This window comes from Bos taurus, chromosome X (genome assembly GCF_002263795.3).
Source record: "Bos taurus isolate L1 Dominette 01449 registration number 42190680 breed Hereford chromosome X, ARS-UCD2.0, whole genome shotgun sequence".
NCBI lineage: Eukaryota > Metazoa > Chordata > Mammalia > Artiodactyla > Bovidae > Bos > Bos taurus.
In genome coordinates, this window is record NC_037357.1 from 7,546,033 (window position 1) to 8,122,748 (window position 576,716).

General features: G+C 40.6%; 2 protein-coding genes, 1 non-coding gene and 1 pseudogene across 23 annotated transcripts; 3 read left to right on the forward strand and 1 right to left on the reverse strand.

Moving 5' to 3' along the window:
• The first annotated feature begins 21,731 nt into the window (after window positions 1-21,731).
• GRIA3 (glutamate ionotropic receptor AMPA type subunit 3) lies at window positions 21,732-330,364 on the forward strand. 6 transcript variants are annotated; one of them, XM_010821371.4, is made up of 17 exons: window positions 21,732-22,072; window positions 22,304-22,430; window positions 23,600-23,758; window positions 100,323-100,562; window positions 174,892-175,079; window positions 209,152-209,205; window positions 228,316-228,477; window positions 232,548-232,715; window positions 237,471-237,575; window positions 238,691-238,798; window positions 240,163-240,369; window positions 252,021-252,397; window positions 263,502-263,700; window positions 305,197-305,444; window positions 320,024-320,138; window positions 322,750-322,997; window positions 328,146-330,364. In XM_010821371.4, exons 2-16 carry the CDS (start codon window positions 22,322-22,324, stop codon window positions 322,993-322,995), a joined length of 2,685 nt encoding a protein of 894 aa, XP_010819673.1. In that variant the 5' UTR covers window positions 21,732-22,072; window positions 22,304-22,321; the 3' UTR covers window positions 322,996-322,997; window positions 328,146-330,364. The 6 variants fall into 6 exon arrangements, with proteins under 6 accessions (XP_010819673.1, XP_005227525.1, XP_005227526.1 ...); XM_005227468.5 differs by having other exon boundaries at window positions 21,732-22,067; XM_005227469.5 differs by lacking the exons at window positions 21,732-22,072; window positions 320,024-320,138 and adding an exon at window positions 306,010-306,124 and having other exon boundaries at window positions 22,111-22,430.
• Window positions 330,365-418,522: 88,158 nt separating this feature from the next.
• THOC2 (THO complex subunit 2) lies at window positions 418,523-537,056 on the reverse strand. Of its 16 annotated transcripts, none has more exons than XM_005227456.5 (39): window positions 536,974-537,056; window positions 521,870-521,928; window positions 517,204-517,295; window positions 514,850-514,901; window positions 508,729-508,799; window positions 507,750-507,871; window positions 507,066-507,199; window positions 494,757-494,923; window positions 475,790-475,882; window positions 472,736-472,891; window positions 472,000-472,172; window positions 470,521-470,716; window positions 460,491-460,532; window positions 459,919-460,049; window positions 459,718-459,819; window positions 455,787-455,871; window positions 455,038-455,131; window positions 454,545-454,625; window positions 451,585-451,681; window positions 450,050-450,167; window positions 448,878-449,057; window positions 447,642-447,806; window positions 442,985-443,260; window positions 441,834-441,975; window positions 441,017-441,174; window positions 439,990-440,118; window positions 439,494-439,625; window positions 439,220-439,404; window positions 438,533-438,711; window positions 438,182-438,284; window positions 437,081-437,508; window positions 436,862-436,920; window positions 435,348-435,383; window positions 430,453-430,590; window positions 430,048-430,117; window positions 429,808-429,965; window positions 427,858-427,934; window positions 427,334-427,379; window positions 418,523-421,551 (listed from the first exon to the last, which is right to left on the reverse strand). In XM_005227456.5, exons 1-38 carry the CDS (start codon window positions 537,042-537,044, stop codon window positions 427,352-427,354), a joined length of 4,779 nt encoding a protein of 1,592 aa, XP_005227513.1. In that variant the 5' UTR covers window positions 537,045-537,056; the 3' UTR covers window positions 418,523-421,551; window positions 427,334-427,351. The 16 variants fall into 16 exon arrangements, with proteins under 16 accessions (XP_005227513.1, XP_024843594.1, XP_005227512.1 ...); XM_024987826.2 differs by having other exon boundaries at window positions 435,348-435,479; XM_005227455.5 differs by having other exon boundaries at window positions 437,081-437,511.
• LOC107131989 (tyrosine-protein kinase Fer-like) lies at window positions 420,988-421,802 on the forward strand (annotated as a pseudogene).
• On the forward strand, window positions 492,091-492,197 carry LOC112445287 (U6 spliceosomal RNA). Its single transcript, XR_003033644.1, has one exon. It is a non-coding gene; the product is annotated as a U6 spliceosomal RNA (small nuclear RNA).
• Window positions 537,057-576,716: the final 39,660 nt, after the last annotated feature.

A 576,716-nucleotide genomic window follows, 5' to 3' on the forward strand; every position in this document is an offset into this window, starting at 1 on the left:
GTAAGGTTCTTGAATTCCCACTATTATTACTGCTTCGCTGGACTAAACACTCTCCAGAAGTCCCCTATTTAAATATGAATATACTACCTAGAGAGGCTAATATGTTAATTTTTCAGCATTCATTTTTGAAGAGAGGGCAAAATCCTGAGGGAATGGAATGCTATGGAGAATAGTTAAGCTTTAGTGGATGTGAGGAAAGAAATAAAATTCTGGACATGAGAGAGAACATGGGAAATGGGAAACTAGAGAAAGAGAGATGTTAAAGGAGACATGGACAACACCAGGAGAAAGCTAGTGAAGACTCGAACCGCACAATTTGCCCCAGGATCCCAAAGGTCCATGGGACCTGACGGCTCACTTCTGATAGAAACCTAAAGGGAAAAAAATCTCCTTTGGCCTCTTATCTCTCTATTCATCTGTAAAATGGAGGCTGAAGAAAAACAGAATGACAGTAGGTGACAGCAGCTGTATAAACAGAAAGGCAGATAAGGAAAAGGACTAATGGAGGAAACAAACTAGAAAAATACACATTTCAGAGGTCTGATATCAATCAGTAGGGCTAGTGTGGAAAACTAGCCTGGGTTAAGGTGTGATTGACCAGTGTGACCAGGTTTCCTAGATTATACAGGTTGCCTGATGTTCCGGTTTAATTATTACTAGTGTCCCCTTCCACTCTCAAAATCGTCCTAGGTTGAACAGTAAATGATACGGTTGCCCCTCTGCAAGACTGCTGATGCTACCAAGAGATAGATTACCGGTGTGCTGAGTTACTAATTGCTTTCAGATCTCAAGGTCTGACATGGCCAGAGTCCCCTAATTTGTTGATTTCAGTTCCAAGGAGCTGCCAGTGTACCATGATGTAGAATTGTTGGGAAGTACATACCAAATGCAAGCAGCCCTGCCATTTTCAAAGAGAGCTTCCTAAGGGACAGGGTGGAGATGGGAATTTCAGAAAGCACAAGTCCAGTGGTGAGGATACAAAGGTGAAGTGGAAGTAAAATGAAGCAGGACCCTGTGGTCCTTGCCTACCCCACCCCATGTCTTCCACCTGACTTTTGTCTGTGGGGAAAAAAAAAAAAAAAACACTTTAGCCAAAGAATAAGTTTAACCAGAGAGGTGAGAAAATGCAAAAGCAAACAGACAAAGGAGACCAAATAATAATAGTTTAGTCACTAAGCAAAGTCAAGGATCTTTAGTTCCTTCTCAAGAGCTATAGATAATATTCTGAGCCATATCCTATGAGCTTCTTGCAGATACTGAAACACGCACCAGGTAGAAAAGAAGTTAACTACATGACAACCAAACTAGACTATAGCCATGACATAAGCTGCCACAATTCCAAGAACTGGCCTGGAAGACGTGGGAACAAAATGACCCTGGAACTGAAGATTAACTGTACCTAAAACAATCAAGATGATGCTAATCAGACCACGGATGACTAATTTGAAGATGACTGTCAGAACTGACTGTGCTGTTTCTGCACGTAGCCCCCTCCCTCCCTCCATCTATAAAAGCTCTTGAGAAGGGGGGTGGAAATCAGCCTTTGAACAGGCATTTCCTCCCCCCACTCCCCCGGAGGGTTGCTCACATCCAAAATAAAGCAAACTTACCTTTCCACCAACCTTGCCTCTTTATTGGCTTTTGAGGGGTGAGCAGCCAGACCCAATTTTCAGTTAAAGGGTTAAAGAGGCACTCAAAACCCCTCAAATCAGAGGAAGCACTCCTTCACTGCCTAAGTATGGGGATGGACCTGATCTAAATAGTGGTCAAGGCTTCCACCCATAAAGGAAATAATACTTGCTCCAGACAGGATCACTCAGCCCTGGGCCAGGCTGACATTCATAGATGAGTCTGGCCATTCGCTTCAGCCTTCCACTTGTTAGAAACAGATCAGTACTTATGCAATGTCAAGTCCAGAACAGCAATTATAACAACTTCCCAACCCCAACAAAAATTAATAGCCATGCACAGAAAAAATACAATACGAAAAATTCTGCTCCATCTGATGTGGAAGAAAAGAATCATTTGATTATCAACATTGGATTTCAGTTCTCATCTCACAGCACCAGAGAGGAAATTGTTCCAAAATTGATAACTTGTGTTTTTCCTTCCCAAAGTTCGTGTTCTCATTCAAATTGCACTAAATCTTCAGAGACATTGCCTTCTGAGCCTAAAATCTATTTCCCCACCTAATTCTCATCTCTTGGTAAATACTTGTAATGTATCTAGGAAATCAAAGACATAATTTCTTTTTCAATATATGCAAAGACATTCGTCTCCTGTGGATGAGGCGATGAGTTAAACGCTACAGAGAAATCAGAGGAGAGCGGATGGGGGCTTGTGTGTGCTCCTTGCCCCTCTGGCACTAGTTTTATTACTCTGCAGCAGCACCGATGTGTGGAAAAAAAAATCCAAGTTTCTGGCCTCTTGCTGCTCCCCGGAAAAGTCAGCATTATCTCAATGTATACTGAGGAGCAGGTGAGGAGAGAAAAATAAAAAAGATAATCAAAGCTCTCCCGCAGCCCCCCTTGCCTCTAAACTCTTCAACAACAGCCCCAAACTTGGCTATTCTGTCTTCTGCTGTGTGCATAGAGAGCAGGTAATCAGCAAAGCTAATCAAAAATGCATTCATTAACGCACAGCAGCAGTGGGTGAGAGTGACTGCAGTTTTCATTTGGCAAGTGGTTTCTGGACTGGCACAATCCAATCTCCATAGCAAACCTTTTGCACCCCCCACCCTCCCCCTCACCCCTCCCACCGCCCCAGCCCTCTCTGCCATGCTCGACTTTGCTTCTCCATTAAAAGCAATCTGATTCATACGCTTGACAATGTTTTCCCCTCAATCACCACAATGCTGCTCTGTAAAAGCTATTTTCTGTCTAATAAGTCTTCTGAGTGTTTTCAAAAAGGTGTTTCTTCACTTTAAAAATACATTTTTTTCCCTTTGTTTTCAAAGCAGGAAGCCATTTCTTGCCAGGGTGAAACAAAACTCAAATGCTGAAAGATTCTGCAAATGTACAAACCTCCCCTGGTTTCTCTAAGTTAGCAAAATGGACTCACTCAGATCCCCCCAAAAGAACCGAAAGAAGCTTAGAGGGAACTGTGCTAAAATATGCTGATGGGCTTGGAGCTAATAACAATAAGAGCTAACATTACTGAGCATTTATTACATTCCAGGCATCATTGTATGCACTTTAATTATCTCATTCAATCCTCACAATAGCCTTGTGGGGTATGGGGTGCTATTATCATCCCCTCATTGTCCTGATGAGGACAGTGAGACCCAAGGAAGTCAGATCACCCTAATACTAGTCATGGATGGAGGATTTTGAACTCAGAGAGCTCTATACATGCTTGAACCACTCCCAAAGGTTCTGATGGAAGAAGATTAGTAATCCACTATGCACATTACTATGAGAAATGCTGGCCTGGATGAAGCACAAGCTAGAATTAAGATTGCCAGGAGAAATATCAATACCCTCAGATATTCAGATGACACCAATCTTATGGCAGAAAGTGAGGAAGAACTAAAGAGTCTCTTGATGAAAGTGAAAGAGGAGAGTGAAAAAGTTGGCTTAAAGCTCAACATTCAGAAAACAAAAATCATGGCATCCGGTCCCATCTCTTCATGGCAAATAGATGGGGAAACAGTGGAAACACTGGCTGACTTCATTTTTTGGGCTTCCAAAATCACTGTAGATGGTGACTGCAGCCATGAAATTAAAAGTTTACTCCTTGGAAGGAAAGTTATGACCAACCTAGACAGCATATTAAAAAGCAGAGACATTACTTTGCCAACAAAGGTCCATCTCGTCAAAGCTATAGTTTTTCCAGTAGTCATGTATGAATGTGAGAGTTGGGCTATAAAGAAAGCTGAGTGCCGAAGAATTGATGCTTTCGAACTGTGATGCTGGAGAAGATTCTTGAGAGTCCCTTGGACTGCAAGGAGATCAAACCAGTCAATCCTAAAGGAAATCAATCCTGAATATTCATTGGAGGGACTAATGCTGAAGCTGAAGCTCCAATACTTTGGCCACCTGATGCAAAAGAACTGACTCATTTGAAAAAGCCCTGATGCTAGGAAAGATTGAGGGCAGAAGGAGAAGGAGACAACAGAAAATGAGATGGTTGAATAGCATCACTGACTCGATGGACATGAGTTTGAGCAAGCTTCGGGAGTTGGTGAAGGACAGGGAAGCCTGGTGTGTTGCAGTCCATGGGGTCACAAAGAGTCGGACATGACTGAGCGACTGAACTGACTGATACCATTACCTCACCCCATCTCAGACTACAAAGTTAGCCCTGCCAGGGCACTTGATTGATCACCATGCCATAAATAACTATTTTTCAGGACATATAAACACTATTCCTTCCATCTTCTAACAAATCTCCTTAGCTAACCTGGAGAGGGAAAATTTTAAAAGCAAAGCAAAACTCTCTCCCAAGTCTTTGTCTACAATGCAGACTGAATGGTGATGGAGTTTACATAGCATCGAGGCAGCTAAATGTTCCCTGCCCTTTGAGAACATGCATACACACACATAGAGGCATAGAGTGCGACGCTGAGGTGGGGTGGAATAAAGGCTTCCTAGATTCAATTTCACATCCAAGCCTTAGAGCTAGGTGACTGTGGGCAAGTCATCTAATTTCTTTGTATGTGTCCATTTCCTCTGCTGCAAAATTAAAATAATAATAGTACCTACTTCCTAAGGGACTATGAGAATTAAATGAGCTAACCTGGCTCATAGTAAGTACTTCGTAAATAATAAGCTCAGATTACAACTCCTTTCCCATTGACATGAAGTTTATAGCTTATGCTTTACATCCAAGGTTTCAGTGAAGAGGTACACAGTGGTCATTTGAGTCAGGAAAGAGCAGTACTATATACGTTTCATTAACAGTTTGACTTGGTCTCAGATAATCTGGCAAATTTTTGACCCTGCTTTAGAAGTATACTATGAAAAAATATCAGATTGGAATACTGGGGTTTTGAGAAAGCCAGCTATTTCCTGCTTTAAGCTTTGGCAACAGAGGTTTGAAAAATAAACAGCCCCAAAGTATGTATTTTTATCCAAAGGAGTCTGCCCTCTAAATTACAGAGGACTGTGGGTTTTTTAGTGCATGTAGGAAATCACAAAAATGACAAAATAGCCCTTTTTTTTTTTTTGCTTGAAAAAACGATTTGCTTCAGGGTTCCTTTAAGTGGAAAGCACCTGTCCTGGATTTAAAATAGGATTCAATTTACCTAAATTCATTTTCCACAAAAAAATTTAGGTGCATGCCCACTGCAGAAAGCAAGATTTGCCCATATTGTAAGGTATAGCAGCCAATTGCTGATGTCCATTTCCACTTTGTCGGCATTTACCACCCAGCCTCTTATCATGCTGTGGCCAGCTACAGACATAGTCAGCCAATTTTCACGTTCTTAAGAAATAGGAAATGTTATACTGACTCAGACCTTCAATTCTTCTCAACTGTCATCTGTTCCTTAATGGTTAGACAAGGATTGCTTTCCACCAAGTATTTTGTGGAATGTACCAACCACTTATCTAACAGAATTCTGAAAAGAAGTTGAAAGACAGGTAAGTTTTGACCCTAAGGATGCAAGGATAGGTAAGTTTTGACCCTGTGGAGGCAAGAAGAGAAAGGTTATTTTCCTTTTCTCCCACCAGATCCACCCTTTGCTCTTCTCAGCTGAGCCCTGCACCTTAAGAAGCCTTGTCCTAAGCAAAACATATGTCCACCGTTCTAAAAGAGTTTGCCAAATCTAACCACCCAGACAAAAGGGCATTTGGTCTGCTCTTAAAAAGTCCATCCCAGAAATCCAATAGATTTCTCCCTTGTATTCCACCTGAGTCAATCATAACATTAAACAGAGGACCATTGGATCTTGCTTTTGGTTAATTCATGCATGCATTCATTCCTTTGACAAATACTGTGTGCTGTACTAAGTCGCTTCAGTTGAGTCTGACTCTGTGAGACCCTATGGACTGCTACCTGCCATGCTCCTCTGTCTATGGGATTCTCCAGGCGAGAATACTGAAGTGGGTTGCTATGCCCTCCTCCAGCGGATCTTACTAACCCAGGGATCGAGGATCTTCCCAACCTAGGGATCAAACCTGCATCTCTTACATCTCTTGCATTGGCAGGAGGGTTCTTTACCACTAGCGCCACCTGAGAAGCCCCTTGACAAATATTATTTAGCATCAATTACATTCCAGGCATTATTCTGTGTATTGGGATTATAGCAATAAACAAAACAGACCAAAAAAAAAAATCCTTGTGCTCATAGACCTCATAATCCTAAACAAATGAAATCAGTAAAAATATCTAGAGTTAAAATGTAGTGTTTCAGTGTATCCTAATATGAAAAACATAGTCGAAGCTATGGTTTTTCCAACAGTCAGTAAGGATGTGAGAGTTGGACCATAAATAAGGCTGAGCATCGAAGAATTGATGCTTCTGAATTGTGGTGCTGGAGAAGACTCTTGAGAGAACCTTGGACTGCAAGGAGATCCAACCAGTCAATCCTAAAGGAAATCAACCCTGAGTATTCATTGAAAGGACTGATACTGAAGCTGAAGCTCCAATACTTTGGCCACCTGATGCAAAGAGCTGGCTCATTGGAAAAGACCCTGATGCTGGGAAAGATTGAGAGCAGGAGGAGAAGGGGATGACAGAGGATGAAATGGTTGGATGGCATCAGGGACTCAATGAACATGAGTTTGAACAAACTCTGGGAGTTAGTGAAGGACAGAGAAGCCAGGTGTGCTGCAGTCCATGGGGTCGCAAAAAGTTGGACATAATTGAGAGACTGAACAAAAACAACAAGAATATAAAGGAAGTTGGTTTCCTAAAGTTTAACTCTGGTTAGAAGGACAGTAAAATGTTCATAATTTTCAAAAATCAATTAGTTTGGAAATGTAAGCATTCCATTCTCTCAGGTACTTATTAATCACACTGTTCAATTCCAAAAAGAATTTGAAGTATTCTACAATGAAAGACATAGACTTTTATTGTTTTAATTTATTACCAATAAATCTAACAATATCAAAAGTCAAGTAATATACTAAGAAAGTGTAAGGCTCAGTATTCAAGACAACTCTGACTTTTTGCTTGGGCAATTTGTCTTCAGGGCTTCCCTGGTGGCTCAGTGGTAAACAATCTGCCCTCCAATGCAGGATATGCAGTTTCAATACCTGAGTCGGGAAGATCACCTGGAGGAGGGCATGAGTACCCACTCCAGTATTCTTGCCTGGGAAATCCCATGGACAGAGGAGCCTGGAGAGTTACAGTCCAGAGGGTCTCAAAGAGTCAGATATGATTTAGTGACTTAACAGCAACAATTTGTCTGCAATTGTTGGAAGCAACCACAAGGTGGTGGTAATGATGCCTTAAAGTGAAGTGAAGTGGCCCAGTCGTGTCCGACTCTCTGCAACCCCATGGACTGTAGCCCACCAGGCTCCTCCATCCATGGGATTCTCCAGGCAAGAATACTGGAATGGGTTGCCATTTCCTTCTCCAGGGGATCTTCCCGACCCAGGGATCGAACCCAGGTCTCCCACATTGCAGGCAGACACTTTAACCTCTGAGCCACCAGGGAAGCCCAGACATGGTGCCTTAGTTTATAACCATATAAGAAGGGCAGGCTAATATTATAGGTATGATTTACCTGCAATGAAGGTAATGAAGATCCCTGGAGAAGGAACAGGCAACCCACTCAAGTATTCTTGCCCAGGGAAATCCCATGGACAGAGGAGCCTGGCAGGCTATAGTCCATGGAGGTGCAAAGAGTTGGACATGACTGAGCAAGTAAACATACTTCTCCAACCACAAAGTTTTGTTTCTCAAAACTTCTGTGGCAGAATTCATAATTAAAGAACTTAGGACATTTTCATTAAATTCTTAAGAAGGCTGAGACCTTGAGTAAGCCCACAAAAGCTCTCATTTATTAATTCATTCAACATAACTTTATTGAGAAGCTTCTGGGTACTAAGCATTATGAAAAGCATTTAAAAATAAACTTTGTGTTCACAAAATACACAATAAAGGGAACATCCTAAATAAAAGGGGAAAGCAATGACAATTTTCACATTCTCACTTGTTCAGAATGAGAACTGTGCAATTACTTTCCATTTACCATCTCTTGCTTGACAGATGCTTCTCAGGGTCTCTTTCCTTTAAAGTTTGTATGAAATGTCTCTAATTTTGGCTTGCATTAAATATGGGAATAATAATAGTACTTATCTCAAAGAGTTGCTCTCAGGATTCCCTAAGATAATATATTTAAATCATTTAGCAAAGTACCTTGCATGTGATAAGATATATATGTTTGCTATCATCATTGTTGCTATCCTCATGACTATTATCTTCTTTATTGTCATCAACACCATCATCACCATAAGGATAAAATACCAAATTAATCTGCATATACCAAAATTTTGAGTAAAGGCAATTCAGAATTGGGAAGGAGTAACTGTTTTCCCTTTATTAGCAAAATATAACAATGTTCTAAACTCTTAACCAGAACTTTAAAGGGAAGGCGATGTTTCTTTGGTTTCACTTTGTTTTCTTTGAATTTAAAGCCATTGCCCGACAAGGACTTTCCCAGTGTGCTGCCTCTGGATATAGAATGATCTTCCCCTAGGGAACTCAATTTGAGTTTAGATAGCAGGGTAGGTAAGATTGTAAGACCACTCTTTGGCTGGCCTCCTGCCAAGAAACAGTGAATTTAAGTGATTTTTCACTTCCTTTGTAACAGGGAACTTCTCTTGGGATTGGGACTCTGCACTGAGGGAGGCCAGGAGAAGCAGCTGAGGAACTGTCTGTGGCCTCCCTTGAGGAAGCCCTTCATTTCCTTTGGACCTGGAGGGCCCTTAGTGCTCAAGCTTTCTCCCTGAGACCCAGAGTCAAGAGCCCAGGGAACTGAGGAGAAAGGCTCTCCATACTGCCTGTTCCCCTCCAGAGCAGGCACTGCCCTCTGAGGAAGGCTTCATCAGCCTGAGAAGTGCAGATGCCCAGAGTCTTGCCAGCTGTGCTTGGCGTAACACTGTGCTGTCTCTGTCTTGAAATTCCTGATAATGCTTGAACAAGGGCCCAGAATTTTCATTTTGCCTTGGACCCCACAAGTTATCCAGCCAGTCTTCTCTGCCCTGAAGAGTTTCTAAATTAAACAATGGATGGCCTTTCTCCTTTGTTTCCCTCCTTCTGCTGCTGCTTAGCAGAGTCCACCTCACTCCCCATCCTTGAGTCAAACCAAGAGATGGCGGCTCAGTGGAAACTAGCTTTCTGCCCAACGCTGAACCCTGAAGATCACTACAAAGATATTTCTGTAACTGCTTCTTCCTCTCCTTTAACATTTCTCTAAACTTAAAAAAAGAGCAATAATAATAACAATAACATTCCTTGAACCACTGATGACTAGTAACAAGCACTGTAGGTGCTCACATATCAAAACACTGAAACGCAGAAAGTGTACTTTGGGCAGAGCTGCAATTAGAATCCAGGTTTTTAGACACCTGGTCCAATATTCACATTTCTAAAAAGGCATGTGTAAACCGTTTGTTTCTTTGTAAAAACTCGTATCTTGTTTTTTTTTAAACATAGGAGTAGGGTTCTCAACAGTGGCACTATTGACTTCTGCAACTGGATAGTCTTTTGTTGTCAAGGGCTGTCCTGTGCATTCAAGGAGGTTTAGCAGCAACCTCAGCCTCTACCCACTAAGTGCCATAGCAACCACCACCCCTCCACCAGGTGTGACGATCAAAAACCTCTCCAGACACAGCCACTTGTCCCCAGGAGGGCAAAACCATATCCAGCTGATAATCACTGAACAAGAACAGTTCACTGTTTAAAGGAAACTTGCAGTGAATCCTTTAGCAAACTATAAAACTCTCTTCAAATGTCTATTTCCACATAAACTGGATTTTCTTAAACTTGGAGATACTTATTTTCAAAGGAGAAAAGCACTAATTTTGGTTGTGTGGGTCATCACCCAGAAAAATGTGGAATGGTTAATATGCTTTTCTTTTCCCTCAAAATATTATGATGTTCATGGAAATGACATCATAAAGATTCAACAGAATCTGCTCACAGCACACAAAACAGATTAAATTTTAGGAAACCTAGAAATTCCTTTTTAAAAATTAGCTACAATCAAGTATCCTAGAATTCAACTGTTTTCATTTATCTTTTCATTCCTCTAACTACTCTGAATTCATTTTTAAATCAGGAAATCCAGAATGTCCTGGATCCAAAAGAGTGGTAAAAAGACCTGATTCTTCAAGATGGCTAGAGTTAAAGCCCCAGTTGCCAGATTGTTGTTGCTGATTGGTTGACTCTTGACTCTTTTGCAACCCCATGGACAGTAACCCGCCAGGCTCCTCTGTCCATGGGATTCTCCAGGCAAGAATACTGGAGTGCGTAGCCATTCCAACCCCAGGGGATCTTCCCAGCCCAGGGATGGCACCCACATCTCCTGCACTGGCAGGCAGGTTCTTTACCACTAGCACCACCAGGGAAACCCAGTTGACAGATTAGGAAACAGGAATTAAGAAGCAGAAGTTGGGACTTCCTTGGTAGCCCAGTGGTTGGGACTCTGCACTTCCACTGCCAGGTGCCTGAGTTCAAACCTTGGTTGGGGAACTAAAATCCCACAGGCTGTAGCATGTGCAAAAAGAAAAAAGAAAGAAAAAAAAGCAGAAGTGGCAAACAAGCAGATAGCAAGTCTTTCTCTGGCCCTTAGAGCAACCCCATAAGCCACACACTACCTCAGCTAGATGGATGAGAGTTTATCACCCAAGTTGGGATACTTTTGAGAGTGAAAGGGAAACTTAGGCTAGGACAATGGTCATAAAGTGAACTGTCCTGGGCAAACAGAATGCATGCACCCTAGACTTAGATCACTCATAGAAACACATCACTGCCAGATACCTGCTATATATGCTCCAAAATCTTAGTGGCTCAAAAGAACAAGCATTTATCATTTCTCACTCATCTGCACATTGTCTGTGGTTCAGCTGATCTAGTCTGAGCTCACCTGGGCAGCTCTGCTATAGACTAGAGTAGCTGAGATGGTTCTGCTCCTTATTACAGGTCTGTGAGTCAACTGGGGCAGTTCTGCTCCCCATGTCTTTCATTCTTCTTAGACTGCATACTAGCTGGTACATGTATTGCTCTTGGCACTGACAGAGGTGAAGACGGCAAGCAAAACTGCATGTGGTTTCTTAAGACACAACCTGAAAGACAGTCACTCCTACCCACATGCATATGGTATGGCCAAATCCAAAGTCAAGGGGCAGAGAAAAAATTACGCACGGTGGGGCCTTGAGAAAGGTAGGGATGCAGGAAGGAGGGACTGATTGGAGCCCTCATTCAATCTAACACATGAGCTTTACGCATTCCAACCTCATCACCACTACTTCCACACACATCTTAAAAATGAGGGAAAAAAGCTGTTTTGCCTTCATATGATATGGTATACTGCTGACTCAGTTCCTGACACAATTCTGTGAGTTTCAGAATCTGGAGTCACTTTCTAATTTTCATCAGTCAATTCAATTCAGTCACTCAATCCTGTCCAACTCTTTGCAACTCCATGGACTGCACCATGCCGGGCTTCTCTATCACCAACTCACAGAGCTTGCTCAAATTCATGTCCAGTGATGCCATCCAACCAACTCATCCTCTGTCATCCCCTTCTCCTCTCACCTTCAATCTTTCCCAGCATTAGGGTCTTTTCAAATGAGTCACTTCTTCGCATTACGTGGTCAAAATATTGGAGCTTCAGCTCCAATGAATATTCAGGGTGGATTTCCTTTAGGACTGACTGGTTTGATCTTCTTGCAGTCCAAGGGACTCTCAAGAGTCTTCTCCAACACCACAGTTCAAAAGCATCAATTCTTCGGCACTCAACTTTCTTTATGGTTCAACTCTCACATCCATACATGACTACTGGAAAAACCATAGCTTTGACTAGACGGACCTTTGTTAGCAAAGTAATGTCTCTGCTTTTTAATATGCTGTCTAAGTTGGTCATAACTTTTCTTCCAAGGAGCAAGCGTCTTTCAGTTTCATGGCTGCAGTCACCATCTGCAGTGATTTTGGAGCCCCCAGAACTAAAGTCTCTCACTGTTTCCATTGTTTCCCGATCTATTTGCCATGAAGTGATGGGACTGGATGCCATGATCTTCGTTTTCTGAATGTTGAGTTTTAAGCCAGCTTTTTCACTCTCCTCTTTCACTTTTATCAAGAGGCTCTTTAGTTTCTCTTTGCTTTCTGCCATAAGGGTGGTGTCATCTGCATATCTGAGGTTATTGATATTTCTCCCAGCAATCTTGATTCCAGCTTGTGCTTCCTCCAGCCCAGCGTTTCTCATGATGTACTCTGCATATAAGTTAAATAAGCAGGGTGACAATATACAGCCTTGACGTACTCCTTTTCTAATTTGGAACCAGTCCATTGTTCCATGTCTGGTTCTAACTGTTGCTTCTTGACCTACATACAGATTTCTCAGGAAGCAGGTAAGGTGGTCTGGTGGTCTAATTTTCGTAAGTACTCCAAAAGATGAAAACTTCCAGTTGAGTATAAAAGCATAACTCCTCAACCAATTGGCACCCAGAATTTCTCAATAAAAAATCTCAAATCTGCTCAAATATGCAGCTCTTTTCCAACTACGACTGGGATGCAAAATCAGTTTTAGGTTGGGGGTTATTTCCACCGAACTTGGCTAGGCTATTTCACAGTGATGATTTCTAACCTTCCCAGAGGGTAAAAAAAAACGTGTACATTAATAAAAATGTCAACAATATCATCTTTTGGAGGTAACCTGGAATAATTCTCAATAAATTTATACTTCCCATCAGAGAGACATTGCAGCTTATAAGAATGTGACTTTGTGAGAAGCTGGAATCCTGAAGCCAAGTGATTTCCATCTGCAGTTTTCAAGCCCATTCAGAACCCACCAGGGGATAATTACTTGCTAAGATGTACCCATCCCAGTGGAATATATTCGTTATGATTCAATTCTCTCACAGCATGAAGGAGACTCTGGTCTGGTGGATAAAGCCCTAGAGGGCTAAGAAACTCCATTCCCCAACACTTGGCTGTGTGACCTTGGGCTGTTCACTAAACCTCTCTGATTCTTCAGTTTCACAGTCTGTGGAATATCACCCTAAACCTCTGCTTACTCTGAGAAGGACACAGAGACGAGTCAGTAGGTCACTATCTGAAAAGACCTGGAAGCCTATTTGCCTCTACCCTTAAGCAAAGAAATTATTTCTATAACAATTTCTTACCCTGGACACTCAATAGAACATGATTCTCTTAAGAGAAGAATTAAATAGCAGGCAGATGCATCATGAACTGAATTTAGGGAACTGAACTATCAAAATAACAGAAGGATCTCACCATTGAGCAGTCTATGTCTAATGGACCAAAGACAAGACCATTTCAGCAAGTCATCAGGGCCCTGAAGACATTTCAAGTAAAATAATTACCACTCACAATTCTCAGAGAACTTTGGAAAATAGAGATTTTAGGGATTATTGTGGTTGTTTTCCAACCTCCATCTTTCCCTCCTCCTACTGTGTGTCAATCGTGTGGTATGGTGAGGGGTGGGGAGGAATGACTCTATTCCCTAATCTCAGCATTATGGATGGAGCATAATCCACCATGCCATGATGACTGGTTTATGTGGGTTAAGAATGACATTGCTAGGTCACAGGATTAGATCATGAATGGTCATGTGACTCATTTTGAACCAAGGATATAAAAAGCTGTGATGCAGATATGAAGACAAGAAATACTATAGACATTTTTGCCATCATGTGGGAAGCAGAAAGGAGAGAGGAAAAGAAATCAGGTCTTTGATAAAAATTTTGACCTACTGAGTCCAATCAAACCTCAAGCCAGGACTTCGCTGGTGGCACAGTGGATGGGAATCCACCTGCCAATGCAGGGGACAGAGGTTTGGTTCCTAGTCTGGGAAGGTTCCACATCCCATGGAGCAACTAAGCCTGTGTGCCACAACTAATGGGCCTGTATTCCACAACTACTGAAACCCTTGCACCTTAGACCCTTTGCCCCTCAACAAGAGAAGCCACTGCAGTAAGAAGCCCATGTATCAGACTGAAGAGTAACCCCCACTCACCACAACTAGAGAAGGCCTGTGCAAAGCAATGAAGACCCACTTCAGCCAAAAATTAAACAACAAAACAAAATTCAAGCCAGCCCTATGTCCCTTCCAGTTATGTGAGACAAGGCTCACGAAATGCAGCATTTGAGTGCAATCACAAAAATGACAGAATGATCTCGGTTTTTTCCTAAGGCAAACCATTTAACATCACAGTAATCCAAGTCTATGCCCCAACAACTAATGCAGAAGAATCTGAAGCTGACTGGTTCTATGGAAGACCTACAAGACCTTTTGGAAATAACACCAAAAACAGATGTCCTTTTCATCACAGGGGATTGGAATGCAAAAGTAGGAAGTCAAGAGATACCTGGAATAACAGACAAGTTTGGCCTTAGAGTACAAAATGAAGCAGGGAAAAAGCTAGGAGAGTTTTGCCAAGAGAATGCACTGGTCATACAAACACCCTCTTCCAGCAACACAAGAGACAACTCTACACATGAACATCACCAGATGATCAGTACAAAAGTCAGATTGATTATATTCTTTGCAGCTGAAGATGAAGAAGCTCTATACAGTCAGCAAAAACGAGACTGGGAGCTGACTGTGGTCAAATTATGAGCTCCTTATTGCAAGATTCAGGCTGAAACTGAAGAAAGCAGGGAAAACCACTAGACCATTCAGGTATAAATGAAACCCCTTATGATTATACAGTGGAGGTGACAGATTAAAGGGATTAGATATGGTAGAGTGCCTGAAGAACTATGGACAGAGGTTTGTAACATTGTACAGGAGGCAGTGCCAAAACCATCCCCCAAAGAAAAAGAAATGTAAGAAGGCAAAGCGGTTGCCTGAGGAGGCTATACACATAGCTGAGAAAAGAAGAGAAGAAAAAGGCAAAGAAGAATGAGAAAAATATACCCAACTGAATGCAGAGTTCCGGAGAGTAGCAAGGAGAGATAAGAAAGCCTTCTTATGTGAACAATGTAAAAAATATACAAAAACAATAAAATGGGAGATATGAGTTCTCTTCAAGAAAATTGGAGATTTCAAGGGAACATTTCATGCAAGGATGGGCAAAATAAATGACAGAAATGGTAAGGACCTAACAGAAGCAGAAGAGATTAAGAAGAAGTGGCAAGAATACACAGAAGAACTATACAAAAAAGGTCTTAATGACCCAGATAAACATGATGATGTGATCACTCACTTAGAGCCAGACATCCTGGAACGTGAAGTCAAGTTGGCTTTAGGAAGCATCACTATGAACAAAGCTAGTGGAGGTGATGGAATTCCACCTGAGCTATTTCAAATCCTAAAAGATGATGCTGTTAAAGTGCTACACTCAATATGTCAGCAAATTTGGAAACTCAGCAGTGGCCACAGGACTGGAAAATGTCGGTTTTCATTCCAATCTCAAGAAGTGCAATGCCAAACAATATTCAAACTACCACACAATTGCGCTCATTTCACATGCTAGCAAGGTAATGCTCAAAATCCTTCAAGCTGGGCTTCAGCAGTACATGAACGAGAACTTTCAGATGTTCAAGCTGGATTTAGAAAAGGCATGGGAACCAGAGATTGAATTGCCAACATCCACTGGGTCAGAAGAGAAAGCAAGAGAATTCCAGAAAAATAGCTACTTCTGCTTCATTGACTACGCTAAAGCCTTTGACTGTGTGGATCACAACAAATTGTGGAAAATTCTTAAAGAGATGGGAATACCAGACCACCTCACCTGCCTCCTGAGAAACCTGTGTGCAGGTCAGGAAGCAACAGAACCGGACATGGAACAACGGACTGGTTCAAAATTGAGAAAGGAGTATGACAAGGCTGTATATTGTCACCGTGCTTATGTAACTTCTATGCAGACTACATCATGTGAAATGCTGGGCTGTATAAATCCCAAGCTGGAATCAAAGTTGCCAGAGAAATATCAACAACCTCAGATACGTGGATGATACCACTGTAATGGTAGAAAGTGAAGAAGAACTAAAGAGCTTCTTGATGAGGGTGAAAGAGGAGAGTGAAAAAGCTGGCTTAAAACTCAACATTCAAAAAACTAAGACCATGGCACCTGGTCCCATCACTTCATGGTAAATAGAAGGGGAAAATTGGAAATAGCGACAGATCTTATTTTCTTGGACTCCAAAATCATTGCGGATGGGGACTGCAGCCATGAAATTAAAAATCACTTGCTCCTTGGAAGGAAAAATATGACAAACCAAAAGAGCAAATTAAAAAGCAGAGATTATTTTGCCAACAAAGGTTCATCTAGTCAAAGCTATGGTTTTTCCAGTGGTCATGTATGGATGTGAGAGTTGAACTGTGAAGAAAGCTGAGTGCCGAAGAATTGATGCTTTTGAACTGTGGTGTTGGAGAAGACTCTTGAGAGTCCCTTGGACTACAAGGAGATCCAACCAGTCCATCCTAAAGGAGATCAGTCCTGACTATTCTTTGGACTGACGCTGAAGCTGAAACTCCAATACTTTGGCCAACTGCTGCAAAGAGCTGACTCATTTGAAAAGATCCTGATGCTGGGAAAGATTGAAGGCAGGGGGAGTAGGGGACAACAGAGGATGAGATGGTTGGATGGCATCACTGACTCAATGGACATGGATCTGAGTAAACTCCGGGGGTTGGTGATGGACAGGGAGGCCTGGCGTGCTGCAGTCCATGGGGTTGCAAAGAGTCGGACACGAATGAGTGACTGAACTGAATTGAAAGGAAATCAACCTTGAATATTCATTGGGAGGACTGATGCTGAAGCTCCAATACTTTGGCAACCTGATGGGAAGATCCCACTTATTGGAAAAGACCCTGATGCTGGGAAAGATTGAGGGCAGGAGGAGAAGGGGATGACAGAGGATGAGATGGTTGGATGGCATCAGGGACTCAATGAACATGAGTTTGAACAGACTCCGGGAGATCATGAAGGACAGGGAAGCCTGACATGCTGCTGTCCATGGGGTTGGAGAGTCAGACATGACTTAGCTACTGAACAAGGAACAACATAGAATCATAGGACCTTAGAAATCCTGTTGTTCTGTCTTCTCTTTTTAGAAGCATGGCATTGAATGTAGGACAAGGGAAGTATCAATACTTTGTTTCAGACATTTAAACACCTTCCTCTATACTTCCATGGGTAGCTGGTACTTACTGTTTTCACAGCACTTATCCTGTTAGATTGCCATTCCCAATGAATACATCTGCTCCTCTCTGAACCTGAAATTTACTGAAAGCAGAAACTGTCTTGCTTCCTTAAATTCCCGGTGCCTAGCAGAGCCTGTCATAGAGCAGGTGGTCAAACGTTTGTTGAAGAAATCAAAGTTTCAAGTCAAACAGTGAGAAAATCATCTTTCTATTAGGCAAGGGATATAGCATCTTGGTTTCATTAACTTTATAAAGGGTAGAACAGTTTCCTTCTAAGGAATCAGAATGATTTTTGTCATTATTTTTCTTATTTGAAAAGTATCCAGTTAGTAAGTATGAAGTTTAATGTGCAATATAGACTCCATCTCCAAATTCCACTGCTGACTTTTCTTTTTGCTTACCCAAGTGCCCCATCCCAATTTTGAAACAGAAATCGCAACAGTGAAGTATTATTTATTTTCACTTTTGCTTTTTGGGTTTTTTGTTTGTTTGTTTGTTTTAGTTTAAATATTCACCTGAAGCTTATTTTGGTTTTTCTACGTAGACACCCACATCTGTAAACAATCGGACTTTTGTTTCAGCCCCCAATTCCTTATAACTTTTGTGTTCTCACATATTGGCTAAAACCGCCATTGTTCTTTGTTGTTGCTGAGTCACTAAGCTGTGTCTGACCCTTTTGGGACCCCATGGAATGTAGTAGCGGAGAAGGCAATGGCACCCCACTCCAGTACTCGTGCCTGGAAAACCCCATGGATGGAGGGCCTGGTAGGCTGCAGTCCACGGGGTCGCTAAGAGTCGGACACGACTGAGCGACTTCACTTTCACTTTTCACTTTCCTGCATTGGAGAAGGAAATGGCAACCCACTCCAGTGTTCTTGCCTGGAGAATCCCAGGGACGGGGGAGCCTGGTGGGCTGCCGTCTATGGGGTCGCACAGAGTCGGACGCGACTGAAGCGACTTAGCAGCAGCAGCAGCAGCAGGACTGTAGTAGCCTAGCAGACTCCTCTGTCTCTGGGATTTCCCAAGCAAGAATACTAGAGTGGGTTGCCATTTCCTTCTCCACTATTTTCACTTTTGTATTATAAATTTTAGAACTCCACATTTCATTTGCTGCCCCAACATCCCCAAAATCAGGCCATGAGCCCCTTGCCAGGTAACCAGGTGTGTCAGCGTGGTAAGGCTTGCTCTCCCTTGACTGTCACCTAATGTCCCTAAAATATCCCAGTGAAATAACCCTTTTGCTTATATATTTGTTGTTGTCCAGTCACTCAGTCGTGTCTGACTCTTTGCGACCCCACGGACTGCAGCATATTGGGCTGCTTGTGTATTCTGAACCCCAATAAATGTACTTTCCCCTGGGCCTCTGTTCTGGTCTCTATCTCATCTCCCCCACTTGCTTGGTTGAGCCCATTCCTTGGGTACCCCACAATGTGGTCCTCTGGTATGGCATATTGACAGTTTCTCTAGGACCTGTGAGGATAATAAATTTGTTTTCCTGTGCCTTTCCTACGTCCCCTCTTGTGACTGCACCTGACTAACCATGTCATGAAAGAATACAGAACAGCCTCTCAATAAGAACTGCAATGAATTATTTTCTTGCTGCTTAAACTGTATCATAGAGCTCATTTAAAAGTGCAGTCTTGGGTCCTGAGACTAGCAGGTCATCTTGAGTGGAGCAGGGATACCTCTTAAGCACAGAGGGAGAGCTGGTTTGGGGGCTTTGTTGGCAACTTTTGGTGGCTATGATGCTGCTAGTACAACCTCTAGCTCCTCATTGGAAAACCAGAGATGAAGTTCAAATAGGGTCTCACTGCTTTCTTGGATCAATTGCAAAAGAATCCGCACATATTAAGCAGGCTTTTCCACCAACAGCAATATGCCTCGTGCGCCACTGTGTCCCTGCTGGCTCAGATGGGACTAGTCCAATTCTGCCAACAGCTGCCACTGACGGTGCAAAGTTGAAAGAGTGGCAGCAGATGAAAGAGAGGGAAAAAGGTAGTGGAGAGGGGAGACTGAAAATGGAAGGGATGGGTGTCATTTACAGAGATGAATTCAATGGAGAATTTTCAAGTGCAGAGGCACTGAGATGCCTTTCTTCCTCTCATCTTTCCTTGCTGACCCATCCTATTACTCTTCCAGCCAAATGGCTAAAGATGGCCACAATTCTCTTCATCCACTGATGCTCAGTGTCAGCCAAGCAGGGCTGGGGACCTGGAGGCCTTCAGGAGTGAAGTGAGGTGTGCTGAAAGCTGCCCGCGACCCTGCCTCTGTCCAAAATATGTTGTCTATCCACCTGAAACCAACCTGAAACTCATCAGAGTTATTTCTTTGGCCAAAGCATTGAAGGCTCCTATTAAAATGCAACTATGTTATCTAAAAGGAGGAACATATAGTGCCTGGCACAGAGTAAAGGTTCTCTAAATGTGTCATTTTTAATATTAAATTGCCACTGCCTGCTATTAGAACCTTAGTACAGACGCATCTACCAGATTCTGTCCTGTCTCCTAGGGCTCTGGAGGAACTACAGTGGGAAGACTGATGTGGAACACTGGCAAAAATTGGGCAGCTGAGTCTGAGGTTTGGGGGATGGTAGAGAAAGAGCAGGCTGATTGCATGAGGTACTTTGGGGGAGAAAATGGCACTATCAGAAGATGAGAAAGAGGGAAGAGAGTTTGGAAATTAACATTTATTGATTTCTTTGAGTCAGGCACTGAATTAGATCCACTTAATCCACTATCTTATTCAATCTACAACCAGTCTATCAGGAAAGAAATATTTCTATTTCCATTTTGCAGATGAAAGTCTGAACTGGGGTTCAGATTAAGAAAGTCACTCAAGGTCACACAATGCCTCTATATGATGGAATATAGATTTGAACCTGAACCTGTCTCCTTAAGTCCATGTCCCTGAATCATGTTGTCTCTCGCTCCACATTTGTCAAGAGGTAGTCAACCTAGCCTCTGCTACCCTTTTGTCCTAATATCCCAACCACCTGCAAATTTAGGCTTCTATGAATCCTAGGTTTCTCCCTCACTCTTTGCATGGACCATCCAAATGGAGACAATAGATTTCCATGGGTGGTGGGGTAGGAAGATATTCTACATTATCAGAATGGGTAGACATTTGGGAAGAGCCTAGACCTATTTTTCTGATTGCTCAAGGGTTTAAAAACTTTCTGTTCTGGGCTCCAATATATGTCACATCAAACCCAAAGTTCTGGCGTAATCAGTGTGTCAGTTGGGGCCCTGGGGCCCTGCCTTAGTATCCTCTACCCCATGCATACCACTTTGCTGCAGGCTGGCAGGAAGTTTCATTTTCCACGTACACCAGGAGAAGAGGATATGAAAAAAAAAAAAAAAAAAAGAACAGCTGTTGTGGAGAGGGACAAAATCCGGCCCTTCCCCAGTAGCTGGGGTAGGTGTGAAAGACTCTGGAGATAAGGAGGCTTCTTTTTTCTCACCATTGGAGAAAGGGGCTATGGAGAGGCGGCTACAGCCTAAGGGGTTTATTTGTCCAAGGGATGTTGTGGAGGGGACCACCCTCAATAGAGATCCAGACTATATATTGTATATACAGGATCCAATCCCTGTTCTTTCTTCTCCTTAGACAAGAGGAGTGGGGGGAAATTGATGGCCTCTGGGGTCATCACTCAGGGGCCTAGGATACTATGCAGAAAGGCAAGACCGAGGGAGCAAGGCAGTTAGGGGCAGTTTCCTCCAACCTTAACTTCCAATCACTGTGTGTGTGTTAGTCACTCAGTCCTGTCCGACTCTTTGCGAACCCATAGACTGTAGCCAACCAGGCTCCTCCGGTCCACGGAGTGCTCCTAGCCACCATATCCCAACTCATTCCTGCACCTCTCTCCTCCTTCACTGTTGGGACTGAGAGTCCTTTTCATTAACCTTTTAGTCACCACCTCCACGCACAGACTTTTCTACGTCCTCCCAAGCAGTCAGCCCCGTGCTGCCCAGCACGGCCGTCTCCCCCCTCCCCCGTAGGCCCGGCTCTGCGCTTGGGTCCGGAGAGGTACTCGCCTCCCAGAGCTGTGGGGATTGGGGGTGGCTGGGGGGCTCTTCACTCCTTCTCGGATCTCCGCTGTAAAAACTGAGCGGCATGGCCCAGGCATGCGCAGCATCTTCGGGCGCATTGTGATGGGAACTGCTTCTCCGAGTCTCTACAGAGACTCCAGAGTAACCACTCACCGCCCCCCGCAAGACCCCTCTGCTTTAAGCCAGACGCACAAACGCACAAACAAAACAGCTTTTCTTTCTTCTTTTCTTTAAAAAACTGGCTGCAGCTTGAAAGGCTGGCCCACGTGAGGACTGGTGTATTTCTATCGATTCCATCTCCCATGTTGACAAACGCCAGCACCGAGGCTTTGCAGTCCGCGGCTGCAGTTTGCAGTGGAGCTAAGCGGTGTGCGGCTTTAATTCCACGTCAGATCAACTTTGATCAATATCCCCCTACCGGCCCAATTGGAAGAGCCCAATTCGCCACCGCTGAGCCTTTTCGCTCTTTCCTTCTTTTTATCCCTCTTTAGACCCACCATCTTCTAGGGGAGAAAAGTCTCAGATTTTAATTTCTCTCTCTCTCTCTTTCTCTCTTTTGTTTCTTTGGGGGATTTATTGGTTTGTTTTCTGGTGTTTTGTCTTTTTCATTTTTGTTTTCTGTTTTTATTCTCTCTCTCTCTGTCTGTCTGTCTTAGTGATAGGGAGGGAGATCGCTTTGGCGAACCGAGCTTGCAGCCAATGAACCCGCCTTCCAGATTGGTGTGAAGACAGAAGTGAGGTGGGGGGCGGGGAGGGGGTGTGAGAGAGCCTGGGAACGAGAGGGAGCGAGAGGGGGAGCGTGAGAGAGAGAGAGAAGAGAGGAGGTGGTGGAGGAGGAGGACTAGTGTGGGGTGGAAAGGAAGAGTGAGCGAGAGCAAGTTGAGGGGAGGGGGTAAAAGAGCCGGCGATTTCTTTTTCTTTTTCTATTATTATTTTGACGACTCCCGAGTTGCGCCCATGCTCTTGTCAGCTTCGTTCTAGGCGTAGCATGGCCAGGCAGAAGAAAATGGGGCAAAGCGTGCTCCGGGCGGTCTTCTTTTTAGTCCTGGGGCTTTTGGGTCATTCTCACGGAGGATTCCCCAACACCATCAGCATAGGTAAGCGCGAGCCAGCCTGCCGGTCGGCCCCGGCTCTCCGGCACCCGAGCCCGCTGCCCTGGCACGGCTACCGGGTCCCTGTCCTGCATGGCCTGGGAAGGGACTGGGGATGGGGATCGGGCAGGAATCTCACGGGTCTGAACCCCAGAGAGCTGGCTGATCTGGGGAGCATCGGGAAACGGAGAGGTGGTCTCCTGGGGCTGGGGGTGGGGGTAGGCTGCCGGGTTTTCTGAGCTGAGCGGAGCCGGGGACGCCTGCAAGAGGCTGGGAGGCTGCAACCCGGCGCAGAGTCGCGGCTTTTCGGCTCGCTGCCCCGGACTTTGCCATGGCGTGCGTGCCGCCGCTGCAAGTTGTCCCAGGGTGATGCCGCCTGTCTGGCTGCGCCAGGGCGCGTAACCCGGTCCAGGGCGCCCCGTCCCGCGTCTCCGAGTCCCGAGAGACCGGCTAGTGCTAGGGGAGGTGGAAACCCACTCTGCATCCCCGAGACCCGGGCAGCCACCGAGGTCGGTGGCGGAGGGGGTAGAGGCAGGGGTGAGACTAGGAGCTGAGCCAGCGAGCGGCGAAGTCACGCAGCCCACGAATTCATGAATTGCCGCTGTGTCTGTCTGGAGTCCGGCTCCCGGGCGCTGGGAGGGAGTTCTCTCGGCTTCTGCCTGTATTTACCAGTCAAGAAGTTCGAATTGTTGCCAATTACAGAACCCAGCCCCTGTATTGTCACGGGGTGGAGGGGGCTGTGGGGAACAGGATAGAGTAGCAGGGGGAAATGAAATTGTTTTTCTCTCCAACCTTTCCCTTTGCGCCAGTAAAGGATGAACCGGCTTGTGGAGATAGGAGGTAGGAGGGAAGAGGGGACAGGAAGCTACCGCCTGAGAAAGAACCAAGTCCCACTCTTTATTCCATCGTCCGACCCCCAAAGCAGGCTCCTCGGCCCTCTTTCCCCATGCCCCCTTTCCCCCAGCGTCTCCTCTGACTCTCTGAAGGAAAACTAGGTTTCTCTTGGCCAAAATTTGAGTTCGCAAGAGTCATCAAAGACACACAGGTTGAAAATCAAAATCATCGTCGTGCACCCGGGTACCACTGAGAGGGTATCGTCCATCTGTAGTGCTCCCCAATTTCTAACTCCTCGGGGGGGAGGACACAAGCCAAATCTCAGTTCCCTTTGCTTCTAGGTGGACTTTTCATGAGAAATACGGTGCAGGAGCACAGTGCTTTCCGCTTTGCTGTGCAGTTATACAACACCAACCAGAACACCACCGAGAAGCCCTTCCATTTGAATTACCACGTAGATCACTTGGATTCTTCCAATAGTTTTTCTGTGACTAATGCTTGTAAGTAGATCTGCTTTTCCTCCTTGTGGGACCTGGGGACCTCATTCGCATTTCGCTTATGGGACTTGGGGTCTGCTCTCCCTGCTGGAGGGGGGCTGATTGCCCCAGTAGACATTCAAGAGGCTCGAGTCAATTCAGGTTTCACGCGACATAAATGAACGCCAGAGGATCCTGCTGAGGGAGGGACTTAAGGCTGTACACAAAACTCTGTCGTGAATAATGTTTGATGCAAAACTTTCATTTTCCTCCCTGCTAAACTGGCGCTCCCTCCCCCGCCACCCCCTCCCCTTTCTTTTCCTTTGGCTGGGGGAAAAAAAGGAAAAAATAGCATAGTTGTTCATGGAAATTTTTTCTGATGGGATTAAAGAAAGAAGCCTCTTGATTGAGTCAATTCATTACTTGACTGTTAAAGCTAGCACCTGGCTGTAAGAAGGAGCTGAATTTGACAATCGCTATGTAGAAGCCAAATATGAGAAATTCTGCAAACAAGTGACCTTGAGGGACAGATTAGGCTGGGTTCCCTGGTTTCTTTCTGTCCTAGAATATCACCTTTCTTACCAAGAGAGCTCTGATAGGAACTGATAAGACTGCAAACTGATTAGGAGTGATGAACACCTGGCAAACTCACGGGAAGGGAGAAAGTGTTCAGAGGACTCTCTGGAAAAAGCTACCTCTGTTCTGTCTCCCCTAGTGGTGTTTGCTCCCTGCCCCCATGGTTAAGGACAACACAGTTCTTAACTTAGAGCAAAAGGTGGAAGGGGGAGGTTGCAGCAGGAAACTGGATATGAAAAGGGAGCAATTTCATCAGCCCCAAAGCAGCTTCTGAAACAGCTAGTTGTGCCCTGTGATTGTTCCCATGGAAAGGGGACATTTTAAGAAGTAAAGCCACAGGAACCCAGATGACTAATAGCCTGTTGGACACAGGTTTTTCTGGAATGTTTTATGAGAAAGACTGATCATTCTTCGTCTAAGCTTATTTCATGAAAAGTTTTCACACCAATGAAGGTGATGATGGCATAAATATGTTTTGCTGTTATGGCTGGTGTATTTGGGAATTTTTGACTTTTGATTTTCTTTCAGGGGAGAAATGATATTTACATTTGGTTGGGTAAAACTTTGTATATGACATTCTTCAAATGCTTCTGCCTCAAAGGATATGTGATTTCCAAAAACTGTTGACAGGGTCTCCAAGGCCATGGGTTCCTTGGATTTGAAGACTTAGGTCAAGGGGATGGAGGTAAAGTACTTTGCAAGAAATGGTGACAGTTATCAGCTTTAAGAAAATTTTCTCTGAAGGTACAGATCCTTATAAGAACATGTTCTGAGATACTCTGTATTTGACATTCTTTGGCTTTCTGACATTGACAAAAATAGGCGCTTATTAATTCCAGCTAAGTGTGAAAGTTACAAAATGTCTGTCTATACTTTGCATCTTATTTTGGTAATCCCAGCCTGTCTTCTATAGCACACTTACAACACACATCTGACTCTTAATCCTGCAGCACTGTGATCTTGTCTAGAGGCTGAATTTCAAACGCAGCTTCCTAAGTATCAATTAGAACAGATTCAAAACTAAATACATGAAACTACCCGGATTTATTACTATTAATAATGAATAACATTTATTTCAACTCACTTTAGTGCCTTTCCACTGATGAGGACTGAGATAAAGAGTGCTAACTGACTCCTCAGGAATGACTGATTTCCAAGAATTTGGGTCTTGTTTTTTATGGGCAAATCAGATTGGCACTCGCCAGCCCAGGGCCATCAGAACCCTACTCAAGGAGCATTCAGGAAATAATCCTTGCCATGTGAAAAGCTCAGGTTTGAGAACAGGCAGTGAGTCATCCATATTGGGTGTCGAGTTGCCTTAATGCCTTATCTCTCAGAGCAATAAAGGAACAACCATGAAAGGAAAAGAAATTGATCAGAAGCCCCTACCCTAAGTCCACAGCACTTCAGTTTATAACCTTACAAGACTAGGTTATTGATGGGGGCTTGAAAGTGTGATATAAAGGGTGTGGCTCACTGGGCAACAGGAAAGACAAAACAGAAAGGTGACCTTGCCCTTCGTATGCCAAGTCCACACATATGCACACACTGACTCACACAGAAGACATTTCCAGAAACCAGTGATGTGTACCCAGCTGCCTGTTGCACACTCAGACTTTACAGCTCAGAAGACAGAGGAGGAAAACTCATCATCTCTGGTCCTCAAAACAGTCCTCTTTGAATGTCATAATCACTGAATGGGGGCCAAATCTCAAAGCTGTCTCCGACGGATAGTCTCTGAATGCAGAACACAATCATTTCACGGGGCCAGGGAAGTCCTGTAGGTGGATCTCATTTCTTGCCCTGGCCTTTTTCTCTTGGAATTGAAGATCACGTGACATAGATGTCCGCACACAATACTAGTTTGGCAATAGAGACTGGCAGGTGATCCTGGTTCCATTCTTACAATTGATTGCACTATGGAGCACAGACAAAAAAAAAAAAACAAAAAAAAAAACCCTGGATCTTCTGGCCTGCCCTTCCCTGGAGATCTAGGGAGAATTTGAGAAAACCCCAGAAGAGTCCAAATCTGGTCACCCACCTCTCCTATCTGATTCAATATGGAATAGAATGGCAAAAATTAAAGACCTTTCCCTTCTTCCTATTCAGAATTCCTTGTTTCAGCTTCCCCTAACACTAGAATTGATTTTTTTCCATGATCTTTCCTGTGCCCTCAATCTTAGGGCAGGCACACAATTTTGAGGACACAGGTATTATGCAGGTAAACAAATATGTCAAAAATAAACAAGTGGTAATGCCTCCTGTATATGTCCCTGCTCTCCCTCCGCATCCCCTCCTCCAATGTATTCAGAGAGTTTCCTTGCAATGAATCCCAGGCATCAGTTATTTAAAGACTCTTCTTCACCAGCAACCTTTTTTTTTTTTTTTTTGCACAACTTCCAAGAGGTTTGCTTAAGACAGACTCCAACTTCATTTCGCGTCTTAAGAGGGCAATAACAGCATGCTGGCTTTGAAAGGTGGTTCATTTGGGATCTCAGCTCAGAGGTGAATTGAAGTTTATCGAAGAGACTCATCTGATTTGGAGCACATGTTCTTATTTCACAGGGATTAACTGAGTTTGCTGCCTTCCTTTACAATTTGGCCAGGTAGCCCCAGAAAGAAGGATGGTGTGAATAGTATGATTCTAGGACACATGCCTTCAGGTACACACAGGTACCCCTACACACATAGTCAGTATTCATGCAAAGAGATGTACACACATGCTTTACATTGTATACACATTTGCTCTTTAAAAACCAGATTTGATCATCATAAGGCTTTGGGGGAATGTGGCAGCACCCAGGGACCGCCAGGTCCCCTTGGGGTGGCTTGCTTGCCCTGGTTCCTCAGGAAATGCCTCCGATTCCCTTGAAGTCTCCTCCTGTGTCTTGCTGCTGTGCACTTGTAGTGTACTCCACACTACATCGCCCCAGCCTCTGCAGTGTCAGCTCATTAGCACACAGATCTCATATTCCCTCTCCGCACTGTCATTGCAAAAATTGCTGTTGTACACCTTTACAGCCAACAAATGTGTTCGTGGATTACGCACTGTTTGCAAGAGGCAAGGAAAAGGCAAATGTAACCTTAAAGGTTATTCACCACAAAATTGTGCTCTTAACGCACTTGGCTTAAATAAAAATCTGTTGATGGAGGCACAGTAGTGATGGTGGGACTGAGAGTGGGACTTAGGAGTGCAGGCTCTAATGGAGCCCCAGGAAAAATCCCTTTGGCTGGTGAAATGTACCTCATCAGCTGCAAATTTGTGTTCCATTAATTTTTTTCAAGCCATTTGAAATATACCTGCTAACTGAGAGCACACTCCTTTTTAACTGAGCGCGTTTTGCTACCAAGTGTCCTTAGCTGAGACAGGTTTTTGTCTCTTGCCCACAGAGTCACAATCTAATTATCTCATTAAATTGCCAGGTTCTATTTAACTGTTTAAGTCCAGCTGGGAAAGAAATGTCTCTCGTGATCCTATTCTCTGCTCTTGGGTGGGTCTTGTTTGGTTTGCATTTTACACATCATCTTTGGAAGCAGGGTGAAGACCCATCATATCCTGGCACCTGCCTTCAAACAGATCTTGGCACACTAACCAGTGTCAGTTGCTTCAGCTCCACCTCCCACCCCCAATTCCCCCATCTTTGCACCTTAACAGCTCTCCCTCTGTCTGCTGGCTGGTCTTCCATAAGCTCACTGGAGCACGAAGAGGTCGCCGGTCAAAGATTTAAGTCACCTTCTCACAAGCTTTATTATGTTTTTTCTTTTTTCTTTAATCTGTTTTTCACGTGGTGAGGAGGGAGACAGGTGATGCTGTTCATTTGGGCCATAAAAACAGACGGCAATCAGCGGGCTGTAAAGCTGAGCATCCAGCAAAGTGTAGGACCGCCCCTAGAAGGCAACTTCTGGTTATCTACTAAGTGGAGCAGGGGCGACAGGAAGGGTCTGAGGGCAATGAAGAAACAAAACCTCTTTGTTCTCCATCTATGACCACTGCAAAAAGAGCCATGGTTTTTCTTCCTCTCAGCAATTTTAACTTTTTTTCCTTAAAATGAAACTAGTTTCTCACGTCCGCCACTTCTGCCTCTATCAGAGGTCTGTTTCCTTCATTCTGCCTTTTTCTCGCTGCTCACCAAGACTCCATGAGAATAGTGAGGGCTGGCTGAGATTGTTATTGTATTTTTTCTAACTCCTGGTATTTCTAAAACATTTCATTATTATGGGTAGTCAGTGGTGATTGGCTGGTTTCAGTTTAACAGATGGAAAAATAAATGAAGCTTCTGAGGCACCATTATTAATCTTCCTTTGTGGATAAGAGATTTGTTATTTTTATATAATTGGCTAAAGGATTAAAAGACAGCATGCATTTTTAGAGAGGGCCAGCATTTAAGAAGGTAGAATTCATACCTTCACAGGGAGAAGGGGGGGGATACATATGCTAATTCTGATGATTCCACTTTGAACTTCTTAGACTGAGACCACAAATATATTTGAAAGACCTTTCAAAAAACTTTCCATCTGCTCTGAATGTCAGGAAAATTATTTGCATACTTTACCTGGCCCATTAAAAAAAAGTCAAGTTTTGACTTTGTTCCTTTGGTGCTTTGACTTTGATGCTTTGGGTCTAATTAGATGACATGTCCACAGGAGGGTGCAAACCCAAGGTGGGGGCTCTGGGCACTTTCCAGCAGGAGTGTGGGAGTTGTGCAGACACAAAAGGAAGACCCTCCCAGCTTGGGAAATGTCTGAGAGCTGACAAATAGCCTCAGCCTGTCTGTGGGGTGAGCCTTGAGCCAGGGCAGCAGCCCCTGAAAGGGGTGGGTACTTGGCAGAAGTTCCACATGGACGGAATTTGTCCTCTTCTCACTTCTTCCTCTTCTCTTGCCGTTATTTTCTCCTCATGCTCCACCTGCCCAGCCAAGGCCTGTTCACTGGTATCCCACTGGCCCCTAAGTCAGAGATCTGACCCACCATACCAGGGATTGTTTCCTACTCTAGACTTTTCCAGTCCACATGCTCCTTCTCTAACCAGAAGATCTCTGTCCTTGGTCCATACTCCTACTTTGAGGGTGACAGCTTTCTATCTAATTTAAGAATCGAGCTGAGAGTGGCTGATACAGGGTTAATATACCTAACTGGGGAGTGTTTGCTCTAAAACCAGAGACAATGGGAAACCAGAATGCCTCAATTCCAAGGAAAGTTACTCAAACAGGAGTGTTTCTGGACATGAGGTGCAGAGCAGCTGTTCAGTCTATCCAAACCAGAGATCAGCTGCCCCTGGTCAGGGAAGACCTCTACAGGCCAAAGTCGAATCCAAAAAAGGGGATATGTGTATATGTGTGGCTGATTCACTTTGCTGTACAGCAGAAACTAAAACAACATTATAAAACAACTATACTCCAATAAAAAATTATATATAAAAAATAGCTCCCTACATGTGGTAGGTTTGGTGTAAGTTCACCCAAGTCATAGGGGAGGTGCACCTTCCCCATGTTGAACTTAAATATCTTTGTGGTCATTTGGGAAGCAGCAAAAGGTCATAGGCACTCAGTTTCTGCCTAAAGAAGACCGTATGTGCGGTTTTTTGTATATTAATCATGCCTCAGTAAAGTAGTTCTTAGAAAATGTCAACTTTTTAGATCTACTACCCAAAAAGAGGCTGCTGCAGAGTCTGAAGGTGCCTATGTGGGCCCTGGCAGGGGATGCACTGGCAGGGAAGGGAGGCCATAGGAGGGGAGAAAGGTGCTGAGGAAGCTGGTCTCAGACTGAAAGCTCTCTTTCCCTGGGGTGGCATGCATAATGTAGTGATTACGAGGCAGCATCTAACTCTAGAGGGACTTGGAAGCCTAGGTGAGCAGTGTCTCCTCCCCTCCCCCTCCATTTCTCCCTTCCTTTTTCTCAAGTGCACACTCTGGTTACCCTCAACACACACACACAGTGGAAAGAAGCAGAATACTCTGTTCTGGATTTCAGGTTGAGCAATAGTCAGAGAAGTGCAGTAAGTCCCCTACATATGAATGAGCTCTGTTCTGAGAATACATTTGTAAGCCCAGTTTGTTCATAAGTCCAACAAAGTTAGCCTAGGTACCCCACTCACACAACCAGCTATTCAGTACTATAGTGTAATAGGTTTATAATACTTTTCATACAAAGAATATGTACAAAACAAAAAATAAAGAAAACATTTTTAAACCTATAGTACAGTATCTTGAAAAGTACAGCAGTAGCAACTACATCACAGCTGCTTTTACACTTGCTTCCAGACATCCTGGGCTTGAAATAAGGATACTCTACTACTGTGCTCTACACAGTACTGTAAAGTACACAAAAGCACAACCACTTGTGGAGTGTACACACGTGTGACAATGTACACCAGACACATGAACTAACTTATGTGATTGGCCATGCAAACATATGTTCACACCTTTGAACTTTCACAACGTGAAGGTTCATATGTAGATACTTTTCCATGTTTACTGCCCTCTGGACTTCCCTTCCCCTCAGTTGCTAACTGCCATTTACTTCTGTAGCACTTGTCATCAATGTGACCATCTGTACTTATTTAGAAGGGGTGTGGGGATAAGAAGGAGGAAAGGAGACACAGCTGGTCATGACCCTTAACTCTATAGGGTTAAGTCTAGAACAGCACTTCTCACCTTTCATGTGCATAGCAGACACCTGGGATCTTGTCAAAATGAAGATTCTGATTCAATAGATCTTCAGTGTCCAAGAATCTGCATTTCTAGCAAGCTCTCAGGTGATGCCAATACTGCTGGTACTCAAACCACATTTTGCAGGGAGACTGTGATCACCAAAGAAAAAGGCTCCCCCAGACAAGCTCTTACCCACATGACTTTCAAAGAAAACTTTATAAGAGACACATTTGGCTCATTCTGACTCACAGATGTCCCTATCATACTCTTAACCACCCTGTGTTCATTTCAGCCATGTCTGTAGGTGTCTGGTGAGAGCATCTAGTTAAGAGTTGCTTTTCATAGGGCTTTGGAATGGAGACTGGAAGGCATGCTGAGGGGGGAGGTAGCTCATGAGCCAGGCTGACGGTAACTTGGCTTCTTGCCACACCCCAAAGTGTCCCTTTTAGAAACAACCTGCCCAAGAGAGCAAAGGTTGGCATGCAATTCCAACTGCCTCTCCACTTTGCTTTTTGGGGTCATGGCATGCCAGAAGCAGGCACGTAGCATCTGCTCCTCAGCTGTCTGACTTTCCTTCAACAGGGTTAGAAATATGAAGTACAACACAACCCAAGTTCTGTCTGCTTCCCTAAGAGCCTGAAAAATTGACTCCATTTTCAAGGCTGGTGCCAGGCACTCATTGTGAGCTAGAGGGGAGGGTGGGAAAGTGATGTCATTTTCTAAGACATGTGAGCTGATGAGTGCTCCAGGGAAGTCATTAAAAGCTTATCCAGTGTCATTTGAGGACTATCAAATAGCACCCTATCATCACCCAGTATTGCCCCCCAACAGTCTGCCATTAGTCTGAAATCCCAGCAATTCACTTATTTCTGTTACAGCACTGAAAACCTGTGCTAAAATGCAAGCATGCCATCTCTGGTAGGGAATGCATTAAATCCTTATCAGCCATTACTATTTCGACAGTAATTCTTTGATCAGATTACTACCTCTTACCTTGCAGGATCCTCAGAGGAGGTTTTCCAAGACAGGTAAGTGACCCCAGAACAAGGGACCTGCCCGAGAGAGTGGGGTGCCCAGTGCATGGTGGGCATTCAGGGGGCAGTGGGAGACTCTGAGAGATGAGCAGGAGTTACTCAAATACACTCCACCTAGTTTGCAACATGTGACCTTCTCCATAGATCAAAATCTGGTCCTTTATTAACTAAAATTTGAATTGTTTTTGACCCTCCAAATCACACCTTTCTGGTAGTAGTGGTCTGCTGCTGCTTCCGTGCATGGTCATTTCTTGCAATACATGACCCCAATCTCTGGGATCCCCGTAATTACTGTGAGACATTTTCAGAAGGACAATCAGTTTGTGATGAGGGGTGGTGAGGATTTTTTGTTTAACGTGTAAAAAATGTTGCAATCAAAAATAGTCCCCTTTCAGTCGTCTATGATTGACTGATCTACCTTGTCAAGTACGCATTGCAATCAGGGCCCTCATCCTTGCTGCTGCCCAGAAAGGAATTGGCTACCAGTAACAGATGAGACCTGAAAAGATCAGGACCCAGTTCACAGAGGAATCATTGTGTGGATGTGGGTGTGGGTTTCTGTGTGGATGAACACTTTGGTAAATTTAAGGTAGAAAGGCCACTAACATCCACAGTTAGCCAGAACCTGTTATATATTCTCAAACATTCTTATATCTTATTGCTGTTTCCAAGACTACTTGTTGGCTAGTTTAAAACAGTATTTCTTGAATTGGCCCACTTGCAGCAGAATCACCAGAGATGCTTGTTAAACACATGAATTCCCAGGTCACACTTCAGACATATTGAATCACAAAATATAAAGATAGGCCTTCTTAACAAACTCTATGGGTAATTCTAATGCACACAAGATTTTGGAATCACTGGTTTCATTAGCCCTGGTAGTGTAAACAGAGATATGTGGATTCGTATTGAATACTTGTTGAGCATGCCCTAATCTCCAGGCATTGACCAGGTACTTTCTACACATGTTACTTTTGTAAGTGAGGTGCTGTTGGCCCATGCAAGCATTAGTGAGTTGGGCTCTGAGATTGGACAATCAAGACTTGAAAGAGCTAAGAGACTCACCTCAAGTCACAGTGTCTGAGGTAAACAAATCAAGCAAAAATGTTCTTTGAGATGGTAAGCAGGGACAAGAAAATGATCTGCCTTGACAGTGCTTCTTTCCTTCTTGGCTAATGATTGGTCTTTAGCCATGCTGTAAACTAGGTGGCTTGGCAATGCCAATCCATTTGTTAAAGTGATGCACTGCAACCAGTTTATATAGCATTCATTGTGCCATCCTTGCTATCAAAAAACTTAATACTAGTGTTGAAATAATAATAATAACTCCCATTCATTGAGCCCATGCCACATGGAAAACATTGCACTAAGTGTGGTACATGTCTTATCTCATGGACTCATCATAGCATTGCTAGAAAGGAGCTACTCTCATCCCCAGTTTATAAAAGAGGACTCAGAGGTGGTTATATATACATATATATATTATATATATATGCAACTAGCTCAAGGCCATGTGCATGCCCAGTTGCTCATTGTGTTCAGCTCCTTGCAACCCCATGAACTGTAGCCTGCCAGACTCCTCTGTCCATGGGATTATCCTGGAAGGAATACTGGAGTGGATTGCCATTTCCTCCTCTAGGGGATCTTTCCAATTCAGGGATCAAACCCGCATCTCTTGAGTCTCCTGGATTGGCTGGCACATTTTTTTTTTTTTAACCACTGTGCCACCTGGGAAGCTCAAGGTCACACAGTTGGCTAATTAGTGGAGTCAGGCTTCTACCTGAGATCTTTCTGTCTCTAGAGGTGGGACTCGTGTCAACTGGGGTTGAGATCACAGATGATGATGGGCCAGGTGGATCACATAAACGTGGAACTTGGGCTTGGTATAGAGGGGTGGGTGGGGCCTGTGGCCATCTGGAGAGTTCATGTCACTTCCAGAATACATTCAAATCCAATATGAGACAAACAAAACATCTGTGACAGGACTTGGGGTGGGAAGAGGTGGAAGGTATGAGTTTCGGACCTCTGCACTACACTATCCACCTCCCTCTACCAACTGAGTTACTGGCTGAGGGAAGCTCTATTAACTGATAGTCATAATGAATGGGGGGAAAAAAAGAGACAAATCTCTTCTTAGTAAAAATCTCCTTGACTTTTTCTTCATTGTGTTCCATCAAGGTACCTCAATATGGCAGAACTTCCCTCCTTTGTCTTTTTGGCCCTACATCATACCATGCATACACTGTATATCCAGTAGCGGCTTTTCATGGTTGAGTGCCAGCTCAACTCTGACTAATCTTCTCCCAGGCAATGCTGAGGCCTGCAGCAAGGTCAGAACGCTGGCACAGTCATTAACAAGTGCTCAGCAGGCCAAAAGAGATACTTCCAGGCAGTGGCAACCCACTCCAGTACTCTTGCCTGGAAAATCCCAGGGACAGAGGAGCCTGGTAGGCTGCAGTCCATGGGGTCGCGAAGAGTCGGACACGACTGAGCGACTTCACTTTCACTCTTCACTTTCATGCATTGGAGAAGGAAATGGCAACCCACTCCAGTGTTCTTGCCTGTAGAATCCCAGGGACGGGGGAGCCTGGTGGGCTGCCGTCTATGGGGTCGCACAGAGTCGGCCACGACTGAAGCGACTTAGCGGCAGCAGTGCTATAGGGGAGACAGCTTAGACTCTGGTACATGCAAATTGTACAAATAGGAGGCTTCTGGGTCAAGAAAGGCTCTATCAACATTCACCTAGGGTAGGAGCTCCCCATACACCCCAAGACAGAAGCTCACCAACTTTAGACAGAAGTCCAAAATAGAGATATACAGTTAGTTGCTTGGAGTTGTAAATTGACCTAAAGCCAACTGGTCATTCACAATCCTTAGGTATATTTCACTGGATACCAGTAGCCAGTCATTGTTAGAGTGAGGGCTATAGGTCTTTTCCCCATAACCTCACTAGCAGGTATAAAAGTAAACCTCATCTAAAATTCTTTTTCTCATTAAATAATGTCAAGCAGGCACAGAAATGATTAGACAGCCTGTTCTGTCCTGTCGGCTCAGTCAAGTCCAACACCTTTTCCTTCTAGGTGCACCAACAACACCTCACACAAAGGTTCACTTGAGGCAGACAAAGCAATACCCTAGTGGCAGGATGAAGTAACCAAGAATCCTCATTGGTGGCTGCCCACACGACTATTTACAAAATTAACCCTAGGGTACTATTCCAAGGGATAACACTATAGAGCTTGTTAGATGCTTACATCTTCTTTCTGCTACTTTGGGAATATCTCTACCATATTTCTAGCCAACCCACATGTGTTAAACACCACTGATTTCACCAATGAGAAATTTAATGCTAGTTAACAAAGCCCCTGGTGTTCATTAAAAATAAAGATACGTGAAGTGCTTGTGAAACCACTTCTTGGTTAGAATTATTATATGCTAGATAACCACTCCTGTACTCTAATTCCCGATAAGGGTAACTGACCACCCCAAGGTTGTAGATTCAGACTAAATAACCCACATATACACTACACAATTTATGTTTAAGTCTTATAAAATAAATTACAGAAAATACAACATTTGAAATATCATGTTTCTTAGGGCCTTGGGAAGCAGTTAAAGTCGTGGGGGGTTGTGGGTAACAGTGGACTGTGCAATGGAGCAAGGATTAGGAGGTCTGGGTTCCGGTCTCAACTCTGCCACCTACTGCCTGGATGACCTTGGACAAGCCACTTCCTTCTCTGGTTCTAGTTTTTATCATTTGTAAAATGGGAAGTTTCTTCTGGATGATCTCTGAGGAGGCTGCCATGTTTTACATCCCATTATTCTTGTCCAATTCCTACCAGCTCCATTTCTAGTAACAGTCTCACCTCATTGATTACTGAGGAAAGATCATCCAAAATGAAGCCCTCCAGATTCTACTACATCTAGAAATTTCTATTCATATTCATCTATTCTCTGTCTTTATAAGACTATGATGAAAGTACTGAATCCTTGAAACCAATGGACAGTGTTTCCAGCCAGTTGTGCTTATCTTTGCTTGGGCCAAGTTACTTACCTTGATTGTGCCTGATTTCACAATAATAAAGTGGGGATAACAATAATCCTCACTTCATAGAGTTACTGAGAGTTTTAAATGAGATAATTCAGAAATCCACATAAGATACTTAGAAATGTGCTTGGCACATATTGGATATTATTATCATCAACATAATCATTAGTTTAAAACCCTTTGAGCTTTTTGTCCTAAAAAGAGAAACCTAGTTTTGAAAAGTTAAATCTCTTGTCACTTTAGGGATCAAATTTCCTTCCTAAGTAGCTGCCCTCTGAGGCTTTCTACAGTTCTCAGCTCTGCTCCAAACCCAAGATTATTTTTTTTCTGCCAAAAAACCCATCATGGCACCCCTTCAAATCACCAGCACCAAATCATAGCCCTCTACATCTCTCACCCATGCATCCAAATTTGCCCACCTAGTTTGTCTGTTGTGAGCTGCTCAGATATTCTGTGATCAAAAATTCAGAGGTCTATTTTTCTGCATAATTGAAGGACTATGGGTTTAAGAGAAGAATTAGTCTCTTTTCCCATGGGAAAGAAGAAACTATCTTCATCTCTAATTCCATCCACTTCCAATCACACAATCAATCATCCTTTCTGTTCTTTGGTGATATTCCATTATCCAAAGAGCACACTAGTAGCCCCATGACTTCTAAAAGGCTCAGGAGGCATCCACAGGTCCTCAGATGGTTGATTTGGGAGAAAACACTTGGGCCAAGCACCCAGGGGACTGACTCTACAATAAGGCCCTGGAACTTCTCTTAGAAATGGGGTTGCCCATGGAGGGAAGAACAGCAAGGAAGTGCTCAGGGCCTTCTCAGAGGAAGTACTGTCATTTCCTTGGGCATTAGTGAGTGAGATTTCTCTGTGGTCCTGGAGTCAAGAGCCCAGGGAACTGAGGGCTGAGGCCCTCCATACCATCCATGCTTCTCTAAAGCAGACACTGTCCTGGCACATACACATGGCATACATCTTCCCCTAGACTGTCCTATTTCCTGGTGATACTTAGCATTTGACAATCATTTTAGTCTCTTGCCATCCAGATGATGACAACTCAATGGAAACCCACTTATGGCACATCTCTGAGTCTAGTCAACCCTTTAACTAAATACCAAGCTCTTACCAGAGTTCAGTCCACCTTGTACAAGAGTTACTAAGAGTGTCCTTTGAGCTCCTGGTTTCTGTCAGTCCCAACTCTTACCATCCCCAATTCTTCCCTCTACTGCCTGTAGACGTATCTCTAGAATATGAGGACAGGTTGAGAACAATGAGGGAAGCTGAGCTCTCTCCTGGGTAAAGGGAACTGGAACTTCCCAGCTCTTTATACACTCACTCCTGACCCTTGGGTTTGGCACCTAACTCTGCAGCAAGGAGTTACCCTTGCCTAGTAGAAGGTTGTTTCTGCTACTTAGTTTGGGAGCAACCGAAGGCCCAGGGATGGCTCCTAAATTGGACTGCCTGCCTTTGAATCTTGGCTCTGTCTCTCGGTAGTTGTATGACTTTGGGCAAATGATTTAACCTCTCTAAGCTTCAGTTTCCTCATTTGTGAAATGAAGGTAATTATAATAGTAACTACCCAGGACCTACTTGGTAGTCCAGTGGTTAAAACTCTGCACTTCCAATGCAGGGGACATGGGTTCGATTCCTGGTTGGGGAACTAGGATCCCACATGCTAAGTGGCACAGCTAAATAAGTAAATAAGGGTTTGTGTTTTGTTTTGTTTTGTTTTTTTTTAATAGCTACCTTATAAAGTTGTTGTGAGGCTTAAATGAAATTATCTGTGTAAAATATTTATTGTGATGTCTGGCATATAGTAAGTGTTCAATAAGTAATAGTTATTATTAACACAGAGTACTGAGGTATTTGGTAAGTGAAAGAGAGGAATAGAATTAATCAGAACCAAACTATGCAACAGAATTTTCCCGTCTATGGCCATCCCTAAAGCCCTGCAAACTAATGTTTATACCCTCTGTGAATCTGTAGCTGGAACCAGGCCAGACAGGGTCATCTTTGAGTACTCACAGTGCTGCCACAGGCATAAAGGATTTGCTTTGGGGCAAAGTAAAGGAGAAAGGAAGAACTGACTAGATGCCCCCAAAAGCCAGGGAATACATGCCACTATGTTTCATCATGCCTTTGTTGACTGAAATTGTCTAGAAAGACATGATATCTTCATTTTTTAAAAATCTGAACAAGATATGCTGGAGATAAAGCAACGTGGATATGCTAACCTTGGTACTTTCTGGCTTGGAGGGAAGCACAACCATTCTCCAAATGTAAAATTCTATTTTCATGCAGTTGAAAGTGGGAGAGTGGAAAAGCAGAACCCAGAATCTTCACTTAGACAAGGAAAAATGTGGGCCAGTTGAGCTCTCCCAGCCATGATTTTTCTGAGTTCTTTTCATGAAGGATGGTGTATGGATGATAGTTTAGAGCATATCAGTTTGAGTGGATGGATTTTCTTCTTTTGAAGTTGCTTGCCTAAGTCAGGCCAAAAATAGCATAGGAAGAAAATAGGTAAAAGGTTAAAAGAGAAATTTTGCTAATGTGATTTTCCAGCATTTCAGTCTTCATTCTCTCCAGAGCAAAGGTTAACTAGCCCATTCCATAAACATGGAATCACTACCAAGGATCCTGCTGAGGACCACGAAGCAATGCAGACTTTTTCCTCCCCTCTTGTCTGTATTCTGGCCTGATCTACCAGCATGCTGTCTCCACAGGCCCAAACCTGGGTGGTAACCAAAGCATTTTTTCCCTTTATATCTCACACTGCCCTTGCTCCACCTGTATCACCTCCTCTTCTCATTTCCTATCCAAGCCCGCTGCTATGTTGCCTCATGGGATCACTGACTTTTTCCTCTCAGGTGAGGAAACTAAGAAACAGAGAGGCTAAATAACTTGACCAAGGTCACACAGCCAGTGATTGTAATGCAGGCCTTCTGACTCTTGGCCCCTCTCTGAGATGTCTTCCCAGCATAATCCTTCTTCTTTGAACTTTCACTGCTGCCTCATGATGTTACATACAAAAATAATGACCACCCTGTCTTTTTAAAATAGACAGCAGAGAGGAAGAGTCAAGTCCACAGTAAGTGAATCCAAAATGCAGTAAAGCGTGAGTTTCAGGGACCACGGTTAATGGTATCTTCCATTTAGTGCCTCCCATGTTAACGTGTCGTTTTCCCATCCTCTGATTTACAGTCAGGAATGAGCAAGACAAAGTCTTGAAATCCTGCTTTAGATCAGAGATGATTGGAGATAGATCAAGCAGTTCTAGTCCAACTGCTTCATTTGGTGGATGAAGAAAGTGAGGCCAAGAAAGGAGAAGAGATTTGCCAAAGGTGATGCGTCTCCCTGAAGGCAAAAGCAAGATGAGAATCTAGACTACCAGATTCCCAGAGCAGGGGCTTTCCCACCTCGTTTTCTAACAGCAGAGTGTTGTACTGAAGCAACACCAGGCATTTGATATGTTACTGTTTACTGGTATCTTTTTTCCCTCTAATTGTTTCATGTATATAAGTCATTAGGTTTTTTAAATGTAGGACATTTTTATGATTAAAGAAATTAAAATATAAAATTCATTCATGCTTATTATAAAAAATTTGAAAACATACATAAGAAAAATTGTCCAAGTGAAAAAAATCACCCCAAGTTGGGTTTTACCATATTTGTACAGATTTGTATCCTGCCTTTTTACTTTATGTTATTCAGGGAACATCTTTCTGGACCTCTTAAATGTTCTTTGAAAATTTGATTTTTTAATGTCTATAAATTATTATATCACATAGTGTCATTTTATGACATATATATGCAATGATTTATATGAGCATCACCCAATTTTATGCATTTACGTGGATCCCCCATTCACTGAGGTGTGTAATTATGCCTCAACTTCCTGTAATACCTACATCCTAGCACAGGTTTGAACATACAGTATTTAATAAATACTTGCTGACTGATTCATTGCCTTGACATTTCTGGAATGACCATTATTCTTCCACTAGATAGGGCAACCAAAGTGACAACCTGACATTCCAATGTCTATGAGGTACGTGTTATATAACTCAAAATAGGCAGTATAGCAATGGTGCTTAGGCTCAGAAGTCAGACTCTCTGGGCTCGAATCCTGGATCCATCACTTTGTATTTGAGGGTAAGAAGCTTAACCCCGCCAAGCTTCCATTTTCTGTCTGATAAATGGGGGAAATGGTAGTGCCCGCTTCATCAGGTTGTGGTTAAAAATTAAATGATAAAATATATGGAAAGTGCTTGGTATATAGTGAGCACTCAACAAACATTAATTGCCATTATTAATGTTATAGTTTACATCCCTTGTCACAGGAATAAAGCCCCAGACTAGGAGTGAGAATACGTGGCTTCTTATTCCCTCTCGGCTGTTTTCTGGCCCAGTGATCTTGCATGAATTCTTTTACTTGTCTAGGTCTCAGTTTGTTCATCTACAAAATGGGAATAATAATACCTGAGCTGGGTACCTTACAGGGATTCTATGAGAATCAAATGAGAGAATGAACGTGAAGGTGCTTTGAAAACGAGGAAGTCAAGTAGGATTGTTAGATCTGTAAAGTTAGATGTGATGTATGGTTGTTGTAGGTAGAATGAGAGATGCAGAAGATATAAGAGACCAGACTGAATATGCTGATCCTAGAAAGATGTTCCTAAACTCGAACCCCTGGTATGGGAAATAGTGATGGTTAGAGAGAAAAGAGACCTTACAGATCATCTAGCCCAACATTTTAATAAGAAAAGTGATTCAAAGAAGAGAGAGTTTGAGGTCACAGAGCCAGTTCCAGAAATGGGACTAGAACTTAGGTCTCCTTATTTCCTGGGCAGAATCCTAAAGCAGCCACTGTAGCCCTTTCTTTATTGACCTTTGTCTAAAAGGGATAAGGAAAAAATCCAGTTATTTGTAGAATTCGTGTAAGTAGGAACTGATTAATTGGGAGTTATTGTGAGGACAAATCCCATAGAGCATTGTTTTTGTTTAGTCGCTAAGCCATGTCTGACTCTGTAACTCCATGAACTGTATGTAGCCCATCAGGCTCCTCTGTCCATGGGATTCTCCAGGCAAGAATACTGGACTGGGTTGCCATTTCCTCCTCCAGGAGACGTTCCTTACCCAGGGATTGGACCAGAGTCTCCTGCATTGGCAGGTGGATTCTTTACCCCTGAGCCACCTTGCAGAGCCCTCAGAGATACTAGACAGCCACTAAGGACCTTTGGGGAGTTTAAATTAGCATTGCTGTTGTTTAACAAGTCGTGTCTGACTCTTTGCGATCCCGTGGACTGTAGCCCACCAGGCTCCTCTGTCCGTGGGATTCTCCAGGCAAGAATACTGGAGTGGGTTGCCATGCCCTCCTCCAGGGGATCTTCCTGATCCAGGGATCGAACCTGGGTCTCTTGCATTCCAGGCAGATTCTTTACCAACTGAGCCACCAGGGCATAGCTCTACTCTATTTTTAGATGCCAACCTTATTGCAGATAAGGGAGAGGAAAGGGGCAAGAAGGTGATGGGCGGGGGGCATCTCAGCCAGGTAGGTGAGTGCACTCAAACTTGGCCAGGTTCCCCAGGGACTTCTGTTGTCCCCAGAATGACCGGAACAGCAGATGGCCTTTCTTTGTTAATATTTATCTTTGCAGTCAGTCCTCAGTTGTGTGTTTTTGGAAAACTTGGTAAAGCAGATGATATTGCCAGTTGCTTGAAAATACAATTGCCAATTGTTTGAATGAAGTAAATCGATTAGTGCCAGAGGACTATTTGTGTGAGGCTGCCACACACACAGACCATGTCAAGCAGGAGCTGCAGCGCTGATGGCAGCTGAGAGAGCACCGCCTCCCCTGAATTATGTCCCCCCAGGTCCTTGGTAAATATGTGTGTTGGATACTTTCATCTTTACACTATTTTAGTTGAGATGAGAGCACATAAACACTTCTATCTGACAACCTTTTCAAGTTCAACAACACAGAAGGTTATTTGAAAAACAAGAAAGGAGTTTTTCAATAGCAGGCTCCAAAGGTGACTAAAAATGCCATCCAACAAGGCAGCCCATTAAGACATGTAGTGTGAAATGTGTTAATACGATAAACCCAAATGAGGTCTCACTATTCTTAGCTGGAGAATTGTGGCCGCCTTTCCCAGCTGCCAGCATGGCCTGGACAGAGTCCATCAAGGTGCACCCCTTACCCCAGCCCTCAAGGGTCCCTTCAGCTGAAGGAGACCCTATCGCCAGAGGCAGCTGACCTTCTCATCCTCCACAGCTTTTGTGCAGAGGGCCTCCCTGCCTTGGCCAGGAAGCCCTGGGGGAAGGGAGGAGAAAATCGCTAAAAGTCCTTTTTCCTGCGGCAGAGACCACTAGCTGCTACACAGAAAATGTTCACCAGGTGAAGGCCAGCCAAAACCAGGTCTCTTCTGTCTGGAATAAGTGTCTAAAATCAACAAGATGGACTGGAAAGGTAAAACAACCTTGCTCATCAAGCCCTCTTAGGCTAGAACAAGGGGCTCCCCTCGGAAACTGGAAAGGAACAAATTTCAGGCGAGTCAAAGGAGGCCTACTTTACACAATGGAAAATCTACATAGGGAACCCCTTAGCCCAGAGTTAGTGGAAGCTGAAAATACAGTCAGAGAAGGTTCAATCCATTCCTGCTGTCTGGAGGACATCTTTAATCTCGGAGCTCAGAATCAGTCAGGACTACCAGATCCTCTGCCAGCCTTAGTGAATGAGTCCTGAAGATACGGCCTCAGAACTGTGCTTGTGCTTTCCAATTCAGCTTAAAAGAAAGGTGATACTTAGGATTGGTTGGCTCCGCATGAATTGCTTAGATCTCTGGTTTGTTTAGAGTTAGATTCTTCCACACATATAAGGGAGACAATGTGTTATGGAAGAAAAAACCTTGGCCCCGCCCTGTTACCACTAACTGGCTTTGTGATCCTCTCTCTCTGGGCCTCACCTTTTCCCATTTGTAAAATAAGAGTGTTAGGCGAGGTGGACCTCCCCCCTACCTCCCCCCCGCCCCGCAAAGGTCTCTTCCGGCTTCAGATACATTTAATTCAGATGACATAGAAGCGTTCCCTTGGGGAGTTTTGGAGGGGCTCAGCCCCTTGCCCTACCCTCCTCTGCTCAGGAGCTGGGGGGCTTCATGATGTTCTGAACATCCGCTAGACTCCACCAGCATGTCTTACTCAAGACTGGCATCTACAACTGAGGCCCATGCTCTGGGATTTATATCTCCCACTCCTCAACCCTCCAGCTGCCTTGTAAGAAGGTAGAAATGGTTCTATATGGGGGTTTGCTTTGGTTCAGTGCAGTAGGCAGGTTTGGGCTCCGAATATCAAAGGCAACATTGCACAAGCTTTAAAGCTCGGGCTGACTGGGGTTAAAATTCTGATTCTGCCACTTTCAGCTGTGTGACCTTCAGCGAGGTGCCTAGGCACTCTGTACTTCTGTTGCCTCATCTGTGGACTGACAGTTACAATACTGCCTCCTTTCTAGAGTGCTTGCTGGGATTACATGAGAGAATTCACATCAAAGGCTCAGCACAAGGCCTGACACATAGCATGCTTCTCCACTCTGCATTAAATAGATGTCGAGCTAAAAATCAAAACTGGTAAATCAATCCATACTGAGCTAGTCATCAAGGCCGTAACGTTTAAGCACTGGCAAATTATTTAGCTTTTCAGAGGGAGCCCCCATGCTTTGGGCCCTATTTATTATTAAACAGGGGCATTCTATGGGCTTCCCTGGTGGCTCAGATGGTAGAGAATCCGCCTGCAATGTGGGAGACCTGGATTTGATCCCTGGATTGGAAAGATCTCCCAGAGGAGGGCATGGCCACCCACTCCAGTATTCTTGCTTGGAGAATCCCAGTGGACAGAGGAGCCTGGCAGGCTACAGTCCATGGGGTCGCAAAGAGTTGGACACAACTGAGCAACTAAGCACAGGGGCATTCTGGAAACTTCACAGTCCAACAAGAGATGGTACTTTCACCTCCCTGTAGAGCCAGCCCAGCCCACAAAGATCCTGACAGAAAGGGAGGATCCACAGAAGGGAGGATCCTTGATGTGGCTCATTCACTCACAGTGTGGAACAATCTGTCACCTTTCTGTTCAGGGTGCCAAGTGAAACTGTGAGGTGAGAACAAGGCCGCTAAAGTTGCCTCTATCTCTTCCCTCCTTGGGTTCTCACCGAGCGAGTGCCACGGAGGGAGAACAGAGAGAGGCTCTGCCTGGGTACGCACAGCTGGAAAATGGCAGGTTGAGACCAAACTCACCATAGAGACAGGAGGAGTTGCCCTTTTGAGATAAAATAACAAGATGAAGCTGAAGTGGGGCAGCATCAAAGATGATGAAATTACAAGAAAGGTTACAAAAGGACCATTCCTAAATTCCTCCAGCCCTGACTTTTGCTATGCGGCTGTGTGTCTGGGGGATGAGGAGGAGATGGGCACAGAGACCATGGAGAATCAGCTTCTTTTCACACAGTTCCCCTCGACCACTGTCCAGAGGGTCAACTTTGACCTGAGGACCCCATAGCTCATCTCACACAGGCTACCTAAAGATAGTTTCTTTTCTTAGGCTCTTGTGAATGAGAAGTCCTCCATCTTTGTGGGAAAAGAACCCAAGTAATGAATTGGGATACATGTATGAATATAAATATGCCTTAATTGCTGAATGGACTGACTATGGAAGCAAAGAGATAAAGAGCATCCTTCAAGGTATACCAGGTGTGTGGGAGGGTGAGAGAAATGGTGACCTGTACTTTACCAGGAGGATGGCTTGTGGAAAACCCACTTCACAGTAAGATAGGAAGGTAGATATCATGACAATATCCCTTCCACAGTTAAAGACACTGAGGTTCAGAAAACTTAAAGCATTGTTCCCAGTCAGCGGTTGGGGCAAGACCCAAATCTGTCTCCTGATCTCCTGATCTTATGTTCTTTCCATCCACCATGCTGTCTTCATTAACTAACATTGCAAAGGTTCCATCTAAGCTATTTTTCCAGATAATTGAAGCACAGATTTTTCAGCAGTGCAAGTGCTATTTTTATTTCAACCGTTTTTGAAGAAAAACTCGACAATGCATCCCACACCTCCATGCCTTATTATGCAGAGGATACAGATTACTGTGCTTTTAATCCTCTATTTTCATTGCCTCCTATCTCTTCTGTCACTGTGAGGCTGACAACATTCAGTACTTTCCTGGGTTAGTGAAGATAACATATTAGAAATGGGGTGCTCCTGGAAACAGGCATGCCGCCATGTGACAGTTGACAGTGAAGGGACAATATATGGAATTACCAGCTGTACAGGTGCAGCTTCCTGGGGCTATTTAGCCTCACAGACAACACAGCCAGTGCCAGAGCTCCTGAGAAGGACCCAGAATTATCAATAGAAAATGGAATTTCATCGATTCTATTGCACTGGGGTACCAAGGAGAAAGGATACAGGGCAAGATTCATCCCAGCTGGGAGGAGGACTTTTTTCACTAATACTGTTTAGAACTGCCTGTTCATGGTGATTATCAAAGGTACTTCCAGACAATGTAGTGCTGTCTTTAAATTCTTGGCACACAACACACCCTCTTACTGTGTGCAGACCACTTCTGCCACCCTCCCCTTGGTGTGCCACTGCTTTACTGGGTTGAAAAAGGCAGGGTGGGAGGTTTTCCATTTTAGAAAGATTTTCATCTCAAATGGCTCAAGAGTTGGTATGTGTAAAGGTGCAGATCTTCGCTGACCTGGAAAATGTACCCCATGTGAGATGCATGGTAAATGACTGTGCGTGTAGCCTGTCCCTTTCCTTTCCTTCCCCTGCCTGTAATCTCAAAGAAAAAAACATCCCTCAGAAGAAACCCACCACAGATTGTCATCCTATTGGACTGCTGCAATTACTTGGATCTTTTCAAGTTCCAATCAGAATGGGCTCTGCTCTGCCTTCTCCATCTCTGTCTCCTCTGACCCGGCAAAGTTTCCCATCTTTCATCCTGTCACTTAGTTAATGGTGTGTGTCCCTCCTGCATCCATTCCAGAGTCACTGGCTTCTTTTGCTAGTGGAGTCATCAGCGAGATGCTTGGCAGATGGCTCACTGGCTGCCGTTCTTGTCCCCTCACTGCAGCAATCTGTTGTTCTAAATCAAAATGTTAATGAAAAATAAAAGAACGCAGTGCCAATGTCTGTCTGATTTAAATTAATATAGAGTCATACCTTTTGAGGCAGATTTTACTGGCACAGGGTTCTCTGTACAGGCTACCCATGTTGAATTTTTTTTTTCTTCTCTCTCTAATTAAAATTGAGCACTTTCATTTATCTGAGTCTCTCTTGGTACCCCCAACCTGTTCTCTTTAATAATAACAAAAGTCTAACAAATAGTCCATTTCAGCATTTCAGGGAACGGCATCTCACCTGGCAGAACATAATTTTGAGAGATATTATATGTGATGTCTAATTATAAACATGCTTTGATTAGATGCTGTTTTCAATACTGGAGTGACATGTTTACTAAATGCTTCGAGTGCAGCTTTAAGTTAGGCATGTGGTGATTGAAATCTCTTTCAATCCATTTGTTTTAAAACTGCTGGCAAAATCATTGCTAATTTACTACTTTATTTACAAGGGCCCTTCACGTTCTCTGTACTCAGCATAGTATTCATTTCTGCTGCAGCAACACGACCATTCCTCTCTTTGGAGAAAATGTATGTTTCTGCAGGATCTGTGCAACCCAAATTTCAATTTCAGTTTAGAGAAAAAGAATCACAATGATGTTAAGACATCTGGTTGAGGGAAGAGCACCTCGGTATTTTAATTTGCCCCCAAATTCTAGAAACCCAAAGAACAGCAATCTCGAAGGACTGCAGAAGACCACACCTTCATTTGTTCTTCCTATGATTCCTTTGTTAGATGCTGCTAGGAAGAGTATTGGGAGCAGTAAGAGCTAACACAGTGCCTCCTTCATACCAGGCATCCTTCTTAGTGATGTCTGTTTATTCACTCTTTCAATCATCAAAAAAAACACTATGATTCAGGTCTGTTTCACAGGTAAGGAAGCTGAGGTGTAGAGAAGTAACTTGCTGAAGGCTATAGTAGTAAGTGACAGCTGGCGATAAACACAGTCAGCCGGGTCCCAGAGCCTTTGCTTCTAACCACAATACCATGCTTTACTGGCAGAGCTGCAGATGCCAGTCTCCTTGGAAGTATTGTTTTCTTTCAGATCTGTTGGAGGTTTTCTTTGCTCCAGCTGCTGTGCAAGTTAGAATTAGGCTTTTACTTCCATGGGGCTTGCTCCTCACTAAATGCTATTTGCATTTAGTGCTATTTGCATGTGCCACTGCCATTAAGGCTAAGGTGAGTCAGGCCAAATCAAACCGAGGCTGCAGGCAGGCAGGCAGGAGGAAAGCCTGAGTTTTCAGGTGGGGTGCCAGTCATTAGATCCATCATCTCGGTGCTGTGCACTTGTCCGGCCAACAGTCCTGACAAGAAAATGCCAAATGTGTCTATGGCCCCCAAGCTCCCATCTGCACCAGCTGACCAGGTAGAGTCTCTGCTGACACACACCCTCTGGTCACCTGGCTTCTGTCTCTGCACTTCCGGCTACGTACAGGCAGAGCCAACACACAAACCAAAGGCCATTGAAACCTTTCTTCTGTTGCCCAAAAGCCATTTCAGCTGGTAACACAAACAATAAGAATTGGTTCTAATTAAGTATATGCATTCCAGGCCTAGGGATTTACTGAGGTATCAAGTTGTTCAAAAGAAAAAGCCCCTAGTGGGAAAGGATTGAGTAGAGAGGCAGTTGTTTCCCTTGCTAAACCTCACTTCTGTAGTTGTATTTTCCTGGCCTTCCAGGGACTAAATGAAAATGTAAGTTTGGAAAAAGAGATTACTAAACATCAGGGTATGTTAAACAAAACTCTGGGCTGGGAGCCAGGAGTCCTGGGTTCCAGCTTCATCACTATGTCTAATCAACCATGACTCTCCAGGTCTTAGATCCTTTGTAAAATGAAAGAGTTAGAGTGAATAGGCTATGTATGGAGGCTTTTCTAACATTCAACACTGATTTTTACCCTGATTTTACCCTCCTCCCTTTTAATGACTGATTCTCCCTCGAGACAGAAGGGTACTCAGAGAATGATTTGACCAAATGAAACAGAGATTTGAACTCTTTGAGGGGTATTTCTGAGCATCCAACTCAGACCACTGGAGTCAAAAGGTAGATTCTGTGACTTCCCTGGGGGTCCAGTGGTTAAGACTCTGTGCTTCCAATGCAGGGAACGTTGAGTTCCATTCTGGTTGGGGAACTAAGATTCTACATGCCATGTGGCATAGCCAAAAGATTTTTTTTAAAAAGTAGATTCCCTTTTTAGCCTTATTTCTTTCAGTTGATATTGCTGGATAATTGCTCACCTCTCTGAGTCATCAAATCATAGGCTCATTACATTTCTAGGATGAAAAGGACCTAAAAGGTCAGCTTTTGCCATCTCCTTTCAGGGACAGGCTACTCTTTTGTCCAAATACAATCAGTCTAAGCATGGGAACAATGCCAGCTTTATACATAAGCAAAAGAGATGTTACTTCCCTGTCTGCATATCACAAGTGCTGGCATGGGTCATCGGACCCTCACCCCCAAATAGTTCTTGCTTCTGCTCAGTGATGCCAAAAGTCCCTTTAACAGAGGGTCTAGACTTTTATTCTACACTGAAAATCTATGACAGATACAAATCCCTTTAAAAGAGGTGACACTGTCTACATTCATATCATGATGCATGTGACTCACATAGATTCTATCATGAAAGAAGATTTCAACAGGAAAGAGAGGTCAAAGATAGAGAATTCTTGAAGACAGTGAAACAGACTTCAGCGATAGGGGTAAATCACATAGAACAGGAATGCAGAGAAGTGTGGAGAACCTAAAGTGGTGGCCTAATAGAATGCATAGAAACTTGGAGTCACATTTGGGCTTACATCTCAACTCTACCACTTACCTGCTATATCACCATGTGCAAGTTTGTTAATCTCCCCGAGTCTTAGTTTTCCAAGCTGTAGCATTGTAATAATACTGGGTCAGCCAAAAAGTTTGTTCTGGCCAACCCAATATTATCTACCTCACATAGCTACTGTTGAGAATTGACATAATCAGGCAAAGGTATAAGTGCAGCATACTTGATTTAAAAATGCTTTCAGCCCTAAATCCACAGTATTATCATAGACTGCTGTCCTCTGATGTGTCTGTCCTTGATTACACCTCTGCAGCTTTCAGGTATAAGTGTTGTTGCTGAACTCTGGTCTGTAGCCACTGGTAATACTGTCTTAGTCATTCATGGAGTGTACTGAATATCTGATCCAAGCACCGGCCAGAATCTCCACTGTTAGGCAACTGAAATGCTAACTTAACCCTGGTCAAGATTTACAACCACAAAGAGACAAGTTCTGTGCTAATATTAAATAATTTGAGGGGAGCCATAGACAACAGACTGGTTCAAAATTGGCAAAGAACATCAAGGGTGTATATTGTCACCCTGCTTATTTAATTTATATGCAGAGTACATCATGTGACATGCTGGGCTGGATGAAACACAAGCTGGAATCAAGACTGCAGGGAGAAATATCAACAACCTCAGATATGCATATGACACCATCTTTATGGCAGAAAGCAAAGAGGAACTAAAGAACCTCTTGAAGGTGAAACAGGAGAGTGAAAAAGCTTGCTTAAAACTCAACATTCAAAAAACTAATATCACGGCAACCGGTCCCATCCCTTCATGTGATATAGATGGGGAAACAGTGGAAAGAATAAGAGACTTTATTTTGTTGGGCTCCAAAATCACTGCAGATGGTGACTGCAGCCATGAAATTAAAAGACGCTTGCTCCCTGGAAGAAAAGCTATGACAAACCTAGACAGTGCATTAAAAAGCAGAGACATCACTTTGCTGACAAAGGTCCATCTAGTCAAAGCTATGGTTTTTCCAGTAGTCACGTATGGACGTGACAGTTGGACCATAAAGAAGGCTCAGTGTGAAACAGTTGATGCTTTTGAACTGTGGTGTTGGAGAAGACTCTTGAGAGTTCTTGGACAGCAAGGAGATCAAACCAGTCCATCCTAAAGGAAATCAACCCTGAATATTCATCAGAAGGACTGATGCTGAAGCTGAAGCTCCAATACTTTGGCCCCCTGATGCGAAGAACTGACTCCTTGGAAAAAAAAACCCTGATGCTGGGAAAGATTGAAGACAGGAGGAGAAGGGAACAACAGAGGATGAAATGGTTGGATGGCATCACTGACTCACTGGACATGAGTTTGTGAAAGCTCCAGGAGATGGTGAAGGACAGGGAAGCCTGGTGTGCTGCAGTCCATGGGGTTGCAAAGTCAGACATGACCGAGTGATTGAACAACAATAGTCTTCAAGTTTTCCAACTTAGCCCAGTTAAAAGAAATTCAAAGTGGTTTCCTTGGTAATTAGCTCCAACCAGGAGTAACCACACTTAGTGGCTATCTTGGAAAATGTGCCCAATATATATTTCAACTTTACCATGAAAGAAGAAAGTCAACAAATGAAATGTTATGGTTTCAGTGTGAGTTTTACATGTAGGGGCAGGTGCATGCATGCTTAGTCGCTCAGTCATGTCCGACTCTTTGTAACCCCATGGACTGTAGCCCACCAGGCTCCTCTGTCCATGGGATTTTCCAGGAAGGAATACTGGAGTGGGTTCCTATTTCCTTCTCCAGGGGATCTTCCTGACTGAGGGATCAAACCTGCATCTCCTGCATTGGCAGGCAGATTCTTTACCACTGAACCACCAGAAAAGCTCATAGGGGTAGGGACTGAGTCAAAACACTTATCAACGGTAATCTAACAGGAAGCTTGGGGGTTGGCCTGGGGTCATACTGCTGGATAATCTTGAAGTCTCCACTGCTTGATTTCTGGCCTATGCCCTTCTACATGACTAGCTTGAATGTTGTCAGGTTTGGGGTTGGGTCTTTCTGTCTTTTTTATTATTATTATTTGAGAAGTAGTGCTGGTGTAGAAGGGCTAATCACAATTTATTCTTTTCTATCATAGAACCATGATAAGATTGGGGCTCAGAGTTCCTTTTCTTCCTTTCATAGAGAGGCCAAAGCTATCTATACAAAACCACTCTTTCAAGCTGCTGTGTTTTTTTACCATCTCCCTCCTTTGGCTTCCTCACTTCTAATCTGTATTGCCTCCATTTTCTATCCCACTGTCTGCCTCTATTCTCACTCATCTCCCAACATTTCTCTTTTGAGTTCATCAGTGATCTCCTTCTTGCCAAATCCAAGGGCAGTTTTTTCAATTGTTCATCCTCAATATCTTTGCGATGATGCACTAAAGTTCTCTCTTTCTTTCACTTCTGCTGACATGGAAGTTTCTGGATTGTCCTCTGATTTTCTATCTGTTCTCTTCATGGCATTAGGCAAGTCACTTCTCCCTTCTGGGCTTTAATTTCTTCACCGGTAAAATGGCCTTTGATGTGTCAGTCCTTGATTAAACCCCTTTACACACAGGTTTAAACAGGATGATGTCTAAACTCCCTTCCATATCTAACATTCTGTGGCTCTGAGAGTCAATGAGATAAATCTGAGATCCTCTGACTTCAGCATGTTGTGTGCTTTTAATGTTGAAGATTTTATAGCTACTTCTGTCTACTTTAGGGTTCCATTAACTGATATAAGTGAACAGACTTCATAAACCCGGGCCTTGGCTGATTTATACATATTTAATCTGTGTCTGCTTGCCATCTTTATCCAAGAATATGTATGTTTGAAGTACCTGGATACTATAGTGTACATACCTTTCTTGAGAATAGATACAAGGTACGTTCTAGAACAATATCCTGTTGCTTATGCTTCATATTAGTCTTTGAAAAATGTGTGCATTTCAGAAATCATTCACCTTGTTCCATTTAATTTGGATATTTAGAAAATGAAGCAACAATTCTTTAAGCCAAGTGAAGGCATTATGACCAACCTTAAGAGCCTGAATTCACCAACGTCATCAACAAAGAGCTACAAATAATATGTGACAGTTTAATACAGAATTTATGTGTTATACACAAAGACTGTAGGGTGTAATGAACCCTGTGAGTGTCCACATAAAATCACTTGAAGACATTCAAGGGGACATAATATTACAATACAATGTCTACTGATATTTTTTCCTTCACACACATTTTAGGTGCTATACATGACACCTTCAAGTGAGTTGTCAGACAGCCCAAGGCAAAAGATGGGCAATCCATGCCTTCAAGACCATCTCCACAAATCCTCTGAATAGTTTCTCTTGTCCCAAATAAAAAGCAGTAACACAAGGCCTGAGCCCAATGGGAATACAGTAAACCTGCATTGGTAATGAAGGGTCCCAAAAAGGGCAACTTAGGTGTACAAGGTAGAATATGCCTGTTCCTGCTAAGGAAGACAGTCAAGCATGGGGATAAGGGTCCTCAGGTTGCTCAAAAGCATCTGAGGTCCTGGTTTGTTTGTTTATCACCCAAAATATGTGAATTTGAAAGACCTTGCACACTTCTCTTGATCCATGGAACATAAACGTGTCAGCGTCTCAACGAGGCATGATATACTGTCACGGAAGAAATTCAGTGATATGCCCAAAGTCGTCAGAGCAGTGGCTGAGTTGACAGGACCCCAAATCTCTGTCCAAAATTCAAAAGCCGTCAATTTGCACGCATATTACAACCCTGGCTGTCACTACCTGCCTTGCTCTGTTCCTCTTCTGTTCCCCTGCCCTCCCTCTTCTCTCTCTCATAAACATACACCACAGACCACCATAGTGCTTCTCAAAACCTGCTTAATGGGCTGATTTTTATGGTATCATATAGTTTTGTACAAGCATTATCAGGGGCCAGAACATTCAAATTAATAGGCTTGGGTGTTCAATTATAGAGTATTACAGGATATAAGAATCTGGAAAACAATCTAGGTTTATGTATAACGTAATCTTTTTACTGTATACCTGAAACTAACACAACACTGTAAATCAACTATATACCTCAATAAAAATATTGGGTTGACCAAAAAGTTCATTTGGGGCAGAAAAATGAACAAGATGGGGGCAGAAAAACCCGAACAAAGTTTTTGGCCAACACACTAAATGTTTAAAAATATTTTTTAAAATCAAATGACAAGCAAAAAATATAGACTTGAATATTTAAGTTACTAAAGAACTACTAAATATACTATGTAAGGTTGACCAACTTTTGAGTTACAAGAAAATAAAATTTACTCATGGCTACAAATACACAGCACAAAAAGTTATCTTTCACAGATGGTTCAGTTTTGTCCTGGAAGGACGTCAGGTCATTAAGTAAAAGGTACCATCTTTGGAATGGTTTTCGCAGGTAGCACAGTGTAAAGAATCCCCCTGCCAGTGCAGGAGATGTAAGAGATGTGGGTTCAATCCCTGGCTTGGGAAGATCCCCTGGAGTAGGAAATGGTAACCCACTCCAGTATTCTTGCCTGGGAAATCCCATGGACAGAGGAGCCTAGTGGGCTACAGTCCATGGGGTCGCAAAGAGTAGGACACGACTGAGAGACTGAGCATGCAGGCACCATCTTTGAAATGACAGGACCCTGAAAGTCTGTTCTAAGTAAAAGAACTGATCCTGAGGTTTTCAGGGAAATGAACACCCTCGATTATTTTAAAAGTGAGTAAGCATTGCCAGAATTGTTATATAAAATGCAAACAGAAATCCTACCTTGAGATTACAAACCACCCTGTCTTTATTTTGAAGTAAGAAATCCCAATGTTCAGCTCTCAAAAGGAATCATGTGGTAACTCATTTCAAAACTCTGAATTTCTGCTTCTCTAGCAACATCTTCATCTTTGGGGCCTTGAAGGTATTACTTTTAGAGGTCATTTGTACTGTATTGCATTGTCACAACTTCAGGCTTAACGGAATTGGACAAAATGCCAATTTATGAAGAGTTCCAGGTGGTATGATGCCAGTGACAAAGAGTTTGCTGTTATGCGCCAAAAGTTATATTTAGATTTCTGGCACACATTAATAATTACTTATAACATTTAATAAAAATAAGAAATCATCCCACAGTCTTCCATCTGAAGCAACGCCACCATTTGTTTTATTAGTTTGGAGAGTTTTTGGAGCGTCAAGGAAAGAATGACTGGGTAGTAAGAATAGTCACTAACACTTACGTCTTATTCTGTACCATGTTGCTCGACACTTTTACACATATTAGGTTATTAAAAATCCATGCAACAACAACAAAAAAAATCCATACAACAAACCTATGCAATTGTAAGCTCCATTTTAAAAACAGGGAAATCAAAGCCTAGAAAAGTGGGAGTGTCTACAGGATCTTTTGCTCAGACAAATGACCTGGGTGCAGAAACCCATTTAGAATTGTATGAGTTGTTTCCTATGAAGGAGCATTAATATTTAGTGAGCATCTACCATGTGCTGGGAACTGGGCCAAGTGTTTTACATAAGTTGCCTATTTAACACTCCCATCAACCTTATGAGACTGATATTTTTAAAAACATCTTACAGATAAAAGGAGGAGAAGTCTCACAGAAGTTAAAATTTTTTCCCAAGGTCATGCTTCTAGCAAGAGCAGGGCTGGGATGTTCATTTGGATAGGTTCAATCCTGAAGGTGATGCTTTTTGTACTATGAAGTCAAAATCAAACCAGCAAAAGAGAGAAAATACCTTGACTTTAGTAATGAATTAATAGCCTACTTCCCTGGAACTAAAACCTTAGTCATGAAAGCCAATCCCAAAGTCATTCCCAAGAGTAATTCTATTTCTCCTGGTACACAGCACTTTGTATCCTATGGAACACAGGATTACAGCATTCCCATCACTTTTAGCTTTCAGAGCACTGAATGGGAACAGGTTGAAGCCATTCTCCAGAATTACTTCAGGCGAAATAAAGAAAAAAATAGGCACTAAAACTAAAATTATCTAAACTTATCCATATGCCACAGGACAGCTTCCTCTGAGATGATGAATTCACTCTTTCATGTCATTAGATCTACCCCTTAGTAACAAGAAACCAATCCCTACACTCTCAGTGCCCTCTCCAAAGAGAAACTCTCCATCAGCGTCTCTCAAAGAAATCTCTTGGAGCAATTGTTAAACATGCAGATTCCCCAAGTGCGACCCCTGAGAGCAGGACCTGAGATTGTGCGTGTTAACAAGTGCTGCGATCACTTGTGTATCCAGTAAAGTTTGAGAATCACGATGCAAAGTGATAAACTCTCCTCTCTCAGGCCTTACTAGTTCCAAATTTAGGATACTCAGACACAGATGAGCTGAATTTATTTTCACTCTCTAGAAGATGAGGAAGGTTTCTTTGAGTTACTATTTACCAGCTACTTACTATAAGCTTAAGCATACCATCTTACGGAAAGCGAACTTTTTGGCCAACCCAATACTTTAGAAGCACTTATTGGCAAACAGAGGGTTAAAGTTAGTTTACTTCTTTTTATCCATTCATTACAATAGGGCATAGAATCTGGAACATATCCGTGCAGAATATCTTAGCAGCCCTCCTTTAGCCTTTGAAGGGTCCCATGTAAAGTTCAATGTTTACTTAAGAACATTCTGTAACTCAGACTTTACCTAATTAAGGCTGATCTTAACTTCAGTTTAGCCCCAAGTCATGAAATTGAACTATATTTCTCTTCTTGCAATTCAGATCTGGTCTAAAGCGAGAATAAGAGACTCTGCAATACTAAATAACAGTTGAGAGCATACAGTGCACCAGGCACTAGAACATATTAATAGTACTGGATTAAAAGTTCCATCATGATACAAATGAACTTACCTACAGAACAGAAACAGGCTCACAGACATAGGGAACAGACTTATAGTTGCCAAGGGGGTGGGGCAGGGATGGATTGGGAGTTTGGGCTTAGCAGATAAAAGCTATTATATATAGGATGGATCAAAACAAGGTCCTACTGCATAGCATAAGGAACTATATTCAATATCCTCACATAAACCATCACAAAAAAGGAAAAAAGCTTCCGTTATGAGATAATTTTGCCCAGTGTAACCTCCTCTTGAACATTCACAATGCCTATGAACCTATTAAATCCTCCAAGAAGGCCTTTAGGAAAGAAATCAATTTCTTTTTCCTGACTTAGAGCTACCAAAACCTATCTGGCCATATGCCCCCGTTTTGAGGGAAATCTCCTGATACACACTCGGAGAATGGGCTTCTATGCACCAGTGTTTCTCCAAGTGTTGTCACTGCTGTCAAAATGCAAATCACAGGCCCTACCTCAGACCTATAGAACCCACCTCTGTTGGAGGGGAGGGCAGGTGGTAGTAAGAAATCTGCATTCTAGGTGAATCGGAGATATAATGCTCTAGACTATTCTAGAAGAATCAGTGGTTGCAGTTGAGGGACAGGTGACCATTGAGGGAAATCTTTATAGCTACATTAGAAAGGTTGACTGAAAGTTAAATAATGTGGTCAGAAGTTATAAACTATGCTCAGAACAAGCCCAACTAAATGTTGCCCCAAATTCCACTGCTACATCAGGGTATAATAGGAGAATGTAGGTAGGCAGACCTGTTCCACTTCCTGCAAAGCTGTCAGATGAGAGCTTTACCTCCCTCTCAGTTTCCTCATTTGTAAAATAAGAGTGATTCTCCCAAACTTAGAGAGCCACTTAGAGAGAACTAAACCAGGCTACACACACACACACACACACATGCAGACTAAAAACTTTAAAAATGTTCGTTCCTTTCTCCCCTACTCTGCCTCCCCTCTTCCTCTGATGTCAGCTACACTAGTGTAGTGGGGTCAGGAAATTTGGCTGTTGGTTTTGGAGTAGCTACTTTCTTCCGAGGATAGTTTTCTTTAATAAGCCCCTATGCCAGGGAGACAAGCTCAAGTGCCAGGTATTGAAGTACCCACTCAGTTCAGTTAACTAGGAGTCAGCATGCATTGGGGAACACAGAGATGAAAAGACAAGTCCTGCCCTCAAGTGGCTCAGGGCAGAGTCATGAAAATACTTCGTGTGCCTACTGTGGCATAAAATGGGAACTCTTTGACTCGGGGCTAGAGAAAGGCATGCAGCTGGTCACAGATGCAAGCCAAACGAACACAAAATGTATGATGGCCAAGTTAAACCAGAGAACCCAAGGACACGCAGTGTCATCTTTATCTACCCAGAAGAGCCAAGCACTGACCTCACCCAGGGCTGCAGTTCCAAGGCTTGGCTCCAACAACCCACACAAACCCACTCACAGGCTGCTTTGCACTCTATGCCTGCCGCTGCAATTCGTATAGGACAAAGTCAGTAACAGAGAAGTGACCCCTGCCCTCTAGGAGGAAAAACACAGATGAAGGCAAACCTCTGGAGTGCACGAAAATAATTGAAAAGTTAGCACCGAGCAAACAGCTAAATACCACATTCACTCACATCATTCTCTTCTCAGATTCCTGTTCATTTTTCCCTAAGATAGAAAAGCTTAGATGAGACTGAAATAAAGTCAGCCTCAGATCCCCAGCCAGCCCTACCTCTGCCATCCATCAAGAGATTGGACACAGAGAGTTCAGCTTGGTGTTCTGTGACAACCTAGAGGGGTAGGATGTGGGAGGGAGGCGCAAAAGGAAGTGAATATATGTAACCTATAGCTGATTCACACTGTGGAACTAACGCAACACTGTGAAGCAATTATCCTCCGATTAAAGTAGAAAAGAGTTGGAGATTCCTGCCGTGATTATTTTTTAAAACATTGATTTCACCAGAATTGCATGACAGACCATGGTCAGGCTGATTGGAATATGGCTTTCCCAACATGGCTTCCTTCTTTTAGCAATTCTTTGTGCTTTTTTTTGTGTGAGAGAGAGAGGGGTGCTGTTTGGGGTGACGTTTTCAGCGATGCTTGCACGGAATATTTCCTTTCCTATCCATGCTCCTATCTGGGCCTTAAGCTTCTCTGGTCAGTAGGACAAACGACAGGCACTGTTGCAGGGGCCCTCTTCACCTGTGTCTCTTCAGATAGCTGGTGGGGCTATCAAGACTGACAAAGTTGGCACTTCTCAGAGAGATGGTGTGGGGGGAGCGATGGCGAGGCAGGACTAGAGGAGGAAGGGCCTACTTGGCCAGTGGTCTCTTGCAACTTCCATTTAACCTTCTGCTCAGCCCGGCCCCCACCACTGAGAAGCCAGCATATCGCAATTAAAGAAGGCTCTATGAATAGCACAGGTGTTGTTTCTAAATAGGAAATACGAGTGATGGGGGAAGGGATTATATTAAGCAAACTTTTTTTTCCCTTGATTTTCTTCCAGAAATGTGTGTGGAAAGAGACTACATGAAAGAGCCATATCTGAATAAATAGACTAAACTGTGTAAATCATCTCAAAGGAAAGCATAAGTGAGGTTTCAGTCACAGCTGGTCGGGTCTCAGCTGTTGAGCCTGAACCCACTGGACAGCTGCACTCCATTCCTAACATCTAGCTTCTCAAATAGCCTTTCAGCACTGTCTGTCTGATGCTGCTAAAGGGCAAAAGGTACTGACAGGGACCATGGACATTTCTGCAATGCCTTTTTTCCCCCAGCAGAACAAATAGTGTTCAGATCTTGCCAAGCCAACAAAACCGCAGCACAGGTCAGCTGCAAACTCCCCCTCATCAGAGCCCTCCCTGCGCCAGCAAAGTCAAGGCCAGGCACTCGGGGCCCTCAGAAGGTCGCGAGAGAGGACAGTGAGTCTGCAGGATGAGTCAGGAGAATTAAGAAAGACCGGCCAGTCCCCAGAGCCAGGCATCTCATAAGGCAGCCAAAGAAAAAGCTCTGAAAGAACCTGGAACACCCTGATAATGAAAGGGAGGGTGGAGGGGAGAAGCAACAGAAAGACAAAACTGCCTGTCCTCAAGCATCGGCAAAAGAAGGCAGTCGGCCAGCTTTATCTCTGACGTGGCCCCCAGTCCCACTTTCAATATCCTCTCCCTTCCCCAAGGGTCCCAGCCCCCATGCCAAGGCCAACCCACCAGGCGTTTCCCACCAGCCCCGGTCTCCCCTCCCCACACAGGCCCACCTTCCTCAGACGTTCCCCCCACCCCACCTCTCTTTTGTCACAGCAGTGTCTTGTGCACACAGCACTTCTGCTTTGTCACTTCATGATAACTGCTCTGGGGTTCAACGCACTGAGGGCCATGCAGGAGTTTGTGTGGTCCCCTCCAGGCTCACATATTGGCAGTTAAACAGCTGTCTCTTAGCAACAGGGAACCTTCACTCCAAAGAGCATGTGTAGGAAAGGGCTTCCAGTAAAGGTGGGGGAACCCCAGGCAGAGAGACCCCGGAGGGGCCCACCTTCAATTCCATGTGAAGGAATCATCACCTACCTCCTTGTCTAAGTACAAGCCAGCCCAACAGACAGCCACCTGGTCCCAAACCTCAACAAAATTAGGGCCAAGAACACCAGGATACCTCCATATGTGAGCCCCAAGATATAAGAACTTCATCTAAACTATTTCCCACAGATTGCAAACTGCTAATTTGTGCTATCGTTGCTTGCAGGGAAAGAAAGCAAATGCAGGAGTTAAGAGAACTGGCCCTATTAGCAAACTGTGAGGAAGAAAAGCATTTAAAGCAACTGACAGGATGATAAAAACTGCCCACTTAGAAGTTTTTGAAACTGTACACTGCGTCTTCTTTAATTTAGAAGGTCTAAATAAGAGAGTGTGGAACCAGGCAGGTCTGCCTACGGCAGCCACTTGTGTGTTGGCACCCAGCGTGAGGAGCAAGGTCTTTGCTGGGAGGAAGCAGGCGATGACTGGCAGTAGAGGCCTTTTCTAAGATGACTGAGCATGAGAGAAACACCTACATTTAGGGTACCCAGCTTATCAAAGGCTAGAGACTATTAAGAACTCCATTTGACTCGTGATGGGTGGGTCTGACTTCCTAGCATCCTGGGCTGAGTCACAGCTGAATTTTCAGAATAAAAGCCTCTAGTGAAGAATTCTGACTTCCAGGGTATCCAAGAAAGCATCCAGCGATGCTGATTCTAAATGAGCATTACTGTAAGGAGATTTTTCTGGACAAAGAATGTTGTGATCTCAGATTACTTGTTACAAGTGGACTTGCCTGACCAGTCCTAGCAAATGAACCAAGCTTGTGTTTGGTTTCCTTCTTTTTCAAAGGTCGCTTTTCCCATACTGCTGGGAACCACTTCTCCCTGGTGCTTAGGGCTCCCTATGACTCTACCCACTCCAGGCTTCTCATGATGAGAAGTTCGCCACAGTCTCCAGTACTTTCTCTCCCTCCTGGCTCCCATCCCAAGGTCCTACCCTGAGTCTCTCCTCTGAGGACCCACTTGCCTACTTTCTGGGGGCTAATGAGCTATGATGTATTAAAGTGGTCATAGCTGATAACGAGTTGTACTCTTTTTAATTACAACAGGCTGGTTAACAAGGAACGAGTTTCCAATGATAACATTTCAGGCTTGTAGTAGGTTGGTGGAGATGGTACCTGGGGACAGGGGCACCATTGGATACACCTACTGCACACTGGAAATGACTTCTTACTTTGCCTAAGCGTAGGACAAAGCGGGTACCTTGGCTGGTTTAGGGGGTGGAAGTAAACAGCTTAATTCACTAATAACCTATTAATGATGCCAAGGATCAACTCACAGGCAGGTGTCCATCTATAATAGGTTATGTACTTTACACATGATTTTTGCTTTGTCTTTTGCACTTCTGCCTTTTTTTTTTTTTTTTTTTTAAAGCTGAGTCTACCTGAGGCAAAGCAAGGATGCTAGATTGGTTTTGCATTTTCCTGGGTCATCTAAAATTTGTCCTCCTTACTAATGTTCTGAAATGAGTCTACTCCTCATCCCCATTGCTTACCTTCTTTTAAGGTTCTAGAAGTCAATCTCACTTTACCCAACAAATGCACTACTGAGAAGAGGTGTCTACAGGAAGGGCAATGCCAACAGGCACACCTCATTACATGCATCTGTGATGTAAAGAATTCCAAATGATCTGATCCATGCATTCACTGAAAAAGCACAAGACTGATCTTTGGCCAGATTGACCAGTAAGGCACACCTGTTGTAAAATAGTAAATAACCCCCATGTGTGTGTGTGCTAAGTCAAGTCCAACTCTTTCTGATCCCATGGACTGTAGCCTGCCAGGCTCCTCTGTCCCTGGAATTCTCAAGGCAAGAATGCTGGAGTGGGTTGCCATTTCCTTCTCCATGGGGTCTTCCCAACCCAGGGATTGAACCTGTGTGTCTGTGCTCATGCATTTCAAGGAGATTCTTTACTGCTGAGCCAGTGGGAAATCCCAAATACCCCAAGAGTGGTTGGTAAATAGCCACTACCCCTTGCCTTGACTGCTTCAGACCCTACTCTGAGATTCCCCCAACTTCCACAAGATCCAACAACTACTAGGTAATACCTGGCTCAGCAATGGGTCTCTAGGTCCTTGCTCCAGGACTATAGCTGGAACCTATTCTGACCAGCTGTTTCCTGTGCCTTACCACGTGAATAGCGTCTGCAATATCGAAGTTACTGTGGACCAGATACTAGGGTTGACCCTGAAGGTGGACCACAATCACTTTGCTTAAAGCTCTAGCAGTGACACTGAGGTTTGTCTCCATCTCCTCTGCCACATGCATTCCCATGGAGCAGAATGTCCACGACCTTCAAAAGACGGACAATTTGAGCCATTTCCGAAATAGTACTTGGCAGGCAGCCTAGACTCAGCCGGGGACAGCGGACACAGACTGTAGGCATGATGGGCCAGCCCCCTGTCACATCACCTCAGGGGATCCTCGGCCCCATGGGACTCAACTAGAGAATCCTTTGCATTGGAAAAGCAGAAATTATCTAGTCCACCTGAGCGCCCCAGGAGTGGTCTGTATTCTTAGCCTCACGCTTCAAGTGCTGAGTTTAGAACAAAAGCTGTTCAAGGTCATAGGATGAGTCAGCTACTGAGTGGGGACTGAAACAAAAGGCAGAACAAGCAACCCACAACAGGGTTAACTTGAACTACCTCAACCTATGAGAAAGGCCTGGCCAAAGCTTTCATATTCTTTATTTATAGATAGCTTGAGCAATCGCCTTGGAAGGGTGTTAATGCAACTCTAGGTAAGAAATAAGAATGATAAGGATAGGTCTGTCTTTAATCAGCTGTCCTGGAGACCCAGACTCGTGGTAGCCTTGTGATATAGGTGAATATACACGGAGCTTCTGCTTGCTGTCTTTATTTGTAACTCAAGAAAGATCTCATTCATTCAGCCAGAGATAAAAGCTCACTCTCCAAATGCACCTTGGCTACTGTTAACCTTAAACTAATATAAATGATCAGCTTTCACTTAATTTTGATTGTTGTGCACTAACTAATGAGATTAGTGTGGTACATCATTACCACTGCAGGGAGCTGACTTGTGATAAAGGGAAGCAGAAAGAGCCCCAGGTCTGAATCCAGACAGTCTGAGTTCTAATGTTGACTCTGCTAGCTCCCTTGGTAACATTAAGAGGTGGGCACATGCTCTCATTTTATTTTTCTCACTTGTAAAATAGGGACAATACTACTACCTGCCTCCTGGGTTGGCATAGGAAGAAAATATTACAGATAAGAAAACCATGTGCACATTCCAAAACCCTTCCAACATGTAAGGAAATATGACTATCTTCAGAAATGCTCTGGGGTACGTGGAAACCAGCTTTATCAAATACCTATGTGCCCAGCACTTTCACATCCACTAATTTATCCTGACAACAGGATTCTCTGGTGACTCAGACAGTAGAGAATCTGCCTGCAATGCAAGAGACCGGGGTTCAATTCCTGGGTCAGGAAGATCCCCTGGAGGAGGGAATGGCCACCCACTCCAGTATTCTTGCCTGGGAAGTACCATGGACAGAGGAGCCTGATGGGCTATGGTCCATGAGGTTACAAAGAGTCAGACACGACTGAGTGACTAACACTTTCACAACATTGTCATCCTGACAACAGTCCTATGAAATAGATATTAGTTGTTGCATGTAAAATGATGAGGGATAAAAATGACAATAAAATACATTCCTTCCTTCCTTCCTTTAGTTGCTTCAGTCATGTCCGACTCTATGCGACCCCATAGACGGAAGCCCACCAGGCTCCCCCGTCCCTGGGATTCTCCAGGCAAGAACACTGGAAAGGATTGCCATTTCCTTCTCCAATTCATGAAAGTGAAAAGTGAAAGGGAAGTCGCTCAGTCGTGTCCAACTCTTAGCGACCCCATGGACTGCAACCTACCAGTCTCTGCCGTCCATGGGATTTTCTAGGCAAGATTACTGGAGTGGGGTGCCATTGCCTTCTCCATAAAATACATTAGTATGGTCAAATTCTAATTTTCTTTTAGAAGCAAGTAGCTTCGATCTTTAAAAGATTTCACACCTGCACAAAAGTTGAATCCAAAGAACAAATGACAATGATGTAACAGGTCAGTTTAGTATCAACTGGCCTCTCTAAGATAAAATTGAAAGTGAATGTGTGGTACTTTCCATAATTTATATCACAGAAGTATAATATAGTTTGCAGAAACTGGGAACACATTTAGGGTAATGATTACCACCCTGGAAGGAATGTATAGGTGCTCAAAACGTAACCAGTGAGTCCAATTTTAACTACCTGTGTTAAAATAACATAGAATGTGGAAGTAGAAGTATTACTATCAACTTATATTGGGCTTACAGTAGCACCACGTGCCCTCCCAGGGAAGTATACAGATCTCCCTCCCTTGAGGGAAGCGCTATGGGAACCCAGGTGGTGATAAGACAGGGCAGGGGACAAACAAGAATTGATTTATAGAAACATGAACATACATGCACACAGGTGTGAGAATGTCCAAGACACTACATACCTGTAGTTCTTCCCTGACCAGTGACAGGCTACTGCTGTAGCTAAACCCTATTCCTTACAGCAAGCAAAGGAGGGATAAGACCCCTGAGAGTAGGGAGCAGAAAGATGGAGATCGTCAATATCTTTATCCTCATTTTAGGCAAAGACAGTGGGGCTCAGAAAGTTGTTTTCCCAGACATGCAGCTAATACTTGGGGAAACTGGGATCCAAACCAAAGTATATATGACCTTCCATACCCATGTCTTTTCTGAGAAAAGGCACCACTTCCCTGAATTACACACCCTCTCTCAGAAATGGTGCCAAACTCTTGGATGACAGTGAGACACAGCTCCTGATCCTTTCTCACCTAAGCACCCCCCACAACACCTACCCCACTGGTGATATATATGACGAACTTCTGCCAGCATTCCTACAAGTAGTAAACATCACTGTTTCCCTGTTCAGAAGGAGTAGATAGAATGTGTGACCAAGAAACAGCACTGTTCTCCATTAACAAAGCCAATAACAAAGCCATGGGATCAAATTTACCCATGACTGTATCTTGTCTCCCTCTTCTTTGCTCAGCCCCCCAGGCACAGAGATGCTTGAAAGCCAAAACTCTATCTGTAGCATTCTATCCAAATAGAGCCTATAATATTCCAGCACAGGATTTGACACATAGCAGACACTCCAGATACCCAATGGATGAATGTAAACCATGCTCTCACCAGGTGCAATGAGAAGAGTCTATCTTAAACATCTCAGTTTTATTTTAGAATCCTTGGGAAATTTTATCAGAGATGATGCACACAAAGAAAGATGAAACTAATGATTAGCTCTTATTTAGAAACCCCTCTCTTTCTTGATCATTAACCCCAAACACTTGTTCTAGTCTTAAATCTATCACCAATAGCCAGAGGAACTAGAAGAAACCATCTTTCCTCTTTAAGCCTCAGGTCGCTCATTTTTAAATGAACACTCTTGGGCTTGATCGGTGGTTCTCACTCATGACATCATACTAGAATCATCTGGGGGAACATTAGAATTACTGAGGCTAGATCCTCTCCCCAGGGTGTCTGATTTAATTGGTGTGAGGTGAGGCCTTAGCATTGGTATTTTTACAGAGCTCTCCAATGAATCTGATACGTTTCCAGGGTAGAGACCTACTGGGCTAGATGGCCACTAAAGCCTCTTCTTCCTGACTACAGCTGGGTCTCTCTTGATAGCAGGGCTGCCCTGCCTAGGGCACTTCCCTCTCTACCACCAAACACCACAAGTTCCATCCACTGAGTTGCTCAGCAGCCCACCATCTTGCTCCAACCCATTTACCTACTGACTTGAAACTTGATGTATACCCTTGAGACCCCCCCATCAATGCTGCTATTGAGATCTGCCTTTGAATGCTATATGGGTTATTTTGCCATCAAAGGAGCTCCCCTGGTCCCAGGATAAATCCGTAAAGCACTAGCCAGCCTGCCCGGCTTCCAGGCTGGGAAAACCCAAACAAGCAAATATGAGCAACCGGGAGCACACTCGCCCATCTGGAAGAAATCCATAAGTACAATGCACAACTTTCCACCTCACTGGAGTTTTTCATGGCACTGAGCCTGCCCATTCTGTTCGGCCCTTTGTCAAGAAAGTCCTTGACACTTATGGAATTGATTTGTTCTTCCATTGCTTTAAATAATAAGCCAACAGTTACGCAGGAGTTTTATAAGGTATCGATTTAACATACAAACCACATAATGGCCTTTGAATGCTACAGCAAGAACCATGCCTCATCAGCCAGGAAGACCAATATAGTGAAATCCTAGCATTTTCTTAACCTGTCAAAACATTCCTGAGCTTGCCGAAGAGCAGACATGCCAAGGATTTAGAAATGTCAAATTAAAATATGCTGGGCTATTTTCAGAAAGACATGATTCTTTTTAACCACTAGCATTCTATCAACAATGCTTTTTCAGAACATAGGGCTTCTAAAGGAAGGCTCTGTCTCAGATGAACAGGGTGAACACTATTCAGGGAACAGAGGGCCCCTCAAGGTCACAAGATAGCTTTATTCTAGAAGCTTTCCACTAGGAATGTTGGCCTGCTCTGTGTGCAGACAGAGGCTGGAAATGTGTGAGGATAAGGGTGGGAGGAAACACAGGGCAGGAATCAGAATTACAAACTTCCAAACGACTAAGATCCTAAAATACAGAGTTGAGGGACTTCCCTGGTAGTCCAGTGGCTAGGACTCCGTGCTCCCAATACAGGGGGCCTGGGTTCAATCCTTAGTCAGGGAACTAGATCCTATATGCCCCAACTAGAGATCCTTCTATATACAGCTTAGGGTAAGAAAGTGCCCTTTAAGGGTAAGAATGTGCAGAGGTGCTTTGTTATAGTCCCCTGATCAGATTGCCAAAAGTACATGAGATCATTTAAGATCATTCTTCCTTCGTTGCCAAATGCCTGGGAAGAGTAGTCATCTATTTACCTTGTCTTCTTCAGCTTCCATTCATTCCTCAAGTTTGAGTCCTATATTCATCACTCTGCTTAAACTGCTCTCATTGAGATATCAGTGATCTCCTACCAGCCAAATCCCATGGGCAGCTCTCAAGCCTCATTCAGATTGAGACCTCTATGTTATTTGACACTGTTGACCATACTTTGACCTTTGTGACACAATCTCCAGATTCTCCTCCTATTTCTCATCTATTATTTTTACTTGCCTTCTTGGGCTATTTTTTCCTGTTTCCACCCGTTAAGTGATGGACATTCTCCCTCCCCTTTTCTCTTTTCATTTTATAAATAACCCTATCGTATGACTTACCTGACTCTCAAATCTTTATCTCTTGTACCAATCATTCTTCCAAACTCCAAACCCGTATAGCCAACTCTCTTTTGAGTGTCTTCACTGAGAAGTCCAGTTGACATGCACCCCATTCCCAGTCTGCTCTTCCTTCTGTATCATTCTAGTTGTAACAGTAATTTTCTAATTGGTCTCCTCTGCTCCAGTCTCTTTCTTACCTCTAATCTATCCTCCGTGTCTCTAGACTTTTCTCTTGAAAACACACAGACATATCTGATATTGTCACTCTGTTTAAAAACTTTTAGGCTTCCCTCTACTTAGACAATAAATCTAATACCCCATCAAGTTCAAAGTATCCAATGATCTTGCTCTGTTTAATCTTTCAAGTTTTTCTCTGGCATTCCACACCACCCCCACCACCACCCCACCAACCCCCGCCCTCCAGCACATCAATCCCACCTATGTTCTGCTCTGCTGCTCCTTAGATATGCTTTGCTAGCTCACGTCTCTGTGTCTTGGTTCATACTACTTCCTCCAGCTGGAAGCATCTTCTCTTCTTCCCATTTACAACTCATATTTTAAAAATATCACCTTGTCCAACTGTAATATCATCTATGAAAAATCTCCAGGCAGAATTAACTGTGGTCTTCTCTGAATTCTAAACTTCCTACAGACCACTCTAGCTCTCATGCACGTTGTTTTACAATGAGGTGTGTGAAGGTTCTTAAAGGGCTGTGATTCTACCTCCAGCTTTCATGCATAATACCTCAGACTCTGAAATCATACACACCGGAATGTGAATATCAGCTCTACTACTTACTGTATAATTTGGACAAGTTGACCAATAACTCTAAGTTTCAGTGTTCTCATCTGTAAAACTGACGTAACCATAGTGTTTCAGGAAGAATATGTAACATAATGTATATAAAACACTTACAGTACCTGACATATAATAAACCTCAATGAATCTTGGCTATTACCGTGTTTTTGTTTTTGTTTTTGTTTTTGCTGTGCCTGGCACATGGTCTTGCAGAAAGCAAGTACTCAATAAATGGTGACTGAATAAATTCATCCTATCATGGAAGACATAAGAACACTTGCTAAATGGACAATTGCTTGCTTTGTTGGATCTTGGGATTCCTGTCAGAGGCACAAAAGTTGAATTAGATAATGAATTTCTCTCTCTGTAGTTAGATCATTACAGTAGCGATTGTGGACACCAAAAGCTTTATGTATGCATAGTATCTTTTGAATCAGAATCTATTACATCTTTATTCCCACAAATACAAGTTTCAAAGTGTGTGTTTCAAAGTTCTTTACCCAGATAAATCCAAAGACTTCTTTTTCTACTTTAGCATTTGACAAATAGGATAGTTCAATTAATGTGATAATTATTTAGTACAGCAAGCAATAACTTTTAAGATGTAATGGTAATTGAGCTCAGCATGTTTAAAAATATCATTCTCCGAGTCAGGTTCAGCAAGATGTCTTAAAGTTGGTACCTTAGAGGTTTAATTCATCCCAAACTCCTCTACCAATAAAAATTCAAATTAATGGCATTTCTGATTCTTGCCCCCCTTCACCTATAATCCATCTTAATCTCTTGACCTCCGTTTTAGTCATGAAATCCTGAAAGATTACCTTTCATTTTCAACCCAGAATAATCTGTTTAATATCCCTTGATAAAGAATATCCTTTAAAAATTCCAAATTCTGGCATGCTTTCAATAGAAGCCCTATTCTTTGGGGAAAGACAAACACTATGTATAGTTTTCCCCTTTACTTAGTCCTAGAAAAAGCCCAGAGGAAAACACTTATTTCAAATCTTTAGTCAATGAGTAATTCGAGTCCATTATTATTTTTATAAAGACAATATAAGAACAGTACAGGAATTTTGGAAAATGAGAGCAAGGGTTCATCCAAAACTCTACTATCCATATACAACTAGAACCACTTTTCTGTCTCTATATAAAGTCCATTCTTTTTCATTCTCCTGCATTTTTTTTCAAAGCTTGCCTCTTAAGCATCCCCAGTACACTAAGGAGATTTTAAGAGCTTCAGAAAACTATAATTCTAATTATATGACTGCCTAGAAGATTTTCCCATGGCTTCAGTTTTTCAGAGAAAAATCACTCTGAGAGGACAGATGGCATAATGTCCCAAATCTACACACAAAATAATGTATCTCTGTGTACACAAACTACCCATTCCAGTGAGCTGATCTCTGGTGTCTCTCCAATGACTAACCATGCCTATTACTAACTTGGTCTAGCACTTTTTATTTCAATTTAGACTCTGAGAGATGAGATGAGAGGAGAAGAGGATTCTCTAATGACAATGACTTCAATCTTCATGAAATTAAGAAAAAATTTAAAAAGCAGAGACATTTTTTAAAAGTTCATTCTGATCCAAAAAGAAAAATAAAATATGCAAATAGGCATTCTTCTGTGCAGTCAATCATTGATTATTCATTATATTAGGAAAAAACTGTTGCTTCGGGATGTATTAAATGATATGTATCTGTAACTTTTAGCTTCCTGTTCCTCCCTTCCCCAACACATACATGTATTTGTTTTAGATTACATGTTGTATGTTCATGAAAACCTGATTTTGGAATTAATGAATGTCCAGGTTTAGGGCCTTCTTACCTTTGTTTCTCAAAATGATCTTCTTCCTTCATTGAATCTTCCACATCTCCTAAAACCCACCCAGCTTCCCCCTCCCTCTAAACTCCTTTCCCCACTTAACTATCTGGACTACATGTTTCAATGCTGGATTTCTTATCTTATATTGTTCTTGAATCATTTAATGTGTGTAAGTCCTGCCTCCTTAATTAGATCATGAGTTATGTGACAGTTCCTACCTAGTACTTCCTTTCTATCTGCTGTGGTCTTTGTCATGCAGATTGTAACCACGTGAGTCAGCAAGCATGCCTTGTTCACCTTTGTCTCCCCAGCAGTTGTTGCAGTAACTGATAGTGGATATACTCAACAAAGTAAACACTGAATGAGGAAGTAAATGAATGGATTAATGAAGGGAGAGATGAAAAGACAGCATCCAAAAGAAATATTCCCTAGTTGATTAATGGATCTCAGAGCACCTGCCAGCAAGAAGGATTGCCTGCAAGCGATAAGTCAGTCAGCAATTATTGAGTACCTCGAATCTGCCAGATACAGGTGCAGTGGGGGAACAAGAGAAAGTAAGGCTAGAATTGGAAATCAGGGGTATATAAGTCACAAAGTGGAACACAACTGCCCAGTTGCCTGACTTTGGGTCACCGTTGTCTGTGTGCAGCATGGTAAAAAAATTTTTCTCTACTACATCAGGTAAACTAATTTGAGAGGCAGAATATTTCTGTCTTCTGCATGATTCTCTTGGGTTGAATGGTTCAAGTATTGGAATGTGTAGTCGTTTCTATAATGTCTTCCTTGCTCTGTCATCATTCCTTTCTGTCAATGGGAACATAGAATTTGGAGAGACATATCTAGGTTCCAGTGAAGAGAGAAGCCAGCTGGCCAATGACTAATAGGTAAAGATGGAGGGTCTGCAGGCAGACTTTGCAGTCAAGGTATTTATACGTTTCCTGTTAAGCCTCTGTTTCCATTTTGAAGAATGGAGCCTTTCGGCTTCTCCTGCTGTCTCTCTGGCACCCCTTAGGAAAAATTTACTCTAATAACAATAACAAAGCACAAAAAAAGAAGAATGGAAATTAACATAATAGCATGGGCTTATTGCCCTAACATTGTTAGCCTTTCAGCAGTCAACCCCATAGAGCTGCCCTGTGTTTGTCAATGAGGGGATAAAAAGGATATGGAGGAGACAGTTTATGGGGCCATTTCAGCTGTTCATTTTAAATATATCCTCCATCAAATATAGTGAACTGGGACTTGGAGATCACAGACAGCTGGGTTACTTGAAAAGGGAAAGGACATTATAGTAAATTGTATTATTGTACATTTACTGAGTTCTAGAGTATCTGGGAGGGCCTCAAAGGGCCAAGGGAGCATTTCCAATCAGTGGCTTGAAACACCACTGGGTTGGGATTGAGCCCAAAGCTTTCTGATGGGTCCAATGATTTTGGTGATTGAGAATTTGTTTAGGGGCTAATATGGACAATTTTTTTAGAGTAGAACACTTGGCAGGTGAGCCAAAAATGAATATTTTTTATGAAGAGATTTAATAACACCATTGAGTTAACAGCCTGGCCTCAGTGATGCCTTCTGGTATTAAGGATCCATTCAAAAGCAGATGTCTGAATCTGAGATTTTATGACAATGCCTCACTATGTCCAACATCATTTACTTTCACTCCCACCCCTCCACACTTAGGCGAGCACATGTGAAATATATCCAGTCCAATCGTACACATAAGGCAGTTGTTCTAGCAGGGCTGGGGAAGGAGGGGGACTCCTTTGGATGGCCAGAGACCCAGGAAAATCAGGATGCTGCTGATGTGGGGAAGTTAGGGTTGCCAGAAAAGGAGGACAGTTCAACACAGAGGTCAGCAAAGCAGCTGGTTTGATTACATAACATGTTATGAAATGGGGCACATGCTTTACTGAAGCCTGATCACCACAGGCAACATACTTGTTTAAACTGAAAGGAGGGGTATCTCACTGAGGGTGAGACGGTAGAAAATCTATGTTCAGGAAGTCAAGCCACTAGGACCTTGCCCATTTCCATGCTACGTGGGGAAAATTAGCAGTGAGAAAATCTGAGAGCTGAAAGATTCCTTAGAGATTCAAGACAGACCTCTCCCCTTTGCAGATGGAAAAACTGAGGCACAAGGTTACATTGCTAGGACTACATCTCAGGTCCTCGGATTCCCCAAAGGGAGGCACTTTGCAGCAGACCACCCTACCTCTTACTCTTTATTAATACGTACATCATGATGACCCTGAAACGGTAAAAGATTCTGAGGTACCTTCTGAGTTATTAGAGAAAAGCATCATCTGTCCCTTCAGTTGCTGGTGTGCAATGGCACCCCACTCCAGTACTCCTGCCTGGAAAATCCCATGGACGGAGGAGCCTGGTAGGCTGCAATCCATGGGGTCGCTGAGGGTCAGACACGACTGAGCAGCTTCACTTTCAGTTTTCACTTTCACGCATTGGAGAAGGAAATGGCAACCCATTCCAGTGTTCTTGCCTGGAGAATCCCAGGGACGGGGGAGCCTGGTGGGCTGTCGTCTATGGGGTCACACAGAGTCGGACACGACTGAAGTGACTTAGCAGCAGCAGCAGCATAAATAAATATCATTGCGTTTACTTTTCTGCACTTTTGTATCTATAAGGACTCTCCATTAAACACAACTTTGAATCAATCTGAATAGCCTATTCCCTAACTCTGCCAGACTGCATATTGTGTCAGGAAATGAAATAGGCTCATTCCCTTGGTATCCATCTCCTGGCCTTCTTTCAGGGATCCATGTCTCTGTCCAAAAATCTGAGAAAGGAAACTAGGAGTAAAGGACAGAGGCCAGCTTTCAGAGGGAGGTGTGTGTCTGGGACTAAATGTTCTCCTCCTATTTCCTCCATGGCCCTTAACACAGTATGTGGCACACAGTAACTTCCGGAATTGCTGATTGGTTGATCACAGAGGTCCCCAGTCTGTGATGCTGTACTTAAGATGAAAGAGAGGGCCATGGGAGTCATAAGTCATTATAGCTGAACAGAAAGATTGAGCATTTTGTACTTAGATGGACCTAACAGTTGAGAAAACATATGTAGGGGTCTAGCAGGGTGTCTGGCAAATGATGAGTACTCATCAAATGGTATTCATTATTACTATTATTATAAGCAAAAAAAAAAAGTGTGTCATAAGGACTAAAGCTGCCCAGGGGGTCTAAATAAGTCATCAAATGCTGAGAGGGAAGTGGGGATGCTAAAATGTAGGTCTCTTTGCTAAATGCATGAAGTCAGTGGGGGGTTCGGGAGAAAACTAAAGAATTCCAGTTCTTAAACTCAAGGACAACTTGTCAGCATTTTTATTGGAGGTGCTCAAGCTCTCTCAAGACCAAATGCAAGGTGTCTCTCACCACTGTGGTGTTGTCTCAGATGGCTGGCAGCACCCGCTGGACTTTTGGTATCACTCCTATCTGGGGGAGGCCAACGCCTTCAAGCTGAATGTTAGCTATTTGAGGGACACTTAACTCTGATGCTCCTAGCCTCCTGAAGAGTACTGCATGCTCTACAGTTTTCTTAATTCACCCCTAAGATTCTGTGTGTGAAAGTTGCTCAGTCATATCCAACTCTTTGCAACCCTATGGACTGTAGCCTGCCAGGTTCCTCTGTCCACGGAATTTCCCAGACCAGAATACTGAAGTGAGTAGCTGTTCCCTTCTCTAGGGTATCTTCCCAACCCAGGGATTGAACCCAGGTCTCCTGCATTGCAGGTGGATTCTTTACCATCTGAGCCACCAGGGAAGCCCAAGAATACTGGAGTGGGTAGCCTATCCCTTCTCCAGCAGAACTTCTAGACCCAGGAATTAATCCATGGTCTCCTGCATTGCAGGCAGATTCTTTACCAGCTAAGCTACCAGGGAAGCCCTAATCAAAACTAACCCATCCTTGTCCTATGTTCCCAGGACCCTGGCATTAGCTAATACAAAAATGAATTCATTCTGAGGTGTTCCTGATCCCTAGAACTTCATTTATCCAAGGTGATCCAGATGTCATGCCATCATTTTAATGAACCCTTCATGCCAACCTAAAGCAACTTGGCAGAAATTTCTAGCACCTAAACAAGCTGGTACGGGCACATAGGACCACTTGTTTAGTCCTCAAACTCTACTATGTAGGCAGCTCTGCTTCAGATCATTCTGGAAAGTCAACTGGGTACAAATGACAAAAATAGCAAAAATATGGGAATTGCCTACTCAGCCTGTGTGTAGGGCCTCCCAGCTGTCACCTTATCCAATTCTGTAAGCATTTTGAACACCTACTCTGAACTTGGCACTGTGCTGGCTGCTGTGGATACAAGGCTGGCTGTGACACATCTTGAAGTGCCTACTTCTGTGGTCCAGCTGGGGCCCCTAACAAAACTTAGAGCTGTTTATTTGATTGACAGAAGAAAGAAAACATCAGAAAAAGCTAGCAGCTGTTTACTTATAACCATTTACCATCAGAGATTTCCCTCCCTAGTTTAAACACTGCCTTTTGTTTCGAACATAAAGAAGATGAAGATCTCCATGTGAAAGCACCTAGTCTTAGAGGTAAAACTGAACAAAGAGCAGCTGATCAGAAAAGTGAAGTCTGGGGTGGGTAAATTGCTGGTCTTCCCAAACAAACCAATGTGGTCCCCACTTTGAGGCCTTTGAAGAGGAATCCACTAATTATACCTGCTTTTCCCATGACAATTCAAGTTAGCACACTGGCTGATGCTGCTGCTGGTAAGTCGCTTCAGTTGTGTCCGACTCTGTGTGACCCCATAGATGGCAGCCCACCAGGCTCCCCCATCCCTGGGATTCTCCAGGCAAGAACACTGGAGTGGGTTGCCATTTCCTTCTCCAATGTGTGAAAGTGAAAAGTGAAAGTGAAGTCGCTCAGTCTTGTCCGACTCTGTGCGACCCCATGGACTGCAGCCTACCAGGCTCCTCCATCCATGGGATTTTCCAGGCAAGTGTACTGGAGTGGGGTGCCATTGCCTTCTCCATAGCACACTGGAGATGCCTGGAAATGAGAGGCAGCAAACCCTAGGTAGTTTCACTGGAATATTTTCCCTTACTGGTAAGAATCAGAATCCTGACTTCCATGGAATGAGAAACTACTCAAGTTAGAAAGAACCTTAGAAATCACTGAATCCTCACTTTTCAGGTGAGGTGACTTAAGGCTCAAAGTGAGGCTCAAAGTCATGATGTACCTGTGGCCACACATCCTGAGAATGGCAGGGCTGCGCCCAGAATCCAGAGCTCCTGAAAGCTACTTATTCCTTCATTGAGCCAGCTAGTCAGTCAATTTAAAGTTCTTGAACACCTACTATATGCTGGACATTATGCTAAGTTTGAGGGATTGGGAATTACACAAGGGGCCTCTGTCCCTGTCCTTGTAAAGCTTGGGGAGACAGACATTGAACATATGACTTATTAGTCATTCAAAAATACAATGCATGCTGTGAAGGATAAGTACAGGATGCTCTGAGAGTGATCCAGCCTTGTTAAGGGAGTAAGAGAAGTCTCTCTGAGGAAATCACAATTTAGGCTAAGAAATAGAAGATGGAAGCAAGTCCACTAGTGAGGTCAAAATTGTCCATGTGGTTGGGGTAGAAATGTGAGGGAACAGAACATTCCAGATAGCATATGGAAAAGTATAGTTGGCTTAAGCTCCCCTAGCTCCCCCATGCTACCTCTCTCAGAATCTAGACATCCTGCCCTTTAAAAAAAAAAAAAAAAGCAGCAGGATCTCCACCCTATTTTCATTTCTTCAGAAGTATGGCAGTAGTGGCGAGAAAGACACCATAGCCATCTGGACCTATTCAAATAATTATTAAATCACCTCTCTGATTAAACAGTTATTTTTACTCACCAATGCCACACACCAAGGCAGATAATCAGTGTTTCAAGCTTCTGAAAAGGTCACCTCCTCATCTTTTTGCATGGCACCTGAAAATAAAATAAACCTATATCCAAAGAGTAGATTTTAAGTTATGCTCACTGAAAACAAGTGCACGGTTTGAAGTAGAAATAAGGGATGGTGGTATTTTCACATACATACACAGAAAAAGATATACATAGCAATGTATCAGCAGGCAGACACCAGGACCTTAACCCCTTCTAGCTCTTACCGGAACTGCCCTATCCACAAGGCAAGCAATTAAAACATGTTGCAGGTGCTAAGCCCTGAAGGGGTTTGGAGTCCTACATCCCGAATGTGGAAAGACAAATCTGATGCTCTCAGAGGTTCCCAATGCTGCCATGTCACCTTGAATGTGCCTGCAGTCCAGCTCTGGTTAAAATTAACTGTTAATAAGAAAAGCTGCTCTTTCGGGCACTATATGTTTTATATGCATGATATCATATAATCCTCATTTGGTCTGGGCTCCATTCTTACCATTTTGCAGGTGAGCAAACCGAGCCTCTGAGAAGCTGAACAATTTGGCCAAGGTCATACAGATAATAAATCCCTCCCAACAAGAATATCAGCTCCACTGGGGCAGGGATTTGTGTCTGCCTTGCTCACTGCCAAATCCCTAGCGTTAAGAACAGTGATTGGCACAAAGCAAGTGCTCAGTAAATATTTGGTGACGTGGGAGTCCAACCAAAGCAGTCTTCTAGCTTCTGCTTATGCACTGGACACACCACCTCCAAGAACTCTGTCCTTCAGTCTTTATCCACTTGGGTGCTATTGACTGCATGCTAAATCACTTCAGTCATGTCTGACTCCTTGTGACCCCAGGGACTGTAGCCTGCCAGTCTCCTCTGTCATTGGGATTTCCCAGGCAAGACTACTGGAGTGGGTTGCCATTTCCTTCTCCAGAAGATCTTCCCAATTCAGGGACTGAACCCATGTTTACTGCTTGGCAGGTGGATTCTTTACCACTGAGCCACCTGGGAAGCCCTCTTTATCCACTTAAGTCCTTAAAATCTCTCATCTGGAAACCAGTGAGCTCCTAATTGCTTGTCTTCACTGCCATTCCCTGGCTTCCCAAGTTTTTCACTCTTCCTGCCTTAACACTTCAGCTTAGGGACACCCTTCAGGAATAGCCTTTCAGATGAGTTAGGCTCTGCTTAGTCACTGTGATGGCATTTCAGATAACCCCATGTTCACATCCTAGCTTTGACATTTTCTACTGTGTGATATTGATCATGTTATGTTACTTCTCTGAGCCTCAGTTTGTTTATCTGTGGAATGGGGAATCGCTTGGAAAACTGCTTGCCTACTCAGGGCTTCAGTTTCTTGTTTTTCCCCCAGGTCTCTCCTAGCTCTCCAGCCTTCCTGTCTCATGCACTGGTACCCCAGATCTCCAGCTGTCCCACCCCTAATGCCTTCCCTTCTCTTGCCAATGTCCCACAAAATATTGGGTTGGCCCAAAAGTTTGTTCATATTTTCCATAGGATGGTATGGGAAAACTGAACGAACTTTTGAACCAACCCAGCAGGTCTCGTGCCTTGAGAATTTGCTGGACCTTCTTCAGTGACTAAGGAATCTACCTGCATTTACTAAATATGCAGAACTGAACGATGTCTTGCTTGTTTTGAAGAGCCATTCCTACTATTTCTGTCTTTATCCCTACCTAAGTCTTTTTATGCTTAAGATCTAGAAATGAAAGAATGAACAGAATGTCTTCTGCCAGGGAATTTGATGATCAGAGGTTGAAGCCATGAATAGTAAGTATTTGAAGAGAAGTATTAGCTATATAAAGCTGTTAGCTTGTTGATAGGAGCTAGGAGCACGCCTATGAATAATTCCTACGTACTTACCTTTTTTCATGTTTTTCTTTTCTGAAAGACTACACTAAAATTAGGAAAATAACAGCTCCTGTTTTATAGCCAAAAATATTCCACTCATTTTCTTCTCACTTCCTTCCATTTTCATGAGTAACACCATGGGGCCCTAGAAAAATGGTGCTATTCTCGTAGATGAAAATTTGACTGTGGGCTCAGGCTCTCCTTTGTATGAGCAGTCACCCTTATAGTGGCTACCACCCGGGGCTAGGGGTCTGCCCAGTGGTGGAAGCTTAACTGGTCCCCTTACAAACTGGCCCATGACTTTGGCCTCAGCAGGACAGGGAGTTTCCAGCCACTTCTTTCACTGTCTGAGTCCATCGATTTCACAAATAGCAACAGGGTCATCCCCATAACAAATATTTTCCTAGTTCTCATGCTACTCCCAAAGGATGCGACACTGAAAGAGTTTGTATTTTCTCTCCTGGACTCCAATCCACAAATGTTTCTGACTCTGAAATACTAATGATAGGATTATAGCTGTGAAGTAGCAAAGTGATATGTAGAAGTGATAGCTATTGGCAGGACGGGCCAGGTCAGGGTGAGCTTCTTGGAGGAGATGACGTACCAAGCAGGCAGTAGGCAGTGCCACCCCAGCTGCCTGCAGTTGACTGGGTGACAATCCAACGAAAACATGTATCTGCTCATTTCATTCATTGTGGCAACATACTGGAACTAAGAGACCCTTCAATTCAGGGCAGTGGAGTGTTCCCCTCGATGCTTGGTCACCCACTTTTCATGGGAGCTTAGAACATACATCAGGCAACGGCAACTAATAAAACAGTAACTCTGTTCATGAAGGGGTAAGATATTCACCAGCAAATGTGTTATGTCACAGCAATGGCATATCAGGAAATGAGGCAGGAGGGTGAAAACGGCAGAATCTCTTCTAAAGACACAGAACTGGATTGTAAGCTCAAATAGCAAATATGCATTGAGGCCCAGGATAATTGGTCCTTTATCTTCTCCTTATAAAAACAAAGGTTTATTTGCCCTTTAAATGGGACAATAAAATGAAATTGGCACCCTGTGATGTGTGCTGAATACATAAACAGAAAGTTGATAATTATTTTTTAAAAAGGGGAGGAAAAAGCCAAAGCAGAAAAGGCTAAAATTCTGAATGGTAAAGAAAAACAACCTAGGGAAATAAAGTAGATGCAAGTGGCAAGTCCTCATTGTGGAGCAGATCCCAGAGTGGCCACTTCTGCTCCTGAAAGCTGAAGGTCACCAGCTAGCTCCAGGGTTCCTCAAAAGCAGAGTCACCTTGGCGTTGGGGTGGCCCCAGAGGAGGCGAAAGAAGGGCACGGTAGGGCCAGAAAGTAGGTGACTCTCCACCAAAGAGGAATTCACAAAACTTTGAAAGCAAAAGTAGGACTCCTGAAAAGGAATATTTCATGGTACTCAAAATGTCTTTTAAAGTCTATTCCTTATAATCTTTCCAAAGCTGCTCATGTTGAGATCTTCAGAGAGAAAGCACAACAAAAACCTCATCATACATAAGCATGCAGCAACCTAACGTTTAGAAAAGAGAGTCAGTGCCTGCTAACTGATGAACATGAAGCACAGTAAATTTAAAACAAAATAAAACAAAAAAACCATATTTCTCCTGATTTCTAATTTTGATGGCCAGACACATAAATATTTGTTTAATGAATGACAGCACATTGATAATACTTTTCTGTATTAGCTGGAGAGATGAAAGAGAATGGAAATCATGTTATCATTCAATTACTTTTTGCATCAAATATACTCATAGGCTCTACTCAGAGAAATTCTTAATTATATACAAGAGAATTTTAACTTAGAAATCTTGAAACACTTTAGAGAAATGCATTGTGTAGAATGATTCAGGTGGTCAGATATATAATGAAAAAGATAGGGAGGCAGAATGAGTCCCAGAGAATACATCCTTTAAACCGCCTTACAATGGGAGGTTCTTAGCAAAGGCAGAACAATCAAGAGGTCAGCGCTCTGCCTCCAACCAAGAATACATACACACCTTCCTGAATAAATCAAGTACATTGGCTTTCTAGAGAAAAAGATTCTTCAGTTTTTGTAAGAACCTCTCTTAGGTTTTCTAAGCCTCTTCCAAAGCAAAAACCCTTTCACTGCTAAGGGAATACATGTTCTGTTTCCTCCAGATTTCTTCCAGGCACCTGTCAAAAGACTCTGCACTTGGGGTGCCCTCATATGCCACTGCTGCTTGGCCAACACAGATGTTCAGTAACCCCCACAATGCTCTGGAGTTGAAACTCCTTTTTTAATTTATTTTTTTTATTTTTGGCTGTGCTGGGTCTTCGTTGCTGCACGGGCTTTTCTCTAGTTGCAGCAAGGGGGGCTCCTTTCTAGCTGCGGCGTGCAGGCTTCTCATTGTGGTGGCTTCTCTGGTCGTGGAGCATGGGCTCTAGAGCACACAGGCTTCAGTAGATGTGGCCTGTGGGCTCAGTAGTTGCGGCTCCCAGGCTTTAGAGTACAGGCACAGTAATTGTGGCATGCAGGCTTAGTTGCTCTGTGGCAAGTGAGATCTTCCCCGACCAGGGATTGAACCTATGTCCCCTGCACTGGCAGGCAGATTCTTTACCACTGAGCCATCAGGCAAGCCTAAGACTCCTTAGGGACAGATGCAAACCAACGTGGGAAGGAACATTGGCCACTAGGGTAAAGGAGAGCAAAACATAGTCCTCGTGTCACTGGATCTGTAGTGTTGGTTTGCAGGGCCCAGGTCACATGAAGACGGTTCTGTAACCAGCTTCATCAGAGGTTCCATTTAAAAGGCAAAAGAGGCAACTAGGCCCCAATTGTGCACAGAAATAAAAATCACAAGCAATAAAGTAAAATTAAATATTCATAATTGACTAATTGCTGGTACAGTTGGCTGCTTCCCCCACCCCGCCCCCCCCACCCCCCCACCCCAGAGAAGGCATCTTCTATATGATTTCTGGAGCATTTAACCAAGTGCAGCTGTAATTATTATTATTCCTATAATAATAGGGTTCCACAGATCTTCATATTTTTACATGTTTTATCCTCATTATGGCTAATGCACAAAACATCTCTTTACGGTATATAAATACTGCCCTTGCCAATAGGCTGGAGAGAAGCGAGAGCTCAGAAAAAGGCAAAGGGAAAGTCACAGTTTGAGTCAGCAGTGACTTAGGAAGCAGAACTGGGAAATTCTGCTTTTCAACAATTATTCATAACTTCTTACCAATGTATGTCATCAGCTCATTTAGTTCAGTTCAGTCGCTCAGTCGTGTCCGACTCTTCACGACCCCATGAATCGCAGCACGCCAGGCCTCCCTGTCCATCACCAACTCCCAGAGTTCACTCAGACCTACATCCATCGAGTCAGTGATGCCATCCAGCCATCTCATCCTCTGTCGTCCCCTTCTCCTCCTGCCCCCAATCCCTCCCAGCATCAGAGTCTTTTCCAATGAGTCAACTCTTCGCATGAGGTGGCCAAAGTACTGGAGTTTCAGCTTTAGCATCATTCCCTCCAAAGAAATCCCAGGGCTGATCTCCTTCAGAATGGACTGGTTGGATCTCCGTGCAGTCCAAGGGACTCTCAAGAGTCTTCTCCAACACCACAGTTCAAAAGCATCAATTCTTCGGCGCTCAGGCTTCTTCACAGTCCAACTCTCACATCCATACATGACCACAGGAAAAACCATAGCCTTGACTAGATGGACCTTTGTTGGCAAAGTAATGTCTCTGCTTTTCAATATGCTATGTAGGTTGATCATAACTTTTCTTCCAAGGAGTAAGCGTCTTTTAATTTCATGGCTGCAGTCACCATCTGCAGTGATTTTGGAGCCCCCAAAAAATAAAGTCAGATCATTAAGTATTTACATTATAAACCACATATCCCAAGCCTGACACAGATGAGTAGAATATGTATGTGTTTCCTGACGCTCTAAAGCTTCTCAGCCATTGGTAGGCACTCACATTCACATACATGAGCCAAACGGGCCAGAGCTTGGTGGAAGCACGCTGTGATCGAACACTAAAATGGGGATGTCAGCTCTGTGGAGGAGGGAGCATAGCTTCAGCAAGTTTTGAAAGGTGGGCAAGAATTGAAATGGTAGGGGCTTCCCTGCTGGTCCAGGGGTTAAGACTCTGTCTTCCAATGCAGGGGACACAGGTTCAATCCCTGGTCAGGGGACTAAGATCTCACATGTCTTGGGGCAACTAGAGAGAAGCCCATGCACTGCCACTAAAGAAGCCCACATGCTTAGCTAAAACCCAATGCAGCCAAATAAATAAATCAATATTTTTAAAAACTGTTTTAAAGAATGGAATGGTAGAGATTTGGGAAATGGCATCTCAGGATGTGGATGCAGCATGAAGAAGTGCTCAGCAGCAGGAATCAGAAAGAAGGATGTCAGGAATAGAAAGACCAACTGGACTGGGGCAGAAAGTTCCTACTGAAGAGTTGTGGGAGATTCTTTGAGGTAGATCATAAGGTCTAGTGATGGAGAAACATTGCATAGAAAACAAATATGCATGATTTACTGAGCACCTACTATGTACAGCTCTGGGTACCATGTTTTTCTAATGTGAATTCCAGGCTGATGGGTTTGGACCATATCTGACAGTCAATAGGGAGTCAAGGGCCCAGTTCCTGGGTCCCAGTACCTAAAACGAGACAGAGAGTGTATTCAGTTACCTCACTCACATGTCCCTGGCCAACCCCTGAGTACTTATTGGAGCATTTTTATGACTGAATATGCAGCTTCTCTCCAGCAATGCCATTGTCATCCACAAAAATGAAGCCTTTAATTTTGCATGGCATTGCACAAAGAGAATTACAGAAGCCTAAATTCCTCTTCCTCTTGGAGCAAACGGATCACTCTGCCATGGTCAGATGTACTCATTGGCAGCACATAAAAGTCACAAGTTTAATACATGACTGAACAGCAAAGCGCTAGAGGGGGCTGTGTACTCTGTCTCCAGTTGAAACTGCATTCTACAAGTTACATGTGTTTACTTAATTCTAGCTATTTCTAGCTATTTTTAGTCAGATTCTTCCCCATGGAGAAAGTTACACTTCGGGAGACACAGTCTTACTTTCAAACCGCTGAAGAAGCATCTGCAGGGGCTGTGAAGAGGACCCAGCTGTTCTGTATTCCTGCAAGAAGTTAGGGCTTTGAATGACACTCTGCACCAGCAGTTTCTCTTCTCAGCTGAGACATGGATTGAGTTCCAAAGGGAGACATGTAATGTGGCCAGTATACAGGTAGCCTGGGTACGAGAGCTGTCCCATGAAGTACATAGGCTCTGGCATTGACCACCGCCCTGTGTGCTCATGCTTCTCACTGTCTCAGCTCCAGAATTGAGTGCCACATGTTCCCTAATCACTCCCACTGAGATTCCACCAACAGAGATTCCACCAACTCCATCCCCAGGTGGCCATTCAATGGCACTCCACCTGGATGGCAATGGGTGGGTGAATTCACATGGAGGCTTGGAAGGTCAGGAGAAGAGGGATGGATTGGGCAAATAGAAGAGGGAATAAGATGGGATTTTTTGCAGGAGGCAATAAGGAGTGAGGACATAAATGTAGATCAAACCAGTACTAGACTTGGAACAAAGCATGGAGCTGCAGGTGTGAGGTGGCAAAGAAATATATTTGAGAGACTTCCTTGGTATTCCAGTGGTTGGGATTCTGCCCTTCTACTGCCGGGGGCATGGGTTCAATCCCTGGTCAAGGAGCTAAGATCCTGCATGGCCAAAAATAAAATAAAAACAACAACAACCCCCCCCCCAAAAAAAAACCCTATCACTTAAAAAAATACATTTGACTTAAAGACCCACAACATACATGCATATATTTGATAACCAAAACAAATGTTTGATGAAACAATTTTTACCCTGACTACCTGGATACATTTTGAAATTTGTATATTTTATTTCATTTATTTTTTTAAAGGCTAGATCATGACTCATTACACTGATTTCATAACCCACTAGTGGGTTGTGCCGTGCAATTTGCAAAGCACTGCTGTAGGGAAAGGAAAGGAAGATTAGTTTTCCGTTATCTTTCCTTTCTCCCTTATCAATTATATGTGCTGGCCAAGAACAAGTCAGAAGGGAGGTTGAAAAAAATGGGGACTGGGATAAGAGTGGTGAAGGTAACAGAGAGGAAGAAGTGGGGAAGAAAGGTGAGGTCTTGCTGTCACTGGGCCAGCTGTGAATGCCCTAGAAGGAGGTCCTATGAAAGGGAACTTGAGAGGAGAACTTCACAGCTCCAGCACCTAGCACAATACTTGATACTGTTCAATATAACGACAAAATACCTGCTGAATTGATACACATAAGTTAAAGGTCCTATGAACATTCAAGTCTGATCAAAACACAGTAAATATCCTGCTTTTATGTATGGTCTAATTAGTGGGTGTATTAGGAGTGATATTTTTTATCATTTTTTTTTAGTTCAGTATAGTTGATTTATAATGTTGTGTTAGTTGAAGGGCACAGCAAAGTGATTCAGTTATACATACACATACATCTGCTCTTTTTTAGATTTTATTCCCATAGAGTATTGAATGGGTTTTCCTGGTGGCTCAGCCGGTAAAGAAACCACCTGCAATGTGGGAGACCTGGGTTCAATCCCTGAGTTGGGAAGGTCCCTTGGAGGAGGGCGTGGCAACCCACTCCAATATTCTTGCCTGGAGAATCCCCATGGACAGAGGAGCCCGATGGGCTACAGTCCATGGGGTCACAAAGAGTCGGACACGATTGAGCCACTAAACACAGCACACACAGGGTATTGAATAGAGTTCCCTATGCTAATCAGTAGGTTCCCATTAGTTCCCTAGTTATACACACACACACACACACATATATACTAAAACTGAACTGAACTAATATATATATATATATATATATATATATATATATAGCAGTGATATTTAAACTTTAAACTGTCAAAATTGTTTTACATTTTGCCTAAAATAAATTATACCTCATGATTAATAAATAGGTTCTAACTCACTGGAAATACACACACAGTGTAGATCAGAACCTACCTTGGGCAAATAGCAATGTTGCCTGACTCTCAGTTTGAATTAATCTCATAAACCAATCCACATATGTACCCCTTCCAGACCACACTGGTTATTGAACAGGAAATTTCACCACCCTGGGCTTCCCTGGTGGTTCAGATGGTAAAGAATCTTCCTGCAATGCAAAAGACCCAGGTTCAATCCCTGGGTCGAGAAGATCCCCTGGAGAACAGGATGGTTACCCACTCCAGTATTCTTGCGTGGAGAATCCCATGGACAGAAGAGCCTGGTGGGCTACAGTCCATGGGGTCATAAAGAGTCGGACATGACTGAGCAGCTAGCACACACTGTTCACCATCCTATCCCAGATAGGTAGATGTTTCAAACTTGGCAGCAGGCAATGGATGGGACAATCGAAGGCAGGAAGACTTTCCAGGGACCTTCCAACCACACTACAAGGCAGCTACCTGCTCTGCCTACACATTGGCAACTTCCATGAAATGTTAAACAATGCCCCCACCCCACCATAAAAGTATGAAAGTTGCTAGTATGATGCCTAGAATAGAGTATTGAATAAATGCTAGTTAAATTAGAATCTAAAACACTGAATTGGGTAGATGCAGTAGGCAACATTAATAGGACTCACTAGACCAGCACTGTGTTATCATGGAAATGTTCCATGTCACACTCACTGGCCAGTACGTGTAGCTGTAAAGCACTAGAAATATGGGTGGTTTAACTGAAAAGCAGAATCTTTAATTTCACTTCATTTAAATAATTTTAATTCAAATAATCACATGTGGCTAGTGGGTACCAGATCAGACAAGATAGGTCTGGACAGTCACTAAACATAGGAAACATATTTTGAGCAATTATCTGGCTCTCATTAGTGCCCTGGTTAAAAAGCTGGCTCTTTTTCTAAATTAGCCCTGAGTCCTAAAATTCCTTTTTTCCAAGAGATGTCCTTCTTTTTTTAGGACAAAGGAAAATGGGGGGACTTATGGGTGCAGGTATTGGAGGGTTTTGTTTTAGATTCAAGCTACAGTACCCATAGTTCCCAATCAAAGTGTCATTAAAATAGAGAGTAGTTGGATCCTGTAATGTCGTGCAAGGGCCGCTGATTCTTGCCTGCATGTCAGCCCTGTGCTTGACAGACAGCAGTGACTGGACTTCTCTGACACAACATTCCACGCAGATCTAGACTGTCTTCACAAACTAAGAGCAGAGAATTATTGTCCAAAATCCAAACAGTTGAATTCAGGTTAGAAAAAGTGCCTTTAATTTAAACTTGCTCTTTTTTCCTAGAGGAAAAATGGGTTCCTTGCTCTTCAGGCTATTGGCACATATTTGAGGGAACTAAGGCTATACTGAAATTAAAAGACGCTTACTCCTTGGAAGGAAAGTTATGACCAACCTAGAAAGCATATTAAAAAGCAGAGACATTACTTTGCCAACAAAGGTCCATCTAGTCAAGGCTATGGTTTTTCCGCTGGTCATGTATGGATGTGAGAGTTGGACTGTGAAGAAAGCTGAGCACTGAAGAATTGATGCTTTTGAACTGTGGTGTTGGAGAAGACTCTTGAGAGTCCCTTGGCCTGCAAGGAGATCCAACCAGTCCATCCTAAAGGAGATCAGTCCTGGATGTTTATTGGAAGGACTGATGCTGAAGCCGAAAGTCCAATACTTTGGCCACCTCATACGAAGAGTTGACTCATTTGAAAAGACTCTGATGCTGGGAGGGATTGTGGGCAGGAGGAGAAGGGGACGACAGAGGATGAGATGGCTGGATGGCATCACCGACTCAATGGACATGGGTTTGAGTGAACTCCGGGAGTTGGTGATGGACAGGGAGGCCTGGCGTGCTGTGGTTCATGGGGTTGCAAAGAGTCGGACACAACTGAGTGACTGAACTGAACTGAAGGCTGTATTGATTTTTTATGCAGCAGTAAGGTGAACTGTTTTGTATAACTACCAATTCTGGGTATTGTGTAGATGGCTTTTCAAGAGTTGCTTCCCATCAGGATTGCATTTGGGAAATCCTATAAGGCTGTTTACAGTATAAAGTCAGCTAGGAGGCACAGATGCTAAGGACGGTAGACCCCAGGAACTGATCAGATATCAATGATTCTACTCATAAAATGGAAAAGCCATTTGCTTTCTGACAACAAAGGGCAATGGATCAGTTTTCTGACCTTAGGTAATGACACACTGCTTGAGTTGGAGGATAGAAAGGAGTAGTTACCCAATTATTCTGGCGCTTCATTCTTTACCAGAAAGTATTTCTCTGTCTATTCTTAGTTTCCTCTTTTTTTTTTTTTTCACTTCTGCCCCATAAAACTCAATAATAACTAGTAAAGATGCATGGTCAGAGATGATAATACCAGGAGAAGAGAAAATCATTCCAGTTATTTTTTTTTCCTGAATTTCATACCTGTGAAGGGGTCTGAAGAACAAAGATCAGTAGTAAGAGTTATTTGTATTGCCTAAACTGTTAGAGTGTTAAAGATACTCTTGGAGCAGACTGAAGAATTCTACCCAGTGTACTCATCACCTGGTTGTTGTCATCCTGGAAACCATAGCGCTGAAGAATAAAGTAGCATGGCAATGGATTCTATCCTTGACCCTATGTTCTTCAGAATTTTCGCCAACAATTTGGATAATGCCACCCAAAGCAGGCTGATCGAAATTTGTAAATGACACATAACTGGAAGTGATAGCTAATAAGCTTGTTAACCAAATCAAGATTTAAAAGACTGGGTCAAGGAGACTCCCCTAGTGGTTCAGTAGTCAAGACTCTGTGCTTCCCCTGCAAGGAGCACGGGTTCAATTGCTGCTTGGGGAACTAAGATCCCTTATATTGTGCAGCATGGCCAAAAAAATTTTTTTTTAATTTGAAAAAAAAAAAAGACTGGGTCAAAGCCATAAGGACATTTAAAAGGGGAAAATGTGTTAAAAAAAAAAATTAACAGCACATATCCAAGGTTAGGGGAAGCCTGGCTTTGCAGAAGTTCCTAAACAAAATACCTGGTATATAAATTCACAACATAAGAGGAGGTTCCATAGAATTCTACAGTGGATGGGTAAAAATAAAATCACTGCTATCCTAGGCAGGACTGATAAATACATGATGTCTAGTCCAAAATAGGCAGTGAGAAGGCATTAGTTCACTGTCTTCTGAATGGGTTCAACCTCACTGGCAGTATGGTGCTCAGTTCCAGACATCAGTCTCTTAAGGGTGACACTTAACAAACTGAAACACGTCAGGAGGAAGGTGGTCAGAGTGGTGAAGGCCTGGGATCTACGACACACATCTGAAGTGCCAGGAGTGATTAGCCTGAATAAGAGAAGGCACAGGCAGGTGGGAAATATATCTTCAGATATTTGAAGGCCTGCCATTAGAAGAGAGAGTAGATATTTCGGTAAGCCTCAGACAAAAAGGGAACCTTAGGTGGTGAAAGTTACAGAGAGGTAGATATATGCTCAATATAATAAGGAAATCTCTTATCACAAGAGCTACCTAAAACTAGAATGCACTACTTTGGAAAAAGTGGTGAGCTCACCATCAGCAGCCATGTTCAGGATGAGATGGAATGCCCACCTGTCAATCAAACTATAGCTAGCTAGGTAACAAATCATCACTCAGTCGTGTTTGACTCTTTGCGACCCCATGGACTGTATAGTCCATGGAATTCTCTGGGCTAGAATACTGGAGTGGGTGGCCATTCCCTTCTCCAGGGGATCATCCTAGCCCAGGGATCGAATCCAGGTCTCCCACATTGCAGGCAGATTCTTTACCAGTTGAGCCACCAGGGAAGCCCAATCAAACTATAGAGGGGCTCTGCATTGTAAACACCTAGGGGGTGACCTCGGCCATTACCCTCCACATTGAGAATGTGGTGCTAAGGAATTCAAACAGAATGGCAAATAAAAGCTGGTCTTGCTGACTGACAGTGGACCTAAATGTTTTATTATGTATATATGGTTTGGGTTTTAATTATGAAGTATTCCAAGCATGCATAACAGATAACCATTAATCAACTTTTAAGAATAATTTTTGTTTAGGGGCCAAGCTCACTCTCCCCTCAGCCCAGCATAGGCTGCATAGGCTGCAAAATTAGACAGTGGAGCACCAGTGTTATGTGACACAATATTGAACTTGAGGCTCTTATCTGTCAATGACACATCTTAGGGTTGATTCAAATGCATCGTCGGAGTTCATCACTTTCCTGCCCTGCTTTAGAAATTGTTTCATTGACTGTGACTGGATCACTGGATCAATTAGTTTTTCAATTAAGAGTTGTGCTAAAATCCCATGTAAAATCAGTTGCAAGTCAAGACAGGCCCCTGACAACTTCAGATGATTGATGGAGACACGTAGGTGAATAGCAGAGATGGAGGCTAGGAAGAATGACGATTCTGTTGAGCTATTTGTTATGGAGATGATAAGTACTGGGAGTTGAGAACCAATAGCACTTACTCACTGACACTTAGATAGCAGCTTTTGTAATATTTCAAAGGAGAGTTTCAGCTATTATTTCCATTTTCAGCACATCCCTGTGAAGTGGGCAGGACAGGTGTTAGTTCTCCTGGCTGACAAATGACAGACCCGAAGCCCAGTGAGCTAACCTGCCCCAGACCACACAGCAAATTAAAAGACCGAGCCATATAAAGACACATCACAGAGGCTTGCCCCTGGCAGTCCAGTGGTTAAGACTCTGCACTTCCAATGCAGGGGCACGGGTTCAGTCTCTAATTGGGGAACTAAGATCCCACATGCTGTGTGGCATGGCCCAAGACAAACAAACAAAACCCACTGCAGGGCAAACATACTGAGAGATAATTTTTAAAATGATATTAAGAGCAGATACTATTTATCAATTAAGCACAGACTTCTATGAGAGCCACATACTTTGCTCATCTTCATTTAATCCACACAACAATGCTATGGGGTAGGTATTATCAGTCTAATGGTTATAGATTTGGAAATGAGGTTTGGAGAATTTAAATAACCAGCCCAAATTCAGTCATTTGACCTCAGAAATAAACTCCAGCTTTTCCACATCCATTGCCACAATTCAAATCTAGAACACTCTTGTCTCTCATTTAGACTGTAGGAAAGTATCTCAAATGTTCTCCCTGCTTTCACTGACAACCCCCTTAAATTTACTTTCCATACACCAGCCAGATAAATCTTTTAAAAATATAAATCAGCTCACGGAATAACCATGAACAAAGTCCTTCCATGATCTCCCCGTGTTGTCCTTAGAATAAAATCAAAATTCCTTACCAGCATCCTTCAAGGTCCTTCACAGTTGGGTCCCTGCCTCTTACCAGATTCTTCATGTAGCTCCTCTTTACTGGCCACACTTCAGTCAGGGTAGTCGTCTTTCAGTGCCTTGAGTACATCAAGTGCTGTCCTCCATCTGGGCCTCAGAAAGTGCTATTTTCTCTGCATGGGATGCTCTTCTACTCTCAGGTATCAGCTCACATGTCACATGGTCAGATATCTTTCCCCTTGACCTCATCTAAATTAAAGTCACCTTGTCACATAGCCTCACAGGACCCTAATACCTTTCCTTCTTAGTACTTAGAACATGGTAATCACAGATGGGTATGATTCTTTTATTACTGTTTGCTTCCAATACTAGATTGTAAGCACCATGAGGACAGAGGTCAAATCTGTTTTGCTCACTGCATGTAGAAAGTGTTTGTCACTCAAGAGGCACTCAACATTTCATTTGATGAATGAATAAACAAAAAATTTTAAACTCATGAGCTCCAGCTCTTAACCACATGTCTTGATATAAAAGGGCCTAAAAAGCATCTCCTTACTCCAACCCAACTCAGCACTTCTCCTGCCATTTCTGACATTGCTGGGGAAGGGTAGTTTGCACTTAAGAGTTGAAAAAAAGATGAATGTTCCAAAATACATGTGTTCATATGTTAATGTGTGCATTTGCAAGCGGCTATATTCAAGTAGGATCAAATGTTGATAATGAGTGTTTTCTTTGCCAGCGTTGAGATACATGCCATGTAATTGCAAAAATAACTAGTTAGACTGTCAGAAGGCAGGATACTCCTGAGAGCAGAACAAAATGTTCAAGAGAATTAACCCAAAGATGATAATTAAACCATGGAATCATCAGCTGGAGAATGTGTTGACACCTTGTTCTGACTTTTGAACCTATAAGCACCCAATGAACTCAAGACCAAAGGATGTTCAAGCAGACTGGAAGGCTGATCTGTATGAACCCAGAGAAAGGATGAGCTGGCTTCTACCCCACCCCAACCCTTCCATCCTTTACCTAATTCTTACTCTCTTACATCCCCAGGTTAAACACAAATAACCAGTTTTAGGGCAAGACCAGGGAAGTACCCACCTATATAGTGGACTTTGTAGAGTCTACACTTCCTAACTTTCATCATTAAAATAACTGATGGGATTACCTCAATATGCATGCCTTTTCACTAGGGTAAAGCCTTGTTCTCTGTGGAGAGGAAGTCATAACCAAATCCTGTGGATATCAAACAGAGAATGGAGGAGGCAGATTGAAACGGGGTTACAATGCCGCCAGGGGATATTTGCCACTATTTTCAGGCATTTATGGGCTTATCTTCAAGAAAATTAAAGATACCAAGGGAACATTTCATGCAAGGATGGGCTCGATAAAGGACAGAAATGGTATGGACCTAACAGAAGCAGAAGATATTAAAAAGAGATGGCAAGAATACACAGAAGAACTGTGCAACAAAGAGCTTCACGACCCAGATAATCACAATGGTGTGATTACTGACCTAGAGCCAGGTGTGATTACTGACCTAGAGCCAGACATCCTGGAATGTGAAGTCAAGTGGGCCTTAGAAAGCCCACTACGAACAAAGCTAGTGGAGGTGATGGAATTCCAGTTGAGCTACTTCAAATCCTGCAAGATGATGCTGTCAAAGTGCTGCACTCAATATGCCAGCAAATTTGGAATACTCAGCAGTGGCCACAGGACTGGAAAAGGTCAGTTTTCATTCCAATCCCAAAGAAAGGCAATGCCAAAGAATGCTCAAACTACCGCACAACTGCACTCATCTCACACGCTAGTAAAGTAATGCTCAAAATTCTCCAAGCCAGGCTTCAGCAATACGTGAACCGTGAACTTCCTGATGTTCAAGCTGGTTTTAGAAAAGGCAGAGGAACCAGAGATCAAATTGCCAATAACTGCTGGATCATGGAAAAAGCAAGAGAGTTCCAGAAAAGCATCTATTTCTGCTTTATTGACTATGCCAAAGCCTTTGACTGTGTGGATCACAATAAACCGTGGAAAATTCTGAAAGAGATGGGAATACCAGACTACCTGATCTGCCTCTTGAGAACTTTGTATGCAGGTCAGGAAGCAACAGTTAGAACTGGACATGGAACAACAGACTGGTTCCAAATAGGAAAAGGAGTACATCAAGGCTGTATATTGTCACCCTGCTTATTTAACTTACATGCAGAGTACGTCATGAGAAACGCTGGACTGGAAGAAGCACAACCTGGAATCAAGATTGCCAGGAGAAATATCAATAACCTCAGATATGTAGATGACACCACCCTTAGGGCAGAAAGTGAAGAGGAACTAAAAAGCCTCTTGATGAAAGTGAAAGAGGAGAGTGAAAAAGTTGGCTTAAAGCTCAACATTCAGAAAATGAAGATCATGGCACGTGGTCCCATCACTTCATGGGAAGTAGATGGGGAAACAGTGGAAAGTGTCAGACTTTATTTTTGGGGGCTCCAAAATCAAGGCAGATGGTGACTGCAGCCATGAAATTAAAAGACACTTACTCCTTGGAAGAAAAGTCATGACCAACCTAGACTGCATATTGAAAAGCAGAGACATTACTTTGCCAACAAAGGTCTGTCTAGTCAAGGCTATGGTTTTTCCTGTGGTCATGTAATGGATGTGAGAGTTGGACTGTGAAGAAAGCTGAGCGCCAAAGAATTGATGCTTTTGAACTGTGGTGTTGGAGAAGACTCTTGAAAGTCCCTTGGACTGCAAGGAGATCCAACCAGTCCATTTTGGAAACTCCAGTACTTTGACCACCTCATGCAAAGAGTTGACTCATTTGAAAAGACTCTGATGCTGGGAGGGATTGGGGGCAGGAGGAGAAGGGGACAACAGAGGATGAGATGGCTGGATGGCATCACTGACTCGATGGACATGAGTCTGAGTGAACTCCAGGAGTTGGTGATGGACAGGGAGGCCTGGCGTGCTGTGATTCATGGGGTCGCAAAGAGTCGGACATGACTGAGCGACTGAACTGAATTGAACTGAACTGAACACAGCATCATGGGAGGTGGTTCCTGTGCTGAACTGGAAATTAGATTAGATTCTTAGTATCCAAACTTTTGGACTTTTTGGATCCATAAATGTTTTAAGGGGGGTTAAAAGGGTGAGTGGAGTATAGATTGATCTAGAGAGTCAGCAATGTTTAACTTTTGCTGTGTTAAGTGTATTAATTTTCTGTTTACTACTATAACAAATTACCACAAATTTAGTGGCTTAAAATAGCACAAGTTTATTATCTTCCAGCTCTGTAGGTCAGATCAAGGTGTTGGCATGGGAGCATTCCTGTCCAGAGGCTCTAAAAGGGAATTCATTTTCTCACCTTTCCCAATTTCTAGAGACCACCTATGTACTTAACTCATAGCCCCCTCCATCTCTATTCATAGTTATGGCTGGTCAAGTCTTTTTCATATCACATTACTCTGATACTGACTGTTTTTTCAACTTCTGTCTTCCACATTTACATTGGGCCACCCAGATAATCCAGGATAATCTCACTATTTTAAAGTCAACTGATTAGCAACCTTAATTCTATTGGCAGCCTTAATTCCTCTCTACCATGTAACCTAATTCACAGATTTGGGGGATTAAGACATGGACATCTTTGGGGACACAATTATTTGGTCTGCTGCAAAGAGGGCATACATATCCATATAAGTTCATATATATACATACATATATGTGTATATATGTATGTATGCTGCTGCTGCTGCTGCTAAGTCGCTTCAGTCATGTCCGACTCCGTGCGACCCCATAGACGGCAGCCCACCAGGCTCCCCCGTCCCTGGGATTCTCCAGGCAAGAACACTGGAGTGGGTTGCCATTTCCTTCTCCAATGCACGAAAGTGAAAAGTGAAAGTGAAGTCGCTCAGTAGTGTCCAACTCTTTGCAACCCCATGGACTGCAGCCTACCAGGCTCCTCTGTCCATGGGATTTTCCAGGCAAGAGTACTGGAGTGGGGTGCCATTGCCTTCTCCTATACATACATATAAATTCATATATATGTATATGTATATATATGAATTTATATATATATTTGAATTTATGTATATATGAGTGGTATCATAAACATCACCATTATTTCAGAAAAGAAAGGACTCTACATACAACACTCAGATAATATAAATGATACAGAGAAAAGGACTATTTTTTCCTAAAAAAAGAACAGTTGTCAACCTTCCCCCAACACACACACACACACACACACACACACAGATATTTCACCAGACTGGAAACTTCACCACGGACCAGCATCACAGCTTTAGAAAACACTGGTCTCCATGATCTTCCATCTCTAAGCTTCCTTGATCCCCTGGAATTCACTGTACTGTGTTATTACCTAGAGAACCTTCTTGTGGTATATCTCTACTGGTTCCTCCATAGCTGTGTTTTTCTTCTTCCTGCTTGTTTCAAATGTGATCATTAAGCCAGCAAGAGACTTCAGCTTCCTTTTTTCCCCCAATTCAAAAGGCTATGAAAAGTGTTCTGTAAATGATATGGAATATTGTTATTCTGATCTTTGGGATAATCAAGTTGTTTGACATTTTTGTAATGAGGCCTTTTGAAATATGGGTGGTGTAATTAGCTGCCACACTGCACATTCTCAATACCTGTCCCGACCCTACAGACTTGGGGACTATCAATAAAGTGTGACAGCTGGCTCCAGCCTTGCTTGTCACTCAGCATTGAGGGGAACACAGCCGGTGAGCTACACTAGAATCCCCAGGCATCCAGAATGTAGTCAGAAATGACTTTTTCAACTAAAAGAATTTGCTGTTTTGCTAGGAGGAAGAGATGGAGACAGGTATTCTTAGCAAGCAGACAATCGTGATATTTCACACTGGGAAGCCGTGGAGGCCCCGAGTGGAAACAGCATTTTATCTGTACAAGGGAATGATATAGGGAGGGGAAGAGTCAGAGGACAAAGTCAAATTAGCAGGGTTTTTCCTGAACCTATGACTACCCAGAAGTGACCCAGGAGTGAGAACAGGAAAGAATACTGAAGAAATGTCTAGGGAAGGTGAAAGAGAAGAAAAACTGGGCTTCCTGGACTTAGTGTGAAGTCAAGGGCAGTGGTTGCTGTAAGAGGTGTAACCTGATGGGGTGAACAGAATGCAAAGTAAAGAGTTGGGAAGAGAAAAGAAACACAGAATAAACTATTCAGTTGCCAATTACATGCTAAGCACCATGTATTTCCCATGTACCATTTCACTTACTCTTCTCTCCGTGACAATAACCAAGTCACATTTATAACTAAGACATACTTTACCTTTTACTTATCTCATTTCTTACTGTCTTTTCCCCTCACTAGTACACACATTTTGGGAGGACAGGATCAATTTTCTCTCCTGTATCTCCTAATACCTATAATGGTATCAGCACATAGTAGATGTTCTACAAATATTTGTTGCATGAATAAATAGCTAGCATTAAGCGAGTATCTCTTACATGCCAGGTACTGTTATAGATAGATGCTTCCCATGAATGGAGTCATTTTGACTTTCACAACCAATGCTGAGACAGGCACTATTATCTCATTTTTAAAGATGAAAAACCTGGGTCAGAAACAGAGATAGTAAGTAATTTGCCTAATGAGTGATGAATTCAGGATTTGAGCCTAAAGGATCCAACTCTAGAACCTGCCTTCATAATCTCTATCCTGTACTGAGGCTCAGAGAGTTTAAGTCATGCAGCCTAAGACTGGTAGAGCCATAACTAGAAGTGAAGTTCACCTCAAAAGCTTCTGCCCCTTCCTTTTATGCTTCACGGCTTCGTAAGACTGCCAAGACAACTATTTCTTCCATCATTATTTTACCAGGGACTAGTCTCCTGAGATGGAGAAGGCAATGGCACCCCACTCCAGTACTCTTGCCTGGGAAATCCCATGGATGGAGGAGCCTGGTAGGCTGCATCCATGGGGTCGTGAAGAGTCAGACACAACCGAGCAACTTCACTTTCACTTTTCACTTTCAAGCATTAGAGAAGGAAATGGCAACCCACTCCAGTGTTCTTGCCTGGAGAATCCCAGGGACGGGGGAGCCTGGTGGGCTGCCGCCGTCTATGGGGTCACACAGAGTTGGACATGACTGAAACGACTTAGCAGCAGCAGCAGCAGCAGTCTCCTGAGAAAAATAAATGGGTGTGGTTCATTAAGGAGTCAGAAAAAGATAACACACATTGCGCCAAAGAATCACAAGTCCCCAAAGATCACCCACCAATCTGCCACCTGCTCTCACTGATATTTGAGGCTGGAGGGAACTGAGAGCAGCAGCTGGCAGATGAGTCACGGGAAACCCCTGGTGGATCCATCTATGCTGAGAGCTAGGTATTGTGGGTAAGTCACTTTCATGCCAGGCAAATCCTGACCCATGCTGCCCTAGATAGCACTGGAGTAGGGATGGCATGGAGATGCTGATAAAGCAGTTCTGAGAGACTGGTTCATAATTCATTGCATGACCTTGTGCAAGACACTTCGTCGCTTTTTGTCAGTTTCTTTAGGCTAGGGAGGCATCAGTGGGACTCTGTGTTGAAGCAGAAGAGATATTCACTATATCTCTTATCTACTGGACCTTGCCACGTAAAATTTCGTCTGGAGAAAGGATTCTACACTAAAAACTGTGCTTGAAAAGACAGTGAATGACAGAGTATTTACGTTTCTTCTATTTCAAACATTCTAAGGACTTAGAAACATAGACACTATCCCTTGGGTCAGCTCAGTGTACTATTCAGCCCTACTTTCTGCAGCCAAGAAGGGAATTTATGCCCCACTCACAGGTCCCTTATGCCCCAGCTTCCCTCAAAGGCTATTACCCCTGTCCTCGTGTGGCAATTGTCTTCCCCACTGGGCCTTCTACTTATGTTACTTGCACATGTTGAGACAGAGCAAGTGTAACTATGCACAATAGTATTTGCAGGACAGCTGCACCTCTGTTTTATCCAAAAGGAAGATGAACCTATTTGCAGGCAGGAATAGAGACGCAGATGTAGAGAACAGACATATGGACACGGGGTAAGGGGGGAAGGGTGGTTCAAATTGGGACAGTAGCATTAGCATTTATATGCGACCACGTGTAAAATAAATAGCCAGTGGGAGCTGCTGTGTAGCGCAAGCTCAGCTCAGTGCTCTGTGATGACCTAGAGGGGATGATGGGAGGGTGGGCGGCTCCAGAGGGAGGGGATATATGTGTACATATAGCTGATTCACGCTGTTGTATAGCAGAAACTAACATGATATTGTAAAGCATTTATACTCTAAGGAAAAAAAAAAAAAGCAATAGAACACTTACTGATTTTTTCCTAACACACGTCTTGTTGATGTCCACTGCCGTGCGTCTGCCTGTTAGACCACAGCAGCTGAGCATTCTCTGAAAGGTGCCCCTGATCTACAATATAATACTCCTAGGTCTCTCACCTGAGCTGGGCCCAAAGCTGTAAGCTTAGTTTGGAATTTTTTTAATTGTCACTGGGCTCCCTCACACCTACTCACTCACCCATTTTTAGAAGATCTTCCTGAGTCTTATTCTACTTGTCATCATACATAAGCTTAAAGATTTCACTGGGTGCTCCTGCCTGGAGTCTGGGTTTCACATATAAACATGACTTTCTTCTTATCAAGTTTTAAAACAAGCGAAAATAGCATTATGTTATTTAGGTGCATCTGTGTATTTTTTTTTTTTTTTTAGAAAACCAAGCTAATGATAAATTTAAAAATTCAGTGTAGTAGTTACCTCAGGGGGAGGGAGAGAATCAAAACAGGAAGATAGAACAGAAGAAGAAGACATAGGTAAAACTAAGTTATTAGTAATACTATGATTCTTGGGTTGAGTGATGGTTCTATGAGTGTTCAATATATTTTAAATAAATAAATAATGAAATGTCCATGTATAAACTACTAATGACTAATTCTGCACCCACGAGGTTCAAAAACAATGATTACAAGAGCAATGCAAGGTTTTAAAAAAAAAACCAGAATCTATAACCTACTTTAATTTTCTGTTTCTTTCCAATACACCAGGGGCTTTTTGAAACTCTAAGAGGATCATAGCTATACGTTTGTCTCTCTCCAAGTATTTCTCCCTCAATTATTGTTCATAATTTTGCCTGTTTGGGATTTCCTTGTTGAAAAATATGTTGCATTGTATGCTAGTTGCTATAGATCTAAGAATTACTGGCTACCTCCTGAGTCATTTTGGATGAAAAGCCATGATTGCTTATTCCAGTCTTCCAGCCTCATGACTGTTAATAAGATTGGATTCTTTCTAGGGCTGCCAGATAAAACTCAGGATTTTCAATTAAATAAGAATTTCAAATAAACAAGTAATTTTTCAGTATATGTGTGAATTTGAGGCATATTTAAACTAAAAATAACTTATTTATCTGAAATTCAAATTTAGTTGGACATCCTATTTATCTACTTTTTGTTATATAAATATATATTCAATATATTTTTATTTGCCAAATCCGGAAACTCTATTTCATTCAAGCCAATAAATCCTATCCAATGTCACTGTTTGTTTTGGGTCCCAGGGAGTATGAGATTTGGAGTTGAACTCAGGTTCAAGTCCTGGCCCCTCCCCTTAAGAGACAGAACATTTTTTGGTCTCAGAATTCTTATCTATTAAATAGAAATGATAGTAATGCCTCAGGAGGTTGTTGGGAATATTAAGAGAGATAATATGTGTGCTTAGCACATGGGCTGGTACCTACTAAGAACTCAATAATTGCTATCATTATTGTTGTCAATGTTATATAGAACATTATGTGTATTGGCCAAGATTTGACCTAGTACTGCAAAATTCTACATTGACAGGATGAATCTGGGAATGGGACTCTCCTTCATGTCTCCTTTGGTGACGATTAAGACAAAGTGCCATCTAGCACTTCCTTTTTGTTTCGGAATACTTCTTTTGGCCCCATGTCATGAAATGCCCCAGGTTCATTCTCTAGTTGATTTTTCCTTTTAATATAAAGGCTTTTCTTGCATGTGTTTGAAGGTCACTTAGAATTCCTCAAGTTGGAAGCAATTGTCTTCCCCTAAGGAGGCCCTTGAGTGACTGATAATCACCTTTGAAATGCTACCTCAAGCCAATGAGCCATGAGTTTGGCTGATAAAAGGGAGCAAACCCTTTACATTCTCTTCTCTGACCCATCCATTCCCATCAAAACTGAATCTATCCATTTTCTTACTTGTGCCTGGAAAATCCCATGGACGGAGAAGCCTGGTGGGCTGCAGTCCATGGGGTCGCTAAGAGTTGGACATTACTGAGCAACTTCACTTTTACTTTTCACTTTCATGCACTGGAGAAGGAAACGGCAACCCACTCCAGTGTTCTTGCCTGGAGAATCCCAGGGACAGGGGAGCCTGGTGGGCTGCCGTCTATAGGGTTGTACAGAGTTGGACACGACTGAAGTGACTTAGCAGCAGCAGCAGCCTGACATCTAATCAGACATGTTAAAGGCTAAAAAAAGATTGTAATTTGGGGGAGGGGGCTCCCAAGCCATAGGCTTTTTTTCATAACTCGAAACCTGAAAAAGTAAGCCTAACATTGGCTTCCTAGCTGATAAGGGTGACCAAGCAGGGGCCCTTAAATCACACCACATTATCAGCTGCCTGTTCTGCCTGCTTCTCATGAATGGAAGGGAGCAGTAGTGCAAATAATCTGAAGATCATTTCCACTTGGTTTGGGAATGCACCACATGGTGCTGTTGTAGCTGATTTGCTTTGCTAATTTTGTTCTACTTACGCTAATATTGAGATTGGTTCCCATTTTTTAAGCTCATCTGGGCCCGAAGAAGGAAGAGGTAGTGGCATGACCCATTTTGAGATGGAAGAAAACTCACCACAATCGTGAGGAGGACGTGAACATTCTGTGTGTGGGCTACCAGGTCTAGAAGATCAGATCAAAAGGATTAAGATAGAACTTTACCTATTATACAGGGGCAGAATCGGCCCACCTACCCCATGGGCACTGAAAAGCCAGTATTCCCAATGACTTGCCCAGAATCTGAAATTCTCCTCATTATTAGTCTACATAAGGGATGTTCATCATAACATAACTAGATAGGTAAAGCATTATGTAACCTAAGAAGGGGCTTCCCAAGTGGCTCAGTGGTAAAGAACTCGCCTGCCAATGCAAGAGACACAAGAGACGCGGGTTTGACCCCTGGGTCAGGAAGATCCCCTGGAGAAGGAAATGGCAATCCACTCCAATATTCTTGCCTGGGAAATGCCATGGACAGAGGAGCCTGGTGGGCTACAGTCCATGAGGTCACAAAGAGTCAAACACGACTTTGTGACTAAACAACAACCTAAGAGGAGTCACACATTTCCTAGAAGACACATTAGCAGTCCATCTGACTAAATCATCAGTCACTATTGTTACCTAGTAGAAAAGCACTGCAGGGGTGAGACACAAGATAATTCTATTGGGCTGGCCAAAAAGTTCATCTGAGCTTTCCCATAACACCTTCTGGAAAAACCTGAATGAACTCATTGAGTTCATACCTTGATGGGGCCTGGGTATCCTAAGAGGCCCCTGGGCAGCTACGGTGGAAGTGTGGGAGCACTTGGTGCCTTGGGGGTGCACTGAGAGGTTTACTGAAGGAGGGTAAGACAACCTTCACCTCTTTGCTTCCCACATTCCTCTAGTTTCCTGCCCATGCTTAGTTTTCTCTCATAGAGAAGATGCAACTGCATCAGATAAATTCTTCCCTTTCTTATCCTTTGCCTGCTGGGCAACTGGATTTTCCAAGGGCTTCTAGAGACTTCAGCACCCACTGGTTTTCTGTCTGTCTTTTAGAGTCTAACTATGCACTCTATTTCCAACCCTGCAAGCTGCAGCAAAGGACCATGAAGTTACTGAAATGTCTTTCTCTTTTTCTCATTGCAGTCTGCTCCCAGTTCTCGAGAGGGGTGTATGCCATCTTTGGATTCTATGACCAGATGTCCATGAACACTCTGACCTCCTTCTGTGGAGCCCTGCACACGTCCTTTGTCACGCCCAGCTTCCCCACTGATGCAGATGTGCAGTTTGTCATCCAGATGCGCCCAGCCTTGAAGGGCGCCATCCTGAGTCTGCTGGGTCACTACAAGTGGGAGAAGTTTGTGTACCTTTACGACACAGAAAGAGGTAAGACGCATCTGCTCTCCTCTTTGAATATTCACGTAACAGTAGTCTTCAACCTTCCTCAGCTCATGCTTGTCCCCTTCCCTTCCAGTAAATAAAATCTCATATGCTTTTAAAACTGTAATTATTATTCAAAATGAATTGAAGAGTAGGGCCAAAAAAAAAAAAGAATCAAAGCAATACTAATTTTAGAATCTAATTTTTCAAATTATACATGTCCTCCTATCCCAAACTTTGAAAAGGGGTTTCAGATTATCTTCCTGGTTGAATCACTGTTGCTGAAAAAGAACCCTCCCTCCTCCTCAAAATAATTGATCTGGTCTAAAATACACTAAGCAAAAGTGGTTTAGTCTAAAATAGAGAACGGCCTGAGCTGGGAAGCTTTTGCAGAATTAATCCAGCCAGAGACCACAATTATCCCCATTTCATAGATGAGAAAACTGAAGCCCAAAAAGGAAAAATGCTTTTTCACACAGTAGCTTAACCCCAGATGAGGGACTGGTGGCAATGTCTCTGGCTTCCAGATCACATTAGGCTTTCAGATTGTAGGGCCTCAACAACTAGCTGGTGGAAATAATGAAAGGAGACTGGCTAAACTGGGTTTGGGGGGTGGAGAGATTTTCTAAGAGTTAGGCATATTTTATTGAATCTATTGATGACATATTATATGGAAAAAGTCTCAAAAATTAGGGGTCTGATCTTAAATAGTATCCAGTTAGGTATACACATCATAGTGCAGCTAAGCAGACTCCTCAAAAATCTAGTTATCTTTGAGGGCTTTCTTAGCAAAACCAGGGAATCCTATCACTATGAGATTCTAAAAGACAATGTTACTTTATCACTTGTTTGCCTATATAACCCTGGCTATACGCAGGGAAGGGCTTGCCAAGTGGTGCTAGTGGTAAAGAATCTGCCTGCCGATGCAGGAGACACAGGAGACCGGAGTTCAATCCCTGGGTCAGGCAGATCCCCTGGAGAAGTGAATGGCTACCCACTCCAGTATTCGTACCTGGGAAACCCCATGGACAGAGGAGCCTGGTGGGCTACAGTCCATGGGGTCACAAAGATTTGGACACTAAGTGTCTTAGGACACATGCAAGCAGGGAATGGCTGTCTCTGACTCAGGATTTTCTGATTCAGAGAAAGAAGGAGCAAATGGAAGACTTCTCTGAGGGATTACTGCAAGTGATGTCCTTATAGGTACCTTAACTTGAAGGGCCATTTTGTTTTTAGGAATCCAGAGTGCTCTTCACTTCACTCTTATTTTGATAGATCATCAAACCCTCTCAGGAAACACTAAGGCCTATAATTGCTTATGGTACTTACCTCCAAAATATTATCAAATTTCATGAACCTGAAACAGGAGAGCAGAGTTCTAGTCCATCCTCTGCCACTCACGAGCTCTTTGACCTTAACCACCTCACTGAGGCTTTCTTGGCCTTGATGTCCTAACCAAAGTTATGTCCCTTCTTAATGTAATATGCTATGACTTTTAATATTATACCAGACTTGGGATACTTTGAATCTTATTACTAATCCTAGCTTACATATTATCAGTTAGTCAACCAATCTATAAGGTGTTATCCACCCTCAGTGGTTTATTCAAATCTTGTGATACATGCTTATATAATACAGTTCCAGTGGGGGTAGACAGAAAAAGGACATTAAGGAAACAATTCATGAACAACTTTCAGAACAAAGTATCAAACTCAGTAGCAAATTAAGTGGTATACTACAGATTCTGATTGTTGTAAGACTTATGAAAAAGTAGAACTCCAAGAAAGTAGAATTTTCAAAGGCTGGCTAGAGGAGCCAGGCCTTAAAGGATATGTAAGCTGTGGATTGGAAGAGAAGAGGGAGATAGAGTTTGGGAAAGAAAAAAAGAACTTGAACAAAGGCAGAATCAGAAAGGAGTACCCTGTGTTCTTGCACATCTTTGCCTGACTAGAATACCAAGATAGTTTAAATGTTCTAATTCACAATTTGCTAAATTTTAATGCATTTCCTTTCTTTCAAACTCTGAAGATGAGTTAGCCTATTTCCATGTATTATATACAGTAGAATCTGTATATAACACATGCATAAAAATCTCATTTTCAAAACTAAAATTTGTAAATTAGACAACTTCTCTCCTGAAACTTTTTAAAATTAAATATCGGTTCTGCTAATACTTTTTGAAAAGCAGGAGACACAAGTTCATGTATTCTCTCCTCATCTCTCATGACCCTCCTTTGCCCATTAGCTCTCTATTGGAGGAAAGGAAGCAAAAGTCCACCTCCCTTTCTTTCTTTTTTGGCTGCGCTGGGCCTTTGTTGCAGTGCACGGGCTCTAGAGCACATGGGCTCTCCAGATGTGGTGCGTGGGCCTAGTCACTCCTCAGCATGTGGGATCTTAGCTTCCCGACCAGGGATCAAACCTGCATCCCCTGCATTGGAAACACAGAGTCTTAACCACTGGGCTACTAAGAAAGTCCACATCTCTAGTTTCTAATCCTGCATATTTTTCTCAAATCATCTCATTAAATAATTTGTTCAGTTCTGTGGTCTTAGAACCAAATGAAACCTTTCTGACTCATGTGGGTTCATATTTTTTCCTCTATAGCCATTTAGCTGGTGGGATTATTCTGCTCTGTTTAAGAAGTAATTTTCTATACAGTTTTATACTAATTTCCCCCTTATAAAGCCTTCTTAAAACATTGCACACCACAACCTGGGTTCAAATTTTTCAATGGTTTTTATTTGCCCACATTGAAAAATAAAAGCAGTCTACTCCTCAAGGCATAATTATGCCTCAACCAACTAACAAACCTGTTGTCTTTATGTTACCTGATGGGAAACATCCATTCCAGGCTACGCCCATTTTCCACTGTTGCCCAAACGTGTCAGAACCACGCTTGCCTCAGGAACTGCCCTTCTACTACTACCTGGAATTCTCTCCATCTTGATTATGGAAATTCTTCCTGCCTATTATTCTGTTTTTCAAAACCCACTTCAAACTCTACCTCCTCAAGGTAGCCTTTCCTGACCACTCCAGTGCACAACAATTCATTCACTCAATAGGTGTAGGGTTAAATTGCTGAACAGGATAGACATGTCTCCTGCCATTATAAAGCTTACATTCTAATAAAGGATATAGAGAAAAATAAGTAAGCAGAGAAATAAAAATAAGCAAAAATTTTATATTTAGGTCAGGTGCTATGAAGGAAACAAAGACAGATACTAATCTATAGGACATAATTGTCAAAGGATTCTCAGTGACAACCTCATTAAGAAGGACCATTTCAGTTGAGAACTAAAGAATTAGAAGGAAACAGTCATGTGAAGAATAGAGGGAACAAGTTTTTAGGCAACGAAAACAGCAAGTGCAAAGGCCCTGTGGCAGGGAGAGCTTAGTATGTTTGAGAAACTGAAAGAAGACAAGTATGGCTAAAGCGTTGTGAGGAAGTGGAGAGTGACCTAAGATGAAAATGAAAACAGAAGTCAGATCAAAGCCAAGGCATACACACAGGAGCCAGGATAAGGAATATGAATTTTATTGTAACTACAATGGGAAGCCATTGAAGGATTCTGAGTAGGGGAATCACGGGATCTCACTTAAGTTTCTATAGGTGAGAAATGATGGCAGCTTAGACTAGGCTGGGAATGGAGAAAAGTAGACAGGGTTGAGATATATTTTGTACCCAGAATCAACAGAACTTGGTGACAGACTGACTGTGGGGTGTGAGGGAAAGGAAGGATTCATGAATGACTGCTAATCTTTTGGCTTGAGAGACTGGATGATAAGGTGGTGCTATTTAGTGAGGTACTGAGGGCAGGAGGAGAACCAGTTTTAAGGAGCAGAGATTTTGCACACCTCTGAAGGCCCCTAGAATGCTTTTGTCCATGTTATTCACTTGGCACTTATTTGCTTTCTGTTGTTAATTCACTGGGTCTGCTATTGACCTTCCCAAGTGCTTCTCTCCATTGTGATAGTAGATCATTGCTTAGTCCCCAGACTGAGACTTTGTGCTTACCCAGTTTCTAGCACAGGCCTGGGTAGATACTTACTGTTTTCCCAACTCCACTAGTGATTCATCCAGAAGAAGCCCATGACTGTTTTTTAAATGTTGGACTGAAAGAGTCAGAAAAACCAAGAAGGGAGGGAGGGTGGGAAGGGGGAAGGAAATAAAGAAAAGGAAAGAGGGAGGGAGGAAAGAAGAAAGAAAGAAAAAGGAAGAAAGAAAAAACCCAATTTATAACTCAAACTCTGTTGTATGGTTTGCTAAAATATTCAATAGTATGTCTATTCTATATTTTCTCTTTTTTCTAGAATGATCATCTATTGCTTTAGTAATAAACATTATGGGGAAAATTACAACTGCAAAGTATAATTTTAGAATTTTTAAAATTACATAAGAGAGAAATGGAAGCTGGAGAGAGACAGAAGGGAGCACCTATAATTACAATCAAATAAGCTAAATATACAAATGATGTGACTCCACTGTATAAGGGCAGAGATGAGTGAGGAGCTGAGAAATGGGTTAAACATTTGAGGTCATTTTAAATATCTATGGCACAATCAGGGTAATTTTATCTCTGAAATTGTGAACCACTGAGTGGATTTCAAAGCTTTGTTAGGTATGCTTTGATTTCTGTCTGCAGACTAAGGTCTGGTTTTCTGTTTGCTGGTCATCACCTTGCTTAATTACTAAAATAACCACCTTGGTTTGTTAATGCAAAATTGAAATTGATGCTCTTGGAGCTATATACATCAAAAGTCAGTTCTTGGAAAAGTTATGAGCTTTACTAAGTGTGACATACACCCTCTTTGTAACCTCTTCTCTTTAGTGACCCTTTTTTAAGGCTACACTGCATGGGGGATCGTAGCTTCCTGACCAGGGATCAAACCTGTGTCCCCTAAAGCAAAAGTGCAGAGTCTTAACCACTTGCACCCCATTTTTTCCTTTTTACTTATCCAGGACTCCTCACGATGGCACTTACTTACACCTGCCCTCCCTGGCTTGGCATCTCTGTCCTAACCAGTCCCTACACCTGCATAAAAGTGCTTCCGCTTTGCTATTAGACCTATATTTTGGGTGCAAGTGATCTATCTCTCTGTGGTGCTAACACTTCCCCCAGAACAGCAACACGTTTGAGAACTGCAGCCAGACTCTCTCGTGCATCTGACAACTCTCCTTGGCTTCAATGGGCACAACCCACAGAGATGAAAGAACCTGGCCCAGCCAGCTTAGATAATGAGATAATAGCTCCAAGTGCCCTTTGAGGCAACCAGTCCCTACCTTCTTGCCAGTGTTCAATAAACTCCTGCCGTTTCCCATTCTCCACCTGAAACTCCCTACTCAGTTCCCAGGTAACTCTCAGGAAGTCACCCGCCTTCTCTCAGACCTTTCTGTTTGTGCTAGAAGGTTGTGGCAAGAACATGGGCAGTGACAACAAGTAGCCCATCAGTCAACAACTGCTGGGTGTTGCCTAGTGCTCAGCTACAGGCAGTATTTAAGCAGAATTCAGGTCCTGCCTTTGAGAATTTGAGATCCTGTTGCTGAAACAGTCATTTATCTCAGGGGCCTGGAAAAATTCATTTTTAACCCAACTTCCCCCCCACCCCCGCCATCCACCAAGAAAATTTGCATTCATTAGAGCAGGCACCCTGTGAAAAGATTAAAGTATTGCCAAATAGCTAGGAAGGTGGGAAAATGTTAAAATATCCTGAAGGGCTTGAGAGGTAAAGAGATTCTCCAAGACAAGGAAAAGAGCCTTTCTCCAAGGATCATGAATGTTTTCAGATTGGCTAGATTTTAACTCTACAGAGAGGCAAGCAGAGCTTCAAACCCTCACATCTTCCTGTACATTATCATTTACTCCCTACTTACGTAACCTGGCTTCATCCTTGCCATCCAGTTCTTCTTTCCCAAATAAGGCACAGATCCTCTCACTGTGTGTGTGTGTCTCTCTCTCTGTCTCTCTCCCTTTCTATGCACACACACACACATGCACGCACACATGTGCATGCACACATACACATCCCAGTACCAATCTTTGGTACAAAACAGCAGATCCCAATTTTTGTCATCATTTTTATTATCTTAGTTTGATAAGAGCAGCTGCCATTTTTAAGCACTTATTACATACTAGGCCCTGAGTTTGTGAATGATCACGTTTAATCCTCATGGCATCCTTGCATCTTTACAACAGAAGGAAATCAAAGTATAAAAAGATGAAATGATGGCTCCTAGGGATCACACAGCTTAGTGTGCCAAAGTAATGAAACCCAGGATTTTGAGCAAAGCCTGCCACGTTCCACAGCCTGTGTGTGTTGTTCACTGGGCTGCCATATTGCCTCCCACACTTTTAACATTGATATTATGAGGAGCTCGTCCCCTAGTATTTCCTTCAGCTATTCTTCAAAGGAACTATTACCTCGAACCTCCCTATCCTAGTCTTCCTGGGGATGCACTCTAGTTGTCCACTTCTTTCTTAAAGGCTGATGTCTACAAATGAACACAAGAGCCTTTGGTCCCAGAGTCCCAGGAATCCAGATAAGCAGTGGGGGAAAATTCCAGGCTAAGGGGCAGGTGGGGAACAAAAGTAGTAAATGCAGCCAGATAGGTGGCTTTGCCCATGGTGCCCATTCGTAGAATGCTGTGGTGGGGACCTAACTCCGAGGTGAATCTGAACTCACAGATTCCTCTCTGGGGCCAAGGCCATTTCCAGAGTCCAGAAAACATCTGAACTTGCAAGTCGTCATCACTAAGGGACTGTTTTTGATTGAAGAAAAAGAAAGCAAAGGAGAGACTGATACTGGGTTGGTCAAAATGTTCATCGCAGCACTGTTTATAATAGCCAGGACATGGAAGCAACCTAGATGTCCATCAGCAGATGAATGGATAAGAAAGCTGTGGTACATATACACAATGGAGTATTACTCAGCCATTACAAAGAATACATTTGAATCAGTTCTAATGAGGTGGATGAAACTGGAGCCTATTATACAGAGTGAAGTAAGCCAGAAGGAAAAACATAAATACAGTATACTAACGCATATATATGGAATTTAGAAAGATGGTAACAATAACCCGGTGTACGAGACAGCAAAAGAGACACTGATGTATAGAACAGTCTTATGGACTCTGTGGGAGAGGGAGAGGGTGGGAAGATTTGGGAGAATGGCATTGAAACATGTAAAATATCATGTAAGAAACGAGTTGCCAGTCCAGGTTCGATGCACGATACTGGATGCTTGGGGCTAGCGCACTGGGACGACCCAGAGGGATGGTATGGGGAGGGAGTAGGGAGGAGGGTTCAGGATGGGGAACACATGTATACCTGTGGCGGATTCATTTTGATATTTGGCAAAACTAATACAATTATGTAAAGTTTAAAAATAAAATAAAATTAGAAAAATAAAAATAAAAATGCAAAAAAAAAAAATGTTCACGCAGGTTTTTCCATAAGATGTTACAGGAAAACCTGAATGAACTTTTCAGCCAACCCAATAGATTCTACCATGGTTACTTGGCAGGACATTTAAAGAAAGTAGCAGGAAATAAATTTTTTAAAAGGCAGATTATCAAGAATGTTTTTCTCCTTCATTGTAAGAACTGATTAAAGGATGTGTGGAGGTAACAGATGGCTCCAATTCTAGTCATGTCCAGTTGCCTTCTGGGAACAATGAAGCAAAAAGAGTTGTTATTGAAATTCAAGCTACTTTTTATATCTGAATAAATCAGGTAGAGCCAGAGAGTACATTATCTGTTGAGAGACAGACACTAAATTCCCCTGTTTGAGCAACAATAATCAGGGTTGACAGTACCTGAGACATTTGGTAGTTTCTGCAGCCTGCCTAACCTATAGTGATGAGGCTTCAACTATAGGAGTATCTCAAGGGCCTGCACAATAATAATAGTGAATGACTATTTGGACTGGATTATGAATAAAAGACTGTACATATGTCTATAATGAGAATTTCATTGAAAATGAAAATACTAAAGCTGTCATATTTTTTAATACTTCGATTTGCACATCCTTGACTGCTTTGGGGCATAAAGAGAAAAAGTGCCGAGCAATTTGTTGTCAGCTCTTGAAATAAATTATCATTTAAACACTTCCTCTCCACAAAGGTTATTAGCTCAGTAGCTTGTTCCTGAGGTTGGACCATCAGTTGAGGGGAAAAAAAAAATCACAAGACATTCAACTACCCTTTCAAAAGCAGAATATTAGTTACTGTGGAAATTGTTCTCCCGGTAGCTTAACATATTCCACTGTATCTCTCCAATGCTGCAGATTAGACTGCAGTGACTATTAATAAATACTGTCATATTTTACAGCTGTCATGCAAAGCTGAAAAAAGGCTTCGCTGTGATTAGATCCTGTTTACAGTAATATTTCCAGCTCAGACTCAGAAAGGCAGTTGTCCTATAAAGGTATTTTCCATAAGTAGAATATTTCTCCATCAAATGACACGACTAATTTGAATGTAGTGTTAACTCCTTGGTGGCAGTGAATTTGAGACTGAATTAACTTTGCAGCCAGAGATATATTCCTCTCCAGAGACACACTAAGCTGAAATGTCAAAATTTTTCTCTTGGGTTTTCCTTCATCTTCAAAGCGGTGCTTGGAGTAGTCCGCTCCTCCACAGAACAACGCACCCGCACTGGTTGGTCTGCCTTCTTTTGCCCCGTCTCTGGTGACTGACTGCATTGTTTGCAAGACAGCTGGTCAGGATTTAGGGTAGGAACGACAGTCCGGGGCTTGCTGGAAATTCTGCTTCTCGAGCTCAAATGACACCGTGAGTGAAAGAAATAGACGTGTAGTCCCCTAGCATGCCGGAGCTGTGTGGAAGGTTATTCACATCTGAGAAAGGGAGGTGACAGCTGGCAGGGTTGCTTTTGCTCTGACCTGCTGCTGCTTTTCATCAAGCTCCTTAAGGAATTAACCCTCACTAAGCTGAATAGCTAGTTTTCAATGAATGTGCGGTCCTTATACCATCAAGGGGTAGCAGACACGTCCCATTAATTCAGGGGAGAGCCTGAGAGGTCTTTGAGAGGCTCTTGTAAATGTCCCTTGGGGAAGAGACGGATTGTAGTGTAGATCTACAACTGTGACTTTTGAGGTTCATCTCCCAGAGCCCCCTGAGCAACCATTCAAGCCAGGGCAGGGCTGGCTATGGAAGTGAAACAAAAGAATGCCTGTCATGTCTTTAGCATCAAGCTGGACACTGTAACATGCTCAATCAGCTTTCCCTCTTATCATTTTAACAGTGATCCTCCATGCAGAGGGAGTGTGATTTACCCCCCTGCAGGGGACGTTTGGCAATATCTAGAGACATTTTTTGGAGAAGGCAATGGCACCCCACTCCAGTACTCTTGCCTGGAAAATCCCATGGATGGAGGAGCCTGGAAGGCTGCAGTCCATGGGGTCGCTGAGGGTCGGACACGACTGAGCGACTTCACTTTCACTTTTCACTTTCATGCATTGGAGACGGAAATGGCAACCAACTCCAGTACTCTTGCCTGGAGAATCCCAGGGACGGGGGAGCCTGGTGGGCTGCCATCTATGGGGTAGCACAGAGTCAGACACGACTGAAGTGACTTAGCAGCAGCAGCAGCAGAGACATTTTTCATAGTAGGTAGGGAACAGGAGGGCTTCCCTGACAGCTCAGTTGGTAAAGAATCTGCCTGCAATGCAGGAACCCCAGTTCAATTCCTGGATCAGGAAGATCTGCTGGAGAAGAGATAGGCTAACCACTCCAGTAGTCATGGGCTTCCCTTGTGGCTCAGCTGGTAAAGAATCCACCTGCAATGCAGGAGACCTGGGTTCGATCCCTGGGAATGCTGCTAAACATCATGCAGTGCACAGGACAGCACCCCCACCCCCTCAAAATTATCTGGACCAAGATATCAATAGTGCCAAGGTGGCAGCAGGGTCAAAGGACAAATGGCTGTAAGAATTCCTCAAGGGGTTGGAATGAACCCACCTTATCTCTTGCTGTGCCTAGATTGGTGTTAAGAGTTACATTCAGTGGGAGGTGGCACATTTAGCTTTGGAGAACTTACTTTATGGTCAGAGTGACAGAATAGGATCTATACACATGAAGCAAAGATAAATACAAAACAGCACAAACAAGAGTTTGATTGGATAGTATGCATTTGAAGTACTGTGAGAGTCCAAATAAGAAAAAAAAGTTCACAATAAGCAAGCTGGACCCATCAGAGAAGGCTTCATGGAAGACCTTAAACCTCTTTCTGAGCCCACCACCCAACTGCCTTCCCTAGCAATAATATTGCTTTGATGGCTAAGGCTTAGAGGGTATCCAGACCCAAAACAACATGGCATTCTCATCAATGTTCCCAAACGTCAGAGCTTAGGGCAAGCAACACAATTAAAAGAAAAACCAAAAAACGGAACAGTGTTCCTTTTACGAAATGGAAAGCAATTACAGAGCTGTTGAAAATAGGCAGTAAACAAAAGGAGGGAGGGAAACGCTGGCAATATTCCATTTTCCTAACTAATCCTGTAGCAAAAGTGCAATTTACCACAAAATCCACAGTGCTCTCTCCCTCTCCCTCGGAAACACATTGTTTGGCATCAAGACAGCTACACAGGATGTCTTAGCCATACCATGTACAGGAGCCAGGAAGACAGAATATGCTGGTGGGGAGGGGCAGAGGTTAAGGGGGAGCACCTCCCCCACAGTCTCTGTGGAGCACCCTCATTCAGGGTGAAAGAGGGGCGTGAATAGAGCCTACAACACTCCCAGTCTTCATGGATCCTTTCCAATCAATAAGTTGCCAGTGTCGACTGCTGTCCTGCTTTGTCGACTCCACAAACGATCTGATTAATTCTCTGGTGCTAACTGCCTCAGCAGGCTTTCTCGGCAGTAGAACAGAGGCTAATTAAGATCATGTCAGGCGAAGAGGCTGACAGGTTATGTTCCTGGGCCACGCTGAACTTGCACAGGGTGCTTCAACTTCACCGCAGGCAGGCAGGGCGCGGCCAGGCACGATTCCCTAGCAGGACTCTCTCATTTATTTCCGCCGAGTCCTGCATCAACCGGCCTCTGTTTTGTCAAGGATTTACATCCTTCTCCTTGGGGTAATTAGCTGCCACTGTGTTCACTTTGAATTGCATTATTTCAGCTTCCTTTCATTTGAATTTTTAATACTCTTGTAAATAGAGATGACGATTAATAGTGGGGTCATTTTCCCTCCTAAATCACACGTGTGTGTGTGCGTGTGAGAGAGAGAGAGTGTGTGTGTGAGAGAGAGGCGGAGAGACAGTGTGACAGAGAGTGTGTGTGTGAGAAGGGAAGAGAAAGAATGTGTTGGCTGAGAAAGTATGTGTGTGTGAGAGAGAGAGAGAGAGGAGAGAGAGAGAGAGAATGTGTGTGACAGAGACAAAGACAGAGTGTGTGTGTTTGTGTGTGTGAGAGGGGAGAGAGACAGAGAATCAGTATGAAACAGAGACAGAGAAAGACTGTGCGTGTGTGTGAGAGAGTGTGTGTGTGTGCATGTGAGAGAGTGAGTGTGTGTGTGTGTGTGTGTCTTTCCAGCATATAGCCCATAGAGGTGAGTTTAGGACAGATAAAGGAAGCCTTACTTTTCACAGCAGGTAAAAAATGGAAGAAACATATGGAACTCATTACACCGAGTGGTGGATTAGACTGAAAATATAAATAGCTTCCCTCTCCCCCCAAATAAAGGCTTAGATGAATTCATGGATGACAGACCTATAATGAGTTATTACAGGAAAGAGATGTTTGGAGAGTTCTCTAAACTGAGGTTGACATACATTGCACTGCAGACTTAAGGGGCCACATTTGCCTTCTCATAGGCATATAGTCACACAGAGTACCAACATTCTCTGCCCCAAGTTTTTAAGGGTAACTTCAAGAGCTTATTTTGTACCTAGGAAGTCAGGAGGAATGCTGAGAAACAGAATGTTCTCCAGAAACATTCTGTCTCTTCTCATATACTCAGAGCCTCCAAGCACACATCAAGAACACCCTGTTGTGAGAGGTGATTGGCTCAGTCAAGGATGTTGCAAAAAAGCATCATCAAACCGTATCCTCTGTTTCATGCTCTTCCATTAAGTAGCCATGTTATCCTGGGCAAGTCATATAGCCTTTCTGGTCCTCAGATTCCACATCTGCAAAAATGAGGAAGTGGACTCAATTGTTCTTCAACTCAGAAACTCCTGAGTGCAGGGTCTGTGTGTCAGAACATTACTGGGATTATGAAAGTGAAGAAGCAAAGTGTCTGCCCTTAATAAACTCACAGCTTAGCAGGGGACTGTAGACAAGATATTAAGTAAGTAGAATCTAGAGTGATCCTTTTAGGTTTTAAAATTTTGTGAGCTATTATAGCACTTCCATTGATAATGAAGCCAGAACTCTCTTTCAAATGACCACTCTTAGGAGGGGTGTGGAGACACAAATAATCACGCATATTTAGAAGTCAGCCAGAGACCCTCGGCACACTCTCATTTTTTCTTGCTCGCCCCTTAGTGCTCAGTCTTAATATTTCCAGGAAGAGTCCTGAGATAGAGGAGAAAAGGAAACAGTGCTTCGTTGGTAGACTAGGATATCCCAGGAGATCTTAAAACCCTTTCTGGCAGATCTCTAAGTTAGGCACTGCCACGACACACTCCTAACAAGGTTTGCTGGAATTCTCAAGGTGTCCTTCACTCCAATACCCCTCAAGTTCTGAAAATGGCAATCTCATTTGCAATCTCAAGGCTTCTGTAAAATGAATGGATTGTTTCTTACCAAAAATGATATGAATTTCTAGGACAATGGATAATGCAGTTTTGTTTCTTGAAATGTATCTACTTTTTCTAAAGATTCAAAAGGGTTCACTAGACACAACAGTTATAGGTTTATAACAGCTTTCCAGAGGCTGTCCCCAAGTCTAGATCCACATGTCTAGTTTTTCCCTAAAACCTTTTCCTTGATGCTCCACCAGTCTCTGAGACTCCACCTGAAGAACTCTCAACCTATCATCTTGCCAGAAAAACCATCTGCTCCACCTATATTCCCAGGTTCAATGAATGGCACTGCCCATTAGCCTGAAGTAGAAACCTTGTCCTTGAATCTTTCTTCATCATCCCTCATACCTCATCATCAAAGACCCTATTCTGGTACTTCCCCGGTGGCCCAGTGGTTAGGACTCGGCGATTCCACTGCAGGGGGCGCAGTTTCAACTCCTGGTCAGGGAACTAAGATCCCACGTGGGGTGCAGTATGGCCAAAAAAAAAAAAAAAGACCCTCTTCTACATTCCAGCTACCGCTGACTCAAGTTCAGACTACCATCACCTCCTGCCTCATCTTCCTGATCCTGACGCCCACCACCGCCACCAATAGCAATCTTCCCATCACATCACGTCCCTGCCTAAAAGCTTTCAGCAGGGCCCCGTTACTCTTAGGATCATGTCCTAGTTTTTTAGCATGGCACAGAAGGCCTTTCATGATCCAATTAAACTCTGACCCATTTTCTTAGCCTCATCTCCTCCCAGTCCTTACTCACTAGTTCTCCATACTCTAGCCACATGGAAGCATGCCACTTTCAATAAGCAACATGCAGTATGCCCTTGTTGTTTTCTTTTTCTTTGCAGGCGTGACTCCATGGCTGTGTACCTACTGTCCCAACTTTCTGGCACTCAGTCCCCACACTCCACTGGCCCACTACCACCCACCCTGGCACACACACAAACGCGCTCCCTCTCTAACCGGTAAATGACATATTCTTCAAAACTCTGCTCAAATATTCTCTTTCCCAGGTCTAGGTGTCCACCACTGGCTACCCTGGGTCCTCAGGGTACTTTGCATATGCCTCTAGTATAGCGCTGATTATACCACAGTATCATTACTATTTGTTTATGTCTTTCTCTGCCTCACAAGACTGTGAACTTAAGGACAAGAATGTCATTTTACCTCTGTCAGCACTCTGAATATAATACAGTACCTGGATTATTATTATGTGTAAATTGAACACATGAATTGAATGATTGAATGACAGACCTTAACTAAAAACAAAATGGGAGATTGCAGGGAGCTTGAGGAACTGAAGGAGATGGATTTGGGTAAATTATGGCCTCAGATTATATATTAGATGCTCAACTTCGTCCTGTATCCTGTGCTAACCTTAATTTTGAGTTCTTCTGTGACCCAGCCTCTTTACCAAAGATATCACCTTCCTGATCCAACCAACTTGGAAGCAGAACAAACATTTCAGTGCTAGGAAATTTAGCCAAAGGATAGACCTGCCGTGCACTAGATGGTCTCAAAATCTGGCTTCCCAGGTGGCTCAGTGGTAAAGAACCAGTCTGCCAAGCAGGAGACCTGGGTTTGAGACCTGGGTTGAGAAGATCCCCTGGAGGTGGAAATGGCAACTCATTCTGGTATTCTTATTTGGGAAATCCCATGGACAGAGGAGCCTGGAGGGCTACAGTCCATGGGGTCATAAAGAGTTGGACATGGAGGCTAAACCACCACCACCAGCCTCAAATGCTAGGGTATAGACATTGCCCTATTTCACACCTACCAGTGGTATTTAGAGATCTGCATGTGTTCTCTAAAGACCAAAGCAGCATGATATTTATTTCTACAGCTCCCAGTGAAAGGCAAATTATTTCAAATTGTGTAGGCAATGTGACAAGGATGAAAGGTGATGTGAGAGCTGGTGCAGTCAGTTCTCAGGTATCTGTACCAGATGAAGCGAGCCACACACCTATAATCCAAATGGCATTTCCGTAGGCTTTCCATAACATATTTTCTTTCTTTCTTCTATCCTACCTAGGCTTGGCTGAGCATGTACATAAAGGGAGTTGCCCCAGGGACGCAGGGAAAGGGATCTTCAAAGATGTCCCTTCAATTACGAAGTTCCAAAAGACAGGAATAACTAGCAGGAATATGATACAAAATAGTTGTATGGAGAAATAGAAGTGGCGGGGATGCAAAAGAAAAAAGTGGGACCCCGAATCCAGGGATAAAAAGGGTGGTGTCAAGGCCTTCAAAACAAACTTTTCTGACCTTACAATGACCAGCCCTGTTCCTGAAACCATAACTACTGACAGACATGAATCAGGAACAAAGATAATCAGCAATGAGCACCATAAACCTGGTAATTTTTGCAAAAGAGATTTGACGCTTTATATTTATAAGCTTTATATTGCTTAAATTTTTTCTTGCTTGAAACTAAAATGAATTGCGTCTGTGATGAAATTTCTAAGATCCAACAAGCCAACCACAGAATTACTACATAGAAGCATTTTATACCTCTGAGAGGCTGAGAGAAATCTTCTAAAGGTTAGTCAGGTCTTTTTCTCTCTTGGGAAGCTCTTGGCAGAGGTGTATTTCTCCTGAAAACACTGAAGAAAGAATAACTGGTTTCTCTTTGGTACAGTGTGGCAAGAAGGAGTACAATATTATTTATCAAAACTACACACTGTTTTCCATCTTTTGACTTTTTCCAACAGTGTAAGTGTGTTAAGTTTCATCAATAAGGTGGTAACTTTCAAGAGGAGAGACTAAGGCTTATCTAAGTGATGTTTTGATTCCACCACTTTTAACCACCTAGCACAGTGCTAGATAGTAGCATTGGAAAAAATCTTAGTCATGCCAAGCTGGAAAGGTCTTTAAAGTTCTTAAGTTTGAGGCTGCAGCTTCCAAAAAATGTAGTGCCCCCTATTTTGTTGAGTTTTCTGATCTGTAATTCTACTTAAAATGTGGGGTTCCCAAAATCCAAAGGCTAGCCACAGATTTCTCATATTAAGTCTTTTCTACTCTGTCTCAATTCTTTTATCAACATGATGGTAGTAATATACTTTGCACCCTATCTCTCAGGAATAAAGACAAACGCCATAATGACATAAACTAAAATCAAAGGCCAAATATGACTGAGCAATTGCCCATAGCTAAAAGAACTGCTCTGCAGATAAGTGGTTAACATGCAAGAAAACAGCCTCATCCTACTGTGCCCACAGAATCCCAGTGCGTTCTGTCAGGCTTTACCCAACAGAACTGAAACAGTTTATGTACCTTTCCACTTTCCTTGGGTACTCATCTGCTTGGAGGATACAGCCAGTTCTGTCTATTCCTTTTTTTTTTTTTTTTTGGTTTTGTTTTAATTGGAGGCTAATTACTTTACAGTATTGTAGTGGGTTTTGCCATACACTGACAGGAATCAGCCATGGGTGTACATGTGTTCCCCATGCTGAACCCCCCCTCCCACCTCCCTCCCCATCCCATGCCTCAGGGTCATCCCAGTACACCAGCCCCGAGTGTCTTGTCTCATACATCAAACCTGGACTGGCAATCTATTTCACATATGGTAATATACATGTTTCAATGCTATTGTCTCAAATCATCCCACCCCTGCCTTCTCCCACAGAGTCCAAAAGTCTGTTGGACACAGAGACATATCTGTGTCTCTTTTGCTGTCTCCCATATAGGGTCATCATTACCATCTTTCTAAATTCCATATATATGTGTTAATATACTGTGTTGGTGTTTTTCTTTCTGACTTACTTCACTCTGTATAATAGGCTCCAGTTTCCTCTACCTCATTAGAACTGATTCAAATGCATTCTTTTTAATAGCTGAGTAATATTCCATTGTGTATATGTAACAAAGCTTTAATTTTTTTTGTCTAACTATGGACTTTATTTCAAACAAAAATTAAAAATAAAAAATTGAGGGCTATCTGGGTGTGGGGAAGGGATCAGGGCAAGGAATTCCGCAAGGCTAGGCCAGTACCCTCAGACGGGAGGGGCCATGATCATTCCCTTCCTCACTTCTGGGATGGGGGACCTCAGCAAGTGCAGTAACAAAGCTTTCTTATCCATCTATTCCTTGCATGGATTAGCAAGTAGCTCACTGCATTAAATGGTCCACAAATGCTAAGCAGACCCGTGACTCCTATGATATCCCCCCAGGCCATACCGTGGCCAGCAAGAGTGGGTTCTGGGTTGCCTGTCCATTTCTTCACCCTTAAATTGAGATAAAAAACTGTATTTAACTCATAAGATCACTGTGCAGATGACATCCATGGAAGGCACCTAGAACAGTTCCTGCCACCTACTTAGCATTCTGTAAGTGTTAGCCATTATTATTATGCATTTATGAGAGTCACAGGAAAGGAGTGACCACTGAGACATTGAATGGAGATCCATAGCTACCCTCTCTCATCTTGTCCGTGCCTTAGGGCACCCCCGTCATCTCTCCGATGTGCTGATTTTCACCTTCCTCTATCAGAATCAGAACCTGTTCTCAGGAAAGGAGCTGGGAATCTTATTACACAGAGGTAGAAATGGCTGACGCACAATCTCACTTAAGACATCTCTGTGTCTTCATCAAGAGCAGAAAGTGAAAGTCGCTCAGTCTTGTCCAACTGTTTGGGACCCCATGGACTATACAGTCCATGGAATTCTCCAGGCCAGAATACCGGAGTGGGTAGCCTTTCCCTTCTCCAGGGGATCTTCTGAACCCAGGCATCAAACCCAGGTCTCCCGCATTGCAGGCAGATTCTTTACCATCTGAGCCACCAGGGAAGCCCAAGAACACTGGAGCAGGTAGCCTATCCCTTCTCCAGTGGATCTTCTCGACCCAGGAATCGAACCGGGGTCTCCTGCATTGCAGGCAGATTCTCTACCAGCTGAGCTACCACGGAAGCTCCCAAGAGCAGAAACCCTTGGGCCAAAAGAAGGAAGCCTTGCTTTTGGAATTGCAGTACTGGTGATGGGTACGATGGGGGGTGGGGGGCGGCAGTCATTAGTTTCCTGCAATCCTAACTTCATAGCCAGCTCTCTTTCTGCCTCATATGTTGCTAAGTCTATACCCATAACTGAAGAAAAGGGAGTGATTGGTAAAGCTAGAAGAGTGCATTTTTGCAGTCTTACTGGGCACATGTTGTGGAGAATAATAAAACAGAAAATGGCATTCTCTTTATTCACAAGCAAATACAAATGCCTAAAGGCAACTTAAGCTGAACAGACAAGCTCTACAGAAAATCTTGAAGCCAGTGGCTCCACCAAAAATACATCTATATTTTCATTTTTTAATAAGCTGACAGAAAGCAGAGCATATGTCTTTTCTGACACATTTTAGGCTCCCTTGGATTCGTAGTATACATATTGAATCCTAGAATTGTGAAGCAAAGCTCAGTTTATGGTCTTATTAATACATTTGTTTGGCTTAAGTTGGCAAATATTGGAAAAGGGGAGGAAGGACCATGTTTCTATTTGCAAGTTGCCTTCCAGCCTTTCGTTTCGTCTGAAAGCCCCTGCAGCCATTGCCATAGGACTGGGTGAATCATCATTTAAGTGCCTCAACCACTGGGAGAGCAATGAAAAGAAAGCAGAGGACAACAGCTGGAGAGCATGGGAGATCGCTGGTCATTTTGTGAGAAATCATGGGAAGGATGGTCTTACAGATGAGATATAACAGCTGCCTTCACTGACAGTCTTCAGAAGTCCAAAGTCGGCATCCATTAAACTCTAGCTTCCCCATCACTTTATCTTTGGGGCCATCTCCACCAAGCAGATGTTGAAGATTCTCTGGTACAGTGGCCTATCTTCTGAGCATAGAAACAGGACATGTGGTCCGGCAATGTGTTTCCTTTTCTTTCTGATTTATTCCAAGACAGGCCTGAGGATTTCAATCCCTGCTCTGACGTCAATCTGCTGGGTGACCTTGGGCTAAAATCTGAGTGTCTGTAAAATGGCAATAGTTATAATATCTGTGTATATCATATATCATATAGTATCTACATATATCATAATTATACTGTTATGAAAACTAAATATGATATGGTGAAAGTGCTGAGCACAGTGTCTGATAAACAAACATACTCAATTCATGGTAGCTATTATTACTTATGGTAATGATTAACACGTTACAAAAACATCAGCATGAAACCACATTTAGTTCCAAACTTCAGGAATCACCTTTTGAGAAAAGAAAGAAGATACATGAAATTTGGACTGCTCCAGAAAATCCTGGATGTCTTATCACCATACCTAAAGGTACTTCTTCCCCTTCAGTTTAATAAGGCATCTTAGAAGAAGAGATGGAAATAAGACAAAAATAGGAGGCAAAAGCAACCTTCTCACTGACCCCGTAATTCCTTATAGCTGCTGCTAAGCTATTTAGAGCTCTGTGGATCTGACTTCTGCTTCCAGCCTCATCCTTTCTACTCTCTGAATGTTCCACCTTGAAATTACAGAAATATTTCCATGAACTATTTGCCTTCATGATCTTACCTAATACATCACTGAGATCTCAAAATTATTGCTTAACCGGAACCCTCTGAAATGAAGAGCAGTCAGTTATTCTAATGAATATTGTTCAAAAGAAAAACTACCATGTTACACTTCCAAGCAGTTTTCCCCTGTCTTTTATCGTCATTCCTACCCGGGAGGAGGGCGGTGTAAGGGTATCACTGCTAGATTATAAAGGGAAAGGGGAGGTGACTTATCCAAGGTCACGCAGTTCATGAGGAGTGAAAGCAGGACCCAAGTTTCCTAACACTGAATCTGGCAATCTTTCCAGCCCACCGGACTTTCACATGATTTTAGGTCAACGGATTATTTCTTTACTGACTATGAAAGGCTTCAGCTTTTCTGGGAGGTTTGGGGACTAATGAGTAATCAGTTCCTCAGACTAATATCCTCCCTTGACTGAGCACTCGCTAAGCCTTTTAATGCATCATCTCCTTTAATCCTTACAACAATTTTACAAGGGAGGACCTGTCACGATCCTCATTTTACAGATGAGGAAGTAGAGGCAAGGTTGAGTGATTTGCTCAACATCACACTCCCAGTAAGTCATGGAGCTGACTAGACACCCTGTTGCCTAACTCTCAGTAGAGTGTTCTGTCTCCTAGTCAACACAGACAGGAACTTCCAGCTTGCTTATTAACAAGGAAAGGATGTTATCTTTAAAGATGCTTTAGGGCAAAATGATAAGCCAGTTTTCTCTCAATTTCTCCAACTGATAAAGGAGAAAAGTATGGAAAGCAGGCAAATCAGGCCTAATCCTCAAAGCCATGACTGTGCAGGTGTGGAAGGACAGCTAGGGAATCAGCACAGAGAACTCAGAGGTGGGCGTGTATCTCCTTTCACCTGCTCACACCCTGGACTCAAGGCGCAACTGCTTCTCAGCCAAACAGAAGGGTGAGGTAGGAACCATCAGGCCGTAGCTCCCATCCTCCCATAGGAGCTTAGGGCATTCTTGTGTTTCAGTCTATCCCACATCCTCATCAAAACTGCCCTGCTCCCTTTTCCCTAGAACTCTGCTCAACGCCCAGAGCCAAGTTCAAGTTCTCGTGGCTGGGGCGGACAGTGGTTATACAACCCAGTGTCATTTGCTTTTGACAGAAGTGTCTTGTCATCTTCCCCTTTGAGCATCTGAATTGGGGACCTCAGGACCAACGCTGCTCACTGCCCTCTCCCATTGGAATCCAGGGTGGGGATAGCCTGTGAAGAGGGGCTTGGGATCTTAGTTGCTATGGAGCACTCGCTCCCTGATCATTGTAACTAGACCATCCTCATTTTCTTGCCTCCCAAATCCTTCCTTGAGGATACAAATTAATGCAAATCACCCTGAAGACAGGAAAGGTGAAACTCCACGTGCACATTTAGACTGGGAAAGCAAAAAATCAGTTCATTATTTCAAGACCTCTTGTGATGCTGTAAATACCCAGTCAACACAGAACAAAGATCCCTTTTTCCCCCCTTACATTATTTATGTGCCATCTAAAAATTACATGCCCGTTCTCTTTCCAGCGCTGAGAGAGAGAAACATGCATATTCATGATCTGATAAATATTTAAGTGGGATTTATTTAAATGAGAGAGTCCATTTACAAACATTCCCTGGCTCTGAGATCTTATCCTGGGCACACAGAGGGAGGATAATTTCCTCTGGTAGATTCAAAACCTCCGCTGGCCACCTGCCCCCCTAAACTTGGAGCTCTTCCTTGAGAGCTGGTGAATGCCGCCCGCAGTATTTCAAGGCAGTCTTCCGTACCTCCTCCCTCTAGGCCTGTCTTCCTGCTCTGAGCTCATGCCATAGGATCAGTCGTTGGCAAAATGCTAGAGCCGGCAGCTTATTTGGGGGCAGGGGAGGGAGGCACAGCTTCCTTTGCCTGGGCTCTTCCTCCTTACCCCACAAGGCCACAGCAGCCACCACCACCCCATGATGCCTGGCCTTCCTCTGGTCTACCTCTCCCCTCCAGGAGGACAGCTTTGTGACACACTAGGTCATCAGGACTGTGCTGCCACATCCAGGAGGATATGTGTGTCAGAACCGCTAAAGCATCTTGCCCGGGCTTCTTTTCAAAGCGTGTACACCTACAGTGTTTCATGCACTCCTCCAATAATCCTATGAGACTTCAGAGGCGAGAATCACTTTTTAAGCCTTAGAGATAAAGAAAGAAAAGCGAGGACACCCTGCTCATCCAAACTAAGTCACACAGCTGCTGGTGGCAAAGTTAAGACTCAAATATCAGGTCTGACTCTTCACTCTGGGATCTTTTTGTTATGCAAGACTGTTGCTCATCTGAGGGATGTCAGAAGAGAATGCCGTGGCAACCCCAGGGGAAGCCTAATGGTGAGCTCCAAGGCATTGTGGCTGTTACTGGGGGGACTATTTATGGATGCCCGTGACTAGACCCAACATCTTTTCAATCCTGTCATATAGGTGACTATCATATAGAGCATAAGGTTAACCTGGGTTCTCCATTCTGCTACCATTCTTGGGCACCACCCTGGCTCTAGCCCTAGTCCATCGTCCTGTCTCTCCAACTAAATTCACGTGTTTGGGTCTCATTTTACAGAAACCTCATTGGATGATAACTGAATTCACCAATTGAACTGATCTGTGTATTAATGCTGGTTAATGGCTCAGTGTACCACCTCTCCTGGGTCATACATATGTTTTGACAGAATCTTCTCATGCCTTAACTCAGGAACACTGTATAGGCAAGAATTTCAAGCAATGAGCCAGGCCAATGAGGGTGATATCATGGAGCCAGTGGACTTCTTAGGTCTCTATCCTGTGCCTCCTAACTGACCATTTAGTCTAACTAATTCAGGGTTACCAGATAAAATACAGGATATCGAGTTAAGTTTTATTTTCAGATAAATAACCATTTTTTAGTATGTCCTAAATATTGCATGGGACATACTTATACTAACAATAATTCACTGTTTAGTTGAAATTCAAATTTGCTGGGTTTTCTGATTTTTCATTGGCTAAATCTGGCAAGGGGCTTTCCAGGTGGCTCAGTGGTAAAGACTCTGCCTGAAATGCAGGAGACCCAGGTTCAATCCCTGGGTCAGGAAGATCCCCTGGAGGAGGAAATGGCAACCCACTCCAGTATTCTTGCCTGGGGAATCCCATGGACAGAGAAGCCTGGCAGGCTACAATCCGTGGGGTCGCAAAAGAGTCGGACACGACTGAGCAACTAAACAACAACAGCAAATCTGGCAACCCTGGATTAATTATAACACCTGACCCACTAAGAAGTAACATTGAAAAGTGCCTATTGGAGGACTTCCCTGGTAGTCCAGTGGTTAAGACTCGGTGCTTCCAATGCAGGGGGCACATGTTCAATTCCTGGTGGGGGAACTAAGATTCCACATGAGGTGTGCTCCCCAAAAAATAAAACAGGGCATCTGCTTGCTTGTGGCACTTGGTTTTGATTGAGCCCATAGCACTGTAACACTGCATGGGAGGGGCGGGAGGTGATGAGGCAGAGGGAGAGAAGGCAGCTGTGACAGAAACACACCACCAAGCCCATCATGAGACTGGCCTGAGTCACTTGTATGGGATCTAAGAGTAGCGTTACTATGTCTTTTTAGAGAATATAACTAGTCCTATTTGCCTCTCATCACGAACTTCTCCCCCTGCACCCATCTGCTATGCTATTCTGCTCTATTCTATTCTGCTCTTTGATAAATGCAAAAGGAACAAGTTTTGGAAAATGCCAAGCCTTGTGTTCTCCGCGAATCATCCAGCCCGGAAGGCATATTGCGAGCAAAGAGCAAGGCGGGCTGGCGGGGTGTGGCCAGGCTGCTTCACAGCCTGCAGGGCTGCCCAAATGTAATTAAGCAGCAGGCGCAGACCCCAGGGGTAACCCCGAGAAGAGTTCCATGACCGAAAAATATCAGGGAACTGAAGTGGAGAATGTTTCCAGGCCTAATTAACAATTTGCACAACTCCAGAGTTACAATTTTTGCTAGTGTCAGGCGGCTTTGTGGACTGACACTCTGGAAGCTGAGCTGGACCCAAGGCTTGGAGTGGTGCTAGGCTCTTACTAACTGGTCAAGTTCAGTGGTTAAGGCACCTACTAAGATATTCATTCGAGAAAGTGACCCAATGAGAGCAGCAACAGTGGGCTGACTCATTTCCAATAATAGACGCTAAGGAATGAAAACTCCAGAAATTGAGCATTTGAGTAGGAATAGTAATGATGATGATAACAATAGCAAACCTTTATTAAAGCACACATTTTCCCCAACACCCATTACTGAGTCCATTAAAGAAAGCTAGTCTAAGCCATCATTTTACAGATGAGTTAGCAAAGGCACAGAGAGGGCAAGTCATTTGCCTGAAGTCACACAGCAGGTCAGTGGCTATATCTTGACTATGAATCCAGTGTTCCATTTACTGTCCAAGAATGCTCTTCTGGAGATTCTTGTTCTTTTTCTGATGCTTTTAGTTTTTTTTTTTTTTTTTTTTTTTTTTTTTTTTTTTTTTTGTGGTAAGAACACTTAACATCTATGCTCTTAAAAAATTTAAGTGCACAAAATCATGTTGTTAACTACAAGCACAGCGCTATCCAGCAGACCTCTTATTTGTTTTGTACAACTATAATTTTATACCCTTGAACAGCAACTCCCCTCTCTCCAGCCCCTGGCAAACATGATTTTGTCTCTGTTTCTATGATTTCGACCCTTTTGGATACCTCATTATAAGTGGGATCAGGCATTATTTGTCCTTCTGAGACTGGCTTATTTTGCTTAGCATAATGTCCTCCATGTTCATCCATGCTGTCACATATGGCAGGATTTCCTTCTTTTTAAAGGCTGAATAATATTCCATTGTAAGTACATACCATATTTTGTTTACCATTCACCTGTCAATGGACATTTAGCTATGTCTTGTTGTTCAGTTGCTCAGTTGTGTCCAACTCTTTCTGACCCCATGGACTGCAACACACCAGGCTTCCCTGTCCTTCACCATCTCCTAGAGCTTGCTCAAACTCATATCCATTGAGTTGGTGATACCATCCAACCACCTCATCCTCTGTCGCCCCCTTTTGCCCCTGCCCTCAATCTTTCCCAGCATCAGGGTCTTCTCTAATAAGTCGGCTCTTTGCATCAGGGGGCCAAAGTATGGGAGCTTCAGCTTCAGCATCCGTCCTTCCTTGGCTGCTGTAAACAATGCTACAATGAACGTGGGAGTACAGACACCTCTGCACAACCCTGCTTTCATTTGTGTTGGATGTAAACCTGCAAATGCGATTGCTGGATTCGATTTTTAATTTTTTGAGGAACTTCCATACTGTTTTCCATAACATCTACACCATTTTAAAGTCTCATCATAGTGTCTGAGGGTTCCAACTTCTGTGGAGAAGGAAATGGCAACCCACTCCAGTATTCTTGTGTGCAGAATCCCATGGACAGAGTAGTGTGGCAGGCTACAGTCCATGGGATCGCAAAGAGTCGGACATGACTGAAGCAACTGAGCATGCATGCATGCATCACGAGCATATTCTCTTTTTTGTTGTCGCTGTTCTTGTTCTTGCTTTAATAATAGCCAGACTAAAGGTGTTAGGTGACAATCTCATTGTGGTGTAGATTTGCATTTCCCTGAGGATTAGTGATGCTGAACACCTTTTCATACACCTGTTGGGCATTTGTATCTATTCAAGTACTTTGTCCATTTTATAATCAGGTCATCAGCTTTTGTGCTGTTGAGCTGCAGGAATTCCTTATATATTTTGGAGATTAACCTCTTATCAGAAAAATGGTTTGCAAGTATTTTCTCTCATTCTGTAGGTTGTCTTTTCACTGTGTCTTTTCTTTGCTGTACAGAAACTTTTTTTGTTGTTTTGACGAAGTCCCACTTGTCTATTTTTGCTTTTATTGTTTGTGCTTTTCATGTCATATCTGAGACATTATTACCTAGGATTTACAGATTCAGTAGAATCCATATCAATCCCTATTTTTACAGAAATATTTCAAAATTCTAACATTCATATGGAACTACAAAAGACTCCCAGTAGCCAAAGCCATCTTGAGAAAGAAAAACAAGGCTGGAGGCATCATACTTCCTGATTTTGAAATATATTAAATATAAAGCTGTAGTAATTAAAACCAGTATGGTACTGGCATAAAAACAGACATATAGACCAATGGAACAGAATAAAGAGCCCAGAAATAAACCCAAGCATATACAGTTAACTGATCTTTGACAAAGGTGACAAGAATTCACAATGGAGACAGTTTCTCCATCCATAGTTTCTTCAAGAAAAGATGTTGGGAAAACTGGATATCCACAGGCAAAAGAATGAAATTGAACCCTTATCTTACACCATACATGAAAATCAACTCAGAATGGATTAAAGACGTAAATATAAGGTCAGAAACTGTAAAACTCCTTGAAGAAAATATGGAGGAAAAGCTTCATGACATTGATCTAGGCAATGACTTCTCCTCTATAGTCTTGCTCTCCAATACCTTTTTTTTTTTTTTTTTTTTTTTACTCCCAGAACCTACTGGTTCCATGCTTTTGGAGTTCTTTTGGAAAACAGTCACTCTCCCACTACCTTGGGATCACGTTTCCATCCTCTCCATAAATTCCCACATCTGGATGCTGATTTCCTGAATATTATTTAATTGACAGAAACACAGCTGGGTCCTGTACAACAGTCAAACAACACGGGGCCCCTCCCCCTTTCCTCTTTCACTCAGCCATGAGCAGAAGAAAATTCTAGAATTTTACTGAGGTGCACCTACTATGTGCCAGGCACTCTACTAAAACAATGCATGAATTTTATCCTCACAGTAACTCTATCATCTATGCACTATTATTGGTCCCATTTTGCAGGTGGGGATCCTGTAGTTCAGAAAGCTGAAGTGCAGATCCCAAGGTTACACAGCTAGTAAGTGACACCACTAGAATTAGAATCCAGGCAGTCTAACTTTGGTGTCCATACTTTTAACTTTTATAAGATTCCCCCTAGAATATCTGACACACTGCTGCCAGAGTACTTTTCTTAAACTACCGGCATTATTATGTCCCTGCCTACTGCCTCGAGGCATTTGCTGTTCAATACGGAAGTTACTAGACACATGTGGCTATTTAAGTACAACTTTAATTAAAATGAAATAAAATCTAAAACACAGTTCCTTAGTCCCATTAACTACATTTCAAGTGCTCAAAAGCCACATGCTGAAGGTGGCCACCATATTGGCCAGCACAAATAGAGAACATTTGCAGCATTGCAGAAAGTTCGATGGAACAGCATGTAAATTTGAACACGTCTGCTTGGCCCGTCACATGTTCTGCAATCTGATCTCTACAAACTTTTCAGCACAAAGGCAGAAAAAGAGCAAAAACTGAGAGTGGAGGAAGGAGCAAGAGTCCTCTATGCCACCTCAAGGAAGTGAGGCCCCAGCCTGTAGGACATAGTGGACTTTTTCCCTAAGAATACAGAGAGCCAGTGCATATGGAGACCTGACTCAAACTTGTCTCTTTCAGGAAGTCTGACTACATAACCAGAGAGGTCAGAAAAGCATGTCACCCTGTTGACTGGGTGCTCCCCAGCAGTGACAGGAAGGGTTCCAAGGCTTACAGAAAAGAGAGAGAGCTCACATTTGGAATGGAATAAGGGACCTATGCTCAAACCTAGGACTGCTACTTATGAGTGTATAATACGGGCACTGCCACATCGTTGAGCTTCTGTTTGCCTCTCTGTAAAACAGAGCCAATAATACCTCCTCTCCAGATTTGTGTGACAGTGAAGATAGCGAGGACAGTGAGATGATGATCTGAAGAAGGATTTGGCCTTTAAACTCCGTCATGTGAATTTAGGGAGTGGCCATGGTTGAAAGTCGTTGAACTTCATGATCATTGAGGTCCCTTGAAGCCTTGAACATTAATCCTGGACCCATAGGAAGAAAGGTCAGAAGTCAGTTTGGGCAAAACCCTTACCTAGGTCCTCACAGCAGGCTGCAGGCGTCACGAGCAGTCAGTGTTGCAGCCTTGAGAGTGAGCACAGATTTCTAAGTGACAGATGCTCCTGGAACCTGCAGCCTAGGACTCTACCACCATGCATTTTTATTGTCCTCAGAATGAGTCCATGGGTTTAGACTTTGGATGTTGGTTCAAAGGTTTCTCCTATCCCACAAAATTGCTTAATTTCAAGGAAATGGAAGGCAGATGGAAATAAGAGGCATACAAAGTGAAGACAGCTGAGAGGAGCTGGCAGAGGGAGAAAAAAAATGGAGGGGAATATTCTAGCTAATTCAGCTAGCATCCTGTTGCACCCCAGTAGAATAGCACAGCAAAGGCTGATTCCCCAGCACTGTCATTCTCCAAAGACCTCTCTGTTTGCCAGTCCTTCTGCACATCAACAACACACAGAGACCTGATGTTCCACCTCGTGGCTCAGGAATCCTTCAAGGCCTTGAAGTACTTACTTAGATACCAAAGAAAGATAAAATTATACTCCACCTGATGCAGCATTATTAATAATATTTTGCTTTGTATTCACTCCTTGAAAATCAGAAATTCCTAATGGGTAACTCGGGAAGCAATCTGTTAAACTAGAATATTTGATGAATCAAGGCACCCCATTCCCAACTGTATAAACCAAAATTGGCAGGATTGTAGGTGTTTGTAATTCTTATCTTACAACCAGAGGAAAAGAACCAAGTGGGGATCAGGAGCTCTCACTTCACAAACAAATGTCATAGCTCCAAAAGGGCTCCCAGGGCAGACCTATCATCACTGCCTGGATCATCGTTCAAAGCCACACTCCTGTTGTTGCTGTTGTTGTTGTTTAGTCACTAAGCTGTGTCCGACTCTTGGCGACCCATAGACTGCAGCCCACCAGGCTCCTCTGTCCATGAGATTTCCCAGGCAAGAATACCGGAGTGGGAGTGGGTTGCCATTTCCTCCTCCAGGGGATCTTCCCGACCCAGGGATTGAACCCGCATTCCCTGCATTCAGGCAGATTCTTTTTTTCTTTTTTTTAATTTTATTTTATTTTTAAACTTTACAATATTGTATTAGTTTTGCCAAATATCGAAATGAATCCACCACAGGTATACCTGTGTTCCCCATCCTGAACCCTCCTCCCTCCTCCCTCCCCATACCCTCCCTCTGGATCTTCCCAGTGCACCAGCCCCAAGCATCCAGTATCGTGCATCGAACCTGGACTGGCGACTCGTTTCATACATGATATTATACATGTTTCAATGCCATTCTCCCAATTCTCCCCACCCTCTCCCTCTCCCACAGAGTCCATAAGACTGATCTATACATCAGTGTCTCTTTTGCTGTCTCGTACACAGGGTTATTGCTACCATCTTTCTAAATTCCATATATATGCGTCAGTATACTGTATTGGTGTTTTTCTTTCTGGCTTACTTCACTCTGTATAATAGGTTCCAGTTTCATCCACCTCATTAGAACTGATTCAGGCAGATTCTTTACCACTGAGCCACCAGGGAAGCAGCCACACTCCTGAGTCAACCTCAAAAAGACACCCCAAGGTTTTGGACACCAAAAGCAAAACAAATCCTGCAGACCTTTCTCCTTTCTACTATATTCTCACCTTATTCCTTATTCAACTGTTGCTCCTAAACTGTACAGAAAACATTTCATCTTTGTGGTGCTTCAGGGTTTCGCTATCGAAGCAGTTCTATGGCAGAAAGCCAAATTAATACACTTACCTTTTTTTTTATTAAAAATAAAGTGGCTGAGGATTAGTTAATCGAAATTCTCTGGGAATGGACTGTTCTAATTAATAGAATCTTCTGATGAAGTGTTTGGCTGAAATTAAAAGGATGTTGAAACAATCCATTTAGTTTGGTCTATTTTTGGCAAATTTTTATGAAATGCTCTGCTTTCATGTACCTGCCTTAAAGATATTATTGAATCTTTGTTTTGTATTTGGGGCTCTTGCAGGGCTTTGGGGTTATCATTTTGTACATCTGTTCTCAATGTCCAGGAGGAGAAATGAAAATAGATACAGCCACAACACAGACTGAGCTCAGAACAGAGCTCTGATGAAATTTCCAGTTTCAAAAGTTTATCATGTATTGCCTCTTTTTGAGTCAAGGGCATGGGATCAGGAAAATCCAGTTAATTTAAGGTTCTGGTTAAACAAAATTAATGTAATAATACTTTGACCCTTTCCATAGATTTTCACACCTGATCACATTTGCTGTCCATTACACTCTTGAGAAGCTGGTTCCTCATGTTATAAACTGAGACATAGAGAGGCTAAGATTAGTAGATCAAGCATCTGAAGTCTCATTCAAGTTCTCCTTTCAGTGTTTACATCACACTGTGATATCCACATTAATTATACTTTCACTATATTTGTATTGACTTCCTCCAAATCAGGCCACACAAGGCTCAACTAATCTCACCACAGTTGTAGAAATATCTGATTGTGTGCTCAGCTCCTGTAGCACTCCAAATAGCTTAGGTGAAAGTCATGGCTAAGATCATAGTTGCTATGATAATAGTGTCCTTAAGCATCCCAGTTGAGAGCTATTTATTTGGCATAATATGGTCTTGGCATACTAAACACCATTTGCATCCTTGTGTGGAGGACACTTTACTTGTCTATAGTATTGCTGTCTGTGGGGATACATTTTTGAAAAGGTTTTGGTGTCTCCAAAGATACACTGCTTGACTTCTGACTGGCCAAAGAATGTTAACATTTGAAAAGAAAGGGGAATGCATGATCTAAGATTCCTTGTATGTCCTTTAAGTAATAAATCATCTCCATGGATCTTTGTAGGAATCTTATGAAGTTGGTTGAGCAGATATCATGGTCCCATTTCACAGAGTAGGTCCTGAGGTTGAGCTAGTTCATCATGGTATCCTAATCCTGGTTGAACATACCTTTCCTATGGTGCTCACCAAAGCTCACTTAGCCTCAGGATGCCCTTGGAGTTTGTTACAAATACAGCTTTTCCAGCTCCATCCCAAACATACTAAATCAGAATTTCCAGGGATGAGACTCGATATGAAGATATATCAATCAACTGATTGCTCAATTTGTAAAACTGTCTGCCCTATTATTACTGAAAATGAAGAATTTAAGACATGAGAGAATGGCAGATGCTAGAGCAACAGTTTCATAATCATAACTCTGAGATCGGCATCACACCTCTTGTTGGAGGTGGAGTGGGAATGGGGACACGCAACGTGCCTAGGAGAGTTTATACGGTAGTTTGCTCCTAGGTCAATGGTTCTCGAACTCTAACAAGCAGCAGAATCATCTGAATGGCTTGTTCAAACATCAGTTACTGGTTCCCAGCCCGAGTTTCTGCTTCAATAGGTCTATACCGACCGAGAATCTGCATTTTTAACAAGTTCCCAGGTGACGCTGGATGCTTCTAAGTCCGAGGATTACACTTTGGGTACCCCTAGCCCCTTGGAGAAGGGGATGGCAACGCACCCCAGTATTCTTGCCTGAAGAATTCCATGGACAAAGGAGCCTGGTGGGCTACAGTGCATGGGATCTCAAAGAGTCGGACACAACTGAGCGACAAACACCGCTAGACCCAGCATCCTTTTAAACCTTATGGCTGCCTTAGGATTTAAAAGAGATATTTCAGAATAGATCCGTGAAAGAAAAATAGAACACAAGAAAACAAAATTCCCTGCGGTGTACTATAGCCTCCCTGGGGTCCTCCTCATGTGTTTCTTCACCTACCAACACAGGGCCACACATTTCACACCCTTCAGTCATTGTGAGAAATCTCCCTGACCCTTGAAAAACAGCCCCATGTTCTTAACCACAAATGCACTGGCCAGCACCATTTTAAGTGGAAGCATTTGCTTCCTTCATGGCCTCTTTTCTGAAGAAATATTGGGTTGGCCAAAAATTTCTTTCAGGTTTTTCCATAAGATGTTACAGAAAAACCCAGATGAACTTTTTGACTAACCCAATAGAAATGCCCTCTGCTTTGGAGTCCGGAAGGAGGTGGCAAAGAGAATCATCTCTCCCCACTGGCTAAGACAGTGCTTCTCAAAGCCTGGTCCCCAAATTGACAGTGGCAGAATTGCCAGGGGTATTAAGGATAGAAATCACAGGACCCACTGCAGACCTATGAATCAGAATTTCTGGAAGTGAGACCTGGGGATGTGGAGTCTTAAAGCGCCCCAGGTTATTGGCATTTCTGATGCACACTAAAGTTGGAGAAGCCCTAGGAAAAGGATTTACCCAATATCAGGTTTGGGCAACCCACTCCAGTATTCTTGCCTGGAGAACCTCATGGACAAACGAGCCTGGCAGGCTACATTCCATAGAGTTGCAAAGAGTCAGACACTACTGAAGCGACTTAGCACGCACACGCGCGCACACACACACACACAGGTTTGAACAAGGACCCTTAGGAAAGTCTCATTTCCTTGAACTGAACATCTCTACCCCTTTCCCGTACCTACATGGCCCATAAGAAACCACTTGAGACACCAGCCCCTCCTTCCCTCGCCTTTCCACGTGGCTAGCCCCTCCCCCACAAACCCATATGAATCTATTTGCCTGGGACATTTCTCAGGTAGCTAAAGCACACACACAAGTCTGCCAAATTCCACTGAGTGAGAAAAAGATTATTTTTTTTAAAGATGCATTTATTTGATGTTTTTACTTTCTCTCTCTTTAAATTTTTATCTCTCCTGCTTTTTTATGACACATTCTGGAGATGTTTCAAAGCCATTTATATTCCATAGTGACTTTAGTCTTGTTAATGTTCTGAGAAATGCCATAGCTTATATTGCAATGATGCGATAAGTTACGAGAGAAAAAGAGAGTGAGGGCGAGAGAGAGAGAGAAGAAAGTGGGGAGGAATATAACTGAGAGCAGCGTTGATTAGAAAGTCAGACACAGAGGTTGGAACTCTTCTCCGAAGCACTAAAAAAATACTGTCAGCCTCATTACTTGGCATGCGCCTCTTCCTATCTTTCTAGAACGGGGAAGACTTGGAAGTTTAGGGATGAAATGCAATCCTTTCATTTGCTTTGGCAGCTATAAGTCTGCCAGTGCTTTTGCTTTTTGGTTCATTTTCAAGTTAGAGGAAGTGTATCTTTTGTGTCTCGGGCTAGTCACTGTATAACTAATGAAGGTGGGAAAACACCCTGGGGGCATAGGTTGCTAGGACACAGAGACCACAGAACCAGACAAGTGAGTCCTTTGTATGGGAGGGGCACTGCCCATGTGCAGTTCATCAGTGCTCATCTTTAACAAAGTTTCTAAATCCTGTTTCTCTTGCTCCCTCGCCTCAAGGGGCGTGTGTGTGTGTGTGTGTGTGTGTGTGTGTGTGTGTGTGTGTAAGAGAGAGTAAATGTTTGGGGGGAAATGTATGTGCTTTAGACATCATAATCATGTTCTCAATTTATTTAGCATAGTAACTTTACAATTCTGCAGAGAATCACATGCAGTGCTCTTTTTTGTATTACTTTTCAGAATCTTGCAAATGTTATTGACAACTAAAAATCTGTGAAAGAAAGAAAACGTCATCCCCACAATAGTTCAAAATGGAGTCAGGCCTTTTAAAAGTGACCGCTTCCAACATGGGGTCGATGGACACCCACAGTCTTTCTCTGGTCCCGAATGTGTCCTTTGACATCTCAGCCACAACTATCAAAACTCAGTTGTTGGAATGGAAGGAGTCACCCTTTGAGGCTAACACACTGGAGAACTATAAGTTAAAGGTTTAACACATAGACATTTATTTGATTCTCTCACTTCTCAAGGTGGTGGTTCAGTGGTAAAGAATTCACCTGCCAATTCAGGTGACCCGGGTTCAGTCCCTGGATTGGAAAGATCCCTTGGAGAAAGAAACGGCAAATTACTTCTGTATTCTTGCCTGGGAATTCTCATGGACAGAAGGAGCCATGGACTACAGTCCATGGGGTCACAAAGAGTCGAACATGACTTAGCAACTAAACAAAAACAATCACTTCTCGAGGCCCTGAGGAAATAGGACATGGAACAGGTTAAGCATTGGTTCTATTGGCGGTAGTGGCTAGAGGTTAGAAAAGGCCTGAAGCTGGCCACACTGGCATAGCAGGCTGACCTGGGCAAAGCGCCCTGGTGAGGCACACTGAATAGCCAGGAACTCACTTGAAGGTCCCAGAAGCCTGGTGGTAAGAACATATATTTCTATTAGGATCATACTAGCTGCAGTCCATGGGGACTCGAAGAGTCGGACACGACTGAGCGACTTCACTTTCAGTTTTCACTTTCATGCACTGGAGAAGGAAATGGCAACCCACTCCAGTGTTCTTGCCTGGAGAATCCCAGGGACGGGGGAGCCTGGTGGGCTGCCGTCTATGGGGTCGCACAGAGTCGGACACGACTGATGCGACTTAGCAGCAGCAGCAGGCTCCAAGTAACAAAATTCGATCAGAGGTTTAAATAAATAGGGATTTAGAAAATATGTAACAGGAGCCTCCAAGTAGGTGGTTGTAGGTATCAGTTCTACTGCTCAAGAATGCCATCAAAGACCTAGGCCTTCTCTTCTGCTTCACCATCCTTAGCATTTTGCCTTTCACCTTCATGATTGTTACCTCGTGGTCACAAGATGGCTGTGACATCAGTGCTCCGAAGAGGCAGGAAGATGAGGAAAGAGCAGTACCACCACGTCCATCACCTTTTTATCAGGAAAACAAAATCTTTGCCAGAAACCCCCAATAAACTTCCATTTAAATCTTGTTGGCTAGAACTATGTTACGTGCCCCACCTACCCAACACCAGTTGTAAGGGAGACTGGGAAAGGGAGTCTTTAGCTGGGCATGTTGCCACCTTAAACAAAACCAGGATTATGCTAGCAAAGAAGAGAGAAATTGATCTTGGGTAGACAACAAACAGTGCCTGCCAAAGACCAAAGGAGAGCTTTGGCTACTCTCCTTCAGTTCAACCAATATTCACAGGGCACCTAGTAGGTGCCAGATACTGTGCCATGTGCTTTGACATCTGGCTTTTTCCCCAGGCTATCCAGAATTCAAAGAATGAAGCCTCTTCACAAGCGTAAATGACCAAAGTGAACATCTAGCTGTACGTCAAGTTTTATTTTGTTCCCAGCCACCACACTGCACTGAGCTTTGAGAGTGTAATTTCATCTAATCTTTCAGATACTTTGGGGCAGGGATTCGAACATCAGTTAACGCACTCCAGATAGGGACCTTCACAAAGAAAGGACTTTGAATTTTAGCTATCAGGGTCATTTTTTAAAGCTGTGCATCAGAGTTATTTTATGCATGCAAATCCCTTTCTGCTTTTTTAATTGGATTTGTGCCTGGATGTACTGCAAATTGCTTTTGAAGATGGACTGCCGAATAGGTTCCAACTATGGACCGCAGTATGACACAGGCACCTTAGGTGCCAGCTCGCCTCCCTACATTTATCCACCCAGCCTTCAATTTCATCCTGCTTGCTGCTGACTGGTCAGTACAAAGGACTTCTTGTAACCTGAAAACGAGCTCTGAACACCTCTGCCTCTCAAAAAAAGGAAAGGCAAAATGATTAAGAGCTCTAGAATGATTTCAATTAAGGGTTTGTTCCTGGGGATTCTCTCCCTGAGGAAAGATGAATAAATGACTCTCAGGAAAGAAAGGATCTTTGCTGCTTTGATGTGGATGGAGCCAACCAGATAATCTGTATACTTTGAAACCCAAGCTCAGCAGCATTTGTTTTTAGTAAAGGCATTAAGGAAAAGGACTTTGGAGAAGTCTGGGAGTGGCCAGTAACATCACATTGCGTAGACTCTACAAGGTCAACCTTCCTGCAGGTTGACAAAACTACCTACTGGATGTGATTTGAAAAGGAACTTCTTGCCCACAGATCTCATTTTCCATGGTCTATTTAGGTGAAAATCCCATTAATGTTGTTTCTTCAGAGCCTCCTGGTGGTGGGTGGGAAGGATATCATGTTACCTGGGATTAGTTTATCTGATTGGCCAATTGTCACATAGATGAGATCAGGGCTCCCAAGTTAAGGCACATAAAATGGGCACGTTTTTCTTTTGAGGAATAGCGAAGAAACGGTTTGTAATTTGGGGCCCAGGCAGAACTTACTGTAGTGTTAGAAGGAAGTCTAGGCAAGGAAGAAGAGGGGGCCACAGGGGAGAGGTGGTGCTGAGAGGGGAGCCAGGGAGTAACACGGCCCTGGAATGAGGAGACAGTCCTGACACTTGTCCTTGTGAAGTTTCTGTTTGAATCAGAACTGTATATCCATACTGGGTTCTTCAGGCCATTTCTTTCTTTGTTGAAGTATCATTGTTTATAATGTTCTGTTAGTTTCTGCTGTACAATGATGTGAATCAGGTATATGTATACATATATCCCCTCCCTCTTGAGCCTCCCTCCTATCTCCCCCCTGATCCCACCCCTCTAGGTCATCACAGAGTGCCAAGCTTAGCTCCCTGTGCTATACAGCAGCTTTCCACTAGCTATTTATTTTACACATGATAATGTATATATGCCAGTCCCAATCTCCCAGTTCATCACACCCTCCCCTTCAGTGCTGTGTCCTCACATCCATTCTCTATGTCTGCATCTCTTTTTCTGCCCTGCAAATGGGTTCATCTTAAGTGAAGCAGAGTATAACAAAGCTACCAGTGCAGTGTCTTATTTTACTTATAGAAAGTACCCAATAAATCCAAACCATGAAAGATTGCATGAAGGAGTTTGAGGGTGAGGATATGGCTGGTAGAAGGGCAGAAGCTCAGTGGAATAAATACAAGTATTCATTCCTAATCTGTGCATCTCCTATGCTGTTGCTTGCCCAGACCTGGTATGAAGTCAACATAACATCTTTATGGATAGAGGGACTGGAATTGGTGGGTATAGAGGGTGATGGTAACTTGGGGAGTACGATAAATAGGATGGGCTTCCCTTGTAGCTCAGTTGATAAAGAATCTGCCTGCAATGCAGGAGATCCAGGTTCGATTCCTGAGTTGGCAAGATCCCCTGGAGAAGGGAATGCAACCCACTCCAGTATTCTTACCTGGAGAATCCCATGGACAGAGGAGCCTGGCAGGCTACAGTCCATGGGGTTGCAAGAGTCAGACACAACTTAGTGACTAAACTACCACCAGGGAAAGGGCATAGGAAGGAGAAGAAAAGAAGCAGTTGAGGGTAGAAGCAAAAGACAGAAGGGATCTCCATAGGTAAAGGGAAGATACAGAAAGAAGAAACATTGGATATTAAAATAATAGTGACAATAAAGCTAATAATAGCTAACACCTATATAAGGTCTGCTGTGTACCAAGGTGCATTGGAAGCACCTCACATGATGCTGCTGCTGCTGCAAAGTTGCTTCAGTCGTGTCCGACTCTGTGTGATCCCATAGATGGCAGCCCAACGGGCTCCTCTGTCCCTGGGATTCTCCAGGCAAGAACACTGGAGTGGGTTGCCATTTCCTTCTCCAATGCATGAAAGTGAAAAGTGAAAGTGAAGTTGCTCAGTCGTATCCGACTCTAGCGACCCCATGGACTGCAGCCTACCAGGCTCCTCCATCCATGGGATTTTCCAGGCAAGAGTACTGGAGTGGGGTGCCATTGCCTTCTCCAACCTTACATGCATTAACTCCTTAAATTTTCTCAATGATCTTATGAAGCAGATTTATTATTATTATGACTATCATCCCATTTTACAGACTAAGAAATGGAGGCACAGAGAGTTCAAGTCCCAATTTGATATTTTAAAGCAAAAGATAAGTGATAAAGAGACTGAGTCCTAATATCATTTGGTCTCTCGATTTTGTGGTTACATACTCCCCTGGTGGTCCAGGGGTTCAGATTCTGCCTTTTGGTGCAGGTGGTGTGGGTTCAATCCCTGGTAAGGGAGCTAAGGTCCCACATGCCATGGGAAGTGACCAAAAATTTGGGCTTCCTAGACAGTGCTAGTGGTAAAGAACCCGCCTGCCAATGCAGGAGACACCAGTTCTATCCCTGGGTTGGGAAGATCCACTGGAGGCGGGCATGGCAACCCACTCCAGTACTCTTGCCTAGAGAACCCATGGACAGAGGAGCCTGGCAGGCTACAGTCTATAAGGTTGCAGAGAGTCAGACATGACTGGAGAGATTTAGCATGATTAGCAAGCCAATAACGCCCTTTTTTAAAGAGTAAGTTTAAGTCAGGTTTCTGTCCCTTGTAGCCAAAGATTCCTAATTTTAAAAAAAGAAAACCCAACATCTATTAGCTGTTTTTAATGGAGGAGAGACTGGCTTAAGTGCTTTATAGGCACTGTTTTATTTAATCCTGACAACCCAATGCATTAAGTACAGTTATCATTATCCCTATTTTAAAAATGAAGAAACTTAAGCACAGAGAGGTTAAATAACTTACCCAGAGTCATGTAGCTAACAGGTAGCAGAGCTGGGCAATAAACTTCTGCAGTCAGACTTCAGAGTCTTCTCATAACAACTACACCAATCTCTGGTAGACAGACAGTCAGACAGAAGAAGAGACTGTCACCAATCAGCAGTGAACAGCAGAAACTGAGGGTAGCTGAATTCCAAGTGCCCCTTTAATGAATAACCTGATAAAGTTATAGACACCCTTTCATACTTCCAAGAAATCAGCCACTACCCAGGTGAGCAAGTGCTTGGAGGCTCCTTAATCTTAGGAAACTGTAATTTCTGATGACTTGAAACCTTGACTCTCCAGTGAGAAGTCCCTGAGCACTAATAGGAGTTAGCTCTAGAATTTCCTATGCCCAAAGAGACTCCCTTTGAGAGAAGGAATAAGCCATGATGAAGGCATGCATATCTGTAGTTATGGCTTATAATATTTCCTGAAACAGGAGACCAGTAGCATCACATCCTGGGAAGCACCTTCCCAAGGTTCTGAGCCAGCATCCACTGAGCAAAGCCTATATCTGTTCTTGCATGCCTGCAGCTTCTCACTACAATGGAGTCTAGCATCATCCTTAGGGCTTCTGGTCAATCCCTATGAGCATTCCCTCTTCTACAAGGATCTTATATACACTTAACTGCTGTAGCCTCACTGCAGAAGGAATTGTGTGTATGTTTTGGTGACTTTGTTGTTTTATTTTCAGTATACATGAAAGCTTGTCTTTTGGGAATAAATATCAGCGGAAGAATGATAGCCTATCCAATTGGGATTCAAACAGTTAAAGATTATAAATGCCTTTCATTGTTTTTATAACTATTAGGAGACTTGCTTGTTAATTTCCAGCTGATTTATATTTTGGTCTCTATTTCTGCATCGATACCATAAAATGCTATGTTAAATAATTTCATATTAAAAATAAAACTGGAACTTAATCTTCACTTAAGAGGCAAACAATAATTTTTATCAGCCTTTGCGAATGGACCTTGCTTCCCATTCATTAAATGTCTATAAATGTTTGCTAGTTCTTAAAGGTTGAATGATTAAAGGGATAGGAGAGACATGAATTTTAAAAAATCAATCACTGTTTGTAGCTCTATTCCAAAATATATCCTTCACGGCACAGTAGATCTTTCTCCATGAGACTAGTTAATAACAAGCATTCTGCATATTTTATAATTATGTGCACTGCCAGCAGAGTGTAGTCGGATTTATTATACATTTGAGTCCCCAGAATCAGAGCCGTGCCTCACAGCACCTAACATAACAAATGGCATGGAGGGGTGCTTTATATCGCAGGATGCTGAGTTGGATATTTAAATAGCATACCCAGGAAGTGTTCTGAGTTATAGTCACCCCGCAAGAGGAGCACCATCCAAAGGACATTATGATTTAAGTGTCATGCTCCAAAGCTGGAGCCAGATGCTCACTGAGTCAGAATCAGGATCTATAAGAAAGGGAACGAATAATTGTTCCCATAAAACCCTAGTTGGCTAAGGAGCAGACTGATCAGAAACATTTGTTAGTTCTGGTTGGGTTTTGGGCACACTCCAGTTTTTAGACGTAAGAGGCAATTCATGCCTCTTACGTAAGGCTCATGTTACTTTTTTTTTTTTTTTTTTTTTGAGATCAAGGACATAGTTGGTGGAAGCTTGGGAGAGGGCTCAATCTCTTAAACATCTTTTCTATCTCGATCCTTCAAAGTGTTGGAATGTGTAATTAAAATTAGCTATATGTGGGGAAAGACTCCTTGTCTAGCATAAAAGGATATTCTATAAGTGAAACAGTATTTCTCCCATTCCCACCTTGGAATAAAGAGAGAATGAGCCTTGGTTTTCCACCATATATGTATGTAGTTTGAAGAACAACTTTTGATGCAAATGGATGTGCAATAATTGCTTATATACCACCTTGACTTTTTATACCACTTCTGCCTGGCCATGGGTTATCCTCAAGTTCATTTGAGTTTTTCTGGAACATCTCACAGAAAAATCCAAATGAGCTTGTTGGTCAATCTAATAATATCTATGGATCTGATCACCAAGACTGCTATGATTAACTCTACTTGGTGGGCTTGGAGACATAGGCAACTTACCCAAGGTCTCACACTAGATCAATGTAGAAAGCAGACTAGATTGCAGGTCTCCTGACTTCCAGCCCAATGTTCTTACTACTGAACTATGTTCTCTATAGCCTGTGCTGCCCCTAGTTAATTTACTTTGTGAAAAGTATGTAAATAAATGTCTTGGCTGTTGTTTTCTTTCTCTGTGCTCATGAGTGGGTTCCTCTCCCCACTCCTGTTCCCAGCACCCTCCCATCTTCCAACCCACCTCTACATACCATTTAAAAGTCTGTATTTCCTGCTATTATGGAAGAGGGTAAAACATCCAGGGACTTGAGATAAAACTGGGACTTTAGATAAAATTACACTGTGTTCCCTCGAAAATTACTTTGACTCAAAATTACTCCAATAATAAACAGTGGAAAATACAGTGTTAAATACAATCAGTGAATCTAGATGGTCTTCATTGGCATTACTAATTCTTGCATACAAATAAATAATTATACTACCTCCCTTCCAAATTTCAATTTGGACATGCAAAGTCCACTTAGTTCACTGGAGTAGAAAGCAGAAGCCTTTACCAAAGTTGACAATCCACATGGCAATATATAGCCTATGCCTTAAACTCATCTTTATATCGTCTACAATAACTATTTGTACAAAGCTTGGCATGTAGTCGGCTTTTTCACGAGGGCTTCTTAACTGAATGGCTATTCATGACCAGCTTCACATTTCCCTATTACTTTTTATTCCATGAGAATAAAATGCTTGATTTCACCTTATATTGTGATGTGTGAGTCTTTATATACCTCAGTTTATTAAATGGATCCAAGCACACCTCTACTAAAACATAGCAATTACGGAGAAGACCCTAAAGACACTGTGCCCTACAGACTTGCTATACGTTTGATTCACAGACCAGAAGCCTCAGCACTATCTGGGAGCTTGTCAGAAATGTAGAGTCCACTACAGACCTATGGAATCAGAATCCACATTTACAAGATTCTGATGAGATTCACCTGCACAAGAAAGCTTCGGGAACAGTTGTTGGGCCTGTCACCACACACCAAGAGTCACACTGCATATTCCAGTCCACAAACACCTCTTGAGCCATTCTGGGCTTATTAGGCTCTATTGAGGATATAGAAGAAGGAAAAGACACAATCTTTTCTGAGGACAATATATAATCTAGTCCGAAACTGTGTGCTTTATGTTGCAATAATGCATAGGGAAGTTCAAGTGGGTTGGGTGATTTAGGGAAGCTTTTTGGAAATAGAGTTTTTCACAAGTTACCAGGCAATGTTTGGAGTGGTAAGGGAAACTGGTAACCAGAGCTAATGTTTATCAAGTGCTTCTCTTTGTCAGTCTTAGGTTTCACTTTTTAACATACTAGGTTGGAACTTTTTGGCCAACCCAATATTATCCCACTTATTCTTACATTAGGGCTTCCCAGGTGGCTCAGATGGTGAAGAATCCCCCTGCAATGCAGGAGACCCGGGTTTGATCGCTGGGTGGGGAAGATCCCCTGGAGGAAGAAATGGCAACCCACTCCAGTATCCTTGCCTGGGAAATCCCATGGACAGAGGAGCCTGGTGGGCTACAGTCCATGCAGTTGCAAAGAGTTGGACACAACTGAGCAACTGAGCACTCACACATGCATCCTTACATTAACTTAGTGAGTTAGGTATAGTGTAGTGCCTGAGTACCAAGAGCTCTGAAATCAGACACTCTGGGTTTTAATCCTGCCTTTAATATTTACTAGCTGTATGATCACAGGCAGATGTTTAAACTGTGCCTTAATTTCCTTCCCTATAATATGGAGATAATGGTAGTGCCTACCTATGAGACTTCCCTGGTGGCTCAGACAGTAAAGCGTCTGTCTACAATGCGGGAGACCCTGGTTTGAGCCCTGGGTTGGGAAGATCCCCTGGAGAAGGAAATGGCAGTCCACTCCAGTACTATTGCCTGGAAAATCCCATGGACAGAGGAGCCTGGTAGGCTACAGTCCATGGGGTTGCAAAGAGTCAGACACAACTGAGCAACTTCACTTTCACTTTCACCTATGAGGAGGACACGCATGCTAAATTGCTCTGTTGTGTCCAACTCTTTGTGACCCCATGGACTGTAGCCCACCAGGCTTCTCTGTCCATGGGATTCCCCAGGCAAGAATACTGGAATGGGTTGCCATGCCCTCCTCCAGGGGGCCTTCCCAATGCAGGCACTGGCAGGCAGGTTCTTTACAACTAGCGCCACCTGAGGAAGCGCCATGAAGAGTAAAGGAGTAGATATATATGAAACACTTAGAACAATAACTAGTACATAGTAACTATCCAATACATGTCAGATATTATTATTTCCATTTTATGGATGGGGAGACGGGGTCACAGAGAAACTAAATACCTTTTCCAAAGTCCCACAGCTTGTAAGTGGTAGAGCTAGAACTGGCACACTGCTTTGTATTTGTATTAGAAAGAGAACACTCTTTGTAAAGAATCCACCTTCATAACTGTTCAGTTCAGTTCAGTTCAGTTCAGTCGCTCAGTTGTGTTTGACTCTTTGCAACCCCATGAATCACAGCATGCCAGGCCTCCCCGTCCATCACCATCTCCCAAAGTTTGCCCAAACTCATGTCCATCGAGTCGGTGATGCCATCCAGCCATCTCATCCTCTGTCGTCCCCTTCTTCTCCTGCCCCCAATCCCTCCCAGCATCAGAGTCTTTTCCAATGAGTTAACTCTTCGCATGAGGTGGCCAAAGTATTGGAGTTTCAACTTCAACATCAGTCCTTCCAATGAACACCCAGGACTGATCTCCTTTAGGATGGACTGGTTGGATCTCCTTGCAGTCCAAGGGACTCTCAAGAGTCTTCTCCAACACCACAGTTCAAAAGCATCAATTCTTCAGCACTCAGCTTTCTTTATAGTCCAACTCGCATATACATACATGACCACTGGAAAAAACATAGCCTTGACTAGAGGGACCTTTGTTGGCAAAGTAATGTCTCTGCTTTTTAATATGCTATCTAGTTGGTCATAACTTTCCTTCCAAGGAGTAAGCGTCTTTTAATTTCATGACTGCAATCACCATCTGCAGTGATTTTGGAGCCCAGAAAAATAAAGTCTGACACTGTTTCCACTGTTTCCCCATCTATTTGCCATGAAGTGGTGGGACTGGTTGCCATGATCTTAGTTTTCTGAATGTTGAGGTTTAAGCCAACTTTTTCACTCTCCTCTTTCACTTTCATCAAGAGAGAGGCTCTTTAGTTCTTCTTCACTTTCTGCCATAAGGGTGGTATCATCTGCATACCTGAGGTTATTGATATTTCTCCTGGCAATCTTGATTCCACCTTGTGCTTCCTCCAGCCCAGCATTTCTCATGATGTACTCTGCATATAAGTTAAATAAGCAGGGTGACAATATACAGCCTTGACGTACTCCTTTTCCTATTTGGAACCAGTCTGTTGTTCCATGTCCAGTTCTAACTGTTGCTTCCTGATGTGCATACAGATTTCTCAAGAGGCAGGTCAGGTGGTCTGGTATTCCCATCTCCTAAAGAATCTTCCACAGTTTATTGTGATCCATACAGTCAAAGGCTTTGGCATAGTCAATAAAGCAGAAATAGATATTTTTCTGGAACTCTCTTGCTTTTTTGATGATCCAGTGGATGTTGGCAATTTGATCTTTGGTTCCTCTGCCTTTTCTAAAACCAGCTTGAACATCTGGAAGTTCACAGTTCATGTATTGCTGAAGTCTGGCTTGGAGAATTTTGAGAATTACTTTACTAGCGTGTGAGATGAGTGCAATTGTGCAGTAGTTTGAGCATTCTTTGGCATTGCCTTTCTTTGGGATTGGAATGAAAACTTAGCTTTTCCAGTCCTGTGGCCACTGCTGAGTATTCCAAATTTGCTGGCATATTGAGTGCAGCACTTTCACAGCATCATCTTTCAGGATTTGAAATAGCTCAACTGGAATTCCATCACCTCCACTAGCTTTGTTCGTAGTGATACATACCTTTAAATGTCCCCCCAGAGTGAGAGGAAGAAAGCCATCCTAAATCCAAACTTCTGAAATGACCTGTGAACCAAATCCTGCTGTGGATGCTGGGCCTATGCAAGAATTAGACAGTTAGCTGGAAATGTTTGTTGTGATGTCTTCATATAAGTGTCAAGCAAATGTCACCATTGGAAACAAAGTTCATAAAAAACTTTCGGTTTTTAACAACTGGGTATGGCTTTACCCAACAATTCATACTCTTCTGCCTGGATAACTTTATAACCAGTGACAGGAGCTTCCTAGATAGCTGACAAGAGTCTGGGTACAGGCTGTCCCCAAGGCCCAGAATCAAGGGATTGGACTCTGATGAGTGCATGTTGTGATTAACAGAGTTCCTATATAAACCACACCTTCAAAAGACAGATTGTAAGTGTTCAGGATGGTTTGGAATCATGTTTTAGTTATGGAATCAGATGTTACTAGACTAGAGAATAGATTTTGGTTCTTTTTTACCTAGGTTCTTGTTCAGAGAAGATGAATGTGGTGTTAAAATTTGGGTAAGCTCTCTTCCCTGCGACCTTGAGTCAGTCAGTAGCCTTCTTCGGACCCTGGCCTCCATATATGTGAAAGAACACTAATTGGATGGTCTTTAAATTCTTTTCAACCACAATATATTCTTACAGTTTTGAAAGCATCTTTCATCCACACCCATTTTCTCCTCCTCAGTCTCTAGTGAGGTAGAAAGAGCACAGGCTTTGAAACCAGTCCTGGGATTGCCTTCTTGCTCCCCCAACACTTAGAAGCTGGGTGATGTTGGCCAAAACATGTTCCTCTCTGGGGCCTTGATTTCTTCTTAGATATAATAATATTGCTAGCAACACCAGCAAAACATGTTCTAATACTGACATCTTTTCCTGTAAATCAGAAGTTTCCACTGAGGAGCTTTAATCTTTTGAAAAGGTCAGAGAAAGGCTAGTAGAGTAGCTATTTCAAAGGTAATGGCTTTCCCCTTGGCAATTCCATCCTCTGTCTAAACCTAAAAGGACAAATGTCCAATATTACACACCTGGGATTTCTCTCTGATGGCCTGGGTGCCCAGGGACTGTTTTCAATTCCACTTTTCAAGCATAAAATTTCTACAGCCAACCCTTCACTATTTTGTCACCTTTGAAGGGTCTCCTACTTTCAAGGACTGCTAGAGAATTCCTTTAAACTCCAATTAATCATTGGAGAAGAAAATGGCACCCCACTCCAGTACTCTTGCCTGGAAAATCCCATGGACAGAGGAGCCTGGTAGGCTGCAGTCCATGGGGTCGCTAAGAGTCAGACATAACTGAGTGACTTCGTTTTCACTTTTCACTTTCATGCATTGAAGAAGGAAATGGCAACCCACTCCAGTATTCTTGCCTGGAGAATCCCGGGGGTGGAGGAGCCTGGTGGGCTGCCATCTATGGGGTCACACAGAGTCGGACACAACTGAAGCGACTTAGCAGCAGCAGTAGCCAATTAATCACAGTTCATTGAGACTTTATTCAGATATACACTGTGGCACCTTGAAAGAAAGGGAGGCTGCGGGATCCAGCAAGGGTGGGTCCAGGCTCCTGACTAATCACACGGGAAGCACAGTTGCTCAGGAGTAACTGGCAGGACCCCGGTTTGTCACCTGACCAACCACACATCATCAAATCACTTACTTGTTTTCAGAGAAGCACTTTGGTCCAGGTAAGAAGGCTTCATTCTCCCTAGTCAGAGACTGTTCAGAGAAATAAAAGGACACTTCCAAGTAGTTTTTGTCATCATGGTTTGGGTGACAATGTGCTGTAATACGGGAAAAGATATTAAGTTGAATTAAATTGTATAATTCATCTGCTGGCACATCTGCTGGGAACAGTCTGTCATCATTTATGAGAGTCACGTGCTTTACTATTGAAACATTTTAAGGCAATGTGTATCTGGGAAGATGTTGTGGTTAAAGATCCATCTCTTTCCCTGAAATTCCATCCATGCTTAATGCTTTGCATGACTGATTTCAGGCAGGGTCCGTACTGATCTAGTGCCACTCTTTGCAATAAGGCCATAGCTCTTTGGACCCACAACCTTGACCACTCTACCCCAACTTCTAACTGCCAGGCCCCAGGAGCACTCTGACTTGCTTCTGGCACTTCCTCTGCAGGGAGACTCTCCCATAACCCCAGAGGCCTCAGTTTTAGTGCTAAGCCCAAGGAGAATCCAATGGATGCATACCATGTATCTGCCCTCATTTCAGGTTCCAAAATAACATCTAGCTCTCTTCTGATAGGAAAATCAGATCAGGGTCTGATGGGTCAGAATCTTCAAATAGCCAGAATTTCTGCCTAGAGTTTTTAGGAAAGAAATGAGTAATTTGAAAAAAAAAAAAGAAAAGAAAAGAAGGGGGAGGGTATGGAATTAATTGGGAGTTTGCAATTGACATATATATACCAGTGATACTATGTATAAAATAGATAACTATTGAGAACCTACTGTATAGCTCAGAGAATCCCACTCTCATTCTGTGACAACCTAAATGGGAAGGAAATCCAAAAAAGAGAAGGTATATGTATCCCTATAACTGACACATTTTGCTGTACGGTAGAAACTAACACAGCACTGTAAAGTAATTGTACTTCAATGAACATTTTTAAAAAACACTAGGTGATATTAGAGATTTAGTAAGAGTGACCATTTCCTTGGGCTGCTCCAGGGTCAGCACACATTTGGCAAACTGCTTCTTACTTTCAACTTCCCCATTCCTGGGGCAAGGAATATCTCTGTTCAGAATGATGACCTCAGATACTGCAAAATCTTTTGGCGCCAAGAAAGATTCTACAGTATTCACTTGGTTATATTTATTAAAGAAGAGTGGCTTTACAGGCATTCGAGACATTTCAGTAGCATTTCAATAACAGCAACAAGGACTTTCCATCAAGCACTTAGGTACCCAGAAAATTCCATACACATTACTGGAAGGCACTTTTCCCCTCCCCCTCTTCTACAGTTCTTCGAGCATGATGCCACATTCCCCTCCAGCCCTTAGTGTGTGCCTCTGTAAAATAAAAAGCTTAGATTAGATATCTAAAATTGCTTCCCATACTGATGCTCCGAGATTATGTCATCTCTGTGATCTTTTGCATGGCCTCGGCATTTTCGGCATTATGTGTAATTCTAGCAGGGTCTACCTCCAAGGAAAATAGTTCCTCTGAGGGTCCCAGTCTCACTCACTGACTCTCAAGTACCAAAAGCAAAGGAGGCAGGCTGAGGACTCAGCCCAAGTTGACCAAGGGCAGAGGTTTTGCTGATCCCATCTGTGGAAGTCGGTCAGAGTCACTTTGATGGCTGATGAGGCCAACTACCATGTCAGAACAAAAATCCATCTGACAAGCACAGAAATATTAATGACAGAATTAAATCAAGGAAAATTTGGCAACTGCTTTCAAGACGGTATACTGGCCTAGAGCTAGTTTGAAATTAAGTTTGTATTATTAATTGAAAAGCAAGAAGAGACTCTTGGAATAAATCAGATAAAATAAATAAAGAGAAGATTTTACTTACTGTCAATAATGCCACAGGCAATCTCGGGATTTGGTGGCAGTCTTAACAAAAAATGCCTTATCTTCTTCAGATTTTCTCTGCCTACTCTCAGCAGGTTCAAAACGCATATCTGGTCCTCTCTTCCCTAAATGGTAATAATATAAAGCTTCAATGACAAAAAAAGAGAACCTTGAGAGTTCTAGAATATTAAATATTTCTGAGGACATAACTCAGTCCCCAAATAAATCTAGCACCTGGTACTTCCTCCCATAAGAAAAACTTGCTCTTAGAAGCTTGCCTACACCACAGTCAGCAAACTTGGGATTTAGGCTTCTTGGATTCAGGCTTCTTCTAAGAAAAACTCTGTTTCAAATGAAGTTTACACCTGATGACCTACTTGTGAACTCACACCCACCCAAACACAAAGTAAAACTCTGCTGCCAATTCTGACTACTGGAGAGTGACTTGTTCCAGTTACTGAAGAGTGTGATGCCAAGACTTGGAAACTAATAAAACAAAGCAAAAAATAAACAAGACCAAGAAATCAGAAGAAATGATTGCGTGAGTACCATATTGTCTGTATAAGATCTATATCCCAACATAAAGATTTTCTGCTGCTGCTGCTGCTGCTAAGTCACTTCAGTCGTGTCCGACTCTGTGCGACCCCATAGACGGCAGCCCACCAGGCTCCGCCGTCCCTGGGATTCTCCAGGCAAGAACACTGGAGTGGGTTGCCATTTCCTTCTCCAGTGCATGAAAGTGAAAAGTGAAAGTGAAGTTGCTCAGTTGTATCCAACTCTTCGTGACCCCATGGACTGCAGCCCACCAGGCTCTTATGCCCATGGGATTTTCCAGGCAAGAGTACTTGGAGTGGGTTGCCATTGCCTTCTCCTACACAGATCCAAAAGATACTTCTTATACCAAGAATAAACACTTTGATAGACTTGTCTCCTGTGTCACTCTCGTCCAATGAGAAGGGGTAGTTATCTACAATACCAATACTGCTTTGGAGTGTGACCATTAGCATCCATTTTTACTTACTATTTTCCCCAAATCTCAAACATCTTCTATTTACTGTCCGTTTATCTTTTAAACCTGATAGCCACCCCCTCTGCACTAGGGAAGACTTAGGAGAGGGCAATTCTGCATAGGTGAGTATCTTGCAAAGTCTGAGAGATGAGTGTGGAGAGAGTTGCGAGTACAAGGTGCACAATAAGTACTGGGCTGACCAAAAAGTCCATATGGGGTTTTCTGTAAGCTGTTAAACAAAAACCCAAATGAACTTTTTGGCCAACCCAATACTATAAGAAACTGGGATGGTTCCCATTTCCTTGAGCACCAAGTCTTTATATTTAAATTCATTACCACCTCATGTACACACATTCTACTACCAAGTATAAAAAAGATTCTAAAATTAAATACAACTATTTTAAGAGTATTCACTATTCGATACTATTCACACCTTGGCTTCCCAGTCTCTACTGCAAATGATGGAGAAGAGTAACTTTGAAGATCAGGTAGACTGGATGGCTGCAGATGGGAGGCCGAGGGAAGCAGGGCTGGGTAGACTAAAAGGCCTACTGAGACCTCCACTTTATCATTTTGTTAGGAGTCATTTATGTTAATGTTCTTGGACTATTCTGTCTGAATAAGGCAAATTGTAATAGATCCACAGATTGATCATTCAACAACCTGAGGTCTATTTTGAAAGATGGAGTTTAAGTTCTTTTTTTATTCATCCCTTGGGTACACAGATATTTCAAAGGCAAGTGCTAGACATATCTGTTGGGCATGTCAGGCTAATTGGCCAGTTTGATCTGTAATATTATACAGTCACTACTCTCTGGCTTTATCTAAGGCTTTATGCTTCCCTTTGTCACCAGATCACAAACTGACCAGATATCATACATCAAATACAAGACTCAGAGAGCAGAACAAATGACATTCTTCCCTGTAGGAAGGAAGGGAGTAAACTAACATTGAATGAGACCTACTATGTGCTAGGCACTGTGCCAGGAATTTTTACATGCACCATCTAAAGCAAGTTCTATACTGGCAGCAGGATTGATCTATTTGAAGAATAGATGGTTCTTGGGAGAGTAGAAGAAAAGGAAGGTGTTGTATATGGGGATCAACAAACCCAACAGCAGTATATTGATCCAAGAAGGACCACCAGAGTATCAGAGGATTTACCTTCCTGAAAGATACCAACATTCTCAGCCAGCTAAATATAGGATATTAAGAGGCTTGGGGAAAGATGCGTAGCTTTGGAAATAACCACATTTCAAGTAAGCCACACTGAGCTTGCTTGGCCCTACAGAGAAGAGGAACCTGGGGTTGAACCAACACACATGTACCTATCCAGCCCTGCCCACGTATCTACCACCTTCAGATAACCCTCTCTCAGGCCTGCGGGCACAAGCTTATCACACATTTCCTGAAAAGAATTCTTCTCTGGGGACTCTGGCAGAAGACGAGGCAGGATGCTTTGTGTATCCTCGGGCCTTCAGGTGACAAGCTAATGCCCCAAGCTTGGAGCCAGGGGAAGCTTGTCTAAGTGTGTGACCTAGAAGGGTCATGGCTTCACTTCTTTTCTAATTAAGATAATTAACCTCCTCTGCTTGTTCATTCTGTTCCAATCCAAACAGCTCAAATTAAACTGGCACAGGGGACTGTTAGGCTCTAGGGACAGGAAACAGTTTACAAGGCTTTCATCTCCAAGCAGCCACCATCAAGGCAAAGTAAGGACAAAGACCTCACAGCATCTTCACTCCTGAAATAACCTTGGGATGCTTTGAGGACCACCTTCAAATTGAATCAACACAGATATCCCATCAGCTATAAGATTTTGCATAGCTCCATAGCACTTGCTGACTAAATTGGGGCTGGGGTTAGAGGGGGGATGCTGATAGCATTTCTCTTTTTATCTTCATGGTTTTATGGTTGGTTCCAGTATTCTTGCCTTGGAAATCCCATAGACAGAGGAGGCTGGCAGGCTGCAGTCCATGGGGTTGTAAGAGTCAGACATGACTGAGCAACTGAAGCAAAACCAAGGAAAACAAAAACTGAATAGCTCAAGTTGGTCAGATTTGATGTGGGAGATTTGTGGAATCTGTTGTTTCTCAATGACCACTGGAGGCAAAACTTGTGGAGTTTTTCAAAAACTGGAATTGAATAGCAGCATTTCACCTAGAATAGAGACACAACCGAGGGGTAACAATACTGCCCTGCTTCCTCTGGTGGCTTGAACTCCCCATTCCCTACCTCTGAGCAGGTTGGAGCATCCCATCATGAAAATATAACCTCAATGCTGTCTAGGCTGATAGGACTAGGCACAGTCCTCAAGATCTTTTGTTCCTCCTGACTGCAGGATTTAGTCTGAGGTCTATCCTACACGCAGCCCTTCACACCTGTATGGGAAAGCACAATGCTCTATATTTAGTCTCCTTTCCAAGAACTCTTTGGCTACAGCCCTTCTTATCAGGTGGCTCCAATACTTTGGCCACCTGATGCGAAAACCCAACTTATTGGAAAAGACCCTGATGCTGGAAAAGATTGAGGGCAGGGGGAGAAAGGGACAGCAGAGGGTGAGATGGTTGGATGGCATTATTGACTCAATGGACATGAGTTTGAGCAAACTCTAGGAGATAGTGAAGGACAGGGAAGCCTGGCATGCTGCAGTGCATGGGGTCACAAAGAGTCAGACACAACTGAGCAACTAAAAAACAACAAAAGCCCTGTGAGTCACCATGGCTGATGGGAAAGTGACAACAAGAGAGTCACAGATGAGATCAGGCTGCCCATTTGGACTAAGTACTAAAGAGCTCCTTCCAGCCCAGGAATGCTAGCATTTTCCCTGGGTCTGCCCAGTAGATGAGAACCCTGACTTGCTACTCAGTATGTCAGAGCTATCAGCATAAATTTCTCAGCGTGTTGTCAACAGGCTTGTCCTGGGCCTAGGCTGAGTAAGTGAGTCTATCTCCAACTTCTGTCAGTTCATACCCTTGTCCCCTCCTAGCCCTACACTGTTCACTTCCCATCCGTTACCTCCATTGAAACCTGGGCTTTCCCTCCTGAATCATCCAGCTGTGCTAATCATCCAATGTGTGGTTCTTGGTAGATAAGGACCAATAATAAGGACCAGACTAGTATGTCTTAAGTTGTGGTGTGATTACAAATCACCTGGGATCCTTGTTAAAATGCAGATTCTGATTCATTTAAGTCGAGTGTGGGACCCAAGATTCTGCATTTTTAACAAGCAGCCTTGGTAGTGCCTGGTGTTGCTATCCAAGGACCATACTTGAAGCAGCAAAGATGTCAGTGCAGCATCTTCAGGATCTTCTGTCATTTATATGCCGGACCAGGAGTCACACTTTAAATAGCAGGGACAGATACCATCTTCTGAATGAGCTACACACCTGTATGCTTGGAGGAGACTGCATCCTCTCTTTTCAGCAATTAATGATAGCATCCTTTTATATTGAGGCTAAAACAATCCTTTAGTGTAACCAGAGCTGTGCAGAGGGTGTGGCAAATGTGGACCTTGGCATAGACTATTTTTCTTGGGACCTGGGTTACTTGAATGAGCCTTCCTGGGCACCTGCCCTGTTTCCTGAAGTCAATCGTGCAGGCCAAACTCATTTGGGGTCCAGCCACTCCATTCATCGCATCCACTTTCACAGTGGCTCTGGATGGCTGCTACTGCCATATCACTCATGCTGTGATCTGCATCAGTGGTTAAGACAACGGAAACAGCTACATCATCCAAGGCAAAATCCATTTATTTCATGCTGGAAAAAACAATCTTCTATCCAAGTGGGGCCAGTTAAGTTCTGGGCAGTTGCCATAGCTCTAAGGTTATAGGAAATCTGCCTTTTGCACTATCGAGCTCCCCAGTGGAGAGTAATGTACCCCCTTGAGGAGGCCCCAGGTATCATTAGCACATTAATGCCATGCTGGACAGAGCAAGTCCATTTCTCCTCAGAGGCATAGGGTGGCTAGATCCTGGGGTTGTTAAAATATAACTTTGCTGGAGAAGTTCCCTGCCTTGTTTCTCCCTCTCCCAAAGAAATTCCTGAATCCTTTCCTCCTCAGCATTGCTGCTGATTGTGTGCTTTGCTCAAAATAAACCTTAAAGACTATTTGCATTTGGTTTAGGGGATGGTCTGTTACACCAATATTTGCTGAGCTAAACACTGCAGATGGAAAGGTTCCCCTAAGAAGATTCCAGAGCATTGTGATTATGTGGTTTTGATCCAAAATATAAACATGTTTGATGGCCTAAGGGGGTTGTCAAACAGTGTTTTGAAACACACTGGCAAGTTTAAGATGGTTTTAAAAGCAAGCCTACTTGAGGATCCAGAAAGGACCCACACCTACACTCCCTGATAGTGGCATGGGCACGAGTCTAGCTGGACTGGCCCATTGCCGGCTCTGGTGGGGTCTTCAAGCCAAAGACATGTTTATCATTAACTGTTTCCCTCTTGTCCACTGCCGCTGCCCTCTTAAGCTAGTTACTTACATCTCTTGGAGAGTTTAGTAAATACTTTCATCTGCACAGTACCCTACAACTCCATGTTTCTTTTAAAATGATACAGAAGACCTAGCACAGAAGCCAGTGGGATTAAATTTCCAGCCAAGAGGAACTGGCTCAGCCATTTTGATACATCTGTCACTGAGCACTTTGCCTAAATGAGCACAGAAGCTTTCTGCGCATGGTTGACTAGTCCCTCCACTAACCCAATCATTATGATGACTAGCTACATGGTTCCTAATTAGATTCATTTTATTCAAATACATTTTTAGCCAGTGCAGTTTCCCAACAGTTCATTAGTAGAGTCGGCATCGGAACTCTTACTCTCCCTCTATAAACCTCCCAGATTGTAGTTAGCTGAAGCACTCCTAAATTCAGTCATAGCCATATGTTTGTTCATCCTTTGCAACTAGTTACAGCAGTGGGGTATATATCCTGGCTAAATGAAGTCAAGGCCATGGCTTCGATGGCTGTTTGGACCAATTAGCTTCCTTCTAGTCCACAGGTCTAGACTCTTCCCTCCATCTTGGCCAGCCAACATTCTTAATAATCTCTACCTTTGGTGTCAAAGGAGAGTGGCTCTAATAGTGGGGCTGACTTTATTTTCATCTCTTTGTTACTCTCATAGCTGTAGCCAACGGGTCAATTTTCAAGTGAAACACAAATTAGGGACCATGAGGGTATATGAGCAGAAATGTTTAGAAAGAAATTTTCTGTATCTGTTCCTCTTTGATCTTATCTTCCTTTTCTCTAAGTCTCAGCCTCCATTTGCCTATTATCAGAATAGAATGCTCTTGATCCATCCTCCAAACTCTCTGACAATACCTATTTCTATGATCCTAAAGTGTTAGAAAGTGTTAGTCGCTCAGTTGTGTCTGTGACTGTTTGCAATCACAGGGACTATAGCCCGCCAGGCTCCTCTGTCCATGAATTCTCCAGGCAAGAATACTGGAGTGGGTAGCCTTTCCCTTCTTCAGGGGAACTTCCCAACCCAGGGATTGAACCCAGGTCTCCTGCATTGCAGGCGGATTCTTTACCAGCTGAGCCTCAAGGGAAGCCCAAGAATACTGGAGTGGGTAGCCTTTCCCTTCTTCAGGGGATCTTCCCAACCCAGGGATTGAAGTCAGGTCTCCTGCATTGTAGGCAGATTCTTTACCATCTGAGCCACAAGGGTCCCCTCAAAATAGAATATTGAAGAAACTGAGTCTCAGAATGGGAAAGGAACAACCACGTGCTCATCCAATTGAATAAGCCTCTCAAGACTTTCTTAGAAGATAAATCCTAGATTTCAAGCAAGTTGAAACATTTATAATACCTCCTCTGACTTTATCCTATGGGCCAAGAAAAACTTTTGAAGGTTTTTGAGAGTGAGCATGGCTATGACATAATCGAAAGAGAGAAGGTTAAAGTGAGCAGTTTGGATGTAAGGGGAAGGATGGTTGCAGTTAGCCCGAGTAAATACGAAATAACTTTAAAATAACTGGTAGTAATGGGAATGTAAAGGGGAAGACACAGAAAGAATGAACTAATTTGACTTTATTTTTGCCCAGGGCAATGGAAGAGTCAAAGATAATGCTCAGATTTGATAACTAGAAAATAAGACAGAAATAGGGAAGTTAGGAAAAGCAAAAACAGCTGCTTTGGAGGCAGGGGGCACAAACAATGATAAAACCCACCCAGCCTAGTAACATCAGCTCAGCTCCCAAAGTGGTGATTAACTCATGAGAGATATGCCATTATCCAGAGTACTCTGCCTGTGTTTCTGTTGAGCATTCACTTATATTTTGATTGTCCAGTATGCATCCTAGTGGGCCTGAAAGATCCTGGGGTGTCCTCAGGTAGTTAGTTGTACAAAAGTGTGTTCTAGAGTCCTCCTTGTCATGGAGAAACACTTAGAAAAAGGTATGATTTCGTCTTTCCTGGGCAACTGCACAGAGTAATTTCAGCCACTGCTGAGGAAAAAGAAGAGTATGAGCTTGGAAGCCAAACCTGAGTATAGATGCCAGCTCCAAAATTTACTAGTTATCTGCTTTTATTCATAAACATGTGCCTCTGTGAGACTCAATTTCCTAATCTGTTAACTGGGAATAACTACCTCTGCTTAGGGTTGTTGGGAGGATTAAATATAATAATGTGTATAAGTGCTTAGCACTGTGCCCAGCCCAAAGTAGTCATTCAATGAATGTTAGCTCATACTCCTGTCCCAAACTTGGCAGCAAAAGTAAAGGGGCCTTAATTTAAAATCTGAGAAATGGGAGTACAAAATTTATACATAACAGTAACCCCCAAAAATATATTATTCCAACGATGATTTAAAGATATCATACCATCATCTCTGAGAGATAGTGGTCACCTCCTATACCCTAAGTTTCTCAAGCCAATAGAGAATGGGTATGAGAGTTTGGAACCTTCATTTCCCTCCATTTCAATCTGATGACCTGTTTGGTGAGATATGTTTTGAGCTAAGTTTTAATGAATGGTTAAGCTAAAGGGTGTATGGGATGGGGAGGAGGGTTTTCTAGGTGTCTAGAACAGCCAGAGTTCATCACTGAAAACTGAAGTTGCTAGAGAAGGCCATGCTCTGATGAGGATGAGTTAAGCCAGGGGTTTGAAGCCTGTGTAGATTACAGTGGGCCCCAGCAGAAAATGGGAATCCCAGCCACATTTGAGGGAGAAGATGTGCTCTAACATTCAACCTTTCTAGTAAAATCTTGGCTCTTCCATGCAAAAGTGTTCAGTGAAGGAGCAGAGCCCTTAATAAGGTCACAGAAGTCTTGTAGGCAAATCTACAAGGGCTACTCATAAAGATTTTCTTGTTGGATTTTAGCTTTTACTCAATACCAAAATGAATCTTTGTTGAGAAAATGCAGCAGAAACATCATTTTACCTTAATACTGAAAGTTAAATCATGAAAAGGGTTATGGTTATGTTCAAGTTGGGATCTACCCCTGGGTAAACCATTTTCTCTCTCTGGACTTCAGCTTCTCTTTCGTACAATGCAGAGACTGGGACCATTGCTAAATTCTGGCTCTCATGTTTGAGAATTCTAAGAGACATCAGAGAATTCTGGAAACTTAAAGCCACCTAACTTCTCTGCAGCTTAGGCAACATTCAGTCACTCTTCCTGGAGCCCAAGTCCTGTAACCTCCTCCATACTTCTAAATCCACCCTCAGACCCCCATTGGAAAAGCTCAATTGAAGAAAACAGTCAAAATGAGTTGATCTTGGTGATATCTTTATAATGTGTGCTTCTTTTTTTTAGTATGGGAAGGCACATGAAAATGCTTATTTACCTTGTAAGTTTTGCACATCCCATTTTGAGTGTTTCCCAAACAGTTTTTAGACTACAGTATTAAGTCAAAGGAAACTTTTTTCCTCAAGTGAAAAGCATGTTCTCTGTTGTCCTTCAGGACTGTATACATTCATCCTTCTGTATCGTCTAGGCAAAATCTTGCCCTTAATATTACCTTTGACAGCCTTCCAATTGTATCAGGATTAGCTACAGTCCTTTGCAATAAGACAGCCATTTTGCTTTTTTACATTTCTTTTTCTTGGGGATGGTCTTGATTCCTGTCTCCTGTACAATGTCACGAACCTCTGTCCATAGTTCATCAGGCACTCTGTCTATCAGATCTAGTCCCTTAAATCTATTTCTCACTTCCACTGTATAGTCATAAGGGATTTGATTTAGGTCATACCGGAATGGTCTAGTGGTTTTCCCTACTTTCTTCAATTTCAGAATTTGGCCATAAGGAGTTCATGATCTCAGCCACAGTCAGCTCCCGGTCTTGTTTTTGCTGACTGTATAAAGCTTCTCCATCTTTGGCTGCAAAAAATATAATCAATCTGATTTTGGTGTTGACCATCTAGTGATGTCCATTTGTAGAGTCTTCTCTTGTGTTGTTGAAAGAGGGTGTTTGCTATGACCAGTGTGTTCTCTTGGCAGAACTCTATTAGCCTTTGCCCTGCTTCACTCTGTACTCCAAGGCCAAATTTGCATGTTACTCTAGGTGTTTCTTGACTCCCTACTTTTGCATTCCAGTCCCCTATAATGAAAAGGCCTTACAAATAGCTGTGAAAAGAAGGGAAGCAAAAAGCAAAGGAAAAAAGGAAAGATATAAGCATCTTAATGCAGAGTTCCAAAGAATAGCAAGGAGAGATAAGAAAGCCTTCCTCAGAGATCAATGCAAAGAAATAGAGGAAAACAATAGAATGCAAAAGACTAGAGATCTCTCCAAGAAAATTAGAGATACCAAGGGAACATTTTATGCAAAGATGGGATCAATAAAGTACAGAAATTGCAGGGACCTAACAGAAGCAGAAGATATTCAGAAGAGGTGGCAAGAATACACCGAAGAACTGTGCAAAAAAGAGCTTCACGACCCAGATAATCACGATGGTGTGATCACTCACCTAGAGCCAGACATCCTGGAATGTGAAGTCAAGTGGGCCTTAGAAAGCATCACTATGAACAAAGCTAGTGGAGGTGATGGAATTCCAGTTGAGCTCTTTCAAATCCTGAAAGATGATGCTGTGAAAGTGCTGCACTCAATATGCCAGCAAATTTGGAAAACTCAGCAGTGGCCACAGGACTGGAAAAGGTCAGTTTTCATTCCAACCCCAAAGAAAGGCAATGCCAAAGAATGCTCAAACTACCGCACAGTTGCACTCATCTCACACACTAGTAAAGTAATGCTTAAAATTCTCCAAGCCAGGCTTCAGCAATAGGTGAACCGTGAACTTCCAGATGTTCAAGCTGGTTTTAGAAAAGGCAGAGGAACCAAAGATCAAATTGCCAACATCCACTGGATCATCAAAAAAGCAAGAGAGTTCCTGAAAAGTATCTATTTCTGCTTTATTGACTATGCCAAAACCTTTGACTGTGTGGATCACAATAAACTGTGGAAAATCCTGAAAGAGATGGGAATACCAGACCACCTGACCTGTCCCTTGAGAAACCTGTATGCAGATCAGAAAGCAACAGTTAGAACTGGACATGGAACAACAGACTGGTTCCAAATAGGAAAAGGAGTACATCAAGGCTGTATATTGTCACCCTGCTTATTTAACTTATATGGAGAGTACATCATGAGAAATGCTGGGCTGGAGGAAGCACAAGCCGGAATCAAGATTGCCAGGAGAAATATCAATAACCTCAGATATGCAGATGATGCCACCATTATGGCAGAAAGTGAAGAAGAAGTAAAGAGCCTCTTGATGAAGGTGAAAGAGAAGAGTGAAAAAGTTGGCTTAAAGTTCAACATTCAGAAAACTAAGATCATGGCATCCAGTCCCATCGCTTCATGGCAAATAGATGGGGAAACAGTGGAAACAGTGTCGAACTTTATTTTTCTGGGCTCCAAAATCACTGCAGATGGTGACTGCAGCCATGAAATTAAAAGATGCTTACTCCTTGGAAGGAAAGTTATGACCAACCTAGATAGCATATTAAAAAGCAGAGACATTACTTTGCCAACAAAGGTTTGTCTAGTCAAGGCTATGGTTTTTCCTGTGGTCATGTATGGATGTGAGTGTTGGACTGTGAAGAAGGCTGAGCACCAAAGAATTGATGCTCTTGAACTGTGGTGTTGGAGAAGACTCTTGAGAGTCCCTTGGACTGCAAGGAGATCCAACCAGTCCATCCTAAAGGAGATCAGTCCTGGGTGTTCACTGGAAGGACTGATGTTGAAGCTGAAACTCCAATACTTTGGCCACCTGATGCAAAGAGCTGACTCATTGGAAAAGACCCTAATGCTGGGAAAGATTGAGGGCAGGAGGAGAAGGGGACAACAGAGGATGAGATGGTTAGATGGCATCACCGACTCAATGGACATGGGTCTGGATGGACTCTGGGAGTTGGTGATGGACAGGGAGGCCTGGCATGCTGTGGTTCATGGGGTCGCAAAGAGTCAGACATGACTGAGCAACTGAACTGAACTGACATGAGCTTTGCAATCAAATCCAGACCCCTTTTGTCTTTTTTTCTTTTTACTTTTTATCTTATATTGCAGTATAGGTAATTAACTTTGTTGCATTATTTTCGGGTGTACAGCAAAATGATTCAGTTATACATGTACAAGTATCTACCCTTTTTCAAATTATTTTCCCGTTTGGACTGTTGCATAACATTGAGCAGAGTTTCCTGTGCTATAGAGCAGGTCTTTGTTGGTTATCCATTTTAAATAGCAGTGTGTACATGTCCATACCACACTCCCAGTCTACCTACTTCCCCCTTTCATTCTTGACCCAGACGTTCCATTTCCTTTCCTTCTCTCTGCTAGCCATCATCCATACCTCCCTCTCCCCATTGCTGAGAGGTTTGGTTGGCCTTGCTTTCTCAAACTTGAGAATACTGAAGAATGTTTCCAGGCAAGTCACTTTCCTAATAGGAAGCCTTTTGCTTAATGGAAAGCAAGCACATATTTTCTGAACTCAAGTTCCAGCTGGGTCAATTCATTTCACAGGCCACAAATGTTAATTATTATGTACAAAGGGAAGGCCAGGATGTGAAAGCTCAATGCAAAATATACCCACTTCTGGGAACTGACTCAAAGCTCTCCCCTGCTGGAGGAGGGGTAGCAAGGTGAGGGGCCATCTTCATAATTGTGGCCACTTGGTGCTACTTGGAATAGATCAGACCTGGGAAGAAGGTAAAGTGTGGCTGACTGGTAGCATTTCTTCCCCAACCTATAAACGGAGCCCCTTTTTAGAAGGCTGCTGTGCTCACCACTGTACCACCAATGCTGCATGGCAGGGGACCTTTTTAACCAAATGCATAAAGCCTTCTCCCACAGCCACAAAACCAGAGCTGGCAAGTGCATTCTTTGGTTGAGATCTACAGTCAGTTCTCTCCTGCAGATGCCCATAAAGTACCTGCTAATACTCAAACTGCTCACCACTTGTTTGGCTGCCAGATTCCGTCATGTGATCAGTGCTGGAAATCATGGATTTCAAGGGGATTAAAAGCCAAGTGAGGAAATGTTATATAAGAAACCCTATTAATGGGCATGATCAATCATCCCATGACATCTATTAAGTGTGCAGCAGTCCACAGAGAAACTTTGAGATGACTCGTACCCTCTGTGAGTTTGCATTGCAGGCAGCCTATCCCAGGGCAATTATCTACCTATCAAATAGAAACATGAAGGATTTGTGCACAAGCACTGTAGCAGCCCCTTCCATCCACACTCAGTTGTTTTTATTCTTTAAAAAAAATTTATTGAAGCATTGTTGATTTACAATGGTATGTTAATTTCTGCAGTACAGTAAAGTGATTCAGCTATACATATATTCTTTTTTGGGCTCCCCTGATAGCTCAGCTGATAAAGAATCTGCCTGCAATGCAGGAGACTCTGGTTCAATTCCTGGATCAGGAAGTTCCCCTGGAGAAGGGAAAGATTACCCACTCCAGTATTCTTGGGCTTCCCTAGTGGCTCAGACAGTAAAGAATCGACCTGCAATGTGGGAGACCTGGGTCCAATCCCTGGGTTGGGAAGATCCCCTGAAGAAGGGAAAGACTACCCACTCCAGTATTCTTGCCTGGAGAATCCCATGGACAGAGAAGCCTGGAGGGCTACAGTCCATGAGGTCGCAGAGTCAGACACAACTGAGCACAGTATTCTTTTTCATATTCTTTCCCATCTTGGTTTAATCACAGGATATTGAATATAGTTCCCTATGCTACACAGTAAGACCTTGTTGTTTATTTATTCTTTATTTTTTTTATATCAGACCTTGTGTGGTTGAGAATCAGAAGGCTTGCCTATTGTACTTTTCCCAGACCTTAAGCAAATCTACTCCAGATGGTCTTCTAAATTTCCTTTCAGCTGACAGTCCAAAACAGGTTTACTTTAACTCAGTGAAACTGACATAACTATTTGGACATACTTTCTCAGTTTATGGTGTGGAGAATGGGGCGACATAATTCACCAGCAGGAATAGAAAGTTCATAATGAAGAACTGGATGAAAAAGAAAAATGGAAAACGCAGGATTATATGCATTGCTAGTTTCAGGGCCAACTTTAAACTTGACAAGTAGTTGGAAATGGCCTCCTCTGTGGGATATTTGGGTATCAGGAATACCTCAAACAATACTCTCCCACCAAATTATTGTCTACAATTTCTTCTGTAACGGTTGCCCTTTTGCTTTAGGGTTTTGATCCTAATTCAAAACATAACTTCTTGGGACTTCCCTGGTGGTCCAGAGCCTAAGACTCCAAGCTCCCAATGCAGGGGACCTGGGTTTGATCCCTGGTAAGGGAACTAGATCCCACATGCCACAACTAAGAGTTTGCCTGCCACAACTAAAAAGATTCTGCAAGCCACAATGAACAAAAGATCCTGTGTGCTATAACTAAGATCCAGCACAGCCAAATAGATAAATATTTAAACAATAAAACATAGCTTCTTCATGGAGGGGCTCACAATTGAAGCTTTAAGCACTCATGAACAGTCTAGTCTGAGAAAAGGATAGGATTTAGAATGAAGGAGGAATTGTATTGGGGGAGAGGAAAAGGACACAGAACTGGGACACCAGGGGCACCTTCTGTTCACTGACTCTACAAATTAGCTAAGGTCCCATCCTAATAAGGCAGCTGAAGGAAGAGATGTGCTGAGGGTCAGTGCATAATGAAAAGGAAACTTAAGCAAACACAATTATGAGGAATGAAGACCTCAGGGAAATCTTAATTTGCCTTGGGTAAATTGGGCTGGGTGTCGGTGAATATTTGTTTCTTATCCCGTTCCATAAAACCCACAGACTGACATCCACATGCAAACACAGAGGGGTCCTTGATCTTCCCATCTCAAACTCCTCGCACACAGAAGAGTTTGTGCTCTAGCATCTCAAATTTAGACAATCACTATATTTTTATGGAAATCAAATATGATTAAATCAGGTTAAAGCAAAAACAAAATAACAAAATGTGGGTTCAAATGCACTGTGGGATGCATCTATAGCTAACTCACTTTGCTGTACATTAGAAACTAACACAACGTTGTAAGGCAACTATACTCCAATAGAAATTAATTTTTAAAAAAGAATTTTATTTGGAAGGGAATTAGAATTTTGTTTTTATGCACTACACACTGGACCCAGGCCTTCTATTCTTGATTTAATAAAGGAGAAGAGCTTTGCTTGAGAATCAGGCCTCATTTCAAATCTAAAGGCATTTTTGATTACCTGATTTGCTTTGAAAAATAAGGGAAAGGCCTCTATCAATTTCTTCCTTATCTCTGTGACATGTTTTTAGTAAAAAGATTTTGCCTATTTTTGTCAAATGTATTACTTTGCTTTATGCTATTGTAAGTTTTAATGTTTACACTTATATTATCTGTTGGTACTATATAGAAATGCAATTAGATTTTTTAATTAAAAAAAAACATGCTATTGGCATCTTTCCATGAATTCTTTTTAAATAAAAGTACCCTTTGTACTGATAATAGGAATAGTCAGATCCTGAAGTATTGGATTTGAGTTCAGACTTTTGAATATCAAGTTTCTTAGATACGGCAAAACATAACATGAAATAACTGAATTGGGTTCATCATCTCTCTTTCCTCTGCCTCTTTTTCTGTTCTTCACTTGTATCTCAGCAATCACCTTCAGATTCCATATGTAGCTTCTCCCATTCACTTACTTTGCCACCATATACAAGAGAAAGTTGTCTGAAATTCCATGGAGACCAAAGAAGTTGTAAGAAATGGAGAGAATGGTTTGCATAATGCTTGGGTTCCAAGCCCAGGTGAGCACTCAAATAAGAGCAGGAGGATAAATTTTCGTTTGTCTCCTTTTATCTCACGTAATTTTTGGATGAATAAGAATATTAATTTCACAAAATGTCAAATTTCTGTTAATTAGAATATATCACAGACAGTATTAAATGTCAAATAAGCTGTATTAAAATATCTGTGACACATATTACAGACACAATGTCATGAATGTATAAAAGTCCTTATGATCAATAAGAAAAACTAATATCACAATAGAAATCTGAACAAAGCAAATAGATAGGAAATTCTCAAGATAAAGCATTAACATGGACACAAAAAGTGAAAAATCACTAACTTTGCTAACAATAAATGAAACGCTAGCAGAAAAGAACTTTCTTATATTCCCCTATCAAATGGGCAAATATATTATTCAATGCTAGGCAGCAGGCAGAGAGATAAGTACTCTCATATTCTGCTGATGGGAAAAGAAAACGATATGACCTTTCTGGAGGGCAAATAGGCAATGTGTACCTAAAGCATTCAACGTGTTCACAAATGTTTGGCCTGACATCCCTTCCTCTAGACATTTCTCCTACGGAAATATTAATAATTAGAGATGCTGTATGAGTGTTTTCATCACAGCATTATTCACAATAGGTAGAGATTAGAAATAGCTGAAGTCTTCATGTTGGGGAATGGTTAAATAGATTACAGTATGTTTAATGGATGGAATATTGTATAGACATTAAAGTTATGATTTGAAACATTTAATAACATAAGAAAATACCCATGATATGTTACATTTTTTAAAAGATAGGACACAATTGTTCAATCCATTTTACTAAAATAAAAATTCTACAGAATATTTATATTTAAGCACATGGAAAGAAATACACCAATGCTAACAGTGGTTATCTCTGAGCTGTAGAGTCACCCATACTTTTATTTTTTTCATCTTTGTGTCTTCTCAAATGTCCAAATTAAGCATGTGTTAATTTTGTACTTAGAAAAACACAGATGCTACCTCAGAAGAAAAAAGACATTTGTAAAGTGCTTTGAGTCCATTAGAGTCTACTTCCCACACAATGACACAATGTTCCCAGGTTCCTCATCTACCACAAGAAAAAGCAATTTACAACCCTTCCCTCAGCCTCTGTGCCTTTGTCTGCTTAATTCTGGATTTTATATATATATGAGAAGGCAATGGCAACCCACTCCAGTACTCTTGCCTGGAAAATCCCATGGACGGAGGAGCCTGGTAGGCTGCAGTCCATGGGGTCGTGAAGAGTCAGACACGACTGAGCAACTTCCCTTTCACTTTTCATTTTCATGCCTTAATGGCAACCCACTCTAGTGTTCTTGCCTGGAGAATCCCAGGGACAGAGGAGCCTGGTGGGCTGCCGTCTATGGGGTCACACAGAGTCAGACATGACTGAAGCAACTTAGCAGCATATATATATGGGCTTCTGGGGTGGCTCAGTGGTAAAGAATCCACCTGCAATGCAGGAGATGTGGGTTCAATCCCTGGGCCGGGAAGATCCCCTGGAGAAGAAAATGGCAACCCACTCCAGTATTTTTGCTTGGGAAATCCCATGGACAGAGGAGTCTGGAGGGCTATAGTCCATGGAGTCTCAAAAGAATGAGACATGACTTAGCAACTAAAATGATGATGATTAGCCCTTCTTGGATCATGCTTTTCTTAACAAGAACTTTATTGCCAGTCATGAAAGACACCTAAGAAAAGAGTCCTGCTTCCATAAACCTCATTTGTATTGGGTAGCCATTACAACAGGTCAGTTGTTCTCAACTCCGGTTGTACATGAGAAGTACCCAAGAAGTTTAAAACAAAACAAAGCTGGAAATCACTTCCAGTGATTCTGATTTAATTCATCCAGAGTAAACCTTGGACATCAATATTTTAAAGTTTCCAAGGTGATTATAGGGGCTTCCTTGGTGGCTCAGACAGTAAAAAAAAAAAAAAATCTGCCTGCAATGCAGGAGACCTGGGTTTGATCCCTGGGTCAGGAAGGTCCCCTGGAGAAGGAAATGGCAACCCACTGCAGTACTCTTGCTTGGAGAATTCCATGGACAGAGGAGCCTGGTGGGCTACAGTCCAGGGGGTCGCAAAGAGTCAGACAAGACTGAGTAACTCACACTTTCGCTTTCAACGTGATGATAATGCACAACCAGAGTTGAGAAACCCAGAGGTAAGTGAAGACACAGAAAAATAAAGTAATGCTTTCTTAAGCTGAATTCAGTTGAGCAAGATAGGCAGGATTGAAACTGACCTTCAGAGGATCTTTTTACACTACTGGTCTCTGAGATACCCACAAGGTACCAGCTGTTCATTTGTTAAATTCCATAACCTAGAGATTACAGCTCCCACATCACCAACTTCCATATTCATTATCTGCATGACCCCAGGAGATGGGCAGATCCCAAAATAATGCTCAACATCCTCTTTTCCTTTGCTTCCAAACTCACCTGTGTTAAGGCCACTGCTAAAAGGCACCTGTGTTAGTTGGAAGGGTAACACATTACTCCATTAGCCATTTTTATGCTGGCACCTAGAAAAGGACAGAATGCTGAGGGACAGGGACATAGGACAAATGTGTTTTGTTATGGGGAAGGGGGAAAGAAAAGGCCAGAAGTGGTGGTAATAGGTCCAGTTTGGCTACTGGATAGACAGGGAACATCAAGATCTTGTGTGACGTCAAGAAGATGGAAGGGCTCTGTCCACTTTATAACATTGCCAAGGGCATCCATAAACAAGACCTATCGAGTAGGCTTGGCAGCATAACATACTTGAAAGAGCACTAAATTGGAAGTGAAGGCACTTGCTTCTAGGGCCAAGACTAGGGTGAGGCAAGCGAGAATACATTTGGACAACTCTAAGAAAGTGGCTTTTTAGGGGGTGGGGGAATGAGGAGATGTTGGTCAGTTATGCAAGGTGAATAAGTTCTGGAGATCTAAGGTACATGGTGGTGTACCTTAACTACAGTTAATTATACTTCTGGTGACTACAGTAAGCAAGACTGTATTGTACACTTGGCATTTGCTGAGGGTAAATATTAAGTGATCTCACCACACACACAAAATAACTAAAATGGTAACTAAATCAGATGACAGATGTATTCATTAGCTTGACTGTGCTGATCACTCCACATCGTAAACGTATATCAAAACATCAAGCTTTATACCTTAAATATATATACTTTCTATGTGTGAATTATACCTCAAGACAATTGAAAAAAAAAGACAAACCAAAAATAAAAAGCCTTGTGCCCTAGCTGCTTCTCTGGCTTCACTCTACTACCGGCCCTGCTGACTTAGGTTCTAGTCTTGCTTCTGACTTTATACTAGCTACGTGGTCTTGGGCAAGTCACTTCTTCTCTCTAAACACCACCCCTCCAAACCAGAGCAGCTCCACTTCTATCTGTCTTATAGGTTGGGCTTCCATAAAATTTTCGTTTGGAAAAAGAATTCCAGAGCTTTAAATTTTTTCTATGACTTCTCTAAATCATCTGTAAGAGTCCTTCTAGCTTGTAATGTGTGATTCTATGACTGGAAAATGCAAACCACAAGAATTTTCATGGGCCATTTTGAGTCTTTTTCAACCTGAAAAGGCAGTTTCCAGCACAGTCCAATGGGACAAATATTGAATCACCCTCTGGCAAAGATCAATTTTCCTCTCTAGATCCCTGGTGGCTCAGATGGTAAAGAATCTGCCTGCCATGCAGGAGAGCCAGGTTTGATCCCCGGGTCTGGAAAATCCCCTGGAGAAAGGAATGGCACCCACTGCAGTATTCTTACCTGGAGAATTCCATGAACAGAGGAGCCTGGCCAGTTACAGTCTATGGGGTCACAAAGAGTCAAACACGACTGAGCAACTAACACACAGAACATTTCTAGGGGGTCAGCAGTCCCTTTGGGAGCATTATGGGAAATCCCCTGAAAATCCTCACCAGGCACAGAATGCTAAAAATGTCAGCACTTGTGTGGAGCCCATTTGTCAATATTAGAGCCCCCCGGCCCCATCATCTGGGGACTGCTGGACACCATGTCAGAAGTACAGATGGTGTGGCTCAGAAAGACCTGGGACAGGTTCATGAGCAACAACAGGTGTTGCCAGCCCGTGCTGAAATATGTAAAGCAGAAAGGAGAAAATTATCCCCAGCTCTATTTCCTTGGGTGTCTTCATTACCAACATCCATATGTCAGTATCTTATTTTTTACTCTTTTGTGTTTTCAGATCAAATACTAAATTTATTCAGCATAGAGTAGCTTTTCATTTTGTACATTGAACAAAATCCTGCCCTTCACTCCCCTTGTGAAAATGATTTTGACAATTGTAGATTCGAAATCTTTTTTTTTTTTTTTGTATCTGCTGTCATTCCTGTCATGAGGTCAACCTAACAGTCACAGATTGAATTCCCTAGGAGCAGATTCTGAGATGGAAATTTCCATGCAAAATTTTACTGCAGAGTACTCTCATTAAAAACACTTGTGGGAACCAACAAAGACATACTGTATAACACAGGGAACTCTACTCATTATTCTGTGATAACCTGTATGAGAAAAGAATCTAAAAAAGAATATATATATATATATGTGTGTGTGTGTGTGTGTGTGTGTAAATATATATATATATATTCACTGAATCACTTTGCTGTACACCTGACACTAACACAACATTGTAAATCAAATATACTCCAATAAAATCAAAATTAAAAAAAAAAAAAAAAAAACACTTGTGGGAGGAAAAGAAGGAAGCAGCTTTGAGCAGAAGAAGATAGGCTGTAGTCATAACAAGGCCTCAACCTATCCTTCACATAGCCCTGAAGTTGGCATGGCCCATTAGAGTTATCCTATTTGGAGTGAAAATATCTACTGCTTCATTGACTACACCAAAGCCTTTGACTGTGTGGATCACAACAAACTGTGGAAAATTCTTAGATGGGAATACCATACCACCTTACCTGCCTCCTGAGAAACCTGTATGCAGGTCAAGAAGCAACAGTTAGAACTGGACATGGAATAATGCACTGGTTCAAAATTGGGAAAGGAATACGTCAAGGCTGTATATTGTCACCCTGCTTATTTAACTTATATGAAGAGTACATCATACAAAATGCTGGGTTATATAAAGCTCAAGCTGGAATCAAGATTGCTGGGAGAAATATCAATAGCCTCAGATATGCAGATGACACCACCCTAATGGCAAAAAGCAAAGAGGAACTAAAGAGCCTCTTGATGAAAGTGAAAGAGGAGAGTGAAAAAGCTGGCTTAAAACTCAACATTCAAAGAACTAAGATCATGGCATCTGGTCCCATCACTTCATGGCAAATAGGGGAAAAAGTGGAAGCAGTGACAGATTTTACTTTCTTGGGCTGCAAAATCACTGTGGATGGTGACTGCAGACATGAAATTAAAAGACCCTTGCTCCATGGAAGGAAAGCTATGACAAACCTAGACAGTCTATCCAAAAGCAGAAACATCATTTGTTGACAAAGTCCATCTAGTCAAAGCTATGGTTTTTTCTAGTAGTCATGTATGGGTGTGAGAATTGGACCATAAAGAAGGCTGAGTGCCAAAGAATTGATGCTTTTAAACTGTGGTGTTGGAGAAGACCCTTGAGAGTCCCTTGGACTGTAAGAAGATCCAAACTGTCAATCCCAAAGGAAATCAGCCCTAATTATTCATTGGAAGGACTGATGCTGAAGCTGAAGCTCCAATCCTTTGGTCACCTGGTTTGAAGAGCTGACTCATTGGAAAAGACCCTGATGCTGAGGGCATCACCCTCAGAAAGATTGAGGGCAAAAACCAATGGGGGCAGCAGAGGATGAGATGGTTGGATGGCATCACCGACTCGATGGACATGAGTTTGAGCAAGCTCTGGGAGTTAGTGGAGGACAAAGGAGCCTGGCATGCTGCAGTTAATGGGGTTGCAAAGAGTCAGACACAACTTAGTGACTGCAGCTGCTGCTGCTGCTGCTGCCAAGTCACTTCAGTTGTGTCCAACTCTGTACAACCCCATAGATGGCAGCCCACCAGGCTCCCCCTTCCCTGGGATTCTCCAGGCAAGAACACTGGAGTGGGTTGCCATTTCCTTCTCCAATGCATGAAAGCGAAAAGTGAAAGTGAAGTTGCTCAGTTGTGTCTGACCCTCAGCGACCCCATGGACTGCAGCCTTCCAGGCTCCTCCGTCCATGGGACTTTCCAAGCAAGAGTACTGGAGTGGGGTGCCACTGCCTTCTCCATCTTAGACTGAACAACAATTTGGAGTGAAAGGTTTATGCCTGGATTTCCCATAACAACCAGTCACTGGATGCAGGTTTCCCTGGGAAGGAAGTATTACTTGAAGCTAGGCAACTCTCTTCAGGAAACGACTTTCCCAGAGTCTGAAGGAGTAAGTCCTTTGGCTGAAGGGGGATCTGGATGGCAGAGCCTTTACCGAGACAACTCTCTTGTTTAGCAAGAGTAGCCCGACAACCGCTCCAGCAGGATTGGATTGGTCATAGCTGTGGCCCAACTCTTCATCCACAATCACTTTGTGCTCTATTGTCATGTTCCTGTGTTATCTTGAAAGTGTGAAAGTGTTAGCCACTCAGTTGTGCCCAACCCTTTGTGACCCCATGGACTGCAACCTGCCAGGCCCCTCTGTCCATGGAATTCTCCAGGCAAGAAAAGAATACTAGAGTGAGTTGCCATTTCCTTCTCCAAAGGATCTTTCCGACCCAGGGATCGAACCTGGGTCTCCTACACTACATTGCAGGCAGAGTCTTTACCAACTATGTTACCAGGGAAGCCTGTGTTATCTTGGTTGAATGCAAATGGCAAGCAGTCTATCATTCAGCCAGTTACCTATGTGGTAGCTCTTATTCTTTAAACCAGAAGAAACAGAAGTTGGACAGCAGCAGTGGTTTGGAATCAGGATGAGGGAATTTCCTGCTCAAATAAAAGTAGCTTTCAGTATTGCAAAGTTGAGCACATTAAAGCTCACACACAGTGGAGGACAATTCTGAAGCTGCTAAAACAGCAGACTTATTTTTATAAAGCCAAGGCTTTTGTTATACGCACCTCACCTCCTACAAGCACTGACGCCTGCTTCTGCCCTGCCTCCAGAGTCAAACTTTGCTTTTTTCTTTTTTTCCTCCCTCAAACTCACATTTACTGTCTTTGGTCAGCTGTAACAGGAAACAGTCAAACTATAACAAATTAGGTATGAAAACCAATGAAAGTGCTCTTTTTTGGTGGCTTGCTCACTGACATGTACTGCACTGAGATGACCATTTCCCCCAGAGTTGCTGAGTACACAGCCACACACGCTCACGGACACAAAGAAACTCTGCGTGGTGAGAAGATATTACAGAGTTAAGCCACAGTTCTGACTTGCTCAGTAATGTGAGTGAGGCTCATAGCCCAGAAGGCCCCAGATCCAAGTTCATTGAGAAACCAGTATGCTTTTTCTATTTAATTTTCGAATAGGTGATGCATCCACATGGTTCAGAGAACAAAAGTATAAAAAGATCTATAAAATCAGTGTTTATTAAGTGCCTTTGCATTTGTGGCAGCAGGCAGCATATAGAGCAGCACTCATTTGTCATCCATGTCTTCCAGGAGCTTATGCTCTGAGCAGACAGCATGGGTTGTATTTTTAAATCTTTATTGTTTTCGTACTTATAGAAAATAATACCTGCTTCTTGTAAAAAAGTCAAACATTACATAAATAAATGACAGGGCAAGTAGAGAAGTTCTTGGTAGTTCTACACCTCCGAGATAATTACTGCCAATTCCTTCAAATTATTTTCTATACACTTCAGATTTTTTTTTACAGAAATGGAACTACACTACAATGCTATTTTGCAGCTTTTTCCTATGGAATAGTATACTGCAGTAATTTTTCTTTTTGTTATATAGAGATTGAGCTATCTCTTTAACAGTAGCATAGTATTCCATGTTTATGTACTATGCTTTATTTATCCAGTTCTAGTTTGAATTTTTAAATGCCTATTGTACAGTTCTTCAAATTGGTTTATCCACGGCTTGTAACTGATTTACCTTGATTTAAATGTACACATCTCAGGAGAATGTATAAGTACTCAGTAACAGAAGCTTCATGGAGAAAGAGAGTCAGCCACAAAGGTCTACAGGTAGGAGGAGATGCCAGGAAAAGGGACAGACAGGTGCAACTGCCTTGAGTAGGTAACAATGAGAGCACTGCATCAGTGGATAAGATCATCTTTCAGATTTGAGCAACTGTGAAAATAGGGGAGAAATGAGGATTTGGATAGGGTGCATTTTTTAAAAGGGAGATAAAAGTAGGTTGGAATGGAATGAGTCTTGATGCATGGATAGAGAGTTGTTATACAGCAAAGGTTTTATGAAGAGAATTGACATGCTTTAGTTGAATTCAAGCTTGAAATTAATTAACAAAATAATATGGCTATTTAGAAGTATTAGTGCCGAGGTCCAGCCCCAGCTGATCCAGGGTATTCGAAGGAGAGATGGCCTAGACGACTATTTATTTATTTATTCATCAAAGATATAAAGAATAATAGAATGAGGATAGCTCAGTAGGAAAATTCAGTGGAGAAAAGAAGCTGAGTAGCTTGGTTTACGCGGAAAATCAATATAACCCGTGACACCAGGTTAGCTCTGACCACGGAGGCCGCAGGCGCCCTCTCGAATAGCAGAAGGTGTCCCACTTTAGACACCTTCTCGAGTGGGTCTTAGAAGCCCAGGCAAATAAATGGTCACAGAGGATATCCACGCTCCAGATGGAGACTCAGCTGGAAGTTAAGAGGAAGAATGACATGGGGAGACCAAGCTTTGGCGAGCAAGGTCCTTAGCTTTATTTTCAACAGGGGCTTTTATACCCTAAGTTACACATAGAGGATAATAGGGAATGCAAAGTCAGCAGTCTTTGACCCTTATCAAAAACCAGGGTTTCTTTCCTGCAAATTTATCGTATACAAATGGTTTAGGTGATTTACATCATCTTCTGGCCAGAAGGCCTATTAACATTTTATGACTCTTGACAAGGACTTATCAACCGTAAGACTTATTTTCTCTAAGAGTAATTATTTTAAGGTTTGGCGCCATCTTCCGAAGATAAAATTGCATTCCTATAGGGCGGATGTGTAATGGGTTTACAACAAAGGAAAGAATTTATTACCTTAAGGGTCTAAAGTTACTAACACCAAGGCCACTACTTATTTTTTATACATACCAACTATTAATTAATACATATTCAAGGATACAATTCAGGGGATGTGGAAACTTGGCAGCAAGCATTGGTTCATCAATGAAATCTTTTACTAGTTTTATTCTGACAGTTTCTAACTCTCTGAGAGGCTCTAAGCTATTTGAATATCTTAAGCTTCCCGTGCCTCTGTAAACAATCATATGCATAGCTGTAGGAGTCCGGGTAAACTTGTCAGGCGAGTTAGAGAGCCATCTGAAGGGTTTGGATTTAAACACTCCTAGTTGCCCAGGAACTTTATGAATTGGAGCTGTAAGTTAACTCTTTGACAGAGAGAGAGAGATGGTGGTGGGGGACAGCCCCCAGTAAAGTCAGAGGTGAGAGCACAAAGCAATAAAGTAGGCAGACTCTGGTTTTTGGGGGGTAGATGCTCGAGAATATCCGGGGGGACTCCTGAGGCTCGATCCCGCCTTTGCGTATGCTGAGCCTCCTTCCTCATGACCTTTGTCACGAGTAGAATGTCTCTCGCCGGCTCCCGGCATATTAGCAATGTGAGGGTGCTAAAATAACAGCCCATATCAAAGCAAGCAATAATCCACATTGGTCAAATCACATACGAATTATCAGGATCAATAAAATATTGACAAATGTCCGTAGGAGAGAGACAGAACAGTGAGGGAACCTATCATGAAACTGTTGAAGGATTGGGGCATTTTTAGCTTTAAAAAAAAAAGAAAGATAATGGGATATAGGCATATGCTGTTTTTAAAAATGTGAAGGACTATCACATGGAAAGGGGGTTCAATTTGTCTCTTTGGTTCCAAAATGGTAGAACAGGATGAGCAAGCAGAGATTACACGAATGTAGGTTTTGACTCAACAGACAAAATACTTGTATTTTGCTAAAGGGTATATTTTTAAAGTTTAGTTTCAATATAGCAAGATGCCCTGTGTAATTTCATTACTAGTATTATTCAGTCAATACTTTCTTCATAAATAGTACAGAAGTAAAATTCAACCTTGTCCTTGCTGAATGTTCATAAAATTCTTAATTAGTGGGATTCAAAATAATGAGGCTTCATTGTACATTTCTCAATAAAGATTTTCCAACACTTTAATCTTTTCTTTCCTATGCTTATTTCTTAATCTCATGTCTTGGCCTAGCATGTGCCCTCAACTCCCACTAAAGCAGAGAGCACAACAAGAAGCCACACGAAAATGTAAATCTGAGCAATGAATACATGTGGTTAGTTTAAAAAGAGTAAGCATTAACATTTAAAGCAATGGTAATTTACTCCTATCTGTAATTTTGAGCTCCTGTGCTGAAATTGCTCATTTGGAAATTACCAAGTGCTTGGGTCTCATTTGTGATCTTCTTGCCGCATATACCCAGCACACAAAAGAGTCATCATGACCGCCTGAGTCACTGCTGCCATCTCCCCGAAGCGCGCTCTCCAAACGTCAATACCATTTTCTCTGGTGCAATGAAGATGACCCCTGACAGTAACCTGCTTATACTACAGGGTGAGCCTGAGGTGGCACAGAACCTGGAATGTGTTCCAAGAGCAGCACCATTGTCCTCCATTCTCTCCTCCTCCTGTAGCCAAATTGTTAGGTCACAGATTATTTGGGTCTTGCAAATCATCCCCATTACCCACTTCCATTAGTCATTACCTTAATATAAATGGAAAACAATTTAATGGAGCAAAAGGAGCTGCTTTTGACCGTATCCCAATCAAATAATGTCTATGCCTGATGAAATTATACCCAGATTATGGATTCATGCAGAAGCAAAAATATAGATATGATACAATATTAAGAGATATGAATACTCTCAAAGACCAGTACATATGAAACCCTTGTGCTCCTCTGTGACTCATACAGACAGACTGTTCTTTCCAGCTTCTCAAACCCTGATTCTAAAAAGTTTACCCAAAACTCAAGCATTAAATCTTTTCTCTTTCCCATGCTGCATAGATCCAGAAAGTTAGTAGTTAATAGTTGTCTGATATAAATTAGCTTAAAAAAGAACTGAGAATCTTTGATCAATTGAATTGAGAAAGGGGAAGAACTCAGGAAGACTTAGTATGATTGAATGCTTTTGTAATGCTATGAACAAAGAAACAGTATGCTATCATTGTTATAGACTGTTTTTGTCATGTTTTCTGAGAGTTATATTGCTTGGGAGACATAATTTACTTTGTTGGAGAGTCATATCCATGTAAGGATCAGCCATATTATAATGAGGTTCTATCTCTACTAAAGTTATTTCTAATTCTGAAGATCGTTAATGTGGAAGATGAAGGAAAGGACAGATTGTGGCCAGAAATAAGAAAGAAGCTACTGGCATTCATTCTATAGATATTTTGATAAGCCTGTCAATAAAAATAATTAGGTACTCTAATTCAGTGATTATAGTACTGATTGCTCAAGTACAGACTTGATAAGCACTTAGCCTGGCACCCCAAGTTGAACCTTCTTTCCTTTCAAACAGGATAGAGATATGCCAACTGTCCGAAAGGTTAAGACTGAGGTTATGAGTAAGCCTGCTGTCCACAAGGGATAAGGTTCAAGGGAACCCAATGGACTGTGACTAAAACCTCACTAGAACCTTTAATACCTACAGAAAGGTTTTTAAAAGAAAAAATAATCAATATAGCTGTTTTCCCTTCTTTTAGGATTTTCTATCCTCCAAGCGATTATGGAAGCAGCAGTACAAAACAACTGGCAGGTGACAGCAAGGTCTGTGGGAAACATCAAGGACGTCCAAGAATTCAGGCGCATCATTGAAGAAATGGACAGGAGGCAGGAAAAACGATACTTGATTGACTGCGAGGTTGAAAGGATTAACACAATTTTGGAACAGGTAGGTTTGAGACTTATTCCACCCCAAGCCACCCTGTTAAATCATCAACCTGAGGCAGTTCCCATTTCTGCTAATAAATTAAGTAGCCAACAGACCAAACTTGCCAACAGTTTTGATAGTCTCTCTAACCCTTTTTTCCTCCCCAGTGGCAGAAAGAGAGAGAAATAAAAGAAAATCTAAGCTGTTGAAAAGTACATAGCATGATTAATCTGGTAGTCTCTGCAATTTAATGCTACTTATCAGATAAACACACCCTTCCATACCTCTGTTTCTTAGAGAGCTGAAAATTTCAGAGTAGTCCCCTTCCTTTCCACACCTTCCTCCCAGCAAGGAACAGTCAAGGGATTAGACAGGGAAGAAGAGTAGAGTTTTTGTTTCAGGGGCCTAGTTGCAAAATGTCAAAGCAGCATTCACTAGGTTTGAATCTGTGGATATTTTTCCAGAATATCCCTCTGGTTTGAGGCAGAGAACAAGAAAGAGAGAATGAATGAGAATATGTGTGTATATAATTGAAGACCATTTTAAAAGTAAGATGGCATATGAGAAAAAATGATAATGGTTTTTAAAATGTGAAGAAAATGAAAAAGCCTCAGACTGGGGAAAAAATACAATTTGATAGGCCAAAAGATATTCATTGTTAATCTTGGATATTTAAATAGAAAACTGAAAAATATCAGAAGAAACATTTCACCCTAAGCCAGATGGATATTCTGTTTGGAGTAAAGAGTCAAATAGAAATGTGGTGAAAGTTTATTATTTTCCTTAGCAGTCTCAATTTGCCAGTTAATAACAAAGTGCCCATGCTGCCATAAACAAAACTGTAAGGGAAACATTTCCATTCTAATTCGATCCCAGGGTACCTAGGGGCCAAAACAGCTTCAGAGATTGAAATTATAGTGAGCAGTCATTGCTTGGGAGAGCTGTTTTATAGCAAATTAAATATTAACAATTTGTCAGATATGCCCCCGTGAGAAGAGAATGTAAAAAAAAAAAGAAAGAAAGAAAGAAAGAAATTGGTAAGAAAAGAAAAGGAAAAGGAGGGAAGGGGTGAGAAGAGGAATGAGGAAGGAAGAAAGGAAGCACTGACGGTGCATCCCAGAGATAGAAAGCTGTCCCCTTCTTAGGAACACCATCATCTCTAGTGAATCAACTTCACAAAAAAATCTAGAGCACCAGCCTGGCTAAATCAAATTTTGCAACTAACATTCTCTTAAGCTACCCAAATGATCCACCCCTCCCTCCCAAAAGAAAAAAAAAAAAAAAAAACTGCCTTTGATTTTCTTAGATCTTGAAAGTGAAGAATCAGGTCAGTGATGTTGGTATATGTACTCCATGCCCTCTAAAATTTTATACCAAAATAGCCTTTTAGTGGGTGACCTACTTAACAGCCTAAAGCAGAGGCCTTGTCATACTTTGTTTTCCTTCTTTTGTACTAGTCACTTTGGTTTCTTGAATAGTTTACATTCCGATAAGTCTTTGGGGGTTTATAAGACCTTATACTAGAATCTGGGGTGTTTTTCAATATGGCATAGTAGAAAAAGCCGTGGGTAGAGCTGTGATTCCATATAGCTGTGGGATCTTGGGTATTTAATATATCTCTGCCTCAGTTGTCTCATCTACATAATGGGGAAAATAAAATATGCTCTTCCTCACATGGTTGGTATAATTGCTTTGAAAGGCATAAAATGCTATAGAAAAAAAAATGACCATTACTAAAAATTTTCAGGAAAACTAAACTACATTATTTGAAAGCCCTGTTCTTTCTTATAATGTCTCAATTGCTATCTGTCTTTCTTCTGGATGCACATTCACAGCATCCCTCATAATACTTTCTATACAACTTTTCAGAGAACATTATTCAAAGAAAAGTTTTAACAACATTCAAGTAAGGCCAGAGAGTTAATTTCACTTATTCTTTCCCCCTCTTTCAAAAAATTGTCACAAAATGATCTACTCATGATTGTTTTCTTTATCATCTAAGGAATTTCTACTAAGTCATTAAGTACTATGAGATAGGAGTCATGTTTGTCTTGTTTTCTGCTGTATATTCAGTGTCCAGCAGAGTACCTGGCATGTAGTGTTGGATGGAAAGATGGGTGGGTGGATGAATAGATAGATGGATGGGTGAATACTGAACAAGCATATTCTAGTAAGTTCTACCGTGACATTGCTATGCTTCCATCAAGAGGCAGAACAGTGCCTGCAGTCACATGATGTGATTATTAAAGTACACATTTTCTCAAGGATGTAAGATGGTAGCTCTCTGCTCGAGTTAGTTTTGATACCACGAATTTGCCAAAATTGATTTCTTTATATAAAAATAGATTTCTCACTAAACAAATTCTTTAAATTAAACGATAAACATGATATTTCTTTAGAGTAAACATTATTTTAAATTGACTACTAAGATACAGAGATATCACTTTTCTCATTAGTTCCTAACCATGCTGGACAAACTTATAATAATTCACTATACAGATTCTAGTTAGAAAGATAACATTTATAACTCCAGTAGTATCAAGATCCCCCCCGCCAAATGCTCCCATTTTCCGAGAGTATTTTAAACTTTGAGGTTATTTTCATGGGAAGAAATTTCTATAGTCTCCCATAAAATGACTGTTCATGCCACTATTTGAGGTGAAAGAGCCTATTATTAATAAAACCACTACAACCGTATTCCCTATAAATTGAACTCTGGCATAAAGTTCACATTGTCTTCTATATCCAATGGGTGTTAATGAAAAGACTTCAGTGTGGTACAATTTTTCAAATATTAGTGTATTTTCAATATATTTCTGTCTAGTATAACCTCCCCATTTCATACTATAGGTTCTCATTTTTTCTTATGAACGTTCAGTTATGGGGCAAATCAAAATTCTTCCAACATTTCCTCCAGAGCTCTTTTTTTAAAAAATCTCTTTCAATTGTTCAGACCACAGCATGAAAAAAAATATTCAATTAGGTGCACAACAACTGTGTTTAATATTTCGTCTTAACAATTAATCTATAAGGAAAGCATTCCAAACTTATAGCTACAAAATTTAACATACAAAAGGACAAAGCAAGACAGTTGAAACCAGAATGGGTTGTCAGAACTCAAAGAGACTATTTAGCAACTGCAGATCCTGAATCTAAGAATTAAGAGCACTTTCCACAGGAAGAGTTAGATGCCCTAGGAAGAATGAACCATTGACCTGACCTTCTAGAGCATTCCTATTACTGCAGTGTGTTTATGAGTCCCTCCCCCACTGGTAGACACTGCCTTACTTCAATGACCAACCTAAACACTCGCTTTTGAAAAAGTTGCCTCTCATAGAATTATCTACACATGACTGAACAGATCCAGCATCCTAGGAGTGTCTACCTGTGGACTGCTTTTGAAGGGCAGGCCCCATAAAATGAATGGCTCTGTTGGATGCTTCATGCTTATTTGGAGAGGCAACATAGCATGGAGTTTCCAAGTATGGACCCTGGAACCAGTCTGCACGGATTCTGTCACTAGCAGTGTGGCCTGGAGCCCATTGCTTAACTTTCTGTGTCTCAATTTCCTGGTTGTAAAATGGAAATGATAACTGTACCTTAATGAGTTAATACAAGCTAAGCATTCTGAAAAGTTCCTAACACATAGTGTTTGCATTGTTCTTTGATGCTAAACCAAGTGTTTTCACAGATTATCTCATTTGAGCCTCACTATGGGAAGCAGGCAGGGCAGATGTGTTTATCTCAGATTTACAGATGATAAATTGATGCTTAGAGATTAGATGATTTATCCAAATGTGGACAAATCACATTTGTCTTAGGACTCTGCACAGTCCTAGGAGGTGGCAGAGCAAGAATGAAACTCAAGTCTTCTGACTCCCAGTCCAGTGTTCTTACCGCTGCACTAAACCATTTAATTTCTAAGTTGTTTATTAAATATGTAGCTAACACCAACCCCTAGATTAGGCCCATGCATCAGGTTACATCTTAGAACAATTGCAGTGCAATTGGAGAAGATCCAGAGAAGTGCAACAAAACACAATTAAAGCAGGAGAAAATAGGACCTATGAGGAAAGACTTTTAAATGAGTTGGGGCTGTTTAGTCTGGTGAAAGAGAGCCAGGAAGCAGTTTAATCACCATTCTCAAGTGTAAAGAGTTATCATAAAGAAGGCACTGACCAACTATTCTGGAGGCCTAAGGATAGTACCAGAGCCAACAAGTTTAACTAGACTAGGGAGAAAGTCAGTCATAGAAATGACTCCTTACAAGGAGAGAGGAAAATGGAGGAGAGGAAAATCTCACCAGCTGGGGATATGAAGGTGAGGCTATTCTGAATTAGTGAAAAGTCAGATCTAGAATAGTTTTAAGATTGTTTGCAGGAACATACAAACATTCCAAGTTAATTCTCTGTGAGGATAAGTAAATATCCTTACAGAAAAGGAGTCCCCAACCCCTGGACCACAGATGGCTACCAGTCCATGGCCAGTTAGGAACTGGGCCATGCAGCAGGAGGCGAGCAGCAGGTGAGTGAGTGAAGCTTCATCTGTATTTACAGCCGCTCCCCACATTACCACCTGAGCGTCACCTCCTGTCAGATCAGTGGTGGTATTAGATTCTTATATGAACGCAAACCCTACTTTGAACTGCACATGTGAGGGATCTAGATTTCACGTTCCTTATGAAAATCATCCTGAAACCACTCCCCCACCCCACCCAGTCTGTGGAAAAATTGTCTTCCACAAAACTGGTCCCTGGTGCCAAAAAGGTTGGGGACTACTGTTATAGAAGACTTATTTTAATAAATAGGTAAGAATATTTCCTAATTGCCTATTCATTAGATATCAGAAAGGTTGTCTCCTTAAAGAGACCTAAACATCACCCCTCAGTCTTTTTTTTTTTTTTTTTTTTTTTGCCACACCACACAGCACATGGGGTCTTAGTTCCCAGACCAGGCATTGAACCTGAGCCGCCTGCAATGGAAGTGCAGCGTGTTAACCACTGGACCGCCAGGGAAGTCCACCCCTTCAGTCTTTACTGTGTTTTTATTTTTTCCATAGATAATTCAAAGGTAAATCTCAGCATAGCTCCTGCTTGAATTCTGCTGCGGCTACTGCTGCTAAGTCGCTTCAGTCGTGTCCGACTCTATGCAACCCCATAGATGGCAGCCCACCAGGCTCTCCCGTCCCTGGGATTCTCCAGGCAAGATCAGTGGAGTGGGTTGCCATTTCCTTCTCCAATGCATGAAAGAGAAAAGTGAAGGTGAAGTCGCTCAGTCGTGTCTGACTCCTAGCGACCCCATGGACTGCAGCCTACCAGGCTCCTCCATCCATGGATTTTTCCAGGACTGGAGTGGGGTGCCATTGCCTTCTCTGACTTGAATTCCAAAGTATGCAAATTTAGTAGAGTCCAAACCAATACATTTCAGAGTGCTTTGCAGAAAAAATATAGAATGTCTGATTTCCCCTAGAAATAGTTCAAGCTAAAATCACCTCCTCATGGAAAGTAGTGCTACTTAACGATAGAATCCTCAAGCAGGTCAATCTCTTAGGTTCCTTTCATTTGATTCTGACAGTCACTTCAAAAACAGTCATTTTAAGAAATGAAACAACCAAGTTAGTAAGTCAGTATTCTAAAGATAACAGTTTAAACAAGATAAACAATACTAGGGGGCCTTGTCAAGTGTGAGGCTATAACACAAAGGATGCATTGCTCACCACAAAATATGTCTAGCAATTGGGGTTACTTACAGCACTGCCACCAGTGGCTAGACCCAGGTGGCGCTAGTGGTAAAGAACCTGCCTGCCAGTGCATATTAGACATAAGAGACTCAGGTTCGATCCCTGAGTCAGGAAGATTCCCTGGAGGAGAACACGGCAACCCACTCCAGTATTCTTGCCTGGAGAATCCCACAGACAGAGGAGCCTGGCGGACTGCAGTCCATAAAGTCTCATAGACTCAGACACAACTAAAGTGATTTAGCATGCACAGAGCACTGTCACCAATGGCTAGACCTCTCTCAAGTGAAGTAACAATGTTAAAGGCTTATGTCCTCTCCTGACTTGACCCCCGACTCAGCACAAAGTGGTTCTCTCCAGTTCCCCTCCCCCTTTGGCTCCCCCTTTGTCCCAGCCCTTCCTCTCAATGATCCCTGTACAACCTTGAGCCAACTTGCCAGTTCATATGAGAGTCTGAGGGTATCATCTCTTCTTCTTAGAATATTGTGTGGTATAGCTGAATAAACACTTGGGAAATGAACAGACATGACTTTAGGTCTTAACTCCCTCACCTTCCTGTTGCATGACATTGAAGAAAGTGACCATTTTTTGAGGCTCCATTTTCTCATGTTAAAAGACTGTTCCACTACCTTCCTTCCATGGGATCCTCATATGTTGTGAGGATCAAAGTAACATGGAGAACACCTGACACCATAGCTATCTTCTCATGAGTGGTAGGTTCTGTGTGTGTGAAAATGAGTTGTTCAGGGACTGTTGCTCTAGAACAATGTCTTCATGGATCTCCCAAGATATCTGTTGAATCTAAGGTCTTATCATGAGAGTAGAGTCTAGGACTCGAGCTATTCTTAGTTCTCACTAGTATGTTTAGCATGTAAGACAACCTCTCTATTTTTTCTCCAATGTAACATTGGATAACATACATTGATTGATAAGTGCAAGGACTATTTGAGAATTAACTAGATTTTTCATCATCACTTAAAATAATTAAAGGCACTCAAGCCTTGAGCTCCATATGACAGCTGGGCATTTTTAATAACAAATATGTTTTAAGTGCTTATAATGTTCCAGATACAATTTTAATCAATGTGGGTGGATATGTGCCCATTTCTATATCTCATGTGAGTTAATCTTCATATTAGCCCCATAAGGCAGATGGGAATAGTATCTCCATTTAACAGATGGAATAACTGAGACTTAGAGGTTATAGAGCTAATAACTGGTGAAGCCAGATGTTGAACCCAAGGAGTCTGGCTCCAAATGCTGTTAATCATTGCAATAATCAGTCCTGAATCTGACTGAGGTTTTCAATCAGAGTATATTCAACCAGAGGTTAAAAGAGATAAGGACCCTGATGAAGCCTGGAGCAGCAGCTACGCTTACAACAAACCTTGTTAAACAATGAGCGTTTCACAAAGATTTTCTCCACTTGATGAGGATCCATATTCCACTAATGCATGGAAGTGACAATGTGCCCCTTAAACCTAGCCTTTGATGATGAATTCATTTATGATGAACAGGTTCATTTATTTGTGGCACCAAAGCAATCTAACTATGCAATGGGCTCCACAAGAGTAGAATAAATTGTGAGGGGTACATTCTCAGAGTGGTATGTAAGTACACCTAGAATTTCCATCTGCAGGCATTCAGTCTCAGATAAAGAATCACAATCATCATTATTTTATCAACAACTGCCCTAGGGGTTGCCCATTTCCTTCTTCCTTTCGAGGGAATCATGTGAACGTAACTGGCAATGTCTGGAAAGTACAGCTCGCCTTCCTTCCATTAACTCCTGGAAACCCAAGCATAAACTAAGACTAGTTCTAGGAAAGCATAAACACGCACAGGATAAGTATCTGGGGTGGGTGCTCAGCCTTTCTGGGTCCCTAGACTTGAGCACCCAATATCATCCTTAAACTCAGATGAGAAGGACTACTGCCTTGAGCTCCATGCTTTAGAGGATTCCTCATATCATAAACTGGAGAAGGCAATGGCACCCCACTCCAGTCCTCTTGCCTGGAAAATCCCATGGGTGGAGGAGTCTGGTAGGCTGCAGTCCATGGGGTCGCTAAGAGTCGGACATGACTGAGCGACTTCACTTTCACTTTTCACTTTCCTGCATTGGAAAAGGAAATTGCAACCCACTCCAGTGTTCTTGCCTGGAGAATCCCAGGGATGGCGGAGCCTGGTGGTCTATGGGGTCGCACAGAGCCGGACACGACTGAAGCAACTTAGCAGCAGCAACATATCATAAACACAGAAATAGAAAGACATTTTTTTTCCTTTTTGTTCTTGAGAGTTTTTGAAAGGTTAATAGCTGGTTGAACATCATGAGGAAAAAGGAAAAGGACACATAAGGCAAACAGGGCTGTCCACATCAGAGCACAAAGGTATATGGGGTCAAGGGCAGGGGCAATGAAGGAGAAAACGGCAACTCATGATTTAGGAAACCAGAGAAAAATGGATAATTTTGTTTAAAAGTGGCCTCCCCAAGTCACTCTAAGTGAAGGGGTTTAGCAGATAGTTTTTCCTGATATCTGTACTCTCTCACTGTATTCTACTTGAATGATGTCATTTTGGAAGACATGGAAAATTGTGCAGGAACCTCAAGTCACAAAAGTAAGCTTTTGTGGGGTGAGGAGCTTGCTCTCCTTGGCTTCTTCCACCTCATCCCAGTTTCAGGTAGATCCAGTCTCCACCCAGGAATTCTGAGCCCTGGGCTCAGCTTCCACCCCAGCTTACCCTACCCTGCCCCAACAGGGTATAGCAAATCCCCTACATACGAACAAGTTCCAACCTGAGAGCACATTCATAAGTCCAGTTTGTTCATGAGTCCAACAGGGTTAGCTTAGGTACCCAACTAACAATCAGCCTTATAGTACTGTACTGTAATAGGTTCATAATACTTTTCACAAAAATAATATATAAAAAATAAACACAAAAAATAAAGAAAACATTTTTAACCTTATACTATAGTACCTTGGCTCAGATGGTAAAAAAAAAAAAAAAAAAAAAAGTCTGCCTGCAATGCAGGAGACACAGGTTCAACTCCCAAGTCCGGAAGATACCCTGGAAGAGGGCATGGCAACCCATTCCAGTATACTTGCCTGGAGAATTCCACGGACATAGGAACCTGGTGGGCTACAGTCCATGGGGTCACAAAGAGTCGGACATGACTGAGCGACCTCCACTTTATTTTACCTTGAGAAGTACAGTAGTACCAGCTACATGACCACTGCTCTTATGCTTGCTTAGAATATCCTGGGCTTGAAATAAAGGTACTGTACTACTGTACTCTGTACAGTACTGTGCAGTAAAGTACACAAAAGCATAACCAGTTGTAGAGGATACACGCACGTGACAATGTATGCCAGACACATGAACTAACTTATATGGTTGGTTGTGCGAACACACATTCACATCTTTGAAAGTTCGTATGTAGGGGACATAGTGTATGTGAAATAGAGAATCTCATGTGTGTGCCCTCAGGGAAATGAAACTCAAGAACTGAGAGACTGATTTCCTATAAGCACCTAATTTACAGAACTCTGAGCCTTATCTCCCAACAGTGAATATCTGCCAAGAATCTCCTACCATCCACAAGCCAGTGAACTTAGAACTTGTGCTCTGGTTGGGTGTGGGCCCCCACTTTGTGTTGTTCCTTTCTCATAAATGCAGCCCACTCCAAACCTTCCATAGACTCCCCTGTAATTTGCATTGCTTGAACTGCAATTTCCCTGCTATCTCCAAATAAACTCAATTTCTGGTAGCTTGAGCTTATGTCCATTTATCTCTTTATTTAGGTGGACAGGTGGATACACAGACCAAGCCAAGGCATATCTTGCTTTCCAACTTTGTAACATTTAGATGTGTGGTATACAGTCCTCCATTTGTACTCTTGCTATGTGCCCTCAAAAAATTAGGAATGAGCCTGTTCCTATTTCTCTCATGGCCTAAAAACATAAATCTGCCTGTCAAAATGCCCAGTGTACTCCTGGAGTTTAGGTTTTTCTGAATATACTAGGCTCATACACTGTGAATGCAGCTCTTCCAATCACCTATGGTGATATTTGCCTGGTGAGGCAGGGTTGAGGAGGGAGATTTTGCACACTAATAGAATCTCTTCCTGACTAGCTGAAACACTATGGAAAGTTAATCAAGTATCCAGTAGAACAGATACAGTGATGCTCCCATCATTCTTTTGGTAAGATTTTTATCCCACTGCTATCTATCAGAAGTGGATACAAGCTACTCCAGAGAATCTTCCCAATAATCTTGCATTTTTTGCTTTATCCCATAGATATTCCTTTTTACCCTATCCAAAGTAAAAAAAAAATTATAAGAAGAAGGTCAGAGGACATGGTTAGGATAAATTATAGGTGTAAAGGGGCAGAGATAGAGAAGTTACTCAAATGTTTCCTTCTCCTTTCCATGCCCACTGCCACAACTCACCCTACATCTGGTCTGATCCTTTTCAACACTGCTGCTGCTGCTGCTGAGTCGCTTCAGTCGTGTCTGACTCTGTGCAACCCCATAGACAGCAGCCCACCAGGCTCCCCCGTCCCTGGGATTCTCCAGGCAAGAACACTGGAGTGGGTTGCCATTACCTTCTCCAGTGCATGAAAGTGAAAAGCGAAAGTGAAGTTGCTCAGTTGTGTCTGACTCTTAGCAACCCCATGGACTGTAGCCTACCAGGCTCCTCCGTCCATGGGATTTTCCAGGCAAGAGTACTGGAGTGGGGTGCCATTGCCTTCTCCACTGCTGCTGCTGCTGCTAAGTCGCTTCGGTCGTGTCTGACTCCATGTGACCCCATAGAGGGCAGCCCACCAGGCTCCCGTCCCTGGGATTCTCCAGGCAAGAACACTGGAGTGGGTTGCCATTTCCTTCTCCAATGCATGAAAGTGAAAAGTGAAAGTGAAGTCACTCAGTCGTGTCTGACTCTTAGTGACCCCATGGGCTGCAGCCCACCAGGCTCCTCTGTCCATGGGATTTTCCAGGCAACAGTACTGGAGTGGGGTGCCATTGCCTTCTCCACTAGAGGTTGTCTAAGAAAGATTCTCTGTACTCAGCATTCCAAAGTACTTCAGGAGACCTGCTTTCAGAGGCATGGTTAGAAGCTGAGATAAACATTCTTCCACCACCACATAGTGATGGTTCTGAACTTCACATGCAGGTCTGTCTTCTCTATGACATTCACATTATATGCCTGGCTGAGTACCAGATAGGAGAGAAAACAGCTACACTGGAGACCCCTTGAACCAAAGCAAGATGCCATTTATTTGCCAGTATGTGTCTATAGGTGGAATGAATGAGAAGTCTTTCAGAATCTTCAAAAGACAAAAATAGATAAGGGATTTGGCAGGTGTTACTTACCTGGATTTCAAAGGGCAATCTGAGGCCGTATCTTCATGATAAACAAACAAGATACCACATAGAATAAGACCTCTTGGAGTGGACAAAATTGCTTAGCTACCTAAGAAATCACTGCATAATCAAGAGACAAATCACAAAAAAGAAGAAAGGCAAAGGTGTCAGACCGCTAGAATAGTTATTACAATTTACAAGGAAAATTTTTCAGACAAGGACCAGTCAACTGTTCTGAGATTAACATCACAAAAGGGCTTATATTCAGAGTAATATACTAGGCACTGTGGGCAGAAACAAAAGTTCTTTTTCATTCTTTCCTTTTTAAAATTTGTAATAGCCTCTAGCAATGTGAGTCAAGTTAGAGAGCAACATTTCAACAAAGACAAAATAATATAGTATATGCTAGGTACATATGGGCTGTAGAATGAAAGGAATTAGAAAAGCCTACAGATTATTTTTTTATATGAGTAAACTAATCATAAAATGTAATGTCAGGGACTTCAGTACTGAGGTCCAGTACCTAAGACTCGTGCTCCCAGTGCAGGGGGCCTGGGTTCAATCCCTGGTCAAGGAACTAGATCCCACATGCTGCAACCAAAGATCCCAAGTGTCACAACTAAGACCCAGTGAAGCCAAAATATATAAATCAATTAATTAATATAATTTAATAAAATATAAAGTCAAAGAAATGCTGGGCTGGATGAATCACAAGCTAGAATCAAGACTGCATGAAAAATATCAACAGCCTCAGATATGCAGATGATACCACTCTAATGGCAGAAAGCGAAGAGAAATTAAAGAGCCTCTTGATGAGGGCTGAAGAGGAGAGTGAAACACCTGGCTTAAAACTCAACATTTTCCCTTCTGGTTTCCTCAGTGTGTATGCCCAGCAGTGGGATTGCTGGATCATAAGGCAGTTCTATTTCCAGTTTTTTAAGGAATCTCCACACTGTTCTCCATAGTGGCTGTACTAGAGGGATGGTATGGGGAGGGAGGAGGGAGGAGGGTTCAGGATGGGGAACACGTGTATACCTGTGGCGGATTCATTTTGGTATTTGGCAAAACTAATACAATTATGTAAAATTTAAAAATAAAATAAAATCAGAAAAAAAGAAACAACTCAACGTTCAGAAAACTAAGATCATGGCATCTGGCTCTATCAGTTAATGGCTAATAGATGGGGAAAAAGCAGAAACAGTGGCATATTTTATTTTCTTGGGCTCCAAAATCCCTGCTCACAGTGACTACAGCCACAAAATTAAAAGATGCTTACTCCTTGGAAGAAAGGCTATGACAAACCTAGATGGTGTATTAAAAAGCAGAGACATCACTTTGCCGACAAAGGTCTGTCTAGTCAAAGATATGGTTTTTCCAGTAGTCATGTGAGAGTTGGACCAAGGCTGAGCACCAAAGAATTGAAGCTTTTGAATTGTGGTCCTGGGAAGACTGTTGAGAGTCCCCTGGACAGCAAGGAGATCAAACCAGTCAATCCTAAAGGAAATCAATCCTGAATATTCACTGGAAGGGCTGATGCTGAAGCTCCAATGCTTTGGCCACCTGATGCAAAGAGCTGCCTCATTGGAAAAGACCCTGATGCTGGAAAAGATTGAAGGCAACAGAGGATGAGATAGTTGGCCTACATCACTGACTCAATGGACATGAGTTTGAGCCAACTCTGGGAGATAGTGAAGGACAGGGAAGCCTAGCGTGCTACAGTCCATGGGGTCGCAGAGTCAGACATGACTTAGCAACTGAACCACAACAACAAAAGGTCAAAGTGTATATAAGACCCGCGCCTGTCCATCTTCTTCTCCCAGGCACATCTTAAGGCCCATATGTGAAAAAAGACTTCCCGTTCCTCTTTGCTTTCCCTGCTCCCCAATCTCCTAATGGGCACGTGTCCAGACATAGGTGAGTACGTAGCCAAGCACACCCACTGGCTTTCCTTCATCTCTTAGTAGATGAACCCTTTCCTTCCCCACCTCCAACCATTCCAGGTTTCTCACTGAAAACTGGCTGCCTCATTCATCCTCTTCAGGGACGCTTTTTATTACCTCACCAATCATGGTGTCCAGTCGTCTCTGTTTCTTACCCTAATGATGTGGTAATTTAATGCTGTTATTTAACATATCCTAGACTACCCTAATACATATTTCGAAGCAAAAATACACCCCATGATCCAGTAGCTAAGACTCTGTGCTCCTAATGCAGGGAGCCTAGGTTCAAAGCCTGATCAGGGAACTAGATCCCACATGTCCCCACTAAAGATTCTGCATGCCTAAGGATGCACTAAGACCCACTGCAGCCAAATAAATAAATACTTCAAAAATGCATCCCAAAATTGCAGAACAGTGTCCCAAAAGCAAAGCCTCCGGTTGGATTTCTTAAAGATTCTCACTGCCCATGTTGTTTCTCTGAAGTCCAGACTTCTGTTTTCCAGGCCCTAAGTGAGTCGAATTCTGTACTTGCAGTAAAAAAACCTTCACCATATTAGGTGATTTTAACACTCACTGGCAGCCTTAAATAAACTTGTTCCCCAAAATGCAAAGATAGTTATCCTAAGAGTTAGTAGCAGATCTCAGTAGTCTATATTTAGAGATTTAAATCTTTGGCTTATTATAAAAGATGATCTGATTCTCTGGTCATACTTCACATCAGACTGGCTAGACTGGCTTCATGAATATTTAGAAGCAAATTCCCTCTGGGAAAATAAAGAGGAAAAACTCATTCAAGATCATTACTTCAAAACAGCAAGAATCTTGTTTATTTCAGATGATAGAAGCTTTGGTCTCACAAAGGAAATGCCTGTGTTCAACCAACAGTTCCCTCCCCCTCCCCCATTTTTAAACATTGTGATACCTCATTATTTACTTGATTCTTTCCTATGAAGCTTGGAGGTTTTACTTTAAAAAAAAATAATCACCAATTCAAATTAATTTTCATTAAGGAATGTCATGAGAGTCCTTGGGACGACTGGAAACATTCTGGAGTATTCTAAAGCAGAGTACAAAAGCCTTGAGGCAGGAGACCTAGCTTTATGATTTCAAAAAGTCACCTTGTTGCTCTGTGCCTCCATTTCCTAAACTGGAAAATGAGTGTATTGAATACGATGGTCCCTTCCCGTTCCAAAAGGCTGTGATTCCCAGCACTGTGAAAAACCAGGTAGGAAATTCAATTCAAGAACTGTTGATTGAGTCTGACCCCTTTGACCCACACAGTGCTAGATATGTTGGGAGGGGAAAGGACATGTCTTCCTGCTTTCTCAGATTTCCAGGCTAGTGACCATCACTGAGAGTTTCTTTGCTGACTGAGAATCTTGCGAGCCTCAATATCAGTGAGCTTTGCTTAGACTTGGAGACACAGATGAAAGGAGAGATAGAGATGATACGTTCCAAGGTCAGGACACAGCCTGGAAGCTTATCATTTACCTCTGTCCTTAGAATTCAGAACAACAAATGTCCCCATTAATAAGTTTCGGGTTGATCAAAGTTTTCCCACATCCATATATATAAATATCTCATCAGTCCTTATTGTATCTGGAAAATGCCTGGGGAAAACTCCTATTAATTAAGAATTTCTGGCAGTTGGATTTTGATTAACTGAGGTCTGTCTGTTTATCACAAGCCTATTATATCCCTCTCTACAGTTACTGCTGCTCAGATGCCCTTTGCCCAAAGAAAAGTACGATAGGTTGCAGTAAAGACTTATTACATCAAAAGACTTTCTCTTCTACCCATTAACACCAGCATTTTAGGATCAAGGCTGGTATCTTATTCTAAAATTATAAAAATATGAACCAGTTCAAATGGGAAAATAAAATACAAATAGTCTCCTTTGAGTTAACTACATCACTTAAATCAAGTGAGACCTCAGATCCATCCTTTTAAAAAATAGAAAAAAGGAAACATTAACCACAGATAACTATTTTATCCCTCTATAGGCATTGAATATGTTTTCAGTTGGCACGGGAGGAAAGCACCCTGACACCTGTTCCTTTGTACGGCTGATGCTGTGAATGTCCCAGCTAAGCCTTTGCGGACACTGAGGGGCTGACAAGCTCCTAGGGGATTACAATTACTGGCTTGTAAACATTAATTAATTTTTTTAGAATCATTATCCAGATTTATTAGGAAAATTTCCCAAATTAAAAGCAACCAAAATATAGCAATTAGAAGGTTCATCACACAGCTTCATGATCACAGGAGTCTTGTCCTAGATTTCAACAGACATTGTAACAAACAGGTTCATAAGGGCTGCAAGAACCACAGTTTACAACAGCAACACAAAAGCTACTTATTGTTATACATTAGGTGCAGAGAGATACTGTCTGATTCCACTTATAGGAGATACCTAGAATCATCAAATTCATGGAGTCAGAAAGCACATTGGTAGATGCCAGGGGTGGGGGGTAGGGGTAGGGAAAGGGAATGGGGAGTTAGCATTTAATGTGGACAGAGTTTTGGTTTAAGAAGGTGGAAATTTGGAGAGATGGATAATGGTGAGAGTTGCACAGCAGTGCACATGTACTTAGTGCAAATGCACTGTGCAAAGATGATGAAGATAGTATGTTTTACATTATGTGACTTTTACCACAATAAAAAAACATTTTAAAAATATTACTTATGGTTCACACTCACATTGCCACAGGACCTTTGTATTTTAAATAATTTAGACCCCAAGACTCCCTTATAAGAGAGACACAAAGCCAATGCAAAATAAGTAACTGTAAATAAAATGTACAGACTCAAGTTCTTCACTGCACTGACACCGAAGGGCAAAGGCCATTGACTGATCCATGCCAAGGTCTGGACTTCAGTGAGACTGAGTGTGGGAAGGAGCTGTGATCAGTCTGATGCCACTGTTGGCAACCACCCACCTGGCCCTCTCAGTCAATTCCATCCCACTCCTGTTGGGGCAGCTTGCCTTCTATCCAGATTCGACAGGGTCGAATTTGTCTCTATCCAAAAGTTATAACAAACTGACAAGTAAGGGGCATGACTCAATGGGCCCAGGCCAGAGCTCGGGGATACTGGTGACAATTAGGGTCATGTCACTACAGAGGCTTCCCACGTGGCACTAATGGTAAAGAATCCACTTGCCAATGCAGGAGACATAAGAACTGTGGGTTTGATCCCTGGGTTGTGAAGATTCCCCTGGAGAAAGGAATGGCTACCCACTCCAGTATTCTTGCCTGGAGAATTCCATGGATGCAGGAGCCTGATAGGCTACAGTCCATAGGGTGGCAAAGAGTTGGACATGACTGAAGTGACTTAGCATGCAGACAAGCACTAGAGGCAGAGCCAAAGTGGAAGAGATTAGTAGCCAGACACCACTATTCTCTCTCCAACCTTTGAAAAGTATAACTACCAAGCAGCTTCCCAGATATACATGTAGCACCAACACCCTACTCTGAAAAAGAATAGCAATTAACAAATACCTTCTGAAGTCATCTAGCACTATAGATAAAAGACCAGAAACCTGGCTGAGTTCTGTCTCAAGATCCCCAGGTGACCTTACACAGTCACCTCACCTTTCATCTAGTTAGCTATAAAATAGAAAACTCCTCCCCTGCCTTACCAGAATGATGTTAAGATGAATCAGACAATTTCTCTAAGGTATTCTAAGATTCCCCAGCGAGGGCAAGTCCACAAGCATTATAGAGTCACTGCCCCTCATTTCAAAGAGGAGGGGAAAATGAATAAAGAAAGGAACATGTGGTCACTGAGTCCAAGAACTCAAAGAGCATTAAGCTCCTTGTATAATCTGAGGCAGGTCCCAAGAGAGGGAGACTGGTATGGTGAAGTCACACAAGAGTTTGGTGGTTAGGACATGGTCCCCAGATATTCAGTCTTTGTATTTGTCTTTGATGGTGTGCTGTTACTTTATTACAATCATCTTAAAGATTTGCCACTGGTCATCAACAAGAGTTCTGAGTTCAAATTTATGTGCTTTAACTTATTTCCATGCTGTCAGTTGTTCCAACAGAGGAAATTTTGGCTCTCCCTATAACTGGATCATTATTGAGGACAGGGCAGGAAGGGTACTGTCTCTTTCAGAGCTCAGCATTGGCAGGAAGTGTGCCCACCAATGTTAAGAATGGGGACACAGGGGACTTCCCCAGTGGTTCAGTGGTTAAGACTTCACCTTCCAATGCAGGGCATGCGAGTTCAATTCCTGGTCGGGGAGCTAAGATCCCACACACTTCCTGGGCAAAAACCCAAAACATACAACAGCAGCAATGTGGTAACAAATTCAATAAAGACTTTTAAAATGGTCCACATCAAAAAAAAAAAAAAGAATGGGGACACATAAAATAGAAGACTGGGTGAACTTATTTGAAAAAATGTTTTCTAAAAGATACACACACACACACTTGTAGAGGTAAATAGGAGGGCAGAATCAGATGCAGTGAAATCTCAGTAATGTTGGGTCTTAGATTAAGAAATGAGGATCCAGAGACCCTGAAGCAAGGGACTAGGCCCTCTAAGAAGATACTATAGAAAGCTTCTTAATGGCCGTTCTTAAGTACCTTTTCATCATTACTATCTCTTCAACAGCTCTGAGAGCCCTTTCAATTCTCTTGACCTTATTTAAAACTACTGCCTGTGCTTAACTGGAGAACCTCCTACTCAATAAATTGCTTCTCCTCCCTCTTCCCTGGCCAATATAAAATCAATTGTTGTTTGACAGACTGCTTTGTTGCCATTTTCTCAAAGTAGTGAAAGAAAGAAATGCACCTTATTTGTACACACATTAACTTAATTTCAGTCTCACCCACTCAAGCACAGCACAATCCTTCAAACTCTGACCCTAGCCTGTTTGCTACTTGGTGTCCATGGCAACCACCACCAAGCTGCTCAGAGAAAGCTTCAAGGAGTGGCAGTAAAGTGCATCTCCCAACAGAGCCGTTAGCTCTTAACAGGGGGCTGCAGACCCATCTCCGAAGCCTCAGGCATTGGCTTTCATTAGGGGAGAGTAGTGTTGTCCAGGGCTCCTCCCCAGAAGAGTTATGGGCTGCTTCTCACACTCAACCTGTTGAAGACAGAGCACTAATTGTGAAATATTGAAACTAAGTGAAAGCGATAGTTGCTCAGTCGTGACTCTTTGTGACCCCATGGATGGTAGCCCATCAGGCTCCTTTGTCCATGGAATTCTCCAGGCCAGAATACTGGAGTAGGTAGCCATTCCCTTCTCTGGGAGATCTTCCCAACCCAAGGATTGAACCCAGGTCTCCTGCATTTCAGGCAGATTCTTTACCATCTGAGCCACCAGGGAAGCCCAGGACTAAGTGGGAAGGCAGATTATGCCCAAGACAACTTCCCCAGTAGTATTCTTCACCCATGATTCTGTCCACTGCAGCTCCCACCACACCCCTTGTTTAACTAACTACAGTCACAGATCTCAACACCCCAAGAGACAATACACATGAATGCCTAGCCACTTTCTAGTGGTCACTTGGTGAACTACAACTCATTCTCCTCACTTTCTTAACTCATATCAAGAATGCATGCATGATAATCTTGCCATCAAACTCTTTTTTAAAGAAAAAGAGCCATGTTCATAATGGTCCAGGAACTGGAGGATTTATGAGCCAAGAGAAAATGGTATTGTTTCTCCAAATATAGTGAAAGCTGTTCAGTCTTCAAACTGTTTTCATGAGTTCCATATTATTGGCTTTGCTCAGGGAGCTTAGCTGAAAAGTTGTCAGATGGAGATGAATTTCCCTTTACTGTACTCCAGAGGAAGATGGGGATGGTTTCGTTTGTGATCTCACTGCAACAGAACCCAACACATCGAACAAAGTTGTGGGGGTTTTTTTTGTTTTGTTTTTTGTTTTGCATACAGAAGACTAGTTCAGACTTGGTTCTTTGTGGAAACTGGAAAGAACCCATTATTCAAGTGTTCTCTTCATAGAATCTACATAAATAAGAATAATATTTGAAGTGGCAGAAACAAGTGAATAGTTTTATCTTCTTAGCTGCATGAGAAAAGGAAACAGAAGGCTCTTATGCACAATCCTTTCCAGTAGAACTGCTGAAATGTAAAGATATGGTTTCAAGCTGTCCTTGAAAGCAAGACATTCCTATGTGTGCTGCCTGGGTCTGTCGTCCCAGATAAAAACTAGTAGCAAGTTTAAAGAAAAGGTAAAAAACAAAGAAGACGTGGTTCTAGTCTCCAAGGAGCTCATGAATTCATAGAGAAGCAGTCAGGTAGACAGATGATCATGGTCTAACTGCAGTGACAGAAAGGAACAAGATCCTAATGGGAATGCACAAGAAACATGCCTGACTTAGAGACCCGGACAGCTTGTTTCTGATGACTTGTTGAACTGAGTCTTCAGGGGCCGATAGTTCACCTGGTTTGGTGAAAGGGGGTGGAAATTTGTATTTGCATAGATATGACAAGCTCCCTTGTCAGAGTGAATGCTAATAAGCAGTGCCAGTTAGGAAACGGAGAGTAACTCAGATGTTGTAAAGCAGAATGGTTGAAACTTGATACCAATAAGAACACAGACTATATTGGCCAGAACACAATTCTATCTTTCATCTCGACTTTTTGATCCTCATGAAACAGAATTTTTCCACTAGGAAATATAGTAGCATGATATCTGAAATGAGAAGGTTCTGCTTAGGGATTAAACTACCCCATCATTTTATGATGAAGAAACTGAGGTGCTAAGAGAGAGACTAATACATATAGCAGCCACACAAGCAGTGAGTGAAAGAGAAAAGATTTAAACCCAGATCTGATTCCACTGTCCAGCTTCCTTGCACCACACCACCCAAGACTATGCCAATACAGGGACCAAACAGATATCTACATACGGACTCCCTTGAAAAGGCCACCTGCCTTCTCACCCCCATCCCACTTCCCACCCAACTACCTGGCATTATTAGTGTTTAGGTTAAGAGTCCATTTGTAAGAAAACATACTATACCAGAAAGATGACATTTGAAGTCAATGTAAAGTCTTATCCTTTTTCCCTTGTATTTGGAGTCCTCTTTTTTCTCATCATTCAAAAACATTGAACACCGCATACAGGGCACTGTGCTGAATGATATACACACTAATTAGTTTAAACTGGGGCCCTGACCTCAAGTTCTTTAAGTCTAATTGGGACGAAAGGACACGTGCCTAGTTTGGGTAAATAATCAGTAGTCTGAGGAAAGGATGAGAGGTAGAAACCATGTAGAAATTTACAAGTGGGAGTGATCACCAGACAAGCAAAGCAGAATACAGGCTTCCTGAGGGCAGGGTGCTTTGTGTTGTTCATTACCATATCCCCAGCACCTAAAACAGATTGGAACCTAGTAAGTGCTCAATAAATATTTGTTGAGTTAAATAAATAGCTTCTTGACATTTTTCGGGGTGAGGGGAGGGTAGTCCTGGCATTTATCACTTGGAGAAGAATTCCCAGTCCTCGGTGCACTGCGTCCTGTGGCTTTTGCTTAGAGTACACCACACCAACTCCCCACGGAGATGTGTAGCAATGAATGCACAGCCTATGGCTTAAACTTTTACAAAATCCTTGCAAAGCTGTTCTCTCTGCCACTCCATACCATGGATGCATGTTTCCCAGGGGTGAAGGCTAATGTGGAGCCAGGGCTTTTTGTTTATTTGTTCCTTATGACCTCAAGCTCTTTTCAGCAAAAGGCACAGCCCTTTGATAGCAATGCAGTTCTGGGAGACACAACTCCAGTATGTGCTGGCTCATCTAACAAGACAGAATGCAGATTCTGATTTAAAAGCAGGCTCCTTTAATGAGTTTTGGTTAGGCTTAAAGGATAAATAGTTGTGATTACTGTCAGTTGGCATAGGTTGTAAATCTCTGTCTTAGATGCTTATATTCCATTAAGGGGGACTCAAATGGGCATCACAGTACAATTCCCTTTAAAAAGTGGAATCTGGACCAAAAAAGCAGCTTCAAAAACAGTCATTTGTACATCCCCAAATGGTCAAGTTCTTGGTCTTCCAGGGTTTTGTACTGGGTTATGAGTTTTTCACGTGTTTTTATCATTGTACAAATTCTTATTACTGTTGGCTGCCAGAGCTTGGGAAGAGATAGGTAATTAGAACATATCAGAACAGTGAAGGGAAACCAAGTATTCACATAAAAAATGAGAAGATAAAGCCATCCCACTGTCACTGTGGCTTATACTAACCTCGTGGTACCGCAGTGCTGTGCCAGCACGTAATTTCAAGTCAAAGATTTATATTAACACGAGTGAAGACGGATCTGATTTTGTAGTGCAAAATGCTAACTGTGTGCACTCTGATTTCTTCCCAAAGCTCACAAAGCCGAAATCCCTTTCAGCTCTGCAGGCACACCTCCTAAGAAATTAGAACATCACGTACCATCACACAGATATGATGCTGAACATCCTGCCAACTGTCATCCTCTCACCTCTCAAGGGGTGTAGTTCAGAAGGTACTTGGTTTACGGCAGAGTAGAAGGAAAACATAAAAAGAGGAACACGCCTAGCATACCCATATACTCTAAAACCACAACTCTGATTAGGAAACTTTCCTGGATTAAAGCAAGAATAAATACTGCCTTGTAGAGCTTTACATATTTTTTTTAAAGCAATTTTGCACAGCATCTTCTTCGATCCTTTGAGTTTGGTAGCGTTCATAGTGTTTTCTCCATTACATAGATGAGAAACAGACATAAGAAGGTTAAATAACTCGCCTGAGATCACATAGGTAAGAGCACTGAATTCTTCTTGTTTCTAAAAGAGCTATGCCCACTCTATGTCTAGAAGGACACATTTGGACAGCAGCCATGGAAGTCTTGCTATACCATCTTAACTATGTCCTGCCCCAGTCAGCTCCCCTGCTTTTGGAAAGATATGGCAAATAACCTTTACTTTGCTGCTGCTGCTAAGTCACTTTAGTCATGTCCGACTCTTGGCAACCCCATGGACTGCAGCCTACCAGGCTCCTCCGCCCATGGGATTTTCCAGGCAGGAGTACTGGAGTGGGGTGCCATTGCCTCCTCCAAACCTTTACTTTAGGCTTGGGCGTTTCTCTTTCCGCCTTCATCACTCTGTTTCCTGAAAGAACAATTAAGATCCATCTGGGACTAATTATAGCGATTCTTGAATTTGAACCTGCAGCCATTACCCAATTGAGGTCACTTATTTTAAATTAACTTGCCTGGTCAGAACACAGGTTTGGTTATCTTCAGAGCCCAGTGCAGATAGGCACCAGCTCACTCAGACTTTTAATTAACCAGCTAAATAACCTGCGCTGTGACAAACTGCCTATGATGGGATGGAGTCGTTCATTTGCATTCAGACAAGGATCAAAATGCATTGTCAGAGCTTCAGGGACTGAGTCCTAGAAACCTTCACACAGTCTCTTGTTCAAGGCTGTGAGCCTCTTGCCTTTGGTTCCTTCTAATTAGTTTTCCTGTGCTTTTGTTCAGATTATCCAACATTCATCACAAGTGCAGCCTGTGATTAAACAATGACAACTCGTGTCATATGCTGATAGGGAATCGAAAATTGGAGTCGTAATCGTATGAACCAAGCCCATGGCTTTAAGAAATAATTAGGGGAAACCAAAGGAAAATTCCCAGGGTGCCCCACAATAAAGGAAAATTTCCAAAGATTCAGGCTAAAACTGCTCCGCACTTAGGTAATAATCATAATAACAGGAGGTGCTCAGTCTTTATTGAATTGAATCCATAGTGGGAGCTGATCATTCCACAGAAACCATGATAGCTCTAATGATTAGTAATTATTATTATGGCTGCTCACACTTAGTGACTGGGCTTGGAGTCAGACACATCTGATTTCTACTCCAGGCTTCACCATTTTCTGCCTGTGAGGCCTCAGGCAAATCAGCCAACAGTTCTTTGTGCTTCAGTTTCCTAACATGGAAGATGAAATTAATAAATAGTGCCTAACTTGCAAGGTTGTGGTGGGGATTTGATGAAATAAAACATGTTAAAAAAATCACTTTCCACAGTGCCTTGTACAGAGTAAGTGCTCAATAAATGTTAGTTTATGTTTGTCTTCTGACCTATCATGGTGACCTATCATGGTGACCTTGTCCAGGGCATCTTCCCACCTGGGATCCTCCTTCCCTTCTCTCTGCCAAAAACAATTCCCCGAATCATTCAACATTTAGTCTAAAAGATATCTTCCTCCCCAGGGGGAAAGTCTTCCAGCATCTGGACTTGGTCAATGCCCATCCCCTTTACTTTTCTAGATTTTGTATTATTTTAAATGGCACCTTCGATCAACTGCTTCATGAGCAATGTGGACTTTTCTCCAGGGTGTACTTAAGCCTTCCACGTTAGAAACATTAAGTACCACATTGGTGCCATACAATGGGGGTACAAATTGAGTAAAGAGAGAGGGGTGGAGGCTTTCTGGTGACCCAGTGGTCAAAACTCCATGCTTCCAATGCAGGGGGCCTGGATTTGATCCCTGTCCTGTCTGGGAAGTAAGATCCCACATGCTACACAGTGTGGCCAAAAAATAAATTAAATTACTTTACAAAAAAACAGAGACGGAGGCATAAAGGGAAGTAATATTGCTTTAGCCCCCTTATGTCTGGAGCCCTCTGCTTGGAATTCTGCATTTATGCCTTACAATAACCATAATGCAATAGGTGTCATTATGAGCCCTAGTTTATGTATGTGGGAAGTGAGGCTCAGTGAGGGAAATGACTTGTTCAAGGTCACTCAGCTACAATGAGGAGAAACTGGTGTTCTAGGTCAGTCTGACTCCATAGGCCATTCCCACAACCATCACACTTTACTACCTACCTCATTCTTTTTACCAATTGCAGTGATGCAAATCAAAGCAATATGTAGATAACAGAATGCAGCATATGTGACATAAGGTCACTGCAGTTACAGCAGATACTGCCGGTGCCCCGCCTTGTTGGGCACTTGCCTTTTTCATACATGCCAACAGCACCTATTGTCAGCATGTGCCATTCTCACTTGAAGTCAGATAAATCAGACTTGTAGGGGAGGAATTAATCCTTCTGACAGAAGCTACCAGCCAGTGGTGAATGGGAACTGAAAGACACAGCAGACCCAGAGGTACTTAGACCCCCCCGTTCATCCGTGCACCTTTGCTGGCTTCTTTCCCTTTGCTGTGTCCTCACTCCCCTACCAGCGCATCCTGGAATCACTCCCCAGTGAAACCACTGGTCCTCTAATCTCTGTCTCAGGGTCTACCCAGAAATTCCCCCTTTGGCACCTTTCCCAGGCATCTGCGCAGGTGTCCTCAGGCTGGCCCCTACCTGCCCAGGGCTTCCCAGGGCAGTTCTCCAAGGTTGCACCCCGTAAGTTCAATATCTCCCTTCCTACTCCTTTCCATGAGACTCAGTCATGGACGATCCTGCTTTTAGTTTTTCAAAGTGCATTTATTATCATACGGATAGCTAGTTCTTTAAGTTCGGTGCACATCACAGTCAACTGTGTGTTAAAACAAGACTCCAGGGTCCTAAACCAGACTCTGTGAATCAGACTCTCTGAAGAGTGGTGCCCAGGTACTTGCATCTTCACAGACACCCCAGGTGATCCATCCCGCCCCAAGGTTGAGCCTCCAAGGAAGGTGGATCGTGTTCCTTAGTGTTCTCTCTACCACCACAGCCTCTGTGGATTCAAGTGAGAAAGCCTGGAACAGCCATGCCTCCTTGCTCCTGAAATGAAGCGTAGATTGGCCAAGTCCAGTTGTTACTGTCAGAGTGGGGCAATCCAAGACCCCTGAGTAATGGTGTAGACATCCATCTTACTGACTGTGCCAAATTTCTGCTCTCACCCCTCTCACTGTCCCCCCACCCCCATTCTCTTCTGTGGCAGAAACACTGTGACACCTACACATGAAAAATTAGGTGATGGCCTGCGCTTCTTTGTCTGTGGGCAGAACCATCCCCTGCCTCCCCACACACAACTTCTTCCGAGACACACTTTCTAGGTGGTTTGAATTCATGGTCCTGATCAATGTTGGAGGCAGGACAGTGGCAGGTGGCAGTGTGAATTACTTTGCTGTTGGTTTACCCCCAGTTCAATTCACCCCTCTGCTCTAAGTGCAAACCTCAGCTCCTTCCCTGTACCTCCAACCCAGAGCTATCCAGATCAGTGCCCTCGATACCCCTCCACACCAAGTTCTGATGTCTCTCCAAATCCCTCACCCCATAGCAGCAGGAAACTACATCTCTCCATTTTAAGAATGAGGACATAAAATCAGGGAAGGCTTCATGGAGGAGGCTGCATATGCGATGTGCCTTGAAGAATAGATGTGATTGCTACAGAGAAGGATAGATAGGGGAAACATCGCAGTAGCAATAAAGAAGGGGAAATGTAACTAAGATAGGTAGGATAAGCCTTGGGCACTGTGTTAGGAGCTGTAGACATTGATACAGCATTTCATTTATTCCTCACTGAGATTCTGTGAGGTAGGTACTAATGATAGACCCATTTTACAGACAAGTTCATTGAATCAGAGAGTTTAAGTTAACTGCCCAAAGTCACATAGCTATTAAAGGGCAAAGTAGGGACCTAAACCCAGGTAGTCTAGCCTATACTCTTGACCACCCTACTTCACTGCCTCTCAACTATTATGTTCCCTGTTTTACAGCTTGAACACTGAAACTGAGAGGTCAGGTAATTTGCCTAATGTTTCACAACTTGGACTTGGCAAAGCTAAGATGCACTGCCCTTAGCAGATCACCTTTTCTTTACTATATAACCACTTATACCCCTTCTAACTTAGCTTTTCCAGTGAACCATATCAGTCACAATTTCTTATGGAGCCAGCCCTGGCTTACCATTACAACAAATCCCTATAGTTGGTCCAAATAAAAATCTCCCCTCTAGTGTGTAAGCACTGTAAAACAGCAAGACTGTCCTGAAATCAAGAGAAATCGCCCTCTGAAATAGATATCTCTTTGTTTTCAAAATAGCATTCTCTTTAAGTCACCTGTTTGTCAGGCTCCCAATTATAAAAACCACAGGAAAAAAATTCTTTAGTTGGAGACAAAGTCCTTTCTATCTCTAGCAGGTTATGAGTTAATCATTCTCAGTATGCTGTACATATTTCTGTTCTCACACTTCTCCTGATGGGTTATAGCTGTCTCTTAACTTGGCAATCTTTCCTACTCTAATGGTGGGATCCTCCAGGCTAGGCACCAGGTTCTGGTGACCTCTGCCTCCCCAGTGTCTGGGCCCAGGATCGGTACAGAGCAGGCCTTCAACAAATGTTCACTGAAAGAAGGAATGAATGAAATGTGGTTAAGAGAAGCAGCCGTTCCATCCACTGGGTACTTCTGAGTCCAGTGGTATGCAGGTAAACTGACTTTCAAGGTGAGGCTGGGGGGAGTTCTAATTTGTAGTGTTGGCTAATTTCTGTGATGTATTGGATTACCCCAAAAAATTCATTTGGGCTTTTGCATACCATCTTACAAAAACTCAAACTAACTTTTTGGCCAGACCAATAAATACTTCCACTATGGCTGACTTCAAGCTACCAATAGTTTATTGTATCAGCATGATCACAAAAGTGCATGAGCTATCAGATGAGGAAGAGAATGGAAATTCAAATAGTGAAAGTGAAAGACCAAACCACACATTTGCAAATTAGGAGAATTCTATATTTTACAGCCCAGAAACTAAGTTTCTATCATTTGTCATCCATTTGCAAATTGAGATAAACTTAAACGACACGGCTCCCAGAAGAGAGAGAAACTTGCCAAATAAGGAACTATCCTGAAAACCAAAAGCCCAGGAAGCACACTGGGTTTCTGAGATATATTTTCTTTTATTTGAAAATGAAGACATGTTTACTTGCTTCCTTCAGCAATCAGAAAATTTCCCAGAGTAGGGTGTCAAATGTTGGAAGCGTTGCACAGACAGAAAATGCATTCACAGAGGCAAAATCAAGGAGTTCGAAGGAGAACATCTCATTTTCCACACCCCGTGTTTCTTCCTCTCCCCTCCCAGCTTAAAGGCCTCTACATCCTGGGATGAACCTGGGTGTCTAAAACTCTACCCGACCGTCCATGGCTCAGCTTTGCACAGTGTAATGGAGCTAATAAGTAAATGGTAGGATTTGAATCCAGAACCACCTGACTCCAAGGTTCACAGCTCTTTCTAGAATAGCATCTTTAACAAATACTTCTTGTAAGCTTTCAGGGTGATTCATATCACATCTATGAAGAGTTTTAGACTCTTACAAGTTTCAACTCTATCATTTCAGGTGAGATACTAGAATTCTTGATCCTGATAAATATCTACAGATGGGAAAGTGTGGGTCCTGGGCCAGTGAAGGAAGTCTTGCAATATCCCGCCCATATCCAAGTGGTTGTGGCTGGGAAAAAACACATGTTGGAATGACTACTCAGCCTTATGCCAGATGATGCCTTTCCTTTTCCTTTAATCCAAGTAACGAATCCAGTGGCACTGCCAAGCTTTCTACTCACCACTTGTACAGTCCTTCAAGTAGGTCTTGACATTCAAGATTATAGGGCTTTGGGTCCAATTTTACAACATCTACAGAGAAAAGAAAAAAGATACAACTTGATATAGCATAAAGTTGATATGCATAAAGATACAACTTGATATAGCATAAAGTTGTAAATATTAAAACAAAAGTTGTAAGTGTGAACATAAAAGTTGACAGTAATTTCATAAAAGAATGCATAAAGGACACTGCTATTTAAAATATATTGTTTAAAATAAGTTATCAGTGATTTAGGGAGATAGCTGATACAAAATGCAGAGACTACAAAAGTCAGACATATGGCTATGTTGGAGAGAAATTAATATTCTTTCTTGCTGTATTACTCTGGGTTGAATAGTGGTTTAAATCGCCCATACCTCACCTCTTGGGGAAAAACCTAGGGTATTGCAAATAGAAATCGGGTGGTGTGAAAGGTCTTCTAGATGAGATACTTTAAGAAAAGACACAGTGTTTGGAAATGCATCATTTTACCGGAAGTTAGGCTGATGGAAAAGTCCAGATATTTTAAGTATTTATTATTTGCCCTATGACCAAGAACTCTAGCCGATCAAAGCTGCTGGGCTTCCTAGGTGGGGCAGTACAAGTAAATTGCCTTAGGAAAGCCTTTGTAAGTTTCCACATTTGTCATTTGTATGCAGCCTTGGGCTTTATCTGCTACCTCCCAAACTGCCCATCATCTTGCTCCCTTACAAGACTCATGACCCTTTGAAAGTAGATGGAGATACTCTTAAGATTTGAACCATAAGGCAAATAAAACTTGTTTTGTCCGGACAGGAAGGCATGGTCTGTATTCTCTTCCCTAAAGACACAGCTGCATTAAGGCAATATTCGCCACTACTCCTGACGGTACACCAGAGGATTTGCAGTGACATCGGGATGAATAGATTTTGTTTTCACACAGTTGTATTTATTTTCTTGTATGTAGTTTCATGGATATTATTGCTTTGGACACTGCCAAATTTAAGTAAACAAGCAGCTATAGAGATAAATATCAAGAAAATGATAGTGTGGTATGTGGATAGATACAAATTATTAAGGAAATTTCTGAGGATATGAAATTTGAGAAATAATGTTTTAGGGTTAATACAATGAGGCATTCTCACCAAGATCAACATGTGTTGAAATGGTCTTTTAGTCCTCCAGGCAAGAATGATGTTGCTCCTGTAACTTAGTTGTGGCCATTTATTGCCTCTTATTTGTATGTTCTCTTTGCCTCTCCTGCTATTTAAATCTTCTGCATATTCTATTCAGTCACAGTGAATGTAATATTGAAATCTGGAAAGTGAAACTTCCCAAACACATGTTCTTGGGTGAAATCTTTGTCCTCTAATCCTCACATCCTAGCATTTTATTGGATGCCCTATTCAATTGCTTTCTCTCTGCATAAGCTTTCCCTGTAGACTGTATACACGCTGATGAAATTTCTCGGTTATCCTCCCATTTTCCTTCTTTGTGAAAAGCTTCAGCCTTTCTTTTTCCATCTGCACCCTCCCCATCGCCATTGGACTGACTCTGGTATGGGTGACTGACTCTTTTCTGCTTCACTAATCCAGCACATGTATTCAAGTCAGATGCCTGCAATATGAATTCCTGACATTCAGTGTGTGCAGATTGAGATTATTAGAAAAATAATTCTAAAGAAATTGACTTCTGATATATGTTTACTAAGACTAAAGCAATTTAGTAGCTTGGGGTTTTCATTCAAGAAAATGAACGGCTTTTATCTTATCTGATGGAAGGTTTCTTCTGGGAAGTCTGGCATATTCTGAGGCTGATTTCTGCTACATATATCAGAAGTTAATTCCTTTAGAATTATTTTTCTAATCTCAGTCTGCTGAAATTAGATAGGTTGCCACAGGATAGCAGTATCTTCTTGTAACTGAGGAAGCAGAAAAGGGAGAGCAATTGAAAAAAATGTCTTCTCTTTGAACACACACACACACACACACACACACACGTGGTCTAATAGTTTTTTCTTAAAGAGAAAATATCTATACAATGGGTAAATCTGGTGAATTAACATCAGAAACCTGCTTCATCTCGCTCCCCAGCTCTCCAAACATTCTCAGGATACCTAAATCAAAGAGAAACAGATTAAGGTGAACAGCAAGGCATGTTCTGTACTCAAAGTAAGATCAATCTTTATACATAGATCCTTTTTTGGCACTGATGTAGAAAACCCAAACATGGAGATACTTAGGTCTGCAAATAACTTAATCTGCATACCAGATGGATCTAAGGGGAAAAAACATAGACACTTTTCCACACATACTTTTTTTTTTAATGTGAGCATAGAAAAACAGATGCTTTTGCTCCCAAAGGGTCTGTGGGCCTCTCTCAAGTAGTCTTATGGAGCAATTTAACTTCAAATTTCTAAAATTATGCAGATTAAGCATTAAATCGGAAAAGAAAGGGCCTCTAGAAAAGCAACTCAACATTTTCTGAATTATTTTTAGCTGCTCAATAATACCCAGCCCCCAGTTTCACAGAGAAGTGGATGGAGGTGTCAACAAGGGGACGTCTCCCCCCAGTGGGTCAACTATGATTCACTGACTTCTGTAACAAATAATTTAATGCTCTGCTACATGCATGGTTCAGTGAGTTCATATATAAGAGCTTTTTCTTCTGTGAATAAAACTATTGTCTAAGTCTCACTGAAGGAGGATTGTGGCACTTTTTTCTTTCAGGTCCTATTTGTGGGCACAAAAATAAATCTCCTTAAAACAATGAATTTTATCTACATTTCACACTTGTTCCCTTCTTGCATTGATCATATCTGCCATCACATCAAGCCATCCATCTTCTTCAACAAATCTTAGACAGGCACAGCGAATACACAACATGGATTTGGGAATTGGGTATTTCCTCCTGAAATGTCACAGTAGACTGTAAAATGGCTTTTATACTTGAAGTTCTGAAACTAATTCAGGAAGAGCGATTATAATTGCTATAAAAGCAAAGTTGAATATTCTCTTGGTTACCAGAGTCATTAAAGAACTGAGGGTACAATTTATGCCTTGTTCATTTGTAACAGATGGAAAGAAGAAAATTTAAGACTAACTGAACAAGAACCACTGTCATTAACTAGTTCATTTGTGCACAGTATTACACACACGCCTTCCATCCCACCCTTCTTCCCACAAGCCCTGCACCAAAAATTCAAAAAAAGGAAAGACCAAGATCAAAACATGACACTTTTGGCAGTGAGGCCTCACTTAGCTCACATCCATAGGATTGTTGCCGTCCTACGTAAGTAAGATCTTGAGATAATTGAAATGTACTATCTTAGGTATTGGGAATTTGAGCATTTCTGATGGAAACCTTCCCTAAAATGTATTCTAATTTCCCCAGGTTTTTCAGCAGAAATTACTGAACACAACAAGCCATACCCTGATGACTCAGGCACTCAGGATGAACATCCATGATTATACTGTAGTACAATGTCATCTATTTTTTTTCCCCGGACTCCTCCTTCCTCTTTAAGTCAGTCCATCACTTCCTCTGCTGCCAATGTACCTCATTCTAACATCACTCCCCTCTCTCCATAGACACCTCCTTCAATCTGTAGCTTTTCATTTACTGTGAACTGGAAAACCAAGATTGGTAGGAACTGTAAGTTAACTAAGAGTGAAGAAGGCACTGAAAGGAAAGATGAAGAAATAATTACAGCCTTTAACTCTCTGTGACACCTAAAGGTTCCTATCTTTAGATAACTTTCCCATCTCTTCCAGTTTAAGCTTAATTTCAAAAGGGCAGTACTGTGAGAGAGCTAATTCAAATAAGTGAGTTTATTTGACACAGACCAGCTGGGCATGAGTTAAAGTGGGTATTCTAATAGCTTCAAGTTTTTCTGAAACAGAAACAATATCTTAGTAAATGACCCCTCTCCACAGTTATTTAACCCCACATCATTACATGATGCACATCCCAAATCCTTTTACAAATGTTATTCAGTTTGATCCTGACAACACTGCTGAGATAGGAAAGGCCAGGCTCATGGTCCAAGATTACAGATAAGGTGATGGAGGCTGGAGAAAGTGGTTTGCCTCTTATCAAGCTGAGTACGTGACAAGGTTGGGCACCTGGGTTCTCTTTGAGGGGGCTCATCTAACAATACTTATGTTTTCTATGGCTCCCTCTTGTCTTCCTGATTCTCCAAAGGAGACTAAAGCCTGCGTCTGGCAAGACAGACTTACTCTGTTTCCTTTGGGCTCACTTCTTTATTTCTCTCCAAGCTCTCCCAGATGTCTCAGGAATCTGACTCATTTTTCTAACAGAACTCAAACCCCCCTGATTTTATTGTGTTGAGGGTTGTCAGGGAATTAAAAATTCAACAAATGTATGGTCCCAACTTGCCATCAAAAGTTAACAGATGTCACCAAGAAGGATGTTTTTTGCCAGCGGACACTGAAGAATACATCCCAGCAGATACCTAACAGCTCATTTTATGTCATGGTGGTGTGAGAAATCACCTCCTCAAGACAATCATTAACCTTTCATTCCCTCCATAAGTAATCAGTTAGATATGTGGCTTATATTTTAAATTACTTGAAATCAGCTCTCTCCCTCTCTGGACTTGAAATGACTGAAAATAAGCATGCTATTTACATACGTGTTTCCATTCCTCTATCCCTCCCAGCAGACTGTGGATGTCTCTCCGTCCTCTTCTCCAAGAACATAAAGTCATTATTGACATTTGACATTTAGCACATATTAAGAAACCATGTAATGTACTGCCAAGAGTGGGTTCTGGAGGTACACAGACCTATGTTCTAAGTCCAGCTTTAGTATTTCTTAGCTATATGGCCTTGGGTAAATTACAAAAATTCTCTTTGGTTGAGATTCCTCATCTCAGAATGAAACCAGTGGTACTTAAGCTGTTAAATTGTTCCAGGGAATACAGCACCTAGCATAGTGCTTACAAATACTAGGCATTCAGTTAAGGGTAGCTGGTTTTAATATTATCATAGCGGCCCTTTATATGTAGTTCTGGTCTGAGATGTACACAATGTTGTTTTCTCCAATTGTTCTTAGACCCTTGACAGCTGTGTCCATAGAGGAATGTATGATGAAGTTTAATGGCCCTTTATTTGCACAAGTTCCAAATACGATATTCATACTTTTGTGTTCTTTTTCTAGAAGAGGGCTCGTAAAGTGAAATTAGCTTCAAGCTTCTGTAAAACCTGGTTCTGCCTCTGGAAGTGTCTTTAACCTCTATTTTATCCCCCGCCCTGTTCCCATTCCCATATACTACTCTGCACATAGTCAGTCCTCAATAAAATGACATTTTATAAAATCCTTAATTAACCAGGATTTTTCCTGTACTTAACTGTAAGGAAATAAGCTTATGTCAGGTATTTTGTCAAAAACTTCCAACTTCCAACCGATACCTTTAGTTGGAAAGTATTCAATCCACCTATATGTTTTCAGATAATAAAAATGCACTGTGTGAACTGTAAAACTTGGTGCTGATACAGTGTTTCTCATGAAAATTAGGCTAACAGTGATGACCTTAAGGCATGGCTTCTCAGCCTCAGCACTACTGACACTTCGTGAAATCGTGTCCGACTCTTCGTGACCCCATGGACTGTAGCCCACCAGGCCCCTCCATCCATGGAATTTTCTAGGCAAGAGTACTGGAGTGGGTTGCCATTTCCTTCTCCAGGGGATCTTCCCGACCCAGGGATCGAACCCGGGTCTCCCTCATTGCAGGCAGACGCTTTACCATCTGAGCCACCAGGGAATCGCTACTGGCTGGATAATTCTTTGCTGTAGGGCTGCCCTGTGCACTGTCACCCCTCCCAGATAGGACAACCAAAATGTCTCCAGGCATCACCAGATGTCCCCTAGGGGAAAAGTCCCCTCCCCCACAGCCTAGGGTGTCACAGTCAGCACCAAAAGAGGTACAGATGTTCACAAGTCTTTCATATTAAGGTGGGAAAAGGCAGGCGTGCATTTTAGGAAAGTTTTTTTTTTCCCCTCAAATCACTTCTGCTAGAAAAGTTTTCAATAAGCCAAAGCAACCTCGATTAACCTGAAAATCCCATTAACCCCATTCCTTGTGTGTTCTATTCCCTAAGCATTCCAGATAAAGAAAGGAAAATGTACCATACATTCTATTTTCTAATTTGTATGCAAAGTTCAGCCCATTTTCTGGCTCAGCAGCTAAGTACAGAAATCCAGTTCACGGGTGAGGGCTCATCAGCTTCATCGCTTTTGCCATCTATTTTAAGTGACACTGATGCTACTGACCTGGAAGTTTAGAGAGCTTCTTTTGCCCCTGTTGTTGACATTTTTAACTTTCATATTAGCAGTTCGTCCTGTTATCCTCTGCCTGAAAGGAAAATGCAACAAAAAGCAATCTGGCCCAAGTCACTATGATTTACTGTGGATAAAAGACCTAACACTTTGTCGATTATTTAAAAGTAATTTGCTGTAGCCATCCTAATGACTGTGCAATTGAAAAATGTCCTTGAGTAAACGATATTTATTATCTTTTATTTCTGCAGGTTGTGATCCTGGGGAAACATTCAAGAGGTTACCACTACATGCTTGCTAACCTGGTAAGAACAACAGAGTTCAAGTTTTCCAGGGCATTGTATCCTGTTTAGTTTGTGTCCCCTGTAATTATCTCAAAAAGAAATATGAGAGAAGCCTAATGTGTTTTTTAGACACTTGGAGAAATGAGTCCATAAATACAAAAACCTGAATGCAATAGCCTGTTCTCAATTATGCTGTCTCTGTTTTAGCTGTGAAGCTTATATTCTCTCCTCATTTACAAAAATAATAATTTGGTATGATTCTTCACTGATTATTCTTAGATTTAACTTGGATTTGAAATGTCAACCATTTTAATCAGGTTTGAAATGTAAAACAAGGAACACAGGATACAAGAATCAGACTCTTTCCCCCAATTAATCCAAGCATATGTGTACATTTGTACTGGATTTGTCTTTCTAGAAACAGTCCACTACCAAATCTTTTCAAACCAGATGTGAAAAAGTAGGCTTGAACAAGGAACACTCGGTGATCTTGTCAAAGGGTATAGCCAACTTTCTAAGTATAGTAAAATCCAACTTGAATCTTTAACTTCAAAGTCCCCATGCCTTTAAACTTTGTGACGTTCTAGAAATTAGTATTTCATTAAGGTTGGTTTATAGCTCTTCTTTCTCTGAAAGGACAATTGGTTTAGGAATTATAAAATGGGTTCTAAATCGGTAATATCTGTTTGGCAGTGCTTCTGAATAATACTATCTCCCTGAAATGAAAGGGGAATGCTAAATTATCACTGATACTAAGAATCTATTAAATTATTACATAATATGAGTTCTAGCCCCAAATTTATTTCATTAGCACAAGAGAATCATTACAGAGCTCTTAAACCAAAAGAACAGAAACAAAGGTGAGAAATTACTGTAATTATATTCTTAGATTTCTTAAAGAAAAATATCTTATTTTGTTTTAATAATGACTTTTTTTAATGGGTAAGAAAATGTTACTTAAACCTTCTTCTTAAGAAGTATGTGCACTCAAACACTTTGTAAGATGACGATTAGAGCTACTGCTTTGAAATGTTGTATGCATCTTCTCCAATAAATTGCTCAAAGTGGAGCACTTCAGTCCATTGTAGGGATAAACGGATTGATTCTTTTGGGAGGAGAAATGTTGATTCTTAATTTACATCTGAGTACATCCAATTTGTTTTTAGGTAACTGATAAGTAAAGGATGTTTGTTGACTCACTGAGGGTTAGACCAGGGCTTGGCAGGAAACATGGAAGTTACAGGAAGGTACCTGAGGCACTTACTGATGGATTTTACCATTGCTTCCCCACCCATAAGTATTTTGATTTCTCTCCTTCCTTCCTTCCTCTCTTTCTTTCTTCTTCCCTCCCCCTTTCTCCTCTCTTCTGCCTAGGGTTCACTCATCACTGATGGTACATGAGATGACTTTAGATATTGCACACGCAAACTTTTTTTATTATAATGGTAAATGTGTTTATTTACTATGCGTTAGAAAACCATAAAACTAGCACATCAAAATCCAAATTTTATGGATGGTGTTACTTCGTACAGGGTTAGAGATTTAACAACAAAGGAAATAAATTTTTATCTATCAAATGTATCAAGTAAACAATAGCATGTTGCTATAAACACATACAGCAAAATCTGTTTAGGGTGTATGCAGTTGTGGTGCTACATGGATGACTGAAGTTTGGGGAAGAGCACTTGGCTACTAGCTAGCTATGGGACCTTAAGTAGGTCACTTCACCTTTGACGACCTCGGTTTCCGTGCTATAAAACTCAGATGGGAGTGGGGAGTTCACTGATGTATTGGTTGGGTCCTTTGGAAGCAGATACCAACATATAAGTGGAGGTACAAGACAATTTATTGGGAATAATACATGTGAAAAATAAAAGAGAAGAACACAACACAGGTCTGATACCAGTGAAGGAAGGAAGTTTCATAAAAAAAATCTTCAGACCATGGGATAGCACAACAGGGAGCTCCCCCATGCTGCCCCTAAATGGCAAGCCATCGTACCCCAACCTTGCTCAGCCATTGGCTGGCAGATGTCTGGGAAGCACACACCTCTTGCTTGAGAACTGAGGAAAATCCTGAAGGCACCTGAAGCTGGAGACTGTTGGCCAACTCAAGGCCTGGAGGCAGTTTCTGTGTTAAAAGATCTGAGCCTGAACCAAGCACATCAATGACTGTCTCAGTTGGCAGAAGGTGACCAGATGATCTCTAAAGACCTTGCCCATCCTGGATTTCTAACTGGGCCTCCCTAATCCTACTGACAATCCTTCAGCACTTTGGTTTCCATTTGGAGAACCAGACCTGATGGAAGGGAAAGAGTATGGAGTGACAGAACAGCAAGAGAGAATCATTAGGACAAGGCTGGGGAGAAGAATGGTCAGCTGGGTGCCTACCACAGATCTCAAAATTGTGCAACCATGGAAGGATGCCTACTATAGGAATACGCAAAGTCCATTTCCTCAGAAAGAATGGAATATATAGTGTCATGTCAGTCTGGATGATGAAAACGTGAATTTGTTTGCTATACTTTCAGCAGCCACTCCTTCTCTTCCTCTAGTGACCTTCTTTCCATTTACACCGAGCCATGTGTTTCCATAAGCTCCTGTTCTCTATATCAAATTTCATATGGTCAATACAGATAGGAATTGTTACTCATCTCTGATAAAATATGAGATGCATTATCTCTTCTGTGGTTACCAGATTTTTTAAGCAGATAAAAATACCCCAAAGACACATATACATATAAACACACAGCAAACCATAGCAATTTAGACATCATTTAGATAATCAAAAACGGGTAAGTGGAGCTAAGAAGGTGTTTCCTTTCAAGATGAGCCAGCTGAACAAAAGTTGAGGACACACACAAGGGAACAAGTTCTTGTCTGAATCTTGGAGCAACAACTATTCAGAAGCACTGCCTTCTTCTACAAATGCAAAGTCAAAAACACTCACACTGCCTGCCTAAGCTTTCTGGAACCACCTGCTCCAGAGCTCCAAACATCCCCTTTGCTACCGGGTCCTATCTATCTGGCAAAAGACTTCCATGTGCTTTTACATGGACCTTTCCTGGTAGCAATCCTAAAATGAGAAGACTTGGATATTCTGTGATTGCTTCAAGTCAAGGTCAAGGTCACAGGTCAAGGTGTACATTTCAGAATGAACAACAGGATGCAAAAACTAACTTGTTGAAATCCTTGGAAGAAACAAAAGATTTCGGAGCATTGGCCAGAGACGTGATCTGGTCAGGGCAGAAGTGGACATGCCAATAACAAACAAGTAAGTCTCTTACAAATTCTGTATCAGTTGGTGGTATCATTTCTTTTTTAAAAAAATTTTAATGGAGTATGGTTGCTCTACAATGTTGTGTTAGTTTCTGCTATACAGCAAAGTGAATCAATTATACATAAACATGTATCTCCTCTTTTTTTAATTTCCTTCCAATTTAGGTCACCACAGAGCATAGAGTTCCCTGTGGTATACAGTAGGTTCTCCTTAGTGGTCTATTTTATACATGAATGTGAAAGTGTTAGTCACACAGTCACATCTGACTCGCTGCAACCCCATGGACTGTTATCTGCCAGGCTCCTCTGTCCATGGAATTCTCCAGGCAAGAATACTGGCTCCCTTCTCCAGGGGATCTTCCTGACCTAAGGCTTGAACCTGGGTTTCCCGCATTACAGGCAGATTCTTTACCATCTGAGCCACCAGGGGAGCCCCTATTTTATACATGAAAGTAGAATTGAAAGTGTTAGTCACTCAGTCGTGCCTGATGCTTTGCGATTCCATGGACTGCAGCCCTCCAGGCTTCTCTGTCCATGGGATTTTCCAGACAAAGATACTGGAGTGGTTTGCCATTTCCTTCTCCAGGGGATCTTCCCGACCCAGGGGTCGAACCTGGGTCTCCTGCACTGCAGGCAGATTCTTTACCATCTGAGCCACCAGGGAAGCCCAATTTTATACATAGTAGTGTATATATGTCAATCTCAATCTTCCAATTCATCCTGCCCTCCCTTCCCCTCTTGGTGTCCACATGTTTGTTCTCTATATCTATGTCTCTATTTCTGCTTTGCAAGTAAGTTCATCTGATTGTTATTTCCTCTTCCAGAACTCTTCTTATGGTGGAAATGTTTCTCTGCTTTAGTACCAGAGGTAACCAGCATGTATACAATTTGTCAGTCAAGCAACGTCTCTTTCTTTCATGGCAAGGTCCTGGATCAGGATCCTTTCCACTGCATTCCCAGGCATGTTGAGTATTGTGATTTGTTTCATATATATCAATAATAGTATGCATAACCCTAGACTAACCTAGGCATAATGGGGGGGGGGGGAGTGGAAAACACTAGACCAGGAGATTGGAGGAAGGTTTGAGTCCCAAGAACTGATCTGACTAGCCTGTGACAATGAAACCTCTTTGAACCTGGTTCATGTATAAAATGAACAAATAGACCACATCAAGGTTCTCCAAAGTATATTTGTACATGCGACGATTTTAGGTAGTATATAGCAAACGTCTTAGACTGATTGGTTTTGCATCTATATTAAGTGTGTATTAGAAAAAGATTCACTCTCCTGTCAATTGTGTGAAGCTAAATTAGGTATTTAGGTTAAAAAACTTAGTAAACATAAGGAAAATATATGAGGTAAATAATAGTTCAGATGATCCACTTATATGGGAAAAAACTGTAAAGGTGATATGGTGGTTTAGTCGCTAAGTCATGTCTGATTCTTTGCAACCCCCTGGACTGTAGCCCACCAGGCTTCTTTGTCCATGGGATTTCACAAGCCAGATTACTTGGGTGAGTTCCCATTTCCTTCTCCAGAGGATCTTCCTGACCCAGGGATTGAACCCAGGTCTTCTGCATTGCAGGCAGATTCTTTACCAAGTGAGCCACCAGGGAAGCCCCCAAAGGTGGTATATTAGAGACTAAAATTTGAAAAACATGCCAAGGTGACTTCCAGCTCCTCATTTCTTCCCTCCTAAAGGGTCTGTTTGGACCAGGGAAAGCCAGGAGTTTAGGCACAGCAGCTGGGTAGACCCTGATAGTGTAAGTGGGGGAGCACAACCAGTACATCATTAGCCTTGGAATATCAAGTCACCAGGCAGACTTCAAGTCAGTCTAAGTGGGCAAAAGCCAAAAGAGGTGTTGAGTGCCCTTAGCTACAATCTAAACAGAGCTGCAGCTCTGAAGGATCCATCAAAGCTGTTTAACAGTTCACACACACACACACACACACACACACACACACACCACACAAACTGGATCTGGGTTGAGATGGTCCAACAACAGATATTCAATACCCAGCCCCCAAAATAAAACAAAAATCTCCAAGCATCTGAGGTGCCCCTGTGAGACTGAGCCATAGTAGGACTCATTGAGTCCTGCACCAGTTAACTCAACCTTAGAAGACACGACAGTTTCCTTGCCTAGGCTGAGACTGATCTCAGGGTTGGGGACAGTTGGGGGCCATACAGGAGCAAGTAATGCAGTGTCAGTTGCAAGTGGTAAGGGGCCGTGGGAGCCGGAGATCAAGTTAGCCATTGTGCCAGGGGAGAAAGGGGAAAGGAAACTATCTGAGATGCCACCCTGCTGTGCTACCTGTTTTATGTAGACTTTCTCTTTAATCTCTCCAGTGAGAACAGCCTTCTTACCTACTCACGTCCCCAAGCTTTTCAGAGACTGGGAAATGGCCTCTGAAAAGACACATGATTTGTCCAGAGTCTCCCAGCAAATCCATTACCAAGCTAGATTTCCAATCCACATTGGTCAGACTCTTTACCAAGAGCACCTTGCTCTTCTCATTTTACCCATTCAAGCATCTCAGTGAGACAGAAGGACAGCCTCACGAAGGTCACAAAAGAACATTTGCAAAGACATACATGTATATGAATGATGTATAAACTATAAATTTATGAGGGTGAAGTAATCAGAAAGAAAAAGGCTGAAAAAAAACAAGGACAGCATCTCTATCAGTGCCCCCTGACACATTCATTTCTTATTCATTCTCCCTCTCCCTCCCTCCCCTCCTCTGCCCTCTTCTCTTTCCCTCTCTCTCTCACACACACACAGTCCTCTCCCCTGCTTTCTCATCCCCCTCCTTTCTCTTGCTCTCTCTTCTCTCTTTCCTTCCCCATCTGCCCCATTCATATGATTAGTCTGCCAAGAAATAATGATGGGGATTACTAGACTGTATCTAATTTGTCTAAAATTTTACTAAGGCATAAGCATTATTCAAAAAACTGAACCCCAAAGAGGAATCCAGGAGTAACCTAAGCTCAAACAAGTGAACTCTGCAGCTTACCAGATCTTGGGATGTAGCTGAAACAGAGAGGGGCCCACTTTGTTTAAAGGGAAAACAATTTTGAATGAGACTGAGTCATGCTGTTTTGCTTGCCAGTAACAACTGTTCCCTTCTGCTCCCTTCCCCTCCCAGGCCTTCTTGTTCTGTTCTCTACTCTTTCCCTTCTTTTGTTCTTCCATTTTTAATGTTCTAAATAAAAAATTCAAATATTCAAAGTCACGTGTTGTGATCACTGACACCTCAGCAGATGGCATGTAAACACAGAGCTCACTCGGCTGGAGCCTGGCCTTGCAGGCAAGGGAGGTGGGCTTGAGCTCCCTCCGGTCCTCAGTGCCAGGAGCCCGGTCACCTACCCTGGGTACACAAGTGCTCTGGTGGTGCAGGATTGATGTTCTTCTCCAAATGGAGACAGGACGCAGCAGAGTATCAAGGGAATGAGGAACCAGGACTGGGCAGGGGTCCAATGTCCTACTGTGCGTTTAGAAAGGCACAGGCAGTTGTCAGCTTGAAGTAGCCAACTTTGAAACTCTCATTTCCCCTGTCCAAAAACACCTCCATTATAGTCATCCCTTCCGCCCCCTGAAATTAACAAGGAAAGATCACTTCCTACTCAATGTTCTAGCAAGATACATTGAAAGAATTCTATTTTCTCCCCCAGGCCCCCCACATCATATCCTCTAAAACAGTATTTCTCAAACTATCCATAAAGAAAGGCTAGATTTCCCCCCAAATACTCACACAATAAAAGCACAACAAAAATAAATGGCTAAAAAACATAAAATAAACAAGACATGTAAAATAATGCACAATTATTTAGTATTAGATTCAACAGCCATATTACCCTGGCAAATTGTTATAAAGGCTTACACTCAATTTCTTTCCTTCTATCATCGCAGACTGGTAACAAACATCAGACCAGCACCAGTCTACACATACTTGCAGAAGAAAAAAAAACCAAGTGAACATTTTGGATAACCCTATTTAAAAAGAGAGAGAGAGATCAGTGGCTATTTTTCCCACTAATTGCACTTATGTCAACTCATAATTATTTGTATACAAATAACTCCCACTGGACTAAAGCGTTGTGAGGATAGGGACTAATTTTGATATGGCTCACCATTGTACCAATAGATAGCACTTAGATTTCAAAGTATGTTTGTTGATTGGATTAGAGAATAAAACAGGGAGTGAACAATACAAGCAACCTGTAATCAAGTGCTAATTTATGTGGTGTAATCTTTAACTCCATACATTACACCCTCTCAGGAGGATGTGTCTGCTTCTAGAAAAAGACTTGTGTCTCTCATTAGCAATCTGATAACTTGAATCACCACAAGTATTCATTTCCCTATCAAAGCATCACCCAGATGAACAATTCAGATGGCACTAAAGGCACAGCCAGCCTTCATCCAAATTGTGAGATAGATGCTTGTCCTTGGCAGCCTTCCACCCTTCATTCTACTGCTTTTATCTTTCCTATAGGCAAGCCACCTTTCTCATTTCTCACCCATAATCTACCATCAACTCAATGAAAGTCACCCAATTTATCTTGTCTCTGTTTTCCTCTCTGCACAAAATGTGCCCTAACAATAACATTGCATAAAGGAAATCTTCACATAATATCTTAAAATGAGGTACTCTAAAAGTAAGCCTTGAATATATATATTTCCAAATCCTAATTATCTACACTACCAGAAGGAAAGTGAGTTGCAGTATTACATGAATAAATCAAGGGAGACAGGATAATACCAGAGTCATTTGAATCTTTGGAAGACTGAGTTGTCTGGCTATTCTCAAATCAGGGACACTCTGTGTTTGGATATCAGTTGTGGAAGTAATGTCTTTGTAAAAGATGACCTTGGAGAATTAATCAAACATACCAATAGTTTCTACTGCTGCTGCTGCTGCTGCTAAGTCACTTCAGTCATGTCTGACTCTGTGAAACCCCATAGACGGCAGCCCACCAGGCTCCGCCATCCCAGGGATTCTCCAGGCAAGAACACTGGAGTGGGTTGCCATTTCCTTCTCCAATGCATGAAAGTGAAAAGCGAAAGTGAAGTCGCTCAGTCCTATCTGACTCTTAGCGACCCCATGGACTGCAGCCTACCAGGCTCCTCCGTCCATGGGATTTTCCAGGCAAGAGCACTGGAGTGGGGTGCCATTGCCTTCTCTGTACCAATAGCTTACAAGCCCTGAATTAGGCACAGAGGTCATGGTTGGTTTTATACTGTTGGATTCAGGTGTGGGCAACAGTGCACTGGCTCATAAAGACATGATGTGATTGAGAAGCAATGCAACTGATGAAATACAGCAAAACCTACAAATCTAACTTCTGGAGATGATATTCATATTTCCAACAAACCTTGCCTTTGTTGCACAGAGGCAAATAGTCAAGTGTACAGTTACTTATAACATAGGAAGTGAGAAAGTCGAGTTTCAACTTGCCCTACCCGCGAGCAGGATTGCCTCCAACCATTCTTTACCTTCTCTCATCTCCTTTAATCTCTCCCTCTGCACATAATTTACTGGAACAACCAAAGGAAAGGAGACCACCATGGCAGTGAGCAAAAAACAAGAAAAGAAAATACAATTTCAACCAAACAGAATTGGTAAAATTCAAGGAGCACTAGAATTTGATATCTAGTCTAGACACAGAAAGATCTTTGAGTATCTGATCATCACATCTAGTCATTAAAATCCCTATGAAATAATAAAATGGGCTCAACAGAAATTCCTCTTAGTACAGCAAGGGATTTGGAATCTTGCAGTCACTTAGCAATAAGATTGTGGAGTTTATACATAAACGTATTACATGGAAAGCCCAGGAAGACATGCAACAGTGAAGGGAGGACAAGAGCCCATAAGCAGTTAGGATGTGCAAGAGCCTATGGAATACTAGCAAAAGAGGGGCACAACTGGCCTCACTAACTGGTAGCGAATACAGAGGCAACTTTAAGATGTTTCTTCATCATTATTTACCAACTGAAATGGTGCTTGACGAGTGAAACTTCAATAGATACCCAGAGCTCTAAAGGATGAAGTGAGGGCCTTTGTAGACAAAGGAAACAAAAATAAAAAGGCTTAGAAGGGTGTGATGTGGCTTGACTGTGAGAGCATGAGGCCTATTGAAGGAAAAGGTGTGGATAAGGCCAAGAGAACTAAAGATAACAGCTAATGGAAATCCCTGAAGGTCAAGTCAGGATATTCAGCTGTTAATATGTCTGTAGAAAGTAGGGAGTCATTGCAGTGATTTGGGGAAAGGACTATTATGCTCTAATGGGTGTTTTAGGAAGATAAATTTTTTTAGGAAGATAAACTGGGAAAGTAAAGAACTGGAGCACCAGCTAGGAAGCCAAGACAATGATCTAGGCCAGTGGCTCTTAAGCTCACTTGTGCTTCATTCATCTGTTGAGTTTATTTAAAAAAAAAAAAAAAACAAACCAGGTGTTTGGGCCCCATACCCAGTGACCCAATTGGCCTAAAGTGCCACTAATTGAAAGAAAGGATACAGGAAGAGGAAGAGATTTTAAGGGAAGATAACAATTTTTATTCGGGGCACATTCTTTTTAAGATGCACTTGGAGTAAGGAAGTTAATTTAGTGGGTAGACAGAAAAAGGGGTTCTACGTTCTACAGTTCTAAGAAAGGTTCTAGTTGGAAATTCATTGATATCTCATTCAGCATGAATTTGACTTGAACATTCTAAAAGAAAAAAAAATGAGTTATCCTTTTCCACAAAAATATCAAAGAAATCTATTGGAATACATTTTGTCTTTGGTAAAAATATATTATTTTAAGATATATAGTGTTTAATAGCAGGTAAAGTTCAGTGAGGAAAAGAGAATTCACGGTATAGAAATTGCATTTGAAGTCAGAAGCCTGGCATGCTACAGTCCATGGGGTCACAAAGAGTCAGACACAACTGAGCAACTGAACTGAACTGACATTTAAATGCATGTATTAAATAAGAAAATACACATTTTCTGCCCTTTTATAAGCAGTTGCTATTGGAAGACATACTTGGGACAAGCACTTAAAGCCTGAAACAAATGTGAAAACAAACTAAAAAGGCTTAAAGAACTTTAAATGTTAATTTTGTTCTGAACTAAAGGTATGAGTTAAAAAGTAAAAACTTGTAAACTTACTTATCACGTATTTAGATTGGTAATCAAACACTTTTTCTAAAGACACGGATTTTGTGAGAATAAAAAAACTCCACCTGTATTTACATGTATTGCTATCTGGTCACTGCATTACTTCTGCTCACAGCAGGACTCAGGGGACAGGGTCGGAAATGCAGGATAAACAGGAAGCTGGGCCTGTGGTGCTGGAAGAAGCCTGAGTAGCGGTAGTTAGCATGTATGGGGAGGCCTCATGAAACTGCTCAGACATGGCTGACTGAGAAAACTGTCTTACCCATTGGTGTTTCTGTCAGGGAGGAGTGAGGATGGAACTTTCTGGAAAAGGTCACAAGATAAAGATCAATGAATAAGAAGCTCAGGAGTGGAGTCTTAGGTAGCTGGCTGTAAGAATAATTTGACAGCTAGTAGGATGCATACTTTACTTTATTACTCCCTAACGCTTGCAATCCCATCTTTTTCCTCTTTTACTTTTTGGGTTTGAGTGTTGAAAGCCTAACTCCTTCATTTGATTTTTACAGAAGCATCAGGCAACTAGGGATTCTAATTTCCCAACATAGCTGATTATGGGTGACCATCCCCAAATACTGGATATGGGGTATTAGGAGGCATAAAACATCTCCTTTTAGCCTGAAGCGCTGTCCTAAAATATCTGTCTCTACATATTACCCCTGTTTCTTCTCTTTTTTTTCCATTTTTACCTAACGGCTTCTGGGTGATAAAATCTGTGTGCAATTTGACGAAAGCTTCTGGGAGGCCAGACAGAGACTTCAATTCTTAAAAGAACAAACAGAATGGCAAAGTCCCTCTTGTAGATCACAAAGTGAGACAAAAAAAAACTGGCCAGGAAAGTAATCATTCAGCCAGAGGTGCCCATTCAATATCCATTTTCACACTCCTTACTCCCACAATGCAGGAAACAGAGATTCAACTCCTGGGTCGGGAAGATCCCCTGGAGGAGGGCATGGCAACCCACTCCAGTATTCTTGCCTGGAAAATCCCATGGACAGAGGAGCCTGGTGGGCTACAGTCCATGGGGTCACAAAGAGCTGGACACGACTGAGCAACAAAGCAACTGTTAGAGATTGGTGCTGGATGGCTAAACCTGTTACAATCAGTTTTTTAATAAGGTTTCAAGAGGAGAAGGCAATGGCACCCCACTCCAGTACTCTTGCCTGGAAAATCCCATGGATGGAGGAGCCTGGAAGGCTGCAGTCCATGGGGTCCCTAAGAGTTGGGCATGACTGAGCGACTTCACTTTCACTTTTCACTTTCCTGCATTGGAGAAGGAAATGGCAACCCACTCCAGTGTTCTTGCCTGGAGAATCCCAGGGACGAGGGAGCCTGGTGGGCTGCCGTCTATGGGGTCGCACAGAGTCGTACACAACTGAAATGACTTAGCAGCAGCAGCAGCATGGAGATCAGGAAATGAAAATTCCCCAAAGTATAGAGTTTGGGTGAAAAACATCAACTGAAGATCACCAAAAGGTAAAAAAAAAAAAAAAGACCAGGAAGCACTGACTTCTAATACCACCCATCCTATCACTCTCTCCCCTTTATCGTTTTTTCCCCTTCTACTGGATATATGGCAGTCAGACTAGTTTCCGCCCCCCACCCCCACTTTGGCAGAATCTAATCTATGAGGAAATTTTTTTTAATTGGAGGATGTTGTGTTGGTTTCTGGTGTACGTCAACGTAAATCAGCCATAAGTATACATATATTCCCTCCCTCTTGAGTCTCCCACCACCCACACCCCACCCCTCTAGGTCATCACAGAGCACCGGCTGAGCTCCCTGTGATATACGGCAACTTCCCACTGTCTATCTTACACGTGGTAGTGTATATATGTCAAAGCTGCTGCTGCTGCTGCTGCTAAGTTGCTTCAGTCGTGTCCGATTCTGTGTGACTCCATAGACGGTAGCCCACCAGGCTCCCCCATCCCTGGGATTCTCCAGGCAAGAACACTGGAGTGGGTTGCCATTTCCTTCTCCAATGCATGAAAGTGAAAAGTGAAAGTGAAGTTGCTCAGTAAGTGTCCGACCCTCAGCGACCCCATGGACTGCAGCCCACCAGGCTCCTCCGTCCATGGGATTTTCCAGGCAAGTGTACTGGAGTGGGGTGCCATTGCCTTCTCCGATGTCAAAGCTACTCTCTCAATTTGTCTCACCCTGTCCTTACCCTCTGTTTCCACATGTCCATTCTCTACTTCTGCATCTTTATTCCTGCCCTGCAAATAGGTTCATCAGTGTGGTCAGACCATTTCTAACTTCCACCATCCTGCCACTATGTCCCCCTCTATCACCATCATTTTATTGCCCTTCTCAGACACTCTGGCTATTGTTTGGCCTTTTGTCTGTGTTATTGCCTTTAGGTTGGTTTCAAGGATTCACAACTTTAACTTTACCACTTTGACTGCTGTGGGTGTCTTGCAAAATGAAAATTATTACAAAAAGAGTTCCTGGAACCAGACACCTCCAGCCATGGATCTAGATCCTCGGTCCTAAAATAACTGTGATTCTCAGTTTATGCCTTTTACACCATTTTAACAGATATTCTCATGCTCGCTAAATGTTTTGTTGTCGCCTCTCCCCCATCCGTGTCATTGATGAGCCTATCAGGAAAATCAGGCCTCTGTTTACAATCCTCATAGACTGGACTCTCACAACAATAGAATATACTAGAGAACAGACTTGTGGTTGCTGGCTGATAGGGGGAAGGGATGAATTGGGAGTATGGGAACAGCAGATGCAAACTATTATATATAGAATGGATAAAAAACAAGGTCCTACCTTTTAGCACAGGGAACTATGTTCACTATCTTATGCTAAACTATAATGGAAAAGAATAGGAAAAAGTATGTGTGTGTATATGTGTATATATATATATATATATATATATATATATATATATATGAAAGTGAAAGTGAAAGTGAAGTCACTCAGTTGTGTCCAACTCTTTGCAACCCCATGGACTGTAGCCTTCCAGGCTCCTCCACCCATGGAATATTCCAGGCAAGAGTAGTGGAGTGGGGTGCCATTGCTTTCTCCAATATATATACACATACATAGGTGAGTCACTTTGCTGTACAGAAGAAATTAACACAACACTGTAAATTAACTATACTTCAATTAAAATTTTTAAATAATCATAACAAAATAGACTATAGCAATTTGTGAAGGAAACAGTATCTGCATTAACAAATTGAATACAGATGGAAGGACATGACTGAGCAACTGAGCACAGGAAGGCGGTCCTTCCGTGGAAACCTAGCACATAGCTAGAACATGAACCTCAACTTGAAATTTCTGTAACTGCCTTTCATCTTTTATCTTCCCCTTTATCATCCAGATGGTTGAAGGTCATTTCTGTTGCATTACGGTCTGCTTAGATTTTTAGACAGACATAGTCCCATCTCATGGTCTCTATGTATGGATGAATAAGATGTCTTAAAATAATCACAAAGGTCAAGAAAGTGAATCAGGAGCCAGCCAGCTACTCCCCTGAATCAGAACATTTCTCCTAACTTCCCCTATCATACCAGAATACTCCTTGCCACCATCATTTTTTTCCCCTGTTTTATATACCCTGCATGGTTTGTTTTCGTTTTGTTTCAGTGTCTTTACATGGCTTTCAGGGATACACAGCCTCAGTATAAACACCATGAGGGGTTATGACCAGCTCAACAACTAAAATCTAGCTACATATTCTAGGAAAATGCAGTGTCTTAAATTCAGATAGCAGAGAAAACCAGTAGCCTGGCACCTCTTACTTTTTAGCCAGAATCCATCTTTTATTAACACACTATCGGTTCCCACCACTCCTCTTTCTTTTTTCCTGCCTCCTTAATGTATGTTTGCTGGTCACTTTTGTTGCATTAGTTATTTCACTGAAGCTGTGGGTAGCCTTAAGCCCCAGTTCTCAACTATGGTTTTACATGATAATAGACTCTAGAAACTTTTTCTAGAAATAAGCAATAGGATAGATATTGGAGGTGGATCAGGAACCAGCAAAATCTCCCTTCTTAGCCATCTCCTCTCTCCTAACTTCCGTCTTTCTTCCACTTTTTTTCTTTACCATCCATGTTTGTTGATCATTTATTTTGTGTTAATGTCTTCTGAGAGGTTTTAAGAGAGTCAGTCTCAACTTTCCCACCTTGAAGACTGTGATTCACCAGCCTAAGGAGGAGATCTAACCAGAGGTAATGAATGGGTGAAATGCTTTAAAATAATGGGATAATCTCTTGAATCCAAATGTTATTATTATAATCTTTCCATTTCTGTGTCTTTGGTTTCTATTTGCTTTGCCAATAATTGAGAAAGATATGTTAAATCTCCAGTTTGATTTTTAAAACTAAATTTAGTATTATTGGTTTCAGTCATCTCTGACTCTTTGCAACCCCATGGACTATACAGTCCATGGAATTCTCCAGGCCAGAATACTGGAGTGGGTAGCCTTTCCCTTCTCCAGGGGATCTTTCCCAACCCAGGAATCGAACCCAGGTCTCCCACATTGCAGGCAGATTCTTTAGCAACTGAGCTACAAGGGAAGCCCAAGAATACTGGAGTGGGTAGCCTATCCTTCTCCAGTGGATCTTCCTGACCTAGGGTCTCCTGCATTGCAGGTGGATTCTTTACCAACTGAGCTATCAGGGAAGACCCTGGTTTTAAATATAATAATAATACTAATGGGATAGGAGAATTAGGAGCAGGAGAGCTAGCCCCTGCCCCTCAGTCCGTACTTCTCTCCTAACATCCATCTTCGTACACTTACCCCCACTCTTTCATTGATTCCATTTTCCTTTCTGGATGTTGTATCATCACCTCTGCTGTGTGTCTTTACATTGGTTTGGGGGGATCCTCAGCCTGCCTTTAGCATTACAAGTGTCATAACCATAAAAATCCAAAGATTGTTATGGGATGCTGCAATGCCTTCAAATAGGAGGAGGAGAAAGACCAGAATCCAACCAAAACTGCCCTTTAAACAGACCCTCTCTCTGAATTGCCATCCGCCTTTTCTCTCTTTCCTCCTTTCCCCTCCTATGTGTTAGATGTCAGCTCTGTTGCATTAGTGTATGTCTGAAGAGGCTATAGAAAGAATCAAGCTTTAATTTTTACAATCCTGTGGACTTTCAGTGGCATTTGAATCATGTAATTTAACAATAGTTGATATCAAATGAAAATTCTTTAAAAAAAAAAGTGTTAGAAATAGAAGGACGAGCAACTCCTGCCTTTAGCCAGAGCAGCTTTCTTTACATCCCCTTCTCTACCATTTGCCTGATTTCTCTTTTTCCCTTTTATGTCCTTGATAATTGTTGGTTAGCTCTGCTGCATTCGTGTTTTTTTCAGAGGGATTAGGGAAAATCCAGCCTTGATTATCTCAACCTTGAGAACTGTGACTCACTGCATCTAAATGCTGGGCACCGGGGCAACATTCAAGCTGTAGAATCTGATAAGAGATCGCAAACAAACGGAACACAAATAGGACAGAGGCAGAGTTAGGCCCAGGAGCCAGCCTACTTTTGCCCTTTAGCAGCAAGATCTCTCCTTTCATCTTCCTAAATTCTATTACCTCCTTTTTTTGTTTGTTTTTTGTATTGTTTTGTTTTGTTTTTGGCCGCACTGTGCGGCTTGCAGGATCTTAGTTCCTCGACCAGGGATAAAACCCGTGCCCCCTTGCAGTGGAAACACAGAGTATTAACCACTGGACCACCAGGGGAAGTCCCTCTCCTTTTTCTACCACACTTCTCTCTCCATTTTGTCCATGGGGCTGTGTTAGGCTTTCTGCCCATGTGGATGGGTTTAAGCCCTCAGGGCAGTTGGCAAGAGCTAATGTTGTGGAGGTCTTGCCAGACGAACAAGCCATTTGAGGTGACCTTCCCCTGGGTTGATTTGTGCTGCTAAGGATGCATTCCAGGCTATTCCAGTCTGAGAAGTGCCAGAACGTAATCCCAGCTATGTGTGTCATAAAACATGGGCTGACTGAGAAACTTCTAGGTCCTTAGTGATATGGTTGCTATGAGGTAGAAACATGAGTGCGGAGTGTTCTTATGGAGATACTTCCAAATTACAGTATGTTTAACAGGGAGGAAGACAGCCAAGCGGGAATATATGGGGCCTGTGTGGCAGAGCCAAAGCCTTATGGAAGTAAGTGGAGGTGATTGGTGAGGTAAATTTGAATTGGACCCCTCCTTTTAGTGTCTCTGCTGAGAAAAAGATAGTGAGGTAAAATGTTTCTGGGGGGTGCTGTGGTGAGTAACAAGACTGAAGTGCTGGCTCTTATGCCTTAAGGCAGATGTGAGATTTCTGGGATCCTTTCTCTCGCCCTCCCTGTTGTTAATCCTGTGTTGCCATTTGAACATGCTATAGTATGAAGGAAATGGGAGTGTGAGGCTTATCCAAAGTATAAACGGTACAGGAAATACTATTTCCTAGAGCAGACTATGACCATTGACCCTGGGGACCAAGATGGTGGCAGAAGCTTTCTTAACTCTTTTCTTTCAAAGAAAGGGGCTCCCTCTTTCAGGCCAACACCAGAGAGCCCCCACCAGCAGACAGATGGACAGTTGCTCAATGCTCTTGTGTAATACTTTTTAACTTGCAAACATGGTTTGGTACAGCAAATGACTTAAAGCCATTTGTTGAAGTTTTGTCCTCGGCTTTCTATTTGTATGTATGTTTAGGGGGTGAGAGTTGGGAGTTGGATAATAGTTAGGCTTAAGCCGCATCTGGAGCCTCTTCATGCCTTTACACACAAGCAAGCCTTTCTGCTCATTGTTGTGCAAAGGGGAACACATGGGAGAAATCATTGAGTCTTTGTTTATTTCAGGAAGGAGACCTTTGGGAGAAAACTCATCCTAACAAGTTAATATTCATTTTAAAAACATCTTGTGATCATTGGAAAGAAGGAATAGTTCTCAGTGATGCAAACTCTTTGGCTCATATCCCACATATGAAAGGAAGAGGAATGGGGTGAGGAGTAATAACTGAAAACACTGCTTCACTAAAATATTTTCTACAACTGCCTTGTTGCCCATATTAAAGAAACAGAGAATTAAAAGAAGCAGGCATCAGAATGGTAACTAGAGAGGCATACAAGAGCGGGACTTCTGGGTATTGGTTACATTCATGCGTTCAGTTTGTGAAAATTCATCAGCCTATACTTAAAGATGTGTGCACTTTTCTATATGATTATTATACTTCAATGAAAACTTAGAATGCAAAAAAAGAAAACTTTTGAGAACTAGTAGGGATTTAAGTAATATAGTGTATGCATTTATAAACCCACTGAGTGGTATATTTAAGATTTGTGCATTTTATTGGATGTAAATTTTATCAAAAGAGAGAAAGAAATGGGGGTTTCTATGGTAGTTCAGTGGTTAAGACTTTGCCTTCCAATACAGGGGATGTGGGTTCAGTCCTGATTGGGGAACTAAGATTTCACATGCGTTGGGCCCAAAAAACCAAAATGTAAAAAATGAAAGCAATATTGTAACAAATTCAATAAAGACTTTAAAAAGAAAGCCTTTAAAAAAAAGAAGCAGCAGCAGAAGAAGGAAGGAAAGGAAGGATGAAAACTTCAAGCACTGAACTCTACTTAATGACCTATATGCTGAAGTCTTTGGTATGAAGTATTCTAACATTTGCAACTTTCTTTGGAAAAGCATCCAAAAAATGAAATGGATTGATGGATGGATAGAAAAATGTTAATTGTGAAATCTGAAGTGACTACTTCATTTTCACTGTATAATTCTTTCAACTTTATTTTTGAAACAATTTTATATGTAAATATTGAGGAGGAGAATCTAAAGGCAGGGGAAAGAATTCTTTAAATTTATTTATGAGTATAAATATTGGCACCAACCCACTGAGGACCTAAGAGCATCAAAAACAACTAGCAAGAGCCAATTATCCAGCAGAAATAGCAGGAACTCCTGGGAGAGGTATCTCAGAAAATAGCAATGCCCAGTGGAACTGGTGATACCCAGGTGAAGATGGCATGATATGAACATGAAGAGATTCCTTCAGGAGGCTTAGGTGGCAGAGACAACAGACAGAAACCAGAACAAAAGAAGAAAATGGTGGATGCTATGAAGTAGCTGTCAAAACTCATTCATGGACTCATGTGAGACATACCCTGGGGTTTGTACCATCACATACAACCAAGCTGTCAGTTTCACTCTTTGGCATTTTTGTAAATTACAAATGTTGAAATTACTCATCATTCAAATCTGAAAAGCAATCTGCTGTATTTGGCATGTTAGCTAGGGCCCACTTTTTGAACAGTTTCCAGTTATATGAATCATTGTATTTGTATTCATTGAAGAAAGATTTAAAAATATATAGGTAAATGAAAGAAATAAAAACATTCACTTAAAATTGACTCTGATGTTTGTCCTTTCAGTCACTAACTAAATAAAAACATGGGCACTAAAATGGAAGGATGTATATTTTCTCCATCACGCCTGTAGTTTCAGAGTGCCCTAAGAATTAGTCTGTATCAGGAGTTGTTTGTTTGTTGTGATTTTGGTTTTTGTTGAGATATAATTGACATGTAACCATCTGTCCAGAGTTTTTTTGATTGCTAAAGAAGGATCTTGGGAAAGGAACTTTCATTTCTTCCTTAGCACTGTAACAGATACAATGAGTAAGAATGCATGACCTCTCACAATCACAAGTCTCTCTCAATCTCTTTCTAGGGTTTTACCGATATTTTGCTAGAAAGAGTCATGCATGGGGGAGCCAACATTACAGGATTCCAGATTGTCAACAATGAAAACCCTATGGTTCAGCAGTTCATTCAGCGCTGGGTGAGGCTGGATGAAAGGGAATTTCCTGAAGCCAAGAATGCACCACTAAAGGTAATGTTCCACAGCATGTAGAAACCTTAGGCCAGCTTTCCAGAGCATCTTAGTATGGCCTTTATATATTTATGGCCATCCGGTGATCAAGTGGTTGTCCCTCAGAAGTGTTTCAAGGATGCTAAAACACAACTGCAGGTGATGCTCCTGCATTTGAAAACTAAATTCACAAATAAAGAAGCTATTAGAAGGAGGTCTTTTAAACCCAGTGTTTGGAAATGGTAACTTAATTTGTTAATGAATTTTATTTTTAATATGCTTATAACTTACAATTTTACAAGAACCTAAATTGGACAAAGGGTGAGGGCAGTGGGAATAGGTAAGGAAAATTGATAGTCTGAAATGGAAAATTAGATTTTACATTATTGATGTGATTGCTTTGTGTTAATAAGTTTCATGAATCTCAGAACACCCAAGTGAATTAGGTTCTAATACAGAGTATGTGTTGCCTATGCATATATTGAATGGAAATGTTTTCCTGCCTACAAAAGTGTCTTTAAATAATTAGATTACCTAAGTTGCTTGTTTTCATGAAATCAAGATAAGAACATTAAAAGCAGAAAGTTATGCTTAAAGTGCACATTTTTCATTCGTGTTCCCCTATGGCTAGAAATCCTATTATTTTAAAATCAGGAATTAAAACAGATAAATGGGGGAAAGTTATTCATGTTACACAAAGGATCTTTCCAATGAATTTTAAGTAACCCATTCCCTTAGTGCATTGATTTAAGTATGAAACAGACTTTAAATTCTTCCTGCCTGATACAGTGAACGCATGTATGTACCATGAATATGGGATCCTTGTGATCTAGATGAGGAATCAAAGTAGAGCCAAGGTTCAAGGCCCTTCCCTAAAAAAGGAAAGGGGAGGGGACATTTCCTTTCTTATGGTCTGGAGGTGCTCATCCTCACATCTTTCCTCCCTGGGAAGAATACAGTAAAGAGGAACAATAGGCACATAGACAGAAAAGAGAGACATTCTGAATCATCCATGCAGGACCACCCTATATAGGTCACACCAACATAAGACAAGTGCGACCTTACCTTGTGCAATTGATATATTCTAGAAAAGTTGTAAGTTATAAGCTAAACACCTTTTAAAAAAATAATTTAAGCCATGCAGTAGTTAAGTGGTCCTCTGTGATTGTAGCGATTACTTCATACGTGCCAGATTTTTCCAGTGGCCTCATATGTTTCAGTAAATATGGCCACAATTCCTATGATAAATCGTTTGTAGTCAAATCTCTTTTTTAAGATGATGATTTTATTTTTTTATTGAGGTACGCCTGACATGTGACATTGTATTAGTTTTAAGTACACAACATAATGATTTGATATATGTATATATTGCAAAATGATCACCACAATAAGTTAACGTGCCCACCACAGTTACAGTTTTTTCTCATGATGAGAACTTTTAAAATCTATTCTCTTCGCAACTTTCAAAAATATTTACAAGGCAATATTATTAACTATAGTCACCATGATATACGTTACAGTCCCAGAACTTATCAATCTTATAACTGGAAGTTTATACCTTTTAACCACCTTCATTCATTTTTCCCTGTTCCCCAGCCCTCACCTCTGTTCTCTGTTTCTAATGAGTTCATTTTGGGGGAGGATCCACATATAAGTGAGATCATATAGTATTTGTCTTTCTCTACCTGATGTATTTCACTTAGCATAATGGCATCTGCCTATCAAAAATTGTAGGATTTCTTGCTTTTGATGAATTATTGAGTATGCTGCATTGTGTTCTGTGCGTGCATGTATATTTTTACTGAAATATAGTTGACGTATGAGTATATATGTGCATGATATGTATCACTTTCTTTCCTTATCCATTCACCATTTGATGATTTGATGGACACAGGTTTGTTCCGTGTGCTCACTATTGTAAATACTGCTGCAGTGAACATGGGGGATGTGATATTTCTTTGAGACAGTGATTTTATTTCCTTCAGATATATGCCCAAGAGTGGAATTGCTAGATCATATGGCAGTTCTATTTTGAATTTTTTGAGGAACCTCCATATTGTTTTTCACAGTGACTAAGCCAATTTACATTCCTGTCAGCAGTGCATGAGGGTTCCCTTTTCTTCCATCCTCACCAGTGCTTACTGTTGTCTTTTTGACAACAGCCATTTTCATAGGTGTGAGGTAATATCTCCCAATGGTTTGATTTGCACTTCTTTAATGAATCAAGTCTTTTTATGGGCTAAATCTGCCCATACATCTGGGTGAGCTTATACAAACATATTTCCATATAACTGCCAATCCACTGTTTTGCCATGCTTAGATTTAGCAGGCAATAGGTAGAAGGAAACAATTCATTTAGTCAATATTTTAGGGGTATCTACAGTGTGTCAGACACTATGTTAGGCACACAAAAAAATGGACAAGAGTAAAAGTCTGAAAAGGGTACTAAAGAGTCATTTATGCCTGTTTAGAAGCTGTAGAAGTTGTACAAAAGAGAAAGAAGACAATCTCAGCTCTGGATTATCCATTGATAACTCATAATATGTATGATGCAAAATTCTCAGAATTTACTGAGAAGAACTGTTCAGGCTTATAAGCAAACCCTTCAAATAACTTAGAAAAATGGAATATTTCAATAGATGGTTACAACTTTCAGATTACTTTGACTTGCAGTACCCATTATGGGACCTTGCTCTATATCAGTCAGACAAAAAGTCTGCTTTAGAAAATGACGGACAATATTTTTGATCAGGAAATAAAGTTGTGTAGAAATTAAAATTCTGATGCTTAATTTAGTCTATATTTTATGAACATTTCTTTTGGGGGCTTTTTTTAGATACTCACACATTAGTAAGTAGAAGCTAAAAAAGTGGAAAATTAAATAGCTATTTTGGCATGGCTGGGAGAGGACTATAGAAAGATTGCTGACAATTTATGCAGTCAGCTGGGAAAAAAATCACTGCCATGTTGGCTGTATGTAGTTTGCAGATTGTTTTTTTCATGAAAGAACATATGTCCCTTGTTACTGTCATAATTGATATAAGAAAAGTAACTTGAGAAAAGTCAGAAAAGTAAGTTGATAGTTCTAAGGACGACAATGTATTCACTCACAATTGTATAGGGACATACTATATAGAGAGACAATTCCCTCTAGGGCATTTTTAGTTTCATTTTTTAAAAAAATCAAGAGTTCTATATTCTACCAGTATTTGTCACCCCTGCAAAACAGGGGCCAGCTTATTTTAATCATACTTTGTTGATTCAGTTAATGAAAAGGCATCCACCATGTCAACTGCAGATAATCAAATCCCTTGTGTTAAATGACTGGCCTCATCCTTAGTAGAGCATATCAGTACAGTTTATCCAAGGAATAGACAGTAACTGTTCTTGAAACTGTTCTTGCCTGGAAAAGGTAGCATCATGAAGCATTGCCTATGAATTGTCAACATTATCAGATTTAAAACTCAATAACAATTGTAATTTTATACCATCGAAAACCAGCTTTAGATTTCGCTACCCTCCCCCTCACCGCCTTCCCCAGGAAACAAAAACTGATTTATTGCTGGCCAGAAGTCCCAGTTCACCAGAAACATGGTCCAGACAGAAATGATTAATGTTTCCCTCCAAATTAATTTCAAGCTGTCTAACTTAGCTATTTCCATTTTCCCCTAAGTAAACACCAGATCTGAATTTTCTATTAGAAACAGCAATAACCCAACCTTGCTTTAGGATATGCTATTTCCTCTCCAATCTACATATGCCATCCTTTAACTTCCCACATATTTCACTCTCTATAAAGGACCTGGCCTTTTTAGTAGTCACTCACTCAATACAAAACACAGCATTGAGAACCAGAGAGCGATTCCCTTGAGCCATTTGATCTTAATAATCTTAACCTGTGTGCACATGAGGTAAGCTGCATCATTCTAGAATGGATCAAAGTCAGGCTTGCCCAGAGAGATCCATTGATTCAAATAATTAAGAGGGTGAGTTCATAGAACAAGAGTTGGAAATGAATGAAAATAAGGAATGAGGCGAGTTTGGAGAGCCTCATTTGTCATGATGTCTTGTTTTCCATACGTCCATTTCAGTACACTTCTGCACTGACGCACGACGCAATACTGGTCATAGCAGAAGCTTTCCGCTACCTGAGGAGGCAGCGAGTGGACGTGTCCCGGAGAGGCAGTGCTGGAGACTGCTTAGCAAACCCTGCTGTGCCCTGGAGTCAAGGAATTGATATTGAGAGAGCTCTGAAAATGGTAATGCCCACAATGGGTAATTGGGGTGGGAGTACCTTAAGTGAAAGTGAAAGTCGTTGAGTTGTGTCCAACTCTTTGCCACCCTATGGACTATAGCTCACCAGGCTCCTCTTCCTTGGAATTCTCCAGGCCAGACTACTGGAGTGGGTTGCCAGTCCATTCTCCAGGGGATCTTCCCAACCCAGGGATTGAACCCATGTCTCCTGCATTGCAGGTGGATTCTTTACCATCTGGGCCACCAGGGAAGCTGGGGGTACCTTGTAAAGACCCAAAAGGCCATCAATCCTGAGAAAAGACACCCTAAAAGGAAGAGGATCAGAGTCTATAGACTGTTCAAAGTGTACAGAAAGATAAGCATCTATATTTATTCATCAAAATCTAGGCATCTAAAACTAAAAGGTTCTTCCTTGAAGCTTAAGAAATGGTATCAGTAAATTTAAGGCAAATGAATATTTCATTCTTACTATGGCGTGGAGAGTAAATCAAGCTCAATATCCTTGAAAGTTGCAGATTAAACATGAAAATGGCTTTCCAAAAATTCAGGCTTTCCAGAAAATGACATTACTTAGGGGGACTAGGGTATTCTCTAGGAAGCTCGTATCTTCAAGGTAGACCTTACTGGCATCCTGACTTATCAGCCAATTATTATCCTGGATGGACTGTGGAATAGAGCCAGGGTGATAGTGTTTCTATTGTCAAAAAGAACCTGTAATACTATATTCTACAAGGTGAGAGGCAGGAATACGATCCCTTTTTACACCTACTTAAGAGGCTTTTCCCCAATGCCTTAGAGAAAAATCCTAAAGAAAAATACAAGGAATCAATGGCTAGACAGTCAAATAGGTCATTTGTTTTTAGTAGTTACTGGGTGGGAGAGCATTTCAGGCTTTGAGCAGTATCCTTTGAACAGATTCCATTATTCACACTAGAAGGAGCATCACCCATTCAGTGCAGCTTTCCAAGCAAAAGATCTTTCCTGAATATTTTGTGTTATGCTACATACGCCTGCTTGCATTAAAATGAGCCTTCAGCAGTACAAGACTCTCTTATTTCTCCTTTAATTATCCTGATGTTTGGAATATCCAAATCAACAAAGAGATCAACAATGATAAAAGAATTCTGTGCACAACCCAGCAACGAAGAGCCTGTAATGGCCTCATAACATACATCATTTTGTGTAGTTGGCTCTCTTACTGCTGCCTTCAATTTGCCAAGTTGGAAGCATTCAATCAAAAAGGGTTAGTAGCCCCTGTGTGTCTCTCCAAGAAAGAGATATGACTCATTCTCCCATCATGCAGATTTTTATGTCATTATGTCAGTTCTCTAACAAATGCCCTGAGTGTAGTTTTATGGAGGTAGCACTGCACAATTTTTGAAGAGCAGTTAATTAAATTCAACCTTCATAGCTGTTACAAGATTTGTATTGTCAGGTGAAACATAATGATGAGTGAAATATAAAACTCCCTCGGAGTGAATCAAAAGGAGTTTTCATCAACAAAAACCTCAAGGGGCAAGTGCCAGCATCTCCAATTGACTCCCCATTCATGACACAAATGACTCTCTACCCCCAATACAAAACTAGCTACCAGAGTGAAGGATGAAAAATGAATTTGGCAAGACAAAAATTAGATTAATCATATTATGGCACAAATTGTTTCTGAATGTCTGACTCACTGATAAAGCTCAAGCTGTAAGCCAGGTAGGTAACCTTCCTCCCCAGGCCCTCATGATCAGACACTCAGCAGGAAGGATGTTTTTCCTCTTTCCGTAGGCCAGCCTATGGCTTCAGAGGGGCTGGACAGTATCAGCTTCTTCCCAAAGTACCTGTTACCTTGTGACAAATGATTGGTTTTCAGAGGACTGCTAGAGAGGATGGCCTAAAGCACTAAAGACTTGACCATATTAAAAGAAATTCCATTTTATTTAAGTTAATTAAAAGTGAGAATGCATGATGTAAAAGCATTCCTCATTGTGACTAGCACATAGTTGTTGCTCAATCAATCATTTTCTTCCTTCAAAGAAATCTGGCAAACAAAATCATTGCCTGATAGAGGCTCTGAAAGGGCCTGTTTTAATGAATAAATAATCACACCATTCATTTAACAAATATTTACTGAGTACCAACGACTATGTATCAGGCTCCAAGTTAATATGCAAACATGAAATAATATGAGGGAACTCATATTTAAATTGCTAATATGTAAAGAAGTGCTTTTGAAAACCTTACAGCCACTTGCAGATCGGGTAACGATTATCCTTACAATCTACCAACAGTGCAAAGATTAGCCTTAGCATGGTCTACTGAAATATGTCACAATTCTAAGTCATTGAAAATTGTCCACTGGTTCAATAAGCATTTATTGAACCCTGCTTTCTCCCAGGCTCTGGATTCGTTGCCAAGAACACAGAAAAAGAATGCCTTTCCATCTTTAGATGCTCCCAGTCTAGCAGGGGAGGCGGAAATACATAGATGATTTAAATGTTATGGTGAAGTTCCACATGGAGTGCTATGGGAACCCAGAGGAGAAGCACCTAATATAGCCTGAGGTGCAGGGTGGAGAGGATTGGGAAACTGTCACTGACATTCATATCCTTAAAAATAGACTTCTCTCGGAGTGGTAGTCCAATTCGACTTGTGCTCACCAAAAGTTCTGATCAGTCTAGGCTGTTGTCCAGTTTGCAGATCATGCTCAGATAGGCTGAATCTTTAGAAATATACAATTCTTAATGAGACTGGAAGCCTTTGCTATTTTCAGCAATGAAGGATTTCCTTAATATGTTCCTCTGCCAGTGTCTCTACCCTACCTATCTCCTCTCCCAGAGTTCAATGCTCAAAATAGAGTGTAAAGAACCCTTCATGCATCACAGACCCATCCCTCATGCATACATCAGAACCATCCCTCAACAAAGAATCTTTTCTTTAGCCGGAAGCATGATGTCACCTTCTCTGCAAGCCTAAGCTGACAGTAGTGCTTAGGTTTGTTGGGTCAGTAGGACAATCGTCTTGTCTTCAGGAAGTCACATGGGGGCATTTCTCCTTCAACAGATATTCCATGGTCTCCTATAGGTGGTGAACAAGGGCCCTCCCTTTAAAAAAGGATGCTCACTACTATTTGCCATCAATTTTCTCTTCTGCTGCACAAGCCTATTACCACTTCTGACCTGCTTAACAAACAGCTTGTCATTTTTCTATAAGTGATGAAAAAGTATTCCATCCTTTCATCGTGGGAGAATAAGACAGATTCTTTTTCTCTGAAGCAAATTCCTTGACCCATACTCACCAGATGAGTAATTCAAGTGGGTAACAATAATGCCATATCTAGAGAAGGTCTTTCATCCAGTGTCCTTGAACTGTCAAAAATAGGTAAGGAAATCTCTCCACCCATTAGAGGCAGCCTCTTATTAGTTCATAATATGGGACCCAGACCAAGGAAAAATCATGCTATCCACGCCTCTGTATTTGGCATCCCAACCAGACATTCAGGCTATTCCAGCACCTCTGTTTTCTGTAGCATTCAGTACTCCTGATTCCCTCAACTTAACAAATTTCATCAGTCTACAGATTATCCCTCCATGACCTAGCTCTCCATACCTGTCTGTAGCTAGGAATAGGTTAAATAAGAGGAAAAACTCAGTCCTGTTACTATGGTAGTTGGTAAATGTGCAAACCCCTCAAGAATTAGAAACAAAACTCACTTTGATTAATAATTATTATTATTATTAATAGAGCTAACATGTATTGCAATGCTCAGCACATGCCAGACACTGATCTAAACATGACATATGGATAGCTCATTTAATCCTCCCAACAACTCAGTGGGATAGGTAGGCTTTCCCATTTTACAGATTAGTACACTGAAGTTCAAAAGCATTAAGGAACATCCCCAAGGTCATACAGTTAGTAAGTGATGAAGTTATGGTATGAATCCAGGAGATTCAGAGCCCGTGTGACTGAAATCAGCTTATGTTTGGACACTGAGAATACTAAGATAAGACAGTCACAGTCCCCAAGGAACTCACAGTCCAGAGGAACACATTATCCTAGTTAAGAATACTCCTTGGGATACTCTTTTCAGAAAAGACTGATGGTAGACATTTCAAGTCCTTGAAAAAGTAGTAGCAGATCCCTTACTGTATCATATAAGAAACTGCTTGTCAAAAGAAAAAAATCAGTATCATATATTAACACATATATGTGGAATCAAGAAAAATGATTTGGATGATCTTATTTGTGAAGCAGAAATAAAAACACAGATGTAGGGACAAATATATGGAGACCAAGGGGGAAAGGGGTGATGGTGGGGTGAATTAGGAGATTGGGATTGACATATATATACTATTGATACTATGTATAAAATAGATACCAAATGAGAACCTACTGTATGGCACAGGGACCTCTACTCAATGATCTGTGGTGAGCTATATGGGAAGGAAATGTAAAAAGAGGGGATATAAATAGATAACTGACTCACTTCGCTGTACTGCAGAAACTTACACAACATTGTAAGGCAACTATACTTTAATAAAAAAGAAATTGCCTGTTACACCACTAAGAGCTTCATTAAAAGCCATGTTTACAAAATACTAGGGAGAAAATTAAGATCTGTGCAGACCTGATCTGGTGGCTATAGCTCATTGGCTCAAGATAAATGTTCTCTAATATTCCAAGATCTGTCCATAGACCTCATTGCAAAGAACTTAGAAGGCAATATTGTGGTGCTATTTAAAAATTTTACATTTTCCCCTTTCTACCAGGTGCAAGTACAAGGAATGACTGGAAACATACAATTTGACACTTATGGACGGAGGACAAATTATACCATCGATGTGTATGAAATGAAAGTCACTGGCTCTCGGAAGGTAAGTAACCGAAACAGATATCCCAGTGAAAAATCACTCAAAAAGTGATAGCCTTCAGATGCAGGAAAATACATGTTAGGAAACACACCCAGAGCAAATTCCCACACATCCTGTTTGCCTTTCCATTCAGTGAATAGTGTAGCTACAATGCAGAGCTGTCTTGTAATCAAAGTGTTCCATCTACACATTGTAAAAGGACTATTTCCCTCTGAGGCTGGTTCTTTAAAAGTGATAGACTCAAGAGTTATTCACAGCTTCCTACAATACAGGAAGGAATTACAAATTTTTTAGCATGTTATTTAAACCAGGGGTCCCCAACCTCCAGGATCTCATGTCTGATGATCTGAGGGGGAGCTGATGTAATAATAATAGAAATAAAGTGAAGAATAAATGTAATGCACTCGAATCATCCGTAAACCATCCCCTCTCCCCCGGCTCCATGGAAAAATTGTCTTTCATGAAACCAGTCTCTGGTACCAAAAAGGTTGGGGACCGCTACCTTAAACAGAAGCTGCCAAGATACACATGCTTTTAGCAAAAGAATTAGAAAGTAGGTAATCTCTCCATTTTGCCAACTCACCTACCAAAAGGACTGTGGACAAAGTACCTTTCTCTACAGCTAAATTTCATAATAACCACTTTGCTTCTGTCATACTAATAGTCACGAGGTGGGAATTTAGTAGTCACTTGATAAAACCTTAGAATATAAAATATCTGGTACCACTTCTACAGGATACTCCACTGGTGGTTTCTCACCCCACCCTATCCCCCACACTCCAGATTCCCTACAGTCCTAAGGAAAGGATTCTTCTGCTATCTGAGTTTAAAGAATCAAAAAGCCTGATCATTCTACAGTAGGCTAACTCATTTTACCAAATATCAGTAAAAGCAAAGCAGGGATGGGAAGCCCCAGGATGAAGGAACTAGCAGCACACTTGTGTGTGTGTCAGTGTTGTGGTCCTGGTAGGGGTGGCAAGACAAAGGGAGAGAGGACCTCAATCCTTGGAAAGCTCGAGCAACTGAAAAAAACTTTCATTCCACAAGAGCACTTGAATTTCAGGCAGCACTTTTTGAGTGAAAAATAGGCAACCAGGTCAAATGTCTGCTCTTTCCAGGCTGGCTACTGGAATGAGTACGAAAGGTTTGTGCCTTTCTCGGATCAGCAGATCAGCAATGACAGTGCATCTGCAGAGAACCGGACCATAGTCGTCACTACCATTCTGGTAAGTATAGAGGACTAGGTGGGCTTTCTGTTGAAAAGCAATATTCAGCCAGGAGGAAAGACCTCAAGTTCAAATAGTCAAAGTTTCAAATAGAAACTTTCAACATGTCAACTGAGGAACCTTTTGAAATATCTTGCCATGATGATGAAAGAATGTCATTTTTAAAAAAAGAATAGGGAATTTGCAACAGTCTTAGATGTCATTATCCTCTTAAACAAGGGCTTCCTAGGTGTCTCAGTGGTAAAGAATCTGCCTGCCAATGCAGGGCGCTCGAGTTTGATTCCTGGGTTGGGGAAATCCCCTGGAGAAGGAAATGGCAACCCACTCCAGTATTCTTTCCTGGGAAATCCTATGGACAGAGGAACCTGGTGGGCTGCAGTCCATAGAGTTACAAAGAGTCAGATATGACTTAGCAACTGAACAATAATAATCCTCTTAAACACCCTGTACCATGGACTGATGCTTCATCTAGACCTGAAATGGAATACTTCATTGTAAGGGAGACAAAAGGAAAGAGTAGGTCAGAGCTCTAATATTAGGCTTGTCACTAACCTGAGTTTAACGGTACAAATCGCAACTTCTCTGAGCCTCAAGTTGTATTATTTTTTAACTTGTGGAATAGGCATAACAATGGTCTCCTACTCATGTCATAAGATGTTTCAAGGCAATATTCACCGTGTAAAGCTTTTCTGAAAAATCTAAAGCACTATTGAGATATGAAATAATATTTTCATTTATTTTGAAATGTTTTTCTAAAAATGTTTCATTTCTGAATGAAGTCCAAACCCAGGTTAAAAATGACTGTTCCACTAGGTCTGAAATTGTGATTAACTGAATGGAGATTCAGCTAAAGTTTACCTTTCGTTTAAATATACAAATCAAATACTCACTTTGGGCTAGGTACTATACTAGGCCCTGAGGATATAAAAATGAACAAGCTACAGACCCTGACCTCACAAAGATCACAGTGCTTCCCTAGGGCTTGCCAGGGCTGGCTGCAGTTCTGACATGGTAAATCCCAAGAAATCAAAGGCAGTTCACCTTCATGTAACTGTGGGAAATACCTCTGTCCAATTTGACTAAATCAAAGACTCTCTAGGTGGAAACTGATTTTTCTCTCAAACCCTCAAAAAGTATTTAAATCCTTTCTACTTCTTTAAATCATTGATTAAGGACTCCAAGGAATATGTGCCCCCATGAACAGTCGATCGAGGCTCTTCTGCTTACTAAGCAAACATTTTTAAAAGCTCTCTTAACACACCAAACCTCATTAGCCACAGGGAAACAAGACTTCATTATTACATTTATTATCTCTTAGAAAAATGTATAGGAGTAACCCATTGATCTTTCTTCTGGTCCCAAAGGAATCACCATATGTAATGTATAAGAAGAACCATGAGCAACTGGAAGGAAATGAGCGATATGAAGGCTATTGTGTAGATTTAGCCTATGAAATAGCCAAACATGTAAGGATCAAATACAAATTGTCCATTGTCGGTGACGGGAAATACGGTGCAAGGGATCCGGAGACTAAGATATGGAATGGCATGGTTGGGGAACTCGTCTATGGGGTAAGTTTTTTCCACTTTGGTTTCATTTACTTCTATGCCTTCCAACTAACCAAGATAGATGAAATTTAATTTTTAAGTACAATGCTTATCCAATTGTATCATCTTCATATGGCCTGTACACAAAACATTTCATTCTACAGTTGAATTCTGTAAAGGTAGCTTGTCAATAGCATCCTTTGGGCGACAGGTTTATTTTACTAAAAGGAAAGAGGAATTGGGGAACTTTATTTTGCAATATTAAGTACAGCCTTCCCTCTACTGAAAATCTGTTCCTTGTGTGTTTCCTGTATTAGGCAGCAGACTCACCACCCACTTAGTTGCCTAAACAAGCAGATCATCTTTCCTCATTACTCCCCTCATATCCAGCCAGTCACCATGTCCTTTCTTTTCTACTGGTCTGGCTCTCAAATCCAGATACACTTCCCAGTCCCATCATCATCATCTTAGTAATGGTTCTTACGATTTGACAGTCTTTACTTGGCTTGCCTGCCTCTGCTCTTACCCTGGCCAATCAAATCTGCATTATTGTGACTTCTCACTTTAGAAATCAGGAGAAAATTCAAATTCCTTAGCATAGCAAAGAAGGCACTTTGTCTTCTGGCCCCCACCTACCTCTCTGGCTTCATCTGGGCCTCTTCCTCCTTCACACTCAGCTATAGCAAACTATGCATTGTTCCCTGAAGGCAGGCCTGGGAGTACCTTCACCTCTCCTCAGCTGGCTACTGCCACCTCCAGTTCTTCAGAATTCAGAGATGTCAACTCTTTCAGGAAGCCTTCCCTAATCCCACTTACCCATCTGCAGTATGGTTAGCTGCCCCTGCTTTTTGCTTCTTTATAGTACTGGGCTTCGCAGGTGACGCTAGTGGTTTTACCAGCCTGCTTATGCAGGAGACAGTAGAGACGGGAGTTTGAGTCCTGGGTTGGGAAGATCCCCTGGAGGCGGGCACAGCAACCCACTCCAGTATTCTTGTCTGGAGAATCCCATAGATGGAGGAGCCTGGCAGGCTATACAGTCCATAGGGTCACAAAGAGTCAGACACAACCGAAGCAACTTAGAACACGTAGAACTTTTGAATCTGTATTATGAGTTCAGCTGTCCCAACTAGACTATGAACTCCTTGAAGACAGAAGCCATATCTGGTTCATTTCAATATCCCATGGCCTGACACATAATGGAAATCCAATGAATATGTTATGAATGAATTCATGAATGAACAAAATGGCTCTGGCAAGGGCTTGCCCATGGGTGAAGTACAGAAGAATTATACTGTTAGGGCTTTTTAAAGGAGGTGCAGTAGTATTTTCAGAGTTTCTCAGGGGCTTAACTTGAAAAGGTCTCTGATTGGGAATGACAGATCTTGGGCCATGCAGTGAGGCATATGGAAACAAGTAAAACTGGGCATCCAGAACCACCCACTGGATGACCTAGTCACTAGAAAACTAAGCCAAGTGCTGCCAGAGGTTTAGTTCTAATAGACAATTATTACTTGCAATGACCAGTCCCTGTCTAGACAACAGGTTAGGGGAAGCAGAGGAATTTAGGGGGTAGACATTTGAGAAGAATCTGGCAAGAAGCAAATGTCCAAGTGAGCTATTGAACTGAGGTTTAGGATAAGGACTCCAGCACTAGAGACAGAAATCAGCAACAATAATAAGGTGTAGCTCTCCAATTGGAAGATAGTACTGGGGTCACCAAATAAGTTTTTGGAACTGGTCCTCAGGAACAAGCACAAAGGCGGAAGCTCGTTTCTAAAAATAAGGGCCCGAAAAGGGAATTAAGGCTTAAAACGAGATTGGACCTTAAGCAACAAAACTAGGGCACCATCCTCAAGTCAGACTAGCTGCAAGGCAATTTGAACCTTAGTCCCCCCACCCAAGCTGGGAGGACTGGAGCCAATTGTCTCCGGTCTTGGATCCAGGCTGTTCCTGGGAACTGGGGCAGGGCCAAACTGCAGATAAGATGCAAGTGAATCCAATTATGAGAAAGAAGAACTTCTAAGGCCTACAAGGAAGCACAGAGCACTCATTAGGCTTCCTGAAGACCCTGAGAAGGAAGCCCTGAACCATCTCTTCTTACTTTACAAGTTGGTGATCAAGTCTTCTGTTTCTCATCTGCCCTAATCTGCCCAACACTCAGGCTTCAAGAGGACCTGTCTTGCTCACACCTCTCCCCTGCTACTTAGCATATTACCTGGTACATAGAGATGCTCAGTTTTTGCTTTAATGAATCACTGCCTGGCATGTAATAATGCCCAGTCAATATTCACTAAATGGAGTCTATGGTGAGAGGTAAACCTATAACAGTTTTCTTATTATTATCAGCTACCATTTGTTGCATATTTACTGACCACCAAACATTGTGCCAAATGCTTTACAAGCATTATGTAACTTAACCCTCAAAATATTATTGACATCATTCTACAGATGAAACAAATTGAAGCCAAGACCAAACAGCTTGTACTGACACAGTGATTTGAACCAAGTTCTCTGACTATGAAGTTTGCGTTAAGCATCACCCTCTACTGCCTAACAGTCAACATGTTGCAGACTCATCCCATCCTAAAACATAGTTGAAAGGTATTGCAAAGGCCCTTGATTCCTTAGCCAGTCTCAGTGGGGAGAGTGTTTGGCCACAGAAGCCTGGCAAGGAATTTACAGTCTGTTTCTACTAGGGCAGAGTAACTGGCATGGACTCTACCAGCCCATCAGGGCTCCATTGCCAGAGCTCTCTTCTGTCTCAATAGAAAGCCTGTCCAGCATTGTAAATAGCTCAGTGCCCTCCTGGCATTGTCCAGGACGTTTAACACAGCGATGTGGAGCAAGGCTGATTTCCTGACATTGTTCAAAGACCAGTTTTTTCTGTGCATTTTGGTTTCTCCTCAGACATGTACTCTCTACTGTACCCATTTAATCTCCACATTCTCTTCCTCTTTCCAATTTGTGTATGTGTGAGTGAGGAAGCTTGAGAATTAGTGAGTCCCTTATTGGTTTAGTAATTCAGGAATGAGCTCTCGACTGCTGACTAGGTAAAAATTCTCCTGGAGGAGCCTACCCATTTTTTTTTTTTTTTCATCTAGTGCTCTCTACTCAAGATAAAAGCAAGAGCCAGGGAAGGCTCTTAAGAAATGTCTTCCTCCATCTCCTAACCTAGAACAAGTGTCTGGTGCTTCCTGGGATTATAACACAAGGTGATTCCCAGGAACTGACTGTACACCAACCTGTATATGAGTGGACTGCCAAGTTCCACTTTCCTCGAAGTCGTGTGGCTGTGAAAAATGGATGTAGTTCTCGTGCGTAGAGTGAGAGCTGTCAGTGAGAGAGGGTGACCTAAGCTGAGTATGTCTTCCCCTTCATTTAGAAGTTTTCATCTTTCAGCCTTGAGAACTTTACAGCTTCTTGATCAATGATAGAAATGGAGAAAAGTGAAAACACGCACTCATTTCTGGCAGGCCTTGTCTCTTACAGTTTGTAAGTTGCTTAAGAAAAAGAATGACAGAAACATACATACCCCTCCTCGGTGACTTCCCTAAGTGCTTAATAAGCAAAAGGATGGAGGACATGAAAGTATTCCTTGAAATAACACAAAACTACACAGATAGACACTGCTTTATCTTTAGGGCATTTTCTCTTAGACTTTTAGTATGTACAAACAGATCAGAGTAGGAAAAAAATGAAGAAAGGCGAAATGAAAAAAAAGCTTTGTAAAGGAGATTTCAGTATCTGCCACGAAGCCTCAAGAAAGAGTCAAAATGAATTAAACTTGTTAAAGAAGAAAGAGGCCAATCAGCCTCTTTCGGATCTTTTCAGATGAGTCTTAAATGGTTTTTTTTCCCACTTTAAAGAAAATCAAGTCAAGGTTGATGTTTGGGCCACCCTGTATCGCTAAGAAGGCTATTTTTGAAACAAGCGTCAGTAGGACACAATGTGCCCGCATTATATAAGCTCTTCAGAACATTATGGACTTGAAACTCTCCTCCTGCTTTTAGAAGTTTTGATTTTGAGCTGGATGTCTGTAACATCGCCACATGGCAATTGTCCCCAGCTCAATTGTGGCCTATAGACTGCAAGTTTGCAGGGCTCCCAAATATCATGTGTTGCTATCAGGGCTCTTAGATATCCTTTAGCCTTCTTTCTCATTCATTTTACACAGAAATGTGAACACCAACCAGGACTGAACATGAGAACTGCCCATTGGATAAACCAGGAAACCAAGGCCTGATATAGGACAGGAATGAAAGTAATAGTAGGGATTGTGATAAGGTCACAAAACCACACAGCATGGCAGAGCTTAGACTATAACTCAGCTTTCATGACTTGTGGTCCAGTGCTCTGTCCACTGAGTCATACTGGCTCAGTTTACTAAGGGTGTCTGCTTACAGCAAGATAATCCTACCTGCCTTCAAGGGGCTTACAATCTAGTTGGATTATGAGCTTTTCCATCTGAGATACTCATCCTGTTTATCTGTAGCCACCAAGATAATGTAATACACACCTCTACTTATCACTTGAAATATTTGAAAATCCAGGTAGGCAGCTGAGGGTTTCTGCCCTTTGAGAGGAGACATGCTCTAATACAAAAAGAGTCAGGACAAGGGCTGGAAGGAAACTGAGGTCCTAACTGACAAAATGACACATCCCAATGGGCAGCTGCCATGTTCCTTATGTTCCCAGCATTTAAAAACTAAGGAAAGGAAAGGCCAGACAAAATATTGCTCATATTGGCACCTCTGGTTTACAAGAAGCAGAGAGAGCTTGGGGATGGAGATGGAGTGGAGGACAGGTGATTCCAGGTCACTTCCCCCTGAATATCATCAGACTCCTTCACCCTCCCAGGACGAATGGCAATTTTATAGATGCTGTTCACACTGACATTTCTCTCCCTAGGAGAAATTATCTCTGAGGTTGTCACTATCCTAAGATAGATTCATTTTCCATTAAGAAAGACAGAAAGTCAATCTGTCCTTCCAGCTAAAAGGCAGAGAAGCAAGGGTGAAGTAACAGATGCCAAATATTCTCTTCTGTTCTTCAGGTGATTACACCAGGCTTTGGCAGGAGGGCTGATGGTTTGATCAAAGCACCCCTCTCCTTCAAATGAGGCCTGTGAACTCGAGGAAGGAGCACTAATGATACATGGAAGTCTGCCATTCTGCGCAGGCAGGGTGGGGAAATATTTCCAACCAAATTCAGCCTCACGTGGCCTTTACCCAGCTCCAGGGACACTCCTTTATCTTCACTTTGTTTTTAACCCTCTGAGCTCCCCAAGGACAAGGAGCCCTAACCAAGAGATCCAGACTGGGACATCTGTTCTGGATAAAGAAACGAGGAGATCCTGTTGTGACCCTGCTTGTTGCTGCAGAGATTTAAATAGACCTCATCCTTTTCTCCAGATCCCAACAACTGCAGACAGTAAATATCCCATAGAGTACAGTCAATAAAGCCGTTTCAGTCCTGGCCCCCAACAGGGAGCAATTATATTCCTATTGTCTAGCTTGATTCTGTCCCCCTCCTTTCTCTGACACATTTAAACTTTCCAAACAACCTGTCTGCCAAAGGCTACTAGAACCCTACGGCTGATACAGGGATGAGGGGCCAGGTCACGTCTGCCTCTTCTCTCAGTGATGTATAATATCTTATACACTACACGCCAATGCATTGCCTACCCTCCACCTCGCATCTCACTCCCCTCCTTGCTTTCAGCAAATGCTTTAAAAGCTGACAAGCTCCTGCTTATGCGTAGTCTCCAGGTGTGTCACAAGTTTTGTATCAGATCTTCGGATGATTAAGCTATAACATAAGCCTTTCAGCTCAAAAAAAAAAAAAAAATGTTTTAAATGACATTTAAACCAAGTGTCATTTCTGTCTTCAACCTGTTAGACTCTTAAATGCATCACCTGCCATATGCATATGAGTTTGTTGGGTTTTAAGTTTTATGAAATTTATAACTTTGGCAACCCACCTATGAAAAGGATTATAAATCCCCTCAAGCTAAATCCCCTCCAATAATGCAGTTGCTCTGGGTTTGCCACTGGTGAGTAAAAAAAAAAAAATCAAACCTAATTTGGTGTGTTTACTGAGCCCACACAGCTACTCTTAAGCTGCTTGATTAAAATCCTTTAAGTAGCCAAGACACAAGCAAACTCTTACTCTGAGCCCTTTCCATTGGCTGGTTTTTGTCCATCAGCCGGAACTCTCTCGCACCACCTACTTACCCACCTAGGTTTCTGAAAATGGCCTGCTGACTGCCGTTACTAGCACAGGCAGAGGTTTGAGGACAAAAGGATGCTGGACTGATTCAGGACACCCCAAGTGAGGTATTGGGGTGGACAAAAAGTCTGTACTTTCGTAAGTTCTTACGGGAAACCTGAACTTTTTTGGCTAACTCAATACTTCACTACTGCATCCAAATTTCAAGGGCTCCTAGCCCCATGGAGAATTCTTAACACTCTCCCAGTCACAGCTGGCTTTCCTAAGGAACAGAGACCAGGAAAGGAATGCTATTCAGAGAGTTGCCTTTTTCACTTTTTCATTCATGCTGCTGCTGCTGCTGCTGCTGCTGCTGCGTCACTTTAGTCGTGTCTGACTCTGTGTGACCCCAGAGACGGCAGCCCACCAGGCTCCTCTGTCCCTGGGATTCTCCAGGCAAGAACACTGGAGTGGGTTGCTATTTCCTTCTCCAATGCATGAAAGTGAAAAGCGAAAGTGAAGTCGCTCAGTCGTGTCCAACTCTTAGCGACCCCATGGACTGCAGCCTACCAGGCTCCTCTGTCCATGGGATTTTCCAGGCAAGAGTACTGGAGTGGGGTGCCACTGCCTTCTCCGATAGCCTCCTAAATCTTTAAGTTGCCTTGAAAATGGCCTTGCCACTCATGTGCATGTCCCAGGAGAGCTGAATGGGTCTTTTCTGACACTAGTTGGTTACCTGCTTCTCCCCATTTCCTGTAATCAGCATGTTGATTGCTCCACAGTCATGCCAAGCAGGCCTGGAGCTCTGAAACAAACAGCCATCACAAGAGTCTCTTCATATGGAGTAAGGGAGACAGGGGTCAAGGGCTTCTGCAGGGCTGGCCATGAGTTGATGTGATGGTCCTGCTGCTGAGTTGTTCTCACCAAGCATACAAGACATGGGAGGGTTTGCTGGGTCTCCCGCCAAGTAGGTTGTCCTGAGGCTTGATCAGCAGCTCCCTTCTCCTCCACTGGTTAAGCTTTCTTCCACATACTTTGCTTGCCCTTTGTCTATTACTATTTCTGCCTGTAAAGGTCTTTTCCTTTAATATTTATTTACTTTTTTGGCTGTGTTGAGTCTTAGTTGTGGCATGCAGGATCTTCACTGTGGTGCATGGGCTTCTCCCCAGAGCATGAGGCCTCAGTAGTCACATCACATGGGCTTAGCTGCCCCTTCACGTGTGAGATCTTACTTCCCCAACCAGAAATCAAACCCACATCCCCTGCATTAGAAGGCTGATTCTTAACCACTGGACCACTACGGAAGTCCCTGGATAGGTCTTTTTTAAGGTTCAGCATGGTTAATCCTCATTTTGAAGCCACGTTGTCCACATCAGTGAGACTTAACTGAGCACAGATTTAATACTGTTCTTTGTTGAAGAAGCATCCTCAAAAAGCAAACAAACAAACTCTGCTACCTCTGAAAAGGCTCCTTAGAAAGAAACAATTCAGTAAAGGTAGAAAAGCCAGGCTGAAGAAAAAAGGCAAGTGCCTGAGGGATGCAGTTTCTTCCTGTGGTCTCATGTGACTTCAAAAGTGTGTGTGTGTTTCCTCAGTCATGTCTGGCTCTTTGAGACCACATGGACTATAGTGAGCCAGGCTCCTCTCTCTGTCCATGAGATTTCCCAGGCAAGAATACTGGAGTGGGTTGCCATATCTTTCTCCAGGGGATCTTCCCCACCAAGGGATCGAACCCACGTCAACTTCAAAAGTACTTCAAACAAAAAATTACTTTCTTTAGGAAACTGTTCTCTCTGATGCATGTTCCTGGGAGCCAGACAAGAAGCCCCACTTTCTCTAGCCTCATCTTGTTGGCATTTAGCTGTGCTTATCATCTAGTGGGTGTTTCAGTTACTGAGTTAGGTTTTTTTCTCTTAAAGGGTGACAAGATTCTCAAAATCCTTTCTTGACCTGCTTGAAAAACAACGCAATTCCTCTACTTTCAATCCAGAGTGATTTTCTCACAAAAATGTCCCTTAGTTCTTCCTTCCAAAACAAACAAACAAAAAAAAGGCCATTTCTCTTAGAACTACCCAGGATTTTGACTTTAAAGATCAAAAACTAGTTAAATGAAGTAATTAAGTCAAATGAGACCAAATAGGATATGATACTAGTGGGGCATTTGCATGTTCTTAGCAGGAGGTAGAAATACATTGGCAGGAATAGAAGGTGGTTTTAGCTGTAAATTCTCTTGGCATGAGAAAGCTCTTTTCAGGCCAAAAATTCCCAGTAGCTTTCTGGCCAATACTATCCTCTTCAGTTGCTTTTGTTTCTATGACTAGTTTGGCCCCAGGCAGAAAGAGTGAAATAGACAAAAATCTGTGTTTGGCTCTCCTCCAGTTAGAAATGTGGAACTGGTGATTCAGGAGTTAGCTGCAATGAGGGATGAGTTGAAGCCATGGGCAATTATACTGAAGGAAGAAAGGGAAGAACAGAATGTTAAAAGAGTCTGCTTATTCCACAAACCTTCATTAATTATCTCCCAAACCAGGGCCTATGATAGACTCTGGGGGTACAAAGGTACACCTTGACTGAGAGCAGAACTAGGAAGAAAAGACAGAAAATGAATTTTCAGAAAGGTAGGAGGAGAACTCATAGTCTTCAGTATCAGAGTCAAGAGGGTCAACAGTGCCGAAGGCCAGTGGTGTCATATGAATCATTTGCAGAAAGGTCTTTGAGTTTGATTATCAAGTATATAGTTCAAGAGGCAATTTCACTAAATTGGAGGGCTGGGGGGCAGTAGAAGTTCAAGCACAGGTGTTTAATACAGGAAACTGTGTTAAAATCAAGAGATAGTAAAGGTGACTTTTTCAAGAAGTTTGGTGGCAATAGGGAGTGATGTCATATGGTTAAAAGGGAAATAGGATCAAAATAAGTGGGTTTTGTTTCCTTTTATTTTTGGTCATTAAACAGAATTACCTGAGTTTGAGGTAATCATTAAGTGAATAGGATCTGTCAATGGTTGTCAAATTACGGCAAGCGTTAGGATCACCTGGAGGGCCACCTGAGGCCCCACCCAGGTCTCTTGTGTCATAAACATGGGGTGGGGCCTGAGAATTGTATATCTACCAAATTTCCAGGTAACTCAGATGCACCTAGTCAGGGAATCAAACATTGAAAACCACTGGAATAGATTGAGAAGGAAAAAATAGTAAAAGAATAAACAGAGCTGAGTTTTAAGAGAGAGAAAAGTATGAGATGCAAGGAAGAAGTTGATTAAATCTTAGAAAGAAAGTTTATTTCTTGTGTGATGGGGACAACAGAAGGGATGGAAAAAGATACAACAAGAGGTCCAGGAGGAGAAGAAAGACACTGAGATGATAGAACTTATATCAGATGGCTTCCATCTTCTCCGTAAAGGAAGAGGCAAGATCATCTACAGAGAGGGCAGCACTGGTAAGGATTAGGGACTGGGAAATGTGTGGAAGAAGCATCATTCACAGACTTAAAGAATCACCATTACAGTGATAGATGATGGATTTAAGTTTAGAAATGTTGAGTTTGAGGTGGTACGCAGCCGTCAAGATTAGTTTGGTCAGCAGGCTATTGGCTTTAGTGAATGCATACATTCTGCAGCAGGTTTTGTCTGTCTTGCTTACTGCTTCACCCCTAGCGCCAGGAATAGTGTTTGGTACAGAACAGGCACTCAGATGCACTGGAATGAACCCAAGAGTCACTGGCTGAGGTTGATTATTGTATGTAAGTTAACATATAATACAAATCTGCAAGTATCTCTGGAATTAGAATATTGTGGTGGTTAAAAGAGTGAGTTGTGGCATCTGAAGACCAGAGTTCAATCCCAGCTTCTGAATGCCTCACTTCCTCCTTCTCTAACATGGGAAGGATCTTGTACCAACCTCAAGGCTGCTACGAGAATTAAATATGCATAAGGGGCTTAGCACAGTGCCTCACACAGAGTAAACACTGAACCCATGTTAGCTGGCTGTTTATTACTGACTTTCCCCTTCAATTAATTAAGGAGAGTTTCTTAATCAGTTTGAGTCACCATGTGTACATCACAGCAGTAAAACATCATTTTTTAAAAGATACACCCTGTCTCAGATTTCATCCTTCATCCCCTAAAGGTAGGGATATTAAGGCATAACTATTTAACATAGAAAAAATTATCATCAAAATTGGTATTTTCACTTTATACCTGATATACCAGTCAAAGCCTTTTCTTAGTTAGAAGCATTTTTCTACCTATGCATTTTAAGGCCTGGCTCCAGACTAAAACAGAGAAGGCAGTGGCACCCCACTCCAGTACTCTTGCCTGGAAAATCCCATGGATGGAGGAGCCTGGTGGGCTGCCGTCTATGGGGTCACACAGAGTCGGACACGACTGAAGCGACTTAGCAGCAGCAGCAGCCAGGCTAAAACCTACTACTGACGTAAAGGAACTATGGTGGAAGACAAATAAGTGTAAAAGTTCTTAGTGCCTGTTTTCATGGGACTAATATAAAAACATTGTCTGCCTTTGCCTGAGCTAATTATGCAGTGTGCTCCTGACACATTTATTTTATTGCTCCAGTACATGTGAGTACTACACTGATATTTATCACTAGAAATGATGACTTACTCTATAAATTAATATGTATTCTAATAACTGCTCTGCCCATGCAGAATTCTTTCGTGTTTACATATTTCATAGTCAATAATCAACAGCTTATTTTTTATGCATCTACAATTTCTTTAGGATGTTTTGCAGTGATGAATACAAAAATAGGAGATTGAATTCCTGCCTTTAAAGGACAATGTTTTTATAGATATACTCTCAAACCAACAAGAATAATGGCAAACACTCAAGTATTAAACTGAGTACTATGGTCCTGTGTGGCACCCCATGGTGAGGAGGGAGGCACATATAAAAAGTATAGACTATTATGCTTTTCCCACAAGAATTTCCAGTCAGGTGAGGGAGATAAGACATAAGAACATGAACATTAAAATAAGAATATAAAAATGAAACAGTGATATAGAACAGGGGAGTACAAGTTGAAGTGAAAAGTAGCAAAAAAAAATTTAAGAACAAAATGGAATCAGTTGTCCTAAGTCAATATGCTTCAGAGGACAAAGTGTCCTTTCTGTCAAGTATTTTAGGACCCACTGAATGCTGCTGCTGCTGCTGCTAAGTCGATTCAGTAGTGTCCGACTCTGTGCGACCCCAGAGACGACAGCCCACAGGCTCCCGAGTCCCTGGGATTCTCCAGGCAAGAACACTGGAGTGGGTTGCCATTTCCTTCTCCACACTGAATGCTACTACTTGTCTAACCAAAGGATTGACAAATCAGTTGGTTGTGGTGACTTAATACTTTATATTTTTACCAAAGAGGTATATTAAGTGGCAAATGACTAATGGAAATATTGTCTCTAATAGTAAAAAAAAAAAAAAAAAGTGTATTGTTTTGTTTTTTGTTTTTTTTTTCCAGAGGGCTGATATAGCTGTTGCTCCACTCACTATAACGCTGGTCCGTGAAGAAGTCATAGATTTCTCAAAGCCATTTATGAGCCTGGGTATCTCCATCATGATAAAGAAGCCTCAGAAATCCAAGCCAGGCGTGTTCTCATTTCTGGATCCCCTGGCTTATGAAATCTGGATGTGCATTGTCTTTGCTTACATTGGAGTCAGCGTGGTTCTTTTCCTCGTCAGCAGATTCAGCCCTTATGAATGGCACTTGGAAGACAACAATGAGGAACCTCGTGACCCACAAAGCCCTCCTGATCCTCCAAATGAATTTGGAATATTTAACAGTCTTTGGTTTTCCTTGGGTGCCTTTATGCAGCAAGGATGTGATATTTCTCCAAGGTTTGTTTCCATGCCATACCCAATGCCTCCTTGCATATTATGGCCATGATCCATTCGTGTACATCTGGTATTCATTCATCTCAAGTCCAGATTTCTTTAACATTCCATCTGATGACAAATTATCATCAAGCCATTTTGTTTGCTTTCACCCATGAAGTGTGTTATCACTGTCGCTTTGAATGTCTTTCATGCATTTCTATGGCATCATCTATTCATACATATTACAGCAAACATTTGAACTGTGGATAAAGGCAACATTGCCAGCTAAATTGATATTATTCAGATAAAGCTAACTCTAAATCTTGATCAGATCAAACATGCATGGTTTCCTAATTGAGCTAAAACATTTTCTCACTTGTCCAGAGACTGAATCTAGAAAAAATTTAAAAGAAGACAGAACTCTTCTTTAAAACTCTACCTTCCCCTTTCAAGGTCCTCCATTTTTCATTTTTCTCTCTGACTGCCTAGAACTATTTCACTGTAGTACCTTATCCAAGTTTAATCACTAAAACTATAAAACTTCTGAAAGAAAACACAAGAGGAAGTCCGTGTGACCCTGGATTGGACAAAGAATTTTCAGAACACAAAAAGCACAATCCACTGTAAGAACTGATAAACTGGACTTCATCAAAATTCAAAACGTTTTGTAATTCAAAAAACATCATTAAGAAAATGAAAAGACAAGCCACGGTAGGACAAAATGTTAGGAAATCACACATGTGATAAGATAAAGGGCTTTTATCCAAAATATAGAAAGATCTCTTGCAATTCAATGAAAAGAAGATAAGCAACCTGAATCTAAAAATGCATGAAAGATTTGAATAGACATTTTCCCAAAGAAGGCATACAAGTGGTTAATAATCTCATGAAAAGATGCTCACCATCATTAGTCAAAGGGGAAATGCAAATTAAAATTGCAGTGAGACACCTCTATATAGCCTCTGCTGCTGCTAAGTCACCCCCATATGTATAATCATTTTAATACCATTTATGGGGCTCTGCTGCTGCTAAGTCGCTTCAGTCATGTCTGACTCTGTGCGACCCCATAGACGGCAGCCTACCAGGCTCCCCCATCCCTGGGATTCTCCAGGCAAGAACACTGGAGTGGGTTGCCATTTCCTTCTCCAATGCATGAAAGGGAAAAGTGAAAGTGAAGTCACTCAGTCGTGTCCAACCCTTAGCGACCCCATGGACTGCAGCCTACCAGGCTCCTCATTCCGTGGGATTTTCCAGGCAAGAGTACTGGAGTGGGGTGCCATTGCCTTCTCCAATATAGCCTCTAGAATGGCTATAATCAAAAAGACAGACAATACTAAGTGGTAACGAGGATGTGGAATGACTATAGCTCTCATCCATTAGTAGTGTGAATGCAAAATGCTACAGCCAGACTGGAAAACAGTTTGGCAGTCTCTTATAATTAGACATACTTAAAATGACACAGAAATTCCACTCTTATTTACCTAAAAGAAAACATATATCCACACAAAGACTTACACACAAATGTTCATAGGAACTTGATTTATTATAGCCAAAAGGTGGAAACCCGAATGTCCATCAACAAATGAATGGATAATCAAAATGGTATATCCATGCCACATTTGGAATGGGAAACTATTGAGCAACTAAAAAAAAAAAGAAGAAGACTGATATATGCTAATACATGAACTTAGAAAACATGATGCTAAATGAAAGAAGCCAGATGCAAAATGCCACATACCATATGATTCCATGTCTTAAATTCCATTTATTGACTATCCCATATTATATTATTTCATTTGTCCAGAATAGGCAAATCAATAGAGACAGGAATCACGTTAATGATTTCTGGGGCCTTGGAGAGAGCAGAGAGGGATTAGAATGGGGGTCAGAATTAGGGTGAGGCAAGTGAGGCTGAGTACAGCAAGCACAAGGGTCAGATCCAGTCTTTATTTTAAAATTTGCTATTTTTTCATCATGAACTTTTGCATTAATTTTGATTTTTAAAAAATATTGCAGTAAAATGCTATTTATCTTGATTAATGAGATTTGGGCACTTCCTTCAATAATGTGTGAGGGGCAAATGCCTCACTTGCCTCACCCTAGTCCCATCCCTATGGAGATTAACCACAAATGGGCTCAAGGGAAATTTTCAGAGTAATGGAAATGGTCCCAAACTGGATTGTGGCAATGGTTGCACAACTCTAAATTTACTAAATTTATTCATTGCACACTTACATTGGTGGATTTTGTGGTATGCATATTTATCTCAGTGATGCTATTGAAGATATTGAATGTTAATGTCCTAGACTTCACCCACTTAAAGTGTTGACTCACCTAAACAAATGTCGTGGTGGATTCATAATCAGAAAATATTATAAGCAAATGTAACATCTATATAATCATAAAAAATGAGTTATTTCCTAAATAAAAAGTTTTAGCTTTGGTAAAATTGAACATGAATCCAAATACTGACCAGAGTCAATTATACAAACATATCAGTTTGGTTCAGTTCAGTCGCTCAGTCGTGTCCGACTCTGCAACCCCATGGACTGAAGCATGCCAGACCTCCCTGTCCATCACCAACTCCTGGAGTTTACTCAAACTCATGTCCATCGAGTCGGTGATGTCATACAACCATCTCATCCTCTGTCATCCCCTTCTTCTCCTGCACTCAATCTTTCCCAGCATCAGGGTTTTTTCAAATGAGTCAGCTCTTCGCATGAGATGGCCAAAGTATTGGAGTTTCAGCTTCAGCATGAATATTTCAGCTTCCAATAAATATTCAGGACTGATTTTCTTTAGGATGGACTGGTTGGATCTCCTTGCAGTCCAAGAGACTCTCAAGAGTCTTCTCCAATAGCACAGTTCAAAAGCATCAGTTCTTCAGTGCTCAGCTTTCTTTATAGTCCAACTCTCACATTCATACATGACCACTGGAAAAACCATAGCCTTGACTAGATGGACCTTTGTTGGCAATAGGGATCTTTATTTAAACTAGGACTCAAGAGGTCACCTACCATGTTTTTATAGAGTACATCATTTTGAGATTATCTACTTGGAACACAAATGGATTATCCATTTGTTTTTAAGTATTTATGCATATTGCCTTCATTTAAATGAGTTTAACAGTATAAATCACTGGTGACCATCTTCAGCAGCTTTTTAATATAACATGTGTGGGTCAAGCCTCATTTGTCTAAGTCATTCTTTTTTGTCACCCTCCATCTGCTTGGTCAGGTTTTCCAAATTATTTCACTCCCTGTTCCTTTTGTGCTTAGAATACCATCTGGGAGTTCATTCTTCTTGTCTGATTTCTTTTTAATGTTCACTTCAAGAGACAAGGGTTTCTGGATGATCCTGTAATTGAATGATTTTAACATGACTGGTAACCTGTGTTGAGGCAATGCTAAAGACTTATTGAGGTTGGAGATTGTATTGGTTTCTGTAAGTGAATTTTCAAAACTAAAATTGTGGTTGCCCCACTGGAGTGCTGCATACTACTGTGCATACTCAAGCTGCACCCTTAAAAGGTCATTTGTTTTTAGAAGTATTTCTGCATGTTGCCTCATTAAGTAACAACTTAAAATGATGGCCTAAAAATGACAAGCTGGAAAGATTCTTTATTTTCATTTTTTTGTAGCAGAATTTTAGCTGTGGCTCTTCTGTGGCACTGAAATATCTCAGGTACTTTTTTCAAGGTACAGATTTTATTATTCTGCACTAGACACTTCCTATAGACCTTTCAAAGGTTTTGAGCATGGCCTTTGGTCAGAAATAAATTTTCCAACACAACTCAGTGCACATATGTGTACATAACACAAGTTTCACCAGACGTTACCCTTACAGTGTGCCATGCATTCTGATATTCACGATTCTGTTCCATTTTTTTTCCCTGAATGCTGGTTTCAACTCAACCTGGCAAAGTAACAAGTATTATCCTTACTGTGCTTCTGAGTAATAAATTATTACCTTTACAAACTCTAAATTTTCTACCATATGAGTACTCTCTCCTTCAATACTGTCTTTTATGTCCTTCAAAAGACATTATATCTTTAAATCTCTTGATAATATGTTATACTTGTTAGTATACTTATTACATACAAGTAAGGAGGGAACATGTTTCTCCTTGTCTTGAGAATGCTACTGGTTATATATTTGTGCTCAACTATATAGCAGCAAACCCCACTGTAAGGTGCTCTTCTATTAACTGATTTAGAAATTCCCAATAATCACATAGTTGCACTCTAAGATTCGTGGTTGCCTTCAGCTGTGAATGCCAGCATGATACTTTATTTCTGTTCAGTGGCCATACCTGGAATGCAAACTTTCCAGCAAGCCCAGAATGTGAGCATGCATTGTACACTCTGGCTTTTATCAAAATTGAAACAATTGAAGGCATTATAAGAGACCACATTTTAAAGTAGAATTATCAAATATCATAGCATGAGGAAATCTCAGAGATAAATTAATCCAACTGCTTCTGTTTACTGAGGGCCCAGGAACAACAACCTTCTCTGAGTTCCCTCTGCATCTGGGCACTTTACCTGTATTTTAATGTGAATTCTAATCCTCAAAACACTACCACGAGGTGGGCATTATACTTATTTTTCAGGTGCAGTTGATGCTCAGGTGAAACAATTTGCCTAGCCCTGCAAATAATGACAAAGCTAGTATTCAAACTCTAGTTCTAAAATCCATGCTCTTTCCACTTCATACTGATTTTCTCACATCATGACAAAGGAATAGTGCCTGGAGAGATAATGTCATGGAAGCCAAGGTCGTGGGGTTTCTAAGAGCCAGCAAGCAGTACAATTATTTCCACTACCACACACTGCCTCCCACTATCGACCTAATGGTACACTGTTTGTTCCATTCTTTCCCTCATGCTCAGCCCCAAGAGCTGTTTTCCAGGGAAAAAAACAGCTGGCTGTTAAAGAAAGTAGGCAGTGAGCATTTAAGAATGCTACTGAACATGTGTTCACTCAAAGTAAAAGACGGGGAGATCAGCAATGAGACATCACCAGGAAAACTGAGCATGATTCCATTGCCATCAAATTAAGCTATGAATGGAAACCTAGAGGCTTAAAGAGTCTATGTCAATTAGCTTTGATATTTTCAACTACCCCAGTTGTTCAGAGTGACCAAGTCAGGTGAGACCGAATCACCTATAGAGAGAGTAATCAATGTAATAAGCTGAGGTTGTATTCATACACGAATGAATTTCTAGGGGGAGTCAGGAGAGAAAGTATGAGGAGATTGCTTGCCTTTAACCTTCTTCCCCCTTGATTGGGGCATGGGGAGATAGCCAGTGGGTGTAGCCAGATGGAGGGAGCATAGTGATTAGGTGTGTGGGTGTTGGAGTTTGTCTCACCAGATTCACAATCTGCCTAGTTGTTGTATAACGTAGGACAAGTAACTAAATCTTGCTAAGGCTCAGTTCCTCATCTATAAAATGTAAAGCACAGTGCCTGACCTATAGTAAGTACTCAATACATAGTAGCGATTATCATTTTTAAACTGGCTGCTCTTAACCATGCTGGCTTCACAAATACCAATAGTTCATATTGCATTTGCATTTTAGTTCCTAATCCTCTTTAGGAATCCAATTGAAATTGTAGTCAGTGCCAGATAGCTGATTTCTGATGAGAAGTAACTGACAACATCCCTTTTTGAACCCCTAATGGGCTTTCCTTAAGGATTACACCACTTGCAAATATTTTGGTTGTATTATTCCGCAATGTCTTGCTAATATTGACAGGTGGTTGTAATTTTTTTTTTTTAATCTGAAATGTATTTCCTTTGTAAAACGTTGATAGTACTGCTAAGCAGTCCAGAGTCTAAGTCCTCCCAGACAAATGCTCCCCCTGCTGACTTTCTCTAGAGCTGCAGGGACATCTGAGGGCCTGCCAAGTTCAAGATACAAGGTTCCAGGGAATGAGAACAGAGAAAATGGAAAGAACATGCTAACTTGAACCTGGTCGCTGTGTACACATTATTCCATGAGTATTATTGTCCTGTTAAGATTTGAAGATATCAATCCTTTGGACAAGAGGGCAGGGGATCCATTCCAGGTTAGCTGATATACAGATCCTCCTTTAAAATAGAAAGTATATGCAGAAGAATAAAATATACAAAGGGTAAAAAATGAATGGGATCAAACATAACAGGAGCTCGGGGGCTCCATTTAAAGTAATAACCTTTCCTTTACTGATGTAGGAGCAGGGTCTTAATCCTACTGTAAATTCACTTCAAAGCAGTAGTGGAGCGATAATAAATTAATTGTAATAGCAGGATTTTTTATTACAACTATTTCATGTCTTTTCTGCCTGAAAGCCCTAGTCTTAAGTTTTGGGGAGATGGTTAGTTATGCCCATCAGAGAAGACTAGAAGAGCAGAAGATGGATTCTGCACATTTAAAAAATAATCTGTCATAGACACAACATTGAGTGGAGTGTAGGGATGATGCATACTTTGGAAGAAAGAAGGAAGCAAAGGAATGATGAAGAGTTTGTGCAAAGGAGAAGCAGTTTGCAGTTCTAGCTCTTCATCTTCTGAAGCTAGTAAAGTGCAGATTTCAAAATTTACTTACAGGATGAAGGTTACAGCACATTGCTCACTTTTATTATCATTTTAGAGGCCATAAAATACACTTTATTATTGACTCAGAAACTCTAGTTTCTTCTGATTACAGATAACAGGAGCATTGTGTATTATTTTGCAATGTTTTTATGTCTGTTTTTCTCTTGTTGCTAATTTCCTTTCATTAACTTCATGCCTCCACTTACATTCCTTCAAAAGGTATGATATGTTCCTTTAACACATTTATATAAATACTAAATGTGCAGCATTTTACAGTCATTTCATTATGCTAACCTCCAAATCTGTCTTGTGCAACAAAACTACTTGAAATGAATGTTAAGCATTTCGAAGCTGCATTAATGGAAGGAAAGATACTGAGAAATGACAGGTCTTTCTAACTCAACTATAAAGTCTTGTCTTGTTTTAATGGATCCTTTTAAAAATGTGATAGGGCTGACCCATCAGTCACTTTTTATATAGCCTCCATGTGAAATGTGGGTTTAAATGGCTATAGTTTCACTAATGAGAAAAGGGAAATGTGAAGATTTTTATAGAGCTTCTTCCCAGTTAGTTCCGCTGCACACATTCTCCGTAAAACAATTTAGGCATCACTGTCACACAAGGGAAGAAAGTGGTAGAAATTCCAAGACTCTTGTCAAAGCCACTACTGTCTTAAGGGGAGAATGCTGAGTGCATTCAATGCTGATTCCCAGGAAGCTCCTTTTTCCATCTATGCTGATTCTTGTAGATACTATTTTACCATTTCTATGTGGATATTCACCAAAATTCTCTATGATCGTAGGTCTATTGTGGTATTAACTACATAACTGCCAAAATCAATAACCATATAGACAAGAGGTCACAAAAAAGACCAGTTAGCTTTTTATTTTCGGTCATGTAAACAGACAATTTCAGCTAAGTCATATGGATTAACCACATGATTATCTGAGTCAGCTATTAAGGTGGCCAAAATAACCAGGTTATGATATGCAGGCTTGATTTTAGATCACACAGATACAGTCAGAGTCTATTAGCTGCAATAGCATGACACCAATGTAATTTTCATAAATTACTGTGTTGTTCTCCACATTTCAAATAGATAATACATAAACTACCATTAGTATTCACGGCAGCAGAATACACCGCTTTCCATACCAAACCATGATTCTGGAAATACTCCAAAATCAGTTTTCCCCTTGATCTCCATAAAACCCTATCATCCCAAATAAGGATGGCATTCACAGCTCCATTCCAAATGAACAACAGATAATAAACAATAATTACCCAAACATGTTTGGTTTTCCTGCAACAGTATTTCTCAGAGTTTGTAGGAAAATTGCTCCTTCTATAATCTACCCACCATTCTGGATTTTCTTATACAAAATGTGAATATTTTATACTATAAAAATATGGGCATGTCTTTCCTCTCGTGTACATCTAGATGATTTATTTCCTATTTCTCATCTCTTTGCCTCAGTTATTTATCTATAGAATGCCTCCATTTTCTTATCTGTAAAATATGACTTAAGCACAGGGATGGAGGATTAAAAGAGTTGACACATGTAAACAATTAAAACAGAGTCTGGCACATAGGAAGTGCTTCTTAAGTGTTAGCTATTATTTTTTTTTTAATTACTACAAATGCCACTTTAAACATTCATCTTTTATATAGAAAAAGTATTTCCAGAGTCAGATCAGCCCAGAATAAGTGAAATGTATATGTCAACAATGAAGAAAGACTATGAAAGTTACAAATTCATAATTGAAATATTCCATATACTTTTAGCATTTGGAAGTGTGACATTCTTTCTGACTCATCCAGATGTTTTTACCTCTTCTTATTAAAAGGGAGATGTTCCCAGGTGAAATACTCAGAGAGTATAACTATTAGTTAGAAAAAATCTGTTGCAAAGCAGATTTGCACAGCCAAAAAACTAAAAGTGACTACACTCAGAAATAAATATGGGTTGTTTGAAGCATCCAGGGACCAACAGAAATTACAGGCTTTAAAAAAACCAAGTAGTTTTTTTTTACAGTTAATCAATAAAGACTATTTATCAAAACATGTGCCAAAATGATTTGATCAGAGTGTAAAATCTAAAACAACTGGATTTTCCAGAGGCTCAAAAAAGGTTATCTTGGGACACAGGAATTTAACTTTGCTTCCAAGTGGTAGAATGCATGTACAGACAGAGAAGAGCTTGACTTGCCAGCTTTCAGCCCAGAGCTGCCCTCTTCCCACAGAGCCTGGAGAGGTGCCAGGCTCCTACGCCTATTCTTGACTCTATGACAGAGCGGGTTCTTTTCCTGTGAGCTTTTCTGGGCATGAGAGAACACAGCCTAACCAGGATGGAGCTATGCCTCAGAGAAGAACTATCCTCAGAATAATGTGGCAATGTTTTATGAAACCTAGCGACCACATTTCGTTTCTGCACACAGAGCCAGCCTTCAGCAGCATTGCAAAGGAGGTGATGTTTCCTCAGGACAAGCCTGTATCCATCTTTAAGCATTCGGGGTTCTTACACTGCCCCCTAACTTCCCGCAGACCCTATCCCCAGGTACTCTCATGATGTAGGACCGTGGCTCTAATCCTGGATGTGCCCAAGGAGCTTTATGAACATGCTGCTGCTGGGGCTTCCCTGGCGGCTCAGTGGTAAAAACTCATCCTGACAATGCAGGAGGCGCAGGTTCAATCGCTGGTCCAGGAAGATCCCACATGTCGTGGAGCAACTAAGCCCGTGCACCGCAACTACTGAGCCTGTGCTCTACAGCCAGGGAGCTGCAATGAATGAGTCTGTGCGCTGCAACTACTGAAGCCCACGTGCCCGAGAGCCCCTGATCCATAATGAGAGAAGCCACCACCATGAGAAATCCACGCACCGCAACTAGAGAGTAGCCCCCACTCGCCACAACTAGAGAAATGCCTGAGTGGCAAGGAAGACACAGCACAGCCAAAAATAAATAAATAAAAACTTTTCAAATGTTGCTGCTTAGGCCCAACCCCCGGAGATTCTGATTTCATTGATCTGGGGTGGAGTCTGCTGCTGCTGCTGCTAAGTTGCTTCAGTCGTGTCCGACTCTGTGCGACCCCACAGACAGCAGCCCACCAGGCTCCGCTGTCCCTGGGATTCTCCAGGCAAGAACACTGGAGTGGGTTGCCATTTTATTTATTTTTTTTTTTTTTGGTCATTGTGTTTTGTTTTGTTTTCTTTTGTTTTGTCTCAAGCTCCCCTGATGACTTTGATATGCAGGCAGAGTTGAGAATCACTGATGGAGAAGAACAGTATTTCTCAATTTGATCAGCAAACCACTGCTATCACCAGTGATGCTTAAAAAGTCCAGATTTTTGAGCACTCGGATATTCGGAATCTGCATTTTAACAAACACCCCAAGTAATGCCTATGCATAGTTACATTCAAGAACAAGACGTTCCCTGATTAAAACTTATGCATCATCTGTCCCATTCTCCACTAACTGGATATACTAATCCATAATGATATGAAAATAGGTGCTGTTGAAGTAAAGTGTGACATTTTGACCAAGCCTCCTGAAGAAACCTTGGAAGATAATCCCAATAGTAAGAATGTCTAGAGCAGACCAGTGAGGATGGTTTTATCTGTTTTGGTTATTTTGGTGAGGGAGCGTACAGACAAACATTTTAGTGCCTCTCAAATCCTATTACACAACTAGTTTCCAACTTCACTTGAGCCAGCCTGTCCCATGTGCTTAGTCTCAGTTTTTCAAAGGGAAGAGTTTCAATCCCTGGATCAAAACTCCTGAGCCCCACTAGCCATTTATATGAAGATAATAATAAATATTATTTCATGGCCCCTTGCCTTGTGGTTAACCAACTTCACTAGAATGGCAACGTCTGTAGTAAATGTGTTAAACTCACAGTGAATAGTGCTCATTTACTAGCATCTACTCATGTCTCCTCAAATACATAAAGGTTTTTGATTCTGTGTCTCCCATGACATCACCTTACATCAGTGTTTGTCAACCTTGACTGCACATTGTAATCACCTGGCGAGATTTTTAAAAATACATACATCTGGGTTGCACCTCTCGGGTTCTGATTTCTTTGTTGGCTGAGTCTCATGCTGAGCATGAGAGGTTTAAGATCCCAGGTGATTCTGATGTACAGGCAAGGCTGGGAACCACCTGCCATAAAGGAAACAGAACAGTCTTCCCCAGGTGCGCCCAGCAAGGCTCACAGGAAGAGAATCAGGTAAGTACAATGATTACATCTAAGCAGGAGCTGGCACAAAGAAGGTATTTATTTCTGTGATTAAATAAATAATCCTGCTTTGAAACCCGTAGGGGCCTGAAGAGCATTATGCATGTACCATCATCCCATGCCATCATGCCATGCAGTGTTGCTGTCAACGTGTCATTCTGTTTGATGTGTTCATCCCCTGATATCATTGACTTCTTGATTTCATCAGCTCCACTGAAATCATTCCTCTTTCCAAAAATAAAGATAAGGATTTCGTAAACTGAAACGTGGCCCCTCTGGGTCCGGATGGGTCTTTGTTTTGTTTTGTAGATCACTCTCCGGGCGCATTGTTGGAGGGGTTTGGTGGTTCTTCACCCTGATCATTATTTCTTCCTATACTGCCAATCTCGCTGCTTTCTTGACTGTGGAGAGGATGGTTTCTCCCATAGAGAGTGCTGAAGACTTAGCTAAGCAGACTGAAATTGCATATGGGACCTTGGACTCCGGCTCAACAAAAGAGTTTTTCAGAGTAAGTGCTTTTCAGTTAATTGGGTCTGCTGGCTTTTATTTTACCACCTGCTCACAAAGGCAGATTCATGGTATTTTAAAGGAGGGTTGGGGAAGGGTGGAAATATTATCAAGGCAGAGCATCTTAAAGATAGAACTACTTGCTTGATGACCTACTTCATTGTCCTTTAGATCCAAGACTCGTGTGTGACCTCACAAGTGGCATGGCAAGAGCACTGGGTTTGAACTCGCAGGTTGGAATCCCAACCTGCCACCAAGTGACTATTTATCCTTGGGCAGGTCATTTAACTTCTGTCAGCCTTGGTCCCCTTACTTGAATACTGAAGTCATTGAACTAAATATCTGTTCTCCTTTTTAGCTTTTACAAAAGCAGTGATTTTATGTCTCAGCAGTTCACTGACGTTAGGTGGTTGACTAAGAATCTGAGGAATCATGGACTATAAAATGACATTTTTTTATACTTTGGTTTCCTATTGAAATGTATTTCAGTTGTTTCAAGCATTTCTGTACATGCAGATAATTCAATTTTCAGGGAAACTGATAACTGTTTTAATTTCTTAAGTAGATTTGTTGACCCCTTTCTGACCCAACATAGGCCCAGTCTTAATAGGGGAAGCAAGTTGTTCACTAGTAAAAGTTAGTAAAGCATCAGCACTGTGGAGGAGAAAGAAGAAAGGAGATAGAACATTATACAAGGATAATACAATGGACAAACCACTTTTACATAAAACATCAAGATCTTTGTTGTGTAGTAACTGGTCTTTATTTTTTTTTTAAACTTTACAAATTGTATTAGTTTTACCAAATATCAAAATGAATCCGCCACAGGTATACCTGTGTTCCCCATCCTGAATCCTCCTCCCTCCTCCCTCCCCATACCATCCCTCTGGGTCGTCCCAGTGCACTAGCCCCAAGCATCCAGTATCGTGCATCGAACCTGGACTGGCAACTCGTTTCATACATGATATTATACATGTTTCAATGCCATTCTCCCAAATCTTCCCACCCTCTCCCTCTCCCACAGAGTCCAAAAGACTGTTCTGTACATCAGTGTCTCTTTTGCTGTCTCATACACAGGGTTATTGTTAGCATCTTTCTAAATTCCATATATATGCATTAGTATACTGTATTGGTGTTTTTCTTTCTGGCTTACTTCACTCTGTATAATAGGCTCCAGTTTCATCCACCTCATTAGAACTGATTCAAATGTATTCTTTTTAATGGCTGAGTAATACTCCATTGTGTATATGTACCACAGCTTTCTTATCCATTCATCTGCTGATGGACATCTAGGTTGCTTCCATGTCCTGGCTATTATAAACAGTGCTGCGATGAACACTGGGGTACATGTGTCTTTAAAAAAGGCTATTGATGGAATGTTTAAGAACTCTTGCATTTATTCAGTTGCTCCAACCAGAGAGACATGGTGGCTTCACTGAGAAAACTGACCCATTCTATACATATGACTGCCTGCTAACTGTTACCTGTTATAACCCAGGTAACTGGTTATAACAGTGATCCAGAAGCCACTTGTGTAGTTGGTAGAAAAGAAAAGTTGAGTCATTCTCTCCAACCAAAAATCGAGTTATCGGATGGCAGGTATAATTAGTGACTTTTCCTCAAAGATCCACAGTAAACAAATGTTGGTTCTAAGCCAGCTTGTTTTAAGAAATCAGTAAGAAATGTATTTATATGTGTATTATCATGGGATGTATCCAGTTGTTTCACAGGAAACCAGCAGGAGTATGTTTCTTGAAATTATAGCGATTAACTAAAAACTGTTTTCATTCCCTGAAGCAGAAAGAGTGAGTTCTGATACCCTTTCAAGAATTCTCTTGGAAGGGGTTGTAGGTGGAAAAGTAGAGGGGCACTTGATTTAAAAAAAAAAAAAAAAAGAAGAAGAAGAAGAAGTTTTATTGACTTAGGATATCCCTCTCTCACCTCTACCACTTTTTATTGAGCAGCTCATAATCCCTAACCAGGGTGAGGGACTCGGTACTATTGGGGTTGGCCAAAAAGTTTGTTTGGGTTTTTCCACATGATAGTACAGAAGAACCCAAACAAACTTTTTGGCTATTCCAATAGCAGTATCAAAATCTTCTTGGACTAACCTGGCCTTGACCCTCACCTCGATGGCTGTTCCAGAAGCTTATCTGGGAATAATCCCCTGCCCTCATGAAATCACTCACACATTTCAGGGCAGGAAGCCAAGGATTTCCATCTGCTGAATAGTCAGCACACAATCAGCTCCATGGAAATTTGGTTTGGTGTCCAGCTTTAGCAGAGCCTATGTTCACCCTCCCAACAGGCATCAAATTGCTACAAGAAGTACTTGACCACTTAAGCTATCAAGACACCAGCCTTGGACCCTCCAATCAGGGATCCTTGTTCTGGGAAGCATTTTTCCTTCAAGGATTAGAAATTAAGAAAGTGTGCTTTAAATGGTATTCGCTAGGTGGCATCAATTCCCATTAAGTTTTCAAAGGCCATTCATCTATATTGCAGGCAAAGGAGGCTCTCTAGGAAGATTTATTAGCACAAAGACTTGGAAGAGCGACCAAACAGTCATTGCCCCCATGCCCAGACCGCACCCCAACACATGTGTCTTTCTCAAAAACTAGGAAAGCACCTACTAATCCATGTAATGATGGTTTCATTAAAGAACATCTTATTACTAGAGCCAATTTGAATCAACATTCAATTCTGAGCAAAGCTATTGCCACATTCTAATTGGTTTTCAGTTTCTAATGTTCACCAATTCCTAGTGACCTTTACAGCCAATAAGCAATTCGTATGAAAATGGAACTGTTTTGAAAATCTGATTCGAAAAGCTGCTGGATATTTCTAGGTGTAAAGAAGTGCAAATCATTTTCTAATTCCCACTAGCCACTTTTCTTTTCCCTCAATTGGTTACTAGTGACAGCAGTAAGGACTCTGTGGGGAAGTTCTTTAGGACAGCTCACAAAAGTTGATGATCTAAGAGTAGAATGAGCAGTATAGGACAAGTCAACTCTTAGCGTGATTGTACTGAAAATGTTATGTAAACCCAACAAAGGGAATGCTTGGTATTCACATAATACTGAGGGGCCCAACCAATTGGTCTCCAAGCCATTTGTCCTCTTACTATCCTCTACTCAGGACTTTCCCAATGGTCCAAGGGTTAAGACTCTGCCTTCCAATGCCGGGAGTGTGGGTTCCATCCCAGGTAGGAGAGCTAAGGTCCCACGTGCCATGGGGTGTTGCCAAATTTTTTTTAAAAAATTAATATCCTCTATTCTTCCCCTCCTTGAACCCCATAAATCAGAGAAAGCAACCAGCAGGAACATATCATCTCTTACTTGGGGACTTCACTGCCACAGCATGTCACTTTCCCCTCAGTCCTCCGTGATCTCAAGGCAATTTTAAGAACAGCAACTCCTCTACAAAAAAAAAAAAAAAAAAAAAATCATTGAGGACCCCTGATGGCAAGCCTTCTCAACATTGTAGGCTAAAACAAGACCACATGCAACATTTACAAACATAACATGAGCTCATTTCTACCCATTCTCACTCCATATTAAAACCACAGGGGCTAAATAGTAATACCATAAAACAGCCCGGGGCCAGCCCTCTAGTCCTTCCACTAAGAGAAAAATAAAAGAAAATTCCTTTCTAATCGCCCTGCAGACATTTTTACTTGTCCTGAGTAAGGCTGCCATTAAAATGATGATATCTTTAAGTGATTCTTTTGTTTCTCTCATTTTCTGAACTATCCTTAGCTGTTATCTTACAGTCACAGAAAGTCACTGGCACAGAGAGGAAGGCAGGGAGGGGCTGAGCCAAATGCATGCAGCTGGAAGAGACATCTGAAATATTACCATCAGCCCTCATGACTTGAAAACTGATTTCCTTAGACAGCAGCTCCAAAACTCAATGTCCCAATTGGAGTTGGAAGCACCCATGCTAAAAAAAGACAAGTCGACAGCTTCATTGCCATTGCCCAAAGAAATGCCACTATGATTTGGAAAACTGCACCAAAATGATCATTCTCCACCAGGTTTTGAATGTTTAACCTGATACCAGAGTCATGTTAAAAAGTAGCACCAAGAGGAAAAGCAATCCCGAAATTCTCTCTGCCTTCAGACCCCTAGAAATATTAGAAGACAACTACAAATGTTTGATTTCTTTTCCAGAATACTGGAGTAGTAGCCTTTCCCTTCTCCAGGGGATCTTCCCAACCCAGGGATCAAACCCAGGTCTCCCATATTGTAGGCAGATTCTTTACCAGCTGAGCCATACAGGAAGCCCTCTTTTCCAGATTCTTGGCCATATTCCCACTGAAGATAGTTCGGGGGATAAGAGGATAACATTTTAAATGAAATGTTAATGCTAATTTAAACCCCTTTAAAAAATAAATATGAATGGAAAGGAGTGGGGAAAGACATGACTTGCTCCAGTGCCCCAGAAAGTGAAAAGTGAAAGTGAAGTTGCTCAGTCATGTCCGACTCTTTCGACCCCACGGACTGTAGCCTACCAGGCTTCTCCATCCATGGGATTTTCCAGGCAAGAGTACCGGAGTGGGTTGCCATTTCCTTCTCCAGGAGATCTTCCCAACCCAGAGATTGAACCTGGGTCTCCCGCATTGTAGGCAGATGCTTTACCGTCTGAGCCATCAGGGAAGTCCTCCAGTGCCCCAGGCAGGACAGAAAAATTGAAATGTATCTGCAGACTCCCCACCCTGCCCCTGCCCCGGGAACTGCCCTGTCTTCTGAGTGGCCAACATTGTAAGCCTCATGAAGCACAGTTGAATTACTCATGAAGAACATTTTGTCTCAACACAAGACTCTGTTACTATTATCATCAGTAACTTTTCTTTTAATGCAGGCAGCAAAAAGAAGTGCCCTCTCAACTTGATTTGGGAAGTAGTCCCTCCAAGAGGATTTAGATTCTGCTTACACATCCTGAATCTCTCTCATACACACACATGCACACGCATGCATTTTCAGAGTTCAGATTTCAGATCTGGATTTCAGTCCAGATATTGTATAACATTTGCTGATTATTTATTATAAGGTTTTTGAACTTTATGAGGAAAGAAGAACAATCTCTTCACAAATGTCCCCGTGTTAAGTATCGGATTGGCCAAAAAGTTTGTTCAGGCTTTGGCCACTCCAGTATGTTGACATTTGGACATGATTAAGAAAACTAACCATTAATCTTCAAGTTTTACTACAACAGACTTTCCTCATCCCTTAGCCCGTCCCCTTGCCTTAGGAAACACATCAAAATATAGAAATTCTTTTGTAAAAAAATGTTCTCACAAGTACCATGATGAATTTGAGATCTTGACACTGTATCCAGACAACAGCAACCACATTTAATTAGTTTGAAGACATATATGATGTGACTAAATGTTTGATGATATGGTGAAACGACACACTAGGGAGCATATAATAACAACAATAGGAGATGAGCTGACACCAAGGAATGGTAGGTCAGACACATTTATTGTATATATTCCTTGACAATTTAAAAAAGAAATGATTTTGTAATTTTGACATGGCCATTCTCATACCACCTTATCCCCCCCCCCCAAATATTCTTTTCCTATGTCATATAATACATTACACAGCAAGACTCATAGACCTTATAGGTTAAGACTAGAGGCAGAGCAGCAGGTACAAAGTGAGGCTGCTGACCTGAGGCCTGGCCAAATGGGACTCTGAAAAAGGGAATGATACATTCAGACAGCTGCACACCAGTACCTGTCTCCAAGACAAAGGAGGAAATGTGGCAAGACAGGCTAGTAATAATGCCCTCAATTCTATTACTTGTTCATCACTCTTTCAATAACTTTTTGGGGCAACTACTATATACCAAACTCAAAGCTAAGCACGGAAGAGCCATCTCCATGAACGAAATTAAATTTCTGCCTTTTGTGAAATCACATGAAAATACTTAGGTTTTTTTCACCATTCTTGGAGGTTATTTGGGGAAACAGATTGACTTAAAACATAGGTATCTCGGAGAACTAGATGATCATCCCTCCAGGGCAGTCGATGGTGTTTATTTCGATGGATTGACTTCCTAGCACATGCCAATCTCTGGATATCCTTTGTGGTGAATAAGAGTAGGGTTCATGATTCTCTATAACTCCAGCAGGAAGGTCATCAAAGTGATGAATAAAACAGAAATGGCCTCTACCCCCCAAGAGCTCACAATCTAGTGGGCTGACAATTTTCAGCACATGTGTGTGCTCAGTCATTTCACTCATGCCCAACTCTTTGCAGCCTGCCAGGCTTCTCTGTCCCTGGGATTCTCCAGGCAAGAATACTGGAGTGGGTTGCCATGCCCTCCTCCAGGGGATCTTCCCAACCCAGGAACCAAACCCACATCTCTTTTGTCTCCTGCATTGGCAGGCAGGTTCTTTACCACTAGGGCCACCTGAGAAGCCCCTTTCAACACATATCCACTTATCTCACCACACTTTATTCACATGACAATCCTGCTAGGCAACCAGAACAGGTGTTATTACACCTCCTTCAGGGAGGAAACATTGAAGCAAGATGACACTGTGACTTGAAATCTGCTCAGCTCAGTGGGGACAAACTAGAATTCTGAGTCTAGACGGGGTCCTCTTTCCATTCCATCTCAATGCCTTTCTGGTACGAGTGTTCATAGAAACATGGGGTACTATGCATGAACCAAGCCTATAGGGTAGAGCATGTTAAGGCATCTCTATCATCTCCTGGTTGATCTTTGTTTTTATTCCCTCTGATGGATCAATTACAAAAGGAAGCCTATACACACTTTTAAATTACATTTTGCCATGTCCCCCAAATCTCAAAGGGATCCAAGATAAGAAGGCAAAGAAAAGGAAAACATCCATAAAACTAAAGCAAATGCCACAAATGTAGTAGACTGCTATTATTCACGGCTTGTTATAGCTTCTGATATGACAAGGGTTATGTCATGATGTAGATAAAACTGGAAAGAATAAGAAGATGAAAATGATTTCTAGTTCCACGTCCACTGATGACTTTCTTGTTTTTCTTTGGGTAAGGGTCATCTGGTCTCAGATTCCTCATCTATCAAGGGAAATATTCCCTGCTCTACCTTCTGTATGGGGTTGGTTAGAAGATAATATCAGAAAAAGCTCTTTAATGATATGAAGTGTTCTACAAATCCCAAGAGATTTAAAGGACCCACCAGTAGAGCAACTGAAGTATAGAGACTGTCCAAATAAGGCTCTGAGGAGACGTGAGAGAAGGGTATTTCTCAAAAAGAAAAGAACCTCTGCTTGCTCAATGGAAGAGAGTTGGGGGGTGGCATTTCCAGCTGTGGGAGGAGAGAGAAAACTCATTTATATCCTTCCCCCATCCTCCTGATCCCATTCCTACCTGTTATAAAATATGACCTCATCTCTTAGTCCATCTCTAGCCATTCCTTTGTGGTCTGCAGATTCAAAAACTTCACCGTGCACAGCTTAAAGCTGCCCTTGAAGACCACCTAGAAACTTCAGGTGCTTCCAAGGTGGCATGCAGGCCATCTGTCCAAAGTGACCAACCATATGGATTTCATTAGCCTGTCTCCGTTAGTCCTCCCAGGTAACCTACTTGCTTATGAGAGCATGTCATAGCTCAGGAAGCCTTAGGGGGTTAAGTCTTTGTTATCTTTGAGGCTGCCAACTCTCTCAGACCACACCAGGATAATTAACATCACACAGGACTCCCAGATCTTTGTGAGAATTCTGAAACTCTTTTCCCTAGAGGAACTCACCACAGGACCTCTCTCTTTCCTTGTCTAACAAAGTCAAAACACATAATAGCCTTCCAGTTAGAGGATGGGGGCCCATCTGTTCAATTAGACTTTCCTTGAATTCACCTGGCAAGCCTGCACAGGTTGATTATTTACGATTCCTTTCTATCACCATAAGAAGCCTAAATAGTTGATCAACTATTGTTGATCAACAACAATCAACTAAAATTTCAACTGACTGAAACTCAACTCACAAAAACATGCAATTAACTAGAATGCTTGGTAGCACTCCACTTTGGAAAGGAAGAGGAAACTCACACAAATAAAACCTTGATGTGAATTTTTCTTTCAAAAAGGCTACAAGGTGAGGCCCTGTGGTCAAGTTCGTTCCAATCTTCAACATCTTCCACTTTTTAAACCAGCGAGTAAAGCTATATTGAGTGTCTACTGTATCAAGTTAGGTACCAGGGATACAGTAGGGGAAACATGACAGAATTTGCCTGCCAACACAGGAGACACAGGAGACATGGGTTTGATCCCTGGGTCTGGAAGATCCCTAGAGAAGGAAATGGCAACCCATTCCAGTATTCTTGCCTGGGAAATTCCATGGACATAGGAGGCTGGTGGGCCACACAGTTCATGGGGTCACAAACAGTCAACGTGACTGAGCATGCACGCATGTTTTGTTGGAAGGAGAGAAACAGTAAACATATAAACAAATAGGTGCATAAAATAATTTCAGGCCCCAATAAGCACTCTGTGTATTATGATAGAGAATGACTTAGAGAGGACTGTTTTAACTGGGAGCTTGGGATGGAAGGGGTTTGGGGAAAGCCTCTTTAAGGAGGTAACATTTAATTAATGGCCTGAATGATAAGAGTTAGCCATGTGAAAATATGATGGAAGAGTATTCCAAACAGCAGGAATACAAAGTGCAAAGGTCTTGGGGCAAGAAAAATCCTGGCATGTTTAAGGGACAGGAAGACGACCTTGGTAACTGAAGAATGGATTTATATGCTAGAGTTATAGCAATGGAGAGTATGTATAGTGGTCAGGTTTGGGATATATTTTGGGGAGAGTCTCAGAATTTGCTGATGCATTGGATAACATTTATGAACAAGGTGGAAGAGCTCATATTTTTGACCTTCCTTTTCAGTGGTCACTAATGAAATCTCTAAGTCCTACATTCATCAAATGATCCAAGGATACTTGTAGTAACTATGAACTATAGCAACGAACAAAGGGCTTCCCAGGTGGCGCTAGCGGTGAGGAACCCACCTATCAATACAGGAGACTTAAGAGATGCAAGTTCGATTCCTGGGTCAGGAAAGTCCCCTGGAGAAGGAAATGGCAACACACTCCAGTATTCTTGCCTGGAGAATCCCATAGAGAGAGGAGCCTGGAAGACTATGGTCCATAGGACTGCAAAGAGCTGGACACGACTGAAGCAACTTAGCACACATAGCAACAAAGCAAACTGTAGGAACAAGGGCTGAGAAGGTACACTTACACTAGGACTGGTTAGGAAATTTTTCCAAGTGGGAAAATAAGTCTTAAGGTTAATCATCAAAAAAATTTTAGAAGTCCAGAAGCCCCTAATGATTCATGCCTTTACTGTATCTTATTTGGTCTTCTTAGAAGGTGGTTTTATGGCAGAGGTATATTTTCACAGACAACTAACTCCATTTTGCAGAAAAACATTTCTTTACATTCCTGTTCCTGCTACCTCACTTTTGCCACCTGGCAGAAAAAAATACACCCAGATAAATTCAGGCAAACAGTGATTTCCCAGTCATTTCAGGATTTTTCTCTCTTCCCTGGAATAATATCCAAGTTCCAGGGAGTGTACATGGTGTCATGGCATCAGGGCAGCCATCTAACACCAGAGCATCAGGATCACTTCCAGCATCCACTGAGCTGTACCACCCAGCTTGGATGTCAAGTAGTCTTTCTCCTCCACACAGACATTTGCCAGGCCGCAAGACCTCTGCAGACCTACATAACCCTGCACCTATTGCCAGGCTGTCTCCTTTTTTTCTCTCTTTCTCTCTCTCTCTCCTCTTGCACAGTTGTAGGGCTACTGGAATAGTCTCTTTCTCTCCTTCCACCTCTCTGGGACAGCTCCTTTCTCCTCCAGGCCTCATGTAGCCATTGCTATTTTATGACACCAGCACCAAGCTAGACATAGGCTATTCTCTTCAATTTATCACCCCTATGCTACACCCTAGGAAGTGAGACCCCATTACTTCTGCCCTGGGAGTGCCATCCTCTCTCCTCCTTTTGGAGAGCTGGGATGAGGTGGAGAGCTGGGATGAGGTGGGGAGCAGGGCACAGAGACCCTTCTGTGATGCACAGCCCAGTCTGACTTCTCTTGTACTCCTCTCTGCCTCAGCTCTTATCTGGCCTCCAAGGGTAGTTAGTCTGGCTCATTATCGATCTGTTTTCCAATTTATTGAGTATGACATAAACTTCATATTTCCCTTTTGGTCTTAGAATTTGGAAACTCAAAAACCTCTCTTTTTTATCAGAAAGTTTGGTTCTTACTAATTGAAAACTTGGCCTTCAAGGTACTGTTGCCTCTGCCTTTTAAAACAATTTAATGAAGATACAATTCACCCATTTAAAATGTACAGTTCAAAGAATTTTGGTATATTACATTATTAGTGTTTAAAAATTATAATAAAATATATATAACATAAAATTTGCTGTTTTAACCATGTTTAAGTATGCCATTCAGTGGTATTACATTTACAATGTTGTATAACCATCACCACTATTTCTGAAACATTTTCATCACCTCAAACAGAAACTCTATAACCATTAATCAAGAACTTCCCATTCCCCTACTCTCCCAGCCCCTAGTAACCACTGTTCTACTTTCCATTTATATGAATCTGTATGGAATCATACAATATTTGTCTTTTTGTGTGTGACTTACTTTGCTTAGCACACTGTCTGCATGGTTCACCCGTCCATATTATAGCATGTTTCAGACCTTCATTCCTTTTTAGGATGAATTTATCTATTGTCTATCTATAGCACATCTTGCTTATCCATTCATCTTTTAACAGACACTTGGGTGGTTCACACCTTTTGGCTATTGTAAATAATGCTGCAATGAACACTGATGTACAAACATCTGTTCAAATCCTTGTTTTCAATTCCTTTTGGTATATACCTAGGAATGGAATTTCTGGATCATATGCCAGTTCTATCTTTTCTACTGTAACTTTTTGAAAGTCTATTTTGAAACAAAAGATGAGGGCATTTTCTGTTCTGTTTTCTTCCTAATCTTCTCTTAAGCCACTGATGCCTCCATCCCACTAGGAAGATCTGGTACCTGGTATTGGGGGCAGAACTTTAGTTAGCATCACAGAGAATTATCTTGATACACGACTTGAAGTTGAAAGGGAGTCGAAGTTGAAGGGAAGATATGCTATGTACATAAATGTTGAAAAATACCTAAATTCCTGTTGATTCCACACATCACACATATATACAGAGGGACCTAGATATTTTAGCTAGTGATTTCATCTTGTAGCAACATCTTAGGGGAGCATCCTTCTTTTTTCTATATTTGGGCTGCAACTCTGATGCCCCAACAAGATGGCAGTAGAATGCAGGTGATGAATGGTAGAATGAAACCCATTGCCCTCCTGTTCTCAATGGTTTAGAATGTTACCTGTCGCTATCTGTACACTCCCTGGTGCCCTAAATGAAGAAGCTCCTGAAAGCAGTCAGCTGCTATGCCTAGAGGAACCTGCATTCTGGAACTTATTCTTAATTCCCAGTGGTATCAAAATTCTTATGTGGGCACAGCCTGATTTAGTTCACTCTCAATTTTATTTCCCTTGTCCCTGTAGACTGGATTACAGACTATTTCTTGTATCATTCAGTAACATTGATTTTCAGATTCACTGGGTGAAGAACTCTGTCCTAGACAGTCTGGGAAAGAATAGGAGGTGCCATTCAGAACCCTGAGTTCAGTATGAAGACAATAAAGGGGTCAGGTGACAATTGGGAAAGGTCTCTGGAAAAGGGGGCATCTTGAAAATATTTGGAGAGAAAAGAGAATTCAAAATGAGGGCAAAGGGTATCTATTTGTGACCAAAACAACAACAAGACAGGCCATAATTTTATGTCAAGTTAGACTGTGGCCTCTATTGACTGAAGAACTGTTAGTTCTGTCTAGCGTTCACACTAAGATTTGTTTGCTCAAAATAGTGTACGTAGATGTGTTTGGGGTGGGGAGGAGTTTAGGGTGAAAAAAGTTTCCAAGAAAAAAGTATCACAGTAGAAACAATAGTGTCATAGTAGAAATCAGTGCTCTGAGCTCTTACTTCTAGTTTTGTAACTCACATCTTGCACGTGAAGATGAGGTTCATAAATCCAAAGAATACCTTGCTTTCTCCAGAGAATATTTTGCTTCTTTTGCATGAGTTTGAGGAACCAGTCTTGAAAATCAAACTCCATCTATGCTTTGGCAAATAATACCAAATTGAAATGAAAGAAAGGGCAGCCACCTAACCCCAGATCATCGTGAAAGAGCCCTTCATATTTAAAAACAACCCCACTATATTAGACCTTATTTCACCTAAAATAAACAGCCCCTTTCCTGGTGTGACAATATTAATAGAGTAATCATGAAGAAAAACATATTAAATCCCCTTTACACAGAATTCTAATGTTTAATTTCAAAATATTTGTATCTTGCCCCTTTCCTGCAGCCTCTCTCTCTCTCTCTCTCTCTCACACACACACACACACACACACACACACACATGTGCAAGAGCACACATGCACATATCCCACAACTTGGATAATTGTGATTAGCAAATAATTAAAGTTTATTATATATAAAATCACCAGGAAGTAAACTGCTCCACTGACTATATCCTGAAGAACGCTTTTCCTTTATTTTCTTGGCCTGGGATTTCAGCCAGTTGTACAAACAAGAAGGTTGAGAATAGCATGGTCAATGATTGAGGAGAAATAGAAATTAGTTCAAGGAGGCTTGGATACATGTGTACAATATGGATCCAGAGAAAGCTGTTAAAGGTAAGGGACACCTCCAGATCTTCAGAGCTGACATCAGGAGACAATCATGGCTTCTCATAGTTCTCTATTGGTCTTGTCTTAAAACATTTCTATCTGGAATTGCCCAAAGAGCTGACCTACAGGGACTGGCCTGCAATTTTTTTTTTTTTTACTAGATTGTTTCCCATGTCACAAGAATTGAGACTATTTAGCCTGAAGAAAATATGCAGAAGTAGAATATATTAGGATTCTCTTCAACTATTTGAAGGGTAGATATTTTGAAGATGAGTTGTACTGCTTCTGTGGGCGCTAAGGGACATAACCAAAATCAAAGTGTGGATATTACAGGGATAGAGACTTTAGCTCACTGTAAAAAGAACCTTCTAATAAAGGAATCCAAAATTATATTGACTGTCTGCATAGATAATGAGCTGTTCCTCTTTGAAGGGCTATCGGCCAGGAATAGGCTAATGGCCACTTGTCAGAGATGGTGAATAGAGGACCCAATTGCCGGAGCCAGCCGGCAACGTCTATCAGGTCCTGAGAACGTGCACAGCGGGGCTAAGAAAGAAACTAAAGCAAGAGACTACCAAGATGGGGTCGAGAGGTTCAGACACGTCACCACGAAGGGATGCAGTCTGACACCGACTTTATTCAACATCTCATATTTATACAGAAAAGCGTGAGAAAGACAAGACAGTTGACATTTTTTCTTGGTTGGCCTATACATCTTACAAACAGTCACAAGAAATCTTGAGAGCATGGGAATGGCTCCCTGTTATTATTTCTTACACCAGATAACATTTCTCTGTGCGTGAGAACTCCAGGTGCCTGCAGTAAATAAGCGCCTAATCTCTGGGGTGGCGGGACAGAGAGCTATGTTTACAAGCAAACCCTCAAGGACTGAGGCAGCTCCCAGAGCTGTGTCCTTCGGACAAAGGACCCTGTTCTCACGGGCAGCTCCCCGCACCCAATAGTCTGATGAATGACTACACTAGACCAGTGGTTTCTACCAGAGGATTTCTGCTTCAACGATTTGGATTTGCTTTTTTTTTCCCCTACTAATCCTATGTGAAAGATTCAGGGGAGAGGCTGGAGTCTGGGCCTGTGGGACAGAGAGAAATCTGAGCAGAAGACGTTTCTTGAGAGTGGTCAGAGCTGCCGGCTGAATTGTAACCTCCTCCTCTTAGTGTTCCTGTCAGAGTGGAAGAGAGAAGAAAAACTTACCTCATTAACAGAGGCCAATGGGAGATGACCATTTTGGGGCCTGGAATCTGAGGTTGGGCTGGCACTAAGAGTGAGGTGCCCCAAGTGCAGCGAAGCTCAAGCAATGGTATCAGACTGGAGATTAGGGTCAATAAAAGTCCATGAAAACTAAAAGTGAGAGGGAAATGAGACTGCAAGGGAATGATACCCAGAAGCCTGGAAATGGTTACAGTTTTGACCTAAATTTTTTTCCTCTGATCCATATGACACCCTTCCTTTTCCATTGCTCATTTACTGGATGGAGCCTGGGTGGCCAGGACTGTTGTGTTAATGTCTTTATGGAGAAGCCCCATGATTCAAATGTCCTATCCTAGAGGACTGGAGGTGGCCAGATCAAAGTATGGGTTATCAGTGGAGATTTTCAATCAGGATGACCTAGGTTACAGGTAAGAAGGATTTCTCAAGGGAAAAAGAATGGGACAGAAGTTGTAGACTAGGAGCTGGGAACTCCTACCCTGTAGAGAGGAGCTCTCTCCTAATTTTTTTTAACCACCCTCACCTCACCTCCCTTTTTCTTTTGTTTTTTCACCTACTGGGTCTTGGGGGTCAGGGCTACTGTATTAATGCAGAGAACCTCTTACCTCAAATGTCTCAATTTAGGTGAGCATCCCTAGGTGTTAGTCAACATGGGAAAAAAAAAAAAAACACAGTAGAACCTGGAAAGAAGTAGGGGCACAAAAAATTTCATAAGGAGAAAGGACAAAAGTCAGGGATTGCTCAGGAGCTTGAATCTCCTGTCAATGTGACAGAGGCTGTCCTCCCAGCCCTTCCCCTAACTTTTGCACATTTAACCAGCAGGGTCTCAGGTAGCCAGGACTGCAGTTGCAATGTTTTTCTAGGAACCCCAAGATTTAAAATTCCCCAGTCTAGAGGACAGTAGGTGAACAAACAGAAGGGCTGGGCTTAGCATGGGGACGTTCAGGTATTAAAGCACAGTAGGCATTTACAATAGCAAAGACAGAGAAGCAACCTAAATGCCTATCAACAGAGGAATGTATAAAGAAGACATGGTACATATATACTAAGGAATATTACTCAGCCATTAAAAAGAATGAAATTATGCCATTTGCAGCAACACAGATGGACCTAGAGATTATCATGTTAAGTGAAGTAAGTTAGAAAGATAAATATCACATGATTATCAGTTATATCAAAAACAAGACCAGAAGCTGACTGTGGCTCAGATCATGAACTCCTTATTGCCAAATTCAGACTGAAATTGAAGAAAGTAGGGAAAACCACTAGACCATTCAGGTATGACCTAAATGAAATCCCTTATGATTATACAGTGGAAGTGAGAAATAGATTTAAGGGATTAGATCTGATAGATAGAGTGCCTGATGAACTATGGACGGAGGTTCGTGACATTGGACAGGAGACAGGGATCAAGACCATCCCCATGGAAAAGAAATGCAAAAAAGCAAAATGGCTGTCTGGGGAGGCCTTACAAATAGCTGTGAAAAGAAGAGACGCAAAAAGCAAAGGAGAAAAGGAAAGATATAAGCATCTGAATGCAGAGTTCCAAAGAATAGCAAGGAGAGATAAGAAAGCCTTCCTCAGAGATCAATGCAAAGAAATAGAGGAAAACAACAGAATGGGAAAGACTAGAGATCTCTTCAAGAAAATTAGAGATACCAAGGGAATATTTCATGCAAAGATGGGCTCAATAAAGGACAGAAATTGTAGGGATCTAACAGAAGCAGAAGATGTTAAGAAGAGGTGGCAAGAATACACAGAACTGTACAAAAAAGATCTTCACAATCCAGATAATCATGATGGTGTGATCACTCACCTAGAGCTAGATATCCTGGAATGTGAAGTCAAGTGGGCCTTAGAAAGTATCACTACAAACAAAGCTAGTAGAGGTGATGGAATTCTAGTTGAACTATTTCAAACCCTGGAAGATGATGCTGTGAAAGTGCTACACTCAATATGCCAGCAAATTTGGAAAACTCAGCAGTGGCCACAGGACAGGAAAAGGTCAGTTTTCATTCCAATCCCAAAGAAAGGCAATGCCAAAGAATGCTCAAACTACCACACAATTACACTCATCTCACACACTAGTAAAGTAATGCTCAAAATTCTCCAAGCCAGGCTTCAGCAATACATGAATCATGAACTTCCAGATGTTCAAGCTGGTTTTAGAAAAGGCAGGGGAACCAGAGATCAAATTGCCAACATCCACTCAATCATCAAAAAAGCAAGAGAGTTCCAGAAAAACATCTATTTCTGCTTTATTGACTATGCCAAAGCCTTTGACTGTGTGGATCACAATAAACTGTGGAAGATTCTTCAAGAGATGGGAATACCAGACCACCTGACCTGCCTCTTGAGAAACCTATATGCAGGTCAGGATGCAACAGTTAGAACTGGACATGGAACAACAGACTGCTTCCAAATAGGAAAAGCAGTACATCAGGGCTGTATATTGTCACCCTGCTTATTTAACTTATATGCCGAATACAACATGAGAAATGCTGGGCTGGAGGAAGCACAAGCTGGAATCAAGATTGCCGGGAGAAATATCAATAACTTCAGATATGCAGATGACACCATTCTTATGGCAGAAAGTAAAGAGGAACTGAAAAGCCTCTTGATGAAAGTGAAAGAGGAGAGTGAAAAAGTTGGCTTAAAGCTCAACATTCAGAAGATGAAGATCATGGCATCTGGTCCCATCACTTCATGGGAAATAGATGGGGAAACAGTGGAAATGGTGCCAGACTTTATTTTTTGGGCTCCAAACTCACTGCTGATGGTGACTGCAGCCATGAAATAAAAAGACGCTTACTCCTTGGAAGGAAAGTTATAACCAATCTAGACAGCATATTGAAAAGCAGAGACATTACTTTGCCAACAAAGGTCCGTCTAGTCAAGGCTATGGTTTTTCCAGTGGTCATGTATGGATATGAGAATTGGACTGTGAAGAAAGCTGAGCGCCGAAGAATTGATGCTTTTGAACTGTAGTGTTGGAGAAGACTCTTGAGAGTCCCTTGGACTGCAAGGAGATCCAACCAGTCCATTCTAAAGGAAATCAGTCCTGGGTGTTCATTGGAAGGACTGATGCTTAAGCTGAAACTCCAGTACTTTGGCCACCTCATGCGAAGAGTTGACTCATTGGAAAAGACTCTGATGCTGCGAGGGATTGGGGGCAGGAAGAGAAGGGGACGACAGAGGATGAGATGGCTGGATGGCATCACCTACTCGATGGACATGAGTTTGAGTAAACTCCGTGAGTTGGTGATGGACAGGGAGGCCTGGCGTGCTGTGATTCATGGGGTCGCAAAGAGTCGGACATGACTGAGCGAGTGAACTGAACTGATCAGTTATATGTGGAATGTAAAAAAAAAAAAAGATAGAAATGAACTAATTTACAAAACAGAAACAGACTCACAAACATGGAAAACAAACTTAAGGTTACCAAAGGGGAAAAAGGAGGAGGGATAAATTAAGGGTTTGGGATTAACAGATACACACTACCATATATAAATTAGAGAAACAACAAGGACCTACTCTGTAGCACAGGTATCTATAGCACACTCCTTATCTTGTAAATACATATTATCTTGTATATTGGACACAACTGAAGTGACTTAGCAAGCATGCACCTATGCATGTATATGTGAAAGTGAAAATGTTAGTTGCTCAGTCGTGTCCAACTCTTTGCAATTCCGTGGACTGCAGCCTGCCAGGTTCCTCTGTCCATGGGATTTACCTGACAAGAATACTGGAGTGGGTTGCCATTCCCTTCTCCAGGGGATCTTCCTGACCCAGGGAGTGAAACCAGGTCTCCTCTGTGTGTGTATATATACATATATATATCAGATCAGATCAGATCAGTCACATATATATATATATATGATTCAGATATATAGATATGAATCATGGTGCTGTATACCTGAAATTCACAGACTGTCAATCAATTGTACTTCATATATATATATATATATATATATATATATATATATATATATACACAGTTGGGAGATATGGACAGGAGAAATGTCCTTTAAAGTGAGACGGGGCAGAATGAGAAATTGCGACAAGAGATTTGAGCTCTTGGCCATTAGCCAAAGCTCTCTCTTATTATCACAGTCCTCCTCACCTCCCTCCCTTTTGGTCTTTTTCCATGCCTTTTATTATGAGGTAGCACTATTGTGTTACTGCTTCAGGGAGCCTCATGCCTCAAAGCTCCCAACTTTGAGGACCTTAGCTGGGTAGACCTGAACCCCATCACCAAGAAGGGCTCAAAATGAGGACCATACATGCTATCAGGAAGAGGAATGTATTTTAAAACTGCTTCAGAGGGAAAAGCCAAACCATGAGTTGGGGAATTCCTACCCTTCAGCAGGAAGCACTTTTCTAACATACTCCTCCCTTTTCCTTACCCCATTCTCTTTCCCCACTTCACCTGCTGGTACTGGGCAATGGGCAACCAATGCAATTGCATTCGTTTCTTACAGAGACATTAGGGAGACCAGGGTTCAACGTTCCACACGTAGGAGAGTCATTGAGGGGCCAGCCCCAAGTATCCGTACGGCAGGGTGACACCTCCTGTGAGTAACTGGAGGTGATTGGTGAGGGGAATATCTACCAAGAAGAGTTGATGAGAGCTTATCTTTCTAGAAAAGAACAGGTATAGTAAGTGTTTATAACCAGACTGAGTGCTGGCTCTTTGGCCTTAAAGAAAGAAGTGAGATGGCTGTGATCTTTTCTCACACCTTCCTTTATGAATTCTACAGTGCCACTTCCGTTTTTATATGCCATGGTTATTAGGTAAACAGAAGTGTGATGCACCAGGCTGGTAGTAGGACCATTCTGATTCCCAAGCAGGAGAGAAATGCTTTCTAGCCCAAAAGCCAGATTGCCCAGCCTTCCTGCCCACCATCGGCTATGGGGGCAGTTATCAATTTTCTAATCAGTGCAAGCTCTGTGCATTGATACGACTCATATAGGGTTAAGCTGCTGTGGGCAACTGCAGAATTTTCCCACCACAGATTATTTGCAGAGCTAACAAATATTTGGGTTTTTCTGTAAGATCTTATGGAAAAACCTGAACAAGCTTTTTTGGTCAACCCAATACTTAAGAGGAACCATTCCTTCTTTCTAACTTCCTTTGGGGTGCCATCATCTGCAAAACAGAAGTATGGGTCTTGATTAGTCTAGAAAAGAGAATTCTAGCCTCCTTGCTTGCTGAAGACTAATTTTTCTCTCTTTTATCAAGACCAGATCAGTTTCGGTAAGGCTAGTATATGATCTTTTCCATTCTGTTCCACTAGGACCCTCGCTGTTGCCATGGATACCTCTTCCAGTGGCACTTGTGAGATACAGCATATTATGCATTATTTCAGGACCTCCCACCTTGAATCACTTTGTACTGGCTTTTTTGTCTTCCCAGGCAATTATTGGGCTTGCCCTTCTGCCAGTACAGAGATTAACAAGGACTAGTTAATACCATTTGTAAGACTTCTCTTTTATTCCAAAATGTTTGGCTTCACAACACAGCTGGACCCTACCCTTAAGTAATCCATATACCAGAAAATTCACAACTGGTAAAAGCAATAAATAGTAATTACTCACATCAGAAACATATTCTTCCCTGGAAAACAGAGATCCCCCTAGTGTATTTTGGTGTTTACAGATCATTAACTGCTTGTCAGAGAAACCTAAGAGGAGGGCTTTCAGAAATAAACATAAAGCAGCCCATGCATTTGTAGAGAAATAAAATTTGATTTTCAGAAATGAATCTAATTCATAGCACAGCTTTTTCTAGGAATTTATCTGTTACATGATGGAAGGCATGCTTTTAGTTAGGCAAAGCAACACAAACCAGGGAAAGGAAAGTTCATAGGTGTTGGAAAACTTACTTATTGAGGTTGAGCCAATCTACATAGGAATGATTATAGCATTCCAGAAGTCTGGTACTTAATCTTCGAGTCCCCCTTACCTACATCAGTCATTTTTCAATACTGTGAGTCCATGTCTTCCTAACACTGTACTATATATTCAGCATGTCCCATGTTGCCAATACAGAAATGATGAGAAACTTTAAAAGTTCTGCATTCCCTGATTTTGTATTTAAATTTGTAATCTTAATGTTGCATTAATGGCCTACTTTGCATATCTGTTTGATTGTACCATCTTAAAGATTCATTTAAACCTGGGGAGGACAGCATGACTCCTACCTGCTTCTCATTAATAACATACTTTTCTGTGAGTGGATAATGAATGACCTGGATAGAAATCAGTAGAAATGCAGATTGCCATCAGATGGAAAAGGGGGAGGAAATCTACTTTGTCTACCACACCGACAAGCAATTTCAAGGCAGAAGGTTAAAAAAGCACTCCTTAAAGAGAGATGACAGTCTAGGAGGGCTCTCAATGAAATATTCCCATCTTTATATGTAGGACTCAGAAAAGTCCTTCTGATGGAAATTAAAGTTTGCAAATGAACTTTTAAAATCTTGGGTAATAGAAAAAAAAAGCCATTTAATTATGAAGAAGAAAACCAGATAACTCTCAGCCACAGACTACCCTAAGGAGCTCTGGAAAACATACAGATCTGTATAAGCATTCTTAATTTGTTAACTGCTGTTTGTGGCACCTTGGTGAGGATGGAGGTGAGGGAGGTAATGGGCTGTAAGCAGTCAAGCTGATTAAGGTCAGCCGCTGGTTGATCAGAGTTGGAATAGAAGGTAAACTGGAAGGGATTTCCCTGGTAGTACAGTGGTTAAGACTCCAGGTGTAGGTTCAATCCCTGGTCTGGGAACTAAGATCCCACATCCCCACAGCCACACACTCAAGAAAGGCAAGCTGGAGAGTATTACAGGAATATAATATTTTTTAACCTGAAAATATTTTTCATTTATTTTTTAAAATTGTAGTTAATTTACAATATTATGTTAGTTTCAGATGTACAGCACAATGACTCAGTATTTTTACAGATTATACTCTACTAAAAGTTATTACAAGATAATGGCTGAGTCCAGTGCTGCACAATATACCCTTGTTGCTTATCTATTTGTGTCTCTTAATCCTATATCTTCATCTTGCCCATCCACCCTTCCGTCTCATCACTGATAAACACTAGTTTGCTGTCTATATCTGTGAATCTTTCTGTTTTACATATGCATTCGTTTGTATTATTTTTTAGATTCCACATAAAAGTGATATTATACAGAATTAGTCTTTCTCTATCTGACTTATTTCACTAAGCATAATATTCTCTAGGCCCATCCACATTGCTGCAAATGGCAGTTCATTCTTTCTTAAGGTTGAATAATAACCCATTGTGTGTGTACATAAATATAATATCTTCCTTATCCATTCATCTGTCTATGGACATTCAGGTTGCTTCCATGTCTTGGCTGTTGTAAATAGTGCTTCTATGAACATCTGGTGTGCATATCTTTTTGAATTTGTGTTTTCATTTTTTAAGGAAAATACATAACTTCAAAAATATTGGCCTATTGACTTTTCTGAAACAGCAACAAATAATAACAGTTTTGCTTGAGATATAGAAGGGCTGTTTTTAAGTTACATTATTTCTTTGGTAATAAGGTCCTGGCACAGAAATGGGGACTTTAGAGAAAAGCATTTCAAACTAACAACTATTCATAAATTATCCCACAGACCACAGATTTCACAGGTTCCAGAAAATATATGAAATTCAGAAATACAAACTAGGCTTTCCATTTCCCTTTACTCTTCTAAATCCTTTAGGATTAAACATGGCTGCCTTCTGCAGTTTGATGATTGATCTTTATTGAACAGGAGTTCAAGTCTATCAGAAATTCAAGTCAAATGAAATAATTGTTTAAAGAGTTTTCTTATTTTGGTTTTGTTTCTGTTCAGTAGTCACAGTAAATACACAGTAAATAGAAAAACTATGTTTTAGCCTAATTTTATAGATGATTTAAAACAACATTGCTGCAACTCATTATTCTGTTTCCCTTCTAAAAAAAATTTCTAATGGAGTTTGATTTACAAATAGGCAATTCAGCAGCATTGGTTTCAGTGTGGGACTTTCTGTACACTTTGGTTCAAGCCACTGGTCACTGTATGACAGTAACCAAGCTGAATGATTCCCCCAGTCTTAACTCTGTACCAAATGCCAGTCCCAGCTTTCCTTTGGTGACTCAGAAAAGGCAAATTTATATCTGTGACCTTAATGTAACTATAATACAGTTTGAAAATGCTAGGCAAAGGCATTTGGAATGAGTACTTGACAAAGTTATTTGGAAGTTTTAGAGGAAAGCATCTCTGGAGATTCTGCCTCTTTCAGTTTTGATTATATTCAATCCTTCAACCCATCTACCAGAGTTGATACAGAGAAGTACTATTTTTCAAAACCCAAGGGAAATTGTAAATATCACCTGAAGGCTCACTGCTGTTGGAATTCTTTCCTTAGAAAGGGGAATCAGAGGGTGGGGGAGTTCCAAACAACTTAATGTAGCAACTCACAGAACCAGAAAGAGAAAAATCAAGCTGGGTGGAAATTTAAGGAGCATACTCTGTTTTTTTTTGCACAAATATTTCCTTGTATAGTGATCTGTTCTTTTGAACAAAAGTATAGTTCTCAGACAGCAATAATGAGAATGTTCTTTCATGGCATACCTAGACCCAGGAGTTCATTTATATTCAATTTTGAACAAATAGGATAAATTTAAAGGAAACAGTTCCTATGTGTTCTCAAGGGATTTTTGCCCACATGAGCAATCAGTTCAGTTCAGTTCATTTCAGTTGCTCAGTCATGTCCAACTCTTTGCAACCCCATGAATCGCAGCACGACAGGCCTCCCTGTCCATCATCAACTCCCGGAGTTCACCCAGACTCACATCCATCGAGTCAGTGATGCCATCCAGCCATCTCATCCTCTGTCATCCCCTTGTCCTCCGGCCCCAATCCCTCCCACCATCAGAGTCTTTTCCAATCAGTCAACACTTCGCATGAGGTGGCCAAAGTACTGGAGTTTCAGCTTTAGCATCACTACTTACAAAGAAATCCCAGGGCTGATCTCCTTCAGAATGGACTGGTTGGATCTCCTTGCAGTCCAAGGGACTCTCAGGAGTCTTCTCCAACACTACAGTTCAAAAGCATCAATTCTTCGGCACTCAGCTTTCTTCACAGTCCAATTCTCACATCCATACATGACCACTGGAAAAACCATAGCCTTGACTAGACGGACCTTTGTTGGCAAAGTAATGTCTCTGCTTTTGAATATGCTATCTAGGTTGGTCATAACTTTCCTTCCAAGGAGTAAGTGTCTTTTAATTTCATGGCTGCAGTCACCATCAGCAATGATTTTGGAGCCCAAAAAATAAAGTCTGACACTGTTTCCACTGTTTCCCCATCTATTTCCCATGAAGTGATGAGACAAGATGCCATGATCTTCGTCTTCTGAATGTTGAGCTTTAAGCCAACTCTTTCACTCTCCTCTTTCACTTTCATCAAGAGGCTTTTCAGTTCCTCTTCACTTTCTGCCATAAGGGTGGTGTCATCTGCATATCTGAGCTTATTGATATTTCTCCCGGCAATCTTGATTCCAGCTTGTGCTTCTTCCAGCCCAGCGTTTCTCATGATATACTGTGCATAGAAGATAAATAAGCAGGGTGACAATATACAGCCTTGACATACTCCTTTTCATATTTGGAACCAGTCTGTTGTTCCATGTCCAGTTCTAACTGTTGCTTCCTGACCTGCATTTAGGTTTCTCAAGAGGCAGGTCAGGTGGTCTGGTATTCCCATCTCTTGAAGAATTTTCTACAGTTTATTGTGGTCCACACAGTCAAAGGCTTTCATAGTCAATAAAGCAGAAATAGATGTTTTTCTGGAACTCTCTTTCTTTTTGGATGATCCATCAGATGTTGGCAATTTGATCTCTGGTTCCTCTGCCTTTTCTAAAACCAGCTTGAACATCTGGAAGTTCATGGTTCACGTATTGCTGAAGCCTGGCTTGGAAAATTTTGAGCATTACTTTACTAGCGTGTGAGATGAGTGCAATTGTGTGGTAGTTTGAGCATTCTTTGGCATTGCCTTTCTTTGGGATTGGAATGAAAACTGACCTTTTTCAGTCCTGTGGCCACTGCTGAGTTTTCCAAATTTGCTGGCATATTGAGTGCAGCACTTTCACAGCATCATTTTTCAGGATTTGAAATAGCTCAACTGGAATTCCATCACCTCCACTAGCTTTGTTTGTAGTGATGCTTTCTAAGGCCCACTTGGCTTCACATTCCAGGATGTCTGGCTCTAGGTAAGTGATCACACCATCATGATTATCTGGGTCATGAATATCTTTTTTGTACAGTTCTTCTGGGTATTCTTGCCATCTCTTCTTGATATCTTCTGCTTCTGTTAGGTCCATGCCATTTCTGTCCTTTATTGAGCCCATCTTTGCATGAAATGTTCCCTTGGTATCTCTAATCTTCTTGAAGAGATCTCTAGTCTTTCCCATTCTATTGTTTTCCTCTATTTCTTTGCATTGATCACTGAGGAAGGCTTTCTTATCGCTCCTTGCTATTCTTTGGAACTCTGCATTCAGATGTTTATATCTTTCCTTTTCTCCTTTGCTTTTCACTTCTCTTCTTTTCACAGCCATTTGTAAGGCCTTCCCTGACAGCCATTTTGCTTTTTTGCATTTCTTTTCCATGGGGATGGTCTTGATCCCTGTCTCCTGTCCAATGTCACAAACCTCCGTCCATAGTTCATCAGGCACTCTATCTATCAGATCTAGTCTCTTAAATCTATTTCTCACTTCCACTGTATAATCATAAGGGATTTCATTTAGGTCATACCTGAATGGTCTAGTCGTTTTCCCTACTTACCTTTTTTCTAGAGAGGCCTTCCATAAACCCAGGCTGGGTAAACTATCCCAGAGCTACAGATTAACCCTGAGTAGGGCAGGAGTTATTCCTGCCTCTCCCCTGCCTCTCGACCTAGGCTATAGCCAACCCCTCCCACTGCATCAGGCAGGACTTCAATTTAATTCAGCCATCACTTCAATCATCAGAGAAATAAGAAAAATATTGTGAAGCAGATAAAATAGTTCTTGGTGTCATTTCCCTACCTTTTGGTACTTCTCTGCCTTTTTTAAATAAGCTGTAGATCTGCACTTTCCAACATGATATTCACCACCCACATGTGACTATTTAAAGTAATTAAAATTAAATTTAGCATTCTGTTGCTTGGTGGCACTAGCGACTTTCCAAGTGTTCAACTGACAAGTGTGGCTAGAAGCTACCATATTGGATGGCACATAGACTATTTTAGAAAGTGCTATTGGCTGGAGTTCTACCTGTTCATTCCCTTAGCTTCTTGAGCATAAGGACCATGTCTTCCAGTATCTTCATCCCTTCCAGCAGTCTTCCACAGTGCCTGTACACAGCTATTAAATGGGGGAGAAACTTAGCTAAGTTTCCAACTTGACTAGGTTTCTTAACTCAGTGCTCACTATGTTGTCAAGAGCTATGCTAAATTCATTATAAGCACACTCTCATTTCATCATTGTGAGAACACCATGTTGTTGTTCGGTCGCTCAGTCCTGTCCGACCTCTGGCTACCCCACAGACTGCAGTGAACCGGGCTCCTCTGTCTTCCACTATCTCCCAGAGTTTGTTCAAACACTATGAGGTGGGTCCGATAACCATCCTCGTTTATCAGATGAGGAAACTGAGGCTCGATGAGGTTTAATTCTTTGCCCAAAGTCATACAGCTAATAAGTACCAAAGCTGGGTCTTTATAACTTCAGAACCTATGCTGCTAACCACTGCTCTATACACCAAAAGAAAGTACATCCCTGAAAATTTCACCGTGAACTACAAGCCTCTTGCAGAACAAATGGTGACTGGGTGGTTTCTCCACTGTGCTCAAGCAGAATAAAGACCACTTGGGATCAAGGAACGCCTGAGCGTGAAGAATGTGAGTGTAAAGTAGTCTGTTGATTTGTATTTGAGTGTGGGTATCAAATTAAGTGGCTATCTGACTACTTCTCTAAATTGAGAACAGTAAATTAGTAGTTTAATCTGTCATTTTGCATATGGGAACCATTGCCTTGGTCCCCAGCGTGAAGATTAGTGAAACTGAATCATTTTGTGAAGTCACCTCCACATGCCACACTTACCAGAAGTTTCTATAACTTGACTTTCCATATCACAGTTTGTGCCAAGACATGCAATGCCAGAAAATCAATTTTCCTGCAGTTTTCACAGTCAGTGTGTTTGCCAGACAAAACTCCAGCCAGCCACATTTTTTAATCAGCACAGCACCTTTATAAATAATGCTTACCAGGAGACTCCTTACATAGTGAGAAGGAAAAGACTTAAATCTTAAACTCAACTGTTCAAAATTGACAGCTACAGGAGAAGATGAAACGTGATTATATTGAAACTGAATATTTGACTAGCCCCTTTTGACCTTATTCTCTGCTAAGTACCTAGCGAATTAGCTTTGATTCTAGTCTATATCTCAGTCCCACTTGACAGCATAGAACCTGGCACCATCCTTCTGCCCATCCACCTTTGCCCATGCCCTCATCTTCCCCCTGATGTATCAGGGTGCCACCTCATCTTGCCTGCCCTCCCCAAGAACTATATTTTTAAAGCTTTATTTATGTTATTGTTTTTATTGGAGCATAATTGCTTTACACTGTTGTGGTGGTTTCTGCTGTATAACAATGTGAATCAGCTATAAATATACATGTATGTCCTCCTTCTTGAGCCTCCTTCCAACACTCCCATTCCTCCCCTTTAGGTCATCACAGAGCACCAGGCTGGGCTCCCTGTGTTATACAGTAGCTTGTCACCAGCTAACTATTTCACACATGGTAGTGTATATATACGTCAATGCTACTCTCTCAATTCATCGCACCTTCTCCTGCCTAAGAACTATCTTGATTCTGCTTCCCTCCAGTATTCCTCTGGCACAAATTCTCTAACAAACCAAGTCATCAAAGGTGGTGATAATGAATGGGTCATGTGACCCTTCCATTTGCCATGATAGTGTAATCTAATTTATTGAGGATTTACTACATGCCAGAGACTGTCCTGAGTGCTTTATATAAATCACCTCATTTAATATTCTATCCCCATTTCAGAGATCATTATTAGAGTCTTAGAGAAATTTAAGTACTTTGTGCAAGTCAAACAAGACATGTTCTCTAGTGTTAGGATTTAGGGCCTTGTGACAGGCTAGAGGAGTATTATATGGGTGCCTTTTTACCTCATAGCATATTGCACAGGCCTCAGAGTTGAACCAAAGAAGATTAAGGCTATAAAATCATGTCAAAATGACAGGTCAAAGAAGAAAACTTCAATCAATTCACTGGCCTTTTGGTTAATTCACTTAGCCATTTCTCCACTGGAAGGCAGTATGGAGTCATAGAAAAAAAACAGTCTTTGGAAGCCAGCGCACCTAGATGTGAGTACTAGTTCTGCTACTTTGTAACTAGAAAGGTACTTTGTAACTAGAAAGTACTAGTTCTGCTACTTTGTAACTAGAAAGTGAAGTCATTCAGTCCTGTCTGACTCTTTGCAACCCGGTGGACTGTAGCCTACCAGGCTCCTCCATCCATAGGATTTTCCAGGCAAAAAATACTGGAATGGGTTGCCATTTCCTTCTCCAGGAGATCTTCCCGACCCAGGGATTGAACCCAGGTCTCCCGCATTATAGGCAGACGCTTTACTGTCTGAGCCACCAGGGAAGTCCCTATGCAACCTCCAAATTACCACTTTTCTTCTCTAAACTGTGAAAGGGGTTGGGGGTGGAGGGAGATCAATGATGGCAATGTGATTAAGAATATAGACTTTGGGGTTAAATGATGTGGGTTTAAATCTCAGCTACTCCAGTTAATATTTTCAGATAATTTATTCATTCAGTTAATATTTGTTAAGTATATTCTATATGACAGGCTTCCCGTAGCTCAGCTGGTAAAGAATCCGCCTGCCATGTAGGAGGCCTGGGTTCGATCCCTGGGTTGGGAAGATCCCCTGGAGAAAGGAAAGGCTACCCACTCCAGTATTCTGGCCTAGAGAATTCCATGGACTGTATAGTCCGTGGGGTCTCCAGAGAGTTGGACATGACTGAGCCACTTTCACTTTCACTTTTCATTCTGTGTGACAGCCCTTGCTCTAAGTGCTCAAACAAAACAAAGTCCATGCACTCATGGAAGTGGATGAGATCCAAAACAACAAATACGTAAATAACATGTTTCAGTTGGTATTAAGTACAGTGAAAAAAAAAAAAAGAGTAAGTAAGAAGACAAAATGTTGAGAGTGTTATTTCGTCTCTACTGACGGAGGAAGGGCTCTCTGTTGAAGTGACATTTGACCAGACACCTGAATGAAGTGAGGACTTGAACACACAAACATGAGGTAGAGTGGGGTGGGGAGAAGTGCATTCAGGAAGTCACAGCATAAGCAAAAGCCCTGACATGGGGATGTGCTTGGTAGGTTTGAGGCTAAAGGCCCAGGTGGCAGGAGTGACGTGCGAGAGGGAAACAGTGGGAAAAGATGAGGGTGGCAAAGACCACCCAGAGCCTGTTGTGTTGGGGTTTTAAACCCTGGTAAGGACTTCGGATTTTATTCTGTTTGATAGGAAGTCATTTCAAGGGCTGGGAGCAGAGGAATGGTATGATCTGATTTATGTGCAAAAAAGGATCCTATAGATTGCTAGGTAAGGGTGACCGCTTCAGAAATAAGTGCAAGATTTCAGGTGAAAAATGACTGGTTTGGACTAAGGTGAAGGAAGAAGAGGTTGGATTTTGAATATATTCTGAAGATGGCACTGACAGGCTGTAGAATGTGCAGCCAAAAAGTCAGGGATGATGGCAGATTTTGGCCTACACAATGGAACGACTGGACAGTAGTGCCGTTTTCTGTAATGGAGACCCTGGAGGAGGAGCAAGCGGGGGTGGGGAAGACTCCAGAGCTGCATTTTGACCACATTAAGCTGGAGATGCCTATGAGGCAGCCACGTGGGGATGTCAGTTAGACAGGTGGATAAATGAGCTCGGAGTTTAAGGCTAGAAATGTTACCAGCTGTATCATTCAGAACCAGTAAATTAACTTCTATAAGCATCAGTTACATCATCAGTAAAACGGGGATAATATTTGTTTCACAAGGTCATTTTAAGGAGGATTCTCTATAATGTATGTAAAGTGTGAAGTATTGTTCACACGTAAGTGCTCCATAAATGGTAGCCTTCTCACTGTCAGTATTCACTGCAGATAACTGGCAGCTAGCTGTTTCTACTGCAGAATCTTTGTTGGTTGGTTGTTCTAAACCCAGACCAAATAGTCCAGTCACCTAGGAAGATGTTTTTGCAATGTTGGCCCCACTTCAGGCCAGTTAAATCAGAATCACAGGAACAGTGATCAGTAGCTTCCCAGGTATGTATTACCTACAGGTAGAGCACAGATGAGCTGGCTTTAAGAGAACTCTTCAGATTACTTCCAGCTCACCCTTAGGAAACTAACTCTTTCCCTCAACCTCCCAAAAAACACTAAGTGGAAATTTTGGACTCATCTTGATATCCCTGAGCAAAACTGTTTCCTTTTTTCCAGTGTTTTCCCCCTTAGTATGAAAATAATTCTCACTCTAAGGACCTGGAAGAAACAGCCACTGTGGAAACTCAAAATATTACAATTCCAGGATAGATTTCTCTCTCTCTCTCTCTCTCTCTCTCTCTCTCTCTCTCTCTCTCTCTCTCTCTCTTTTGTCTTTGGCCTTTGTTTGTTTTTTTAATTTTTTAATGGAGTATAGTTGCTTTACAGTGTTGTGTTAGAGAGTTTTCTTCTTAATCGAAGAGTATCTATTCCTCTCATTTCCTAGGCTCTGCATTGTCAGCTTTGGCCTCTGCGTTACGGTTGATTGATTCAAGAATAATAAGAGTATTGAACTTCTCTTTTAAATAACTTAAGGGTAGAAAATAAAAACACAGTTAGAAAGTGAAATCCAGTTGGTCAAGGGTGATAGGCTGTCTGTAGATTGCTGAAGATGAAGTTTCATTGACAAAACTCTTTCAAACTGAGAGAAATGACCCTGGAGTGTTCAACAGTGATCCCAACCCTAGAGTCAATCCACTGCTTGGGTATAGTGGAATTTGAGGCTTTTCTCTCATCAGTAGTGTGGGGGTATAGCAGGCACACATTCTCTGTACCCACAGATCCTGCAGTCTTAAAGGTGAGGGGTTGTATTGGGTTGCCCAAAAAGTTCATTCAGGTTTATCCATACAGTCTTACAGAAAACTCGAATGAACTTTTCAACCAACCCAACAGTTAGCATAGTCAATTTTTTCAACATACGAGGCACACACTTTTCCCTTAACCAGTTGATACATCCACCATTTAGGCCATCATTCTTTTAGTTACGTTTTGCTTTTTGCTGAAATGCAAGTTCTCCTGCAATGGGAATCACACTTTTGGTTGTTTTCCATCATTTACTCCTCAGTGGAAATGTTTCCAATCCTTTTCTGTGAGTAGGGTAAGGGAGCGAGAGGGCATACTTGTACCCAGTAAGGTAGATGAGGAAGAGGTAGGGCTGCCTGGGTGGGGAAGTGAAAGATGAAGTGTATCAGAAACAATAAAGGCTGATTCAGTCTTGCTCGATAACAGCCCTAGTAGTCCATATTTATATATTCTCATTGTTCAAATAGAGAGAAAAAGTAATTTGTTGAAGTCTTTTAAAAAGTGAGGTTTCTGGGACTTCCCGGGTGGTCCAGTGGCTAAGACTCCATGCTCCCAATGCAGGGGGCCCGGATTCAATCCCTGGTTGGTGAACTAGATCCCACATGTTGTAACTAAGAGCTGGTGCAGCCAAATGTGTGTGTGTGTGTGTGTGTGTGTGTGTGTGTGTGTGTGTGTGTGGTTTCATGTAGGTTAAGGGCAAGACATCCTGTGTCTCCTATCTCACATTTCAGGGAGGTATTAATAGAAATACCATGCACCTTGAAGTTATACTAAAATATATACTATTTCAAACAGAATTTATGTGAATTTGGCCCAGCCCTAGTGTACAGTTGACAACTACCACCTACATCGCTCACCTGGAAACAGTATAGTGTTTGCAAGCACAGATTCTGGAGTCTACATGAGTGAGTTCCCAGCTCCTCTCCCTACTAGCTGTACGGCCTTGGGCAAGTTTCTTAATTAGTTTGTGCCTCTGTTTCTGCACTTTGGAAATGGGATAATAATATAATCTATTTCATGGAGTTGTCATGAGTATTAGATGGGTTGACACATGTAAAACACCTAAAGCAGAGCCTGGAACAAAGGATGGGCTCAATTAAATGTTAATTAGTATTGTTTTTTCCACTTAACATTAGCTCCATTGACACCCATAAGGCAGGGTTTCTCAGTCATAGCAATACTGACATTTAGAGCTTTGTTCACTGATCACTGATGGTTGTTGGTTGTGGGTGTGTCTTGTGTATTACAGGATGTTTGACAGCATCCCGGGCTTCTATCCACTAGATAATAGCAGCACCTCCTCTCCTCAAGTTATGACAGTTTAAAAAAAATGTCTTCAGATATTGCCAAATATCTCCTGGGAGGCAACATCATTGCTGATAGCCACAGGGGTAGAAGATACTATATCCTTTCCTCTATTCCCTGAGAATAGAGCAATAGGACCTAAGAACCATTTTCCCCAAGAGTTTGTTGACTCTGGGTTTCAAAGTCATATAGCCTGATGCTACTTTCAAACCCGCTGGACTATTCTTAGCCTGACCTGACTAGAGAAGCAGAAAGACAAGTCAGAATAGTAATCTGACCTTGCATGCCAGGGAGGGACACTCAGAAGGTGACCAGTAACTGATCTGGGTTTTCACTTGCACTTTTGGAAACGAGACGTCTGAAATAATATTCCTTGAGGTGGAAGGAAACCTGTCACTGGTCTTTAGAGCACAGCGTGAAAATATCAGGCAAAGGCACTTGGAATGGCTATTTGACGTTTGTAAGCAAAAGTCAATGTCTAGGTGAAAGGTGACCTTGCCCACACTAAAGTTATCTAAAAGCCCAGCCCCCAAAATAACTCAGCCAGGATCATGACACACCGAGAGGGAGACAAAAGACAGAAACCAGTATTCCATCCCCTTCCGCCCCCTGCTTTCACCAAAACACAGGCACCACGCAGCCACTGCTTGTCTGAGCCAAAAGGAAACTGACAAGCTGTCTGAACGTTTAGAAAGGTGCGACCTGAAGTGAAGGAAAGAAGGAAAACTACATTGGGGTTTCGGTCATGCTTTACAAATGAAATCATTTCCTGTGTGCCTTGCTCCAAATAAACATGGAAAGCACTTCCTGTGATTCAGGGGAAAATTGTGTAAAGTTCAGTGATTCCTTTTCCCAAATACACTTCATCAGAGCCACTGCTTTCTTTAAAACATGTGTCAAATGCCTTTGGCATTCCTCTTCTGTCCCAAATCACTCTGATCTCTTCATGTGGTGAAGTGTGGGCACCAGGGCCCTGTAGCCAGGTTACAGTACTTCAGTAGGTAGAGACTGCAGTAAATGTACAAGTTGCCCCGACTTCTTAAAAAAATGAACAAGAAATAAGAAATGTTTCTGGAGTTGCTCTCTTTCACCAGACAGGATATAGTCCGTGTTAGAGCTTAAGAGGCTGGGTTTGTAGGGGAAATGTCTGTAATTCAGCAGACTTGGGTGGGGTCTTAGCCTTGCTCCACATTAACTGTGTGACCTGGGCAAAATTATTGAGCCAGTGGCAATCTCCGAATTTCTATATAGAAGGCCTTCAGGGTGGCATTCTGGTTGGGATCTGTCTGAAAACTATATTTGCAGTGAGCACACAGTTTTTCCCAGACTGGCTTGCTAATTTTGAGGTGGATTGATGGAAATGAGCAGGTAGGCTAGAAGCCCTTTGTGGTCCCTCTTGACAAGGCCAGTACATACAATACAAACTAGGCTCTGCAGACTGACTCAGAACCACTTTTTAAAAAAATCTGCACCACCTGATAATGCCATGTGAACCTTTATTAAAAGCAGAAATGTCAGAGGGGGCTAAATAATTCAGAAGATAAAGGACATTATAATTTTTAATGATATTCTCTTAATTATCAGTATCATCTAGGGAAGAAATTGACGACATTGTTAAGCAATAAATAGCCCACAATAAAGTTAGAGAAGGCAAAAATGAGTCAGGGAAGGCATTTTTGTTGGAAACTCTCACCATTTTCCACTTCCTTTGTGTCCTGTTCATGGGGCTAGTCTTCTCCAGCCCCACCAGGCACTTTATACAATACCAGGAAACCCACTCTCCTTTTGGGGATGTGAATCTCCTATTCAAATACAAATTATCCCTTTCTCAAGGGTAACAGAAGCCCTTGTAATATCAGTGAATGCCTCCATGACTACTAATACCACAAAGGGAGCAGACAAGGAATGAAGACAGTGAAATCAGGGGAAACAAGCTGAGACTCCAAAGCCAAGTCTAGCTTCTCTTTGACATGTCCATCCAAGTCTTATACATACAGTGTGGAAATGGACAATATAGGCTTGACAGCCACAATGGCCATGAAAGTTAATAAATACATGACGGTGGTGGTTTAGTCACTAAGTCATGCCCGACTCTTGCAACCCTGTGGACTGTAGCCTGCCAGGCTCCTCTGTCCTTGGGATTCTCCAGGCAAGAACCCTGGAGTAGGTAGCCATTTCCTGCTACAGGGGATCTTCCCAACCCAGGGATCGAACCCAGGTCTCCTGCATTGCAGGTAGACTCTTTACCGACTGAGCTACAAGGGAAGCCCTAATAAATACATAAAGTTAGACCATTCCCCTTTGAGAAACAATGGGGCACGAAGTACCTAAAACCATCTTCCCCTTACCTTTCATTCTGCCTGCTCAAATTATTCACACAGAACACACTGTAGACATTTGGAGCATGTCACAAACACCAGTACTATCTTCACAAATTATGTAATACTTTGCCTGCAAGCTGACAGTAAATTAATACCATAAAATGAATTAGCAGATTATGCCTCTGTTGACAATTATGTTTTCAATTTATTGGTCTGTTTTGTGAATACAGTTAATTCTCAACTATCAATCTAACTAAATATGCTTGTTGAATCCTGTCAAAGTGAAAAATGATGCTCATGTCCAGATCATAAGGAGAAATGGTCTCACTGTCCTTTGTGTTAGTCCCACTCTATCAAGCCTATTGTGGTCAATTCTGGGGGCCACGTTTTAGGAGGGACTTTGAAATATTAAAAAATATATATCTGGGAGATGGTGACCAGAAGGGGTAGGGGATGACTGGAATTCACATCATCCAAGTAACAGATGAAGCCCCTTAAAATATTTAGCTTACAAAAGAGACAACTAAAAAGTGACAAGATGGTGATAGTCTTCAATCTGTACAGCCTGAGAAAAAGAGAGCATATTTATTCAGTATCACTTTAGAGGGCAGAATTAGGACCAGTGGGTAGAACTATAATTGTAAAATTCATTTATTCCACAGATAAGTAGCAAGAGTTTCCTACATGCCAGGCATAATGCTAGACACTGGGGATACAGAAACAAAAAAAGATGTCATCCTGACTCTGAAGAAGCTCAGAGTCCACTGGGGATGACCATTACAAAGCCGTAAAAACCATTGCTACATGCAACAGAGAAATGGAAGCAGACAGAAGAGACTGCCCAATTCCAGCAACAGACAGAAGTAGGACTGGAGGGAAGACAGGTTCTCATGAGAGAAGTCAGCCCAACAAAAAGAATTTTCTATCAATTTGAACTCTCCCACCACTTGAGTGAACTACTTCCTGAGCCTTGTGAGACCTAGGGAGTACCTGCCTGCTAGAGGCATCTGAGCAGAGAAGCCATTGCTACACTGGGTGAGAGGCTGAAACAGACGGTTTTTAGGGTCTCTTCTCTAAGAGTTCAGAGAAGGCAATGGCAGCCCACTCCAGTACTCTTGCCTGGAAAATCCCATGGACAGAGGAGCCTGATAGGCTGCAGTCCATGGGGTCTCGAAGAGTCAGACACAACTGAGTGACTTCACTTTCACTTTTCACTTTCATTCATTGGAGAAGGCAATGGCACCCCAAGCCAGTACTCTTGCCTGGAAAATCCCATGGGCAGAGGAGCCTGGTGGGCTGCCGTCTATGGGGTCACACAGAGTTGAACATGACTGAAGCAATTTAGCAGCAGCAGCAGCAGCTCTAAGAATTGTTACTCTACTGACTCCAACTGAATGTCCTATTAACCAAGTGAATATTCTAATTTAACTCTCTGGGAAGCAGAAAGTTTCATTCACCAGGTGTCCCCAATAGTAGTGTTCTGGTTAAAAAGGATTTTAATGTATGAACCTCAACTAAACCACAAAACATAAATTTAAAAGGAAATCTGCCATCCTGCCCATTTTTCCTCCACCAACAAAATTTTTTAAATCCAAATCAAATGATAATGATTCTTGTTGATGGCAGACCATGGGCATTTACCAGGAGTATGTTTAGAGATCCAAACGTGAATAATACTTGAGCATATAATTTCCTCTATAAAATGAAGTCATGATTCTGTAAATATGGGACTGAGTAATATTTAAATTCTGCCACTGAAACAAATGATGCTTTCTGTACTATAAAACTAAGTCATTTTTTTAATCACTTCCTGTGTGTCCGGCACTGTTCTAAGTGAGATGCATGTTATTAACTCATGTTATTTCTCCCAATAAACTTTGAAGTGTGCATTTTAAAAAAATCATCTCATTTTACAGAAGAGAAAGTTGAGACACATAGGGATCAAATCATTTATCCACTGCTGCTGCTGCTGCTAAGTCGCTTCAGTCATGTCCAACTCTATGCGACCCCATAGACGGCAGCCCACCAGGCTCCCCCATCCCTGGGATTCTCCAGGCAAGAACACTCACTGGAGTGGGTTGCAATTTCCTTCTCCAATCCATAAAAGTGAAAAGTGAAAGTAAAGTCATTCAGCTGTGTCCGACTCTTAGTGACCCCATGGACTGCAGCCTACCAGGCTCCTCTGTCCATGGGATTTTCCAAGCAAGAGTACTGGAGTGGGGTGCCATCGCCTTCTCCACATTTATCCACTAGGTGAATGGAATTCTGACACAAGCAGTGTGACTCCATACTCTCAACCACTGCACTATACAGTTACCTTGTATTCACCTGGGTCTACAAGAGGGACACTTATATGCACAGAGGCAAGGAGCAACCAACACCATTGCAAAGAGCCAAGGGCTGCTTGGTGGACTGAGCGCCCTCAGTAATCACTTCCACACACCTGCCTCATGGGGCCCCTTTACATTCTCACCTCAGCAAAAGAGCAAATGTCTCCATATCACTGACCTTCATGATCTGTCACAAACAGCTGAAACAGTGACTATGGAATCCATGATTTCTACAGCATTACTTTATCTACTGTTCTGGATTAATCCGTTTCTCCCTCATTCATGTATTTCTCCATTTGAATTTCATTTGCTAATTATCTAGCAGTTCTAAGAGAATTTCTTTTCTTTATAAAACCATTGTTTATTCCTACTTAAGCTCAAAATGGTGCTCTGTGGTTATAAAAATGAATTGTGGCATGCTGGAGGAAAAAAAATGTACTTGCTGTTATACATCCGGCCCGTCATTTTAAAAATTTCTCCCAGATGATTGAGCTCAGATCCAATCCCTTCTATTGTTTTCAATATTTCAGCCAAAATAAGACAGATTACCAAAAACAGCTAGTGATTTCTTTTTTCTTTTTGTTCTCACTGTTGTACTGTCACATAATACTATGTTAGGAAAATAAACATTTCAGCTTAAGTTTTCTCACTGATAGCCATTTCTTTCCCACCTTTCCAACCTTAAGAATTACGTCATCAACCAGGACCCAATCATTCCTGCCACTAACTTTTCATTTACTGCATTCATTAATATCCATTGCATGTACACCACACATGTTTAAAGTACCCACTTCAAGCACTGCCGTTTATTCCCCTAAAAATGCCTCATTACAAAGAGAATACACCTTTTAACCTATATCAACAATCAAAGAGCTCGAGTAAATGAGTCCAAGTTAGAGTACACTCAGATCAAAATTCATGGACCCCTTTGCCCTTGGCTTAAACATTTATCTTTGGAAATAATGGACTATTTGCAAATTGTGTAAGGAGATTGGGATTGACACATATATACTATTGAAACTATGCATAAAATAGATAACTAATGAGAGCCTACTATATGAGCTCAGGAAACTCTACTCAGTGCTCTGTGGTGACCTAAATGGGAAAGAAATCCAAAAAAGAGGAGATATATGTATGCATGCATGCTTAGCTGCTCAGTCATGTCTGACTGTGACCCCATGGACTGTAGCCCACCAGGTTCCTCTGTCCATGGTATTATCCAGGCAACAATACTGGAGTGGGTTGCCATTTCCTTCTCCAGAGGGTCTTCCCCACACAGGGACTGAACCCACGTCTGTTGCATCTCTTGCACTGGCAGGCAGATTCTATACCACTATATATGCATATATGTGTAGCTGATTGACTTTGCTGTACAGCAGAAACTAACAGATCATTGTAAAGCAACTATACTCCAATAAAAATAAAAGAGACTAATTGTTCTAACCCCTCTCCCTTTTATTCAGATTTGATTGGGCCAATACAAAATACTTCTTTGTAAGTGAACAAAGATACATACCCACCACAGTGTTGTCTGGAATAGCAAAAAACTGGAACTGGCTTAAGAGTCCTTCAGTAGGGGATTAGGTAAATAAAGCATGACGTATTCATAGATTAAAACACTATGCAGCCATTACAAAGGAGAAAAAGTATAAAGAGATGCAAGAGAATGATAAAGACAAGATTCAATATAGAGGTTATTTTGGCCTGTGCAGTTAGGGAGGGATACATAGGCAGATTTCAACTAACTTCATAATATTTTACTTCTTAAGTTTTGTGTCAGGTACACAGGTGTTCTTACAGAACTTTTTATATCTTTCTGTGTATCTGAATTATTTACTACTTTTAAAAAGTGTTTGGGCAATTGTCTAGGAAATTCCCACTGAAATAAAATAAAGCCATTGAGAATATTTCATTATGATGCTTAGAAATTGTTTCATGTGTACAATGAGGATAATGTGATGTGAAATGAGCATAAATGTCAATGGATGGGATTTCAATTTTAGAAGGTCTCAATTATTAGGAGGAAAGTTCTTGGTGTGGACATCAAAGGCAAGCTAAGGGACAAAAAAACAAATGACAAACTGCAGATTATAAAACATATATCCTGAATGGTTTGGTTGAGAAAGATCCAAAGATCTTTAGAGTAACTTCAGCTCTAGAGTTCTACAGTGCTGTAAAATTAGTGTTGGTAGTCATATTCACCAACATTCTGGCATCTTTGACCAAGAATCTGGTTTTCACTCTGATCAGGCCTAAGGTTCAGTTGTTAAATGTATCTTGAGTGCCTACCATGCATCAGACATTGTGCTGGCCTCCAACAGGGCTCGGAGAAGGCAATGGCACCCCACTCCAGTACTCTTGCCTGGAAAATCCCATGGGCAGAGGAGCTTGGTAGGCTGCAGTCCATGGGGTCGCTAAGAGTCAGACACGACTGAGCGACTTCACTTTCACTTTTCACTCTCATGCATTGGAGAAGGAAATGGCAACCCACTCCAGTGTTCTTGCCTGGAGAATCCCAGGGACGGGGGAGCCTGGTGGGCTGCCGTCTATGGGGTTGCACAGAGTCAGACATGACTGAAGCGACTTAGCAGCAGTAGCAGCCAACAGGGCTACCAAAATGAACCAGACATGGACTTGTCATCAACATCACCCAGCAACACAGGGAAGACAGACCATAGCCAATTCACCTTAATGCAATTTAGTAAAAGCTCTACAGCAAACATATGAGCCTAGCCTCATCCAAGTCACAACTATCCCTCCTCTGGATCATTAGAATGGGAAAACAGCTGAGGAATCACTTCTTGGGAACAGAGGAGAGTCAAGAACAATTTCACAGAAGATATGCTATTCACTCTGTATCTTGTAGAATGAATAGAGCTAATCAGGCAGAAGCCAAAGCATAACCAGAGGCAGAAGATATGCAAATGTGTGGCATATTTCAGTGAAGAGTGAGAAGTCCATTGTGACCAGCTCCTAGGAGAGTAGTCAAGATCATAAAAACTCTTGAATATCATACGTTAGAGTTTGGATTTTGGCCTCAGGTATTAGGGAACTATCGGAGACTTTTAAAGAATGAAGTAACTTGATCAGATTTACATTTTGGAAGGATCACTGGAGGATAAATGGAAGAGAAGATGAGACTTGGGAGACCAGTTAGGAGGCCATGTAGTCTAGACCAAAAACTGAGGAGAGCTTGCCCCAGAGCAAAGCTAATGAGAAGGAAAAGGAGACAGAAGGACAGATCCTACAGGCATTTCTGTTAGAATAAACATGGCATAATGAGAGGCTGACGAAGGAATAAAAACCAAACCTTCTAGCTTGGATGTTAAGAAGTTTGCTGATGAATTTAGGAGAGCCAGGCTGTACAAGGAAGACTAGGTGCAGTTTGGAAATATTTAATCTGAAAGTGTCTCTAGGCCCGTCAGGTGAAGATGTTCCTCAGCAAGGCTTGTTTGCTGTCTTTCCAAACATGTCTACCTCCACTGTTCCCGGCCTTGTCCAAGTCACAACTATCCCTCCACTGGATCATTAGAAAAGCCTCCTAATTTATCTCCTTGCTTCCATTCTGGTCCAGCTCATAGTCTAGTCTCCATACAGCAGCCAGAGTACTGCTTTAACATTTTAAATCTGATCTTATCACATCCCTCCTCAGAATCCTCCAATAGTATCCTATCACATGTAGAACAAATCCAAACTTTTTACCATGACCCACAGGGCTCTACAAGATCTGACTTCTGATTATCCTTCTAAGCTCTTTTCCTACCGTTCTGCCTTTTGTTCATCCCACTTCAGCCACATTGAGTATTTTTCCTATTCTTTATGCAAAGCAAGCATATTTCATCTCAATGAATAGTTTCAGTGACTCAGTGAGGGCCTCAATGAAGATCTGATTGCCATAAACACAATGCTTTATTCCATGGTGATAGTTCTGGGAGTTCAAATAATTTTGGAATTCTTTGAGCAGATCCAAGCAAGCCTCAGGAAAGATACAGTGCAACTGGCCAAAGTCCAAAGAGGAGAAGCTAAATAAGCAATCCAAAAAGCTGAGGTAGGGGCCAGAAAACCCCATAAAAGCACACTTGAAAACATGGCATATGTTTATAGTTTCTACCATGTTATCTCACTTCTGGTCAATGATTCTTTTGAATGTTTCTCTAAGTGTTTTCATGTCTCAGGATCTAGCTCCCAACTCAATTGTAAGTCATGGGGTCACTGAGACCATGCTTCCTTTATATTCTCCAGAATGCTTAATGTAGAGCTGTAAGTAGTTAGTCCATGTTCTAAGGACCACCTGAATTAAGATGAAATTTAATGGAATTAATTTCAAAAAGCTAAAGATGAGGGAAACTTGGCATGGTAGAAAGAACTAACAGTTTGGGGAAGGGGTTGACCTCAACCTGGGTTGAGGGAGGGATTCTCAAATTCTTCACAGCCCCAGTAGAGTGCTTTGTATACAGCAGGTCCCCAATGAGTGTTTGTTGAAAGGATGGATGAAGGACTAAATAAAATTTTTTAAAGCTCAAATGGTGTTGATAGAAAATAATGCTTCAATGACAGGAAGCAGTTTTTCTCTTCACTCTGTCCTTGTCATATATATTTGATTTCTAGACATTCCAACTCACTAGCTAGAATCCAATGGGAGAAAGATCAAAATTGTGAGGGTTCTGGGAACAATATTAGATATCAGTGGAGTTTAACTGATGCAGAGGGGCCATAATAACAACCTTGCACTATCTGAAGGACCATCATGTAGAAGAAGGAACAGAATTGCTTTGCATAGCTCTAGAGGATAGTAGTCAAGGGTGGGAGTCTTAGAGAAACAAATTGCAGCTCAGAATAAGGAAGGACTTTCTTACAATACTTAATGCCCTATGCTGGAGTAGGCTAACAAAAATGATTGTACACTCCCTTCCAATGGCCTCTTTTTTTCAGGCAGGTAAAGGGTAATTACCTAGCAGTATACTGTAGGGTGATTTCTGAATTGAGACGAAGATGGGACTAAGAGAGTGTTTTTCCAAGTAGATTGCAAGCCATTATTGGAGCCATAAAATCTATTTAGTGGGCCCTGACCAACATTTTTCTAAGTGAATTCAAACAGAATAGAAAATATCAGACAGCAGCACACACAGCAAAGATGAGCGTGATTTTGGAAAAACCTATTCTGGAACCATGTTTATATATGTATGAATGTACTTACTGGGTTGCAGCATAACCTGCTTATCTTTCCATAGATGGCCATCAAAACATTTTGGAAAACCACTGCACTGAGGCCTCTTCCAGTTTTAAGATCTGGTAGTTCTAAGAATTCTTATCTCTGTTGCAGAGATCCAAAATTGCTGTCTATGAAAAAATGTGGTCTTACATGAAATCAGCAGAGCCATCTGTGTTTACCAAAACAACAGCAGACGGGGTGGCCCGAGTGCGGAAGTCCAAGGGAAAGTTCGCCTTCCTGCTGGAGTCAACCATGAATGAGTACATTGAGCAGAGAAAACCGTGTGATACGATGAAAGTTGGTGGAAATCTGGATTCCAAAGGCTATGGTGTGGCAACCCCCAAAGGCTCAGCATTAAGGTGGGTGGAATAATATAACAATATCCGTGTTGTTATAGTATTCCACCTACCCTGATGCATTTTGTTGTCGTTTTCTTTCTTGTGGATTTTGAGGTAACTTTTAAAAGTTTAAAACCTACACTATTCCATGGAGTTAAATAAGACGGTAAATTATGGTTTCATCTATTTAATGCATCCATTTTTTTTAATGTTCTCTCTCTGTGTGGTCCTCTCTGACTGTTTGTTGCTGTTTTAATTTTACAGTTCAACGGCTTTTTCAATTTAAATGGTAAAAGCCAAGTTATGGTGCCATATGTGACGAATGTTAATTGCATGGATGTGGTGTTCTTGTTACTTTTTTTCTCAAAGACAATTTCCCCATCCCGCACACTTCAGTTTTTGAGCAAATGTTATCCTCCATATGCCACCTTCCAATATTTAACCCTGTATTTGCTGTACAGACATTTTTATAGCTCCACGTTCTGTGAAATTTAGCCAATTTGTCCTCTTGTGCTCCTTTTTATACGTTAACGATTTCCTAAGCATTTGTGCATTTTCTTACAAGTTATTGTTTTATCGTTTCAAGAAATGCTGTTAACCTGGCAGTATTAAAACTGAATGAGCAAGGCCTCTTGGACAAATTGAAAAACAAATGGTGGTACGACAAAGGAGAGTGCGGCAGCGGGGGCGGTGACTCCAAGGTCAGCCTCAATGTCACCACAACCGGGTACCCTTAGTGACGAGTAATCGGCAAGACTGTTAGCTTCTTATTGAGGAAAGAGCACAAGACTCACACAGAAAGTGGAATGACCAGGTTATTCCCCTGCCTGGCAGCTTTGGGAACTAGAAAGACTTCAGGGCACCGCCCGCACTTTTGATCTAACTTGGGTCCCTTCTTAAACTCCCAGACAGAGGCTCCCCGTCCACACCCTGCCCGTCCCCTCACAGGCCAGACCGCCTGCCTTTAGAAGGCCAGTGTGCAGGTCTCAACACCCTAGGCTTTCACAAGCCTGAGGCTTTCCTTAAGACTGTCCCCACCCGCCTCAGATCAGTGCTGTGAGAAATCAAATCTATCTACTGAAAAGTCAGGTAACAGCCTTTTTTTCCCCCCCTCAGGCGTGATGGTTGCTCAGTGGTTGATTGCCTGATTCGAGTTGGCTTCTTCAATCATGTGTATGAGTGGTGAGATGTTCTCAATATGTGATAGCCGATTTAAGCTGGCCCCACTCAACTTGAAAGCCAAAGAACAAGTTCGGTTTCAAGTTAAATGGGGTCTTTCTTCAATAGGCCACCACATATATAGACTTTGCCAGTGTATTCGGTATATTTAAACAAGCGCGTCGCCTGACTGATACTCTTTTGTGTATAAATCCCTGATTTGGCTTCTCCTTAGCCGTGTTCTTGGTTCAGGTAGGTCTAATTGTTATCCAGGCCGCCGTCGTGAGAAAATCCATCTTACTTGGCATTCCTTTGGCTCCTTAATGTTCTTTGGTCTAGAACAAATGAATAGCCTTCAACCAAGCAACAAGAAATAGGGGCAAGCTCAGAAGCCACAATACAATGGTGGAAGACATGTTGGGTAAGTACAGGAGAGGACCTGAAAACAGAATCCTCCATGGCCTAAAGGGCATGAGAATGATATTGAAGCATATAAGATCGACTCTTGTACAACCAAGATACCATGGGCATCTTAAGGTGAAGAATAGTGTTTCCTAGTCACAGACCGACAGGGGAGCCAAAACATTTCTCCTTCAGAGACAATGTTTACACCTCTGCTCCTCTCTTTCTCTCTCCACTCCTCAGGATGCTGACGGAAAAGTTAGTTTGCCAGTCTGCAGTATAATACGGGGTGTGGAAACACAGAGCACTTTCCAAGAAATCAATTTAAAAACAACTTTCTTCAGGAAATAATCTTACCAAGCATGGGCAAGGTAAAACCTTGATTAACCAGAACTCACCTAACCAGTACCCCAGCTCACTGAATTGTCCCCCCTCACAGTTCCACATTGAGGAGAAAGCAGCAATAGTACCAAAAAAGAAGACTGCAAGGAATTGATTTTTTTTAAATCACTTGCCAAGAGATGACCTGTGGTTGGGTCACGCTCAGCTCAGTCTCCTAGATCTTCTCTCCATCTGGATTGACCCTCAAACATTAGAGGCTGCTTGCCTGAGGCGAGAAAGTGGATACAAGCACTTTGAGGGGGAAAAAAAGTACTATTAGCCAAGAATGAAACAAAATGAGTATTCTTATTGAAAATTCCATTCATCCCTTATGGATTCCAATTAATCAAGGTTTTACTATGTATCAAAAAGCGCTAACTTCCTTTCCTACCATTGTGAACTAATGCCATTGACTTGGCTCATTTGAGTTTGGCAATGGCTCACCTGATGCCTAGAGTACTTAGCACTTTCTTCCTGGTCTTTTTTCTCATATTATTATCAGGCCACGGAGAACGTAATTATACCGTTCAAGTGAGTTGCAGAGTGAAAATTGAGCTGGATTGGATACATGGCTGTCACGAATTCATCCTTCATACTCAGCATGGTTACAAAGGCGCCATGGACTGTATCAAGATGACTCTAAACATCCACATGATGCCAAGTGCCCAGAAGTTTTCAAATAACCAGATGTTTGATGTTACATAAACAAAAAGATCTGCACGCATCTGGCTGAATTTTTACTTTTCACCCAGATATTGCCTCAGCTGATACTGCTGCAAAATTATCAAGTAACTTTGTTGCCAAGCCCCACAATTTCCAGATTATCTGATTTTTGGCGTGCAAATAGAAAAATATTTCAGTAGATGCTAAATGTTGCCAACTTCTTTGACCATAGTGCTACCAGCCACTCATCTTTCAAATCACTTCCTTTGCTCATTCCTCCAGACAACTTTTTGAAATAAGTCAACCCTTTCTCAACTATGGATAATACTGTGATCAGTGCTGCGTATCCAATGATTGCTTATTCCATTTCTGGATGACCAAGGAGCTTGCCTTTAACTTCTTTCTTCTTGCTACCTGCTGTTTTCTGAGAGTGAGCAAGAGAAGGGGCAAGAGATGAACTTGAATCAGTGCTACCACTATTTAGTGGTGATGCCAAAAACAAATCAATGGAGAAGAAGGTAGAAAAGGCAGTGAAACCTCATTAATTTGCAGCCCTCTAATATATAATTTGTGATAAATTGGGCAGACACCAGTCTACAGGGACCAATCTACGGTCTAACTTTATCAGGGATGAGGCCAAGAGAGGTTTGTTAAGCAAATGAAGAAAAATTTCAAAAAAAATTTTCAAAAAAAAATTCAATTGTCAGTTGAATTTTTCCTTACGAGAACAAACCTTTTTCAAATGTTGGAAGCATTTTTTGAGATATAATCATATTCATTACAAATTTATCTGCTAAAGTAGTTCTCACGAGGACCTTCACTATAGCAATGTTTTATAGAGAGTTTGAATTACAAAATAGATTTTAAGAAATGAAACTGTCATTCTTCAAACCTATTTTGTAATTCAGGACTTTCTCCTTCAGACAATCCTTCTCCTCTGTTCAAATCAGTGAGTTTTAACTGTATTAGTAAAATGGCTTGAGAATTACATTTCTTTATTGTATTCCATCCCCAGTTAACATGACAATTGACAAATACACCATCATTTCATAGAGAAAGTGAGACCCAGAGATGGTGGTGACTTTGAGAAGGTCACACAGCTAATGCTGTCACAAATCTCTGCTGACTTTCAGGGTCACCTCTTGTGATAATATTGCAGACAGCAATTTATCACATCTACCCATCCAATGAGCAATGCAAATATGATTACATATGATCTATTTCCATAAAAATCAAGTTCATTCTCAACTACCTTTGTTACAAGGCAAATAGCATATTTAAGCCATTCCAGCCCTCAGTACTGATTACTAAAAATGACAATAATCACAAAGCCTGACATTTATAAGTGCTTTTACTTTTTCAAAAACACTTTTACAACTATTATCTCTGAAACCAGGAGAGGGAAAAAAAAACATATATTATCTCTCTCCCACAACGTTAAATAATGATAAATGGGCAATTATGTTAAATTCTTGACTTTTCCCCTCTGATATGAGACATAACACATTCTAAGCCTATTCTCTAAAAGTTACTATTTTATGGAATAAAGAAGCAGTGATCAGGCTGTTTTAAATGTACACACAGTTAGGCTGATGAAATAGATTTTTTTTAATTCCCTAAATACAAGAAATTAAAATAAGGTCAGTCACCAGTTAGCCTCTGCACCAGATCTACAGGTTAGAACTAAAATACTGCTTGGGTTTACCAGTTTCCTAAACCTGGGCTAATAGTGTGGAAACAAATCAGACTCAATCCTTTCTTGATGAACTATAAATGTACAGGCAAGGATCATGGAAATTAGAACTGTGGTTTGGGAATTTTTAACCTGCAAATCACCCTTTTGTGTTAGCGCTTTATTACATTGTGTGTGCAAATACAGTAATTAGGAGCCAGTGGGTTGTTTCAGCAATAAACCCCCATCACCAGGGGTTTGTGACACAGCCACTGAAAGTCTATTGCTATAAATCACAGCAGAATGGGAATTTTAGCTGCTGAATTACCACATCAACCTCCCTCCTCAGCTGCTTGTCCCTGCAAACTTTCAAATTCTTCTGATGCCTGCACCCACGCTGTTTCATTCCCTTAATCTTGGGTGAAGGGCACCCAGCCTAGCTTTCCCACATAACCTTATTTTACTAGATGCGGTCTGGTCAATGAAACAATCTATATGTGATCTTGACGAGGCATTATAAACTGTACCCCACTTCACCCTAGAAGTGTCCTGGTTTTAGTTCTATCCAGGGATTTAAATCAACTTCCAATGTCCATATTTTCCAAGACAAAAATCAGCATATTTTGTGTGCTTTGGGGAACACTGGAACAGAATGTTTAAATGAAACCATTCGTTTAGAATGGTTTAGAATGCAGTTGACTGCAGTGAGAGTTGCCTTAACTTGTAAGGCATATAGGCAAGTAAGGATGAAGATGGGATATGAACTTAAACTTCCATTAAGTCACAACAAAGAGTTGGACACAACTGAGCAACCAAGCATTATGTGACCCCATGAACTGTAGCCCACCAGGCTCCTCTGTCCTTAGAATTTTCCAGGCAAAAATACTCGAGCAGATTGCCATTTCCTCTCCAGAGCATCTTTCTAACCTGATCATTATGATTTATAGAGTATTAATAGAGAAATGCAGTTTATTTTCTTCACAAATATATCGGGACTAGAATAAACTAACCAATGGGATGCTAGTAAAGAAGTTAGAGAACTTGTTTTAATAAATTCCAAAAATGACTTGCAATTAAAATTAGTTATATCTCCTTTCACATGGGTGCTTTTTAAAGTACTTAAAAAGAGTTTGTTCTCTTAAGAAATTCAAAGATATTCCTCCTATCACAATCTTTTTTTTTTTTTTTTTTTGTCTCATAACCATGTATTTGCTTAGCAAGTCTCCTATTCAGAGATAGTAAAAAGTTGTACTTTAGGACAGTAGATTTCCCAATGCCCTCGGCTTCTCTTTAGTAGTACATGATAAGTGAGGTGATACTGTGTTTCCTCTATGCATAAATGAGATCCTCAGCTTTGTGTGTATTTCTTCTTCCATGTTTGTCTACAATTCTCCTCTCCTATGCCACCATCTCTTAACCACTTCTCTTCCACACCCAGAATTGTTTGACATTCTTGGGCCTTGGGTCATGGATGTGAATCTGCCTCTGCCTTTTACCTGCAATAAGATGGACGTTTGATTGGCAGGAGCCATCCCTAAAGGGAGACATTTTGGATATCCAGGGTTAAGCTGGAACCCCAGTGACTCTCTATTGACACTGTTATGTGTGTAGTCAAGAATCATTACAGATGGATGGCACTTCCTGAGTCTTAGAAGAAGTTCCTGTGAGTCACCAAGACTGGTTTGGGATCAAGGCGTAGGGTGAGTATATTACACTCTTCGTTGGTTTGCATGTCTCTATGCTGGTGCTGCCGCCTGGAAGTATGAAGAAACTGACAGTTTTCTTTCCTGATAGTGACTAAGGTTGCTCCTTGAACTTACTCAGGTCTTCCCAAGAGCAAACCCTCACTTTCTTTCAAGTGGCTGCTGCAAACAAGAGACCTTTTTGCCTTAAGAACTGAACCAATCCAGTGACTACCAAAACCATTGATTTTACCAGATGGTGTTAAAGAATAAGTTCTACCACCGGAAAAAAAAATTGTAATCCAGAAAGAAAATATTTTTTTAAATTAACCCATTTTAATGATTTTTTTTTTTTTGAAATTGACTACGTGGCCTTAACACAGTTTCTATGATTAGGATGTGGTTATTTGCCTTTGGTGTTATCCTGATAACATGAATGTGTTTCTTATTGACAAATAATGACCAAATGTCCAACACCAGAGCTACAGAAAGAGCAACAGGAATGAAAAGCCGGAAGGTAAGAATGCTGCTATACAGTTGCCAAGAAGAAAGACGCCGCTGCAGTGGCAGAGTTAAACGGTATATGTCTGCTCTTTCTGCCCCACTAAGAGCAAATCATTTGGTTTCCTTTCATTTGGAGAGAAGATTATAGGACTACACTCTCTGAAAGGTAGGACAGCCATGGAAAAGAAATGCGAAAGATTTGAAATGATTGGAAAAGAAACACAAAAGATATGAAATGATTAAAACACATTCGATGAGGGTGGGAATTGAGGTTGGTGGAACAGGGTGGGGGCAGATTTCTTTTACAGAGAACAATTGAAATCTATTCTCTTTTGACTTTCTAGAGAGCGGTAAAACATTTGGCCCTTGGCACATGAGGCAAATCCCTATTGGTCAGAGGTGGCAAAGGGTGGTCCAAGTGCTAGATTCACCTTAAAGCTCAATTTCATCTGGCTTTGAAGCAAATATTTCTCAAAATACAGATCTAAGACAATAGCATCCATTACATTTTTTTTAAAAAAATGAGAGGGAGAGACTGACTCTGCTAGCATGTGCTGTCTAGCACTGCTGCTGGAAATGCAGAGAAGTGGATGAAAGCTGAAAAGAGTGGCGTGTACCCTGGAATGGCAACCAGAATTTAGCTTTCAAATCTGATAGGTAGACCCTATTTGCTGCAATCTATTGGCATGTAAGCTAAGACTGATTATTTTTCTATGGGTCATGGTCAATGGAGGGCTACTGGGAGAAAAGTAGAATGCTGGCACCCATTGGATTAAACTCTCAATGAATATTTTGCCTAGAATCAGGAAAATGAACTAGATGTCTTTCTTCAGAAACACTTATTATGTGAGTTTCTGGTAAAGATCTGTTTTGGTCTGTCTTCTCAGTCTATGCCTCTCTTTCTCAGTATCATGGGGATGAACTAAAGAAAAGACACTTGTATGTAGTGAAACACAACCAAACGTGATAGTTTGAATGTTTAATGGATCTCAAAACAGGGTTTTCAAGGGACTCATATCAATTACGTACCTGGGACATTATCTGTGGCCACGTTTTAAACAAAACTAGCTTCTCCAGAAGCTTCACATCTTTCCTTCATGCCCTTCTCCCTGTCAGGGACAAATTGAGTAAGAAGTCTTCCCAGACCAATTGGGTTATGTCAGATTGTCCACGACCAATAAATTGTTCAGGTTTCTAGTTCTAGAGGGAGAGATTGGACCAAGGCCCAGTTTGGCAAGAATTCATTAGTGAAATTCACAACTTGTAATCAAGGGGTCTATCACATTGCATTTGAGAGGTTATCATTTGGAAATGACCTGGCTTTATCCAAATATCTCCAAGTGACTTTGGGGGCTGCTTCTCTAGCACAGAAGCCCATCAATAGGTTTCAATCACTAGCATTGTTGGGTCCTTAGTAAAATGGCTCACAGCTTTCACCTCCTAATGTTATAGGCATGCATTATTGAATTTGCTCTTTGCACTTACATTAAATTATGATCTCATTAGCAAGGAGTTAAATAGGTTTAAGCTACATTTGTGAACTACATGATATAAATACTGTCTCAGAGTGAGAGTCTAGCAGCTAAGCACTGTCTAACTCTGCAAATCATTGTAGCTGCCCCTGTGCAATGAGGGTCACTTGGGTGGCCAGGATCCAGTATTGCCAGCAGTCATGTGTGCCTGCTCTCAGGCTTTCTCCAAGGGTAGAAAGATTAAAATAACTTAAGTCTTCATTCTCCTAGAATCCTGCATCCAGAAACCCCTGTGAAAATAAATAAATCGAGCTTCTTTAAAGGGGCTCCAGAATACTAATGTAGTCTAGGGCATAGCCTCCAACAACATGCCCAGGTAACCTATGGAAAAGAATATCAAGGACTCTGACTATATCCTTTTATCCAATGACGAATCTTCTCTTGGTTGGTCATCAATTAACTTCAACTTAATAGATCAAGTCCTGCCTGGGCAGAGATGTCTGTAACTGCCTTCCTGCCTGTGATTTCCTGAATGATACTAGGAGTTCTCCAGAAAAGGCTAGGGAAACAAGTGAGCAATTTGAAAAGGTGAACTGTCACCATGAAAACCTGAAATATCTTCAGTAGAAAAGCCAGTGATAGATGGCTTTTCTCCCTCCACTGGACTGAAGATAATTTTTAGAAGTTGTTCCAAAAAATCACTAGGTACAAAGAAGCAAATGCAGAAACTTGGAGTGAGCTTTGGATAAATCATAGCATAAGGGGAGGGCTTCCAGCTTAGGCTGTGATAAGTTTCTGTTATCATCATTCAGACATTGTGTTCTTAGAGCAAGTTTGTAATAAATGTTGCAAATACACCATCCTTACTCATATATTTCTTTTACTTCTCCGTAATCTCCTTGTCTTTCCCTCCATGACCTACGTATTTACACATATATCTGTCCTTCCTAAGGGCACCATTGAAGATCTCTTGGTATAATTAATTAAACAGACATTTGCTCTTTAGGTGTCCCTGCTCAGAAAGGAGAAAAGAAGCCACTTAAACTAGAATATATTGCACAGTCTCTCAAATAGATAAATCTTACAACACCCTCGATTCCTATATCTTTCAGGCCTAGAACTATATCCATAGTACAAACCTTGTCTCTCAAACCTTCTAGGAACACCATATGGAGGAATCAACTTGGTCACTAACTCACGAGGCCATTTTTTCTTCTTTTCACTATGGGAAAACAGCACCCTCACATCACTTTCTCCACATTTCTTTCTTTATAAAAAAAGAATCTAACATGGCTCAAATCTACATAGTTTAGGTATTTCCTGAAATCAAAATTAAAAAATAAATTGGACAGTTCCTTTGAAATCAAAATTTTTAGGTACTTAAAAAAAAATAAGCAGTTTCTACTTTCACAGGAGAAAAAAATTGTTCCTCTTATCCTAAAACTGTCTGCATATGTAACACTGGCCGGCACTAAGATGACATTGAACTTTGCAATGGCTGGCTCATAGCTCCCAGAAATGAGCTGGGAACCTAGACAACCGCCACCTGGGGCTGGATGCCCTGGATTAATGAGCACAGAGCTTTGTTGTTGATTGTTGCCAGGTGGGGATGGCAGAGATAAGCAGAAATTTGTATCAGCCAGTAATGTTTTCTTCAAAAATAGAACTCATTTTCAAGGCATTATGAATTACATTACTACCCCAATTTCAAAAAAAAACTGATGCTACTTCATGACTGCTCCCCACACTCAGGAACCATCATTCTGTCTCAGGTCAGTGCTCCCTCCACATACTATTAACTGACTATCTAGGTGACACTTACTATTATCCCCTCCATCTGGTCCATAATCCACATACATTTTTATGCTATAGGTGCAATTTACAGCCTTTCCATAGGAGGAATTTACACCCTTTCCTCCACCCAACCCCCCAGACCATTATTTAAACCAAACAGAACAAAGAGTTGGAGTTTATAAACAGTTACACTCCGCTTCCTTTCCCATTTCTCATGAAGCTTTGTATTTTAATAAGGAAGTTTCCTCCGTCTTAAAGATGTGAAATTCCCTTGATGGAATGTCATGTACCAGTGAGGAAAATATTTGTGGGGGGTGTTCCCAGACCCCCTGAAATTACAAAGCACTCCTGTCCTCTCCCAAGCTCTACAACCTGTGTTTTTGTTTTGTTCTGTTTTGGTTTTGCCTTAAGAGGACTCCACTCAGGAAATACTCACAGCAAGCCCTTCAGAGGGGAGAATGGCTAACTAATTTCCATGATACGAATCTGACCTACTTTGTTTAATTCTTTCCATTCTCTATTGAAGCAAGGACAGTAAATATTTCTGACTTCTAATTCTCTTAGGTACCCGTTAAGGGCCTGCAGTCATAGCTCTGAAACATACCCCTGGAGGCATACCACCGCACCACAGACGGTCCCTAAAGAAACAATTCATTATGAACATCCAAGTTCTAAGAACAAAAACAATGCAGGCTTGCCACCCCTTTTTTTGTGTGTTCCATTGGTGAAGGTACAGTGCAGAGTTGCATGGATATCAATTTGCCTTCTGGCCTGCCCAATAATTTGCTGTGCAGGCTAGAGCAGATTACTTACCCTTTCTGTGCCTCGATTGCTTTACTTACAGAGGCCATGAATCTACCTTCTTAAAGTGATTATTAAACTTGACCAATAATAATAATTTTATTATGTGTCAAGTGCCAGGCTGGAAAACAAAATGCTAAAAGAGCTTTCTATTCAAATATTTCTTGAGAGAACTATTCTAAGTGGGGAATACAAATATATAAGCTATGGTCTTTCCACTTGAGCAACATAGTCTAGGGGGAAACACAAGGCCTGGGCACAAATAATAAGGCAAGATAGAAGAGGAAGAGGGGGAGAGAAAATATTAGGGTGAGGAGCAAAAATGGCATCAAGAGGAAAGTGACATTTAAAGTGACCAATTGCTCACCTAATTCTACTTTCTTTAAAATACCAAATTGTATGTGTCTGTGTGTATGTGTGTGTGTGTGTGTTTTGGGAGGGGAAAGTCAATACATTTGGTTGATTTGAATTGAGTTTGGCAATACATCCAGTAAGGTACAGTAACAGAGAAAATTATGTGGATAGAAGCAGTTTTTCTCTGCCATCTTGGGAATTTATTCTACCCTGCAGCAACATACAATTGTAGGAGATTTGGCCTTTAAAGTACTTTCTTTTCTTGGCAGCTATCCTAACCTTGTTAAGTGGTATTATCTGTGATTTCTGATTACAGCTTTTATGCTGCTTGGCTGTGCTGCTGCTTAAAATGTTTGTTTCTCTTCTTCATTTTTATTTAGAAGTTCCCAAATGCACATTGGTTCCCTGCCAGATTTCATAAACCCTATGATTTTTTTTTTCCAATCAAAGACTAAACTTCTAAGGATATATCATTTGTCAGATTTCCCTGAAGTTCTGGGGCATCAGATGAGGTTTGGATTGTCTAAGGCAGGGTTTCCCAGCCACAGCACTATTGACATCTGGGGCCTTGTGGTGGGGGCGGTCCTGCACACAGTGGGGTGTTTAACAGCATCACTGGCTTCTACCTACTAGATGCCTATATCACCCCCCTCCCCAGTTGTGACAATGAAAGATCACTCAACATTGCCCAGTGTCTCCTAAGGGCAAAACAACCCCTAATAGAGAACCATTGCTCTAAGGTAACCTCCACTGTACAGACTATGGTAGTAGAGAGCGGTTACCAACCATTCTGAGGGAGCCACTCCACGGCCTAAGGCGAGGGTAGGCCACTTGTCAGAAAAGCAGGATGCTAGATTGCTGACCTGGATGCTAAATGCTCAGCCTGGATGTTGACAAGAGTGGAGGGTGGCAGCCCAGAATAGGCCCAGCAGAGGAAAAGCCTTCCCTCCTTTAAAACCAGTACTTATTTGTCCCAGGACCCCTTTACACAGTTCAAAGTTATAGGGAACCCCCAAAGATTTTGTTCATATGTATTATGTCTATTAATGCTTACCATATCAGAAATTAAAATGGAACAATTTTTAAATCATGTATTAATAACTCATTTAAAAATAATAAACCCAATGTATATTCACATAAATAGCATGCTTTTTAAAAAATCAGTGAGGAGTGGCATTGTCCTATTTTTGCAAATATCTTTAATATCTGGCTTAATATAAGAGAATAGGATTCTCATATCTACTTCTTCATTCAATGTGTTGTGATATCACATGCCATGTTACCTCCAGGAAACTCCACTGTACATCATGAGATAATAAGAGTGAGAAAGGCAAAGAACACCTTAGTATTAATACCAAAATAGTTTTGACCTCACAGACCCTCTGATGAAAAGATTTCAGGGATCCTCCAGGGGTCTCTGGACCAGTTTGAGAACCACTGCTCTAAACTAACATGCCCCACTTTTATCAACCCTAGCTTACTTAAGTGTTGATAATTATTTTTAAACCTAGGATCTCTAGGGAGAGATCTCTATTTGGACCTTAGTGTGAGTGCCTTTAATCAGACTGCTCTGTTCCTGAGATCTAGTAAGAGCAGCCATAACTAAAGAAATTGAAGTCATTTGAAGAATACAGTAGCTTGAAGGAGGTCAGGGCCTGGTAAGAGCTTAGTCAGAGAGCAGCATGAAGACACTGGGCCCTTTGCAGTAAGAAAAGAGGAAGCATGAAAAGGAAGAAAAAAATGCATTATACTTTTTCCTATGGTCCTGAAGGAATCAGTGACGTATCTGTTATTGAAAAACATCTCCCCTGCAATCTGAGCCAAGTGTTATAATCCTGAGCCTGGGTGCCAAAATGTAGTTTAAGGCATAGCACTGAGGGAGAGGTGGTGGTGATAGAGGAAAAGATTATAGGAGAAAGGAGAGAGAAGGAGACTAGACAGTGGAGACTAGGGGAGAAGGCAATTCCAACACTCATCTCATGGCCATAGATGGCCTGTCTGTTCTTTAAGAAAAAAAGTCTAAGATGACTGTCACAGCTAATAATATCCTAAAGAGGCTCGCATTTTTATTTAAATAACTTTTGTTTCTTTGCGTTCCAAGCAACTCTGGCCAGCACTTGAGAAGCCTAAGCTTCTGAGCATTGATTGAAGGAACTTGTTTCAAATATAAAAGGACCTCAATTTCCTGGTGATATACAAAATATAGATATTCTGGCTGCCAAGTTCAGTACTAACCAAGAAAGTGTCACCTCCCTGACACTAAAGGTTTATAGTTTTACAAATCCTAAGTACTCTGAAATTGCCTATTATTCTTACATGATGATCTGTTTCTCAGAATATCTTGAGATGGACCTTCTGCTCTCAACAGCAAAGAGGAAAAGAAAGGAAACAGGCTTTGGGGATGGTCTGATAGAGAACAGATCTCTGTGACAACAGAAGTCTTGTCAACGATTGGGATATGTTGATGGGTCCATGTTACCCAAAATAAACTCAGAAATTCTATGGAATGTTCATAGTTACACAAATATACCTGTTTCCTCCTTGAAAATTGGTAGCATTCAGAAAAACAGGTACTAGTACTGGCAATATTGTTCACATGAGTCTGAACACACAGTAGTTCATAGCCTCATAATACAAATATGCCACCCCCTCTCTATAATGCATTTTAAATCTAAAGTTATTAGAGATCCTTTAAGATTCATTAGGTCTAGAAAGAAAACTGTAGAAGTCATTATTCCCATTTTACAGCTGAAGAAATTTCCGAGAGAAAAAATCATTACCCTAGGACCAGTAGGGTTTCCTGCATTTATGCAGTGGCTCTCAAGTTTCATTTGACTGTAACAGCTTATCTAAACTTCCTCTACAGCACTGCCATAGAGGCGGAGTCAGTTTGCCATTTCAGGTCATGCCATATTAATAATCCATTTTAAAACAATCTAGTTCACCTTCTGGTGACCTGAGTTGGCCATAGACGTACAACCATATCAGAGAGACAGCCGATCAGTAATTCAAAAACAATCCCTAGACCAGATCTCACACTGTTGAAAGTATTCTTATCCAGAACTCAGAAGTCCACATTATACTGTTAATATTAAGACCAGTATGGCATAAGAATTCAGTCTGGGGAGACATGTATGTAGTACAGTTTGTTGGAAGATCATTTTCAGCTGGACAGCAGATTTGTATAATAAAGGACAACTAATCAGAAGGCGTGCTAGTCACATAGAATCTATCTTCTATTCTGCTGGAATTCATCCTTTTGTCTCCACATATGGAAATGCCTCCCCTTCTGGCCCCGTTCCCTTCCCCACTCCACCATAAAACTTGCTTTCTGTCTGGAAGTACAACAAGACACCCGGTTAGATCAAACCTAACACACCTCCATCACAAAGCTACTGCAAGCTGCCGCCGACGATTGTCACTGAGGGGAAACCCTCCTCACCCCACACCGCCTATCTGAGGAGTGCCTTTTTTCTATCCTCATTATTTAACAGTGTGTGCCGATTACTCAAAGCGATATGGGCAGGCCCTGGTAAATATAGCGTTGCTGTAGTGTTAATTTTTATAAGGTAATGCTCAGGTTGCCTGCAGTGTCTAAAATTACTCTGTGGCCAGGGCCCCCTGCTTTATCGCTTTCTATAGTTTTAAAGTAGTTTGAAGCTTGAATAACATAAAATAACATAATATAATGTTATTTATGTTATTTCCCACGTGAAGAACGCCTGTAAACCTTGCAGTATTGAAACTCAGTGAACAAGGCATCTTAGACAAGCTGAAAAACAAATGGTGGTACGATAAGGGGGAGTGTGGAGCCAAGGACTCCGGGAGTAAGGTCAGTCGCTGAAGGTCTTTTTGTACTGATTAGCAATCACATTTTGAACCACTGTTTATTTTCTACCCTAAAACGGCTTTCCTTCCCAACACACACTCCCTGACACAGTGGGACCCCTTTATAACACCAGCGCTGAAAGTTTAAGGCAAACACCAACCTTAGAGGCCTGCCACGTGACATCACTCATGGACTCCCGGCAAGCTATTGTGATCACGGAATTCAATCTGGCCCAACACATTCCCAAAGAAGTACAATCATGAGCTGTGTTATAAGGGGGTTTTACTGTATTTCACATTTCGAGAGTTCGAAGAGAAAAACAGAACAACAACCAAAAAAAAAAAAAAAAAATTCATCCAGTTGTGACAGTACTTTTTCTTAACCTCTTTACAGTTTCAGAGACTTTGTAGTTGCTAATGCCTTTGGTTATGACTATATTATGTTGAGCCCACCTGAAAACAGTCAAAGAATTAAATAACAAAGACTGGCTTCTGTAAGCACAATGAGTAGCCTCCTCTCAGCTGCTGTCGTATTGAGTTCAGCATCTATTTGGATCTCGAATTTCATTAAGTCTGTCACACTTCTCTCTTCCAAAGGTGTTATTTGAATCTCTGTACGTAATACTTCTAAAATTCAGTCGCATGCTCCTTAAGGGTATACATTCTCAGGATAACATCACATTGATAAGCATGAAACACTCTTCCCCGCCTCCTTCCTGCCCCCCTAAGAAAATTCTTTTTGAGTTTCAATTTTTGCCTTTCCTTTTTTCGAACTAATATTGTGGTATCAGTTAATTCATTTCATGAAATGCCACTCATTTTCCTTGTGCAGTGAACCATTTTGCTACTGGTTTTCTACATCCCACAACAGGGAATTTTATGAAACTTAAACTGGAGGAACTTGAAACTTTGTTGCTACAACTTACATAAGTCATGCAAAGGACACTTTTCCCCCATCAAAAATCACATACATATACAAATCTAATGGGAGAGGGCAAGTTACCAGAAATTGATCCATTTCCTAATGGACTGTGGAATATCCCTGCAGATAGTTTCACCAGCCTCCTTAAGGAGGCGATCCATCATTTCATAAGTCACAGAGATTCTTATCACTTGTCTAGCTGTCATTCATCTTAGAAGAGAGACTCTTTGCAAGGTTGTTATAGAGATGAGGCATGTCCATACCCCTCTTCCCAACAATGCGATTCAATTTCAATTGGCCTTTTTGTTGAAGTAAACAAGTACAGGACTGGCGCTTATGAAAATCGAATCAGAACATGGCCGAATTATCTTTATATTTAATTCTTTACATGATACTAGGACCAGCTGAGCTCCAGAGTGTTGAGTGTCAGCCATAGCCATCATGTGCTAACTGTGCTATCATTTGAATGAGATACTCTATTCACTGGCTTAACAATGTGGGTATTCCCTTTTATTGTATTCAGCAGCAAAATGGTTACATTCCCTCTAAAAAGACTACAAAATGCTATTTTATTTTATTTTTGTCAAAGAAAGGCTCCTGGCCCTTGCTGTGTCCTACCTCAAGGTAGGGCTCGAGGCACCAACTTTTTTCTTTCCATTGTTCAGCAGTTCAGTATCTGCTTTTCATACAGGCAGATAGCTTAGTCAGATTTGCATAGTTTGACCTGAAAGTCACTGACCGGCTTCCTTGATTTCCCCCCACCCCCCTTTCCATTTTAAATAGAGATCAGATAAGTGTAGGGGTTTTTTTGTTTTTGTTTTTGTTTTTGTTTTTTTCTGTTTATTCTCTACATTCCCTGGAGTAAAAGCTAAAAATGAGCTGGATTTTTTTTCAATCATCAGCCTCCTGGAAAAGTTTTCTGATTTGTATGGAGCCAATTCAGGACCCATTGGGTCCTCCTGAGGGTTTCCTTAAACTCCCAGGAAGCGGGAACAGAGTCAATTCATTGTGCTGTGCCCTTGTCTCCACAGCACAGAGATTTGCTCCCCTGAGGATGAGACCTTAGCAACCAGCCCCCACAGGGAGCAATTTCTTTCTCAACCACTGGGTGAAAAGAGCGAGCTAATCCTTTTTAAACAAACCCTTGTGAAGTAATTCCCCCCAATATGAATATCAGGAACCGCTAACATACTCACCTGCTATCTTAAAAACTAGTTATTGACACAGGAAGAACAAGGGAGAAAGGGGTGTTGCGGGGCAGAGAGGGGAAAGAGTGCTTCAAGTTCCCAAATGAAAAGTGTTACATTAATAGAGATTATGTCACTGCTCAACTCTGGCAAACGGTGTTTATGCAAGCTGGCAGAGGACTAAATTGTGCTTGTGTTTACACTTCTGCTCCCATGGCCGAATGTTGTTTTATTTAGTTGTTGACACCATCTTGAGGTACTAAAGGATTTAAGGAGTCCAAATAAAAGAATATTTAGGTGAGGATCACAGCTGTCAACAGAAGCACAGTCTGCTGTCTTACTGGCCATTGTGAAACATCCACCAGTTGCCAGAGCTGAGTCATAACATTTACATCAATGTCTAGTTATTTTACGACTTAGAACTATTGTATACTGTTGCAATGTATTATAATGTTCCATTGTCTTTGTTTTCCTCAAGAACTAATCGCCTTGTTCATTTCTCTTAGGACAAGACCAGCGCTCTGAGCCTGAGCAATGTGGCAGGCGTTTTCTATATACTTGTCGGAGGTCTGGGGCTGGCCATGATGGTGGCTTTGATAGAATTCTGTTACAAATCGCGGGCAGAGTCCAAACGCATGAAACTCACAAAGAACACCCAAAACTTTAAGCCTGCTCCTGCCACCAACACTCAAAATTACGCTACATACAGAGAAGGCTACAACGTGTATGGAACAGAGAGTGTTAAAATCTAGGGGTACGGTTAAGGTCTAGTACACTAATCAGCTTACGTTACTGTACGTTAATCTCTTTTATTTTTCTCTTTGTTTTTTGGTCTGGTTTATTGTTTCAAGAATTGTCTATTCTTTGCAACCATTTAATTCTTTGAAAACAACAGTTGTGCTTTCTTGTCAGACAGTAGAGCTTTTCTAATAGCATCCTTGTAATTAAATTGTGGTCTGCAACCTAAGAGGAAAAACAGTTCTCTAGAGCAGCACTGTTCAATGGGAATATTTACAAGCCACATTTGTGAACCAGATGTGTAATTTAAGTGCTCTGGTAGCTATTTGCAAAAGTAACACAAGTAATGGTAGACATATGGTATTTTGCATTTGTCAAAACCTATAGAATATACAACATCGAGAGTTAACCCTTAATGTAAACTATGGACCCTGGGGGATAATGATGTGTCAATATAAGTTCATTAATTGTGACAAATGTACCACTTTAATATTGATAATGGAAGACAACAAGTGGAAACAGAGACTATACGAACTCTCTGTACTTTCCACTTAATTTTACTGTGAACCTAAAGCTATTCTAAAAAATAAATTTTATTAAGTAAAAAAAAAAATTTTTAAGTAACACAAGCAAAATTAATGATATATTTTTTAACTCAGTATATCTGAAATATTAGCATTTCAACTTGTTACCAATGTAAAAAATGAATGAGGTATTTTACATTCTTTTTTCATACTAAGTCTTAGAAATCAGGGGTGTGTTTCACATAGATACTTATGGCACATCTCAACTCTCACATTAGCCACATATCAAGTGTTCAGTAGTAACCTGTGGCTGGTGACTGCCACGTTGGACAGTGCAGCTATAGAGAAAGCAGCTCTCTGGAACTGATGTTAAAATGAAAATGGAAATGGGGAGCTGCCCCCTTGAGAAAGGCAGTGCTTCTATAGGGGTGTGGTGATTCACTTAAGTGTAAACCTAAGACAATTGCTTTAATCTGTGAGTTCCTTTGTTGTCCCTTTCTTGGAACTGATGTTCATTCAGGTAAGTGTCTCCCAGAGGACAGTCTAGGACCCCTGCTCCTGGCTGTTCCCAAACTCATACGTTAATGAGCCTGACTGATGCCACCTTGACTCTGGCAGCTACAGCCAAAACTCACTAATAACTCAGACATGTTCAAAGGCAAGCTTGAGTTAGGATAACATCTCCATCTCAGAAGTGTTTACAAGAATATGTTTAGTTACCTTAAAGTGCATCTGTCATCAGTAACATACCTATCGAAAGTGGAAATGAACAATTAGCAACTTCATAGCTCTTATTGCAGGTGGGAGAATTTTTACTTCATGAGTTAATGTCTATGAGCTTCAATTTCTAAATGCATTTGTGCTTTTGACCTCCACATATTTTATGGTGTGGATCTCAATTCAGCCAAGGTTTAAATATTTCCTCCAAATAAATCACTTGTCCTCACCACAGATGGCATTCTTTTGTTTGACGAAGTTGCTAGTTGTTCTTTCCTGCTGCAGACCTCCTGTCACAACATATTCAGTATACGACTAACCCACTAACAAAGTGCTCCCATTGCATTGCTGAATGGATCAAAGATGGATTCATCTGGAATTAGCATTGTTTGCATGCAAGCATTTCATGTTCCAGTGTGCTTAAAATATTTTACTCTTGAGTAGGTTATATAGGCCCATTAGAACTGGGGGCATGTTATTTGCTTCCTCATAGGATAGTACCCAAGTGATTTCAACCTAGGTGAATTATCCCAAATTCAAAGATACTGGCATCCAAAGAAAAGAATACACCTGAAATCTGCATATCAGTTTTCCAAGTGCTCTCACTCTATTGCCGCAGTTGTGGTAATGGGGCAGAAAACACTGGCTTGGCCAACGTTCGGAGTTTTTCCATAAAACCTGAACAAACTTTTTGGTCAAGCCAATATTTTCTCTTTTAGGAAACTAAGCACTGGCCCTACCAAATGACTTGCTAAAGGCAAGACAACTGAGTAGTGGCAGTTCTCAGACTAGAACCCAGCTCTTTGTCCTCTTATAACTGTATCCTTCACTAAACCATGTGACCACCCTCCACTCATGGCCTGGTGGTCTCCAGAAATCTTGAAACCCCAATGGGATCCTGTCACATGAAGAGCAGATCCTAAGTCTATGTCTTACTTCTTTACAAAAGTGTCTTCGGGGACTTCACCTAGCCTCCACTAGCCCTCCTTCTGATGTACTTGACGCAAGGGTATATGTTCAATCATTCCTACTTCCGCAAAAGGAAGCTTTCAGGAGCAGGGCTTAGGATCACACAGCCTCCAGATCCTCTTTATTATCAGCCATTCTATCTGAGTCTCTTGTTTAAGTCCCAGAGCAGTGCTTACCGACTGACAGTGTGCAGCAGGTCTGGGGTGGGGCCTGAGGTTCTACCCTGTTCACAAGCTCACAGGTCATATTGATGCTGCTGGTCCAGGGAGTAGTAAGGTTCTAGAGAAAGTTGTCTCAGAGCCTATCACTTAAGGAAGGAAGCGGGGATGGTGAGTGAGAAAGAGAGAGAGAAAGTGGGATCAGCAAACCTTTGGGCAGGGTGCTGCAGTCTTCCAGTGGAGGCCCAGAACACTCAACCCAGGGGGTGGGGAGAGCACAAGAAATGAACTTCCCGCAACTTCTGGTGCAGTGGCTTTCCTTTAGTCATCTTGGCTGACCCATTTTGTGAAGCAAGATTCAGGATAACTGAGGCAAAAATCACATTTGAATAGACAATGATGCCAACACAGTTACAGCCCAGTTAGCTGGCACTGTGGCAGTCATCCCTAGGATGAAAAGAAAACCTGGGGAGAGACTCTGCAAACAAATGTGTCCTCCAAGTCTGTGAAGTCCGTAGACAAAAAGGAAAAGCCCCAGAGGATACCAGGGAAAAAACCTGACATGTGTCAGTCAAGACACAAAGGAGGCTGAACAGGAAATAGAAACCTCTCAGCTGTCCTCAGCCCATTTGGTGATGTGACATCATGGGGATGTCGGTCTTCATTCATTCATCTTTTATTTCCCAAGAAGTTCTGGAATATCTCACAGGGACTTCTAATTTCTTACCTAGTTATTATGGTTTCCAGTTCTTAGAGTTGGCCTAGATCTGTCAGGGTCTATTCAGGGTCACAGAGATGGAGAAGCACCCTGAGATTTTACTTATATTGCTGATTATCAGAGCCAGCCTTGGGAGTTTATGGTACCAGTCAAATGACTCAAGAGCAAATCAACTGCAAGAATATGATCCAGGTGAAATCTGGTTAGTAAAAAGGCATCCTTGAAAGAGGAGGGACTCATCTCTCATTTGCTATGGCTGAAAGTAGAGTCGGGGTTATTGGACTCATTGTGGGAACCCATGCCTCAGACCCAGCCCTGGATCGGGAGCAGATGACCCCTTGACGACCTACTGTCTGGGTTACTGATCACCCACTGGAAGAGGGGCCTGAAGCATGCCTGAGCAGGTGAACAGCCATGAAGCATTCCAGACTCACTGCACCCTACGGGTGACTCTGCTCACTATTTTAAGAATTCTTTCCAATTTCTTCATTGCTGCTCAGAATTACTTCTGGCTTCTTTGGTTTCTTCAATATATTTGAAATCCTTCTCATTTTCAAGAGCTCAAAATGCCTGGGGATGAGGAAAAAGATTTCTTTTTTCCTCTAATACAGTTCTATTTAGTCTTCCTAGAGAATAACAACTTTGTTCATGCTGCCCATTTTGAAGGAATCTGTTTTCCTTCTGCAACTATAGACATTCTTGCTGGGGAAGCGTTCCTGCCTTAGAGAGCTCATCTTATGTTAAGTGGTGATGTTCTTTGTCCCCAGAGGACTTTTCCTTCTGTGATAATATTGGGTTGGCCAAAAAGTTTATTCAGGTTTTTCCATTAACATCATACAGAAAAACCCGAACGACCTTTTTGGCCAACCCAATATTTCATCTACCTCTGTTTAAAAACAGGAAACAGAGGCACTGAGAGATTATGTGACTTTCCCAAAGTTATGCACCTGGGAAGTGACATCCCATGGCCAATAGGAAGGTCAGAAGGGACATTGACCTTTATGCCATAGATATAAACTTTCTCCAAATGTCTGAAATAGATATGATTCTGGACCATAGGGATTCCAAGGAAGTGGTTTACCTGCTTTCATGTTAGTCTTATTCTGCTTCTTTGGGTATTTTGGCCTTCAGGTGCATCTTTGACTTTATTTTTACAGATAATTTTATTCTAGGGCCAGTGGTAGACAGTGATCATGTCATTCTTTTGGGATAAAAATCAGAGTTACATCAGGAAAAAAAGAAGGACCCCATTAGTATGGACAGAAAGGATAGAGAAGATGGGTATGAACTTGAAGAGGAGGCAGGAATGTGGCCTTAAGTTTCCAGGGTTGGGGGCAAATGAAGCCCCTGCATTTTTGGAGGCATTTTAGTTAATGCCTCCAAAAAAGAGGGCAGCAACAGCATCTCCATCAGCCCCATGATATCAGGGCAAAGACTCCATGGAGGCAAGCTCCTTTGTGGATATCACTAGGGTTCTGCCTTCTTCCTGGAATGTGCTATCTCTTCAAAGTCCATGTGCTATTTTCTGACTTCAGTAACTACGGTTGTAGATATCAAGAGAAAGAAGCTGTCACCTTTCTGGCAATGAGCAGCAAATTTTCTTCTCATGATCAAATGGATTTCAATTGAGCCAGCCATAGAAGACTACTCACAGTCTGTCCTAGGCAAACAGTCCCCTGTCACAGGTTCTGCGATCAGAATTCACTCTGCAATGTCATTGTCCTGACACTGTCATTGTCCTATACTGAAATGCCACTAAGGCCTTCTAGTATACCCACATCCTAAGTGATGAACGTTTTGAATTAGACTTCATGCAATGCCCATGTATTCCTTAGTACAATGCATAGTAAAAAAAAAAAAAAAAATGAACCTAATTTTAACCTATTGCAAAGTACTTGCTTCCAGGGAAAGAATTGAAACAAACCTGTTGCCTAAAAGCAGTCAAACAAGGTGCAGCCTCAGAGATGCCAGTTTGAAAAAACAGCTGTGGTTTTGGTCCAAGATAGACTGAGCTATAGCACACTTAGATTGCCAATAGAAAGCCCATTCAAATTGACATTCCCCCCTTTACTTTTCAGATCCCTTCCCACTGGAGGCAAGTGATGAGAGGAATCACCGAAAACGTGGCTGCTTCAAGGATCCTGAGCCAGATTCCACTCTCCTTGGTGTCGGGCATGACACGAATATTGCTGATGGTGCAATGACCTTTCAATAGGAAAAACTGATTTTTTTTTCCTTCAGTGCCTTATGGAATACTCTGAGACTCGCGACAATGCAAACCATCATTGAAATCTTTTCGCTTTGCTTGAAAAAAATTAAAATAAAACCAACAAAAAAATGGACATGCAAGATTCCAGTATGCGAAAACAAATGTTATTTTACAAAGTGTCAATTCAACAAAAGCCATTCTTTGATACCACTGCACAGTATACAAACACCATGTTCTTTAACACACATACACACAGACAAATTTCAAATTCCAATTCTGCGAACAGGCCCATCTCAGCTAAAATAATTAATTCGTCCTGGTTTAAAGAAAAAAAAAAATCTGACCTCCCTGTCTGGGAGGAGACTGGCATTTCTTCTAGGATCTGCTGACAAGATGTTTTTGGTATTTCCTGTTGGTGATGATGTTCTGTGCATCCTATTTCCTTTCAACATTGCTGAAATGTGTATATCTTTAGAATGTAAATGCAACACTTCAGAAAATTCAAACACTTTGGAAAAGGGACTAAATGGTGACTTCTGTGTTTTGAAATGGTTTTGTGAAAATGCGCTGCCAATTTCCCACTCGGTTAAGGGATGAACAGAACTTTCTGAAACTGACTTGTGTGTAGCAAGGGACGGGCACTCTTAGGCATACCTCTCGGTGCTTTCCTACAAACGGATCCCGGGGCTTTCCGAGAAGCCTGGAATTTCAGCTCACAGATGTGTTTTTCTTGCTTCCGTGTGCATCTAAAGTCAAGATAGCTGAGTATTTAGCTTTGAGGTGAGGGAAATGCGGCCTACACTCCCAAATGTGTTTAGAATATCTTTCTCAGAAACAACACTGTGTTTAGCTCCGCTTTCTCTGCTAAGTATGCCTTTCAAATGTACACCATGGAGACAGGACCGCGTTGCAAGGCGGGCCAGTGGGTTCAGACCACAGTTCTCATCTGACTTTCACTCTTGCTAGGTCTGTCTTACCAGCTGTTGCCTGTGATTGCCTGTGGCTCTCCGTCAGACTGCATGTGTCCTTTCCTAGTTCGCCAAGACTAAGATGCATTCCCAACCTACTGCTAAATCAAGGGCCTCAGTGTCACTCCCAGGTCCTTGCTTGGAGCAGTCTCTCTACTGACTCCGAAGATCGCACCACTGCTACACAGGCTATCAAGTAACTAACTGCGTACCTGCCATCGGCATCATCAGAACAGTCAGAGAAAATAGTCTCCACTCACTAATTACCTCCTATATAACGACGTAGGCTTTCTGTAGTTCAGTAGTCTGCTCTCATCAGCGACGTGCACTGGGAAGTTTCCAGGCTGTAAAAACTGGGAGCTCGAATTCATCTCCCCAAGTGTGACCCTTAGATGCTTTAGTTGACTCGCTGCACATTTGCTCTTGTCTTCAGAAAAGAAAGGTACAAGTCTGGTTTCCAATGAAACATTTCCGGAAAAGTGTAATATAAACTTTCATTCCAAAAACTGTGTCAGAAATGAATGACTCACCTGTCAAATTTTCAATGGTATTGAACAAAACACACAGAAAAAAAAAAAAAAAAAAACAAGAAAGCTGTTGTGTTTTTGTTTTCACAAAACTGTGATTTTTTTTTTCCAACTTCTGAATGCTATGATGTCCCAGCACGGGAAGCTAATGCTGTGCCAATATACGAGGTTGTATAAAACCAACCAACCTACACACAAACTTCTCATAGGCACTGGATAAAGAGAAGTGGATGTTTGTTGACTCAAATCAGTTTTTCAGAGAGGAAATTTCACTGGGAATGAAGAGGCGGGTAAATTGGTTTGTTATTTTTTAAAAACGTGCATGTTTAAAAAAAAAAAAAACATTGATTGCTTCAAATTTCTGCTACTAACTTCAAGCTACAGGAGTTTGGCGGTAGTCACTTGAAGATTTTTTTCCAATTATTTTCTTTTTGTTGTTAAAGCTGTACTTCAGTGAACAGAAACATTGCCAAGCAAACTAATGGCTGTAAAAGCGTAAATTGCATGTGTGGGAATAAATTACAGAGCCTCACTGCCATGAGGTATTGTACAAAGTTTTAATACATTTTGTAAATAAAATTGTAAAGAAAGAATTCTGTTTCTGGGCTTTGACTGTTCAAATTTTATTGGGATGCAGGTGCCAAGAGGTTATTATTCACCAATTGACTTCCCACCAGAAGTTTCACCAATGATGTTTGGTCACCTTACTGGTGATCTTCACCAACTATTATGCCTCTCCCCACCACAACTGCAACTGCAGTCAGGTTCCAACTCCTAATCTAAATGGAATGGGCCATGAAGACCCTTGATTAGGTCTGCCAGGATCACCACCAGTGAGGTGGCATCAACAAACAGCAAGAAGCAGGACTTCAGTTCATATGTTAAGGAGGAAAAGTTTGACTTCAAGACCTTCGTTCCTACTCATCATCTCCTCCACCCTCAGGGACCCTCTCCTCAGACATCTGCCTTGACCCTAACCCCAATCCTCCATCCTCTCATTGCCAGATCTGGCCTCCCAAGGAAGGGCCCAAACTCAGGATTGATGATCTTAAAAAAAAAAAAAAAAAAACCCTCCAATTGCTTTCCCATGTCATCACACGTATGTGTTGTCGTCCTCTTAGTTAATTGGCTCTACTTTTTGCTTCTTTCATTACTGATAATAACTTAATGTTCCAGTGGAAAATCTTTATTCCACACAGGGCCACTGATCTAGAGTGGGGGATTAAATAATAAATCTAGGACTATACTGATCTTAGAATGTTTCCGAGAGAGAACCAAAAGGCTAATGATCTAGTTTGAATTGTATATAGTGAAAATGGAATATAGTTTTATCCAACGAATAGAGCACATGTTTAAATATAGATCAGTTTCAGATGATGATCACCAAAGAAAACAGGGGGTGATGGTAGGAGAAAGGGGATAATTTGCAACTAAGACAGAAAGGAACAGTGCAATTGAGATGCTAGAGAAATAAAGATATCTGGGGTTAGAGAGCTAGGGAACAAGGAATACAATGCCTCAGAGAGAGAAAGGTGGGAGCAGGAAAAGAAAACTCTCAGAAGTCTATGAAGTGTAGGATGATATGAACACCATGTGGTCAATCTGACCCACAGGCTTCAGCATATTACTATCATTTTCACTGTCCTCTGAAATGCCATTTACTTGGTAAAACACCCTTTCTAACTCAACTGCTTTCCTTTTCTTCGATTAGGACACCTGGACTTGACTCAGCAACTAACCAACAACAACAGCCCCTGCCCCCCAGAAGAGAATGATTCTTTAGGGAGCAGATTCAGTGACTAGATTATAGTGACGATCCCCTTGGTGGCTGATGAAATCAGTTCAAGTGCCAAATGTTGTCCCCAAAGCTTCCAAAATAATAGATTTCAATTTTACCGGGAACTCCAATTCCTTACCTCAGAGAAGTTCACCTCAGGTGCTGTGGTAGGTGATGGTAGAGGGCAACTTGGGTTTACCTAGGAATTGAGTGTTTTCCTCCTGGGAGGAAGGGAGGAGGTGTTTTTAGTCTTTCTCAAGTTAGTCCCTAGGTAGCTGTATGTCTGAGAAGGCAATGGCACCCCACTCCAGTACTCTTGCCTGGAAAATCCCATGGATGCAGGAGCCTGGTAGGCTGCAGTCCATGGGGTCGCTAAGAGTCAGACACGACTGAGCGACTTCACTTTCACTTTTCACTTTCATGCATTGGAGAAGGAAATGGCAACCCAGTCCAGTGTTCTTGCCTGGAGAATCTCAGGGATTGTGGAGTCTATGGGGTCACACAGAGTCCGACACAACTGAAGCGACTTAGCAGCAGCAGCAGCTATATGTCTTACTGATACACAGGATCAGAGTCACCAAACAGGTCTGCAAAAAAATCTTTGATCTTCCAATGTCACACTCTCACTGTGCACAAGAGGAAACTGCTTCTGGCTCTCTGTGTTGGTTTTCTTGCCCTATTAACATCCACATCTGACCACACTTTGTCTATAGGACAGTCTTCAAAACAGGAAGGACAAGTGTATTTAAGGAAACCTTGGTAGAATTCTGGAAGAAACGGTCCTGCAAATCACCTTCCTGGTACTGGGTGAGGAGAAAGGATCGACTGTGACTTGGGGGAGATGAACATAGACTAGGAGGAGAACAAATGAAGAAGCAAGAAGCAAAGCCATTATTCCTCAGAGTCCAGACTCAGTGAAGCAGAAAGATGCACTGGCACACTGTCTCATAAGGGTCATAAACCACCAAAGTCTATTATCAGTTGGAGAGTTACTTTCAAAACTGAGCCAGCTATTTGGCTACTCTCAGCCATACCCCTCCTCTTTTAGCCTTACCCTGTTGGACTGGGTTTCCTAGGCACCCATTTATTATCAAATCACTTGGCAGATATGAAACTCAGCAACAATATATCTGCATTCAGTTGTGGGAGCACACAGAACTGAGAGTCCCATCAGGAAATCTCTTTTGAATCTGGGGTTACTGGTAGGACTTACAGTTTCACCCCTATCATTCTAGACTAAAGAAAAGACAAGATCTGGGCACTGAGAATTAATGAAACTTGCCTCTAGAACTGAAAGTGAAAGAATGAAGTTGCCTCCCCTACATCTAAGATTGAGAGTCATGGACCAGTCATTTAGTCTGTGAAGATGGTGCAATTGGACTCTCTCAAAATGTTCCCTGGGAGGGCACTGTTATTAGGAGAGGATGGAGGGAGGTATTGGGAGGGTCAGTCATTGTCCCAAACCTACTGCACTTTCTTTGCATCCTCAACACTGAGAGTTCACAAACCCATTTGAATAGGCAGGATACCCAAGTTCTTTGATCACCATCGTTGTCCTTGTAACAAAACAGCACCTGGACAAGACAGCTGGGGAAGGGCCTGCACTCCTTTCCTCTCCTCTCCAGGCTGAAGGGAAAGCAGTCTTGGTGGCAAGGCAGATGATGCCTACAAAGAGTCTCCATCCATCCATGCCCCGTGTTATGCTCAGGGAAAGAACTAGAAAGAGCCCCAAAAGAAGACTTCAGCTCTGCTCCTTCACTTGGGTTTGTGCTTCCTAATGTAATCAGGTGGAACCTAACTGTATTTCTCTCTGTGCCTCAGAAACTGTGGACCTTTTGAACTAAGGAATCACACTGGCCCCTGTAAGCCTCTAGTTGTTGAAAACCTCAGAATGATCACTTCCCTGCCAAACTGCCTACTCTTTGAGCTCGAGGTATTTGCTTAGATATTGACTCATGATGCCCTAGTTACAAAAGTGTAAAAGAACCTGCAACGACAGCCTACATAATAATCCTCTCCTCGTGACAGCAGCTTTGGTAAAATTACCCCGGCAGTGGTTTCACTGAGCCTCAGTCCTGTAGCAAAATGGTTGATTTCAATTTTTCCTAATAAATATCCATTAAGACTGAACGAGTCAATTAAAGTTCTGGCAGCAACTCTCAAGAAGCTTGAATGCAAGGCTGACAGGATGATAGAATGTTACAAATATTTCTAAACATTTCAGTCTTTCCCCATGTGAGAGCTAGTTTTCTTGAAAGACAGGAAACCCTCTCTAAACCTGGTAAAGCCCTCTAGGCCTGCATTTTCCCCCATTTACAGTATAACTTCAGAAAAGCTTGCTACACCCCATCACCTCTTCCTTAATGATAATTCTATGGCTTCTGCCCCACCACTGTATAGGAACTGCTCTGGCCAAGGTCATCAATAAAGTGTAATCCTACTTTATTGTAAGGGATGTCAAACTGTGACTCTTATGCCAAATCTGGCCCACCACTTTTTTTGTGAATAAAGTTTTATTGAAACATAGCCATATCCATTAACTTACTACCTGTGACTGCTTTTACCCTCAAATAGCACAGCTGAGTAGTTACAACAGTATTGCCCACAATGTCTAAAATATTTACTTACTCGCTCTTTGTAGAAAAGCCTTGCTAACTCCTACTTTATCCAACTTGTTAGTCATTATACTATTTGATCTCTTTCTAGAATTTGGTGCTATTAACCTCTCCCATCTTGGTAGTCTCTATTCGTTTGACTTCTGTGACCTCACTTTTTCCTGGTTTTCCTCGTGCCTGGCTGCTAATTTTGCTTCTGCTTCATGCTTCCCTCTCCTCTCAATGTCACTGTTCTCCTGAGTTCTACCCTGTTCCTTCCTCTGTACTCTGTACACTCTGCCTGGGTACTGTCCCATGGTTTCCATCTCCACCTACATTGTGTCTCTCAAGTCTTCATTTCCAGCTCAGAATGCTCTCTTGAGTTCCAAATAAGTATATTCAAATGTCTAGTGCACCTCCTTATTTGGATTTATCCCATAAGCACCAACTCAACATTTCCAACACAGAAACCATTGTCTCTGCTCTTACCCTCACCCCACTGCTAAACAAGACATCGCTCTGGGAGCTCTGTGCTGTGTGCTGTGTGCTGTGCTTAGTCGCTCAGTTGTGTCTGACTCTTTATGACCCCTTGGACTGTAGCCCACCAGGTTCCTTTGTCTATGGGGATTCTCCAGGCAAGAATACTGGAGTGGGTTGCCATGTCCTCCTCTATGGGATCTTCCCAACCCAGGGATCAAGCTCAGGTCTCCCACATTGCAGGTGGATCCTTTACTGTCTGAGCCACCAGGGAAGCCAAAGAATACTGAGAGCTCTATCTTGATTTAAAACCACATTGATGTAGAGTGAAACAGCATATAAGAGTAGATCTCTTAATCTTAAAATTCGTATATGTGACCACCTGAGAAAAAAGTAGGCTTGCACTCAAAACTTTCACCATTACTATTCAACATAGTTTTGGAAGTTTTGGCCACAGCAATCAGAGCAGAAAAAGAAATAAAAGGAATCCAAATTGGAAAAGAAGAAGTAAAACTCTCACTATTTGCAGATGACATGATCCTCTACATAGAAAACCCTAAAGACTCCACCAGAAAATTACTAGAACTAATCAATGATTACAGTAAAGTTGCAGGATATAAAATCAACACACAGAAATCCCTTGCATTCCTATACACTAATAATGAGAAAACAGAAAGAGAAATTAAGGAAACAATTCCATTCACCATTGCAACGAAAAGAATAAAATACTTAGGAATATATCTACCTAAAGAAACTAAAGACCTATATATAGAAAACTATAAAACACTGGTGAAAGAAATCAAAGAGGACACTAATAGATGGAGAAATATACCATGTTCATGGATTGGAAGAATCAATATAGTGAAAATGAGTATACTACCCAAAGCAATTTATAGATTCAATGCAATCCCTATCAAGCTACCAACAGTATTCTTCACAGAGCTAGAACAAATAATTTCACAATTTGTATGGAAATACAAAAAACCTCGAATAGCCAAAGCGATCTTGAGAAAGAAAAATGGAACTGGAGGAATCAACCTACCTGACTTCAGGCTCTACTACAAAGCCACAGTTATCAAGACAGTATGGTACTGGCACAAAGACAGAAATATAGATCAATGGAACAAAATAGAAAGCCCAGAGATAAATCCACGTACATATGGACACCTTATCTTTGACAAAGGAGGCAAGAATACACAATGGATTAAAGACAATCTCTTTAACAAGTGGTGCTGGGAAATCTGGTCAACCACTTGTAAAAGAATGAAACTAGAACACTTTCTAACACCATATACAAAAATAAACTCAAAATGGATTAAAGATCTCAACATAAGACCAGAAACTATAAAACTCCTAGAGGAGAACATAGGCAAAACACTCTCTGACATACATCAGAGCAGGATCCTCTATGACCCACCTCCCAGAATATTGGAAATAAAAGCAAAAATAAACAAATGGGACCTAATTAAACTTAAAAGCTTCTGCACATCAAGGGAAACTATTAGCAAGGTGAAAAGACAGCCTTCAGAATGGGAGAAAATAATAGCAAATGAAGCAACCGACAAACAACTAATCTCAAAAATATACAAGCAACTCCTACAGCTCAACTCCAGAAAAATAAATGACCCAATCAAAAAATGGGCCAAAGATCTAAATAGACATTTCTCCAGAGAAGACATACAGATGGCTAACAAACACATGAAAAGATGCTCAACATCACTCATTATCAGAGAAATGCAAATCAAAACCACTATGAAGTACCATTTCACACCAGTCAGAATGGCTGCGATCCAAAAGTCTACAAATATTAAATGCTGGAGAGGGTGTGGAGAAAAGGGAACCCTCTTACACTGTTGGTGGGAATGCAAACTAGTACAGCCACTATGGAGAACAGTGTGGAGATTCCTTAAAAAACTGGAAATAGAACTGCCTTATGATCCAGCAATCCCACTGCTGGGCATCCACACTGAGGAAACCAGAAGGGAAAGAGACACGTGTACCCCAATGTTCATCGCAGCACTGTTTATAATAGCCAGGACATGGAAGCAACCTAGATGTCCATCAGCAGATGAATGGATAAGAAAGCAGTGGTACATATACACAATGGAGTATTACTCAGCCATTAAAAAGAATACATTTGAATCAGTTCTAATGAGGTGGATGAAACTGGAGCCTAAGAGTGAAGTAAGCCAGAAAGAAAAACACCAATACAGTATACTAACGCATATATATGGAATTTAGAAAGATAGTAACGATAACCCTGTATACGAGACAGCAAAAGAGACACTGATGTATAGACAGGCTTATGGACTCTGTGGGAGAGGGAGAGGGTGGGAAGATTTGGGAGAATGGCATTGAAACATGTGAAATGTCATGTATGAAACGAGATGCCAGTCCAGGTTCAATGCACGATGCTGGATGCTTGGGGCTGGTGCACTGGGACGACCCAGAGGGATGGTATGGGGAGGGAGGAGGGAGGAGGGTTCAGGATGGGGAACACATGAGAAATAAAGGAATAAAAAATTAAAAAAAAAAATAGAACCCACCATACAATGACAATGAAAAAACACACGGGTCAGTTTAACATCAGTTTGTTAGATGCTACATCTTACCTGTAAGATATAGTGAAAAGTGTATGATTCTTCTCGTTTTTTTGGGTCCCAGAGTCATAATGTGGTTTGCACTCATGCAGAAGAAAACCAGCTCGTATTATCACCAAAGAAGAAATAGGCAGACTTGGAACCAGCTACCCAAACCACTCCCTGAAACACAATATGAGATGGTCCTGATCACCCTGAGGGAGATACTAGGTGGAACCTGGATGGAATTAGAGAAAGAACAAGCAAAGAGGTGGGGGGAGGTGGGGGGGTAGGAGGCAGGTGTTGGTTTACAGAAAATCAAACCCGTGTATTTGTGTAAGCAGACCATTCTTTTGACTTCTCTCCTTTACCCTTGCCATCACCACAGAGGGTCGGGCTATACAGAGAAGACAATAAGACAAGGGGTCAGTCACCCCACCCAGAAACCTGGTAATCAACCTTGTCTGCTCCCTCCATCATCCTTTCCCTCAGTCAAGTCCTGATGATTCTACACCCCCATCTGGCTGAAATCGATCTATTTCTATGAATCTCTACCTTAGTTTGAGCTTGAAACATTCTGGATGGTGTAATGCAAGAGCCTTTCAGTTTTTCCTGCTCTCTTTAGTTTGTTTTGTTGTTTATTTTTTTTAATATAAATTTATTTATTTTAATTTGAGGCTAATTACTTTGTATTGTATTGGTTTTGCCATACATCAACATGAATCTGCCACGGGTGTACATGTGTTCCCCATCCTGAACCCCCCTCCCACCTCACTCCCCATACTATCCCTCTGGGTCATCCCAGTGCACCAGCCCCAAGCATCCTGTATCATACATTGAACCTGGACTGGCGATTCATTTCACATATGATATTATACATGTTTCAATGCCATTCTCCCAAATCATCCCACCCTCGTCCTCTCCCACAGAGTCCAAAAGACTGTTCTATACATCAGTGTCTCTTTTGCTGTCTCGCATACAGGGTTAATGCTACCACCTTTCTAAATTCCATATATATACTGTATTGGTGTTTTACTTTCTGGCTTACTTCACTCTGTATAATAGGCTCCAGTTGCATCCACCTCATTAGAACCGATTCAAATGTATTCTTTTTAATGGCTGAGTAATACTTCATCGTGTATATGTATCACAGCTTTCTTATCCATTCATCTGCTGATGGACATCTAGGTTGCTTCCATGTCCTGGCTATTATAAACAGTGCTGCAATGAACATTGGGGTACATGTGTCTCTTTCAATTCTGGTTTCCTTAGTGTGTATGCCCAGCAGTGGGATTGCTGGGTCGTATGGCAGTTCTATTTCCAGTTTTTTAAGGAATCTCCACACTGTTCTCCATAGTGGCTGTACCAGTTTGCATTCCCACCAACAGTGTCAGAGGGTTCCCTTTTCTCCACATCCTCTCCAGCATTTATTGCTTGTAGACTTTTGGATCGCAGCCATTCTGACTGGCGTGAAATGGTACCTCATTGTGGTTTTGATTTGCATTTCTCTGATAATGAGTGATGTTGAGCATCTTTTCATGTGTTTTTTAGGCATCTGTATGTCTTCTTTGGAGAAATGTCTGTTTAGTTCTTTGGCCCATTTTTTGATTGGGTCATTTATTTTTCTGGAATTGAGCTGCAGGAGTTGCTTGTATATTTTTGACATTAATTCTTTGTCAGTTGCTTCATTTGCTATTATTTTCTCCCATTCTGAAGATTGTCTTTTCACCTTACTTATAGTTTTCTTTGTTGTGCAGAAGCTTTTAATTTTAACTAGGTCCCATTTGTTTATTTTTCCTTTTGTTTCCAATATTCTGGGAGGCGGGTCATAGAGGATCCTGCTATGATTTATGTCAGAGAGTGTTTTGCCTATGTTCTCCTCTAAGAGTTTTATAGTTTCTGGTCTTATGTTTAGATCTTTAATCCATTTTGAGTTTATTTTTGTGTATGGTGTTAGAAAGCATTCTAGATTCGTTCTTTTACAAATGGTTAACCAGTTTTCCCAGCACCATTTGTTAAAAAGATTGTCTTTTCTCAATTGTATACTCTTGCCTCCTTTGTCAAAGATAAGGTGTCCATAGGTGCGTGGGTTTATCTCTGGGCTTTCTATTTTGTTCCGTTGATCTATATTTCTGTCTTTGTGCCAGTACCATACTGTGTTCATGACTATGGCTTTGTAGTAGAGCCTGAAGCCAGGCAGATTGATTCCTCCAGTTCCATTCTTCTTTCTCAAGATTGCTTTGGCTATTCGAGGTTTTTTTTGTATTTCCATACAAATTGTGAAATTATTTGTTCTAGCTCTGTGAAAAATACCGTTGGTAGCTTGATAGGGATTGCATTGAATCTATAGATTGTTTTGTGTAGTATACTCATTTCACTATATTAATTCTTCTGATCCATGAACATGGTATATTTCTCCATCTATTATTGTCCTCTTTGATTTCTTTCACCAGTGTTTTATAGTTTTCTATACATAGGCCTTTTGTTTCTTTAGGTAGATATATTCCTAAGTATTTTATTCTTTTCATTGCAATGGTCAATGGAATTGTTTCCTTAATTTCTCTATTTTCTCATTATTAGTGTATAGGAATGCAAGGGATTTCTGTGTGTTGATTTTATATCCTGCAACTTTACTATATTCACTGATCAGTTCTAGAAATTTTCTGGTGGAGTCTTTAGTGTTTTCTGTGTAGAGGATCATGTCATCTGCAAACATGTGAGAGTTCTACTTCTTCTTTTCCAATTTGGATTCCTTTTCTTTCTTTTTCTGCTCTGATTGCTGTGGCCAAAACTTCCAAAACTATGTTGAATAGTAGTGGTGAAAGTGGGCACCCTTGTCTTGTTCCTGGCTTTAGGGGAAATGCCTTCAATTTTTCACCATTGAGGATAATGTTTGCTGTGGGTTTGTCATATATAGCTTTTATTATGTTGAGGTATGTTCCTTCTATTCCTGCTTTCTGGAGAGTTTTTATCATAAATGGATGTTGACTTTTGTCAAAGGCTTTCTCTGCATCTATTGAGATAATCATATGTCTTTTATTTTTCAATTTGTTACTGTGGTGTATTACATTGATTGATTTGCAGATATTGAAGAATCTCTGCATCCCTGGGATAAAGCCCACTTGGTCATGATGTATGATCTTTTCAATGTGTTGTTGGATTCTGATTGCTAGAATTTTGTTAAGGATTTTTGCATCTATGTTCATCAGTGATATTGGAGTGTGGTTTCTTTTTTTGTGGCATCTTTGTCAGGTTTTGGTATTAGGGTGATGGTGGCCTCATAGAATGAGTTTGGAAGTTTACCTTCCTCTGCAATTTTCTGGAAGAGTTTGATTAGGATAGGTGTTAGCTCTTCTCTTAATTTTTGGTAGAATTCAGCTGTGAAGCCATCTGGAGCCACCGGGCTTTTGTTTGCTGGAAGATTTCTGATTACAGTTTCAATTTCCATGCTTGTGATGGATCTGTTAAGATTTTCTATTTCTTCCTGGTTCAGTCTTGGAAAGTTGTACTTTTCTAAGAATTTGCCCATTTCTTCCAAGTTGTCCATTTTATTGGCATATAATTGCTGATAATAGTCTCTTATGATCCTTTGTATTTCTGTGTTGTCTGTTGTGATCTCTCTATTTTCATTTATAATTTTATTGATTTGATTTTTCTCCCTTTGTTTCTTGATGAGTCTGGCTAATGGTTTGTCAATTTTATTTATCCTCTCAAAGAACCAGCTTTTGGCTTTGTTGATTTTTGCTATGGTCTTTTTTGTTTCTTTTGCATTGATTTCTGCCATAATTTTTTAAGATTTCTTTCCTTCTACTAACCCTGGGGTTCTTCATTTTTTCCTTTTCTAGTTGCTTTAGGTGTAGAGTTAGGTTATTATTTGACTTTTTTCTTGTTTCTTGAAGTATGCCTGTATTGCTATGAACCTTCCCCTTAGCATTCCTTTTACAGTATCCCACAGGTTTGGGGTTGTTGTGTTTTCATTTTCATTCGTTTCTATGCATATTTTGATTTCTTCTGCGATTTGCTGGTTATTGAGCAGTATGTTGTCCAGCTTCCATACGTTGCAATTTTTACTAGTTTTTCTCCTGTAATTGAGATCTAATCTTACTGCATTCTGGTCAGAAAAGATGTTTGGAATGATTTCAATTTTTTTGAATTTACCAAGGCTAGACTTATGGCCCAGGATGTGATCTATCTTGGAAAAGGTTCCATGTGCGCTTGAGAAAGAGGTGAAATTAATTGTTTTGGGGTGAAATGTCCTATAGATATCAATTAAGTCTAACTGGTCTATTGTATCATTTAAAGTTTGTGTTTCCTTGTTAAGTTTAGTTGATCTATCCATAGGTGTGAGTGGGGTATTAAAGTCTCCCACTATTATTGTGTTATTGTTAATTTCCCCTTTCATACTTGTTAGCATTTTTCTTACATATTGCAGTGCTCCTATGTTGGGTGCATATATATTTATAATTGTTATATCTTCTTCTTGGAGTGATCTTTTGATCATTATGTAGTGTCCTTCTTTGTCTCTTTTCACAGCCTTTGTTTTAAAGTCTTTTTTATCTGATATGAGTATTGCTACTCCTGCTTTCTTCCGGTCTCTATTTGCGTGGAATATCTTTTTTCCAGCCCTTCACTTTCAGTCTGTATGTGTCCCTTGTTTTGAAGTGGGTCTCTTGTAGACAACATTTATAGGGGTCTTGTTTTTGTATCCATTCAGCCAGTCTTTGTCTCTTGATTGCGCATTCAACCCATTTACGTTTAAGGTAATTATTGATAAGTATGATCCCGTTGCCATTTACTTTATTGTTTTGGGTTTGAGTTTATACTCCCTTTTTGTGTTTCCTGTCTAGAGAAGATCCTTTAGCATTTGTTGGAGAGCTGGTTTGGTGGTGCTGAATTCTCTCAGCTTTTCCTTGTCTGTAAAGCTTTTGAATTCTCCTTCATATTTGAATGAGATCCTTGCTGGGTACAGTAATCTGGGCTGTAGGTTATTTTCTTTCATCACTTTAAGTATGTCTTGCCATTCCCTTCTGGCCTGAAGAGTTTCTATTGAAAGATCAGCTGTTATCCTTATAGGAATCCCCCTGTATGTTATTTGTTGTTTTCCCCTTGCTGCTTTTAATATTTGTTCTTTGTGTTTGATCTTTGTTAATTTGATTAATATGTATCTTGGGGTTTTTTGCCTTGGGTTTATCCTGTTTGGGACTCTCTGGGTTTCTTGGACTTGGGTGATTATTTCCTTCCTCATTTTAGGGAAGTTTTCAAGTATCATCTCTTCAAGTATTTTCTCATGGTCTTTCTTTTTGTCTTCTTCTTCTGGAACTCCTATGATTCGAATGCTAGGGCATTTAACATTGTCCCAGAGGTCTCTGAGATTGTCCTTATTTCTTTTTTCTTTGTTGTTTTTCTTTTTTCCTCTCTGATTCATTTATTTCTACCATTCTATCTTCTACCTCACTAATCCTATCTTCTGCCTCCATTATTCTACTATTTGTTCCCTCCAGAGTATTTTTGATCTCATTTATTGCATTATTCATTATATATTGACTCTTTTTTATTTCTTCTAGGTCCTTGTTAAACCTTTCTTGCATCTTCTCAATCCTTGTCTCCAGGCTATTTATCTGTGATTCCATTTTGTTTAAGATTTTGGATCATTTTCACTATCATTATAATGAAATTTCTTATAGTGGAATTCTTTATCAGGTAGACTCCCTGTCTCTTCCTCTTTTGTTTGGTTTGGCGGGCATTTATCCTGGTCCTTTACCTGCTGGGTATTCCTCTGTTTCTTCGTCTTGTTTATATTGCTCTGTTTGTTTCTGTATTCTGGCAGTTTATGGAGTTCTCTTTATTGTGGAGTTTCCTCACTGGGGGTGAGGTTGTACGAGTGGCTTGTCAAGGTTTCCTGGTTAGGGAAGCTTGTGTCGGTGTTCTGGTGGGTGGAGCTGGATTTCTTCTCTCTGCAGTGCAACAAAGTGTCCAGTAATGAGTTATGAGATGTCAGTGGATTTGGAGTGACTTTGGGCAGCCTGTATATTGAAGCTCAGGGCTATGTTTCTGTGTTTCTGGAGAATTTGCGTGGTATGTCTTGCTCTGGAACTTGTTGGCCCTTGGGTGGTGCTTGGTTTCAGTGTAAGTATGGAAGCATTTGATGAGCTCCTGTCAATTAATGTTTCCTGGAGTCAGGAGTTCTCTGGTGTTCTCAGGATTTGGACTTAAGCCTCCTGCTTTTGGTTTTCAGTCTTATTTTTACAGTAGCCTCAAGACTTCTCCATCTATACAGCACCGTGATAAAACACCTTGGTTAAAGATGAAAAGTTTCTCCACAGTGAGGGACACCCAGAGAGGTTCACAGAGTTACATGGAGAAGAGGGAGGAGGGATATAGGGACCAGGATGAGATGAGGTGAAATCAAAAGAGGAGAGAGCAAGTTAGCCAGTAATCACTTTCTTATGTGCGCTCCACAGTCTGGACCACTCAGAGATGTTCATGGCATTACACACAAAAGAGAATAGGGAGGAAGGAGACAGAGGTGACCAGGAGGATAAAGCAGGGAATCAAAAGGAGAGAGACAGATCCAGCCAGTAAGCAGTTCCCTAAGTGTTCTCTGCCGTCTGGAACACACAAAGAGATTCACAGAGTTGGGTAGAGAAGAGAAGGGGGAGGGAGAAGATAGAGGCGACCTGGTGCAGAAAAAGGAGAGTCCAAATGGAGAGAGAGCAGTCAAGCCAGTAATCTCGCTCCCAAGTAAAAATAGGTACTGAAAATTGGGTTCTTAAAGGTACAAAATTGATAACAAATACCAAAAAGCAAAGATTAAAAATCTAGATTAGAGGTTGGATTTTCAAAAATACAATATTAAAGAAAAAAAAAGTCACAAAAATTATAGTATATATATATATATATATGAAGTTTGCTTTAAAAATAGGGTCTCTTTTTTTTTTTTTCAAAGTAATAGTAGGTTATAAAAATGAAAATTAAAGGAGTAATAGAGGACCTAAAAATTTTTTAAAAATTTTTTTTAAATAAAGAATGATTATAAAAATAGTAAAAATATATCTAGGACTTTCTCTGATGGTGTTGTGGGCAGTGTGGGGACAGTTCACCTTCGGATAGTTCCTTGGTCTGGCTTATATTTCTCAAGATCTATAGGCCCCTTCCTATGTAGTCAGTACTAACTACAGGGTTTTAATCTACTGCATCTGTCACTTTCAAGGAGGGTCCCTCTGTTTTAGCTTCTTCTGTTCGCTGGTCTCTGCAGTGTCTAATTTCCACCCTGACACGGGGCAGTGGTGGACACTTTTTTAGGCTCACTTGTTCAGTCGTGCTGTGAGGAGGGAGGGACACTGCAAACAAATAACACTGGCATGTGCTCACAGTGTCTCGGCCACAATGGGTTTGCCCCCACTCACGGCATGTGTGCTTTCCCTGTCTACACTGCTTAGGCTCTAGGTTGCTCTGCCGGGAACGGTCTGAGGGCGGCCCTGAGTTATATGCACTTCCCAGGTCTAAGCTGCTCAGGTTCAGGTACTTGGGTAGTCCTCAGACGTGCAGACTTGGTTGGGCCTGCGTTTTGTGCCCTTCCCAGGTCCAAGCACTCAGGTGACCAGGTGTTTGGCGAGCATGGTCGCTGCAACTTATCACCTCCCCCATCCCTGCTGCTCGGTTTTCTGGGTGTACAACCAGCGCACCTTCTCAAGTGGATGTTGACCATCCAGAATCCCAAGAAGTCTTAGTTAGCAATGAAGCCTGCTTGCAGTTTGGTAGATAATGCCTCTCTGGGGCCGCGATTGCCCCCTTCCGGCTCTAGCTGCCCTCACCTGCCTGTCACTGGAGCAGGGGGATGGGCCGGCCTGCAGCCGCTAGCTCTGCTCAGTCCTTTGTTCTGTGAGCAGGCCTGACAGTGTCTTGAAAGTGAAAGTGAAGTTGCTCAGTCAAGTCCAACTCTTTGCAACGCCACGGACTGTAGCCTACCAGGCTCCTCCGTCCATGGGATTTTCCAGGTAAAAGTACTGGAGTGGGTTGCTATTTCCTTCTCCAGGGGATCTTCCTGACCCAGGGATTGAACCCAGATCTCCCACATTGTAAGCGGATGCTTTACCATCTGAGCCACTTAGGTTAGGGCTTTTCGCGTAGCTCTAGTCAGTCCTTTGTTCTGTGAGCGGGCTTGGCAGTGTCTTAGGTTAGGGCTTTTCCCGTGGTAGCTATCCCACAGTCTGGTTTGCTATCTCAAGTTAGTTCCCTCAGATTGCCCTAGGGGCATTAAGGCCCGGTCCTTACTCTAAGCAATGCAGCCCGTGCCTCCCTGCCCAGCCCCCACTTGCTAGTGGTGGGTGCAGGCATCTGAGCTGCTTCTCCGCTGGGGGAGTTACCGTTGGGCACGTAATCTGAGGGGTTAAATTATTTATTTATTCTTCCTCCTGGTTATGTTGCCCTCTGTGGTTCCAAGGCTCGCCACAGACTCAGCAATGAGAGTGTTTCCTGGTGTTTGGAAACTTCTCTCTTTTTTATGACTCCCTTACTGGGACGGAGCTCTGTCCCTACCTCTTTTATCTCTCTTTTTGTCTTTCATATTTTTTCCTACCTCCTTTTGAAGACAATGGGCTGCTTTTCTGGGTGCCTGATGTCCTCTGCCAGCATTCAGAAGTTGTTTTGTGGAATTTACTCAGCGTTCAAATGTTCTTTTGATGAATTTTGGGGGGACAAAGTGGTCTCCCCATCCTATTCCTCTGCCATCTTAGGACCACCTCCTCTCTTTAGTTTTTAATTCCTATAATTCACCCTCTGCACTGTGGCCGTAATGATTTTTCTAATCTCATCAGTCCTCAGCCTCAAGGTCCCCTTTACCCTTTGGCATAAGGATCTGCCTTCCAATGCAAGGGATGTGGGTTTGATCCCTGGTCAGGGAACTAAGATCCCACAGGCCATGGGGCAACTAAGCCCACATGCCACAATTACTAAGCCCATATGTCACAACTAAACAGAAGCCCACATGTCACAACAAAAGATCCCACATAATGCAAGTAAGACCAGATGCAGCCAAAATAAATTATTTGTTTTAAAAAAGAGGAGTATATCACCATGGTTTATCCTTTTAAAAGTCTTTCATGATCTGTCTCCTGCCCATTTCTTCAGTCTTCCTGTTTACCATCCCTTCACTCTAGTCTCCACTTCGTCATAAATATCCACTAAGACCCAATCATATTCAACTACTTAAAATTTCTGCATTTGAAATGTCTTTTCATGTGTCTATGATTTTGAACATGCTTCTCCATCTGCCTGCAATTTGCTTCCCCTCACTTTTGTGCTTGACTAACTCATTCTCTGTCCTTAAGACTAAAGTGGCATCATTTCCTCTGGGGAGCATTCTCTGACTGCTCTCACCCCTCAGGATTGGGTTAGAGACTCCACCTCTGTTTTCCCATCTCAGTAGTGCTTACCTCTTTCACTATAGTGATATATATATATATATATATATATATATATATATATATATATATAATCTTCCCTAATAGACCATGGGCAGATTCTCTCTTAATCATTTCCATAACTGAAATACAGTTGTGTCTATTGAACAAATGAATGAAAAAATGAATGAAATGTGGGAGTGGAAAAAAAAATTCCAGAGGCATAACAGGAAGTAGTGGTGAGGACAGAGAAGAGGTGCCACATTACACTGTACAAAATGAAAATACTCACAAATTTTCTATCCAAAGAGGTCCACCCTCCACATAATCAGTTAGCCAAGGCAGTTTTCCACAGCCTGCTGTCTTTTAAATATTTCTCTTCTCCTAAAATAAGCCTTACCTCATCTCCTACCACACAGGCAGCCAAGCCCTCAGCTTCCTTTGAATGCGGAATATCTCCTGCACTACTGAAGCTCCAATACTTTGGCCACCTGATGCAAAGAACAGACTCGCTAGAAAAGACCCTGATGCTGGGAAAGATTGGAGGCAGGAGAAGGGGACGACAGAGGATGATATGGTTGGATGGCATCACCAACTCTATGGACATGAGTTTGAGTAAGCTCTGGAAGATGGTGAAGGACAGAGAAGCCTGGCATGTTGCAGTCCATGGGGCTGCAAAGAGTCAGACACAACTGAATGACTAACACTTTCATTTTAGGATTTATCTACTAAGTAATCTTTTGTTCCAGAAAGCCCTACCCCTTGGGCCAGCAGAGGATCTATCAGGTTAACATCACAGTCTGATGACTCCCCCTGCTTCTTCTTCCCTATTCCTTCATGGGCATTATTCCCTCATGTTGGACTGCACCCCACAGGTCTGCAAGGTTTGTGGTTGCCCAGCCTGAGACCGAAGACAGAGCCTGGACAGAGGCAGAGAAATCAATGGCTTGTTGGACAGGGGATCTCACCTGGCCGAAGCAAAAAGTCCTGGAGTGACACCTGCACCGTGTGCAGTAGATGGGCATGGCAGCCATCTTGGCTACTGGAGGACAGGGGGGACAGAGGCTCCCTTTTATAGGGGGAGGTGATGTCAGGTAGGCTCATCAGTTACCAGGGAAACCAGCAGCTCAGTCATGTCCCTCACAGCTGCTCAGGTTAATAACCATCACAAGGGCAGGTGTTTCCCTTTAATAAACTAGCAGGTAGAGTCATTTTGGCTTAACGATAGAACAATCACTCGCTGGGGCAAGGAACAAGCACATTCATGTGAGTAGGGTGTAAGTGAAATGGGGACTGGTTGAGCAGGGTATGTACAGAGAGCAAGAGAACAGCCATCTTGAGTGGCCTGACCACACACCTAGCAAGCCTTTTGCACACCTAACTCCATCTCAACACCTGCTTCTCTGATAGTCCAACCTGTGACATTTTTTGAAGGATTGCTATCAATTATTTATTATTATTATTTATTTATTTATGTAACTTTTTTGGCTGTGTCAGGTCTTAGCTGCAGCATGCAGGAGCTTGGTTGCGGCACTCAGGCTTCTCTCTAGTTGTGGAGCTCGGGCTCTAGAGCACATGGGCTCAGTAGCTGTGGCACATGGTCTTAGTGACACAGCAGCATGTTTGATCTTAATTCCCTGCTGCTGCTGCTGCTGTTAAGTCACTTCCGTCGTGTCCGACTCTGTGTGACCCCATAGACGGCAGCCCACCAGACTCCCCCATCCCTGGGATTCTCCAGGCAAGAACACTGGAGTGGGTTGCCATTTCCTTCTCCAATGCATGAAAGTGAAAGGTGAAAGTGAAGTCACTCAGTCGTGTCCGACTCTTCGAGACCCCATGGATTGCAGCCCACCAGGCTCCTCCGTCCATGGGATTTTCCAAGCAAGAGTACTGGAGTGGGGTGCCATTGCCTTCTCCACTTAATTCCCTGACTAAGGATCAAACCTACATCCCCTGCATCAGAAGGCATATTCTTAACCACTGGACCACCAGGGAAGACCCCCAACCCATTACATGATCATGATAACAGAACTGGTTCAAGAAAACAGGCTGACAGAGGTTGGAGACCAGATCCCTCACCACTTGACTGGCAGTGAGGACCCTCTTCCTGCTAAGAGGTGACTGTACTAAGCTTTCACCTGTGGTGTTTTGTCTTCCCTGGTGGCTCAGACGGTAAAGCATCTGCCTGCGACGCAGGAGACCTTGGTTTGATCCCTGGGCTGGGAAGATCCCCTGGAGAAGGCAATGGCACCCCACTCCAGTACTCTTGCCTGGAAAATTCCATGGACCAAGGAGCCTGGTGGGCTGCAGTCCACGGGGTCACAAAGAGTCAGACACGACTGAGCGAAGAAGCATGTGGCAGTGGAGCAGAAGCACTAGCTGGGAATGATCGGGCATTTGAAATGTATGGAAGAATTACAAATAAAACAGAATCTGGTGCTTATTATTAAATGACTTTGATGCCCTAAAAAGCAGACAATAGAAAGCGAATAACAATTCAAACCTGTACACAAGAACCCAACAGTCTCTAGCTTACAAGGAAGCTCCCATTTCAAGAAATGGGGAGTGTTTAAAAAGGTAAAGATCTAACCCAGGATTAGGTCAAGGTGACTGAATTTCAAGGATCATTGAAAGCTCAGCTAAGACAGGAATGTTCTGTCAACATCAAGGTCCTAGTTGAGAAGACTCAGCACCCCAGACACATGGGATGGGGATGGCTAAGTGGATGCTCCTGAAGGTGTAGACTTTGCAGTCTTCTCTCAAATTTCTGAGCCTGAAGAAGTGGCCCCCTCTTGCCTAACAACAGCTGGTACTTCTCTGTATGAGAGACAACACAGAAGTCTCTCACAAAGTCATAGGCCTATAAGTAGCATTATCCTTCCAAGAAGAAGCTGGACCTAATAGGGAAGGAAAGGGACTATACCCTGAAGGCATTGGAAGACTTAGGCAGCACCTGCTGGCAGGAGTCAGGGGAGTCCCCACAGGACTGGATCCTGAAGGTGCTTCATCTAGAGGTGCTTTATCTCAAGACCAGACAAGGGAGAGTTTGTTGGTTTGGAGCCACTTTCTTCGAATATGGGACTGAACACCCTGGCAGGGCCCCCAGAAGTTGGTGTAAACTCATAATTAAGGTAGTAGCTCATTTATTCTTACTCTTTTTATTTTATTCTCTCCATGAAGCAATACTCTGTGTATCTATTTTGTGTCTAGGGATGCTGTGTTTTATTTTTATTTTTCAGAGATGCTGTGTGTTATTAGCCAACTCTAGCTCTCTACTGATCAGGCCCACTTGATTGCCACTTTAATCTTGGCTCAGTTCAGTTCAGTCACTCAGTCATGTCTGACTCTTTGCAGCCCCATGGACTGCAGCATACCAGGCTTCCCTGTCCATCACCAAGGGTTAATCTTGCCTGTTGTTATAATAATTACAAACCACTGGCTGCTGGTGGGTAAGCTCTATCACTTAGACTCATTGCTGGGAAGTGGAGAGGGTTGGCTATCATTTTTCTATTTCTTTCAACAAATCATGGACAGCCTCCCCTATCATCTCTCCTAGCCTGTACAGCAGAGGACCATTCCCCAAAGAGACCAATGAGCCACTTTTTAGCCATTAGCAAGTTTACCACATCCATCTTGGAAGGGCCAGCAGTTCATTCTCATAGGATAGATATCTATTTGAGGGGTGTGGCCTTACCTTTCCTATCTGCAGGAACCTTGGCCAGGACCACTATCCAGGGGCTTATGGAATGCTTGATGTGCAAGTATGAAATTCCACACAATATGGCATCCAACATCTCACCCCACCACAGAGGAGGTATGGGAGTGGGCCCGTGACCTTGGGAGTCACTGGTAATATCACATGCCACACCATCCAGAAGCAGCTGGCCTCACAGAAAACTCGAAAGCAAGAAGGATGGATTGTCAGGAAGCAAACAGTGAGATTTAGTGGGAACACTCCAGTACTCTTGCCTGGAAAATCCCATGGACGGAGGAGCCTGGTGGGCTGCAGTCCAGGGGGTCTCGAAGAGTCGGACATGACTGAGCGACTTCACTTTCACTTTTCACTTTCATGCATTGGAGAAGGAAATGGCAACCCAGTCCAGTGTTCTTGCCTGGAGAATCCCAGAGACAGAGGAGCCTGTAGGAGGCCATCTATGGGGTCGCACAGAGCCGGACACGACTGAAGCGACTTAGCAGCAGCAGTAGCAGCAGCAGACATCTGTAAAGGAAGAGGGAGGAAACAGAATTGAAGTAGGGCTAGCCATCAGACTCAATGCAGATTTGAGAAAATTTCTGCTAGCCCCACAGGGAAATTATGGAGCAAAGATTCCAGAAGAATCTGAGGAGTCCTACTTTGGGCAGACGTGCTTATGCTCTTGTGTCACTGCCTTGCTCAGTCATTGGCCAGAGGCTGCACAAGAAGAGCATGACCTCAGCTCAAAAGCTGAGACCAACCCAACTCATAGTTGGGCAGTGAGTCCTTCTAAAAGAGGGATGAGTAATGCATCTGTAGGTCGGCCACAGTCCAGCCCTCTTGTCACACTGATCCACATCTCCATACATGTTCAGAGAGAAGCCTATCCTAGGCTCTTGCAGGCCTAAGAAGAGGGAGACTGGTGGCATAAGCTACAGCCTCCCCACCCCCACTTCAGTTGGTCTTGGATGGCAACTAGTATTCAATGCCTCCCTCTTCCGCTATTCATTCTGAATTCCCCTCATCCTCAGCTTTTATCTTGGCAGGTATCAGTGGCTTATCTAGTAGTTTAACCCAAACGCTCATCCCTAAACAATCAGAATTCCTAATAAGTCATACCCTTCTCAGACTGAGGTTATGCACATGTTCATTCGTAATTATGATGGACTGGGGAATAGTTGGGCAGAGGGACCCAGGTGGGCATCTGAGTGCCACACATATTCTTCTCTGTTCTCATTAGGGAACATTATCCCTCTGTCTTCTTGCAGATTGAGGTCAATTATGCCTGATAGGATAGTGAGTTTTCTTGGCTGCTTGTCATTGAACACAAGGAACCCAAGAGGACTAAGTGTCAGTTATAGCTTGTAGGTCGATGGGATTCTTGTTATAACCCCTTTGGGGACCAGGGTCTCTAACATTGTGAAGCTTAGTTGCAGGGACAGGAAACAAAAAATCCTCCAGTAGGTCACTGGAAGTGATGGTTAGTGAGACCTTTCCTGATTCTACCTCTTGCTCCCTGTCTCTGAAATGATGCCTTTAGGAGTGAGATTGGACAATATGATAAATTAATCATGCCTTGACTTGATGGGAAAGGCATATTTATTTACACATCTATTCATCACAAGCCGGTGATGTAGGTAATCTTATTCTCTCCATTTTATACAGATGAGGAAACTGAGGCACATACAGGTTAAGAAACATGCTAAGCACCAGTTGTAAGTGGCAGAATATTTTAATTGGGCCATCCTGTGGGGGTGATACTACAAACTAAAGGGATGGTTGGCTTAGTAAAATTTCAAGCCTGATGATAGGCTAATTTCTATAGGCAATGAAGCTAACAAGACCCCATACAACCTTTTTTTTAAACTGCTTTTTTAAAGATTCATTTGTTTATTGGCTGCACTGGGTCTTCACTGCTGCACTTGGGCTCTCGCTAGTTGTAGAGAGTGGGAGCTACTCTCTAGTCGAGGTGCCCGGGCTTTGCACTGCAGTGGCTTCTCTTGTTGTGGGGCGTGGGCTCTGGGGTGCATTGGCTCAATAATCATGGTACATGGGCTTAGTTGCCCTGTGGCAAGTGGAATCTTCCTGGAACAGAGATGGAACCCATGTCTCCTGCATTGCAAGGCAGACTCTCAACCACTAGACCACCAGGGAAGCCCCCACCCAACCTTTTAGAACATTGCTCCCAAAAGGAATTGCCATTCCAGTATCTTCCAAAGTCTTGATTGGAATCTCTAGTCTTAATAAATATCCTGATGAAATACAAGGCCCTTCTGAAATGGTTTAAGCGATAAATGCCATGCCATGAGCCTTCCCTCACTCATCACTCCTTGCCATACCCAACCCTCCTTTAGGGACCATGTCTTAATGCTGATCATTTCATTGTGGAAACAAAAAGACCTAAAACCATCTGAGAGAAACAGTTGGCAAGTTTTAATGTGACTTTCTCCTCCTCTATTTTCTCGGATAGAATTTACTTACTGGCATAAATATGAAAAATACATATCACATATGATTTAACATTATTAAAATTAAATAAGAGAAAATCTTTGGCATTCACATTCATTTTCCTATTCGGAAGAGACATCCCATTCTACTGATTGCAATATAAATAAGTTTGGAATAATGATTGTGATATTCTACTAACCTAATGGATTCAATTTCATAAGTCATTTTTATGGATAAAATTTAAAATACTGTATTAATTCCAAACAGAATACATTTGCAGTTTGTTCCAGGAAAACAGATTACTGTACATGTAATGTCAATAGTCATTACTTCCTGGTGTTATTTACCTGATCTCAATTTCCTAGCTAATACCACCGTATGTGTAATGAATAATGCACTGCGTGAAATGTGCACTCTGCAAAAACACATCATATATAGCACAGTTATTGGTAGTACATCACCTAATAGAGAATTTGTACTTCTTCCCTTCCTCCCACTCCCTTCCCATTATATTTTAAACTAACATATATTTAGAAGAAACATTTTGGAGGAGAGGGTAGGAGATGTCCAAAGTGAGCAACTTTTATGATTATTTACTTATTATTAAGATAAAAATGAGCATACAAGTAATCATAACCCAGATAAAGATATGGAAAGTTTTCAGTAACCCCAGGAAGCTCCCCTATGTCCACTTCCAAGAAGTAACCACTATTCTGATTTGTATTACCATAGATTCAGTTCAAAGTGAACACACTTCTTAAAAATGTAAATTCAGTACTTAAAAATCTCCTACAGTGAAGATGGAAGTTATCTGTCTGAGGCAGCTCAGACAGAAGTCTCGCACCTTTAGCTATGAAGCTTAACAATAACTCCCAGTCTTTTCAGGAAAACTGAGTAGGTAATTCAAAATTATCCAAACCTCTGACCTTGCTTATTCCTTTAGAGTTTTAAAAGCCATTCCTTTGCTTGTTTATATCCCTACACATTCTCATTCCTCATTCTGCCTCCCTCCTCTCCACCCCCAACCCCTGAACAGAGTGGTGTGCTGCAGGGTCTGCTTGCAGGGGCTTTAGGGAGTTGATTGCACACATCTCTTCCCATCTCCACATTCAGTGATGTTCAATGAGTAAGTTTAGAATTGACCATGGTGGAAGTATTTACACCATAGCAATTGGTGAATGCTGCAAATCAGGGTCCACCAGACCCCTGTGATCATTGCTAAACATTTATTATCACTGACCACTACACCACACATCCAATACATTCAAATCATGTCAAATGGCTTCAAAGAGCTCTGGAGATTAAAAACGCTACCTGGTCAAAGAAAACCTAGTAGAAACAAGTTTTACCTCAGCCAGTGTTTTCAAATTCACAACAGCCTGCCACTGGTTGTGGACTGGTTTTACAACAATCATGATTTTGTGAACTACCCCTCCCCCTAAACTGAAATGCATGACAAGCTTTTAACTGAGGTCAGTTGTCACTAACATGGGTTGAAGATATTTACTATAGTCTTAGAGATGCAATAGCACATTGTGGAAATAGTTGAAAATTCACCCTCTGGAGCAAGGTTTTAGTAACTCAAGTCTGTACTATAATCTCCATTGGTTTTATAAGGCTTCATGCCTATAATGTTTTGTCACCAAACCAGAGGGAAAGTTCATAGAGGTTGTGAATAGTGTCTTCTTTATAGAAATTCATCACAGTGCCTTCCACAGTGTTAAGTTTTGAGCAGATGCCAGGCAATAGTGTATTAACTCCACTGTTCCCTCCCCTATTTCCATCTCCATCCCACCCCTCTATTGAGTTACCCTATACTTTCTCAGAGCTACTCCCTAGCCCACCCAGTCACACAAAACAAACTGGGCCATTATTCACAATAGCCAAGATTATGGAAACAAGCCAAATGTCCATTGATAGATGAATGGATAAAGAAAATGTGTTGTGTGTGTGTGTGTGTGTGTGTGTGTGTGTGTGTGTGTGTGTGTGTGATGGAAGGTTATTCAGTCTTAAATAAAGAAGGAGATATTACCATCTGTGACAACATGGATGAACCTTGAGGACATTACGCAAAGTGAAATAAGCCAGTCTCAGGAGGATAGATACTGGTAGTCAAACTCATAGAAGAAAAGATTAGAAAGATTAGAGTGGTGATTGCTAGGTGGAAGGAGGAAAGAGGAGTGATTGTTCAATGGGTATAAAGTTTCAGTTATGCAAAATGAAGAGGTTCAGGAGATCTGCTGTACAACATTGTACCTATAGTTAACAACCCAGCACTGTGCACTTAAAACTTTGCTAGGAAGGTAGATCTTGTGTTAAGTGTTCTCATCACACACACACACACACACACACACACACACACACACACACAAGGGAACAGCTGGAAGTAATAGATATTACCTTGATTGTAGTGTTAGTGTCACAGGTATATGCATATGTCCAAACTCATCAGTAGTGTGCACTGAACACGTGCAGGCTTTTGTCCATCAATTATACCTCAACACAGCTGTTCTTTTAAAAACCCACAACAAAAATTAAGTTTTATAATTATGCTGTGTTTCAGGAATGGTGTACATTCATTTAACAAATATTTAAGCACTAACATGATGTAGCAGAGAAGGCAATGGCACCCCACTCCAGTACTCTTGCCTGGAAAACCCCATGGACAGAGGAGCCTGGTAGGCTGCAGTCCATGGGGTCGCTAAGAGTCAGGCACGACTGAGCGACTTCACTTTCACTTTTCACTTTCATGCACTGGAGAAGGAAATGGCAACCCACTCCAGTGTTCTTCCTGGAGAATCCCAGGGATGGCGGAGCCTGATGGGCTGCCATCTATGGGGTCGCATAGAGTGGGACACGACTGACGTGACTTAGCAGCAACATGATGTAGAGCACTGTTCTAAATATCACAGATGCATACCAAGGTGATTTAGACATAAGCACTATGGGAATACCAGACCACCTCACCTGCCTCTTGAGAAATCTGTATGCAGGTCAGGAAGCAACAGTTAGAACCGGACTTGGAACAACAGACTGGTTCCAAATAGGGAAAGGAGTACGTCAAGGCTGTATATTGTCACCCTGCTTATTTAACTTCTATGCAGAGTACATCATGAGAAACGCTGGGCTGGAGGAAGCACAAGCTAGAATCAAGATTGCTGGGAGAAATATCAGTAACCTCAGATATGCAGATGACACCACCCTTATGGCAGAAAGTGAAGAAGAACTAAAAAGCCTCTTGATGAATGTAAAAGAGGAGAGTGAAAAAGTTGGCTTAAAGCTCAACAGTCACAAAACTAAGATCATGGCATCTGGTCCCATCACTTCATGGCAAATAGAAGGGGAAACAGTGGAAACAGTGGCTGAATTTATTTTGGGGGGCTCCAAAATCACTGCAGATGGTGATTGCAGCCATGAAATTAAAAGACTCTTACTCCTTGGAAGGAAAGTTATGACCAACCTAGATAGCATATTAAAAAGCAGAGACATTACCAACAAAGGTCCGTCTAGTTAAGGCTATGGTTTTTCTGGTAGTCATGGATGGATGTGAGAGTTGGACTATAAAGAAAACTGAGTGCTGAAGAATTGATGCTTTTGAACTATAGTGTTGGAGAAGACTCTTGGGAGTCCCTTGGACTGCAAGAAGATCCAACCAGTCCATCCTAAAGGAAATCAATCCTGGGTGTTCATTGGAAGGACTGAGGCTGAAGCTGAAACTCCAATACTTTGGCCCCCTGATGCGAAGAACTGACTCATTTGAAAAGAACCCTGATGCTGGAAAAGATTGAAGGTGGGAGGAGAAGGGGACGACAGAGGATGAGATGGTTGGATGGCATCACCGACTCAATGGGCATGAGTTTGAGTAAACTCCGGGAGTTGGTGATGGACAGGGAGGCCTGATGTGCTAGTCAGACATGACTGAGCAACTGAACTGAACTGACACAAAGGAGATTCCAGGCAAACAGAGTACATAAGATACACATATAAGAAAGTCTGATACAACTAGGAAGGTGATCCATATTTTGCTTCTGGAAGTCTAAGGAGGGAGAGGCTGGTTTGGGACATGCTGAGTTGGAAACAGTGCTGGAAGAGCAAATAACTGAGGCAAGAAAACAGAAGAGCGTATACCAGGAACAAGACTTTGTCTGGAGCATACGATGTGGGGAGAGAAATAGTTTAAAATGAGGTTGGAAGGTAAAGTCAGATTATAAACACTACCAATATTGTGCTAAGAAGTTTGAGCTTGACCTCAGTCTTTGTATGACTCAAAGCGTGCCAGATTCTGTGGCAGTAAGAACTCCAAAGTCAGTGCCTTAAAACCACAGGTTGATTTCTTACTCATACTACATATCTATTGAGGGCAGTCCTAGGGGCCCTTCACTCGTAGACTCAGACCAACAGAGCAGCCACCACCTGGAACCAAAGGGACAGAGAATAGGGCAAGTTGTACGCTGGCTCTTAAAGTTTCTGCCCCAAGATGCCATACATCACTTCTGCCCACATTTTATTGACTAAAGCAAGTCACATCCACACTTAACTTCAAAAGGGTGGTGAAGTATGATCTCATGTACCTAGAAGTAGGGAGAACCAGATATATTTAATAGACAGCTCTAATGGTCACCACAGTTTGTTCAAAGAAGGAAGATAGGGTTGTATTCAGAAGTCAGAAAAATCACTTTAGCACAGTGATCCCTGAGTTGAGAATATCCACTAGAGAAGGAAATGGCAACCCACTCCAGTATTCTTGCCTGGGAAATCCCATGGACAGAGGAGCCTGGTGGGCTACAGTCCATGGGGTCACAAAAGAGTCGGATATGACTGAGCAACTAAACAACAACAATATGGGTTGGATTGGAGGGAAGGCTAACCTGGAGGCAGGGGGCCTAGTCAGGAGGCCAGTGCAGTGATGCAGGCAAAAGACAGTGGTGGTCTGATCCACAGCAAGGAGGGAGAATTAGAGAGAAAGGGAATGATCATGAGATATGTAATGAGGTATTAAGGAGAAACAACGGGACTAAGCCAAAGTGCTGTGACAGAGGGAGTCAGAGTAAATAGGACTGTGGCTGGTAGACATAGCTGGTGGGCAGAAATTGCAGTGGTGGCCAGGGCTATTGGGGTATGGCTGGTGGTGGAGTGGAGTTCATGGACAGATCTATTAGGCATGGCTTAATGGGCGTGGTTAGGGCTAATAAGTGCAGTTGGTGGTTGTTGATTATTGGTGGTGAGCTATGGATGAGTGTGGGTAGTGATAGCCAACATGAGAAAGAGAGTATCAGGAGTTTAGGCTGGATGGAAAGGTAGCAAAGAGCCAAATAAAAATAGGAAAGGCCTTGACCACCATGGCAAGAGATGTAAGTTTAATTCATGAAGACAATAGGAACCACTCAATTATTTTAAATATATCTGCTTGCTGCTGCTGCTGCTGCTGCTAAGTCACTTCAGTCGTGTCCAACTCTGTGTGATACCATAGACGGCAGCCCACCAGGCTCCCCTGTCCCTGGGATTCTCCAGGCAAGAACACTGGACTGGGTTGCCATTTCCTTCTCCAAAGCATGAAAGTGAAAAGTGAAAGTGACGTCGTTCAGTCGTGTCCGACTCTTAGCGACCCCATGGACTGCAGCCCACCAGGCTCCTCCATCCATGGGATTTTCCAGGCAAGAGTACTGGAGTGGGGTGCCATTGCCTTCTCCTATATCTGCCTGAAGATGCTTCAAATACATGGACAAATATAAAATGAGACAAGTACATGTAGAGTAAAGCCAAGGGCACTGAACCAACCAATATGTATTTGACAGAGCACAAGAGCAGAGGCTGGGCTTCCCAGGTGGCACTAGTGGTAAAGAACGCACCTCCCAATGCTGGAGATATAAGAGATGTGGGTTCAATCCCTTGGTCAGGAAGATTCCCTGGAGGAGGGCACGGCAAGCCACTCCAGTATTTTTTCCTGGGGAATTCTTAAGGACAGAGGAGGCTGACGGGCTATAGTCCATGGGGTTGCAAAAGAGTCAGACATGACTGAAGAGACTTAGCGTGCACACACACACATGAGCAGAGGTGTGGGTTATCTAAAGCAGACTGTGTTGTTGTAACTCGTATCAGACATTTGACTAGACAAAGGTGACTTGGAATGCTTCCTGGTTCCTCAAAGAGGATTTCTGCCGCCCACCCCATTTTTTCATTTCATTCTCACCTTTCCAAATCATTTCCTACCACTCACTGGCATTATTCAACTGTTGAGCATGCCCATGGTAGCACCAAGTTTAGAGAAGGCTCTTCAAGCCAAAAACAGCCTTTGTGGATGGACCTCAAAATCTGGCCTTGGGACTTCCCTAGCAGTGCAGTGGATAAGAATCTGCCTGCCAATGCAGGGGACTAGAGGAGAACATAGGCAAAACACTCTCTGATATACATCACAGCAGGATCCTCTATGACCCACCTCCCAGAATATTGGAAATAAAAGCAAAAATAAACAAATGGGACCTAATTAACCTTAAAAGCTTCTGCACATCAAAGGAAACTATTAGCAAGGTGAAAAGACAGCCTTCAGAATGGGAGAAAATAATAGCAAATGAAGCAATGACAAACAACTAATCTCAAAAATATACAAGCAACTCCTGCAGCTCAATTCCAGAAAAATAAACGACCCAATCAAAAAAATGGGCCAAAGAACTAAATAGACATTTCTCCAAAGAAGACATGCAGATGGCTAACAAACACATGAAAAGATGCTCAACATCACTCATTATCAGAGAAATGCAAATCAAAACCACTATGAAGTACCATTTCACACCAGTCAGAATGGCTGTGATCCAAAAGTCTACAAGCAATAAATGCTGGAGAGGGTGTGGAGAAAAGGGAACCCTCTTACACTGTTGGTGGGAATGCAAACTAGTACAGCCACTATGGAGAACAGTGTGGAGATTCCTTAAAAAACTGGAAATAGAACTGCCTTATGATCCAGCAATCCCACTGCTGGGCATCCACACTGAGGAAACCAGAAGGGAAAGAGACACGTGTACCCCAATGTTCATCGCAGCACTGTTTATAATAGCCAGGACATGGAAGCAACCTAGATGTCCATCAGCAGATGAATGGATAAGAAAGCAGTGGTACATATACACAATGGAGTATTACTCAGCCATTAAAAAGAAAACATTTGAATCAGTTCTAATGAGGTGGATGAAACTGGAGCCTATTATACAGAGTGAAGTAAGCCAGAAAGAAAAACACCAATACAGTATAATAACGCATATATATGGAATATAGAAAGATGGTAACAATAACCCTGTGTACGAGACAGCAAAAGATACACTGATGTATAGAACAGTCTTTGGGACTCTGTGGGAGAGGGAGAGGGTGGGAAGATTTGGGAGAATGGCATTGAAACAAGTAAAATATCATATGTGAAACGAGATGCCAGTCCAGGTTCGATGCACGATACTGGATGCTTGGGGCTAGTGCACTGGGACGACCCAGAGGGATGGTATGGGGAGGGAGGAGGGAGGAGGGTTCAGGATGGGGAACACATGTATACCTGTGGCGGATTCATTTTGATATTTGGCAAAACTAATACAATTATGTAAAGTTTAAAAATAAAATAAAATTAAAAAAAAAAAAAAAGAATCTGCCTGCCAATGCAGGGGATGCAGGTTTGATCCCTGGTCTGGGAAGATTCCACATACCACTGAGCAGCTAAGCCCATACACCACAACTACCAAGCCCACATGCCACAGCTACTGAAGCCCGCATGCCTAGAGCCTGTAGTCCACGACAAGAGAAGCCAGCACAATGAGAAGCCCGAGCACCGCAGTGAAGAGTAGCCCCTGCTCACCGCAACTAGAGAAAGCCCACACAAAGGAACAAAGGCCCGATATAGCCAAAAATCTAATTTTTAAAAAATCTGGCTGTAGTAGGGACTTCTTTGGTGCTTCCATGGCCAAGACTCCAGACCCCCAATGCAGGGGGCTTGGGTTCGATCTCTGGTCAGGGAACTAGATCTCACATGCCTCAACTAAATGTTCATATACTGCAACTAAAAAGATGCCACATAAAGCAGCAAAGACCTAACACAACTAAATAATAAATTTAAAAAATAAATATTGAAAGGAATCTGGCCTTGGTGGAAAAACCATCTGAGTTCAGAGAAACAGGAGACCATCTGATGACTGCTACAAGGAAATCTGAGAAGTTAGCCAAGGTTGGAGGAATGAAAGTCTCAGATCTGAAGCTGCTTTCACGAAGAAATTTAAATGCTACTGTCATCCCCAAGATTTATGTTAATGCAAACTACATCACACTTTAGAGCTCAGAAATTTGAGCAACAAGATGCAAAAAAAAAAAAAAAACATAGTAATGAAATGAAAATTGGTCACTGGGATACTCATATTTAGTAGAGTTCAACAACTAAGTTGCAAGCAAGTGGTAATTCATATGTTTTAGCCATCGAAGCAAAATGAAATACGTTAGAAGCTGCTGATATGCTACATTTACATTTTTAGAACACTTTATAAGAAAAAAGTTTTAAAATCTACTTCTGTCAGCTACTTTGAAATAAATCAGAAAATAGTCTTTATGGAGCTCTTAGTGTAGTCTAAGAGAGGATAGGGAGGAAAAAGAAAAATGTTCTAGTTTGTAAAGAGCTATTTAACAGAGGTAAGGTAAATACATTTAAAGTGAATATTATAAATATGCATTTGTACCCACAAATACACATGGCACCACCCCTGTTTTAGTGTTCTTGATGTGCCAGGCACCATGGTATGCAATTTGTACATAATATCTCATTAATCATTTCAACTTCCTTTGAGGTAGGTGCCTATGTCAGATGTTGTCTGTGGATATTTAAGTCCACATCCAAGTTTTTATATGGGCTTCTCCGGGTGGCTTAGATGGTGAAGAATCTGCCTGTAATGCAAAAGACCTGAGTTTTATCTCTGGGTTGGGAAGATCCCCTGGAGAAGGAAGTGGCAACCCACTCCAGTATTCTTGACTGGAAAATCCCATGGACAGAGGAGCCTCAGTTTCTATAATCTTCCCTGTACTATGAAAACCAGAAAACCTACATTTCCAAGAGTCTCTTGCCAGCTACGTTCCAGTTAGTTTTTGCCGATGGAAGACCCTTCCATGAGATAATGAAGCCGTTCTGCATTCGGATTCACCCTTCTCTCCTACTTCACTGCATAAACGCCAGGTATGAGCAGCAAAATAACTGCTCAGCCAAAACCACTAATGAATAGAATTGTGAGCAAGTACAGTGATCATGACTTTAAGCCACTAAGTTTTGGAGTGACTGGTTATGAAGCCAAGCAAACTGAAAAATCACCTACCTGTGAACAGACAGCACTGCTTCTTCAGGCTTCAAAGATGTGAAGTTCATAGCGTGCAAATGTTGGTTACTCCACGCCTGAGAGAATAGCATTCACTGTCAGGAAAAATACAAACAAACATTCCCCAACTAGTTCAAAATACATTCTGCCTAGTTGAAAAACTTCAATCAACTACTTAATACCACCTGGTGCTAAACAGGTGGTAGATGTTTTTCCCCCCTTGAGAGAGATGAAAAGTTATTTTCAAAGACTTTTTTCAAAGAAATTTTTATGATTTATTGCTTCAATCACCTTTAGAGGGCAAATAAATATTTAATTCTAACGTGGCCTTAATTCTTTGTGTGGTTTCATCTCCTATTCCCCAATTATAAAGAGGAGTGAATCTTACTTGTTAAAAAATTACGTTTCTAAGATTGCCCTTTAAAATTCCAGCTAAAATAATTCACACTCTACTTCTTTCATGTTTAAAGAGTGTGCATTGCCCAGTGTCTTGAAGGAGATGACACAGCTGATGCTTCTTAAATCCCCAGTTCAGCTTTCATGAAATCAAAAAAGGCCTTCTGTGGCTTCCTAGGAAGACAAAAGATTCCATTTCCAGCCAGCTAAAGAAAGGATAACTGTTCTGTACCGTAAAGATTCAGGATATCTTGTATCAAGAGTCTTTGAAAATCTGAAGCTCTAATAAGACATTCAAGTGAAATCTCTCACAGAATACAATCTTTAGCAACCATAGAATCAAGTTAGAATGAAAAATGGGACTTTTCCATGTCTAGGATCCTTTTTATCAGAATTGTAAAGGTTTTGTTTCACTATTTTTCAAGGAAACAACTTACCATACTCTTGGGCTTTTTTTCTCCTGGGATTATTAACTCAGTTGATTTGTGCTTATTGTTAATGAAGCCAAGGTCTTGATGAATTGTCTCAGTGTCAGCCATTTGGGCTTTCCATAGGCAGACTACATCCTTAACTCCAACTTCAATCTAACCCCTGATCTTGGCCAATCATTTTCCAGTCCAAAAGGACAAATGATATTATGGCTGCATCTGTACAATCATTCCCACCATGGAAACAATCTCTGTTTACCATGTAATAATGCTTGTCTTTACCTGGGGAAGGTTTAACTGCAGCAAAAAGTACTAACTTGAATTTGGGGCCCTGGGATGAGTCCATATAAAGCATATTTACAATGTTTGAGGGGAAAATGATGAGCTGCTGCAACAACCATCACTAACAATATAGTGATTTTTAAAAAAAGGTGATCTCTCTCTCTTGTAATATTTGGAATATAAGCACACAGGATCATCAAAAAAGCAAGAGAGTTCCAGAAAATATCTACTTCTGCTTTATTGACTATGCCAAAGCCTTTGACTGTGTGGATCACAACAAACTCAGGAAAATTCTTAAAAAATGGGAAAACCAGACCACCTGATCTGCCTCTTGAGAAATCTGTATGCAGGTCAGGAAGCAACAGTTAGAACTGGACATGGAACAACAGACTGGTTCCAAATAGGGAAAGGACTGTGTCAAAACTGTATATTGTCACCCTGTTTATTTAACTTCTATGCAGAGTACATCATAAGAAATGCTGAGCTGGATGAAGCACAAGCTGGAATCAAGATTGCTGGGATAAATATCAATAACCTCAGATATGCAGATGATACCACCCTTATGGCAGAAAGTGAAGAGGAACTAAAAAGCCTCTTGATGAAAGTAAAAGAGGAGAGTGAAAAAGTTGGCTTAAAACTCAACACTCAGAAAACTAAGATCATGGCATCCAATCCCATCACTTCATGGCAAATAGATGGGGAAACAGTGGCAACAGTGACAGACTTTATTTTGGGGGGCTCCAAAATCACTGAAGATGGTGACTGCAGCCATGAAATTAAAAGACGCTTGCTCCTTGGAAGAAAAGTTATGACCAACCTAGAGAGCATATTAAAAAGCAGAGACATTACTTTACCAACAAGTCTGTCTAGTCAAAGCTATGGTTTTTCCCGTAGTCATGTACAGATGTGAGAGTTGGACTATAAAGAAAGCTGAGCGCCAAAGAATTGATGCTTTCGAACTGTGGTGTTGGAGAAGACTCTTGAGAGTCCCTTGGACTGCAAGGAGATACAACTAGTCCATCCTAAAGGAAATCAGTCCTGAATATTCATTGGAAGGACTGATGCTGAAGCTGAAACTCCAATACTTTGGCCACCTGATGCAAAGAACTGACTCATTTGAAAAGCCCCTGATGCTGGGAAAGATTGAAGGTGGGAGGAGAAAGGGATGACAGAGGATGAGATGGTTGGATGGCATCACCGATTCAATGGGCATGAGTTTGAGTAAACTCCGGGAGTTGGTGATGGACAGGGAGGCCTGGCATGCTGCAGTCCATGGGGTTGCAAAGAGTCAGACACGACTGAGTGACTAAACTGAACTGAACTGAGTCCAGGTAAGCAAGGTGCCTCTGACCCAATAATCATCAGCAAATCTTTTGACTCTACTTTGAGATACATCTGGAATCTGACCAGATGGTAGCAGTAGAGGTGATGAAAAGAGATCAGATTCCAGATGTGGTCAGATTCTGGATGTATTTCGAGGTAGAGTCAAAGGATTTGCTGATGAATGAAGGCTGAAAAAGACAGAGCAGGGTTGAAGACATTCATAAGAGTCATGGCCTGATAACATAGAACAGGTCACCGAGGGAGTAGCAGACAGGACAGAGTGGGGATGGTTCAGATAGGAAACAGCATGATCTGGGGAATAGATAAAGGAGTATCCAAGGAAGGGAACAATGGGACTCCTCACTATTTTTCTCTTTTCCCCTGTAGATAAAAAAATGACTGAGTAAACTGATGGGCTAAAGAGAAGGGGGTCTGTAGAGGTAGCCACTCAGTCTGTGTACACTTGTGGGGGGTGACTTTACACAGAGTTGCATTTGGTCTGAGGCACTCAGATATCAAGACAGTCAAGTAGGACAGGCCTATGTAAATAAGACAAATCAGCTTTCCTACAAAGAACATGGAACTGAGAGACATGTGGGCAGGTCTACCGTAATCCATAGATTAGCAGTTCCCCATGGGCAGCATTTATTTTGCCCCATCAGTCTTGACACACCTTCACACACCCCTGAAAGAAAAGCTACTGACAAAGCATTGAAACTCAGGGTGAAAATTTCCCAGGGAAGATAGAGGAAACACTTACATCACACACAACTACATCAACCCCCTCTTGACATATCTCTTTGTCTCAGCCTCTTTCCAACCATCCCACCAATGGGATATTTTTTCCTTCATCCCTTAGAGCTGCTTTGTTTCATTAATCTTACCTACTCCTGGACCTCTCATTCCTGCCTCTAACCCATCTCCATATTCTTCAAATTTGTAACTCAGCCCGTTTTTTTTTTGGCGGGGTGGGGGGGAGGAAAAGAAGGATTTTCTAGTTACCATAATCTACCTTCTTGGGTGAGTGGGGATGGAGGAGAGCTGGGAGGAATCACAAAAACTCTTTTTGCAGTAAGTGCTGAAGACTGTAAGAAAAGACGTGTTCCCTAGCCTCTGGCATCCAAGCAACATGGCAGTGGATCACTGTAACCCAAGGTCATAATTGTTAGGACAGAAGTAAGCACAAGTACTATGGCATCATTAAGGAGAAGGACCTAATCCAGACTGAAGGGGTAGTAGTTAGGGATGTCCTTCCAACTTTTCTGAGCACCTACTATGTGCCAGACCCCATACCACACACTAGGGATATGAGATGAATCCTACACAGCCTCTGCCTCCCGAAGGACATCACTAGTTGGTGCCCTTGCTTTGCTGGTGCCCCAAGTAGGTGCTCAGGTCTGCCTATTGGGTGACACCTTTGTGCCTCCTGAGGCTATCCTTCACGACTGAGCTCAGTTTCCCCATCTGTCCACAGAAGGAATCTCACCAGGGCTGGGCAGAACCAGGACCACAACCTGAGGCTTTTGGTTCTTACTACATGAGACTTAGGAAGTCTTAGAGTCTTTGAGTGGCGACTCAAACACTTTGTTGTCATTGCTCATTTATCAGCCCAAATGTATTGTTAGTAGAAATAGGAGGCTGTAGGCATTGCACCAGCCTCTAGAGAATTCTAGGACCAATTTGCCTATTCATTTTTCCTGCCCCCACCTTCACAGTCATTACTGGGACCAAAGAAGCCGGATCTTCACTGCATTTCCTTGGAGCCACAGTGACATTCAGTGGCCACTGGAGGTTGATAAACAAGTGTCAGAGAAAGCACTTATCCTTGTGCTCCAGGATGGAGTAAGGCAAGTTTCCTAGCAATTTTTCCACTTCGGGCAGCAGAATCTGATTGGCTCCTAGTGTCACTTATGGAAATTTAGCATCAGGCTAATAGGCTGGACTCAGCCCAAGATCACTGCCTCACACAAGCTATTTATCCTCATTCAGTTGCCTTCACAGAAGAAAGAACATACCAAAAGTTTACATTGTATTGCCAATTTTTAATTTTCTTCCTAGATAATGCTTCCTTAGTGCAAAAAAAAAAAAAGGAATAAAAACTTGAGAAACACAAACTGTTAAAATCATCCAGAACCTCACCACCCAAAAATAACCCTCATTAACATTTTAATTCATTCCCTTCCTGTCTTTCTATGAATCATTCATTGTTATCACTCAGTACACACATATTCATTGCCTGCTTTCTGCACTTACTGATACACTGTGGACGTTTTTTCCTGTCATTCTTCTATACCATTATTTGTAATGGCCAAATAGTAATCCAATATATGGCTGTATTGTGATTCATGGATGTATCATTATTAGTTAACCAATTCCATCTTGTTAAAGCATTCAGATGGTTTCTAAGTTTGTAACATTAAAAAACAATTATTATAGGAGTTTTCTTACAAATAACCTGATTGTTTCCTTAGCATTGATTCCTGCAAGTGTAACAACTTAAAGAGCATTCACATGTAATACTTTGGAAATATATTGCCAAATCACCATTCAGAAAGATTAAACCAATTTGTTCTCCCATCAGCTGTATTTGAAAGTGCTTATTTCCTCATACCCAGGTCAACCCTGGGTATTATTCCTTTTCTTCTTTGACAGTGTCAAATGATAGGCAAAAAAATGGACAAATTTTTAAATGGCATGGCATTTTTGTTTACTTTTCAATTTTTATTATAAATGAATTTGAACTTTTACTTTTTCATTGGCTATTTGTACTTGTCCCCTTGGCAAGTGACCTTCCTTGTCTTTTGTCCTTTTTTTCCTATTAGAATATTTATCTTCTTTATTGATTTGTAAACACTCTTTAGTGTTAACCGTTTGTCGTACCATACAAATTTTTCTCAGCATGCCATTGTCTTTCTGCTTCTTTGGCATATAAAAGTTTGACTTTTATACATTGAAATCTATTTATCTTTTCCTTTATGTTTTCTGCCTTTGGTGCCATGTTTGAAAAGGTCTTCCTTTCTCCTAAATTATATATATTTTGGTTTTATCCTCTGCATCTCTTGTTAGTTACATTTAACTATTTAATCCATCTGGAATTTATTTTGTTGCAGTGTGAGCTCAGGCTATATAACTTTATTGAATAGTGGTGCCACAGTTGTTAACTGGGAGTAAGAATAATTTCTCCTTAACATTTTTTTTGCCACCTTCAACTATCTAGGTGAGAATTGGGAATAGGTAAAGGACAGACACAAAATAGCAAAAATGTTTTATTAGAATTAGCAACATCTTTGGAACCAGTCTCCTGTTCCATGTCCAGTTCTAACTGTTATTTCCTGACCTGCATATAGGTTTCTCAAGAGGCAGGTCAGGTGGTCTGGTATTCCCATCTCTTTCAGAATTTTCCACAGTTTATTGTGATCCACACAGTCAAAGGCTTTGGCATAGTCAATAAAGCAAAAATGGATATTTTTCCGGAACTCTCTTGCTTTTTCCATGATCCAGCAGATGTTGGCAATTTGATCTCTGGTTCCTCTGCCTTTTCTAAAACCAGCTTGAACATCAGGAAGTTCATGGTTCATGTATTGCTGAAGCCTGGCTTGGAGAATTTTGAGCATCACTTTACTAATGTGTGACATGAGTGCAACTGTGCGGTAGTTTGAGCATTCTTTGGCATTGCCTTTCTTTGGGATTGGAAGGAAAACTGACCTTTTCCAGTCCTGTGGCCACTGCTGAGTTTTCCAAACTTGCTGGCATATTGAGTGCAGCACTTTCACAGCATCATCTTTCAGGATTTGGAATAGCTCAACTGGAATTCCATCACCTCCACTAGCTTTGTTCGTAGTGATGCTTTCTAAGGGCCACTTGACTTCATATTCCAGGATGTCTGGCTCTAGGTAAGTGATCACACCATCATGATTATCTGGATCATGAAGATTTTTTTGTACAGTTCTTCTGTGTATTCTTGCCACCTCTTCTTAACATCTTCTACTTCTGTTAGGTCCCTACAATTTCTGTCCTTTATTGAGCCCATCTTTGCATGAAATGTTCCCTTGGTATCTCTAAATTTCTTGAAGAGATCTCTAGTCTTTCCCATTCTGTTGTTTTCCTTTATTTCCTTGCATTGGTTCCAAATAGGAAAAGGAGTACGTCAAGGCTGTATATTGTCACCCTGCTTATTTAACTTATATGCAGAGTACATCATGAGAAACACTGGGCTGGAAGAAGCACAAGCTGGAATCAAGATTGCTGGGAACAATATCAATAACCTCGGATATGCAGATGACACCACCCTTATGGCAGAAAGTGAAGAGGAACTCAAAAGCCTCTTGATGAAAGTGAAAGAGGAGAGTGAAAAAGTTGGCTTAAAGCTCAACATGCAGAAAACTAAGATCATGGCATCCAGTCCTATCACTTCATGGGAAATGGATGAGGAAACAGTGGAAACAGTATCAGATTTTGTTTTTGGGGGCTCCAAAATCACTGCAGATGGTGATTGCAGCCATGAAATTAAAGGCACTTACTCCTTGGAAGGAAAGTTATGACCAACCTAAATAGCATATTCAAAAGCAGAGATATTACTTTGCCAACAAAGGTCCATCTAGTCAAGGCTATGGTTTTTCCAGTAGTCATGTACGGATGTAAGAGTTGGACTGTGAAGAAGGCTGAGCTCCAAAGAATTGATGCTTTTGAACTGTGATGTTGGAGAAGACTCTTGAGAGTCCCTTGAACTGCAAGGAGATCCACCCAGTCCATCCTAAAGAAGATGCATCCTGGGTGTTCATTGGAAGGACTGATGCTAAAGCTGAAACTCCAATACTTTGTCCACCTCATGCCTTTGTTGACTCATTGGAAAAGACCCTGACGCCGGGAGCAATTGGGGGCTGGAGGAGAAGGGGACAACAGAGGATGAGATGGCTGGATGGCATCACCAACTCTATGGACATGAGTTTGGGTAAACTCTGGTAATTGGTGATGGACAGGGAGGCCTGGTGTGCTGCGATTCATGGGGTCACAAAGAGTCGGACACAACTGAGCAACTGAACTGAACTGAACTGATAGTTGGGATTTTAGATGGGACCAGGAGGCAGGCCCAGTACAGGGAGATCCTGACCATGTAATTGCTTAATATGGTAGACAGTGTTGTAGATATTTGGTATTGGCCCACGCATCCTTTAATACCATTTCCTCCTAATGAGCCTTCTGTGTTGCAGAAAGTGGAAATCTGAAAACCACATTTCACAGTCTCTTTTACAGCTCGAGTTCTGGGTTTAAAATATCTTCCCCAAAATACGTGCATTCATGTGAGATCTAAAGGGCAGAAATGAAGCCAACACCACCTTCCCTGCCCCTATGGGCTGCTTTATGCTGGAATGCAGATCATGCAGACTCAAGGATGTTCTGCAACAGTGTACTTGTATCCAGTCTCCAGCTTTCTGGGTGTCAAGAGGGTGGATTTCCTGAATCCAGCTTCTGTTTCCTGGGCCATTCTTGAGCTCAAGCATTCCAGTGGTGGTGTCACAGGTAGTAACCAACTGGTAGATGGGTTCTATAAGATTCTGGGAGCCATTCCTTTAGGTCCAGCTTAGATACCACTCTTCCAACCCTTCCAAGGCTTTTCTTTCTTTTTTTTTAACCGAGGTTGAGAGAAATTAAATAACTTGCCCAAGGTCATATAGCCAGTAAGGAATGTGTGTGCATGTTCAATCGTGTCCAACTCTTTGTGATCCCATGGACTGTAGCCTTCCAGGCTCCTCTGTCCATGGAATTTTCCAGGCAAATTTCCACTGGAGTAGGTTGCCATTTTGTACTCCCCTTCCAAGGCTTTAAAAAAATCTAATTTCCTTATTGAACTCAGTGGGAGAACTAGAGGGTGGGATGATTTGAGAGAATAGCATGTGTGCTAAGTCACTTCAGTCATGTCTGACTCCTTGCAAACCTATGGACTGTAGTGCACCAGGCTCCTCCATCCATGGGATTCTCCAGGCAAGAACGCTAGAGTGGCTTGCCATTTCCTCCTCAAGGGGATCTTCCTGACCCAGAGATCGAACCCCTGTCTCTTCTGTCTCCTGAACTAGCAGGTGGTTTCTTTACCACTAGTGTCACCTGGGAAGCCATTGAAACATATACATTACCATATGTAAAATAGATGACCAGTAGAAGTTTGATGTATGATGCAGGGCAACCAAAGCCCATGCTCTGTGACAACGTGGAGGGATGGGGTGGGAAGGGATGTGTGAGGGGGATTCAGGAGGGACGGGACACATATATGCCTATGGCCCATTCATGTTGATGTATAGCAAAAACCATCCCAATATTATAAAATAATTTTCCTCCAACTAAAATAAATTTAAAAATCTGATTTCCTTATTAAATCTCTTTCTACTGAAAATACCTATCATGGTTTCTGTTTCCTATACTGAATCCTGACAAACACAATCAACCATGGGTTAATGGCAGGGGCCCTGAAGTGGCAGCTGGCTAATATACAGGGGAAAACTTTATCCATTAGTGTCCTGAGTCACAGATACCGGTATTCTGCCCTTGGTTGAAGCCAGCACTAGGTATAAATACATAAGCAGTGAAGGAGCAAAGAGGAAGGGACCCAGGAAGATAACACAAAGTATCTTTGTGTCGAGTACCAAACTAGACCAGTTCACATGTTCTCACTTAATTCTCCCAACACTCTGAAAGGTAAGTACAATTGTCCCCAGTTAACCCAACCCTGCCCATACACATTTCTGAATATAGTATGTTCATTCCCTCAGGTTTAGATAACTGTTAAAATACAACATCTAACAGAGTATGGGGACTCGGGTGGTGAATGGGTCTAGATTCTCAGCCACTCTGAGGACCTCAGTTCCAAAAGTACATGACCTCGTGTCAAGTGCTCTGCAATTAACATGACTTGGCTCCAGTCTCTGTGTCTACCTCCTTCTGCTCTCCTACCAGCTGGTAAATTTCCTTTGTGTCATGAACTGAACTACCTGAGGCAATTATCCGGCCCTGTTCATCTTAAGCTTGGGCCACACAAAAGTCAGCTGCCAGCCTAGGGACAGCCAGCAGCCCTCAAAGGAAAGCATCTACTTCTGCTCCCGTCAGCTGTGACTCTGAGGAAGGGGTCCCAGGGCCTGCTGGTTACTCAGTAGGAAGATGAATAGGGAAGATCAGATTTTGGCACCTGTTGAAAAATCAAGATATTAGGAAAACTGAGCCCACATTTCTACCAGCAACAAGGAAAGGAGCCCCACTCCTTTATATTGCAGTTTGCTGCATGTCACTAATTTATATTAACTGCCTGGTCCTTGCAGACGTTTGAGTTTGAGAAATCCTAAATTCCCTCCAGATCTAACAAACCTTCATTCTGAGATTCTATACTCTTCTGAATTCCTGTATATTGCAAACAGTGCAGATTGACATGGGCCTCATTGAACAGTTAATTTGGAAACAAGCTGGGAATGCATTTCATTTATCCACCAATTTGATTTTTAAAGAGGGACTCTGCATTTCCACACTATAAAGCCATTACTCCCCTCTATTGGAGTTCCTGTAATTCTCAACATGCCATGTATTATCATCCTCCTGTCAAAATGAAACTCTTACAGAGAGCCTGCGAGGGCCTTATCAAATCAAGTGGAAGTGATTAAGGACAGTAGAAAAAATTAGAACAATTATATATTCACTATTAAATAATGCAGTGGATGAGAATCCAAACTAGTCTCCAAATTTTCCAAAGATTTGCAATTTACTATTTTGTTGACTCAATAGCAAATTATCAATTCATTACATGATTAAATCATTAATCAAAACTGTGAATGACAAAGCAATCAGAGGCTGGGATAATCAGACTCCGAGCCTGTTCTTCGTGTAGAATTCAAATGCACCCAGCACAATACAATTTTGTACTTAACGTCACTCATCTAATCAACCTATTTCTGCTCCAATGTGAGATCTTTGTTTGAACACGAGATGCAACAGATATGGAAGCCACAAAAATCTCATTTATATAATCATAACAAGCATGTTATCATGGTTGTCAAAATTAATTAAACCTAATTTGCTCTATTTTCTAAGCTGAAAATTGACACAAAATATTCTCGTGAAAGGCAAAAATGCTAAAGGATCACAGAAATAGGTATAAAAGTAAATATTTTTGAATGCTTGTATTTTGCTTTAGATAATACTGATTTTGACAGATTAGATTCTTCCAAACGTTTGAAACAATCAGTTGAAGATGAACTCTATGAAAATCTAAACCTTTGACTTCTTCTGAGCAATAATGAGTCCCACTGGGGCAATTACAATAAATGTACATTTAGAAAACCTCTAGTAACATGCAACTTCTCAGGAAGACATTCTTTTGTAAGGCAAGGGACATCTTTATTTCAGATTACATTGTCATCTTTTTCTTTTCTTTTTTTTTAATTAATTTTTTTATTGAAGGGTAATTGCTTTACAGAATTTTCACATTGTCATCTTGATCATCCTCTATTTCAAGCCAAGGCTCTGCTTATACCAGTGCTTCTCAAACTCTGGTTTATGTCAAAAACACTCAGCAAGTCTGTCAACCATGCAGATTCCAGGGTACCATGCTGGTCTTGATTCAAAAGGTCTTGCTGCTGCTAAGTTGCTTCAGTCGTGTCCGACTCTGTGCGACTCCATAGACGGCAGCCAACCAGGCTCTGCCGTCCTGAGATTCTCCAGGCAAGAACACTGGAATGGGTTGCCATTTCCTTCTCCAATGCAGGAAAGTGAAAAGTAAAAGTGAAGTTGCTCAGTTGTGTCCAACTCTTTGCAACCCCTTGGACTGTAGCCTACCAGGCTCCTCCATCCATGGGATTCTCCAGGCAAGAGTACTGGAGTGGGTTGCCATTGTCTTCTCCACAAAAGGTCTTGGGAGAGCCTAAAAAATCAGTATTTTCACAAATAACCCCAGAGAGTTCTTTTGTAAATGTTCCAAGGACAACACTGTGAGAAATGCTGACCCACACAATGTTTTCCTTCTCCCCTTGTATTGCATTGTTTTGAATACTTGCATTATAAATCCTTTCAGTATCTCTCTTGAGTACTTTCCTCATGCCCTGATCAAACTCCACTAATATTACCTGGGCCCTATCTCATCTCATTAGCCTGAACTGGAAGAAGTTACATTTACTACATTTTCCTTCTCCAGATTCATACCTCTCTGGCCTTCACACAAGTGCAGCCTCCTTTGAAAGCACCAATTAGTGGGACCATTCTAGAAATTTCTAGTCTTCCCTAAGCCAATCAGAATCCTATGTGCTTTGTAACAGGATCTCTTCAAGTAACACATAAGCTCTGTTTCTTGCAAACCTCCGTATTACCCAGGAAAGGTTTATTTAAGCCTTTCAGTTCAGTTCAGTCGCTCAGTCGTGTCCGACTCTTTGTGACCCCATGAATCGCAGCACGCCAGGCCTCCCTGTCTATCACCAACTCCCGGAGTTCACTCAAACTCATATCCATCGAGTCAGTGATGCCACCCAACCATCTCATCCTCTGTCGTCCCCTTCTCCTCCTGCCCCTAATCCCTCCCAGCATCAGAGTATTTTCCAATGAATCAACTCTTTGCATGATGTGGCCAAAGTATTAGAGTTTCAGCTTTAGCATCAATCCTTCCAATGAACATCCAGGACTGACTGTGTGGATCACAATAAACTGTGGAAAATTCTGAAAGAGATGGGAATACCAGAACACCTGACCTGCCTCTTGAGAAACTTATATGCAAGTCAGGAAGCAACAGTTAGAAGTGGACATGGAACAACAGACTGCTTCTAAATAGGGAAAGGAGTACGTCAAGGTTGTATATTGTCACCCAGCTTATTTAACTTATATGCAGAGTACATCATGAGAAATGCTGGGCTGGAAGAAGCACAAGCTGGAATCAAGATTGCCAGGAGAAATATCAATGACCTCAGATATGCAGATGACACCACCCTTATGGCAGAAAGTGAAGAGGAACTCAAAAGCCTCTTGATGAAAGTGAAAGAGGAGAGTGAAAAAGTTGGCTTAACGCGCAACATTCAGAAAACTAAGATCATGGCATCTGGTCCCATTACTTCATGGCAAATAGATGGGGAAACGGTGTCAGACTTTATTTTTGGGGGCTCCAAAATCACTGCAGATGGTGACTGCAGCCATGAAATTAAAAGATGCTTACTCCTTGGAAGGAAAGTTATGACCAACCTAGATAGCATATTCAAAAGCAGAGACATTATTTTGCCAACAAAGGTCCGTCTAGTCAAGTCTATGGTTTTTCCAGTGGTCATGTATGGATGTGAGAATTGGACTGTGAAGAAAGCTGAGCGGCGAAGAACTGATGCTTTGAACTGTGGTGTTGGAGAAGATTCTTGAGAGTCCCTTGGACTGCAAGGAGATCTAAGCCTTTAGTGTCCTCAATACTACTCCACAGAGTGGATGAGATAAAACAAAGGAGGAGGACCTTAACATCTGTTTAGCAGCTCAAGAAAAGAAAAGTTGTCATTGAAGAGCTAGAATCATATTTTCTTGAAAATTCACAATTGTCTGTTGATATGAATTACCCAGGTTATCACTGAACCCTCACATCACAGGTAGAGGATTGATAGCAAGCCATCAACTGGAAACTTACTTGGGGAGCTCTTCATATAGATCAATATCTGGGCTGCCCTACACCAGATCTTCTCAACTTTGTCCTGAGGGTCTGTCCTTGGTTCCCAAAACTTAAAATATTTCCTCTGTAGACCTTTTCATGAAAAGTTTGATGACCCCCCACAGTAACTGAATTAGCTACTTGCTCTTTGAGTTTTCAAGGGAGCCAAACTAGGGAGGAGGGGCAGAAGTGAGATGGTAAACTTCTATTTCTGGTTTTAAACCAAATAAACGAAGTTGAAGAAACAAAAGACATCACAATGCACTGAAAGACAAAACATCATTTCTTCCTCTAAATTAAATGTCTTTTTGAAAAAAAAAAAAAACATTCTATGTTCATTACACTGGCAAGACCTTTTAAACCCCTTGTCTTGGAAATTAAAATGCTTCACATTTGTTCATGCTTGCTGGAATTCTGTTTTCCTGGAGGTCATCCAAAGCTCTGAGCTTTACTTCTTCTCTCTTAGCCACTACAGAACCATCTCCTAGAAAAAAGAACCTGTTAGTAGCTGGTTTTCCTAATCCCATCTCAGTGTTCCTGATTTAGAAGGTTGTACCTGCTACATGGGAACATAGGCTGGGAATAATGAGTGTCATAGCAAGGTTGTACAGGACTGAGTAAAGCAACTGTTTGCTTATATTGAAACAATTACAGATGCAATGATGTGATGTCTGGGAGTGGCTTCCAAACAATGGGGGAGAGTAGGTGGAGGTATATATGAAACGAGAGTGACGATCGCTAATAATTGCTGAAGCTGAACCATAGGTACTATGTGTTCATTACACTGTTTCCTCTATATTTGACAATATTTGAGAATCTCAATAATAAACTTTTTAGTAAAAGGAAAATCTATTTGGAGAGTAGTTAATAGTCCAATAAAAAATTGTTTATGCATGCATTTGCTTGCCAATTTTCCAAAGAAAATTTTTTCTTGTTTTTAAAGATTGGGTTCACTGATTGCCATTCAATTTTGTCTTTGTTTAATAAGTCACAACCATAATGCCAAAAAAAGAAAAGAGAAAAATCTGCTTCAAGTGCCAGATTAAGCCCAAAATGCTCCCAAACAGGAAAGATCCTCAGCTTTCTTCAAAAGCAGAACTTTTAATGTTGTGCTTTGATGGAACTTGGGCTATGACAGTTCCCCCAAATTCTCGAGCCCTAACTCTTAGCAAAATATCTAGCATGATGTAGGTGTAAAATAAATATTCATTGAATTAGTAAACAAACTCAGGTCCTTTATGCTGCAAGATCCTCCAAGATAGTGAGAACAACCATGATAACAGCACTAAGTAACAATTGTTGAGGCTTTATTATATGCCAGGTTCTATACCACATATCAGGAATACATCCTTATTTCCTTTAATCTTCATTACAACCTTATAAGCTTCATAAAGGGATAAATTTTTATTTTTCACTGGTTATTCACTGGTATGTCCCCAGGGCCTAAAACATGATTGACTCAATAAATGTTTATTTAATGAATAAATCTAAAGTAGGTACTATTATCATAACCCTTTATGCAGATGAAGAATATGAGGCTTAAAAAACTTAAGTGACCTGCCCAGCTAGTGAATGGTGGAGTTGGATTAAAATTCAAATAATAAAACTCAAAAAAAAAAAACACCAAAACTCTCCTTCAACGACTAGCTATACTGATGCTAACTCATACATTAAAAGTCTTATCTATTATTATAATTGTGCCAGCCAATGACCTTCAAATGTCCTTAAAAAGACAATGTATGATGAAAATATTTTGATATCAACTTAAACTGAACAGACTTAAGAGTATGGGGTACTGCTCGGAACAGGAATAAAAGGGAACTTAAGGGTCACACAGAGTCAGACACGACTGACATGACTTAGCAGCAGCAGCAAACATGAAAGTAGGTCTCTACCTACATAAAAGATCATTGTGAAAGGTTAGAAGAATTCCCATTAAAGTTAGAATGAAGGCAAGGATAACCTTGCTAAGTATAACCTATCACTACTATTATTTATCATTGTCTTAGAGGCCATAGACAAAGCAATAAGACAATTCTGTTAGAATTGAAAAGAAACAATATCATCATTGTTTTTAAACAAAATAACCTATTAGAAAATCTACAAAAAACTAAAACTACTAAAACCAAGAGAGTTTACAAGATTGCTATATACGATATATTTTTTTATTTTATTAGTAGCAACCAATTTAAAATTTTTTTAAATTGTTCACCATAAATTTCAAAACTCCATGGTATCTAGGAGTGAATAGAGTAAAAGTTATATAAGATCTTCATGAAGATAATACATAGGATATGAAAGACCTAGATAAATGATAAATCTAGATAAATCTAGTCCTGTTCATATGTGAAAATTATATATAGATGTCAGTTCTCCTCAAACTGACATTTATTCATTGAAATTCCAATCAACACTCCAACTGGAATTAATAATAAAGGGTTAAGAATAGAAAAAAATTATCTTAGACAAAACCAGGGAATCTGGCCCTAGTAGATGTTAAGACTTAAAAGGAATAGTATATTATGTTTTACATGTGGTACAGGTATAGATTAGAATGTCAATAAACAGTCTATGTACATATAGGAACTTGACATATGAAAGAGGGGGGATTATAATTCAGTGGTGAAAAACACGGATTATTTAAAACATTGTACTTTCCAGGTTGAAAATGAGACCATTAGAAACTACACCTGACTCACTGACACAAAATAAATTTCAACGATTTAAAGACCTAAGGGAGATGTTGTAAAACTTTTAAGAAACAAATATAAGAGACTCTAGGAGACATAAGAAAGGATTTATTAAATTCAACACGAAAGGCACAAACCATGGAGGTCAAAATTGATGTTTGATTAATATTTAAATTTAAAACTTCTATATGAAAAAGGCCATCATTAAAAGGTCACAATATCAGCCACAGACTAGGAAAACATATTTGTATTATAAAATACATTTATATGATAGTATTTATTGTTTTAATATATCAGTATCTAGAATATACAAAGTGAAAGTGAAAGTGTTAGTCACTCCATCCTGTCTGACTCTTTGCACCCTATGGATGCCTCTGTCCGTGGAATTCTCCAGGCCAGAATAACTGGAGTGGGTAGCCTTTCCCTTCTCCAGGGGATCTTCCCAACCCAGGGATCAAACTCAGGTGTCCCACATTGCAGGTGGATTCTTTACCATCTGAGCCACCAGGGAAGTCCCAAATATACAAAGAGCTCACTAAAACTCAAAGAAAAAGACAACACCATAGAAAAATAGATGGAGAGAGAGGAAACCAAATTGGCCAATAGATAATATAAAAAAATATGTGCAACCTCACTCAAAATCAGAGAAATACAAAGATACCCAGTTCCTAATCCCTGGCAATCTGCAATTATCACCCTATATGACAAAAAGGACTTTGCTGATGTGATTAAGTTAAATATCTTGAGATACAGAGATTATCCTGGATCATCTGTGATTGTAATGACATCCCTAAATGTAATTACAATTGTCCTTATAACTAGGAGGCTATAAGAAGTATTACTCCATTTTCTGATGTTTGACTGCTGACAGCCTTTAAGCTTGATCCCTTTCTCTTCTACTTTCTGCCTCATATCTGAGCAAGCTGGTAAGAAAACCTGAGTGCTTCCTCCTTTGGCAGTGATGGGAAGAGTCAAACCACATAAGCCCCTACCTGTGCACAGGACCTCTCACCCTAGCTCCACTCCCTAACCATCACCACAATAAAAAAATCATTCATCCACTCATTTGTTTATTTGTTTGGTTGTTTAAAAAGGAAGAAAAAGAGGGAGATTCCCTGGCAGTCCAGTGGTTAAAACTCCACGCTTCCAAGGCAGTGGGCATGGGTTTCATTCCTGGTCAGGGGCTTCCCTGGTGGCTCAGTGGTAAAGAATCTGCCTGCAATGCAGGAGACTGGGGCTTGATCCCTGGGTCAGGAAGATCCCTCAGAGGAAGGCATGGGAACCCACTCCAGTGTTCTTGCCTGGAGAATACCATGGACAGAGGAGCCTGGAAGGCTGCAGTCCATAGAGTCACAAAGAGTCGGACACGACTGAAGCAACTAAACAGCAACAGCAGCAAGGAACTAAGATCCCACATATTGCATGGCCAAAAAAAAAAAAAAAAAAACTAAAAAAAAAGAAAGAAAGAAAGTCAAGCCAGCCTCCTCTCCTTGCTCTCTCAAGTCATTTTCGGACTTGCTTGAGACATTTGCCCTGCTCTGTCCAGTTCAGTTCAGTTCAGTTGTTCAGTCATGTCCAACTCTTTGCAACCCCCTGGACTGCAGCACGCCACGCCTCCCTGTCCATCACTAACTCCTGGAGTCTACTCAAACTCATGTCCATTGAGTCGGTGATGCCATCCAACAGCCTCATCCTCTGTCGTCCCCTTCTCCTCCCGCTGTTAATCTTTCCCAGCATCAGGGTCTTTTCAAATGAGTCCGTTCTTCACATCAGGTGGCCAAAGTATTGGAGTTTTAGTTTCAACATCAGTCCTTCCAATGAACACCCAGGACTGATTTCCTTTAGAATGGACTGGTTGGATCTCCTTGCAGTCCAAGGGACTCTCAAGAGTCTTCTCCAACACCACAGTTCAAAAGCATCAATTCTTCAGCACTCAGCTTTCTTCACAGTCCAACTCTCACATCCATACATGACCACTGGAAAAAACATAGCCTTTACGAGATGGACCTTTGTTGGTAAAGTAATGTCTTTTAATATGCTGTCTACGTTGGTCATAATTTTTCTTCCAAGGAGTAAGTGTCTTTTAATTTCATAGCTACGGTCACTATCTGCAGTGATTTTGGAGCCCCAAAAAATAAAGTCTCTCACTGTTTCCACTGTTTCCCCATCAATTTCCCATGAAGTGATGGGACCGATGCCATGATCCTAGTTTTCTGAATGTTGAGCTTTAAGCCAGCTTTTTCACTCTCCTCTTTCACTTTCATCAAGAGGCTCTTTAGTTCTTCTTTACTGTCTGCCATAACGGTGGTGTTATCGGCATATCTGAAGTTATAGATATTTCTCCTGGCAATCCTGATTCCAGCCTGTACTTTATCCAGCCCAGCGTTTCTCATGATGTACTCTGCATCAAATTTAAATAAGCAGGGTGACAATATACAGCCTTGATGTACTCCTTTTCCTATTTGGAATCAGTCTGTTGTTCCATGTCCAGTTCTAACTGTTGCTTCCTGACCTGCATACAGGTTTCTCAAGAGGCAGGGCAGGTGGTCTGGCATTCCCATCTCTTGAAGAATTTTCCACAGTTTGTGGTGATCCACACAGTCAAAAGGCTTTGACATAGTCACTAAAGCAGAAATAGATACTTTTCTGGAACTCTCTTGCTTTTTCGATGACCCAACGGATGTTTTCAATTTGATCTCTGGTTCCTCTGCCTTTTCTAAAACCAGTTTGAACATCTGGAAGTTCATGGTTCACATATTGTTAAAGCCTGGCTTGGAGAATTTTAAGCATTACTTTACTAGCGTGTGAGATGAGTGCAATTGTGTGGTAGTTTGAGCATTCTTTGGCATTGCCTTTCTTTGGGATTGGAATGAAAACTGACCTTTTCCAGTCCTGTGGCCACTGCTGCATTTTCCAAATTTGCTGGCATATTGAGTGCAGCACTTTCACAGCATCATCTTTTAGGATTTGAAATAGCTCAACTGGAATTCCATCACCTCCACTAGCTTTGTTTGTAGTGATGCTTCCTAAGGCCCACTTGACCTCACATTCCAGGATGTCTGGCTCTAGGTGAATGATCACACTATTGTGATTATCTGAAAAGGCTCAATCGTGTAAGTAATAAAGCTTTTCATTACCCTTTGGTGTCTGCACAGAATCATCAGTCTTGACATCCAAACCCATTTAGGAGTCGGAGGGTCCCCTCTTGTGTCTTTAGGATGGTCACAACAGAGACAGGAGATTTGCACAGAAGAACAAAGCAACGTGACAAAAGCAAGATGCTACACTGCTGGCTTTGAAGGTGAAGGAAGACATGACGAACCAAGGGATGAAGGAATGCAGGTCTAGAAGCTGGAAAAAGCAAGGCATCAGACTCTAGAGTGTGGAGGAGTGCAACCCAGTCAGCAACTTCATTTAAGCCCAGTGAATTTGATTTCAGACATCTGACCTCCCAAACAGCAAGAGAATCAATGTGTATTGTTTTAAATCACCAAAGTCATAGTAACTTCTTACAGCAGTCCTAGGAAATCAGGAAATGACATCAAATGTAGCTCAGATGATAAAGAATCCACCTGCAATGAAGGCAGACCTGGGTTTGATTGCTGGGTTGGGAAGAACCCCTGGAGAAGGGCATGGCAACCCACTCCAGTATTTTTGCCTAGAGAAGCCCATGGACAGAAGAGCCTTGCAGGCTCCAGTCCATAGGGTCATAAAGAGTAGGACACGACTGAGAGACTAACACACACAGAGGTACTAATATAGTCACTCTGTTCACCAGCACCATAGACAGCTGTTTGTTTGTTTTTCTTTAATGTCAGTTGCCTTTAAGAATGTCTTTGATGGAAGAGTGAAAATTACTTTTTTGAATTTTTAAATTGTATTTATTTCTATTTTTGGCTTCACTGGGTCTTTGCTGCTGTACATGGACTTTCTCCAGTTGTGGCGAGCAGGGGCTACTCTGTAGTTGCAGTGTGTGGGCTTCTCATTGTGGTGGCTTCTCTTGCGGAGCACAAGCTCTAGGCTTGCAGGCTTTACTAGTTACGGCACACGGGCTTAGTTGCTCCATGGCATGTGGTATCTTCCCAGACCTGGGATCAAACCTGTGTCCCCTTCATTGGCGGGCAGATTCCTAGCCACTGGACCACCAGGGGAGTTCCCAGTGAAAATCATTAATGTAACAAACACTGACCCTTGAGTACCTGGGTTTTTAATATTTTGTATGACAAAATGAGAAGTATGCATAAAACATTTCCACTGCATCCTGAATTATAAGAACTGCCTCAAAGACAAACTCTTGTACAATTTAAAAGCAACTTTTTGCATCAAACACCATTTGTACATAAAAGGATTACTGAGAGTTAAACTTTAGTTATTCAGACTTGGGTTCTTGGCAGACATTTTCTCTAAAATTAACAAAGTGAGCCTGTCATTTCAAGGAAAAACAACTGACAGCATTTTTGCCAATTATAAAATTCAAGTTTTCAAGTAAAAATTAGAATTTTAAAAAACTTGTATCTGCCACCATGAGCTTGATAGCTTTCCCAAACATACTTTCCTGATGAGATCAATGGTTATAGTAACAAATGTAATATTTTTACATTGTATCATGAAATGTGTCAATATTTGGAAGATCTACATGATATTTTTCAAATGATCAATGTACAATATTACAAAATCACACATAGGAAAAAAATCTATTCAAAGTGAGGATATACTGATGGGTTTTTCATGTATGAAAACACAAAAAATTCACTTATATGGTTTCAGATTACATATTGGAACTAACTTCTAAGTAACTTCCATCTGTCAAATGTTGGTATATTATCAGAGAATATCCACAATTACCTGAATTGGCTAATAAAATATTCCTGGCTTTTCCAGCTACATATATGTGTGAAGAAGGATTTTCTTCCTATTTTTCACCCAGAACAAGCAGAACAGCAGCGTGAATGCAGAAGAACTATGAAAATTCAGCTCTCTTCTATTACAAGACATTAAAGAGATTTGGGAAAGTGTAAAGCAAAGCTACTTCTTTCACTAAGTATCTTGTTCTTTTGAAAAATATAGCTCTTTTCACAAAATAATTTTTCTAACATAATATTCATTTTTAAAGAGTTCATAATTAAAGATCTTTAAATTTCTCACTTTTAATTTCTAATACAATGAATACTAATAGACATAAATCACATAAACAAAAGTTTTCTGGGGTCCTCAGTAATTTTTGAGAGTAAAACTGAAAAGTTTGAGAACTGCTGCCCTAGAGAAATGCTTAGAAAAATGGTCAAGAAAATATGTCTATTGCAGCTTTATTTCAAACAGTGAAAAATGGAGTGATTTTAAATATCCATGAAGAGGTGAATCAAGACATAAATTGTGGGACTTCCCTGGTGGTCCAATGGTTAAGAATCCACCTGCCAATGCAGGGGACACAGGTTCGATCCCTGGCCCAGGAATTCTTCACATGCCACAGGGCAACTAAGCCCATGTGCCACAAATGAAGCTTATGCTCCCTAGAGCCTGTGCTCTGCAACAAGAGAAGCCAAGGGTTCCCAGGTGGCACCAGTGGTAATGCAGGAGGCATAAGAGATGTGGGTTCGATCCCTGGGCCAGGAAGAAACCCCAGAGAAGGAAATGGCAACCTGCTCCAATATTCTTGCCTGGAGAATCCCATGGACAGAGGAGCCCAGCGGGCTGCAGTCCATAGGGCTGCAAAGAGTCAGACACAACTGAAGCAACTTAGCACACACACACACACACACCCCACAAACAGACAATAGCCCCTCTCTCTATAACTAGAGAAAGTCCCCTTGTAGCAACAAAGACTCAGTGTAGCCAAGAATAAAAAAATAATAAATAAATATTTTTAAAAGAGATAAATTGTACAAATTCATACAATGTAATCATATATCACTGTTAAAATGAAAAAAGGAGTTGCAACTGCTAACATGGGTGAATATCAAAAACATAATGGTAGGGGAGTTGTCAATTACATGTACAGGATGATAGATTTGTATATATTTTGAAAACACATATAAGGTTAAAATATATAACAATGCTAGCTTTTGTTAAGTATATGTGCATATAATAAATTTACATACATGAAAATGGATAAGAAGAATGCCTGCCAACCTCTGGAAATAAAGGGAATTAGGAAAAGGTACAAATGGACTTGGACTTAATCCACAATGTTTTCTCTCTTTAATAATATTTTAAAATCTAAAGCAGATAGGATGAAATGCCAACACGTGCTAATTCTGGGTGATAGGCAAATGGATATGTCTGTTATGAAAGCCTCCTCAAAGGCACTGGGCCAGTGTTGCCCTCTCCCAGTTCATGTATCATAGTCATGAGGGCTCCAGAGAGGAGGGAGAGTTCCACAAGGTGGAAGAATACTCAATGGCATTCTCAGTTCTTGATTCGCTTTCAGAATATTACAGTAAATTGTTGTTCATCTCTGACTCATCAAGAGCATTTTCACTAATAGTATCTAGTTTTAAATAACCCATCCTTAAAACATGGACAAGTGCTTGAATAGATTCTTGCAAAGAACCTAAATGAAAATAGCTCTATAAATAATTGCCAATTGAAAATAAATCTAATGATCTGAGCACAAGCAGTAATAAAAGAGTGGCAGAGCTGACATTTTCCCTGCTGTGAGAGCAAGCTCTTCATAGATCACAATGAGTAATCTAGTCACATCAGACACTGTCAGCCCCCCAAACTGTAGTGATCAAGAAGAATACCTAAAAATATTTGTAAATCTATATCATACATTATTAATGATGAACATCTTCCCAAGCCTGTTATGTCCTTGAGATAATAACTTATGATCTTATGAATTCATAAGATATTTTTAAAGATTAATTCTTCTTTATATCATTCTAATTTATGTTTTGTATGTTTATAATAATATTTAAGCTAATAGTTAAAGATATAACATTGTGGGGGGAGAGAGAGAGAGAGAAACACACTGCTTGTTCAAAATCTTTTTACTGATGGGGTGTGCAATAAGAAAAACTAAAATCCACTGGTCTATACCAGGGGTGGATCCAGGCTTATGGGGCCTGAAGCTCATAACAATTGGTGGGTGTGGTCTCTTTAATTAATAGAATACAAAAGTAGATAGAGGTGAAACTTAGGCTGAGAAATCACAACAAATTATAAAACTGGAAACACTCACAAGTACCATTAGCATCACAAAATCCAGAAAAACAATGTAGTGTTTTATAGTTAACTCCATGACACCTCTATCAACTGCCAAAATTCTACAGGCAGGGAATGGGCTAATAAGAGTCGTCAGCTGCAGACACATGGCACTCCCTGTGAAAAAGAATGATTCAGAGAGTCAAGCTGCAGGCCAAGTGGATACAGCCATGGGCCCAGAAGGGAAAACGTCAAACCACAGAGGTTTATTCCCAGGCCTTGAAACCTAATGTTTGCCTAGCTAGACTTGTAAACTGCTTAGTATTGGTGACTCTTGCCTTTCATTTTCTTCTATTTTGAACAGTAATGTACATAACTGGTATCCTCTGTTCATCCCACCATTGTATTTTCAAAGCAGATACCTTGTTTTCTACTTTCACAAGTCCACGAATGAACAGAAATTTTGCCACAGAATGGATCATACTTAGAGCCTCATTCTACCTAATTTTGATGATTTCTGTGATATTTGGGACTTCTGAACTGATGAGACTTGGATGAGATTTTGGACTTGAAGTTGTAAATGTGATGAAACATTGGAGGACCTTGGGATGGAGGGAAAGTATTTTGCATGTGAGATGGACATGACTCTTTGGGGGCCAAAGGGCAGACTGTGATAGACAGAATAATGCTCCCCAAAGATATCCAGAGCCTTATTTCCAGAGTCTGTGAATCTGTTAATTTACATGGCAAGAATTTTGCAGATGTGATTAAGTGAAGGATCTAAATATGGGGAGATCATCTTAGATAATCTCAGTCAACCTAATGTAATCACAAAGGTCCTTATAAAAGAGAGGCAGGAGGGTCAGAGTCTTCGGAAGAAGATGTGACGTTCAAAGCGGGGGTCATAGAAATTTTTTGAAGATGTGATACTGTGGACTTTGAAGATGGAGGAAGGGGCCATGAGCTAAGGAATGCAAGTAGGCCCTGCTGCTGCTGCTGCTGCTAACTCGCTTCAGTCGTGTCTGACTCTGTGCGACCCCATAGACAGCAGCCCACCAGGCTCCCCTGTCCCTGCGATTCTCCAGGCAAGAACACCGGAGTGGGTTGCCATTTCCTTCTCCAATGCATGAAAGTGAAAAGTGAAAGTGAAGTCTCTCAGTCGTGTCTGACTTTTCGCGACCCCATGGAGTGCAGCCCACCAGGCTCCTCCACCCATGGGATTTTCCAGGCAAGAGCACTGGAGTGGGGTGCCATTGCCTTCTCCGAAGTAGGCCCTAGAAGCTGGAAAAGAAAAAGACTGAATTCTTCCCTAGAGCTAGAAGCCTGCCAACACCTTGAATTTAGTAAAACTGATTTCAGACTTCTGATCTCTAGAATAGTAATATCTTGTGTTGTTTAAAGCCACCAAATTCTGTGGTAATTTTTAATAACAGCTGTAGGAAACAAGTACAGTACCCCCAGAAATATGGCTCTATCAGGATTCAGAATTTCTCACTTGTTTTACTGAGATATTTCAAAATTCCTTTCCATATGGCATTAAAGCTTTATCAATAGTTTGAATAGTCTTTGTAACTCACTTGGGTTTTCCTTCTGATATTCACAAATATATTTTAGAGGTCTTAAAATGTCATTATACCCATGTTGCAAGGGTTGATGAGCCTTATAATGAGCAAGTTATCTTATGACACTCAGACTCTTAAAAGAAGAATCCAAATTGGCATGTGTATTTAAACTATTAACACTACAGGGACTTCCCTGACAGTCCAGTGGCTAAAACTTCGCACTCCCAATGCAAAGGGCCCGGGTTCAATCCCTGGTCAGGGAACTAGATCCTGCATGCCACAAAGATGGCATGCTTAAGATGCTTAAGATCAAAGATCCTGCGTGCCAAAACTAAGACCTGGTGCAGCCAAATGAAGATATTTTTTAAGTTAAAAAAATAAATTAGTACATCTATGAGATAAGCCTAAAAACAAAACATAATTATGACAATATACCAAAGAAGAAAAAACTTCAAGTATTATGGAGGCAGCTTTGTCTTCAATTATTAAGAAAAGAAGCTGTGCATTCTGCATACCACTTCTAATGTCTTGAAAGAGTACTTGAAAGTAAATCTTTTGTTCTAACCTTTCTTAACAGCTACACTGCCCTATTGACTGCAAATATTGTTCAGTGGCAGTTTATAACCACCCAAGGTCTTGTTTCAAAGTGTTGAATAAAATCACTGATAGAATTGACATATATGCACTATTGATACGATGCATAAAATAGATAATTAACAAGAACCTGCTGTACAGCTCAGGGAACTCTACTCAGTTCTCTGTGGTGAGCTAACTGTGAAGGAAATCCAAAAAAGAGGGGATATATGTCCATGTATAACTGATGCACTTTGCTGTACAGCAGAAACTAACACAACACTGGAAAACAACTGGACTCCAGTAAAAATTAATTTTCAAAAATCACTGATAGATGGCTATCAGTTAGTAAAAACCATTTACATTACATGAGGGCCCAATAATCGCCAATTAATTGGTGTTTGTCACGTCTAATGTAGAATCTACAATAATGGGGTAGTATTTGGTGTCTGGTTTATTAACTTAATTTCCCACTTTATTTTCTCATTGACTCTATTAATTCTTATAAACCAGTTTAGATAAGCAACTCCAATTTTCCATTTTTGATATTTTTCCCAGTGCTTGTATGATAACTGATCACATTTATAAATTTTGTAAAAGATTGCCATGAAATCTGTGTTCTGAAGAATGCCACCCTCCTTTCTAACCTCTGAAGAGAAAACCTCTTTCACTTAAAAATTTAATAGCTTTCTGGCTTACTTCAGTCTGTATAATAGGCTCCAGTTTCATCTACCTCATTAGAACTGATTCAAATGTATTCTTTTAAATGGCTGAGTAATACTCCATTGTGTATATGTACCACTGCTTTCTTATCCATTCATCTGCTGATGGACATCTAGGTTGCTTCCATGTCCTGGCTATTATAAACAGTGCTGCGATGAACATTGGGGTACACGTGTCTCTTTCCCTTCTGGTTTCCTCAGTGTGTATGCCCAGCAGTGGGATTGCTGGATCATAAGGCAGTTCTATTTCCAGTTTTTTAAGGAATCTCCAGACCATTCTCCATAGTGGCTATACTAGTTTGCATTCCCACCAACAGTGTAAGAGGGTTCCCTTTTCTCCACACCCTCTCCAGCATTTATTGCTTGTAGACTTTTGGATCACAGCCATTCTGACTGGTGTGAAATGGTACCTCATAGTGATTTTGATTTGCATTTCTCTGATAATGAGTGATGCTGAGCATCTTTTCATGTGTTTGTTAGCCATCTGTATGTCTTCTCTGGAGAAATGTCTATTTAGTTCTTTGGCCCATTTTTTGATTGGGTCATTTATTTTTCTGGAATTGAGCTGTAGTGGCATTGAAACATGTATAAATATCATATATGAAACAAGTCGCCAGTCCAGGTTCAATGCACGATACTGGATGCTTGGGGCTAGTGCGCTGGGACAACCCAGAGGGATGGTACGGGGAGGGAGGAGGGAGGAGGGTTCAGGATGGGGAACATGTGTAATACCTGTGGCAGATTCATGTTGATATATGGCAAAACCAATACAATATTGTAAAGTTTAAATAAATAAATAAAACAGTAAAAAAATTTTTTAAAAATAAATGTTAAAAAAAATTTAATAGCTATAACTATCCTCTTCTTTTTTAAGCAATTCAAAAGAATACTTTTCCTATCCTTCAAGACATTGATTTAGTTCATTTTCCTTTGACTTTCAGGTATTCTCAAATAAACATAGCCTGCTGGTGCCTTGTGGAGTCTTCATGAATTAATATATCCATCCAGTCTGTTTTGCTGAGAAGAGTTTATAAACAAATAAAAGCTTTTATAATATCCATTTTAAATTATGTTTGATTCTCTGTAAATACTATTGAGATAATGACTTGGGGGAAATCTGTCTTTTCCTAAACAATATTAAATAAAATTATTGTTCATCATAAAGACCACAAGGAAAACTCTTAGTTTTTATTGGTGTTAATGAATTCTAACATTCATATATGCTCTGTTGATCCTACAAATTGTGTTTTACTTTATTATCCACTTTTTCACTTCCTCTCAATGTGTGTCTAATGCTTATAATCTTCTTTCCTTTCTTTTTTCATCATTTCATTATCTATATTTTCTTGGTTATAGTGGTTCCTTTCTTTAATTTGTGACTTTTGATCTTCAGAGTGTTTGGTTTCTGTTGGATATAATGGACTTTTTAATATGTTGAAGTTCCTGCCAGTCTTCTTTTCTTCAGTTGTTGGTTTGGGCTGGCACTAGGATAGTTCCTTCCTGTCACATCCAAATTTTGGTTGGTCAATTAAATATTGAAGGAACATACACAAAATTAGGATAAAATTAAGGCATTTACAAGAGGATGTCTTATGCTACTGAATTATACTGAGCTACATAATCATTCATTTTATATCAAATTACTCTTATGTTCTACACAATGAGAGTTACATGTAGGCATTTTGTCACTGGAACACATTTCTTCAAGCCATTTTGTTGCATTAGTGGTGATTTTACATGCTATCCCATGCACAACTTTCAGACTCCATCCAGACAACATGGATCATATATACTAAAACACAGTCCAATACACTGGGATGCATAAAACATGAGAATTCATACACATATGTATTGCTGGTAATGTTGCCATAGGTTTGAGCTTGCAAACACAGGAATTCTGATAAATTCTCTTTAGTTAGATTTCCACCAAAAAAAAAAAATAGAGAGAGAGAAAAATGTTTATGGTACATTTGTAATCATTCATCAGCATTATTGATTTTATTTCTGTCAGGCAAGAATTTATGTTTCGATTAGGCACTGATAAGAACCAAATGCTTCACATAAGATTTTTCATGTCTGGTAACTAGAATAACTTTCCACAGACTTCCCATAGTTTCTGGCTGTGCACATTTCAAATTCTATTTCTCTTCCACTAGCCACACTCTCTCTGTGCCAGATGACAAAGGTACTTTTCTTATTGCAGCCCAACCTGTGACCTTGCTGATTGGGCAAAAGGAGTATTCCTGAAAAACATTCCTATATTATCAGTAATTAACTATATACATAAATTATTTTGACTCTCATAAATAATATCTTACTAAACCCAAACTCAATGCATTTCCATCAACTGTTCAGTAGCCAGATCCCCAAAATTCTCACAGCCAGTTAAAGGCCAACAATCAACAACAGGGAAAATCTGATAGAAGGCAAGGTGGAATGGAAAGAGATGGAAGCCATAATTGGTTGCTATTAAAATATCTTCTGCAAATGTTTTTTAATTTGTTTTTAATTAATTAATTAATTAGGCTTGCTGGATCTTAGTCACGGCACACTGGATCTTTAGTTACAACAGGCAAACCCTTAGTTGAAGCATGTGGGATCTAGTTTCCTGACCAGGCATCAAACCAGGGCACCCTGCACTGGAAGCATGGATTCTTAGCCACTTGGACCACCAGGAAATTCCCTGTAAACACTTTTTAAAAATGATAATACCATTTGATATATGTATACCATATTTCTGGTACGATATTGGTATATCACACCACTGTTTTTCCTTTCTGAAAAGAATTAGCAAAGAAACACTCCTTTTTATATTGAGATATAATTTACATAGAGCATTGTTGAAGTTTAAAGTATATGTGTTCATTTGATACATTTATATAATGCAATATGATGACAATGAAGCTTTAGCCAACACCTCTGTCATGTCACATAATTATAATTTCTTTTTTTATGGTTAGAACATTTCAAATCTAGTCTCTCAGCAATTTTGAAGTATAAAAGCATTATTGACTATAATCATTATACTCTGCATTAGACATGTAAAACTTATTATCTTCTAATTGTAAGTTTGCATCCTTTAACCACATCTCCCCAGTTCCTTACCCTTTGGCCACTGGGCACTAATTATCTGAAAAATCTGAAGAATTATTGAATACATTCATTTTCCTTTTTTTCTCCCTTTTAAGAATTGAAGGGGACATATGTATACATATGGCTGATTCATGTTGATATATGGCAAAAACCAACACAATACTGGAAAGCAATTATCCTCCAATTAAAAATGAATAAAATTTTTTAAAAGAAATAAAAGAACTGAATCCTTAAAAAACTAAAAATATCAACAGAGCTACCATATAACCTAGCAATCTGGGAATTCCTGGGCATATACCCAGAGAAAACCATAATTCAAAGAGATATATGCAGTCCAATGTTCATGGCAGCACCATTTACAATAGCTAGGATATAAAGGCAACCTAAATGCCCAGCAACAGAGGAATGGATAACGAAGACATGGTACATATATATAATAGAGTATTACTCAGCCATAAAAAAGAACAAAATAATGCCATTTGCAGTACCAGAGATGGACCTAGGGGGACTTCCCTGATAGCTCAGTTGGTAAAGAATCCGCCTGCAATGCAGGATGCCCCAGTTCAATTCCTGGATCGGGAAGATCCTCTGGAGAAGGGAAAGGCTACCCACTGCAGTATTCTGGCCTGGAGAATTCCATGGACTGTATAGTCCATGCGGTTGCAAAGAGCTAAGCACGACTGAGTGACTTTCACTTTCTTTCTTTCAGATGGGCATAGAGATTGTCATACTGAGTGAAGTAAGTTAGACACAGAAAGACAAATATCATATGATATCACTCATAGGTGGAATCTAAAAAAAGAGAGGTATAAATGAACTTATGTACAAAACAGCAGTAGAGTCACGGATACAGAAGACAAACTTAGGGTTACCAGGGGATGGTAGGGGCAGGGATAAATTAGGAGACTGGGCCTGACATACACACTCTACCATACATAAAATAGATAACTAATAAGAATTTGCTATATAGTATAGGGAATTCCACTCAATACTCTGTAATGGCCTATATGAGAAAAGAATCTAAAAAAATGGATATATGTCTATGTATAACTGAATCACTTAGCTGTGCACCTGAAACTAACACAACATCGTAAATCAACTATATTCCAATAAAATTTTTAAAAAATAGAACTGAGGAAATACTATCAGATCAGATCAGATCAGTTGCTCAGTCGTGTCTGACTCTTTGCAACTCCATGAATCACAGCACGCCAGGCCTCCCTGTCCATCACCAACTCCCGGAGTTCACTGAGCCTCACGTCCATCGAGTCGGCGATGCCATCCAGCCATCTCATCCTCTGTCGTCCCCTTTTCCTCCTGCCCCCAATCCCTCCCAGCATCAGAGTCTTTTCCAATGAGTCAACTCTTCGCATGAGGTGGCCAAAGTACTGGAGTTTCAGCTTCAGCATCATTCCTTCCAAACAAATCCCAGGGCTGATCTCCTTCAGAATGGACTGGTTGGATCTCCTTGCAGTCCAAGGGACTCTCAAGAGTCTTCTCCAACACCACAGTTCAAAAGCATCAATTCTTCAGCGCTCAGCCTTCTTCACAGTCCAACTCTCACATCCATACATGACCACTGGAAAAACCATAGCCTTGACTAGACGAACCTTTGTTGGCAAAGTAATGTCTCTGCTTTTGAATATGCTATCTAGGTTGGTCATAACTTTCCTTCCAAGGAGTAAGCATCTTTTAATTTCATGGCTGCAGTCACCATCTGCAGTGATTTTGGAGCCCAGAAAAATAAAGTCTGACACTGCACTGTTTCCCCATCTATTTCCCATGAAGTGGTGGGACCGGATGCCATGATCTTCGTTTTCTGAATGTTGAGCTTTAAGCCAACTTTCTCACTCTCCACTATCACTTTCATCAAGAGGCTTTTGAGTTCCTCTTCACTTTCTGCCATAGGGCAGTGTCATCTGCATATCTGAGGTTATTGATATTTCTCCTGGCAATCTTGATTCCAGTTTGTGTTTCTTCCATTCCAGCGTTTCTCATGATGTACTCTGCATATAAGTTAAATAAGCAGGGTGACAATATACAGCCTTGACGAACTCCTTTTCCTATTTGGAACCAGTCTGTTGTTCCATGTCCAGTTCTAACTGTTGCTTCCTGACCTGCATACAAATTTCTCAAGAGGCAAATCAGGTGTTCTGGTATTCCCATCTCTTTCAGAATTTTCCACCGTTTATTGTGATCCACACAGTCAAAGGCTTTCGCATAGTCAATAAAGCAGAAATAGATGTTTTTCTGGAACTCCCTTGCTTTTTCTATGATCCAGCAGATGTTGGCAATTTGATCTCTGGTTCCTCTGCCTTTTCTAAAACCAGCTTGAACATCTGGAAGTTCACGGTTCACATATTGCTGAAGCCTGGCTTGGAGAATTTTGAGCATTACTTTACTAGCGTGTGAGATGAGTGCAACTGTGTGGTAGTTTGAGCATTCTTTAGCATTGCCTTTCTTTGGGATTGGAATGAAAACTGACCTTTTTCAGTCCTGTGGCCACTGCTGAGTTTTCCAAATTTGCTGGCATATTGAGTGCAGCACTTTCACAGCATCATCTTTCAGGATTTGAAATAGCTCAACTGGAATTCCATCACCTCCACTAGCTTTGTTCATAGTGATGCTTTCTAAGGCCCACTTGACTTCACATTCCAGGATGTCTGGCTCTAGGTCAGTGATCACACCATCATGATTATCTGGGTCGTGAAGGTCTTTTTTGTACAGTTCTTCTGTGTATTCTTGCCATCTCTTCTTAATATCTTCTGCTTCTGTTAGGTCCATACCATTTCTGTCCTTTATCGAGCTCATCTTTGCATGAAATGTTCCTTTGTTATCTCTGATTTTCTTGAAGAGATCCCTAGTCTTTCCCATTCTGTTGTTTTCCTCTATTTCTTTGCATTAATCGCTGAAGAAGGCTTTCTTATCTCTTCTTGCTATTCATTGGAACTCTGCATTCAGATGTTTATATCTTTCCTTTTCTCCTTTGCTTTTCACTTCTCTTCTTTTCACAGCTCTTTGTAAGGCCTCCCCAGTCAGCCATTTTGCTTTTTTGCATTTCTTTTCTATGGGAATGATCTTGATCCCTGTCTCCTGTACAATGTCACGAACCTCATTCCATAGTTCATCAGGCACTCTATCAGATCTAGGCCCTTAAATCTATTTCTCACTTCCACTGTATAATCATAAGGGATTTCATTTAGGTCATACCTGAATGGTCTAGTGGTTTTCCCTACTTTCTTCAATTTCAGTCTGAATTTGGCAATAAGGAGTTCATGGTCTGAGCCACAGTCAGCTCCTAGTCTTGTTTTTGCTGACTGTATAGAGCTTCTCCATCTTTGGCTGCAAAGAATATAATCAATCTGATTTCAGTGTTGACCATCTGGTGATGTCCATGTGTAGAGTCTTCTCTTATGTTGTTGGAAGAGGGTGTTTGTTATGACCAGTGCATTTTCTTGGCAAAACTCTATTAGTCATTGCCCTGCTTCATTCTGTATTCCAAGGCCAAATTTGCCTGTTACTCCAGGTGTTTCTTGACTTCCTACTTTTGCATTCCAGTCCCCTATAATGAAAAGGACATCTTTTTTGGGTGTTAGTTCTAAAACCCAAATACTGTAGATGTACATAAATAAGCCAATTTAAAATGTTAAGGGGGAAAAAAAAAAAAAAAAAAACCTTTTGGTGCTGATATTTAACCTCTAGTTCAAATCACATATCGACTGGATAAGTGCTACAGAAAACAGCACATAACAACATAGAGAGGGAAAACTCTTTGACTATAAACTTCAACTTGGACAAAGTCTAGCTTGTCCAAGAGTGTAATATGATTCTTCCTCTATACGAATGTGAAGGATTTTCCAGGAAAATAATTTAGAACACTTCTTCCTATCTCCAGAGAGAATTAATAAATTTGATAATAAAGACATTCTGTTCTTCTTAACTTGCTGAGACTAACAAGTGCTTTTATAAACCTAAAAGAAAAGAACTCAAGAATTCCCACAGAAGAAACTGGACTCTTGATGCTTTAAATGTACTGACCTTTAAGAAAACTCTTCACACATAAAAACTTCCAATTCAGAAACTGACAGGCTTAGGTAGTCAAATGCTTGGATTCTAGGTTACAACGAAAGATTTTGGAATCTTAGCTGCAAACCATTAGTTGTAAAGGGTTGTAAAAAGACAGAAATGAAAATATATATCAAGCTAGCACCAGTAATCATACACAAAAATATCTGTGAAGTATTTTTAACATTTTAAAATAACTATAAAAGAATTAATATATAATTCTATTTATCTAATATTCCTAATCAAGATGAATCCTCACACAAATCAGAGTGATTCAATAAATTTGGTTTTAAAAAAGCTAAATCTCAACTATATTTCAATTAAAAAATGTTTAACTTATTTCATATTCAGAATCCCCTTCAAAACAAAGCTAAGTGTCTTCTTCCTGATTTTAGCAACGTTGCATTATATGAAGTGAAAGTGAAAGTCACTCAGTCGTGTCCGACTCTTTGCGACCCCATGGACTATACAGTCCATGGAATTCTCCAGGCCAGAATACTGCAGTGGGTAGCCTTTCCCTTCTCCAGGGGATCTTCCCAACCCAGGAATCAAACCCAGGTCTCCCACATGCTTTACCAGCGGATTCTTTACCAGCTGAGCCACTGGGAAGCCCAATAATACTGGAGTAGATAACCTATCCCTTCTCCAGCAGATCTTCCCGACCCAGGAATGGAACCTGGGTCTCCTGCATTGCAGGCAGATTCTTCATTGCATTATATAAATGCAACAATTTTTAAAGAAGTTAAAATGAAGAGATCCAGGGACTACCCTGATGGCCCAGTAGTTTAGAATCTGCCTTCCAATGCAAGGGACGTGGGTTCAGTCCCTGGTGGGAGAACTATGATCCCACATGCTGTGGGGCAACCAAGCCCACATGCCACAGCTACTGCGCCCGTGTACCCCAACTACTGAGCCTGCGGAGTGGAGAGCCAGTGTTCCGCAACAAGAGAAGCCTGCCCAGCACAATTAGGGAAGCCCCTGTGCGCCACAACTAAAGAAAGCCTGCAGCACCACAATGAAAAGCCCACTCACCACAAGGAAGATGCAGCGCAGCCAAAGGTTTTAAAATAAAATAGACTGAAGTGATCCAGAAAAAGTTAAAATGCTTGGTAACCATAAAAGTTTATTTTTAATTGACTATAACATATAAATGTATTTATTCTTCATAATGCTTAGATTATGGAGATAGATTAAATAAAAATCCAGGCAATGAAATGTCTTATAAGATTAACTTGAAAACTAATGTTTAAAGCTTTAGTGTGGTCATCTTTCATTATTTAATGTATGTGCATGCATCCAGATGTGTACATACTGAAATCCATTAAAACTATTTGATTTTAAACATAGAAACTTTGTGTAGTAGAGGACTGGGAACTCAGAAAGAAAAGTACTTTGAGGATATGATTTGTTCTCAAACATGAGGGTATAAAATGTTATTTACTTTCTGCATGTTCTACCCAGATGGCAAAAGTTTGTTTGTTTTTCTCACCCTACCCAAATACAATCACTCAAAAGGGACTGTTAACTTTCTTGTTTTCATGCTGATTTTGCATACTTCAAAACTGTAAATGATTGTAATTAAACAGAACAATAAGGACTTCCACAGTTGTAAAGTGGCCAAAATTATTATTAATCTTCTTCATGTTACTTTAGTTACTATATTTTTTCCTGGCTAGTAACGCAGACAAGGCTGGGGCCACTTCTTTTTGGGGACATCTGTGTTATTAACTGGAAACTCTTGTTAAGGTTGCCCTTCTCTGAGATGGGCCACAAACACAAAGATTCGAAGTAATAAAATCATCAAGATGTTCTTTTATACCCAAATTATAATCGGAACTTCCTAGATGACCACTAGGTAGCACCAAAGGCCTGCTCCTCCGCTTTGTAACCTGTTGCAAATCACTCACAAAAAAGATGTCAGAAATACTTAGGTATATTTGATATCCTTTAAATTGTTCAGTCACTATTTCTTCAAATATTTTTTCTATCCTTTTTTTTCTTATCCCCATCTGGGACATCAATTACACATTCGTTGGACTGCTTAATATTCTCCCACATGTCTCTTCATTTTTCTTGTCTTCTTGTTTTTCAAATTGATTCTTGAAACTGAGTCCATAAATTCTTTCTTCTGCCATCTCCTGTATGCTATTGAGCCCATCTAGCAAATTTATTTCAGTCATTATATTTTTCAGCTCTAGAATCTTTGTTTTTTGTTGTAGTTTCTATATCTCAACTGCAATGTTCTCATTCATTGATACATATTCTCCTTTAATTCTTTGAAAATTTTCCTTTAATTCTTTGAACACACCTACAATAGACGTCTTTAAGTCTTTGTCTGCTAAATCTTATATTTGGGCCCACTCAGAGTCAGTCTTTATTGACTGCTTTTCCTCTATCTCTGGGTCTTGCTTTTCTGTTTCCTCTCAATGGTTAGTATTTTGGGTTGAAAATCAGACATTATAGAAAATATGGTGATTCTGAAATCTGATACGTTCTGATTACTGAGTTTTGATTATAGTAGACAGTTAACTTACTTGAACCGAAACTGCAAACTTTGCGTTGCTAGTGGTATGCAGCAACTTATGTATCTACTTTGTTTTTATGGCTATCCACTTATATTTTTAGCCTGACCCCCTGTGGAGTCTCCCATGTGTCTGCATAATTTGACAGTCTACTAAGAATTTGGACATAGGTGAAGCTCCACCTTTCCTTGCCTCTAAGGTTTCACACCTAACTACCAGCTGTCCTGCTGGCATTGAGCTCTATCTATTGGCACTTCAAGTCCCTGGGCTTCAGTTTTCTGCTGCTTCATCTAAGCACAGATGGGAATACATTCAGTTAAAAAAGAAAAAAGCACTGCTAAGTATATATCCAAAAGAACTGAAAGAGGTGCTCAAATCAGTACACGTGCATGCATGTTCATAGCAGTACTGTTCACGATAGCACGAAGGTTGAGACAGCCCAAATGTCCATCAGTGGATGAATGGGTAAACAAATAGTATACACAGGCAAAGCAATATAATTTGGCCACTAAAAAAGGAATGAAGTACTGGTATCTGTTGCAACATGGATGACTGTGAAACCATTGGTTGTTGTTTCAGGAGCTCTGAGGAGCTCCAGTATCATAGTCCTTTATGTCTCAGTAAAGAAAGAATTCAGCAAGAGGCAAAGTGATAGATAACAAGTGATTTATTAGAATAGGAAGCTTATGAGGTTTACAAGAAGGTTGGTGAGAAATGTCATGCCCCAAGAATTTACCGAGCTACAGTTTTATAATCAAAGGAAAAGTGGGGAGGGGGAAAAGAACTTCTTTGTCTTTCTTGAGTAGATGTCATGCTTCCATCATCAGTTCCTCCTCCAGGTTGGGCAGAGGAGTTTTCTTGTCCCTCCATGGTCAAGCTAGGTCCACAAATTATTGTTTTTGTGTGTGCAGAGAGCATGGCCTAGGGCTCATTAACTAACTGAGCTCACTGGGCAGGATGTGGGGCTCATGTCACCATTGTTTTATTGTTTGGGGGCATGTCACATGTTTCTGCTGCATGGTTTTGTTGCTAAACAAGCCTGTTTGGTTTTGTGGTTAAGCAAACCTGCTCTCTTGACTAATTATTAACTTACAGAGGTCTCCTATATTTTTTTCTACCTGTAATCCCCTAGTGGGATTAATTATTTAATGATCTACTCTGTCCCTTTATTACTTTGTCCCTATCAACTGTAAGTGAAATATTATGCTAAGTGAAAGAAGCCAGACAAAAAGGCCACATATTACATGAATCCATTTATATGAAATATCTGGAATGCATAAATCCATAGAAGTAGAATATAGATTGGTGGTTGCCAGGGGCTGGGGGAAGGGGAGGGTAGACTGAGTAGAAACTGCTTAGTGAGTAAGAAGTTTTACTTTGGAGAGACGGAAATGTTTTGGAATTAGATAGAGGTGGTTCACAACATTGTATACATATTAAATGCCACATTCAAATGGTTAGTTTATATTGTATGAATTTCTCTTCAATTATTTTTTAAATTATTTTTCAACATCACTAGCCATTAAGAAATGCAAATTAAGACCACAATGATATATAAATACATACCTATTAGAACAGCTAAAAGAAGATAACAACAATATCAAATGCTGGCAAGGATGTGGAACAACTGGATCTCTCATACATTACTAGTAGGCATATTGAATGGAAGATCATAGTTTGGCAGTTTCTTATAAAATTGAATACCCAACTACCATATAACATGCAATCAGATACCTGGGCATTCATTCCAGGGAAGGGAAATTTTACATCTACACAAAAATCTGTACACAAATCTTCACAGGAGTTTTATTTGTAATAGTCCCAAACTGCAAACAACCAAAATGACCCTCAGTAGGTGAATGGTTAAATAATCTGTGGCACATCCATTCTATGGGATACTAATCCGAAATAAAAAGGCATGAAATATTGAAAACACACAGATCTCAGGGGTATTATGCTAAGTGGGGAAAAAAGCCAATTTCATAGGGTCAAAAAATCCACATGCTGTATGAATACATTATTTACATTCTAAATGTGATAAAATTGTAGTGATGGAAAAAAGATTTTGGTTATCAGAGGTTAGGAATGGTGAGGAGGGAAGGGTGACTATGATTATAAAAGGGTAGCATAAGGGAGATCTTGTGGTAACAGGATCGCTATTCATCTTGATTGTGATGGAAGTTACCAAAATCTACACGTGACAAAATGACATAGAACTATGCATGCATAGTCTATTGATGTCAATTTCCTGGTTTTGATACTATTTTACAATTATGTAAGATATAACCATTGGGGAAAACTGGGACTCATTGCAACCCCATGAACTGCAGCACGCCAGGCTTCCCTGTCCATCACCACATCTCGGAGTTTACTCAAACTCATGTCCATCGAGTCAGTGATGCCATCCAACCATCTCATCCTCTATCGTCTCCTTCTCCTCCCACCCTCAATCTTTCTCAGCATCAGGGTCCTTTCCAGTGAGTCAGTTCTCTGCATCAGGTGGCCAAAGTATTGGAGTTTCAGCTTCAGCATCATTCCTTCCAATGAATATTTAGGACTGATTTCTGTTAGGATTGACTGGTTGTATCTCCTTGCAGTCCAAGGGACTCTCAAGAGTCTTCTCCAACACCACAGTTCAAAAGCATCAATTCTTTGGTGCTCAGCTTTTTTTTTTTAATTTATTTTAATTGGAGGCTAATTACTTTACTTGGAGGCTAATACTTTACTAATTAATTTAATTTAATTAGTATTTAAAGTAAATACTAATTTAGTTTTTAAATACTAATAGTAATACTAATTTACTAAATTAACTATTTTACTATTTACTTTACTATTATTTATTTACTTTCCTTTATTTACTATTATTTATTTTACTATTTCAGAGAAGGTGATGGCACCGCACTCCAGTACTCTTGCCTGGAAAACCCCATGGACGGAGGAGCCTGGTAGGCTCTTTCCATGGAGTTGGAAAAAGTCGGACACGACTGAGCGACTTCACTTTCACTTTCCACTTTCATGCATTGGAGAAGGAAGTGGCAAGCCACTCCAGTGTTCTTGCCTGGAGAATCCCAGGGATGGGGGAGCCTGGTGGGCTGCCGTCTATGGGGTCGCACAGAGTCGGACACGACTGAAGCGACTTAGCAGCAGCAGCAGCATTTACTATTTATTTTACTATTTACTACTAATTTACTATTTACTAAATAGTAAATACTAATTAATTTACTTTACTTTAGTAATTAATTACTTTAATTGGAGGCTAATTATTTTAATTGGAGGCTAATATTGTGGGTTTTGCCATATTCACATGAATCAGCCATGGGTGTATATGTGTTCCCCATCCTGACCCTCCCTCCCCATCCCATCTCTCAGGGTCATCCCACTGCACCAGCCCTGAGCACCTTGTCTCAAGCATCAAACCTGGACTGGCGATCTATTTCACATATGATAATATAGAGGTTTCAATGCTCTTCTCTCAATTCATCCCACCCTCGCCTTCTCCCAGAGAGTCCAGAAGACTGCTCTATGCATCTGTGTCTCTTTTGCTGTCTTGCATATAGGGTCATCATTACTATCTTTCTAAATTCCATATATATGCATTAATATACTGTATTGGTGTTTTTCTTTCTGACTTACTTCACTCTGTATAATAGGCTCCTGTTTCATCCACCTCATTAGAACTGATTCAAATGCATTCTTTTCAATAGCTGAGTAATATTCCATTGTGTATATGTACCACAGCTTTCTTATCCATTCGTCTGCTGATGGACATCTAGGTTGCTTCCATGTCCTGGCTATTATAAACAGTGCTGAGATGAACATTGGGGTACACGTGTCTCTTTCCCTTCTGGTTTCCTCAGTGTGTATGCCCAGCAGTGGGATTGGTGGGTTGTATGGCAGTTCTATTTCCAGTTTCTTAAGGAATCTCCACACTGTTCTCCATGGTGGCTGTACTAGTTTGCATTCCCACCAAGAGTGTAAGAGGGTTCCTTTTTCTCTATACCCTCTCCAGCATTTATTGTTTGTACATTTTTTGATAGCAGCCATTCTGACCAGCATGAGATGGTACCTCATTGTGGTTTTGATTTGCATTTCTCTGATAATGAGCGATGTTGAGCATCTTTTCATGGGTTTGTTAGCCATCTGTATGTCTTTGGAGAAATGTCTGTTTAGTTCTTTGGCCCATTCTTTGATTGGGTCATTTATTTTTCTGGAATTGAGCTTCAGGAGTTGCTTGTATATTTTTGAGATTAATTCTTTGTCAGTTGTTTCCTTTGCTATTATTTTCTCCCATTCTGAAGGCTGTCTTTTCACCTTGCTTATAGTTTCCTTCATTGTGCAAAAGCTTTTAAGTTTAATTAGGTCCCATTTGTTTATTTTTGCTTTTATTTCCATTACTCTGGGATGTGGGTCATAGAGGATCCTGCTGTGATTTATGTTGGAGAGTGTTTTGCCTATGTTCTCCTCTAGGAGTTTTATAGTTTCTGGTCTTACATTTAGATCTTTAATCCATTTTGAGTTTATTTTTGTGTATGGTGTTAGAAAGCATTCTAGATTTGTTCTTTTACAAGTGGTTGACCAGTTTTTCCAGCACCACTTCTTAAAGAGATTGTCTTTTCTCCATTGTATATTCTTGCCTCCTTTGTCAAAGATAAGGTGTCCATAGGTGCGTGGGTTTATCTCTGGGCTTTCTATTTTGTTCCATTGATCTATATTTCTGTCTTTGTGCCAACACCATACAATTTGATGACTGTAGCTATGTAGTATAGCCTGAAATTAGGCAGGTTGATTCCTCCAGTTCCATTCTTCTCCCTCAAGATTGCTTTGGCTATTTGAGGTTTTTTGTATTTCTATACAAATTGTGAAGTTATTTGTTCTAGCTCTGTGAAAAATACCGTTGGTAGTTTGATAGGGATTGCATTGAATCTATAGGTTGCTTTGGGTAGTATACTCATTTTCAAAATATTGATTCTTCTGATCCATTAACATGGTATATTTCTCCATCTATCTGTGTCCTTTTTGATTTCTTTCACCAGTGTTTTAAAGCTTTCTATATATAGGTCTTTTGTTCTTTTAGGTAGATTTATTCCTAAGTATTTTATTCTTTTCACTGCAATGGTGAATGGAATTGTTTCCTTAATTTTTCTTTCTGTTTTCTCATTGTTAGTGTATAAGAATGCAAGGGATTTCTGTGTGTTAATTTGTATCCTTCAACTTTACTATATTCATTGATTAGCTCTAGTAATTTTCTGGTGGAGTCTTTAGGGTTTTCTACGTAGAGGATCATGTCATCTGCAAACAGTGAGAGTTCTACTTTATCTGGATTCCTTTTATTTCTTTTTCTGCTCCGATTGCTGTGGCTAAAACTTCCAAAACTATGTTGAATAGTAGTGGTGAGAGTGCACACCCTAGTCTTGTTCCTGACTTTAGCGGAAATGGTTTCAATTTTTCACTATTGAGGATAATGCCTGTTGTGTGTTTATCATATATGGCTTTTATTATATTGAGGTATGTTCCTTCTATGCCTGCTTTCTGCAGACTTTTTTATCATAAATGGATACTGAATTTTGTCAAAGGCTTTCATTGCATTTATTGAGATAATCATATGGCTTTTATCTTTCAATTTGTTAATGTGATGTATCACATTGATTGATTTGTGCATATTGAAGAATCCTTGCATCCCTGGGATAAAGCCCACTTGGTCATGATGTATGATCTTTTGGTGCTCAGCTTTCTTTATAGTCTAACTCTCACATCCATACATGACTACTGGAGAAACCATAGCTTGACTAGATGGACCTTTGTTGGCAAAGTACTGTCTCTGCTTTTTAATGTGCTGTCTAGGTTGGTCATAACTTTTCTTCCAAGAAGTAAGCGTCTTTTAATTTCATGGCTGCAGTCACCATCTGCAGTGATTTTGGAGCCCCCAGAAATAAAGTCTCTCACTGTTTCCACTGTTTCCCCATCTATTTGCCATGAAGTGATGGGATTGGATGCCATGATCTTAGTTTTCTGAGTGCTGAGTTTTAAGCCAACTGTTTCACTCTCCTTTTTCAGTTTCATCAAGAGGCTCTTTAGTTCTTCTTTGCTTTCTGCCATAAGGGTGGTGTTATCTGCATATCTGAGGTTATTGATATTTCTCCCAGCAGTTTTGATTCCAGCTTGTGCTTCATCCAGCCTGGCATTTCGCATGATGTACTCTGCATAGAAGTTAAATAAGCAGGGTGACAATATACAGCCTTGACGTACTCCTTTTCCTATTTGGAACCAGTCTGTTGTTCCGTGTCCAGTTCTAACTGATGCTTCTTGACCTGCATACAGATATCTCAGGAGGCAGTTAAGGTGGTCTGGTATTCCCATCTCTTTAAGAATTTTCCACATAGATAAAAGCATTATCAAGATCATATGTACTGTCCAAAAAACTGACCTTTGGTGGGGGGGTTAATAGCTGTATTAAAATATAATTCACATAATACACAATGTGGACTACTAACCACTACATGATCATGGCCATATACCACATATTTCACACATGTAAATTGTACTGTTCAGTGTTTTTAGTGTATATACAGAGTTATGCAATGATTACAATAATCAATTTTAGAACATTTTCATCGCCCTCAAGAAGTAGGCTCTATATCCTTTATCTATGACCATTTTACCTCCTAGTCCCCACAGACCTATACAACCACTAATTCACTGCCTACTTTGGACATTTTTTAATCATTGAATCATAATACATGGTCTTTCAAGACTAGGTTCTTTTACTGAGCATAATGTTTTCAAAGTTCATTCATACTGCAACTCCATTCCTTTTTTATGGCTAAATATTATTTCATAGTATGGATATGCCATATTTTGTTCATTCATAATTTTTAATTGCATTGTATCTTTTTATTATTGAACTATAAATTTGTTTATGTCATCCAGATACAAGTCCTTTATCAGATATATGATTCACAAATATTTTATTCCATTCTTATGAGTTGTCTTTTCACTTTTTTTGATAGTATCCTTTGAAGCATAAAAGTTTTTACTTTTTATCAAATCCAAATTATGTATTTTTTTCCTTTTTTTGCTAATGCACATGGTGTGATATCTAAGAAACCACTGACAAATTTAAGATCATGAAGATTTACTTTTTTTCTTCTACAAGTTTTATAGCTTTAGCTGTTACATTTAGGTCTTTGATCCATTTCAAATTAATTCTTGTATATCAGATGAGGCAGGGGTCTGACTTCATCCTTTCACATGTCAATATTCAGTTGTCTCAGGACTATTTGCTGAAGAGACAATTTTTCCTTCGTTGAACTGTTTTGGCAATCTCATTGAAAATTAATGGACTGTAAATGTGAGGGTTTATTTCTAGGTTCTCAATTCCATTCCATTTATCTATGTTTATCTTTAAACCTGTGCCTCACTATCTTGATTATTTTTGCATTGTCAACACTTTTGAAATCAGAAAATGTGAGGCCTCCAACTTTGTTCTTCCTCTTCAACATTATTTTAGTCATTCTGGGTCCCCTGAACTTTCATAAGAGTTTTACAACTACCTTGTCAATTTCTACAAAGAAGCTAGCTGGAATTCTGATACAGACTGGGTTGAACCTATAGATCAGTTGGGGAAGTGCTGCCATCTTAATGACAGTAAATCTTCTGATACATGACTACTGAATGTCTTTCTATTTATTTATACCTTATTTAATTTCTTTCAATAATGTTTTATAGTCTTAAGAATATAGTTTGCATCCTTGTTATATTTATTCCTATTTTAATCTTTTCCATTCTATTATAAATGAAATTGTTTTCCTAACTTCCAGCTTGTTCATTGCTGTTGTAGAGAAATGCAATTGATTTTTGTACATTAATTCTGTATCCTCCAACTTTTCCAAACTTGTTTACTAGTTCTAACAGTTTTTAGTGTACTAAATCATGTCATCTGCAAATGAGATAGTTTTACTCCTTCCCTTACAATTTAAATGCCTTTAATTTCATTGTCTTGTCTATTTGTCCCAGCAAACAGTGAAATGTTAAATAGAAGCAGTAAGAATGAATAGTCTTGTCTTGTTCCTCATTGCAGGGGGAAATCACAGTGGCATACACCCTTTACTTTTTGTTCATGTTACATGTAAGCCATGGGCTACTGGAGGGTCATTGCAACTATGCTCATTTCTTTTAAGCTTTACTCTGTAGACATAGATATCTTCTCATTCTAGGACCCAGCCTGACGTCTTACCTGAGCTATACTATTCTCTTGGCACAGGACAAAAAACAAGAGGCCAAGCCAAACCACATAGTCACCTTAAACCACTACTTGGATATGCCATGTGCCAAAGCCTATCAGTGGAGCTCAAAGTCAAATCCATACTCCTCCCACAAGAGGCATGGCAAGCCATCTGGCAATGGGTAAGGATCACAATCATCTTACAGGAATGGCAGAGAGTAAACAACTGTGAACAATGGTATCATCTCCTCTATTGAGTCTATATTTAATTTCCATCATCTCTAAGAATTACAGAAAATGATTAACTAAGCAATAAGTTCAGTTAATATCTTGACACAAAACACAATGAGTCCAGCTATTTTTTTATGACCTAGACCACTCTTTAGAAATTGTCCAATGTCACAGAGAAGACTAAGAAAAGTGATCTAAAACTTCAAAATAAGGAAAAATGATTGCATGACCTGTTGAATATCATGGCAGTACATTTTCTAATAAGCCTTTTAGTCACCTGACTCTCTCAAGGTTTATAACTTAAACTATCCACAGCGGATCAGAGTCCAGAAAATAATGTACTACAGTTCCCTGAAAGAACAGAATCTCCTTCTGTGTTCAAACACCTCTTATTAAATATCTGACAGTTTTAGAATCTGTTGACAAATGAAGATCAGAAGTGAAAATGTGAGTCAATGAGAAAATTATTTAATTTATGCATGTGTGCACTCTAGAACACTTTATAGGAGCGTATTTATTGTGTAAAGTGAACCAGGAGTACCCAGGATAATGAACAAGTTAAACTTATAGGCTAATAGCTCTCTTGCCTCTAAAGGTCTTTGGATATAAAAAGAAAAAAAGGGGGGGAAGGAATGAGTGTGCTCTTTTTATGCTTCGTTTTAGCACCTCTAATGTTTGCCATCTTACTTCACTTTCTCCCTGATCAAGCACATCCTCCCCACCCCAAAACAAAGTATCCTTCCATCCTCAAAAGAGGACATATTGCTAATAATGCTAACATTTAACTAAGCTACATTAATCAGAATTTTAATGGAAATTTATCACTTTAATTTTAGCATGTGTCTCAGTTAAGCCATTGAGTATGTTCTCCAAATTCAGTAGGTAAGTGTAAGTTTTGTTAACTGAACTGTGGTTTTAAAATGTCCTAAGGAAGCTTTCTGATGAAACATAAACCAAATCACTTATTTCATACCTCAGCAACTTTCATGCTTCACCAAGGCAGAGAATGCATGTTGGATATATATTTCTCACTTTGAGAAAGAGTTTAAACTCTGTTTGGACTGGTAGACAGTCAGAATTTCCCTGGACATATCCCACAGGGAACACTAAGATGTGGCTCCTGAAATATTCCTAATGACTTCATCTTTAAACATACTAGCTCTAAAATGATTGGGAGTGTGACTGCATGAAAAGTCCCTCTGGCTTAAATCTTCTATTACCCATAATGTTCTTTCTTCAAAGGTTAACCTATTCTTGTTCCTAGGACATTAGACATCTACCTTTTATGTCTGCCAAAAGAACTGAACAATTAAAAGAGACCCTGGGAAAATGTGCCATGTAAATTACCTCAGTGAGTGTTATTTAAATTAGAAAGAGAAAAAGAAGTGTTAGAAAAAATTTAAACTCCAATATATTTTATTTTATTTTATTTTATTTTTAAACTTTACATAATTGTATTAGTTTTGCCAAATATCAAAATGAATCCACCACAGGTATACATGTGTTCCCCATCCTGAACCCTCCTCCCTCCTCCCTCCCCATACCATCCCTCTGGGTCGTCCCAGTGCACTAGCCCCAAGCATCCAGTATCGTGCATCGAACCTGGACTGGCGACTCGTTTCTTACATGATATTTTACATGTTTCAATGCCATTCTCCCAAATCTTCCCACCCTCTCCCTCTCCCACAGAGTCCATAAGACTGTTCTATACATCAGTGTCTCTTTTGCTGTCTCGTACACCGGGTTATTATTTTTAAGTTGCTTTAAACTCATATCAATCTCAAATTAATGGCCATTTCCCTGGTGGCTCAGACAGTAAAGAATCTGCCTGCAATTCAGGAGATCTGGGTTCAACCCCTGGATCAGGAAGATCCTCTGGAGAAGGAAATGACAACCCACTCCAGTATTCTTGTCTAAAGAATCCTATAGACAGAGGTTACAGTCCTTGGGGTTGCAAAGAGTCGGACACAACTGAGCAACTAACACACAACTCCATCAAAATAAAAATAACCAGAAAGATAATTTTCTTTAGCAAACTCATCATCTGTCAAAAATAATAACATCAACCTTGAAAAGAAAAACCTCTATTTTTTATTAAAAAATATAGAAAAGGAGTGGCACCCATTGTTATATAGAGACCATTCTGGAAATTCATTTACTCAGGCTCCCTGGTGAAAACAAGCATGGCTGAATTAGCCTACCAGTCAGCTCTAATTTATCAACGGGTTGTGTCCCAAAATTTATCTGTAAGTCAACTGTTTGAAACTCACAACATATTTTCCCATGAGAACAAAGGGTAGTTAGGGTCTTAGACCAGCTCACAAAAGCTTATAGACTGGAAATCTATGTCAACTCTGGAACTTCTAATACCAGTCTGCAGGCTGGATCCTGATAACAGTGCAGGAGGGAAAAGGAAAATGATTTCTTTTTCCCTTCCTGTTGCAAAGCAATTTAAAGAAGACTCCTCCAAAAGGCCAAACTTAGGTATACTGCTATCTGTTCCCCTAATAATCCTCTTCCAATGTGTTAAATCTTTTAAGGCTAACACCACCCCTAGTTTTATATTTGGTTGACATAGAAGAGAACAGGCTAAGCAGCAGATATTTAGGGACTTGGCTATGATTTCTTGTATATGACATATAGACACCAACTCTAGATAAACTGGAATACAGAAAAAAGACCCTGTTTATGAATCTTGGGTGCATAGGTAGGGCCAGCCACAGGGGCGAGAGAAAAGTCCTGTTACCAAACCTGTACTCGGAGTTGGAGCAGAACCAGTAACAAAGCTAATGCTTGAGCTGTTGAAACACTTGTCTAGCGCTTTTCATACTCCTGTAGCTTAAGGTAGGTTTGGGTCCAGAGACCACGTCTGGGATTCAGTTTAGAGGTGGTTAATGGTCCAAGTGAGATGAGCTGAAGAACAGTGAGGACAGGGAGTCAAGCAGGTGATAATGACTTGTTGATTTGATTCAAAAGTTTCTATTCATTTGGAAGAAATTACAAACAGGTCAAATATTTATTGTGTACCCATACCGTGCCATGCACTGTGTTCAGTTGAGTTCAGTCGCTCAGTCGTGTCCGACTCTGCGACCTCATGAACTGCAGCACACCAGGCCTTCCTGTCTGTCACCAACTCCCAGAGTCCACCCAAACCCATGTCTATTGTGTTGGTGATGCCATCCAACATCTCATCCTCCATCATCCCCTTCTCCTTCTACCCTCAATCTTTCCCAGTATCAGGGTCTTTTCAAATGAGTCAGCTCTCCGAATCAGGTGGCCAAAGTACTGGAGTTTCAGCTTCAACATCAGTCCCTCCAAATAAACACCCAGGACTGATCTCCTTTAGGACGGATTAGTTGGATTTCCTTACAGTCCAAGGGACTCTCAAGAGTCTTCTCCAATACCACAGTTCAAAAGCATCAATTCTTTGGCACTCAGCTTTCTTTACAGTCCAACTCTCACATCCATACATGGCTACTGGAAAAACCATAGCCTTGACTAGATGGACCTTTGCTGGCAAAGTAATGTCTCTGCTCTTTAATATGCTGTCTAGGTTGGTCATAGCTTTTCTTCCAGGGAGTTAGTGTGTTTTAATGTCATGGCTGCAGTCACCATCTACAGTGATTTTGGAGCCCAGAAAAATAAAGTCAGCCACTGTTTCCACTGTTTCCCCATCTATTTGCCATGAAGTTAGGTGCTGGTATTAAATAGTCCCTACTTGTGGTGCTCATATTCCACAACAGTGTTGAAGAGTTCACAGGAACCAAACAAATCCTCATTTAAGAGGGAAAAGCACAATTGTCCCCAACCCACTATGACTTAGACTTCCAAAGTAGTGGCCTTATGTTTTGGAGGTGAGTGAACTGTTCCCTTGTGGCTCAGACAGTAAAGCATCTGCCTGCCAATGCAAGAGATCCAGGTTCAATCCCTCGGTAGGAAAGATCTCCTGAAGAAGGAAATGGCAACGCACTCCAGTATTCTTGCCTGGAGAATTCCATAGGCAGAGGACCCTGGTTGGCTGCAGTCCATGGGGTCACAAAGAGTCGGACATGACTGAGCATGCACAGATGATGAGAGATGAACTGTAAAAATATGACCAAGTTAACTATTGCAAGAATCAAACAATATCAACTGTGTCATATTCCTACAGTGAAACTGAAGGAAACAAACAAGTACAAAACCCAGAAGCTTAACTCCACAAATATGCCCAAGGCAAAACCACCAAGTGAGCTAGGTCCTTTTTGGCACCTTTCCTACATGTCCTTTTACCTTCAAGTAGCCATTATGCTGTGGCACTTTCCCAGGATCAGGCCATGTCCCTTTCTCTGACTTTCGCCCAGGTAAAATCTCTCAGTGCTTTCCTAGGTAACATGAGAGTATGAGGTACTATCATCAGAAACCATTTGTGCTTCAGTGCTAGTGAGAAAACTGACTGCCCTCTCCCACAATGCCTTAGTTTAATGAATAGGCACAACTCCAGAAGTGCTTGTAAAGTGCTTAATTGTGAGAATTTCACACACCACAGCTATCTGGTAGGGGTGATATTTTGGAATCAGGGCCTTTCAGTGCCCACTTAAACTTACCCATAGACAACTAACCACTTCACCTACGTATGTACAAAACAGATCTAGAATTAAAAACCTCTGGAGAGTTGATATCCCTTGGAAATCTCCATCCTCAGATTGTTAAAACAACCATTTGTGGAGCTCTGCATAAATATGGGGCAAGCACTACTGTATGAATGAACTCACTTAATCCTTAGGATGACCTTACGAAATGGTTCTCATTATTAGCCTCACTTTACCAATGAGGAAAAAGAGGCACAATTCATCTAAAAAAAAGGCAGAGGAAAAGTAAAAAAAATGAGACAACAGGACAAATAGAAAACAAATAGCATGAAGTCAGATTTTAGCTTAACTATTCAATAATGACATTAAATGTACTGTCTAAACACTTGAATTAAAAGGCAGAGATTGTCATTGGATTGAATTAAAAAGCAAGAAAACCCATTTCAAATATAAAGGAAAAGGATGGAAAAAATATACCATGCAAATGCAATCAAGGGTATTGGCAGTCCAGTGGGTAAGACTTCATGCTCCCACTGCGGGGAGCATGGGTCTGATCCCTGGTAGGGGAACTAAGATCCCACAGACTGCACGGTGTGGCCAAAAGAAAAGAAACCTTCCGAAACTGTATTAATTTTAAAGTTGGTTTTAGAATGAGGAGTATTACCAGGGGGTATAGAAGAATACTTCATTTTGATAAAGAGGTCAATTCACCAAGAATATATAATCCAAAGTGTGCATGCACCTAATCGTAACGGTTCAAAATACAGGAACCAAAAAATGACAAAACTAAAAGAAGAAATAATTGTCACAATTATATTTGTAAATTTCAAAACACCTCTCTCAGTAATTGACAGACCAGGCAGACAGAAAATCAGCAAGGGTACAGAAGATCTGGAATGCCACCAACCAACTTGACCTCATTGGCATTTATAGAACACTGCATCCAGCTAAAGCAGAATGCACCATCTTTTTAAGTGCATGCGGAGTAGTCTCCATGGTAAGCCATAAATCAAGTCTCAGTAAATTTAAGAGGATTTAAATAAAGCAAAGGAAGTGCTTTGACCACAGTGCAACTAAACTATATATCAATAACAGAAGGATGTCTGGAAAATCTGCACATATTTGGAAATGAAGCAACAAACTTCTAAATAACACATGGGTCAAAGAATAAATCCCGAGAGAAAAAATATTAATATTGTTATTAGTGGTAATATTTTGAGCTGTAGGAAAATGAAAATACCACACATCAACCTTGTGAGATGCAGCTAGATCAATGCTTAAAGAGAAAGTTATAGCATGGAATTAGTAAATGTTTATATAACCGCCTCACTAACCAACATCAGAATATGATGCAAGGAAAAGTAAAGAACAGAGTACAAAACCCAGGCCCAAATGCAACTCCAATCATAAAAAAATGAACCACTACAGATAAGAGCTAAAGAAGGTATAAGCGAAACCAAAAGTAGGTCTGAATTCCAAACTGCTTACCTTAGTAGTAGATGTTTGTTGATGATTCATGTCTAGGCTAACAAGAGGTTAGATCCAGGAAGGTAAGTGAAGGTAGGCTGGGGAAGGCAAGAGTGTTAGAGTGAACAAGAGCAGCATGTACTGGCTGAACCCAGGACAGAGGCTGTTACTCTTGACTTTAAAATATGTCTTGCTAATGATGGGTTTTCCCTGGGGCCTAATACACTTCTCTCCCCAAGCAACAGCCTCTGGATTGGTTCTGTCCCTAACTGAAGTAAGAACACAGGTGCTTGGGATTGTAGGCTAGTTAAACTGTTAATTCCCAAATATCATCTCCACATTATAATCACCTGAGGAACTGCCTTTAACACTCCTCCAGGCCTGCACTCCAAGAGACTTTGATTTAGTATATTTGGAGTGCAGGGTGCCTCCAAATATTTTTGATAAATTCTGACTCTGATGACCCCCCTGGTATAAATATTACCACTAATAACAGCTGCCATCAGTTACCGAGGACCTGCTATGTACTAGGTCCTCTTTATGTGCTTTTACATGCATTGTGAGATTTAACTCATGGGCAAAAAGGGCATTGTGAAGAGCAAGTGAGGAAGTTTAAGTGGAACTCATCCTCACTCAGAGAGGAGGAAAATCATCTTGACACAAAGGCAATAACTTTTCAATGATCTGTAATATACAAAAAATATGATTAAAACTTATTACGGTGATAAAAAGATTGGTGACATGAGGGTTAGTCATGAAAAAAGACTGAAAAAGTCTTTAGGAAGTGTGAAACAGTATATAAAGAGGTAAAGAGGTACGATCCAATCCCATGCTAGTATTGATAACAGGCTGGTGTGAGGGATTCTGCTGCTGCTAAGTCGCTTCAGTTGTGTCCAACTCTGTGCGACCCCATAGATGGCAGCCCACCAGGCTCCCCCATCCCTGGGATTCTCCAGGCAAGAACACTGGAGTGGGTTGCCATTTCCTTCTCCAATGCATGAAAGTGAAAAGTGAAAGTGAAGTCACTCAGTCGTGTCCGACTCGTAGCAACCCCATGGACTGCAGCCTACCAGGCTCCTCCGCCCATGGGATTTTCCAGGCAAGAGTACTGGAGTGGGCTGCCATTGCCTCTGGAGGGATTCTGCACTTTACCGAAATGGGCCTGAATTCTCGATCTCTTCTAGAGACACTCTCTCCTCCAGTGCCAACTTAGGGTGGAACCAGATCCCAAAAGACCTACACCCTCTAGGTCTGAACTGAAATAGGTTGGCTTCCTGAATATCTAAATCCTTCACGAAGTCTTCCCAGATCAACCTTTTGAGAAAAAGACTTCCCAAATCACACATAGTCTAAGGTCATTCTCACCCTGAGTACTCACCATCAGTTCAAAATGTAATTGGACCTCAGATAACATGTGATATGTATATCTTCCTCATTTTACATTTCCTGCTGTATATCCCATAAGCACAACCTTTTGTCTGTATTAGTGACTCCTTGGATGAATTATCCTGGAAAGCACAAAAGGTGCCTGCATAGTAGTACCTAGCAGTGGTATATCTAATTACAATTTACAAATGTTTTTTAATAATGATGAAATGTAACTAGAAGGTAAGTACCACTACACACTGCACTGAAATAAAGATCATAAAAGCCTTGAATATAGTACAATATATCATTCTGGTTAAAGTTTCATGAGGACAGGGGTAATAGCTCTTTATCAGTCTGATACTCAAGTCCAAGGACATCTGTCATCTGACAAAAATCCGAGGTCATCTAAGTTAAAGTAACAGGTCATTTTCTAGCTCCTATCCCTGAAAAGAAGGCTATTTCTCATTTGCAAGGATGATTTCTCACGTTTACGTGCTCTGTACTCAATCAAAATCTCCTCTTTCCTTTCTCCATTAAATACCTCCAGGACTTCCTGATGGTACAGTGGATAAGAATCCGCCTACCAATGCAGGAGACATGGGTTTGATGCCTGGTCCAGATTCCACATGCCGTGGAGCAACTAAACCTGTGCGCCACAACTACTGAAGCCTGTGTGCCCAGAGCCTGCGCTCCACAAGAGAAGCCACGGGAATGAGAAGCCTATTTACCACAAGGAAGAATAGCCCCCGCTCACCGCCACAACTAGAGAAAACCCAGGCGGAGCAACAAAGGCCCAGCGCAACTGAAAACAAACCAACAGAAAACTCCATTGAACAACACATCAAAGGAATTAAACTTTTGTTAGCCTGACCCATGCAGAAATGGTCATTATAGTCAATATTCCCACTATCCTCCAATATCCTCCTATTGTTATTCTCAATTACCATGTCAATTTGTGTTTATAACCCCAACAAAATCTGTATCCAATTAGCATGAATTAGCATCTTTTAAAGAAATCCTTCTTTTATTCTCAGCTCTAGAACAAATAAAGTCTCTTTGCCCCTGACAGGACCTCTAGAAATGTTATTAAAATTTTCAATTAAAAAAATTAAACATTTAAACTTGTTTCTGATAAGCAGTAAAATAGAATATTAAATGGCTGTAATATTAAAAGCTTCATTCTACCCAAGAGGCAGTCTTTAGAGATCAGTATCCACAAAAATGTAAACAAAACAAAGGCCAGGCACAGCTTGTAAACTAATGAGATCTTATGCTACTTGGATCATGAGAATCAAACAAGGATCACATGAGTTTTCGGATTTTTACAAACATGCTTATAAAAAGTAAGGCCACCATAAATCCCAGTTTAAGAACCTGGTCTCAAATATTCAACTGATTTCCTGGACTAAACCAAAGCATCAGAGACCTAGGTGCCTGAGATACGTATTTTGGTGTCATTGTAGAAATAGCCTTCATTTGAATGAACTGAGCTGTTGCCCATCAGCTAACATTCAGGGCTATTACAAGATACAATCCCTTCATCTCATTTACTGAAAAGACAGGGCTGTTTCTTTATGAGAATACAAAAGAGAAGCTCCTTTAGGTTTAACTGCCAGAAAATGTTATTCTCCACCATGACTCGCTTTTTATATGATGGACACTGCAATTTCTCTAATTGACCACATTAAATTCTCTGTGTGGCCTGCCAGGTTTTTCAGAGCCAATTCATGAATAAAGTGTACACAACATTTTGGAGTGTTGGCTTCACTTGGGGTATTATTTTCACCCCAAATTTGATGAGAAATCAAATTTTCTTATTTACTTTTAAAATATTGTACTGTATGCTTTTTTTCATAAATCCTTCTTGAAACATGGTAGAGTAGAAATAAAACCAAATCCAGGTTCGGTTAGAATAAGATCGAACCCAGGTCTCCCGCATTGCAGGTGGATTCTTTACCAGCTGAGCCGCAAGGGAAGCCCAAGAATACTGGAGTGGGTAGTCTATCCCTTTTCCAGGGGATCTTCCCAAACCAGGAATCTAACTGGGGTCTCCTGCATTGCATGTGGATTCTTTACCAACTGAGCTATCAGGGAAACCTGAGAAATAAAACAATTGCAACAATTACTGAAAACAAATAAGCATGCTGGGATTTCCACTCATACTTGGTTAAAGCGTCTCCTTGAAATAGAAAATGGCTCTACTGCACTGACAAGTGACTTTCCAACAATAAACTGCAGATAGCCTCCAGATAATTGGACAAGGCAAGATGTGTTAACTTTTGCCACTACCACTTAAGACAATACAGATGAATGGATGACCATCTTCCAAGTTATGATCAACTTAAGATGGATTCAGGATTGATTGGGTATAGAGGCTTTTTAGAGTTCTTTAGAAGACCCTGAAAAACAAACCTGCCATCTTGAATCCATCTTTTAGAGACTCTGGGGCAAGTTACCAACCCAAGAAAATGCACATACCACAAATTGCATTCAATTTCTGGAGAGCCCATAGATATCCTTCGATTCCATTTATGAACCTAAAGTTAACAACCACTAGAGCTTACAGCCTAGGTCCTGAGAAATCCTGCATACATGATTCTCATGTAAAAGGTTCAAAGATAGATGAGAGATTAGGGATAGCTCCTGCTCACATTATGTAGTAATAAAATAGTCATACTGCAATAACCACCTCAAAATATCCTGCTTTGTATGTCTTCATTCCACCTGATCACTGTTATGTAGAGTAAGTCCTGCCCCATCCAATCTCCTTACCTGGTTCCCCCACCTCCAGTGTTTGTTGTTTGCCTCCACTTTGCATTGTTGAACTTTGCTGTTCGATATTGGGATACATTCTTAAATAATTGTGGTCATGTTATACATTTCAATGCATATTTCTTGCTTTATGTTTTTCACTAATGACATTACTTGCTGTGTATTTTACATTTATTTTAGACTAGGGAAATGATGTTAGACAAAGAGCAAATCCGAGTGAATTTTCTTATTCGAATTCAAAACAGGTCATAAAGCAGAGAAGACAATTCGTAACATCAAGAAGGCATTTGGCCCACGAACTGCTAATGAACGTACAGTGCAGTGGTAGTTCAAAAGTTTTGCAAAGGAGACAAGAGTCTTAAAGATGAGCATAGTGGCTGGCCATCAGAAGTTGCCAACAGTTGAGTGCCATCATCAAAAATGATCCTCTTACAACTACACGAGAAGTTACCCAATAACCTCAATGTCAACCATTCTACAGTTGTTCAGCATTTGAAGCAAACTGGGAAGGGTGAAAAAGCTTGATAAGTGGGTGCCTCATGAGCTGATGACAAATCAAAAAAATCATCATTTTGGAGTGTCTTCTCTTATTCTACACAACAGTGAACCATTTCTTGGATTGTGATGTGCGACAAAAAGGATTTTATATGACAACCAGTGATGAGCAGCTCAGTGATTAGACAAAGAAATTCTAAAGCACTTCCCAAAGCCAAACTTGCACCAAAAAAAAGTCATGGTCACTTTTTGGTGGTCTGCTGCCAGTCTGACCCACTACAGCTTTTTGAACCCCAGTGAAACCATTACAAATGAGAAGCATGCTCAGCAAATCGATGAGATGCACTGAAAACTGCAATGCCTACAGCTGGCACTGGTCAACAGAATGCAGGGCACACAACCAGTGGTTCAAAAATTGGATGTATTGGGCTAAGAAGTTTTGTCCCATCTGCCATATTTACCTGACCTCTTGCCAACCAACTACCACTTCTTCAAGTAACTCGACAACTTTTTGCAAGGAAAACACTTCCACAAGCAGCAGGAGGCAGAAAATAGCTGTTGACTCCCGGAGCATGGATTTGTATGCTATAGGAATAAACAAACTTATTTCCCATTGACAAAAATGTGATTGTAATGGTTCCTATTTTGACTAATAAAGATGTGTTTGAGCCTAGTTATAATGATTTAAAATTCAGGGTCCAAAACCGCAATTACTTTTTCACCAACCTAATAGAATAGGAAGTTCCATGAAGGCAGAAACTGTTTTTCTCAAGGCTGTACCTCTGGTGCATAAGAGGTACTCAAATATTTTTTTGAATAAATCTTCCATAGGATTCTCTGGAGCAGGTTTTTGGAAATAAAATTTTACTGGAACTCCATCATGCTCATTTATTTACATACATCCTATGGCTGCTTTCATAGTATAATGCTGAGCTGAGGAGTTCCAAATGGGTTAATATAAACCCACAAAGTCTCTAGTTCCTTACAGAAAGGTTGCTGACCCCCAACAGCACTCAATTGGCCTTTATCTCTCAAGCTAGAATTGGAAGCACTGTAGATATAGGAGTTAGGTCTTAATACTTCTTTGCCTGTAGAACAGAGGTGCCTTAAAATAGCTATCAAATACAGATTTTCTTCTTGAAACATAAATTTCTGCACAATTAAGTTCAAAGTTAGTACTTTTCATCCTCAATGCATTTCTAGCAAGGCCAAAAGCAAAAAAGCAAAGGTTACCTATGTCCAGTAAATTGGAGAACACAGCGAAGAGATTCTGATGCTAAGTTCTGGCAAATTTTCACAATCGTGAAATCTTTAAAATGCCAATGCAACATACCTACTGGAAAGCTTTTCCCTGGTATGTTTCAAACAAATGATTTTGAGGTGAACCATAGTTATTTTCTCACTGGCATAATCATTCGAACAATGTATCGTTTTTGTTTTTTTTTAAATGCCGGGCACATCATAGGTGCTCAACAGCCACTGAGTGGATCACTCTACAATAATCACTGTGCTCATCAATTTGCGAATTATAATTACCTGAAAGGGGGCATTGAGATTTATATTCCTTTGCCAATTCTAAAATATACTCAGCATGTCTCAATCCTTTTAAAAATCAAACCCTTTACTGTCATTCTCTACAAAAAAATTTATTTGTATAGGTATCATTGGGGTTCAAGAAACTGAAGAGTAAATGAATAAGTCTGGGCATGACTTCAGCCCACTTTCTACCCCAGGTGCAGAGGAAAGAAAATAGGATTTTCTCATATTATTGGATAAGATGTTTGTCATTTGGAAACATTGTGGTCCATGGACTAAGACACAAAGAAGAAGAAAAGGGCTAGGAATCTTAGCTAAGTTATTTTGAATAAGCAACAATATACACAATGATATACAATCATTTGAAAAAACTATTGTTTATTTAGAAAAAAAGGTTACATGGGTAGAATTAGATAGATAAAAAAATTTCCTTTTAAAAATGTCACTGTGAAACTTTTCCAGATGAAAGTTCAGCAATACAAAGCTTCTCTAACTGTAGAATTAAAACACATTTTTATTCACCCCAACCCCTTGGTTTTTCTAACATAATTACAAGAAAAAATGGCAAGGGACAAGTGAGTGCTGGTACCATTTTTTTTTCAAACATGTTTTAATGTCGTACACGAACTATATAAAATGATTCCTAGGCATTGCATAAGACACTGCTCCCACTTTGTTTTTTTACTGACTAAATATAAAACAGGCCAAATAATAAGTTAAAATTGAGTTTTTAAATGAGGTAAATTCAAAATGGTTCAATAATTGTTTATTTTCCATTTCAAACAATAAAAAGGAAGCATCTCATATTGAAAAAAAAAAAAATAAACCCAGGCAATATTTAGTTACTCTAAAGTGAAATTCTGTACATATGTAACCTTATTTGCTTGTTGGAAACTGTATGCAGCACATTGTGCTAAAAATATGAAACAGTTAACACTTTCAGCCATTTACTGAAAATAAACATGTAGAAACTAAGCAACAAGTTAAATACAGTAATGCACAACTCAACAATTTTAAGTTTTCAGCATGGAGCAATAAAGCAGATAACTGAATAATTTAAGGAGATGCAAATGGGCCCTCTTCATTCATAATTCTTGGCAATCTACTCAGGAAAATAAATTTCTGGTCACAGCTGAACAATTCATTCCAATCTCACCTGAAAGAAACAAAGTGATTATATTGATAGATAAGAAAGGAAGCAGGGTGAGAGAAGTGACGGATGGAAGGCAGAGGAAGGACAGACCAAAGGAGAAGGGAGGAGAGAAGGAAGAAGGAAGAAAAAAGAGAAGGAAGATTTAAGAAAGAAAATCAATGAGTTCTGTGAATAACCAATGCTTGAATTAAGTTCCTAGATAAGGATAAAATATTTGTGTATTTCTTATTGCCTACTTGGCATACTATGATAACTTGTATTTTATCTGAGAGAGAGGAAAGAGGGGAATGGGGGAAGGGAGGAAGGAAAAAATGAAATAGAAACAAGTAAAACATTCCACTGGGACAAGCAATAGCTTGTCAAAAGTAAACAACACATAGCAATGAAAAGGAACCAATTTTACATGATCAATAAAAAGAAAAATGACATCACATTTTTTCATAAGGACATGATTTTAATAGTTACTTATATTAAGATGCAATGTCTGCTAAATTATAAAAATTGCTTTAAAAATATATTGACTTAATTATACTCGTTTCCTTTATGTATTGACATTTTTCAAATACTGCATATTTGAAATAAATCAAAACATGATTATTACAACATGTGGCAAATAAGTTATCTGCCTAACATTGTTCTCATTCAAATTTTAAATTAATGCTTAAGGCATTAAATTTTACTGATGAAATACTACATTCACACATTTCATAAAATCAGAGCTAGAAGGGTCTTAGAAAATAATCACACTTGCATGAAATGCTGACAATAATTTACATATCATTTCTATACAGCATTCTGTTCACATCATGTATAATCTTGACATTACCAATTATAATTATAGATACACATATGTTGAACTTACAATTAATTTTAATACTTAAAAATCATTGTTCCTGTTCATCACTGATGAATGAATAAACAAAATGTGGTACACATTCATACAATGGAATAATATTCACTTATAAAAAGAAAAGAAGCTCTTATACATGCTACAACATGGATGAATCTTGAAAACATGATGCTAAGTAGAAGAAGCTAGACACAAAAGGCCACATATAGAATGATTTCATTTTATCAAATGTCCAAAATAGGCAAATCCAAAAAGAAAATACTTTAGTTACTTCCAGGGGGAGGGGAAAGAGAACTGGGAGTGACTCTAACAGGTATGGGGTCTCTTTTGGGGAAGATGCAGATGTTCTGGAATTAATGGTGATAGTTACAACATAGTGATATATTAAAAACCACGTTGGCAAATTTTATTTTATGTGAATTTAACTCACTTTTTTAACTGCCAAAAAAGTTCATGTTACAATAAAGAGTATTGTATAATAAATGGTATCAGTATAAGAAATGGGTTCTCAATCATGCTGCTGCTGCTGCTAAGTCGCTTTAGTCGTGTCCGACTCTGTGCGACCCCAGAGACGGCAGCCCACCAGGCTCCACCGCCCCTGGGATTCTCCAGGCAAGAACACTGGAGTGGGTGGCCATTTTCTTCTCCAATGCATGAAAGTGAAAAGTGAAAGTGAAGTCACTCAGTCGTGTCCGACTCTTAGCGACCTCATGGACTGCAGCCTACCAGGCTCCTGTGCCCATGGGATTTTCCAGACAAGAGTACTGGAGTGGGTTGCCACTGCCTTCTCCATCTCAATCATGAAGCTGTCATAATTACTGGGCAAGGGAAATTTTGATGACACATTTAGGGGTACATTAAAACATAAAATTGGTATCACTGTTAGAACATGTGAAGATGATCTTTCCCAGGAACTGAAATTAAAATTTTTACAAGAGCCAAAATCCTCAAGCAATATAATCATACCAATATTGTAAAATTCATAAAAGTTAGCACACAAATACAGCCTATCTACAAAATTAAGGGACTTGTTCCAGGACGTGATTTCCTCTCCTTTCTGAGAAAGAAGGATGACCTAAACAGTGACATTTTTATTAGATGCTGCTTCTGGATGGCAAATCTCAGGTAAAAATTGTATACACAGGGACCTTGCTGCAAGAAACTGCCTGGAGGTGAAAATAATGTTCTGAAAACCAGTGACTTTGGAATGTCTCGTCAAGAGGATGGTGGTGTGTATTCATCTTCTGATTTAAAGCAGATTCCCATTAAATGGACAGCACCAGAAGCTCTCAATTATGGGAGATATCGTTCTGAGAGTGACGCATGGAGCTTTGGCATCCTCCTCTGGGAGACCTTCAGCTTAGGGGTCTGTCCACACCCTGGAATGACAAATCAGCAAGCACAAGAGCAAGTGGAAAGAAGATACTGGATGTCAGTCTCTCAGCAGTGTCCAGAATGTATTTACAAAATAATGCTGAAGTCTTGGAATTACAAACTTGAAAACCACCCCAAGTTCAGGGAACTTGAGAAAGAAATGTCATCAAGAAGAAAGTCACACAGTGATGAAACACTGCTAAACTCAGACTTTAGGACTCTATCTTCCAGCAGAGTAATATTTTCTTCTCATTAACAAGTCTATAAGGTTATTTTTTTTCAACTATTTTTAAGAAATGTGTACAGCTTTAACCACTGTAATAAGAAAGCACAGGTTCTAAATGCAAGAAATCCCACAGATCTTTTCACATCGAGGACTGCTGATATTTCTCAAAGAGTTTCTACTTTAGGCTCAGTTCAGAGTTGGCTGTCCTTGACCCTAGACAGCTTTCCTCTCCCAGTACTATAAACTGCATTGGTAATACCATCTTTGCAGGACACATTTCCAAAAAAGGTGGCCTTTCACTGTGCTAAGACAAGATTACATTTGTAAACATCATTTTCCATTGGGAATTATTTGGACATCCTGAGGTTTTTTCTTCTTTGCTTTTGCCAGAAATAGGCCTTGCTGTTTTAGTAAGGTTGTCATTTCCCTATGTTCCACCACACCCTTCTCCTTTGTCTGGGTATCAGAAAACTATGTATGAAATGCCTTCAGAGAGTACCCTTTCAGAGCTGAGGTAGCTGATTTTCAATGCAGTTACTTTATAGAGAGCTGTGGCAGCAAGAAGGAAGTCTGAAACATAGGTCTGGGTGAAAGAGCAGCTAAACTGTTGATCAAAGTAGAGAACAAAGACAAACAGAATATCAGCCTTGTTATCAGAGCTACCCCTTTATAAACACATACACACACTAATTTTATGATTAAAATTCACCAAAAAGTCCTAAGAAATGTTTCAGTAGTTCTTCATAAAAGAGCCCTCTGGATGGCAACAAAAGTTATGAGGAGAAACTACATAATACAAGCCCAGCAAATTAAAAGCTTATTCCTGGTTAATCCTAGTACCTGTACACACACACACACACACACACACACACACACACACACACAGAGAGGCACCCACAAGCCAAGTAGAAAGGCACACGTGGATAAAATTGACAGTTAAAAAGTCCAATGAACATTTACAAGGAAGAAAGAAGCTATAGGAGAAAGACAAAAGGACAGCCATCCTAAGCCCACTTTACTCCTTCACTTACCCTTAAACTGCTCCCTAGCAATTTTTATCATCGCAAACACACTTCCTGAGGTATTCCAACTGGATAAAACGAACAGTTAAAACTAGGATTCTGTTGAACTGAATCTCAGCACGTCCTGGGGTACCTCTCACGATAAGTGTGTGTATGGGAGTAGCCACTCAGGGGTAAATGCGGCACTGGAGTCTTTGGGAAGTGCTCATGCCTGTGCACAGAGAAAGAAGAGCGTAGCACCTGAGGGAATCTTTTGTCTGCCTTAAGTGGAAGAAAGGAAATGGAAAATCCCTCCTGTTCTCTCCAACTGTTTAGTGCCTATGAATATCAGTGCACAGAATTCAGTGATACTTTAAAGGATAAAAATGAAGAGAAAAATAGTTTGGGTCTATCATTTCAATCTCCTAACAAAACTTTTGTATACCTTTAGTGGTTGCTACACACAGACCCAGATGAAAGCATAATAAACATGCCCTCAAAAAATATGTTGCAGCACATAAAGCAACTTCTTAAACAGTATACTATCAAATGTTATGAATAAACTGAACCTTCTATTGAGGGGGAAAAAAAGTCAATGATGTTTCTCCTCAATTCCAAAAAGATACAGTTAACACTCTGAGTACATAATTCTTCATGTAAAGTTAAGAGTATCTGAAACAGGTGGCTCAGTGGCAAAGAATCCACCTGCCAAGCAGGAGATGAGGGTTCCATCTCTGGGTCAGGAGGATCTCTTGGAGAAGGAAATGGCAACCCTCTCCAGTATTTTTGCCTGGAAAATCTCATGGACAGAGGAGCCTGGCGGGCTATAGTCCATGGGGTCGCAAAGAGTCAGACACAACTTAGCAACTAAACCAACACCCCTTGAAACATAGTAGGTAATAAAGAAAAATACTTGGTTGTCTGATTAGAAGGAACTGCCTTCAACAAGATCAACATCTAAGGAAAGGGATATGCAACACACTCATATATACATAGGAATCAGTGACTAGGATTCTAGGCAAGCTGATATACGCTTGTAAGCAGCGGGAAACTACTGAGAAAGTTAACTGAACACTCCCTACTCTACATATTCCTAAAATAAGCAATCTTTGAGCACTTAGGAGGTCAGTTTCTAAGTATGGACTGAAGAAGACTCAGAATGGGGATTACAAAATCAGTTGTTTATAGGGGCTACTATAAAGTGGAAACAAATGCAAGTGCCTGGGGCCTGATTGAGGCAAACTACAAAAAAAGACCCATTCTATTTAAGGGGGACAAGCACCTAGGCAGGTCCAGCTGATTGCTGCCATGCAGAAATGAGAACACAATGTTGCCAGGTGTGCCGGTTCTTCAATAGAAAGTAACATTTGGATTTTGTGTAACTATTCTGAAAATGTTAAATAACTATGCAAGGCCAAGAAGCTGCTGCTGCTGCTGCTGCTGCTGCTGCTGCTGCTAAGTCGCTTCAGTCATGTCCGACTCTGTGCGACCCCATAGACGGCAGCCCACCAGGCTCCCCCGTCCCTGGGATTCTCCAGGCAAGAACACTGGAGTGGGTTGCCATTTTCTTCTCCAATGCATGAAAGTGAAAAGTGAGAGTGAAGTCGCTCAGTCGTGTCCCACTCTTCGTGACTACATGGACTGCAGCCTACCAGGCTCCTCCATCCATGGGATTTTCCACCCAGGCAAGAGTACTGGAGTGGGGTGCCATTGCCATCTCCAAGGCCAAGAAGGTATGTCTAATAATCCACATTCTGCCTAAGGGCTGAAAATTTGCAACCTTGGGTTTAAATGTTAAGAGTTAGGTTACACATAAGAGACAGAGATGACAGACAGACCTGAAAATATATTAGGCCTCGCTGGAGTGGAGTATTAGAATAGGAATGTAGTATACTACAAATACAGATGGGTAGCAGAGAGTTAATTGTTAACATTCTTTGAAATCAAGAATCCAGGATCGAAGTGCAAGTAGATTGAGTTTCTCAAAACGTAGAAGCAAGTCTCAATTTAGCAATGTCTGGCTCACTAAAGGACTCTCAAAAGATAGCTGAACTCAATATTAATGAATTGAAGACCATATATATCAATTTAAAACTGAGACTCTAAAGAATGGTTCTAAGTGGAAATTTTTCATAGACAGGAATTTTTAAAGATTAAACTAGGGGAAAAGGTTAAAAGCAAAGAAGTTAGTTGTGTTCCAGAGACCAAATGAAAGAGAGGTAAGATGAATTTGGACAAAGACGTTAGCAAAAACAAGTAACAGGAAATACAGAGAACAGGCAAAAAGGATTTTGCAACTAAAAATTATGAAACAGGAAAAGAAGACTTTGGAAGGAATTTAATCTGGGTCACATTCATATATTGTATTTTCTTAACTCTAACATGATCATTTTAATGTTTCTGAAATCAGGGTGATACTTACAAATCAATGTCATTTCTCTATGTACTTTTCTCAAAAAAAATAAACAAAAAACAGTTCTAGAAAGCAACAATGAATCTTACAATTAACGACATCTCTGAATCATGGAAATGTGACATATGTAGCAGTTCTCCTTTCTGTATAATATAAATTAAAAAGGGAGCAAGGAGCAGCAGATTTGAAGTGGCCTAAAGGTAAGAGATCAGTCCTGGGTGTTCATTGGAAGGACTGATGCTAAAACTGAAACTCCAGTACTTTGGCCACCTCATGCGAAGAGTTGACTCATTGGAAAAGACCCTGATGCTGAGAGGGATTGGGGGCAGGAGGAAAAGGGGACGACAGAGGATGAGATGGCTGAATGGCATCACCTACTCGATGGACATAAGTGTGAGTAGACTCCGGGAGCTCGTGATGGACAGGGAGGCCTGGCGTGCTGCAATTCATGGGGTCACAAGGAGTCGGACACGACTGAGTGACTGAACTGATACTGATACTGAAAGGTAAATGATGCCAATCAGAAATGATGAGAACTCTAAATGAAAAGGAACAGCATAAAGACTTGACCAACCCTAGAAGGTATCCAACAGAAGACAGCCAGAATAGCTTAAAAAAAAGGAAAAGTCTACCAGTGCTTCACAAAGAGTCTATGCAAGAAGAGAGATGTATAAAACCACAGTGACAGCTGTCAATGACAGTGACTGGCCCATTCCTAGTGAAGATACAAGAGGTAGAGCTTATTTTTTTTTTTTTTAAGTAAGGGGACCAGGTGACAGCAAGAAGTTAAAAGCAAAAAGCAAAATGCCAACTAAAAGGAAGGTTATGGTGAAGAATAAAAAAAAGATTAAGAGTTTATCGTTCATCAGGGAAGACAGCTAGTTGTTAGGTAAAGGGATAGCTAGAATTTAAGAATAGGTAATATTTCTTTTATAATCTTCCTAATTTAAAAAAATCTACTAAATTCTTAAAAGCTCTCTCACAACTCTCATCTTCCCTTCTATGCTACTACTTAGAAAACAAGCACAAACTAACAAAACAGAAAAAGCACATAATCTGTCAGGAAGTTACCTACCTGGCAACCTCAAATCCCTGCTTTGTAGCCAAAATAAACAGAGGACAAAATCCATACTCTAAAGTTCACTGCTTTATATGGAACAGGCTCTCAGACATTTCTCACTCAAACTGTAAACAGCCTTGGTTATCTATCCAGTTTCATAAAAGATTAGAAGCAGCAAATAATATTAGGAGGAAGGTAGAGAATGTAAGTACACTTGATGTCATTAAGAAGTGACAGCTAATACAGAAACAAGAAAATTGGCTATAAAAGATTCAAAAACTTCAATACTGCCATCTCAAACCATTAGCTGTAGAGGGCAAATCATGCTACATACCTCAATAATCCTAAGGCATCAGCAAACAATAACTTTTCAAATGATGATCTGAGTGCTCAAAAAAGATCATATTAAGTGTTCTGAACACTCTGTCCACTTAGATGGATAAAACATTTTTTAAAATTCATATAAGGTATAACTACTTTGAAAACAAAGTTGCCTATTTTAAATTCCAAAACTAAAAGCACAGACCATATTTGTGGCTTTGAAAAACATGGGCAGTGATAGAGAAGCAAGAAACTTTAAGACAAAAAAAATTTCTGAACAACATGTCGGCATGAAAGGCAAAAAGATGAGAGAACACTAGCAGGCAAGAAGATCTACGTTTATGTATTGGCCATGTCAGGTAATATCTCTGTCACCCCCTTCATCTTAACCTCTAAAGAGTCTCAGTTTCTTCCCCTGTAAAATGCAGATACCACCACCACCTATAAGGTACTTTAAAAAAGTGATTAATTATCCAGAGAAGATGGGAATGAGTGGTGAAGAGAAAGCCAGATGTTTTTAAACACATCTTGATGCTTTAAAAAAGAAAAAAAAAAAAAAGGCATGACTAATCAGCAAGCTTAAAATGAAAACAGCTTAAAAATAACCATGAATCTTGTTTCACATCTTTACCCAAAGACCTGAGCATTATATTTAGGTGAAAAACTATAGTTGTGTCTTGCAAAAATGGATCTAGTTTCTTCAACATTATCATATCTCATTTTATATTTCTATCTTTAAATGAAAAAGAGGTGAGAGAACACTCACCTTGATTGAAAGTCTTCATTATCTGTGCTTGTCCGAGGACTTATGAGTAGATGACAAATTAAGGGAAAACAACTTTTCGGGGGGGCGGGGGGGGGGTTGTGTCTCATCTTGTAGTCCAATCCCTCAGCCTACAGGCCTAACTGACTCTTACCAGCCTGGCACTCTCAGACTCTACCAGCTCTGCTCACCTGCAGCATCATCTTGGCCTGCCATTCCCCATGCCCCCAGCCCAAGGGACTCTGTTTCCTTTCTTCCTCTTGGTGACAGAGCCAGAGGGACTTTAAATCCCTTGGTGGCATAAAACCACCTCAGTTACCAAAGAAGTTTAAAAAAACAATCAAGTCTCCCATTTCCATGTTTTATACATTTGAGAGGGTTAACTAGAGAGACTATTTAAAAGGTAGACCATTTTAAAAAGTCCTTAAGCATTTAGACACATATTACAAGGGTACAATTCTAAATAAGATCAGTATCAAAGTTTTCCATTATACTGATTAAAAAGATCTATAAGATGAAAAGGATATTGTTTCTTCTCTTCCTTTCCTCCTGAACTGTCCCGTTTCTCTTTCTTTTCTATCTTTTCTTTATCATGCCTGGACTCCTATAACGAATGGTAAATTAGTTGAGGAAGGGAAAACCAAATATAAAAATCAGCTTAAAATCCCTTTTCATCACCCACCAGCCATAAATTTTTCTTCAGACTTATTTAATATAACACCAAACGCACAAGCAAAACAAAACTGGACTTCATCAAAAGTAAAAACTTGTATACATCAAAGAACACTATCAAGAAAGTGAAAAGACAACCTACAGGACAAAATATTTGTATATACGTATCTCATAAGTGTCTAATATCAAGACTACATAAAGAATTCTTACAACTGGGCAACAAAAAGACAAACAATACAATTTTTAAAATGGCCAAAGCATCTAAATAGATTTTTTCAAAAGATATACAAATGACCAACAAGTACATGAAAAGGTGCTCAACATCATTAGTCATTAAGAAAACACAAAAACAAAATGATAGTGAGATACTAATTCACACCCACTAGGATGGCTACAGTAAAAACAAATAGAACAGAAACGGAAAATAACAAGTGTTGGCAAGGATGTAGGGAAACTGGCACTCTCCTATATCGCTGGGAGAAATGTAAGCTGTGCAGCCACTATGGAAAACGGTTTGGTGGGCCCTCAAAAAGCTAAACATAGCATTACCATATAACCCAGATATTTCATTCCAGGGTATATACACAAGATCACTGAAAAAAGACATTCAAACAAACAATTCATAGTAGCACATAAATGTTCATAGCAGCACAATTGACAACAGCCAAAAAGTGGAAAACAGGACAAAAGTCCATCAAGTGATGAATGGATAAACAAGTATCATATATTCAAACAACAGAATGTTATTTAGCCATGAAAGGAAATGAAGTACTGATACATACACCACCATGAATAATCTCAAGAACATTACACTAAGTGAAGAAGTTAGAGACAAAAGGCCACATTATTATATAGTTCCACTTATAGGAAACAGCCAGAGTTTTTGATAAGCTCATAAAGAGTTCATAGAGATAGTAAGCAGATTCAGAGTTGTGAAAGGCTAAAAGGAGGGGGAAATGGGGAATGACTTGATGAGTATGTGGTTTCCCTTTGGGGTGATGAAAATGTTCTGGAACTAGACAGACGATGAGTGCAAAACACTGTAAATATATTAAATACCACTGAATGATACACTTTAAAATGGTTAATTTTATGTTATATGAAATTTTACCTCAGTTTAAAATACTTATTTAAAAGGAGCAGCCTCCCTTTAAAAACCATCACCTTATAATTTTCAAAAACTGCTTTGAAGAACTATGAATATATGGCATATATGTTGATTAAATATAATGATGCTTTGTAAACACCTTAGTAATGACTTGCTTACTTTATGACAGATGCATGGGATATATTCTGAGTATTCTCCATTAGTATCTAAGAGAATGCACACTACACTTAATTTTAAAATCAAATATAAGATGTAAACATAAGTTTACTAGGAGAAAATGTTATAAAAGTGTGTTGAAAAATGAGAAAGACTTTATAACAGTGTAATGATCAGGGAGAATACATGTGACCATATTTTAATCTCATGACTAAAGAGAAACTATAATAATTGTTGTCAGAGAAAAAAGAAAACACACTGAAACTCAATGATAAGAAGTAGGTGTGAGTGGAATGGAGAAGAAAGGAAATTCAGAAGTAATCTAATTCTACCCTCCCAGCAATTTGGGACTAAACTGCTTCAAGTTCTCCAAGAAAACCTGCCCTCCTCCAAAACCTCCTCTTCCCACCCCCAAATAATTAACAGAAAACTATTTGACTACCAAAAAAAAAAAAAAAACAAACCTCAATATTGGTTAAATTTTCTAATGGGAGATTTTCTAAGAAAATGTTTCATTGTTCCTTTTGTTCTCATAATTTACCTTTTTGCCACCAGAGGAGATTTTATCCATCTTTTCAGATTTAAATGAGTCGCCGCCTTTTTCTTTGCCTGAAGATTTTGACTTATTTTTTTCCTTGTCTTTCTCATTTGGATAAGGAGACTCACATGGACTTTCACTTTTGTGTTTTGAAACCCCCACTAAAATGATAAAAGAGAATCATGAAAGCCTTTTTCAATTCAGTTTGATGACTACTCGGAAAGTATTAATAAGTCTACCTACTTGTTCCATTTTCCTCTTTCCGCCTCTTGGTTAAGTCCGGTGGCACTTCTCGGTCATTGTTTGAGTGATCCTAGAACCAAGAATTGTGAACTACGTTGATTGAGAGTTTTTATTTTAAAGTACTACTTTTCTACAAGAAGAGCATAGCTAACTAGCATTGGAGAATATCTGCAGTAGTTTCACATACTTGGTAAAATGACATGATAGGCAAGAAGAGCTGGTAGAGATTATTAGGCTGAAGATCCTTATACTGTAGAAGATTCAAACACACTTTAGGGTGAAAATACCAGTTAAACACCAAATAATAGACTGTCATGCAACAAACCAGTACTTTAAATAAGACAACAGACACACTACCGTACATGATAATGAACTTTCCAAACTAGTTTTTAAAAAATTACAAACCCTTTTCCGCTCTTTCCTGTCCTTTTCATCTTTTTTTTCTCTTTCTCTGGATCTTTCCCTTGACTTGTCCAAATCTTTCTTGTCCATTTCTCTCTCCTTACTCTTGGACAGTGGTGGAGGAGTATGATTAATGTAGAGCTGTTAAATTAAGGCAATATTACTAAAGATTATTAGTTTTCCAGTATTGACATTTGCTCGATTGTTTATTTAACGAAAGACATTTGGTAGTAGACCCAAAGTCAAAATTGGTCAGCTGTATGGACTATGAGAGTTAAAATAAAAGGGCATGGCACAAATTATGCAAAGACTTCAATTCTTGACCTAGTAAATGTTTATCATTTAAACTCAACCAGTTCACTCCTCCCTCAACTGAGATTTTTATTAGTAAATTCACAAGCTACAGGTCCTTATATAGTTCTACTGTGAAGACCTATAGCCACCATCATTACAAGGGTTCATGTGTGAAAAATAGTTACTGGGCTTTCTCTACTATTAAAAAAAAAAAAAAACAAACTCTACACAATCATGGGAATTTTAAAAAGTTTTACCATTCACTGATAAGCAATTGATGACAGTGAGGAAAATATAATATAAAACCTAGCTATGACTTTACTAATAAGTCTTTTCTGCCTCAGTATAAATCATAAATAGATTATTCCTTAATCACCGTTAAAGGCTGCATATTCTCTACTTCTGAAAGCACTCCAGTTTCTGTCAAGTAATCACAATTGACTGTAAAATTTGTCTTGCGCTGAGCTGTGTTTAGTCGTTCAGTCGTCTCCGACTCTTTGTGACCCCATGGGTTGTAGTCCGCCAAGCTCTTCTGATCATGGGATTCTCCAGGCAAGAATACTGGAGTGGGTTGCCATGCCCTCCTCCAGGGGATGTTCCTGAGCCAGGGATCGAACCCAGGTCTCCCACATTGCAGGTGGATTCTTTACCATTTGAGCCACCAGGGAAGCTCAAAACTTGTCTTACTGGCTCTAAAAAGCTCAGAAAGCCATATTGTCCATTGAGGTTGATGAAACAGACTGAAAAATAATGAACCAATGTTCTCTTTTGCCTATTCTTTCTCCAGTGAAAGGCCCATAGGCCATAAAATAGCCAAAGATCAAGGATGTGTTAATTCTAAAGAAGAGGTAATCTTACTTATACAAGTTGTAAATATGGAAATCTATTAAAAAAGAAAATATTAAGGAAATAATCAGACACCTAACCTTGTAGCATTTATAACTGTGCTATAAGCTTACATTTAACTTAAGACATTAAAAATTATTAGGCAGGGTACTGAACATAACTCATTACATAACTACACAATTCTAGATATACCTTGAGAATGAAAAGAACAGTGAGTCAAAAGTCAGATATTTTTACACAAACAAATCCTTTGGTATTCAAAGGAATACACAAAAAAAGACGGCCAACAGTTTGAGAATTAACACTTGTTTTTTAACACCACCAAATATTTTCAATTCAATTTGCTCAGAAATACTGCGATAGCAATGCATAAGTAGATTCTTTAAAAATTCAATGTATAAAAGTTGATGATCAACTGAAATAGACAAAATGTTTATTAATAACAAAGAGCAAGAGAATGAGAAACAATCATAAAAGTGCTTGTCCAAAAGGTACTCTTGCCAGGTACGTGCCCTAAATGACACTAAGATTTTCTAACTGAGGAGTTTATTCACACCTTAAGTCAATATTACTCATGAAACTGACAAGACAAAGAAAGCAATGTTATTGCAATACTCTTAGTGTAGTACTGCTTAGTTCTTCCAGTAAAATTTCTGTTTGTGATTATAAGTAAGTATGTGCACGCATGCACACATGTGTGCACGCAGGCATGCACACACGCACACTCCTCCACAAGAATGAAATGTACCTAACTTGAATTCTGTATTGCAAGGAATTGGGAAACCTAGAAACTCTTAGTTTAGAAATGTACCAGTTCTATTCCTTCTTTCTATCCTTCTAAGAATAGTTGTGATGACAATACTCTTTTCTACAAAAACAGTCTCTCATTGCCTACAGAATAAAATGCATATTCCTTAGCTTGAGCAGTCCAAGCTCTTCACAAGCTTTGCACAATTCTATTCTACTATGGAGTAATCCAATGTACTCTAGGCTGTGGCTGCTGCTGCTCCCTAACACCCTGTACTTCCCAGCAGGTCTCTTCACTGGAACAGGTGTTCATTTTTATCTTAATCTCTTAAACTACTTTGACTTCAAAAGCCATCAGCACTTCAACATGCCCTCAACTCCACAAATCACTGTCCAGTGAACTCTTATTTTATATTAGCCTTTTTGGTGGCATGTATTCCTAATTAATATCATGTCATTTACTTTTGTCCATAACACAGTTTACAGGACAGCAGGGAAGCTAATTTCCCTTTTTCTACTTTGACATACTTCCCAGTGCCCTGGACACACAGTGAGTACTCAATACATATGACGATGGCCTGACATGTAGGCTCAGGTTTGGTTGCAGACCCTTGTTTTAAGATGATGAACAGAATTAAAAGCTGAAGTTTATTTTTTGAGGGGGGTTACTGCTCCACTCTGAAATTACAGAGAAGCTTGGTTTAAAGGAGCCTGCTATGCATACTTTATCCAATGTAAGTGCTAAGATTGCTAAATAAAAACACAATGGACCAAAACTAGAAACATGCCAACTGGAAACTGGGGGTAGAAGGTGAACTGACAGAAAAGATTTGGATACTAATTCATCTTGAAAAGCCAGGTCCATGTATTACTTTCACTATGGATTGAAAAATGAAAATAGCAACTATTTAATTTTTTAAAAAAAGAGGACCCTGGACAAAGTATAACTAAAAGATGAAACTAAAGCAGGGCAACATTTGTACATGTACAATAACAAAGTGACCTGAAAATATAGACACACACCTTTCAAATCCTCTATAAAGTAAAAGCTACCACAGAAACAGTGAGTTTATTTATAGATCATTCATATTAGAAAGCACTCAAAATCCAGAAAAAAAAATTTTCTAAGACATTTATATGCTAGTAAACTTTCCTAGACACACAAAAAGCAACATCAACTACCATTCAGACTAGTGAACTTTGGATGCTTTAATATGTCCAAAGGCATAGAAGTTCATTTTAAATATTTACTGAACATCTAATCATACTGTCAGGCACTAAGGATCTGAAAAGTGGTATGTATGAGTCACAATTTTTACAAGTATATTCATATGCCATTTCTAAATGTTCCAACTGAATATGGAATAAATCTATGAGTTTTAAATGCCCACAAAATCACTATCTTTTTTTTAAGGGGAACAGGATCACCCTTGAATCACTATAATTTAAAAAATAAGACAAACACACAAAAGAAGTTAAGAACGCTTTCAACTACTATTGAAATATGGGTGCTAGGAATCAAAGAACTATTTTTTTGCAACTTTATTTTCATGGTGGTAAGAATACTTGAGGAACCTTAATTTTAGTACAAGTTCTGGTACTAACAAGTTATATGCCACTGGGAAAAGATCAGAAACTTTAGGCTGTTATTTGTTAAAAAAAGACACTGCTACTTGCCCTTCCTGCCTCACAACATCTATGATGAGTATGAAATGAGATAACATATGCTTATCTCATATGTTTTATTTTCAAAAGGCTTTCACAAAATGCAAGGAACCATAATCTTCATCATTGATTTAAAAATCCAGTTAAGTGTAACAGCAGGTTTCCAACTGCTTCAAAATATGTTCCAGGAAATATTCACAAGGTAACATTGTAAACCCATGAATTTAAAACAGCCCACACAAGCCACTGACGGTTAAGACTGACATACATACACAATCCCACTCTGGTTATAAAAATCTACTATACTGGAATACATAATCGATATAGCAAAATTTTTACTTTAAAAGAAACCATTCACATTTGATTAATACAGTATATTCTAAAAACAATGCTACAATTTCAGGACAGGCATATTGGCTAATCTAAGCTGTTAAAAATTAGTGCTTACTTGCCCAATATCCACAGACATTTCAATTTAAAGCTATAGTTCTAAAAGTGGTTAGTACTGTCAACTGGCTTTGTTCCCAAGATATAATTTTTTTTACTGGTCCACCAGTAAGGAATCATACTTAGCAGATATAAGAGGAGGCAAAGTAGAAAACCAAAGTGAAACAGGGTACAAATTTTATAATAATAAAGACAAAATAACATGAACATTGGACAATTCAACTATAATCATGAAATGAATGAATTCTGTAATAAGATACACAAACTGCACATTATTTTTAGTAGCAGAATATTCAAGAATAGGCAAGAATTAATACTGACATGTAAACACAACCATTGAGTTGAATATTCCCCTCCAAGAGAATGATTAGCTTACATTAACCATATTTTTTGATAATATGCCACAACTACCAAAAAGGTAGCTCGGCAGAAGTGACATAAAATGGGTTGACGTTTATGGGTTGAGATGGGCTCGGTTTTTAGAAGAGTTATGTGAATGCATCAGATATATCTTTTGGTCTTCTGGGTTATCTAAAAAAATTAGAAAACAGTCTGACAGATTTGTTTTGAGAAATTAAATAAGCCTACTCCCCCTTAAAAAAACCAACTCCCTCCGCATTATCTTAAACTTATTTTCAGATTTTGAAGCATAAAAGGATAAGGCATTAACAGCAAGCAAGGAGAGATTATAGAAAGGTTGCCACATTACATACATTTTGTAACAATTTCACTTAAAGGGATCATCCCCATTGTCATCCACTGTTTCAGTTTGTGATAGGTATTTTTAAAGGTTATTCCACTAGCTTACTGAATTTATTAGAGTGAGGGTATACTAAACAAATGAAGTAACGAATTTTTCTTTGTTTTACTTAGGCATGATGATTTTAAAAGACTCAAACCTTTGCTGAAGACTCCTTGAGTTCGATGAGACTGTCCTGTAGAAAATGAATGGAGATGACAGGTGAGCTGGCATAGTTCTCAGAACCCAGAGGAACTTTGGGAAGTATGGCTGTAACCTGGAAATAAACCATCTACTTCTTGTGAGGATAAATCTCGTGATGTCATTATTATATGAATATCAACAGTTAAAAAAAAACTATGTAATGGAATTGTAATGTTTAAAAAAAACTCAATTATATGTACTCATTGTAACAAATAAAAATCTTTCTCTGCTCAGAATTTAAAAATAAATGTCAATGCCACATTTTTTCATAATACTGTATTTAAGCTACAGGTAACATTAAGCTTAAGAAAGCAAAATATTTTTTCCCCATAAAAAAGTTTAAGATAGTGGAGATCACAACATTGTCTTATATTTTCATAGTTTTTCTTTAATAGAGAGGTTTCAATCTTTACTTGTGACTCTATCATAAACATACACAAATTTTATTCTAGGCAGAAAACTCAGTGGCATTACATTAACAAGAAAACAAAATATATTCTATAAAAGAGTAATTAACTCTTTTCTTTTTGCAAAGTGCCTCTAATTGTAAATCTCATACCTCCCACAAAAAAAAAAAAAAAAAAAAAAAGACGTTAAAAAAAAAAAGAAAATGAAATTACGGTATTCAACCACAGTGCTCTTGATGAAGAATTAGTTAACTTACAGGTTTAAAAGTTCAACGTACTGCAAATTCAAAGATTCCATGAAATTAGATGACTTTAGAATTAAAATTAAATATGGAGCAAGGAATGGCTACCCTGAGTCTTCAAGAAGGCTACACCCACGATTTTGTGCTGCAGTTGAATGCCTGGGGTTTCTCTTTGCTGGGTGGTAGGACTGGATGCCACATCTGCAAGGTTCAACTTGTTGGGAACCCAATGGGTATAAACAAACCTCCAAGGGAAGATACAACAGAAGCTGCATGCTCACTGAATATACACAACTACAGGAGAACTGATCACCAAGGAGACTTTAAAATGGAACTCCTTTCAAGACTCCTTCTTAGAAGGCACACATCGGTATGATGCTCATCAAGAAGCTTGATGAATTCAGAGGTATCTTGTTTATCTTGTATCATCCAGGAAGTCTTCAGTGATATATATTCTTCAATATTTATGCCGGAAAATAGGCTTCATTCTGCTGCAAAGATTCATTTGCTTGTAGCTACCATTGCACTCCAAAAAAAGACTGCTTAAAGCAGTGAGGCACTTCTGGGAAAAATTTCTCTTGCACTTTGAAACACTACAAAATTAGTGCTAGGTCCTTGAAGTTTTAATATTCTTATAAGAAAAATACTTGATAGGAAAAAATATCAGTCCGTCAATATGTAAAAAAAAATCATTTTCTAATGCAATATAAAACCTCCAGTGGCTCCAGTGAATACTTGGCACAAGACTTGAAGGAAGTCAGGACATGTATTCCAAACAGGTGAGCCTAACATGGACGCTGCCTTCCTCAGGCTATACTAACCTTTACTGTTGAGGAATGTGATGGAGAAGGATGGGTATCAATTTTGCGACGTTTCTGTTCTGTTGGGATGAAAAGAAATAGTCACAATTAAGGTATGTTTCCACTTTTCCCAAACACTTAAAAAAAACACACCAACTTCTAAGATTCTTAAGTATTAGTTTCTCCCTTTAAATTACACCAAAGGTAAACAAGTAAAAAGAAAGACAAACTTAAACTTGCCCCTTTCAGGCTCTGTAATATCTGATCGGGGAACAGGTGATTTCAAGGACCCAGAAACTGGTGTTTTCTCTCCTCCTTTAACATTTTCCTTTGATTTCATTTCCTTTGCTATATCTCGTTCTCTGGATGGCTCCTTCTCTCTTTCCTTTTCTTGAGTTGACTTTGATTCTACATTCGGGACAGTGGTCTTGAATTTCTCATCTTTAGCTTTTTCTTCCTTCTTGAATTTTTCTTTCTCTTTGTCAGATTTAGGTGTTCTTTCCTTTGTCTCTCTTGCTTTTTCATCTTTATTTGGCCGTTCTTCCTTTGGTTTTTCTTTACCATCTTTACCAAGTACTCGGGCCTCTGGAGTAGTAGCTGGAGTCTTTTCTTTTTTCTCTTTTTCTTTCTCTTTTCCTTTTTCTTTGTCGTTTTCTTTAACAGTTTTGCTGCTTAAGAAGGAAAACATGAGATTTTAAGACAAAATGGCCATAAAATATATTCAGTTATAAATCATAAAGCCTTTTTTTTTTTTTTTACTAACTTCAAAAATTTCAGAACTAAGAGTAACCCTTTGAAAACTAAAGGACAACTTTAAGACAAAAGGGAAGTACTTCTTTATCCAATAAATAATAACCAAATTCACAAACAGTAGATTAAGAAAGAGTAATTAAAGTGATGCTGGGCCTTTTTGTATATGTTCATAACCTTTGAGAATTAAAAGTAACAAAAACTATCCCATAAGACAACCCAGGGTGCTATGATCAGGAACTGGATCACTTAGTTGGATGGATCATTGGTCTAAATCAGTGTATGCTTCTCTCATATTAATTATTCTTACCTAGACTGTCCACAGCAAACACCCAATCATAAGAAAATTTTTTCAACTTCAACACATACATTCCCCTGCATATTCCAGTAGAGGAAACAAAGGCAGTTTCAACATTATAAAAAATGTGAGGAAGGTAAGCATATCATCAAATAGCAGTATATAGAAAATTTTTAAGTTCAACATAAATGAGTTTAATAGTATTCAACTATCATCCTCTTTCATTCATGTCTAGTGAGGTTGGTTAATCATATAAGAATTCAGAATTTTGGTCCAGAACACAGTGTTCCTACCTGTTAGAGCCACTATTTCCATTACTTGAATTCCCTTTTGGTGTGGCACTAGAAGCTTTATTAACAGCTTTCACACCACACTGAGATCTCTCCCTTGATTTATCTGAAATAAAGGTAAAGCTTTATTTGACAAGCCCCAAGATGTAAATAAGTTACAATTTCACAGCAAAATGATTAAAGACTAGATAGAAAGAAACAAAGGAATGATCACTTCTTGGCAGTAACATACTCCTACTCAGGAAACAAAAAAGTAACACTAAGCCAGCATTTTACTTGTCATGGGATACAAAACATATCAGTTTCCTGGAGCAAAATGTATTACTTATAAATTCATACAAATAATAAGCATACCAGTGTCCTCGGTACTGCTTTCGTCTGACTTAGATACACTTCCGATCGACGATGAAGAAGGCCCACCACCAGGCCCATTTTGTACACTGGCAACTGCATTCCTCGGAGGGGGGTCTTTGTGATGAAACTCATTTTCAGGTATCATGTATGACTTTCTACTTTTCAACTGCCCAGAGTAGCTGAAAGTCGCACAAAGTGTTTAAATATACAAATACAAATCAAAAGGCACAAACATGGGGTTTAAAAGAATAAAATTAGCAAGTTATTCACTCTGATACTTGGTTCCAAAGAATAAAATAATATTAACTTTCAGTAAGTTCCTAAAGGTCTTTATGGAGAGCCTAGATGCTTTCTTAAAAATAAAAACCTCAATGTAAACTAATCCTTCAACTAAAATGCCTTTTTTCCACTACTGAAGATCTGATAATTCAACTAATGATAAAACTGCATTTCCTTCAAGCCAAAATATGTTATGTATGACTTTTGAAACTATCATCCAGTACAGACCGGAAGCTAGTAATCAGAAGTGACAACTCTCACCAGCCTGTGGGAACATGATCGCATAATCTCCCATAATCTCCTGAAGTAAGGCAGAAGATAAACTTCAACACTGTAAAACATTTTAGAGTCTTCAGAATCCTTCTGTAATCTAGTCTCATAAATCACATTAAAGTATAATTCTGTTACCCCATAGCCAATGCATATAGATCTGGCCTCTTCTCTTTTTCCTCTTGGCAGATTTTATGCACTCTTCTTTCCAATGCCTGACCCAGATTCAAAACTTTTGGGTACCAAGGAAGTATTTTTGTTAGCACAATCAAGATATTCCTGATGTGAGTATATTCGCCTGTTTCAAGGCAATGTACCGAGGCCTACAACAAACATTTTAAGATCTGTTGTTATAAAAGCGTCAGGATGAAAGAGGAAAAAACACCTTTGAGAAGTACACATTTTTTCTTACCTTGGTTAGTTTGTAATGCCATTTGTGTACAACATGTCGAAAATTTTCATAGTCTAATTGATCAGCTTTATTTCCACCATCAAATCCAGTTGCTCGTAATATAGTAAGGAATCCTGGATAATTTCCACATTCCTAAGGGAGAAAATAGGCTGTCACTTTTAAAGAAAGATTCTGTCCTCCAAAACAGCAGAAGCTGAAACTGAAGTAGACTAGATTAATGATTCCATGGGAAAATATGACGTGTATCTAAATTATAGGTAGTTTTCACAGAAAGATTGTTGATTCAGTGACATTAACTTGAAATATTAGTTTGAGATAGGATAAAAATATAGCACTTTTTAATAATGAATGAACTGTGCTTAAATTTTAAACATTGTTTTACAACTGTATCTTGAACTCAGCTTCCCTTTTAAAAGCAAACAACCCAGAACTTACTGGAAGTGGTCATTATACACATGGTAAATGGGTACAATTTAATAGTCTTTGTTTCTCATACCTTTTCATATGTGGCTCTATCACTGTGCCACCTGGTCACAGTCTCTAACATGCAGCAAAGGAATCTCCCATATCGACTAGCTTCATTTTCAGTACAGCTTGCGACTGTGTAAATTATATCAGAGAAAACCTACAGAAAACAATGTGTGAAATGTGAAGACAGATCAAGTTCAAAATATTAAAAGACCATGTAATACCAATCATAATAAACTAAACAGGTAGGTTTAGTCTAAATGCATCATCCCCTCTTATCACAATTCCAAGACCTTTAAAGATTTTGGCTTTTGTGAAAAAATAGTACATTTATAAAGCAACAATAACAACAACAACAAAAACCCACTTTTATGAAGAAAGCTGATTTACAATGACAAAAGAAAAAAAATATCATTGTTATTACATCATAACTTTTTAACAGACTTAGCCATAGATATTAATGGGGTTACAGGGAGCAGTTAAGCAGGGTTAAGCAGAAGCGAGGCTGACAGAAACTAGAAATAGGCAGCTAAGAGGCTGTAACATAAATCAGATTTTTAAACCATAAAATGCAGTAATTTATTATTAAGAAAAAAGCCAGATGCAAAAATCTGTGAATGTGACCATACTAAAAAGTGTCCCGGCTTTTATATATGTGCAAAAGTGTAAGCTGTTTTGTTGTTTTTTGAGGGGGTGAAGGTTAAGAATGCATAAACTCAAATGTAGAGTTAATGGATTAACAAGGGGGTGCTTATTATATATACCAGGCACTAATCAAAGTGCTTTTGTGTGTAATGACTCATTTAATCCTCACAACAATCTTATGAATCAGGTACTATTATCCCGTTTTACAGATAGAAAACTGAGGCACAGAGAGATTAAAAAACTTGCCAAAGATCATAGAGCTAGAAAGGAGCAGAGCTAGGATTCAAGTTCAGGCACTTGGCTCTTGAGCTCATACTTTTAACTACACACAAATAATACCTCCACAGATTATAATGTTTAGCTATCTTTGTGTGAGACTTTTTTTAAAGGTTGCAATAAAAAGAACTTACTCGATCATAGCAAAGAAGTGTGGAAAAATTTGGAGTTTTCTGTTGATGTACCAATTCAACAAAACGAGCACAGTAAACAGCATCAATTGCTGAAAAAATACATCGAGGAAATATACACAGCTGTAGAAATTTTGTGATGGTCTCATTTTTGGTAGATTCTAAAAATAAGGGAAGAATATATTAAGTGGTAAACTTCTTCCTCAAGTGCCTCAAGGTCACTAAACATGACAACATTAACTTTAGTGTAGAGAATGCTATAAAACCACAAACTATTTATAGTTTGTAACCAAAAGGTCATGCCTGGGATAAGACTTTCATTTTCACTCTGTGGACATTTTTCTACCTATAATTTCTCCAGAAATAAGATTTTATACATACGAATTGAATGATAAGCTGCCAATATGGTCAATTAATTTCATCACAAACTAAATCTGTTCTTTCAGTGAACATGTGAAGTCAACTCTGCATTAATGAATAACCAAAGAATGGGATGGGCTTCCCTTGTAGCTCAGTTGGTAAGGAATCTGTCTGCAATGCAGGAGACTCGAATTTGATCCCTGGGTCAGGAAGATCCCCTGGAGAAGAAAATGGCAACCCACTCAGTGTTCTTGCCTGGAGATTCCCATGGACAGAAGAGCATGGTGGGCTACAGTCCATGGGTTCGCAGAGTCAGAGACAACTTAGCAACTAAACCAAACAATGGGATAGTGAACACTGAGTTGAAATACAAACATAATACACTTCAGTACCTCCAAAGTTATAAACCTCTGCTTTTTTAATGTTAAGTGGCAGAAATGTAACAATTCCAACAACTTACTTGCTAAAAGCCAGTTGTCCTTTTCCAGTTTCAGTCTCTGCAGAACTCGCTGTACATGTTCCATCTGTTTCTTTTCTTCTTCAAGAAGCTTGTCCTGAAGGGCAGTACATCGCTCCTTCTCTTTTTTCTTTTTATTTGGAGGCTACAAAGTATAAGTTAGATACTTTTCTAACTATAGGCACATTACTTCTCCTTCTTTTAATTAAAAAATGTAAGGAGATAAATGCCAGTGTTTTATACTAATTACTTCAACAGGGATGTTTAGGAGTCCACTTGGATGTGCTTTCACCTCCAATCAATAAAGTCAGTCTTTGTACCCTACCAAAATAGGCTACCTTCTCAACAGGGGTACTTTTAGTCTGAGGCATAGAGTCATCTTGGATCCCTCCTTCTCTGTTTCAACATTCTAATTGCTTACAAGTCCCTTGCATTCCCACTACCTCCATCATAGTCTATGCTCTCAGTACCTCATAATGAATTACCCAAAAGCCACCTAGGTGGTCTACTGCCCCATGCCAATCCCTTGGCCTACCAAATGAATCCTTCATACCACTGTTATGAGCAAGCTTTCTAAAGTACCATTTTTACCATTATTGCTTCCCTGCTCAGGAATCTAAAATAGCTCTGAATTTGATCAAGCCTTCCTTTCTAACTTTCATTGCTCTACAGCACTGGGCACCATCCTAATCATTCAAATTTATCACTATAGTACAAATGGTCTCTTTAAACCTTAGATTACTTCATACCTTCGCTGAAGCTCTAGAGTCGCCAATTTGCCTCCATATTTCTAAATCTAACCTATCTTCAAGGCCTATTCAGTTTAAGACTCACCTCTTCAATAAAGTTTTCTCCTAAAGAATTCTCCTCTGGGGAATTCCCATTCTTCATGCAATTAGTAACACAGACCATTTTAAGTTGCTAGCACAGCATTCAGTAGAAACGCAAACTTGAATACCTTATGATTGATCATAACCTCCATGCACTCACCAAGCCCCTGCCCCCACTCATGGAGAGATCATTTCTAAACCCACTTAGAAAAACATTATAAAATAACAAGATAGAAACCTGAGCTACTATAATTCCAAGATACAGAAAATGTTGAATTAATACCATGAAGTTATTTTTCTTGAGCTACTAGAACAAAAACCTACCATTTCCTGATTGTCATCAATTGCTTTCATCTGGATTTTAAGTTTATTGACTTCCCGTTCATAGCTGGTATGTGGAACTGCAAGGTCATACATTGTCAATGACCAGAATGTAGCATAGAATTGAGGACTGATGTCATCCCAGACTTTGGAAACGTGTAAGGAAACCACTGCTTCATGAACAGGAGCCATCACCATTTCACATGATGTGATGTACTTATGAACTTTATGCTGCTGTTTACTTCCCTTCTCTGATTTTTTAAGTTCGTCATACTTTGACTGGAAATAAAAAAGTAAAAACACATACATACAATATTTATACCAATGACTTTCATAGTATAAAAACCTAGGTTCCCTTGAATGGATACACATATATATCTATGGCTGAGTCCCTTCACTGTCCACCTGAAACTATCACAACATTGTTAACTGGCCATACTCCAGTAAAAAATAAAAAGTTACCAAAAAAAAAACCTAGGTCCCCTTTTCAAGAATCAGAAAATAACCAATCAAAAATGTTGCAGGAAATCTAATTTCTTACCAACAACATTAAAGATAAATCATCCCTGGAAGCTGTTTCAATATTTAGTCCTATGATCTTACTAGGAGCTTTTCAGAAGATTCCTATTGCACAAGTTCCTGCTGAGTAAGTGAATAGGGTATGTGAGCCCCTTGACCATTTCCTCCACTATACTCTTGCTGCTGCATCAAGGACTGAACAGGTGGGGTTTCCACTCCTGCTTTTGAAATATTCAAGGGAACCAAGTAGATGGTCTTAACACTAGGAACTAAGCAGGACAGCAAACCAAGACAGAATGTTTTATCACTACATGTAGCCCCTGTCATCTGTTATGATCTGTCAATTAAGAAGCTGGATTAACACAAAGAAAGGTTATGAGAACATTACCATAAGACTGCTAAGTAGGAGAACCAACTGTCCAGATCTCCCTGTGATTGAGAGGTTTCCAAGGATGCAAGACTGTAGTGCTGAAACTGGGAAAGTCTTGGGCAAACAAGGACCTACGGGTAATCCTATTGCTAAGCCAAATAAGATTTTCTCTGAATGACTACGGTATACTGAAGTTTAAAGCATATGGGAACTGACTTCCTAAAGCTTACTTTTTGGCTTGATTGGTTTGGGGGAGAGTCGGGATTAATTGTATGAAAAAAAGAATCTGTTAGTACAACAGAAGGGACCACATATTATCAATAGTTCATAAAATATATGCCAAGCATAAAAAAGAAAACAATACAAAGTAGAGTTGTTGCTACTGTCTCATGTCCTTCAGTTTAAGACGAAAGAGCTCTCATCCAGAAAACTGTCTGGGTTAGGCATCATCCCTGAAGATGAACCTAAGATGACATCTAAAACTAGCTGCTTCTTTATGCTAGAAAAGCACCTAAATCATTCAGTTTTTGCTAAACATGGAACCCAGAACTAGAAGGTCAGAAGTCAAAGGTCCTACTTCCAATTCTGCATCATGACAAGCAGAGTCTTGGCTCCTTATAATCCGGCTGCTGTTCCCACTGAGTGCTGCCATACTCTAGGCTCATTGGCTTGAAGGCACACCAAGTGCTCTTTGTTTCACAGGATATCTCAAGCAGAATAGAGAATCATACAATTATTTTAGAAGTGGGAAAAATTATCTCTTGTTATCCCCATTTTAGAGAGCACACTGATAACTACTGAGGCTACACATGACAAACCTATAAATAAAAAGAACATTACTTAGGAGAGAGGTCCCAATTACACCAGAAACCTGAGAGAATAGCAGCTGTGATAAGAAAGACTTTAAAATTTTTGATCCTACTGAAGTCCTATTGAAGTTAACTAATATGAACCTATGTGTGCAGAATGATATCTGCTGAGGTTCTAACAAAACAGAATAAAACAGTGCTGAAATTACCTGCATAAGATAGCTTATCTACCTGATTTGGTCATATTTAGAATATGAACTAGAGGGAAAGCCTTTCCTTGAGACCAGTGTTGCAAGGTGGGTCTCAACGATTAAAACCAGTATTCTTGCCTGGGAAATCCCATGGACAGAGGACCCTGGCATGCTGCAGTCCAAGGGGTGGCAAAGAGTCAGACAAGACTTAGTGAATAAACAATAACAACATGAGAGTGTTATATGGTAGCCCCAGTCTCCCTAATCCTTTCATTCTGAATCTGTGACTTCTATTGCCAGGCACCCTCCTGGTTCCTATCTAGCTGAAAATAAAACAGGCTCAATCAGAAAAGATGGCTATACTTCATATTTGTTGAGGACAAATACTTCCTTGCCTAAAGTCAGTTTAACCCCTCTTCAAGCTCATATCTTCAGTCAAATTGATAAGTTTAACAGTTCTACAAAGTCACCTGAGGAACTAGACCTACGGAATAGAACTGATACTCACTGTTATTGCTGTTTTTTCTGGCTGTGCCTCATGGCATATGGGATCTTAGTTCCCCAACCAGCAACTGAATCCATGCCCCCTGCACTGCAAGCAGAGCCCTAACCACTGGACTGCCAGGAAGTCTCTGCTGTACCTCTAATTACTCTTTAACACTCTAACAATCTGAGCAGTATTTGGTTGGCTTAATTATTCCCAGGAGAGTCTGCCAGTAATCACTTTATGGAAGGGACCCAGCTGCCCTCTAATACTCATACTCTCTCATCAAAGGTTCTTCAAGGGGCTTCTCTGGCAGTCCAGTGGTTGGGACTTCACCTTTCCAATACAGAGCATGCAAGTATGGTCCCTGGTTTGGGAACAAAGATCCCACATGCTTCACAGCATGGCCAAAAAACAAAATAGGTATTTATAAGAGGGGGGGGGGCGGTTCTCCAAGAGGGGCTTTTGCAAGAGGCAAAGTAAGGATCCCAAGGGAAGCTTGGCTGCCCAATCCTGTGCAACCAAGGTTGCCGAGGAATTCCCTTTCCAGGGGGTGGTATGTGGCCTACCTCTGACTTGGTTGTACAGCCACCTCTGTAGTTCTGAACTGTTTTCCTCTCAACCCTGAGAGGGGAATGACATTTCTTTGTTTAGATATTTTTATCTCTTAAGCAATATTTTCTACAGACTATGGAAAAAGTAGCTGTTGGTATGAATGATCTGCTCCATTTTCTGACCTGGAAATGCTTAGCCAACATCAAGCAACCAAGTTTTCCTCTTTGCTAGGGTTCAATATCACTGATTAGTGTGTTCACTTCTCAGTATAGTACACAGTAGGTCAGAACTTCTGAGATGAAGCAATTCTACCACCTCAGTCCCTCAAGAAATCAGGTCCTCTGTTGTATAGCTGAGACTGATATACTGGGGGTGGAGCAACAACACAAAATATACCTACACAAAGACAATATAAATTTTCTGGATTGAGAAGAGTCTGAAGGAGAAGCAACAACCCAATCTTACTCCCTTATTGTCTTTTTCCCTCTAGAGAGTAAAGCACAGTATTGCAAGCAATAGTTGAATCAATTAACATTTAGTTAGTTGTTAGAAGTTAAGTGTGAGACTGTAGCAGTTGATATGTAAACACTAATAGCTAGGTTTACAACTAAATAGGTTGATCAAATGATCAGTTAGATCCCAAATTTCTCAGCATGTTTTGCCAAACTCTAATATACAGCCCTGTATCCCTACTGGAACAAAGAAGGGATCCTAGTTAAAGAGAGGGGAACCAAGATCTTGCCTCAAATATGTAATGAAAGCCTTGCATAGTACAGACTTAAAAACAACAGATAAACAGAAGGGCCAGAATCCAAGCCTACACAAAAATGAAGAACATGCTTAGACTCTAGTCAGAGTGGAGAAGACCACAGTTTCCAAACAGAGGACTGACCATGGCCATGAGGAAAAAGGAAAAGTAAATTCCTATTAGAGGTAATGGCTTTGAAGGGAAGAGTCCAGGTGGCAGATAGACAAGAAGAGGAAGGGCTTTCTCCCCTTACCCCACATCCTTACTTGACTTTCAGTACAGTCACTAAAGAGAGAACCTACTTGGGGGGACTCTAGTTTGCTTTTTGTTGTTGTTTGTTTTCATTTGTTTTTTATGTAGGTGGAGAGAAATAAAACAGGAACCATGAATATACCTTTCCTAGAAGTTACACAACAGAGAGTGCAGGAGTATTTACAATGTTTGGGGGTGGTTAAGTCTTTCAGTCTTTTCTTCCAAGGCAGTATGTGTAATAGCAAGTCAACTATCTGACAAGGATAACTGTCACTAAGGAAACTCACTAGGGGTATTTCTCAGAATGATATGCCACATTCATCTGCATCAGAATCATCTAGTCTTATTTAAAAAAAAAAAAGCAAAAATTCTCTGGTAGCATTCAAATTTCTAAATCAGAATTTATGGACATGGGGTTAAGTTTTTAAGATGCTTCCCTGGTGGTTCTCTAATAATTTCCTGATGATCTGCACTAATGTTTAAAAACTATAGTTCTAGAGGATCTATAAGATATCAACTTGGACAACTGGTAGTGTAGTAACAGTAAAATTATAGAACTAGAAAGACTTTCCTTTTTAAAAGGGTTATGTTCATTGACCACTGCTCAGAGCTGAATACTAACAAAAGAGCAACTCTCTAATAACCTATGTCAAACTACGCAGTTACAAATAAAACAGTTAAGAAGTAATGTGGAATCATTCTTGAAATGGCAGCAAAAATACTTATACTTACCGAAATATGGTGTGCATACATTGGCCTAGACAGGAAAAATGCTGCATCATGAGGTGTGTGAAATTCATTACAGAGCACATCAATTGAAGGCACTCGCTTTATATAATCTTCTGTGCTTAGATTAGATGCTAAAAACCCACCAAACTGTACCAGGGTATCATGACACTAAATTTAAAAAATAAGACAAAAAACACAAATGTGCTAACATTTTATTAAACCAACGTAATGTTTTCCAAAATGACTAAGATGTTCTTTTTAACAATATTTTGATTAACAAGTAAGAATTCAAATATTACTACTTGAAAGAACTTTGGAGATAATCCACAAACTTAATCATATAACCATATTACAAAAAATACAATCAGGTCCTGAAAAGTTGACTAATTTGAGAATTTTTTTAATATAAATTTATTTATTTTAATTGGAGGCTAATTACTTGACAATATTGTATTGGTTTTGCCATACATCGACATGAATCCGCCACAGGTGTTTTGATAGTTGACCAGGGTCTCAAGTTCACCACTTTTAGTGGTAAAATATATTTACCTAAATTTTATAGAACAATATTATGTATATACAAGTCAATTCTCTTGGCCCTTAAAAGTAGAAAATTTTATAAAACACGTGTGATTTTTTTATTACCTTGTAATATGGTGATAGTTAACCACATTTTTTAGGTTAGCCATAGGTTTTGGTGCTTAACGCATTATTGACTAGAGACGTATTACTACGTCTTTTGTCACCTGAATGTTATTGACCAGGAACACATCAATACATTCTTAGAGAGTGCTACAATTAACATCACCATGTAAAGTTGTTAAAGCTTAAAACTGATCAAGGGTTCATTGTACAATCTATGATTATCATTATTCACATTTTGTTAGGGTTTTGTTCTAAACTTGTGTATATTATAAATACAAGTTTATTACCATAAAATTTTCAAAAATGACAGAAAACCTTATACTATTATATCCCCTCGAGCCATCTCTTAAATATCATAATTTGCACAGAAATTGTCCCTATTTCTAGAATGTCTATTTTATATATACATCATATGCCATAATATATATCATATATAATATATACCATTATATATATATATATAAAATATATATACCATGGTATATATAATATATATGATGAGCAAAATGACATTTTTCAAATTACATAACATTCTATATTTTCCATTATCAAGATTTAAAAACCCACAGAAACACAAAGGCCACTTTAACTTGCCTGATCATAGAGTTTTCCCACAAGTTTCAAATGTTTCTCTCCACCTTCCTGAAAGATTACCCCATTCCTCTGCTGAGCCATAAGCAAGCAGAGAGGAAGAGCAAGATCATGGTCTAATAGTGCATCCTTTAATCTCTGGGAAGATTTTTTCGTGTTTCTTATCTGGCCAAAATAACCACCCTGCAAAAGAGAAGACATACATTTTACTAGCGTACCAGTACATAACACATACCATCTGATTTGAAAAAAGAAAACAGGAAAGGTTTGGTTACAATCCTGAAGATAAAAAATCTCACACACCTTACAATCCTTCCCTCTCCTGACAAATTTATTTTATTGACACTATTACTGCCACTGGCTTTAGTCACTGGCTTAAAGATAACTGCCAATTGTCTTTAAACTTCTACATATTTTCCACTTTCTACCATGTGGTTCCTTATAAAGGATTATTCTTTAGTCAGTTCGGAGCAGATTCAACAACAGAGTAACTATGCTCAGATTTATGCCAGCTGGAGTATCAAGGACCACAGAAGATTTGATATTTATTTCCTTTTAGATGTATTACTATCTTTTATACTTTGTTTCAGCTTTTTAAAAAGGTTTAAATAACTAGAACATTGCCATTTTTAAAAAGGAGGTGGGGACGATTATAAGAGAAGGGTATGGCTTTGACATTTAGCTTTATGTACTTATTTGATGTTTAAATTCTTTATTATGAACAAGCATACATTTTTATTACTGTAGCTTTGTAGTACTGTCTGAAGTCTGGGAGGGTTATGCCTCCAGCTTTGTTTTTTTCCCCTCAAAATTGCTTTGGCAATTCTGGGTCTTTTATGGTTCCATATAAATTCTAGGATTATCTGTTCTAGTTCTGTAAAAAAAAAAAAAAAAGTCCTAGATATTTTGACAGGGATGACATTAACTGTAGGTTGCTTTGGGTAGTATGGCCATTTTAACAATGTTAATTCTTCCAATCCAAGAGCATGGAATATCTTTCCATTTCTTTGAATCATCTTCAATTTCCTTTATTAATGTTTTATAGTTCTCAGCATAATAAGTCTTTCATTTCCTTGGTGAGGTATATTTCCAAGTACTTTTTTTAATGTGAATTTAAAAGGTAGCATGCACCCAGTTTGAATTTTAAGTCACTAAACAAAAAGAGCAACTCTCACCTCAGCTTTTAGCTGCTCTCCACCAGTCATGGCTTCTAGTTGCTCCATTGTCATTTCTTCTGTAATTTCTATTCCTGCCATTTTTTGTACCACTTCTTTCAGTATAAGCAGGTCAAAACTATTTAGGAAAAATAAGAAACAGTCTACAGTTGAAACTTCAAATGTAAATCAGTTGTAATTAATACACTAAGAAGGAGGAATGGAGGCAGGGAGAGGAGAAAGGGAAAAAAGGAAGGAAATCCAAGTTCAAAGTTGCAATATTTGAGCCTAAGATGACAGTTTGGAGGTCTGCCTTAAGCATATTTATTACTGTGCCAACAGTCATTCATTTGAATTCTCTAAGTTTATGACTACTGATGAAAATGACACCTTATGACTTCTAAGATCTTCCTTAATTTGTTGAGTAATGAAGTAAAAACATACTTTTCTACAAAATAGATGCAAATGTGTTTCCAAAGAAAGGTAAACCTAAGCATACCCAAGATACAAGTTAACAGACAAAGGAACAGTGGTTTTTCTAAGACTCCTTTTTTCTTAGAAAGAAGAATGGTGGTTTTTCCAAGAGAGGAAGTGCTTACTCTCTCAACTTGCCTTGCTTCTCTAAACATAGTTTTTGAAAACAAGAGGGCCCTCATGCAAATTAGTATGCAACAAGTACCAATAAAATCTTTCCATTAGATGGTCACAAAAACTATATCACAGTACAGAAGACTGAACTAGAGATTTTAAAGTAACATGATTATTTTCCTGGCCTAAATAGTCACAGAAGAGTGAAATGTATGGGAATGGCCAACAGATCCTTAACATAGTTTTGTTTTTCTTTTTTAAATTTTTCCCTAAACCAAAACAATCTGTCAAGAATTACTTAGATAATACTTGTTTGAAGCACCAGAGAGCTTTACAGATTTGTTTGCTTTCTACCAGAAAGCTTTTGAAAATATTTTTCAATTCTTAGTCTAGTCAGTTTATTGCTGATGGGGTTTAATCTACATTCTAATTCAAACTCTAAGCACTGATATTAGTCCAGAATAAAATAATAAAACTGTTTATACAGAAAAGAGGACAGTGTCCAAAGATACATTAATGTTACCTATCTCTAAAGTTTAAATTCAAAAAATAGTTGTTTTAAAGATAGTACATACACCTTCAAAATAAACACATTCCTACCAAATGCTCAATGTAAAGGCTAATTCCTGCCCAGTAGCATAATCAATAGTGCAATATGTTTTGCCATAAGAGGATTTAAAATATATCAATCATTTATTCAAAAGTCTAATGCATAGTCAATATGAATTTTTTAATGAGTTACATATATAGCCAAATATTATAAAATTATAAAATTGTTTATATATGTAAATTATAATTTCTTTAATTTGTTTTAATTAAAGAATTCCATGTAAATAAGTGAACAACTATTATTCTCAAGTCTACAACCAACAAATAGTTTTTCAAGATACTAGCAACCTCAATATCCCAATACCAGCAGAAGCAAATTAATTATTGAATTTCATTTACATATAATTTGCTATGAATACCTTTTGCCTGCCTTTAGCTGATTAGCCACATACTGAAGAAGACCAGCAAGATCAATTGGATATTTACGAAAAACTGCACCACAGAAACTAGCCAGACCTATATGAAAAAAAAAAAAAACAGGGCTTTTAAAAAAAACAGTTCGTAAAACAAAGAGCACAATATTAAGTGTCATTTCAACTAACTCAATTTCCAAAACAAAATGAGCTGGGAAAAACTGTTGCTGATGCCACTGAATAGAATTTTAAAATTAATAATATTAAGGTTGGTACAAAAGCAACTGCGGTTTCAGACAGTGAAATTTTAAATCATTATAACTAGGCTCAAACACATCTTTATTAATCAAAATAGGAACCACTACAATCAACACATTTTTGCCAATGAGAAATAAGTTTGTTTATTCCTAAAGCATAAAATATCCATGCTTCAGGATTTGGCGAACTTCTGGAAAGCATTTTCTGCATCCTGCTGATTATGGAAGCATTTACCCTGCAAAAAGTTGTCAAGATGCTTGAAGAAGTGGTAGTCAGCTGGCGACAGGTCAGGTGAACATGGCAGATGAGGTGAAACTTTGTAACCCAATTCATTCAACTTTTGAAGTGTTGGTTGTGTGCCATGCAGTCAGGCATTGTCATGGAGAAAAACCGGGCCCTTTCTGTTGATCAATGCCGGATGCAAGCACTGCAGTTTTCAGTGCACATCATCAATTTGCTGAGCATAATTCTCAGATGCAATGGTTTCACCGGGATTCAGAAAGCTGTAGTGGATCAGACCAACAGCAGACCACCAATCAGTGACCATGACCTTTTTTGGTGCAAGTTTGGCTTTGGGAAGTGCTTTGGAGCTTCTAGGTTCAACCAGTGAGCTGGTCATCCCCAGTTGTCTTACACAATCCACTTTTTGTCACAGGTCACAATCCAATCAAGAAATGGGTTTTTGTTGTTATGTAGAGAAAGAGAAGACAACACTTCAAAATGATGATTTTTTGATTTGCCGTGAGCTCATGAGGCACCCACTATCAAGCTTTTTCATCTTTCCAATTTGCTTCAAATGCCAAACAACCACAGAATGGTTGACCGAGTTCTTGGGAAACTTCTTGTGTAGCTGTTAGAGGATCAACTCTGATAATCCTCTCAGTTGGTCACTGTCAACTAGATGGCCCGGCAGTGTGCTCCTTATCTTCAAGGCTCTTGTCTCCTTTTCAAAACTTCTTGAACTACCACTGCACTGTACATTCATTAGCAGTTCCTGGGCCAAATGCATTGTTGATGTTGCAAGTTGTCTCTGCTGCTTTACAATCCATTTTGAACTCAAATAAGAAAATCACTTGAATTTGTTTTTTGTCTAACATCATTTCCCTAGTCTAAAATAAATATAAAATAAACAGCAAGTAGTAAGTCATAAGCAAAAAAATAATAAAGTGAGAAATGCACATTAAAATGTTATATAACATTTTATACAAGTGTATAACCACATTTAAGAATGTATTTCAATATCAAATGGCAAAGTTCAACAATGCACAACTGCAATTACTTTTGCACCAACCTAATAGCTAATATTCATTGATCATACATATGCCAAGTAACTACTAAGCTCTTTATGTAATTATCTCATTTAATCTTTGCAATAATCATCTCAAGTTAGTATAAACCTATCAATAAGGAAAATTCTGGAACAGTTATGTCATGAAACTAGCTAAGGGTCACAGAGTTGGGTATGAGGTAGAACAGTGATTCAAATATTTAGGCCTGATTCCACAACCTGTGACATGAATTAGGACACAACGGAATCTTTCATATAACTCAGACTTGAATGATCAACAAAACACTTGCCCCTCAAAAGTCTGAGTCACAAAAAAAATCTCACTTTATCTAGGAATGTGCCACCAGTTGTGGAGGTGCAAGGAAACATCACCAGACCAAGAAGCAAACAAAAGACCAATGTAGCCAATAGTCTTTATCACATTAGTAGGGAGAAAATCCCAGTCAAGACAAGAGGAGGATACCCTAGTGAAGTCAAGTGATCTGCATCCTTTTCAATAATTATTTGCTGAGCACCTAAAGGATAATGCACAAAACACAGGTCCTGGTCTCCAGGAGCTTACATTACAGAAAGATACAGAAAAGTCAACTAAAATAACTATGATGAACAAAAAGCTGCACAACAGTACCAAAGAGGGACATTTTCTTCTGACGTTTCGGGTGGGAGCTGTTAGCAGGGAAAGCTTCCCAAAGAAAGTGACCTGAAATCTACTGAATAAGCAGAAGTGTGCTGGAAGAGATGAGTGGGCATGGATGTGTACCCCCAAGAAGAGGGAACAATATGTGCAAAAGGGCCATGGAAAGTGCAAGAAGTTCACTTTCCATGTGAACTAGAATATTAGGGAGGGGCAAAAGATGAGGCTAGTATAGAAAGAGGACCTGATTCCAAAAGAACTTACTTGTATGATATAGTACAGATTGCAGACTTCAAAGGGCAATGGAGAGTTACTGAAGATTCAGCTATTAGAGACACAACTGGTTGAAAGAAAATGTAAATGGCTGCTAGAAATCAAAGGCACAAGGGGAAAAAACCCAATGCTAGGGCTTTTTATGAAACAACCAAGTTTTTGTTCTTTTAAGGTAACTGGAACCTCAGGATAGAAAGGAGAGATGGAAGAATAGTTCCCTTAAGATTAATTCTTCTAAAATAATAGAATGGATGGGAACTTTCATCTCCCAAGTAATGTTTCTCCAAATTCTATCACAGCCAATACTGATCTCTTGAGTTAGAAGAGGAATAAATACCATATGAACCTCCTTACACAACCGAGGACTTGAACCCTCTGTAGAACAAGCTGAGTGGTTAGACAGTCTCAAAAGCTCTTGACAAATAGATTCTTCTTAGCATAAGTAACAGAATACATAGCACGGCAGTTAACAACGGATGGAAATTTCATCCTTGGAAAAATAAAAATACTTACTCTGAAGCCAACTTGAGATGGTTGTGTCGTCATGTTTCATTTTCTCCTTTTCTGGATTAGCTAAAGCTTCAATGATACAATCTTTCATAAATTAAGAAAAAATTTTAAGTCATTACATCTCTAACAATGACTTTTAGCTAAGAGAACAATAAAATGCCACCCTTTGGAAAAAAAGTTAATTGTTAGCTTCAATTTATTACAAATTATTGAAAAATACACTCATTATAGTACCAACTTTTCTTTTTAGCAGCCTCTTTTCCATCTTGTAGCATGCAAGATAGAATCTAACTATATCAAAGATTTTTGGTCATCTTAACATTATCTTTCCCAATATACAACCCAGACACAAACTCCAGACTGGCCAATCTTCCAATCAGCCATCTGAATCAACCTCAGATGGTTAGGAAAGGAACTTAGAATGAAAAAAAAAAAACATTCACCACTACAACCTATGAAATGTAAAACCTATGAATTACTTCATTTGAAAGGATACAGGCCAAGACGTCATAATTCAACGAAGTGAGGTATTTCAATGAATCTACTACAGGTGTTATCAAGTTATCATACTTCTGTATTTGTGACAAGATCTGGAAGATGGCAACAAAGAATAAAAGGCATTAACTAATCAAAAGAGAACTTTTACTGTGCTAACTCAATAATGGCTAGTCTTTTTTATTTTTCAAAAGAAATAATACTTAAAATTAGTTTCCTTCCATTGTTTTATTATATAAAACCTACTATTTTATCATTTCCTAAGAAAATATTTTCTTAGGACACATTTTCCAATTAGGAAATAATTCCAGGACATCCAAACTTGAATTTTGGAATTATAGAGGCTAGACTGACGTCAAATGTGTTTTAGAAATCACATTCTAAATATGAAAGTGTTACATCTGAATCGCAATGAAATGCTGTTCAAGTGTTTCTAAAAACTAAATCAACAAATAATGTATTAATGTATTTATTAATGTTTTTGTAACTCGAAATGTGATACATGAGACAATGTCAGAGAATCTGTTTATAGCAACAGCATTGTCACATATTACTAGAAAAGTAGATCAATGTGTTAAGTATATAGCATACTAAATTTTACTTTTAGAATAACCATACAATGGTTCATTTGCTAAAGATTTTTCCCCTAAAACTATCATTTTTTAAGCTACATCATTCTATTTCCACTTGTGCTAATTTAAAGACAACAAAAAGAAAATCCCTGAAAATAATATTAACCTCAAAACATACATAATCAAACAAAATGGTTGGATTGCTGTGGCTCAACTTCCCAATTTGTCTTCCAGAAGGCTTCACATTTTCCTTGGTTAGACGCCTACAAGAGGAGAAAAAGGTGTCAGGGATCATCTTAAGTAATTTCCCTTGTAATGTTGGTAGCTTTGTTACACATGAAAAAAAATTTATTTCCCATATATCCAAAATGGATCCATGTAAACCACCACCCTCATCATATGCTTTACTGCAGGACTTGAGCTATTTTGATTATGCATTCTCCAAGAGGGTATTAAACTTTTGTATTAATGCTTAACACTTATAATATACACATTTTCATTTTACAGTAATAGTCTAATAAGCATTAAAACTCTTAACGTACTCTGCTGCTGCTGCTGCTAAGTCGCTTCAGTTGTGTCTGACTCTGTGCGACCCAGAGACGGCAGCCCACCAGGCTCCCCCGTCCCTGGGATTCTCCAGGCAAGAACACTGGAGTGGGTTGCCATTTCCTTCTCCAATGCATGAAAGTGAAAAGTGAAAGTGAAGTCGCTCAGTCGTGTCCAACTCTAGCGACCCCATGGACTGGAACCTACCAGGCTCCTCCATCCATGGGACTTTCCAGGCAAGAGTACTGGAGTGGGGTGCCGTTACCTTCTCCGTACTCTACAAGTACATAAAACTCTTCTTACAGAGAATAATTATTTCAGATTTAGAAGGGCTCACTATCAGTTTAGGGATTAAGATAACAAATTTGGTGTAATACATTGAAATGCCTCATGTCATCTGTCTTAGTGACCCTAAAAGAGTGATAGCCAAGATTGCACTTGATACAGGAAGTTCTCTGATTTTCATATTCAAAGTAATCAAGTCCTGAAAAATTAATTCTACTCTTTCCTTTCTCTTTAATTCACCCTCTACTAAGTATTCTTTTACTAACATTTTGGAAATTTATATCTATGAAATGCTTACAAATTCAAAACAATTATTACACAGGATCTTAAACTCTTCTGATAAGACTATTACATAATAAATCTAGAAACTTGAAAAAATAACAAGTGACAGCTTTCTAGAATGAAAATATAATGAAGCAAATAATGAATTTAGTTGACAGTTCAAGGAATGTGACCATTCTGGAAGTGACAAACTATAATTATCTTTAAAAACTTAAGACAAAACTGATACATTAATCAAAATTATTTTATCAACTGCTTCCCTTTCCCATTCTCTATGCCCAGTTTCTTTTTTTCCCATAGAAAAGAATGACTCATCAGTTTTAAACTTTGGCTGTACTCTGTTCCACTTTCAAGCTTACCACCACCTGCCCTTACTTCTAACCCTACTATTTCAGGTAGCCCTCCTACTTGACAAAAACAGCCATTTCTTTCCCATTTTTTTATTTCATTTCTTTCTGCTTCCTCCCTCCACCAAAAAAAAAATTATAATAAAAGGAATATTCTCTTGATTATGTCTTCCCCTCAAGCAACTATGGTGCTTCGCATATGGAACACAATCAATGAGCATCTGTGGAATGAATTACTGGATGTCCTATAGAAAATTCATGTTTTAAACAGTAATCAAAACTGGTGAAATTCTCAAGTAATAAATTAATGATTTCATTCTCAAAAAATTCAATGAATACTAAAATCATACTGTTCAAGGCTAGTGTAACAGTTACAGCTAACAAAAAAAATCCAAATACATGAAAAATTCTGCACATATTGTTCTGTGATAAACATGTATATTAATTTACTTATTCATTAATTCATATTAATGTATTCTATGATGGGCAGAGTGCTAATCACTAGAAATACAAAGATGTGTAACAGTTCCTGCTCTCAAGCTCAGTTCAGCTGGGGAGGTAGATTTAAAACAATTTAAAAAAAAAATTTTTTCATAAACAATTAGAGCAACTTATAGAACATTACTTATTATACACTATCAATAGTATAAAAAGAGAGGGAATAATATATTTGTATCTATTTGCATATACATAAAAATATCAAATGATAAATAAGAAAGTAAACAGTGGCCACATTTTTTCCCTTGGGGGAACTGAGTGGACAGGGTGAGAGACTTTTTACTGTCTACTTTTTCATATCTACTAAAATTTAAAACATGTGAATGTATAAACTAGTAAAAAAAATTAGATAATTTTAAAAAGAAAAATAATCATAGCAATATACATAAGCAGTATGATAGTATTTATATGCATATTTAATAGTGGCGGCACAAATAAAGAACAATCATCGGACTTCCCTGGTGGTCCAGTTGTTAAGAATCCGCCTGCCAATGCAGGGGACACGGTTCGATCCCTGCTCCGGGAAGATTCCACATGCCGAGGGGCAACTAAGCCCATGCACCACAACTACTGAGCCTGCACACCCTAGAGCCCGTGCTCTGCAACAAGAGAAGCCACTGCAATGAGAAGCCCGCGCACCGCAACTAGAGAAAGCCCACACGCAGCAATAAAGACCCAGCGCCCCAAAAATTAATTAATTAAATTTTTAAAAAATCAATTTTGCTTGGTGGTATATGCAATGGAAGGCTTCACAGAGGTGACACTGGAGCCCACCATCCAAGGGTGAGGTCACCAGATGGAGAGAGGAAAAGAGGTAAGGGAAAATCTGTATGAACAAAAGAAAAAATATATGCAAAGAAAAAGGAGACCATAGCACATTCAGGGAAACATACGTGGGGCTCAGTACAGCTAGAGGTAAAAGTGACAGGAAATGAGGATGGAAATAGTGAGAGACAGATCATGGAGGTGCTCTTATATCACCATGCCATGAAGTTTGACATATAACCTGCAGGCAATGGTTAGTCACCAAAGGATTTTGAAGAAAGAGAATAATACAAGGCACTATAATACTCCAGCTGAAAGAACTAAGTAAGCGGGGGTAGAGAGTGGAAGAGACAGATTCAGTATTTAATACATCATTAAATAATCCATATAAAGCACTTAGTTCAGTGTCCATCACATATAGTAATGGCTTCATAAATATTAGCTATTATTAAGCTAGAAACCCTACTTGGGGAATTCTTAAAAGTGGAACTCTTTCGGAAGGAGCAGTTCTTATATCACCTCTTAACATGCCTTCCTTTCCTAACTTCCATGAGGTGGAATAATTTGTTCTCTTCTCAATTGTCCCAGAGAACTTTATACATGCTGTGTAACAGCCATCTATTAAACCAGACTGTGATTGTGCACACGCGTGTTTCCCTAGTAGACTGCAACCTAGGATAATATCACTAGGCAAAGAAAGTCTCACTGCATACTGTTTAATCTAGTTAAACTAAAATGCACTACTTCTAATTAGAATAACCATACCACTGCTCTAATGTAAAAGAAATGACAAAAAACAGCCTTGCTGAAAATCCTTGCAATGCAGCAGTGTAATTAGTATCTAAACCAGTACTGATTTGAAGTATACAATTTTCATAATTAAACTTCAGTTTACTAGGAATTAGGAATAACATCACTCATGTTTTTAGTGACTTGAAAATAAAGCACACAAATTTAAAAAATGGAAATGTTTCAAAAGTTGAGTCCCTAAGGAGACAGTTCTGCATGACTCTACTAGATCTTCCAAAAAGGGGGGAAAAATGCTAGCAGAAATTCCTAGAACTTTGACTATCTTGTATAAGCCATTGGATGTATTACCCAAATTGAGCAAAGGCCACAGTATGCCCTCCTTTAAAAAAAATCCTATAATTCATCCTATAAAGGATTTTTATAGAGTTTGTAGCTTTGCAAAATGACACCTACAAAAGCTAATATTATAGTCAAAACAAGCTAAAAACCACAAAAATTGGTAGTCACTCTATGCGAAGTATATAATCAGCTATACCATTAGTAAATACTCCTGGGCATCCTCAAAACTGAAACTCAGACAAGCCGGCTGAAAGAAAGTAAATCAGATATTAAGAAGAAAAATAAATTAAAACTTACTTCATGATATATTTGGCTCTGTCTATTGTTTGAGCTTTAACTTTTACTAAAAGTGGATGACTGTTGTAAGTTTCATTCTTCCACTGGCCATACAGACGATATCTTTAAAAATGATGAGATGAAGAATTATGAAAAGTTAAACATTTCAAGGTTAGTGCACTAGAACTGTTTAACTAAAAATACAAAATATTATATATTTACCTATGCTGATATGGAAATGTTTTAAACATTCCCCATAGTTCCTCAGACATACAAGCATTGCAGTCCATCAAAGAAAGAGATGGAAGTAATACCTGGTCAGTAATGCTAAGCAAACAGCTAAGGATAACTTCCTAAGAAGAAGGGAAGAAAAGTTATTTCAGTAAGAGGTGCATATTAATCCCTCCCCCCAAAACAAATTTATGTGAGCCTTGGAAAAATTGCCATTCTTTGATTTCATAACACACCATATCTAATTCCCCACATTATCACTGTACTTTTCACAATGTATTTGTGTTTCTCTATCTAAGAAAGCAAATGAGGTGAGGGAAGGAAAGGTGTAGCAAGAATAAGGGACTTTTTATCCCTTTTCCTTTCTTGAACAAGGCAATCCTCAAAAACAGGAAGCTGTCAATCTTAAAAGATACTTTGTATGATAAGCCAAAAGCTATATTCAACATGTACAAGTATAAAATAGTTATTCGCATAGGTGATTAAAGCTTGTTCACAGTAAAATTCACTGTATGCTGTACCTAGACAAACATTAGACACATTGGACTTTTCTAGTCTCTTACCGTTTTTTCTTTATCTTCTTGTTTGCTTCCATCAGACTGAAACTAAAATTAAAAAAAAAAAAAAAACTATAAATAAAATGCAAAAAGATTAAGATTATGCTGTTGCAACTTCATTTCTAATTCAAAAAACAATCAACTTGCATGTGGTTTTGAATTCTTTCCTAACTTGTTACACACATGTAGATTTTACATATAGCCATTATTACAAATTAACATTTTAAATTCTTATCTATATTTCTAACCTTCAAATAATTTGTAACATTCATGAATTTTAAATGCCAGATTTATAAGCCAATTCTTTCCTCAACCTCATTATCACACACCTACCACATCCTAAAACTGATCTGAATATTTATTATAAAATTGTAGCAAGCTCAATTTGGTTATAATGCATTTACAATTCTCCCTCCAGACATTCTAGTTTTCTCCCTCAGAATTGGTAAAATCTAACACCAAAGCAATAACAACAAAAAATAAACGCAAAGAAAATTTAAAGCTACATTTTAATTCACCACTACTTAATCCTCACCAAGAAATAAGCCCAAAAATATTACTAACATTGCTGACAAAGACCAAACCACTTCCTAACTTAAACAGACTTGAACAAAATGGCCTGGGTCCTTATTTTATCAGGGATTTGCAGGTGGGCTGCTGAAGTGCCATGTCTGACAATGCTGCCTATTCATTCAAAATGAAATCATAACATTTGTGTGTGAATATTCAGATGGAGTGTTGTGGGGAGTGTGCAAAGGCCAAAAGGACAGCTGAAGAACTGATACTCAAGGACAATCGAGATTTCTGGAAAGGATTTAGCTCAATATCCAGTGTGAGAAGGGGGAAAGCAAATAAGCAGCTCACATACTTTATTGGTAGATAAGTATATTTTGTGCATGTGTGTTTTCATGATTGAGTAATTTAATGGGTGTTACTACAGGGAAATCTAACTTCCATGCAACATTTTCACATAAGACTAACTCAGGGACAGTCATATTACTTTAACAGGAAAACAAACAATCACATTTTTTTAAATTGGCAGGGTAAAAAATATGGCTCCCTTTCACAGAAACAATTTAGGCATCAACATATATCCTGGTCAGCAAATAAGGAGTCTGGTTATGAAGAAGTGGCTTGGCAGAAAACAAACTAGACAGTTGCTTTTATTTTGTTGGGAGGAGGGGGGTAATCTTCATGGCATACTGGGTGTACCCTGGGAGGCAGAAATAAGGGTATGTCATAACTGGAAGAATTAGGTTTACAGTGTATTGTGTTGGGGATAAAGGCAGTTAAGTTACTCTTTTCCTAGCATCAGTTCAGTTCAGTATACTACAATTCAAATGAACCTAAAAAAGCTACATGCAGTTTTCTCCATACTAATAAGACATTTTCCTAGTTATTAAGCTGTCCTAATTCCCTTACTAGATACTTTCATTAGTTTTTAATGTCTATGTATCAATTCTCTGGATTTCACAAACAGGAAAATTTGAAAGAGAGAAAGAAATATGGAAAGCACAATGAAATTATCTACAAGAACAGTAAGAAAATGTTTCTATCAAAGGCTAGTTATAATAAAGATGAACAAAAAAATATCAAGATAGACACATAGGTAAAAGTGATTTTCTTTACACATTCCACTTCCTTGTTTCCTTTAGTTTAACTTAATATGCTTTTTAATTCAGAGCACATACAAAACTCTCCATTCCCACAAAAGAATACTAAAAGCTTTATTGAATGGTCAGGCAGAAGTGGGAGAAAGGATGGGGGTGGACAAAAGATAATCATTCTTGCATTTGTTTACTATGTTCCAGGCACTGGGAATTCAAAGACGAGCAGGAGAAAGTTTCTATCTTTGAGGAACTGACAAAGATAGTTCTTTGAAGATCTCTTTAAGACCAAAACTAGGCTTACCAATGTACTATTAGGAACTGAATTTTTAAGTCTGAATAAAATTGAGCACACACAATTATGTCTACACAGACCATCAGCTATAAATGACCCCAAGCAGGTTTCATTCTTGCCCTACAATGACAGAGTAGCTGTCAGGGCTACATAACAGTACTGAGCACACAGCCCCCCCCCCACATACAAAAAAAAATAGGTTCATCAAGAAGCGGCTTTTGGAGAGTTGAAAAATAAAGGTTGGGGAAAGTCGTAGATATAACTAGATAAACTACTTTTTTTATTACTAATGTACTATTTTTAGTACTTTTTACTCATGAATGTTTCAAATACTAAAGTAGTAGCATACTGGAGTATACTTTATCTCAGAAAAGGGAAAAAATGAAAAATACTTAAATTTAAGCCTAGATTAGAATTCAAAGCTACATTTAAATAAGTCATGGCATTATTTTCAACATCCTTATTTTTCTTGTTCTTATTAGCTATCATTCACTGAGTACTATGTTCCATGGAATGGGCTAAGAACTTCAGATTTGTCTTAAAACTACTCTATGAGAAAACCTTTTGATAGAGACTCATCACAGTAACTTAAAATAGGAAAATATAACCTATAAATTAAAAGTAATGGGAACCTGAGTTTATCAAGCCTGGAGAAGAGATAACTGAATCGTCTTTCAGTGTTTTGGTTCAAAGTCTTTTTAACTTTCAATCAGAAATTCTTAAAGACTTTACAAAACACTTAGTTAGAAATAATCCCTTAACTTTGATACTACATCATTTATGAAATCACAGGGTAGGATACTAAATGAAAAGTACTATCTTCCACCACATTTCTTTTTCAGTCAAGACAAACCTCTACGAAGATGCCGAGGAATGTCTAATATGGTCACCCACACACAAGATGACATAAGCGCTGGCTCAGTTTTTATCCCAGGGTAATTTTTAAATGTTACCTCTCTTTTACACACTTTGAATTATCTTTTCTGAAACTAAACACTGAGGTTCAATTTCAGGAAACAGAGCGGAGTTACAAGAGTTAAATCAAGTGTTTGTTTACTGCATGCATGTGGTCCACACTAAAAATTCTACTTTCTTTTCTTGTATAAAACATAGTTTTTAAAATTACACTGTTTGTACATAAGAGTCTCCATTTGCCTACTAATAGATTTAAATGTCTGCCTCTCCTTGTATGTTTACATACCCCTCCCAGGTAAAAAACATAACTAATGGGAAAAATTAAGATCCTATTTGTAATTTGTTACATAGTAATTTATTACTATGATTCTATACCTTGTTTAGAATTGCCACAGATATTAATACCTAAAATGACTTCAGTTCAAACTAATTATTATAGGGGATAATACATATATAAACATTCTAACAGTTTTTCCCTGCTCAGACTCATTAAACAGCAAGGGTATTGTAGATCAAACTTATGCTCCAATTCTAGATTGCCAATGAGAGCGGTGTCTGTGTCCATTTGGACAATAAGAATTATAATGAAAAGTTCTGATTGTTTTTAAAATAGTTTACAAAATTTGTTTCTATTTTTAAATGGACACACGTCCATAACTACCCTTAACAAGTTCATTAAAACCCAGCAACAAAAATGTCCTTTATTTGAAAAAAATTCTTTGATTATTTATAACAAATCAACAATGAGGGGGGAAAAACATTTAATACTACAATGTAAAGAAGCTAAAAGCATTCCCATATAAAATCTGCTCCTGAGGGAAATGAAACTGCTACTTTAAAGTGGCATCTTATATTTAAAGACAGAAATAGATTAAACTATATTTAACACTTTCAAAATTCACCAAAGACAGTGTAGCAATAGCTGACATAAGTGATAACTTATTATGATCTTAAAAATTCATGACAACTATTTTTAACTCTAAAATTGAATACCTAATTATTAGAATCTAATTAATGTTTCAGTTCAGTTCACTTCAGTTGCTCAGTCGTGTCCAACTCTTTGCGACCCCATGAACCACAGCACAGTCCTCCCTGTTCATCACCAACTCCCGGAGTCCACCCAAACCCATGTCCATTGACCTGGTGATGCTATCCAACCATCTCATCCTCTGTCGTCCCCTTCTCCTCCTGCCCTCAATCTTTCCCAGCATCAGGGTCTTTTCCAATGAGTCAGCTCTTTGCATCAGGTGGCCAAAGAATTGAGTTTCAGCTTCAACATCAGTCCTTCCAATGAACACCCAGGACTGATCTCCTTTAGCATGAAATGACTGGATCTCCTTGAAGTCCAAGGGACTCTCAAGAGTCTTCTCCAACACCACAGTTCAAAAGCATCAATTCTTCAGCGCTCAGCTATCTTTATAGTCCAACTCTCACATCCATACATGACTACTGGAAAAACCATAGCCTTGACTAGACTTTGTTGGCAAAGTAATATCTCTGCTTCTTAATATGCTGTATAGGTTGGTCATAACTTTCCTTCCAAGGAGTAAGCATCTTTTAATTCCATGGCTGCAGTCACCATCTGCAGTGATTTTGGAGCCCAGGAAAATAAAGTCTGCCACTGTTTCTACTGTTTCCCCATCTATTTCCCATGAAGTGATGGGACCGGATGCCATGATCTTCGTTTTCTGAATGTTGAGCTTTAAGCCAACTTTTTCACATTCATGTTCATCAAGAGGCTCTTTAGGTTCTTCTTCACTTTCTGCCATAAGGGTGGTGTCATCTGCATATCTGATGTTATCGATATTTCTCCCAGAAATCTTGATTCCAGCTTGTGCTTCTTCCAGCCCAGTGTTTCTCATGATGTACTCTGCATATAAGTTAAATAATTAGGGTGACAATATACAGCCTTGACATACTCCTTTTCCTATTTGGAACCAGTCTGTTGTTCCATGTCTAGTTCCAACTGTTGCTTCCTGACCTGCACACAGATTTCTCAAGAGGCAGGTCATATGGTCTGGTATTCCCATCTCTTGAAGAATTTTCCACTGTTTATTGTGATCCACACAGTCAAAGGCTTTGGCATAGTCAATAAAGCAGAAATAGATGTTTTTCTGGAACTCTCTTGCTTTTTCCATGATCCAGCGGGTGTTGGCAATTTGATCTCTGCTTCCTCTGCCTTTTCTAAAACCAGCTTGAACATGTGGAAGTTCACGGTTCACGTATTGCTGAAGCCTGGCTTGGAGAATTTTGAGCATTACTTTACTAGCGTGTGAGATGACATATCTCATTTGATTCACACTGCAACCCCAGGAGCTAGACAAGACAAATATAATTACCACCCATCTCTGGCTTAGAAAAATGACTCTCCCTCCCCTAATAGCTAACAAAAAACAATAAATATCAAGTCAAGATTCTAAAGTAGCTGCTTCATAAACTAGAACCAGTTTAAGGATGAATGGTATTAAGGTACAGTCTCCCCCTAGTAACCCAAATTTTTATTATGAAAACGTCTAAGCTTACATAAAAGTTGAATCAATGTATGCTATCCATGAACATCTATATAGCTCCTATGTACATTCAACAATTAACATTTGCCTTTTTTTCTCTTAACCAAAAAAGTTGCAGACATGATCTCAAAAAACTTCAGTGTGCATCTCCTAAGAATAAGGACATTCTTCCACATTACCCCAATTATCATTATCACAACTTCCTACTATCACCTACTGGGTTAGCCAAAAGGTTCATTTGGGTTTTTCTAGAACATCTCACTGAAAAACTGAAACAAACTTCTTGGCCAACCCAATAGTACCCAACCTGACCCTTTGACTCCAGGTTTCTCTATAAACTTTATCTGTGAATCAATTTAGAGCATTTTGGAGAAGGAAATGGCAACCCACTCCAGTACTCTTGCCTGGAAAATCCCATGGACAGAGGAGTCTGGTAGGCTACAGTCCATGGGGTCGCAGAGTCAGACACAACTGAGCGACCTCATTTTCCTTTCCTTTGGCTTTTTTTTTACCAAAGTCCAACATAAGAAACAGTCAAATAAAGAAACTAGTCAGACAACTGAATTAAGATAACAGAGTGAAACATAAACAGAATTTCTCTTCCCCGATCCCTAATGCAATAAACAAAGTATAGTTTACTTTTTTTTTAATGTCCCCAAATCACCACCAACCAAGCAAGAAAAGAGCAAATTATGCTGTTAATTTTAAGGGGATGCAAACACAAACACACACCAAGATTCTAAACTACAGTCAATGTGGTATGGTGCCTGCCCTTAACCCAATCCCCAGAAACAGTACTGAGCAAGGAAGGTAAGTAAATAAAATCCTTTAGGCAACAAGACCTACAAGGTAAGTAAGTAGCCTGAGGAAAAACCCTTCTGAGTAGCAGCCCAGCAGGACTCTGGGTGCTAAGGCTTGCTGTCTCTCAAAGGAACTGAGCTCAGACTAGGGAATCAAAGTCCAAGGGAGCTGGATACCCACTTGGCTGTGCATGCCTAGTATACAATGTGTAATCTGTCTCAGAAGACAAAACAGAGGTCCCCTATATGATGGCTGTACTCAGCCTCACGGAGCTCATTCACTCCCTATTCCAGACTACAGAGAAGTCGCTCAGTCATGTCACTCTTTGTGACTCCATGGACTGTAGCCAGCCAGGCTCCTCTATCCATGGGGATTCTCTGGGCAAGAATACTGGAGTGGGTTGCCATGCCCTCCTCTAGGGGATCTTCCCAACCCAGGGATCAAACCCAGGTCTCCCACATTGCAGGCAGATTCTTTACTGTCTGAGCCACCAGGGAAGCCCAAGAATACTGGACTGGGTAGCCTATCACTTCTCCAGGGGAACTTACTGACCCAGGAATTGAACCAGAATCTCCTGCATTGCAGGCAGATTCTTTACCAGCTGAGCTACCTGGGAAGCCCCATATTCCCCCTTTAGAAGGAACATTAAAAAAAAAGAAGAAAAAAACACCATGGTTAAATTTCAAGCTAGGCAACTAAAGTCTTTTAAACCTATAAACACATAATGATTTGTTATAGTGAAATATTTTTAGGGTAAAAAAATGAACCAAAATGCTAAGTCAGATCATTGGAAAGATGCACTTTTCCTACCACAACCTTAGAAATGAGAGAAGATAGATTTCTTTCCACACTGGGATCAAAATAAACTTTTTCACCTTCCCTTCTGCCTTTCTACCTCTGCAAAAATAGAGACTGGAGTTAGGGGCCAGGCACCAGGCACAACTGTGATAGAATGAAGACAAATGAGGGCTACAATGGAGATGGCGGAGTGGAAGAGTTTTAGCACCTGTGTATCTTAACAATATTGTATCTATATATGTTTATACATATGTCTACATATGGGACTTCCGAAAGTTTGATGTTTGAGCTCCTGCTTACAAGTTTATGATACTCATAGCCAGAGAAAGAATTTCAGAACAAGACATCTGAACATTAAGATTTTCAATGAAAAAGAATAACATTAGTGGGTGAAAGTAAGATGAGAAAGAGGCTGTCTACATTGTCTCAAAGTATCTCCCCACAGGATACATATTAACAACAAAGGGAAAAAGAGTAACTATACACTGGAGAAACCTGGCAGCCATCACTTTAACCAAGTGATTAATGCTAACATCACCAGTAATGGGACAAATTGACTTTACATGCTTCTCAGTATTACACACTGGGGAAACACAACCCGTGTTCTTTGAACAAGCACTAGTTAACATGTCTCATCCTTTTCAGACTATAAGATCAACATAATGAAACACTGTTATAGTTCTCTTATATGAATATATGCTATATAATAAATATCATGTATAGTAATGAACTACTTAGCAGATTTCTTTAGCATACCTTTGTACAATATAAATTTGTTAATATTTAAAAAAATTATCTACCAGCTAAGTATCTAAAGCTAAATGAAATAGGTGTCAAGTGATTAAAACACAAGAGTTGTTAATTTTCTATGCAGTTACTGTTGTCAAAAATTAAAAATTAGGTGCAATCACCAAACACTGGAGAAAACCACATTTATGCTTGTAACAATTTCCAGATTTCTAGAGTTTTTTGGTTACACTGCTTTACAACTGAAAAGAAATCACGCATTCTTTAAGACCTTGGTTAGGCAAAGACCTCTTAGAACACAAAGCACAAACTATAAAAGAGAAGTGCTATTAAATTGGAATTAATCAAAATTTTAAACTTTTGCTTTTCAAAAGACAGTAAACAAAATGACAAGGCAAATCGGACTGAGAATAAAGGACAACTGAATTTAAAATGGGCAAGAGATTTGAATAGACATTTCAATAAAGGTGATTATAAATGGCAAGTATGAACATAAGAAGATGCTCAACATCACTTTATCAGTGAAACATAAATTACAACACAAAAGATAGCACTACACACCCATTAGAATGACTAGTATTTAAAAGACTGACAATACCAAATGTTGATGAGGATGTGGAGCATTAGGAAGTCATAAACAATGTTCCCAGGAGTGCAAAATGGTACACACATGTTGGAAAAGTTTGACAAAAAGTTAAACATACACTTACCCATATGGCCCAGCAATCCCAATCCTGGGGAAACAAAAACATACACTCCCCCAGAAAAAAGACTTGTAGAAGAATATCCATAGCAGCTTTATTTACAATAGCCTCTAATTAGAAACAACTCAAATGCTCATCAACTAGCAAACAAATAAACTCTCGTATGTGTATATAATGAAATGTTACACAGCAATAAAGAACTCCTGACACATACAACAACTGAGATGAATCTCAGAAGCACTAAAGGTGGAGGAAACCAGACAGAAAAGAGTACATTCTATACAAGTCCGTTTATGTCAAACTCTAGAAAAAGCAAAAGCACAGTGACAGAAAGCCTACCAGCGGTTGTCAGGAACCAGCAATGAAGGGAGGGAAATGATGGCAAAGAGGCAAGAGGAACTTGCTGGGATGATGAAAATATCCTATATCGTGATTGTGGTGGTAGACATACAACTATATACATCTGTCAAAATTCATCAAATTGCATACTTAAAGTTGGTGAGGTTTACTGTATATAAATTATAACTCAAAGCTAACTTTAAAATATAATAATAAGCCAAGACACAGAAGCAACCTAAGTGTTCATCAAGAACGAATGGAGAAAAATATGTGGGTCTGTGTATCTGTGTATGTACATGGACACATACAGAGACACACACACACACACAATGGAATATTACTCAGCCATAAAAAAGAATGAAACAATGCCATCTGCCACAAAATGGATGGACCTTGAGATTACCATACAAAGTGAAGTAAGTCAGAGGAAGACAAATATAGATCACTTTATGAGGAATCTGAAAAGATGATATAAATGAACTTATTTACAAAACAGAAATAGACTCACAGACATAAAATAAATTGGGAGCAAAGATGAACAGATGCACACTACCATATATAAAATAGATAAGGATTTACTGTATCTCACAGGGAACTATATTCAGTATCTTTTTAATAAACTATAATGGGAAAGAATAAAAAAATGGTATAAAGATATATACATACATATGTATAGCCAAACCACTTTGCTATACATCTGAAATTAATATAATATTGTAAACCAACTCCACATCAATAAAATAATAACAGTTTCCCTTGGAGTAGTGATTAGGAGAGCATCTAAGGAAAACTCTCAAGTGTTAGTACTGTTCTATCTCTTGATCTAAGTGGTAGACACATGGCTATTTAGTTTGGAAAAAGCCACTGAGCTATACAATTATGGTTTGTGTGCTTTCTGTACCATGTTTTACTTCAATAAAAAGTTTACTAAAAAAAAAAGAATGGATCCTGAACAGTCTGAAGTCCGAGGCTAAAGGGACTTCACACAAATAATGGCAATGATTCAAAACTGCAGCCAATAAAGTAAATGAGCAGAAGAAAAGCAAGAGGAAAGAATGTTCAAATAACCACAATTATAAGAGGATTCAAAAAGCAATCACATGTCCAAACCGTATTTTTCTATCTGGAGGGCTTGACTGGATTTAAGTTTTTATATATAAATGGTTGGGACACATTGACTTTGTCCAAATCTTACTCAGCATAACATTTTCTTAAGTTTACTTTCTTTGTATTTCTAGAGATACACATAACACAAATATACTCAGAACATTTTCATTCTATAATTTAGCTTTCTGCTCAAAAGAAAAAAAACTTACTAACCTCCTTCATAAATGACTTGCCTATCCGCACCACTTTTGCGAATAAAATGGGATCGTGAGAAAGGTGGGGACCAAGGTAACAGAACATATTGAAGACGTCTCTCCTCAAATCTTCAAAGCTCTCTGCTTGTTTTGGTGCTCTCTTATTTTGCAAAGCACTAACAGGTGAGCCTTTAGCACCTTTAGGAACGCCAACTCTACAAAAAGAAGAAAAATGTATATATACTATGCAATGCTCCATTTTAAGTTAACACAGTCATATTATAAAACTTTTCTTACTCATATTTGCTTCTTCTATTTCATTTGTGCTTAACTTCATTATACCACATCATTTAATTGGTAGAAAAAGACAAAAACAATACTCATTTGAAAAAACTCAGAGCTTAGGAGACCGTTTCAAATTAACTGCATAAGAAAAGGAAATTAGAGTAGTGTAGGTTCCATGTAACAGGTAACATATTCATACATCATATGAACTTGGTTTTTAATTAAATTTGGTCAGGATCAGGAATTTGGATATGGGAATGGGGAACAAGGGATGGACCTCAGAGACACAAAGATGAAAGAGAAAAATATGGAGATAACATCACTGATTCAAGTCAATAAACATTTCTCAACCTGACTTCCACTACCTAGACTGAGTGTGAGGTAGGTGAGCAGCATCATGAAAGAGGGTATGTCACGCTAAAAGGACAGCATGCCCAGAGTTCTCACCTGCTGAGCAGGTGTCCCGCTGTGGAGTCACAGGGGTCACTCTCTGAAGAAGAGCCTTCACGGTCCACAGCCCAGCTGGCACTCAAGGCAGCAGCCAGCAGCTATGCACGAGTCACAAAGCTGGGGCTTTGGGGGCAGGCTCTGATCTGTGGGGCTGAAGCCAGCACTGCTGCCAGTACTGCTCCTAAGTATCCTACAAGTAGGTTGAGGGCTAGAGGACTGGTTGACACAGTAACCAGGGATGATGAGAGAGGCTGCACTAGCAATTTCCAGAAGAGCAGCCTATATGCCAGAAGAGACAAGGCAAGCAGAGTGGCACAGACCTCACTCAGAGCCACTCAACCCAAGATAGAGGAAAATTACACTAGGTAAAAACTTTAGGAATTTTCTCCTCCCCGAGAGAGAAGGAAAAGTCAAAAACAGAAGAATGGAGTTTTCACTCTCAGCGGAGCAAATCCAAACTAGAAATCTAACATGTAGTTTTTAGACTACACTGCAGCACAAATTCTGCCTGGTGTAGGTGATAGGAGACAAGTCACTGATTAATACCTGCCAGAAGGATACGCTCTGTGAACATCTCTTATCTTCTGATAAAACAATTTAAAATATATGCTTGATTGAAAAAAAATAAATAAATAAAATAAAATATAATGCTTGACTGAATTAAAATATATGCTTGATTGAAGGAGACAAGGTAAATATGCAGATTTTATTTTGTAGTCCTAAACTCTTTCTACCTCAATTAGTAAACCATATGGTAACATACCTTCGATAGAGAGGCTCAATAGTTATATGAATCAGCTTGCAAATAGCAAGGGCTATTAGTTTATGTGAAGCTGCATAGTATGGAGGCATCTGATCCATAATGCTCTGCGCATGCTGCCAATCACCAATCTTTAACAAGGCTTCCAACAAACCAAGTTTTTGGTTGTCAGGTGGCTAAAATGGAACAATTATAGCAAAAATACTCAGAAAACAGACACCAATAAATATTTAAATATTTTTCATTTAAAAAACTAAGCCAAATAACACAATGTATGTCAACAACAGTTTCCATTCATGGCAAATTCAACAGTATTTTCTGGAAAGCACAATCAAGTTTTTTAGTGACTGAAAAAAGGAATAACAGGATCTGCTTTTTCATTTAGCAGACAAAACAACAGTTTACAGACTTAGAATTAAATTCAGTTCTACTTAAGGTTCTACTGTGCCACAGGAAACTAGAATTCATCTTTGAGAATCCCTTCAGGACTTGAGAGACACTATACACAGAGCACATGTGTGATATTATCTAGAATACATTCTGCAATTTATATAGGAAAAAACATGACAGCCTCATTTGGGAGGTGCCAAAACCATGTTTGCAAATTAGTATTCCACAAACTAGCTTTCATCACAATCAAAACTAAGAAATTATTCTTCCACAAGTTGATTAACCATCACAAGTTGAATTTCATAATTCTAAATCCAGAAGACAACATTTACCAGAATAAATTATATACCTTCTCCACTTTCTCCTCTTCTTTTTCCTTTTCTTTCTCTCGCTCGTCAATTTTATCAGAAGACAATACAACCATTGTAAGTTTTCTAACGATCTGCTTAGCTTCTACAATTTCTCGTTTGTGTTCATCCATAATGCAATTATCAGCTGGAAGAAGCTAAAAATGGTTCATTAAAATTTCATAAAATAGCTAATACTATTTGCACATATAAAAAGCAAACATTACTCTCAATTGATAAAACTGTACATAAGAAGTCTGGTCTATTTATGACCATAATTTCCCTTCAAAATAGGTTTCCCCCTAATTTTCATATTAACCTGACAAGGTTAAATACCTGAATTTGTACACTTTTTAAACTCAGGTAGCAATTCAAAGTTTCATCTGTTAGAGGTCCTAAATTAATATAATACTACAACAGTAGTGCCTACCATTGGATTTATTAGTTTATCCAAGAAAATGCGCACCTGTTCAATTAAAAATGTCAGAGATTTCCCCTTTAAAGGCCAAACTCCAAATTAAATAAAATACTATATACAGATCCAATCTGGGAGAGGTAAACTATTGATTTACATAATGGGGCAAATTTGATTCCTCTAAATGAAAAATCTTAAGTCAAAAAATTATGAACAGCTTGACATCTCACTTTTCATTTTCTAGACACCTATTTGACTTAAGTCACAAACTAGTTTTTAGTTTATTACAAAAGAAAAAGTATCAAGTGGATAGTTGACCCTCCATTATGAAAAAAAGGATCAATTATCTCAAGTACAGCCATCTTGTATGAGTGGAAGATGGTTAATATGGACATTTCATAAATAGACACATATCCAACTAACCATTATTGAGTCATTTTTGCTAGGCACTATGATGATAGCTCACTATTCCTGCCCCTAGAAATGCAAAATCTATTTCAATAGATAAATCTAACACTAACTAAAAAATTAGTAAATAATAAAAGGAGACACAGTGAGGGGCTTCCCAGGTGGAGCGGTGGTAAAGAATCTGCCTGCCAATGCAGGAGACACAAGAGATGCAGGTTCAATCCCTGGGTCAGGAAGATCCCCTGGAGTAGGAAATGGCAACCCTCTCCAGTATCCTTGTCAGGAAAATGTCATGGACAGAGGAGCCTGGTGGGCTCTAGTCCATGGAGCCGCAAAGAGTTGGACACGACTGAGCACATGCACAAGGAGACATAGTGAAATATTAAACTACATACTATAGACTTTATCCCATCAGTCAAAAAAGGGGAGTGGAAGAAAACTCATTATGGACTGGTGCAAGGAGGTAAGCCAGACTTTTTCTCATTCCTTATTCTCTCCACTGCCAATCAAACCCATTTTTATTGCTCTACTTATATACCTATCATATATCTACCACAGATTCTCATCTTTTACCTAGTCTACTTCAATTGCCTCTGAAATCTCCCATTACAGTGGGTTAACTCTAAGTTTTTAATTATAGTTCTCTCCATTTCTAGTCTTGTGTATTTTGAAAATATGGTATTAGCTATATATAAAGGTTATAATGATCATGTCTTTCTAGTAAAAACAACTTTATTATTATAAAGTGATTCTCTGTTCTGTCTGACAAGAATAATTTCCCTGGTATATTTTCCCACCCTTTTACTTTCAACCTTTCTTTGCCCTTAGGTTTTAGAAGTCTCATGTAAACAATAAACTGGTTTTTAATCCCATCTGAAAATCCCTGTCACTTTAACAGGAATACTTTTAAACTCTGCTTATATTTATAATTAAGCTGAAAAATATCAGTAATAAATCTATCATCATTTTTGTACTTTCCATTTGTTCTAAAAGTCTACATTTGCCTGTATAAACTCATACTTATGTCTTCAGATTCTTCTTTTTCTAACCAGTTTTTCATGTTTTCAGTTTGTACATCCTTGTCTACACTAAATCTTGAATGGCTGTCTACTATCAACAAGAAAAAAATCCAAACTCCTTACCATGGCCCCTAACAGCCCTTCACAGTTTGGCCTCCAGTCTACTTCTCCATCCTCATTTCCCCTACATATCATCCTAGGCTCCAACCACTGTGAGCTTCTCAGTGTTCCCCTAAGGGGATAATTAAATCTTTTCAAACCTCTTGCCTTTATATTCAGTTAATTCTACCTACAATGCTTTCCACCTATTTAAGCCTGGCCAACACCTACTCATCTATCAAGTTCCCAGTTGAATGTCAGTAGTTTGGAGAAGCCTTTCAAAATCCCTCAATGACAGAGATGGTCACTACCTATTTTGAGCCCTCAAAGCACTATGTGACTATTTCCAATAAAGTACTTATAGAATGCAAAATGTTTTCTCCCTTGCTAGACTATGACTGCTTCCAAGAGACTGATGAAATTTCATTCAGCTCTGTAACCATAATATGTAATGACAGGCAAGGAAGTTAGAAGTTAGAAAATGATTTCAAAGGCAGTGAAGATGATGTCAGTTTTGAACAGTTCATAGATATCCTAACGCACAACCTAATAAAACAAGAAATTCTATACTACAAACCTAGTGTTTTCAAACTGACAGGCTAAGCTGTTGCTAAACTAGAGGTCATCTATCACAACCACCTACACATTCCTCTAGATCCTGCAATAAAAAACACCAGAGAAGCTATCTTTTAAAAGTACATGAAAAGTACCAAATTCATCCTGAATCCTCAAAATTAACATTTAGAGGAAAAGGAAGAACTATTTAGTTAATCCCATATTTCCCATAATCCGTATATAATACAGAAGTCTAAAACCACATTGATTAGAACTTGGCCTCTCTCTCCATGACATATGCCTTGATGACAATTAAGAACTTTAACTTCACAGTCCACCTTGAATTCTGTAGCAATGACAAAAGGTATTTCATTTCCATGGTTCCAATAAACTAAATTCATTCACTTTAAAAAGCAAACACAAAGCAATAATGTAATAGGGCTTCAAAAATTAAGACTTGAGAGTCTAGAACCAATCTTGGAGTGCTATATGGCTACCTCCTCCTCTTCCCCACCCCTGGGATGAATAACCAAATATTCTTAGCAACCCACTTAACTTACATGTACATAAAGATCATCTAAATCAATAAGGTTAAATTGTAGAAGTACGGCTGCAACTCTGTATAAAGATGAAGGAGTCTCTCCATTTGGTTCCTTGAAAAACAAAAGAAAAGTTTCTATTTAGTGCAAAAAGTACAACTAAAATCTATCTTTTTAATCTACCAATAATTAAGAACAATTAGACCAAATAACTCTAGGGCAAAAATAAGCTTCATTGCTCTTCCTGAACATGAATAACATCCGAATTCAGGACAAATATAATCATGTGACTATCTCTTTTCACATTGGTACAACTGATGAACACAAGAAACACAGTTTCAAAAATGGACACACGCTAATATTTGAATAAAATCTGAAACTTGTGAGATTTTATACTGCATAATACTTGGGTTTCTGTTTATATGTGGGTTTTCTTAACTTGCTTTTTCAAGTACTTCTCAGTGGAGTTGCAGATAGACAAGACTGACAAATTTGGAAGTGTGGAACCATCTGTGTCTGCTTTATACTCTTCTCCCAGTTCTTGTATTTCTTGGGTTCTGTGCTAAGTATATCTGCTTGTCAGCTGACTTCCCCTTCAAAACGGGTGTCTGTACTTCTTCCCTGGTAGCTCAGACAGTAAAGAATCTGCCAATAATGCAGGAGACCTAGGTTTCATTCCTGGGCTGAGAAGAGCCCCTGGAGGAGGAAATGACAATCCACTCTGGTATTCTTGCCTGGAGAATCCCATGGACAGAGGAACCTGGCTGGCTGCAGCCCATGGGGTTGCAAAGAGTCGGACACCACTGAGGGATTAACACTGCTACTACGATATTTATTACACATGGATAATCAAACATTTTAAAACTAGGAATGACCAATCCCAGGCCAGCTCTATTGGTCCTACAGAGAAACAGATGGATCTCTGTCATCAAGATGACTTGCGCTTAATTTTTAAATGGCTTGGGGTCAGATGAATAGAAGAATGAAGTGAGGACAACTGGCAATTACTAAATGGCCCAATGCAAATAAAAAGCAAATGGTGACAATACATTATGTTCTGCTTCTTTTGTTTTAATTTATTTTATTGGAGGCTAATTACTTTACAATATTGTATTGGTTCTGCCACACATCAACATGAATCTGCCACAGGCATACATGTGTTCCCCATTCCTGAACCCCCCTCCCACCTCCCTCCTGTACCATCCCTCTGGGTCATCCCAGTGCATGAGCCCCAAGCATCCTGTATCGAACCTGGACTGGCAATTTGTTTCTTATATGATATTATACATGTTTCAGTGCCATTCACCCAAATAGTCCTACCCTCTCCCTCTCCCACAGAGTCCAAAAGATTGTTCTATACATCTGTGTCTCTTTTGCTGTCTCGCATACACGGTTATCGTTACCATCTTTCTAAATTCCATATATATGCGTTAGTATGGTGGCTCAGATGGTAAAGCATCTGCCTGCAATGCGGGAGACCTGGGTTCGATTCCTGGGTCAGGAAGATCCCCTGGAGAAGGAAATAGCAGTCCACTCCAGCACTGTTGCCTGGAAAATCCCATGGATGGAGGAGCCTGATAGGCTACAGTCCATGGGGTCGCAAAGAGTCAGGCACGACTGAGCGACTTCACTTTCACTTTCACTGTATTGGTGTTTTTCTTTCTGGCTTACTTCACTCTGTATAATAGGCTCCAGTTTCATCCACCTCATTAGAACTGATTCAAATGTATTCTTTTTAATGGCTGAGTAGTACTCCATTGTGTATATGTACCACTGCTTTCTTATCCATTCATCTGCTGATGGACATCTAGGTTGCTTCCATGTCCTGGCTATTATAAACAGTGCTGCGATGAACATTGGGGTACACGTGTCTCTTTCCATTCTGGTTTCCTCAGTGTGTATGCCCAGCAGTGGGATTGCTGGGTCATAAGGCAGTTCTATTTCCAGTTTCTTAAGGAATCTCCACACTGTTCTCCATAGTGGCTGTACCAGTTTGCATTCCCACCAACAGTGTCAGAGGGTTCCCTTTTCTCCACACCCTCTCCAGCATTTATTGCTTGTAGACTTTGGATAGCAGCCATTCTGACTAGTGTGAAATGGTACCTCATTGTGGTTTTGATTTGCATTTCTCTGATAATGAGTGATGTTGAGCATCTTTTCATGTGTTTGTTAGCCATCTGTATGTCTTCTTTGGAAAAATGTCTGTTTAGTTCTTTGGCCTATTTTTTGATTGGGTCGTTTATTTTTCTGGAATTGATTAGGTCCCGTTTGTTAATTTTTCCTTTTATTTCCAATATTCTGGGAGGTGGGTCGTAGAGGATCCTGCTGTGATTTATGTCAGAGAGTGTTTTGCCTATGTTCTCCTCTAGGAGTTTTATAGTTTCTGGTCTTACATTTAGATCTTTAATCTACTTTGGGTTTATTTTTGTGTGTGGTATTAGAAGGTGTTCTTATTCCATTCTTCTACAAGTGGTTGATCAGTTTTCCCAGCACCACTTGTTAAAGAGATTGTCTTTTCTCCATTGTATATTCTTGCCTCCTTTGTCAAAGATAAGGTGTCCATAGGTACATGGATCTATCTCTGGGCTTTCTATTTTGTTCCAGTGATCTATATCCTGTCTTTGTGCCAGTACCATACTGTCTTGATGACTGTGGCTTTGTAGTAGAGTCTGAAGTCAGGCAGGCTGATTCCTCCAGTTCCATTCTTCTTTCTCAAGATTGCTTTGGCTATTCAAGGTTTTTCATATTTCCATACAAATTGTGAAATTATTTGTTCTAGCTCTGTGAAAAATACTGTTGGTAGCTTGATAGGGATTGCATTGAATCTATAGATTGCTTTGGGTAGTATACTCATTTTCACTCTATTGATTCTTCCGATCCATGAACATGGTATATTTCTCCATCTATTAGTGTCCTCTTTGATTTCTTTCACCAGTGTTTTATAGTTTTCTACATATAGGTCTTTAGTTTCTTTAGGTAGATATATTCCTAAGTATTTTATTCTTTTCGTTGCAATGGTGAATGGAATTGTTTCCTTAATTTCTCTATTTTCTCATTATTAGTGAATAGGAATGCAAGGGATTTCTGTGTGTTGATTTTATATCCTGCAACTTTACTATATTCATTGATTAGCTCTAGTAATTTTCTGGTGGAGTCTTTAGGGTTTTCTATGTAGAGGATCATGTCATCTGCAAACAGTGAGAGTTTTACTTCTTCTTTTCCAATTTGGATTCCTTTTATTTCTTTTTCTGCTCTGACTGCTATAGCCAAAACTTTCAAAACTACGTTGAATAGTAGTGGTGAGAGTGGGCACCCTTGTCTTGTTCCTGGCTTTAGGGGAAATGCTTTCAATTTTTCATCATTGAGGATAATGTTTGCTGTGGGTTTGTCATATATAGCTTTTATTATGTTGAGGTATGTTCCTTCTATTCCTGCTTTCTGGAGAGTTTTTATCATAAATGGATGTTGAATTTTGTCAAAGGCTTTCTCTACATCTATTGAGATAATCATATGGCTTTTATTTTTCAATTTGTTACTGTGGTGTATTACATTGATTAATTTGCAGATATTGAAGAATCCTTGCATCCCTGGGATAAAGCCCACTTGGTCATGATGTATGATCTTTTTAATGTGTTGTTGGATTCTGATTGCTAGAATTTTGTTAAGGATTTTTGCATCTATGTTCATCAGTGATACTGGCCTGTAGTTTTCTTTTTTTGTGGGATCTTTGTCAGGTTTTGGGATTAGGGTGATGGTGGCCTCATAGAATGAGTTTGGAAGTTTACCTTCCTCTGCAATTTTCTGGAAGAGTTTGAGTAGGATAGGTGTTAGCTCTTCTCTAAATTTTTGATAGAATTGAGCTGTGAAGCCGTCTGGACCTGGGCTTTTGTTTGCTGGAAGATTTCTGATTACAGTTTCAATTTCTGTGCTTGTGATGGGTCTGTTAAGATTTTCTATTTCTTCCTGGTCCAGTCTTGGAAAGTTGTACTTTTCTAAGAATTTGCCCATTTCTTCCAAGTTGTCCATTTTATTGGCATATAATTGCTGATAGTAGTCTCTTATAATCCTTTGTATTTCTGTGTTGTCTGTTGTGATCTCTCCATTTTCATTTCTAATTTTATTGATTTGATTTTTCTCCCTTTGTTTCCTGATGAGTTTAGCTAATGGTTTGTCAATTTTATTTATCCTCTCAAAGAACCAGCTTTTGGCTTTGTTGATTTTTGCTATGGTCTCTTTTGTTTCTTTTGCATTGATTTCTGCCCTAATTTTTAAGATTTCTTTCCTTCTACTAACCCTTGGGTTCTTCATTTCTTCCTTTTCTAGTTGTTAGGTGTAGAGTTAGGTTATTTATTTGACTTTTTTCTTATTTCTTGAGGTATGCCTGTATTGCTATGAACCTTCCCCTTAGCACTGCTTTTACAGTATCCCACAGATTTGGGGTTGTTGTGTTTTCATTTTCATTCGTTTCTATGCATTTTTTGATTTCTTCTGTGATTTGTTGGTTATTCAGCAACGTGTTGTTCAGCCTCCATATGTTGCCATTTTTAATAGTTTTTCTCCTGTAATTGAGATCTAATCTTGCTGCATTGTGGTCAGAAAAGATGCTTGGAATGATTTCAATTTTTTTGAATTTACAAAGGCTAGATTAATGGCCCAGGATGTGATCTATCCTGGAGAAGGTTCTGTGTGCCCTTGAGAAAAAGGTGAAGTTCATTGTTTTGGGGTGAAATGCCTTATAGATATCAATTAAGTCTAACTGGTCTATTGTATCATTTAAAGTTTGTGTTTCCTTGTTAATTTTCTGTTTAGTTGATCTATCCATAGGTGTGAGTGGGGTATTAAAGCCTGCCACTATTATTGTGTTATTGTTAATTTCCCCTTTCATACTTGTTAGCATATGTCTTACATATTGTAGTGCTCCTATGTTGGGTGCATATATATTTATAATTGTTATATCTATTTCTTGGATTGATCCTTTGATCATTATGTAGTGTCCTTGTCTCTTTTCACAGCCTTTGTTTTAAAGTCTTTTTTATCTGATATGAGTATTGCTACTCCTGCTTTCTTTTGGTCTCTATTTGCATCAAATATCTTTTTCCAGCCCTTCACTTTCAGTCTGTATGTGTCCCCTGTTTTGAGGTGGGCCTCTTGTAGACAACATATATAAGGGTCTTGTTTTTGTATCCATTCAGCCAGTCTTTGTCTTTTGGTTGGGGCATTCAACCCATTTATATTTAAGGTAATTACTGATAAGTATGATCCCATTGCCATTTACTTTATTGTTTTGGGTTCCAGTTTATACACCCTTTTTGTGTTTCCTGTCTAGAGAAGATCCTTTAGCATTTGTTGGAGAGCTGGTTTGGTGGTGTCGAATTCTCTCAGCTTTTGCTTGTCTGTAAAGCTTTTGAATTCTCCTTCATATTTGAATGAGATCCTTGCTGGGTACAGTAATCTGGGCTGTAGGTTATTTTCTTTCATCACTTTAAGTACGTCCTGCCATTCCCTCCTGGCCTGAAGAGTTTCTATTGAAAGATCAGCTGTTATCCTTATGGGAACCCCCTTGTGTGTTATTTGTTGTTTTTCCCTTGCTGCTTTTAATATTTTTTCTTTGTGTTTGATCTTTGTTAATTTGATTAATATTTGTTGGGGCGTTTCACCTTGGGTTTATCCTGTTTGGGACTCTCTGGGTTTCTTGGACTTGGGTGATTATTTCCTTCCCCATTTTAGAGAAGTTTTCAACTATTATCTCAAGTATTTTCTCATGGTCTTTTTGTCTTCTTCTTCTGGGACTCCTGTGATTTGAATGTTGGGGCGTTTAACATTGTCCCAGAGGTCTCTGAGATTGTCCTCATTTTTTTTTAATTCGTTTTTCTTTTTTCCTCTCTGATTCATTTATTTCTACCATTCTATCTTCTATTTCACTAATCCTATCTTCTGCCTCCGTTATTCTACTATTTGTTGCCTCCAGAGTGTTTTTGACCTCATTTATTGCATTATTCATTATATATTCACTTTTTCATTTCTTCTAGGTCCTTGTTAAACCTTTTTTGCATCTTTTCAATCCTTGTCTCCAGGCTATTTATCTGTGATTCTATTTTATTTTCAAGATTTTGGATCATTTTCACTATCATTATTCGGAATTCTTTATCAGGTAGATTCCCTATCTCTTCCTCTTTTGTTTGATTTGGCGGGCATTTATCCTGTTCCTTTACCTGCTGTGTATTCCTCATCATCTTGTTTATTTTTCTCTTCATCTTGTTTATTTTGCTGTGTTTGGGGTGGCCTTTCTGTATTCTGGCAGTTTGTGGAGTTCTCTTCATTGTGGAGTTTCCTCACTGTGGGTGGGGTTGTATGGGTGGCTAGTCAAGGTTTCCTGGTTAGGGAAGCTTGTGTCAGTGTTCTGGTGGGTGGAGCTGGATTTCTTCCCTCTGGAGTGCAATGAAGTGTCCAGTAATGAGTTATGAGATGTCAGTGGGTTTGGAGTAACTTTGGGCAGCCTGTATATTGAAGCTCAGGGCTGTGTTCCTGTGTTGCTGGAGAATTTGCATGGTATGTCTTGCTCTGGAACTTGTTGGCCCTTGGGTGGTGCTTGGTTTCAGTGTAGGTATGGAGGTGTTTGCTGAGCATCTGTCAATTAATGTTCCCTGGAGTCAGGAGTTCTCTGGTGTCCTCAGGATTTGGACTTAAGCCTCCTGCTTCTGGTTTTCAGTCTTATTTTTACAGTAGTCTCAAGACTTCTCCATCTATACAGCACCATTGATAAAACATCTACGTTAAAGATGAAAAGTTTCTCCACAGTTAGGGACACTCAGAGAGGTTCACAGATTTACATGGAGAATAGATGAGGGAGGAGGGAGTTAGAGGTGACCCCAATGAGATGAGGTGGAATCAAAAGAGGAGACAGCAAGCTAGCCAGTAATCACTTCCTTATGTGGGCTCCACAGTCTGGACCGCTCAGAGATGTTCACAGAGTTATACAGAGAAGAGAAGAGGGAAGATGGAGACAGAGGTGGCTAGGAGGATAAAGGGGGGAATCAAAAGGAGAGAGACAGATCCAGCCACTAAGCAGTTCCCTAAGTGTTCTCCACCGTCTGGAACACACAAAGAGATTCACAGAGTTGGGTAGAGAAGAAAAGGGGGAGGGAGGAGATAGAGGTGACCTGGTGGAGAAAAAGGAGAGTCCAAAGGGGGAGAGAGCAGTCAAGCCAGTAATCTCGCTCCCAAGTAAAAATGAGTACTGAAGATTGGGTTCTTAAAGGTACAAAATTGATAACAAATACCAAAAAGCAAAAATTAAAAATCTAGAGTAGAGGTTGGCTTTTCAAAAATACAATATTAAAGGAAAAAAAAAGAAAAAAACAAAGTCACAAAAATTATAAATATATATATATATATATGAAGTTTGCTTTAAAAAAATAGGGTCTCTTTTTTTTGCAAAGTAATAGTAGGTTATAAAAATGAAAATTAAAGGAGTAATAGAGGACTTAAAAAAAAGAATGATAGTAAAAATAGAAAAAATATATCTAGGACTTTCTCTGGTGGTGTTGTGGGCAGTGTGGGGTGAGTTCATTTTCAGATAGTTCCTTGGTCCGGCTTATATTTCTCAAGATCTATAGACCCCTTCCTATGTAGTCGGTACTAACTACAGGGTTTTAATCTATTGCACCTGTCACTTCCAAGGCTCTTCTGTTTGCTGGTCTCCAGTGTCTCATTTCTGCCCTGACACAAGGGGGACGTGGTGGACACTTTTTTAGGCTCACTTGTTCAGTCACACTGTGGGGAGGGAGGGACGCTGCAAACAAATAACACTGGCATGTGCTCACAGTGTCTCAACCACACTGGGCCTGCCCCCGCTCACGGCGCATGAGCCCTCCCTGCCCACACTGCTTAGGCTCTAGGTTGCACCACTGGGAACCATCGGAGGCTTGCCCTGGGCTGCATGGACCTCCTAGATCTAAGCCACTCAGGTTCAGGCACTCAGGTAGTCCTCAGAGGTGCAGACTCGGTTGGGCCTGCGTTTTGTGCCCTTCCCAGGTCCGAGCAGTTCAGGTGTTTGGTGAGCACGGTCGCTGCGACTTATTGCCTCCCCCATCCCTGCCACTCAGGTTTTCTGGCTGTACAGCTGGCGCACCTTCTCAGGCGGATGTTGACCGTCCAGAACCCCAAGAAGTCTTAGTTAGCAAAGAAGCCTGCTTGCAGTTTGGTAGTTAATGTCTCTCTGGGGCTGTGATTGCCCCCTTCCAGCTCTGGCTGCCTGTCACCGGAGGGGGATGGTCTGCAGCCGGCTAGCTCTGCTCAGTCCTTTGTTCTGTGAGCAGGCCTGGTGGTGTCTTAGGTTAGGGCTTTTCGCGTGGTAGCTATCCCACAGTCTGGTTTGCTAGCCCAAGTTAGTTCCCTCAGATTGCTCTTGGGGCATTCAGGCCCAGTTCTTACTCTAACCAATGCAGCCCGGGGCCTCCCTCCCCAGCCCCTGCTTGCTAGTGGGGGTGCAGGCGTCTGCACTGCTTCTCCGCTGGGGGAGTTACTGTTGGGCACGTAATCTGTGGGTTTTAATTATTTATTTATTTTTCCTCCTGGTTATGTTGCCCTCTGTGGTTCCAAGGCTCGCCACAGTGAGAGTGTTTCCTGGTGTTTGGAAACTTCTCTCTTTTTAAGACTCCCTTCCCGGGATGGAGCTCCATCCCTACCTCTTTTGTCTTTTTTTTTGTCTTTTATATTTTTTCCTACCTCCTTTCAAAGACACTGGGCTGTTTTTCTGGGTGCCTGCAGTCCTCTGCCAGCATTCAGAAGTTGTTTTGTGGAATTTACTCAGCGTTTAAATATTCTTTTGATGAATTTGTGGGGGAGAAAGTGGTCTCCCCGTCCTATTCCTCTGCCATCTTAGGACCACCCCCCCATGTTCTGCTTCTACTCAACACTGATCTTTATGAGTAAACCTCCTCCCATAATTGTGATATGTGTTATGCACATATGAAGCTAATGAAACTAACAAATACATTTTAAAAGGCATTATTTCACCATGATTTTTAAGACAGATTAAGTCCTCAACAACAGTTTGATTTTAATTGTTTTTAAATGGCTATTTTAGTATCAAAACATTTTTTCCATGAAAACAAATGGTGGTCATGGTTTCAGAGCAAAACCACAAAAGCTCACTGACTTGAATCCACCAGGAATATTCACATTTCCCCCATTAACTCTGCTTAAGTGTGCCACAAGAAGCCTCCAACTCTCAGGGTCAAATGTCAATTCCTGTACTCTGATCTTCATATCGCTCTGCACAATCCCTGTTCTGTCCTCTCTCATGCATCCACATTCTTAAAGAACTTCTATGGAATCCTCTGGAATTCAGGACCCATCCTCAGCAAAACCCCCTATGCCTTGAAACTCTTCTCTAAATGTATCCTCTCAACCTCTCCTCCCCCCTTTCACCTTAACATTTGAACAGAGCCTAGCATTCACTAGGAACACCACTCCCACTGTAACCCAGTCAAGTGATGGCTATTTTCCCTGGACCCCTCACAATACTAGGACTGGAGGTAGGGTATGAATCATCTTTTTTTTTATATTTGTTTTCAGACTACTCTCCATCATGCTCCCTAAAGCCCACCCAGCTTTGAATTTTCTATTGCTCCTATCCTTCACTATTCTTGTGATCTAGTTTCATTCCGCTGTGGTCCAAGAAAATATTTTGCATGATTTCAATGTTATAAATGTATTGAGACTTGTTCTGTTGTCTAATATAAGGTCTATCCTGGAGAATGTTCCATGTGTACTAGAGAAGAATGTGTAATCTACTGTTGTCCAATGGACTGTTCTATATATGTCTGTTAAGTCTAACTGGTTTACAGTGTTGCTCAAGTCCTCTATTTCCTCTCTGATAATTTGTCTAAATTTTTCTATCCACTAATGAGAGTGGGGTATGGAAATATCCAATAGTTACTGTAGAACTGTCTATTTCCCCCTTCAACCCTGCTAATGTTTGCTTCATATATTTTGAGGCTCTGTTTGGTGCATATACAGTTATTAACTGCTTTATGTTCTTGATAGGCTGACCCTTTATCAATATATGTCTTTTGATATCTATTATAAAAAAATTTGACTTAAAAGTCTATATAGCAACCCCATCTCTCCTGGATACTGTTTGCATTGGTTATCTATTTACATACTTTCGCTTCCAATATATTTGTATCTTTGGATCTTAAAGTAAGTCTCTTATAGATAACATATAGTTGAATCATGCTTTTTTCCCCCTCTCATTTTATTACAATGAATTTTAACACTATAGAAAAGTCATGTGATCTTGGTGGGTCTGGATCTTGCTTTTTTATACATTCTGCCAAATGCTGCTTTTTAATTGCAAAGTTTAACCCATTTGCATTTAAATAATTGGTAATGAGGAAGGACTTCTGCCATTTACTGTTTCCTGTCTTATTTTACTGTTTCTCATTTCCTCCATCACTTTTTTAGTATTTTTTTAAATTCCCTGTTTCTTTCCTCTTCTATTTATTTTTTAAGTATTTTCTTAATGGTCACCTTGAGTGTTAACAATTAACATTCTAAACTTATAATAACATATTTTGAATTAATATCAACTTAGCTTCAATATTATACAAACTGTGCATCTATAAACCTCTATCCTTCCCCCTTTTATATTGTCACACATTGTGTGTCAACTAGATTATAATTTTTGTTTTATTCTTTTGTCTTTTAAATCATATCAGAAAAAAGGAGAAACTACAAATCAAAAATTACAATAATATTGGCTTTTATATTTAGCTATGTAGTTACATTTACTAATGTTCTTTATTTTTTCATATGGCTTGAAGTTACTGTCTAGTGTCCTTTCATTTCAATCCAAAGGACTCACTTTAGCATTTCTTGTAGGGCAGGTCTGCTAGCAATGAACTCCCCCAGCTTTTATTTTGGAATATCATAATCTCTCATTTTTGAAGGATAGTTTTGTTGGATATAGAATTCTTGGTTTCATTCTTTCAATACTTTACATAGTCCATTCCACTGCCTTCTGAAGAAATCAGCTGTCAATCTTATTGAGGTCACTTGTATGAATGAGTCACATCTGTTTTGCTGCTTTCAAGATTCTGTCTTTGACTATTTTATATATATATATATATATATATAAAATATACTATATTATAATTTGACTATAATGTGTCTCAGTATGGATCTGAGTTTATCCCATGTGGTGTTCCTCAAGTTTCTTAGATGTGTAGATTCATATATTTCATCAAATTTGAGAAGGTTTCCACCATTATTTTTTCAAATATGCTGTCCTTTTCTCTCTCTCTCCCCTCTACCTCTTGGACTCCACAATATACATACTGACACACTTTTTTTTTTTTTTGGTTACACCATATATGGGATCTTAGTTCTCTAAACAGGGATTGAACCCAGGGTCACGGCAGTGAAAGCATCAAGTCCTAACCACTGGACAGCCAAGGAACTCCTCACATATTGGTATACTTGATGGTATCCCATAGGTCTGTTAGGCTCTAATATTTTTCTTCATTCTTTTCTGTTTCTGCTCCTCAGACTATATAAGGCACCACTGGACACTGTGTGGCAGGGTATACCATTATCCAAAAGGTATTTTTAGGAGATTCCCACGGATGGGATCTTCCCTGGACTCCCTGGTGGCTTAGATGGTAAAGCATCTGCCTACAATGTGGGAGACTGGGGTTCAATCCCTGGGTCGGGAAGATCTCCTAGAGAAGGAAATGGCAACCCACTCCAGTATTCTTGCCTGGAAAATCCCATGGACGGAGAAGCTTAGTAGGCTAGTAGGCTATAGTCCATGAGGTTGCAAAGAGTGGGACAAGACTGAACGACCTCACTTTCACCCTAGCCCGAGGGATGCTCCCAGTCAGGCAAAACAAAGACAAGCCCTTGCACCAATCCTTCAGGGAGTAGCCAGACAGGCCAAATTCTTTGAGAACAATTCTTTATATCCTCAGGCATTAGCAATCTGTAGTAGGAATGCCTGCTTTTATCTTCACAGCTACCATCAATCTGGGTGTGAGATAGTAGGCAGGCAATTTAAAATGCCACAGAGCTCTCTTATCCCAAACAGCAGCTTCTTTCTTCACCAAATCATTTCTTGGTTGTTTAAGTTTTTACTAAATTCCAGAGTTCTGTGAAAGTTGACTGACAGTTTTTTTGCCAGTTCATCAGTTGCTTTTCTGAAGGGACAGAGCTCTGAGTTCTGTACTCTACCACTTTTAGTTATGTATTATTGTTGTCATCTATGGACCCCTGGGTCACTGCCTTTACTTAGCAATGAATGACCTTAGCTTTTGATTCAGTGTCACTTTCTCCAACTCTATTCCTTTCTTAATTTTTAGAGATTATCATATACATGCTAGTGATACTTCCAACATGCTGGTTTCTTAGTTCCTTGAATTCCACTCTTGCAAAGACCTCCTCTACTCTATTTTAGCCATTCACTCCATATCCTAAATTCTAATATTACCAATAGCTACAACTCCTCAAAGTACTAATTTCACATATCCACCCTCAAGTGGGTCCTTAATGTCACTGGCCAATTATACTCTTATTTCTCTAGTCCATTCACTCTCATACTCTCTTACGCAACTATTTCCTACTTTCTCTTCTAAGCTCCAATACCTCCTCTATCATTCCCTTTCTCATCTGATGAACTTGCTTTCTATTTCAGCATGAAAACTGGATCAATCAACAGGACCTCTACAAATTCTCACCATCAGATCTATCCACCTACCAACAAGTGTACCCACATATGCTACCTTTCCACCTGTTATTATATGTGAATTCCCTGTGGTCCTATATAAAGTTCATCCATCACTTACGCTATAAGCTGCATTCTATCTTATTCAAGAACACTAATCCAATAATTCGCTCCTCTTTCTCCTACATCACCAGTTTTCTTTCTGTTCAATCATTCCCATCAACACATGAACAGTCTCTCTCCTATCTTCAAAGAAAATCTCGAGTTCACTTCCTCAGTTACCCCTCCATTTATCTGTGCCTCTCTGTAGCAACTCCTTTATAGAGTTGTCTATTCTCATTGTCTCTAATTCCATTCTTCCCATTCTCTTTTAACATCACTCAAACTCTACAAATATGGCTAGTTTTGAACTCCCTGCTAATAAATCCATTTTTCAGTCCTCATCTTAAATGACCTGTCAGAGACATTTAACAGACTTGATCACTCCTTCTTCCATTTAGCTTCCAAGATACTATATTCTTGTTTTCCTCTTACCTTACATGTGTTCCTTCTATATCTCCTTTGCTGGCTCCTCCTCTTTTCCCAGGCCCTTTAACATCAGAGTACCCCAAGGCTCAGCCTTTGGTTCTCTTATCCAACTTAATGATTTCATCCAGTATCACAACTTTAAATATCATCTATGTGCTTTTGGCACCCACATTTCTATCTCTAGCCCTTTCTAGTTCAAGTGCTTTCTCCAGCACACCAAATCCAATATCCAGTTATTTGCTCAACATCTCCACTTGGATATCTGAATCTCTAACAGGTATTTCAAACTTAAGATGCCCAAAACTGAATTCCTGATTCCTGCCCACAGTACTCCAAACTCATTCCACCTGAAATTTACCCTATCTCAGGTGATGATGAAAACTATCTTTTTAGCTGCTCAGTCCAAAAAAAAAAATTTAGGACAGTCTCTAACTCTACTTTCTCACATTCTATATCTAATCCATCAGCAAATACTATTGGCTCTACCTTCAAAATATATTCAGAACATTATCTACTTCCACTACTACCATAACCATATTGATTCTTTGAAAACCTAAGTCAAAATGCATATGTACACACTCTTTTTGTCTCTCTCGTCTCTTTCTCACACACACATCACTCATGTCACCATTAGATGTGTCTACTAAAGAAACTCCTTACTCTGATGGCTAGTAATTAATGTGGGGGAAAAAATGAAGTATTTGTCTGTCTTTCTAGTAGGAACTGTACTGCAGAATAACCAAACAACTCAAGTTAATAAGGGACAACTGATGGCTCATAAATGTAGACGGCAAGATAAAATTAGTGAACCAACAATTTGGAACACCAAAGGAAATAACTGACTCAAAAAACTACCATCCATGTAGTTACATTACACTTAATGAAAGATTGATGAAAAACTGGATATTCACATGTTACCAAATATCAACCTACAGATAACTTGCTGTTGACAAGATGGGGAAATGTCATTGTATAATGGAGGGATTATATTGTCATCAACTTACTGAAATATTAGAAGTCAGTATTAGATGCTATGCAATATGAAACATATAACACAACCTATGAAGTATTTTTGCCACTAATATTTTACCTGAACATAGTCGAGCCTTTAGCCCTAACTTCAAGCATATAAGAAAAACAGGGGATAAAGAACAAATTAAACCAACCACAAAAAGCAATTAGATAAATCCAAAAGGTGGAGTCCTCTTTGGGAATTTCTCTTCAACAAGTGACTGCCATTAATGGAAGGGGTGGGGGAAATTATTCTAAACTGAAAGAGAGTAAAAAAATCCCCAAAATCAAATATTATATTTGTGTGGTCTTTGACTGGATCATCATTTGAACAAACCAGGTGTAAAATGCATTTGGGGGACAACTTGGAAAATCTAAATATGGTCTGAGCTATGATAGCAGTCTAGTTAGATATAAAATTAGTATCATGGTTGTATAGAAAAATGTCCTTACTGTTAAAAAATACAAATTAATGTATTGTTACATTCATGATCTGTAATATAAATTAACATTTCCCCCCCCAAATTATACCAATGTGTTAATAAACATACTTCTAGGTGATAGAGTTAAGGGTATTCACACTATTCACTCTTTTCTATATGTCTAAAAATGTTCATAATAAAATTAAAAGGTAAAAGAAAAACAAAATGAAAAAAACTACACCAGATCATATCATTCAAAACCTCCACTGGCTTCACTGGGCACTGGAAGTCAGAAACCTTGCACCAGTCCACGTGATATGGTCCCTCATCTTTGACCTCAGCCACTACCGCTCTCCCACTCAATCACTCTCATCCAGCCACACTGGTCTCCTCGCTGTTATTCAACACATTAGGCATGCTCACACCTGAAGACTGTTGCCCTAGCTGTTCTCTTTGCCTGGAGGCTCTTCCAAATATCTGCAGTTTACACTCTCACATCATCTGTTTCTTTGCTTAAATAAACTCACCTTTTCAAAGAGGTCTACTCTTACTTTTTTGTTTAAAATTGCCACTTCACCACTCTAGTACTCTCATTCTTCCTTATGCTGCTCTCTTTCTTCTTTTGCCCCCTCTCATTGATCACCTTTGCTTAGAATATAAGCATCATGAAGGCAAGGATTTTTATTTGCTTACATATGTAGTCGCAGCACTTAGGACACTACCTGACACATAGGAGGTGTTCAGTCAATATTCCTTAAATGAGTATATTAGGGTTATAATAGTGCATAACACCATGGTACCGCTATTACTGTGTTCTGAATCAAGAAACCAAAAAGCTGGGACAAGAGTGAGAGTCATCATCTCCTTCTTCTTCCTGTGGCAAGATAAACCCAGCCAAGTTTGTCTTTCAGTATCCTCACACTTTCTAGTACTCCTTTCTTCTTGCCCTTCGTGCTGACCCTAAACCCTCTATTCCAGCAATCTCTGTTAAGGGAACTGAATCAGCCCAATTTTCCAAAGTCTGTTCTAAAACTGCTTATATCCCTACCAACTTTCCAAGTCAAGACATCCAGTACAGGTAATCCCAGGTTGAAATCAGAATAAAATCACTCTGACTTTATAGCAGAAATAATTACCTTTGCCTAGAAGTCCTAGCATTAAGGAAAAAAAATTAAAAGAACCCTGTTAATCCCAATAACTTCCAATTGGTGAAAATATGGGTTGTGGACAGGGGGAGTAAACATTTTCAGGAAGTGATGGCAGGGGGTTGGGGTGGGTAGACTTAGGCAAGAGACCAGTACACAGGGTGAGCATACATGCTTAGGAACCAATTCCCCAGGTTAGAAGCCCTCAGCAGTTCTTGATTTTCGTGGCTTTTCTTACTTTACCTAACCAGACTACAAATTATCTAAAATCTCTTACATTTCTTCCCCTGCCCTCAGTGGTCCTTAAGATTACAGATTCCCAAAATAAGATTGCTCAGGCAATAAAAATAAGCAAATGGTGTTATACAGAACAATACCAGGGTTACTCTTTCCAATAATAGGTTATTTCTAAATCAAATATTTTTTGGTTGGGCATTTCTTATGTAAGACAAAGGCCCCATTATCTACTTTTTTTTAAAAAAGGATCATTCCGTGCTCGCTTCGGCAGCACATATACTAAAATTGGGACGATACAGAGAAGATTAGCATGGCCCCTGCGCAAGGATGACACGCAAATTCGTGAAGCGTTCCATATTTTTTGAATGGATAAGAAAGCTGTGGTACATATACACAATGGAGTATTACTCAGCCATTAAAAAGAATACATTTGAATCAGTTCTAATGAGGTGGATGAAACTGGAGCCTATTATACAGAGTGAAGTAAGCCAGAAGGAAAAACATAAATACAGTATACTAACGCATATATATGGAATTTAGAAAGATGGTAACAATAACTCTGTATACGAGACAGCAAAAGAGACACTGATGTATAGAACAGTCTTATGGACTCTGTGGGAGAGGGAGAGGGTGGGAAGATTTGGGAGAATGGCAATGAAACATGTAAAATATCATGTAGGAAACGAGTTGCCAGTCCAGGTTCGATGCACGATGCTGGATGCTTGGGGCTGGTGCACTGGGACGGCCCAGAGGGATGGTATGGGGAGGGAGGAGGGAGGAGGGTTCGGGATGGGGAACACATGTATACCTGTGGCGGATTCATTTTGATATTTGGCAAAACTAATACAATTATGTAAAGTTTAAAAATAAAATAAAATTAGAAAAAAAAAAAGAAAAAAAAAAAAAAAAGGGATCATTCCAACATTGGTTAACCCCCAGGGATATTTTAATTCAGTTCAAAAAGTGTTACCATTATGAGGAATAGTCTCATACAGAAAGTTTTAATTCTAAAACTGATATTCAACTAACAATACTATATTAAGCAGTAGGTCATCATTATTCACTGCAATAAGCCCTGAAACCCTCAGTCTCCAAAGTCCTAACCTATATTCTAATTAATCATGCTCAAGTTAAATTTCAGCTACCCTGTCACTTCAGCAGTTGGCTTCATGTTCTCAAATCCAAAACAATCAAGGTGCAATTAAACACCTGAACTTCTCTTTCTCTATACTAAGAGTAGACTCCCTGGCTGCCAGTAGGAATAGGAATGACTATCATCACTAATTTTTAAACAAAGGTGAAATGCCCTTGCCCCAAATCCTTGACACTTCTCTTGTTTGGTACCAAAAAGCTATATGCTTTTAGTTCTGAACTAAGTTATCTTCTGGAACATTATAGAGAAATGGAAAAATTAAGATAACCAAAGGCAGTAGGTGGATTATATTTGAGAATCCTAAAAGAAGCTGTCCTTCTATCCTGAACTTGAGCTCTCAGGGATAGGAATAGACACTCTTTTCCAGAGTATCCTCAGTGCTTAACACAAAGCAACAACATACCATAAAAACTCAGTAAATGAGTATTTCCTGACTAGTTGAAAATCCCAGGCAGGTAGACAAATCAGAAAAGCCAGACCAGAAAGACAACAGAGGCCTTATTACATTAAAATCCGCCACGCTATTGAGAAAATTATCTTCCTAAAACACAGATCATTCAACTTTTACTACAGGCTAAGCAATAAAATCAATCAAGAGAAATCAGTAAAATATAGACCCTGTCCTAAATGACTCACAACCTAGCAAAGGAGACAGACACAGTTTATTCCAATATAACCTGATAAGTGCTAAAAGTCTGAGTTAAGTTTTATGAGAACAGAATTTAAGAAGTGACTTAAACTCTGCATGGGTGAAGTGTCCACCAAAAACTTTTATAGTTCAAGAAGTACTTGATCTTAAAGAATAAATAAGAATTTACAAGATGAAGAAAAGACAGATGGAAGGGGTGGGTAAGTACATTTTCCAGTTATAAGGAACTGCATTTAGACAAAGGTCTATACATAGCAATGCCCATACCAAAGTTCAAGTAACAGCTAGTAATTTAATATGACTAGAATATTAGATGTGACTGGAAAAAAATTACTAAAGATAAGGCTGGAAAGAAAGAATGGGACTAGATTGTGAAGAGCCTTTTCTGCTACATTTAGAAGTTTGAATTTCATCCTGCCAGCAAAGATTTTTAAGCAGTGTGTTAATTAGATCTCTTTCAGCATGTAACAGTAGTACATCCATAATATGAAAGATGGATTGAAAGAGAAATAATCAGAGGCCACAGATCTGCAAGATAACTACGCAGTGGTTTAAGTAAAAAATGATGCAAGATAGGCCTCAAGAATTTATTCACATCCATAAAAAATTTCAATGGTAACTACCCATATGATAAAATTCTAACTCAACACAGCATTCAAGGCTCCTGACAATCTAAAGTTGTGCCAACCTTTCCAACCTCACTTCCTGTCCCTTTTCCCCCCATATCTTACAATCCAGCCACATGAGACTAAGTACCATTTCTTCAACTTGTTATATACATTCTGTCTCCCATGTCTTCATTCACACGCTATTTGTTACTTCTGCACAGACAACTCTCAACAAACTCGTACAGCCTTCAAGCACCAGGTTCCAAAAAAAAATGTTATATCTGTAAGTCTTCCCTGACTCCATCTCTCTCAAGGCAAAAATTTATTAGGCTTTCTTCGAGGCCTTCACATCACATCATTCATACCACTAATGTAGTTTCTTATCCCTTCTACTAAAATGGCTGAGCTGAAACCAATCGTTTACAAATAAAATTCAAAGTAAATTTGACATATAAAATCACAAAATTTATACACACACACATATACATACACACACATTTTTTTTTTTTACCTGATAAAACTTGAATTTGAACCCAAGAATATGACACAGTGTTTGCGGTTCACACATACTCATGTAAGATTCTAATAAAGATATAAAGAAGTCATCGTGTTCTGGCCTGCATTCAAACACTTCTAAAATGACATCCAGAACTCTATTGGGATCCAGATTAAAGCATCCTGTAACAGATGAGATATACACAAATTCAAAAGTGATTATACATCATTTCTAGAAAAATCATTAACTTTCAGGGACAACTTACATAAAATAAAGACAACTTCTTTTACAAGTTTGCCTTCTCTGCCCCAGAGGGAAATCTTCTTTTTCAAGGTCATCAAGACAACCCCCCACATTTTACAGATGAGAAACATGACTTTCCCAGGATTACAGAGCAGATTACTAACACAGCTGAGCCCAGGACCCTGTGACGCTAAGTGAACCTTCTATGCCACATTATCTCATCAATTCTTGTTTACTCACACTAGTGAAAGAGATTCACATTTTTAATTCTTATCAAAATATGAAAATCAAACAACGTGTTTTACAAGTTAGACAACTTTTATGCAGAACTATTTGGAATGTGGATAAACAAGTTAGAAGCTCAGGTTTGTGAAAGTAGAGCATCATTTTTAGAATCATATTTTAGTTTATCTTATATACACAACAAAGCTACAAAAAGTAATTATATATTGATAGTTTTTGGCAGTAATTCTAAAGGAAATCAGGTACACTGCTGATACTAAAGATATGAGAATACCAAGGGGCTGGGGACAAAACACAAGCAAACAGAGAAGTAAGAAAACAATCTAGGTAGATCAGGAAAGAGAAGGGAAAGAAGCACTTAATAGGGACTGATGGTTACTTACCCTTGCTAATCTCCTAGAGTAAGTTAAAAAGGCCAATAGACATGAATTTAATAAACATTCCTATCAGCCACTCTACTCTCAATACTATTATTACCTCTATTTGCATTCATCTTCAGCTGTTACTATAATCAAATTATAGTGCAGTTAGACCCTATGTGCATTTGAGAATGCAACCATTTACACATAATAAACAATGCAAAATAAAAAAGACAAATCATTTAAATGATATAGTCAAAAACAGATCTTGCTGTGATTTACGTCATAGAGTGTTTTGCCTATGTTTTCCTCTAAGGGTTTTATAGTATCTGGCCTTACACTCCCATTGGTGGGAATGTAAACTGGTACAACCACAATGGAGAACAGTATAGAGGTTCCTTAAAAAATTAAAAACAGAACTATTAGGTTGGTGCAAAAGTAACTGTGGTTTTGCATTGTTGAGCTTTGCCATTTGATATTAGAATGCATTCTTAAATAAATATGCTTATGTTCTGTATCATTTTAACGTGCATTTCTCACTTTATGTTTTTTGGCTAGTAACTTATTACTTGCTATTTATTTCATATGTATTTTAGACCAGGGAAATGATGTTAGACAAAAAGCAAATTTGAGCAATTTTCTTATTTGAATTCAAAATGGGTCGTAAAGCAGTGGACACAACTCGCAACATCAACAACGCATTTGGCCCAGGAACAGCTAACAAACATACAGTGCAATGGTGGTTCAAGAAGTTTTGCAAAGGAGACAAAACCCTTGAAGATGAGGAGCACAGTGGCTGGCCATTGGAAGTTGACAACAACCAAATGAGAGGATCATCAAAGTTGATTCTCTTACAACTACATGAGAAGTTACCCAAGAACTCAATGTCGACCATTCTGTGGTGATTTGGCATTTGAACAAATTGGAAAGGTGAAAAAGCTTGATAAGTGGGTGCCTTGTGAGCTGACTTGCAAGTCAGAAAAGTCATCACTTTGAAGTGTCCATCTTCTCTTTTTCTATGCAACAACAACAAACCACTTCTCGACTGGATTTTGACATGCGACAAAAGTGGATTTTATACAACAACCAGCGATGACCAGCTCAGTGACTGGACCAAGAAGAAGCTCCAAAGCACTTCCAAAAGCCAAACCTGCACCAAAAACAGGTCATGGTCACTGTTTGGTGGTCTGTGTGTGCCAGTCTGATCCATTACAGCTTTCTAAATTCCAGCAAAACCATTACATCTGAGAAGTATGCCCAGCAAATTAATGAGATGCATGGAAAACTGTAACGCCTGCAGCCATCAATGGTCAACAGAAAGGGCCCAATTCTTCTCCACGACAACACCCAATTGCACAGCACACAACCAATGCTTCAAAAGTTGAACGAATCGGGCTATGAAGTTTCACCTCATCTGCCATGTTCACCTGACCTCTCGCCAACCAACTACCACTTCTTCAAGCATCTCGACAACCTTTTGCAGGGAAAATGCTTCCACAATCATCAGGAGACAGAAAATACTTTCCAAAGTTCACTGAATCCCAAAGCACAGATTTTTATGCTACAGGAATAAACAAACTTATTTCTCATTGGCAAAAATATGTTGACTGTAATGGTTCCTATTTTGATTAATAAAGATGTCTTTGAGTCTAGTTATAATGATTTAAAATTCAGGGTCCAAAACCGCAATTACTCTTTCATCAACCTAATACCATAAGACCCAGCAATCCCAATCCTGGGCATATACCTGGAGAACACCATAATTCAAAAAAAATGCATGCATCCGAATGTTCGTTGAAGCACTATTTACAACAGCCAGGATAATGGAAGCAATCTAAATGTCTATCAACAGATGAATGGATAAAGATGTGGTACATATATACAATGCAATATTACTCAGCCATAAAAAAAAATGAAATTGTGCCATTAGCAGAGACATGGATGGACCTAGAGGCTGTCACACAGAGTGAGTCAGAAAGAGAAAAACAAATATTGCATAATATCACTTATATGTGGGATCAAGAAAAATGGTACAGATGAACTTATTTACAAAGCAGAAATAGAGACAACAGATGGAGAGATCAAACATATGGACACCAAGGGGGAAGGGGGAAGTGGGATGAACTGGGAGACGGAGACTGACACATACACACTACTATGTATAAAATAGATAACTAATGAGAACCTACTGTATAGCACAGGGAACTCTACTCAAAGTTCTGTGATGACCTAAATGGAAAGGAAATCCAAAAAAGACGGGCTATATGTATATGTATAGCTGATTCACTTTGCTGTACAGTAGAAACTAACACAACATTGTAAAACAACTATAATAAAAATTAAATTTTAAAAATTAATTTAAAAAATAAATGATATAGTCAATTTCATCCACCATTCATCTCAAAATAATATATGCTGATGACCCAGAGTGAGCACATCACTCTGCTGTTCCCTCAGTTTATATCAGTTCCCTTATGCCTTGTGAATGGAATTCTTGTATTTTTAATAACAGATTTTTCATTAGGCATAGCCCCTAATACAAGCTAACCACTTCATCTGCGGCAAGCAAATAAACACTGATTTATTCTAATGCTGGAGCAAAAAAGAACACTGTCAATTGAGGGAGAGTTGTTGGGTCTAACCACTGTACATTATGGATGACTTAGAGGATTTTTCAAAGAAAATTCTTATATAATGTATTAATGATTTCTCTATTAAAGAGTTACTTTTATTATCTCCACACTTAAGTGTATTAAATGCTATAAAGCTAATGTCTAATTTGCAGTATCTTAGCCATCACTTAGAAAACCAAACCCTCCAAATTTAAGTATTTCTTTCTTCCTTTTATGAAACCAAAGCTTAGAATACATTTTTCTTCCACTTCTCATACTAAAGAAAGAAAGGACCAATACAATGATCATCTTATAGAAAAGAGCTCGACTTTCATAAATTCTCCAGAGATGTTTACCTAAAGCTCTGGGAAGAAAACTTCTGAATATTTTTGCCTTTCCTTGCACCCTCAAAAAGTATGGTCTATGAATGTACTCCAAAATAGCAACTGGAATTTTTAAATGCTGCTGGTGGAAATATACAATGTAAAATAGTATGACTACTTTATAAAATCACCAGCTTCCTTAAAAGTTAAACTTAACACCTACCATATGACCCAGCCATTTCATTCCTAGGTTTTACCTCAAGAGAAAAAATGTTTATGTCCATATAAAGACCTATACACAAATATTCACAGCAGCTTTATTTATAATAGGACACTCAAATATCCATCAACAAGTGAATGGATAAAATGTAGTACAGTATAACTGTAAATATACAGTGGAATACTACTCAACAATAACAAGAACGACTAATACGAGCAACGACATGGATAAATTACAAAATAATTATGCTGAATGAAATAAGTCAGACCAAAAAAAAAAAGTTCACTGTATGATTTCATTTATAAAAGAATTACAGAAAAAGTAAACTAATCTATAGTTTAGGAAGCAGATCACTGAACTTTCCTGGTGGTCCAGTGGTTAAGAAGCCACCTGCCAATGCAGGGCACATGGGTTCAATCCCTGCTCCAGAAAGATTCCACATGCCATGGGGTAACATGGCATGCCCATGCACCACAACTACTGAGCCCATGCTCTAGAGCCCACAAGCCACAACTATTGCTGCCTGCATGCCCTAGAGTGTGTGCTCTGCAACAAGAGAAGCCACTGCAATGAGAAGCCTGCACAAAGCAACTGGAGCCTGCTCACCACAACTAGAGAAAACCCATGTTCAACAATGAAGACCAAGTACAGACAAAATATTTTTAAAACTTTACAAATTAAAAAAAAATGCAACAGCATTATAAAAAAGAAAGCAAGCAGATCATTGATTATTCCGGGAGGAAATAGGGAGTAAGGAGGAATGAAATACAAAGAGACAAGAGGAAATTTGGAGGGTGGGTGATAGAAATGTGCATTATCTAGATTGTGGAGATGTTTTCACAAGTGTATATATGTGTTAAAACTCAATCTGTACACTTTAAATACGCACATTTTATTGTACATCAATTATGCCTAGATGGGCTTCCCTGGTGGCTCAGAGGTTAAAGCATCTGCCTGCAATGAAGGAGACCTGGGTTCGATCCCTGGGTCAGGAAGATCCTCTGGAGAAGGGAATGGCAACCCACTCCAGTATTCTTGCCTGCAGAATCCCATGGACAGAGGAGCCTGGTAGGCTACAGTCCATGGGGTCCCAAACAGTCAGACACAACTGAGCGACTAACACTTCATGCCTAGATAAAGTTGAAAAAAAAAAAAAAGCTTTCAAACTGCTATAACACTAACAATAGAGTATGGAAGTAGGATCTAGCAAACTTTCCAACCTTATAACTGCTCCTACATTTACTAAACATAAAAATTCACTCAACTAAATAAAAATGAACAATGCTCTATTCCATCAGAGAACAAAAAGATACATTGAATATATTTTAGAAAAAAATGTTAGCTTATAATTACCCATTTAAGCTACAGTCCACAAAACTTGTGTATAAGGACTAGAACAACAACATACTACATGGAAATGTTGTGTTTCATTCATACTGCTTTACAGTTTATATTTTCAATGTGTTACAGAATGGACCATTGATATGTTTTGTTTAAGAGTATTATTTCACAAAGGTTATTTTACAGTGATCTGTAATGTCAACCAATTTCTTTCTAGAAGCAATTTAAGGTTGTAACCTAGACGAACAGGACGCAACATTTATTTATAACAGATGACAATGTTTGCATCTCTTACCAAAAAAAAACCTGGCTTATGAGTTTTCTGTTATATGTCTCAGGTGCCATAAGTTAGTCCAATCAATTGGAATGACCTATGCTACACAATGGGCTTTCCCAGTGGCTCAGACGGTAAAGAATCTGCCTGCGATGCAGAACAGGATTTGATCCTTGGGCTGGGAAGATGCCCTGGAGAAGGAAATGGCTACCCACTCCAGTATTCTTGCCTAGAGAATCCCATGTACAGAAGAGCCTGGCAGGCTACAGTACATGGGGTCACAAGAATCAGACACAACTGAGTGACTAACACACATATGCTATATAACAAAGAAAAAGAAACCAAACGAAGGATTTAGAAAATCATTTTTTAAATGGCAGAGTTTTGCTAATAACAGTTAAGCTATTTCATACACAATTAAGATTTTAGTATCAATAAGTAAGCTTAAAATGTACAAAATAATTTTTTTTCTAATGGCAACTGTGGTAGAACAGGCAATCTTGTGCTCAAACATCTTAAAAAGGCTTTTATCTAGCCCAAGCATTGATAGTCATGTCATCCTGAGAAAGAGCATAAGCCTACCCCCTACCTCTGTATCAGGTACATTAAGCAATACACACACACACGCGCACGCACGCACACACACACATGCTTTTTCAGGAACAAACAGGGAACCATACGGGAAATAACATTTTAAATAGTAGACCTGTAATGGCCATGGATTCATTTCTTCATTTAAATAAACATTAAGTAACTACCCACTCCAGTACTTTTGCCTGGAAAATCCCATGGACGGAGGGGCCTGGTGGGCTGCAGTCCATGGGGTCGCTAGGAGTCGGACACGACTGAGCGACTTCACTTTCACTTTTCACTTTCATGCGTTGGAGAAGGAAATGGCAACCCACTCCATTGTTCTTGCCTGGAGAATCCCAGGGACGGGGAGCCTGGTGGGCTGCCGTCTATGGGGTTGCACAGAGTCGGACACGACTGAAGCGACTTAGCAGCAGCAGCAGCAGCAGCAGCAGCAGCAGCAGCAACTACCCACTATGTACCAAATGCTTGTGATACAGAGATTAATAAAATGCCTTCCCTACCCATAACAAAAGTTCACAGATTTTGGATGATACATCTTTGGAAAAAATGCAATGAAAAGTAACTGAATGTTCCCCAAAGATGGATAAGATGGCCAGTATTAGAGCAACTAACTGCAATTAGAGGCAAAAAACATGATTAAAGTGACAATGGTTCTTTTAGGGACAGGTCAAATTGAGATTCTTAACAGAAACAGAAAGACCTTGGTAACACTGCAAACATGACTGGGAGAGACGTCCAGCCTATACATTTTCGACAATAAAACAGAATGATAGCTTCAATTATCATGTTCCTGACAGAATAAACCTTAATAAGACAAAAAAAAAAAAAAAACATGTTCTTAACAAAAGGACATGATGTAGCTCTGGCATGTAGAATTACTTAAGAAGCAGGCTAAGCGGTGGTCTGAATGTTTTTTGTACTTCCAAAATTCATGTTGAAATTCTAATGCCCAATGAAATGGTATTAGGAGATAGGCTCTTTGAGAGATGAATAGGTCATAAAAGTATAGTCTCATGAATCAGAGTAATGCCCTTAGAAAAGAGAGCTCCTTGCCCCTTTTACCACATGAGAATACAACAGTAAGTTAGCAGTCTGCAACGCAGAAGAGGGCTGTCATGAGAACCCAACCATGCTGGCACCCTGATCTTGGACTTCCAGCCCCCAAAAATGTGAGAAATACATTTCTTTTGTTTATAAGCCCCACAGTCTATGGTATTTTGTTACAGAAACCTGAATGGACTAAAACAGGCTAATGAAAACTTATGCTAGACTATTTCTAAGAAATAGTTTTGCAAAAAACTGCACATTTCAAGGCAAGAACCAGAGAAGCAAGATGCAGAGCAATGCATCCAACAAAATAAAAGTATAATAGTTAAAACAAAACACTATACTTAAGAACCCCGATTGCTGTCTTCCTTTTCTTAGTAGAGATAAATGACTTCTTTGTAACTCATGTATAGGAAAGAAACACCAAAAAAGCAAAGCCTTAGGTAAAGGAAGCAGTCAACTGGTTTCTGCTTCCAAGGGATAGGAGAGTGTTGATACAATAAGAAGCTTCAAGGCTGAAAGGCTCTTATATGCAAACTGATCTGAAGACAGAATACTAAGTACATTCAAGACAATGTACTCAAAGGGGTTAAATGTCCCATAATCTGCCAAAGAATAAAATCATTTGACTTGGGGTTTTGTTTTTAATATTTCTCTGGTCACTTAACAAGCAACTAAGAGGGCTTGGGAGACTGGAGGAGGAGAGACTCTCACCCCACCCTTCCCACCTCCAGTCAGATTTACAACCTTGGACACCAGGTGACAAATGAAGGTCCTGAGGTTTGGCGAAGAGGGCTGTGATTCTGCATGAGAAGGAAAGGATCAGAGAGTCAAAGCCAAAAAGATCCTGGGCCACTAAACCCCAAACCAGCAAGAATCATTTTCAGTCTCCAAAACTAAACTCAAGCTAGCTCCATGACTAATTTTTAGACATAACTTTTTATTGACAGCAGCAATCAGCATACCACACCCTATGGATCAAACCCATTCGATTTTTGTAAGTAAAGTTGTGCTGTCACAGACACTCCTTCATTTACACGTTGTCCATGGCTGATCTCACACTACAACGGCAAAAGCGAGTAGCTGCAACAAAAAACATCTGGCCCACAAAGGAAAAAATATTTACCATCTCATCCTTTACAGAAAAGGTTTGCTGACCACTAATTTAGAAGAAAGAAAAGGAGAGAATACCTACTAGTTATTACTTTTTCTGAAGGGCATACAGAAGAATAGACATCTTATAGTTTAGTTCAGCAATCAAAGGAGTCCATCTCTGGGAGTTTCTCGGCAGTCCAGTGGTTAGGACTCAGCACCTTCACTGCTAAGGGCCCGGATTGAATGCCTGGTAGGGAAAAGATCCCACAAGCTGCTTGGCATAGCCAAAAAACAGAGAGTCCATCTCTGATATTCTTTTCCCTAATTTATAAAATATGCTTTTCGCCATCTTGATGTGAGGATCATCTGTGAGGCATCTATGACATGGCAGCTCAAAAGCCTAATAATCACTATACATTCCTATTAAGTTTCTCAAACTTACTGTCAGACTTGAAATTGCAACCACCAGATAGACTCATAACTGTTCCTAATCCTTGCTTGCTTGCAGTAAACAGCCCAAGGCTATCTGACAGAATATAAATACTGGTTTTCATATTCAGGACATAAAATTTTGATGTGCCAGAATCTTTTAGGGAGCAAATGACTCTACCTTTTAATTATAGAATGATAAATAAGGATTTCTCCTGATCAGACCAAGTACCCTGAAATATAAGTGTATCTAAAATGCAAGCCTCCCAAACCAGATACCAGTTCTGTCAGTGGCTGGTGAAGGAGATCAGACCTGAGATAGCTTAGGTATTATCTGTCTAGATTGCTCCTAGAGAGAAAAAAATGGGAACAAACAAGAGGAAACTCATCCAAAGATGTCATGAAAAGCAGGATGCTATGTTAGTGAACTCCTCTGGCCAGATGAGACAAGGACTACCTAGAGTCTGCACTGAGGAATCTGGTAAATTCTAACACTGAAAGAGTGAGTACTCAGTCTTAACTTCAACTATGAAAAATTTCTTTCTCAGACAATGGGGGAGGAGAGGAATCAGCTAGCCAAAGAGAAACAAACACTGAGCCAGGGAAATGAACTTTCTCAAATCCTCCATGTTGCGAGAAAGAGGCTAAGAATCAGTATAAGCTATCCTAGAAAAGGGGACGGAGAAGGCAATGGCACCCCACTCCAGTACTCTTGCCTGGAAAATCCCATGGGCAGAGGAGCCTGGTAGGCTGCAGTCCATGGGGTCGCTAAGAGCCAGACACGACTGAGCGACTTCACTTTCACTTTTCACTTTCATGCATTGGAGAAGGAAATGGCAACCCTCTCCAGTGTTCTTGCCTGGAGAATCCCAGGGACGGGGGAGCCTGGTGGGCTGCCGTCTATGGGGTCATACAGAGTTGGACACGACTGAAGTGACTTCAGCAGCAGCAGCAGCAGAAAAGGGGAAACATTCATTTGTTTTTCAACTAGTATTTATTCAGCACCTACGTACCAGGCACTAAGGTTAGAGGTACTAAACGAAACACAGAAAAACCCTCATTCTCATGGAACTTACTTACATTCCAGTGGGGCTGTGGCATAAAATACAGCGCATATTATATGGTGCCAAATGCTCAGAAGGAATATAGTGAACAACAGGGAGTGTTGCGGTGGGGGTGAGGTAGCCAAAGAAGTCTACACTGCAGAGGTGGCATTTGAGTGCTTCTGGGCTATCGTGCTTAGTAGTACACCTGACAGACTAGAATAGAGGGTTAGCCCAAGAAATCAAATTCTTTAAACTCATGGAATATCCATGTGAGTCATGAGCTTACAGCTGTGATTGCCACTGTTCTTCAGATACAGTAACATAACCTGTTCTCTATGGGGATAAAGTTCAAGAGAAGAAAGTATACAGTGTATGTTAGTCTCAGATAAAAGCATACAAAAATCCCTCTTTGAAATGTTCCCAAAATAACAAAGAACTAATAAAGTATAAACTCAAGGACAAAAAATAGAAGGAACAAGACAGACAAGAGATGTCAACAAACAAGCAGATAAAGTTTTTAAAAATGTGAAGACCTCATACAGCACAGAACTTTTATGTAGGGAATACCATTTTGACAGTACATGGCAGGATACAAGGAAAGACAAACCTATAGCAAGGTAGTACTGACAAACACCTCAAACTAGATCAAAATGCTGCAGGAAAAATGTAGAGCCTACCCTGGAAAGAACAGAAAGGAAACCCTACAGGTGGTTTTTTTTAATGGGTCACTGCCACACAATTTAAGCAAGCAAGCGCCCTGCAGCCCTAGGGGATTACCAGTCTTGGTGTTAAACTGACAATAGAAGTAGCAAAGAGACTTAGTCAGCTGCCAGAATAAAACTTACTTCAAAGAAAAGGGTAAATTTAAACTAAAAGCTCCTTATCTCTATACCAGTTGGTCACCAAAAGCCTAAGTTAAAAGCAAAGATAACTGTAGTAAATCTAGTTTTATCTGGATCCCCAGTGGAGAAAGGAGGAAAGGACTAGGATACCTCCTCTCTCTTAATCATACACAAATTTCAAAACCACAGAAAATAACAGAATTGAGCATAAGCATCCTCTAAATCCTCTGGAGAAGGGAATGGCAACCCACTCCATTATTCTTGCCTGGAGAATCCCATGGACAGAGGAGCCTAGTGGGCTACAGTCCATGGGGCCACAAAGAGTCAGACACAACTGAGTGACTGAGTGGACATATCCTCTAATAAAATATAACCAGTGAAGGACTTCCCTGGTGATCCAATGGTTAAGAATCCACCTGCCAACACAGGGGGCGTGGGTTCAATCCCTGGTCTAGGAGGATTCCACGTGCTACAAGGCAACTAGGCCTGTGCACCACAACTACTGAACCCGCCTGTCCTGGAGCCTGTGCTCTTCAACAACACAAGCCATTGCAATGGGGGGCCCACGCACTGCAACTAGACAAAGTCCCATACAGAGCAACAAAGACTCAGCACAGCCAAAAATAACAAATAAATTAAATAAATAAAATTTTATATGAAACTAGTGAAGCAGAAAATGTGACTTCTCCAACAGGTTTCAAAACTTAAGACATCCAAGTGTTGCAAAATCTTCCTTGACATAGCATAACACCTAACAAATAGCAAAAATTCTTTCCATTCTTGAAAAATCAGAAGTACCTTATTTTTCTATCATTCATTCCTCCTTTCTATAGAAGCCAACTATTTCTTCCAAATGCTCAATACAAAAAACAACACTAGGACTTCCATGAAGGTCCAGTGGTTAATAATCTGCCATGCAGTACAGGGGATACTGGTTCGATCCCTGGTCAGGGAACTAAGATCCCAACATGCCACCGAGCACTCAGCCTGCATGCTGCAACTACTGAAGTCCGTGCACTCTGGAGCCCGCACGCCACAACTAGAGACCTTGCACACCACACTCCAGAGTCCAAGCGCTGCAACACATGGCCCAACGAAAACACCACGTGCTGCAAATTCAGATCCAATGCAGTCAAATAAATTTAAAACCAGAAAGAACAAGGCTAAAGAAATTCTATTCAAAAGGTAGGGAAAATAATACTCTCCTCTTTGTTACACTTTTACAACATCCGCTGCACTTACTTTTAACAGATAAAATGTGTATCAAAGTTGCTTAGTAGTTTTAAAATCAAGTTCAAAAGAACTGAACATCTCCACATTTCAAGAGTTCACCAAAGATTTTATTAAAGTTTTACTTTTGCTTATTTTCTGCCCTCCATAAAATTATTGGAAAATATCTAAAAATTAAAGATAGAAATACTAGAAAGCAGAAACTAATGTAAACACAAGGGTAAGAGTACCAAAAAGATTTCTTACAAATGTTATCTCAAATTTTCTTCTGTTGATAATAATCTTAAAAGTACAAGCTGGACACTTCTCTCATTTCTTAATTTAAAAACAAAGATCTATAGAAAATGCACTAAGTTTGTCTTTATGAATATTCTTCAACAGTCAAATTTATTCTTAGTAACACATACCATATAATGTACATCTTACCTATTAAAGATTTGATATTTTCTAAGATTAAATCACTAGTAATATTTCCAGATAAATCTTGCCCCAATTCAGCAATCAGCTTGGCATAACCTTCATTTTCTTCTCTTAACAAATTAAATTTTTGCTGCTTATAACTGAAATTAGATAAACATCATAAAGCAGATAAAATTAATTTCAATTAACAGGCCTGCATAAGATTAATGTATTATTTTCATTGAATTTTCTTACTCTTATATTAAACCACCAAAAGAACAGTTGTTAGAAGTTTACCTCTTTGTATATCTTTTAGGATAGAAAATAACAGTGCTTCATAAGAGACACCCCCATATGAATTACACAGGGGAAACCAGCTCCACAAGGAAATGATACTGCTAACATAACACTATCTCCATCATTGACAAGAGTATACTCTAGGTGTAAATTATTTTACTGGTAGGAATAAAAATATCGATTATTTTAACTTCCAATAAGGAAAAAAAAATTAACATTAGTTTCACACAGGTAAAGTTCACTGCTGACTCAATAACCATAGGCCACTCTTAGAAAGAAAACACACGAGACACACTCTAACAGCAAAAACAACAAAAGTCTTCAAAACACCTTTAAAAATTTCTGGTATTCAACATGGGAAGTAAAAAACATACACAGGCACTTGATCTGCAACATAAAAATGCATGTACTTACAAGAGTTTTGTCTTGATTTTAACTGACTTTTGATTGAATTGCTGTGATTGTTTGATAAGCCCTAACGATTCCAATGTTTCTGGATCCAAGCGTTCCTTTAGAACTGTGTCTGAAACTAAATACTGTATTAAAAAATATTAAAGGCCATTTATTCCTCAGCATTCCAACTATGCATCCACAATCTTAAAACATGCAAAATAATTTTCTCAAATAAGAATATTAAAATCACATATTATATATATACACATATACAACTTTATAAAAAGGCTTAGAACTTCAATTTAACAAAAATGATGACTCTCAAAGTATTGAAAAATACAACACGTAGCTTTTTAAAACTTCACTAAAAATTATATGCATGCTCTCCATAGGCTACAAATGACAAGAACTACAGATGTAATTCTGATTAAAATTAAGTCTGATTAAAATTGAATTTTCTTTAAAATAATGCAGCACTTCAGCCTTCTTTCGTTTCTACTGTTTAAGTCAGATTCTAGTGCAGCAAAGACAAGGACATTATTCCAGATCTGAGTAATGCCATTCCTCCTTGGTTCTAAATTTATGAACATAAAATGGTTTACTAGACAATGATTATGACAAGTTCTAGAATTTATTATTTTTAAACTACCTCCATTCTTTTTCTCCTTGCTGAACAGTTTATGAAAAATCATTCAGTTTAAAAGCTGTCCACATCATTTCTACTCATCTGATAGATACTTACCTTTTCCTTAGTTAGAAATTTTCTAGATCAGGAATACCACCGAAGTTTCTATATGCATAGACAGTTTGATACAGTAGCATGCCTATTTCATAGAAATAGCATGTCTAATTTTACAAAGCATTCCATTTCAAAACCCAAGTCTCACCTTATAATGAACAGTCAACTGAATGTCAATATCCTTTTCCATTAACACAATTAATTGTGATTACAATCATTCCATAAAAAATTGAGAAATGGAAAGTATTTTTAAAAACTTACCAAACATGCTAATACCAATTGTGTAAAATAATCTCTCTTGCTTTTTTCTTCTAAACAATTTGTTTCAATATCTACAATGATGAAGGAAAAAAAGGTGAAAGTTTGATGACTGATTTTTCTAGACTACAGAAATATAACATACCTTGCTTCTTTAAAACTACCTAATTTTAAAATACCTCATTCTGAATTGCGGGGAAAAGTTTAAACTGTGATAAGCATAAGCTGTCCTTCATACGCATATGAATAATTAGAATTAATTTCTCACGATATTGAAGACTGACCTTGTGACCAATGGCATATCCATAAAATGGTCAGTTGATTATGGAGCTATGTGCTAAGGCACTGGAAGCAACAAAGCTTCAAAAAACTACTGCTTTCAAAAAAAAAAAATGGAAACATTCAGGAATTTCCTGGTGGTCCAGTGGTTAGTACTTGGTGTTTTCACTACCCAAGGCCTGGGTTCAACCCTTGGTTGAGGAACTAAGGACCCACAAGTCGTGTGGCATAGCCAAGGGAAAAAAAAAAGGAAACATTCAAGCAAAGTTTAAATGACCACGTGTCAGAGACAATAAGGTGGAAAATTGAACTGGGTGACAACAAAGATCTCTTCTAATACTAAAGACGCTATTATTCATGAAGATCAAGCCTTTGACTGACAACATTGGTACCACGTACCATGTTCTAACCAAGCTACTTGGTCACCAACTCTATGAAAACTGTATTAAAAGATTTTTTAACATCTTATTTTGAATTACAATTCTAATCAGCAAAGAAAAATTCAGTGAAGGTTTCATTTTCTTCCTACTTAAATATTTTTTTAAGAAAATGACACCTCCTTGAGCTTCAGTAAGTTATTCAAAGAATTTGTCAAACAATTTTCTCATCTAAAGTATAGAGGAAATAAACAATTAGTTCTAAACACTAAGCATCAAAAACTTCAACCAGGATTAGCAGGATTACCAGATTGATCTCAGAATTATTGTTTTAACTGATTACACACCATTACTTTGCTTTAAAAATCAACTTATATTTAAAATGTACTACAGAAAAAGGCACCCATTTTAGTGATGCAATAAAAATTCTCCTCTAAGAGTTCTAGGGTTCCCCTCAGACAGACATTGTATCACTGCTTTCCTTCAGTTTACTTTCTATTGACATCACTAAGAATCAAAAGAGAAGAGGATCTATTGTTAAACACATCCACATTTTCCTGGCCCTTCTCCACTTTTCCTTCTTGGAAAGTGCCATTTTCCAATATTCTGACTACTATAGCTAAGCACACGATCAGATCAAGGGTATTAAGGGAATTTCAGCGTGCTATTTATACACCCTGTAATGTACTGTAAATTGCAGTACAATCGCAATCCCTCAGTAAGACTTTAAATTCATGTGCATCTCATCAATCTTTTCCAGAGACTTCCAAGTGGTCTCCCCATTAACTGGTTTTCTGGTCCCTCCCCAGCCTAGAACTTCAAACACACTGATCTTGAGAGGTCAGGACTAAATTGGGCCTCTTCTTTAAACTAATATCTATCTACTCTCCAAGGCCCTACAGTCCCTAAGATCTACCTCCAAAGTCCCAAAAATGAGAGTACTTGGGTAGCAGGTTCATCTTCTACAAACCAAATATATTCTCCTCTTAGCCACCAGACCTGATTAAGATACAACTCTCTGGGTTCTGACCATGTTAGGAAATGCTTAATGGGACCTCAGTAAATTTCTTAGCTAAACTATCTCAATCATCAACACAGGAATCTATTATCCCAATTATGCGTTCCCTATTTACTTTATTCTTTCTATTCTTCTAACTCATGAAACTATTCCAATAAATTCATATACTATTCCTGACTCCTCAACCCCAAATCAGCATCAAAGTTCTCTTTAATTTCCCTCTGATTTTCTAAAAAGTCCTCAGTCATTTAAAACTCTAGGCCCACTATTACCAATCACCTAACCCAGCTCAGATGTCCCAACAGTGCATCAAGTTACATCACACTTTCCTTTTGAGTTAATATATTAATAACTCTCAGGCCCGTTCACCTTACACAATTAGTCTTTTAAAGGAAAATGCTATCTCAACCAGGAAAATACAGCACTGATTTCCCTTATAATTGTCAAAATATTAGAAAGATAACATGATGCAGTAAAAACATCATGGACTCTAGAACCAAAAATACCCAGGTTCAAACTCTGCCTTACTAGCTGTGTGGCCTTGAGAAATTACTTTCTTAAGCTTCAATTTTCTGATCCATAAACCTACCTTACCGAAAACATTAAATGCTTAACATAGAGAAGATGTTCCAAAATGGCACCTATATTATTATCAGTTATAATCATTATAATTATCATGATCATTATCATTAGAGATAGCTCGCGTTCTTACTCTTATTCCCCTATCTTGGTCTGGGGTCACCCTGGGATCATTTTTTTTCTGCCAAGGGTAGGAGTGGGTGAGTGAGGGGGGCAGGTGTGGGAAATTCTCTTTCCAAGTTTGCCATCCTAATCTTGCTTGTAAAAATGGACTGGATAGGCTAAAAGAAATTTCCCAAGAGCAACCAAACACCATCTTCATGAATTCATGTTATTAGTAAAAAGCACTGACTTGTAACAATAATTCTTATTACTACACAACTATGAAGAGAAAATATATCCTAACAAGTCAATAAAAAAAAATTGATAAGCTGATAACTGATTACCCAGAGAAAGACAAAAATATATTTCTGACACTATCAAGGACTAACAGCTTCCACAAACTGATATCTACAAATCATTCTTTCAGGCTTATAAACGTATCAGTTCAGTTCAGTTGCTCAGTCGTGTCCAACTCTTTGCAACCCCATGGACTGAAACACACCAAGCTTCCCTGTCCATCACCAACTCCTGGAGCTTGCTCAAACTCACGTCCATCAAGTCAGTGATGCCATCCAACCATCTCATCCACTGTCGTCCCCTTCTCCTCCTGCCTTAAATCTTTTCTAGCATCAGAGTCTTTTCTAATGAGTCAGTTCTTCACGTCAGGTAGCCAAAGTATTGGAGTTTCAGCTTCAACATCAGTCCTTCCAATGAATATTCAGGACTGATTTCTTTTAGGATAGACTGGTTGGATCTCCTTGCAGTTCAAGGGACTCTCAAGAGTCTTCTCCAACACCGCAGTTCAAAAGCATCAATTCTTCGGTGCTCAGCTTTCTTTATGGTCCAACTCTCATATCCATACATGACTACTCGAAAAACCATAGCTTTGACTAGACAGACCTTTGTCGGCAAAGTAATGTCTCTGCCTTTTAATATGCTGTCTAGGTTCGTCATAGCTTTTCTTCCAAGAAGCAAACATCTTTTAATTTCATGGCTGCAATCACCATCTGCAGCGATTTTGGAGCCCAAGAAAATAAAGTCTGTCACTGTTTCCACTGTTTCCCCATCTATTTGCCATGAAATGATGGGACCGGATGCCATAATCTTTGTTTTTTGAATGTTGAGTTTTAAGCCAGCTTTTTCACTCTCCTCTTTTACTTTCATCAAGAGGCTCTCAGTTCCTCTTCACTTTCTGCCACAAGGGTGGTATCATCTGCATATCTGAGGTTACTGATATTTCTCCCGACAATCTTGATTCCAGCTTATGCTTCATCCAGCCTGGCATTTCTCATGATGTACTCTGCATATAAGTTAAATACACAGAGTGACAATATACAGCCTTGACCTACTCCTTTCCCAATTTGGAACCAGTCCATTGTTCCATGTCTGGTTCTCACTGTTACTTCTTGACCTGCAGATTTCTCAGAAGGCAGATAAGGTGGTCTGGTATTCCTATCTCTTGAATAATTTTCTAGTTTGTTGTGATCCACAGTCAAAGGCTTTGGCATAGTCAATAAAGCAGATGTTTTTCTGGAACTCTCTTGCTTTTTCTACCATCCAATGGATGTTAGCAAGTTGATCTCTGGTTCCTCTGCCTTCTCTAAATCCAGCTTGAACATCTAGAAGTTCTTGGTTCACATGTGTTGAAGCCTTGCTTGGAGAATTTTCAGCACTACTTTGCTAACGTGTGAGATGAGTGCAATTGTGAGGTAGTTTGAACATTCTTTGGCATTGCCTTTCTTTGGGATTGGAATGAAAACTGACCTTTTCCAGTTCTGTGGCCACTGCTGAGTTCCCCAAATTTGTTGGCATATTGAGTTTGAGTGCAACACTTTCACAGCATCATCTTTTAGGATTTGAAATAGCTCAGCTACAATTCCATCATCTCCACTAGCTTTGTTTATAGTGATGCTTCCTAAGGTCCACTTGACTTTGCACTCCAGGATGTCTGACTCTAGGTGAGTGATCACAACATCGTGGTTATCTGGGTCAGTAAGATCTTTCTGTATAGTTCTTCTGTGTATTCTTGCCACCTCTTGTTAATATCTTCTGCTTCTGTTAGGTCCATACCATTTCTGTCCTTTATTGAGCCCATCTTTGCATGAAATGTTCCCTTGGTATCTCTAATTTTCTTGAAGAGATCTCTAGTCTTTCCCATTCTATTGTTTTCCTCTATTTTTCTGCACTGATCACTGAGGAAGGCTTTCTTATCTCTCCTTGCTATTCTTTGGAATTCTGCATTCAGATGGGTATATCTTTCCTTTTCTCCTTATAGTAAAAACAATTTTTTAAATTGAAACTTGACTCATGTTGTATTTATTTGTAATATAATATCTTTAGCGCCTGCTCTAAAAATTAAAATCAATCAATCCAATAGATAGCAAAGACAAATACTTTATCATCTAAATCAGGAGTTTTAAGATTGACAGAAGGCACAATTAATAATTATGCCAGGGAAAACAAAACAGAAAGGGGACACACTGTCATCCAATCAATTGTCTGCTCTTTTCATTTATCACTCAGTCCACATACATTTTGACCTGTTCATAACATTACTGATGTTATAAAATTTTAAACATCATGAAGGATCAAGGACCAGGCATTTAGATTTGTTGCAATCAAATTCCAGATTCTCAGTAAGACAAATTAAGTAACCTATCTCATTCTAAGAGTTAAGATTAATGAGCTAAAGTAAAGTAATTAATTCCAGCCTGAAAAACTCTCAGAGAATAAGTCTTATTTTAAAGTGAATATTATAATGTCTGGTAATGTTTTCTAACAGATCAAAGTTACAGAAAGTTAAAGACTGATGTGGAAAACTGTGCTCAGATACTTTAATTCAGATTTAAAATCAGAGAAATATATTTGTAATATACATTATTTTTCAAATCCATGCTTCCCATGGAGGGATACTACCTCTTGTTCCAAGTCAAAGAAATTCTATTCTTATCTTGCATGTGAAAATGAAAGTCACTCAGTCGTCTCTGACTCTTTGCAACCCAATGGACTACACAGTCCATGGAGTTCTCCAGGCCAGAATACTGGAGTGGGTAGCCTTTCCCTTCTCCAGGGGATCTTCCCAACCCAGGGATTGAACCCAGGTCTCCCACATTGCAGGCAGATTCTTTACCAGCTGAGCCACCAGGGAAGCCCAAGAATACTGGAGTGGGTAGCCTATCCCTTCTCCAGGGATCTTGCATGAATTCTTATTTATTCTGGACAAAGAGAGAAGTTTTATTTCCAAAGCTGGTTTCTCATCCTCAAAAACAAAAGTATTTTTGATTTCTCTGGCTCTTCTTGCTCTTTTTAAAATTAAAAATCAAAAGGGTACAATAGCAAAGTAATTATCTCTTGAGTGTCCTAAGTTTGATATTCTGACAATCATTGATAACCTGCATTGAATAATATTAATTAGGTGGTTACTAAAATCTGAATAATTCAGACTAACTTCAGAAAACCTGGATTTTTAAACCTGAAATGACTTAACTTAGCTCAATTTTATACAAAGATACATTTGGAAAAATTCAAACCATTTAAATTATAAACTAGAACTATTTAAATATAGTGATTAAACTCACATTTGACTTACAATACTATATTCTCTATAAAGTAAAAAAAATATAATCTAGATTTGTAGAAACATTTGTAAAATCCTTAGTTTAAAAAAAAATATTTTATTTAACAAAGAACATTAATTTTCCAAACACTTTTTACAAGTGAAATAAATGGTATTTATAAGTGAAATTAATACAGGCTTATTAATACCTACCTAATATGCAGAATACATCAGCAAGAATGGAGGGCATATCCTCACGAAATTCCTAATTTAAAAAAAATATAATTATTCATAGTAAATCCTAGAATAGCACACTAGCAAGTATTATGGGTTCACAATAACACTCTTCAGTAAAACTTAAAAACAAAACCCTAATACCACTATGTTGACAAATAAAATTCTTCAAGTTTCATAATACAGAGAAAATTAAGACAGGGAGATAATGGTTAGAAAACCTGTTTAAATGTCTACCATGAAATAACTTGAGTTAAAAAAAAAAAAGAACCTTAAACAAGCACCTCAAGAAATAATAAAAAACACAAATGAGTAACATTTTTCCAATGAAGTTTCATGTCAGAAACTACTGGAATTTGGAGTACCTTACACCTATCTAAAGTAAGTGTTTAAAGTGGTACATTTTTCATCTAAAACTTTAAATGCTGTGCTCGTACCTGAGTCAACACTGACCTAAGCAAAAATCATAGTATTCAGAACAGAAATCTGAAAAATGCAATAAGTACAAGCAGTTGTCTCATAACTCAAGATTCTCTGAAGATGAAAATAATTACCAAAAAACTGTATTTTCCTTATGCACTGATGTTTGCAGTCTTTGGAGAAATGGATCCAACATTTATAATAGATTTGTCTCCTGACTTCACACTCCCATGCCCAATTTTAGAGCCATTTTTCATTAGTAAGGATCACTGTTCAATTACTGCAATTAGTTTGCTGGCACTATAGCAACACTAAAATTAGCCTATTTTCAGAGAGTAAAGAAAAGAAATATAATTCTAAAGGAAAACCTGGCAGCTGTAAGAGACACAAGATATGTTTCTGTGGCTAAGATAAGGGACAGTGCAATATGGGACTATGAGAATCTAGCCATGACAAAGGTTCCAGCTGCAGAAGCATATATATTACTAAGCACTCAAAGAAAGGGAAGCTAAGTAAGAATGAAACACATTAAGTTCATTTGGACTCTTCACTCTCAATAAGTGGGAAGAGTATTAGAATCAAATTCCATTAACACAATAAACCCTATACTCATGCTCAATTTACAGAATGAAATGACCTTAATTGCCAATCAGACATTAGTCTTTTCTTAAGGGCTATGAAATCTGGCTATGTCTACTTGAATGAAAGTGCTCCAAAATAATAGAGCAAGACAAGAGTTTTCAAACACAGAATATCACTTATTGAAGAAATAGACTACTTCTACATGAACTAATCAGACAGAGACAGTTTAGGGGTAAAAGAGAAACTCATACTGAACCTCTACTGTTCAAATATATCTCAATGGGGGGGGGGATGGGGGGAAAAAATCACAACAACTAAACACAGAAATTCCTTAAGACTGTCCTTGGGAAAGCAGAAAAATCATACAAAGCTAAAGGCTACAGACATTTAAAGCCTACAGAAATTCATACGGATATCGAGAAACTCCAGGTACCACCTCAAAAATACTTATTATGAAAGCTGTTCTCAACTGTACATGTAATTTTATTTATACAAGTGTAAAACCCAGCCTAGTAAAAATAAAATATCACTTGTAAAAAAAAATGAAACTTAACCCCTGCTGTACAATAAACATCTTTACAATTTGAGAGTTCATCTTTCAATTCAAATCCCAAACAACCACGAAAAGTATCTTGTCTGAATCTAATTTAACCTTTCTAGTAAACAAAAGTGTGTGTGTGTTAGTCGCTCAGTCGTGTCTGACTCTTAGTGACCCCATGGACTGTATCCTGCCAGGCTCCTCTGTCCATGGAATTCTCCAGGAAAGAATACTGGAGAGGGTTGCTATTCCCTTCTCCAGGGAATCTTTCCTACTCAGGTCTCCTGCATTGCAGGCAGTTTCTTTACCAACTGAGCCACCAGGGAAGCCCACTAAACAAAAGAGTGAAACAAAGGTTTTTTCCTCACCTTTAAATAGCCACTGAAAGGTGAGGAAAAAAATCTAGTTAATATTTTCTAAAGCAAACATGAAAATTAGCATTAAGTTAGAACCATACAACTTCATTTTAAAATAATTTCATCCTCAGTTTTTAAAATATATTTAATTTCTAAACATAACCATAAACAAAAGAAAATGTCTTGTTATGTTAATATTGAGAGAACATTCTAACCAATTTTTTTTATAGATGTTTTTGCCCTCCCAGCTTACCTAATACTTTCTGCTCTACTCATAGCCACAGAAAAAGATTAAAATACCTATATAACTGTCCAGTAACAATGGCTTACCATTTTGAATAAAATAAAACACAAGTTATATACTTCAGTATCCCTTGTATCAAACACAAAAAAAAATGTTAACAATTATCAAATTAAAAAACCATACGCATACTTACACTGATGTCACTAAGAACATTAGATGCCTGTTCATGCTTTAGATTTCCTTTAATGACGTGGTATGATAATTCATAAAGAGCTTGCTGGAAATCTGTCAAACATAAAAGAAAGAGTGTAAGGACACAATCTCTTAAACATGAAAGGTAGACTCTCTAAGGGAAGACCTATGTATTTCCTACTTTCAGATTATTATAAACACCAATAATGACTAAGAAAAATATATTTCTAATGCTTTTCTCTAGCAGATTTTTTCCTTTTATTTTCACAAAAACACAATACTTAAAGAGTAGAAAAAGGCATGCTACGGTTCATGGGGTCGCAAAGAGCCAGACACGACTGAGCGACTGAACTGAACTGAACTGAACTGACTGCACTACTGTAACATAACTACTGCGTGAGCACCTCCTTCCAATCCTTTTCTGTATGTCTACATATTTTACATACTTGCATTCAGAGTTCACATCATTTGGTACTCTGATTCCCCGACAAACACTTTTAAAAATATTTCCTCCTAGTACCAAAGTCTACGAAATTATTTTTAAGGACTGCATAGAACTCCAACAAATGAATATAAATTAACCATTCTTCTCACCAAGAGATTTTGCAGATTTTTCTAACTACATTCAGATTATAGTTAATTCAATCTCAGGGCTACACTGACAACAAACAGGTAAGGAATAACAGTAAATATAAAACCCATACCCTGTCAGAGAAATTTCTTCCCAAACCTAAACCTCAATTTTTCCTCTATTTCCATCAGAATTCAAACTAAAATATATTCAGCCCTCTGTATCCACAAATTCTGTACCCATGAATATGAAGGGCTGACTTTATTCACTGTACTATGCAATTTTATATAAGGGACTTGAGAATACTCGGATTTTGCTATTTGAGGGGGCTCCTGGAACCAATTCCCTGTAGATACTAAGGGATGATCATAATTACATATGTACATACAGACAAAAAAAACCAGCAGTCCTGTGAGAACTGTCAACCACAAGTACAGTTGTCTCATTCACAATTAGCATAGCCCCCCTTTCCTGGAGGAGTTTTGGGAGGAGGTAGGAGTTAATGGTCAGGTGAACATATCCTTCCAGCTACCTTTTTCTTTAGTCCCAAACACTAAAATCTTTATCTCCTTCCTCTCTTTAAAAGTAAGAAAATAAGTAACTCTAAAAACATTAATGTAAAACAAAGTCAGTTTATAACCCCCTTGAAGGAAATCAAAAAATCTTTCAGGGCAACACAGCAAGTTAGGAAATCAAATATTTAGGAGTTCCCCGGTGGTCTAGTGGTTAGGGGAGAAGTCTGCCATGTTTTCGACATAAAGTTTCTATTTTGCCCTTTGAAATGTGTCTCCTCGGGAGCTATTTTGAGACACTGGAATGCAAACAAGTTGCTTCTCTTGTTACTTGCGCCCCCCAGTTTTGCCTAAGATTTCAGTAATAGCGGTTGATACAATGTCAGCACTGGTGGTTTCGAGTGCTCCCCAGGGCGATTGCTTTCTCCTAAGAGCAATTGCACCCCACTCCAGTACTCTTGCCTGGAAAATCCCATGGACGGAGGAGCCTGGAAGGCTGCAGTCCATGGGGTCGCTAAGAGTCAAACACGACTGAGCGACTTCACTTTCACTTTTCACTTTCACCCATTGGAGAAAGAAATGGCAACCAACTCCAGTGTTCTTGCCTGGAGAATCCCAGGGATGGGGGAGCCTGGTGGGCTGCCGTCTATAGGGTCACGCAGAGTCAGACATGACTGAAGTGACTTAGCAGCAGCAGCAACAGCAATGGCACCCCACTCCAGTACTCTTGCCTGGAAAATCCCATGGGCGGAGGAGCCTGGTGGGCTGCAGTCCACGGGGTCGCTAAGAGTCGGACAAGACTGAGCGACTTCCCTTTCACTTTTCACTTTCGTGCATGGGAGAAGGAAATGGCAACCCACTCCGGTGTTCTTGCCTGGAGAATCCCAGGGACGGGGGAGCCTGGTGGGCTGCCGTCTATGGGGTCGCACAGAGTCGGACACGACTGAAGTGACTTAGCAGCAGCAGCTAGTGTTTAGGACTCGGTGCTTTCACTGCCATGCCCTAGGTTCAATTCCTGCACAGGGAACTGAGATCCCGCAATCCATTCAGCTCAGCCATAAAAATAAAAAAATGTTTAAAAGAAATTAAATACTTAAAAATCTTCTCCTTTGGTCTACTTACTACTAGCCACAAAAAGGAACATAATAGAAATCAAAACTTGTATCAATCTCCCCTTAAACAATGAAAATAGTATATTATAAGGAAATTAATTTGTTCACTAAATTATTCACAAAAGAAATATAGCCAGATTATTCCAATTCCTCATGAAGGATTCATTAAATATATTCTACCTTTCTCACAAATATGCCTTCATTATGCTTATAATAAATTCATAAAAACTAAAATGCAAAAGAAAAATCTGTTACTATGGTAGGAATATGAGGTCATTTTGATGCTTTCAATTAGCATTAATAAAATGCTTTTGTAACAAATAATATTCATTTGAAATTATCCACATAACTAAGATTTTTTAAAAAGCACTCACTCACGGAAGAACAAAACAGCTGAGCATCATAAACTAAATTCCCGTAAGAATATGGGCTCACAGGGGCTGAGGGAATTCTAACCTTAATCAAAGGAGATTAAAATAGAGAACAAATGGCCCAGGTCATTTTGCTGACACTGACACCAAAACAATCACAATGTAATCCACAAAGTAGCAAAGACAGTCCCCAATTCACATGTCATTTAAATACCCATTTAAATGACTAGGAACTCCTGCTGTATTTTATCCACAGAAACAGTACGTGATGTCTTAGAGACTACCAAGGCTAGTCCACAAAACCCTGCTAAATCTACACTAAAATTGAAAAACTTTAGATTTACAATGGGGAGGAAAATTTACAACTCTTATACAGAAAAGAATAAATGCTAACATTTCAGAAAAAGCAGCTTTAAGAACAGCCACAAGTAAAAGGGATTTCTAGAGATTCTAGACATTCTTTGTGAAATATGAGCATAGCCACTAGTTATGTCAAATATCACTAGGAATGCTCATGTTCATCAGCCATCCTTACTATGTTATTTTATGGGGGGGAGGGGACTTATAAAAAGAACTTATAAAAGCAGCAGCATGTGCAAGGGAAACTGCCTTCCTGAAATGAAATCAATTTGGAGAGAGAAGCAAAAAGAGAAAAGACAGAAGGAACAATATCCAAAGTCAATGCCCCTGAGATATACAAAGGAAATTCTAAAGAAACAACATTCAGTTCCCTGCAAGTAGGCAAGAGCAAGAAAGAGAAAGTGAAAGTGAAGTGCTCAGTCGTTTCCCGACTCTTTTGCTACCCGTGGACTGGAGCCCACCAAGCTCCTCCATCCATGGGATTCTCCAGGCAAGAATATTGGAGTGGGTTGCCATTTCCTTCTCCAGGGGATCTTCCCCACCCAGGGATCAAACCCAGGTCTCCCACATTGCAAGCAGACGCTTTAACCTCTGAGCCACCAGGGAAGCCCAGAGAACCCTCACAATTGAGCCAATGAGGCCACACCCCTACTAATTTGAGTTTCATATGTGAATCAGAACAACCATGCAAGTTAACAATAGTCTGATAGTTATTAAAGATCTAAATTGTTTCATTTAAAACTGTTAAGAGTAACCACCCTGTTATGCTATTTATAGTTTTGCTGAGAATGTTTTTTTTAACCCACTTAAGGTTTCAAACACAAACAAGATACAAGTTAACTGAGAAGTTAGAAACTTGTTTCAAACATAAGGAGAGGGAAAACTATCCAGTGCTTTTAAAAAGGACTCTTTTTTTTAGTTTCTTACTCTTCTGACAGTCAACTGACTTATTCAAAAATGGCATTGTATTAACAACCTCAAAAATCTTTATGAATGATCTGAAATTTTAAAAGCAGGATGACTATAAAATAACTTTGGGGATTGAGCAAGGAGTTTTAACAAGTCTTACCCAAATGACAGAAAGAAAAATGGTTCATTCACTCATTTGAAAATGCTTTCTACTCAAAAATCCAAATGTTCTTCAAAAAGTATATATTTTCATATTAAGATAATATTTAATTTTTGATAAAAGGAAACATTTACAGAAAATTAATAACTTATTTAAAATAGAATATTGATTATAAATTATTTTTCCAGATTGGAAAAAAATGTCATTGATTATACCCCCAGTGAAAGCTACATATGAAAATGGTTTAAATTACTGGGCATCATTGCTTTTGTTTTTGCCCCTCCTTTTCTGAATCCATATATCTAATTTTAAATTCAAAAAAATTAAACAGTAAATCCTTTAAAATAACTAAAAATTTACATTCAGTTTAATTGCATAACACTTTACTTAATAAATCATATTTGAGATATGCAGTCATAAACAACTCCTTTGCTTGTAATGTTTTCCATGACAACTGCCTTTAACAAGATCCCCAGATACCACCTAAACATAACCAGCTTTAGTAAAAACACTGAACCTCAGTTTCTGCAAGTTTCCTAGCACAAACAAGATCAGAATTAGTTTCTCTTTCCATGCTAGCTCTTCTATTTATAAAATTTAATGGAAAACAGGGTATTTTATTAATTTTGACCAAGCCAAATCTCATAGCTATGATATTTTTAAAAGTCTTACCTCTATAAGTTGAACTATCGTGGCTTTTATTTTCACTGAGGATCCGGCATAAATGTAAACTAGAATAAAACAAATAATCTGTATTAATTTCTAATTCTAACACAGATAATCCTTATACAGCAAATTCTATCAACTAAAAACATCTGGAAATGTATTACACATTTTAAGTCCATTAGTTTATAATTTAAATAAAATAAACCTAAAAACCATAATTGGAAGATGCTAATGAATCAAGACATTATTTTGAATGAAAACAGGTAAATAAAAGAATGAAAATCAAGCACTTATTCTGACTTTTGTATACAAACGAACAGTTGATAAGAAATGCCTCTGTTAGTATTTCAGCTAACAAAGGTATGATAGAACAGCACCATTTTTAAGTCCCTAATAAATTTAAGGATCTAGGCATCTATCAATGGCTGTTCACATCCTAAGACGCAATCAGATATTATGTGCCTCCTGATCCTAATGCAAGAATACACCACCACGTATGAAGTTGTCTTTGAGGAGGGGGAGCAAAACTTAAATACAAACTGTGGGAAACTCTATAGGACAATGGCCCAGTCTCTTCAACAAATATATTACAAGGAAAAATAAAAGATGGTGGGGGAGCCTCAGGGTAAAAAAGGCTTAAGAAGTACATCTATTGCAATGTATGCACTTCCCTCGTAGCTCAGATGGTAAAGAATCCGCCTGCAATGTGGGAGACCTGAGTTTGATCCCTGGGCTGGGAAGATCCCCTGGAGGAGAGCATGGCAACCCACTCCAGTATTCTCGCCTGGAGAATCCCCATGGACTGTAGCCTGCCAGGCTCCGCTGTCCATGGAATTTCCCAGGCAAGACTACTGGAGCAGGTTGCTATCTCCTATTCCAGGGGATCCTCCCAACTCAGGGATCGACCTGCTTCTCTTACGTCTTCCGCATTGGCAGGTGGATTCTTTACCGCTGAGACACTTGGGAAGCTCCATTAAATATGCACAGATATATATATTGAAAAATACTGAAATACATCAAGGTTAACATGGGTTTATTCCAAATACACAAAGTTGGTTCAAATTAATTTACCACATTAAACTTTTAAAATCACAAAATAGTTCAGAAAGTTTCTATTATTAGTTTTCTGTCTTTTTATGCATAAACATTTGACAAAATTCAATAACCATTCACTATTTTTTTTTTAAAAACTTTTTAAAAATTAAGAGTAAGAAAAAAAGTTGTAACTTGATAAAGTAGCAGTTCTGATAGTGTGGTTCACAAACCCCTGATCCCCAAGACAGTTTCTGGCATTCTGCAAGGTCAAAACTATATTCGTAATAGTACTAAGACTGCATTTCCCTTCTTACTGTACTGACATTCGCACTAATAATTCAAAAGCAAAGGACGGTGAGACTGCTGGCACCTTAGCATTCATTAGGGTAGTAGCACCAAACTGTCTCACTGAATTCTTCACAATCAGGAAGTCAAAGAATAAAAAAACAATTTTTTTTAAGAAATCAAAGAATAAAGTCAGTCTCATGTAAGATGTCACCAAATTGTTTCATTACATCTCTCATGATCATTCACACAAACAAAAGCCAGTTTCACTTAAGAACGTCCTTGATGGGAGTGGCTCAGCAAGATGGCAAAATAGGAGGTCCCAGGCCTTCCTTCCTCCCATAGAAACACAACTCAACAATACATATCCACAATTCCCTTTATGAGAAATTCAGAAACAGTTAAGAGGCTCCTGCACCCCAGGCAAGAACTAAACCAGCTGCATGAAAGCTCCTAGGAAAATACATGATGCTTTTTCACCATGGTCCCTACTCCTGGCACAGCACCGCATGACTGGAAGGTAATTCCCAATTTCCAAATTCTCTCTGAGGAGGGAAAGAGAAGACTGGACTATATATACATCTAACGTTCTTCCGGGGGCAGGGGCAGCGAGGGGGTTCGGGGGGTCAGGGAGGTGCCCAACAGCTTGGCAATCTCTCCCTCAAGGGAGAAAGAGAAAACTAGAGCGTGTGACCAGTATTCCAGCTTTGGGGGAGGGGGCACTACCTGAGAGACTGGTTTCTGTCTAGCCTGACTCGGGGCACTGATGGTACCCAGCATACTCTAGCTGCCTGGGAGCCACTAAGAACAAAAAAAAGCTGGGTGGCATGCATGCTGCTGCTTCAGAGGACCCTAGAGTACAACAGATGGACACCAGAGGAAGCGAGAGAGGGAAAGCTTGTAGAAAATCCCTCTAATCTGGAATCTACACATTAGGCCAGAGAAGACACATCCAGAGAAAAATTTGAGAGGCTCCCAGAATCTACAGCCAAGCTGATTGGTAAAGGCCTTTCCTTGCACTGAAGCAGTCCATAAAGCCTGGGATAAAAGAGTGTTTTTTCAAATGCAAAGATAACCAACACAAAACTACAAGGAACATAAAGAAACAGGTAAAATTGGTCCAATAAAAGGAACAAAATTTGTCTTCAGAAACTGATCCTAAAGAATTAGAGCTATGTGGATTATCTGACAACGAATTTAAAATAACCATCATAGAGATGCTCAGCGAGTTCAGGAAAATGATGCATGAAGAGAATGAGAATGACAAAAGGACAGAAAATTTTAAAAGAACCAAACAAATTCTGGCGCTAAAGAACACAACTAAACTGAAAAATGTGTTAGATGTTCAACAGCATTATGGACAGTCATATACAAAATAACGAAATTGGATACTTCTTACATCATACACAAAAATCAACTCAAAATAGATCAAATACATAAAAATAAGACCAGAAACTGTAAAACCCCTAGAAAAAAACAGGAAGAAAGCTTCATGACATTGGTCTTGGCAATGATTTCTTGGATGTGACACCAAAAGCACAGACAATGCAAGCAAAAACAGTCAAGTGGACCATCAAACTAAACACTGTATGCACAGTGAAGAAATGACAAACAAAATGAAAAGGCGGGGGACTTCCCTGATGGTCCAGTGGCTGAAGCTCCATGCTTCTACTGCAGGGACACAGTTTGACCCCCGAGGAGCTAGGACGCTGCATGCCTCAAGTTGTGGCCAAAAAAAAAGAAAAGGTAACCTATGAAATAGGGGGAAAAAAGGTTTGTGAACCATCCATGTATCTGATAAGGGGCTAACATTCAAAATATATAAGAAACACCTACAACTCAATAGCAAGAAAACAACCTGATTAAAAAATGAATTGTTGTTTAGTCGCTAAGCCATGTCCGACTCTTGCAACCCCACGGACTGTAGCCTGCCAGGTTCCTCTGTCCATGGGACTCTCCAGGCAAGAATACTGGAGTGGGTTAAATAGACATTTTTGCAAAGAAGATCTACAAGGGTCTTTCCCTGGTGGTTCAGTGGTTAAGACTCTGCGCTCCCAATACAGGGGGCATGGGTTTGATCCCTGGTTGGGGAACTAAGATCCCACATGTCGCAAGGCATAGCCTAAAAAAAAAAGGACAGACAAAATGGCCAATAGGTTATGAAAAGATGCTCAACATCACTTATTATCAGAGAAATGCAAATCAAAAACAAAATGAGCTATCACCTCACACTTGTAAAAGTGGTCATTATCAAAAAACTGCAAGCAAACAAATGACATCTGATAAAGGACTATTATCCAAAATATACAAATAACTCTTAAAACTCAACAATAAGAAAACAACCAACCAATTTAAACATGAGCAAAGACCTTAACTGACATCTCATCAAAAGATATACAGATGGCAAATGAGCATATGAAAAGATGTTCCACATCATACATCATCACAGACATGGAAACTAAAACAATGAGATATCACTACACACTTATTAGAATGGCCACAATCTGGAACACTGCCAACACCAAATGCTGGTGAGGATGTGGTGCAACATAACACTCAATCATCTTTAGTGGCAAGGAAAAATGGGACAGCCACACTGGAACACAGTTTAGTGGTTTCTTACAAGAGTAAACATACTCTTACCTTACAATCCAACTCTCTCACTCCTTGATATTTACCCAAAGGAGAGGAAAACTTATGTCTACACAAAAACCTGCACAAGGATGTTAACAGCACCTTCATTCATAACTACCAAAGCTTGGAAGCAACCAGGATGTCCTTCGACAGGTGAATGGATAAACAAACTGGTACATCACACAATGGAATATTATGCAGCACCATACAGAAATAAGCTATAAAGCAATGAAGCTATGACAAGACATGGACATGGGAAACCTTAAGTGCACATTAATCAGTCAACAAAGTCAATCTGAAAAATCTACACAGTGTATGTTTCTAACTATATGTCATTCTGGAAAAGGCAAAACTATGGAGACAGTAAAAAGTTCAGTGGTTACCAGGGGCTAGGAAGAAAGATGAAGAGGCAGAACACAGAGGATTTTTAGGGTAGTGAAAATACTCGGATACTATAATGATGGATGCATGTTATTATGGTCTAAACCCATAAAATGTGCAACACCAAGAGTGAAAACAAAGGTAAACTATGAATTGGGGGCAATTATGATTTGTCAATGCAGATTCACCAATTGTAACAAATGTATCACTCTGGTGGGGAAATGCTGATAATGTGGGAGGTTATGCATGTGTGGGGACAGGGGGTAAATGGGAAATTTATGTACCTTTTTCTCAATTTTTCTGTGAACCTAAAACACCTGTTTTTAGAAAGTAACAGAAAATAAGTGTTAGGGAGGATATGAAGAAACTGGAAACCTTGTGCACTGTTTGTGGGAATGTAAAATGGTGAATAGTACGAGAGTTCCTCAAATAAGTAAAAACAGAACTACCATACAACCCAGCAACCCCACTTCTGGGTATTTACTCATAAAAGTTGAAATCAGGGTATCAAAGAGGTATTTGCAGTCTCATATTTATTGCAGCATTATTCACAATAGCCAAGAGATAGGAAAAAACCTAAATGTCCATCAAGAGATGAGTACATAAAGAAAACCTCATGAATATACAATGGAACGCTATTCAATAATAAATCCTGTCATATACAACAACATGGATGAGCCATGAAGATAGTATGCGAAACAAAATAGCCACAGAAGAATAAATACTACATGACTCCACTTATATGAGGTATCTAAAGTAATCAAGCTCACAGAAGCAAAAAGTAGAATTTCAGTGGTTGCCAGGGGCTAGAGGGATAGAGAAACGGGAACCTGCTGTTCAATGTGTATAAATGTCAGCCATCCAAGATTAAAAAGATCTAAAGATCTGTTGTACATTGTGCTTATCGTTAACAATACTGCACTGTTTACTTAAAAATGTGTTAAGATTTATCTGTTATATGTTTGTATCTACAATAAAGAAAATGTCCTTAATGAATTTTATTAAATCCTAGCCCTGAGAACATGTTTTTTTTAGAATACATATTTTTAATATTCTATGTGGCAAATTGGAACGTATACATAAAACATTTTTGTCACACACCAAAATACCATGGTTGTCTCCAGGAAAATCACTTATGCAATTGTTTGAATTGTGAGCTGAACTAGCTGCTTTTTCACATAACACCATTTTTACTTGAAAGTGAAAGTTGCTTGTTCAGTCGTGCCCGACTCTTTGCAACCCCATGGACTATACAGCCCATGGAATTCTCCAGGCCAGAATACAGGAGTGGGTAGCCTTTCCTTTCTCCAGGGGATCTTCCCAACCCAGGGATCGAACCCAGGTCTCATGCATTGCAGGCAGATTCTTTACCAGCTGAACCACAAGAGAAGCCCTTTTTACTTGAAAGAACTGACAAACTATGGGTATTCAGATTTGGGTCTTTGGCCGGAGTTTTCTCAAAAATGAACCAAGTGAGCCAGTCACTTCAAGGGAAAAAGCTGAGAGTGTCTGTTGCCAGTGATAAAAGGTAAGTTTTCAAACAAAAATTAGAATTTTGGAAAACTTTAATCTGGCACCATGGACTTGGCTAGTTCACAATTCATAAAAACTTCCCTGATTAGTTCAGTGATGATACTAAAGAATGTGGTTTTTTTATATTATACAATGCATTGTGTCATATTTGGAAGTGCCGCATCATTGGGTGAACCAGTATTTTCCAACTGACCAATGCATGATTCTGCAAAATAATACATGGGTAAAACAGATTCCAAGTAAAAGAGAGACAACTGGATTTCAATATAACAACATACAGGGAGTACACAGATATGATTTTAGGTTTGGCATTGCAACAAACCGTTAAGAAACTACCATTTGACAAATTTTGACATGATATTAAAAAATATCTACAATTGTCTGAAAAGACTACTAAAATTCTCTTCCTTTTGCCAACTATTTAAGTGTGAGGCTGAACTTTCTTCATATACATCCACCACGACAATATATTGCAACCCCCTACTTCACAGCACACATAAAAATCACCTCCAGTTAGGTAAGACTTAAAAAGGGAAAGCAACATAATGTTTCCAGAAAAGTCATAGGGTAGTTCATTAACCTTAGAATGGAGAGAAACTAGTAAACACAAAAAAGTACTACTCAGAAAGTAGAAGACAGATACATTTAACTACATTAAAATGAACAACTTCTACTCATTAAAAGTCACCACTGTACAGTGGAAATACAAGCCTAAGAATAACAAAAGAGATTTGCCACACACAGTGTAACCCACTGAAAGAACTACAATTTATAGAAAGAACTACAAATCAATGAAAGAAATGCGAACAATCCAATCGAAAAATGGAAAAAAGATATAAAGAGATCTTTACCAATAAACCAAAGTCCAAATCACCAATAATATACAAAAAGACGCCTATATAGCACATGGAACTCTGCTGAGTGTTACAGGGCTCCCTAGATGGGAGGGGAGTTCGAGGGAGAATGAATACATGTGTATAGCTGAATATTTTCACTGTTGTGAAACTATCACAACATTGTTAATTGGCTACACCCTAATACAAAATAAAAAGTAAAAAAAAAAACAAAACAGATGCCTATGCTACAAATGAACGCATATGCAAAACAGACTCAGACACAGAAAACAAACTTGTGGTTACCAAAGGAGAGGTGTGGGAAGGAGCAGTTTAGGACTATGGGATTAACAACTGCTATGTATAAAGTAGTTTGTTAGTCATAGTAGTATAAAATAGCTTCCTCCCTGGTAGCTCAGCTGGTAAAGAATCTGCCTCCAATGCAGGAGACCCTGGTTCAATTCCTAGATTGGGAAGATCCTCTGGAAAAGGGTTAGGCTACCGACTCCAGTATTCCTGGGCTTCCCTGGTGGCTCAGATGGTAAAAGAATCCGCCTACAGTGTGGGAGACCTGGGTTCAATCCCTGGGTTGGGAAGATCCCCTGGAGAAGACAACCGTTACCCACTCCACTACTGTTGCCTAGAGAATTCCAGGGACAGAGGACCCTGGTGGGTTACAGTCCACGGGGTCACAAAGAGTCAGACACAACTGAGTGACTTTCACTTTTCATGTATAAAATAAACAACAAGAACATACTGTGTAGCACAGAGAATTATAGCCATTATCTTGTAATAACCTGTAAATGCAGTATAATCTGCAAAAATACTGAATTACTACTTTGTACACCTGAAACTAATAATGTAAATCAACTATACTTCAACTAAAAAAAATTGGAAAAAATGCCTATGAAAATGTTGAAGAAAATAACATTAAATATGCTGCTGCTGCTAAGTCACTTCAGTCACGTCCGACTCTGTGCGACCCCATAGACGGCAGCCCACCAGGCTCCCCCATCCCTGGGATTCTCCAGGCAAGAACATTAGATATATACATTGACAAAAAATTTACAGTGTGACAATGTTAGATGTTGGGCTTCCCAGGTGGCACAGTGGTATAGAATCTGCCTGCCAATGCAGGAGACACAGGTTGATCCCCGGGTAGGGAAGATCCCCTGGAATAGGCAATGGCAACCCACTCCAGTATTCTTGCCTGGAAAATTCCATGGACAGAGGAGCCTGGAGGGCTACAGTTCATGGGGTTGCAAAGAATCGGACATGACTGAGCAACTGAGCACATAGCACAATATTAGATGTTAGCCAGGATGTGAAGGTGAACTCTCATACACTGCTGATGGGAGTATATTCGGAAATAGTATGGCAGTATCTAGTAAAGTTGGTGTGTGTGCACCTGTGTACACCAAAATACCTGTATAAGAATGGCTCTATTGGCTTTGTTGCTAACAGCCAAAAACTCAAACAATAAACTTGTTCCTCAGTAACATAAGAGATAAAGTATGGTATAGTTACACAATGGAGCATCTTATAACTATGAAAATCAAAGAACTGCAAATACTCGCAAAATACAAATGAATCCGAAAGACATAATGTTGATCAAAAGCAGTCAGGAACAATTAGAACACATCCTCTACGATTCCACTTATATGAAATTCAAAAAGAACAAACTTAAACTTCTTTGGTAGCAAAACTGTAAATAAAAACAAGAGAAAGCCATAAACGTCAGTTACCACAGGGGAGGTAAAAGAGTACGAAAAGGAAGGGGGATTATGTTGACTAGAGCTGGGTATGAGTTACATGAGTGTGCATCTTAGTGATTCTTTGAGCTCTACATTTAAATTTTAGGCACTTTTCTGTATTCTTTTAATTTCACAATTTAGAAAAAGTAATTGTTATTACAAGCTGTACAAAACTCAAACAAAAAAAGGAGAACCAACGAATGCATATGTTTATTTTTTTAAGTCTAGCAATCCAGTCAATAAAGCAAGTAACTATAAAACTGACAGAATATGCTTATATATCACATCTAAGGTGAAATATGATGCCACATTACAACCATCCGCAGAGGGATTATCTACTTTGCAGATTATGCATGCCCTTGCAGTTCACCTCTCTTGTGTCTTTTATTTCACGACTCCATCATCAGGATAAGCAGGGTAAGGTTCAATGGACTTTTCCAGGTCAAAAATTCATCTGTAGGGCTCAAAAATTATTTTCAAAACCAAAGAATAAAAATGCCTTGCCAACAGACAACTATTAATAAATCTGCATAGTTTGAAAATCTCGTTTAGCTGTTAGTTTTTAATCAACTCCTATTAAAAGAACAAAAATTTTCGGAGAGCACCTTAGAAATGGTAAAATAAGGCAGTTTAAGTTTGACTCCAAGTACTTTCAACTATTTCTCCTGAGAACCAGATAGGCCTTCCAATGTGCTAAGACAGTGGGTAAGCTTTTAATTTCTCAAAGTAAGTTAAACCTACAACGAGCTTATCTCAAATATGAAACAAAATCAGTCTTCATTACATTAGGCAATACAAAAATATCTGCTTCAGACTAGCATCAGAGAATATAACCTAAAAATGCCTGACACCTAGCTCCTTTTTGTTCAGAGTAAATATGTAAGAGAGTGCATCAAGGCTGCTTCAGTATTTGCCATAAAGTACTGAAACAATCCCCGCCCCATCCCTCCCCCCTTGGTTTTCACTGTCCCCATAGGTTCAATTCCCTTTAGAATGTAGTAGCAGGAAATATTGCATCTTTGACAGAAGAATGCAAGGAAATCCTGTAACTCATCTTTCCCTTTGTACCCTGGCTACTAAAAAGCAAGGTCAAATATTCTTTCTTACAGTGAATCTGTCTGCTTATTCACATTTTCAACAGCTTCATTTTCTATTTGTTTTAACAAGCTTAATGCAGATGTCTTTTGCTATAATCCTTCCAGAGGGGAGGGGCAAATGTCAGTGCACCAAATCCCACTTAATCTAATGGTACAGTCATTGTTACATAATTTTTAAAAATAACTGAAATGTAATTCCATCTTGTCAGTCACAAAAGCTACAAACATATTCATTAGGATGCAGATGATAATGTCATCATGAACTATTAATTACCATCTTAAAGACTCACTCAAACTGTGTAAGGAATCACTGATGGGTTATTACATTATATAAAGCAACTTATTTGTGTAACTTTTATTTCCCTAGTATAAAATACTTCTTCCCTAGTTGTTGGAGGAAACTAAAAACTCACTAAGAATGTTCCCCCATCAGTAGATTTGTCCCAGCTTTTCCCCTAAGTTCTTCCACTAACAGAAGATCATGAAGTACCCTTAAAGGGACAATCCTGTTTCAGAATGCTGCACGTCTTACTACACCTCTTGTACAGTTTAGTACTCTATCCTAAATCTTAAAAGGAGAAAAACAAAACTTGAGCAGTTGCCCATTTTAATGTGGCTTTAAAAATAATCAAATATTCTGCCTTGGAAAAAATTCAAATGACTATTTTAGTCCCTTAATAACCTCCAAATAATTGGGTTTACCATGTTTTCCACTTTTATGACAGTTTGGTGCTACAGTGGAGATGCAACCTCAGGCCCCTGAGAACAAAGAGTCTACTTTTTGTCAAAGATATATGAAATTTAAACGGAATAAAATGTCTTAAGTTCTTCCAAGGACTTAAGTATTTTGTGAATACTCTTTAACATGAGTATTTGACTGTCCATCTTACTTGATCCTATTTTCCAGTAAAGAAACACAACATAAGCCTGAACTATTGGATTATACGCAACATCTCAAAGCTGGTTCTACATATAAACAATTGATAGAGATCTGTGCTTCAACTAATTTTTAAAACAAAACAAAAGGTGGCTAAACTTTGTTAAGCAAGTGTTACCTCTATTATCATTGACAGGAGACATAACCCCAAAAAATGAGTATTGGGACATGTAGTGTTATCTCGAAACATGTATTTAAGAAAATGAAAATATGCACTTACGAGGAGGAAAAGGAACAGGAAATGTTAAAGACAACAGAAGTTCCTGCACACAAGTACATTAATAGCACTCATGCTACCTTAGTTAAAGAACAATTTTTCTAACAAAAAAAGAAAGCAGTAGCCTGGAAAAACCTCCTGATACTGCTACATTTTCTGAAGAATGAATTTCTCTTACAGGGAAATAGACCAAGACTTATACTTGCAAACACAGGTCAAAATGAGAAAACGAATGCCAAATGAAGACAAGACATGAAGAAATGGTTTCAGATAAAGCTTCAGATGAACTTAGAGCACGTTTTGAAGGGGAAAAAAGACAAATACTAAACAAAAAATTTCTTAGACTGTTTGCTATAAACTCCCTCCTCCTACTTTGCTCCAAAAAATTCAGGTCAGACAACATTTAATGAACATCCAAATGCCCTTCCTTAAGTTCTGGAATATGTCAAATCATCCAGTAGCAGATGAAGAAAACAACGGCAACCAAAACATTTGGCCATTAAATTTTAAAACTGTATTATTGCCTGTGGGTGTGTGTGCTCAATCATGTCCAACTCTCCGCCACCCCATGGACTGTAGCACACCAACCTCCTCTGTCCATGGAATTTTCCAGGAAAGAATACTGGAGTGGGTTGCCATTTCCTCCTCCAGGGGATCTTCCCAACCCAGGGATCAAACCCACATCTCCTGCATTGGCAGATGAATTCTTTACTGCTGAGCTACTGAGGAATAAGGTAACACCCAACAAAAATTTCTGTTTGATATGTAAATTTTTTTAAGAAAAAGAATCAAGTTATTTAAACAAATACATGATATTTAACAAATGTAAGTATTTTGAAATAAGTATTGACAGGAGGCTAACATCTTCAGATTAAGAGCTTGGAATATAAATCCTCCATTAAGGTTGCTTGTGACACAAAGAAATGCTGGGCTCACTGTGTTAAAGATGTCTACTAGAAATAAAATTCTCCCCTAGATCTACCAGTACATGCAAGTTTATTAGCTTAATCATGGCAAATCCTATGATAATATGAAATAATCAAGAAACTTAAGCTCTAATTCCAAAATTAAAGTGATTAAATCCGTATCTTGCATATGTCACAGAATTTCAAAGAGTTTGCATTAAGATGTGAAACTTAGAGTAAATCTAAGTGTTACTGCAAAGGACACTTAATTATGTTTTCAGAGTCCTTTGTGCTTTTGCTATCTCTTGGAAAAGATCACTTTAAGAGTTCTGTAATTTACCATTAAAAACATAATCAGTATCTCTGGAAATAGGTTAGCTAGTTATGTGATGGACCATTCACATGGGCAAAATACAGTTTTTCTTTTTTCCCTAGTTATCTAACAAAACTTACTCTTCAAAGCCAAGACTTTCCATCTTAATTGACAGCTGCTTTTCTTTTCATGAGGCACAAATAAGAATTGCCCTCTCAATGTTATAAAACGCCCCATACAGCTCATATGTCCCTTTAACACTGTGCTGCTGAACTTGATACAACTCCCAGAATACAGACTTATACTTATAGAAAGTAACGGACAAGAAATGAACTTACACCTCATGAAAAATATCATGACTTTTGGTCAACTTAAAGCTCATCTGTTAACTTTTCTCATTAAAAAGGAAAAATCCACTGAAGATATAATTTTAAATACTGATCAATCTTAAAAGCCAAATATGTAAATGGATTCACTAATAATTTGGTAGCACATTATCTTTTTAACATTTCTGGTTGCTGGTTCATATTTTAAGAAGCTGTTTCCAGAGAAAGGAAAAGATTTTTTGTAATATATTTATAATACCATTTTTTATAATAAAATGAAAATGCTAACTCTATCGTTAGCAAGATAAAAAACTCCAAAGTTAGACTATATGCAATAAAGTTTCCAAAGAGGGAAAAGAGGTCAAATGAAGACTAAGTACTGGATGGTGATGAGTTTGACTATTTAAAGTATTTCATTATGTCACCCAACTATTTAAAATACTTCATTAATGTCACACGACTCTCTTCATGTAACAGAACAGTTATAAAACTGACTATACTGATCTGGATCTACTATAATTCAAACTACATTCCACAAGCCATGCAATAACTTCATACACCTAAGTTCGAATAACAGTTTTGAAGCAGCTCTTCAAAAACACAGAAATTACAATGGGTAGCATGGATAATGTAAATATGCATAAAGTGAATCCAAAATACCAATTCTGACTAGATACTTCGAACTCCTACATGACTTTTTCTTCAACCATTGCCAGTCAAAAGCCAAGCAGAATTTTACCTCCTAGCCCTAATACCACTCACTCTAAGATGGGAATAACAGTAAAACTGTCAAAAACAGCTGGAAGGAGCAAGCTAAGTAGTCCACAAAGATGACAATCCCCAAATAACTAAGTTGACTTTAAGAGTTAACAAAGTAACAATCAACTGTGTACCCGTTTGCGTGGGTGGGCGTGGGGGGTGGGAATGGGGTGGTTATCCTACTCTCATATAGATGAAAATGATGCTTTGCTTTGGTAACTTCTCATCCTGCCTTCCCCGCACACAAGGCACTTTAACAGCTACTTGTTAACTAGCACGTACAAGGATGTGCAAAATGTTCCTAACAGTTAAAAGTGAGTGGTTATCAAACAGACTTCCCTGTCAGTTCATAAAACAATAAGCTCCCTAAGCAGACGCTAGAGCGGCTGGAGGGAGGGGGATAGAGGACGGGGACGGGAGGGTTGACCCAAAAGAAACGTGAGACACAGTCCCCACTCTTAAAGGATCACTCAATTCGTTGGAGTACAAGAGATTACATGAAGAATCAGAGACGAATTAATTGCTAACCTGAGTAGTACAGACTTTTAAGTGCAAGATCTGTTCAGAGAAGTTGAAATATTAAAGACTGCAATAATAATATTACTTGTAATAGTAGTTATCACTTGAGCACTTACTATAAGCCCAATGCTTTACAGGCATTAATCTTCGCAACAATCCTTTGAGTATTTATTATTCCCAATTTACTCAAGGGGAAACGGTCACAGTGGCTAAGGAACTTACCCAAGGTCACCTGGCTAGTTAAGTGGCTAAAACTACCGCCTACCCAGGCGATCCAATTCTAGCGCTCACACTAAGACTTCGAAAGTAACGCGAGTGCGGACGGGGGCTGGGGAGGGTCATGAAGGCTGGCGCGGGCCATGTAGGCTGGCGCGAGTCATGTAGGCTGGCGCGATTACACGCGCAAGATCCGGCAACACGTTCCCCGCGTTTGGTCCCGGTACCGAAGTTCTAAAAACCGTATTTTTCGCACGGGCAACCGTAAACTGACTACTGGGCAGGGAGGGGAGGGGAGGCGGGGGGGCGCAACCACGCGGAAAACAGCTAATGAAGAGTTAATCTCATACCCGGCTGAGCTTTAACTAATAAAGCGATCCAGAGAAAGACATTCGCAATAAGTCATTTGTTTTAAAATCTGGGGTTTGTTCCGCCGCTTAAACGAATTTTCCCCCCGAGACAGACAGAGCCGAAATTTGGGGCAAGGAAATCACGGGTTATGGCAGATTACGGTCTTCTGTGTTACGGAAAGAAAGAAAGAGGAAAAACACCCAAGTTTTATGACTACAGGAAACACGTTATTTTAGGTACCCGAGAACCTTGGAGAGTTGCCAAAATTAGTTGCAGTCCCAGGACAAAATGGGGTTTGGGAAACATTTAATGACGAAAAAGTTGATTCCAAGCCGAAATGGCCCTGAGATGGAAAGACAGAGCAAAGAAATGCAGGTAGATCTTGGAGAAAGCGGCGATGCTTGCTACACTTCGCCCATGGACAGCGGCGCCGCGAGGGGCCGGGACGGTCTGGGGACCGTCTATGAGATCGCTCCTCACGAGGGCGAGAGGTGCCAAGCGGGGTCCTTCTCGATGCCCTGGGCGGAAAGGAGGGGAGGGAGTCCGGGACAGTCCGGACTTCGGGCAGAGGAGGCGCCGGGCTCCGAACTGCAGAGTCGAACGGGTGCAGAGTAAAGAAATGGGACAGAGAGAGACGGAAAGTCAGAACCCTCCTGGCGCGGCCCGGTAAAGAGAAAGGAGCCAAGTGAGCTCAGCGAAGAGGGGGACAAAAAGAGACGGAGCGAGAGCGCGGGGACCCGCAGGGACAAAACGGGGAGTTCTGCTAAGAGGCTAAAGAAAGACAAGCTCTGGCGGGCAGCGGGGCTTTAAGAGGAGCCCAGGAAAGGTAGGAGATCGGCGGCAGTTACCAGCACCTTTCCTCCCCGAGTTCGAAACTCCCAGTCAAGCATCCACACCCGTCACCCAGATGGGGGAGGGGACACCTCTCCCCCCCCCACCTCCCCCCAAATGTGAGAGCACTGCTGACGCCCAAGCCCGGCCCGGCGGAGCGCTCGCCTCCAGCCCGGACACTCACAATTCGCCTCTCCCTGATTTCTCCCAGTTCTTTATCCACTCTACGGGAACCACCACGGTTGCGGCCGCCATCTTCCCCTCACTAGTAGCAGAGGCCCGGATGTGTAGCACGCGAGCGAGGGGTCAAAGGGGAGCACCGCCCACGGGGAATGCCGGGAGCCGCGAGTTCGGTTTTTTTATTTCCCGCCCCACTTTCCACCCCACCCTGCGGAAGCCCGAGGCTCTGCCACCAACCAGGTGGCTGGGACCCATGGGTCCCGTCGCAGAGTGACTACGCTGGCCGCGCCCTCTGCAAACCTGGCCCCACTTCCCTTTAGAGCAGAAAAAAATGCCATCCCCAGGCCAACTCGTAGCCTTTATCTTCTTCCCTCGTCTCTACTCCAGACCACTAAGTCAAACTTGTGTTTTTAAAGCACCTAATGTGTGCTAGACACTGGGGATAGAGAAATAATAAGCCATGATTCCTACCCTCAAGCAGCTCAGTCTGTGGGGAAGACAAACATATAAGCAGATCAATTACAATACACCCTGCTGACAGCTGAGATCAAAGAAATTAGTCGGGGGAAAAGGCAGCCGATTACTTTGCAGCAGGCATTTTGCTGTTGCTGCTGCTGCTGCTGCTAAGTCGCTTCAGTCGTGTCCGACTCTGTGCGACCCCATAGACGGCAGTCCACCAGGCTCCCCCGTCCCTGGGATTCTCCAGGCAAGAACACTGGAGTGGGTTGCCATTTCCTTCTCCCATGCACGAAAGTGAAAAGTGAAAGGGAAGTCGCTCAGTCTTGTCCGACTCTTCGCGACCCCATGGGCTGCAGCCTTCCAGGCTTCTCCGCCCATGGGATTTTCCAGGCAAGAGTACTGTAGTGGGGTGCCATTGCTGTTACGAGGGTTATAATCTTACGAGAGAGCAATCGGCCTGGGGAACACTCGAAACCACCAGCGCTGACACGGAATCAACCGCTATTACTGAAATCTTCGGCAAAACTAGGGGGCGCAAGTAACAAGAGAAACAACTTGTTTACATTCCAATGTCTCAAAGAAGCTCCCGAGGAGATACTTATTTCAAAGGGGGAAATAGAAACTTTACGGTCGGAAAACGTGACAGACACCCTCCTAATTCTGATAAAAATAAGCATTCCCATGCATTAGACAAATGGGCGTCATATGCCTCCTGATAAGGTGCTAAGAAAAACTCTAACCAATTTTGTAGTATTCATCATACCAAAATTCGCATAACCTGAATTTAATCACGAAGGGCCATCAGGCAAGCCCATATTAAGGACAGTCTAACAAAATTATTGGCTTGCATTCTTCAAAATCATCAAGGTCACTAAAGACAAAGACATATTGAGGAACTCTTCCAGATTAATGAAAACAATAGAACTGATCCCCAACCAAAAAAATTATTTTGCTAAAAAGGAGTCAATTGACCAGATTCGAATATCTGTAGATTAAGTAATAATACTGGATAAATGTCCACTTAATACTCGTTTTGTGGTTATGCGCAAGTCCTTAAGAAAATATGACATATTTAGAGATAATTGGGGCATTGTGCTGCAACTTTAAAATGTTTCAGAAAAGAACGAAGGATGATTAAGCAAATGTAAAATATTAACGTTTTAGGAATGTGGGTAAAGGACTGAACAGATTCTCTGTTCTATTTGTGCAGCTTTTCAAAGTAAAGAGGTCTTTTAAAAAAAAGTGCTTGAAAATTTAGAAAATACAGACATAAGAAATGAAGAAATTCTACCATACATGTATTAATGTATGAATTTTAGAACTAATATCTTCTCTATTTGGCAAGTTTTATCAAATGAACCAGGTTCATTTGCATTGAAAACCTGTTCAAGGGACAGGCTGTATTTAGTATAAGTTCAGGGAAATGCTACATTGTTCATTATGAATGTTTTTCATCAGCTATATCTAGTCTCCTACTGTCCTGATTCTGAAATTCTAAAATACACCATTCAGTTTCAATGACATCTCCAAAAAAAGAAAAAAAACTTTTGCGACTTCAAGGAGATTCAGCGATATGAGCTCCCTCTGAGCTTTTCATTTTTCATTATTCCCAAAAACTAAGAAATATTTTTAAAGTGAACAGAGTGGTATAGTGAATCTTCATTGTACCATCATCCTCCCTAAAAAGTTTAAAATCATTGTTACAGGATGGCTTCTGTGATCCAAGAAGAACTATTCTGTTGTTGATGTATACTTCACTGTATAATCTACAGCAGTGGGCAGTATCCACATTTAGGGTCAGATAATTCTTTGGGGAAGGCAGGAGGAATCCTGTGCATTGTAGAATGTCTAGCCTAGACCCACTAGATGTCAGTCACACCTCCCACACCAGTTGTTACAACAGTATTTCCAGACGTCACTCAATGTCTCCTGGAGTATAAAATAGCCCCCTGTTGAGAGCCATTGAGCTATAATATTCTGCCATATTGTGGTTTACCTTGCCACTGTATCACAGTGATTTCTTCTTCCAAACACTGAACTGTGTGCAGCATGCATATTACTCAGTATCCCACAAATGTGGTATGATCTGACTCCAGTGATGTCCTTTGAGGTTTTCCCCTCTCCCAGAGCCTGAAGAACTATTTTTACATGGTATGATGACTCCTTTAGGAATTGCTCACAACTAATTGCCTTTCTTGCTCCATAAGACTGCAAAGCTATCACATCTTTCACATCCTTGTTTTGGCTTGCCTGTTCTTTGCTATCAGCATCTGGCATTGTCTCAGCAGCTGGAAGTACTGTTCCCTGGTGATCTCACTGGTTCTTGGGTACCAATGGACTAGACGGAGAGTGAGATCTATGGTGAAGGCTAGGGATTGGGTAATTTCAATATTGAGAGTCTGATGCATGGAGTGACTGGTTGCTTTTAGGTAATTGTAAGGTCAAGCAATTTTTTATCATCTCGGTGACAATAGATAATGGGACCCAGAAGGAAGCACATGAAAGCAAAACAAGACAAAATAAATAAAATAATCAAAAAATGAATGCAAAAGCCATGCACTTTGTGGGACTGTCCCATGAATGCTGAGTATTAGTAATGGGTTTTTATTAACTGAAGACTTAGTTATGTTAAATATACATATTAAATTTCTAGGATAACCACTACAAACATAATCATATTGTTTATCTTCCAGACTATCAGAGGGGGGAAAAACTAAAAGAGAGAAAGAGAAAGAAACCAATCAATCCCAAGAAGGCAAGACAGGAAGGAAAATTTTTTTAGAAAAGTGGATTAGAGGAAGAAATTTAAATCTACCAATTTAAACTTAAAGATATCAATAATTCCATAAAATGTAAATTAACAAAATATTCCAGTTTAAAATAAAGATTATCAGTCTGGGTTTAAAGAAGTCTAGCTATTTTTAAGAGACATCTCTAGGGGCTTTTCCCTGGTGATCCAGTGGTTGGTAATCCATCTTGCAATACAGGGGATGTGGGTTCGATCCTTGGTGAGGGAACTGAGATCCCACATGCTGCGGAGCAACTAAGCCCCTGCACCACAGCTAAGACACAATGCAGCCAAATAGATAAATAGTAAAGAAAAAAAGAGAAACACAGGGGCACAGAAAGTTTGGAAGTAAAACTAATGGGGAAAATACACCAGGCAAATACTAAGATCAACAAAAATTGAACTGTTATAGCTAGATTAATATCAGATAAAATAGACTTCAAGGAAAAAAATAATTACCAAACTTTGAGGATTACAAAATATTGATAAAAATTTCAGTTCACCAAGAAAATGTAACCATCCTAATCTTGAATATAATCAACCACTTTGAAATATATGAACATATAACATATCTACAAAGAGAAATAGACAAATCTACCACTGCAGTGACTCTTTAATTCATCTCTCCTAGAGACTGATAGATAAAACAGAATAAAGAAGTCCATAAAGATGTAGACTATTTGAACATCAAATGAACAGGTTTGATGTTAGATATACAAAGAATTCTGTACCTAGCAACTGGAAAATAAACATCCTTTATAAGAACACATATAAACTATACACTGATCAAAAGCACCTAGCCAAAGGGATGAGTAAGGGTCAAACATTTATCCCGGGCTTCACTTGCCAAACCACATGCTCAGGTATGCTGCTGCATTCACCTTAAGAGAGGGCACACTTTCCTCATTCACATAAAGGCAGTGTGTCAGTGAGTGAGTGGTAGTCCAGCACATAGAACATTTATGATAATTCACCACATACTACATTTAAAAAGGCAAATGGCAACAGATTTCAAAGAATCAGTCTTATATAGTTCACATTTACTGACCACAATGCTATTAAACTGGAAATCAACAACAGAAAGCTTAACAAAAAAACCCTATGTTAGAAAATGTAAAAAGATACTTTGAAATATGTCACAGGTCAAGGAAAAAGTTCATACTAAAAACTAGAAAAAAAAAATTTTTTTAATAAAAATTAGAAAATACTCTGAACAGAGAAATAATAGAAATATTACATATCAAAACTAATAGAAAAAATGATGCATTGCAGCTAAAGTGGTATTTAGAAATTTATGCTCTTAAACCTTTGTATTACTAAAGAAACAAGGCTTGAAAAATAAAAAGCTAAGCATCTAATTTAAGAAGTCACAAAAAACAATACAGAATAAATAGAAGAAAGCAGAAGTAAGGATATTTTTAAATAGAAAATATTAATAAAAAGAAACCAGCCAAAAAAATCAAATAAAACCCCAAATTGGTTGGTTGAAAAGTCTAATAAAACAGACACACCTCTGACAAGACTGAGTATATAAAAGAAGAGAGAGGTACATATAAACAAATATTAGGGATTGTATCAGTTTGGTTCATGACAGAAAACAGATGACATACTCAAAGGGGATAATTAAAGAGAATTTAATAAAGGAACCATGCACAGGAGTGTGAGCAAGATTTGTTGCTGTGATGTAGTTGCTAAGTCATGTCCAACTCTTTTGTGACCCCAGTGGACTGTAGCCTGCCAGGATCTTCTGTCCATGGGATTTCTCAGGCAAGAATACTGGAGTGAGTTGCTATTTCCTTCTCCAAGGGATCTACCCAACCTAGATATGGAGCTTGGGTCTCCTGCATTGGCAAGCGAGTGGGCAGGATTAGGGAAAACCAAAAATGGATGGTAAAATACCTCCTGATTAGCAGTACTGGGAGACATTAGCACCCCTAAGCCTGAAGGGACAAGTGGAGGGAGCGGTTCCCAAAAACTATGGAAACAAAAAATGAGATAATAAGGAAAGGAACATTCAACAGGAAGTGTGGCCTTCTGTCAAAGAATAATTACCAACTCACGTCCTAGCAAGGAGGGAGTCTGGGGAATAAATACCCTGACCTTTCTCTCCTTTCACCATTTTGTCTCCTGCTGATACCTCCCACTGGCTGATGGCTACCGCAAGCCATAATACAAGGGACCATGGAAACATAGTTAGTATGTCTCAGGGGACAAAGCAGGGTGGAAAAGGATGGAAAGTGGATTTTGAAAGGGAAAACAGAATTTCCAGCACTTTTGCTGGAAATGACCATTCCTTTTGCCCCTCCACACCACTCCTGCCCTTTGTCCAGATGAAGAACCCGTGGCCTCAAACAAAATGGACAAAGTCCCAATAGCTACTGTATCAGTGCACGGTGATATCAATTTGTTCATACTCCTACATGAAATCTAAAATATTAGCCACTAAAAAGGTATATTTTGGCCACCTGATGCGAAGAGCTGACTCATTTGAAAAGACCCTGATGCTGGGAAAGATTGAGGGCAGGAGGAGAAGGGGATGACAGAGGATGAGATGGTTGGATGGCATCACTGACTCAATGGACATGGGTTTGAGCAAGCTCCAGGAGTTGGTGATGGACAGGGAGGCCTGGCGTGCTGTGGTTCATGGAGTCGCAAAGAGTCAGACATGACTGAGCAACTGAACTGAACTGAACTGAAAAAGATAAATAAATAAAATAAAATATTAACCACCAGTAGTGCTTTTTAGATAAAGCAGAAGGGAAAACATAGTTGCTGTCATCCTGTTTCTTGGCTGGAAACAAGCTCAGAGTTGATCATCATAGCTTCCTTTTCTGCTCGCCATTCCATGTTTCCTTTGCCCTTTGTCAGCATCTTAGTAGGACAGGATATATTACCTGGTGGAATGACCTAACCTTCATCCCTACAGGATCTGACTTCCTATAATCTCACCTTGACTGGATTGCCGGTTTTCCTTGACCAGTACTATTGAGCAAGGGAGTGATATGACGCACTCCAGTGAAGCCCCTGGGTTCTAGACATAGTTCTCCTTGTCTCCATGGTGTAGCAGCAACCTAATCTGCCTTTGCTAATCAGGATAGACCACCCTGGTCTATATAGTACCCCCTGTCTGGCCATTAGTTCAAAAACATTAGGAGCACAAAATGGCCAGAGAGAAGTATCAGCTTCTAAAACAGGAATGCTGGTGCAAGCATTTCTCCCTGAGGCATTAGAACCTCTTAACCCACTGAGTCCAAGATGTAGGGATAGGAAAAAAATTAGTTCTCCAGTGAGAGGGGTCATTCCCACATCCACCTCTTGAATCCTGGACCCACACCTTCAGTCTATGAGGGAGATGAAATGATGTATTGGCTACCGATTTGTACTAGTTTCTGTCGGCCAGTACCCTGAACTTGCAGGCTGTGGCACTATAGCAGCCTTCAGCAGGAAATGTCACCGTTCTTTCAAGCCAGTTGTTTCTGGGTGGTGGGACATGTGATAAAACCAATGAATTCCGTGGGAATGAGCCTATTGCCACACTTCCTTTCTACTCAACTGAGTTCCTCTGATGCAAGCAACTTTAGGTGGGATACCATAGGGATGAATCAGGCATCCTGTGAGTCCACATGGTGGTGCTGGCAGAAGCATTGCAAGTGTGAAAAGCAAATCCATATTTGGAATATGCTTCTATTCCTACGAAGGCAGTGGGTGCTTCCTCGGTGATGGAAGGGCTCAGCGTAACCAATCCACCAACAGTGGCTATCTGGTCTTCCTGGGGAATGGTGCCAGCTTGGTGCCTCAGTGTTTGGTCTGCTGATAAGCCAGCTGCCAATTCAAAGTAGTGGGAGGCACATGAGCACTGGTGAGGGAAGACCCTCAACAGACAACCCAGTCCAGCTGCCATGCCCGTTTTGTATACGCCTACTGAGCAAGAACGAGGGCAGTTGAAGAAAGAGGCTAACATCAAGACAAGACTTCATCTATCCACCAACCTCTTTACTAGACCTCCTAATCACCAAATTTCTATCTTTTTCTTTCCTCACATTTCACCATCCAGCCAGCTCATTAGCCTCTGCCCTTGAATCAGTCTGCATCAGTTTATTGGGGCATTTCTCCTTCCACCAAACAGACAATCAGGTGTCTCTTTGGGATGTACTACTTGGGAGGATTTTCCTTTACCTCTGTCTTTAGGAGCCATCTCTGAGTAGGGCTGTCAGACAGCTGTGTCCCACCTCTACCAGCTGCCAGCCTACCATGGAGACCCATCTATAAACCCACGGGCCTACCTTTTCTTGTTCTGCTAAATGATAGTAGAGGACTCTCCTTAGGCCATATGTGTGCACTGATGGAGAGACAATGGTGCGGTAGGAGCAAGCAACATCGAGTCTGAGCCGCTTCCTCATTCATTTTGATTTTTATCTACTAGAATCTGATTTCATACACAATTTCCATTTAACAATGCAATGCTGCTACACATGACTATTTGACAATGGAGTGGATTAGAAAACACACAGCTCATAATAGGCAGTTGAAATCAGATAGTCTCTTGGTGTCCTGCAGTCAGGAATTCAGTGACCACCAGGGCCTGGTAGCCATCTAGGTGTTACCTTTCAAATGGGAAGTAATTGTCAAGTATGGAAGCATGGCTTACTTCAACAACCAAAGGGACTGTGCTGTGCCACTTCTATTGAGGCTTTGTAGAACATTTCTGTCACAGATTCCTCCAAAACCATCGGGTCTGCAGAGTCCAAAGGCCCAAGTAACAGAGCAGCACACAGTGCAACCCAGATCTGCTGCTTTTCTTCCTTCAGATCCCACCCAAAATTGGCAACTTTACAGGCTGCTTGGTAAATGGGTCAGAGCAGCATGCCCGAATATGGGAGATGTTGCTTCCAAAATCCAAAAAGGCCTACCAAATATCAGTTTCCTTCCTTGTGATAGATTGCAAGGAAACAAGAACTCATCTCCTTAGAAGAGAGATCCTGACATTGCCTGGATCACTGGACCCCTATAAATGTCATCCATTTAGCAAGCCCCTGAAATTTCATGGGGTTTATTTCCTGTCCTCTGGCCCTAAGGCATCTAGGTGCTTGATTCTTCCTGCCCCTCAGGCTCATTAGTATAACGCCATCAATGTAATGGACCAGCATTAAGTCTGTGGGATAAAAAGACAATCGACTTCCTTCTGGAGTAAACTGTGATTGAAAACAGCATAGTGTAACATAGCCCTGAGGTAAGAGTGAGAGCAAAGTATTTCTGATTATCTCTACTGATTGTATTTGCTAAGGCAGCACACAGAAATGCCAGAAGCTGTGTTGATGTACTCAATAAAAGTACCATCGTGGGAACCACACTTGCAATTGGTGTCACCACCTTATTAAATTAACAATAAGCCAGAAGCATCCTACAAAACTTCTATGGCTTTTCCCACAGGCCACACAGGCAAGTTACACAGGAGCATGTGGTTGAAGTCATCACACTTCCAATTTTCAAGTCCTTGGCGATGGCTCTAGTCTTTTCAATTGTACCGGGAATTTGGTATTGCTTTGGTTTCCTTTCTTGGCAATAGGGGTGAAAGGAGGGGGAAGTACAGTTCCAGAGGATGCCACTTGACCCTTCCTATGGTAACAGCCCTCCCTCCTGGGAATCACTGGGTTAGAAATACGTGTAGTAATTCTGCTGAGATTCCTACTGAAACAAACTCAGACCAAGGCTTAATTTATCACCTGACTCTGGAGATGGACCACAGTAGCATACTGGGCTTCCAAGAATTGGCAATGAATTCAGAGTCATACGGAGAAGGCAATGGCACCCCACTCCAGTACTCTTGCCTAGACAATCCCGTGGACGGAGGAGCCTGGTAGGCTGCAGTCCATGGGGTCGCTAAGAGTCAGACACCACTGAGCAACTTCATTTTCAGTTTTCACTTTCACGCATTGGAGAAGGAAATGGCAACCCACTTCAGTGTTCTTGCCTGGAGAATCCCAGGGACGGGGGAGCCTGGTGGGCTGCCGTCTACGGGGTCACACAGAGTTGGACACGACTGAAGCGACTTAGCAGCAGTAGCAGTAGCAGTCAAAGTCATAATCTGATAACCTTAAAAGATTGTGGCTATTTCCTTTTCCCTGGTCGTGGTCCCCTAGCAAATGACCACAGGTCCCAGTCTGAGGAAGGACTTAGAAGATGTTCAGATTACATCTATGATAGCATTGCAGCAGGATTCTTTCTCAAAGAGATCTCGCCTCCCTCTTAATCAAGGGGCCCCAGATCAGTGAACTGGCTTAGTAGATCTGGGAACAGAGTCAGGGTTCAGGAGTCTGCAAAAATTCTGCCCATCAGGCCTATAACGTTTCTGCTTCTATATGTCACCTAGGGTATTTCATAAACAATCATCCACTCCAACAGATGGAGGTCAAAACACTCTGATACCACTCTATCTTCATGCTTTATTATGTTAATTGCACCCACCTTAGTTCTGCCAGTTAAGTGCCATCACTTGCACTCTACCACTTGGATCCTATTACTCCTACGGAAATCAGGGAGCCCAGTTCCACTGGAGCATCTCTTGCCATCATCTCTGACCTACAGAGGATATTCTGCAGAGCTTTTCAGCAATGCTAGCATTCATCTCACCAATGTATATCTTGAAGCCTCAGTATAGAGTGTCCTCCCAGTAGGGTAACCAGCTTGTCCCAATTTCCCTGGATATGTCACAGTTTTAAAACTGAAAATCCCATAATCCAGAAACCCTACTGCACAGAAAACTCCATGAGCATAGTTGGAGGTCGGCACTGAACAGGTCACCCATAATAAATATATCTGCTTCAACACTCCCTTCTTCATGGGCATTACAGGCTATACTGAAATCCAGTGATTCTTATGGGAGTGCAGACAATGAAATGCTGCAGAGGTTGATCGTAAGGAGAATCAGCCATCCTCGTGAGGTAAACACCCCAGTGGAAGTCACTGGGCTTTTATGCAGAGGAAGGCTGGTACTGTTAGACAAGGGATAGAGGACCACTTCCACTGGCAATGAAGGTTCAGGGGGACTTGGAGTCTACATTTTTCTCAGCTTCATCTGTTTATGCCCAAATATTTCCCTCCAATATGTTAGGGTCCTGATTGTTCCCTAGTCATATCCTTAGCTAACTTGGCCTAGGAGTCCTAGCAAGGCAGTAACTCTAAGTGATGCTCTAACTCTTCAACAATTTAATCAGTCCCTGAGCATAAGCTGCATAAGCTGCAGCTCCAGGAGAATAAAGACTCCTTTAAAATGGGGCTCTTGGATTTTCTGCCATGATCTGAGTTGTGCATTCAAGGCTTTCCATTTGTCCTCTTTTTCTGTGTGAGCTCTCTACAAGCATCAGAAGCAGTTAGCCCGAGCCACATCCATCGCAATCATCATTGTCGCCATAGGGACTAAGTGCTCCAACCACTTGATTTCCGAAAGCTTTGCCCTCCACTTGTATTTCATTTCAAGCCACCGTGGGTGATAATTTGAGTAATCATCATTCAGTGCATGCCACGCATTTCAAGTGTCCTATTTCCCTCTAGAAAAGAGGTGGTCACAGATTGCATGCTTTAGGAGGCTGAAGCTGAAACTGAGTTAGGCGTGCCAACGGGTTACTGGAGAGCAAAACCTGTAAAGGAAATGAGGAGGTGGGAGTATGAGGCAGACAGCAGAGGTGGGCAAAGCAAACCCAGATGCGAAGGATGTATTGATTCCATTAAAGACAACTCACAGTCCCCTCCAAGATGGAGGGGCTCCAATGTAATCAACTTGCCATAAGGTGGATGGCTAGTGCCCCTCGGTCTCTGGTGCTGTCACCATGGTTCTCTTCCCTTGGCTTCTTGGGCACTCAGCAGTGACAGGAGCTAAGTCAGCCTTGGGGAGGTGAAACCCCTCTGTTGGGCCCAGGTCTAGCCTCCCTCCCTTGTGGCATAACCACCTATTCATGGGCCCATTGCACTAGTGGTAATGGCTAAGGAGAAAGGTTGGCTGATCTACCTGGATGGGGAGTTTTTTTGTTTTTGAGGGTTTAAAAAAAACTTTTTTTAATTGAAGTATAGTTGATGTATCCAACCTGGCTGTTTTTTCACATCCTCTGCAACAAATGCTCTTTGGGGGATATATAAAATGAGACATAAATGTTTGTGCACTTTGAGCCCACTCCCAGGGGTCCACCTACATAGCTTTTTCACAGACTTCCTTGCCAGTGGTATTCCAGCATTGTTCCCTCAGTGCCTCTTGTGAGCCAAGAAATTGGCCACTTCCCAGGATTCACGGTATATCCCTATATCAGGCTTCATCTCCCTGCTTACAAAGTGAATGACCATGGGTACTGCCCACTGGAATGATTTCCCTTCAGCAGATAGGAAAAAGGGCAAGAGAAACAGACAAGCATTTTATAGAGGAGGCAAGACGAATTTAGTTAGAGAGATGCAAAATAATATCATATTATACATTATGCCACTGTGTTAGCAACACTTCAAATTTCAGTGTCCATATATGATGGTTTATGCGGATACAGCCATACTGATTCATTTATGTATTGTCTATGGCTGATTTCCCAATACAACAGCAGAGTTGTATAGCTGTCTCAGACCGCAAAGCCAAAAAACACTTACTGTCAGCTCCTTTTCTAGATGGTAAAGTTTAAGAAAACTTCAAGTTTAAAGTAAGTTAAACAGAATTTCAACATTTGTATCTCATTTAGAATGTTCTTAGGAGCAGCAAAAAGGAAACAATAGAGAAAAGAATCTTTCTACCTGGAAAAGGTATCTAGGAAGAGAGCTAAGGGGTTAGGGGGTGGGTGATGACTAAGAAACAAAGCCAGAGTCAGTGATTCTCAAACTTTAGTACATATCAGAATCCCCTGGAGAGCTTGTTAAAAACACAGACTGGTGCACCCTACTCCAGGGTTTCTGATTCAGTAGGTCTAAGCTTGAGAATCTGTTTCATTTTATTAATTTTTATTGGAATACAGTTGCTTTACAATGTTGTGTTAGTTTCTGCTGTATAGCAAAGTGAATCAGCTCTATGTATGAGACTGCACTTGTAGCAAATTCCAGGTGATGAGGATGTTGCTGGTCTGGAGACCACACTTTGAGAACTGCTACCCTAAGAATTAGAAGTGGTTACTAAGCTGAGGTACTTCAGCAACCTGCATCAGAATCACCTGGATTTCTGGCCTCATGGGGCTTACATTAACGTGGAGAAGTGATATAGCAAATAAACAGATAATCTCATATAAAGCTGAGCAAGGGAATGGAGAGTGATGGGGCATGCTATCTAAGACAGGCGGGTCAAGACAGGCCTCTTTAAGTAGGTAACATTGGACAGAGACCTTAGTGAAAGAAGAGAGCAAGCTATTAATATGTAAATATTAATTAATACTAATATGTTAATATCTGAGAGAAGAGTATTCCAGGCAGAAAGAACAGACAGTGAAAAGACCAAGAGGTGGGAATGTTCTTGGTGTGTGTTCCTGGAAAAAATCAAAGCCAAGAATTTGACTCTGTTCTTTCTAGTTCTTTGTGTTCTTCCTTTTCCAGGGCAATAAGTGTCAGTTATTCTCTATCATACATACCAGGTTATACAATACACACTGTTCTGCATTTTCCCATAATAATAAATCATGAGCATTCTTTCATGCCATTACATTTAAGATCAGCAGTAGGGGAGAAATCATACTATAAATCTGTAATTACAAATGGTGAGAAGTCCTAGTGAGACAGAGCAGACACTGTTGTTCATCTAACCCAATTCCCACTCTAGCCAGAATGTTAGCCAATAAGGCAAAGTGGGTTGTGGTAAGCAAATATTGGCCCTCCCCCATGCACACACATCACATCCTAATCCCCAGAACCCATGAATATGTTAGGTTACATGGCAAAGGGGAATTAAGGTTGCAGATGGAATTAACCTTGCTAATTAGTTGACCTTAAAACAGGGAGCTCATACTGGGTTATCCAGGTGGGACAATGTAATCACAAAGATCTGAGGGCCAGGGTCAGAGAAGGAGATGTGATGACAAAAACAGAAGTCAGCATTGTGATCACTGGCTGTGAAGATGACAGGGCACCCTCTAGAAGCTGGAAAAGGCAAAAAACACAAACAGACACTTTCCCTAGAGCCTCCAGAAAGAATGCAAACGTGCCAACACTGTCTTTTAGCCTAGACCCTTCCAGACTTTAGACCTTCAAAACTATAAGGTAATCAATTTGTTTTAAGTCACTGAATTTGCAGAGATGTGTTACAGCAGTCGAAGGGCATGAATGTGTGGCTTCTTTCCTGATATAGGTGTTGTCCATTCCTTTTCTTCCTTACACTTGCCTTGGATGTAGAGCTATAAAAATCATTTGGTGACATTGAGGTAAAGGCCAGAGAACTGCAAAGCCATCAGCCTTGACACTGTTGGGCTGCTGAATAAATGCCAGCAGCCCCTGACCTTCAGGCTTCCCTGGTAGCTCATCGGGTAAAGAATTCGCCTGTAATGCAGGAGACCCTGGTTTGATACCTGGGTCAGAAAGATCCTCTAGAGAAGGGATAGACTGCTCCTGCTGCTAAGTCACTTCAGTCGTGTCTGATTCTGTGCCACCCCATAGACAGCAGCCCACCAGGCTCCCCCGTCCCTGGGATTCTCCAGGCAAGAATACTGGGGGGGGTGCCATTTCCTTCTCCAATGCGTGAAAGTGAAAAGTGAAAGTGAAGTTGCTCAGTGGTGTCTGACTCTTAGCGACCCCATGGACTGCAGCCTACCAGACTCCTCCATCCATGGAATTTTCCAGGCAAGAGTACTGGAGTGGGGTGCCATTGCCTTCTCCAAAGGGATAGACTACCCATTCCCATATTCTTGGGCTTCCCTGGTGGCTCAGATGATAAAGAATCTGCCTGCAATGCAGGAGACCTGGGTTCGTATTCTTGGGTTGGGAAGATCCCCTGGAGGGGGCGGGGGTGGGGAGGGATGAATTCCCAGTGTATACAGCATCAGTGGACTGCAGTACCAAACCTCCTATTTTAAAGTCTGAAAGAAGAAATCTTCCATCTTCCAGCCCCTTGGCAGCCAGTGCACAGAGAAACATTCTTACCACAACCAGAAAAAGGATACATAAAAGGAAAAGATTGATACTCTGTATTAATGCACCTCCCCCAATCCCCTGGGTATTCATTGTTTCCATCTGGGCTAAGGACTTCTTACTGCAAGCACCTGACTCTCTGCTTGAGGAATTCTGGCCACGGGAGGGTGTCTAACCAGTGTACACAGCAAACCAGGGGTAGCAGGGAGTTAAGGTCCATAGGAGCAACTCTCAAACCATGATGGACACAAGTGGGGGAAAACTGTCCCAGCTTCCCTGTTCCCTGGGTGAAAAACTCGGAGGCATGTTCTATTTAGTCTTTCTGAGGTCCTCATGGAAACCAGTCCCAATTGCTCACAGCAGTAACCTGCTCATTAACAGACCTGGTATTGTTTTTCAAGTCTTCCATGTCTCACTTCCCTCACTCCCCTCCATAGCTTCCTGGGATTATCTTCCAAGTAGCCTGGTCTCAAATACTTCTCTCAGGCTCTATTTCACCCAAAGTAAGACAGTTCATACAGAAGTAGTCCTTTGAAATAGACCTTCAGGATGATTCTGGAATTGGATCACTTGTAGAACATATAAACAGGAAGACCTCATTACTAGCGCTGGTAATCCCTTGTGTGTGGTCAGGCCACTCAAGATGGCTGGTCTCCATTGACTAAGGTATGTACATTTCTGGAATAATACAAAGTAAAGACTGAGAAATGAAAATAATAAAAAAAAAAAACCTATACAGCATAAATAAATGTCTTCCTAATGAAGAAGAAAAAAAAGATTGCTGTTCTCTTGCTCTCTGTACATCCCTGTGAAACCAGGGCCTGCTTCACCAATACCTACTCATGTGACTGACCTTCCTATGTACTTGCCCCGGAACCCAGCTAGTGACTTTTCTTATCAAAGGGGCAGTAAGGGGCAAGCCCTCTTCTGGTTTTCCTGGCAACCAAAGAGCCCACCTGATGTCAATCCCCCTATAACTGGCAATCTCCCCCTCCCCCATAAGCAAAGACTGTTGCCACGTCCTGCCTACCATCCGCTCCACACAAGAACGGGATGTGGCTCCAAGACCTTGCTTCAGAAGGGTAAGCTCCCCCACCCATTAAAACCATTGATGTCTCTGTCGCTGACTCGGGGCTCTTTCTTCAGTTTTGAAACTGGGCAAGTACAGGCCTTGTAGGCCTTGAGGGTGTAGCCCAACACTTGGCATGTTGTTGGATCACAAATGGTGCGACTCCCACCCATGCTGAATTGGGATAGGGTAGCAATGGAAGGAAATGCACTTGTTTGTGCAATAGCTTTAGCACTTGAAAAAGGGAAACGTTTTAAGAATCAGGGAGTTGGTTTGCTATTGTAATACCAATAGCTATTGCTATTTTAATAGCCTTAGAAACCCTAAAAGAAGCAAATGATAGGTCTGGGCAGCCAACTATTAAATTGAGGAACAGAAAGAACCCACCTGCAATGCAGGAGACCCAGGTTTAATCCCTGGGTTGGGAAGATCCCCTGGAGGAAATGGCAACCCACTCCAGTACTCTTGCCTGGAGAATCCCATGGACAGAGGAGCCTGGTGGGCTACGGCCCATGGGGTCACTTAGAGTCAGACACGACTGAGCGACTAAACATCAACAACAACATGGAAGCAGAAGGCCTTCATCAGAACTTTTTTTTTTTTTTCATGTCTTCCAAAAAAGGGCAGTCTGGGCTAAAAACCAGGCCCTGATTGATTATGAGGGTGGTTGAATTATACAGAGGATGGTGCTTGTCTTCCTCAAGATCTGCTCGCACCTTGGCACACTTATTCTACAGACAAATAGATAAGGGCCATTCTTAGCATGACTGAAGCAGGGAAATAGTGTTTCACCTCTGAGAGAAAAGACCATTCCCTTGGTGAATATGTATTTTCAGGAATCCAGAGAATAAACCTGGGAATCGGGGGGCTTCCCTGGTGGTTCAGTGCTAAAGAATCCACCTGCCATTGCAGAAGACATGGGTTCGACCCCTGATCTGGGAAGATCCCACATGCCACAGAGCAACAAAGCCCCTGTGCCACAACTATTGAGCCCGTGCTCTAGAGCCTGCCAGCTGCAACCACTGAGCCCACGCACACCTGGAACCCATACTCCACAACCAGAGAAGCCACAGCTATGAGAAGCCCACACACGACAAGTAGCCCCTGCTGGCTGCAACTAAAGAAAGCCCGCATGCAGCAATGAGGACCCACTGTAGCCAATAAATAATTCATTAAAAAATAAATAAACCTGGGATTGGATCTTGAGGGTAGAGGACCAGGGAGGAATATAAAGCTGAATATGGCAGTTTATTGATATTGGAACACTCTCCCATGACTCAGGATTAACATCCTGGCAAGGATACCTGGAGCCAGTCCTAGTATGCTGTTAGAACTGATAGAGACAAAATAAAGGGACAAAGTAGGTAATTGGTTAATCCCACTAGGGAATTACAGGTAGAAAAAATTATGGGAGGCCCCTGTAAGTTGTTGATTATGCAAGAGAGCAGGTTTGCTTAACCACAAAACCAAGCAGGCTTGTATTGCAGCAAAACTATGCAACAAATGTGCCCATGAAACAATAAAACAATGGTGATGTGAGCCCCACATCCTGCTCAGTGAGCTCAGTAAGTTAATGATCCCTAGGACATGCTCTCTGCACACATGAAAACAATAATTTGTGGACCTAGCTTGACCATGGAGGGACAAGAAAATTCCTCTGCCCAACCTGGAGGAAGAGCTGATGATAGAAGTATGACGTCTACTCAAGAAAAACAAAATTCTTCTCCCCCTCCCTACTTTTCCATTCTAAAACTGTAGCCCAGTAAGTTCTCAGGGCGTGACACCCACTTGCCCGCCCTATTGTAAGCCTCACAAGTGTCCTAAGAAATCACTTATCTCTCACTTTGCCTCTCTGAATTCTTTCTGTACTGAGACATAAAGGACCAGGAGCTCTTCAGAGCCCTGGAAACACCAAACAGTTTCAGAATGGCTCCTTGATACTTGGAAACAACAAAGTCTATATAGTAAATGAAGTGGAGTTGTTGGAACTGACTTGACAAGGTTTTGAGAGTCGAACCAAAAGCTCATAGAGGTGGGCAAACTAGAATGACTTTATTATGTAAGAAAACATACCAGTAGACCATGTCCCCAGGGCCACCCAGAGGACACTTCTTTTGTTAAGACAGTAAAAAAATGTGTTATTGGCCTTGTTGAAAAACTCCATGGTGGCTACCTACTATGGCTCATGACATGGTAGATTTGTATGTAATTAGGCTCCTTTGGAGAAGGCAGTGGCACCCCACTCCAGTACTCTTGCCTGGAAAATCCCATGGATGGAGGAGCCTGGTAGGCTGCAGTCCATGGGGTCACTAAGAGTCGGGCATGACTGAGCGACTTCCCTTTCACTTTTCACTTTCATGCATTGGAGAAGGAAATGGCAACCCACTCCAGTGTTCTTGCCTGGAGAATCCCAGGGCCAGAGGAGCCTAGTGGGCTGCCGTCTATGGGGTCGCACAAAGTCAGACACGACTGAAGCGACTTAGCAGCAGCAGCAGCAGGCTCCTTGGTGTCAATGGGGAGAACAGGCATCTAGGATTGTAGAGCCCAGGTGGCAGCAGTTAACTATCAGAATCAAGGTGAGTATAATGACCATAATGGACAGCAAGCCTGGAATGGCAAAGGTGGGGCTTGAACCTGCAGGGGTTTGTAGAGATGGTAATAAACTGTGGCCTTCCTAGGAACAATATAGATGGCAAGCTGTATTAGTTCACTAGGATTACCATAATGAAATACCACAGACATAGTAACTTAAACAATGGTCATTTATTTTCTCACAGTTCTAGAGGCTAGAAGTCCAAGATCAAATTGTTTCAGTGTCAGTTTCTTCTAAAGCCTCTCTCCTCAGCTTACAGATAGCTGCCTTCTCACTGTGTCCTCAAAAGGTCACCCCTAAGTCTGTGTATTGTCTGTGTCTGAATTTCTTCTTCTTATAAGGACACCAGTTACATTGGATTTGAGCCTACCCAAATGGTAAATGACCTCATTTTACCTTAATTATCTCTTTAAAGGCTCTATCTCCAAATATGTCACATTCTGAGATGCTGGGGGTTTGGCCTTAAACATATGAATTTTGTGGGGATACATTTCAGCCCCTAACAGAACTCAAAAAGGTATTGCCTATAAAACTGAAAATACATATATATATAATAAGCCAAGAATACTTGAGCAGTAAACTGTCAGTTACCACAATGGAAAAATCATGATCCTTTATCTAGTTTCCATCTCCAAGCAGGTTCTCAGACCCAGAGCTGATCAACTGAAAATACATAGTTATGAAGCCAGCATTTCTGCCTTATCAGGACCTAAGCCATTTATCAGGGTGACTATACTGTGAGGCAAGAGGAATCCCCATACTTTAAGGGTACTGATATCAGGGAATCCAATGTACCATCAAGGAAGTGGAGTCCTGGCCCAAGTCTCACAGTGAATCCAACGGATTATTTCTCTGGATTGGAAGAGACGTACCCAGCAATTAGAAGAACCCTCAGATTATTCCCTCTCAGGGGGACTTCCCTGGTAGTCCAGTGGTTAAGACTCCATCCTTCCACTGCAGGGGGCACAGGTTCGATCCCTAGTTGGAGAACTAAGATCCCACATGCTGTGCCACGTGGTCAAAAAGATTAAAAAAAAAAGACTTCCCTCATGGTCCAGTGGTTAAGACTCCACACTCCCAATGCAGGGGACACAGGTTCAATCCATGGTCAGGGAACTAGATCCCATGTGCCACAACAAAGACCTGGTGCAGCCAAATAAATAACTCAGTAAATAAATATTAAAAAAAAATATTCCTTCACATAACAAGCAAAAGCTTATGATAGAAATGGCTAAGTGGAAGCTTCTGAAACTCACTCACTCAGCCAAAATAAGAAATGATGCCACATCCTGGCTGAACTGGCAGGGAGTGGTGCCACATTCCTCAGCTCCCGCCTGGGTGAGACAACTTTGAGGTGTGCTCCACAGTCACTTAGAAATCCCCGGTCAGACTGAGCACCAGTTGCCCACAGCCATGCCTGCTCACTCATGCACCCTGCATTGGTTTCCATCCTTCCCCACCTCACTCTTCTATTTCTCTACCAAAGCTTCCTAGGATCACCCCCCAAATAGACTATTTGCACTTAAATCCTTACCTCAGGGTCTAATTCTGGGAAAGTTCAACCTAATGCATCCTCTTTTTAGACTCTTGTTTATACTAAAAAATGTACATATAGAGGGTTTTTGTTGCTGTCATTGTTGCTGGTTGTTACCAAAAAAATTGTGCCAAATACACTATTCCACAATAATCTCTTTTCATTTTATGATGCTTTATGGAAATTCTTCCAGGTCAATAAGTTGTTTATCTAATTAACATTTTAATAGTTGTGTCATATTCCATAATAAAGGCATATCATTTTTCTGTTGCTAAACATTCAGATAATTTCCAGATTTGCCTCCATAAACAATGCTGCCTAAGCATTCTTGGACTTTTAACCTAATGAATCAGTACTTCTATTTATATATGCTGCTGCTGCTGCTAAGTCGCTTCAGTCGTGTCTGACTTTGTGCGACCCCATAGACGGCAGCCCACTAGGCTCCTCTGTCCCTGGGATTCTCCAGGCAAGAACACTGGAGTGGGTTGCCATTTCCTTCTCCAATGCATGAAAGTGGAAAGTGAAAAGTGAAAGGGAAGTCGCTCAGTCGTGTATGACTCTTAGCGACCCAATGGACTGTAGCCTACCAGGCTCCTCCAACCATGCGATATGATAAACTCCAAAATTAAGGATTGCTAGGTCAAAAGGTATGTGTGTTTTTGTTTTTAAAACCTTCCTCCAAATTTCTCTCTAAAAGGGTTCCAGTAACTCAATTCCCACCAGGAAAGTTGAAAATGACTTTTTCCCCAGTTCTTGGTGGCATGAAAGTGAAAGTGAAAGTTGCTCAGTCGTGTCTGACTCTTTGCAACCCCATGGACTATACAGCCCATGGAATTCTCCAGGCCAGAATACTGGAGTGGGTAGCTGTTCCCTCCTCTAGGGGATCTTCCCAACTCAGGGATCAAACCCAGGTCTCCTGAATTATGGGTGGATTCTTTATCACCTGAGCCACCAGGGAAACCTGAGAATACTCAAGTGGTAGCCTATCCCTTCTCCAGGGGATCTTCCTGACACAGGAATTGAACTGGGGTATACTGCATTGCAGGTAGATTCTTTACCAGCTGAGCTACCAGGGAAGAGTTGTTTAGTCACTAAGTTGTATCTGACTCTTCTGCCACCCATGGACTGTAGCCCCCCAGGCTCCTCTGTTCATGTGATTCTCCAGGCAAGAATACTGGAGTAGGTTGCCATTTCCTCCTCCAGAGGATCTTCCTGACCCAAGGATCGAATCTGTGTCTGTCTCCTGCTTGATGGACAGATTCTTTACCACTGAGCCATCTGGAAAACCCCCATACAATGTTATTACTCCCTTAATTTTTAATCTAAAGGATGGAAACAGCATCTCATTGTTACGTAATTGTTTTCATCACCACTAGGGAGGCTAAACTTCTTTTCATTTACTATCAATAGCCATTTAAATTTTCTCTTCGTGAATTGTTTATTCACATCTTTTGTTCATTTTTTTCAATCAGACTTTTATAAGAACTCTTGATGTATTAGGAATATCACTCCTACATGTATTGTATGTGTTGCAAACACTTTTTCCAAGTTTAGAATGGGTCATTTGACATTTTTTATGTTGGAAACATAAAAATTTTTAAAAATCTATATAGTCAATCATGTCTATCTTCTTTAATGGCTCCTGGATTTTGTGTCTTTAATTTTAGAAAGGCACATTGACCCCTCAGAATGTTCTCCTACACCTCAATAAATCCCCAAGTTTTCTTCAAATATTTGTTATTTCTTTGGATAAAATTGTTCACCCAACTTTGTAGATCACTATGGTGGGAGGAAGCTAGGATGGATTCAAAGGTAGGATGGATTCAAATCCTAGTGCTAAAGCTAGCACTTTAATGCAATGATTTGATAAATAGATGTTGGCACAATTGGGCATCCACGTGAAATAAAACAGAGCCATGACCCTATATCATGCCATGTGTGCATGCTGAGTTGCTTCAGTCAGGTCTGACTCTTTTCTACCCAATGGACTGTAGCCCACCAGGCTCCTAGGTGGAGCTGGGATTGAATCCACTAGGATTCAAGTGGTAATGGAGCAGACTCGGAGACACCTATGTGAACTCATGTTTAGCTTAATATAGTATGAATACTTACATATGAAATATTTATAAATATGTGTATACACTCTGGCAGACTTCTCTGGTGACTCAGTGGTAAAGAATCTGCCTGCCAAGCGGGAAATGAAGGTTCGATCCCTGGGTCAGGAAGATCCCCTGGAGGAGGAAATGGCAACCCAGTCCACTATGCTTGCCTGGAGAATTCCATGGACAGAGGAGCCTGGTGGGCTACAGTCCATAGGGTAGAAAAGAGTTGGACACGACTGAAGCAACTCAGCATGCACTCATGGCATTGTATAGGGTCATGGCTCTGTTTTATTTCATGTGGATACCCAATTGTGCCAACATCTATTTATCAAATCATTGCATTAAAGTGCTGATTTCTTATCTATCAATTTACTTTGCATATTTGGATTTTGTTTCTGGACAATAATACTCCACTGATGTCTTTGTATTCCTGTACTGATACTGTACTATTTTAATTATGGAGATTTTATGATACTTTTAATATCTGGTAAAATATACTTGCAAGTAATACCACAAAGGACAAATTTCCATAGTATATCAGACCCTCGCCCCTTGCATTGGAAGTGCAGAGTCTTAACCACCAAAGCCAGGGAAGTCTCTGAATATAATTTTCTAAATAGCATAATTTGTCCTCTTTTTTTTTTTTTTTGGCCCTCAGCCATGAAAGCTTGGAGTCCTAACCACTGGACAGCCAGGGAATTTCCACTCATTATTTTTTCTAATGTGAATTTCTATTGTTTTAGCTGTAGTAAAATCTAAAACCTGTGAGAGAGAGAGAGAAGAGAGAGAAATATAGTGGTACAAATAAGATGAAAGTTAATTTTTTTCTTACACAGTCGTTGACCAATCCAGGCTGGAGCAACGCCCTTGCTCCTCTAAGTTATTAGTGACCCATGTTCCTTTCATCTTATTGCCCTGCCATCTACTGGGGTGTTGTACTCATGAGCACAATTGAAGCAGAGTCACACTTATTTCTATATTCCAGCCTCTGTGGAACAGGTTGGAAGAAAAGTCTACGGTGAATAAGCTCCTTTTAAGCAACTGAGGGGTACACTGACCTCATCATGTCTGAGCACATTCCACTGGTGCAAACAGTCATATGGCTGCACTTAGCTTCAAGAGAAACAGGGAAACATACTCTCTCAGTCATGTCCTTAGCTAAAACAGTATCTCCAAGAAATAAGAGAATATTTTTTGAAGGTAACAATCCACTACACATATTATTTTTCTTATTTTACTGTATTGGTTATAACATCCAAAATAACACTGAATAATAGTGATGACAGCATCCTTCTCTCATTCATGATTTTAATGAACCTGACTATTTATTCATCATTTAGTATACTGGCTGTTGAGTTTTGGTAAGCAATCTTGATCACATTTAAGTAGTTTCTTTTAAGTTCTATTTTACTTTGAATATTTATTAGGAATGGCTGCTGAATTCTTAAATCCATTTTCAGTTTCTATTGACACAATATTATATGTTTTCTCTTGTAATTGTTTCATGTCATGAAGAAGGTGATAGACTGCCTAATGTTGAATTATCTTTGTATTTGTGAAATAAACACCACTTGGCCATGGACTGTTATTCTTTTGTCACACTGCTAGATCGGTTTATGAATATTTTATATGGAATTTCTATGTATATATTTTGTACAAATATTATCATATTTTAATAACGTATTACTATATGTAAGGCTATGCTAGCTTTACAAAATGAATTTGGGATCTTTCCTTTTTTTTTTCCTTTTTGTGGTGTTAGGACTGCTGCCAGTCGCTGAACTGTTTGTTACCAGTCCATGATGAGATAAGTACAGAAACTGAAATGGTTTAAAAACTTTTATAGCAATTTGACATCGCTATGACATCCAAGCAGTGATCATCAATGAATAATGCACTCAGATTTTGTAAATCTTTTGTCCCTATGTTAAATTTGTTTTGATTGTATTTTTTGAAATGTAAAATGTAATTTATCTTTGAGGAAGCTTAAAATTTTTAAGTTGAACTTGCTTTGCTTATGATTTCGTTTTTCTAGTTATTTTTATTGAATTCTACAAAAGTATATATCCACGATAATTGTAACTTAAAAAAAAATTAGTCCTTCATGCAGATATTTTGAAAAACACTGGTCTAGAATGGATGAAATAACGTTAAAATTATTTGCTTTGAAAGGTTAGCTAGAACTTATTTGTAGAGTTAACTGGACCTGCTGACTTTCCGTTCTCTTCTATAATTAGTGCTCTCTTTGAGTTTTCTTTCTTGCGTCAGTTTTAGTAGTTTATGGTCTGCCAGGAAATCAACCATTCCTTTGATATATTCACACTCTATATTCCCTTAAAAAGTCTTTTAATACCCTCTATATCTATCTGCTTTTTGGTCTACTTTATCATTAATAATATTTTACCCCCCCTTCCTCCCTCCCCTCCCCCTTTTCGTCTTTCGTACGGCAGACCGGCTAGCCTGGAGTTGATTGTGTTTTGTTTTTTGTTTGTTTTCTTTCAAAAAAAAGAAAGAAAGAAACCGGCTTTGGGGAGCGGGCGGGCGGGAGCTGGGCGGGTGTGGAGCCCGGATACCCGCGTCACTCGGAGCGGAGGGAAGGCGGGGGCAGGGGCGGCTCGGTGGCATCACACCAGCCAAGGAGAGGCGATAACTCCTAAGACCCGAACCAGGGTTTTCCGGGTTTGGAGAAGGAGCGGCGAGCCCCATCTTCCGGCATCGCCGCCCCGGATGCTATCTCCTCCTTCTTTGTCGCCGCCTCCTCCTTCTTCTCCTCCCCGCCCCCAACCCCCACCCCGGGCCGGCTCGCGGTGCCTGGTCCCTCCTGATGCCGCCGGCTCTCGGTTCCTCCTCCTGCACCATATATCCTACCGAGTGATGCGGCGGTACCCAGTGGTACGCAGCCGCAGGACCTCAGCCGAATGTACAGCTGGAAGGTTGGCATTCACCCTGTCGGTCAACAAAAAGACACGCCAGAGCCATTATCACAGCTGGTACTGGATGACTTACTGCGGGTTTTGTTGCTGCCCGGGCTTATGGCGTTCCCTGTGCTCCTGTGTCTCCCTGCACTTTTCAGTGTGGAGGGAGACAGGACACCTCTGTAGGACCTCCCTGTTAACCGGTAGATTTTTGGAGAACTGAAGATGAGCACTGTATTGGCATACATTTGTCTTATACTGTTAAAGCCATGGCAAGCAGTAAGATGGGAATGCCATCATTCCTGTGCTGCCTGGAACTTGGAACGAGTCAAAAAATAGGAATACAGGTTGTTTTTAGGACTTCCCTGGTGGACCAACTGGTAAAGAATCCGCCCGCAATGCAATGCGGAAGACCCGGGTTGGATTCCTGGGTTTCAAAGATCCCCTGGAGAAGGGAAAGGCTATCCACTCCAGTATTCTGGCCTGGAGAATTCCATGCCCTATATAGTCCATGGGAGAAGGCAATGGCACCCCACTCCAGTACTTTTGCCTGGAAAATCCCATGGATGGAGGAGCCTGGTAGGCTGCAGTCCATGGGATCGCTAAGAGTCGGACATGACTGAGAGACTTCACTTTCACTTTTCACTTTCATGCACTGGAGAAGGAAATGGCAACCCACTCCAGTGTTCTTGCCTGGAGAATCCCAGGGACGGGGGAGCCTGGTGGGCTGCCGTCTATGGGGTCGCACAGAGTCGGACAAGAGTGAGCAACTTTCAAGTTCGTTATGTTCAGATTGCTAAATCGTGTTCGGCTCTTTGCGATCCCATGGACTGTAGCCCACCAGGCTCCTCTGTCCATGGGATTTTTCAGGCAAGAATACTGGAGTGGGTTGCCATTTCCTTCTCCAGCAGATCTTCCCCACCCAGGGATGAAACCTGTGTCTCCTGCATTCGCAGGCGGGTTCTTTACCACTGAGAACCAGAGAAGCCCAGGAATTCAGGAAACTACAATAAATACCTAGCATAGCACGGTCCAATAGAAATATAGTGGGAGTCACAAAGTAAGTTAAGTGTGCATTTTAAATGCTCTAAGAGCCACATTTAGAGAGTTAAAAGACAGACTTCTTTGGCAGTCCAGTGGTTGACTTTGCCTTCCAATGCAGATTGTATGGGTTGATCCCTGGCTGGGGAGCTAAGATCCCATATGCCTCAGTGTCCAAAAATCCAGAAGATAGAAGCAATGTTGTAACAAATTCAATAAAGACTTTAAAAATGGTCCATGTCAAAAAAAAAAAAAAATCTTAAAGTTAAAAGAAACAGGTCAAATGAATTGCAATGTCTTTGCTCCAATATATCCAAAATATATCAATATTTATCAGTATGCAAGTCACAAGATATTTCACATTCTTTCTCCTTTTTCATACCAAGTCTTTGACATCTTGTGTGTATTTATACTTTCAGCACATTTGCAATTGGATTAGCCACATTCCAAGTGCTCAAAAGCCACATGTGGCTACTGGTCACCATACTGGACAATGCAGTTTCTTCTATTTCTGTCATATGCCAAAGGTTCTGAACAGTTACTCTTGTGAATCTCTGAAGGCAATTATGGATCCATTGACTATCTGGAATCAAATCTAGATGAAACGTGTAGGAGCACTAATAGAATAGTTGGACCCATATACTTTAGCAATTGCTTGAAGAAATTCCTTAATACAATATATGTAATATACCTTACCTGCTGTTATTAAATGTTATCACAAAACTCCAGAAAATTGGAATGACTGGGAGCTTTTCCTGTTTGAATAATGCCCAGTCAGATCAGTGTAAAAACTGGCAGGAAATCTCAGTGAGTTGGGCAGCTGGAGCTCTGAATCTTCAGGGGACAATGAAACTTCAAACAGAATATTTGTCTTTTATTTTCTGGTAGGAATAGCCCTCTCTTAATTTCAAGTCATGAAAAAGTGTTTCCTTATTTGCAGGGTGGTAGAAGGAAGGCTCACAGAAGGCAATGGCACCCCACTCTGGTACTCTTGCCTGGAAAATCGCATGGACGGAGGAGCCTGGTAGGCTGCAGTCCATGGGGTCGCTAAGAGTCGGACACGACTGAGCAACTTCACTTTCACTTTTCACTTTCATGCATTGGAGAAGGACATGGCAACCCACTCCAGTGTCTTGCCTGGAGAATCCCAGGGACGGGGAGCCTGGTGGGCTGCCGTCTATGGGGTCGCACAGAGTCAGACACGACGGAAGTGACTTAGCAGCAGTAGCAGCAGCAGAAGGAAGGCTGGCATCTCAAGTTTGACTTTAGAGGGGAGGGATAAATTAGGAGATTGGGATTAACACATAGACACTACTATATGTAAAATAGATAACTAATAAGACCTACTGTATAACACAAGGAACTCTACTCAGTATTCTGTAATAATCTATATGTGAAAAGAATCTGTAAAAGAATGGAGATAGGTATCTGCATAAGTGAAACAACTTTGCTGTATACCTGAAATTAACAACATTGTAAACCAACTATTCTCCAATATAAAATAAAAAATAATTAAAAAAAAAAAGTTTGACTTTAAAAGATGAGGAATTTAAAGGCCCCACCGTGGAAGACAATTCTTTGAATGCTTGTTTTTGCCTGATATATCATTTAACAAATTATAAAAGTCCACTATTTCCAGATTTGTGCATGCATATTCCACTGAAGAACAGTTTTGCAAAGTGTGTACACAGAGAAAGAAGTGGAAGCTTTAATTAAATTAATTTTTAAATCCAACTTTTGATTTGGGGTTTTATGAGGCTTTAAAATGTTTTAAATTTATTTTTTAGCTGTGCTGTGTCTTCGTTGCTACACGAAATTTTCTCTAGTTGTGGAGAGCAGGGCTACTCTCTAGATGCAGTGCTCGGGCTTATCATTGTTGTGGCTTCTCTTGTTGCAGTGTGGGTTCTAGAGCATGGGCTCAATAGTTGTGGCACCTGGGCTTAGTTGGCTCTGCTGAATGTGGAATCTTCCCAGAACAGGGATCGAATCCACGTCTCCTACATTGGCAGGTGGACTCTTCACCACTGAGACACAAGAGAAGTCCATGAGGTATTTTTTTTAGTACCATTTTTGTAGGTTTTGTGGCAGACATAGGGAGGTGCAGCTCAGATCCCACTTCAAGAAAGGAGTAATGGTCCAGGTGCTGCTGCTGCTGCTGCTGCTGCTGCTGCTAAGTCGCTTCAGTCGTGTCCGACTCTGTGCGACCCCATAGACCGTAGCCTACCAGGCTCCGCCATCAAGGAGTACTAATAGCTGTTAGCATCTTCAGAATTCACCTCAGATTTTGAGCTGAGGGTCAAACTCCTCTCTGGATGCCCAAAGCTAATGACCTGGCAGTGTGGTGGCACTGTTCTTGTTGTTCAGTCACTCAGTCATGTCCTCCAACTCTTTGCGACTCCATGGACGGCAGCACCCCAGGCTTCCCTGTCCTTCACTATCTCCTGGAGTTTCCTCAAACTCATGTCCATTGAGTCGGTGATACCATCCAACCATCTCATCCTCTGTCACCCCCTTCTCCTCCTGCCTTCAATCTTTTCCAGCATCAGAGTCTTTTCCAATAAGTTGGCTCTTCGCATCAGGTGGCCAAAGTACTAGAGCTTCAGCTTCAGCATCAGTCCTTCCAATGAATATTCAGGACTGATTTCCTTTAGGATTGACTGGTTTGATCTCCTTGCTGTCCAAGGGACTCTCAAGAGATTTCTCCAACACCACAGTTCAAAAGCATCAATTCTTTGGCACTCAGCCTTCTTTATGGTCCAACTCTCGCATCCGTATATGACTACTGGAAAAACCATAGCTTTGACTGACTATACGGACTTTTGTTGGTAAAGTGATGTCTCTGATTTTTAATATGCTGTCTAGGTTTGTCATATCTTTCTTTCCCCAAGGAGCAAGTGTCTTTTAATTTCATGCAGTCACCATCCACAGTGATTTTGGAGCCCAAGAAAATAAAATCTGTCACCGTTTCCACATTTTCCCCATATATTTGCCATGAAATGATGGGACCAGATACCATGATCTTGTTTTTTGAATGTTGAGTTTTAAGCCAACTTTTTCACTCTCCTCTTTCACCCTCATCAAGAGGCTCTTTAATTCCTTTTCACTTTCTGCCTTTCGAGTGCTATCATCTGCATATCTGAGGTTGTTGATATTTCTCCTGCTGGGCAGAGCCTTTTCTGCCCAAAGAAGAACTTTCTAATGGGTAGTCTTTGCTATGGAGCTCCCAGTGGGCTGGCAGGGACTTTGTCTTCATAGATGTTACTCCTCAATGAATATTTTGGACCCTTAATTCCTCAGCATCTGTTTCCCAGAGAACTCAACCTGTGACAATTTTCTGTTTCACTAATCTGAGCTTTATCCTTATTAATTCCTGCTTTTGTTTTCTTTTAGTAATTTTATAGTTTGCAGCTGTGTTCTTAGTATTACTATGTTACTTATTTTACATATTTTCCTTTTTTTAAATACTAAAAGCATGTAAAATGGTGGACTTCAGGGCTTTTAGGGCAGTCATGTACCGACTCAATGGACATGAGTTTGAGTAAACTCTGGGAGTTGGTGATGGACAGGGAGGCCTGGCGTGTTGCAGTTCATGGGGTCACAGAGAGTCGGACACGACTGAGCGACTGAATTGAACTGAGCGACTGAATTGAACTGAGCTGTACCTTCTAACTCTCCACAGGACTCATCTCTGTTTTTACATCTAGCCACTTCCTACATTTACATCACCAACCTAGGCCCTGAACATATTTGTGATTCCTGACTTATAGCTATAATTTTCTTCTTCTGAATAAAGCTTTAAGTGATCCCACAGCTTTTGATATAAAACATTCATCTTTTTGTTAGTTCCTAAAGATTGTATCACTTCCATTTTTATTTTCTCTTAACCTAGGACTAAATTAATGTTTCTTGACTTCCAAGTAGTAAAGATATTTTGGCTACCTTTTATTTATTTCTAATTTTATTGCATTATAATGAGAAAGTGTAGCCCCTAAAATCTCTTAAATTTATGAAGTTTTCTCTCTGTGATGAAGCACACAATCGAAGGACATTAGAAAATAATTTACATTTTTAAATGCATAGGGACATATATAAGATTATACATTGTTGCTTGTTGGTTAGATTGATCAGATCATGTATTCTCTAGTTTATTTTTTGTCTACTTGATCATTTAAATTCTGAAAGAAGTATATGTAATAATCTCCCATTATGGCTGTGTTTTTTTAATCAAAATCTTCCTGTGTTTCTTAGAGTTTTTGCTTAAATCTTTTAAAAATAATGTTGTTTATTTATTTAAACTTATTTATTTTAATATCATTTAAACTTATTGTTTTAAATATTTATTTTTGACTGTGCTGGGTCTTCGTCGCTGCACAGGCTTTTCTCTAGCTGCAGTGAATGGGGGTGACTCTCTAGTAGCAGGGGCACTCTCAGTGAGTGGGGGCCTCTCTAGTAGCGGGGGTAACCCTCTAGTTGCGGTGCATGGGCTTCTCCTTTGTGGTGGCTTCTCTTGTTGTGGAGCACAGGCCCTAGAGTGAGTGGGCACATGGGCTCCGTAGTTTCAGCTCCTGGGTTCTAGAGTACAGGCTCAGTTCTTGTGGTGCATGGGGTGTTTTCAATCTTAAGCCACTGTAATAATTTAGTACATAAAGGTTAATTGTTCATCTCCATCAAGGATTGAATGATGTATGCTTCCATCTATCTTGTTTACTGCTTTCAGTCTTGAATTCCACTTTTTAAAAAATAACATGTAGTGGCAACACACACTGATGATCTCACAGTCTCTGTGGGTCAGGATTACAGACATGGGCCAACGGGGGTCATCTGCCACAGAATCTCTCAGGAGATTGCAATCAAGGTGTCCACTCAGCTTTTCTGACAAGCTGCAGTCAAAGTGTCAGTGGGGGTTGCAGTCTCGTCTCAAGGCTCAGCTGGAACAGGATCCACTCCAAGCTCACTCACATGGTTGTTGGCAGGATTCAGTTTTTTGTTGGCTGTTGGACTGAGGGCCTCGGGTCCTTGCCAGGTGGCTCTCTACATCAGAAAACAAGAACAGCCAGAGAGAGAATGTAAGCAAAACAGAAGCCACACTCTTTCATACCCTCTTTATGAAAGTGACATCCCATCACTTCTGCCATAGTCTATTCATTATAAACAAGTCGTTAGGGCCAACACACACCCAAGGGGAGGAAATTAGGTAAGGGAAAAAATACCAGGAGGTGAGGATCAATTGGGAGCCATTTTAGAAGCAGCCTGTCACAGCTGGGTATAGCATTTTTAGCTAATGGTTCTCTTTTCCTAGCATTCTGTAGATGGTATTCCAGCGTTTTCTAGCTTTCTGTGTCCTAGATGAAAAGTCCAATCCTAGTTTGTTTTTCTTTGTTGGTGTATCATTCAGAGTCTCAACAGAAAATAGAAACTGCTTTGAATATTTAAAATACAGGAAATGGGGGAAAATTGAGAGAGTAGCATTGACATACACATACTGGAGAAGGGAATGGCAAACCACTTCAGTATTCGTGCCTTGAGAACCCCATAAACAGTATATATATATACTGCTGCTGCTGCTGCTGCTAAGTCGCTTCAGTCGTGTCCGACTCTTAGCGACCCCATGGACTGCAGCCCACCAGGCTCCTCTGTCCATGGGATTTTCCAGGCAAGAGTACTGGAGTGGGGTGCCATTGCCTTCTCCATATATATACTACCATGTGTAAAATAAATAGCTTGTGGGAAGCTGCTGTGTAGCACAGAGGGTGGGAGGGGTGTGTGGGTGGGAGGCTCAAGAGGGAGGGGATATATGTATACCTGTAGCTGATTCACATTGTTCTACAGCAGAAATAAATGCAACATTGTAAAGCAATTATCCTCAAATTTTTTAATAATTAAATAAAATAGAAGGAATAGAAATTTTGTAGTGGTCCAATGGGTAGGACTCAGTTCTTTCACTGAGGTGGCCCAAGTTCAATCCCTGGTCAGGGAAAGAAGATCTCACAAGCCATGCAGCACAGCTGAAAAAAAACAAACAGGGAATATAAAAATGCAGGGAATGGATTATGCAAGTAACGGAAGAGCTAAAAACCAAACAGGGGACAATGAGTGACAACCAGAGATTAAGACTAGCAGAATATCCCAATCTGTGGTAAATGGTTTCAGCTGGCAACCACGAAGGGCTAGTGATAAGGTAAGAAAAGGTTTAGAGTCGGGTCTTGGTCCTGTTAGGTAGGTAGAATAGGGAAAAGGAGTCCAAAATGGCGGTGGCTAAAAGACAAGGAAGGTCAAAGGAAGGTCCGAGGACCAGAGTGAAGACTTCAGGCAGAACAAACAGCACTCCTAGCTAAGCCCAATTTGCATAGGGCAGGCCCAGGTGAAGGAAAAAACATATAAAAGTAGGAGCCAAAGCACTTTCTCATGGACTCTCTCTCCCGCGTGTGTACGCTCGCTCGCGTGCACGCGTGCACTCTCTCTCTCTTTCTCTCTCTCTTTCTCTCTCTCTTTCTCTCTCTCTTTCTCTCTCTCTTTCTCTCTCTCTCTCTCCTGCTATCTTCTAAATAAAATAGAGCTGTAACACTGATTTGCTTAAGAGCTGTAGCACGGTTTGTCCAAGACCCAAGAGCTGTGACACTCCGAGGGCTTTAATGTCCATTGCTCCAAATCTTTGTTGTGACGAGACAAAGAACCGAGAAACATACACTAGCGTGAAGAGATCCCTGGGACCTCTTCCTCTTCCTTCCCTGGGACCTTCCTTTAGGTCCCTAGTCCTAAAGAGGTCCCTGGGACACCGTGACCTAGGTATACTGAGGAAAATGCTCTGCTGTTGTCTGCTCATTTGTGACTGGCAGGTCAATCCTGTATGCTTATGCATGTTCAACAGCAGGTCCAGGACAAAATTATACTGTTTTCTTTGACTCCCAGGTTTTTCTCCTACATTTTTTTGTTCTTGTTCATTTCCACTCTGTTCCTTCTGTTAACCCCAGAAAATTGCTTTTATTCCCTTCTCTCTAACCCTTACAAGTGTTGGCTTTTTATTCCCAACTTATAGCTAAACCATCTCCAGCTCATCGTCAACACCATGGGGAAGTCTTTGTGCCGTTTCTTTGTAACAACTTCTGGGCACTAACAACTGGTTGGGAGACTCCCTTGGAAGGGATAGCATCTAAAATCATAAGTGCAAATCTTGACCAAATTTTATGGTGGATTTTGACTTAAGGGTAAAATTTTGGATAAAACAGGAGTTAGAGACATCATCTCAGGTTTGGGTCTGAAATGGGTCAGATGGCATCAATCCCAACCAATACCCCCTGGGTCTTATCCTACAAGATTGGGAAAGATTTGGACTACTGGCATTAAAACCAAAGAAACTTGTTAGGCTATGTAATCATGTTTACCCACAATGTGAGCTAGAAAGCCAAGAAAAGTGGCCACTAAATGGGTCCCTGAGTTATGACACTATATTGCAGCTAGATTTATATTGTAGAAGGAAATCTAAATGGAGTGAGCTTCCATATGTTCAAATTTTCATGGCCTTGTATATAGACAATGAGACCCACAAGGGACTTAAGGTGTGTGTAGCTCGGAGGGATAATTCTAGTAAGGACACAAAGATGTTTTAACTTTAGGTCCATCCAAAGTAGCTCATCTGGTAAAAAATCTGACTGCAATGCAGGAGACCTAGGTTCAGTCCCTGGGTTGGGAAGATCCCCTGGAGAAGGGAAAGGTTACCCACTCCAGTATTCTAGCCTGGAGAATTCCATGGACTGTATAGTCCATGAGGTCACAAAGAGTCAGACATGACTGAGCGACTTTACGTTTCACTTTACTTTCAAAGGTTAAATCCTTTACAAAGAGAAGCCAGAGCTACTCTTCCCATACTGGGAGGTACCATTGCCTCAGGGGAAGACACAGCTAGGGATGAAAAGAGGCCCCACCCATATTCAGGAATCTCTTTGTACCCTGAGTTACCCAAGTGGCCCATCCTTAGCTCAGCTAGTACTATCAGTGATATAAGTTACCAAACAACTGCCCCTACAGTTTTGCCTCTGAGAGAAGTTCCTGATGGAAATCGAGGAACAATAAGAGTCTATGTACCTTTCTCAATGTCTGATCAAAGTTTGGCAGAGGACAACTTGGGAAGTTTTTCTGAGGATCCTGAACGTTTTACAAAAGTATTTACCTGACTAGTGAGATCTTTTGATCTCACCTGGGAGGACTTACAGATTTTACTATCCCATTGCTGCACTCCAGAGGAAAATAATACTGGCATCCAGAGCCCTTGCAGACCAACTGGCAGCCCATGACAGGACCATGCAGTGCACTGGGTGGGGAAGGACACTGTCACTGAGGCAAACCCACAATGGAGTTACCAGCTAAATACTAGATAGACTGGATCATATGATTAACTGTTTAATAGAGGGCATGAAGCAGAGAAGGCAATGGCACCCCACTCCAGTACTCTTGCCTGGAAAATCCCATGGACGGAGGGGCCTGGTAGGCTGCAGTCCATGGGGTCACTAGGAGTCGGACACGACTGAGCGACTTCATTTTCACTTTCCACTTTCATGCATTGGAGAAGAAAATGGCAACCCACTCCAGTGTTCTTGCCTGGAGAATCCCAGGGACAGAGGAGCCTGATGGGCTGCTGTCTATGGGGTCGCACAGAGTCAGATACGACTGAAGCGACTTAGCAGCAACAGCAGCAGAGGGCATGAAGAAACATACAGTAAAACCTGTTAATTATGAAAAGGTGAAAGAGGTCCAACAGGGACAGGATGAAAATCCTGAAGTCTTCCAAAGGAGATTCAGTTCAGTTCAGTCGCTCAGTCATGTCTGACTCCTTGCGACCCCATGAATAGCAGCACACCAGGCCTCCCTGTCCATCACAAACTCTCGGAGTTCACTCAGACTCACGTCCATCGAGTCAGTGATGCCATCCAGCCATCTCATCCTCTGTCGTCCCCTTCTCCTCCTGCCCCCAATCCCTCCCAGCATCACAGTCTTTTCCGTTGAGTCAACTCTTGCATGAGGTGGCCAAAGTACTGGAGTTTCAGCTTTAGCATCATTCCTTCCAAAGAAATCCCAGGGTTGATCTCCTTCAGAATGGACTGGTTGGATCTCCTTGCAGTCCAAGGGACTCTCAAGAGTCTTCTCTAACACCACAGTTCAAAAGCATCAATTCTTCAGTGCTCAGCTTTCTTCACAGTCCAACTCTCACATCCATACATGACCACTGGAAAAACCATAGCCTTGACTAGACGGACCTTTGTTGGCAAATGTCTCTGCTTTTCCATATGCTATCTAGGTTGGTCATAACTTTCCTTCAAAGGAGTAAGCGTCTTTTAATTTCATGGCTGCAGTCACCATCTGCAGTGATTTTGGAGCCCCCAAAAATAAAGTCTGACACTGTTTCCACTGTTTCCCCATCTATTTCCCATGAAGTGACAGGACCGGATGCCATGATCTTCGTTTTCTGAATGTTGAGCTTTAAGCCAACTTGTTCACTCTCCACTTTCACTTTCATCAAGAGGCTTTTTAGTTCCTCTTCACTTTCTGCCAGAAGGGTGGTGTCATCTGCATATCTGAGGTTACTGATATTTCTCCTGGCAATCTTGATTCCAGCTTGTGCTTCTTCCAGCCCAGCATTTCTCATGATGTACTCTGCATAGAAGTTAAATAAGCAGTGTAACAATATACAGCCTTGACGTACTCCTTTTCCTATTTGGAACCAGTCTGTTGTTCCATGTCCAGTTCTAACTGTTGCTTCCTGACCTGCATATAGGTTTCTCAAGAGGCAGGTCAGGTGGTCTGGTATTCCCATCTCTTGAAGAATCTTCCACAGTTTATTGTGATCCACACAGTCAAAGGCTTTGGCATAGTCAATAAAGCAGAAATAGATGCTTTTCTGGAACTCTCTTGCTTTTTGGATGATCCATCAGATGTTGGCAATTTGATCTCTGGTTCCTCTGCCTTTTCTAAAACCAGCTTGATCATCTGGAAGTTCACAGTTCACATATTGCTGAAGCCTGGCTTGGAGAATTTTGAGCATTACTTTACTAGCGTGTGAGATGAGTGCAATTGTGCGGTAGTTTGAGCATTCTTTGGTATTGCCTTTCTTTGGGATTGGAATGAAACTGACCTTTTCCAGTCCTGTGGCCACTGCTGTGTTTTCCAAATTTGCTGGCATATTGAGGGCAGCACTTTCACAGCATCATCTTTCAGGATTTGGAATAGCTCAACTGGAATTCCATCACCTCCACTAGCTTTGTTTGTAGTGATGCTTTCTAAGGCCCACTTGACTTCACCCTCCAGGATGTCTGGCTCTAGGTGAGGGATCACACCATCGTGATTATCTTGGTTGTGAAGATCTTTTTTGTACAGTTCTTCTGTGTATTCCTGCCACCTCTTCTTAATATCTACTGCTTCTGTTAGGTCCATACCTAACAGAAATTTCTGTTCTTTATCGAGCCCATCTTTGCATGAAATGTTCCCATGGTATCTCTAATTTTCTTGAAGAGATCTCTAGTCTTTCCCATTCTGTTGTTTTCCTCTATTTTTTGCATTGATCGCTGAGGAAGGCTTTCTTATCTCTTCTTGCTATTCTTTGGAACCCTGTATTCAGATGCTTATCTCTTTCCTTTTCTCCTTTGCGTTTCGCTTCTCTTCTTTTCACAACTATTTGTAAGGCCTCCTCAGACAGCCATCTTGCTTTTTTGCATTTCTTTTCCATGGGGATGGTCTTGATCCCTGTCTCCTGTACAATGTCATGAACCTCCGTCCATAGTTCATCAGGCACTCTATCTATCAGATCTAGTCCCTTAAATCTATTTCTCACTTCCACTGTATAATCATAAGGGATTTGATTTAGGTCATACCTGCATGGTCTACTGGTTTTCCCTACTTTTTTCAATTTAAGTCTGAATTTGGCAATAAGGAGTTCATGATCTGAGCCACAGTCAGCTCCTGGTCTTGTTTTTGCTGACTGTATAGAGCTTCTCCATCTTTGGCTGCAAAGAATATAATCAATCTGATTTCGGTGTTGACCATCTGGTGATGTCCATATGTAGAGTCTTCTCTTGTGTTGTTGGAAGAGGGTGTTTGCTATGACCAGTGCGTTTTCTTGGCAAAACTCTATTCGTCTTTGCCCTGCTTCATTCTGTACTCCAAGGCCAAATTTGCCTGTTACTCGAGGTGTTTCTTGACTTCCTACTTTCGCATTCCAGTCCCATATAATGAAAAGGACATCTTTTTTGGGTGTTAGTTCTAAAAGGTCTTGTAGGTCTTCATAGAACCGTTCAACTTCAGCTTCTTCAGCATTACTAGTTAGGGCATAGACTTGGATTACTGGGATATTGAATGGTTTGCCTTGGAAATGAACAGAGATCATTCTGTTGTTTTTGAGATTGCATCCAAGTACTGCATTTCAGACTCTTTTGTTGACCATGATGGCTACTCCATTTCTTCTGAGGGATTCCTGCCCACAGTAGTAGATATAATGGTCATCTGATTTAAATTCACCCATTCCAGTCCATTTTAATTCGCTGATTCCTAGAATGTTGACGTTCACTCTTGCCATCTCCTGTTTGACCACTTCCAATTTGCCTTGATTCATGGACCTGACATTCCAGGTTCCTATGCAATATTGCTCTTTACAGCATCAGACCTTGCTTCTATCATCAGTCACATCCACAACTGGGTATTGTTTTTGCTTTGGCTCCATCCCTTCATTCTTTCTGGAGTTATTTCTCCACTGATCTCCAGTAGCATATTGGGCACCTACTGACCTGGGAAGTTCCTCTTTCAGTATCCTATCATTTTGCCTTTTCATACTGTTCATGGGATTCTCAAGGCAAGAATACTGAAGTGGTTTGCCATTCCCTTCTCCAGTGGACCACATTCTGTCAGCCCTCTCCACCATGACCTGCCTATCTGGGGTGGTCCCACAGGCACGGCTTAGTTTCATTGAGTTAGACAAGGCTGTGGTCCTAGTGTGATTAGATTGACTAGTTTTCTGTGATTATGGTTTCAGTGTGTTTGCCCTCTGATGCCCTCTTGCAACACCTACCGTCTTACTTGGGTTTCTCTTACCTTGGATGTGGGGTATCTCTTCATGGCTGCTCCAGCAAAGCACAGCCACTGCTCCTTACCTTGGACGAGGAGTATCCCCTCACTGCCACCCCTCCTGACTTTGAACGTGGAATAGCTCCTCTAGGCCCTCCTACGCCCACGCAGCCACCACTCCTTGGATGTGGGGTTGCTCCCCTTGGCTGCTCCTGCACCGTTGCAGCCTGGCACTCTCGGCCGCTGCCCCTGACCTCGGACGTGGGTAATTCCTCTTGGCTGCCGCCCTTCGGGCATGGGGTCCTCCCAGCTTCTGCCCCTGACCTCAGACATGGGGTATCTCCTCTCGGCCATGCTATGTGCGCCATCGCAGCCACCAGTGCTAAAGGAGCTGCTCCAAAGGAGATTCGTGGAGACTTTTAGGATGGGCCCTTTTGGCTATGCATTTCATAGCCCAGTCTGCCCCAGACATCAGGCACAAAATTCAGAAAGCAACTGCCGGTCCTCAGACTTCAATGAATGATTTGCTCCAATTGGCTTATTTGGTTTTCAGTAATAGGGATATGGGTGAAAAGGCTGAACGCACCCAGAGAAATATGCAAGAGACCCAAATGATTGCAATGGCTTTGTCTGCTCAAAGACCACCAACTAGGAGGCTGGCCTTTCTGGACCAATCTGGTCCTGGCAGACCACAAGGTCCATGGGTACCCATACAAGGCTGGTGTATCCTGTGTAGACAAAGGGGCACTGGAGGAAGGACCGCTGTCAATGTGTCCTTTGCAAGCAGCCAAGGCATTGGGAGAGGGAATGCCCCAGACGCCAGAGAGCGATGACAGGGGCCCCTCAAACACTGATGGTTTTGCAATCAAAAGACCGATGAGACCCAAGGCCAAAAGTGTCTCTGCCTAGAGATACTGTCTACATAACTAATGTTCAGCCTCAGGTGATCATTGATGTGGCTGGCCACTTGGTAGAATTTCTTATAGACACTGATGCAACCCTCTCAGTCTTAACCCAAAGGATTGGAAACCTTAGCAATCATAAGGAATATGTAATGGGGTTGTCAGGGAAGAAACAAGGACACGATTTTCTGGAGCCTCTTTTGTGCAATGCTAATGGTTAGTTGTTTTTACACTCAGTTCTGTTTGTGCCTGATTGCCCCATCCCTTTAATGGGAAGAGATTTATTAACTAAGTTAGGGGCCATTCTGTTTCTAGAAGGGGAAAGGAACCACCTCATCACCAAATGATTTTAACAGAAAACAGAAAGGGACAGATTGAATCTGAAGTTGAAATAGAAGACTTAATGGGCCCTGGAATGTGGAATATCAGGGTTCCAGGTCCAGTCAAAGATGTCCAGCCAGTGGTTACTATACAAGATCCTCAAGAATAGCTGTTGTTCACTGTAGGGGACATCAGTCTCAGCTTCCCAGGTCTGAAATTGGAAAGGGAAATCACCAAGCTGACCAAGAAGCAAAGAAAGCACCTTACATACCGCAGGCAGTTTTAAAAGTCCTAGGCTTGATAGAGGAAATGCCACAACCTGGCTATACCAAGAAAACTGGGCTAAAAATAGGGGGTTAATAAGTCTAAGGGGATGACATATGTTACGTGAAAAGATTATGATTCCACAAGCTCAGCAATGGAAAGTAATCAAGGCTCTGTATGAAACTACCCACTATGAATGTGAAGCTCTTTGGAAAGCTCTTTGGAATTTACTACAAAGATTGCTTGTGGGTAAAGAAATGAAAATGGTAGTGGCCCAGATTATGAAATCATGTGACACGTGTTTACAAAATAATCCTGGAACAATGCCACCCCCTCCTCCATTATTTAGACCCATTCAACACCAAAGAAACAACTGAGAACTGGCACATTAATTTTACTCAGGTACCCAAGTCCAGAGGATACATATATTTATTTTTAAAGGTAGACATATTCACTGGATGGGTAGAGACTTTTCCCATATGGAAGAAAAGGTGTTAGGAGTAACAAAGAACTTGATCAAAAAGATAATCCCACCTCTAAGATTACTTCAATATATACAAAATGATAATGAACCTCTCCTAGATTTAGGAATTATTTTAGAAAAATGATTTGGTCTCAAGAGATCATGGCTGAAA

Bases quoted from the DNA above. Each gene is read 5' to 3' on its own strand.
- GRIA3 (XM_010821371.4), top strand. From the start codon at position 22,322: ATGGCCAGGCAGAAGAAAATGGGGCAAAGCGTGCTCCGGGCGGTCTTC. The intron at 22,431-23,599 runs GTAAGCGCGAGC...CTTTGCTTCTAG, and splicing joins CCCCAACACCATCAGCATAG to GTGGACTTTTCATGAGAAAT. The intron at 175,080-209,151 runs GTAGGTTTGAGA...TTATTTCTGCAG, and splicing joins TTAACACAATTTTGGAACAG to GTTGTGATCCTGGGGAAACA.
- THOC2 (XM_010821348.4), bottom strand. From the start codon at position 537,044: ATGGCGGCCGCAACCGTGGTGGTTCCCGTAGAGTGGATAAAGAACTGG. The intron at 472,892-475,789 runs GTAAGTTAAGTG...AACCATTTTTAG, and splicing joins TAGATGATCTTTATGTACAT to CTTCTTCCAGCTGATAATTG. The intron at 443,261-447,641 runs GTAAGTATAAGT...TTTTATTTCCAG, and splicing joins TGTATGCACACCATATTTCG to TCAAAGTATGACGAACTTAA.